The sequence below is a fragment of the Neopsephotus bourkii genome, unplaced genomic scaffold (assembly GCF_033783945.1).
Source record: "Neopsephotus bourkii isolate Nb327-2 ecotype Australia unplaced genomic scaffold, CSIRO-AGI_Nbou_v1 NB_1663, whole genome shotgun sequence".
In the NCBI taxonomy this organism is placed as follows: Eukaryota; Metazoa; Chordata; class Aves; order Psittaciformes; family Psittacidae; genus Neopsephotus; species Neopsephotus bourkii.
In genome coordinates, this window is record NW_026902137.1 from 8,130,355 (window position 1) to 8,689,203 (window position 558,849).

Consider the following 558,849-nt stretch of genomic DNA (forward strand, 5'->3'; position numbering starts at 1 on the left):
TCCATTCATCAGCCTCTGATTTAAGAGGTGCATAAGGCTCCGGTTACCCCCGCTGCCCCCAGCCTCCTCCCAGTGACTGGATGAATGAGATGCTGCTGGTTCCTACCATACCAGAAGCAAAACCAGCCAAGAGGAGAGCATGGCCATCATTTCACTAAACTCAGCTCCCTAAGTCTTTACCAGAGCACATAATCTTCCATCACACGAACTCCCAGCTTCGCTGGGTGAACGCAGAGGTCTTGCTGCCCATGGAGGCTGAGCCTGTCTCCCACCAGCCTCTGTGCACAGCCTGGCTTTGCTCATGTGAGACACTCCAGAAATAGAAAAGGGATTGAAGGTTTTGGCTACTCTGGATTCCTCAGGCCCCCGGGCCCTGCTGCCCCTGGCTGGCGCTGGGCTCCGCTCTCCCATCCTCCTCCATAAATCACTCTTCCCAGGGCTACCATTTCCCTGTCCCTCATGCCTGGCTTTCCTCTCACTTTGGCTGTTTCAAGAGGCCGAGCAAGAAGACAGGCCATAGGCAAAAGAGAGAATTGCTCCTCATCAAACCCAGGAGGACCCCAGCACTGAAGGAGCAAGCAGTGACACACAGCTTGCAAGAAACTTGTCAGCACGCCTGGGGTTGGGAGGCAGCAAAGGGACCTGTCAGCAGCCATCTGTGTTGCCCAGGCAGGCTTGGGGCCAGTGAGCAGCCTTCCCTCCTGGCCTCATGCAACCTCAAGTAGAGGCCAGCACAATGGCAGCACACAGAGCTTGCTGAGAGAGCAGGAGGTGCCCTCGAATGAATGGCACCAAATTTCTAGAAAGCAGTAAGGGAAAACAATTCTCTTTGCAAAGTATCCTCCATCAACAAAAAAAATCAAGGTTTTCAAACAGATATTGGGAAAAAGCTAAAAACCATCCAGATGCTGCCTGTGAAATCCCACACCACATGTTGATGAACAGGCCTTTAAGACTGGAGTGAATATGTCAACCTGGAGATCCCCCCTGCAAACATCCACATGGCTACAGTGAGCAGATAACTGTTTATTATTGCACGTAATCCAGCAGAACAACCGACAGAAAACTCTGGACAGTAGCACACAGATTGTAGTAAACAGCTTGCAAAACCTGTGCTGAAGGTATTTTTGTGTGAAGAGTGAACTGTATCTGCATCTTTGTAAGACCTGAAAGTATACCACAATATCCTAGTCAGTTTTGAAAGCATGCAGTTTGAGGTAAATCTGTTATTTTGCATCTAAGAAAACAAAATCCCTAAGGGGCTATATGTATGTATGTGTATATATCCATATCTCAGCACAATATGGATATATTTATACGTCACATAAAAGCAACTCTACCTACTTTTCTCAGAAGGTTACTAGAAGGAAAGCACATTACTGAGTGCATATCACATGCATAAAAAACGGGATGGGAGGAGGGGGAATTACCTTAGCACTGTTGAAAAAGATCAAGTTTTGTGCTTAGTGATGAATAAAAGCCCCTCAGGTCTCTCAGTGGAAATCGTCTTCGTGGCTAATAAAATCAGTTGGCATATTGAAACTGCAGAGCTGGCAAGTGAATGCCAGCAAATGGAGATAAAACATCAAAGGCAGCAGAGCCTGGGGTTTGCAATACATTTATAGTTAAGAAAAGGGGGGAAAAAAGCAAATTGTTACTAAACTATGCTCTGTGGAAGTGTTGATGATGCTGCACAGCTTTCTCAGGACTGGTACAGCCACATGGCTTTTAGAAAAGGATCACATTCACTTCTCCCACAGTTAACACCACATTATTTGCTACTGTGACAACATTCCTGAGCTCAATAAGGTTAAAAAATAAACTTGGTTCACAAATAAAAGTACTCAATTATTCCCATTCTCTTATGCCATAATCAGAGTTGATAAACTAGGCAGGTTTTGCCCTGTGTCTCCAGTCAGTGTAAAACCCTGCATTTCTGCCACCCTGTCTCAGAAATCCTTTCAGATTGACCTTTGGAGCAGACTGGGCATCTGGCTTTTTTTTTCCTTAACCATCATTTCCCCATTCTTTCCAGTCCCTTAAGGTTTTCCTGCCCAGTCCTGTGCTGTGGGACTTCAGGATACACAGAGGTGCACAACCAACTATAAATAACATTTCCAATTATCTTAAAAATGGATAGAAAATACATAATGCTCTTAAAAGAAGGAAGAAACATGTCCAAGCACTCAGCTTCACACTAAACTGCAATATCAGATGCGCTGACTTTCTAAGTTTGCACTACTAAGGATCAGAGCAGGTCACGGTGGGAACATCTCCTTCCAAAGGTCACTCTCTGTAGCAGCTTTGGGAAGAATTGGTGCAAACCACCCAGGCCTCTAAGCCTTGCACACAACACAACAGCTAGAATTGCCCCACTGTGCTCTACCACTGCTGAGAGTCTGGCTGCTGCGTATGTTTGAGCCTAAAACCCAAATACACTGGAGTTGATAGGGTCTCTGCACCCTTTTTTCTTTCAGGAATAGCATAACCGCTCCCACAACAGCCACCCTGCATCCTCTGGCTGGGAAGTCTGTTCACTCTGTCACAGTGAGAGAGCTCAGGAGCCCCCCTGCAGCCCAGCGCATCCAGGGGAGGAACCTGTGGGTATGCAGAGGTATTTTTCAGTAAGTACCTCCTTTTTATTGTAACTCACACCATTTTCATAGTAAAAAGGGGTAAAGGGACAGATTCAGCACACCAATTTCCTTTCCTGTTACAGTGGGAACTCTGCCACTGCAAGACACTTCTGTACAGAGTATTGCTGGTAGCAGGAGAGTACTCAGACGGTGCCTGGTCCTGACACGGGCACATTGTCCACCTGCAGCACCCTCCACATGCACAAACATCCTTGGATCAGCCTGTCCCTCACACCCCATCCAGCAGTCCCCCTCCAGGGCACATCAACAGGCATGGGCAGGACTCTGGTTACACATTAACAAGCCCAATTTCAACTTGCTCCCCCTCTCAGTCCTCCATACATGGAAAACAACTCCAGGCAATGGGAAAAGGAAAGACTTTTGTTCGTCCCTTTGGATGACTTCCAAGCACGGAGGGTGACGTCCACCCTTAGCCATGGCACAGCTCCGAGAGTCACTTTGGTTGCTGTGTATTGCTTCATCTCCAAGCCATGGATGATAGTCTTTGGGAAAATCTCTGACACTGAGTCAACCAAAGGAATTACAAAACACATCAGTGTGCACACATAAGACCTTCTCACTCGTTCTCCTACAGCTACAGATAAATCCCTCATCACTGGCACGACAGGACAGTTGATGGCTTTGGTGAGAATAATTTAAGGCAACTGCTATTTCATACAAAGGAGAGAAGGAGGCTGAATTGCAGAAACCCTGGTTTTTCCTTGGTAGATTGCAGAGGCCAGCCACAGCCTGGGAACAAGGAGACTGAACTGAACTTCAGGCGCTTTCATTTAAGGTTGATGTTTGCAGTGCAACCTTGGGATCTCAAAGTCCTCCTCTTAGGTGTTTCCAGGTGGCTGAGATTTAATCCCCGCCAAGGTCCATGGTCTCCATCAGCAGCAACGCCTGTCCCAGACACAGATGAATGGGAGAGTCAAGGGGGAGCAAAACACGCAATTGACATGTAATCACATCTGTCTGCAAGGCTTTCACCTCTGCACGCTGTGTGGGGACTAATAACACAACAGAAAACAGTGCCCAGCAGAGCAGTTTTAGCCCACAGGAGGCTCAGGGAATGTGGCCCAATATCATCCCAGCTTATATTTACCTTTAATAAAACAACTACATAACAACACCTGCAGAACTAGCACTGGTGCAGTTAGAGCTGCAAATTTCACAGTTTTGTATTTTCTTTGTATTCTTGCCAATGAATACTGCAATGAACGAGTTACCTGGCACCAGCCACCACAGACCATCAAATTCAAAGTGTTTCTTGAAGCATATTTGCAGGAAACAAGTTTTAAATTTACCATTCATAGAAGTTTCCCTCCATGAACCATACCCATGCAGATGGGAACCCAAAACTATACTGTGGGAAGGCAAAAAAAACCCCTGTGGGATGGTATCAGATCAACACAGTTCCATTTTTTTAACTGTGAGGAAATCACTTTATGAAAAGACTTGAGAACTATCCACTGAAATTGCTCTATAATTCACTCTTGGAACAGACAAAGAGTAACTGAGAAACTCAATGCTCAACGCAAGGTAATTGCATCTATGGAATAAATGTCCATGCATTTTCATCACCAGGACATCCACAAGGGATTGATTAGTCAGTAAAGCTAGCCAACCTATAACATCCATAGTTATGTCTATAAATTGAGGATTAAAAGCTTATTGCTCTTCTTACCTTGTCCGAGGGGCACATCATGTCAAGAAATGTACAAACAGGATGGCCAGACCAATGTTGAGTAAGATGACCATGCAGATCACGATTGTGTTAGGTCCCTGAAGGAAAAACACAAACCAGGGTATTACACCCCACAGCTCAAGGCAGGGAGACAGATGAAGCTTGATTCTGCTGTTTAAAAATACCAGAACCATCCCCTCCTGATGCACAGAAATGTGGCAATTAATAACCAGCCTGAATTTCAAACTCAGTGAATTCCTCCTCCCCTCCCCTTTCTTCTAGAAAGACTAAATCAGGTTAAAGAAGACCACAACTAAGCACATGAACTGCTAAGCCTGTATCAAGCAGCTTGTCCCAATTCCCTTCTCCACCTGCATTGCCCACGTTTATAAAAGTTGCCATTTTTAAGACGGACAAATGCATCCACATGAGACTGCTGTGATTTCAGACCAACATATTTCCAAGCTGTGCTTGTCTGAAGTGTCATCAGAACCATTCACATCGAAAGGCTGCAAGGTGAGAGGCAGCAGGCTTGTAAAATGTCTGGTTTTACAGCTGTATTTGCTAACAGCAAAACTGAATTTCAGTGACTCTGTGTTAACCCGCTGGTGAGTCAGTGTCACAGTTCAACTTGTAAGATGCCCCTACTGCAAAAACATAAAAGCACTGGGTAAAAAAAAGAAAACCCACTCAGCTTTTTCTTCCCTGGCCTAGAGTCCGTCCCCCCCCCCCCCCCATTTCCAGCTCCACATTGGCTGGTAAAAGGGTGGGCAAGAACAAGAGAAAAATCATTAAAAAAGTTAATAAGATGCCTGTTTTCCTCCAATTTTGAGACAGAGATGTGCCTAAAATGCACGTGCCCTAGTGCAGAGAGGGAGTTAAAGTAATAGGGTTATGAAAGCCATCAGCAGCATCCAGGGCAGCGTTGGCTGGGAAGGCAACAGGAGAGAGGCAACCAAATCCCTCCATCAGCCCTTGGGATCCCAGAACGAGCCTGCGGGCAGGACTCGGGGCTCACTGCAGCCCCAGGGCCATGGGCTCTGCATCCTTCAAGCAAACACCAACCCCCGCAAAGCCTGGGAGCCTCCGGGCTTTCCCGCCTCACCTCTTCGCACTCCTGCACCTCCTGCGCTGCCGCCACCGCCGCTACCGGGCCAGGGCGCCCCTTGGCCCCCGCCTTGGGCTCTATGCGCCGCGGCCCCTTGGCCTCAGCCTTCTTGTTGGCGCTGGGCTCAGCCTGACCCGCAGCCTTGCGCTCGGGGCTGGGGCGCTGCTTCGGCTCCTTGTCCCGCGGTGGCTCCGGCTTGACCTCCGCTTTGAACTCCGCTTTGGCCGCCGGCTTCTCCTCCCGCTCCTGCGGCGGGACTGGGGTGCCCCCTCGGAGCTGGGCGTCCCCCCGGGGCTCCGGGGAGGGCGGCTCGGGCTCGATGAGCGGCTCCTCCTCATAGTCCGTGGCCGGGGAGGTCCGGACGGCGTAGCTGTGGTACCCCTGGAAGTGCTCCACGTCGGGCTCGCGCGCCTTCCTCTGCAGCGGCTCGATCTCCATCTGCTCGGCCGGGCGCGCCCAGCCGCGGGACCCCGGCCGGGCCTCGCCATCAGGGGGTGCGGGGCTTCCGCCACCCGAGCGCCCGGCGGGCTCGGCCCAGCTGCCCGGACGGAGGGCACCGTCCTGGCGCGGAGCCGCCTTGGCCCGCTTGGCCTCCGGCGGGGTGGCGGCGGGGCTGGGGCGGCCGCGGGCCTCGTCCTGCTCGTGGAGCTGGGGGCTGTCGGGGGGCGTGGGGGGCGGCGGGGCGCGCTCGGGCCGAGGAGCCTCCTCCTCCATGTTGATGGCGTGCTCCGCGTTCTCCATGATCTCCTGCAGCAGCTTCCGCTTCTGGTACTCGGGGCCTGCGGAGAGAGGAGAGGTGTGAGGAGCTGCCCCGCGGGGTGCAGGGACACAGAATGAGCCAGCTCCGTGCCACCAGAGGCTCAGCGGATCAGCCGGGTTGGAAAACAGCTTTAAGCTCATCCAGGCCAACCATTCCCAGCACTGCCAAGGCCACAGGTCCCATGGCACTGAGGGCATCGCCTACATGGTGTGTGAACACTTGCAGGGACAGTGCCTGCAGCCCTGCCCTGGGCAGCCTGTTCCAATGCCTGAGCACCCTCTGGGGCAGGAACTGTGCCTCAGCTCCATCTAGCCCTGCCCTGGTGCAGCTTGAGGCTGTTTCCTCTTGTCCTATATCTTGCTACCTGGGAGAAGAGACCAGCCCCTTCCTCTCTCCATCCTCCTTTCAGGTAGCTGTAGAAAGCCACCACCACCAATGGGTTTGGGGATGGCTGCGAGAGGCTGGAAGGTGAGGTGCTCCCAAACCAGAGCCTGGAAGAGTCTCCTCCAGGAGCAGCTGGAAGCTCTGAGCCCCACCGTGTGCTGTCCAGCTGGAAAGAGCTGAAGGAGCAGTTGGGGAGCTCCAGGTGAGGCTAAAGAAACTGAACATCTGCAGTCCAGCTTGTGGCCACATGGATGGGTTATCCTGGGGTTAAAGAGGATCCAGCTCCCATCCAAGTTTTTGGTTTGTTTTTTGAATGGCTGGTGTGGCTTCTTTGGTGTCTAACACCGTAACACCTTCACAAGGGATAGAGGAGATGTCCAGTTTCCTTGGGAAAGGCAGGCATCCCCAAATATTTCTCATCCCTTATGATGGGGAAGACATGTTTCTTATGCATGGAGCAGGGCTGCCAGTTTCACAACCCTCTTCTCTGCACTGAGCCCTGCAACAGCAGCCGGTTTACCCAGCACCATCACACAAGGTGACTCAGGGCTTTGGCTTTTGTCCTGGCCTCATCTCCCATGATGATTTGTCAGCTCTCAGCAACATTGCCTTCACTCACTTACCATTGAATCTTCTTTTTAACCCTAGACCATGTCTGCAAAGCAAACTGCAGCCCAGCTAGGGTCTGGGGAGGTCAGCCAGATTCTGACACCGAAGATACCCATCGGGCTGAGCAAAATCCACCACTGAACAACTGGGAATACCTTTTGGAATAACAGCCCTGCACAGTGCTCTGCATGCTGCTACCTACCCTGGGACAGGGGTCCCTGCACATCACTGTGATGCTCATAACAAGTGAGAACAAGTGTGTTCTTTACAGGCAGTGGGAGGTCACAACTCACCTTGTCTGAAAGCAAAGCACCTGCTTTTGAAAGTGGCTTTGGCCTCATTCTGCTGAATCCAAGCGATTCAGCACAGGAGTGCAGATGTACAGGGCTTGCACTGTGTTCCTCAACAGCACAGGCCCTGGAGTCACGCTGTCCCCAGCTGCCTTGCAGTCCCCACCCTCGTATCCTCCACCCCAAGGCCTGATGCACATTTAAGCCTGGTTGGGAAATTTGGATTGGTGCTCCTTTCCCTCTAATAAATCAGTGGTGTGATTTGCATGCTGCTACTTCCTACCCATGCAGGCAATGCGTCCGCACTGGGGAGAAAAGGGCACTGATTTTAGCTGCTCTCGCCTGCCTGCACGCTCCTGTCAATCAGCAGGCGACCCATTCAGGGCCATTTATTTCTGGCTGCAAGTGGATTATTCGGAAGCCATTTCAGCAGTTGTTCAGATTCCTCAAAATAGGCTGCCTGCAGCTCCAGGCTCCTTGCTCCCTCCTGCTGCTTTCTTCTCCTCCTGAATAATTCACACCAAAAAAGCCCCAACTGCCTGGAGGGCACTGCATAGTTCGGATCCTCATCACCTCCCCACTTTCACCTCTCAGCATGACATTTAAGCAAGGACTTTGGCTTGTATCCTTCGCCTCTTAAGCTATTAGGGTTGATATCCTAAATGAAACCCAGGGCTCAGTACTTATTAGAGATATGAGGCTTGCTGAGAAGGGTTGCCCTTGCCAGACATATCAGGGTCTATCTGCCAGGATAACAGGGTGAAATGCAGCTGCCAAGCAGTGCCGGGCTCTCCTGGCTCTGTGACCAGCAGCTCTGAGTCCTAGCAAAATCCAAGGGTGGACTTTTGCCTGTCTGGACAAGGCAGCTGTGAAGAAGAGACATTTCCCCTTGTGCACTTAGGGAGTTCAGGGATTTAAAAGAATCATAGAATAAAACCATGCATGAGCAGCTAACAAAGCCATTGAGAGAGGCCAGGACCTAAGCAAAGCCCTACATTAAAGTGGTGAGAGGATTCAGCACCCAAGGAGCAGAGGCCAGGCTTCTTCAGGCATTTTGCAAAGACCTTTTCAATTGTCTCAGTTGCCATGGGTGGAAAAAATAATCTAGCTAGATGTCAAAATCTCCCATTAGGAATTCCAGTTTCCTTTGCCTCTGTGCTATAAATACCCCAGTGTGCAAAGGGTGAATGTGGAGCTGTGAATGGCAGCTGGGGGGCTTATGTCAGGATCAAGCCACGTTTAGCTATTGTTAAATGAAGTGGCACATGCTGGCTCACGCCCATGCCCAAGCACTGTGGTGTTTCCCCTCTCAAATCCAGCTCTGATGGGCCTTGCTGGATGGTGAGGGGGGAGTTGGCAGCCCTTCAGCATGGCATCTCCCCAGCTGGGCACTCTGTAGGTCAGAGCAAGGTGGGAATACAGGGAATTTAGGCAAATCTGTCAGCATGACTCTCCTTGGCCAAGCGAGGAGATTCCCCTTTCCCATTGCATGCCCTGTGCTGGTGTGTAGTACCAGAGACCCGGAGGCACCAAAATCAGAGCAGGAACTGTGCAGGTTTTGCTGAACAAGAGTCAGCCTTTAGCATCTACCCCCAGTTTTGCCACTGTGATGGTCCATCATGATCCTGCCTCAGCAGCCACAAGACATTTGGTGCAGGAAACAAAGGTGGGTAATAAGGAAGACATGATAAAAATGTAGGCTTTTGGATCCTTGTTTTCTGCTCTGTTATTGCCTTCCCTCTCTGGACAGGAAAGCTTTCTCTGACTTCATCCAGGGAAAGGTAATGGCATTCACAATACTGCTTCTAGTATTACACTTCCTATTTACTAATCCTCAGTGCTTGGTCTCATAGAAGGAGCCTCCCAAGTGTTTTCCCAGCCAAATAATCAGTAGCAATGCTAATAAATACAAAGGGAATCAGGGAAGTAGTAGTTTGCATTAACAACTTCCTTATAGGATATTACAGCCCCTAATTAGCCAAGCCTGATCATACCCTGATGCGGTGTGGGGCCCCACAGGGTGTGGGCTTATGAGTCAATGTGCAAAGCTGTTCCAAGAAAAAGCCACGAGGGATGTCTGTGCAGGAACACTGCTGGTACCGAGCAGCCTTCCTGCCTTGCATGGTGCTGGGAGGGCTTCAGCGCATGGAGAAACGTGAGAAGTTGAGGGACTGTGGGCTTTTCCTCCAGCCTATGGTAACATATTCCAGCAGGTAGCACAGTGGTGTAAGGAGGACAGCAAATAATGCAGGGCAGGGAGATGGCTGAACTTGGGGAAAGAGGATTTAGGATAGACAGGAGGGAAACTTGTGGAGTTATAAAGCGGGTGAAGCAGTTGGACAGATTCCCCGGGGAAATTGCAGAATCCCTCTTACAAGATGCCTCTGGTCCTACCTGGCTGGTAGAAGTCTGGAGAGAGCTCCCTGGCCGTCATTCTGGCTATGCCCGATTCGTTGTTAGCTGCCTGAGCTGCCTGCTCAGACCCCTCAGCCTTGGCTTTGGCATGAGCTGTCCTGTGGAGAGAAGAGGGCACAGCAGTGAGCACCATCCAAGCCAAGATTGTCCCAGCACGAGCAGTGGACTCTAGCAGCAAAATCAAATCAGCCCACTCAGTGCTTGTTCACTTGACCCAAAACCCCCACACTCAAGGAGAAAAGCCCAGATTTTCAACAAGTGAGAGGCACAGATGCTTAAAGCTAAGGTGTGAAGGTTGCCATGCAGGTATATTTGCAAACATGAGCATGTTCACACGTTGCAGTGAGGCAGCAGACACTGCAAAAGGGGCTTGTCACTGCAGTGCGAAGCACTGAATACCGAGCTCAGAGGTGTGCCCAAGGCATCACCACTGGCATCTCTGGAGCACAAAGACGACAGTAATGGGATGGCTGAACACCACTGTGCTGTCACCAGACCTGAGCTGCTGCATCTCTGCCATTGTACAGCATATCAGACACATTTTATCCCAAACACCTCTCCTGTATCTCCCCAGCAAAGAACACACATTGCCCAAGGGGCTCCTTTACTCGTTGCAGCCTGGGGGCTGCTCGTGTAAGTCCTAAGAAAGGCAGAGCTTTTGCCTCTCTCTCAGCTTGGCTTCCTGAATCCCCTCCACTCCTTCCCAGCACATCTCTCGCTCCACAGGGCTATATGGCTATCAGAGTTATTTCACTGGCCGGCTGTCATATTCCTCGCATGCCTTGAGCTCAGAGCCCTGTGATCTTTGCACTAAAAGCAGGGCTAGCTTTACAGCCCAGCTGCTCATGGTCTGGGAAGGAGCTGACTTCAAACAGCAAAATCACACCTTAAAAATAAGGAAGAGTGAAGCACCATATACTCAGCTGCTTTGTTCCACGAGGGCTTACAGAGAGCTGCTTTCCCCAGGCTCTTGCTATCATGCTTGCTGAGGCTTCTTGCATCTCCCTTGATGCACGCAATGGAGCATACACTGGCTGCACATGCAAAACTACATTTTCTTGTGTGCATAGCAAGATAGCAGTTAGCAGCCCTTAAACACTAAGTCACTACAAGTTACAACCTTTAATGTGGTCTTTAGGGTGTCTGGTGAGTCTTACAAACTCAGGTTGGTATTTGGTCATGTTTTAGGACAAAAAAATGAGGAAAGATTCACTTATCCCTCCAGTGAAAATGCTCCAGAGGAATTTTGGACTGTCAGTCATGGAATCAGGATTAGTTCTTCCCCATTAAACTGAGATGCAGCATGCAAACCAGACTAGCTATAGCCTGAATACAAAGCAGGTGCAATGAGGTGGCCATAGAAGTGCTGCTTGGAGGCCCTTATAGGATAGAATATATATATCTACACATACATACACACACCATTTTGAATAGCTAGAGGGAAAGAACTAAATGTAGGGCATGAATCCCAGCTGATACAGGCAGCAGTGTGACTCGACAGGGAGCCGAAAACACTGTTCAGGGCCCTGTGATAAAGAAGAGGGTGCGGAGCTGCTGTGGCTCAGCCTGTCTCTCCCTGGGATGACATCCCATTTTGCTGGAGCCATGATTCACCTCCCTGCCCACACTCATGCGTTATCTCCCCGCTTTCTCTGCAGGCTGAGCTGCCTGGGATTGCTGTCATTCCTGGTCTTTTTGTCCAAAATTATTACAACTCCTGAAAAACCCAGAGACAAGACATGATGCAGCGGAAAACAGCAATTTGAAGCTGCTGTTCACAAGGAGGAGGTTTGGGGCAGCTCTGAAAAGAGAAAGCACCTCCTTTTTTGGTAGCATGTAATCAGCATGATTAATTCCACTGTAATCTGGCAGGGGCCAAGGGGATGTTTCTATGCTTCCCATGCCTGGGGGATCAGAGCAGGCTGGGCACACTCTGGGGCACACAGTCAGCCTGGCGCCAGCCCCTGGAAGAAGCTTGCAAAGTGAGGATCCAGCTCTTCACTCGGGCAGGTCATGCTCCGACCCCAGCTTTGTCCTGCTGCTCTTGGAGAATGGGATTCACCACACAGATAAAATCCCCCCTTTCAGTTGCTCACTGATCCAGGCAGAGGCTGTCCTGGCCACTTCCCAGCCAGACAGAATCAGCCGGCTGGCCCCAGCTGGGGAAGCAGCAGGCAGCTCCTGGCAAGAGAGCGGATGCTTTCCTAAAGGTGGCTCCCAAAAAACTAGCTTGGAAGTGGACAGAATCTGGGATCTGCTCCCTCCATGAGTAAGGACAGAGCTGGACCCATGACAATATGTTACCAAATGGGTGCAGATGTTCAGCTTTCCCCCAGCATCCAGGGTCAATGCAAGGGACCAGACTGAAGGCGTCGGAGGTGACAGAGCAGCTCCCAGTTATGCTGTTCTCCTGCTGGAGATTGCCTTTCCTCCAGAGAATATGCTGGATACTATCTGGCTGCTGTGTGGGGTTTGAGTACTGCAGTTCCTGCAGGTAAAGAGCTGGCAAGGCCAGCAAGACCCAACCTGGGTTTCAGAGGCTGCCATGAGGATGCTGTGGGTGTGGGGAGCTGAGACATCACTATGAGCCCTCACAGCCCCAAGGCTAGCAGGGCTCCAGAACAATCCCACTTGGGCACAGAGGGGTGTGAGGCCAAGGAGGCCATGAGGCAGCTCCCAAGCTCCCTGTGACAGCAAGCTGAGAGGCATGACTTTGGGATCCTGCACTGCCCTGGGGATGTGAGCTACATGACAGCATTGCCTGTCTCTCTCACTCAGGAAGACATACCTAACTTCTGTGCCCTGCTTGCAAAGGCATCCAGAAGTGTTTGATTTGGGGGAAATAAGGTTCATACAGCTGTAGTTTCAAATCTGGCACCTTCAGCACACCACGGGTGGGCCCTACTGGTGCCCAGGAGGGTGCTGCTCTCCCTTGCCAGCAATGCTGATGCCCATGCTGGGTCCCTCCATCACTGAGATTACTTCTTATGGCATCAGCCATCTGATGAACATCTGGATTACGGAGACACAACACAGTGCTTTAGGTACCTTCTCCCTGGTTGTACCACACACCCCTGGGACACAAGAGGAAGGCACTGCTGCTCACAGCCCTCCAACAAGCCATGCTGAGTGAGGGTTTAGTAACACTGTGACAAAGCCCAACCTGGAGGAAAGGGCTCAACCATAACAATAGCATCAAATTTGCCTTGAGTATCTCTCAATTTATTTGTTATCCACATGGCTGGCAGTCCTTGGGAGCTCAACACAGGGAAACCTTGGCCCTGGCTGCCATGCAGTACAAATACCAGCCCCACTGGGAGAGCCCAGCACATGCAACCCATGGCATGAAACCTCTCCCAGCCCATGGCCCAGGGTCTGCCGGGCATAGCAGTTAAAATAGAAAGGCTGAGGGTTGAGGGAGGCAGGGAGGTGGTCTTTGAACCTTAGACATGAAGAGTGCAAGAGGGAAAATTTCTTCTGAGGTTAAAATCAGCTCAAAACCAACAATGAGCTTTGGCAAGAACAGAAAATGCCGGCTTTTGATTCCACGCTTATAAACCTGATACCTTTCAGACAGAGCTTGAATCAGGGCCACACTTTCTTTACTGCTGGTTGTGCTGCCAGCTCCCAGCGCCTCTGCAAAAAGCAGCCCATGCAAAAGCCAGCAGAGGAGAAAGTCTGGAGATGAGGAGGTCAGGATGAAACTACAGCAGGGTCTCATGGATTTTATAGCACCCAGCAGCACAACTCAAAAGCCCCTAGAAAACGAGCCATGAACATTAAATATGTCCAAGCAGTGGGAGTGAATACCCCTTTTCAGTCCATCTCTCATGCCACTTTCCCTGCCCACAGTCAAACCCACCTGTGTGTCCCACCCCACGGGCACCCTGCCCTGAGAGCCAGCAGTACCCTTCACCCACCTTCTGCTCTTTTTGTTCCATCTCTCATGTGCATGTACCACTCAGTTTACGCTCCAATATCCCTGAGGTACGTGAGTCTTTGCTGCTTTATATTATGGACCCCGCACCTGCGAGGTGTGGTCTAAATTGTGAATTAAGCATAAATCAATACAAACTGCCTCCTAAAGGAAACACCTCCATATCACTGTAAAAGAAATCCAAAAAGAAAAGCCATCCTGGCCTTGCAGAGCAGCTCTGCCCTTCAGCCTCCCTTCCCTTGCTGATGAGATGCTCCAGACTTTTCACTCAAGGCGCCAGCACTTAGACACAAGTGGTGACATTCTGGTCATGTCCAGGCTACTCAGCTGGGTGAACCTGACCTTTCCTCCTTCCTTCCACAGAAAGGGTGCAAACAGACCATTCAGCCAGGAGGAAAGCATCCTCTTCTGTGCAGTGCTGCAGGAGCACAGGCCTGGCAGAGCTCCCTGCCACCTAACAAGCTCAGCAAGCATTAGCCTTTATGATTACTTGGTGAATTGTTTAAATACCGAAATGTTATCCTCAGCTCTAAATAGCCCCGAGCCACTCGCATCTTTCACCCAGGGATACTTCCCTTTGGAGCAGTTAAAGTGATATTCATCTTACAAGCAGACAGACCTGCAGCTGTCTTCAATAAGACAACAACCTACACACCCCAGCCCCGCATACGGGAGATGTGCTCTCCGTTCCCCCGCAGCCCTCGGATGCCAGCCGGCAGCTGCTGGAGCCAGCTCTAAATGGAGCGATGCAAGCCAAAACCTGCTGGCTCAAAGCACTGCTGGCCACCTCCATGGTGGCCAGCACAGCCAGGCTGGGAGCAGCTCAGGAGGCCGTCCACAGGGATATCTAGGGGGAAAAAGGGGGGATTTGTAGCTGCCAAATGGAATCCCTCCTAGTTTTCAGGTCCACTCTCCTCTATGCTGCCCTGAGTGCTGATCAAGCAAAGCCTGGATGAGTGAGTCCCCCAAAGCAGCACGGCCTCAGGATAACATACAAATGCCGCTGATTTATTCCCGCTTCCACCTCACCATTACCAAAGGGACTCAGCTAATGCTCCGAGGAACCCTTATTTATCTGTCTCTTCAAAATCAAAGCAGCCAGGTTATCTCACTCATCAGTGCATCAAGTCTTTACAGCACACACACAATCAGGACCTTCCAGCTTTTCATCCTCCATGTCCTCCTGCCTCTCTAACTGCACCTGCACTGAGCAGGCAGGAGCTGCTCCCTGCCCATGGGGATGAATTCCCACTTCCAAGGAAACACCAGAGCTGCAGCAGCCATTTGTTTCGAGGGAGCCCAGTGTGACCCAGGAGCTCCTGCCCAGCCCCAGACCCTGCCAAACACACGGCACCCACACGCAGAGTGTGTTTACCCAATACACTAGGACGTGTGTTTAGCACTAGGACAGGTCAGAAAGTGGGTGTTGTGCCTCTAAGACTGTTGATTATTTTCAGTTAACAGTTTTAGCGACTTCTAACTCAAATGTCTTTCAGATTTAACCAATCCAAACCATAAAGAACTGCAAAGCCCAATTACTCATCAGAACTTAAGGCAGAAGCCTTTTCCTCCCAGCCTTCCAGGTGCCTCAAGCAACAAAAACTCAGACTCAGGAAGTCAAACTGCTCCAGCTCAGCACCAGGATCGGCTGAAAAGGCTGCACCTCCTGCAGGAAGAGGGAGGGTTTCTGTATCTCAGGATTTATGTTTAAATTGGACGTTTTACTCAAATATTTTTCTCTGTTTCCAGATAAGCCTGTTCCACATTCCACTGCAATGATAACCTCTCCACAAAGCCTGATTGAATCCCATGATTTCCAAGCCCGGCTCCCTGCCTGCTCATTTCAAGCATTTGGATAGGAGTTAAAGCCTTTCTGCTGCATACAGGAGCAGATCAATTGAACGAGAAGCTACCATTTTCCACAGTCATTTTTGCAGATTAAAATCACATTTCAATTTTCCCCTTCTGGGTTTGTGAACTGTTGAGATAAGGATTTCCCATACAGTCAGAATGAATAGCCCATTAATTCTGCTTGATGTCCTGCCATCCAAATTCTGCTCCTCTTGAGGGGATCCCTGCAAGCCACAGCCCCTCTTGCTTCAACCCCAAAGACCCAGGAAGCCCTGGAGAAAGCAGTGCTGCCCAACTGATGTGTTCTCCTCAAAGCTCTCTCTTACCCTAATAGGGCATAGAAGTGCCTAAGGAAATTCCTAAGGGGTGGAAAACAGATAAAGCTGTGCACACCCTCCTCCGGAGTCAGAACTCATCTCAGCATAATGAGCACGGTGGGCTAAAAATGTGTCAGTGCTGGAGCCACAGCCAGCCTGGGTTGGGGATGAGGCTGAAACAAAGGGGTGAAGGCATCACACCATGACTCGTTCAGTGGCACTGAGCCCTTCCAGCCCCACACATGGGGGGACACATTGTGGGGGTCCCACAACCAGGGCAGGTGTGTGTGTGATCCTGGCACTGGACACTAACCCTGGGGCTTGCTGTCCCCCTGGCCACACAGGATTAAGAATGGAGAAGGGCTCACCCAAACCCCACAGCCTGAACCACCTTTTGTGGCAGGATAAGGGTCAGGCAGCAGTTTGAATCAGGCAGGACTTTTACAGAGCTGGAGATGGGTGCTCTGAGGCATCAAAACCACAAAACCCCAGCCCAACCAAGCCCAAACCAGCCCTGCTCAGTCCTGATCACAAGGCTGTAAAAACCGAGCCCAGGTTCTGGAACAGGAGCTGGGTGTCCCCATCTCCAAGATGTGAGGGACACAAAGTCCCAGAGTGGGGAGGCTCCTAATCAAACCACGCACAGTGACAACACAATGTCACAGCACAAGGCAGCCAGGGATGTTGTCTATTCAAGAGCTTTGAGGGAAACCCAAGCTGAAGTGGTCCTGGCCACAGTGGCATGGTCAGGCAGGATTCCCCTTGCTATCCCCACAGATGATTACCCTGGACACAGACCTCAGTTTGTACTGATAAGCCTCACAGAGGAGGTCATGCCTGCTCAGGAGCCTCAAGGGGGGAAGGTCTTTATTCACCTGGTTTCATGGGAAAGTGGGCACTGCAGGCACCACACAGAAAGTGGGAGAGTCCCAGCCGTGGGCTTTGGTTGGTGTGGAAATAGATGCCAGCAACTGGATTTCTATTGACCAAGAGAGAATGAAACAAGATTATCTTCTTTATAAACACACCAAGCTCTGTGAGAGTCATCTTTGCTGGGAGAGCGGGACCTAGGAGCATCCCCTCACTGCCGTGTCCTGGCACCCAGCTGTAGAAGGATCCTTGTGGCTGCCATCATTTCTCCCTGTCCCTGTGTGTGCTGGCTCTCTCCAAGCCCTGCTTGTGGAAGCACTGCCATGCTCAGTCCCACTATGGCAGCTGTGGGGCAGCCAGAATATCCAGCTGTCAAGGACCTCTCCTGGGCTCCTGCCCCTCGACCACCTCCAGGTATGGCTACACCTTGCTTGGGGTGAGCCTCTCCCTGCACTCCATGGGACATCTGGAGGGATTTTAATGAAGCTGGGGTGGTCCTGCCCCACCTTCAGCAGCACCCACCTATCTTGTAAGCCCCATGAGAGGTCAGGCTGTGGCATCTTCAGTGTTTGATCGTACAGGTGCAGAAATATCTCCCCCTGACAGCTCCTGCTCAAAGGTAAATTGCAGCCAGTACTCCACCTGGATGGAGGCAGGACGAGCTCTGCCCATCTCCTGCCTGCTGCTGCCCATCCATCACATGGGTCTACAGTCCTGAGGCTAAGAGATGGTGAAGCTGGGGAAGCAAAGGATCAGCTGCTATCCCAAGCAGGAGCCTCAAGGCTCACCATCAGGAACTGCCTTGAACCACTGCTGCCGCCTGCTTCATGTGGGGTGACCATGGGCATCCTGCCCTCCAGCCTAAAGGTCTGGGAAGGCACTGGAGTCCTGATGGGTTTAATGCCTGTGAATCTGGCTAAAACCCCGAGGAAAGCAGAAAGTGAAGGGTATTAAAGTAAACAAATCTTAAAACTCTTTCAGAGCAAACCCTGAGTCTGATTTGACAGACTTGAAATCCCACATTTGAACTCTGCAGCTGAGCTGTGCCATCAGCTCCAGGACACCCGAGGCCACCATAAGCCCAGCTCTGCACTGGACACACACCCCAAAGCATCAGGAGGACATCACTTTGGGTGCCCACCTTCCCCACCGGCACCATAAACCCCCGAGAGCACAGGGGACAAGGGCAGGAGCTCGCTGGGGCAAAGCCGTGCCAAATAAAGCCCCTTATGAGTGGAAGGCGCAGCCGAGCTCCAGCGGCGTGGGCTGCCACGGGGCTCGGCGCTCAGCTGTCGAGCCGGGGCCGCGCTGATAAAGCCCTGCTCTGCCTGCCCTTATTTAGTCAGGAGGCTCTGCTGACTCCAGCGATTTCAGGACGTCATTTGCACCACAGAGCCCGCTCCCCGAGGAGATGCTTGCTGCCGCCTGGCCACGCAGGCTGGGAATGCTGCGCGCAGGGAGGCAGCGGCAGCGCTGCCGGGAATGCGGCTGGGCAGGGGAGGTTTGGAAAGCGATCCGGGAGCCATGGAGCACTGCTGTTATTTGGAGGGAGAGGCGTGGGTGCGGACAGAAAACCAGCTTAGGCTCCAGAGAGAGCCAGGCAGCAGCTCACTCTGGGAATGATGCGCGTGTGTTGCTGCCGGGGAAGCTGCGCTGTTGTGAACACTCGCACAGCCCAGGCTCACTGCGATGAGTAAACCCTACTGAAACAGCAATCAGTGCCGACCGTTTCACAATGCAGCTTAGAAATCCTTAGATATCGATCCAACCGGCAGTATAGCAGGATCTCTGTAGATACTATGTGAAAATATAAACTGAATCCAGAACGTATTCACTTTTAGTTGTACTGTCCAGGTACAAAACACCCAGCTGCACAGGGGCTTTCAGGGCCGGCATCTGAAGACAAGCAGGTGAAGCACAGCAGCCACTACTGCCTCTCTTATCTTGCTTTCCTATTGATCTTGGGACATCTGGCAGATATATCTGAGGTTATTATTACCAGGGTATATGCCTGTCAAATGACCTCAGAGCATGGCCAGACCCATGCCTTGTGGGATGCATGGCCAAGTCCCTCCATTGATTTTGGTCCAAGTCACAGGGAGGCACAACTGCGTGCAGAGGCAGACTACAGCAGATCCCACTGCAGTATTTATACTCATTTTTATCCCTCAAAAGCACCAGAGAGAAGGAAATCCCCTGTATGAGCTGCCCAGCAACTGAGCATACAGCAGTCAAAGAATCAGATCCCCCTGCAGCCGCTCCTGCCCTTCTCTTGCTTTTCATTTTAATCTGTTCGGAAGAGATGAACGCTGACCATTTCCATGCTCCTTCTTCCTGCTTCCAGTGGGACCATCCTCTCCATACAACAGGCAAGCACACACCGCACAAGCAGCACCCCTGGGTGCAGAGCACCCTGTTTGGCACCAACCTGTGTGCCCGGAAAACTCCAGGGCAGCCTTTACGCACCTCAGGAGGGCTTTTAAGTGCCTTGCTCATGGCTCAGCAGTGGCTGTCCCCTCCTCGCTGTGCTCCAGGCAGCTTGTCTACTTCAGCACATGGAAATGATGATCTCAGGACCTCACCACCTTTCCCACCCACTCCATAGGAGGCCCCAAACAGGGCACAGGGTGGCAAAGGGGGAGGCCGCAGATGCTGCATTCCAAGATGACTTTTCTCCCAAGTGGCTGCCGTCTGGGTGAGGATTCATCAGGCTTTAACTTCCATGAGCTGCATCCCACCAGCTGATCCCAATGCTGGCAACAGACATGCCTGGGGATTCTGCCTAACATCTGAGCAGCACCAAGAGGCTATTCCTGGGGTGAGGGGGCATCTGGCTGACCTGGATGGGCAGTTCAGGACAGGGTGACCCCATGCCCAATGGTTTTCAGTAAAATAATGAAAAAAGGAACAACAACAACAAAATCACTGTTCCCTCAAGAGCCAGCTCTGTGCTCAGCCTCTTGCACAATGGGGAAAGCAGATGGATTGCCAATAGGAGAATTCAGGAGGGACCAGAGGAGGCCAGGGCAGTGCTGTCTGGGCAGACAGGCAGCAGGGTAATAGCTGGCACTGCCACAGTGCTGGCTGGAAAGCCCAAACAGAGCAGGCCAGGAGCTGCCAAGCAGCCTGGTGCCTCAGACACCCTCAGAGCAGAGCATGGGATGAGGAAGCTTTGCTGTCCACGATGAGCATCATCCCTGGTCAGGGGGATGATCAGTGCTGCTGGGAGCCTCCTGCCTGCACACCCCCAGAGCTTAGGCACGTGCCTGGGATTCCTGCAGTGCAACCAGCCGAGGCAGCTTCCAGCACTTGGGCTTGTTTTCCTCAGGATTTCTATCCCTAAAGAGCCTTTTATGGTGCAAAAGAGTGAAATCTGGCCTCCTCCTGACATTTCACCCCCAGACAGCGGAAGGCTGGATGTTACAGTACATTAACTCTGCAAGGGGCTCCCCTGAGTGCCAAGAGCAACTGTTGGTGTTGTTTGTGTGTTTGGGTGTTTGGGGTGTGGGGGTGGGGGTGTGTTGGGGTGGGTTTTGGGGTGGGGGTGGGTTTGTTTGGGGGGGTTGGGGGTGTTTTGTGTTTTTGGGGTGTGGGTGGGGTTTTGTGGATCTCAAACATCCACCTACAACAGCACAGGTACGTGGGGGGAGTTGGGCTGCACAGCCTGGCTGCTGTGTCCTGACGATTAGTTCCTAGCAATAATCTTACCTAAAGATAAGTCACATCTTCTCCCCCAAAAGGATTCATGTGTTCTCAGAGACATTTCTTTGGGTAAGGTACACACCGCCATCTGAGGAGAAATGTCAATGCTCCATCTAGAAAACCCCACCTCGCAGTTACGAGCTCGGGCAATGCTAATGATAGCACAGCCCTTCTATAAACCATAATAATCGATTTTCACAACCTGTCTGCAATTACTCTCTGCCCTGGGTGTGGAAACTGAAGCAAGGTTCAAAGCCAAGGAGAAAGTCGTGGCAGAGCTGGGGTTTAACCTAAGGACCTTTTAGAGGCAAAATTACCTCTATTTACTCTTGACCCCGAAGCTGAGCTGAAAGGGGGAAGAAGGAGAGCATGAGCCTTGAAAGGGGGCAGGTAGAGAGAGTGGTTATGCACAGAGCAACATCCATCAGGAATAAACACTGATGGAAAGGGTGAGTTGTAATTTACAGGATGGAGGAGCCTGAGTTCTGCTCCTGCAGCAGCTGAGCTGGACCAGGGGCATGGCACTGCGTGCGGTGAAAGCAGTGTTCTCTTCCCTGCCACAACAACCACACTATGGCAGGGTCTGCTAGGGGAGGACTCCCTGGAGGAAACGGGCTTTAACGTCTTATTTCCTCCAGCTCCAAGGTTTCCTTAATAGGAAATTATTCCCCTTCAGGCTGGGGAGGGATGCAGTCCCCCGCCAGGACAGCGGGCGCATTCCAGCCCCGATGGAAAACACTGCAGAGCCGCTTTTGATCCGAAGTGTAAATAGTGTATAATAAAAAGAGGCTTGTGTAAACCTGGAGCTCTCGGGGATCAGCTTTTGCAGCTCCAGCCTCTTTATTTACAGGCGCCCAGCGCCGCGGCCGCACGCTTTTCCCGCGCTCCTCAAAGCTGGTGTTGGGCTGAGGTGGCCCTGCCAGGAGGATGCAGTGGGCCCCACGTCACCCCAGGCTGTTATTTTTATCCTAGCTGGCCCTGCATGGCGTTGCACTTGCAGTCCTGGTGCTTTTCTCCACCGGCCACTGAAGCAGATGGGTTTTGCTAACAAACAACCACAGTCCCTGCAAAACTTCGGAGCAGAAGGCTGCTGGGGAGTAAAGCCGCGGTTTATTGAAGGGGAGGGATGGGGTTTGGGAACAGGCTCCCAACCCACCGGTGTTACTCACTTGATAATGAAGTAACTGGTAATTAAACAGCAATCGGAGCAAGGCAGGACAGCCATGGGGTTGCTGCCACTGCCCAGCAAAGCCTGCACAGGGTGAGGTTTTGATGGAGAGGCAAGGGGAAGCCTCAAGGTCTGTCACAGCCATGTTTCCCCGAGGAAGAGGAAAGGAACTAAGGCTCCAACCCTGCTTACAACTCTGGTCTCTGCCAGGCTGGCTCCGAGACTGGTGGGAACACTGTGGGAGGGGGAGCGTGCTGCCAGCACAGCTCAGACACAGGCATGGATGCAGAGCAGGAGGAGCATTTTCCCTGCCCTTCTGAGGCAGAGCATGGAGCCGCTCTTATCTTCTCCCTCCTCCATCCTGGGAGGAATGATAGAGCAATTAGCACTTTTCTTTCTCACTAGTTTCTAACATAGCTAATTCTGAGTGGAACCTACCTGTCTGGTCCCAACATTCCAGGCAGTGTAGGGGCAACGTGGTGCCTGTCAGTGCCTACATGTCTGTCAGTGCGAGGGACACTGGTGCAACAGGACACTGCCATGTGCTTACAGCAGCCCTTGCACGCTCCTCCCTCGCACATCCCTGCGGCACACATCCAAGGCACGCATCCACAGCCCCCTTCCCACCCCTGAGGTCTGGCCAGGACAAACTGGGAGCACATGAGAAGACATAACCAGCTGAGCCCTCCCTGCTTCCTCCTTCCCTAAAGCACTACCTCCCAGTCCGCAGCACCCCAGCACAGCAGTGCTCACCCCAGAAAGTCCATTATATCAAGCCACTAAAATTAAGCAACAACCCTAATGCATCCCATAAACTACCCCCAAAGTCACACCAGGTTCAGCACCCAGGCCGAACCATGTCCTGCTGCAGACCTGATTAACAAACTGGAACATGTCTCGTTTGCTGCTCATGAGCTCTTGGATTTACTACAGTCAAACCCCACTATTTCTCATCCTGACCCATCAATGACCCAGTGGCTCCAGCAGCCTGGCACAGCACCGGGGTGCTCCCATCCCGTCAGCTCATGCTCTCCATCCTGCTGAGCACTGGGGCCAGTTCCTGCTGTCCAGCAGCTCCCCCATGGACCAAGGTTGTAGGAGGACAAGAGAAGGGGTGAGAAAGAGCACAAGGGACATGTCCTGAACATTACTGCACTGCCATAAGGTCCCACAGCCCCGCTCTGACAGCATTCAGCACAAAGAATTAAACAGGAACTGCAGAGAGCCCATTTGAGTCATGGACCAAGGAAGCACACAGCACAGCTCCAGAGACACATGGGATGGAGACCACCATCACCAAAGGGACCTGCATGCTGGAGCCCCAAGCACTCACCTGGACGCTGCAATCTCTGACTTCTGCCGGGCGATGGCCGCAGCCCTCTGAGCCCCCTCCACGCTCCTGTCCACCTTCTGCCGTATCTTGGCGCTCTTGAGGGGTATCACACGCTTCTTCATGCCCTTGACGAGGACGTTGTGGCGGTATTTGCCCTCCTCCTTCTTGCCGCTGGGCAGCGTGGTGCAGCCGTAGCCGTGCCGCAGGTTATCCAGCCACTCACCCTCGTACTTGAGCCCGCTGGAGCGCTCACTGACACCAAAGCCGGCGCGCTTGTCGTTCTTCCACTCACCCATGTAGGTCTCCGTGGTGGTGGCATCGATGTCGGACTCAAAGGGGGAGTACTCCTCACCTTCAGCACCCTCACCCAGGCTGACGGTGGAGGTGGCATCGCTGGCGGCCGAGCTGATCCCGCTCTCGCTCTTGAGGAAGCTGACTCGGCTCTTCTGGCTGGCCAGGGATGACTTGGACTCGGACTTCTTCAGCTTCCCCAGCAAGGAGCCCCTGCGGAAGAGCCCCCCCTTCTTGGGCTTGCCAGCCTCCACCTCTGCATAGAGGCTGAGGGCGAAGCCACCGCGGGTGATGGTGGGTGAGAGGGGCAGGCTCTCGGCGTTGGCGGCAGGCGAGTCCTGCTGCGGCAGGGTGCCATTGCTGTGCTCGCTGCGCAGGGAGGACAGGGATGTGCGCAGCGGGGAGCGCACCACCGAGGCCATGCCGTAGGGCACGCTCTGCCGCACGCCGTAGCCGTGCCGCATGCCGTTGGTGAACTGGCCCTGGTATGTGCCTGCGGGAGAGAAGAGGGATGGGGTGAAAAGGCAGCTTGCTCCTGGGTGAGCAGGCAGAGGAAGGTGGGTTGCGCTAGGGTGGAGGTACCAATCGCCCCTTGAAGAGAGGAGCTCCAGCTCCACCAGTGCTCACCCGCATGCAAAAGCAGCAGTCCCCAGGGAGCAGAGGGCAGAGGACACAAGAGCTCATTGGAAAGGGGCTGGGTTACCAGGGGACACTGGTGCCAACCCAAATCCAGTAAACGGATGGGGTTTGCATTTGCATCCAGAGCAGGGAGCAGGAGGCAGCCCCATGAGGGTGGCATTGGAGGATGTCAGCAGCCCCATCAGACACACGAGCTCTGGTGGCACAGCTCTCCTTGGCTTGGTGACAGTCCCTGTCAGCCTGTTCTGCAGTTTGTCTCTCACAGGCTGCCAGGACTTGCTCTAGACCCCCGAGTTGGGCACCCAGCCATAGCACGGGCTGCCCTGGTACCTGCAGCTGCATCTGCTTGGCCCTGACATACAGCTTCTCTGTGGCCCCAAGACCAAGGCTGGTGCCACACTGCACAAAACAAGAGATGAGTGAAAAAGGGAGGAGAGGGAGTGGAGCAGCTCTGTGTGGGGCTCCTACAGCTCTACCTCAAAGTACCACACTCCTCCAGACCCAGCTCAAGAGGACACATGCTGTCCCATGATGGGGGACATAGAGAGGATCATGCTCACCATGGCCAGAGCTGCACCTCAGGTATGGGACATTGTTAAGGGCCTTGGAAGTGACACCTGGAAGGACTGGGGAAAGCACACTGCCCCTTCCAGGTGTGCACATTGCAGGGTCCGTAAGAGTGGGCTGGAGACCACTGCTCTGATTTTTCTCACCAGGAGGTCAAGAGCCTCAAAGCCTCCTGCAAGAAAAGCTCCCAGGTAGGGCCTGTGGGGTTGATGGGGCAGCCGTCACCTACAGCATCGACCACACTCACATACCAGCACTGCAGGCATCCCTGCTGAGAGCTGTAGGATGGGATCAGCTATCTCCCAAGCCAGGCTCTCCTCGGTCTGTAGATGTGGTTGCTTCAGAAACCAGCAAACCACCCCAAACAAAAGCAGCATTCAGCTCTGCTCCTGCCGTTACAGAACCTGGAATGGGCCACTCTGCCCCAGACCAACACCCTGCACGTCAGAGGCCACCGACTGCCCCCATCCCATGGCAGAGGGTGCTGGGGGGGGCATGAACACCTCTGGAAAAGCCACCCCACTCCTTTAGTCTTCATGCTAGTGAGGGGCCAGCCACACTGAGGGCATTTTCCCAGGCATCTGTCCTAAACCTGGTTTCATTAAGCACTGACCTACCAGGAGGAACCAAGCAGCACCCCCGGGGTCCCAGGGAGGCCCAGCTGAGACAGAAAGGGGTGACCTATGTTCAAGGCATTCATCTCCCCCACTTTAGGCACCGTTACTGAGACCAGGGATGACCCTGCTCCCCGGGGAGCAAATCCAGCTCCTTCTTTGGCGATGGTGGGAGTGCGTCTTTTACGCTGTCCCAGGCCACTTCTGCAGCATAATCTCTCCTCCCGAGCTTCAGGTTTCGCTGAAATCCTCTCTGGACCTGCCTGTGGGGTGTTAACTTACAGCGCTGGGGGCCAGGAAAGACAAGAAGTGCCCGAGCGGGCAGCAGCTGCTGCCCCCCGCCAGCCCCTGCCTGCCCCCGGCACACGGAGCTCAGGCTCCCTGCAAGCAGTTGCTGTCCCCTACTGAGAGAAGGAAGGGTTCCAGTAGTGCAGAGCATCTGGAGGCTGCGGGCAGCTGTGGGGAGCTGTCTGCCACAGCAACGGGACATGGCCTGGCCTCCTGGCACAGCTTGAAGCTCTGTTAGGGAATGGGCAGCGTGGGCTGGGGGTCTGGGCATGAGGGGGGAGTGAAGGACCATAGCTGGAGATGTGCGGGTACATGGCATGATCCTCACTGTGCTCCCAAAGCCTCCTCCATAATATGGTGACAAATCTTCGTAAGAAATGAGGTTATGGAGACCCTGGTACTGCCCCATGTCCTTCCCCACTGAGTGCTGGCCAAGTGTGCGCTCCATCCCAGCCATCCAGCCCATGAGCAGGGCTGACACATGATCAGGGTGACATTGGAGACCTCCTCCTGGATGGACAGCCTTGCACACAGCCGATAGCGCTGCCATGATAACCCCTGGTAAAGGAGCTCTGGAGAAGCCTCGCAGGTTTAAAGGGGCCAGGTTGGAGCAGCCACTGCCTTCCAGCAAGTCCCTGGTCCCCTTGGTGCCCCTGAACACCAATAGGGTCACCTGCATTGGAAAAGCCACACGGCACAGCAGGACCACAGGGAGCAGAGATGGAGGTGCCACTTGTCAGGGGCACAGGTACCTACCCTCAGCACAAGGTCTGACACTATTCTTCAGCTCTCGGCTGCCTGACTTCAGTGCCTACAGCACAAACATCATCCCTCCAGTGCCTGGTGTGCCCAAACCTGCCAACCCTGCCAGGCTTAATGGGGGCATCAACTCACTGACCAGCGCAGGGGTGAGCAGGCACTGCCGTGTCCCTTCATGCTGCCGTTGAGTGCCCGGCGGAGGCTTCCTGCCAGGGCAGAGCCATAAACCACCCCTGGAGCGGAGCCAGAGGCTGCTGAGAGCTGCTGGAGGCGCCGGCAGCCGTGCGTCGGGACATGCAAGGATCGAGCAGAGCCAAGCCCTGGCTCCCCGGCACGTCCCAGTGCAGCCCATTCAGGAGAGAATGGGGCTGTGCAAACCCCTCTGCACTGTGGGGCAGTCGCTGATGGGGGCTGCATGTCCTGAGCCACCATCACCCTTTGAATACCAAAGCAGCCTGGGCAAGGGGGCAGGCAGGATGCAGAGCTGCCAGCCAGGCAGCCATGCTCTGGGGTCCTGTGCTTAATAAGGAATTTAAAAAACCTTGAGATAACTTCAAAAGCAGTGGATGTGGGGAAAGAAAACCTCTAGGATGAAATGGGACTGAGCCCCACTTCCCTGAGTTACTAGGACAGTGGGGCATCACTGTCATGGTGATTGCACCATCAGGGTGCAATTACTGGGGCATGTAACCCCAGTAATCCTTTTTTGCCTGCATTTTTGCTTGTCATAATGACAAAACACACTGATTCCTCTGCAACCCCCAGGTATGCAGCTCATCACCTCTGCCCATCCCCAACCAAAGTGGGGGATGGGGATACCTGACTGGGTATCTTCATGGGATTGGGAAGGATTAAATGGTGGGATTGATGAGAATGGTATCCCTGCAGCCCTCACCTACAAGCACATGAATTCCACTTTGCCCTGGCAGCAGGATGGGCAGTGCCAGGCTGAATCAAAGGCAAAAGCTTGAGCCCTGGGTGCACACCTAACCCAGCAGTGAGAGCCCGCTGTCGGCAGTGTCACATCTCCCCTTCCCAGCCTACCCCAAAGCTCCAAGATAATGAGTAATGAATGTAAATAATACAAACATCCAGATAAATAATGCACAAATTGTATCACTGCCCTGTGATCCTCTGCTGTTACCCAGATCTTGTGATGACAGACGTGTTAGAAGAACTCAGTGTAAAAGGCCAGGGACATTAAATCAATGCACAGCACCACATGTGAGACAGGCCAGTGAAAACGCGGTGCTGTTTTTTGGTGCCAACAGTACTATCTGAGGGGTTGTGTTGGAAAAGAAAGGCAGGAGAAAAAACAGAGAGGGTAAGAAAATTCACAGCATTAATTCATGGGTTCAATTCAGCCATGCAGGAGCTTTGCTGCAGAGCAGCAGACACAAACCAGCACCACCACTGCTTGCCCAGACCCCATGCCTGTTTCCACCACAGTCCCAAGGATGCTGCTCCTTCTGCCAAAGCCTAGCCCCATTCCCACTGTGCCTTCCCTGCCCCAAGGAGTTGGTGCTGCTCCGTGTCACCCCATTTCATTTCTCCTGGTAAAGCACATTTCTGCATTTCTTTTCCCCTTTCTTGTGGTCTCGTGATCACTGAATGGTCTGATTGTTTCCCCTCACTGACACTGCTTTCTCTTAGTGTCCTAGAAACCAATTTGCAGCATCAAAAATAAGTTGTTTTAAGCTGCTTTGATTGTGAGATACCCCCCCCCCCCCCCCAGTATAGATCTATATAAATAGTTATTTGTGCAGCAAAGCCCAGCTTTGGGCCAGACCCTGGTACACAGCACGCTTTTGCATTAGCAGTGAGATTTTCTTCTGCAGTAAGACTTGACTGGATCAAGCACTTGGTGTCAAAAGCACAAAAGTAACCAAAAAATGAGGCCTTCCTTACAGCAGACAATACCTAGAGGTGGAAGCCAAATAAATAACTAGGTGTTTACTGTAGCTTATGTCTCAAAATCAGGAGTTCCTTCATGGCATGCCTTCCACAACCCAATCACTGTTCACTTTAACTGGTGCATCCTGCCCCTGTAACGGGCTCTGAGCTCTTTCCTGGTGACAGCACCAGACACGTGTATCCAGCTTGGATACCCAAGGCAGTATATCAGACTGTTACTGTCTCTGCCTGGCCACACCAGAAGCTCTGAACCCCATAGATGATCTCAACAACATTACTGAAGATGAGCTCTTTAAGCCATCAGTGTCCCATAGCTTTCACAGAAATGGACATTTGGTAGTGGAAAGAAAAAGTGAATGCTCCTTGCAGTGCCTGGGCTGAACCATACCATGAGCCTGTGTCTTATTAGACACCAAAAACCTAGCAGGATTTCAAGAAGCTTCACTCCAGATCTGGGCTTTACGCAGCCACCAACCTCAGCCAGCCACAAGGCACAGATCACAGACAACCCTAGAAGAGTATTTTAAGTGTATTTTGAAGTATAAAGTTTTTATGGACGTTTATAGATGTATGTCTATATAAAAAGTCAATTCAAAGTCTATTTTAAAACATTAGAACATTTAAAACTACATCTCCCTGAAATTCACAAGCACCCTGACCATGACCTAAAGCTTCTAAAGATCTGGCAAGAGCTGCACGTTCCCAGAGCCCTCTTCCTCATGTGGCTGGTGTCCAGGGGGCTTGGGAATCACATCCCCTACTCAAGGGACAGCACGTTTCCAAAGGCTTTCCAGATGTGTATCTTGGCAATCCAAATTCAAATATTAACAGGTCTAATCAGCAGCCTGCCCACATCTGATTGTGCAGATGGTTTCTGTGCACAGGTGAGTTGATAAGAGAGGAGTGGGTCCTACGGGTCGGTATGATCATTCCATCCCCGTCCCACACACGTGATGCTGGCTGATGATCCTCACCTTGGCTTTGGATGGAGCTTCTGCACGTTCCCATAGCGTCAGAGAAGCTCACGTGTTGAACGAACAGCCAGGACATGACAGCAGAGCCAAGGAGCAGGCACTGGGCACCACAGCACAGCCAGGTCTGGCTGGGCCCCAGGGGGCTCAGCTCAGTGGGGCTTTGGCAGGGAACATCTTCACTGCCCAGGGCTGAACTGCCAACCTCAGGTGGCAGCAGGGGTCATGCAGATGGCATGTTCCTGCGTGCAGGACAGCACCTCGGAGAGCACAGTGCTGACAAAAGCAGCATATTCTATGTCCCTATAGGAGGAGATCTTGACTCATCTTTCCCTCTGTTCTGCCCCTTGCTTTCAGTCCAGGACCTAAACCAATTCAAATTCCTACATTAAGTTTTGCCTCTCAAAATTCTCCCCCACAACATCAACTTAACTTCAGCAGCCCTGTGCCCTTAGAAGAATGAGCATTTTAGGAAGCAGTGAGGAAGCAGCCATGCAAATTCATAGGAGACCTTGACACCTCCAGGATGAGTCCCAGTGGCAGCCGCTGCTGACTGATCGGTTACCTGATCGCTGCTCATAACTCATCAGAGCACAATTTATACCTAACCTACATGTCTCATGGCAACACGTGGAGGTTCTACAGCACACAAGTGCTGTGTGAGCCTGAACTCACTGCAGCCTGCACGGCTCAGTGTTTAACTGTGCCATGGTTCAGAGATGGGAGAGACTTTAAAGAGCTGGAGGGATGCATCAGTTCGTGTCTGTACCTAAAACCTCCAAGGACACCAAGAAAAGGAATCAACTTCAAGACTACATTCCTAGCCTTTAAGTTAGCCATGTACCCAAGCAACTAACTGAGAAATGTTTATGTAGAAGCATAAAACTGACAGCCAGTCTTGAATTAGTCCATTTTTCTAATGAGTATAAATCTGATGCTTTTCATTGTGAAGATTTATACCATTACTGTTGTTTTTCTTCACAAACTAACTCAACTGCCTCTCCTAAATAAATATAGGTGCAATTCTGATCCATTTTTTGAAGAGTATTTCTTTGAAATTGGTTTCTCTATTTAGCTATCCTAAATATGGCAGCCTGGAACATTACAGGACTGAAGAGCTTCAGAATCACTTGCACAGAGATTCCTGCGATGTTTCTAACCCCAAAATTGGCACTAATGGGTGAACACAATTAGACTGAGCATTTACAGAGCACAACAAATATCTGACTACGCGGTGCCTTTGCGTACTAGCAGCAGTTGAGAGCTTCCAAGTAATTGAAGGGATTTATTTTAGGGAAAGGCGTGTGACTACGTATTCTAAACAGCTCGGATGAACTCAACCAAAACGGCTCGGCAAAGCAGATGTCCAGGCAGCCCGTCAGAGGCATGCAAGCAGTACTTAATGCATAGGCAAAGTGTGCTATGATGGGACATGGGTGGCTTATAGCCAATGTGAAAGCATTCACAACTCACTGCCCAGTGAGAAGGCGAACGGCTCGCAGCGGTCACGCACCAGTGAGGAGGATCTGGTTTAGTTCAGTGATGAACTGCAAGAACCAGTCCCTGGGGAACTGGGAGTCGCAGACTACAGAAATCAAGTTGGTTGGTGTCAATGATTGATACAGACACTTGAGAGCAGCTCCCAAGGGAGGGATGGAGGGGCAATGCTCCCGCTGCTCCCTCGTTGTGTTTGCTGGCAGCGAGCTGTGCCCGACTGTGAACATTGGGGCACACACACACATTTGCCAGGTGGTTGTGCCCCAAGCCCTGAAGCACCCAAACGGGTCATTGCAGACCACTATGCCCGCCTGGATCTCACTAGTGGGGATAGGTCAGGTCACCCCTTAAGCAAGGACAACGTGAGCTCTGCCATGGCAGGCTGGGTATAAGACATCATCCTCGCAGCCCCTCCAGAACCATCCTTACCTCCATCAGCGTATGTCTCGGTGCCGTAGCCATCCTGCAGGCCATTATTCCAGGTACCTTCATACTTGGCTCCACTGCTCATGCTCTGCCTCGCGCCGTACCGTCCCTTACAGCCATGGGTCCACTCTCCTCTGTAAACCCACCGTCCTTTGGTCTCGATTCCTAGGCCATGCCTCTTGCCTTGGGACCAGTAGCCTTCGTAGGTGTTGCCACTCGGCCACGTGTATATGCCCACCACCTCGAAGCCGTAGTTCCAGGAGCCCGAGTACTCGCCCTGGCCCTTGGGGCCAGTGCAGATGCCGTGCCCGTGGGCTTTGCCCCCTTCCCAGCCCCCGCAATAGGCGCCTCCATCATCGAAATCAAACCTGCCGCCGCTCATGGTGCCCTCGGGGCCGCGCCGCCGGGCAGCGCTCCGGGGTGGGAGGGCGGCTGCAGCATCCCCACCGAGCCGGGATGGGCAGCGGGACCGGCCGCTCACCGAGGGGCCGGGGAACGGGAGGAAGGAGAAATTGGAGGGAGGGGAGAGGAGAGGGGCGGGCCGGGGCCGAGCCCCCCAGGAGAGGCCGCCGAACCCGCCGGTACCTGCCCTGGAGCCGCGGCACGGGGCGAGCCCGGAGCCGAGCCCCGCGGCGGCGGAGGGAGAGAGGGAGAGAAGGGGGGTCCCGAACCCGGCGGCGGAGATGGGGAGGGGGGGTCCGAGGCGGAGAGGGGGGGGGTCCCGAGGCGGCCGCGCTCCCCGCCCCGGCCGCAGCCGCCCGCCCCGCTCCGCTCCGCTCTCCTCCCCCGCCGGGAGAAAGGTCAGCGCTGCCCTAACAAGGCCATCGGATCCCAGGAGCTGCTCCCAAAAATAACCCCGGAGCCCGGCCTCCGCCTCGGGGCCCTTTTATGAAGGAGGGCAGAGACACGTCCCCCCCGCCGCGGGCAGGGATCCAGGCGGAGAAGAGGCTGGGAAAGCAAGCGGCTGCTTAAAATAGAGCCTGGGAAGGGGCGAGTCGGTCCCGTCCCCTCCAGGCGCACCGGAGTGCAGGGGCCGGACCCCCAGGAGGGGACCCTCTCGCAGCCCCCGCGGCTGGGGAGGCAGCGCCTTGGGGCGGGTTTGCTCCCAGCGGTGCTCAAGCGGGCAGTTTCAACAAGGAGTAAAAGCAGCACAGCCCTCGCCGGGTTGCGCCTTACTCACCCCGTCTGCTCCTATTACCAGGAATTTCCAGAGCTGCTTTAGGGTAGCGACTTGCTAGCAGTCATTCCCACCTCGCTCCCAAGCAACAACAAACTGACCCAAAACCTCCTTCTGTTTAACAGCTGGTGGATGTTTCAGACTCCCATAAGACAGTTTTACACCTTGGACAACCTCCTTATTGGTGTTTCTAGGAAGAAGAGGTATAGAAAAAAAACCCCATGCAATATATAACTGTAAGAAAAGCCAAGTATGTAGATACAGCACATAAACTACAGATTACCTGCAGGCACAGGTGAGAAGAACCAGCTGCCCGCTATGGAGCTGATTACAAAAGGCTTCACTTTTATTCAGCCACAGGAAGGAATGGTGAAGAACTCCAACACCATTCTGAAGTGCTGCTTGGCAGAATCAGCCCTTTAAAGCTTTCTGGTTTAAAAAAGTCAGACTTTGAAATTGGCTGAAATTGGACTTTTCTGAGCTCAGCTTTTGGACTCCTCAGCCACACTTTGCAGGTTCTTGCTGCACAACTAAGGGCTGAAAATTCACATTTTCTCAAAGCAAAACTGGAGGGGTTTGGTTTGTGGTTTCTGGTTAGACCAAAGCATCTTAAAACACCTTGTAGTAGTAACAGGAGAGAAAGCGTTAAGGCAGCAGTTGCAGCTATCTGTGGTCTTTTATTCCACACCGTTCCAGCACTTACCAGACCAAAGATGCTGTAACTTGCAGAAGAGGATGCCAAGTTCAGGACCACGTAATTATTTACTTAGCAGCTTTTCCTACTCTCACAGCACTATTGTGAACTGGCAGTACACTTAGTTTAAATGTTAGCAACCTATGCAGACACTGGCATTTAAAGAGCCTTTGTTGACCACTAACGCACCCAAACATCAGAAAGCACCAACATTGTGTGTGTGCATTAAGGCACCAGCCAGAGCTTCAGGTTTCTTCATTTTGGCAGGGAAACGCATATTGTTTCCCAAAGGCTGAGGTTGTGGAGCTGCAGCACCCAGCCAGGGCACAGCACCCAGCCGGGGGGGACCTCTAGTGGCCCAGCACTCCAGTCCTCCCTCCCCAAACCCACACCAGTTCACATCTTTCTACTCTGTTTTTTCACATCACCTCCCACATTTCAATCCACTTTCTGCAACATGGTACTGAGCATTGGATGTCTCAGCCCTAAACCCTGCAGGTACCAGGCTGCAGTGACTGATGAAAGCAATAGTAAAATAGTGAAAGGAGTTCGCAGCCCCACAGCAGTGCTGTGGCTGCTGCCTGCAGGCATTTGGGAACAGTAAAGAATTATTATTGAAGAAGTATGGTCACTTTGCAGCCCATAATTACCAATGCCCTGAAATCAGAACATGGGTGGCAGAAATACAGCTGTTGAAGAAGGGGGAAATGGAAGGGAGGTGGGACCCAAGTGCAATCTGCAAGGGGTAGATGACACTTGAGAACTGGCAAAACCCATAAATTCTCATGGTCACTTGCTCTGAGACACTACTACAGAAAAGATAAAAACCCTCAAGAGTAACACCAGAAGATCTCACAGGGAAATGGTTGCCTCCATTTCTTTCCAAGACCTTACAGGTCAGAAAGATTCAGGTACTGAAGTAGTAAAGACAAACTTAACTCATCTCTCCCTCAGCAATCATGTAATTGATGGGATGCTCCTTCACTATACATGTATTCATAAAAGACAGACTGTGCTGATGCACACAAAGCTGCTGTTTATCAAGCAACATTCATTGTGCAGCTGACAACTCCTCACTCAAGTCTACAGGTCTTAATACTTGAAGGTTATAGAGCAGACTGAACAAAGCTATAGAACAAACCCAAATCCACCAGAGTGCACATGAATTAAGACCACTGAAGCCAGCAAATGCTGTTTCAACCTCATAAACCCTACCCTGAACAGTGCAGCATCTTATTTTTCCCTTGGTTAACTGAAGCAGCAATCCCCCTGAAGAATTAAGGTATTTCTCCTGCTGCAGATCCATCTGAGGCCTGTTGGAAGTCGAATATAAAGTTACACTCGCTTAACTTTTTCCACTAACCAACACTGCATAGATCAGAATAACCTCTTAAACAACTTTGCTTAGATTGTCCAAGTTTCTTTGCTCCTCAGGCATTCTAACAAGCAAATGTTATGTTAATCTAATCTGACTGCATTTACATTACCAAAGATAGGGACAGAGGGTGCCTGTTTGGCCGATAAGAAATGAAACCTCTTCAGGCACAAAGAAATAACAATGCCTCCACCCCAAAAGATGACTGTCTCTCTTCAATTTGCCTAGAGTGGTAACAGTACTGAGGAGATGAGAGGATTGTCAACCTCCTTCATGAAATAAAATCAGGCACAAGTGTCCAAAACCACAAGCATGTTACGACCTGAGGTCACAGCAATTGCATTCAGGTCCCTCACAGTAACAGCTCTCATCATCAAGTAATCCAGAGGCTCTTCTCTTCCAACAAGACAAAAACAGAGGATTTCGATAACAAAGTAAGTGTTAGGTCTCTTAAGTATAGGCAGGTACACTCTAAACACATTCACTGCTTACTTCATTATCTATTACAAGCTTAAATTATAATGCTTAAGCTCAACTGTTTGCCCAGTTTAAATAATGAGCATTAGCTAAGATACGGAGAAGTGGTTTTATTGCAAGCACAGTGAGCAGAAAGTATGTTGCACCTCACATGAGTGTGACTGAGGGCAGATATAAACCACACCCCCTTACAGTGCTCATTGCTGTCAGGTGTACATCATTTCTGCCATGTGAGACATTTTCTTTGGGATATACAAGTAATATTCCATGTATCCTGAAAGATCTTCAATAGTCACATCATCCACAAAAGCCCTGGCTTGCTCAGAACAAGAGCGTGGAGAGCTTGAGGGAGTTCTTGATGGCAAAGACTGGGAGTGATCCTCAGAAACTGTTCTTCTATCAGGTGCCAAAGGGAGGGTGTTCTGCAAGCCAGAGAATTTGTACACTTCCATATCTTGCCATCGTTTACACTGACAGGCTTTATCTGCACACGTACATGGCTTGTTCGTGTTCAGCTTGGACATAGACTGAAAGTCAGAAAGCTCCGTAGTCTTTAGGCTTGCTTTAGATTCTAGAGAAGCTGGAGAGTTCTCCTGTCTATTCTTTGACACTGACTGCATAGCAGAAGCTTCCAAAGACTCAGCATTAGCTCCCTTATGGCCAACATCAGGAGTAACACTGCATCGTTCATGTGGACAAGCTTCCTTTGGGACTGGCATCCCACAGCCACTGCTGTTGTCCTGGACATCATTTTGGCTCTTATGCACTAGCTGGTTGCATGTGGAATGTGACTTTGTGCTGCAATGGATAAACTTGGGGGGATGAAGAATTGGAGACTTGGAACGCCTGCGACGCTGGGTTCTCACAACTCCTCTCGAAGGCTTCTTCATAGACCTGCCAGGGAAAGATACAGAAGAGAGTGAAGAGTCACTAAAAGACTCAATGCTGGATTATGAGCAATGCTGGGCAAAACCTCTACTGCATTTATATTGCTTGCATGAGCTTTAAGTTCAGAGTATTTGCTTTGGGTATTCTGCTATCTTGGAATTTGACTTTATTCCAGCCAAGCAGCTGTATAAAATATAAAAAGAACACCTAAGAAATGAAACCCAAAGTGCATGGTTTTAAGGTTAGAAAATGAGTAAAGCATGTGAGACATAACAAAATAACTTATTAGGGAAGGACAAAGCATGAGAAGACAGCACAAAACTAATGAATCAAGGGCAAAGGGTCATTTTGTTTCAGTAGGAGATGAGCAAGAAGTTCCACGTAGACACCTCAGAAACCAATTCTTTATTTTAATCTAGTTTCCAAAGCAGTGACAGCTTCTGCAATGACAATGACTGAAAGAGATGCATTGCTGATTAAAAAACAGCAGTTCACACTTATATTAAGACAGATCTGTAACGTTTAGCAACCTATAGGTAAACAGCATTTCCTTTCACTTCACACACTTGTAAGTAAGAACAGTCGTCAAATATGAACATAAAAAGGTGGTGGAGAGTATTTTAAATAGTCCTTTAATAAAGAAAACTTTAGTGCCCTGTTTAGGAGTGTAGTTACTAGAAACCTTGCCTATTTAAAATTCTCCTTCAATGCAGTATCATCTGAAGTAGTCTGATATTCCCAAGCTTCTCTTACCCATGCCAGGTTTCCTTAGAAGTGCACACACTCTTAGGTTTGGTTTCATCTGCTACTGTTCTAACTAGTGCTCTTGGACTTGTCCCTTCACCCACAGAGAGAGAAGCAGTAGATCTGTGAAAGACAGAGTGAAAAGTTAACAGCCTAGACTGGTCAGCACTATGAATGTGAAACAAATACGAAACTTCTTTCCCAGAAAAGACTGCTCCAATCATTTACAATAGGTCTTAAAAGACCTGCCCACAAAGATGACCAAAATCAGAAGAAGTGTTTACACATTCCTATCTCAAAAGTTTGTATAACAGACTCTTTCACCAAACATGATGCCATTCAGCAACTAGTCTGCAAATCCCAACTCCACACGTCAATGACGAAGCACACACAATGGCTCAGTTTCAGTTTCCCTGGAGAGGGGAGGGGAAAACCACCATCACTGAAGAGACACGTCTCTTTTTCCAGAGACAAATAAGCCATTCTTTCCTAAAAATAAATGTTCTTTGGACATAAAAAGACTTTGTGTAACTGAGGAACACATAAGTCTCTGTCTAAAAAAACAAGCTAAAACTTCATGCTTCAATCACTTAAGCAACAGATTTTGTGTCAGATCTTCAACTTCTATTCAAGCCGGGGACCTTAGAAGATTTACTAATTTTTCTGGTGCTATAAATTCATCCCAAACTCCCATTTTCCAGAAGCTGTAATAATCCCAAGGACAATTTTTTTCCAAGTTGCAACTCTACATATTGCACTGGAATTCACAAGGAAGTTATTTTCAATATCCTGTGTTAAATTCTTGGGTGACATGGTTTAGTGCAAGGTGTCCCTACCCCATGGCAGGGGGGTTGGAACTAAGGTCCTTTTCAACCCTAACTATTCTATGAGTCTATGAAATTAGTTTATAAGCAGGGTGAATTCCCTGAAAAGTGAAAATTAGACCCTACTCTCTGATCTAGGACAGGGTTAACTGATATTTAAGAGTCCAAACTATGGGTCAAACATCAGCTATTTTTCATTTAAAGGACAGTGAACACAGAGCAGAAAACTGAAGGTCAACAGTAAAAACTCCAAAGTATGCCTGACCTGAGGAGTGAGACTAGAGATAATGAAGAAATGAGAGGCATTTGTGTGGTTATTATTTCTAATGAGTTTAATTACTTAAATGAAAGATAGCTTTAGAAGCCCATCTACCCACAGTGTAAGCTCTATGGTAATTCTAGCTACTACCTTGATATTTACATACTACCTCAATATTTACATACTACCTCACCTACACTTTCAGTTACTGGCATAACTGTACTACTGACAACAGCTTACTGAAACACAAGACTGTACAGGTAATGTGTAATGGTGCACATCCGTCAGCAAAAAACACATTACATAGCAGCCTTTTGGTTTTTAATTTGAGATAAAAATGGTCATTGTCAAGAGAAAACACATGCTGCTTGTGTTCTGTTACTTGGGACAGGAAGGGTAAGCTGGATCTCCCACAAAAAGTGACAACATAAAAAGTATTCTTTCCCATTTAGTGATTTTTGTTATAAATAGGAAATCTGTAAGTGGCAGCAATGAAAACAGTTTGTGTGGGAATCATGCACTGAATGACTTACACTCTCCTTTTCCGACATGGAAAGAACATGCCTCTCCTGGGAAAAGATGGGAGTTTATTCTCATGACAGGCTTTCAGAGCCATTACAATATGGTAAGTTCAGCAATAGAGTTCTAGTTCTACAGACACAACCTCTGGCAGCCAGACTCATGCCAAAATTCATTTCAAGCATGCTGTCAGTTGCTGACAATCATAAGGTTTGTTTCAAGCCTGTTGGGAGCTAACAGGGACCAAATAAATTACAGTTCCTTGAGAAGGGCAGGCTATAGCTAGTGAATTTATTTCAGCTTAACTAGAATAAAAGTTTTAAGGCCTAAACCTTTGCAATTACCTCATTTCTTCACATCTAACAGCAAAAAATGTTCCCTTTGAGTCCATTTGTAATACTCTCTGTACCTCCCTGTGGTGCTACTTACCCAGCCGTGTCAACTCTCAGCTTTTTGAATGCTGTCTGCAGACTTTCCTCTTCTCCATCCTTAGCTTCCGTTTTCATTATTGGGATGGCCAGAAGGTGTCAGAGTTACCATGTACTGCTACAAGCATAAAAAAAAAAGCACATGAAAATAAGAACCAATGCACTGTTAAAAACACTAGTTGCCCAGCAGCACCACAATACATGAAAATAAACTCAAAATAGCACGCTGAGCACATAAGGCTGAGGTCATTCTAGCTGAACATTTCTGAAAGTTGACTCAGAACAAGTTGATGATACCCAAAAAGAGAAGAGTCTCTTGTACAAGTGCATAGGTGAATTAGCAATCTACAGTAAAAACTGGTGTCACGAAGATGGTGGCTTGCCCATCTGTTACAGTCCAGACTCTTCCATTCATCTTACAGTGCCACCAAAATAATTCCAGAAGAGGTGAAAGGCAGAAGGAACACCACTGTTAGAAACAGTCAAGTTCTTACTACTGCTATTTCCAGCTTTGGGACACGTATAAAAAAACCTCAAACCAACAGATTTTCCTTAAAATGAGATAAAAATTAAACAAAATCTTTTGATCTTATGTCTAGATCCCAGCAAGTTACATAATCCTATCAGAACATGGCACTGTGATTGCAAATAATAAAATTCTCTGGTATCAGCTCCTGAACAAATACAAATGCCAATTAGAGCACAAACAGCAAAGAGTGAGCCTGTTTTACATAAAAAAAAGGAACTGATAAAAACTGCCTGATGTATTTTCCTTTTAATCTACCCTGCCCATCAGTTAACCTAGCTACAAAGCAATCCCAAATCTTTCTAATTTGATGCTCCTCATTGCCTTACACTTCTGCAATCACATGCACATGCTACACCAGCCACGCTTCAGCTGAAAAAAAGACCTGGTAAAGGTTTGCTTCCTTTGTTTTTGCTGAGCAGAAACCACTGACAAAAGCAAGTCTCAGTTACTCCAAACTAACTGTTTGAAGTTTACCTGGCCAATTAACCTGCTTTTGACTTGACTACTTCTGGAAAAACAGGGCCATTTTGGGTCAGTGCCATTACTGCAAGAGCCTCCTGGCCACACTATCTGGGTTGTGACAAGATCACCTCCTCATTCTTTATTATTAAATTGCAAGGTTGTCACACTTGAGAACATTCTACAATGAGATCGGTTTGGTAGACAAGGGGAGAGCAGTGGATGTTTTCTACCTGGACTTCAGTAACGCTTTTGCGTCTCCCACAAGACCCTCAACAGAGAAGGTGATGATAATCCATCACTGCATGATTAGTCAGTGGCATGGGCTGAAAGAGAGGCACAACAACTGGGCCCAAAGGGTGGCAATCATTGACACAAAGTCTAGTTGGAGGTCAGTAACTAGCAGGGTACCCCAAGGTACAGGGCCCAGTGCTGTTCATCATCTTCATTAAAGATCTGGATGATGTGGCAGTGTTCCTTCAACAAGTTTGCTGGTGACACCAAACTGGGATGGGTGGCTAAGGGACAATGACAGGCTGGAAAAAGGGGCCAACAGGAACCTCATGAACTTCAATGAGGGGGGAGTGAAAAGCCCTGTTCCTGCAGAGGAACAAACCCATGTGCCAGTACAGCTTTGCAGAAAAGGCCCTTGGGTTCGTCGCACACATCAGGGTGGACACGACCCAGCAATGTGTCTTTGTGGCAAAGGGACTAACGGTATCCTGAAGTCAAGGGAGCTGATCCTTCCCTCTGTTCAGCTGGAGTGCTGCAGCCAGAGCTGGGCTCCCTGCTACAGGGACTGGCTACTGACATGCCAGAAAGAATCCAGTGAACAGCCACTAAGGTGATGAAGGAACTGGAACATCTCTCCTGCGAGGAAAGGCTGAGAGAGATGGGACTGTTAAGCCAAAAAAGGGCTCAGGAGGGATCTCACCAACATATATTTATAAATACCATAGGAGTAGATACAAAAAGGACGAGAGCCCAGCTTTTCTCAGTGGTGCCCAGCGACAGGACCAGAGTGCCTGGGCACATACTAGAACGCAGGAGGTGCTGCTGGCTGAGCATAAGGAAAGGCTTTGCTGTGAGGGTGACTGAGCATGGGTACCAGCCTAGGGAGGCTATGGAGTCTCCCTCCTTGGAGATACACAAAAGCTAGCTGGACATGGTCCACAGCAAACGGCTTGGGGTGCCCCTCCTTGAGCAAGGGGGTTGAGTCTCCAGGGATCTCTGCTGTGATTCTGTATTTGCTTGATGCTCTAAGAATCCTTTACAAAAGTAACTATCCAAACCCAGGAAACTATAACAGCTCTTGTAACAGCACACTTGCATAGAGCACTAACTCTACTCACTAATACAGCAACGCCTACATTAGTACTGCTTTTAGCAACAAAGCACCAGCTTTTCTATAGCATGAGAAGGTGTCTGTGAAGAGAAACTTGAACCTCTGCAGCTCAGTTATTTATGCAGCTACTGAGTGATCATCTCTGCTCCCTCACAGCCTCATTCCAGCTGGAGGTGGCAGCTCTCTCCACTGTTGTTCAGCTGTGATTTCATCTGGACACCTCGTATTGCAGACAGCTATTATGAGACACGCCGAAGGCTAATGTATCATAACAACGTCAAGGAACACGCTGTCCAATGAGTCAGACAGCAAGTAAACATGAGAGGAGGAAGCCAACACACAGATTGACAACATGATGCTCATCTGAGCAAGTTATTACTTCATGTACTCTTAATTAGATACTAGTGCTTGGGTGAAACATGAAATCTTACTTCAATAAGATTCCCCCTTCACCCCAAAAGAAAATTACAAAAAATAAATCAGCCTACAGCTTTTTTAACACCGAACCCCTGTATTTGATAACCTCAGCAAGAAGAGAAAAAAGCTTTCAAATCCTAGCCCAAACCATGGGCAGGGACAGCTCCCACTAAACCACGCTACCCAAGACCCTGTCCCACCTGGCCTTGAACACCGCCAGGGATGGAGCATTCACAACTTCCCTGGGCAACCCATTCCTGTGTCTCACCACCCTCACAGGAAAGAATTTCTTCCTTATATCCAATCTAAACTTCCCCTGTTTAAGTTTGAACCCATTACCCCTTGTCCTACCACTACAGTCCCTAGTGAACAGTCCCTCCCCAGCATCCCTATAGGCCCCCTTCAGATACTGGAAGGCTGCTCTGAGGTCTCCACGCAGCCTTCTCTTCTCCAGGCTGAACAGCCCCAACTTTCTCAGCCTGTCTTAATACAAGAGGTGCTCCAGTCCCCTGATCATCCTCGTGGCCTCCTCTGGACTTGTTCCAACAGTTCCATGTCCTTTTTCTGTTGAGGACACCAGAACTGCACACAGTACCCCAAGTGAGGTCTCACAAGAGCAGAGCACAGGGGCAGGATCGCCTTTTTCAACCTGCAAACCACTGTACATTATTCAAACCATACTACAGTTTTAAACTATATATTTTATGCTGCCCTTCATCACTGACACAGTAACCAAAGTTTAATGTTGTGTCAAAAAACACATCGAGCCTTCTGCTCTTCATATCCTAGGAAAACACACATCTTCCCACGCTATGTCCAGCTCTTCCCCGCAATACACATCCACTAGCCCGGCGCGCTACAAGACACTCAGCACCGCTCATGAAGTCGCAAAGCACAAGTGCTGCCATTAGGTTAAAGGCAGGCAAGGCCAGGGACCGGCAGCTCCGGGGCAGCCCCGAACCGGGCCGCCAGCCCCAGAGCAGCACCCGGGCAATGGGAAGGGAGCAGCAGCGGTTCCCCTCCCAACCGACTCCTCACAGGCTCTCACACCCCGGTACCTGGGGCCCGCACCCGGTGACCCCCGGCCCACCTCCTGCCCCACAACCCCGAAACGGAGCCAAATGGACACCGAGGCCTCAGCGCAGAGCGAGGCCCTGTCGAGGCGGGGGTGACTCAGCACAACCCCCGCACCAGGCCGGGGAAGCCCCGGAGCTCTCCTCCTCACCCACCGCGAGGGCACCGCCGGCAGCTCCGGACACCCGCGGGGCACGGTCCCGCCGCGGGGACACAACAGCCACAAGAGCCCCACCGGCCCCGTCCGCGGGGCAGCGCGCAGGGACCCGCTGCAGGCCCCGCCGCGGCGCCCGAACTCACCGCGCCCGCGCGAAGGCCGGGCCCGGCCGCGCTCCGCCGGCGCCGGAAGCGAGAGCGGCCGAGGGACCCGAATTGTGGCGGGAGGTGGGTGGTAGCGCGCATGCGTATATCCGCGGGCGGTGACCTCACTTCCTGTTGTGCTCCGCGCCCCACCTCCGACCCCGAGCGGGAGGCGGCGGTGAGTGGCGCCGCGGGGTCCTGGTGCCCCCCGTCTGATGAGAGTGGCCGCATGGCGGGGTGAGAGGCGGCGGGGCCCCGGGGAGCTGGCGGAGCCTTGACGGGGCGTGGGTGGCGGGAGGCTGCGGGGCCAGCGGAGGCTTCGGGACCGTCCGGTAGGCAGGGGCCTGCGGGTGTGGCGGGGGCCCGTGTCGGGTGTGGCGCTGGCCCCTTGTTCGATGCAGCTGTCCCGGGGACGTGCTGGGTTCTAAGGAGCGCGGAGCTGGAGCTCGCGGTGGGACGTACCGGGCTGGTAGGGAGGTTGCCTCCACCCGCGTCACTTCGGTGCTGGACAGACCGTGTGTGTCCGGACCTCGCCGTCCACCCCCGGTTCCTGTGTTTCAGTGTGTTCTGTATGGCACGGCTGGCTGCACGCTGAGCACTCACCCATGGACTCGGAAGCTAAAGATGAAGAGGAAGAGAGTCTGCAAACAGCTTTCAAAAAGCTGAGAGTGGATGCAGCAGGGTGAGTGACAGAAAGCACCGTGTCATGTGTCAGTGTCTTTTGTATTTGGCTTCTGTTATTTTGCATCTCAAAACAAATACCATTTGACAGAGGGTTCCATACTCTGCAAGAGGAAACAACTGCATCGCTTCTGATGAAACGCAGTCATTGCAACTAACAGGCAAATCAGTACTTTATTACTGGCTAATTTTAGCATGATAGCCAACTGAAGTTACACAGTGACTGCCTAAAATGACTTGCCCAAAGCAGCAAACACACTCTTTAACTGTTGTGGTAGCCATAGTGATATAGAAGTTGTTTGGCTGCTGGTAGCTTCAGCTGCTATAGTGGGTGAAGATCTGGTTGGAAAGCGTCCACAGGACACACCAGCGCTTCACAGTGTGCAGGGCAGCTCACTCCCACTGTAAATCATCAGGTTAAATATGAGCACTGATAATTTCTGATTTCAGGGGATTTTGTAGAGTGAAACATCTGCAGACTTTATTATACTAAAAACTTATTCTATGACACACCAGGTATACCAATTGTATGGAGTAAAAGAATGTTCTTTAAAAGTAGGAGTTAATAAAATTATGCAGTCTAACATTTTGTGAGATAGTTCACTAGAAGTCTTTTGGGAATTCACAAAGAGAAAGCTTTGTATCAGTAATTAATGTTGCCTTGTGATTTCATCCCCATGGCCATCAATACTGCGAACTCATTACTTCCTCTGCATGTTAAAATATATTTTGCTTTGCTACTCATTTCCTCTACTTCAGGAGGTCTTCTGTTAAATGTCAGAAAAAAATAGCTGTGCTCTAACAAGGAAGTACTTATTAAGCATACCACTTTTGACGTACTACCAGCGACAGCCTGTACGGAATTCTGGTTGATTCCTGATGACATCTTCTTAAGCTTAAGAAGATCTTGTTTTGCAGACATGTGTTTCGACCAGCTCAAGTCTTGCAACTAATCCCTTAAGATCAACTTTGGGCAGAGTACTTGGGCTCTTCTGCTAGAATTTCAGGTCATTTCTTATGGTTTCCCATCCCATGTTCCAAATCACACATACAGCATCATAATGCAGATTCACATGCTGAGGCATTTATGTTTGGTCCTCCTGTGCATATTTATCTGGGAAATTTAATGAGAAATAAACTAGTAATCTGTTCTGTCTGTTGTACCTCATCCATTTCTCCACTGACAACTCCTCAGGCTGCTGCTATGGGTTCCCAACTTTGCATTTTAGATGAGTAGGAATCTATCTTTAACAACTATTGTCTGACAAGAACATTTGGAACCTAAGTTTACATTCCTTTAATGTATCATTTTGGTACAAATAGGGCATGACATCAGCCTCTGGGTGTTTTGGCCTGCTGTTATTTTATCTCACCTATCTTTAGACACTTCACTGAGGTCAGTATAGTTAAAGTGGTTAGATAAATCTCTGATATCCTGTTTCTAGCCACTCACTATAGGGGAAGCTAAGGCTCCAAACTTCAAACTTCTTAGTGAAGCATCTAAAGCAAATAGGCTGAATTTAGACCTCCAAAGCATCATGTTCAGGCATTACTATAAAGTGGCATTCCCCTTTCTATTCAGATGCATTGCAGCTCTGTCTGTTGGTGACGGGACGATGCTGAGAACAGCAAGAGCAGCTGTGGATGGAGCCAAGCAGCAGACTGTCTGCTCAAAGGAAGTGTGGCATGGGTAAAATACCATTCACTGCGCCGTGCTCATGGTTCTGGTTTGAGACATTTAACACCTGAATACTGTTTCCAGTGCATGTTGTTAATTAGTTGCTTCAACATATCTCTTCTCTCCTTTATTAGAAAACTTCACCAAACTGTTTGATATGGTGTTTTTTAAAATGATTTCAACAAAGACTTTAAAACCAATATTAACTCTTAGGGTACTTAAAACTTTCTTGCCCACTGATTTCCTCAGAAGCCTTACACCTTTGCAACACCCTCTCACCTTTTTCTTGGGTTATTTTATTTCTGTATTGAAGTACCTGGATATTCAGGAGTCTGCCAGCAGCTCCACCAGGTATCCAGGTTCTGCACTACAGTTCAGCTGGGATGACAGAGTATCATTTGGTTAGCAGAGAAGATTTGGGGGAGTACCTTTAAATAAGGGCTCTTTGTAGGAGCCCAGATTTCTTCAGCCTTCTCCACTGTTCCTGTCAGTGATTGAGTGACCAGTCACCTGAGTTTCTAAGCAGAAAAGGAAGAAAGAACCCAACATATTCTAAAATGCTTTTAGCCACAGTTTAGAGCTTATTGAGCTATGGTGTAGAGTCTGGAGTTACCAGCTTGCTCACCTGTTATCACTCTGCAGGTGTGTGAGAAAGCCTTCCAGAGGATCAGCCAGAGCCCCACGTCGCAGGCGCTCCAAGTCTCCCGTCCTACATCCTCCCAAGTTCACTTATTGCAATATGAAAGCCAGCAACCAGCTGAAACACAAAACCCAGGCAGATATGTCAAAGGGTGGCATCAGCTCAGACGTTTTTGTCCCAGCAGAACACAGTACAAAGGACAGGCACGATTCTCACTTTGACACCAGTGATGACAAAACTGAACCTTTGGAAGCTTTCACCTCTGAAGAGCCTTTGGAGAAGTCAAGAGAGAATTGTCCTACTCTCTCCTCATCCTTTGAGACTAGCTTGCATTCTAGCCAGACCTCAGATTTCCAGTCCTTATCCATGCTTAGCAATGGCAGGCAGTGCCCTTGTACGGACAAGAAATGTCAGTGCCAACAGTGGCGAACCATGGAAGTATACTCCTTCTCTGGCTTACGGAGTGTCCTGTCGGAGTGCGAGAAGGCAGTCCTAGGAGTCCACACCCAGTCTCTTCAGAATAGACCCCCTTGTGGGACAGCCTCATCAAGTTCTCCTAGATCTTGTTCTGAGCAAGCTCGAGCCTTTGTGGATGACGTGACTATTGAAGATCTCTCAGGATACATGGAATATTACTTATATATTCCCAAGAAGATGTCTCATATGGCAGAAATGATGTATACTTGACTGAAAGCAATAAGAATCCTGAGTCAGTCTGTGATAACGGTTGGGTTAAATGCCTTGTCAGTGCCATGTTTTCACTGTTGTGTGTTTGATCAGATATTTCTTTGCCTCATACAGTTTAGTTTTTTAATAAAACGAAAAATGGAATATAGTTTCTGAGCTTAGTTCTAAAAAGAATGCACTAAAGTCTGAATACATTAACACAAGCACTGTAGATCAAATGACTCTCCTTGGTTTTGGGTTTGTGCTGTGGATATTCAAGCTCTGTAGTGCTGTTTTCACTATGGGTTTTTTGGGGGGAAAGGCCTTTTTTTTTTTTTTTTTCCTGAAATTTTGCAGTGTTTGGAAAGCTCATTTTAATGTGTCCCAGTACTAAAGAGTACTAAGAGCTACAGCCCTATCCTCATCCTCCTCTAGGGAGAAGGGTGAGCAGGCATTCAGTATTTTGGATAGGATGAATCTCCTTTCCTCAGACACTACCTGGCTTGTTTTTAGTTGGATCCTATTGTGAATTCCTCCTCCCAAACGTGTTGGGAGATCCGTAATGTGCAAGTGTGCGCTTGGACCCTTCCATAAATTAACTAGCTCTCTCTTAAGCAGTTCTATTTTTCTGCAGATAAGCAAAGCTCTTAGAAGCAAGAGTATATTTTGTTATTTGTGCTTTATAAATGGAATAATTTAGAGGGGAGTGAAGCAGGCTAACAGTTGTTTTGGGCCATGTCTCAGAAGTGGAGATGGTGGAACCACCTGTAGAGGTTGCTTCTGAGGATGTTTGGTACACAAAGCAGTATGCAGAGGTAATAAAGAAGCGTGTATCATACAGGCTTTGTGGTGTAGAGCTGCAACATTCCTTCTGATTGAAAATACTGAAATAAAGCATTTTGTTGCTGAGACTTGCATTAATAAATGTTTGTCAAACCCCAGAAAATTAAAGACTGAATAATTTGACTTACACTCATGTCCCCCCAAGACCTCTTCTTTAAAGAAAAACCCACCCTAAAGTGTACTTTCGGTGCCAGCTGTACACACGTGATAAACAACTGTGTTTGGATACTGCAGTTTTTACTTACATGCTTAAAACAGTAGTCAGCAAGCCAAGCAGTCACAAGCAGTTGTACTAAAATAGATTTGAGCAGATATAAACAGTTGGCCTGGTGTCCTGTGCTAGGGAAGTCTTGGACATTCTAGTTGGTAACTGCTGTCTGTAGATTTTACAAGTCATCCCTCAATTGACACTACGAATCCAGGAAGCTCAGATTTTAAAAGCTCAAATAGATCCAAGTTCAGTTAACAGAAGAATACACCTAAAGCTGTTGTTTTGTTCCTAAGTATCATGCAGTTAATTGAGCATGCAATAATTGCTCAGTCTCAAACTGATTTCTAAATGTTCTTGCATGAGTATTTCACTGTCTCCTTCACCTGCCTCTTCCAGCACTGTTCTGCGTACCCACACAAGCGCAGTTCTGGTTTTCTTTGCTTTCCCTTCTTTCTGCCTACAGAAATTCTGGTATAATACACACTTTCCTTCTCAATGTAAATATTTAGTACTTGTTATCTTTGCTGCTGCTGTTTTTCAGAGGCTGTTTCTGCTTCAGCAGTGCCCTTCTGCTTGTGTTTCTGGTTTTTGTGCCCATTTAAAATTGTTTGAAGGTATTGTTTCTAGATGCAGTCTTTCTCCCTTTTAGACTAAGGATTACCCTGGCGAGCCCTTATATGGAATCTGTGCCTTTGAAGCTGATCTTTAACATGCACAAATGCAGGTAGTGATACCCAGTGCTGGATGTCCCCACTCCCCCCTGCAGCCAGAGCCTTGCCAAGGGGTTCCCCAGCAATGGCTCAGCATTGCCTCAGTGCTGCTGTTTCTGCTGTGGAGCACAGTCTTGCTTCTCTACCAAATTATCCCCAACCCCCTGGAAGCACCGAAACCTTCAAGCTGCTGTTACACAGAACTAGTAGTGACCAACACTGCTGGAAAGGCATAAAGCTGGACAACGTGTAGCAGACCTGCTTCTCCTGGGAGAGTGGGGGAACTGGGGGAAACCATGGAGGTTAGACTAGTCCAAGATAGATACACCTTGAAATTTAGGGCTGAGAACTAAATTCAGGTTGCCAGAATGCTGGATGGGAGGGCACATTTCCATATGGTCCTGTGCAGGACAGTAGTAACTAGTAATGAGGGGGGAAGGAAAGGGGGAAAAGAGGCAACAATGCAGTGGGTTTGTATGCAGCCTGAATTAGTGTTTGTGCTAGCGTACACACAGCTCTAGTGCTGCCTGCAGCACAGAAAGGCCAGATACTTGGGGTTATTGACTGCAAGTATCAGGCTTGCAGCAAACATACTGGAATATTGCTACTGATGTTCACACTGCTCAAACCACCTCTTTGGGATGAAATGATGAGCTGTAAGCAAGGCCCAAGCTCAAATATACTGTCCTTCAAAGCCTTCAGCTCCTCTGAGAACACAGTGACTGCTGCCTGCTGCCTGCCTGAAACCTCAAGCCTTACTAGCAAACAGATTGCATCTTCTCTGGGAATGCTGGCACAGCACAATTAACTTGATTGATGAGCATCAGGCTTGGCCTTGGAGCTGGTCTGGTACAAGCAGTGCTGAGCACAGCTCCACCAGCACTACTGCCTCCAGCCAGCCTGGGGTATGTTGTCTGTGCTTGGATGCTCTAGGATGCTCCCAGTCAATCCACGCAAGAATAATAAAGTATTCTGAGAAAGCACTGTTGGGCTTACTGCACTCCCAGGACTTCCCTCTCTACTCCCTATCTCAGGTGACTCAGGCTGTTTTGTTTTCCTTTGCAATGGCTCCCCCAGCACTTTACAAGCCTACTTGTTTAGTTTCAGGACTAGTTCAACCAAAGTGAGATGCAGAAGCGCACCCTAATGCAATGAAGTTTATTTCTCACCTCAGAGAAGCCAAACTGAGTCCCAGCCAAGCTTTACATTGGCAGATGTTCAATCAGGCCACCAGGAAAAAAAGAATTATAAATCTGGAGCTGATTCTGCATCCTGAGTTCCACCTTCTCCTGAACCAGGGAAGGTGCTTCTGTGCCTGCAGAGCCCCGTGACTGACTCCAGCCACCTGCTCTCTCCTCTCTGTAACATTCACATCAGCTCTAAGATGAGACACCCTGGATTGTGCATTTCTGCACCACCAGCACCCACAATCCTGCCCCAATGGCCCCTTCTGCCAGGGCTCTGCCAATGGCACCGGGTCCAACCACACAGCATCCCATGGGGCAGCCCAGCACCGGCCTCTTCCGCAGGCAGGAAGGCTGTGGACAAGAGCTGTGGTGGATCTCAAGGTCACACAAGGTCAGAACACCCGCTAAGAGGGCTGGCACCCATCCTGTGCCTCAAGCCTTGCTCAGGTTAGCAAGCCCAAACCCAGCTACATAAAACAAGCACATCCCGTGGCACCGTGTACCGGCGGGACCCAGAGGGGTGAAGCGACTTTGCCATTTTTATTCCCAACAGCACCGCATCAATTCATCACAAGACGTGCCACTAGATGGGGCTTTCTGGACAGCGGTTCGCGGGAGAGAACCACTTCTGCTTGGGCAAGCTGCTCCTTTCCTAAACCCAAAGGTGTCCCGTTCCAGTGAAAAGAGCCCCCAGAGACGCTTCTTGGGCTGCAAGGGCTCTCCTGCATGAAGCAGGCTGGAGGGGAGGCTGCAGAGCAGAGGGCAGGATGGTTGGTGCTGCACAATGGGGCCAGGTTTTTAAGGCTCAGTTTTCTCTGAGTTTGCAGCCCCTAAGCAGAGGTCAAGCAGGAGCCTTTCCCTATGGGTGTCCCCAAGGCCAGCACAGGGTCTCCTGCAGCACTTGTGATGCGCTGGGGTGGGGAAGGAGAGTGGATTTGAGGGGCTGCTGCCTACAGGTTAGGAGGCAGGATACGGCACAGCACCATCACCCTCCTGTACACCCTTGGGCGCAGGACATCATGACACCAAAGGATTCATTTTTACCTTCCAGTCCCCCCCCAGATGCCTCCTTTCACTATATTCTTGCAGCCAGGCACTAGCTTGGCCCTGATCCCTCCCAATGCTCCAGAATGAACTATGCCTCAGTTTTTCCACTTGAACCAGCTTTCCCAAACCCTCCCATTTCCAACCTCATCAGCTCCAGCACAGGTAGAGATTGGAGCAACACATGGAGGAACGACATTCATATCCACAGCCCTCTCCTCTGTCCATTCCAGAACCTGCCCCTATAACAGGGCTGGTTTTACCCACCAGCACTGGCAGCTAATCCCATGTGTAGGAAACTATCTCCAGGCTACCAGATTTCTGGCAATGGAGCATGACAAAGCCAAGTGTCCCAAAGCACAGCCCCAGATATCCACTTTGCTGTGTCCAGCTGCCTGCACAGGTTTGCCTGCAGACCTCTGGGTGATGCTCATAGTGCCTGGAGAACAGCAGCTCCAGAAGCCCCAGTGCTCTCTGAGTAAACCCAGCTGGCTGGCAGTTGTGACAAAATGTGTAACTCTGGGAATGGCCCCCAGGCATGCCTACCTTGGTGGAGAATGGCTGTCCAGCTTGGCCAGGCACCCCAGGGCTCCAGTACACAGCAAGGGTTGTGTAGCTCTACCCCAGTACAAGCTACATAACACCCATCAGGCACTAATTCATCTGTGCTCTCCAAAATCACTGAATACCTTTAAAGAGCCATGAGGGTTGCAAAGCAGACAAGACGTGCTAGACGTTTTAAAACCCATCAATGAACCTATTTGTTACATATTACAGGATGGTTTGTGTTGGAAGGGACCTTAAAGCTCATCCAGCTCCAACCCCCTGCCACGGGCATGGACACCTTCCACTAGAGCAGCTTGCTCCAAGCCCCTGTGTCCAGCCTGGCCTTGAACACTGCCAGGGATGGGGCAGCCACAGCTTCTCTGGGCACCCTGTGCCAGTGCCAACCTCATAGTAAAGAACTGTTTCCTAATATCTAACCTAAATGTCCCCTCTGTCAGTTTAAAACCCGTACCCCTTGTCCTATCTCTACATGCCCTTGGATGATGATGAATTACTGGTGCAGTTTAGAGGCTGCTTTAGCCAAAATGACACCTCCCACAGATCTGACTCCTCGTGTCAGTGTCTGCCATATCTAAACCAGTCCAAACAAAATCTCTGCTTCAAAATAATCCTAAGGATCTGCAGGGGTTGGAGCTGCCCCGGGTTGCCGAGCAGGCAGGCAGGCAGGCAGGCAGGCAGGGAGGCAGCAGGAGCCTCGGCTGCTGACTCGCCTATCCAAGCGATGCCCGCACGCCGCCGTGGGAGCCCCGCCAGGAGCGGGGACAGGCTGGGATTTCACGCCCCGCACCGCTGCCATCACCATCCTCCTCCTCCTCTGTGAGCCCCGACCCACCGCTGCCCACCCCAGCCGGGGAGATGGAGCTGCCCCGGGAGTGATGCTGCTGGCGGGAGCCCATGTGATGCTGGGCTAGCGGCGCTCGCTCCCCGTCCCTCTCCCCGCTGCTCGCAGGCTGTCATGGCGACTCCCAATAATGTTACTCCCACCAACTGCAGCTGGTGGCCCATCTCGGCGCTGGAGAACGACGCGGGGAAATCCACGGAAGGGGAGGAAAACCAGGACTCGACCGACCCTGCTCTCAAGTCCCAGGACAGGCTGGTTCTGTACCACTGGACCCAGTCCTTCAGCTCGCAGAAGGTAATAATAACCATCACCCGGCCGCGGGTTCCCGGGGAAGAATCGTCTCTGGTCCCCACGACATCCCCTTGCCTCAGGAGGATGGATGCAGTAGCAGGGAGAGCAAGGGATTAATCCCCAAGGCTGGCTTGGGCAGCAGCGTGTGGCCGAGAGCTCTTTTGTACCCGTGGTTCTGCGCTTTAACAGCATCTGCCTGGGGAGGGGAGGGATGGGATGGGGGGGCTCAGCCAAATCCTGCTTTTGCTTTGGGATCGGGGCTTGCACCGGGAGCCGCCTGGCTTTGTGCTCGCCCACAGCCCCGCTCTGGCGTGGCCAGGAACACAAGACAAAGGCTGAGCTGGGCCTGGGACCACCCTGCTCCCACCTCCTGCCGCTGGGAGAGGCAGCCCCCGAGCCAGGCACCTTCCAGGGAGCAGATCCTGGCACGCAGCAGTGATTTACCCCTGTCACTGCAGCAGCGTCCTGGGAATTCCGGGCGCACCCCAGTGAAGAATCACATTTTCCAGGCAATAGTAAATGCTCATTTTGCAGCACAGCAGCTGTGTAGCAAACCCTGCCTTCTCCTCCCAGCCCAAAACCCCCATCGTTCCCATGCCATTAAGATTATATGGGGAATGGGCTATTGGGAGGGGTGGGAAAACACAAAGTTCCCCCTATGTAAGGCCCCCCTCAAGCCCCACAACCCTGGGCAGAGGTGCCCCTACTTGCAGGCACAGATTCCTACTTGCAGGCACAAAGAACAGGGAGGACGCCCAATGCAGCAGGGTGGCTGCACATGGTCGGCTTCACGGCTGCCAGCACTGGGTGACTAATGGGCTTCTGGTCCGCACCAGCGAGGGATGCTCTAGCCCGGCTCCCTGCCTCACGCTGGGCTTGCTGCTGTTCTGTGTCTTGCTCTTTTGGCTGCCGGCAGCAGGGAGGCAGCAGATAAAGCACTTCTTGTGTGGGGCTTCCTACAACCAGCCTCCCTTCTGTGGGAATGGGGCTCAGCACAACCGGACCCACAGCACCTGCTGCTATGGCAGCTCCAGCACCGCTCCAGGCTTTGCTTTTGAGGTCACTTGCAAGGAAAGAGCGTTTGCTGGGAGGTGGATGAGCACAAGCTGCTGGGATGAACAGTGCAGGGTGGGAGATGCACAGGACCCCAGAGTTCTGCTCAGGACAGGCTGCAGGGGAAGGTTTTCCTGCTCTTCCCCATGAGCTGCTCAGAGCCATGCTCAGGGGCACTGGGCTCTTTGTGGGATGGATCCTGAGCTCCCTATCAGGATCTGGCCTTGTCTGCAAAGGGATTTATCGAGTTTTATGTCCAGCACTGGCTTTTTACACAAGATGCCTTACTGCAGCCATGGCAGTGCTGTTGGGGTACAGGCAGGGTCCATCACCCATGGCTGGGAGCCCTCATCATGGGAGCACTGGCAGGGGCTCCCTTTGCTCACAGACACCAGGGTTATGCCAGGAGCACTGCCTCATGCCAGGCATTCAGCCTCAGCTCTTGATAGCTGAACAGGGAAACACACAGGGAGCTTGGGGCTGGATGTCCCACCTGGTCCTGGCTGGGGTTTATAAATCAGCTGTGGTGAAAAGGCTGAGAGCAAGTTGCAGTTGAGGGACCCAGGCTTTTACTGTTTGACTTGAAAATTAAAGGTTCATTTGCCAGTCCTGTAAATACTTAATGACTTAATTCCCCAGGAGCTCTGAAGTACTCATAGAAATCCTTATATTTGCTCAGTTGTATTTTTAGCTGCTGCTAGTTGGAGGAAAGCAAGCGCTTTTCCCCTCATTCAGTGGTTCTGTAAATCATGGCTGTCTCACATCCCCCAAGCAGGGTTCTTTTTTGAGTGCTTGACACACTTAGTTCATAACAGTCAGTTTTTTATAACCCAGAAGCCTAAAATGCCATCCCTTAGTGCTTATTCAAAACCATCTCAAGCACAGAGCAAATCAGGATCAGCCCTGAGGGCTGGACGTAGGTGATAGGGATGGGAACAATGGCCCACAACCAGCTCCACTCCTGCCCCTCCACACTGCTGGACTCAGCTTTCCCACTGTGAGGTGGATGGGGGCATCCCAGCAGTGCTGCTTGCTGGGCTGGGACTGGACTGGGCCACAGCAGGGGAAGGCAGCAGGTTTGGTACAAGAGATGCAAAGATGATGGGTGATGCTCTCAGGCCAGCAGTAGTGTGGAAGACAAAGGATGCTGTGTAAGATCACAGGGGCTCCTTAAAACCCTCCACAAAACAGACCCTTTCCCCTGCTCAAAACATGCCTGGTAAAGCCAGAGCCTATCCCCAAGAGCAGAACATACCTGAGTTAGCATCCAGGCCTCCTGCAGTCAGTCAGGCTGTACAACTCACTGGATGGAAGTAAAAAGCATAACATTACTACAACCTCTACTTCCTCCTTGGGTGGGTGCAGGTTATATTGAGACCCACATCAACATCACTGATTACCCCCAGCTGGGGACCTGCCACTTCCCTCCTCCCACTGCCAAGGTTTGGGCTTTCCATCCCTTCCTCCTGTTGCAGAAGCCACCAGTGACCAGGAGGAGGATGGTCCATTATCCCACAAATCAAGAGTGGGTTTGGGTCTCCCCTGTTTGCTGAGAATGCAAATCCTTGCTCAACTGCCTGGATTTTGCTTGGTTTCTGGCAGGATGAGCCTGTGTCCTGGCACATCACTGTGCTGAAGCAGTAGTGGAGGACCAGGGAGATGCGATGGGGTGATGGTGGGGCTGGTTTGCTCTGAGGGCTCTGGGGACCAGCTCAGTGTGTGGGGCTGAGCCCTTTCTCCCTCGCCTCTTGCCCCAGGTGCGGTTGGTCATTGCAGAGAAGGGGCTGCCCTGCGAGGAGCGGGACGTCAGCATGCCCCTGATGGAGCACAAGGAGCCCTGGTTCATGCGGCTCAACCTGGGGGAGGAGGTGCCCGTCATCATCCACAGGGACAACATCATCAGCGATTACAACCAGATCATTGACTACATGGAGAAGAACTTCACGGGAGGTAAGGAGGGGGGGGCTGCATCTCAGGGAAAACTTGGGTCTAATCCAGATGCTGTTCATCAAATACATCCACTTTTTCCTTTAAAGTTTCACCTTTAACCCCAGAAGAGGAGGAAGCCACCATCCTTCCTCAAACTTCTGTATTCCCATGAAAATGAAGGATTTCCATCAAAAATCCCCAAACATCCCTTGTTTGGGCTGAAAGGGTCAGGGGAGGTGTAGTTGGATCCCCCCTTTTTCTCCTTTAGAGGCCACATTCCCAAACTGGACCATTTCTCCTTGTCCCCATGGTGCATGGTGGCATTTCACCAGAACCACAGCTGGGGCACAGAGAATAGGAATACTTCTGGGCTTGGCCACCTTTGTGCTTTGGCCTCAGGTAATGGTATAAAAACACCATAAACGGCTCTGCTGAGAGAAGATGGGTTTGACCCGGGTGCTGCTGCCCCTCTCTCCTTCCTGGATGAGCCCTGTGTCACCGGCCGTGGGCAGGGGACCCTGGCAGCCCTGGTGCTGCTGTGCCTCAGACAAACCACCTCTTTAGAACCAAAGTCAGCAGTGCTGGGGACCATGGGAGGATGATGTGACACAAACCCAAAGGAAGGGCCAGCTGACAGAGTGGAGCTCATATTCCCCCTGGAGCAGGGCTGCAGTCAGCGGCTGGCTCAGTCTGGCACATGAGGATGCTGAGACTGTGCTTGAAGATGCTTGCTTCTCCCCAGCATCTCGCATCCCTTCCTCTTCCTTTCCCCAAACCTGCCGGATGTCAGGCTGAGGAGGCCACAGAGCTGAGCAGGGAGCTTGGGCTGTGCCATCACAATGTTCACCCCAGCATTCATCCCCCTTGCAACAGAAACATCAAAACCATCTCAAAATAGCTCTCGAAGCAAGGGCGTCTTGCCAGCTCAGCTGCTGTCCTCTCCCGGCCCCGCCACGGTGCTGATGCTCAATGGAGGCAGGAGCATCACTTGCTGGCAGGGCAGTGGGGATAGGATTAGTTGGGAGCAGCCCATGCTGGTGATGGCTCCCAGGGAATGGCAGCCCCTTTCCCACCTGGCTGCAGCCCCTGGGATAAGGGGCGGTGTAGAGCATCAATCCATGGGCTTCACTTGGTCTGTGTGAAGGGCAGGTGGTCCAGCATATGTGACAACAGGCTGTCCCCAGCAGGAGGGGGACTGAGTGCTGCCGTTGCTGGGACACTCCTGCCATTGAGACTTGCCAGCCAGGGGCAAATTCTGACCTTTTCACTGAGAAACAGAGAGGGGAAGCTCCAGGGAAGAGTGCTTGGAACACTCCCTGCTGTGTGCTCTGCTCCGAGCCATCTCCCAGCGGCTGCCTGGCAAAAGCAGTATCAGGATGCTGCAGTGTTGGTCTGAGGAGGAATCACCCACCTTGCAGAAACGTGCAGAGCTTGAAAATGCCTTTATAAGGAAGTGTATTCGCTGAGTTATATTTTCCCCTGGGCTGGGAGCACGGGCTTTTCCAGCTGTAAGACACGCTGAGGTTCAGCTATCAGTGAAGAGTGGTGTGATGAGCAATGCTTTTCTTTCTCCAGCAAAGCAGCGAATAGTGCCAATAAGCCATCTTTGTGCATGCTTCTCACTAGGGCTTTGCCCAGCAGTGCCAAGAAACAACTGATGAGGTGGCTGGTGGCACCACATCTCAGATCCTAACACAGGAGCTTCTCCAAGGGCTGCACCTCAAGCCCCCATCCCACCTTTGCATAGCCCATTGCTTGCTGACTACATGCATCAGCAGCCCATTTGTGCAGGTCTGCCACAGCATGCAAAGGCAGGGTGAGCACCATCCACTGAGAAACCTCCCTGGGACATGCTGAAGGATGCGGGCCCATAGCCAGCACACCGCTATTTCATTGTGGTTGCTCCATCTGGCTGCTGCACTGGTCGCTCACTCTGGGTGTGCTGGTTTCCAGCCTGTCAGGCACTGGCCGGGAGCCCTGAGGAAGGAGCACACAGGCTGTAGGTTGGGTGTTATCAGTTCATTCAGCCATTTCTCAGATGGAAAATCCCTGCTTGGAGAGCCGGAGTCCAGGCAGCGAACAGAACTGTCATTTGAGGCCCTTAATTTAAGGGGCCGTGTTGGCCACATCAGCCAAAGTCCTTCTGCTGATGCACCTTAACTTGGTCCAAGACACTGGCACACAGTGAGCCCTGCACTGTGGACAGCATGTGGGCAAACAGCTTTACTGAGTCCAGGTGGTAAAACTCACTCCCTATTAACTGCTATCTGCAAACGCCATAAACATTTATGATCCCATAAAAAAAAGAGGACCTGATATTCTTGGGGGAGACACGAGCAACATTTCACTCCTTGTGGTGTCATCCTCCATGTATTTTGAGCTGAAAGTGTAATAAAAAGATCACGATGCAAACTGCCATCCATAGAAAATGAATTAAACCCAACAAGGTGAGGAAGAGCAGAGCTGGCTGGGGTGAGGGATGCTCCTGCTGAATACAGAGGGAGGGTGTCCTGGGCTCCTTCGTTGGTCATTTACTCCCCGATTACCTGTTTTGAATGGGACTTTCAAGGAAGCCCAGGAGAATTAGGAACCTCATCACCACTGGTGTAACAAAGTCAGGAGATCCCAAACTCAGACCCCCCCCCCCCATGTTTTAGCTCTTTTCCTCAGATCAGGAACATTTTGTTCCCTGTCTAAAAGATGTGAAACCACAGTGTACAGTTCAGGGGATGCAGAGGTGAAAGGCACGCTACACTGAGCTCCTGATGACACAAGGGCTGGGTAACAACATGCATGCACCTCCCTGCGGTCCTGCAGGTTTCCCATGTCTGGAGATGGGCTGGACGTGCTCCTGGCCAGGATGGGCAGCAAGAAGAGGGCAGAACACGGGGCGCTGTTTTGAGTTACTGAACCACTGCAGCCGGCCCTGCTTGGATGCAGCTCCGCAGGAGTGCACCCCGCTGTCCAGCACAGGCTAATGAACCACTAACGAGTGTCTGAGCCCCCCGGTCCCGCTAACAGCTTTCCCTTTGCTCCCGCAGAAAACGTCACGCAGCTGATCCCAGAGCCGGGCAGCCTCCTGCACTCGCGGGTGCTGCAGTACCGGGAGCTGCTGGACTCGCTCCCCATGGATGCCTACACACACGGCTGCATCCTGCACCCCGAGCTCACCACCGACTCCATGATCCCAAAGTACGCCACCACTGAGATCCGCAGTAAGTCGTCTCTCCAGCGGGGCTGCCCGGGGCTGGTGCCAGTGGGATGGCTCCTTCAGCCCAGCCAGCCACCCTGCTCATGCTCATCTCCCCTTCCCACCAATGCACACAGGAACAGAGCTGGGAAATGGCCAACCACAGCTAATTGAGGAGCTTCAGACACCCTGTAGAGGCTTCTTAACCCTGGGGGTGTCTGGCCTCCCATGGGCCATGCATACTTCTCACCCAGCTCTTTCTGGGGCGTATGAATTCATTCCTTCTCCTGCACATCCCCTCTCCCTCCAACAGCTCTAATGCCAAAGGTGGGAGGGTACAGCCAGATTGAGTTGCAGATAGTGGATGAATCGGCATAAGACCGTGTACCTGACCTTCAAGCCCTCATAAAACATTGAAGACGCTTAATATAACTCAATGGCGAGGATTGCTCCTGGAGAGAGTCCGTCGTCAGAAAAGTGACCTTCTTAGGATGGCACCAGCATGCCCCACGTCTCTTCCTCCAAGCACTGCCCATAGCAAACACCCGCTCCCTGACTGTCCTTCTGTTCAGCTGCTTGGGTCCCTCTGGGATGGGATGCACTCATACACAAGCAGGCTGTTTCTGAGCTGTATCTCACGGTCTGCCCTGCCTCTGCTGGCACCCTGCATCGGCAGCTTTCTCCATGTCACCAAGCATCACCTCCTCCCCTAGACCTTGGGCAGATACAGAATGCAGAGACAATCCCCTCCTCAAAATGTGCTGCTGTGATGGCTTCACATCACCTCAGAGCACTCTGCTGGAATCCTTAACAACATCTCTCCATCCAAACCTCCTCGCTGGAGGCATTTTTCCCAAATCCCTTCAATGGAGGGGCTGTGGGGCAGGTTCATGGCCACAGTGCTGGTGGTGCCCTCCCTCTCCAGCACATTCCCTACACCCAGGCAATAGCTTGGCTTCCCCATTGCAGTGGACAAGGCAAAACTAAGTAGCTGTGTTCCCAAGGAAACCTGAGGGCCAGGCTCTCAAGGGGAACAGGGGAATGAAACCAGGGTGATATCCACATTTCCCTCCAAGTTACAGCCCCAGGAAACTGGCTGGGAGCCTTAGTAAGCGTGAGCATCAGCAGAGCCAAGCCCTTGTTGGAGGGAACAAGGAGGAAGAGACAGATGGTCCCTGGCAGGAAAGAGATAAACCCAGCTTTGGGTAGTTTATGTTGTCCTTAAGGTGTTAACTCTACATCTGGTATTCTATTCTTCCATTGTCTCTGCTCCTTTCTGTGGGTTAGCTCCCTTGTATGAAGCTCTTTGCACCCTCCCTGTACCCTGCGAGGGAGGAAAGTGGGCATCATTCCTGTGCTTGCAATGAGCTTTATGCTACCACATTGCATTCCTGGACACCGAGCCTCAGTGGGACAGCTTCATTTGGGAGAGAGCATCCCCTCCATGCAGCTCCATGCCGTGCTGCTCTGCACGCACACCTACACATGGGCAGCCAGCGCAGACATCCCAAAGGATCGACCTGGGGATGGAGAGGCAAGAACCAGGTTATGGGCGCTCAGGGATGTTCTTAAAACATTAAGAAACAGGCAGAGATCTGCTAGCAGCTCTACTGTGATCCAGCAGAGGAAATGAAGAGTTGACCCTGCACCCCAAAACCTGCAGAGCTGGGACTCATCATGGCCAGGGATGGGGAACCTGCCATAGCCCACAGCCAGCACTGTCCTGCTGGGAGCGGATGGGAGGATGTGCGATGCCCCAATTACCCACCCATATGGCAGCAGCAAGCCACATGAATTCCACCCGTTTTAGCTCTTGGGGGTGTTTTTCTTGGTGCCACAACACTATTTTGCACGCAGGATGAGGTGCTTTGCTACCAGACACAAGGTCTGTCCCACCCCTGCCAAACACAGCCCCCACGCCTGCTGTCTGTCTCTCCCCAGGGCATTTAGCTAACGCCAGCACGGAGCTGATGAAGCTGGACCACGAAGAGGAGCCACAGCTGTCAGAGCCCTACCTCTCCAAGCAGAAGAAGCTCATGGTAAGTGGGTCAAAGCCACACACACCTCTGCTGCAGGGCGGGGACCTGCCATAGGCACCTGGTGCCTCGTGTCCCTGCATGTTCACAGGGACACATGCCCATCCATCCATCACCCATCCTAACCCTGCTCTCCATCCAGGCCAAGATCCTGGAGCATGACAATGTGAACTACTTGAAGAAGATCCTTGGTGAGCTGGGGATGGTGCTAGATCAGATCGAGGCAGAGTTGGAGAAGAGGAAACTGGAATATCAAGGTAAGCGCTGGAGTGCATTTACGGGGTGTTTTATCACACAAGGATGAGGTGAAACCCCAGGAACTGATGAATGCGCTCCATGAGGCAACCACCAGTGGCACTAGGACTTCTACTGGGCCCTCCAGCAAACCACTGCTGCTTCAGGGAGCCCTCACACCACTTGCCACAGGGGACAGCAGGACCCTGTCCTCACATTGCTCCGTGGGAGCCCCAAAGTCATCGCAGGGTGGTGGCAGGTCCCCTCCGCCCCAGCAAGTGACTGATGCTCTGGCTGGTTTGGGGAGGAACAGGCTGGCCCTATTGCACTGAGGAGAGCACAGTGCTGGAAGCACAGGGCTGGGACCAGCAGCACATCCCAGTGGAGTGTGGGAAGGCAAACCCGACAGGAATTTGAGGGGCCCTGGAGGGGTGGGAACCTTACAGGACCTGCGTCAAACACCAGCGGGTAGGAGAGGAGCAGCACCAGCCACCCCCGACATCAAATACGTGCTGCTGGGTGCCTGCTGAGAGCTGCCCTGGCAGACAGGGATGCATGGGCACAGCTGGGCACTGCTTGTCCCACTGTCACCCCGGGATGATGCCATCACCCTCCTGTCCCTGCTGCTTGCAGGGCTCAAAACCCCAGCCCCAGTGCCATGGAGCCAGGTCCAGAGCGGAGCCCAGAGGCAGTTCATCAGGGAATGGCCCTGGAGCTGCCCTGGGCTGCGGGAGCCGTGCGTCACACTTGGGAACGCACCAAAGGGCCCACAGAGGTGCCAAGGTCAGGCCCTGCAAGGCACTGGGTTGGGGATTTGCTGAGAGCCCTGATGCAGTCACAGCAGCACCCTGTGTTGCTCTAATTGCATTTAACAAACACCCTCATTAACTAAGAGCCGAGATCGCTCAGCAGAATTCAGCCTAATGAGGTGCTCTTGGAGATCATCCTGAGTGCCTGCAGCAGAGGAATGGCTGATGCTGCCACCAGCACCCAGGCACACGACTGCCTTTGGTCCTTTGCATGCCCTCTGCTTGGGGCCCTCAGACTCCCCCCGCTGTGGCTGTGGCCAGGTCAGGATCTCAGCAGCGGGCACAAGCACCAGCCCTTTGGCAGCATCCCAGGAGCTGCAGTGCAGCAGCTCTCCTCCCATCCAGTGTGCAGAGATGCAGGCAGGGCAGGAGGGTGAGAGATGCTGCAGGAGCACAAGGCGAACCCCTCCCACAGGCACCCCATTGGGCTGGGACAGGGTGGTCTGGGCTGGGGCTGCTGGGGATGCAAGGGGAAGGAGTTGCTTTTGCCCATGCTTCTGCCCTACCTTGGTGCTGGGAAGGGGTGTGAGGGGCTGTGGTACCCACAGCCAGGTCCAGACCTCAACAGGGGCTGCAAGCCCAGAGTCAGGAGGGATAGGACCAGATCACAGCTGTCTCCCAAGGTCACCATCCTCACCATGTGCTTTACTCCTTCACCCACAGCAGTGCCTGGGAGGGAGGCAGCCACCCCAGCCCTGCTACACTTACCTGGGAGCTGAAGCATCCTCAGGGTCCCGCAGCACCCCTACGATTCATGAGTCACTGAAAACATTTATCGACTAATTAGGCAGAGGCAATCTGTGCACTTGGGCAGTGCCTCCAGCAGGATTAGGCAGGCTGCCAAGTGACACAAATGAGGGCTGCTAATTACTGCTAATTCCCCTGGCCTGGCCCTGCAGGCAGCCCTGCAGCACCAGTGCTTGCACAGGGGTGCAATAAAGGTGCTTTCCCTGATAGAACAGCCACAGGACAGTGGGAGAGCCTCAAAATTAAGGCTTTGGTGTAAAGCCAGGGGCTGAGGCTGGATGGGGTCAGGTTTTGTGCCCCTTCTGCTGTTCTTCTTTACCTGCAGCTTCCTTCATCTTCATCCCAGCCCTGCTGCTTGGTATTGAAAGGGCATCAGAGAAGTGCTTAACACTATCCTGGCTTGAGCCCAGTTCTTCCAGCCTAACAACGGCTTGGTTTATTTCTGGAGGCTCTCTGGTGAGGTTATTTCCAGGATTGCCCATTATCAGGGGCTGTCAACACTTTGATGTCTGTCTTCACACCCAGCATTCGCACCGAGCCCTGCCTTCCCCCAAAAACCTGGCTCCTGGCACAGACATGCTGCCAGTTTGGGTGTCCTGGAGCAGGAGAGGGGACAGAGGAGGCAGGACCTCCCTGACAGTGCACAAGGAGAGCAGCCAGGCTGGGCCAGCAAGTGGTTTTAATTCCCAAGGATTTCTCACATCCCTGAAATAGGGCAAGTTAACATGACACTCCTGAAACAGCTCCCAGTGCAGCCAAGGACAAACACTGCTGCTCCTCCTGAGCACTAACACAGCAGAAAGGGGCACTGCACTGCATCTTCCTTTAAGGGGGAGCCAGGGGCCCTTTTCCATCTCCTGCTGCTCTTAACCTGGGAGGGAGGCAGCAGAGCCATGCATCTTCACATGGGCTTCAAATTATCATGTCGTATTCCTATATTTTGGACCCACATATCATACATCACATAGGTGGAAGTCTTTTGAGAGGTCGGAGAGCTGAGACAGAGCACACCAGGTCTAATGCAAATGCTCCTGCCTTTGTGGATCTTCTGAGCAAGCCTTTAGGTGCCTACCCAAGGGTTTCATTTTACCCTACTTACCTGACCCTTTGCTTGTCTCTCCAGGGCAGAAATGTGAACTTTGGCTCTGTGGATGCGTCTTTACTTTGGCCGATGTCTTGTTAGGAGCCACCCTGCATCGCCTCAAGTTCCTGGGACTCTCTAAGAAATACTGGGAGGATGGCAGCAGACCTAACCTACAGTCCTTCTTCGACAGGATACAGAAACGCTTCGCCTTCAGGAAAGTTTTGGGAGATATACACACCACGCTCCTCTCTGCAGTGGTACCCAATGCCTTCAGGCTGGTCAAGCGGAAACCTCCCTCCTTCTTCGGAGCCTCTTTCCTGATGGGATCTCTAGGGGGAATGGGATATTTTGCGTATTGGTACTTAAAGAAAAAATACATCTAGTGCTGGCTGCTTGGTGTTTAGTTTGGTGTCTCTGTGCTGTGTCAAATTATGATGAAGCCTCAGTAACTGTAATGAAATTTGAAGCAAGGTAATGAATAATTATGTTGTTTAATGTAACATTCCATAGTCTAGAAGTAGAAACGTATACTGCAAGGAAATAAGACAACAACAACAACAAAACAATGCGTCAACTTGTAAATGCCTTTTTTAGGTTTAAGTATTCAACTCCAGCAGAGGTGCAGGGGCTCACGGGCTCAGCCGTGTCCACTGGAAAGCGACGCCACCTCCAGCGCCGGCTGGTTCCAATGGGAGAGATGGGAACCCCGGGAAGTCCCCAGCAGCCAACTTAACCAGTGGGACTTGGAAACTCAGCCCTATATGTTTGTGTTGCCAACTTGTTCACTGGCCACATTTCACACACGCAGGTAGAAGGGACTCTATTGTAGGAGATGTCATGATGCGCTCGGAGGCGCCCCTGGGAGCAGGCGCAGTAGCTGGTCACAGTCCAGGTGGATTTGTGTTCTTCAAGTGTCCATTTTCTTGATTCTTCTCATCAAAAGGAACGTTTTTTATTGAGCTGCTCTTAGGATGTACCCACTTTGTACGTCTGGGGTTTGTGCACTTTTTTTTAAGGAATTTAATGTCCGTCTTTAACTGCCGCACTTTTTTCCTGAGATAACCCATTTTGACTCCATCCTCAATGTCAGCACACAAAGGAAATTGTTGTTTTAAGCCTTCTGGCTTTGCCTCTTGAGTTTTCCCTCACGGATTTGCAAAGCATCTTTCACCGACTGAGCCTATCTGGACTCTGAAGTACCACCACTTTCAGAACTCCTCAGCGCTTTCCTGAAGGCGCTTTGGCTTTCTCTTCCATTGGGAGCTTTTTCCTGTCATTTCCTCGCTGTGTGTTTTCTTAGGGACACTTTGCACAGAATCACGATGACTTTCTTGTGCCTTTTGCATGCTGGAAAGAATAAAGGGCCTCACTGCTACTCATGCTTTGAAACCTGATATCCTCAATAAACCATATGGGAGGAGTAATGGCTTCACATTCCTAAATGGGTTCAACATCCTTCTAGTCCTATCTTAAAATATGCCCAAGGGCAGAGGGATGTTCGTGTGGTTTGTGCGTTGCTATAAAACCTGCATGGAAGCAGTGTGTATTCCTCTTCCCAGGCACTCATTCCTGTAAGCATTCAGCCTGCTAGGATCAACTCTGGATGGTCTGCTGAGTGCTCCAGTGATCCCTAGCTGCATCTCTAGGCTGGGAAGCATATGCCAAGTGCAGCTGAAGTAATATGACCTGCATTTGCCTCCAACTCGAGAATTATCTTTGTGTATTTGAAAGCAGCAGGATTTCCCAGGAGCTTTGGTTCTTGGTACAACCTGGCAGCCATAGAACTGGGACTATTGAGCGGGAATTACAGGGGATGAGCACATTGTGATTAGGCAGCGCAGAATGCACAAGTTTATGCTGTGCTGGTCACAGCTGTGTAGGCTGGTCTGATGGGCTTCTGGGATGCCGCAGTCTGTGCAGCTGCAAAGGTGCTGTGGTATCCGTGTTACCCCTGCAGTGATTACAGCTACACTGGAAATTGGTGCGTGAGAACCCAAATCCATCCCCTGCACACGCAGAGCAGGAACCTGCAGCTGAGGCTGCTGGGTGACATATCAGACGCACATTGTCCCAAATACAGTTACAGATTCGCTTTGTGGTACCGGTGACATTGGAAGAAATAAGTTATTTTGGTCCTTGTTGAAGAGGGTCCCCTGAGGTCATCCTGTCTGCTGCAGCTGAAAGATGTAACAACACACATGGTCCATCTGGTCCATTGGCCAATACTAAGTTATAAATTAAATTGGAATCATAAAGGTACACCGAGATGAAACCCTTACCCAGATTTCACTCTTTTACCTTTGTCCCTTGTCCTATATGCATATTCCCTGATGATTTCCAAAAGCTGATAAAATGCCCGTGCCTGGTGTAGAAAGGAATATTAATGGGGGTACAAGGCCAGGAAACCCAGAGAGAACAAGAGCAAATATTCACTCCATTCCCAGGATTTCAGCCCAAGAATGAGGCAGAAGGAAGCTGCTTACTAAGACTGCTGCTGGTTACTTTGCTTCTCCTTTGCTTTTTTAAACCAAAGAATGAATGCAAAATCATGGAGCAAATCAGAACTCTAAGCACTGTAGAAAATAGGTGTCAGTTTGGTTTGGAGCACACTTAAAATGCAGCTGCAATAAGGAAGCCAAACAGAGCAGCAGCTGGAACAAGACACAAGACACAGGTCTGTTCGGACCAACACGAGAGAGCTGTCAGTAGTGTTGCTTCCTGAACTGCTGGGAAGCCATAGATGCCGTCGTGATTGGCTTTGTACAGGTTCTCAGCTAGGAATAGTCACTAACAAGCCTTTGGTTTGGAACAAATGAAAAACAACAGCAGAAATCAGTGGAGTCAGTGCCATTCCCTGTCTCTGAGCCTTGGTTCCCTACTGTGGTAATGAAAAAATACCAGGACTTGGCTCCAGGGAAAAGCAATCTGTGAGAGTGCTAAAAGACAATTACTGTGGCAGGCAGAGGCTGGACTGATGCTCAAAACCATGCTGAAACAAAGAGGAGATGAATGTTACCACGCTGATCAATCCAGATTAGTGAGTTGCTATAAGCAGCCCTGTGGTGATTACAGGCTGTCATTATAAAAAGTTGCTTTTGCTTTAGCTTATCTGAGCCTAATCAGGCCTTTTTTGCTCTAGTTCCACTTAAAATGGGAGACCTCTGCATTACATGGACATGGGACCAGGCACTGGCCCAATGTTCACTGCCCAAGGTGCTTTCTATACAGACAGATGTGAAAATGATGGCAAAAAAAACCCTGTTTTCTCACTCTAGGACTTGACATTTTACTCTCAGCAAGGTGTGGGGTAACAGCAGCAGCCCAGGGGCAAGGCTGGAAGGTGAGGCACCTTACAGGTAGTATTTGGAGCAAATAGCTGCTCTAGGACACCTTACGATTCACTGCTGAGCAATCCAGTAGCAACACTGAACAACAGAGGGAATGGCTCATGCTGTATCTTGCCCCATACTTCTGGGAACCTGGTCTGACCCTGGTTAAGGTCCTTCTTCAGCTTTACCCTAGACATCCTTATTTACCCAAGCAGGTTTTTATGCTTTCAAATCTCTGTGTTTCAGAGGCAAATGTGCTTTTAGGCACCTCAGGGCCTTAAAATCTGTGTCTGTGCTGAAATGTGGAGCTTGCAATTATCAGAAGGAATAAATCAGAGGCTACTTGGCAAGTCCAAGCCCTTCCGAGCACCTCCGAGACGGAGCTTCATGGCACTGAGCAATCTCACAAGGAGCAGTCGCTCCCTCCTCTCTCCCAAGCCTCGTGTTTAATAAGCTCCCAATGGTCAGATTTGTAGAACTACAGCTTCCAAACCCCTTTTCCTCCTATGGGTTTTGCTCCAAAGACTCAATTATGAAAACTGAACATGTACATGTCAGCCTCGCAGCTGCCTGGCAGCTTTCTCCTTTGCTTGCTGAGGGATGGAGAAGACCTCTCCACGCAGAATAAAGGATTTCAAGCCCAAGCTTGCCAGAGGACAGGGAACCCACCACAGAGCCTGTCACAGCCTGCAAAGAAGTTGAGATCAAGGGCTGCCAATGCACAAAAAACCATCCTCACCACACCACTGCAGTTCAGTAACCTGGCCAGGGGGAAGAGGAATGGTGTAAGAGCTGCTCCTTCAAGCAAGGGGAAGCTTTCTGCTGTGAAAATAAAAGGAGGACTTCCCTGTGTGAGAACAGCAAACAGAAAACGTTAAGGCTTGTGAAAATATTTAGCAACAGGTTGTGTTTGGTGGCATTCACTGGCATTATTTAGATCAAAGCCAAACCCATGTAGATGGGATCCACCATGCAGGAAATGACAGCAACCAAACCTCTCAGGTTTCTGGGATATATATGGGATTAAAATGAGATAATATGATAATGATACTTTGAGATGGCCAGGGATAATGTAAAATATGATAATATGGGATTAAAAAATAAATAGCCAAAGAACACGACCCCCTGAAGGATTTCCTAAACGTGATCACACTGCAGAGGTTTCAGACCAAACCATTTCCAATACTGTATCTACAGTTTTAAGCAGTAGTGAACACACTGGAACTTGTGTTCTCAGATAAAGCACAGTCGTGACAAACCAATTCCCTATCTTCTCCTCTCACGCTGATTTCCAAATGTGCCCAAATGACACATTTACTGTCGTCGTCTTTCTCTCTCCATTTTACACGCTTTCCTCTGAAGGATTAAACAGAGAGAAAACAGTCTGCTTTAAACGCCTCGCAGTGAAAGGCAGGACACCACATATACCATAAATAATGCAGATGAACAATCATGCTGTCAGAACACAGAAGTCTATCACTGCAGCTGCAGAGGCTGCACACTGCAGTAACCTATGCTGCAGGCCAAGGCTCTACCTGCAGATGCAACTGCTGTTGCTAAAGCACACCGTTTCTATTTCCCTGTGATTTTGATGCTGAAGAGCATCAATGAGCAAAGTGTCAACCTCCACCCACCCCTCGGGAGCTCGCAGATTTTCCTTCCTTCGTGTCATTCTCTGCACAATGACCTACTTTCAGCTCCTTTTACCTTTGCCCCTCTGCTGTCCTAACCCTTTCCTCTCTCCTGGGCTCCCCTGAGCTCCCCTTTCCGCTCTCCTGCCACACACTGCTGGGGACATTTACAGAGATGCTTCTGTTGTCAGGAGCCCCCCGGCTGGGAAGCTCTGCATCAGTGAGCACAGCACCTCCCGTTCCCACCCTCTGAGAGAGACCTGCTGACAAATGAAGGAGATGCAGCCTTGTTAAAAAGCTCTTAATTAACAGCATAGATCAATGACAGCTTGGCAAGCATTTAAAAATAACACCATCCATCCCCCTACTTCCATTGCCTCCTGTCTCAGCTCTTTCCTACCAGCACCCCGTCTCTCCCGCGACCTAAATCCTTTTTAGCTCCAGAAGAGTTATCCAAATAAAGCTACTTTACGATCAGAACATCGTGTAACCGGTTTGAGGGTGTTTTACAACGCTGCAGGCACTTCTTGACACAGAACTAAGTATTGTGCATAGTGAAGCACGGCTTTGCACACGCTATTTACATCACAAGGTCATGCCACTCCATTGCAAGCCTCCTGGAACAGTGTTCTATTTTTGCTTACCAAAAGCAACCTCTTTCCATTCCATACCCTCGGAGCCAACCAATACAGGGCAGCAATAGGGAGGATCCTTGGCCACAAGTGTAAAAACCCAACCAACCCTCCCCAATCAAACTAAACCAGAAAACACCATGGCATCGTTTTTTTATATTGAATCATGATGATTAACAGCAAAATATTCCCCAAAACCTCAAACCTCTATCACTTGTCAGTCTTCTGAAAACCCAAAGTCAGGTCGGGCTATAGCAAAGCTGGAACAAGAGTGCACAGTGCTGTTGGGAAGAGCTGTAGTCTAGAACACTATACCATGGATGTATTAAATTCATGCTCACTTCCATCACCAGCAAAACCCAGAGGGCAGACCCTGAGCGCCATTCCCAGTCGGCACAAGCCTGCCAGATTTGGGGGTAACAATTCATGCATTCGGATATAAAGCTAACAGGCTTTTTGGGCTTAGTATCATCTTTATTTTCAATTCATGTTGCATGGCTTTCTTCATCACAACTATTTTGAGCCACAACCTATTTAGCTGAATTTTCTCCAGTGGTGAGTCATGATGTTAAGCCTGTCACTGATACAGTCACACTGCGTGTAACCAAGCTCTGGACACTGCTCCGCTCCCCAGTCCCATGAGATAGGGAAGAAAAGAGGCAGAGCAGGATTCAGGGAAGAGATTTCAGAAGAGAGCTGACATTTACAGTGAGGATATTGAGCCTATTTATTGCTCTGACATCAAGTGTGCTTCCCATAGATTAAATGAATGAAATTGTGTCACTGAGGGAATATACACAGCGTAAAACTGCAAAATGAACCCAGACTGAATGTGGAAAAAAGCTTCAGAGATGCAAGATAAAAGATAATAATTTGTATTCACTTTTGTTCCACTCTTTCCTTTCTTCAGCCTTACACCAGTGGGGAGAGACAAAGGACAACTGCAGATCTCCTTCTGCTGGATACCTTGTAGGGAAAAGCAAATTGAGAAAGGGCATTTTTCCAAGTACTGCTTTCCCTTGATAGTCAACTCTCCTGAAAGGCTGGGAATGCTCTTCACCTACTGCTTGTTTTCTGTGCCATATTATAGTTCCAAAGCTTCACAGAGAAGTTATTCAGCTTGTTTCGAGGCAGCTGGCGCTGCCTGGGTCTTGTGCTGGACAGAGGGTAGCTTAAAACCAATTAACCTTTCAGACTAAGTATTACTACATAATTGCCTGAAATTGCAGGGATTGCACTGCTTTCTTTCATGTAAACACCCTTACAGTGAAAAACCAACTCCTTTGAACAAACTAATTACAAGTTCAGAGTCACAAGAGCCTTTTTTGCTAGAATTAACTACTTTCATCTTAAGCTTTAGCAAAATGCTTACAAGAAGGAAAGAAAAAACATACATATATATAAAGCAACACATCCAGTGGAGGTAAAGAGCATTTATTGCTAATTTGTGCTCCAGGAAGCGTGATGAAGCTCTGAAAAGAAATAATCCCAGGAAACAGGATTTTAAGTGAACAGAGATAAACAGAGGCTGATCAAAGGCAAAGAGCTGGAAAAGGCTGATTGCAGAGAAGCTGCAGGGATCTACTTTAAGCTACAGTGAGAAAAAACAGATATTTCACAAAAAAAGGGACTGTAGGCTTATGTTCACAACTAAAGGCTGAATTTCCAAAACATTTAATATATCACAGCAGCCCCCACAGGTTTTTACTGTTAACCATAGGGCATTAGCGGGTTTCTCACATGAATTGCCATGCATTAACACAGAAAACTGCATTCTTTCCTTTGCAGCCACTCCACAACCCAAGCTTCAGTACATGCAAATAAACTGGCAAACCAAGAATATCATCTAGCACCAGTGAAGCATTCATGGAACAAGTTTGCTTTCAACAAAGATACTGAGGAAGAATCAAACCCCAGGTTCAAGTGTGTTTTAAGTCTGAACCATTCAGAGGGCTCTTACGAAAGATCTAAACTTTCCTGTTTGCCTGATCTTGCCTCCAGTGATGCAAACATTTGGAAGAGAACCAGGTAAGTGAAGACTGAAATGAATCCTAATCCAGTTCATCCTCCCACTGTGCTCTAGCTGAGACTCCTTCCTTGCTGGCCCCAAAAGGCACCCTCTGGGCATCAGTCAGGTCAAACACTGCTTCTGGGGAAAGTAGGCATATAGGGATATCCATATAGGGATGCTGGGGATGGACTCTTCATTAGGGACTGTAGTGGTAGGACAAGGGGTAATGGGTTAAAACTTACACACGGGAAGTTTAGATTGGATATAAGGAGGAAATTCTTTCCTGTTAGGGTGGTGAGGCACTGGAATGGGTTGTCCAGGGAGGTTGTGAATGCACTATCCCTGGCAGTGTTCAAGGCCAGGTTGGACGAGGCCTTGGGTAATATGGTTTAGAGCGAGGTGTCCCTGCCTATGGCAGGGGGGTTGGAACTTGATGATCTTAAGGTCCTTTCCAACCCGAACTATTCTATGATTCTAAGGGCTGAAAGACAGCCCAGAAAATAGGCTAGACAAATACAGGCAACAAAAAACAAGAAATCATACATCAAGTAATATGCTAGTAAGATGTTCGAGACAAAAATCCCCTAGGTAATTCCACAGACATGGAAAAACAGCTCTGAAGGAACAAGAGAAATATTTTAATGCAGAAAAGCAGACAAAAAAAAAAAAAAAAAGAAAAGTGTTTTTTTGATTAGTTGCTGTCTTTTGGAGTTAACTACAAAATATGAAAATTTACCTTTAAAATTTACACTTCTTCAAAGAACTTTAAACAATAATACCTGTTGACAGCTGATCTGTGCCTTTGGCACGGGACATCAAATCCAGGTACTCCCAGCACTGCTTTTCTTTGGCTGCAAATCTGTCGTAGAAAGGCCACATTCTTATTTTAATGATAAAAGTGTATTTGGGAGAGGGAGGGAAGTAAGGAAAAGGTGATGGCAAATACAGGAACAGAAAATTTGCAACCATTAGTTTCTAGCTGAAGTGCAAGGAAGCACAGACTTACTCTAAAACAGTCGAAAAGCACAAAGAGAAGGCCTGGAGCACAAGGGAACCTTCTGAGCCAACAGCTGGTTCATGGTCTCTGAGTACTGAGAAAGCCACACATACCCAGATTTCCAAACTCATAACCAGGATTACAGCCCATGGGAATTTCCCCATACGTTTCAATGGAATAGGCTTTCACTCTGCTACGATAAGCAACTCTCTGTGGATACAAAATGAACTGCCTGGTGTAACAGGCACATATTAGGACACTTGGCTTTGTCAGGCAGGGCTTGCTTTTGTTTCTTTTTCTACCCTGTAGTTCTGAGAACCTGTGTTATATTCACCCATTCAAATACTGCAGAATTCTCAGTGTCAGTGTGATCAAGCATCCCCATTAAGCACAAAAATACCAGGAGGCTGGATCATTCAGGGAAGCGAAGAGCAGCAGCAGTATCTTTTACACACATCAGAAACAGATTCTCAAAGACACAAACACTGATCTTTATTTAATTATTTAAATAAAAAAAATTGAGAATAACCATCTCCTACATTATTCCCATAATAAAAAGTTTGTATGACACTGTTAGAAGTGGACAGAAGTATCCATCTAGTGATTGCACAAAACATCTGTGACACTGAACATAATTTCAGCACGTCAATTGGTTTAAATAAATAGTATTTCCTGTTCCAGGGCCTTCTCTATATAGCAAAGTTACATAAAGAAAACCTACAACAGAAACTTAAATCAGAAAATCTTCTGGGAATATCATCCTTTTTCATGGTGAAAGTGGCTTGTGGTCTAGCTTAATTCTACTGGGAGCAGGCTTACATTACATCAAAAGAATATCTGCAAATGAATTTGCATTGCTTAAACAAATTTAATTTAACCCAATATGAGTTAATCAGTGCAAATTTTCCAAAGAGTCAGCTTAAAAGGCAATTAAATGCAAAAACAAAAGTAAGACCTTGACAAAATACATAACCTCCTGAAACAGCTTCTTTGTGAGAGGTGATCTGTACTTTCTAAGGACACACAATAACTCCTGCTGGCCACTGAATTCAATGGCAATTCGGGTGAATTTGGCTCTCCTCAGAGGCAGACCACAAGTCTGGATTTAACACTGCTGTACTTACTGCAAACGCTGTTGCTCTCTTGCTGGAAGAGAGCTGTTGAGATGGCAAAAAGGAACATACCAAGATTAGACTACAGTGCATCATACCCTACATTCAGCAAAATAATCACCTTGGAGTCAAATGCTCCAGAGAGGTCAAGCCCACTCTCAGATCAGCAGGCACTACCTTGCCCAGAGCCCTTTTAGGCCATCTTGCTCATCACTACAACTGTCAAAACAACTTTTGCACAGTCACAAATAAATCTTTATGAAACAGTAAAAAGCTTTTCAAGACAAAAATTACGCTAAAGGTCTGATTGATATGAGTAAACCCATCCCATCTCCTATCTATTCATTATATAATAGTAGTGTTTTATTCAGTAGTGCATTTCCAGCCACATCAAAAGTGGCCACAGCTTTATATGCAATCACATTAAGCAGCTTGTTGGTACAGTGAATAAGCAAGAATAAATTTTGCTTCAAGCACGCTGCTTTGCAGCCCGTAGGATAAACATTGTGTTTCATTCATTTCCAAGCAGACCAAGCTTAGCAGGTTAAGCTAACTTGCAACACCAGCACTTCACTGTTCTTCTAGAAGAAACATACCACGAAGTACTCGTTGTTGCAAAGGGTGCAACTCATAAAACATTAAAACCCCAATTCTTGTATCAGACATTTTAGCAAAGTGGGAAGGAGTTTGGTTTTTTTTGTGTGTCATGAATAAAGTGACAAAATATTATTACAGATACTACACCTAAGGAGAAAGTTAAGGCTTGTTTTCCAAGAGTTTCCTTTTCAAAGGCAGGCATGAATTTAAAGTCATAGTCTGCTGAAGACATTACATTACTCAAGATGTACTCACATCGTTGCAGAAGGTGCAGACAACTAAGAGGCATTTGTGGCGAAGTGATGTAACATTTGATTACATGAGATGCTCTAGTTTCACAAGGGAGCCATATACTGCTTTGACGAGTACTGATATTTTAGCAACACTTAGACCTCTACCAGCCTTGGATCTGCTCCTTCATTTATGTGTAAGAGAAACAGATCCAACTTCTGATTTCTTTGATAAGAATGCCAATCAGCAACTCCTAAAAAAGAGCAGACATCTTCCAATACCAGTTCTTTTTCTCCCAAGGAAGAAGCTCATTACCACCTGCCAGCCATCAGCTAGCACAGATCTGGTTTCCTCCAACCCATCACCTTATTCCTTACAGTGGAAATACAGTAACCATTCCTACATTCAACTACTCCAGTACTGAAAGCAAAATCTCAACATTTTAAAACTTATTTTATCTGCTATAACCATATTTCTTTGAACTCAAAGGTATATTTGGAAGAGGTAGTCCAGGAGAAAAGGGTTTCAAGTACCAAGATCTGTATGTCCCGTACCAAGCTGACAGACCTATCAGTGCACCGATAAGCTTTTGACTGAAGTCATGGAAATACAGGGCAGTAGAGAGAAACATGAACACCCAGATCATGGTGAGAAAACACAAGGAAACAAACAGGGCGTTGACCACAACACGCAGCTTAGAGTTCTGGTCTATGGACAAGCCTTCCAGCACAGCCACTTCCTCCATGATCATCAGAGCACAGTATGAGAGGAGAAAACAGTGTCCTGAGATATCAAAACCATTCCAGATCCCATTGTGCTGGTGGCATTCCTGCTTGTTGTGGAACAGCCGGTGAGGCTCACTGACTTTACCCGAGGTAGAGCACGCGCCGGTGAGATTCTCAATGTACATGAAGACTCCGGTGCAGACGTACCAGACAGCAGTGCCCACCAGCAGTGCACTGAGACGCCGCAGCACCGTCAAAATGCTCTTCATACGACCATACAGGAGCTTGCTCTTGGCAAACTGGTAGGTGGTGACTGTGATGAAGGGCAGCAGAAGCCACAACGTCCATGCCCAAGCCACCTTCACGAAGTATCTGCCAGAGAAAAGCCAAAAGAGAAACATGCATGTGTGAAACTTCACAGGAACTGAGAGTGGTGCTTGAAGGAGCAGGTTTTCAAGGTCATTGTTCAGAACCGTCTAAATTAGACACTTGTGCACTCCCATCAAAGTAAAGCATAGCTAAAATCTTAACCCTCTCCCCGCTCTCAGGCCTAACACACGAGTAATTCCTTAACCAGGTACTTACACTATTTCCCAGGCAGTGTTCCCTTGGACCTAAAGCCCTTGTTCAGACTTGCAGTTCTGTTTTGCAATCGCTGTTACCCTACAAACCCGCTCAACTCTGCCCTACTCAAACTGCAGCTGTGAAGAACGTATTTTTAGCTTGCCACCCTTACACAGTAACCCTTCCTCTGACTTTCTTCATCTCAATTATCTTTACTTTTAAAGCCCTTCACAACCTCAACCAACCTCTTACCACTGAATAAGACAGACAGAAGGGCTGATTCTTTTCCCTAATGAGCCCATGAAGCTTTTCCTCCGTCATCACTTTATAAAGTAAATGAAGCAGTAGAATGTGTTTGCTCCTCTGCTGTCTCTCCAGCTGATGAGCTTTCCTTTGGCATACACAAATCCTTCCATCTCTAAATTCACTTTCTGCCTGATAATTTTTGCTGTAATGCTTATAAAGTCTTGAAAACCAACTGATGATGTGTTGATATCCTGTTTAGCAAGAGACTAGTCGTCAAATCTTAAAGTGGAGCATGTGCACCTGAATTTCCTAATGAGTTAAGGAGACCATAGTCTATGTACTTTCTCCTATTAGACCTTCCAATGCAGCTGGCTTCCTATCAACTGGTGGGAGAGGGGAACTGTGCAGCCCCATCCTTACCCATATCCTGGGTTGAAAACCAGGGAATTCTTGTCTGCAGCTGAGCTCAACACATGCAGTCATCCTTTAATCACCACTTCAGCAAAGACAGAAACAAGTAGGACCAGAGTTCTGTATCTTCATTAAGACCCTAACAAACACTGTCAGGGCCTGCCCCAGGATTTTGAGGAGCGCCTCCTTTGCTCTTAATTTTACAGTAGAAGCGGCATCTGCGTGGCAACTGCAGCTGCTGCTATGGAATAGGAACTGAAAATAAACCCCTCATCTTACTGAGATAGCTAAAGCAAAAGGCAGCTGCTGACATAGCTCCTGCTGGCAAACCAGCAGGGATCTGTGGGGAAAAAGCTGCTTCAGGGACTGTCAGTACACATAACCTGCCTCTGTTTAAAAAGGGAGAGCTGAACTGCTGCATGTTTTTGCTGTGAGGTCAGTGTCACTCCCCAAGCGCTCCTGCCAGCCCTTCCTTTCAATCGCACTGAGAGCAGCTCCTCTCCCACACGGCACCAAATGAAAAACCGGAATCAGGTACCAAGCTCCCCGAATCAGAGGGGAAAACAGCAACTTCAGCGTCGCTGCCCGCTGTGTAGCAGGCAAAGCACACGTGCACCAGCCGGGCTCAGCGCCTTCCTCATTCCCTTCACAAGGTTCACAGGCACTTTAGGAGTGACTAAGGCACTTGAGCCGTTGTCTAAGTGCTAGAAAAGGATGGCAGGAACTCTGATGTTACAAAAGACGATGAAGGTCTTATTTTCTTCAGCTTGCTTTTACATACCTTGCTAACTACCTGCTTACTTCAATATAAGGAATGACCTGGGTACTAAAGAAGGGAAAACATTGCTTTTTCCCCGCCTTCCAATAAAACCTGAGCGGGAAACTCCACTGTTCTTCGCTCTCACAGTCCCGTACCCCACAGGAGACGGGGGGACCGGGAAATCCAACTGACACCACCCCACCGCCGGGCCCAGGCCGCTCACACCGAGCCTCCCCTCGCAAGCCCACCCTGGGCCCAGCGCCGGCCCCCACGCCCGGGGCAGGCGGGTGTCGCTGTCCCCGTTCTCCCGCCCCGGGGCCCGCGCTCCCTCCCCGTCGCCCGTCCCGGTTCTCCTCACACGTTGAGCGGGTTGCGCTTGTTCTGCAAGGGCGTCTCGGGCACCAGGTCGCCGTCCTTGAGGGCGGACCCGAGGACAACGATGGCGAGCAGCAGCCAGGGCAGCCTGCGCCGCACCCGCCCGGCGGCCAGCGCGGCCCGCAGCCAGCGCCCGCACCGCTCCAGCCGCTCCATCCCCGCCGCACGCCGAGCCCCGCAGCCCGCCCGGCCGCCGTACCGCGTCACACGTCACACCCCGCGCACCGGGCACCTGCCCCGCCCGCCGCCGCGCAGCTAGAGCGCCCCCTGGCGGCTCCGGCCAGGCGGCTGCAGCGGAAGGGCGCCCCCTGCAGGGCCCTGCGCAGGCTGCGGTGGGAGCTGGTCCGTGAGGGTACGGGGTCCATAGGGGAGCGGGGTCTGTGCCGGAGTGAGTGTCCCACAGCAGGAAAAGGTCCCTTGTACATCCGTGTCAGAGGAATAAAACGTGCTCAGAAGCTGGGGCTGTTCAGCCTGGAGAAGAGAAGGCTGCGTGGAGACCTCAGAGCAGCCTTCCAGTATCTGAAGGAGGCATATAGGGGTGCTGGGGATGGACTCTTCATTAGGGACTGTAATGACAGGAAAAGGCGTAATGGGTTAAAACTGAAACAGGGGAAGTTTAGGTTGGATATAAGGAAGAAATACTTTACTGTGAGGGTGGTGAGGCACTGGAATGGGTTGCCCAGGGAGGTTGTGAATGCTCCATCCCTGGTGGTGTTCAAGGCCAGGCTGGACAGAGCCTTGAGTGGCAGGGTTTAGTGGGAGGTGTCCCTGCCAATGGCAGGGGGGTTGGAACTGGATGATGGTAAGGTCCTGTCCAACCCGAACTATTCTGTGATTCTATTCTAAGCTTCCATTTCCCACTGTCTCCTATCAAAATGAGAACCAAGATGGTGTTTTGTATCCATCACCTGATAGGCAGGATGCTTCTGCAGCAGGACATCGGAAGAGAACACTCCAAGGGGCTCATGGGCTGTCATGTCTCCACTGCAGAATGCTAGAACTGGTTAGGTTGCAAAAGACCTTCAAGATCTTTTAAGTCCATCACTAAACCATGTCCCTCAGTGCCACATCGATAAGTCTTTTAAATACCCCAGGGATGGTGACTCCACCACTTCCCCAGCTTGTCTCCAATGCTTCACAACCCTTTCAGTGCATAAGTATTTCTTACTCTCTGATCTAAACCTCCCCTGGTGCACCTTGAGGCTGTCTTCTGTCCTATAAGTTGACATCCACTACTCCTGGAGTCAGCTCCTCTGAAAGACAGGGTCTTACCATGATATCCAAGGGAAAAATGGACAGTTTCCACATAGTAGAATTTTATGTCTATGCTGGGGCTTAAGACAGAGGCAGAAACCATCTCTGGGGCTGTCAAGGCTCCCACACCTTCTCACTGCCTATGTTTATAGTTGAAAGTGATGTCCAAGCACTGGCCATCACTGTGGTATTTGAGACCTATTGAACTGCTGCCACTGTCATTTCAACTTAGCTTTTAACACATGACAAAAAGCACCAGCAAGCAGGGAAATGGCTAAAGGAACAAAGAGCCTTTGTTCAACCCAGCGGCCTCGGGAAGAAAAATGTGGGAGGGGACAAAAAAAGCAGACCCTATCTGAGACAGGATGGGAAAGTATTTCTTGCCAGAGTGCGTTTCAAAGCCGGTTTGCAGTCATCGTCAGCAAATCTATGACAACATCTGGGCTGAAAGAGCAGAAGGACACATCAAAGCAGCCCCAGTAGATATGAAAGGTTTCAGCTAAGGAGGTTATCCAAGGTAAATGGCATTTGGCCATTTGTTTAGGTGTTGTTTTTAGCAGGACTGCCATGGCCGTGTCTGGCACTCCCAGCCACAGCATTGTACCCCTGGATCAGAAAAGACACACAGCTGCATTCACTCAAATGAGTGAGGATAAGAGGGGCTGGGAGCAGGTTAAGCAGAGTCCAGTATTGTCTTCCTAAATCCCCCTCTCCCTTTGAAACCTCGCCTCCTTTGCTTCCCAGGTTTGGGTCTCAGCCTGTTTGCATTGCCTGCCAGCTGGAGGTGGCGAGCTGCTCGGCTGGCTGCTAATGAAGCATGCTGTGGTGTCTACCACGCAGCAGGAGGATTTCATATGCTTGGCACCTGTTCCAGATGAATGGAATCGATGGCATGGGCTGGGAATGTGTCTATCTTCAGCCCAGCTTGAAATGTCTGAGGATTATCTCTGTAAATCATGGATTTTCGCAAGTGCAGTGAGCAAAGCGCAGCGGGGTCCAGGTGTCCTGCAGAGTCAGAGTAAATCTCTACTGTCGGGCCATATATTTGCTGCCATGTGCACCAGCCAAGGCCAATAGTCCTTCTGAGGAGCCAGTCGCCATTCCTCTGTAAAGAATCAGAGAAGAATTTAGGTCTTTTAAAACAGAAGAAAAACCTCTGTTCAGAAAGAGGGAATATGGGTTGTTCTAGGGGGATTGCAGATGGTTCCCAAAGAGCTCTCACTGATACCTGGTTGAACTGCAACAGGTATAAACCATACTAAACTGAGTTCGGTATAGCAGATGTGGCTGTCCTTCCCTTTCTCTGTATCTCTTTCTTTAACTTCATCAAATCACTGCCTGAGTCAAGCCAAAATCTTCCAGACTACTTGGTTAAAATTCTGTTTGCTTTCTGGTTTAATTTTACCCAAGACCCCCCCCAGTTTGTTTCACTTTCCTTGGGGAATCCCATTTTGCCTCTAAAGTGTGCTGGGACAGATTCCTCAGGAGCTGTAGAACCACTTTCAGAACTGAAGATGATTGGTAAGGTGGGTTCTCAGGGGCCAGTTACACCACAGGAAAGGTGTGCTCTGAGGGCATCAGGAAGAGATGGAGGTGCCCATCCAAGCACGCTGCCCAGTGGGATCAGAAGGGCCCTCAGCCTGTGTCTACACACTTGGAGGGGCCGAGTTACCCCACAGGTAATGTCCCCTTTGGGCTTGGGAGACCTTCTCTCCTCCTGGCTTGTCCTCCCGCCTCACAGCAATTCCCACAGCCTGCTTCCCATAACTGCCCCAGCCCTTCCCTCTGGAAGCCAGGTGCTTCTTGCAGAGCCTCCCTGCTCCCTGTTTTCCTTGGTGAGCACTGCTCACACCTCCATGACTGATTGTGTTTGAATCTGATCATGGAATATCCTGGAACGTTCGCATGAGAGGTGCTACATAAGCAGAATTCGTGCTGTGTTTTCTTTGTCTAATAGGAGCTTAAGCTGGGAGTTTAAGATAGCTTTGGCTCTTTGCTGAGACACCATCCATCAATCTCAGTGCTTAGTGCTCTGCAGGCTTCTCTATTCACTGTCAGCTCATGTTGTGCTTTGTTCCCTTGTGTCAGTGATGCCTTTGAAATGCAGCCTGGGGCAGAGGAGCAGCAGCCTTCCCTCACACTGGCTTACACCTTTGCTGTCAGTCTCTGATGGGGAGCGATGCTCTTCCTATGACCCCCAGTCTTGTCAGAACCAAGGGTAAGTCCCCCTCCTGCAAACAGATGTTGTTTTTACAGACAAGATGCTGAGTGGAGAGACAGAAGGGAGATGATGTTAACTCACCACCTGGGTGGCTGCCCAAACCAATGGGAAAGGTCCTTCCCAGTCCTGAAACCCCAAGAATTTGGGGGGAAAAGTGTGGAAATTAACCCCAGGGAATTTGTAAAGACTGAACCCTTGCTGAAAACCTCTTCAGGTGGCACATTCCCCTCCATCTCTCCTCAAATGAATAGGAAGGGTATGATCCGAGCTGCAGGGCATTTTCAGCATATTTGGTGGTTGTATCCAAAGGTTAAAATGTTTTGGGATGTGGGGCAAAGCATAAGAAACACAAGAATGAACCAATGCAGTTTTCAGTTGCAGAAACCTTGTTAATGCTGCTAATTAATACCTACTGGTTCAGAATATTTACATTCCTTGTTCTGTCTGTACAGCCAGATTGCAGCAGAGCAGTCCAACAGCTGGTTTTAATATACAGGAGGGGATGGTCCTGTGATGAGCATGGACTCTGAGGAGCTGGGTGCAACTTTTGGCTCTGACAAACCCCTTTCTCCAGTCATTGGCGAGTCCCTTAACCTCTGTATCCCATACCCTGAGTGGGATATGGGAGAGGTTCTGTTCTACTCCTTCCTAAAGCTCTTCCAGAGACAGCTGGGGGGTTATGGTGGGCTACAGTAATGACCTGAAGAGCTTAAAAGTAACTAGAGTGCACAAAGATGTAAAATAATTACTCTCCCTGTAATTTGTATTCTTTAATGCAAATTAAACAGCCCATCAGCCAGTGAGGTGGGGACAAGATTCCTCATGGAAAAAAAAAGTATAATTCATGCGAGTGCATATGAACATAGACACAAAACGGTCTGAAACAGTCATGTTTATAATCACCTAACTTCCCTGAGCAGCTATGGTGGCCAAGTCCTTGCTGACATAGTCCCTTTTCTGCACAGTGTAGAATTCACACTGTGTTTGCCACAGAAACCCCTCACCCCCAGCACCTGCGCATTGGAATTCACTTGATCCTTGCTGTGTTGTCTTGCAGAGGTAGCTGTAGGGTAGGCTTTTCCCTGCAGGCTGAGCAAGCAGCGCTCTCTGGGCAGCACAGTCACTGGGAAGGAACTCCTGCCCAGTCCGATTCACCTTCCTGTTAGCCAGGTGCTAAAAGTGTTGTTTCCATTTATTCCCTTCCGTGATGATTATTAATGATAGATTAAACCTCATGCAGAAGTCACAACAACGATTTCCACGAAACCCTTTGCTGGGTGGCCCTTGAGCTACCATACCAAAATATTACGTGTCCTTAGGTGAAGAAAGGACTGTTTATTGGAACTGGTCAAATATGGGAAGGAAATGGTCTGTGCTTACTCATTCAAGTTCAGAAATATGAACTTTTCAGACTTCACTGGTGCGTTTTTAGCTCGTGTATTTGCAGGAAAGAATCAGTCATATATATTCAGGTGTGAAATTTGGAAGTGACCTTGTGTTGATTAGTTGCAGGGGCTACAGTTAATAGTGCTGGTTTCTTGACTGGGTAACCGGTAGAGCCAGCCACATAACATGAGCTGTGGCTGTTTCAGTCAAATGTATAATTACAGATATTGACTGTAAAACTAAAAAAACATGCATACATAATATCCAATCTGTGCTTTACCAGCTTGGTTAATTATACAAGTGTTGGCTGGAAACATGATTTGGATTTGCCCTGACCATAATGACTATTGAAACGCTCTGTAGATAAAAAGTAATAATTACAGAAGATGTTCAAAGGGTTTGCTGAACACCCGCTGCATTCAGGATTGTCACAGTGTGAATGTGGATGTTTAATATAATAAATTAGCTTTGGTGTAAGTAATGTGTTCAGGTTTTTACCTGTGCATTTCCTGTGCTCATGAAGCTCAACGCCTCCTGCCCGCCGTGCTGTGCTCTCTCACCACCAGGCTGCCCTGCATCTCAGCCTTCACCAGGAGAAACAAGGATGCCCCAAGCTGTGGAATTCATCGGGGTGGTCTTCAACCTCTGGTGGCATCTGAAGGCCAAGATGGGCAGGAAGACAGCAAGGTGAGAGGATGTGTCAGTGTGAAATGTGCTGAGCAATGCCCACGTCAGCCATCCCCAGGGCTCGGGAAGTGAAGAGATGAATTTGCCTCATGGGGAAGCCCAGTCCTGGTGCCTGGGCTCTGGTTTATCACCCTTTCTCCCAGACAGCAAAAAAAGAACAACCCTCTTCCATTTAGTTTCTCCAGGAGTTTGGGAGCGCTTGCTTTGTTGTGTGTTCTCATGGGGTCCCACCAGGTATAGAAGAACAACTCCCCTTAGATTTAAATGCTCCCAAACTGCAGATTAAGCCTGAAGCCTTTGCTAGGGATCTTCTGCACCTTCTCCAAGGCATCTCATGGTATTTTATTGTCAGGACCATCACTGGTTCATCATAGTCTGGCTCAGTTTCCCATCAGGAAATGGACCAGACCAGAAGCACGTTGTGGTCTGCCTGGAACAGAAAATCTTACAGACTATAGCAATCCAGTCTGAGCCTTGCCAAGTGAAAGGACTGTACAGAAGGTGGTTAACAGTGCACAGGAGGGTGTCACCGACAGCCTGGGGAGGAGGTGGGTGGTGAAGGTTGTGCTCCTGCTGTCCTGAGAATAAACAACATTCTTATTCCCCCCTCTAGCTTTAAGTTTGATTACAAATGAAACTAAAGGCAAATCCTAATGCTTTAACTAAATCTGAGCATTGGCCACTTCACTTACAGAAACAGGATTCTTTTCACAAGTGTTCATCTGTACAGTTTGACCAAGCTAGGTTTTTTAAATATGAGCTCACCACAGATGTGCAACTCAGCCCCATCCCTGTTGGCACTGTTCAGAGGCTAGGAAGAAACCACATGGGAAGCATGTTCTGCCACTTTGCTGGAGAAAGGCCTTTCTACTGGCTGTTTGTTTAATGTAGGCTCCAAACAGTTGGCAAAATAGATCTTACCTTGGTGTATGGAGACAAGCAGGACCCTGTGAAATGGTGGAAGATGCCAGTGTTGTGCGCGGTGCCCCCCAGGGAGGACAGTGGATGTGGTTCCTCTCCTTGTAGAGCAGTGTTTCTGCACTCCAACGAGAGCCCTCTCCCTACAAGACATCAGCATTGCTGGGGCTTTGAACTCCACTTCAAAGCCAGGGCTGGAGTGAGGTTTCTGTAAACCCAGAGAAACAGGTAAATATTTGTCAGTCAATCAACCCTCATCATCACCTCAACAGTCATCTGTGTGAGACAGCTGGAGGGGTCTGGCAGGCACAGAGGGGAGGCTTGTTGAGTTACTGAACCACTTCGAGACACCAATCACTGCACTGAGGAGATCTGGAGGTTTTCCCCTTAGCATGGTCCATGAACTCATGGAGATGTCTCATCCTTTCCACCACTGGAACACCCAAAGAGGAAGATCCTTTTCTTGTCTGGGGAGAAAACCAGCCCTGCTTTCAATACTGCTGCTGTAGCTTTATAGGCACTGCATTCATCTCAGCTATCCCAGATGGGCATCAGCTGTTCACAGAGCTTGAGAGCACATTGCATCTCCCACCTGGTCCCACAGGTTTAATGGTGGGCATTGTAAGCCACCTGTGCTGGAATACATACCATCATGGAACACTTCCATGAACTTATCAAGTTCTAGTTTCTGACATTCCCCCAACCCACTTGCAGGGGTTTAAGGTGTTGGGTTTGGAAAGAGGGCTTTGGTGGACCACTCTGTCTGTGGAGTCTGTACTGCAGCAGCTGATGGAGGGGGAGATGCAGGCAGCCGGCAGCTAACCCCAGCCACCAAACCACCCAGCAGTGCTCCCAGGCTTCATCTCTCCTATCAGCACAGCATGAAAATACCAGCTAAAATAAGAGAAAGGGAAGGGAAAAACTAGAAACAGCTGACACCTGCCTAAACCTGACCCAGCACCCACCAGTGTTCACACATGGCCCCTGGGGCAATGCCACCCTCCTTCTCTCTCAGCCAGGAACCCACAGCTGGATGTTGACAAACACAGATGTGCTGAGGCTGTAACAGGGTCCAGCTGGGAACTCTGTGCATCACTTGAGGGTGCCTTTCCCCTTGGCTCTGGGATGTGTGGTGGGAAGATGCTCCAGGGGTGCACCCATCCCAGTGCCTTGGCCATGGTGCTCTGCATGGCTCTCACCTCCCCTCTTTTCAAGGCAGGCAAAGCTGGGTGCAGGGGCCTGACCGCCCTGGCAGGCTCAGTTTGGAAGCAGCACACTGGCAGCAGACAGGACAGTGGGGTAAAACCGCACTCAGTGTCTGCTGGGGAAGCAGAGCAGGGAAAGGGCTGTGCCAAAAGCAACAGCAGTCTGGCGAGCTCCATGTTTGCTCTCCTCCAAGACACCGGCCATGGGGCAGATGGGCTCTGCCCTTTCCTTCACTGAGCATCCGCCTTGACCTGCCAGGTGCCTCTGCGGGTGCTGGCACCACCACATCTGTCAGCAGGATGAAGGCTGGATTGTACTGTGCTTGCCTGTTCGGGCCAGTTAAATCTCACTAGCAGCAGCAGGGAGGATGAGGCAGCATGAACCTTATCAGGTCCTTATTGGCCACCACAAACACAGGTCCCCATGGGGTGTGTACTCCAGATATGGGTGTACCTAACCTCGCTGCTGTTTTCTCCCCAACATTAGTGGCACATGGGCAAGGTCACAGTACTATGGACATGTCAGCACAAGCCGCTGTCAGACCTCTGTGCCGCTGCCCCAGTGATGGAAAGAGATGCCAATGAGCTGCAGGATCCCTCATCCAGCTCCCTCTGTACTTGAAAGGGTGGATGCTGGGGAGTGCGGGCTCAGTGAGCTGCCAGCACTCAGAGCACCCTCAGACCAGAGACTTACCTTCAGATGAGGTGTCCCAGTTCCAGGGTTTTCAGGGACTCAAATGTCAGCCTCTGAGGGAGAAATGACCTTGGGAAGCGCGTCTCCACACCAAGGAAGTGGGGAGAATCCTGTTTTGGGTGTGTTCAGTTAAGCTGCAGATCATGCGCTCAGACCTTCCAAGGTTTGATTGGAATCTGCATAATCCTGCAAGGTCAGGATATTTTCTGTAGCAAATCCATGGGAGACAGTGAGCTGCTCACTGGTGGGGATGGTTGGAGGGTGTTTGCTGGTGTCACAGTGGGGCCCTGGGCACATGAGAAGAGGAGCAACAAGAGCAAGACCTCCCAGTGCAGCCATGAAAACCTCCCTGTGAACCAGGGCCAGGTGCTCAGTTTCTGTCTCAGTTTTGGTCTTGGTAGAAAGGAATGAAGTGAAGTCACAGGGGCTGCACTCAGCCTGCAGTACAAACCCATCCAAGCAAGAAAATTACATGGTAAGGCTGCCACAGTGTCCTGACTTCACTTCACCAGGTCTGGGCTTCGGGGCTGTGATCCACTAGCCCCTGACCTGCAGCTGATCCAGCCTTTTGCCAGAGCTGCATCATCTCCTGACCATTGTGCTTACTGTATGGGATGCTTGCCTCAGATGATGCCTTTTGTGCAGGCTGGTTTTGCCCCATGGGGTGGGGAACCTATGGGTTTCCCACTGCTGATCCTGGGTGCATTTGGCAAGGAGGTCACAGCTGATGCTTGGTTCCCAGGTTTGGTTCTGCGTCAGTATCAGCTGACCCACAGTGAGATGGGCCCTTCTTTCCATTGACCCGTTGGATCCTCTCACGTCAGCAGAGTGCAGTGAGACCATCATTCACCCACAGCTGAGAAATGAACTGTTAGCAAACATCAAATGAACCACGCTCTGGATTCGAGTCATTAAGTGGATTTCTAAACTTAGCCCTTAAACTTACAGTGAAGAACCTTCATGTGAAGCTCCCGTCCGCAGCACTCGACTTCAGAGGCATTTATTTCTAGAGCTGGCAGAAACATTTCTGGCCTCTCAAAGGCTCCAATTATATCTTGGTGCTGACTGGAGCCAGAGGTCTTCACAGCTGCCTTGTAGGGCTGCTGGTGGGGACCACAGCTCCGACAGTGACAGGGGCAATGGGAAGAGAGGTGTGAGGGCTGACACCCACCTATTGACCACAGAGACCATGTAGGATCCCCCATCAGCCTCGAGGGACACCTTAGTTAATACCCCAAAACAAGCAGCTTTTACTTCATGCCACAAAAGCAGGTTTACCTCTTGAGAGTAGGATTTGACTTTTCCAGACCTCTTCCTCCAAGGCTCAGCTTGATTCAGAAAGGGATGCAACATTTACAGGGAGCTGGTCCGAATTAGTGAGGAGGAGGACTCTGAAGTCCCCAGTCTTCAAGACTGATCTCAGTTGGGTTGCAGCTCAGTGGTGTGCTTCACTGCAGGGACATCACTGATAACTGTACAGGAGTTCAGGCTGGGTTTTCTTGCATCACAAGATGGGGAGATCAAATCTTCTGATCTCTGAGTCAGAAGGAAGATCTCCTTCCAGGAAGCATGAGGAGAAACCAAGCTCTGGATGTGTTGGACCTCTACAGGGCTCTAGAAATGCAGAAGGATGTCAAAAGCCCAACTTTCCTTCCCTGGCAGGGTGGGCAGCAGGGCGGCTGAAGCTGTTGGTGGTGTTTGGGGAAGGACCTGGGGAAAGCTTCCACAAAGCTGGAAAACGATCCTTTCTGCTGGTTCATAAGGGGGCAATATTTTACTGGAGCAACAGAGTTTGTGCATTACCTGGGAAAAACAGTTTTGTTCAAACAGGGCTTTTCTTCTCTTTTATTTTACCACAGTACAGAGAAGGATTCTGCTATGGAAAGCCACATTGACTACCTCCAGCTATAGGGATGCTCAGGGACCACAGCAAAGGTCAAAGCCCTGCTCCTGTTACCATGTGCAGCCTTGAACCATGGCTGGTGGGTGATGCCAGAAGCCAAGAGACAGAAGAAACAAACATGACAGAGAAATCCTGCAAGTCCCATTCTGGCTTATTCTGGAGCAAGCTGCTGTGTCCGTTGGTTCTAAAAGCACCAGTAGGTGTGTCTGCCAGGAGAGCACTGTGAGCGCAGTGATTTATCTCTTTTTATCCCTGATGCTCATTAAAACGAGAATTGGCCAGCCGCTGCTTACAGAATCATTATGCATCCAGCTGAATGCGTGTGCAGATTCTTGGCTCGCTGTGCTTTGGCAGCTGGGCCAGTCTGGCTGCAGGGTATTACAGGGATACAAGCTCCCTTCAGTTCCTGGAATTCAGATTGTCCCACGGAGTGCTGATTAAGCAGTGCTTTCAACCTGCACCCAGGACAAAACCCTTGCCTGGTCCCCACGCAGGGGCTGGGGGCTCGGCTGCTACGTGGCAGTGGGAGCTGCAGTGGGTTTGCTCTGCTCAGGGAAACAAGCACTCCAAGCCAAGCTCAGATGCAAAGCTGTGCAGTTCATGGTGCTGGGTGACCGCTTTGGCAAACCCCCTCCCCAAATTCTCCGTAACACAGCCCCAGTGCCCTCCCCATCTCCGTGTGTGGCTGCTTCTCCCAGTCTGCCCAAACCACGTCCCCAGTCTGCCCAGTTACGATTGCTGCTGTGTGTCCCCATCTGCCTTTCTAATCCGCTGGGAACAAAACTGCCTTTACCAGCCTTACTAATGAGAGATTTGATACCTGGGGTTGAATGGAGGAGGCAGCCCTGGCATGTGCTGTCCCGGTGCAGTACAAAGAGCTGTCCAGCTGCCAGCCCTGGAGCTGGTGCTCACCTCAGTTTATGTGAACTTGAACTAGGGGTGTTGGTAGGACTGGCAAACCAGGGATGGTGCTTTGCCTGGCACCTGCAGAGAGGTGGCTGGTGGTTAGGGTGATCTGGTGCTGGGAAGGGGAAGCTGAGCTGGTTAAACACTACAGTGGGCAGCCTGGGAAGCTGGTGGGCTCTGGCAGCTATTCTGACACCCTGTCTTGACCAGCGCTAGCATCCGCGGCACGCCACAGTCCTCAACAGCATCCTCAGCCCCGCAGTTCATGGGGTGCTGCTTCCTCCTGCACTAAGGGTCCCCTCCTGAGGCACCACAGAGAGAACGGAGATGCCTCAGCAGTGGTTTCCCTGTCTCCTCACCGGCGCAAGCATCATCCCACCCGCCAGGTGGGGAGTGGATGGAAATATCCCTCAGCACATGTCTTCAGCCATTCCCTGGGGGCTGCAGCATCTTGAGTTGCTTTATGGGCAAGCAGGTGCCCACACAGAGGGGATTGTTTCAGCAGAGGCTCACAATAGAGTGAGGCTGTGTTAATACAGCACATCAGCTCAGCACCTGGGCACTATTCCTGCTCCATGCTTGGGTCTGCTCCTCTCTTAGCTCCTGGTTGGCTCCTGCTGCACAGTGGGTCTCTGGGGTGCTGGGTGCAGCTGATCAGGCTCTGGACTTGCTGTCAGTCGCAGCATGGGGTGGGAGTAGTTTGCCTGGGATCCTTGTCCCAGTCAAACCAGTGAGGACAAGAAGCTGCTGCCGTGGGACTGCCTTCTCCTCCCTGTACCATCCCGGCAGCCTCTCTGTCCCTTTCTGAGGAACAGCTTTTCCCTGGGCACGTGCTGGTTTCAGCTTCATGCCTCCTCTGTGCCTCCTGCCCGCTCAGAAAAAGGAGTTTGGTCTTGGTGCTCCCCTTCATGCAGTCAAAATGCCAAATCCTGGCTCCAAACCCACCTGTGCCCTGGTGAACCCATAAGCACCTTGCTTACCTGTGGCCCCATGGCGTGGGGGGAATGACGGCAGCGAGCCCCACTGCAGTTCACACGTGCCGCTCACACTAAGGGCAGGGGTAGGAGAAAGAGATGCGAGGGGCATTGCAAGCAGCCCCTCCAGCCTGTCGGGCCCACCTTTGTGTGACCTGCAACAACAATTCATCTGGCCCCAGGCACCGTGACCGCTTGGGATGCTGAAGGCAACACACCTGATGCTGCAGGATTGTCAGCGGCTTTCAGACTCATGCAGTCACCTCCCCTCCCTGAGGACAGACCCTCGGCCACCAGCGCAAGCCTGAGGCGGCACAGCAGAGGAACGGATCCTTCCCCCTGCGATACCTTTGTCTGGGCATCGCCAGGGAAAAAACCCTCCTCCGCTTTCTGTAGCTGCCGCCCAGATGCAGCCGGCCGGGGGGGTGAGGAGGTGACAGAGCTGTGGATGTCCCAGCACAGGTTACACTTCCAGCCGGCAGCAAACGCCCTTCGCTGTCTGATGGCGTGGCTGGGCTTTGTCGCTCCCCCTCGCCAGCATCGTGCAGGGCTCAGCGCTGCTGCGCCCGCCCGGGGGGGGGGTGAGGAGGTGACAGAGCTGTGGATGTCCCAGCACAGGTTACACTTCCAGCCGGCAGCAAACGCCCTTCGCTGTCTGATGGACGGGTGGGCTGGGCTTTGCTCGCTCCCCCTCGCCAGCATCGTGCAGGGCTCAGCGCTGCTGCCAGCCCGCCCTGTGCGGAGGCACCCGGCAGTCTATAAGTGCCCTAGCGCAGGGCTCCTTCCCAACTTCATGATCCTCTCCAGGGGCAGTCAGGATGCACCGGGCTCTGCAGCGGGCTGCCCGCCGGGGCTAAGCTAAACCTAAACCCCTCCTGCAGCCGCCACCGCAGGTTGGTCCCGAAGGACGATCCCACCGGGTGCCGGTGTCGGGCTCTGCTCAGTCCTCAAGGTACGTGTTTGGAGCACAACCTCCCCGCTGCTCCGGGGGAGGCTGGCAGGGATGCTGGGAAGGGCCACGCAGACGCCGGCTGACAGACAGGGGAATATTTCATTCATTCATTTCCCTTCATTTAGAACCGTTTTAGAAAGGCACAAATTCTGCTTTTGGCACTGATTTATCTTCCCCTGAAGGAAGAAATCGTCAGAATTTGTTGCTGGTGAAGAATTTTGCCTTGCATTTCTTTATCTTTATGAGATTTCCATTTGTGCTGGGGATTTATTCAACACACCAAACATGTGGGAAGTTACAGGGCAGGAGGCTGCAGAGAGTTTCTCAGCAGGATCCTATTTAATTGCTGCCTGACAGGTTTGTGCAATGCCTGCAAAGACGGGGGAGATTTTGTACTGATTTTATTCTTGAAAGGAAACAACAAGAAAACCAGGTCCTCAGGCATCTCCCTGCCGGTGCTGGGGAATTTGCTGTGTTGAGAGATGTTATTGAAGAGATTGATTTTAAAAAGGAAAATGGGAAGCGGTGTTTGCAAACCTGAGCGGTGCCTGTGCTGGTTTCCCTCCTAGACCCTCGTGCTGGCCGCAGGGACCGGTGATCTTCCTTTACCCCCTGCAGGAGCAGAAAGCCACTGGCCCATCTGTCCAGCCGCGCTAGCATGACCGCGCTCCCCTTGCCGCTGCTCCTCACTGCCGTAGGCTTCTGGATGCCACAAGAGTCCAGCTCCCGGCTGCTGCCCAACGACACCGAGCCCCTGTCCCCTGCCGGGGTTAGAGCCGCGGGGCTGCTGTGGGGCGCGGGGGTCCCCCGGGGCCATCCGAAGCGGTTCCTCTCCCGCCGCGACATGAGCATGATTTTGGACTACCACAACCAAGTGCGGGCGCAGGTGTCCCCCCCTGCTGCCAACATGGAGTACATGGTGAGTCAGGCTCCAGTAGGGTATCTCTGGGTCCTCGGTGGGGTCAAGGAGCTCACCTGGGATGTGGGTGCCCAACTGGTAGGGATGGGGCACCCACACATGGGGATGTCAGGGTTTGTGGCTATCATCTGTCCTGGGAGATGTTCCATGTCCCTGATGCAGGGCAGGCACATGCAGTCTCTGTGCAGGAGGGATGGAGTCCTAATGGGGTGATGCGTCCACCCAGGGGCAGATTTAGGACCCCTGGTCCCATGGCTGGGACATCTGGGAGCTTCCCAGCTGTGGGATGGCTGCCCCTGGGCTTTTCCCAGCCTGATGTGGCTTTGGGACACTGGTGGGTGCTCCCCGAGCACAGGAGAGTGCGTTTCTCCTATTCCCCCCTCTGGGCAGCCAAAATCCCTGCCTGCCCTTTTCCTTTCCCCCTGGCCAGGTCTGGGACGAGCGGCTGGCCAGGGCAGCTGAGGCGTGGGCTGCGCGCTGCCTGTGGGACCACGGGCCCCCCGAGCTGATGAAATACGTGGGGCAGAACCTCTTCATCCACTCGGGCAGGTGAGTGCCCCATGGGCAGAGCAGGCTCCTGGGAACCCCCTGCACCCTGCGATGCTGGAGGAGGAGGAGCAGAGCAGCAGCTGCCCCTCGGTCAAGGAGCAGGGAGGCTCTGAGCTGGAGTTGCACAGGACTGAGAAGCAACCAGGGGCACATAAAGGCCCCCGTGGTGGAGATGGGGGGTCCAGCTCTTGCAGAAGGGTAAATACAGGAAACCAGAGGTGCTCATCTGGGAGAATGGCATCAATCCTGCCTGACATGTGGACCAGGGGGATGCAAGTCCTGGAACTCCACCATGAAGCTGAGCACTCAGGGGCCTCAAGCGAGGGTTGTGTGTCCACCAGTTCCACAAGTGGACTTGGCACAAGGGTGTCATTGCCCCTTCTCACCAGGAATGCTAAACCCCTCTTCTCTCCCCATTCGTCAAAGCAGAGCCTTCCCCTTCCTCTCCATTGCCCATGAGCTCTGAGGGGGATGAGGTCCACCTTACCCGCAGCACCTTTTGCAGGTCCACCTCCGTCATCAACATGGTGAAATCCTGGCACCAGGAGAAGCAGCACTACTCCTTCCCACACCCCCGCGAGTGCAACCCCCGCTGCCCCTCCAAATGCAGCGGCTCCGTCTGCAGCCACTACACGCAGGTGAGCGCCGCACACAGCCTGGGTGCAGGGAGCAGAACTGGGATCTGGGATGGAATACTGGCAGCAGGGCTGGCAGCCTGCACTGTGCCTGCTGGAAGGGTGCAGGCATGAATCCTGTCTGTGATGGAGCGGCTTTACAGCACCCAGCTGTGTCAGCAACCTGGAATGCAGCTCCTTCATCCCCTGGCACATCCACCAGCAGCCTGGCCAGCACGATATGGAAAACTTCCCTCTGCTTCCCAGTGCCAATCCCTAAATATCTCCTCTGCATGGCTCCAACCCTTACCTGAGCATCTGCATCCTTGTGCAGCTCATCCATGGGGATTCTCGGGGACACTCTGGGTTGCAAATGGGCAAGGCACTTTCTTAAGGAAGAAATTCAGCCTGGAGAGGGTTTAGGAGGAGATTCTGGTGTTTGCTCTATATGCGTGCAGGGTGAGCTGCTGGCTGTGATTTGGGGTGACTTTTGGGATCTAATTTGGGTAAATCAGAGAACAGACCCAGACTCTGCAGCTCATTGGAGTGAGCAGGGGGCAGAGGGGCTGCAGGCAGAAGACAGACAGCAAAAGACGACCCTCTGGTGACAAAGCATTGCCAGTGATGGGCACAGGATCCAACCCAAGGAATTTGCTAGGCGGGATGCAATTCCCTGGTGGGATGCAATTCCCTGCGCTGTGGTCCTGGGGTGGTGGATGTTGGATGCCTGGGTGGATGGTCACTGATAGCTCCTGTTCTCTGTCCCGGTGCAGATGGTGTGGGCATCCTCCAGCCGCCTGGGCTGTGCCCTCAGCACATGCACCAACATACGTGTGTGGGGCAGCACGCTGCGGCACGCCGTCCTCCTCGTCTGCAACTATGCCTTCAAGTGAGTGCACAGAGGGAACCCCCCCAGCACCCTCGCTCTGGTGTCAGCGGTGGTGCTCAGAGGTGATGCTCTCCTCTCTTTTTAGGGGCAACTGGCAGGGAGAAGTGCCCTACAAGGTGGGGCAGCCGTGCTCAGCCTGCCCCCCAGCCTATGGCGGGGGCTGCTTCAACAACATGTGCTTCACCGGACTCAAATCCAACCACGTCAGTTGATTCTAGGGCTGCAGCCCCACAGGGAGCCTCTGGGAATGGGGATGGGGTGAACCAGAATTATTTATAACACCGACCCCCCACCAGCAGCCTGGCTGTCCAACCTGCTTCATCCCTAGTGTAGGAAACTGCTTTTATAAGATCATATCATCATTTTTAGCATATTATATATTATTGTATATTATATATTTGTATATAAAATATTATCTATTTTAGCATTTATTAGCATATACATACGTTTCAGCAGCATTTGTGTTTTCTGGCTACTTTCCACTCTGTGGGAAATAGGAATGGTTTCAGGTCCCTGTTTCCTGAGACAGGGATGGTTTGAGGGTGTGTGAAGGGAGTGGGGCTGGCTGGCGTGGTCCCTGCTCTGCAGGCTTGGGGGGCTTTCCCCAGTGCCCTCCACCTGTGCTGAGGCAGAGGCTGCTGTATGTGAATACCAGTATGCTCCCCTTGAGGTGAGCAGCTGGAGAAGTATCCCAGCGGCCCTCTCCTTACTTGCTCTGCTCTGATGCACGCTCCTTTGGGACTCCCCATATATTTGGTATCATCCCAGCAACACCTCTTGCACATGGCCCTGCTTGCCTCAGCATGGAACCACCAGTAGCACAAGGAACATTCCGGACTGTGAAGACCCCAGGGCTCCTTGGTGCTGTGGTCCTGGAAGGCGCAGAGATGTCCATGAGTGGCTGTGGAACCCTGCAGGTCCCCTCTGTTTGGGAAGCAGAGAGCGATGGGAAGGAGCTGTGACTGCCCTGTGCCCCGGCGCTGTTCTCAGGGTACCACCCTGCATCCCACTGCAGCATCCCCGCACTCCCCATCCCCAAGTGACCCCTCTGGTTCCACATGGAGTGGATAAGCCCCGGCTCATGGCTGGGGCATTTTGTCCCCTGTGCTTTGTCCAGGCTCTGCCCTGCCTGTGCCAGCCCCACAGCTCATCCCACAGCCCCTGGCTCCCCATGCAGTGTTTGCCATTTGCCCATGGGCAGGCTTTTCCCATCACGGGTGGGCTATGGCACAAAACTGGCAGCACCCGGGATGCTGCGGAATCGGATTTGGCTTCCCTGTCCCCTGCAGCCAGGGGTGAATCCCAGCCCATCAGCTGCCCTGGCCTTGACACCGGGGGGAAACGGGAGCCCCGAAAGAGTCCAGTAAAAGCCGTGTTTGAGTTTCTAGCTTGGCAGCAGTTACTATAGCTACAGCAACGGCACCTTGCAGATTGGTTTCCATAAGAGCTTGGTTACTATTTAACATCTCCACCCACATTAGCCCTGATTAAGCGAATCAATAAGATAACAGGAGAGGCAGGTTTTCTCGCCCTGCCTCTCCGCGCTCCCTCCTGCCTTCACCTCGTTCCTTAGTGAAAGACATTTCTATTTATCTATTTAGATTTCTTTTTATTCCTCTACCTCCTCGGGTTTTTCCACCCCAAGTCCCCATAGCAGTAGCCGGCGAGACATGGTCAATGTAAGCACCCAGCTAAGCGCTAAGATGGAGGCTCCATATGGTGAGTACAGCGTTCCCATCGCCCGCGCTGCCGCCCCGGCGTCGCTCACGGGAAGCGGGGCTGGGAATGGGCAGCAGCCCCCGGCCCCACATCCCGGCCCCACCGCGCTGCCCGGCCCTCACCGCCTCAGGTCCCTGGAGATGGAGGCAGGAAAAGGGTCCCCAGTTGACCTTTCTGTCGTATAAATACATATCTGTCTCCGTGCTTTCCCTCTTTCACTGTGCTTGGCTCAGAGAAGGAGGCACGTGCGCAAGGGAGCAGAGCTGGCGCAAGGGGCTGCTGCAGGGCTTGCTTGCAGCACAGGAGGAAGCAGTTTAGAGAGGAGGTGACGCTGCCTTAGGACACGCAGCCAGCCCCGGAGCAAAGGCTGTGGTGCCCGTGGCATGCCAGGGCTGTGCCAGTGCTGCTGGGGCTGGGCAGGATCCCAGTGTAGTGCCTGGATGAACAGCAGCTCCAGTGTCTGGGGTACAGAGCAGCAGGCAGGGAGCCTGGCTGCAGGGAGATGCACACCAGACCTGTGCCCATGCTCCCTGTGCGGCACAGCAGGTACGAGTCTGGGACAGCCCCGTGCCACTGCTCTTGTTGGCTGTGCTAGATGCCTTCTGCCAACAAACATGGGCACCAGGGGACAGGTCCCCCTGCCCAGGCTGTCACCAGACCAGTTACCCTCAGGATGGGTTCAAATGTGCCCATGCTACAGCTTACCTGCACAGCAAGGGGCTGGGGCTGGTTCCATGAGATCTGGGGATCCCAGTTCCCTGGGCATGGCCAGCATGTGGAGGAAGGCCTCAGTAAACAGGGTCTCACAGTTGTGAGGTTCTCCATCATCCTCATGGGTCTCCATCACTTCTTTGTGGCTCTCCATCATGCCCTCATGGCTCTCCATCACTTCCTTGTGCCTCTCCATCACTTCCTTGTGGCTCTCCATCATTTCCTGGTGGCTCTCCACTACTTCCTTGTGGCTCTCCATCACCTCCTCACACCCCATCTCTCTCCATCCTGGTACCTTGCCTCTCCTCACTGTATTTTTCATGTCCTGCTCCCCTTCTCCTTTACCACACCTCAGTCACGACCCCACACAGCCCCACCAGCCCACACTCACCCAGGTCCCAGGAGGGTTTGTGGGACTCCCAGGCCACCTCCTCGCACTTTGCCCATGGCCCTGTTCTGGGTGGTGCCTTCTCTTGCTCCAGGCTGCAGCCTCCTGTGGGTGCCACCTCCAGCCCTAAGCCCCAGGGTGCAAACCCAACCTCATTCCTGTAGCGAGCAATGCAAGGAGCTGAACAAGCTCTTTAATCACTTACGATTAAGTCATTCTGCCCACTTGTAGCTGGCTCCAATGGGAGCAGCCGCTTGCCCGCCCTGGCACATCAGTGGCCTCCAGCACAGGCAGGCACACATTGCCACTGGTTTGTCCTGGTTTTTTGGTTTAATCCTGATTCTCTCCTAATATTTCAGCCTGAAGGTCAGTGATGAGCCACGGGGCAGGCGCAGGCAGGGCTGGGAACTGCAGGGTGGCTGGAGGAGAGTCACTGCACATCCCACCATCTGCTCCCCTGGCCAAACAAAGCCGTGGGACCACTGCCTGCCAGCCGGTCGTGAGGCTGAGCCTGGGGCCTTGCAAGGGGGAAGAGAGGAAAAGAATAAGGATAGAAAAGCAAGAAGGGCCTCCCGGACCAAAGGGGGAGGAAGCTCAGTGTTGGCAGAAGGAGGGGAGTCCTCGTAAATAAAACGGGTGAAAAAGTTATCCAAATAGAGGCAAGGAAGGGCTGGGGACTGGGCAGTGCCTGGCGGTGCTGTGGGGCTGGGCTGTGTGGCAGGGTGGGCACAGCAGCCGGATGCGCCATGGGGCTGATGGCAAAGTGATGGCCAAGCCCTTTCCAGGGTCACTGGGGAGATTATGCTCTTGAAAAGCAACGGGATGCTCCAGGCAGTGATGCCAGTGCAGCCAGCCCCAGGCACCCCCAGGGCACTGCTGGGGCTCAGCTGATGGTGCACACCACATCCACCAGATGAGCCTTCAGCCTTGGAGGGGTCATCTTCAGTTTCCTTTGACAGATAGAAAGACTCCCTGATTTTTCTGTCTCCCCATCTATGAGGGACTTCAGCATTTCAGTATCCGATTGAAGCCAGGGTTATATTAAGGGGGAAGCTGGGTGCTGGCACTTGGCCTCAGGACAGTGAGTGGGTCTAGCCTGCTCTTTACAGCAGTGGCATTGATGAGATCAGAGCAGGGCATCCACTCACTGCAGCTCCTTCAACCCTGCCCCAGACTGCCTGGAGCATTCCCCCTAAACCATACCTTGGAGGCACTGGTTTCTCTCCCATCAGACCTGTGCCTGGTGTAAAGGGTTTGGAGGATGCTCTGCTGGGAAGGGCTCCTCCAGGCAAACTGGTGCTAAATCCCCAGGGGAGGCTGCATATGAGTGTGTGAGAAGGTAGGGCATGGAGAAGGCATAAGGGGCAGCGAGTTGGTGATGAGACCCCAGCTCCACCTTAGCTCTCCAAATGAGACTTGGGCGCAATCCTGGCAATTTCCTTCAATCCCAGCACAGGCAGCACCTCTCCTTTGTATATTGGAAGGGTCTCAGAGCCAGGGATCCCCGGGGCCAGTGGTTACAGCAGGGCCAGCTCAGTAAAGCAGCTTTGGAAATCAGCTGAAAAATGCGATCTTGAAATCAGTTGAAAATGGTCAGATGTGGGGAACAGCTTCAGCTGAAGGATGCAAGAGGAGGCAAGTTCTGAGGATTTTTACTTTTCACTATGAAGCAGCTATTTCTCATTGACAAATTGATCTAATTACAGCTTTACACTAGCTACTACCCAAACTGAGCTTCCCCCCCTTGATTTCTCATGTCAGCTGCGATTTAATTCCTCTGTTTACTCCTTGTGCTCTGTGTCCATGGCACGGAGGCCATCAGGGACTTGTAACCTTTGGGACACCTGCACAGATCCTTCCCTGTGCCCACTCCTACCATCCCCACTGGCTGTTAGTGGTGTTTATAACACTGGCAGGGTGAGCACTTACCAGGGCAAGGAACCGCTGAGCAGGGTCTTGATGCACCCAGAAACAAGCCCTGGTATTCAGATGGGATGCAGAAGGAACAAACACTGCTTTAGCTGCCTTGGCTTGAGGGAAGAGGGAAGAGGGTCTCCCTGGGGAAGAGCAGGGGATGATGCTCCGCATCGCTGGGAGCGGCAGGGATGCTGCTTGGTGTCGAGACAGTGTCTGCGGTTGCATGCAGGGCTGCAGCTTCCACCACACCGGGGCAGCCGCCTCAGCCCAGCGCTCAGCAGGCAGCAGCACGCCCTGGTCTGCGGCTTCACTTGGCAACACGATGGTAATTTACAATGGGAGTGAGCTCCAGCTCTGGGAGGTGAGCAGCACGAGGCCTGGGAAGGCTTGAGGAGTGGCTGGTGTAGGTGTGTGGGTCAGACGGGCTCCGTTGGTCTTCTGCTGACAGTTCTCGAATGGCATTAAAATGATGTTTGTCTAAAGCGAGCGCAAAGGGGGGTGAGCGATGGGGGTCCCACAGGCAGCAAGGTCCGGGGGATCTTTGGAATACAGCAGTATTTCCAGTGGGATCGTGGCCAGCAGTGGGCGCAGGCAGAGCCAAGGGGTACCTGGAGCAGAGGGGTCACCTACAGGTGTCTCTGTGGTGGGCTTGGGGTTAGAGCAGGGCAAACACTGCGAAAAAACATCCATGACTGTTTGTGCTCAGGCTCCCCCTCTGTTTGCTTTCCTCAAATACTGGAGCAAACAGCGTTCCTGGCAGAAATGTTTGTGGAAAGAGCAAATGTTGCAGAATTTCACGAAAGGCAAATTTCAAGGTAGTGGCTGTATCATGAACCCAGGGCTGATGGCTCTGCGCTGGGCAGAGGCACCACATTCCCACTGGGGCCTCTGAGCAAAGCCAGGTGCCAAAAGCAATCACCCTCAAAGAATGAGCCCCGTCCCAGCTTCAGCCTGAGCATCAGCAGAAATCATCCAGCAAACCCCTTCAGGAAAGACTCACAGTGTTAGTAAAAACTGACAGTGAGCTCTGGATGATGCACTGAAGCAGCTCCATACAAAGCAAGTGGCTGTGGAAAGACTGAGGATCAGGTGTATCCTATCTCCAAAAAGCTGAAGTGCCCACAAAGCAGGACCAGACTTTTTATCCCAAAATGCTGCAGCCACTGGAGGGACTCTGGCTGCATCCCTATAGCGCCAGGAGCCCCAGTGCTGAGGGGGACCATCACCGTGGGCTCAAGCCCTCTGAGCCCCCAGCACCAAGTGTCCCTGCAGGCTCAGCCAGTGCTGGCATCTTCTTTGGGAAGAGGACTGGAGGTGGTGAATGTGTGATACTGTGTTCCTCCTGCTGTGGGTCACCACGCATTGGCCATCTCCTCTGCAATGGGAGCCCTGACACATTCTCCTCCCTGCACAACCAGGCTGGTTTGATGCTCTGATTTTCATCACAGCTCTACAGACCTCTGACTGTGCTCATCCCACCGCAGGCTGCCTTTGCTGTGGCTCTGCCCATCCACCCAAACCCCCTCTGGCAGGGTAGGTGGCTCAGCTCCTGCCACCAAGCATGGGGCACCCAAACTCACCACCGTGGGACCAGTGGGCACCTTTCACCTGCCTCTGCATCAGAAACCCTTTCTGGCCATGGGTGTGTGTGTGATTTCATAGGCGATAACCCCTGGGAAAGTGGGAAACGCAAGGAGAGTTGTACACTCAGCTCCCTGGCGTGGCCCAACGCTCTGCTCAGGAGAGCCAATGTCAACAGATAGACCTGAAGGAAGGAGCAAAACCAAATACATGAGCACTTCGCCGAACAAGAGCTGTAAAACCTGCACAGACCTGAACAAGTGCCACAACACTCTTTTATACAGTCAGAATCAATAGTCAAGCCCACTCAAGGTGTTTGCTGACACATAAACGACAGCCACCATGCTGCATTTATGGCTCAGTGCCGCTCCTCCTGCCCCATTCAGCCACTTCTCTCCCCACCTCTGCTCCAAGGGGAGGCTCAGCATTTTGCTGTGTGGTCCCCAAAGCCTTGATACCCCATGATAAGAAGCTGCTGCTCATCTCCAGTGTGCCAGCCTGCCCTGGTTTCCAACCAACTGGGCAGGACCTGCATCCCACCCCATCATCTGGATGGCATGGTCCGTCCCACTACCAGCTCAGCCTGGGAAGAGGATGCACTGATGCTAACGTCACCCAAGGAAACTTGGCCATGGGCTGTGAGGCTGGGCAGGATGTCGGGTTAATGGATAGGGCAACACTGTGAGGCTCAGCAGGAGGCATAAAATAACAACTGCCACATGGAAAAAAGCCCTGCCTGTGCTGCAGGCCCCCATCCAGCAAGCTGCGTGGCCTCTCACCTGCAGCCATCATGGCACATGAGCAGGTCCTGCCCCAAGGATGAGCAGACTCAGCCAGATCGAGGTGCCCCAGCAGGAAGGAGCAGAGAGGGCACTGATGGGTGCCCAAGGGAACCAACCATCGGCAGGGTAAAGATGGCACTGGAAATGAAGGGTGGAATAAGGAACAGGAAGGACAAGGGGACAAGGCTTCAGATCCACAGCCTGGCTGCTTCCTTCCCTAGAGTCTGCTGCCATCAGGGACCAAATGGTGGTGGAATGGAGATGGTAGCTTTGCCACCCCATGGATAGATACCCTTGTGGAAGCAGAGGCGGGTGTTGCCTGCAGCTCGTCCCTGAGTGTGCTCAGGGACTGCCACTGTCTGAGAGAAATCTCTGTTGGCCTGGGTGTGTTTCTGTGCTACAGGCATTGAAACCTGTGTGGAAATGAAGGGGTGAAGGGAGGTGTCATGGGGTTACGCACAGCTCAGCCCCAGCCCTGCCCTCGATGCTGCTCCTGGCTCCATGTGGGCAAGCTGGGCATCAGCACACCCCTTCCCTGGGCATGGAGCCAATGTATGGACTTGTGGTCATTCCTCATCCCTGACTCATCAGGAGCCTTCTGGCAGCTGCCAGCGCATGCATTCCAAATTGATGTGAATGCACCACAGGCAGCCCTGGGTGGGAGCTGCAGAGATGGGACAGGAATGGTTTAGGAATGGTTTAGCTCCATTAGACTTACGCCTTTGAGATGGTGCTCGGGATCCAGTCCAACGTCTCTGGATGGCAGGAACGAGCTCTCTCCTCCTTAGCACAGTGAAAACAGGGGTAGGCTGCTTGGTGGGCTGAAAGCCATTCAAGGAGAAAGGAAAGTGCAGGAAAATGGGTGTTTCAGATGGGATTGGCCCTGAGATGGTTCTTCTGGGTGTGGAGGCCATGCTCTCTCCTGGCCATGGTTGGGGCACAGGGTTGCATTGCCAAGGTGCCCAGTTCTCCCTTCCATCATTCAATGTATTACTCAGTGCCTGTGAACACCCAGTGAAGTGCCACACTAATCCTACACCTAATTTTCCAGTGCTGGCACGCACATTCCCTGCAGAGGAGAAACATGTCTGTGGGACAAACTCGGTGCTGCCCAAAGACAGAGAGCACCAGGCAAACAGCTCCCTCTGCCACCCTGCTTCATCCCCGCATCCCCATCCCTGAGTGCTATGATGCTGTCTGGGAGGGACGGCAAAGGTCATTTCTCAAGGATATGGTGCTCTGGGTATTTATATAGCAACATTTTAAAGGGAAAGCAGGCAGCCTCTCCCCAGAGAGGGAGTCAGACCCACTCCTGCTGTTAAACACACCCAGGCATGCTTTCTGGAGCAGCCTCCGGGGCTGCCCTGCACAAACCCAGCAGTAGGCCTGAGGTCAGGGTGAGGGCACCTCAGAAAGGTGGCCCAGAAAGCAGCCTGTGGGCACTGGCAGCAGGGCACAGACCAAGAGCCACCTTATAATTCCCCTCCGGGTAGTAGCCAGAAGCCTTTAAAATCTGCGGCTCTGCGGCATGAACTCCTGCTCCCCATCAAATCTCATTGTGACCAGCATTAAGGGATTAGCCGGTCCCTGCCGCCGCACCACAGCCAGCTCTGGGCATGGCTCATGCCCCGCTGCCCACGGGGGGCTCGCTGGCTGCACGGCCCCATCCCAGGGTGAGACTCCCCTAGTTCGACCCGCAGAGAAGATGAATGGCAGCACATACAGCCTGCTCCAGGAAACACCAGGTACCCACTACGCTCCCGCTGGCACTCACAGCAGGTAGAGAAGAGGCGATGTGAATGAAGGGCATTGGCAACCCCCAGGGTCTCCAGTGGGGTTTCAGAGCAGCAGAATATGCTAATCCCCCACATACATATCGCTGGTCCCCATCAGAGGGGACCCCAATGTCCCTGGTTTCTGTTTTGGTTTGTGGGGGGTGGTGGCTGTTGCCCCCAAGCTTGATTCCAGGGCTCTTGAGAGAGACACCCCAACTTGGGAGCATGGTGGGGTGGGTGCTGGGACTCCTGGGGGAAGAGATGGTGGAGACAGACTGCTGTCCCACAGACACCCTGGCTGTGTCATTTGGGAAATGAATCGGTTGTCCTCAGTCCAGTTCCCAGTGCCTGTCATCACTGCCCCAGCAGGCCCAGGGATGCGCCCTGCCAACCTCCAGCACAGCTTCTGGTCCTGCCCTCTTTTACTGCCTTAGCTCCTTAGCCAGAGGTGTGCAGTGGGGCTTACCCAGCCCTCATAATCAAAGTGTAAAAGCAGCTAAAACAGTTTCAGTTCTGGCTGCACAGAGCTCTTACAGAAAAGGTCTTTTTGGGTCTCAATTCAGCCCAAGTTCTCTACAAGCCAGCTCCCACAGGGAACACAGAGAAGAAGCTGACTGGACTCAAGGCATTGCTGGGGCCTCTGCAGGCACTTGGACATGTTTGGTGCATCCCAAACCCAGCACTCTTTTAAAGCCTCATCCACAGAACACCCCAACAGCCCCCACTCTGCCCTGGGGCACAGCAAAAATCCTGGGGCTCCTCTTGCTTGAGCAATCCCCCCAAGCAGGGCTTGTGCTGACAGTGGGGTTTGTGCCTCCTGGGGCAGTCTGCATCCCAAATCACCATCCCGTGGGATGAACTCTCCACAGCAGCACCCCACAGGGAGCCACGTACTGGGAGCTGCTCCCAGCAAATACCTGTGCTCTTTATCAGTAGCAATTGATTTAGAAAAGTTCATGGTTGCTGTGTCCCATGATTGGTTTACTAAGAAATGGTTCATTTCCTCAAATGATGTAGTTTATGGTCATAATATACTTTAATTTCTTTATGATACAAGAGGCCAATGGCACTGGGCCTTCCAGGAAAGTAAAGGGATAACTAATAGTGCTATCCTGTCTTGGAGACATAGGTCAAATGCTCAGAGGCTAATTAGTCGTTAGCTATGTTGTTTGTTAGCTGGGAGCCAGGCAGTTGGCACTGCAGTGTCGTGCCCATGCGTGATCTTCTCCCCTCCCCATGCAACAAACCTTGCCTGTAGAAAGCTCCCCTGTTCCCATACCTTGCTTGCTGCTGCGTGTTTCTGTGGCAGTGGACAGGATGCTCTGTTGCACGGGAGGTGCTGTGGTGGCCACAGGCTGCAGGGGTGCGAAGCTGCTGTGGACATGAAGCTCCAGGGTGCTACTTAGCTCCCACTTACCCCTCTGGCACTTGGTGTGCTCTGGTGACTGAGGACACCGAGGACAAGTGCGTATCCAGGCACCCTGCACACTCCTGCGGAGAAAAAGCATTCCATGGAATCATAGAATCCTAGAATAGTTCGGGTTGGAAAGGACCTTAAGATCCTCAAGTTCCAACCCCCTGCCATGGGCAGGGACAGCTTGCACTGACTTGTTTCCTTCTGACTCCAGAAACCAGAATCTCTCCAATTTCAACTTACCACTCCTTGCTTTCTTATTTTTCCCTCATTCCCAGCCTACCTTCCCCAGTTCAGACCTCCCCAGTGCTCCCACCTCCAGCAACCTTACACCTTCCTCATGCTGTCTCCCACCCCTTTCCTGAGATGCTCCCCCAAAGTTCATCTTCCCACCCAGGGTGACTTTTCCATCAGGAAGATGCTTTTTGCCCTTGAGGAGCCCTTGACTTGCCCTCCTTTGGGGATACAGGCTCAGACTTGCCCCACTGGACAATCCCTCCACACCTCCAGCAGCTTTGGAGTCCTTTGCCTTCATTTCTAGTGAGGGCTGATCCCGAGAGCCCCAGCAGTGACTGGGGTTCAGTCCCCATCTTGGCTCGTTGCAGCATCCACATTTGCAAACAAGAGAAAAGCAGCTTAAAAAAGAAAGGTTAAACTTGCTTTGTTGATTTTGGCTGTTCTCACCCATTGCTTCACCAGCTGGAACGATCCAGGGCTGTTTCATGTGTGTATAGTGAATGTAGAATTCAATGAAACCTAAATCCCTTGCAAGCAGGATGACAGGGGTGAAGGGAGAGGATCTCTAAACTGCTACATGGGGTGCTCTGTAGGGCTCTTTTTCTCTGGGAAGTTATAAGATTGCTTCAGTTCCAAAGGCATTATATTAACCTGCTAAACAATTCCAGATGTGGGCTGCTGAGATCCCTGGCACACTGAACACGTGAGCTGGTGAGGCATGGACATCCACAGGTGCTTCTTGCTAGCAGCAAACCCTCTCCAGCACTGCTGCTTCCCCATGGCTTCTGCTCTCCCGTTTAAACTGGGCTTAAATGGCTGGGTTCAAGCTGAGCATCTGCCAGTGCAGTGAACCTGAAACAGCATGTGGCAAAGTCAGAGCTTTCCCAGGCTTCCTCCCACATGAGCAAGAGGGTGCTTTGCTGAAAAGTGCTGGATTGTGGTTTAGATGGAGCACAGCCCTTGCTTTAGTGGTTTAGGTGAGGCAAGCGGGATCAGCAATTGGAGCTATAGCTCAGGATGAGTTACAGCCTATGGGGTAATGCAAGATGAAACAACAGTTCCTCTTCCTAGCTTGGTCTGAGAACAGTTCACACTTACTCTCTTGGCAAAGCAACAGTATTAGTAATTACTTCCTCAAGTGCTCAGAGCCTTTGTTAGGCAGGATAATAAACCCCTTTCTGGTCCTGGGATGAAAGCAATGCACAGTGTTATCAACATATGCTGAAATGGTCTGTCTCCCCTCATGTTCACAGTTCTTTTCCTAATGCTTTTACATACCAACTTTTTATTTTAGCTCCAATAACTGCCTCCAGCTCCATCATTCATCCCAGCTTTGGCTAAAATGCACATTGCTTTTGGAGAGGAGTTCAATCAACCTCCTTTAAAGCATCTCTTTCCCCATGTCCAAAAGCTGCCTTGATTCTCCATATGGTGATTTTATGTCCTGGGGGCAGTTTTGGTTGGCTTGGCCACTTCGTGATAGATTTGGCATTGGTGAGAAATACCTGAGGTTGAGGGGAAGCTGCCTCCATCACCCCGAGCGGTGCTGGGGAGCTCAGGGTACCACTGCATGTCACAAGCTCACCAGTGACAGCATGGCTGAGGTCTGCTCAGGCATCGTCTGTCCTGGACATTGCCCCCAGCTCCAAGCAGCATCTGTGCCAATCAGAGCACTAGGGACAATGAATCACCAAGACTGATCTGGTTTTGCACAGGAAGATGAAATACCTGCATCTTCCCTCAGGGACCATGTCTGGCACATGGCTGTGGTCACCTCCTGCCTCGCAGGGCTGGATCTTTTTGATCCATGTCCCTGGATGTAGGTGGTGGACCTTTCCGGTTCACCTCCACAAGGTGTTTTGCTGGGGCAGGGACATGTTCTGTGAGGCTGGTGAGGGCCAAACAGACCCTGAACAGCTTCTGCTGAATCATCAGTTTTACTGGAGCCTTCTCGCTGCTGCTGGGGACGCTGTGGGGATGGACAGAGGCACTGACCCCAGCTCTGTGTCCATCGTATGACTGCCCAGAAGCAAAGATCCTCTGCTTGAACTGGGGCTTGTTTCAGCTGCGCTGACCTGCAGCCCCCCCAGACCCTGCCAAATTCCTTGGAGATGCTTTTAATGCACTGATGACTTTGCTCTGGAATCATGGCATGGTAGAAGTCAGAAGGGTTTAACAGTGTGGCCTAAATATCCCTGTTTACAAAAAGTCTGACAAAACACGAGCCCTTGGCTTTATCTTTCCCATTTGGAAATAGCCACAGAGCAAATATACTCAAGGCATGAAGGGAGGGGGATTTACGTTGACTTTAGAAAAAGCTGTTCTTTAAAAACAGGAAAAAAAAGCTCATCCTCGAGCTGTGTAGACCGGCTGTTAGACCCAAAAGTCCTGCGTGGAGGCTTAAAGCCTGCCTGCTAATCTGTGGCAATGCTGTGTGAGCAAGTCATGCAGTAAACTGCTCCCTGTTAATTTTTTAATGTAGAATAAACAGGTCAAGAAATGATTAGCATGAGAGTAAGTTGAGCTTAATCAGGAGAAGCAAAAAAGATGAGAGGGAAGAGGCAAATTGGAGTTATCAGTTAACCATATGGAGTGGCTTTGCCTCTACCAGCTCATGTTCCCTCTTACTTTTCATCTCCTCTGAAGCCGCCTTTTCCCCCCTTCCCTAATTTAAACGATGAGCTAAAATTGCTGATATAAGCACAACAGAAGCTCTTGTTTCTCCTTCTCGTTTTCTATCTGCAATGGCTGCCCAAATGAATTGCAGGTGATAAGGTTCCTACCTGGTTATTCCCGATGGTCCTTCCCATTCCGTGAGGAGAAAGGGAGCTGCTGATGTTTAGGCTGAAACACACAGAATCCTCTTTATGCAAGTACGAGCACTCTGCTCCAGTGCAAAAGGAGTGATCCCAGCAGATCCAGGGGCTGAGCGGAGGCATCTGCGGGCAAGGGGAAGAGCAGCCCTCGGGACTGCTTGGAGTGGAGTTTGGTCAGTGGTCGGAGATCTATATTCTCAGATAGGCAGGACTTTGTCCACAAACTGGAATTTGAAATTTCAAAGGGGAAAAAAAAAAAAGGCAGAAGGGACCTTTGCATGTGTGGAGATGACTGCGCTGGTGACGCTGCCCTGGGACTCCCGGCCTTTGTCTTGTAACTGGGCTCTGTGCTTCCCAACCACCCGCTTGGCAAAATGGTGGTGGGATGAGCACGGGCCTTGACCTTGCTCAGGGCTGTCCTGCTCTGGAGAGTTTTCAGATCCAAGCCCATCTCTGCTTCGCTTGCGTGCCAAGGAGAAGCCAGTGCAGTCCCATGGTGCCCTTGGAACTGTGAATGACATGGGAGGAATCTGGAGTCAGGGCTGCAAGAGGCAGTGGTGGCATCACTCGTGTAAGGAGAGGTTGGTCCTGCTGGCTCTAGGCACTGGCATTTCCGCCAGGGATCTCTTAAGAGTGCAGAGCTGTGAGAGGGAAAAGCAAAGGGCAGGAGGGCCCCAGGCTCCTCACTGCCTCCTGGTCACTGTCCGTGCTCAGAAAGCTGCAGGTGGCCCCAGAATGGGGGATCTCATCAATGATGGAGGCAGGAATGGGCCAGCAGGACCTGCAGATGCATAACCCACACAGGGGCACTGAGGAGATGTGGCCAGGCTCCTCACAGGGTGCAAGGTGAGAGGAGATCAATGGGCATAACAATGGGAGAGAGGTTCAGGCAGTGTCTAAGGAGAAACCTTCTCACCGGGAGGACAGTCAAGCACCAGCTGGCTAGAGAGGTTGTGTGGTCTCCATCCTTGGCCCTGCTTCCAGCAGGAGGCTGGAGTAGAGACCCTTGGGTCCCTTCCAACCTCAATGATCATTTAATCTTTCAACACCCTGTTCAAGAAGGGCAGAAGGAGCCTGAGAGAGGAGCTTGCTCACCCACTTAACATGAAGAGCTAGCAAGCACGGTAGCTCATGACATCCTTACCATAAATGCTCTATTATATACTCTATTCCTGACCTTCATTTACTGAACAGCATAGATTGTTTTTTCAGGGAATCCCCTTTTGCTTTGGATGAATTTACCAGCCAGAGATATATAGATAAGGCAGAATAAGGGTCATGATGTGCAACTGTGGGAAAGGGTTTACTGCTCAAAAGATAAAAATGAAATAATCAGTGGCACAGAACTGTCACGGTCTCCTTTGCAGTGATCTCCTGGCTAGGAAATAACAGGTGGAGGGCTCAGAAAATGGGAACAGGAGGAGAGAGGAGGGGACCTGAAGGCTGAATTTCCCCTGAGCACTTAGTCTGGGAACAGCTTTTGCCTACCCGTGGGGGTTTGCCAGCTATGAGGCGTCTCTCTCTGGAATAAAAATGACAAAACATCTCCCATAGGACAGAAGTGTTTGAATCCACCCCACAAACAGCCACTGACTTGAGCATCTCCATCTAAAGCAGCTGCAGGGCAGCAGCACCCTGTTGGCTAGTACAAGCCATGACTACATTGGCAAGCTGTCCCAAACCCCACCATGCAGGGACATCAGGGGGAGACAAGGACTCCCCAGCAGAACATCACCAGTGTGACCATGTTCAGGGAGCAGCCAATGTGTTTCCATCATGAGCCCATCTCCAGGGCAAAGGAATCACACGGTGTCCTTGGCAGGTCTGAGACAAGGGATTTGGGAGGAGGCACTGGTGACCGATGGAGGACACCGGTGGTGAGAAAACAACAGTCAACTCAACCCCAGTTGGGAAGCACCACGTCCCATTGACAGTCCCAGCCTTGTGAGCCACCTAATGCTCTCCAAACTTCCCCGGTCCTTATCTGCCGCTCTCCTGCACACGCTGCCTCACCGGTTTCTATTCCTGGCCCTTCTAATCCTTCCTGCCCTGGGAGCAAACGGCCTTTGCAGCCTTCCTGGCTCAGCAGGCTATTCAAAACCCAGGTTTGTTTTGCTGAGCAGAGCAGAACGGGCCATGCTTTTATGATATTTTACTAGACGCTGTGGCAAATCCTGCACATATTTGAGGTAGTGTCTGTAGCATTTATCTAATCAAAGGGATCATCATGGCCCGGCCAGGATTGGGATGGAGGTCTCTGGGATGAGGTCATGGAGGGGGCTGTGTTCTACCTTAGTATCCCCATCTCAGTGAGCTCATTGTAAAAACGATTTTTGGCTCAGGGCTGCTCTTACCAAAGGGAAGAGCCACTGGCACGTGAGTTGCACAGACCAGATGACTGCTTTTCCTGCAGCAGACATCATTTATCACAGTCCCCCTGCAGCAAAAGATCATTTATCAGAGTCCCTTAGGAGAAAGCCCTGTGCTCAGCTTCACATGTGCAGAAATGCTGTTTGGAGGTGCTATATAGGTCATAGTTTCAGGGGGCAAGGGCTGCTTGAATAGCGTCTTGTGCTCCTAAAACGTGACAGCAAATCCTCACTAGCATCACTGCGCAAAGACACTTCCTGTTGTGGAGCTAGAGACCTTGGTATCAAGTTGTGGCAGCGATGCCACAACATGACACAGCACAGCTCTGGGTGCCAACGGGGCTAGGGTTGCACTGGGGTGCTGGGAAGCACAAACACGAGCCAGTTGGAAGCCCAAATCAGCAGCCTATGGACTCAGTCACCTGGTTGCGAAATCACAGGGATGTTTTCAACGCAGAGCAAGCTGATACCAAACCATTAAATGCTGGTTCTCCAGGGCCTTGCAGCCAATGCCATCCAGCCATTGATTACATTCCCAGTCACTGATCTTGTTATTACACTGAAATATCTCACTTCTGTTTAAAGTGAAGGGGCAGGGGGAAGGATAGCATCCAGATAAACAAGGAGAGCACCGGGAGCTCTGCTGCTTGCTCTGGCCCCCTGCTCAGACCAAGCAGGGTCTGGGTGAAGCAGCAGAACCACCGATGGTGCTGGTGACAACTGCATCCACAGAAGGAAAAATCCCACTGCAGGGTGTAAAACACCTCATGCAGCCCAAGGCTGGGGGTTTGTGGCACAGGGTGGCTCTGGTAGCGGGACAGAAGCAGCCCCAAGGATGCCCAGAGTGTCCATGCTGCCCCCCAGCCCCGCTTGCTGTTTGGGCACGGCTGCAGAGTAGGATCTGTTTATAGGGCATCCAGCTCCTATAAAACCCTGTTTATAGGGAAGTAAAAGGAGTCATATGTCATTACTTTGCATAGCAACGTGTAAATTGCCAGGCAGGCACTGACCTTCTCTGAGTGGGAGGGAGAGGAAAGGAGAAGGGGTGGGAAGGATGTTGGGAACATGAGAAGGGACAAACAGGGGTGAAGACAGCCAGCAGTGGAGAGGGGAAGGCAATGACAGAAGTGAAGAGTACCCTTGTTCTCCTGTCAGGGGGGTTTCCAAGTTTTCCACCCCAAGTACTGTTAAGCCCAACACCAGCAGCTCAGCATCAAGGTCGGTAGCTTGGGAAGGTGCTCCCTCATCGGCAGAGCCTGCTCCCGTGTCCTGCCTGCGCATGGGAGCCGGGATCGGCAGAGTGCCTTGAGATGCAATAATAAACAGTCAACAAGAATCACTGCTGCTCCACCAAAAAAAAAAGCAGCTTAGCAGCATTCACAGTGAGTGAGATGATTAAAGATTAACCCCCTGCCTCCTGCCTCCACCCCTCTGGGGAGTACAGGCCTTGAGGCTCAGCAAATCCTTTCAGAGAAATACCTGAAATAAAAGACAACAGATAGGGACGCAGCGAAGGCAGAGGGAGGCAGAAGGGCCAATAGCCTCGGACAAGGGAATCGGTACAATCTGGCCCGTGTTTGCTGATGATAATGCGCCTTTCCAAAGCCCTAATAGACATGGAGATGGCAGATTATAGCGCGGCGCTAGACCCGGCGTATACCACCCTGGAGTTTGAGAACATGCAGGTGCTGGCTATGGGCAATGGTAAGTCCCCTCCGTCTTCTCCCCTCCACTGTGGTGGGATGCGCTGGGGGATGCAGGAGGAGAATTCCTTGGGCTGGCTGCTGAAATGGTCCTGGGGAGGGATAGGGCACGGCAGGGGCATCAGTCAGCGGCTCCCAGCAGATCATGGGGGGGTTCTGCTTCCCTGGGGAGAAACAGAAGTGGTGGAGCAATGCTGTGCTCAGCACAGGCAGGATGGTGCCCTGCAGCCCGGGCACACACCAGGAGCTGGGTACAATGAGAGGTTCCCACCAGACATTCAGCACAAGGGCTGGGGTTGAGCACAGGGGGGGTCTCACCTCCCCCAGACCACAACCAAGAGGAGAGACGAGCCAAAAGACGGAGTGAAACGCTGCTGGTGGTTCATCAGACAGACTATGCAGCCTGTGGCTCCAGAGCAGAGCCAGTCCCAGCCCATCAGCAACTGAGGATGGGTTTTCCCAGAGCAAAAAGCCACTTAGCATCCGGCAAGGGTGGAAATCACTGCAGAAAGTGATTCAGGTACTGCCCTGAGGCCACGGCCCTTCCATTCAGTGCTGCACGGTCAGGAGGCTCAGCCCCAAGGGAAGAAGGGGACCTGGTGGGGATGGAGGAGCATTCCCATCCCTTCAGGAGGGCAGGATCACACTTAATCCAGGATTCGCAACACTGGCCCACCCGTTTGGGACCAAGGAGTCCTGATGATTAAATGCTCAGAGATAACAGGAGATTCCTCACCAAGTCCCCCCTAAAGTCTCTCTAAACATGAGGTTAATGACTAAACAAAGCACATCAGAGAAAACACCCCCCTGAGCCCTTTCCCCCTGCCTGCTGTGTCACTGAGGCTGCTGGGCACCCCTGTCCCAGCAGCACTGGCTCTTCTCTCACAGCCTGTACAGGTCTTCCCTGTGTTATGGCTCTGCCCCATCACAGAGGTGACACCTTGATGCCAAAGTGGTTCTGCTGTGCAATAACCCCCCAGCACCCAAGGGTCTCAGCCCCTTCCCTGCTCCCAGGGGTTGGTGCTACCCACCCAGGGGTCTCAGGGCTTAGAGCAGCCCCCTTTGTATCTGCCAATGTCCATCTGGGACAAGCCCAGGTCTTGCTCCATCTCTGTGCCCCTCTTCCACACAGGAGCTCCTGCATGGGGGCTTGTGACTTGGCCTCAACAGGGCAGAGGGACGTGATAATCTTATATGACGAGATCAAGGGAGATGCAAAATACACCCTGGGGTGGATGAGTCAGATGGGCCAGGCAGCACCAACGCCTCTCCTCCTCCTCCTCCTATGCCCAGCTCCACACCAGGGACAGGTCTCACCTCCAGAGCTGCTGTGGCACTGCAACAACTGCCCACACAACCTCTGCCCCCCACCCTGGCCAAGGACTGCAGGAGAGATCAGCTGCAGCCCAGAGGTGGCTGCTCAGCACTGAGCAAGTTTGCCAGAGACCAAACGCATCCCATGTTCAGGCAGGCTTGGGGACCTCTCGAGGAGCTCCCATCCTAACACAGGTCTCAGGTGTGAGGTCTCAAATTAAAGTCAGATTTTTTCATTCCTCCATTTACCTTAACTCCAAATCATAAACCCACTTCGCAGCAGCAGCCACAATGAAATGGCACCATGAAATAACCTTAATTGGAAAATTATCCATTAGGCAATAATTTTATTGTTGGTTGGCAATTAGAGGAAGATGTTGTAATTTCTTTGATAATGGTGCCAGTTTTTCCTGTTCTATGTTCATCTGATTACAGCATGATACACTGCTAGAAAGGGGTTTATCTGGGCTCTCACAGACCCACAAGTAATGTGTGTTATAGGTAATCAACTCTTCCTTTCTTATGTTGAGTCCTATGTTCAGCTGAAATTGGACATCTAACCAGAATCTAATCTGTCTGCAATGACCTTCACCCAGCCCAGCCCTCAGGATGCACTCGAAGGAAGGATGGTTTTGGAGGCAAGCTCTGAAAAGGGACCTCTTGGTCTTTGGAGTGCAGAAGAGAGCTTTGCAAGGAGAGCTGCCCCACAGAAATGCAGCTGTGTGCCAGTGCGTGCCAGGCAGGAACAGAGAGAGGCAGCAAACTGACTTAGGAAGAGATCTAGGAGGGACACGAGGAATTAGAAAGGTGTCAGGGAAATGAAAGGGCTGGCTTGAGATCCCCAATAGCTCACTGCTGTTGAGGGATAGCATGAGCAGGCTCTGCAGCAGCTGCTGGTAACACCCCTTTCTCTGCAAAGTAAGAGCTAGAACTGGAGCCCTGCCCCAAGCAACATTACCTCAACAGCACCATGCTCCAGCTGATGAAAGGAGCCCTACTGGGACCAGCCTTTTTATAGCATCCAGTTCCCTTTCTGCTGGGTGCTGACTGGGAGCAGCTGTGGCCCTCTCAGGGTGATAGCTGCATCCCTGCCAAACCCAGACACCTGTAGACCCAAGTAGTCAAATCCCAGCAGGTTCCTGTGGCTTTGTAGATCCTGGCTATCAATTGCAACCAGGGTTTCCACTGAGGCAGGGGAATGTGCCCGTGCTGATACAGGAAAATGTATATAGGATAGGACAATTAGATCAACCAAATTAAGGGCTGATCCCTTTGGCCTTGTGGTTTTTTTGGCTTGCTGGAGGGGTTTTAGCATAGGCCTTGTATGGTTTTGAGCCCTTCAGGTGTCCTTTTCTACAGAGGCTATTGCAATTCCCCATCCTCCCAAAACAGCCCTGCAAGTGCCTGACTGTAAGGACTGTGCAACACATCAATCTCAGCTGTGGTGCTACCAGACTCTGGAATATGCCCAACATACAGCCTCCTCCACGCTATAGCATCACCCTTTCTTCCTCATCTAGCTTGATGAATGAATCAGTCCTTCCTTGCACAGGTAGTGTTTGCCACATGAGTTTTCTAGCTGAAGCCATTCGAGTTAATATGCACTTCAAGTCTTATTCTCCTGAAGAACCCCAGTGCAGGCTGGTGCTCCATATCTGGCACAGAGGAACTCAGGAAAGGGAGCTGACCACCTCATTTCTCTAACAGTGTCTGCTCAGGGCTATCTTGGGCTCTTTCAGTGCTGTAACATAAACCCCTCTCTAATAAATCAGCTGCTCACCCTGAGCTGTAATACCTCAGCTTTAACTCTGCACCAGCTTTTTCTCTGCCCATGCTACTGCAGGTCAAAGTGCTTGCAAATCCCAAAGGAATTTTGGCTCTGCTCTGTGACTCCTGCAACTGGGTTTCCGCTTTGTCTGAAGGTGTTGCTGGAGTCAGGCCTTTGGGAAGAGCTTTCTCACCCTGGCACATGGGGAGCTTTGGCACAGTCGAAATGCAATGGTTTAACACACTCGGAGCATCCCACCAGTTCGTACCCATCTCTCTGACCTGGGTCTCTCTGGCTGCAGCTAACCTGGTTCTTCCGAAAATGAAGCTTCTCACTGGAAACCCAGTTAGGAAACATTGTCTGTCTCTCTCACCATCTTTTTCTTCCTGTGTCCTTCCCCAAGCAGACACGTCTCCATCAGAAGCAGCCAACCTCAACACTTCCAACAGCATCGGGGTGAGCGCACTGTGTGCCATCTGTGGGGACCGCGCCACGGGGAAGCATTATGGGGCTTCCAGCTGCGATGGCTGCAAGGGCTTCTTCAGGAGGAGTGTCCGGAAGAACCACATGTATTCCTGCAGGTAAGGACAGAGGGGACAGAGTAATGTGGCTGAGACAAAACAGTCCCTAGGAGCTGAATGACAAAGCCTTCAAAGCACAGCAGCATCCTTCATCCTCTCTGTATCCTCCACCACCTTCCCTGGCCTCAATCCCCAGCTGGGAAGGGTCAGAGACTGCTCTCACTGTGGGATTGGCCTCCAGTGATCACTGGGAGAGACCCTGGCCTTCCCCCAGTCTTTAGGGGACAAACATGTGCTCTTGCAAATGGATGTGGCCAACTGTGGATGTGGCCAGCAAGCAACAAGCTGGGCAGTGTAGTGTGCACACCTCGGATGAGGCACACATGCCATTCCTGCAACTCATGCACTGCACCTTGTGTTATCAGTGGTACCCCATGCCTCTCCTGTGCCATCAGCAACTGTGACCTGCCGGCTCCCTGCTCTGAGCAACCCACACACAGAGTCACAGGGGAAACCACTCTGCTTTTTGAGTTACTCCTGGTGGCCTGACAGCCACTTGGAGAACGTGAAGAGCAAATCTGAGTGACAGAAAGAAGCCCCAGGTTTATGAGTGCATGTGAAGCACTTGCACCCCAGGTTTATTCAAGCTACTGCCCAGGGAGCACCTTCCCCACAGCTCCATTGGAAAAGCCAAAGTGCCCAGTTCTTTGGAGACAAGGGCTTTTACATAAGTGCTACAGAAATGCTTAGAAGGATGCTTCCAGGCATCATCTGGGCAAACCTTAGGCCTTTAAAAAGCATAGTAGCAACAAACCTTTTTGGAAGCTACAGAGCTCAGCATGGCTGGGAGCCCTTTCCCAGCTCTGTACACCTTTGCCTTTACTTTGCAAACTTGATCAAGCCCCAGTAAATGAGAGCAAAGTCGCAAGTGAAATTCACATTGCAAATGGCCACCAGGCCTGTGCTGCATGCAGGAGACCAGTGTTTGCCCCACCGTGTGCAATGGATTTGGTGATACGAGTGTGGAGGGAAGGAGGTGGTTGCTTCCCAAGTGCTCTCTGAGGTGCAGGTGGCTGCAGAGCTGTCTGCACACCAGTGATGCTGTTCAGAGGTCAGAACCAACATGCCTGGGCACAGCCCTGGAGAGATGCAGGGACTTAAACCCACTTCTTAACCTTACTCAAGAACAATCTTCTACCCTTTTTTAATTCACATAAATACATTCTTCCTCCCTTCTAACTGGGATCTAACTTACAACAGAGGCTACCAAGTTGGCTCTGACTCTCCGGGCTCACACTTTTAGTTTCACTGGGGCTTGTTAATGCATCTCGAGCATCCTGTGCCTAGTGGCCAGCAGCCTGAGCTCCTGCATGCAGCTGTCAGCTCTAATCCATCCTTATTGAACATCCAGAGGTAGAGCAGAGGGCTGAGATGTTCAGTGCAAAGAAGAAACCCCAGGCTAAAGCATGGCAATGGCACAGATCGGGGCTCCTTTCTCAGGGTGAGCGGCTGGGAACCTGCTCGCTATCTTGGAGCCTTCAGGCTCAGTCTTGCTGCTCCTCACACTTCTCTTTCTTCCAGGTTTAACAGGCAGTGTGTGGTAGACAAAGACAAAAGGAACCAGTGCCGATACTGCAGGCTAAAGAAGTGCTTCCGAGCAGGCATGAAGAAGGAAGGTGGGTGATGGCACGGCTTCCCTGTGCTCCCCCCAGCAGCAGTCAAACTGCCTGTGTTCAGGGAAGTCCATGCAGCCCAAGGCCAGTCCCTGCCATGCTCGTGCTTTCCCCATCCTAGCCCTTTCTTCCCTCCACAGTGCTCTCCTGTGCACAGATACAGACCCCATTGTAGGGGGGTATAGGAAGAGTTTTGTCCTCCAGTGATGAGCCCTGCACGTGCCCAACCTGCCCACTCCCACCCATGCAAAGCCCTTGCAGGCAGTCACTGTCCCAACAGTTGAGGGCAAGGTGTGGGTCCCTGTGTGCTCCCACATTCAGTGTCAGGACACTTCTCAGGGCACCTCTCAAATGCCATCAAAGACAAGCCCATGGCAGTGCTACAGGACCCTGCCTGAGCCTCAGAATTACCCATGCTTGTACACACTGATCACAGTGGGCCTCTTCAGCCCGTTCTCCCTCACACTGACACACAAATCACTTGTGCTCCCACATAACTGGGGCATCCAAGCGGTTTAGGAATGCTTCTGAGCATCCCTGAGAAGCAGAAACATTCCAAGAAGGCCTGGAAATTTGACCATACTTTGGGAAAACTGCTCTAAGTGCTGTTGTCACCATGAAACCCAAGGCTGGACAGGTGAGTCCAGCAAAGGTCCAGCTATCATTTTGCACCTTTTTTTCCTAATATGCATACAAGTTCTTGCTGACCCTCTGCAGAGAGCGTAGCCCTGTGTGATACACTCACCACAGCAGAAAAGACCCAGAGCAAGGTGGAACATTTTGGCTATTTAACTCCATATGAAATGAGTAAAGACAGCCACCCCCCTGCATGGCCCAGGGCCACCCCACCACCTTCCCTGCCTGCCTGTCTCCGCACCCTTCTAGGTCCCCATGGCTCAGACACAATGGGACAGGAGTCACCCTCTTCTTAGCCCTGCTTGGTTCTCAGGAGTATGTGCAGTGGAGCTGCTGTGGCTCTGATGATGCTCGCACTGGGGGCTCTTTGGTAGAGGGAAAAGCTGTGAGGAGCAGCCCAGAGGAGCGGCTTGGCATGGCACAGGATTCACTGCATGTCTGCAAAGGGACAACCAGGAGGCGTTTGGCCCTGATGTTCCATGTAGAGAAATTAAACCCTGTGCTCCCCCATGGTTCACACACACACACACCCCGAGGAGAAACTGGGGAGAAATGGGGTCCTTGAAGACAACAGAAAAGTACCAGCAGTACCTGGGTGGCTCCCCAGGACTACCAGCCTGGGGGAACACCTCTGAGCAGGAACATTCATTCCATGTTAAAGGGGATGAGGAATTGCAAGGAACTTGGCTTGGCTTTTCCTGCAGAACATAGGAATCCTCCTCTCCCAGCAGCGCCCACTCATCCCATGCCCGGAGCTTTGCTGCTGTCTGTTAATATTCAATAGAAGTTACATTAGGTGCATGACCAGCTAATACTGAGCAAACATTTGGAAAACATCATGGCGTGACTGAACTCGGGGTCCTGCTACTGATAACAAGCAGCATAACCTTGAGAGCTCCTATTTACAGCCGCTGACTGCAGGGCTTTGCTTCTGGCCCAGCCTCATTATTGCTTTTTATCAGGTGGATTTATACATTGAGAACGTATCCATCCAGAGAGCCACCAGCCTAAGGCAGGGACTGTTCTGTTTCCCCTGCCATCCATCAATACCCTATTTGAGCAGATGGCTTTAACTGGCATGGTCGTGGGGAGTTACAGCCAGCCCATGGCCTCATGGCACACAGGGGCAAATCCTCCCCCAAGCACTGCTGCTTCTGCTTTGGCTGCTGCTGTCTATAGACTCAAGACTATGCAGGGAGGCACATCGGGGTCAAACCTGTCCTGGGACTCTCTTTACAATCAGGTATGGGAGAGCTCAGTTGCTCTGGATAGATAAATAGAAGCTGTTCTGCACCTCCTTCCTTATTGTAGCTTAGATGGAAGATTTCCAGCTGCACCTACCTGGTGCAAGAGCTTCCCAAACGGAGCACACAGAAGTCATGTGGGCAGACAAGGAAGCCATGCAGATTCCTCCATTTCACACATAAGCTTTGGCCTGTTCCAGACACCTTACACTGAAATCAAAAAACTCAGAACCAGATCCTTTGAAAGGAAACTTTCCCATTGAAGTCTACAAGCTTTGAAGCAGGTGGTTGGGTTCTGTAATAATCCCATCACAGGAAAGCCTAATAGAGCCAACCTGAAAACAGATCCACCAGATGTACACAGTTCTCACAGGCATCCCACCACAAAGCTGCCCTGCCAGGTAGGGAAGCTGGGAAACTGCTTCTAAAGAAAGGGAAAGCCAAAAGTCTATGCTACTTTCTGATGTTCATTGCCATGGAGGAGCTGCAGCTCAGCCAAAATAACTCTCTTGCAGCTGTACAAAATGAACGGGACCGAATCAGCACCCGCAGATCAAGTTATGAAGACAGCAGCTTGCCCTCCATCAATGTCTTACTGCAGGCAGAAGTCCTGGCACAACAGGTACCTCTCTTTCTCCGCTGGCAAATACAAAAGCATCAGGCACTATCTGGCTAGTAGAGCCAGTTGAGTATTTAATAGCTGAGTCATCAAATTACCACCCCTTTTCTAAAAGTAACTTATCTGCCAACTCAACATTGGCTTTTCAAAGACGTTTGTTACCTGAAACCATCCTAATGCTCCTTGGTCCAGATCTCAGTTGTAGTAATACAGTCATCTGTTCTGCTTAGTTGTGACACATGAAGGCTGGAGAGCCTGCTGGAAGAAAATAGAGTAGAACCATTGAAATCCAAGGAGATGCAGCCACCTAAGCCAGCTGAGGGGCTGGCCTCACATGAACACTCTCCCTTCCCATCGGCTGCTATGAACTTCAGATTGTGGGTTCCTGCAGTTTCATGAGGAAATCAGTTTCCTGTTTGTTTTATGCAGATATTCTTTCCAGTGTTTGCTTTTAAGTCCCCATTTGCACAAGGATACTGCCAAGACTGACTTCCTAGAGCATTCACCTGAAAAGATGATTCTGATTTAGGAATCTGGATACTGCAAACCGTGCACATGAGATCAGCACTCTCTGGGAGGACACAGGATGGGATAGGAGGGCACAGGCTGCTGGGAGGGTGATGAGGATGGGGCTGGAGGCAAGAGCTGCCACTCTTCATGGGAGGTGGGGGGAGCAGCACTCCTTGTGCCAGGGAACATGAAGAGGTGTTTGAGTTGGCAGTCCATGTTCCTTCTTGCTTCAAGGGTCATCTTACCCTGAAGGCTGCCCTGGGAGATGCTTCAGGGCAGGATGAGCTGTGCTTAGGCTGTAAGGTCCACTTCTCCAAGGAGGGGATATGCCAGAAGGGACAAGGGACAAGGTTAGTGTATATAAATATATAAAGGGGGAGTGTCACGAGGATGGAGCCAGGCTCTTCTCAGTGGCAAACAATGATAGGACAAGGGGTAATGGGTACAAACTGGAGCACAAGAGGTTCCACTTAAACTTGAGAAGAAACTTCTTCTCAGTGAGGGTGACAGAACACTGGAACAGGCTGCCCAGGGAGGTTGTGGAGTCTCTTTCTCTGGAGACATTCAAAACCCACCTGGACGTGTTCCTGTGTAACCTTATCTAGGTGTTCCTGCTCCGGCAGGGGGATTGGACTAGATGAGCTTTTGAGGTCCCTTCCAATCTCTAACATACTGTGATACTGTGAAGGGCCAATCCTGCACAAGAAGCATATCGAATCTCATCCTGTGTCTCACCTTGTCCTACACAGGCCCTAATGTATTTATACACCCTATAAAATTAATATCAGTGCTGCTGCCAAAGGTGTGAGATAAGGGGGTCTCAAGTCACCAGATCTGCAAGAGAAGGCCATTTCTGGGACAGTGAGTCCTCTATCATCATATGTAAGTGTGGAGCTGATAAAAACCTCAACCATAGACAAATCCAGGGGAGCTCCTGCTCTCCCACAGAGCACGGAGAGACTCATTAAACAAGGCAGGCTCCAGCGCGCTAATTGGTAACTTTTATGTGCCTACCTAATTAGAACAAGATAGTGCTGAGGAGCTGCTTTCTCCAAGATCTTGGGTCACTCACTCAGAGGTCTCCCTTTATTTCCTAAGCCTTCCGGGCTCTCCGCTTAGCGTAATACATGGTGAGATTTTTACAATCGTATTTATTCAATAACAGCTCGAGAGCTGGAAAGCTTCCAGGTAATGCAACCTAGGGGGAAAAATAGTGCAGGTGGCATTAGAGTCCTATTGCCTTGGCAAGGTCCAAGCTGAAAACGCTGGCAGGGACAGGACAGGAAGAGCTGATGTTGTACAGGAGCACAGAGGGCAGGCGGAGGGCAGCGATGGGCTTGAGTTAATTGCTTACAGGAGCATGAGGATAAAGTAGTGACTAAGGGCAAATTTTCAGATGAGCTGGGTAAGCAGCTATGCATGAGAACCAGGGAGGAGGTTGGGTGCCTGGTTTGGGGGAGATGTTCTTTCAGGCTCTGTGACAGTGCTTGGAGAGCTGGGAGGCTTGTCCTCTGTAAATGAAACGGCCCCATTTGCCTCTGCAATCACAAATAATTTGCCATGCAAAAAGTTCTTTTGGGGCACGTTTGTACGTCAGCAGCTTTGCCAAAAGGGCCTAAAAGCTGAGAAGTAAAGCCTGCAGGTGCCCTGTCAAAAGCAGACACAGCAGAACTGGACAAGCACTAGTTGTGGAGCAGAGTGAAATAGGGAGCAGTTTTCTGCCTTTTGATGGGACAAGTAGCTTGTGTAGCAGCACGGGGTGGATGTGTCCTGGCTCCTGGTGAGGCTGACTGCTACATAAGTCCTTTTGCTCTCTTCTGGGTCTTGGCTGAGCACAGTTGTTCAGTGGAAGGAAGACCTTCATTTTAGAAACATTTCTTTCATGCTTTCCAGTCTGTTCAAGGTATGACAGCTTCCCACAGCCTCAGCTACAAAGTATTCCATGTTCACAGATCCCAAGTTGATCTCCATTTAAATGAGTTTAAATGTATTGTAGAGGCTGGGTGTGCAATGGAGGAAGTAATTATTGATGCTGGAGTCTGCATCAGCAGAACCCACAGGATGGGGGTTTTCCTGCCTATGTTTCCTCTGTGGCACTGAAAGCTAAAGAATTGCTTCTGTCCTTCCAGATATCATCCCCGGTTCCTGTGCTCAATGGAGACATTCGAGGGAAGAAGATTGCCAACATCTCCGATGTGTGCGAGTCCATGAAGCAGCAGCTGCTGGTGCTGGTGGAATGGGCCAAGTACATCCCTGCCTTCTGTGAGCTGCCCTTGGATGACCAGGCAAGTCCCTCCATCCACTCCACCTCTGTCTGCCCTGGTGAAGGTAGCAGGGAGCTGAAGGAGAGCCAGGCAGCTGAGACCTTCAAAGGAAAGGTGCATTGACACGCTGTTATCCTGACTGCTGCAGCTGACTGGGAATGGCATCCATACAATGCCAGCACAGGCCATTTGCATGTGCAGCTAATCACTCAATGAGCAGAGTCATGATAACACTGAGCTCAAATTAGGTACATAATCAGATGCATATTTTGCATGGGTCTTTCGATCAGCTATTCATTATTTATAGTTTGGGCAGCACTCTGAATACCTGAAGTGCTATACAAATGCTAAGGGTAATCAGACTTCGTAGGACAAATTCCTAGCCTAGTTTGTTCTTAAACTTAAGCACAAACCTGCTTATCTTTGTGCTTCTTGCCTGGCCGCATGCTTGTATCCATCCTCCTGGTGTGGAACTATTGAAAGTTAACCTAAGTTTGCTCCCAAGGCAGGGTTAAAAACCAGGAATATATTTGCATTTAACGAAGAGACAGCACTGGTGGCAGGGTATAACACTTCTGGCAGTGGCCAGCACAGGGAGGAAGGTATTCCTAATCTGTCCTGGGCACAGTCACAAGGCCAGATGTGCTCTTTTCGGCTGGGATCAGTCTCCAGCCCTATAGACCTAGAGGTAATTTTTATACCATGAAGAAGAAAGATATCCAGAAAGTAAGAGCTGATCAAAATCCCCTAAATCCTAAATCTGAGCTCTTCAGTAACAGCGGCACAGAGTCCTAGGGAATTCAGCACTGTTAACACAGGAGCATGCCTCCCTCTGTTCTATTGTATGCAAGTGCTAAATTGTTTCAAATGGTAAGAAATCTGTTAAACTCCTAAGTCAAATACAACACAAAAAGTATGAAAAGCAAAATGGGCTCCAGTGGCAAATGACATTTACCCAGCATACAGACTGCAGCCCAGCGGGGGCTCAAGGCAGCTCTGCACAACCCATTGCATCCTTGTGGCATTTGGAACAGAGGCAGTAAACCTGGTTAATAACACTACAAACTACAGCAATTTCCACATGAGCTCATTTTACCACTGTGGGGCTGCAATATCCCTCAAAGAAGAACACAAACCTAAAGATGACATTGTCTGGATCCTGCCTTCCAGCAGCGGAGGGGCTGCTCTCAGCATGCTCCATGGGTTTGGCTCATCTGAAATAGGTGTGTTAGGACCAGCCACCTCTCACCATGAGCAGTTCCCAGTCTGTCCCAGAGGGCTTGAGAGGAAAGACTGTGAGGCATTAATGTGCTTTTGAATGACAATCTGAGGACAGAGGCAGCAGATTATCAGAGGAGTGCAGGAGGAAGGACAGACTGACAGAGAACAGGAATGAACTAAACTAAGTGCAAGCAGCTGTCCAAGGGACATAAGACTCAGTCCAGCTATGTCCAGTGGGAACATTCAATGTTAGGAAATGCTCTTATATTACCACTAAAATGTTGCCTGAGAATTAATCATTACAGCCAGCATTTTTATAGGAAAAGTCATACCCAACCCCTTATTCTTCCTCTGCACCAAAATCTCGAAGTATTGGATATGGTGGGCAAAGCTTACTCATTTTGAAGTTAAAATTCTACTTTGTTGTGTTACAAGTCTTACATTTATCCTAATTCACAATAGAGTGACATATTTCAGGTTGATCACTGCAAGCATAAATATCAAATGAGATGGCTTTGCCTTGTTGAAGTAATTGAATTTAACCCTGCTCAAACAAGCAAATTTTATGGAAACAAAAATGATGGTTCCAAACTGAGCTTTCCTGCCTTTGTATTAGGCAGGTAATTTCTATAGGAGGGCATTGCTCTCCCCTGGGACTTGAAGGTTTTGCATCCTTCTCCAAGTTGCATTAGATAGGAAAGCTCAGTTTTGTGCAGCTCTGGTAATGACAAGGAGCTTGGCTAACATATCCACCCATGTTTGGATAGCGATAGAGAGAGGTTAGATGTTGGCGTATAGATAAAGGTTCCCCACTATCATGTGTGTGTAGTCTTTCTGCAAGGACCTCCACTCTATTTTGCATAACTTTTTTCACCCTCTGCAAGAAATAAATATCCCTCTCTCAGCCATGAGCATCTTTGTGAACCAGAGCTCTCTTCCATGGGTGATACATTCTCCTGGCATTTCTCGTAGGGTAAGACTTCCCTTGGCTTTGTCAGGTGCTGATGGATAGCACATTGGAGAAGGGCACCATTCCCATCAAGACACACTTCTCAGAGTCTCTCCATTAATGTTTAACGATTGTTTTCTCCAGCAGAGGCTCCTGGCTGGACATTAAGAAGCCTCCGTGTCAGGATGTCCAATCGTTAACTCCTGTTTCTGCCTAAAGCTCTGGAATTTTTAACTGAAGGAGGGCAAAAGATTCAGAACATTCTCAGGAGCTGCTCGAGGGTGTAAAATGAAACACTTCAATCATTAACATCAGGGCACAAAAACATCCCTTTGGCTTCCCTGGCCCAAGTGTCCATTGCTGTGGTGGGAATGAATGGCCAGAGGGTGACCCCACCAGCCGGGCGGATGCGAGTCCCCGTAAGAATGATTTCACTGGGAAGTGGGCATGTTCCAGAGGGACAGCAACTGTCCACAGCAGTGGATTGTACTTCTCCCCACTTCCCAGGCTGGAGCATGGTCCCTGGTTCTGTACTCGGTAGGAGTTGCTTTGTCTGCAGTCAGCCCACTGTGAACGTATCTAACTGCTGGTGTGAGGTCCTGGGGCAGTCTAGCATGGTCTTGCTCATCACATGTGCCATGAATACAGGATGTTTCAGGTGCCACTGGTTCTGATGGATTTAGAGATGTTTACGCACAGGAGTAAACCATTGTTTGATCCCTCTCTCTGACTGTGACTAGACAGGGGCTCTCACTCCCTATCCTTGAGTCCAGTATAAGAATGCTGGGCTTGCTTACATGGAATCACAGCCTTGTGTCCGTCTCTGCATCACCCAAATAACTTTTCCCTGCCCTTGCAGGTAGCGCTGCTGCGAGCACATGCAGGAGAACATCTGCTACTGGGAGCTGCCAAGAGGTCCATGGTGTTCAAGGATGTCCTGCTGCTAGGTAAAGAGCACCTTTCTGCACCCAGCCCATCCGCTTCTGTGAAGCTTCCCTGCCGGGTGAAGGAGAGGGTGGTTCAGTGTTTGCAGACATCCTTTTTGCAGGGTGATGGTGGCCTGAGCTCCTCTGTATTTTAGTGAGCCTAACACAACCTTTGGGTGCAGCTGATGTTCACATCAAGGCCATGACATGTGGCAAAGCTGAGGAGCTATGAACATTCACATTGAAGCCACAAGGTCTGTGGAAGCAGGCTATGGTGTGACTGAGAAAAAGGCTCTTGCTCCCTGGTCAGCTTCTGCTTGCTTGAGAGACTACTCTGTAAGGAGAGGCTGCTCTGGCAACACAGATCAGCATTGCTGGTCGGTTGAGCCAGGAAAGGGGCAGAAGGAGGAATATCTTAAGTCCTCCACCCACAAAATTATCTCAGCATTGGTTGCCTGGGTTCTGAACTCCTTGCTACCCCTGGTAAGTCTTGGGCAATGACAAGGTGATGGTCTCTGTGCTGCCTGTCTAAAGGAAACGACCACATCATCCCCCGGAACTGCCCTGAGCTGGTGGAAGTGAACCGTGTGGCCATCCGCATCCTGGATGAGCTGGTCCTCCCCTTCCAGGAGCTGCAGATAGACGACAATGAATATGCCTGCTTGAAAGCCATCATCTTCTTCGACCCAGGTATGCTCCAGCTTGGTGAGAGTTACCATCAGAGGGGACTAGTTTGGGTTATGCCAACTAATACCAGACCTGAATTGTCAAAATGCTGCCTGATCTCCTCTCTGGGCCAAACTGCTCTTAGAGGAAGGGGAGAAGTCATCCTAAGAAGGGAAAAAACATCCCTTAGAGATGATAACAGTATCATAGACAGCTCACTTCTGCCTGCACCCAGATTTCATGTGGTTACTGAAGGGCAGCTCCTAGGGAAGCAGCCTGCACAATCAGTTCTATGGGTTGTTTCAGATGCCAAAGGACTGAGCGACCCCTCCAAGATCAAGCGGATGAGGTATCAGGTACAGGTCAGCCTGGAGGACTACATCAATGACCGGCAGTATGACTCACGGGGCCGCTTCGGGGAGCTGCTGCTGCTGCTGCCAGTGCTGCAGAGCATCACCTGGCAGATGATAGAGCAGATCCAGTTTGTCAAGCTCTTTGGCATGGCTAAGATTGATAACCTGCTGCAAGAGATGCTGCTGGGAGGTGAGTACTTGAGGGTCCTCTCAGTGTTCCTTGAGCATCATCCCCTTGAGAACCTCTATAGCCATTGTTTCCTACATGAAGAAGGCAGAGACAGCCTGTGTGCAGGTCAGCCCTTGACTCACACAAAATCGTCTCCTCCTAGCATTGACAGTGATAGAGTCCTCCACTTCTGCTCACCTGAAGAGATGCAGTAGCTCTGTATGCATTTAGAGAGGCATCCCCAGCCCTCTGCATGTAGACGAGCTTTGCTGTGCACCCCCCGAATTCCCTCCAACCATTTCATTAATCCTCCTCTGTGTCAGAAAGGAGTCATCAAAACACAAAGGTCTCAAAGCTCAGGTTGAAAGAATGTCCCAGATTTTCTAGTGGGAGGCATCCAATGGGACAAAACAAAATGAAGACTTGCCACTGTGCTATTCTTTACATGGAGGTGTGACTCAGGAGGAGAGGAATATAATCCTGTATAAGGAAATGCAGGCAGCAGGCAGGGGTTAGTGAGATAGTTTCCTCATCCATGGAGCAAAATGGAAAGGGTGTGCTCCAATCACGTGTGCACAAGCTGATCCTGCACAAAGCCTTGGATGTTTTGATGCAGTCGGTCTGCCCAACTGAATTTTCTCCTCCTGCTATTGTGGCAACTGATGTCTTTTAGGCTCATCAAGTGAAACGCCGCATGCTCACCACCCCCTGCATCCTCATCTGATCCAGGAGAACCTGGGAACAAACGTCATTGTGGCCAACACAATGCCTCCTCAGATGCACAACGGGCAGATGTGTGAGTATCACCTGAGAGATGGAGAGCTCCCGGGAGAAACTGAGCTTTCAAGTGTGCCTTGAAAGTAGTTTCTACCTCGCAAGGAGATTTCCATGCAGGACAGACCCTCTGATAATAAGTGTGTGAGAAATTCCTATGCAGAAAGGAAGGAAAGACAAACAGAGAGGTGGGTTAGGTTAGATTAGATTAGTCTAGACTGATTCAACAAGATGTTCCCTGGCAGACTGTAACTTTTACATAGCCCTTAAGGGATGAATGATCCCATCCAGTGCTTACTGAAATCAGTGGAAAGGCTCCCCTTCCCTTCAATGGTGCAGACAGACCTGGCTTTGCCCTCTGCAAAAAATGCAGGCCACCACACAGGGCACCCCATGGGAATTTGGGCTGAGATGGCCCCATCTGAGCAAAAAAATGGCCAGTACAGGTCAAAACGCCAGCAACGTGACTCATTCAGTGTTCATTATTGTGGCTCTTCAAGAGAATCTAACAGTGCCTGTGCATCTGGGCAGCCTTGCAGCAAACACATGAGCCATTAGGAGCTATGGCTTCAGTACAGAGCCTTTGCCTTGCTTACACCTGAACCCCACATGACTGAGGGCAGATCCCAATGCTGTCAGATCCATGAGGCCACCTTCTAATTCTGTTTCTCTCTCTGTAGCTACTCCAGAAACTCCACAGCCATCCCCACCTGCAGGCTCAGGGCCAGAGCAATACAAGCTGCTGCCTGGAGCCATTGCAACCGTGGCCAAACAGCCCACCTCCATCCCACAGCCTGCCATCACGAAACAGGAGGTCATCTAGCAACCTGCAGCCCAGCTGGCCTCATTCACAAGACCATGTGGGAGAAAAGCCCAAACTGCCTCTGTCACTGTGAAAAGAGAACCCATCCAGAGTTCCCTGGGCGCAAACACGCGGACTTGCTTCTTGGACTGGTCCACCACCACCAAAAGCTGTCTTCCCACAGCTACAGACAGAACGTGCCATGGGCAGCCCTGAGCCCCAGAACTAAGGCTGAAGCCTTATTGAAACCCTCAGTCCTTGTGAGAAGGGCCAGATTTCTGCCTCCCTCTGTGGGGAGGTTGCAGTGACTGGGGGCTGCTCCCCCATTGCCACCTCTCAGCATTGGTTCAGCACACATCAGACCCAACGAACAAGCAATTCTCTGTGCTGTGTGAATGGAGGGCTTCACTCCCACAGCCATGCCAGCTCCCCAGACAGTCCCCAGCCCAGCCAAACTTGATGGAGATGGCAGCTCCCCCAGGAGCATTGTGAACCACATGGGTTTTGCCCAGGCAGCACTGCCAGAACCGCTCCTCAGCCTTGGCTAGTCCCAGGTCTTTGCATGGTGTCACCCTACAATGCACTAATCTCCCCAAACCACCCAGTTCTAACACATCTTTCCACCTGATACTGGGGCAAAGTCTGGTCTATGAGGATTTTCTACTGTTTGGATCCTTCTGTCTTTTGCGGTGTTTTGTTATTTCCATGCCATGATCACCCCCCCAACCACAAGGCTCAAAGAGGCAACCACTGCCAAACCCCTTCCCTACACTACTTACTGCCTCCTCACTAACTGAACTGGGAAGCTGGGGGATCAAGGGGTTCAGGAGATTTCAGCTAATGGGATGGGGTCACCCCCATACAGGCTGGCAGTGGGCAGCAGTGCCCAAAATATCACTGGCCCCACTACTGCTTCTCAGCAGTCACAAAACCACTGGATGCTTACTTGGAAGGAAGCAGGAGGAAGGATGTACAAAGGGGAGATGCCTGTGAGGGTGAGAAGAACCTGAGCCTTACAAACTGGACCAGCACCTTGGGCTGCCCATGTGCTGGGAGCATCATGACTAGGATCTCAGTTCAGACCCAGCTTTAATACTGCTATATGCCATATAATCTGTTTTTCCAATCCAGTGCCACTCCTTCAGCTTAGAGCGAGTGGCTGATAAGATTTATAGTTCTTCATAACATGATAAGAACTCATTATGGCTCCTTCAGACCTTAGAGGGTTTGAGGGCAGCAATCTCAAAACCACAGTGCTTCAAGTCCTGCAGAGAATGACCCAGGACAAGGAAATACCCTGTGTCCTCCAAGCCCCTTGGGTCTGCCCCAGCCTTGGCTCTGCACCCACCTGCCACAGTCCCTACTACTCTGTGCCTGCCTGTGCCAAAACCCCACAGATCTGACCTTTGGTTTACAGCTGGATGCAGGGAAGGAGCCCTCCCATGGCCAGCACTTGCCTCCCTGGGTGCCAGCAAGGCTGGAGCTCACAGAGCCCTGCAGGGCTTCAGCCCTGAGTCACTTTTGGCAGCACAAGGCAACAGCAGCTCTCACCAACCATTGACTATGTGTGTGTGGTGCTGGCCTTGGGGAACCATGGCTGTGGAGAGGTCCCTGGCAGGGAGGAATCTGAGCCAGCCCGGCCAGGGGAGCTGCACGTCTGCCCCTTGATTTCCAATGCAAAGATGAAACACCTCTGCCTGCGCTGACGGTGTCACAAGTATTGTCCTGACCCTCAGTGGTGGCATCAGACCCAGTAATTTATTGCAATGATGAATCCAATCATTCTCTGTAAATTAGTCTGTAAATCACATTGATTATTTATAATTGGGAGATTAAATGCAAACACCACCCCAACCCCCCCATAATAACCAGGCTGTCTTTTCCAACTGCAGCAACCCTGTTTTCCTGTACCTAGACATACTCTGTGGGGAATCCTTTTTGGTCTGCTTGCACCAAGCATTCCTCAATACTGTACATTAATTTTTGCTGGTTACTGCCTTCCAATGGAAACACAGGACTATTTCTTCACTTGAGTTTGTATGCATAAAAAAACAGAGAAGAAATAAATGCAAAACTATTTTCTAACTTTCCCCAGACAGATGGATTTCTTTCTTCTGGGAGGATTTGTTTTAAACCACGGGGCTCACCTCCCTCTTGGTCTGAGCACAAAGCATATGGGTATTGAGGAAAAAGCCCAAACAAGTGTTGGATGCTGTCGCCAGCTGTCACTATGTCCTGGCAGGGCTAATGTTAGCTGCTGTCTGCCCTGAAGCCACATGTGCTGGCATCATAAGACTGAATGGCAATCCCAATTTTCATTAAAAGGAAAACAAACATGAAGAATAAATATTTGATTTCATGCTTCCAGGGAGCTTAAAGACTTGAAGTAACCACACTATGAAAGCCAAGCAAAGGAAGCCAGGGTATGTTATTAACATGTTGAAGATGAAGTCCCTCTTCCATTTCAAAGGTAATTTCTGAGCATTTTGGGTGATGATTCTGCTTTGGTTCAAACACAGCCATCCTGCTGCTGGCAGCAGGGACAGCCAAAGGCACACTGAACATAAGGGCATAACAACATGATAAAGTGAAATACACTGACAATTAGATGATGAGAGCCCCAAAGCCATCACTAAATGCCTGGACAAGGTCAGCAAAGGCAGTCACAGGACATGCATTATATCAGCACACACAGCCACCGAGTGGTTAGTCCAGTCAAGAGAAGGAAAAGGAGTTAGTTCCTTCTCCTTAACGTGGGATAAAACCCAGGGCTCCTCTGCCTGCCGCCAGAACCCTGTTACCCATGGTTGGTTTTACCTGGGTATATGCCCTAAAAACTCCATATATGTAATATCAAACCTTTGAAACAATAAATTCTCCTGGATTCCTTCCCATGAACTGCTCTACCAAGGCTGCCCTTTACCTGGTTAATCTTAAATCAGTGCAGTCCCTACAGAAGGATTCTTATTGCTGGATTCAGCTCACTTGGAATAAAACCCACAAGCTGTCCCAGAGACATCCTTATCCTTAAGTGGCATCCTGGATCCCAACCCTCACCTCTTGTGTCACTCCATCCAGGAATCACCCTGAGACACTGGTCTTGACACCTGTGGACTGTCTTCTATCCTGCTGGGCTCACTGGAGCCCAGAGGCAATGTCCCATGTCAGAGGATATGGCTGCTGTAAGGACAGCCTTTAAGACACACCTTCCTTATGTTGGTTTTGGACATGAGAGCTTTTTCTTGTCCTCTTCTGTGCCTCTAACCTAGACTAAGGATGATTTCCTGGAGAGCAGCATCTCCAGCTGCAAAACCTTTTTATGATGTCCAAGCAAAGATCTGTGAAAGTGGTATTTTTTAGGTCCTCTGGCCACTGTGAAATACATTCTTTCCATATCCTTTATATAACCTTCATCTGAAGCAGCCACAGGGCTTTGGAGTCTTTTCCACAGCCTCCATATCTCAGTGGGAGAGAAAAATAAAGAATAGAGAATGAATTTTATGGCCTGCATATCATCTCTGACAAAGGCAACTATTGCTGCTATTAAACTTGCAAGTGCACACAGAGGCACAGATAGTCATGAACAACAAGAGGCAGCAGGCACGGCTCAGCAACGTGGCACTGCTGAGCCAGGCAATTCTGTGTGCCAGGCTGGCCAGTTCCCTCAAGGCTGAGTGCAAATATCACCAACCAATTGGGGAGTTCAGGCCACGCACGCTGCGCAACTCCCTTCCATTCAGAGAGCCTGGAGGAGGAAGGGTAAGGTGTGGGTATGTTTAAAATCCCTCTCCCCATTCCTAATCGAGGTGTGACCCTGATAATCGTAAACACACCTAGCACCTGAAAAATTGCCAGCCAGGCCAATAAAACTGGCAATACAGTGTCAGCTTCGTTAGGTGTGGGGTGGGCAGGAGAGCCTGGCACAAACAAGACTGCAATCACGTCCTTCAGTTTAGTGTCCTGTGTAAGACAAAAAGCACTGCTGGAGTCAACAGAGTGCTCCCTGTTCAAGCCCTGGAGCACTGGGCTCTGTTGGCTGTGCTCCGTTTCAGTCACTCATGCCTGGAAGCTCTGGACCTGCACTCCCTTGTGACTCCCCTATCTCAGAAGAGCCCACACTGGTCTGGGGAGTTGTTGTGATTCCCCACCTCCTCCCAGAAACTGTTATGGGTATGATAAACAGAGCAAGAGCTGCCTGGACAGGCACCCCCAGCAGAAAGCACTGTGAGTCGGACAGGAATTCCTCACTGTAGCTGCCAAGCCAGGCATTAGCACTGGCTGGAACATGATGTGTTCCCCCTCACTGACTGGGAGAATCATTACAATAAAGTAACTCAATGATACACTTCTCTGTTCCTCTTCAGGACTCCCCAAAACCTCACTGTGCCTTAAAAACACCCAGTAATTAATCCTGCTGATGGGTTAGTATTACCATGAGCTACTGACATGGAGCACACTGGTTCACACATACCCTAGGATCCACTTAGAGCTGATCTGCAGAGGATACAAAGCCTTACAGGTCCACCTAAACAGAAATGGAGGTTCCCAGCTCATGCACCAGCTAAAATGGGAAGCAACTAAGAAAACTGCTTGAGGCAGAATAAGCAAAGAGAAACCTCAGTGTCAGACCCAGAATCCCTGTCTCTGGACTCCAGCACTTCTGAACACAGGTAAAGGGCAGACATTTGGATCCTCCCTCTGGGTGGCTTTTAGTCCTCTCTTAAAATTACCTTAAGGCGTGGGATTAAAGTGGCATCTTCTCAGCTGGGAGAGCACACTGGAGACCTGCTGTGCTGCGTGTCCATGGAGGCAGCAGAGCACACAGCTCCAGCATTGCAGGCTCTTGTATTTCCACTGAAGTCCTATTTCCTGCAGGTAGCTCCTCTCTTCACAGCTGCATTCCTTCACCCCAAGGCTGTGTAAGTCCTGAGATACTGCTTAGGGGTTACTCCAACACACAACCCTGCTTCACTCCTTCCCACTGATATAAGGGCTTGTGATAGACACCAGGTTGAAAGCCCCAAGAGCAAAAGCACTCAGTTCAACCGAAGGGCACTCAGTCCAACCCAGGGAGCAGCAGCACTTCCCTCATTCTTCCCCTGGAAAGCATCCTACACCATTTACCAAGCAAGTTCCTGCAGGAGCAAACCCGAGTGCTTTTACTGCTCTAACACACTCAGCAGCACTGCAGCCATTGCAAGAAGCTCAGGTCCCTGAGCAGCACCTTCACAGCACCCTGAAAGGGGTAATCCTGCCAGGGACCCATCCAAACACAGAGCTACTTTCCTTCCAGTGCACCAGGGCACCACGAAACACAATGAAACCTTTTCCTGTCTTCTTCTGTGCTTGCAACCTCAACTAAGGATGGTTTCCTGGAGAGCAGCATCTCCAGCTGCGAACTCTTTTCATGATGTCCAAGCAAAGATCTGTGAAAGTGGTATTTTTAGGTCAATTTTTCCAGTTTCTGTCTCTGTTCAGAGTAAATCTCACATTGGATGAGGAGACCTCGAAAGGTCCCTTCCAGCCCAAACTATTCTGTGATTCTTAGAAACTAAACTACAGAAATCTTGAAATAATTAAAACATTCAGGGGTCCTTCCAAGCATATTCCTTGCCACGCTTTTCTGTGTGCTTGCTGTTGCTTTAGCTTTGCACGTGGGCCTGGCCTATATGCATAGGGAAATGATGCGCAGAGCAGGAGCTGTCCTCTGCAGTACAGTGCCTGCTTCTTACAACTGAGGTTGTCATCTGTGAGATCCCCCTCCTGACACCATGACATGCATAAAACAGGTATGGAAGCCTGTCCTGGAGGATATACATTTCCAGGCTCTGAGACCATGAATATTCATGGTCATTTAGGGCACATATTCCCAGTCATTTCACCCTCTGAGCACAGAGGAATAGCTGTTGGATTGTATCATAGCCAAGTGCCCCAAAGCCAGGCACCATGTCCAGAGCAGGTTTATACCAGCCTGGTGTGGCCTTGCCTGGGGGGATTAGCAGGGGCCATCATTCTCCTGCAATCCTTTCCATGCTGCTGGACTGGCACAACAGAAGCAGCTCAAGTTTGAGATACAACAGGACCTCATGCAAGGATAGACCTCACCTAGCACCATGGGACTCTCTGCTCTGATGCTGGGCTGCCCAAAAGGGTTGTGTAATTTGTGAAGCCCAGAGGTTCCACCTGCACCCAAAGGACCAGAGCCCCCCTACACATAGATTATCTTTATTACAGGACTGTTATGTTTGCACAGTTTAGTGATTTAATATCAGTTTAAAGCCTTCTCTGTGAGCAATGCTGTTTGAAGTCATGCTCTCTTTTCAGCCTCAGCTTGCCAAGACTGTAAAATGTTTATTGCTAATGGTGCAAAAGCTTAAACAAGCCAAGATAACTTTCCCAGGCTGGGTATTAAAACTGTTCGGATAAGTAAATGAGTGAAGGGTATTACATGGACTTCATTAAATATCAACCAACACCAACAGCCACTCATTTATAACGCAACGGCAGGGCGCGGGAGCACCCGGGAGCAGAGCTGAGAAAGGTATGAACCACATGTGATAGGAGACATGAGAAGGGCTGGATTCCGCATGGGGCTCCAGGTGTGGCTCCCAAGGTCAGGCAGCACAGCTCCTGATGGACGCTCCTGCAAATACTGTAGATTTGGAGCTGATGAAGTGGCTCACCTCCTCTTGGCTAGGGTGATGTTAGTATTCCATGCATGTGCTGCGGTGTGTCATCCTCCCTCCTGCAGCCGTGGGTGAGGACACAACTCTCCAGCTAGGGGAGGACTGTCAGTGCCTGGATGTGATGTTTGTTTTCAGTTTAGCTTTTGCTTCCTTATAGACTGGTTCTGCCTTTACTGGTTCCTAGACACAGGACGCCAGCACCAGGTAGAGTAAATTATAAAACCTCTTGCTACTGTTCCTGTGGTCTCATGTGCCAATACTTTACAATTCCCCTACAACCTGCACTGAACCCCTCACCATCACCATCCACCACTCTCCTTGAGTTCAGTATTCCCCACATAAGGAAAACTGAGGCAAGGTAGTTACTTCATTTGGGAACCCATCCTCAAATCATATTTCACCCCCAGCCCCCCTTCACTATGCAGAATTCTCACTTCTACTTTCCTTCCTTATTCTCTCCTACCTGCCTAAGGCTCTCGCTCTTACTTTAATATCCTTTTTCATATCTCTCAATATTATTGCAACTGATTCTTGCTTGTTTCCTGCATCTCTTGCTCCCCAAAGCAGAGCTTCCTTCACACGTCACTCCTTTCAAACATCCCTGCTTACTTCTAACACCCTGCTGCAGCAGCTATGAACCGGTCAGGTCTGGAACTGCCACTTCCCTAAATTTCCCTCCCTTGTTTGAGGGGTGCAAATTCCAACCTGATTTTGCAACCTGTAGCACAAATTCCCATTTGCAGCTCCAGTATTTCCCAGCTATTGGGTGTTTCGAAGCCTTTTCTCCCATCAGCTCTGCCTCAATGCTAATTTCAGCAATTAACTGGGTCAGGTGCACCCAGAAACCTCCTTCATCCCTTCAGTGCCCACAGACCCATCTCCTCACACACGCCTTCTCACTCCCTCCAAACTGTGCCTGCAGCTGCCAGTTTCAGGCTCTAACCACTACCCTGGGACTCCAGGTCCTGCCTGGCTGCTTTTCCCATGCTTGTGTCACAAGTGTCTGTGCCCAGGAGCTGTGTAAATGGAAACGGGGGCAATGTAAGGTCTCTTGTCTTCCTAAGGTCCCTTCCAACATTGTTTATTCCACCATCTACTGGGAAGGGCACGCAACAACATCACAAACAGGTCTAATTCACACAGCTCCAAACTGGTCCCAGCCTATGGCAGCGGCTGGCCAGTCTGCGCCCAGCCCTGAGCTGGCTGCGCCCAAAGCAGGGTTAGACTGGAACACCAGCATGGGATGAACCAATGTACTCCCCTTCTCTGAGAGGGCTCCCTGCTGGTAAACACCTCTGGCACACTCCGTTTGTTTCCATGGCGCCGCTGAAATATTTTCCACTTTAGAAGGATGAAACCGTGGAACAAAAATAAACCAAAGCAGAAGCTCAGCTGCTGCAGAAGGGCCTTGGCTCCCTCTGCCAGATCCCGGGAATCCCGCTTTGTCCAACTGTCTTTGACTCCCTCTCCTGGATGAAAAGGGTCACAGCCAAGAGAAAACAGCAGAGCCCACTGAGCTCGCCAGGCACAGTCCCCAGAAGGATGCTGAGCCCATTTTGCAATCATAATCTAAATCAACGGGGTTAAACGAGTGTCGTTCCCCCCTCCCCGTTGCTCTGGTGAACCTTTTCTAATGCAGCAAGCCTGGGAATAAACAACTCGTTTTAATATTATTATAAATTCCATGCAAAGAGGCCAGGCATCACCATGTGAACTCCTGTGGGATACGGCTTTCTGGCCTCTCAAACACCAATCACAAAACCCCCCACCCAAACCACAGAAATCCTCCCTTCAGCACCATTTAGTCTCCCCGATGCCGTTGGAATTCAGGCTACACCAGCACATCCCCTGTGCCCTGCTCCCATCGCTGCACTTGCCAGGACCCTGCTCTGAGGCTCCCCTAGCTCTGCCCAGCTCATGCCACAACTGCTCTGCCTCTCGGGAGCTCTGGCTGGCGGGGACAGGCTCCAGGCCCCGCAGGCGGTGCTGTGGTCCCATCCACGCTGCCCTTCTCTGCTCACAGCGCCGGAGCTCGCTGCCGTCTCAGATACCGGCTCGGCCACAGACAAGGGAGGAGTCATAGAACCGCAGAATGGTTTGGAACGGATCTTAAACCCCATTCAGCTCCAACCCCTGCCTCGGGCAGGGACCCCTTCCACTGGAGCAGCTTGCTCCAAGCCCCTGTGTCCAACCTGGCCTTGAACACTGCCAGCGATGGGGCAGCCACAGCTTCCCAGTTCACCCACACCGGGCGCTCCTGCCCGACTTGCTCTCTGCCGGGAGGCCCCGCTCTGGCAGGGGCAGACCCTGCGGACGTGCCCGGTCACCACCCGAGCGCTGCCGCTCTCGAACATCAACCCCAAGGGGGCTTCATACAGAGATCTCTAATATAAGGATACAGCGGTGCCGCTGCGGCTCACGGCTGGTTTAATGAATGGCGCTGTACAAGCACATGAGGTGAATTGGACGCAGACGCTCCCCCCCCTCGCCGCACCGCGCTCACACCGGAGGCAGAGGAACCCCTGCCCCTTCGGCCCTAAGCCCCGCGGCGCCGGGAGCCGCCGCCACCGGTCACGCGGCGGCCCAGGCCCAGGCCCCAGCCCCGCCCCTGCCGCACGTCGCCTTGCGTCACTTCCCTGCGGCCGCTGGAGATCCGGGGCGCCGCTGCCGGGGCACGGCGCAGCTGCGCGGGAGCGCTCCGGTACGGCGGGGCCGGGGCGAGGGGCCTGGGGGTCCGCGGTGGGGACAGGGGTGGAGGGAGCGGAGCGGCTGCGGGTCTCAGGGGCCGGGGGCTTGGGTCATAGAATCAGCGTGGTTGGAAAAGAGCCTTAGGAATTGTGCCGGTCCTGACGTTTTACAAGTTTTCATTCATCTCTTTCCATTTGCTACTGGATTTGGGAATTCACATCCCAGTTCAGAAATACCGGTAACTAGTTCACAAACGGTAACTAGATATAGCCTGCCTTAATGCCCGCACGGTGCTGGCAGAAGAGCCTGTAATTTTCATACCTGCGCATCCAGTCTGTGAGGTGCCGAATTCCGCTGCTCCTGAATGGCTCAAACCTTCACCTGGGCAGAACATGGTGATCAATTCACTTATTCGCAGAGAAGTTAATGGAAACTCCTGGCTGGCTGGGGTCAGCTGTGAGGGCTTCTCACAAGAGGCTGTCGTTTGACCAGCTGTGAGAATCCTGCCTATCGGGATGCTTCAGTTTCCAATTGCACATAGGAAATAGATGTTAAGGCAAATTAAATACTGTATTTTAATTTTCATTTATTTGGTTAAGTTTCATCTGAAGTAGTCCTCTACTTGCTATGCAGGATAAAGACATTAGAGACACCTGTGCTTTCTAATCCTAGGAATAGGGTTTAAATATCTAAACTGTGCTTCTGGCTGTAGTACCAGTTCTTGGAAGGGCCTTCTCTTCAGCCAGGAGAAGGAGGGATACAGGATATAATAAATATGTAAATAATAAATGTGCTTCTTAGTCCGTGGGATTGTTTGTCATTTGTAGCGCTTGGTTCTTGACAGATTCCTGCTACAGTATGTCAGGAGACAGCGACTGCACCAGGACGAGTCCATCAGCAGGGTCTCCATCAGACAGCGAGTTCTTGCCGGATCGCCCAAAGTATGTTTGCACGTTGTCTCCTGATCTCATTACCAAAGCCCGGGAAGAGCTCCAGGAGAAACCTGAATGGAGGCTCCGTGATGTGCAGGCGCTCCGAGATATGGTGTGCAAAGACTATCCCTCCCTGGGGACCTGCCTGGACGATGCTTTTTTGCTAAGGTTCCTCAGAGCCAGGAAGTTTGATTACGATCGAGCTCTTCAGCTTCTGGTGAACTACCACACCTGCAGGAGGAGCTGGCCTGAGGTCTTCAATAACTTGAAGCCATCCGCAATAAAGCCTGTCCTGGAGTCAGGCTTTGTCACTGTGCTGCCTCGGCTGGACCCTGAGGGACGCCACATCGTCTGCATCCGCCCAGGTACTGAAATGCATGAATGTCTTTGTTCTCCATCTTCAAGGTGTGTCTGGCCCAAAAATGTGTTCCCTGCTCTGCTGTGAGCAGTGGTTATTTAGGCAGAGTACATAGGTTCTCTGAAATCTGAAAAGCTAACTTGTGAAGGGGCACGTTTGTCATTAGCCACTGTTACACTGGTTCCTTTTCCTGTGTCAGCAATAACTGCAGTTGTGTCACAATGAAAATGCAGGGAGGTGGGTTGATGAAATATTAAGTGATTCAAGAGAAATTAATGTAGTAACTCAAACTGAAACTGTTGGCCTGCCACTAGAAGCTTGTAATTTGTGTGACAGTAAGTGGAGAGAGGAGTCTGTGGCTTTGACTCCTGTGTAAGCAAGCAGAGCTTTCCATGTATTCTGGCTGCTGCCAGCCTTGCTGTAAATTTGTCTTCATCCATTCTCCTCTTTTCCATTAACCTGCTTTCTTTCTGAGCTGAAACTGCTTCTAATAAGCTGTGGACAGTGGGGTTCTTAAAACCATTGCCTTTGCTACCTGAACTAAACATGAGTTGCCATTTACCTCTTGCTTAATAAGGGCTGCTCTGAACTAAGACTGTGGCTATTAGAGGGTAAATATTTAAGAGTCCAGTAAAATGGAAAATCAGGTTTTGGAATGTGTCTTGTTAGCTTATATTTACTCTCCAACTTACCATCCATGTCTTGTAACCTCAGACAGATGGACACCCAGTAATTATCCGATTACTGAGAACATTCGTGCCATATACTTAACGTTAGAAAAACTCATTCAGTCCGAAGAGACCCAGGTGAATGGAATTGTAATCCTGGCAGACTACAAAGGAGTCAGCTTATCTAAGGCGTCTCATTTTGGTCCTTTTGTAGCCAAAAAAGTGATTGGAATTCTTCAGGTAAGACCTGAACTGGTGGGAAAATGAGGTTGTGCATTGTAAATGACTGCTTCTGTGTCTAGAGTTCTTGACTGTCACCAGCAACTTAAGGAGCTTGCCTTTTACTAGCAGAGTTAAAACATGTCTCTGCCCAATCAGTTTCTAACACCCTTGCCAACTTACCTCACTTGCCCTTTTTGACTTCTACATCCCTACAACTAAATTTGCATTAGAAACGTAAACTTTGAGTTGGAACAGGAAAAAGCAGTTCTGCTAGGTTGTGGTAAGGAAGAGGGAGAGCACCAACTTACAGCTAGAGAGAAGACACTGCTTTGCCTAAATGCCGAGGAATGGCTCATTATTTAAATGGTTCCTGTCAGTGAGATGGAGCTGACCACTGGGCAAGTGCAAGTTCAAAAATGGCTGCAAAGATTTGGCAGAGAGGACTTTCGAGTGGGTATGATTTGAGGTGGATTTCCATCTACTTCCTGAAGGAAGAGAGGCTTCTTCAGCCTAAGAGGCAGAGAAAGAGACAGCAGTAAAAGGTCTCAAATAGATGTTGGGCAGGAGAATGATGGAGAACAAGTTGAAGCAAGGGTGTAACACAAGTGGAGTTGTACAAAGTAGGAAGGTGAAAGGAGTGAGGAGCAACCTGGCCAAAGTGGCAAGGAACTCTGATGATTTCACTTGATGTTCTGCCATACTACCTGGATGAGTGAGATGAGGAAGACTTCTCTTGAATGGGTTAATTCCCTCATTACTTTGATTCTGGCCTGAGATGGTTACAATCTTTGCTGTATCTGAGGGGGATAAGGAAGGGTAGGGGGAATCAGGGAAGGTTATGGAGATGAAACTAGTGAGTTTATGAATGCCTATGTAAGAACTCCTTTACATTATGATCCTAATGTGTCATTTAACTGTCTGAGCCCTTATTTAATTTGTACAAATGAAGTAATGGGTGTCCTGCTGTTGTAAGTGGAAGCTGCTCTCTAAACAAAAGCTGAATGTGGTGAAGGACATAAAGGTATAGGTGGTATATAAACATGTTGCATCAACCTTGCTGAGCTGCATATCTTGTAAAGATGAGCTAATTTACTGACCTTCATAAGGAGAAAAACACTCCTGCAGTGCATGTTGCCTGCTTTTCACTCCAAGCACTGACTGCTTGCTTTGTATATGCAGAGCTGGTTACAAGGGAAAGAAACTTCACTGTGGCACGAGACCTTAATTGCTGATCATGAGGTTTTGCCTCAGAAAAAATGTTTCTGCAATTGTATTTGTCCAGCAGAAATCCTGTAACTAAAACTAACTTGGTTTAAACTGTCTTGTGGAAGAGACACTGAGTTCTGTTGGCAGCAGAGCCTGTTTGTCTTTGCAGTTAGCATGACAGAACAGTTGGAATGGCAGAAAAATAGTGGTACCAGATTTCTTTCTTATGTAGAAAAACATTTTAGAGTACCTTGGGTACTAAATCTTGTAGCTGGACACACTGAATCAGCCTGCTCTGGGTGTGAGCGTGGACACACTCCTCAGAAGCCAGGGTCATCACTTCCTAACTGCATCTCCTTATCAGGGTTGGGAATACAGTGATCCCCTAAGTGTCTTTGCCAGGGGAGATGGAGAACAACATAAGAAAACAGGATTTACTGACAGCAATACATTTCTCAATGCAAGGTTTTCTTGTCTCTTGACTTTATGCTCTCAGATCGCATCCTAAAACTGTCCTCTATTACAAGGTACATTTCTGTTGATGTATTGGTTTATGTTGGTACCTCTGAAAGTTTGGGAGCCAGTGGGTTGTGCTGACAGTCAGTCTCAGGACATTTTAAAAACAGGAATATGGCAAATGTCTTATATACTGCATTATAACATTATTCTCTACCCTTCAGGATGGATTCCCCATTCGAATAAAAGCTGTTAACGTAATAAATGAACCTCGCATATTCAAAGGCATTTTTGCAATCATCAAGCCTTTTCTGAAGGAAAAGCTAGCAAACCGGGTAAGGATCTATGTCATTTTCACATCAATGTTACGTTTGAAAGTTCCTTGCTTGTCCACTGCAGTAAAACATATTGAAAAGCTTCATGGCAAGAAACATGGTGCCACTTACTTGATGTAACTAGTCTTTTCTGCTTTAATTCTTAAAATATGCCTGTTGGGAAAATTCATCACAAGAGAGAAGCTTTGAGGACTCTTAATATTGTCATAGTATTAATATGGAGCTTTAATACACATGGTATGTATCCAAGACATTAATTTCACCTTTAGGGTTGGATTATTTTGGCAATAGCTCTTTGTTTATGAGGCGGTGTCACAGAAAAGCTGTGCTGCCCCTGCCTTGCTCTTCTCCCTTATGGAAGCCTCCTGCATGGCAAGAATATTCCCTCTGTTGGACTGGATGCAGGATGATGCTTTTTCCCCACAAGCATAAGTATTTCCAGTCCCAGGAAGGAAGCTAGTGCCAAGCTGAATTTGGAACCCTGGCACAGACTGGCAATGGTTAAGTCTCTCTTGGGGTGATTTAAGCTGCACTAAACTCGGATTTCAACACTATCATGTCTAACTGCACCTGCCCACTGTTGTATGCTGCCACTTGCTTATAAGGACATTGCTTCTAGAACTTGCTTTTTTAACTCAAAATAAGCTTGTTAGTTGTCTGTTTCAGTAATTTGCTGGAAGATGTTTCATATGCACTATTAAAGCTATCTTCTGCTTTCTTCAGTTTTTTCTTCATGGCTGCGATCTGAATTCCCTTCATCAAAATATTCCACCAGCGATCCTTCCTGAAGAGTATGGTGGTACTTCAGGGAAGCTGGACACCTCTGCATGGAATGAGCTGCTCCTGGCCTCTGAAGAGGACTTTCAGCATGATTTCTCAGAGCTGGTTCTCCCATGTGACAGCTCTCCCCATGACATGCTAGGGAGTGGGGATGCTGATGAAAAGCAATGTGATGATTCTCTGCGAGGCATGAAGCCTCAGCTCTATTACTGTTACTAAAAAACCAGTAAGGGAAGGTTTCCAGCACAGTTAAGATCTGTTCTGATAGGTGATGCTGTGAACTCTGCCTTACCCCTAAACCTGCAGTTTAGTGACAGATCACAAAGGCACTTTACACTGTAGAACCAAAGGAAGCTGAAGAGTGCACAGTGGGGGCAGGGCAAAGTTCAGGGAGGATAAAGGCAAAGAGCACCAGTTATGCAGAATATTAAGGCTCATCAACCTTCATGTGAATGATGCAAACTGGCCTATTCTTTCTATTGATAAAGGAAAAAAACCCTAATATTACAGGATGGTAAGCTTGACAGCTTCTTGTCCCCTCCCCACACAGGTGAAAAGTGACAATGATTTACTAGCTGTGACCATCTGTTCCCTTCCCCTTTTGCAAACATCAATAATCCAAGAAGAAAGAAATTGCTTTTGAACTCTGCAAAATGTAGTTCTGTCAGTGGAGATTGCTTAAAAACATAAAAGTCTAATTTGACCTGGCCTTTATCGCTTGGTTCAGACTGTGAGTTGGTGTTTCTGAAATATCTCAATGGATATTTATCTTAAATTAATACAGAGCAAAACTTTCTTACCCAGGAATATCAGCCTGGAGATCATCTCTCAAACTTGCTCACAGTAGGAAAAACTATACCTGGAGGATCAAATAGTACAATATCTATGCCAAAGCCTGTTATAAACAGAAGCAATCTTCATTTTCAGAAAACAGGAAGCTTTTCAGATCAACTACTATGGCTTTTGATTAGGTAAGAGCATCAAATAATGAGGTTCAATACCAGATAAGAAACAGCTATGTCACCCACCTTCCCACATTGTCAGTTGTTCTTTTCTTCAGCTGGTTGTGATGAGTTGGGTAAGTAACTCGTACATGGAATTTTAAGGATGCTTTGTAGGAGTTGGCATATGATATATAGAAGGCAATACCTTACGTATGACAGCAAGGTGCTTCTTTAGCTTGTTACCTTGGGCAGGATTTAAGTCTGCGAAACCAAATGCAGACAGGCTGTTTGAAAGCACATTCTTAAATTTCCTGGTACTGTAGCATTTTGTTCACTGTGCTTGTAACAGTCCACAAAAGAGCTGACATCTTTGTTTTCAACTTTGTTGATCTCTTTCGTCTTTGGTTGTCCCATTCCTGTACGAAGTTAAACTTTAATCATCTCTGCAGTACTTACCTGTAGCTTGTATGCCTGTGCCTCTAGGTCTTTGTCTAGAGACAGAACCAAGACTCCGCTGTCAAATCAGGGTAAGATACCTATGTCTAAATGAGCTGTTCCCACTCCTCAAGTTCAGTCTGTTTAATAGTCTTGAATTAGAACTTAGCACACTCTTTGCACATGTTTTTCTGCATTGTAATAGTGTGGATGGAAAATCTCACTAGGGGCAGGAAAGCACAGCTTGTTACGTCAGGGTAAAGTAGTTCAATATTGGTGAAAAAAGAACATCCCTTCTAATTGGAGACTTACCTCAAGAGCACTTTCTCTGGCTGAAATCTTTATTTAGTGCCAAGTGTCATTACAGGTACCAGTTGTTTCTGTAAACAGAAAACTAAAGCATCTTAAGAATTTCAGACATTCATTTTTCAAAGTGCCAATCTCTGTTTTGAATGTCTGTCTTCCTCTCAGTTTCCCTGCAGCACAATTGCACTGCCAAAAAGAGACTCCTCTGCCACTGTAATGACTTCCTGATCTGGGAGCAGACCCGATTCTGGAACTAGGGACAAGCAAATGCCATACTTTTCATCCAAGCAGCATAAAAGGAGATTGGGTTTTGAAAAGGGGTAGACCATGAAACTTTTTTTCTGTGTGGCGGTCAGAATTTGTGGGATCAGGGAACTCGTCACTTGAACTGTTTCAGGTTAAAAGTGGGAAGAGATGAAACGCATCTGATTTTTGCTAACTTTATAAGCTAATTCTTACTCCTCTTTTGACAATTATTACCTTTAGTATGGGGAAAACCAAACAAAACCCAACATCACCATTTAAAGTAAGGTCAGAGTACTGCTAGCCATTTCCTCATCTCTGAGCAGAACACGCTGCATGTTTTGCAGAGATTAATTCAGTTCTTTGTGCCACCATAGCAAGACAGTAGCACATAGCACCAGGACTTAAGACAGGCAAGTGGCTGCCCACACTGTTTATCTGCCAGAACACAGAGAGAGTGGTGTTTAGTGCCTCTTAATTCCAGCCACTATGTACAATTAAGAACAAAAGTAGGAAGAACCATTTTCCTTAGAGGTGAAGGCTTGACTGGTATTTGATACACTTTCCTTAATTGTGCTGCAGGGTTTGAAGTGGTGGTATTTTGACAGCTAACCTATAGGAACAGCTACTCTGATCCCCTCATAAAACTACCAGAGAGGGAGGCTGAATATTCAAATTTCAACTTAATGTCCTTCAAAAAGAAAACAACCTAGCTGTGGTCAGCAGAAGGCTGAGGAACTTCTACACCCTGTTTCAGGCTTTTATATTCTCTTGCATGCCTTAATAGGCGAATTAGATCCATCTCTCCCTGCCCTTTTCTCCTCTGCTCACAGAGAAACTAAGAATACAGCATATTATTTAAACATAATAGATAAGGCTACATTATCAATGCTGAAAATAGCTGGTCTTGTGCCTCCAGAACTTCTGTTAAAGCCGTCTGCTGAACAGCTGATGTCAGGATGCTTGAACTAAGCCAGGCTTATCTTTATCAAGCATCTGTTACTTCTAATTTGCTCTTTCTTGTCTTTAAAACTCAGACACTGAGTTGCAATGTCATTGAGCTCTATCACTAACCCCTTTTTAGGTTCCTAACCAGTGCTTGGCTTGTCTTGCAGAAAGCACAGCTCTGTCTTACATGCACCTGACTACTGAGCTGAGAATGTTCTTTGAGCTTTAGCACTTACTAGCAAAGAACTCAGTTTGTTCCCAAAATGTCTCATATCAGCATTTGGAAAATAAACAATTTAAAGAGGATAGATAGGAGAAGCTTACAGGCTGGGGGGCTTTGGTTTCTTTTTGTTTACAACACTAAACCAGATCTTTTTTCCACTTGAACTAACTTTGTTCGCAGAGGTTATATGCCTTGCGCAGTCCATAAGCCATCCCTGCCAAATCCAACACATAAGGTAAGATACTAGAACTGCACTGGGCAGCCATGGCTTTTGGCATTGAGTGGGACAAAAGGTAGCTGCATTCTGTACATAAAAGTACTTGAATTTATACTCTTGCAAATGGGTGTTACAAACCCTGAGGTGTTTTCAGGAACTCGGTGAAGTATTGTTTTTGTTAAATCTCATTTTGGCATGAGTTAATCATAGTGTTATTCAAACTAATACTTTTGCCTTCTGTTGTATGTAGGCCTAGAGGTGTTCGGTGGTTTAAGTGTACATCTTATTTTGACAAAATTTATTTTTATATTGCATTTTATAAAATGGAGTGGTCAAACCCATGTACTTTTCTGATGCATGACTGGGTGATTAAACACATTGTTAACAGCTGCTAATTTGATATTTTAAATGTGTTTGTCTTCTGTCGTGTTGGGTTATTTTATCATAGAAGCCAATAGCAACAAATACTTGGTTTCACACTAAACACACAGTTGCAATCACCTGTAATTGCATGGTTTTATATAGAAAGGTGTTCCTTTCTACTGCAGAACTAAATTTAACTTGAAAACTATACCTGAACAAAGTCCAAGCAACAGGATTTAACATTGAGAATCACATGGAAGATGCTATTTGTTTCAAAAGAAATACATTATGACTTACTATTTGCTGCATGGTGAAAACATCCAGTCACATCGAAGTGGATACTGCAGCAGCTATTAACATTTTAATCACTATATAGTATTTTGCATTGGAGATAACTGCTGCTTCATAATGCTGCTCAACAGAGCTGGGACAGTGTCAGTAGTTAGTCGACTTTATTCAAAGAAGTTTACAGTGCAAATGCTGTAGTGCCCATAATACTCATTTCACATACATTATTTTTATAAGCATATTAGACAAAACCAATTTGAAGCTCAGTTTTTCCACCATAATCAAAGTTGTTTAAACTAGTCATACACTTACCACTCAATATTTGGCAAAGATACTAAAAAAAGAACTTACCATAGAAGTTGCCTCTTAGAAAAGGCAAATTTGGTCTTAAAAGACATTAGAGTTAATATTTTTTTAATCTCAAATTTATGTACTTTTGGTGAGGAATAAGGGGTTGTTTTTGCCACAACACAGGAAGGTAAGTATAATTTCAATCAACTTTTACAGTGGAATGTAGAAATCAAGCAGCATAGCTTACACTTCCAGGAACTGAAGCGCTGGTGTATTAGTGCATTATGCTGAATATAATTGTTCTTTAAAATATATTACTTTGTATTTTAGCTAAATGTTACTTCGATAGAAAGGTTGTGGCTATTGGACAAAACAGATACTTGTTGTGCTTTGACAGCAGAGCTATAGTGAATTTTAAAACTGCTGTAATAAGGTATCCATGATTGAAGGTTAAAATAGATAACTGATACTAATTTTGATCCTGCATCAAGCATTAGGCAATATATAACTTTCTATCCACCTGCATATTAATACCAACATAAGCAACAGAACGTAGACCATATAACTAAAGCAATACATGAACATTTTGGCCTTCAGCATAAAAATCCCCACTTCCATAAGCTTCAGCCACTTAACTGAAGTCCCTGTTAGTGAGGACAAGAGGAGCCACTAGAGTCCAGAGATAGAGGAGGAGGCAAACCCAGCTGGAGCTTATCTTCATCCACACGGCTGGCCACTTACTTGTCATTGTTTTAAAATCTGCATCAGGGCTAAAAAGTAAAGTCAATTAATAGATAGAGAAGGCACCTGCCATTGTTCCTTACTACCTCTCATAAGAATCTGAAGTTAGGACAGTCAGTCAAGACACTCCAGTGCAAGAACCTTTGTGGGAGAGTGCTGAGACAACTAAACCAGCAATTTCTTCCTTCTTTCCTAGGCCTGTTGTTCTTGGTACCCACTTTTCAAAATTAACTTGTGTATATTGATGTGCTACTCTTAAAAGAAATTGATACTGGCATGGGTTGCCCAGAGAAGCTGTGGCTGCCCAATCCCTGGCAGTGTTCAAGGCCACATTGGATGGGGCTTGGAACAACCTGGGCTAGTGGAAGGTGTCCCCTGGGGGTAGCTGGGAGGTGGAACTGGGTGAGCTTTAATGTCCTTTTCTATGAAATATGAGAGAGCTATGCAACAGACTCCTGGTGGTTGTAAGTGTATTTGTTAATTTGAGTAATAAGACAGTCCTGGGGAAAGTAGTTTTAAGCTGCAGCAGCAGCTTAAAATTGGATATTGGTGCACTTGGATATGTCCAAGTGCTCCAAACAGATGCAGGAAACCATATCTCTGTCTAAGTAGCACGTATGGCTGTCCCTGCACATCTTTTGCAGAGTGATGAGCCAGTAACACTACACTGGACTCTGATAAGCTTCCTGGAAGGCCTTTAAACCAATGTCACAAGTCTCTTTCCTGCTGCTTGCCTATCTGAAGGACAGTAACCACACTTCCTGCCCTTGCAGCTGTGAAGCAGTCCACTAGGACTGCAGCTGCTGATTTTGACTTTTTATATCTTATATCAGCAACAAAAAAATTGAAAACACACAAATCCAATGCGGACAGCACTTTAACCTGCTTGGTGGGAGTCTCCTATCCAAATAGGAACAGTGCCTGGTACATACAACCCATCACTTTCTGTCTTGCTCTTACCTGTACCAGTTGGTGAGTGTCATCATAATGTAAAGAGAGGCAAGAAATAGCATCAGGAGGAAGAAGCTGTAGCTGTACTGAACACCATCCTTCTCGTTATCCATGACACGGCGCACTTCTCCTTCCTCTGCAGCCCCGCTGCCTGTTCCCACAGTCTCCTCCAGAATGGCACTGTCGCTCCCAGACAGTGTCAGCTTGTTCACCTGGCTGTTACTTGAGGTACGAATGCTGCAATGTACCCAAAGGCAGACATGGTTAAAAACTCCTTTTCCAGTTGGCATGTTTGCTAATAAAACAAGCAACAGATCACAGTGAGTGTCTGGGACGAGCAAGTAACATTTTTTAAATCCATCTGAAAACGCAGGAAGCTCCTCAAAGAGATCTGTTTTCATCCAAGCTTTTGTTAACCTAATTAAAAAGTGTTCCTAGTCCAGGTCTTGTGACACATCCACAAAACAGAACACAGCTTTAGCAGCCGTATTTCGGCTCGGACCTGAGACAGCAGCTGGATATGAATGAACACAGGTACGTTTTTCACTAGACCCTGACTCAAACAGAAGAAGTCAGACAAATCCCAATGGCTTATCATTTGATAGCAGTGCAGAACCCACCTGGAATATAAGAGGCAAAGGACAAAGATAATCAATCCAACAATGCTCTGGGCATCCCACCACTGCAGGGACTTGGGCGGAGCTGGAGTAGCAGGTACAACAGTGGTATTTGCTGGACCAATGGTGGGTGTAGCTATCTGGGTAATGATGTTCAGCAAACTTGGGTTACAGCTTCGTTCTGAAAAGGTTTTCAAGGCAGATTAGAGAGAGGTGAGCTCTGCCAGCATTTAGCTGAGAAAAGATGACACGTAAGCTTGCATTTTGGCATTTGCTTTAGCTGATGATCTCTTTATTTCCCCAGAGGCAGCAATGGCATGGAATATTTTTCCTTCCTGTGAGCTAGGCAAGGGTGTAATAAATAAAATGAGAATGACCTGACACTGGTTTTGTTACCATCAAATGCCCCAGTTTAGTTCTGGAAAGAGGCAATCTCATGCTTTACTTCCTCACTAGATGTTATCCAGACATATCAGCAATCCCCACACAGTGATCTGAACTATAAGCCACTTCAACAGCTTCTGCTTTCACATCAAAGCATGTTACTCAGGTCAGTCCGTTGCTTACCAGGCTCATTGGACATGGCTGACCAAGTGAGATACATGGTGTAGAGCGTGATAACAGAGGACTGGAGGAGGCCAGAGCGAGGCTGATGTTCCTGTTCAAAGACAAAATAGCAAGCCAAGGTCAAAAGGGCAAGTTTACCTATAGTTGGCCAGTTTTACCCTACTGCCAACAGTTATTAGCATGAGAATCTTTATTTTTTAGGTATGCACTGGGCTTTGTTTCATGTTCAAAAGATAGGGGAAAAAAAACCACCTTACAAGTAATACAATTTATGCAGTGAGCAACCCAAACATGGAACCAATAGCAAACCAAACCCAGTTCTGTGCCCAAGCCTCAGTTATGGTTTCTCACTGACTTAATCCCAACTTGCCCCACAGTTTTGTAGATAGTAATCTAGCATGTGTTTTGTTTAAGCATTGCCAGTTCAAAATCAAGTATCATGCAAACTTCCTCTCATTAAACACACCCATAATTTCAAAGCCACAATATTAAGCCAATAAATTCCCAACTTGTTTTGCTTTTCCCTAACAGGTTTCTCTGTTCTGCCAGAACCTTCACCACTAAAACCATGCTAGCAGTCCCCCCCATGGAAACTAAGCTCAAAACAACGTTAACCCAAACAGCCTATCTTCAGGAAACACATCACTTCATAATGCCTTGGTCTTGGAGCTGCATTATCTTTTCCCCCAAATGTTCCTAGCTAGCATAGCTATGAAGTTAACCAAATTTTAAAGTTCTTAAATCTGACTGAATTGGTATTACATCCTTCTTACTTCCCCGCCTTCTAAGTCAGAAGAAAGTAGCAGAGAAAAATAATACCTGTACTTTTGGAAGGACAGAAACAATGGAGACAGCAATGCACAGGATCATATTAATGCTTATGAAGAACTTGTTCTCAGTGCAGCCATCAGGCTTTGTGTAGAAAATATAGAAGAGAACAACAAAAACCAGAGACAAGGCGTAGAACAAGCTTGTACAGGACAGCAGAGCTGAAGGGAAAAAAAAAAACACGTCTGTTACAATATCCACGTAATTTAACAGTACATCTAAGGTGATTTAATGACCAGCTGCCACTGTAATGAGGCAGTCCCTACTCCTCATGTGGAAGTCTGGTTCAGAAAACTATACTAGCAGAATGCATTTTTGTTGGGTACTGCTAGATTTCTGCTTTGGCTCACGAAGCAGCGCAGCTCAGAGGAAAGCCAACACTGCCACCAGCAGAATAAGACCTGCCTTTCAGTGGCAGCTTAATCGGTTTAACTGATGTCAAGCCATGGTGTCAAAATGAGAGTGCTTTTTACATGCTTCTCACAGTCTATTTAGAAGCCCTGAATTCCCTGCTTTATGCTAGAGGTTACCCATTTTCATTTACAGTCTGCTATTTCTTTACAAGAAGCTACAAAATACTGTAGCTATGAGCAAAGAGTAACAACAATCAGCACTTTGTCATTTAGCAATCAGCTTGGGAGTGTGCACTGAGGCATGCTCTGTCTTGCACTGCAGCCAGTCATGGATATAACTGGGCTTCTGAGGACCTCGGGATGGGAAGCTGCAAAGCAAAATTAGAGTTAAAGAGATCCAGGCTACCAGCTCTGCACTCAACACTGCAAACTAGGCAAGTGTTGTTTATTATGGCTGTTGGTTCTGCTAATCACAAGCCTGAAATATTTTGCATGTTATTTAATGAGAAAAAGGCGGTGCTGCAGCTATTCATTCGAAAAGTTTACAGGAGTGATTCAAGGAGACTGCAAAGTGTAATTCTAGGTATGTCTGCAAACTAGCAAGTGATACTCTGCAGAATAGTAGCCAGCACAAACAAGTCTTTTACAGGTTAAGATTCCTACCTGCATACCAACATTTAGGATTTCCCTCATCCATTTTCTCAACCCAGCTCTCATTCCAGGAGTGAGCAAAGTCCACAAGAAGCACCAGCTGGATAAGAATAAAGGCAGCAGCTCCACAGATACCAATAACAAACCAAGCTAGTAAAGGGAACATGAAAAACAGGGTTAGCTTTCATCACCTGCATGCTATTCCAATTAAAAAATATAATAAAATTTAAAAAGCTCCTAATTATATTGCAGACAAATAAAGAAAAAATCTGAAACTATGTTTAGAAATGCAGATGCTGTTAACCACTTTGGCCTCCATCCTGCTGGAGCACATAAGGAGTCCCAGCTATTCAAGAATGCAGCCTGTGCTTGTCAGGCTGAGCATGGGGATGTTTAGCCCAACATGTTTTCAGAATGAACACAAGATCTACACAAGACATCTTTGTGTATATAGTGCCATCATGACGCATTTCCTTGCGGGTCAACAACCCCTTCAGGTTCCTGTAATGTGGCCAGACAGTAAAAGTTTCTTGCACAGATATTCCAAAGACTCTAGGGAAGCATTTAGTACTGCTCAGTGTTCTGAGCTGCTTTTAATCTAACTAGCACCAGAAGGCTCAGCCCAATAGTGATTGTGTCACGGATTAAACTGTCAATACCCAACACCTATGCACTTGAAAACAGATTCCTTATTGCCATAACTTCAGCTGGTCACCAGAATACTGGATGAACCAAGAAGTAGGGCAGAATCTGTGTCTTCTCCAAGGTAACTTTAATTATTGCAACTATAAGTTGTAAGTCGGTGAAACAGTTTGAGTTTATTAAACAGAATTCTGTGAAGATGTATTAACTGTACCTCTTGTGAATGGCCCTTCAGGAATGTAAAATGCTCCAACCATGATAGCCACAATGGCAGCTATTTTGAAGAACCAGAACCTTTAAAAGAAGATACAAATTGAAAATACTGGTCTTGCTCTGCACACAATAGTAGTGTTTTGCATGATCTGCAAGCAGCTTGCTGTACATAGGTGGGTGTCTAACAGAAATGTAGAGAAAAAAAGTTGTGTTCAGTGCGATTACAGATAAAGTTGTTCACCAGCCGGGGGGAGAGGGTGAAGCAACTGTCAATGCATTGGAGACACAGACTGACAGACACCTCAGAGTTCAGCACAGGCAAATACAGAGACAAACACCTAGATACAAACACCTGGCACAGGAAAGCCCCGTGCAACAGGACAGGCTGGGAAATGACTGGCTGGAAAACTTTGCTGAAGGAGGTTCCCCTGCCCCAGCAAACATTGAATTATCAGCTCATCCTCACAAGCAGGAAGGCTTGTGAACTGTTCTGCCTGGAGAAGGGAAAAGGGAGATCTAAGAGAGAAGATCATGAGGAGAAAGAAGGGCCATCCAATCAGAAACCAGTTTCTGCTAGCTTGCTGAGTTGGACTGACCCAATGAACACTAGATTCAGCACAAAGACGGCAACAGAAACTAGCTGAAATCCAATATCTCCGTGTGAATACAGAGGAGTGCCCACAGCATCTCACTTTTGGTGATCCAACCTTAGAGGACTATCAGTACATTGGATATGTTATATAAATAGGAAGCTTTTTAGAAGACTAAAGTGTTACTCTCTATTCAGCACAAAAGAAACAAGGCTGCCAATGTACACATAAACATTTGACTCTGTGTTCAGCAACGAAACTTGAGAGAAGAAACAAGCCAGACCAGGCAACTGGCTCACACACATACCCATTGTGTATGGAGGCTCTTGGATCATTACTCGTTTTCACTTCTATCATGAGCAGAGAGAGGAGAAAGAAGAACACTGCCATGGCAAAGCTGATTCGATAGACAGCTCTGTAGCCAACAAACACATCACAGCTGACAAACCCATCCAGGTGCGGTATGTGCGTGTGAAGCCCCTCATCACAAAATCCAGGTATCTGAGCAAAGACACATTCAGTTGTGAATTTACATCTGCATTTGCAGTTACAGTCTTTAAGCACTCTAAGAGCTAAGTCTTTCAGTCAGCTGTCTTCTGGGAGATTTGACAACATGAGACCTTGTGCTCAGCTGGCCTGCACAGACCCTGTTACCGTGTTTCTTTCCCCATATCAGCACTAAAAGCATCCAGGAAGATTAAGAAACCAAAGCACCAGGCCCCTGATAAACGACTGTCAATCTCCAGGTCTGGTCATGTTTCAGAGACCAGGCATGTACTTAAAAATGTACATTCACTTAATTTGCTATTTCGGGCAGAAGCCATTCAGTACACGTATTCTCTTATCTCAAGAGACAAGGCACATTTGGGTGTTTTCCCCTCCATACCTTTTTCAGCTGCTCTTCCATCCCTGGTGCCAGCATAATGCAGGCAAGAGTAGTGCTCAGGAGCAAGAGAAAGGCATAGATAAGCCGCGTCACTGTTGAATTCTTGCTGTTGGGACAACATCTGCACAGCAAACACGAGGCACCGCTGCACAGGCAGGGAATCTGCAGGGCACAGACAGGCACAGTGAGGGCGCTCGCTCCGCACGGGCCGTTCCACGGCACAGAGGCAGGAAAACATTCCAACTCCACGTACAAACACCACTCGCTGCGCAGATAAACCGTTTAATCGCCACTTCTGACTGACGCCCGGCCTGAGAACACCCGGGAACTGATCACCCGCGCTCGGTTCCCGCACCCGCCGCCTGGCTGCAAGGGGCGGCAGCGTCCCGCGGCACTCACACGGCCTCGCAAGGGCAAGCCCCGGCCGCCTGCCTCCCGGTAAAGCGAGCCCCGCGCCCCTAGGGCAGAGGCGGGACAAACACAGCCTCCGCCGCTCCGCTCCCAGGGGCTCCCGGCGCTGGCGGGACGAGCCTCTACCCACAGGCCGCAGGCGGGGTCAGCGACTGCGGGCTCGAGCCGGGGTCCCCGGCGGAGGCTCCGGAGCGCTCCCCGGGAAGGCGGGGGATACGCCGGGGAAGCGATGCGGCAACCCCCGCTGCCCTACTCACCCAGCTGGCCAGCGAGCACACCCCGAGCACGGCACCCATGGTGGCGGTGGCGACACCGAACCCCCTCCACCCACTTCCTGCTTCCGCCCCGCCCCGCGGTGTCAGGAGGCCACCATCGAAGAGCCGCCACTTCTCATTGGCTGTCGGCGCTCGAGGTAGGGGCCTACCCGCCAATAAGAAAGCAGTATGGAGCCGAGCTCCAGCGGGAGGCCAAGCAGGGACGGCGGAGGCCGCAGGAGGGGGGAGTTGTTGTTTACGAACACTTCTTCCGCCTTCGCGAGGAAGAGGGACGCTGATAGGTCTAAAGCGTCAGCGAGTGGGCGGTTCCTCCAGCAGGACAGCCAATGAGTGAGGCTGATCGGCAGGCCCAGCAGCCATTCGATACCCTGAGGCGGCTGGGGATACCTCGGCCAGCGGCGGTTGCCACGGCAGCAGCGCGGCGCCAAGGGCGGGCAGCATGGCGGAACTCCGCCACCGGCCACCGCCGGGCTGTTACCGGCCGCGCACGCGATTTCACAGTCACGCAGTGGTGTGGGTTGGACTTTAAAACTCATCCAGTTCCAACCCCCTGCCACAGGCAGGGACACCTTCCACTAGGCGAGGTTGCTCGAAGCCCCTGTGTCCAACCTGGCCTTGAACACTGCCAGGGTTGGGGCAGCCACAGCTTCTCTGGGCACCCTGTGCCAGCGCCTCAGCACCCTCACAGGGAAGAGCTTCTGCCTAATGTCTACTAATGAGGCCGAATGCGCTGTGTCTCCCTGCCCCTGAGTGCCCATAGCCTGCAGGGCACCCTGGTGCAGCTTGTGCCCTGTCTGCATGGGTAAAACTGACCCTCCCCATGTTCCCGAGTGGCCAAGGTGTCACCATGTGTGGTAACAAGCGTCATGTCCGTGCCAAGGTTGCGTTGGAGCTGTATGAGTTGCACCTGAGTCACTGCAGAAGCACTGGGATTCCTGAGGAAGCGGATGGGTGGCCTCCTGCTACCCTGGGTTTTTCCCTGTATGGATCACAGAGGGTCTGTTTGACTGTGGTCATCTCGAGCACATTCCCACCCTTGTCCCATCGGGATATGGACATGACACGTTGCTGCTGCTTTTTTTTCTGGATGTTTTGCTGAGCACTAAGGCATGGATAAGCCACGTCACTGTCGCCCATGAGTTTTGGCCTGTGAAGTGTTGTAACGGGGCTGTGGGTGGAAGTGGGAAGGCTCGTGAGCCTTTCAGAGGTGGGGTTTCTCAAGGAGACACTTCTGCCTCAGTTCACACTAGGCTATGCATATCTTGGAGGTACACTGCTGTAAAAGACAGAGATGTACTCCTTTCAAAAGAAGAAGAGGTAGAGGATTGAACCATGTGAAAAGAGACATTGTTCTGCTGCTGCACAGAGTGTGGGGGCCTCTCTGGTTTTGGATTACTGACAATCTGCACGACTTGCAGTTTGGAGGGAGACAGCTGAGTGACTGCACTCCTCCTTGCTAAAGCCTGGGAGCAAGTGGAATAGTTGAGACAGGGCTGTGAGGAAATGACAACAGTGAGAAGGTGACAAGAGCTTACACATAGGTTTAGAAAAGCACTCTGCAGCTATTTAATTGGCATTAGTGTTGCAAAGTATCACAGGGCAGAGTCAGAACTGGCTGGTTTGGGTTACAGGATATATTGCGGCTGTTAGCAATCCCAGCTATTGCATGTCACTTCCCACTGCGTCAGAGCCTTCTTTCCTTCACACAGTCCCTTTCCAAGAAACCTGCTTCCATCACAGAAAGGGACAAATAATCAGGCTGACAGATAATAATCAGAATGACAAGTAATCAGAATGCCTTTACTGCCATCTAAAATGGCCAAGAAATGACAAAAAGTGTTCAGTAAACTAGCCACTTAATACCCACAGCAGCTTTAACAATCAGAATGTATGAACATAATGTTAACATTATCATCCCTCTTGTAATCAGCCTCATTCATGAGGACATACAGACTTCTTCTGGAAAAAGATCACACCATACATGGTTGAAACTGTTCCTTCGGATAATGTATGAGCCTTTATTATTAACATATTTATATTACTCTTTTGGGTGCATAAGCTGGATCTGTAAGAAGGCTTTGTCACATCCCTGCTGTTTGTTCACATGAATATGTGCAGAATAAAGGCAGGATCCAAAATTCTGTGCTCCCTTCCCAGTAATCCTGGGTAAATAATTTCATAGGTGTATTACTAATAGGGTGATGAAACTCAGCTAAATCCTGAGCCTGTTTCTTCACAGGAAATTTATGAGACTAACAGTTTTGTTAAGAACTGTGGCATCCTCCACTAGATTATGTAGAGAAAGACAAAGAATACAGATAAAAAGCTTTTTCCTTCCACTGTCCACGTAACAAGAGATTTCAAAGGGCTCATTTTAAACCCCCTCTGATTCTGCCTAACATCACCTCAAACCACACGTGTTTAACAGAAGATAAGGATGAAGTCAGCCTAGTGACTGTCAGCTATGGGAACGAGACAGGATATGGCAGGAGGTTATCCTAGTTTGTACAAAAATACCCTGCTCTGGCGAGTGAATCAGTTCTGACACTAGAATGAAATGGTGCATCCCCTATGTATCTATATTACACTGCATACATATCTATATGTTAGTTGACATGCCTAGAATAAACCCTTGAAATTAGCTAATAGTTAAAGGAAATGTGTCAGATACAGTCATTTGAAAGTCGTTCTCTGCAGTCCTTTGTGCAACTGAGCTCATATGAAAATGTCACTCAAGCTTGTGCGTTAGTGCTATTCTTGTTAATCTCAAGGGTCTCCTGTTCATAATAATGAAAATGCAGAACTTTTCCTAATGTTCCCCGGAGTATTTGAGGGTCCCTGCTCTGCATGGGCTGTATTTTTCAGGTAACAGATCCCACAGTTTATGATTGAAAAATCCTTTGACCATCCAGAATCTTTCAGGCAGGTGAAGGGAACTGCAAATCGGACTGCCTGGGTCAAACCACCTGTAAAAATTAAATCATATACAGTCTGTGTTTCTCCAGTAGAGTTGCCTTGACCCATCTACAGGTCTAAACATCCTACTGTGCTCTGGCCTGCATAAACATCCACATTTTGAGGTATCTGCATCAGTTTTCTAATATAACCCTCCTAATTACTGGACTTCTTAAAAGTGTTTGGCTTTAAACAGTATATATAACTGTGCTTTGATTGGACCCCCAAAGCATAAAGAATTACAAAGTCTTCTTTAGGGACAGCTGCTTCTCCAGCTCTATAGTTCAGGATTCGGGTTGAGTTCTATTCTATCATCTCAATTTTAAACCATGCTTAGAAAATAGCCATCAAAGTCCTTCGTCCATGAGGTAGTTATTAAATAATGGGCAAAATACTTCTACAGCTGAGACCACCAGTGGGTTTAATTGTCTTTAAGTGGTCAGTGCTAATAGCTTCAACAAAAGCATGTTCCAGCAGCGTAGAAAGTCCTCCCAAATATAAATACTGTTAAGTTTATGGAGCTTCCAGATGACTTTTGCTGAGGTCTAATCTAATCGTGCACTGTAGATACAGCGCCTCACTCACCACTAACATGCAAAGGCTATCATGTGCTGCCTGCTGTGATTCCCCAGGGAAGTGCGGGGGACTGCTGCCAGCAGTATGGCTCTTCTCTCACTGGCTTTACACTCACCAGCCTCTGCAATCTGAGATCAAGAAAAACCAACCTCATCCACATTCTCAAGTCTTCCAACATGAAAGCTGCTTTTCTCTGCAGCCCTTTGCTCACGATTTTATAATTCTCCTCTTCCCTTGACTGTGTGCTCTGTGACTGCATTAGCACCTGCCTCTGCACTTCTTAGACTATTTTCCTACCATGTCATGGATACATGAGTCATCTTATTTGCAATGTGCTGAGCTGAGTGAGAGTCATAGTAAGTTGTGCGCTTCAAGGCCATTAGTAACGCTGCTAAAACTTGCATAATATATTCTCCAGTGTCTAAATCCCTGAGAGACTGAGTAACTGTTTTCTTTTTCACCCCAAGTGACTATGGAACTGGATGATTCACTGCTGTTATGACAGAGGAATTGCAATCTTTGTGTCTTTCCAGTTTTGTTTGGCCAGAAATTTATTTTATAGGACAACTTTGTCCAATCTCTTCCAAGTCCTTAAAATGACACCGCAGACCTTCTTGCTGACTTCAGTTCACTTCAGATCATGTGCTCTGGTCTGGCAACTGCATTAGTTTGGGTTATTGGTAAAACAGATGGAGATAAATGTTCACCTTTATCCAACACTCTGGAATGAAAAGTGTTTAAATAGCATTACATAAAAGCTTATATATAAAAAACCCCAACCAAACAAATCTCCTAACAAAACACAAACAGAGATATGCTGTAGGGAGTATTTTGTACAAAGATCTGCAGTGACATCTGTGAATGAGCCATGAAAGGGACTAGCAACAGATGGCTGATAAAAAGGAAGAGGGAGTGAAAGGTGTCCTTTTGTGCGAGGTGAACATGGTATCCCTGCAAACAGCATGAGGTGCTCAGACAGAACCCTCTGGGGGCCAGGATCTGACCCAGAGGGGCTGGCACTGTTGCAGTAGCCTTAGCCCTGCACCAACCGAACTGGTAGTAATGGTCCCAGAAGGAGCCCTGCAGCCAGAGGCGTTGCTGGAGCTTGGCACCTTCCCCATCCAGCCCCGTAGTCGAGAGAGCGTTAGTGCAGAGCCAGACATCAGCCTGTGCTCTGCTTGGGAATGCTGATCTAGCCCTGGATTTGATGCTAGAGCACTTCAGGCTGTGCAGGGCATTGAGGTTCCTCCTGGTTTTAAGTAGCCACTTCAAGACTGGGTAGCCACAAAGCAAGCCAATCTTCTACTTGGGCGTCATCCAAGCACACTTACAGATGTTGCTGAGTTTATTGTGTCCAACGTTTTTCCTTGTCTGATTTATTTATTTTTTAGTTATTAACCCATGATTTATTTCCCCTGTGTCTGTGACCCCATCTCTCCCATGAGAGCCTGCACTACAATCCAGCTGGCCAGGCTTCTTGCATCAGCCGTCACTGCAGCAGAACAGCTTCTAGTGAAACGATAGTAGGAGGCAAAGTCAGGAATTTCCGGATTTAATCCTGCCTCGAGCAGTGACGAGTTGTGTGGCTTTAGGTGAGCCACAGGACTATGCAAGTCAATTTGTAATGTGAGAAACCAAGTGTATCCCAGAGGCATGGCAGGCTCCGTTTGTTCCTCTTTCCTCACAGCTCAAAATCAGATGAGTGCCTGACCCAATTTTTTCACATACTAAAAAGAGCAATCCAGGATCATACTGTCCATAGTCATTTATTTTAGTTGGAGATTTCTTTCCCCCTCTTCTCCTATTGTTCCCCACACGGGTTCCATTGCTTTCCAGGAAGTTCTGAAGCTAGGGAAATAGTTTTTACTCATAAATCTTTTAAGTCATGTAAATCCTCCCAGCGTACCAGCTGACATTTTAGATGTTGCATTTTTGCACTCGTGCCAGGAAGCATTTAGCATGTTACGGTTGCTTATGTTGCTGTATTTTTTAGAGAAGGGAAAACAGTTCTTTCCCCTTGTGTCTCCAGCACACAGACTGTTTCTCCTTGTGGAAGGGGTTCACATGATCATATACATGCATCAGATAAATCTTCCCACGTTTGATATTTGCTGAGTTGAATGACTGTTATTCCAAAGGCAATAGCTGGAATGGCTCTATGATTTAACAGCTCCAGAGCAATTTTTTCTTCTGTTCTCAAGCTTTAAAGAAATGAAGTCTAAAAATGAAATCCTTCAACTTAGAAAGACTCATTAACCAAACACTCTCGACTACGTTATCGTCACAAATACTTCTCCCTGTTTGTTTAAAGCTGGCCAAGAGTTCCAGAAATACTTCTAAGATAACAAAACTGGGCATCAAGTTTGGAAAGGAACTCTGTATTTAGAAATCCTGAACTACTACTGGGGGGGTGGCTGTGCTGTTAACTCTTCTGGTTGCTCTGAATCTCCACTGCGTTGGAGAGTGAGTCATGGCATTCTTCATAGAAACGTTTTTCTCATCTTAGATGACTTGGGGGGAAAAAAAAAGTACCCTGGGGGAGTCTAATAACACAGTACTATCTGTAGTCACATCATTGAGTTCAATGGGATTGCTGCTTGAGAGTCTAAATCTCACTGCCCAAGGCAGTGTAGGGCAGGAGCTGACAAGGCTCAGTATTCACCCTGTCCATGTGCACTAGGGACAGAAACAGTCACAAGCTTAACTTTGGAAGCAAAGGAAGAGGAAGAACTGAGAGCTGAGTGTTGGTTTATCATCAGATTTTATAAGCTGGCTTCCTGCTGCCAAACACACTCAAGCACTGAGTCTGTACTACAAATTCACACACACAGGGTTTTAAAAGTATGCTGAGGATGCCATGATACTGCAAATTTGAATGCTCATAGGAAGCCAAAGCAGGGCACTTTGCTAAGCTTGAAATCCACAGTGTTTCACTGGCAGAAGCACAGTGATTTCCCCCAGTAATAGTTCAGTGCTGCATTTGTTGTCTTTGTAAGATAATGGCAGAAAGTTGGTTGGGTTTCAGGCTCTAAAGAATGGCTTAACAATTTTTAATTAGTATATTAGTATAACTGTGTTTGTTGCTGTGTTTTTTAGGGGTCTTTGCAGAATCCAGTGCCTTGACATCATTGCAGTTTTCAACCAACTTCATGCAAGAGCCATCAAAGCCAAGCAGAAACAGATGCACTGGTGCCCATGTACACGTTGGAAAATCGCGCTTCACTAGCAGTGGTTTCTGGGCAGAGAAATAGTCCTTGCAAGAACACAGAGACTTTGGTGAGATACAGCAGTATAAACAAGGTTTATACTGTTTTCCTTCCCTACTTGGGTGGGTTTCATCTCACTGCCTTGAAGCTGCCTATAAGGTAAATATCTAATCCAAGCTTTCCCTCTAGCCAGTGAAGATGACAGATGGGATGAATTTGTTCTCCGATACCTGATCTATCACCGCTCCCTTAATCCTGGTCTCTATTTACTGTCACGGCAACTTTGATGTCTTATTTTTAGATAAGGTTCTGTGGTTTTAGAATTAAAGTCCATTGTAGTCAGATACTAATTTCAGTGAAAAAAATAACGTGTGAGACCTGACACACACTGGTCAACAAGGAATATGCTGAACACTGGTTGTCTTGACTCTGTCTGTAGAGGTTGAAGTTCAGTTAGCATTATGTGGTTAGGCACCAGCTGGTGTTAAGATGTTGCTTAACTGAAGAGCCATTATTTACAGTTAATAAAGTGGATACCATGACACATTCCTTATGGTGTAGATGTGCTATCATATCTTGGCAACCGTAGCAGGAGGAATTATTCTGCCTGGCTTGCAGTCTTGTCTTCATTGTAAAAGGAAAAATAATGAGGGTGTAATTACCCAGCTTGGAACTAAATGAACTCAACTGAAAATGCTGAATGCTAGAAGATGACTTCTAACAGCTTCCCAAACTTTGCTTGTTTGGATGGCATCACTGATGGTGCCAGTGTCAGCTCCTGGCTCTTTCTGGGCTGGATCCATAGCCAGCAGGCACTGCTCAATTGTTTGGTCTGGGTGGTGTCCCAGTTTGAAGTACTGGTAAGCCTTGCCAAAATAACCAGTTTATATGAGGAAGTAGGCATGCAGCAAATTAGGATGAAATTGATAGCACAAAAGCCCCCTATATTAATTATTGGGGTAAAGAACCCCCTCCTGTAGGGGTTTACTCCACATCAGTAATGACTTTGTAGGTAAGATCACATACTCCTCCCTCCAACATTTTGATACCAAATCTATGAGGTTTCTCTAATTTCGCAATTTAAATTTATCCAATAAACCAGTAGATTCAACAAGTTGTCTTTTTTTCTGCTTTGTGAAAATACATATGGGAAAAGGGGAGTCTTATTTCATTATTTCATTAATTCTAGTTCTCAGTTTCACACAGTTCCTTGTTAGCCAACAATGCAATAGCTAGCAGACTTGCTCCTCAAATTGGTTTAGATACTGAGAAGCTGGTGACCTTCTGCCTTCAGCACAGAAGTGGTGTGTCTGGTGGAGAGATGAGAATGAACTTCCCATAGCAATGAAGAGGCACAAAGGAATGCTTCTAGATGCTTAACTGGCTAAATTCTTGTTCAACTCATCCTCGAACACTGCTGAAATTTAACTGCATTATTAACAGTATGCTGCAGTGCCTGGATACTTGGATATATAATAACTAAAACAGCCTCTTAGTCACAATAAAGAGGATTTTTCCTCCTGGTTGCTTAGCTTAAGCCCCATTTCTGCCAGAAAGCAGGGAATACTGCTGGGTAGCACACACCTCTTGTCCAGCAGTGAGATCTGCTGGTTGCCACAGTGATGGAGAGAGCTGAGGCTGTTTGGGGTAGCAATTCTACAGTGCAAGTGCCCGTTTGGTGCTGCATCCCCTTGCTTAGAAGCTCAGTCAGTTAGTTGTGTCCCAGCAGCTACAGCTAACTTGAGGAGGCAGATGTCTATTTAAAAGCCATTGCTAGATTATTCTTGCAATGGATAATGTGAATAAAGATACTTGAAGCTTTACAAAGCTGCAGAGGATTACTTGAGAGATACTTTAAAATGAAATTATTTAATCCATAAAAGTGTGTGGCAACTGAGATCTGTGTGAAAACATTAAACTCTGGGTCCAAAAAGCTGTAATCCTGCATAAAAGCAAACATTTTACACCAGTCTAAAAGCCCCCAGCCCAGCTCTGGGTGCTAGGAGCAGAGGGCTGTATGCAATGCTTGGTGAAATGCTCCCAGGTCACCAGGAAAATGCTGGTTTTAATGTCATGCACACCGTCAGCAAAAACAGAGTATGTTGTTCCCGGACCAGAACATGGAGCTCTTCCCATGGAGCGCCCTGAACTCCCACTGCTCTCAGACAAATCACAGGGATGCTGCCCCTTCTCGGTCAGTCTTTGCTGCCTCAGAAACAGCTAGAATAGATAACCGGCTCCATGCCTAAGGGAATGGGATGGCACAGGATACAGCAACAAGCCTTGGTGAGCTTATCCTGGCTGTCACAGTGGCCAGCTGCTTCATGAGAAGGCATCTAGTTACATGTATCCCCTTAATGAACCAGCACGGAAAGCAGGGAATGATGCCAGGAGGTCATGCTGAGTTTTTTCCTGACCTTAGGTAGAGAGTGAGCATACATGGTGCAGCCTGAAGATTGCAGTTGTTTGAGCCACAGCAGAGGACTCATAACCGATGTTTGAACCCTCACCATTCCAAAGCAGGAGTACTCTGTTCAGAGGACGTGGAATAAAAGCACATGAAAGCCCCATTAGTGGAGAGCACAAGTCAGGATCAAAATATTTACACAGCTTCAGCACATCTGCATCAGGAAACCTTGTCTGGTTGCCAAACACTGGGGAAAACTCATAACCATTGGCCGGGTGGTTCTGGCACACATTATACAACTTCCCATTTATTATCGTACCCTTTTGCTTCCCAAAAGGGAGAAGCACTGCCAGCTCAGCCCAATACTTGTTTTCTTCCAGCTACTCCCTCTAGCAGAAACAGAGGGATGAAGGGCAGGGGTGTTTGAGTGGGGGCCTCAGATCATCTCCTGCTTCCCTGTCAGCAAGACCCAAGCAGTCAGTCGTGATCAATTTAAGTAATACTGCTCCTGCTGCTCCTTCTCATGCTGACGATCATGTTTAGCTCATTCTGTATATGACCCTTCTTCACAAGTGGAATGAACCTGTTTACTTAATACTTGCATATTCTCCCCCTGAATACATCCCTGACCTGACAGAGATGTTGCTATTCACCCTGTCTCCCAAACAAGAAAGCTTTTACCAGTGGGATGACTTTCTGATGAAGCATGTGCTGGATGCATGACCTTTGTGGGTTTATACAGAAGAAGCTTCTGGATTCCTTTAGACAAACAAATCCCTTACCCAGCAGGGTTTATGCTTGGTTTGTAGTCTTTGTGCTGCTAGCCAGCTGCCGCGCTTTCTCCTATCAGCAGCAGGTAAAGTGCTTCTTGTACAGTGTGTAAGGGAGTTTGTAACGGGCTTTGGGACCCTTTGGGTAAAAGGTGGCATAGAGCAGAGCTGTCACTGACAGACAACTCTGGCTTGCCATGAGATCCAAGTTTGAGACCTGCTTGTATTTGTGGCAGCAACAAAGAGGTAACTGTTCAGTGCCTTGTTTTGCAAGAGCCTTTGGGCAGAAGGGTTTTTGCAGAAATGAAGGATTAGAGGGTGTGTGTCCATGCTGGGCTTTCAGCAAAGGCTTTGAACTGGCCTTTAGAGACAGAAATATTTTCACTTTTCCAAACTGAATTCCTTAAGGAAAAAAACATAAGTTTGGGCTGAGACTCCATCCTATATAGCCTGGGCTGGGTAAAACCTTTTGGAGGTGTTTGGCTCAGCAGAGAGAGGAGATAAATTCTGTGGGAAACAGTGGCTGTGAAGTGGGAAAGGATGAGCTTGTGGAGTGAAATTGCCCAGAAGCCAAGCACCACCACTTGCTTTGCAATGAAAAGCTTTATCATCTCTGCACAGATTACTGCAGCTAAAAATAGCCCCAGCTCAAAGTAAACAGGTTTTGAGCGTGCTCTGCCCTGCTGGCATGTCAGCCCCACACTGAGTGCCGTGCCAGCAGCCACGGTGCCTGTCCCAGTGCTGAGATGGGCTCCCCAGTGCCAAGCCAGACCCTCCGACCCTGCCCGCTGAGAGATGACCTGGAGGGGTTTGCTAATGAGTTTAGCCTCATTACAAGCTTTGGCTTGTGTTTCATTTGGTGAGGAACCTTTCTGCATGAACAACTTCTATACAAACAGAATGGGTGTGAACACCAAGGCAGTCACCCAGACACCCCGGCACCCACTGTCTCCTCACTAATCAAGAGCAAACCATGTCCTTCCTCTGACAGTAAAGAGTGGCTTGTCACTAAAGCTGCTTTTACCTGATTGTTTCTCTTCTCATAAACCTCCAAGTGCAAGCTGGTATTTCATGGCTTAAGATATCCATGCTTCCCTTAGGAGGACCAGCAGACCACTGAAATATGTTGTGTAGGGTTTTCGATCAAAGGTTTATTTTAAGTGTTTATTTTGGAGGAGGAAGTCTGGAAAAAAATCAGGTTGTCACATTTTTTCCATGCGTATCTTGTGGCATTCCACGTTTCCTTGCAATCTTGATGACATCAAATGACACGGAGAGCTCAATGCCTGGGAAATGCAGCGGGAAGCTGCTTTTACGTGAGGAGGCTTCATGCGAAATCAGCGGGTGATTGCAACGTGCTGGCAGCACAAGCCTCTAAGGGAAGCGAGGCTCAGGCTGCAACAACATTCAGGTCAGAGGCAGGTCAGATCCTTCTGAAGTGACAGCTTGTCTCCTTGGGCTTTGGAGCTTCCCAAGAGCATCCTTTGTGTTGGTGGGCTCTGTTGCACTGCAGCACTGCTCCGGGGGTCAGTTTCTTTACGTTAGCATCCTCAGGGATGCTCTCACCTCTTTTTGACACTTGCCCTGCAAGACTGCTCTGACTGTGTCCCTCCTCCAGCTAAACGCTGACACTCACCTTATGGGACAGCTTCTTGTTCTTCCTTGTGCCGTGCTCTTTTGCCCTGTGCTGCCCCAGAGCAGCAAAAGTGGCACCCACAGCACAGGCTGCAGGACCATCTCTTCCCTTGGGTGCTGCTCTCTGCAGCCCACTCTGTGGTGCAGAGCTAAGAGAAAAAGCCACAATTCTCTGCAGACTGACTGCCTCATCAACAGCAGCAGCTACCAACAGAGCAGAGCTAAACCTCCTGTTGTCCAGAGCGGCAAATGTTGTTGCCACCGGTCCCAGACCACGTAGGACAGCCCAGTATAATGCAGATGGATGCAACAGGCAGCAAAAGCCTCACCGAAGACAAATGTGTTCATGAAATAAATGCTGATTGGGAATTCAGCTGAATCAGATGGGTCAAGGCTGTAACACTATCTGTCACATGCAGCATGCCATCCCAGGCAGCTGTAACATCTTCTCACTATAGCAAAATAAGGACTGCATTGATTTCTAACCCACACCTCTGGGTGAACATCTTGTAGCTTTCGAAACAATAGGATATGAGATGGTGAACCTGAGAATGAGCTAGAAGTTCAGATGGATTTCTAGAGAATAACGTCAACTTTCATTTAATCTTAATACATTAAGATTTCAGGCAAGCTTTTTGTCATCTTAGGATTTATTGTTTTTCCCTGGGAAAGAAGAAAAAAAAGAAAAGCTCTGAAGAAAATCTCAAACTGCATTTTTCTACTTAAAAAGAGTTCCGATGGAAAACATTGACCACTCCTTGTAAGGGATGGTACTGGATGAGGAGGTCACTGGAAGGACATGAGAGGAGGATAGACTCTTTGATGGATGCTTGGGGTGCTTGTTCCCAGGACCAGACACACAAGATTGCGAGGTTTGAGTAAGACAAGACATTTTATTTTAAAAGCACATACACTGTGCTCCCATCTTTCCAAAGTGCTCTCTTGTTGCCATTGCTATATATTGCCTGCGTTGGAATGGTGCTGGCCACACGCTGCCAAGAAAATGACTGGGCTGCTAGTATACCATTTGCATCCTTACCAGATTTGGCCTTCAAGCCCCACAGTCGTGGCGTTAGTGTAAAGCTGTAGCCTGGATCCCTTTCAAACACAAGCTGGAGTAAAGAGAAACCTGCAGTTGTGGCCAAGCCAGCATAGCACTCTCCTGGAGCTGTATTGGTCCCTTGGCACAGCTTGGCAGAACCGCCTCCCTCGTGGCATCTCACGAACACAGGCAGGACGCAAGTAAGTTACTACTTACTTTGGGGTAAGCAGTAACATGTGACTCAAAAGCACTGGAAAGGATGACTTTCTGCCAAATGATACATCTCAGAATATCAAACTGAATTCCCAGGGCTGGCTTTGAAATAAAATCAGGCTGAACCAGGAGACAGAGCTACATGAGGTCAGTTTGGGGATGCACTGAGCACGGGTAGGCTTTGTTCCATCGAGGTCTGTTCCCCTTCCTCCATGTCTCGGTATTGTTATCAGAGTATTTCCTGCACTGCCTGCTGCTTTTGTTGGTGTTTTTATCTCTTGCTGCGTGCGATGGCAGGGGTGTGGGTATCTGTTATGGCAAACAGCATGTTTTCAGGCATACATAGAGACCCTGGCCGGAGGCAGTGAGGCCAGCAGAGATGGAGCAGGTCTGGCTGCACATCCAGTGCTAGGGCAAGAGGACAGGCTGGTGCTCCTCACCAGCAGTGAATGGGGCCCATCTATCATGGGAGAGCTGCAGGATGGCAGAGATGCCACTCCTGTGTGCATGGTGCTCAGCAAGACATGGGTTGGGATAGCCAAGTCCTCCTGGCTCACACTGCTCACTTTGAACACAACCTAAAATAAAAGCACATCTATGTGAAGCAGGGACTGGAGCACATCCTTGGCAAACACTCTGTGCTCTCCAATTGAATGATGCCACTTCTCCCTCTTACAAGGCTGAAGATCCCAGTGTCCTTACAGCAGAGACAGAGCAAGTCTTTCCTTCCCTCAAGTAAAGCAATCAACACTATCGAGCCCTGTTCCAGCGCGTGTATTCAGGCAGCAGTATGCACACCCTACGTGCTTGTACACCTTCCCACCACACTGGTGGGGCTGGGCTGGGAGGACAGAGACCCAGCACTGCAACCAGCTTGTTCTTTTGGGTTCAGCCACCTGGTGGGGTGTCCAAGGCTGATGTGACACAGGGAGGTGACACCACCATTCCTGAGCCCCTGTGGTGCCAAGAACAGCGAAAACTTCTCTTCTGCATTGGCCCTGAGCTCACTGAGAGCTCCCATGCTGTGAGCAGGGCAGACACAAAGGCATATGCTTGATCTGCAGTACTGACTGCCTTAAACACCTTCCTGGGACCTGTTACCAGCTCAGCATTTCACCCCCAAATAAGGGTGGCACCCAGGGACAGATGAGCTTGGCTTTTACCCCATAGGAGTCAGTGGAGCAAAAGGAGCTCTAAAAAGATACAAAGCTAGTTTTTTCTTGGGAGGCACCTTCCCAGTGCTATACCTGGTAAAATAGCCCAGGGCTGCATGGGGTGGGATGGTGGTGCCTTTGGCCAGGCCCTGATGGGAACAGTGAACAGTGGGATGTAGTGGGGACACATATCTGAGTGATGCACCAGAGAAGGCTGTGGAAGCAGCGGGCAGGAGGAAGCACCCTGCAGCAAAAGCCTCAGCACCCAGCACTGAAGGAAGGATGTTTGGGCACACGCAGCTGCCAGGAGATGGGGTTACAAAGCGAAGCTAAACAAAGATAGCTGCGAAGAGGAAACAGATCCCTCCTGCCGGTGTAAGGTAGGAGCCGAGCGGTAGCTGCTTGACATCATCAGAATGAGCATTGGATTACAGCAGGCAGGGACTGACTCGGGAGCGGAGAAAAACACGCCCCTTGGCCCCAGAAGTGCAACTTCATTTAGCAGCTCCCAGTAGAAGGAAACTGCAAGTCTGAAACTGGCTGTGACTCCCTCAGCCAGCTTGGCTGCTCGCCTCGGTGGGCAGGGACACGGGGAGGGTGAGATCCAGCCTCCGGCTCTTCCTCAGCAGCGGGGCCACGTAACTTGGGATTCGAGAAGCAGCGGGAGCCGGGTGGCTGTAAGTAGGGCTGTGTATGCTGCTGAGGGCACATGGGGTGGCGATGGGCTGGGGTGGTTGGTGGCCAGCAGACCTGTTGGGCAGCACAGCAAAGGGCTGCTCTCCTGCCGCCCTAACGTGAGAGCTGGAGCCTCGTTACAATGGGGGAATTTGTTTCGTTAACTTTCACCATGCCGGCTGTGAATAGTGAGGTTTTTGCTGCCCACAGACCATGGGCTGAAAAACTAAGCTGCGTCCTGGTTTCTCTGTGGTTGGGGGAAGCGGTTTGTAGGCTGATGGCAGGGAGGTGGCTGCTGTTTCACTTGGGAAATCGTGCAGTTCAGGACTTGCTGCGAGGGGGTAGCAGGGAGAGCAGGCTTGGCAGTTGGAAAGCACAAAGGACCGCGTGGATCAGTGACCCCCGTGGGGATTTCTGGCCTCATTTCTGACTTGTGTCCGTTTATTCTGAGCAACTCCTGGAGGGAATCCCTTAGAGCGCCGGGGTGGCTCTGTGCTTGCCGGGGAGTAGATGCCAGCCTATGGGACAGGCACCCAGCATGCTGGCGGCGTGGGGCAGTGGTGTGAATCCATCCGTATGGCTTCGGGAGCTGCAGGGCTCCCCGTCGAACTGCAGGCACAAGTAGGAGCAGCAGCAGGAGCAAGCTCGGAGACTCGCTGGCATCCAGCTTTCCAAGCAAATGTTTTAAAAGGCAAAGACTTGGGATAAAAAAAGAACTGCTGTGTGGTGGTATTCTCAGGAGGCTTTGCAAATTCCTCCACCTCGGAGCTGGTGCCTTTCTCTCCTTTCTCTGGATTCCCCATAGCAGCTGGTAGCGAGCCGCAGTGGTGAGCTTTCACATGCATGTAATGCCTTGGCCCCAAAGGGGTGTTCGGGAAACGTTTCTTTTTGCCTGGATGGGGTAAATGGTTCTGTAGAACAAGAGCCAAGTATAGCTGTGAACCCAGAAGCAATGCCCTGGGTGGCTGGGCCAGTGGCTCAGACACAGAGGGGGACACACTGGGTCAAATGCAGCAGGGATGCTGCAGCAGCACAAGGGTGAGAGGAGACTCGTGGAGAAGGGATGGCTTGACCGGGTGGCAGAGACCCTCAGACCTGGGCTGCTTGTTGGCAGTGAGGCCAATGTGTTTGGCTTGGGAGCAGGCCTTGGCTTTGGAGACTTTTGGCTGGAAAGGGCCACAGTGCTAATGCACAGCCACCCAACTGAGAAACTGTCAGGTTTCTGCTCTCGTGAGGGATGGTATTTGGTAAAGAAGGATGCATGGAGAGATCTTCAGTGGCTGCATTCATCTATGGCATAGATGCAGGTTAAACGGCCAGTTGCAAACTTGGATGCACCAGTAGTGCTTAGCATACCTCAAGGACAGAACAGGGCATTGAGTCCTGCAGACATTGTTCCACATGGATGTACGAGTGCCCCATGCTATCATTTTTAGGGATACTTTCCCGAGAGTGCAGACTGATTCCTCAGAGAATTGGAGACCATTAAACATAGCACATAGGCTCCCAGTGTAGGCAGCTTGATCATGAAGAGATGAAAACCCAGGAGTGTTCATAGCCATGCATCTTCCAACCACTGGCATTTCTGTACCCAATGGCTGACTCTGAGGCTCTGCACAGGCACAGAGCGATCTACAACGTGGAGTTTTGCTTTTTACCTTTATCCTCTTTTTTTTCCAAAAAGAAGTAAATCTACTTTTGAGCCCACTCAGGGAATACCCACAGGCACACACAACCCTGCTGCCCAAAATAGCTATGGAAAACAAGGTGCTAACAATTCCTGATCTCCCACATTTCAGAGCCTGCAGCATACTGCTGTGCATTAAACCTTCCAGCCTGTCTGGGCAACCAATACCAGCATTGTTCCTACTTTAACGTGGGCTACACACAAAGAAGATGATTTTCCTGGTCTCATATGGGTCTGTGGCAGAATCAGAGAGGAATCTACAGTTCCATAAGGAGCGGTACAAGCTTCCACAGAGCTTCTTGTTTGCCGTTTTATGCCACCACATTTGGGTCTCTCCCATTTTCACATTCCAATTGTCTCTCCACACTCTCAAGGGTTCCCTTAGCATCACCAAAGCTGTATATATGGACTGATCCAGAAAACACCTTTTCCATTTCCATACCTATTTTAGAGATAATGAAAGGGGGGAAAACCCCATACTTCTAGTTGTCTCTAGCCCACCACTAGGAAAAACCAAGCCATAAAGGGAGCTGCTCCCAGAGCTTCCCAGCACCAGCCAGGGAGAAGGGAGCGTTCAGCTCTTGGATGGACTTTGTCACAACAGCAGCTGGAGAAGCCAAGACATCGCAGCAGGACTCAGCTGGCACACGTAGCATGAGCAGGAAAACCAGCAGTTGGCCTATGAGCCACCTATTCCCCTGTCAGAACCCTCATTCCCTTCAAGCCTGCGGTGATACATACTTTACATACCCCTTTCTGGTTCACATGGCAAGGTCCCAAATGCTTCCTTCCCAGCACAGCCCCGGTGCTCTCTGCACAGCATCTCCACCCCAGCTTTCATGCAGGCACATTGCCAGTCAAGCCGTTGCCTCAAGAACTCCCCAGTGAGCACCACAATGGCAGCTTCTGTTGATACTTGCAATGATGTAATGAGCCAAACATATCCCCACCGGAGCGTCATTGACTTTGCTGGAATTACTGCTTCCTCTAAGTGCAATTCATCTGCGGTGCTCCTTGCCTCGAGATACTGAAACTAAGAGCTCAGAAGGCAGTTTGATGGATATCAAGCAGTTATCTTGGTAACAGAACAATCCTGGATATGATTAAGAGGTTATTGCTTTTTAAGGATTATGAAACCTCCTGGTTCAGAGTAACCAGTGACTTATGAAAAACATTCCACTATAATTACAAGGTTTTTTGTACCTCTGAGGCCAAGGATGCTGGGAACAAGGCACCAAATGAGGCAGCCTTAGTCTGCTGTGAGAGAACAGGGCTCCTGTTCTGGTCAGTGATGGCTCCAGCCTCTTGTTTACCCAGGAGTCAAGAGATGAGACTCTGCCATCACCTTGCTTGAAAACAGAAAGGATTTCCTCTCTGGATCAAAAGCAGCACCAGAGCAGCTGTTGTGTAAAATAATGGTGAATTCTGCCAAGAAGTATTCTGGAGGGGTTTTCTGTGAACATATATTCATTGTGAAGTCATGCTAAATTAATTTTGAAGCCATGCTGAGAGCATTGAGTTTGTTTGGGTGTTTGTCCCTTTTAGGTAACTGTGATACCATGGGGTAGGGATGCACCGCCACCCAATGAACATTTCCACAGGGATCTCAAAGCAACCCATGCTACCTTGATGGATTACAGGACTAGATAAAGAACACTTTACAAGATTTCCTTAACAAGTTGCTTTAGCCCATCCTTAGTCACACTGCATGGCTTAATCCACCACCCTTATATCCCTGAATTCTGTGTGGGATATGGCCTGGCCTTTGCACAGTGGGGCCTTCAGAGCTCTGCCCATTGCCCCAGGACTGCACGAGCCAGAAGAGGTTGAACTTTTAGGGATAGAGCAAGGGGCACAGCTTCAGATTTGATGATTCCAAATCCCCAAGCAAAGGCTGTGGGAAGAAACGTCTGGTCAGAGCCAGGGCTGTAGGGCTGGAAAGCCAATACCAGTTCCTGAAGAATTTCTGTCTCCAAAACTCAGCTCTTCTTTTGAAAGACAGAGAAAATTGGGGTTTCCTCCCACATCCCATCAGGAACAGGGCTGCTCAGTGATAACTTCTACTTCAGAGCATCATTGCTCCAATTTGCCTCAAGCCTCTCTTGGCAGAGGGCCACGTGTTTGGAGATATTTTGCAACACATCTGAAGCGCTGAAGGTTTAACTGTTTGGGCTGCAGAACACAGGAGCCAGAGCAAGGAAGGAAGGCAAAGGAAGAAAATAAAGACTCATGGATTTCCAAGGTTGCCTTGCTTTCTTCCTTCCTGCTTTTGTTTGTTTGCTGGGTGCCCCAGAGGGGTGATGTATATGCCCAGTGTTGTGAGAATACTGTTTCTTTTCCGGTGCAGTGTTTTCCAGTAAGCACCTCACTGTAAATGGGGTAAGCACTAACAAAAGTGTATTGTTAAATCCCTGTGCCTTTGTTTGGCTCCTGTCAGGATCATAATTAGTGTTTTCCACTTCTGTAAACCTGTCATCTGCAGCTCTGAAAGTGCTTTACAAATATCTGAAGCATCTAGCAAGGGGGCAAGTATTAATAGCTCCATTTAACAGATGGGCAAACAGAAAGCAGCAAGTGCCCTGTCCTTGAAGCAGGGCCAGAGCCAGCAAGTAGTCAGCTCCGTAACTTGGGAGTTTAAAAAGTGGGTCATAAAAACAAAGGCTGTAGATCTGTCATGCGTAGGAAAATGATGGGGAATAGTTCCAGTCAGAGCAGCACTCAACCCAGATGGACCAGACATGAATTGCTGGGTGAGCTACTGCTTACATGGTTAAATGGTTTATCTCTTGCTTTCTGTTCTGCTAATATTTGTCCCTGGGATAAAGTGAAAAAAGCACAGTCCATGATGTTCCAAAAAGGCTGAAAGCTGAAACAGCTGCTAAAATAAGCAAGTGTCTTGTTGGCTGGGCTCTGCAGGTCAGGAGATTGCAATGCACCCACAGATGTTAAGGCCACAGAGGAAATGGCTTTGAGTGGGGCTTGGGGACAACAGGAGAAGGCACAGCTGTGCACAAACAGCAGAGAAACCTGAGGACCCAGCAAGGCAACCAAAAGCACCAGATCAAACTTCCCCTTTTGCCTCAGAGCCTGATCTGGAAGTTTCACTTCTTTAAAGGGCAGTGGAGCTGCAAACCAACATTCATTTATACTCTCAAGGCAGCCCTAGGGTCCCTCCATGGTGCAGGTAAGGAGACACAAGTTGCTGCAGTTCTCCCCAGCACACCTACAGGAGGTCAACAAAAGCAGAAGCAAAACCAAAGAGAACTTCTCTGTGAAACCAGGCCTGGCTGCACTACCCTTGCTTTCAGATACAACAGGCCACATCTTTATTAGCACAAACCCTCCTGAGAAGGGGCCATACAACCACCACCATCTGTAGCCCTTCAGTCAGTGTCTCCATGCTCACCAAGACAGGCTCAGACTGAGCTCTGTCAAACCCCACGTCCCCTTTGCTGTCCTAGTCACGGGCAGTGGGAAAAGCAGCTGAGCTTTATGCTTCTCAACAAAAGCACAGATAATGTTTTCTTATGCTTATTTTCTTTTCCTTCCCCAGAAGTTGCTGCATCCTGCGTATGAAACTCATTTGAAGTCATGTCCAGAAGGAAAGTCAACTAAATCAGGTAGGAATTCACACTATGGAATGATAGAATTTGTATTCACAGGGAGATATTACATAAACAGGAACGGGGTTATTTTCCTTCTTGTTTCATACAGTCATTTGACCTCCTTCTGTACTCTCAATTCCTAGATGCTAGAAAGCTGTTACAAGGGGGGAAAAATATGAACAATTCTGCCATAATGACTTTCCTGCTGTATATTCCACACTTACAGCCATGTACTTGTCCCAAGCCCTGTTCCAACATTGACTCTACAGGCAGTCCCTGGTGCAAGCAGTGCTGCACAGCCTCTCCCCTGCCAGCAATAGGGATGTGGTGTGTGAATCCTGCCTGCATGTTTCACCTGAGAATGGCTTTTCCCCGTGTGAATAACCATGTAAGTGAGGTTTTCCTGTGCATATAGAGCCAGCCCAGGCAGATCCAGGGAGCCCCCAAAGCTGGACCTTCTGTGGCGCTTCTGTAAGTGGCAGATCCACCAGCTCATGGTCCTTTCCATGGTCTCACTGCCATGGCCCCTGCACTGAGAGCATCTCTTCAGCCCTCAGATCATTTCTCTGCTTTCTCTTATTCCTGCACCAAGTATTCCCTTTTTTGGAGCTGCCACAGTCGTATTGTTTGCAGATGTGGCCATACAGGATCTCAGGACTCTTTGGGGCATGTAGACATTCCTCCTACAGGTCTCTCAGGGCAATTCATCCCTTGTATCCAGCACCTTTCCCATGCATGCTAGGGAGCCCGTGTTCTTCTACACCCAGGCTTCATTTCAGTGGACCATAAAATAGTTGACAGTTCATTTCCTTAGGACCCTTTTCTGACAGTATAACTTGCAATGATCACTGAGCATCCCCAGTGTAATCTTACAGGCATGTCTCGAGCACCTCTTCAATTCGTGTCTAAATGTCACATCCCTGGTAACTTCTGTAGACAGATTTACCCTGCCTGCAGAGAGGATCAGAAGCTGCTGTCACCTGAACTAGATGTACAAAAACTCTCCATCCATCACAGAAATACTCAGAGGAGGGGGTGTGCAGGCCAGCAGCGCTTTCTTTGCCCAGGTAGGGCTCCCAGCCAGGTAGCACAGCCAAAGAGACTCCAGATTTCAGTGGGTAACAACCAAAAGGGCTTAGCTCAGCCACCTCTCACTGCCAGCTGTTTTTAACTCCTACACTTTTCTATCATACATAAAGCACCAATAGCACCAATCCCCCATCCAATCCTTCTCACAGCTCCCAAAGACAGGTTTTACCCCTATTCCCCCTTCCCAGCCCCTGGGGTGGGAGTCCTGCTGGTGGCTTTCTTCTGTGCAGTGGGGTGTGTGAGCAGGGCAGGCAACTACAGGGAGCAGAGCTGAGCCTGGTTTTGCTAATCAGCCTCATTCCACACTGATGCTCTTAAGAGTTGCCCTGGTTATTTTTAGGCACTGCTGGGAGCTGCCAGGGCTCTCACACCTCATTCAGCCCCTTACACCACACAGAGGCAGAGGGACCCTTTGGATGCTGGATGTGAGTTCCTATGAGATGGTGCAAGCCTGAATGAGGAAGGGCTAAGGCAGGTGGCTCTCAGCTTCACGCACTCTGTGCTGAGCAGAGCCCCCCCAACTAGCAGCAGCCAAAACTGCATAGTTACAGCCTGCACAACACCTCCTCCAAGCTAAGCTCCCTCCGCAGCTATGTGAGCACTGCTTTCACACAGCAGCAGAGCTCCACACCTCCAATTACAAACAGAAGCTGGACAAAACTGCTCTTTCTCCTGCTAGACATAAAGACACAGCCTCTCTTACCTCTGTCCTTGTAGAAAGTTCTTCACTCAGAAACAGCAATTCCATCAAGACCTGCTATCATTTCACCTTCCTTTTATACTGCCAAGGGCAGCTCTGCTAGAAAATACCCCCAGCTGCATCTCCTCTGCAATTACTTGATTTCTTGTTGCCCAGGGAAGCCTGGAAGGTGCTAGGGATAAAGCATCCCTGGGCCTGGGAGTTAAAGGAGGGCTTGAGTAGGTGATGTTCACAGTGTGTTGGTGTGATCAGAAAAGCTATGGGACCACCAGGGAGTTTCAAGGCTTGAAATGAAATCCACCGGGCCTTTTCTTCCTGAATTATTCTGGGGAAGGCAGGGAACCCAAGTGTGAAGGGGATCCTCTTTGCAAAGGAATCCATCCCATGGCCTGGCTGTGATGAGGTGTCTGCAGATCACAACCAGGGACAATACATGAGTCTTCCTGGAACATGCCTGCAACAGCAGCTGTGGGGCTTTTGCAGCTGAAGGGTTTAAAGTGACTGGTCTGTGGTTTGTCTGCTTTGTAAGTTCAGGCATCAGCAGATCCTCCCTCCACACAGTTGTTTTGTTCATGTAAAAAAACCCTGACAAATAAAGGCAGTTAAATAAGAAGTTGGGATAAAATAAAACTAATGGAGAAGGGACATAGCCTCATACTCCTTACAGCTTTGAAAGGGACTCTGCAGGGGACCAGAGGGTGTTGGCTCATAAGGTGACGGGTTCTTGTGGCCATGCTGGGCGACCACAAGGGGTCTGGCTGGCTGCTGTCTGCTGGGCACATAACACCGTGTCCAGCCAGTGCGAGCCTGAGGGGGTGATAAACGGGGAGCAGAAAGGTGCCAGTTTTCTGTGTCCTGAGCGTGCCTTATCCCACTGTGCCACCCCATCCCTCGGAGGGATGTGTGTCCTTCGGAAGGGGGAGCGGAATGGAGTGCCCTGATTTATTAGCACCTCAGAGCTGTGGGATGTGAAAAACAAGCTCGACCTGGGAGCAAAACAAAAATACAACTGCTGTCACGGCAACTGTCTGCAGATGCATGAAGAGACCAATTATTTCCATTAATCAACTTACTGAGAAGCTGCAGAAGAGGCTTAAGCTGCAGCTGAGGCTCGGTGCTGAGGGGAGGGAGGAGCAGAGAGCTCCATCGCACCCTGGTTGCCAAGGCAAACCATGATTCCTCCTGTGGCAGAGGATTATTGGAGCAGATGCTCAGCACCCGTGCCCCATGCCCTGCCTGCTCCAGGCATGGGGCTGCATGCAGGCAGGGCTGCATGGTACTGGGCTGCCATCCTGGTGAACAGATGAATGGATGGGCAGACAGCTCCCTCCTACACATCCTGACACTAACAGGATGCTGGTGGTGCTGAGCAATCCCCTCCACCTCCCCTATTCCTCCCCAGGCCTTCCCCTCTCCCCTGGGGACCGCAGCAGCACACGCAAGGGCTCACCCTACCCCAGTGCAAAGGGTCAGCCGTGATCTTGAAATCCGGCTGGAGCATCTTACATCAGCCTGGAGCCGGAGGATGTGGGGCAGCAAGAGGTGCCTTGGGACAGCAGAAACACTGCAGCGAGGGTCCCTGGGGATGTGCTAAAGACCAGGAGGGAGGGGAGGATGTTTGAGGCCTTGGTAAAGCTAAATGCAAGGTTTGTGAACTTGTAGAGGGGTCAGCCTAAGCCTAATCTTAAACCTGAGCTAAGCAATTAGCTACCAGTTGTGCAGGCATTAAGCGATTTATACTGTAAAAGCAGGGATCTGTTTATGGATACAGAGCCTCAGTCCCACTGGTGTATCTGCTCTCCTCCTCTATGAATTACAATTTTCCACTAAGTCTTAGAGAGCCCTGGAAGCTCGGAACCTCCAAAACCACTGCTGTGGCTGGAGATGCTGTGATGTCTGCACTGGCTGAATTAACTGTATTTAGCAGAATAGCCAGAGGGTGCAGAGTTATTACAAGGAATCCCACAGCGAAAACCTTCCAAAAATGCCACATGCCTTACCCAAGCTTGACATCTCTTCACCACTGGAGTGCGGTGAGGCTTTTCCATGCTATTCTCACTTGGAAAGAAGTTGCTCAGCACATGAAATGGACACACATGCCCTGGTAGGAGATCAGGCTGCTGCCGTGGTCCTGCCTGTTTCCTCACCCAGCCGGGAAGCTGGGGCACAGCAATTCCAGCCAACAAGACCCATTCCCACCATATTTGGGAGAACACAGGCCCAGAAGGGAAGCTCCATGCCTGGTGCAGACCCTGTCACTTGTTGCTTATGTAGCCACTACCAGACCGAGCTCCCAACAGAACAACTCCATCTTCAGCTTCTGGTGTGGATCTAAGCTCTAGTGCATGGGGGTCACAAGCAATAGTGAGGCCTTTAAGGCATGAGCACAGGTCTAAAAATACTCTGTAACCCTGATAACACCATTTCAGAGCCCTCCTCCTTTGATGTGCAACCGCTCGGGCATGTTCCCAGACAAGACCCAGTGGAAAATCAGCTGAAATTCCAGCTGGAAGTTGTCAGAGCGTTGGTGGAAACCCCCTGACCTCAAGTGCTGGCTTCAGCCCTGGGGGATTTTTTCCCCTCCTCACTGGATGTGACTCTCCCAGCAGGAAACCTCGCGGCAGAGCCACAGGGAGCACAGAAATCCCGGTGCTCCCATCTCTGTGCTCTACCAGGCCCCCCTCTGCAGTAAACCAGCTTACACTGTAAATATTTCAAACGCCCAGCAGGGCTGCTGAGTGTGTTTTGCTGTTGTTATGGATCCGGCCCCAGCAGGAGAGGGCTAATAATAGTCACTGTACCCTGGAATGAAAGGGCAAGGGGCACTGCACAATGTGGAGAGCTTGAAGGCAGACTGTACGGCTTCATGCCTTGGTCCCTGCAGGCTGGCAGTGAAGGAGAGAGAAGTGGGATGCGATGCATGAGCAAAAGAGGGGGTCACATCACTGTTTAGTGGCAGAACTTTGACATTTAACCCAAGGAACACAGCAAGGATTAGCTTGGATTTGTGTCTTTATGACTGCAGAAGTCTGGGGGGCAAAGAACAGTGTTAGATCCTGTGGTGTGACACGAAGAAAATGGGAAAGCATGTCCCTGAGTAGGCAGTGGGGCAGAGGGGCCAAGAAGGGCAATAACATCCTGGCCTGTATCGGCACCAGTGTGGCAGGACTGGGGCAGTGATTGTCCCCCTGCACTGAGCACTGGTGAGGCTGCACCTGGAATCCTGTGTTCAGTTCTGGGCCCCTCACTACAGGAGAGACCTTGAGGGGCTGGAGAAGGGCAATGGAGCTGGTGCAGGGCCTGGAGCACAAGTGTGATGGGGAAGGGCTGAGGGACCTGGGGTCAGTCTGGAGAAGAGAAGGCTCAGGGGGACCTGATCGCTGCCTGACAGGAGGGGCTGGGCTCTGCTCCCAAGGAACAAGGGATGGGACAAGAGGAACCGGCCTCAAGCTGCACCGGGGCAGGTTTAGATGGAGCTGAGGAACAATTCCTGCCCCAGAGGGTGCTCAGGCACTGCACAGGCTGCCCAAGGGCAGGGCTGCAGTCACTGGCCATGGAGGGGTTCAAAAGCTGTGTAGGTGAGGTCTCAGTGCCATGGGTAGTGGTGGCCTTGGCAGTGCTGGGGCAGAGGTTGGACTGGATGAGCTCAAAGCTCTGCTCCATCCCGGCTGATCCTGCGATTCGGTACTTACAGGATTCCATGGCTCCATGACCTCCAGCAGACCCCGCTGCGGTTGCTCCCAATGGCCTCTGGCACGGGGCAGGCGCAGGGCTGCAGCCGGCAGCAGCACCCAGGATGTGTCTGTGGGGCTCCTGCCCCGGGATGAGGGTGCCCTCGGGATCTGCAATGGGCAAGGGGCAGGTCCCCTCCTTAGGTGGGTGTCCCAGTGGAGCAGCAGCCCCTGCTCAGCCCCCAGGGGCAGGGAGGCCTCTAAAAGAAGGCAGGGAGGTGACTCAGGCTTAGTTAAGCCTTGAGCCATTGCTGCATTTAACCTTGGCATCTTCCTCACAGCAGCCCAGGTGGCTGTATCACAAACGTCTGAGCAGGGGATTAACCTGCCCTATGCCCAAACGTGTGAGAGATGCCACGTGCAGATGGACAAGGCTTCCTCTCACGTAGAGACCCCTTGCAGTGACTGCAAAGGTGAGTCAGGTAAAGAGGAAAGCAAGAGGTAAGTGAGAGCAGAAAGCAGCAAAGCAGGCGGTGGAGGGGGAGCTGGATGGATTCAGCACAGCCTGCAGATAGCCACCATCGATACAGAGTCCAAAAATAGCCCTTCCTAGCCATAAAAAGCTTACAGTTTAACCTAGACAAGGGACAGATGTAGCATCGTGCAGAGGGTTTCCTTGAAACTGGAGTCTGGGGCTGGGTGTGACTGTAACATCCATCCGATCCCCTGGAGTCAGGCCCTGGCTGCTGGCTTGGGTCACAGGGCTTGTGTTTGCTCTGCAGGCGCTCAGCCCTGCGCTGAGTTTGATGTGTCCATGGTGCTTCCAGGTCACTTGCATTGTGCCAGGCCACTCTTGTATTGTTTGCAGTAACTTTGCTTGTAGTGCCCGGGATGCGTGCTGTGGAGAAGCAGGCAGGGTGGGAAACGGGAATTAACCGCAGGCTTCTCAGTGGGTCTGAGAGGGGCACAGGTTATTTCAGGGACATCTGGGGATGTCTGGTGGCTGTGGCAGCTTGCAAGGGGCTTCCTTGCTTGTGGCCAGCTGCCCTTGACAGGCAGCACCGTGTTCCCATGGCGCAGGGGGCACAGCCTGCCTCCAAGCAGCACAGAAAAGCTTTCTGAGGAATGTGCAGCAGGTCCCGGCCCCGTGCCAATGGCCTTTGTCACCATGCCATGCATCCCCTGCCCCGTCCCCGCCGGCTGGCACACCGCACCAAGGGCACAGGGACTGTTTCTGTTGCTGTCAACAGCAAGGAGGAAAGGGAGGCAGGAAATGACCCTCTGGGGACAAGTTGAATCATCTCTTTGAAGTGCCCTGGAAACCTTTGTGCAATGTGTTTGTGTGCTTGCCCGCTTATTCTCACAATGCCTGGCAAGAGCCGGCACATCATTCCCTCCTGCTGGCCCAAAGGAGCATGAAAATCAAAGGTGGGGAGCCACTGGGTGATGCACCCCACTCTGCAGCCCCTGCCACCACTAAATGACGGCCCATGGTGACACAGTTTCAGGTCTACGTGGGCAAGAGAGAAGGTGGTTTCTTTCTTGTCCCTGGCAGATGTTAAAAGATGTTTCCACTGACTAAAACCCCACTGAACTGTGCTTCACTTGCCTGGAAATGTGGAAATGCTCTGTGCAAAATGAGGCTTTTCTATCACAAATTGAGGCCGCCGCTCCCATCACCTCCTCAGTCCAACAGCTTCCTGGAAGCAGAGGCTGGAGTGTCTCTGCCAGCAGAAGGGGATGTGACTCAAAGGCTTTTGAGAGCTGCCACCTTGTGAGCTTTGCTCGCCCCTCTTCACCTCTTTCCATGGAGAATCAAAGGCAGGAACCTTCCCAGCCATAGGAATAAGTAAATCACACACGCCATCTCCTGGCCAACGAGTTTGGAACCCAAACCTGCCCGAGTAGGACCTGCTTCTGCCCGCTTGGGTGCTATTTTTTATCTCCATCCCATCCTTTTTCCATGTGATGGGGCATTTAGTCACTTGACACAATGCTCCTGCAGCCGAGCACATCTGCTGTTGGCAGGCACATCAAGGGACACTGGGAAAATGCTGTATCCCGGGGGCTGGTCAGCTCCTGTATCCCAGTTTGTGGTGTCTATCCTATGAACTAGGTGGTCCAGCCCTCAGAACAGAGCATATCGGCTCTGGATTGACCTTAAGGATGTGGAGATGGATCCAGGCTTTTGTGGACAGCTCTTAGGGAAGCCTTCCAAGTCCGTATGACACCTCTCTAGCAGCTACAGAAGGTCTGGGCTCCAGTGAGCTGTGTGGACTTGTCTGGGCATGATGGAAAAGGTGCTTTGCTCACTGAGATCAGTGAGCCTGCTGCATCCAGAGTGAACACCTCATGCTGGAAGGGCACAGCTGGGAAGGAAGGAGGGAAGATGAGGAACAACAACAGCTGGGATCTCTTCCTGGGCCAAAGGATGCAGTTTTTACCCATGTAACAGGGGCTAGATGGATGCCAAGCCCTGGGAGGAGATTTGCTGCATTTGGTGAAGCAGGTTCCGCTGGGAGGTCTGGGGGCACCAAGCCCCACGTCCCACCAATGAACTGCTGCCAGGTGCTCCAAGAGAGTAGTTCCTTGGGCTATGGAAATATCACACTGGGTTTATGCAGTTTTGAGGTTACTGCACCCTGCTCAGTCTCAGGAATGGGGGGAATTGAACCTCTTTTATCCTGGCTATTGCATCTTCACCAGCATCTTCTTTCTACTGCCATAACATTGGAGATTATAGAGTGAGGAGTGGGATTCTTGCCCAGGCTCATGGTCTGCCAGCGGATTTCCCTGGTAGGAAGATCAATATTAAACAGGATTTGTACAGGAGACTGAGCAAGTTTCTCAGTGGGTCATTAACCCCAAGACACAAAAGCAAGTCAGTGACAAGAAGTTGAGTTTTTTTCATTCCACACAAGCATTTCTAACTGGGACCTCCTTCAAGTATTGACAACATCAGCAGGGCTAAAGGCATTTTTTACAGTGAATAGATAAGATTGAGATTAATCTCTTACTTCCATGTAGAAAAACAAGCTGAGTAAACAGCAGCAGGAACCAAGAGCCTCAGGTCGCCAGTGCAGAGGCAGTGTGTGCTCACTAGCTCTGTGCCTGGAGCCAGGCAGCCTGTAACACATTCCCAAGCTGCTGAGGCCCCTGGGCTCTGCGTGCTGGCAAGTTAAACCACCAGCTAAAGTGAAAACCCAACAACTTAAGGACAACTAAGAGCTGGCTCGCAGCAGAGCTCGCGTGTGACAAGTGGCCACTCTGAGCCTTTCTTTGTGCTCTGTGCTTGGCACAGACGCAAGGCTGGAGTGAAGGGATCCAAACATCTCACAGAAGGGCTGATTTTCACATGTTAAAGTGCTTATCTGAAAGCACTACAGCCCAGCACTTTCTCAGTGACATCCAACGACCAGTGGAGGCCAGTACTGATCCAAAGCCCTGTACTGAGAAAATAGTCCCCTGCTCTCCAAGCTTTCCACTGCGTAGTCATTAGAGCCCTGACCATTTCCCATTACAAATTCAGGCTGGATCCTCACCCCATCCCCCGATGCAGTAAGCCAAATCTGGCCTCTGCTCAAAGATCCCGTGGCATTTTGAGGAGAAAGGAGGGCTTTTTCTGCAATGGTTTTGCCGTAGGAAAAAGCTGCTAGCCAGTGACCTTGCAGCTCTTAACGAAGGCCAGGAACTCAAAAGGAGAGGCAAATGCCTTGTCTGCCTTGCTTTGCAATGGGAAGGTAGAACAAGGGTCATTAAAGGCAGCTTGGACAGATCCTTCTTGCCTATCTGCCCTCACCTGACACGGTGTGTCACCCAGCGCCATGGGTCACCCCACACGCTGCCCCACGTGATGGCTTTGATATCTGAGATTTTGGTAGCTGCTGTTAGAGGAACCGGCGCAGAGTTACAGGGACTATTTTTTCATGCCAGTAACTTAACTCCACAGAGTAACCTAACCTGGAGGGAGCCATGAGTTGAGGCTTGCTGAGCATCCTTGACCTCACAGCTGTGTTTTCTCCGCAGCAATGCAATGGAGGTAGAGTCCAGCATGTACACTGACTTCATTTCCTGCGATCGGGCCGGTCGGAGGAACGCTGTCCACGACATCCACCAAGATGCAACCACCGTCAGCGTGCGCAAGCTGACCGAGGACCTCGGTGACCTCGCCGTTGAAGGAGCAGGTGAGCTGCTGCAGATACCAGTAAACCCAGCTCCCAGCACACAGGCTGGAAGGGCAAGGCATGAAATGGTAGCGCACCTGAATAGTGCTGTCACTGGGAGCATTAAACAGATGCTCAAGAGGAACATCCCATTCCTCGCTGCATCAGTGCCTTCATGCTTGCTGGGAGACTCACTGTGCTAAGGATAAACGGGATGGTCCCAGGGTTCCTGGTGCATGAGCACTGCACACTCCAGCCAAGGCCCTTTGCTTGGTTGGTTTGTAGAGGCACTGATGCTTAAACAAGACAGGGACTGAGCAAGAGCCTTCCCAGGACAAATTGCACATCAGGTATATAAAAGGCTTTATAAAAATCAGGTTGTGGTTTGCTTTCTCTTTGCTGGTTGGCTTTGTTTTGTTTTGAGTCAGCCTTCAAATAGTTCCACAGTATTTTAAATAACAACAGAAATAATTATAAACACCACAGCCATCTCCAGATCTTCCCCTGTAGCCCAGACACGGCAGCGGTAGCAGCCTACTCAGTCTGTGCCAGCCAGCTGAGTACAAGAAGCATGGATCCTCTGCTCAGAGCACAAGCAAACCAGCCACGCTGATTCCACTAATAAGCAGCAAAACGCACAGCACCACTGCAGAGGGCAGACTCAGGATTTGCTCTTGCTCTTTGACTCCTCCAGCCTACATCTATAACTATAAAAGCACCATAAAACACATTTTCCCAACTGTACCTCTTTCAACATGCCCATACTAGCACTTGTCCATCCACCCATATGCAGTAAGCACAAATCAGCGCTCTTCTAAGAGTGAGCAACTGAGGTAGCTGCAAGGCTGTCGGGCAGACATTCCTGAAGCACTTGCAAGTTGTACTTACAGGTTAGACAAGGAGAACATATCCCTGCCCCAAAGCTCCCTCCCAGCATCACCAGAGGTGTTGAGGAGTGTTTGTATTCCAGCAACATGAAGGGAGAACCAATACTCTTAAGCACCTGGCCACACAAGGGTAGCGACAGGTCTTCAGGTGGCAGTTAGAATAAGATCAGCTATAGCAATTACTGATCACTTGTGTCCTCAGCAGAGTGTAACAGTGCTTTCTTCCCAATGCTCCCTTCTGCAGAAAGCCAAAGCGATGCCACTTCTTCTGAGAATGACCCAGGAGCAAGACCAGAGGGGCAGGAAAACAGCCCTTCCCCATGACAGTGTACAGGGGGTGGGATGTGCAGGAGGAGGGCCATCTTAAACAAGTATTTGCTATTAAATCTGCGGACAAAAGCCAACCTGGAACAGCAAGTGGTCAAATGTCTCTGCAGCAACTCTGTTTAGAGAGCTACATGATGCTTTACAAGGACTGGCACCTCCAAAAGACTTCTGCTCCTATCCCTAATGATTTAGAGCAACACTGCCGTGGTTGTAGTGCTATGAGCCATTCTCAAGATGCCTTAGCTGCAATTTTCCCCTAGGGGAAAAAATGATTTCAGTAATAATAAACACATCAGACTTTCCTGTCCAAGGTACCTTCCTCCTTTGCAAATTTAGATTATTATTTATTCTGTTTCCATAGATTAGAAATGTAGATTATTGGTTTTACTAAGCCTCATCTGTAACTTAGACCTGACCTGGCCAATGGACTGTCCATGTGGCCTCTTGTCAGGGTGGGCAGTGGGGAAGGGACCTGGCCACTCCCTCTGCCTTCAAGCACCACTCACCTGTGCTGCTGCTGCCGCTTAGCATCAGGAAAGGACCAAAGCACAGCTCTGTGTGGATGAGCTCCACCTACAGACCCAGCAGCACCAGCCACAGGCATCTTTTCCTTTGGGTTTTAGCATTTTGAGATATTGTTAAGGGGAGGGGAGAAACATTTTGCTGGTTTGACTGTTGAAATTCAGGCTTAACTTTGCAAACTGTTAGCCGAGATGATCTCTGGTAGGATCTCACACCATTCTCTCTTTTAGGAGACATGTTTTGTGTTAAAGATGGTTTGATAAAACTATGTAAGTTGTTGGAATAAATAACACAGCCTTCAAGTACTGAAGGTGGGTTTTTTCTGCCTGGATGTTTCCTCTTCCTTTGTTTTGCCTTGTAGCTGATTGAGCTGCAGCTCAGGGTGGTTACCTCAGTTTCCCCTCGTAAGGAGATAGAGAGCTGTGTTACAAGCCTCTTCTCTTTGGGTCTGTGAAACCCCATGGGTGTGCAGCACCCAGATGGAAGCAGATGCCATTGGGCACAGAAAATCCTAAAAGTCTGTCCCCACATTCCCAACTTTGCTGCCAGGCAGCGCCTTTCCCATGGGTGTCTCCACATTAGTACTGCAGATAGCCAAGCAAAGGCTGGCTGAGCACTTGGCCAACTGGTCCAGACACCAGCAGAAGAGGTGCCAGTGGGAAGAGGTGTCTTCACCCAATGTTTCACCCAGCTCCAGCAAAGCCAATCCTACCAGAGCTGTGGGATACAGCTATAGCCCGGCTGGGGTCTATGGCCGAACACAGGAACATGGCAGAGCTGGCCTGAGAAATACCTTCCACTGGTGACACAAGGACAAGCATCACCCTGACAGCCTCGGGCGGAACTGAAAGTTACAAGTTTGGGATTTATCAGAGAAAACAAGGCCATAAATAAGCAGTTGCCAGACAGAAGGAGAATTGTCTGTGGGCCTCCACGAAGTGATGGCCACAGGGCCAGCACAGAGCTGTCCATGGCTCCAGCCCCCACAGGAAACAAGGATTTGGCAGCCAGGTAGCAGCTGCATCTGCTGCTTTGGCAGCTGCAAACCAGCTCGGCTGCCGGAGCTGCCTGGATACTATTGCAGCTCTGTGCCCGGATGGCAGCCAAGAGCCTGCTCCCATTTCCCCACACTTGGGGGGCAAAACAGCAGGTAGCTCCTGCGCTTGGCTGACCACACAGTCGGGTCTTTAAGCCCCATTTCCAGCTCTCCTCACTGCCACTGAACAGTATTTCTGGCTCATGCTGACACACACAAAGAAAGCTAAAAGGCGGTGCAGGAGGACTGTGCACCAGGCAAGACCTCCAGCAGTCAAATGTGGGCTAATCTTAGCTCTCCTGGTCAGAAAATATCTGTTCCAGAGTTATATTAGGCAGGTGATTAGCCTGTTGGCCAGCTACCCTCAAAGGACAGGCGAGAGGCATCAGGTTCCCCTTGCAAGTGAAAGAGCCAGCCCTGCTGCCACAGCTGATTGTGCTCCGAGACCAAGAGCACTGGCTTAATCCAGCCACATCCTGACTTGCAATGCTGTTGAGCACACAGATGCTCCCAGCCCTTCATGTCATTGAACACAGGGGCATGCCAGACCCCCCAGAACTGTTACTGAGCACCAAACGATCGTAAAGTCTTTTCTGGCTCTTGGCATCAACTGACACTGTAAAACTTGGGTGACAGGGAATAGAGATTGTAAAGTACTTTTGATACATGCCAGAAAAAGTGAGAGCACCCAGTGATGGCACTGCCGTCATGAAGTGCCACCTATCCCTTTGATCACCAAAAGGAAAAAGGACCCATGGGGTTGGAGCAACCTGCATCCATAAATCCAACTCGCCCATAGTGAGGGAGCAGGCGTACCTTTCCTCTGGCTGTCAAAGTGCTCTGACCTGCCAACAGGAGAAGGCTGGGATCAGGCTGCCAAAGCCCCATCACACCTACTGATTGACTCTCATGCTCTAGCAGGGGTAAACTGGCTCACGTTGTGGACCACAGCTCCTAACATCCACCCCTGAACAGAAAGGCAAGAGAGTTTATCTCTTAATATAAATCTGTTATTTTATTAAACAGGATTAACAACCAACTGTCCAGCATCCACACAAGCCAACTCATCTTCAGAAACAATTTTTGGAGAAAAATTACCAAAAAAGCTTGGTTCTTACTGCAATCGTGTTCTTAAAAGTGATGCTTTATCATTTGCTTTATAAAAGTAATAAAATTCACTCTCTCATATCCATCTAACTATATATGTGTATATATATATGCACCATGTACTTCAGAGATGAGCATTTTACTCAGAAGACAAATATGGAAGCCCAGAAAGAAGTGAAGTACTCCCAGCACGTGGTCACTGCTGGCTGAGACTGGACCAATCTCACACACTGTCCATGGTAATGGTGACCACGGCTCCTTGTCAAAGGCAACTTTTTGGTATGGTATCTTTGGAGTAAGCATCTTGGCAGATAGCTGGGATGCTAAAGCACACCACACGCTCATGTAAGAAAAGGATGGTCTCTTCTCTGGGTGCACAGCTCTATTGCATGGTAAGTAAAAACACTGTAATGCACCAAAATAACTTTGGGATTTTGGTGTATGTCTCTGTATAAATCCTCCACCAAACAGAAGATCTGACTTGTAGCCAGTGTTGTGGTTGAATGAGAGAAGCATTTCAGGTGGGACCCAAGTCAACATGTAACAATGGGCCCTAGCTTATTAATTTACTTACTCAGTTTTAATAGTGCCTAAAGATTGTCAAGTCAGGAAGAGGGCAGAGTGGTTAAAACAAGCAATCAATCAATCAATCAATCAATGAGTCAGTCATGGTTTTCTGAAGCCCTAAAGAAAGATCAAGGAAGAGCGAACTGAGTTCCCAGGAATCCTCCAGGATGAGTACAAAACTGGGAAAAATCCCAGAAGGCAGATTTTGGCCCAAAATGCTAAAAATATGTTCCAACTTCCTATGCATGTGAGCCCATGGTCATGGCCAGCTGTGAGCACACAGCCCAAGGTGTCTGCTTCAACAGCAGTGACAATGGAAGGCCTGAGACACGAGTCCTTTACCAAGAAAGATGCCAAAACCCTGTGGGGTTTTTTAATGCCCTTCAGACCTGTGCATGGGCAGGAGCACCAGTGTCCAGCCTGTTCCTGTTCCAGTCTTGTTAGTACAAGGCTAACCCTGGGTAAATATAGCTGTGGCCAAACCCTCCTGCCCACACAGATGGGAATAAAGCCTCTGTTTCTGAAGTGCCTGCACACTCCCTGTCAGATCTAACACAGTCTTCCTAGAAAGGTGAAGATTAACTCAGGCCACAGGCACAGTTAAAGGTGGTTATTTCTGCACTGCAGACAAGGGCTAGGCAGGTCAGTGGGGCAGGACAGATAAAGCAGGGGGAGAGGAGGGGAAAAAAGCATGGGACATTCTTCTGTTTGCATTTGCAGTAGAGAAACACTGGCAGATGGAGAAGGGTGTCAGGCCAGGAGGCAGTTTCAGTCTGCTTGCCCACCAGCAAGATAGGAAACTGGATATCCACTGGGGAGAGGGTTTATGGGGGTATAGGTAGGTGTATGTGATAGTCTCATTCTGTTTAGCCCTGTAGGGGTTAACACAGGGCTGCCAGGAATAGAGACCAACCCTGGGCACCTTCTCCAGGTGCTCCCACTAGCACTGAGGAGAGTCAAGCACGCATGAGGAAGGGCCACCACTCCATGCTGGCTCGCGGGGATGGGTCATGATGCATTGGGGACCATCCCATAGGCTTCATACAGCTTGTTGAGCAGCTCCTGCTTTTCCTTCTCAGGTAAGAAGCTGGACCGAGCTGCATTGATGTTCTGGGGAGGCAGAGGGGCAACATAAGGGAGACATTAAGATACATCAGATATGAACACATGGTTGTGCATATCCCAACATCTGGCTCTGAGCAGCAACACAAGAGGGAGAGTGTAAAGTTTCCACTCCAAGATTCATTTCCACAGCCTCATTTTACAAGGCAACTGCTCTGGCCCATCACTCGCAACAAATCCCACAGGAACAAGGCAGGTGCAAAGCAAAAGCCTTTAAATACTTGGGAATGTTTAGGATATGTACTTTAGACCTTCTCCTACACTCCCAGCTCCCGTTTGGACAAGATCCTCTGCCAGGGGCCGATGTGCTGCCTCTGGGACACGGCCTGGCTGTGCAATTGAACCTGCTCATCTGACCTGTGCAGGGGTAACCTGGCTTTTGCAAGAGCAGGAGGACACCAGCAGCAGAACAGCTGTGGATCCAGCATCCCAGAGCTGTCCTGGTCCCTCCTTCCAGACCCAGAGAGTGATGTCTGAAGCAGAAAGGGACTCATTTCTCCAGCCAGAGCTGAAAGCAGGACTGATGCATCCTGCACTTCCTAATCTGATAAAGTATCTTGGGAGTGATGTAGGTGGACCTGCTGAGCATGACTGAATGCAAACCAGGAAAGGTTCACTTGGTAACCAGGTAAGTCAAACAGTTATCCTGTCTTTCTAGTTTGGGTGAATACAAAACCGAGGATGTAATCAAGAATGTGTTCCTAGCTCGGTTTTGTATGTTACACATACAAAAACTGCAAACACTTCCATACCTGCTGAATCTCTCTAATTTCAGAGCCAGGCCTTGAAATGAGCTACCTGCAATTCCAAATCCAGAGGAAAAAAAATAGCAACAGGCACGTTCCTTCCTTACTGCAGAGACCTGCTGTGAGGACATTAGTGGACAATTTCCACTGTGACCTGTTCCCCATGAAGCCCAAAGCTTGACTCTTTATCATATAAAGAAACTCAATGGGTGGTGCTGGGCTGCACTGGGACATCAGCAGAGCATCCAGACAAGGCTGACTTACCACTCTCTTGAACTCCTCTTCAGTGAAGCCCATGTAGTCCTTCATTATGCTGTAATCCTTGTAAATATTGGAGTTAAAGATGAGGGGGTCATCCGTGTTTATGGAATAATTAGCACGATCCTTCCTAAACCTGCAATGAAATTGAGTTGAACCGGTGGGTAAAACACTGGACACAGCACTGCCCATGCATTTCTAAGGGTAAAATGCAGTAACAGACCTCATGGTTCTCCCTGTAGCTTGCACTGTTGGACACAAACACAGGGCTTGGCTGGTCTCACCACCCCTCTTGCACTAACCTGCTTCTCTGGTGTAGCAAGGAGCAGGGCATCTCTTACCTAAAGGTTCAGCAACCTCAGCCCTCACCCACCAACCAGGGCTAGTGGCCAGCGTGCAGCATCTCGTGCCCCACAGCAATGAGCAGGGGCAGGAGGGACAAGACAGAGCCCCACATCCCCTCCAATTGCACCAGGTCCCTCTATGCCAAAGGACGAGGAGTACCGTGTTCTCCTAAGCAGTTAGATGTGTTTTACCTCTGCAAAGCAATAAAACAGCTATAACCAACCCCAGTCCTGGTTATTTAAGACTGCACATAATTGAGAAGTCTTACTGTGCTACTGGGTGTTTCCCGAAGTCCGGAAGACATGCACCAGTGAGATAACTGGACCAAGGACAGACCTGTTTGGGAGAGTTAAACATGAAAACTAGAATCAGCCATGCAGATCTGAACCCCACCTGTGTACACAGATAGCTAAGCATGCTGGTAAAGCCAGATACAGGTTTAGAGCTTTGTTCACAGCTACCCCTCAGCACTACTCCAATGGACCGGTGCACATCCCAGGACATGGGTACAAAGAGCCCACAGCCCATGGGATAGCACAGAAGCGGGTGGGGTATTTCCCATGGCCAGTCAGCCATCAGCTGCGTGCCAACCACAAAGAAACCACTGACTTAAGTATATATATTCTATATATTAGCTGGATACACCCATCCTGGAGGAAAGCCAAGGAAATCTGTCCATGCACAGTAACTCCAGGAACTTCCACCCTCCAACCAGACTCTAAACCAGCAGCCTGATTTGTGGGAGGAGGAGCCTGCAGGCTCGATACATAAATTAGTGAATAAACCCTCCAAAACATAACCTCATCCAGACCAGGATCCATTTCTCCCTGCTATGTGCCTCCTGCAGGCTGCTGGGGCACCAGTGCAAAGATCCAAGCCAGCCATCCCCACCATTTTTGCTGAGGAGCTTTGGACATCTGGATTCAATGGCAATGTCACCATACACATGGTCAGCACTCAGGTCGTGTCCCTGGCTGTAGCCCACATTCCCAACAGATATCCTTACCTCAAAATGCATCTTTGCTCTCAAGAGCTCCTTGTAGAGCTCGGGATCATCCAGGACGCGGTAGCCATGGCCAATGCGCTCAGCCTTCAGGAGATAAACTGCCTGGGGAGCACAGGAAAACCACGCACAGCCTCCGAGCACCAGCTCTGCTCCTCCCTGCCTGGAGATCCCTGCCCATACCACTGAGCCAGCATCAGGAGGTTCTGCTCCGAGCTGTCGGGGCCAGATCTCTGCCTGTCCCTGAAGTTTGCTCTGCTATGAATATGGAGGGGAGTTGGGCTCCTCTATCCCCAGTGCTTCGGATGCCAGGGCACTTCCCACCTCTGCCCTTCTCTCTGTCCCACACCAGCAGCTCCTTGTACCTCTTTGATCATGGCAGGCGGGCCGGCCTCCCCAGCGTGGACAGTACGGTGAATCCCACATCGTTCAGCTTCCTGCAAAGCAAAGGAGGACACGCTCCTGTCCCATCACCCGCAGCAAGGTCAGCAAGCCCCTGGGCTGGCACTGCTCACAGAGCATAGCAAGCAATAGGGGTCTGTGCAAAGAGCCCCCAGATCACAATTGCACCCTGAGAAGCGCACACGCTCTGCTATAGCACAGAGAGAAGAGCTCAGCCATACCAGACACAGAGAAACTTAGAAAGCCTGGTTACCTTCCCCTGGAGCCCAGCCAGAGTCCTCAGGGTCTTTTATTACCAGATGAGCTCACCACTGCCTCCTCTCCAGGCAGCAGCAAGCCCGAAGCTCTCTTTCCTCCACCCACTTGCCCTTCTGCATGAACCTTGCAGCGGTTCCTGTCTTTGGAACTTCCACCTCTCTGCCTGGCTGCAGCCAAGTGCGAGAACTGAAAAGCCCCCACAGCAGGGATGAAGGGATGCTCAGACACCAGCACCTCCCTCTTGCAAGGGGCTGGGGCTAGAGGCAGCCCAGCCAGGAGGGGAGGTTGCAAGCCCCATCTTGCAGCAGACACCTACTAGGCTCAGTGAAGGACAGGCCAGACTCTGCCTGGGGCACCTACAGAAGAGCTCCATGTGCAATGACCTGAAAGGCACTCTGTGCTCTCTACATGTAAGAGAGTGCTGATTTTTCCCAAAAAGCTAATTTTTTACACTTTTAAATGAGGAAGTCCCTGTGGCTGAAGTACCAGACTAAGAAGAGAGACAGACTCGCACCAGCCCAGAGATCTTCCATTTGTTTCTACACAGGATGAAGAAAAACCAGAAACTCTCACCCCTGCAATCCCAAGACATCCCTAACTATTTCAATAGGAGCCAAGGATACAAGCAGAGGGGTCAGGAAGAGCACATGCTTTGGTACCCTTCCCCACTAACCCTCCTGGCTATCAAAGCCTAAGCTGTCCACTTAGGAGAGAGCTCTAACATCCATCCATCATATCCTCCCTGGAGTGCTTTAATCCCTTTTGCAACCCATTTATCCGAGGACACAGTGCTTCCCTTGGCTTTTTCTCCGAGGATCTCTATTTCCTTGTACACAGTGGTCCAAGAATCCTTGCCTCTATGCATCCCCAAGAAAGCCCTGTGTCACTTCAGACCTGAGTGCTGCTTGCAAACTGCCTTTTTGGCAGCAATGGTGCACAACCTCCTCTTCCACTGGTGCAGGGGACCAACAACCCCAAAATCCCACTGACAGAAGAAGCAAGGCAGGAAGCTTTCCCTTCGAGCCGCTGCAAAGCACTGAGGTCCAGTGAGAGTCTCAGCCCAGGCTCCTGAAGCCATTCCAGCACTTGCATTTGAGAACATCAGATAAAAGCACTTCAAACACGCAGCTTCTCTGCTTTGGGTGATTTCTGCCAGACTGGAAAGGCCAGTCTCTTCCAGCCTTGGCTGTGGCCCCAGGAGCAGACCCCAGCCAAGGGGTAGCATGCTGATCTCCAGCCCTAAGGCCATGTTTAAGCAATGATGCCTGCCATTAATCATTTAGGAAATGCAAACAAATACTTCTGCTATTGAATGTTTTCAATAGCTGCAATGAAGTTTTAAGCTGTCCCAGCTGTGTGCATTTGCAGTAACGCACTGTGTGTCCCCTCACACGCATTCCCTCAATAGCTTGTTTTTCGTACAATTTCTTTTCAGCAGCTTATTCAACAAACCTCATAAGCCTTCTTATGCTCGGAGGAATCCTCCACTTTCAGAGACTCATCCCCAGCCAGGTCAATGGCCACCACAGAGTTGTTTTGATACTTCTTGCAGAGCTCCACCACCTCTGGAGACCAGCCTGGAAGAGACAGCACCAGGGTTCAGCAGAAAGCATTCGTCAGGGTCACACCCCCAGTATTCTCCTGAGCAGATCTTAGACCTATAGCTATAAGGGTAGGAGAGCTATTTTCTTGTTGGTGCTCATAAAGAATGCTAAAAACTCCTAGAAAGTTCTGTCACTTCAGTCAAATAAAAGCTGCCAACTCAGTCCATCGCCAATGAAAGGGAAATAAAAATCATTTACCAGATATAAAACTGCTCTCACCCTGTTTTGTTGCTCACTTTGAGCAAGGGAAAAGATAAAATAGAAACAAACAACCTCCAACCATGGTGGTGATAGCTGCAAGCCCAAGGGAAGCTGAACTGCACAGCCCAGGTGCTGTAACGTGGTGCATGAAAGAAACCCTTCAACTTGCTCCTAAGCTTTCACGCCATCCCAGGCTGGGCAAAGGAAGAACCAGCCTTTCAGATGTGTTGTGTCACTGAGGAGTGCAGGCTGGGAGGGATCTCTGGGGTCCCTGTAAGGTTCAGCCTTGTCCTGATGCAGAGCATCCTCAACTCCCCCAGACAAGAGGATCTATACTACCCTTGGTGGGAAAGAGCTGGTCAGCATCCTGTAAGACTGACTTTTAACACTCACAGAGGTTTATCTTATGGCATCAGTGAGAAAGAGAGTAACACGTGGCCAACCACTACTTTCAGAGCTATCTCTGATCAGGATAGATAACCTCTGAGAAAGGACATGCATTTACCAGCTCATATAGCACTTACCTAGCCTTTGCAAAAAGGCCAAGAAACAGAGATAAAGAGCAGTGTTAATTATTCACAGGCACCTGCTGTATACATACAATCCCAAAATCATACCAACACATAAGAAAACATGCAATTTCATCTTCATTTTTCATCAGTTTCCAACTCACTAGGTTGGAGCCATTATTCTATTAACATGTTTAATATGAGCTAGTCCTGGCTGGCATCTCTGCCTTTCTCTCAGCAGTTCATAAATCACAGGGTGGCTTCTCACTGTGCAGCACATCCTGAATGAGGCACTGAAGACTTGTATTGAGCACATCACTTGCTCTGGGTAAGAGAGCGATGCAACCACTCACTGTGGCAATGGCTTCAACTGGCCCAAGGAGAGCTGCAGCCTTTGGGCAGGGAGCAAGGTATGGGTAGGAATCACACCTTCCCCAGGACAGGACACAAGAGCCCATCTTTGAGATACTGGTTGTACCCAGAGACCCCCACTCTCACATCCAGCATTCCCCATAGTGAAGGGAGCAGAGGACCCCCACCAAGACAATAACTACTCCTCAGCGCTGTCTGGTCCCACACCGGACTCAGGGCCACAGGACTGGGGCTTTCCCTGCATATCTGTGGGGACCTGAACCCAGGGGACGTCACCCCCCGCCACGCGTCAGGGAAGGGGAGCAGAGCAGCAGGGGAGCTGCAATACATTACTTGGCATATGGCGCATGCAGCATAGAATAGACCTGGCTTTGATGCGGAAATCCCTTTCTCCATCCTGGAGTCCCTGATTTACGAGGTTAACGACTTCATCTGGAGTGAGGTCTCCCCTGCAGGGAAGAAAAGCCGTCAGCGTGAGGCCACATACACACCAGGGAGGCAGGCAGGAGCCCAGGTCAGTCCAGCATCCCTATGGGACACCCCTGCAAAACCCAGCCTGCTTAGAGTCCCACTCGCCTTAGCATCCAGAGGAGCCCAATGAGACTGCCCAGAACTGAACAGCACCTTCTACACACATGCCATGCCCAAATCTACATGTCAGGCACAAAAGCATGCAAAGATGATAGATTTAGAAAAGCCTCAGGGAACCAGATGCCAATCATGCCCAAACAGAGGAACTCACTCTGCCAAAGCATCCTATTAGGGTACACAAGGGCCCACAGCCGGGCAGGGGCAAGCAAAGGGTATCAGTCCCCATTACAGCACATTTGCAAGGGCCACAAAGCCCAGCAGCAATTTAATCAGAGGCACATATCACAGAGGAGATGACATGCAAAGAAGGGATCAGATCACCAGCACCCTCCAATATATCCATCATCTCTACCAGCTCAAATTCACATTCTGCAGGCAGGCAATCCATATCTGAGCGCTGCTTTCCCTCATATAGAGAACAGCTTCAGCCAGAAGCTTAAGCACAGCTGCTCTGCACCTGCAGAATTTGGTGCATAAAGAGACATTAAAACATGGCAGCACATAGAGATACTGCAAGATGAAAAACCCTATCAATGGGAAAGAGAGGTGGAAACGTGCTGGCACAGGAGGAGAGACAAGGTTTGGTTACACCAGACTCTGGCTGGCCAGCATGGGCCATGCCTTCTCCATGCTTAGTGGGATCACTCACTCAGTCTGGCCCCAGGGGATGGGGTCCACGCTGCAGTTGGCCAGGAGGTGAGGGCTGTACCGGACCTCCACATAGATGACACCTTCCTTTGCTTTTGTCTCCACGAGCTCGTAGGCGATCCTCCTCACCGCCTCACGGTCACCCCTGCAGGGACAGCAATGGCACCCATCACTGGGGCCCGTCACCACCCTCGGGACACACTGGGGACACTTGGAGGTGACCTCCAAGGCTGAGCAATGTCAGCCAACGGGTCTTGCCATGGGGTGAAGGCGAAGAAGCAAAAAAGCAGGGTACTTACGCAATGGCGGGCATGTAGTGATTAAACTTCTCTAGGAATTGGGTAAGCGTCAGTGGTGTTTTGTAGCTGACATGCTTCAGGAGGTCATCAACAGTGCTGCCGGGGAGAGGAACCCCTCTTTTCCTGGAAATGAAGCCACGTGTTACTGCTGGGGAAGGCTATCACAGTTTCAATCAGTCTGTTCCATTCAGCAATCGCATCCTGAGCTGGCAGCTTTAACCTCCATTTCTTCACCAAAAAGATACAGCACACATTGTCCTTCCAAAATCTCCCTGCAGATACAGCCCTGAACCTCAGAGGGGAGGCCGGCAATCCAAAACACAGGCAAAGCACAAACAAACTGGAACACAAGCGCAGACTGACCTGGCAGGAACACAGCCAGAGCACATTTTAAGCTTAAGGAGAAGTTCGTCTAAAGGGGCTCTGGATTATTTATTTCTTGGCACCTCCCAGTCCCAGCAGCACAACTGCCAAAATTCTTTAGAAAACTTAATTTCCACTTATGCAGACTGAAAGGCTTGAAAAGTCATGGAGATGCTTGCTCCCAGGCCCAGGATCGTGCACTGGTTTAAAGCAAGTGAGCCAGTTCCCAAGCCCAACACCATGGTGGCATCGTCTCTGACGGCTCTATCTCCAACAGAGGAGCAAATGGCAGTGCCAACAACTGCTCTCACCAAAAGGATGGTGATGGTAAAGCCACCTAAACACTTGCAAGAGGGAAGAAGATATTTTTCCCTGGAGCACCTGGAGTCCTGGTTGGGTGGAGCTGTCCCTGGTGGGGTGACAGCCAGCCAAGGATGCTGCATGCTTCCTGGGCAGGCTTTGCCACCTGCATCCCGTTACCCTGCACACACCAACCTAAATTGGTTATAATAACTAGACATTTGTTTTTAATCCTCTTTCTTGCCATGTTGAATTACAGCAAATTTATGTGTCTTTGCTAATAAAGACACACTGACAGCTTTAGCATCCTGATGCAGCAACCACCCTGATGAGCAGCCTGCAGGGAAGCAGCCCAAGGGCACTGGGCTTAGTAAACATGGCTCATTCCCTGCTTGAGCAGAAGGGAAACCAGCCCCATGCTCAGCCTTCACATGCAACCTGCACAGATTAACTTGCTGGCACTCAGCAGGGGATGTTCATCACTGCTAAGTTTTCCTCCCCACGTTGCTGTTTCCATAGTACCAACACATCGGCTTCAACCCACATCTTCCTCCATCTGCCCAGGGAAAGTTTCCTACAGCAAAGCCATTTCCCTGACCTCTTCCATGTGTTCCCCAAAGGATTGCCTCCACAAAACCTGTATTACCAGTGCTTTGGGATGACCCACAGTGTACAGACAGTGGAGTCAGGCTTTGGAAACTGCTGCTGTAAACCTTCCTACAGCAAAGCTGCCCCAAGGGAACCTGCTCTTGCCCACTGGAACCTCAGTGTCCTGCCCAGAGCTAACTCCAGCCATTGCAGCACCATGCACACTGTCCCACTGCAGAGAGAGCACCTCTCCTGGGGACACCCAGTGCGATGAGGGGTCTGGCACAGCTCTAAACCCCGTGGCTGGGCAGGGGGGATGCAAAGCCTGACCCAGACCTAACAGAATTGGAGCCAAAGTTTCTAAAACCAGCTCAGTTCAGCCACTGCCCCTCGGGACTTGTGCATCCCAGCAGCTCCAGGCTGTTTGGATGTAGTCAGCCACCAGCTGGCAAATGTATTTCCAGCTCTTTACCTTTAAAAATAGACCACAAGCAGCTTCCTGTGCCCAGGATGAGGTTACTGAGGCAGTGCCCTAGAGTCTCCTGCACTGCCCCACTGCTTTTAGATCTGTGTGAGCACTCGCTCTGGAGCCCATGAATAGCACAACCTTGCTCCACCCGAGGGCTGGCAGCTCCAGGGGATGCCAAGGGCTGTTTAAAAATAAGAGTGGGCTCGGCACACACTCAGGCAGTGAAGGTTTCTGCCCTAAGCAGGGGAGAAGCACAGGATCCTCAGATGGCTTCTGCCTCCTGGGCTCCTACAACCCACCTGGGGACTACACCAGCATTTCTCCTTTGCTGACAGGACCCAGCAGAGCCCCAGGGAGCCAGCACCAACTCTTCTGTCCACTGGGGTTTGTATGCCAGCCCTGCACCCCACCAGAGACATGGGGAACCCTGACTCAGCTCACTGCGCCAACCTCCTGCAACCACCAAGATGGACATCTCTGATCTAACCTCCCTACTCTGACTACACTGCAAAATGTATGGCAGCTCTCTGCAGAAAGAGCTACTTTATAAAGAGTACTTCCTTCCAGGATTAGAGTCTGCTGGGCTCATGGGATGCCAAAACCGCTTCCTATCCTCCTCAGGACTGATTCCTCCCCAAAGTACCAGAGTTTTGGCCTAGAGCTGCCTCCTGAAATCATTAAGCTTGCCACTTTCTCCACCTGAGGGTATCTGTTAGTCTCCATTTAGCCTTTTGAACAGCTGGAAGAAGCCTTATGTTTACTTTGCTTACAACCATGAAGCCAGGTCCTCGCACCAGTTAATCATTACCCTGGTGCTTCTCCCACAAGCTACACTGAAGCAAGAAGATGCACGTGGGCTCTGTCAAGGAAATAACCTCTAAGTCACTGCCAAATGCTTTCCTGGGTCACACGAGCATAACTCCTTGGCTGCTGATACAAGGCAGACAGTGTGGGGTTCAAAGGCACACAGCAGTTGGGAGGGCAGGAACACCCAAGCTGGTTCCTCCTCGCAAGACTATGGTCCAGCACCACCACCAAGGAGATGCTCCCAGCCCGCTTGCATTACACTTGCTTTTGCAGTTAGGGATGTGAAAGGAGAAATAAGAATACACTGACTGCTGCCTCCTGGGCACACTTCAAAGGCTGACAGCTCAGTTTATGACACATCTTCTGTACCTTGCTCACAGCGGCACCTCTTAGCTCGCCCGGCTCACAGGACCAATGACCACCACACTCCTGCCACAGCACTGCCTTTTGGGATGTGCTCATAGCTCTCACACCAGGCAGCCAGAGGACCTGAAGTGCAAAGGTGAGACCAGCACCAGCCAGGTTTGCTCCTGCACAACAAGGGGAAGGTCTTCCCTAGCCTGCCTCTTCTGCTGGAGAACTGGACAAGCAGAAGGGACGATGCTTTTGAACTGCAGTTCCTAGGGCTTTCTCCCCCCTACAACTCACCTGCCAAAGTGCAGGATTGTTTCTGGTCTAATGGCTCCATCCAAGTGGACATGAAGCTCTACCTGCAATAAGATAAAGAGAAATTGGTCAGGTACTCAGTGCTGCAGCAAAAGTTTAGAGATAAGCATCTGGTGCTAAAATGGGTATAAATGCAGCCAATACAGGGACAAAGGTATGACAAGGAAGCAAGAGAACCATTTAAAATATACATTCATTATAAAGTTTATTTTCCAATAGCTAAGTATTTTCTAAATACCTAGTATTTAGACAATTTATTTAGTATTATTTATTTAGTATTTAGTATTTAATGGATCCTTAGAAATTTAATGGATTTAGACCCTTAGAAATTTAATGGATCCTTAGAAATTTAGATCCTTAGAAATTTAATGGATCCTTAGAAATTTATTCTTTTTCCAGTCATTTTCAGGAACAGCCCTATCCTCATTGAGGTTGCATGGCTTAAGAGTGTGGGGAGTGAAAAAAGCAAACCCCAAACACCTCTGCTTTCCAGCTTGCTGCTCCTTGAATCCACAGACACCCAGGCACCAATTCATTTTCTCAGAATAAGCATGCAAAGCCTTTGACTTCACTTCCAAGAATCAGCTTCTCTTAATTGCTTGGCATTATCAGAGATTACAGGGTTTCTAATCCCATACTTGGTCACCATGGTACAAGGTGCTGCATAAAGTAAAAAGAACAAGAGTTGCCCCATCCAGCTAAGAAGTTGGTTTCAAAATACTTCAATTTTGGCTCACTAAAACCAAGCCAGTAACAGATCTCTTCACTCTGAAACCCGATTATAGCTGAAACAATGGATTTTGGGGAAAGAGCTCCAGAAAAGCAAAAGCAAGCTTTTCCTATTAGGCAGCTGGGAGGAACATGACAAAAATAATTTGGAAGTCCAACTGGGAAGGAAAATATTAGGTGTAAAACGCTTCAGCTCCATCTTCGTATTTCCAGACCTGTTTTCGTTCTAAGCAATGGAATAGCCTACAAAATATGTATTTTGAAAGAACAGAGCAGCAACTTAATATACAAAGTTCTTGTTAGTGATAACATTGTGCTCATTTTCCGGTGTCTGCTGCAGGATGCTGAGGATTCAGAACGGGGCTGGATATTTGCATGGATAACTAAACCACACAGGATTACTAATTAAAACCACAAACGCTCTAGTGTCAGGTTATGTACCAAGCAGTAACAACGAGGAGCTGGAAGGAAAATAAGCAGTCCTTGCAATCAGGGCAATGGATAATGTCAGCCTCTAGATCCTTTCGCTCTCCTCTGAAGCATCCACAAACAGCTGACGGGAGCTCGACACCACTGGCCCAGCTCCCGCTGCAGGGCTGGCAGTGCCCATCTCTGCAGGGTGCAGTGATGCTCATGAGCTTGCTCCATCCCCACCTCCTCCCACAGCCCTAGATGCTTGCTGTGAAGGTGGAAACACCCATCTCCTGACTCCTGGCCAGTGTTTGCATTGACTGCTCCTGCTGCAGAAGGTCACTGTTGCTGGGGTGGGACAGGGGCTGGGTCCAGGCCACCTCCGTGGGATGGACATTAAACTACCACTGAAATGTGCACCAGCAGGATTCAAAGTGCAGGTGCCAGGCTCAGGACAGCTTAAGCTGCTGATCCTGCTGGCTCAGGGATCCATGAATACCCCCACAGACACCATTGCTGGCAGGTTGTAAAACTATATCTCTGTCACTTCTCCTTAAGACTTGATCTGAATCAACAGGGATGACGATTTTTTAAAGGGCAAAACCTGATCTTTCCCCCCAACTCGAGTTACACAATCCTGCTTATGGGGACTAAATGTCCTGAGAAGCAGCAGATAAAGTAACAGTCTATGGACATGATCTGCATCGCCAGATGTGGACGCCTGGCATGTTTTCCGCTCTTGAGCTCTGATTCCTATTTCCAAATCAAGCAAGCTCCATTCCTTGAGGTTTTCAACAGCCCTTGTGACCCTCTGATGGAGTTACAGGCTTGAAACTTGCTTGGGCTGGATGAAAAACCCAAGCAACCCAAACCTACAGAGCTCATCTCACTCCACGCATTTCTCAAGTGTTTCCTGCAGAACACCCCAGTGTGACACTTCCATCAATGCAAAAGCAAATCCAATAGTACCCTTCACCCCTGCACCTCCTTCCACCACTACTGCTGGCGAGATGCTCGTAAAGCAGCAAGACTCCTCTCCAATACCACCAACAGGCTTTTCATCTCCTGCTATGCATTTATTTGTGTCTTGAAGACCTAAACTAAGTGCTAAGAAACTCCTGTGCAATGCTGCTTAATAAAAACAAATTGTGGGGTTCCTCAAGATCAGTGCTTGTTTGCAGCTGAGAACAAACTTACACTATTGAGATTATCAAAGGACATTCAAGAGAAGTAAAGGTTTGCCTACAAGGGTCTCCACCAAGAGCGGGACACAGATAAGGATGCAATCAGCAGAGGCACAACCCAGCAGCTCAGCTCCCCCAGGGGCCTCGCTCCCAAACCCAGCAGGCTTTGGTCAGTGGGAGGCTGCTCGCTGCAGATTACATTTCAGCTCTCTTCCTGCGTGTTTGTTTTGGGTAAACAAAGCACAAGACTTTTCCAGCTACAAGTGGGTGACATGACCTTGCTCTGAGTCAAGGAAAGTGGCCAGATAAAGATGAAAGAGTTTTCTCTGAGCTGTGGCTCCAGCGACAATGCCTGAGCAAGCAGAAATGAGGCAAAGGCAGGGGCCCAGCGCCTCTTCCAGGGTTCTGCTCTTGGGCACACTGAGGTCCACGCGTATGTGGTCTCCCACCCAAAACCCTCCAGTTTATTGGGAGGAGAAGCCTGGACACATGGGTTAAATGGGATCTCAACATTTGGCCCAGGACCCAAACAGCACCACAACATCGGATAGGAGCATTCAACCATCCTGGGGCCAGTGATGCCTTCATTTCTGAGAGCGAACCTGCAGGCAGTAATGTTTGCTCTGATGAGGAATGAGAAAGCAGAGCTCTCCAACACTTTCTTAGGGCAGGAGCTCTGCTCTTCTTGCAGCTACAGTGAGGACCCTCAAGACCATCTTAGTGTAGACACCCTTCAGCCTTTCTTCCACACCTCCTCAGCACCGCAGGCTCAACGACCATCAAATCACCACACTGCAATGCAGTAAAATCTCCGAGTTTCACTCAAGAGCTGTTGAAGGACAACTCTTTTGAGTCGAGGGATGTGGTCAGAAGATGTAACTGGCTGCAGATTGTGCACCCTCAGCACAGAGAGCCCCCAGCGAGGCCATCACAGCAAACCCAGCGCTTTCCATTTTTATGCAAAGGAAGTTTTAGCTCAACCACAGCGCGTGAGCTGTGAGGGCAAATATCAGCAACCCGGGTCTGATTTAAAAAAGCAGAAGTTTGAAGGACTCTGGGTTGACTTCTGTCCTCTGAAAACACCGAAACGTTTTCTTTGGAACTTCAGAAACCTCGCAACGAAATTCCAGCATAAAATGCAGGACTGCAAACAAGTACTTGCCGGTTGAAGATCAAGTCTGATTATTTTCAATATAGTGAAATTAAGGGGGAAAAGTTCACCAAAGTATTTGCAGCTACAGTCAAGCCATCAGAATTTCTCTCTTACTCTACGGTTTGCTCAGCAGACCATGGCAGAGCTGGTAACTGCTCAGTTTGGCTATCATGCGGCACAAAAAGTACCATCCGAGCTAAGGGAACTTCTGTATTATAGGGTCTTTCAGAAACTATACACAATGAACAAAGGCCTAACACCATGACAAGTTAATACCAGCCTCACCTTTTATTTCGATGGTTTCCAGCAGATGTTAATAAATAATCCAGGCAGCTGCTAAAGTTACATCATTTTAAAACCCTTAGCAGTGACTTTGCTCCGGATTATTTATGAGCACATTAAAAGGTGATAATTTAAAGTTCACTCTATTGATCTCAGACGTAACTGAAAAACAGAGTAATTACAGCTGCCATTTGTCAACTGTTAGGTACACCTGGCTGGAAAACATTAACAGAGATCAAAATTCAACAAGATGTAAGACGAATGCAAATCCCTGCAAAAAGAATGAACTGTGCTCCCCAAATCTGGGTTTATGAAAGCATGCTGCTAGAAACAGCTATCCCCACCAGAAACTCACTCCAAATGCTCATTCAGAAGCAAGAGGCGAGCAAGGATCAAGAGTGATGTGAAGTGGAAAAGCCACAGTATTATCCTCAACCCTGATGACATTCATGGATGCGCTTCGGAGCTGAATCTGCCTTAAGCTTTAAGGCTTGAGCCTTTAAAAGTGAAACATGGGAGAATGCGATATCCCCATGACACACTGCTTCACTGCAAGAGATATTTGTGCTTTCTGGACAAGCATTCACATGATACATGGGTTTGGTGACTGAGGAGGAGGAGGATGCTCCTGTGTGCCTTTAGTACAATCCCTCCTGGCACCAACTACTCAACCTCCATTGACCTCAATATGAGGCTCCTGGTGTCATTAATAGATGATGGTGGTTGTCCCTCACCCTCCTGCAGGGATGGCTCTCATAGGTGGTAGGGCCATGTCCACCCCCAAGCCATCATACACCTCACACCTGCATGTGGCTGGAACGAGGCAACACTTCAGAGCAATAGAGTCCTTGCACTTTGTGCAGCACCAAGCCAGCCTCTTGCTGCCATCATATTTGGCAAGCAGCTCCAGGACAGCTATCTGAGAACATGCCCACACATTACTGAAGGGATGAGCATGCACACACTGTGTAAGGTATGCTGAGCACCGCCAGCCTCACCTGCAGTGGGCTTTGATCCATGCCAAGACAGTCAGGGGTCAAGTAGTGCACAAGAAGTGGATGAGCGGATGGGAACATCATCCTCAGCGCACACTCGTGCACTTGCACTCCCACAATAAGCATCCCCTTTCTTTAGTTATGATTTTTTTAAGTTGTTTAGGTTTTGTACCCAAGGCAAGCACCCGTTCCTGTCAGCTCGGCACGGGTCTGTCTTGAGCAGAGGGAGGTCCCAGGGAGCAGAGCAGGATGCCCACCCAAACGCCACCAGGCATAGCAGAGCAGGCACCTTTGGTGCCATCCACATTCGGTCACCAGGTGTTCTCCCAACCACTAACAGGACACAGAGAGCTACACCCAGCTCTGGCCATCTCTCCCTGTTCCCAGGTATGATGGGCATGTCAGAGATAGCTGTCTCCCTTTGGATAGGGACAGGCCCCGGCATGCTGTCACACACACACAGGGTGCCCCGGGAACCCCTGCCCAACACAGCCTGATGCTTATATCGGAAACAAGCATCCAATGGCAAAGCCACACCAGCTGCTGGCGGGGTGCGAGCTGTTCCCATCCTGCTCCCAGCATGGCTCAAGGCACACAGGAGAAGAGCACCATGAGTCCCAAAGCCCCAGAGCTGGGCTGCAGGGAGAGGAGCCATCAGTGAGCAAGAACACAGACTCTGCTCTGGTTGCGGAACAGAGAGGGAAGAGCATGATGGTTGGCACTGCAGGAGCAGCAGTCTTTTCTGCTCTCACATGGCCTATGGTAAGCAGGGCTCAAAGCAGCCCCAGCAGCTCCCTGTTCATCAGCTGCAGCCACTGGAAGTCAGCGAGTTCCCGAAAAACATGGATGCAGCCCCGGCCCCATGTTCAGCCGGGGCTCAAAGCTGCTCCAGTTACCAGAAACATCTCTAAAACACAAAACTGAGCATTCCCAATGGCAGAGGGTCCAGAGGAATGAATAGGGCTCATTTACTGACTTCAGACCCATTTTTTCCCCCCAAGCCTGACTTAGCAGGTTCACAGGACTGAAAGGGACTGCCTGACTCAGGAAAACCAGTCTCACAATTGCCGACAACCAGACAACAGAAGCCTGATCTTAGCAGTCAAACCCTGCATGGCTTTTCCTAGGTCTCTCTCTTTGGCATCCTGCTCTCCCACATAGTGGGAAAGTAGGAAGAAGCTCAAGTGAAAGAAGAACTTAACTTGCTTCTTTCAGCCAAAAGTTTAAAATCACTGGGGCGAACCAAGAGCTTTTGTTCTTAACGGAGCTGATGAAACGCCAACATCTCCCCAAATCCAAGTAGCTTTAAAAACGGTTTAATCATTAGTAGATGTCAATGCGCACTGGATGTTGGTATCAAGGTTTGCCTCCTGTTGCACGGGTCACTTTCCTTGAGATGGAAACCTCCCGTAGTGATGGAATCAGACCCATGCACACAGGCTTTTCCAGCTACTCTGGACCTTCCTGGTGCGAGCTCAAACTGAGAGATGAATGGTTTGGGAGCAAGAGGGGATGCAAACAGCAACAAAATAAAAACCTTTTAGGTTTCTGGAGGCAATCTTCTCTGCCCTGGCCCCTCATGGCCCACCAAGATCCCCAGCCTGCCTGGCAGTCCGAGCTGCAGCAAACCTGCTCCATACACCAGCTTACTGAGGCCATGACCCAGAGCTGCGCTGTCCGGCAGCACAGGCAGTGCTCTGCCATCAGACACGGGGTTACCACCAAACAAATCGGTTTCATCTTCTTCCTTCTCAACTTTTTTATAATCTGATTAGCAAACATGTTACTGTGTGGTCCTCCTTGAGATGTACTTACACAGTGCACGGGATGAGTGCGACTGGCGCGCCCTCTGCAAGCAGCCACCGAGATAAACATCTCGGGGCTCTGAAGAACAACCGAACTAAATGCTTCAAGAGAAAACAACCACCACCACAAAACCCCCAACTCAAACCCACAAACCCAAACCCCAAACAAAACCAGAGAAACCGGCTGCTTCAGCAGACCCAGGGCACGGCTGCAGTGCTCAGGGCTTGCCTCTCCCACAGCCGTGCCCACCCCCCGGCCACCAGCCCATCTCCAGCCGGGAGGAGCGGAGCGGTCCTGCCCGGGGGGGACCCTGGTGTGCGGGAGAGCTCCTGCGGGGAGCCGCGGGCCGGTTCCGCGGGGTGATCCTCGGGCACAGCCCCCGGGGCACGTCCCCGCTGCTCCGCGGGGCTCTTATCCCGGCGGCACGTGTGGCGGCTCGGCCCCGGGGCACGTCCCGGTTCAAAGCACCCCAGTACCGGTGCCTGCCCCGGTTCTCACCCCCGGTACGTGCATGCCCCTGCTCCCAGCTCCGCTGCACAGCACCTCAACCCCGGTACTTGTCCCGGTTCTCATCGCCAGCGCATGTCGCGGTGCTCAGCCCCGGTGCATGCATGCCCCCCGGTGCACAGCCCCTGTGCCGGTGCATGTCGTGACTCCCGGCTCCGGAGCACAGCACCCAACCTTAGCGCATATCCCGGTTCTCACTCCCGAAGCATGATCCCCTTCTCAGCCCCTGTGCACACCCCGGCCCCCAGCCCCGGTGCATGTCCCACTGCAGAGCCCCTCAGCCCCGGTGCACGTCCCGGTGCAGAGCCCCTCAGCCCCGGTGCATGTCCCACTGCAGAGCCCCCCAGCCCCTTCGCCACCTCACCTTGGGGTCCTCGAAGACGCGCACACCCCGCTCCATGCTTCTGCTGCTGCTGCCGCTGCCACCACCGCTGCTCCGCTCCGCTCCCCTCCGCGGCCGCCCCGCCCTGCCCTGCTCCGCTCCGCTCCCCTCCGCCGGCCGCGCTCGCCCGCCCCCTGCCGGGCCCGCCCTTGCCCCGCGCACCGCGGGTACCGGTAACGCGCGCTTCCCGCCCGGTCCCGTTTCCTCCGGGAGGAGCCGCTGCTCCGACGGCCGCACCGGAGGAGAAGGGAGCGCGGTGACGCGAGCCCAGCCCGCAGGGCCGGCGCTGCCAGCGGCTCTGGCCGCGGGATTAAGCCGATGCAACAATATTTGTTTTAACCTAAAAAGGACTCAATTGCGCAGTTTAGGAGTGATCGAAGCTCGGTGACTCCCTCCTTCTGTCCGAGCGCTTTCCAGACTTGCTGGGTCCAATAGAATCATAGAATCAAACAGATTGGAAGACTTTTAAGATCATCAAGTCCAACCATTACCACACTAACCCAAGTCGATTAGGGCCTCATCTACACCACTGACCTGGGCAGCCTGTTCTTCTTGGTGAAGAAATTATTCCTAATATACAATCTAAACCTCTCTTGGCACAGCTTGAGGCCGTTTCCTCTTGTCATATCACTTGTTACTTGCAAAAAGAGACCAGGCACCTTCTCTCTCCATTCTCAGGTCAGGCAGTTGTAAAGAGCAGTAAGGTCCCCTGAGCCTTCTCTTCTGCAGATTAAACACCCCAGTCCCCTCAGCTGCTCCTCATAAGGCTTGTGCTACACCTGCCTTTAGCTCCTGCAACCTCACACTCAGCATTTAATTTCTTATTTCTAGTGACCTGACCATGCTCCCCCATCTCCTGCCTTCTTCTCCCATAGGTGATGCACATGGTAGCCCACATCATCAACAGTGGGGTGGAAAGCCCTGCTCCCCCCCACGGAGCACAGCTTCCCTGATGCTGGAGACAGCAGCGCTTCTAGCCACTCCTGTCCTGGAGAGCCCATTTAGCTAAAGAAATCACTCCCCAGTGAGCTGTGAGGAGCATCCCCAGGGTCCCTGTGCAGGAGATCCGAGCTGCCCAGAGGCGCTGAGCAGGAAGGGGATGCTTCCAAAATCACAGCAAAGCCAAGACCCGCAGTTTTGTTCTGCATGGCTGGAGTTCACCTGAGCGGATTGAGGCCACCCTCAGACCACAGGCGGGGTCTGCGGGGAGCCTCAGAGGTGGAAATGGCTGTTCAACACAAAACACTGTTATTACTGGCTCTGGCGTGCGAGCACAGAAAGCGCTCGGGGCTGTAGGCGTGAACGCTACCACAAATGGTTGGAAAATAAGGTTTTCTCTTCTCCTTCCCCAGCTGTGTTTACAGCAGAGGGACACTGTGGAAACTGGCAGCAGGGATTAGCTCTGCTGGAGCCCTGCCCTTGGGGACACGGAGTGCTGGGCACTCCTCTGCTGTCACAGCCACACTGCCACCCCAGCCAGGTGACATCAAACAGCCCTGAAAGCAGGGCTGCACCCTGGCGCAGTGAAGGCAGGACAAGCTTCAGACTCATTGCTCTGCAGGGAAATGCCACTTTGTCACTCCTCCCCAGCTTTGCCATGAGAGCAGGGATGGAATTCCTGCCCCAAAGCCAAGCAGGCATTGAGCAAACTGCAGTTTCTCAGTTCAAATCCCGAGGTCATTTGGGTATGTGCGCTGCAAGCGGAGCCCGTGGGAAAAGCACGGGGTTTGGCTAGGGAGGAAGGCTCATCAACATGTTCTCTTTTAATAAATACCAGCGTTCAGAGATGCTCTGACTGCATCCATACTGGAGAGATGAAAGTCCGTTAGCCACAGCTAACTGGCAAAGCTATTCCTTACAAAATAGTGACTGGCAAGGGAAAGTAACCCTTAGCTGCCAAGCACGGTGCCAGCACCACTCAGGGCTTTCTGGAGCTTGTGGCATGGAGCAGCACTACCCCGGCATATGGGAAACCAGTGGGAATAAGCAGCAGGTAATTTCTGCATTAATACTTGTGATTTCCATAGTCACCAAGAGGTGACATTGTTCCAGGCTTCCCAAGCTTTGAGAGCGCTCAATTTGGGTAAAACACAGAGGGTCTGGGTAGAAATAAAACCCTTGAGTGTGCAGATTACCAGCTGAGTGTGAAAGTGTCCCTGGGCAAGGCGTGCTGTGGCTCCCATGGACTATTTCACATCCACACCACAGGCTTCCTTAGCAGCCACTTGAAAAACATCCGTTTTGCCTCAAGAACATTCCACTGCATCACATAATTGAGGTCTGACTTGTGGTTCAAAGCATCTGTACCATAAATGGTCCCAGTATGAATACATGGTGCTTTCTTAATAGTCTTTTGTGGTTACAGCCTTGTGTCATCCACACTGGGAGGACGGTCATCACTTAAAGCCTTCACTTGAGATTTAAGGAAATTACAAGGTAAAAAAAGCATGTGGGTAATTTTCTGCTGAGAGAAGGGTTGTTAAGAAAGGTCAGAAACACAAATGGAGCTGAACTGGCCCCACTGACTGGCAATGGTGCAGAAAAGGTTTTGATGGGTTCTTTTCTGCTTAGCAAATACATGTGTGCTGCAGACTCAGCTCTTTCCAGGAGTGTCAATGCCAGGACCACATAGTGCAGTCACTGCACACGAGTGTTGCAGAGCCTTAGAAATAAGGGTTGGGCTGGGGCTGATTTTAATTGACCTGACCCTGATCCACTTTATCCATCTTTACCACTGGCTTAACCGGGTGGTTGTGGTAACTGCTGTGCTGTTGATGCTTACTGAATGCTTTCCTATGGAGAACACCACATGTCCCTGCAACCAGAGGGCTCAAGAACAAGTCTGTTATTTAATAGTCAGTAGCCTTCCCACCTGGGAAGCCAGAGGGGCAACAACAGGGACCTCTGTTCCACCCAAACCCCTGCTTGGATATTTGTGCCAGGCTACACTTCAGACCTCATTTGCTTTCCCTTCCAGCTTGGTCATACCTTGGAGTCACTTGTTAAGACAGACTGCCCTGTGTTGGCTTCAGCTTCAAAGAGCGGTGCTTTCTGAAGTGCACAAGAGACCAAACCCCTCTGTTCCTCAACACAACAGATGCTCCCCAGAGCCTTACTGTTAGGAGTAAGAAGCAAACAACTCAGGAGGAAAATGGAGGTCATGAAGGGCCCCAGTGTGCTTTTGCTCACTTGGCTCACATCCCTGCCTGAGCTGGGAGCCTCTCCTGACCCCTGCACACAAGAGGACACACATCTGGGCAGCTGCAGGAGCACCAGATCTGCTGGCATGAGGGTGAGGGATCAGTGCACACACTCACAGGGCTGGGGGATGCAAGAGGCACCCTGAGCTGCGTTACCACGTGTAGAAGCCACCACAGGATAGCAGGGATAGGAGGGATGGGGACACATCTCATGCTTGGAGTGGCCTGGCCAAGTACAAGGCCCCACAAGAGGATGCGCTGGGGCCATTCCTGGGGAAAGCAACTGCTCATCTGCAGAGCCTGCGCATGGCTCTGCTCTCTGCTGTTTGCTCATCTTTGCACTTTTAGGAAAAGCCAAAGCTGCAGTGTAGGGGTAAAACTGATGCTGCAAGCTCTCCCAGTGCTTGTTTCGCAGGAGCTATATTTAAACTGCCCCCTTTCTCTTGCCTCGCAGGTTAATACCAGCTGTGTGGCAGGGCTGCTGACACCTGCAAAGAGCTTTCCAAACAAAGAACTGTGCTTATGCTGGGTTTAGATATTTAGTTATTTTTTAAATGGTACCTTACTCTTTTGATTGGGGGTTTTTGTTTGGTTTTTACTGGGTACCAAAGACTGCCACAGAACAGCTCATTCCAAGTGGCCAAGGGAAGAAAAGAGTGGTTAGATCAGTTAACTCTACCAGTAAGATACTACAAATGCTGCTGTCATGTATAGACATGACCTGCTGCTATACTGGTCATATTTGCAAGCACAGACACTCTCAGCCCAGACATCCATTGCTTCTGCAAAGGTTTTGTTTTGAGACAAAGCCTTAACTTATCTCAGCATTTCCCATTTAACTTCTGCAGCTTCCCCACAGCACAGGGAAAACCTCTGCCCCAGGCGAGCCCCACCAGGCCCCACACTGGAGCCACTGGTGGGAACTCAGCTGTGACCTGCTTGGTTCCTGCTGGGGATCACAGCACCCTGCTGGCAACGGGAAAGGCAAAACCCCAGTGGAGGAGCCCGCTCCCCAAAGGGACCTCATTTCCCCTCTGCACTCAAAGGAGCTGGAAGCAGATCCAACAACACTGGCTTCTAAAAGCAGAAGCAGGTCCTGCATCACACCACGGTCCCAGGCAGACTTTCCCCAGGTCTCCACCAGCAGGGAGTAGGAGATGGGTTTTTCCCAAGGATGTTCATGCAACTGCAGCATCAAGAGCATTAGATCAACCCCAGGGTGCCACCAAACAGCTCCTCAGAGGGCTGGTGCTTACCTGGCTACACATGAGAGCTGCCACTCTCCTGCCTGGCACTGCTCCCAAGGAAACCACAGCCCTCACACCACTAAATGCAAAGCCAGCCTGAAATAAAGACCTATTAATCTCCACAGCAGAACACACCCTCCAGGGAATACCATAGGGTACAGATGAAGCTATGCTGTGAACAGGCTGCATTTCTCATCTCAGGGCATTTCTGAGCAGCACAGAAACACTCACCTGGCTCATGACAACATGCTCAGCACAGACACAGGCACATCGCGGGATGCAGCTGCAGGCAGAGCCATGTGAGCTGCTGGAGGCTTGCCACACTGATCCCATAACCGGATTAAGACTGGAACACGGAAGGCCAATTCACACCGAGCCATGCTAATGCATTTCAACCTATTCTGAACATCTCCTGGACCAGAAGGGCCACTTGAACTGAGCTATGGGGAAATTGGACTGCTCCAGAGCCCACATCACACTGGGATAGCACAGCTTCAAAAGTAATACAGTGGAGAAAAGGCAGAAAAATAGTGTCAGTGCTTTGGGCTGTGGAAAAAAGCAGTGGTCTGGAAACTGGGTTCACCTAGCCATACCATGGAGGTGAGGTGTGGACAGCTCATCTTCTCTTGGGCTCTGGCTACCCTCTTGTGGGTAAAGAGAAGGAGAAGACTTCTGCAGAAAGAGGTGGCCCCGTCCCTCTTCTGCCAGCCCTGTCAAGAGGAGCTGGGAGCAATCTGAACCAGCTGCATCAGTTAAGATAAACCTCACTGGGATGTGACATCTTCCTATCATTATCAACCAAGATCATCCTGAGGAGGCCAGCAGATGAAGGGGATGGTGGGTACAAGGCTTTCCTGGCCAAGTATGCTGGAAGAAACCCACCACCTCAATGGTGATGATGCCTCAGTCATGGAAGGGAGGCTTTGCTGCCAGAGAATTACTGAACCTGATGCTGCCTGCAGGACAGAGCCACCGTCCAACCAGTAGCTGGTTGGGATGATGAGAGGACCCCTCCTCTGCCTGGGTCAGTGCTGAGACCCCCACCGTGTGGGAGAGGAGATCTTTCAGTGCCTGCGCCCCAGTGGCACCCAGCCCAAGCACACACCATTCCCTCCCTGCCCCGGCCCTGACTTCAGAGGGAAACCCAGCCACAGGAGTGGGATGTGAGCCAGGCATGCTCCATGTGTGGGTCCCCACACCATGCTGGGGCAGGCCCCAGTGTAACTTGGTCCAATTCCCAGCAATAAAGAGGTGGGAACACATTCCTTTTATGCTGTTCCTTAAGCAAACATCCCCTATTCAAGGCACTGGGTGTAACAGAGCTGGGACTCAGCAATGGAGCTCTGTCACCCGAGCAAAACCTCTGAGGAATGCTCAGAGGAGCCAAGGGGAGAGGCAGGACAGAGCCATCCTCACCATTTTGCAGGAGGAGGAGCCATCCTGTGAGGACAGAGGGGATTAGACCCTTCTTGCCCTCCCTGTAGGCACCAGAGACCAAGATCTGCACCATTTCAGCCCAGCCAGGCACAATGTGTTTCTCCTGAGGGTTTTAGCATCACCTCAAAGGCACAGCTCACCTGCAGATCAAACCTCCACAGGAGCAGCAGCACAGTGACCAGGCTGGGGCTGGACCATGATCCCAGTGCCCCATTCAGACCTACCTGACCTCTCCTGCAGAGCTGGATCATCCCTCCTGGCTCAGAGCAGCCGGAGCCAACAGCACAGCCCATCACCCTGGGACACGCTGGGAAGGAGTGGAGGGAAGCCAAGCCCCATCCAGAACAGCTCCCCACACACACCCCTTCCTGCAGCGCCTCTCCCGAGGAAATTCCACATGGAGCAGGCTCCAGCAAAGGGGTCACTGACCAGAGCAGGGTGGACACGCTCCCAAGCTAAGCATAAGCCCAGCTGTGGGCGGTTGACACACACCTCTGTTTAAATCCCCTTTCTGAAGGAGAACCAGCAGACACATGGGCCAACACCTCTGATGTTATCTGTGCAAGGCAGGACCCAGGGAGCCAAGGCTTGTGCAGTGTTACACGTATGCAAAGCTCCTCAGCCCCAAACCCCTGCTGCTTCCCCAGCTCTTGCTCCTGTTATCCAGGGCTGTGCTGGGAGCAGGTTTCCATGCTCACAGGCCACTCAAGTCATGGAGGAGCCAGATCTGGTTTCACCCCCTGTTCCATGGCCAAGCACAAGCTGTAAGGTCACTGCAATGGGGCAGGGTAACCAGGATCCCAGATGAAGGCTCTGGTCAGGGTGTTGCATCATGGACCAGCCGGTTGTACCGCAGCCTGGCCGCTGTGACCAGCAGGAACAAACTCCTCCAGCCCCAGAGGAGACTCTGCATACCCAGGCTTTAGCTGCACGTGTTGCACCGGGGCAGGGGGGGGGCTGAGCTGCCCTGCAGCACCCCAGCATAAGCAGGTAATGAGATTACAAGTGCTTGGCCAGACACTGCCACCCAGGCCACTAAAGGACAGAGAGGAACCAAGGACAGCCTTTCTGTGATGCTGCAGGTCAGCACCACGCACCCCATCTTCTCTGCAAAGCGAAAAGCAGGGAAAATGCTTTTGCCAAACCCAGGCTTCACAGAGATACTTGGGTTGTGACTGAGCAGCAGAAAACAGCAGCATGATATTGCCCCCCTCAGACTCTTTCTAATAGCACAGCCTCAGCTCATGAGCAGGATGCTCTCAGAGCAGGAAAAGCCCCAACGCTCCAGCCCAGGGCAAGCAGGGTCCAAGAGGATTTGGGAGCTTCCAGCTCCTCCGGAATCAAATCCTACATCTCATCACTCTATAAAGTGCCCAAGCAACACCTCTGGAGCCCGGTTCGTTGGGACAGGCCACACATGGGTAGGTGCTGCCTGAGGGCCCCATCAGCACTGTGGAGAAGGCATCCCATCCACCCCAAACCCCACCACATCAGGGGTATAACACAAGGTACCTCACTTGTGCAGGCTCTGACCAAGCCATCCTGCTCGAGTTGTAGCACAGCAGCAGCAGAGCTGAAGGGGACCCCTGGCCTTTTCAACCACACTGGTGGACCACAGCTAGAGTCCACCCTTGTCCCACACCAGACATTCAGGTCTGTGCTCAAACACCGGTGTTGGGCTGGCAAGGGAAGCAGCACAGACCCAGAGGTGGCATCCAGGTCCAACCAAGAGCATGGATCATGAGGCAGTATCACAGTGATGAAGCAGATTGAAGGTCAAGGCAGGAAGTCAGTCTGCCCATCAGGGGTAGGATCAGGTCCAGGAACACCAGGCAGGCTCATAGTGATGGGGCAGAGCTGACACCAAGTCAGGAGAGCAATCAGGAGGTTGATGTCAGAACCAACTGTCCCATAGCATGCAACCACTGTGCCTGTGCTGGAGGAGGGCCTCAGTCCCTGGGCTGGGCTTAAATAGAGCTCCTGAGCCCATGGGTGTGGGGTCAGGTGAGGCTGGTCAGGGCCATTAAGGCTCTGACACTTGTAGTGTTACATCCTGCAAAGCAAAGCTGGGGGTTACCTCCTCTGCCACCCTGAGCCAGGACACAGCGAGACCCCTGGAGCCATTAAACCTCGCAGACAGCAGGGTTTGGTCCCTCCATCCTTCCCTGTAGGTGGTTTTAAGTGATACAGGAGCAATATTCATGCCCAGATTTAGGATCTGGAGAGCAGATCAGTGACTTCAATTGTTCTGCTCCCTGCTCCCAGCACAAGGTTGCTATCCCAGGACACCTGGATCACCCACCTTGCAGTGCCAGCCAGGGTCTGGCTGATCCCAAACTGAGGGTCACAGCACTCACACATGGGGTCCTGGTCCCAGGAGATGTTCACTGCTCAAGCTGTGCTTGCAGACCACCAGCAGATAGACCAACTCTAGGGGCTACTGCATCGGGTGTGATTGAAAGGAGAACTCGCAGGAAGAGAAAGGAAGATGGGTGAAGGGGAGGAGAAGCAGATGGAGAAGGGGAAAAGTCGGATGCTTCCAATGCTGGCTCCCACCAGGGCTGGTGCTACTGGGACATTCAGAGGAGCTGCCCCAGTGGAAGGTGGGTGCAAGCCCTGGGGCAGACTGGGCACAGCCTCCTGCTGGAGCAAAGAACGTTTGCAGAGAAACCGATCCTCACTGTGTTGAGATGGAAATTTCTGGAGACGCTTTAATTGATTTAATCCAGGGCCTTGGCCCCGTTAATATTCTATAGGGTCTCCTGGAGCTCGTTTTGTTCAGCTCTTGGCTTCAAGGGCTGCAGGAGAAATTGAAACCAGATTATTGGGAAGAAGACAGCTGTCTCTACCGAAGTTGGCTTTGTTTCCAGTCATTCCCCAGGTGTGATGCACGTCTGGCTATAAAACGTGTTCCCCAGTGGCAGCAGAAAGGCTTTGCTTAAAAGCATAAAGTAAATCACCAGGAACGGTGCTGCGAAAAAGGAGGCACAGGCTCTGCTTGCACCTGACCGCTCACAGCTCCAGCGCCCGCACCCGCAGGGACAGTGTTAGGATGCGCCCGTGTGGATGCGGGTCCGTGTCCGGGGTGCGGGTCTGGGGCCGGTTTGCCGGGGTTCAGCCGGGATCCCAGGACCAGGATGCTGGAGGGCGGTGCGGGGCCGCCCCCACGTGCTCCCGGCGGAGCCCGAGCGGAGAGGCCGCAAGAGGGAGGCAGAGCCCGAGCGCTGCCGCGGGGCCATGGTCCCGGTTCAGCGGCGCAGCACGGGGATGTCCCCGGAGACCGCTGCCCGCCGGCCCTGGGACCTGCGGGTCGCCGGTAAGCATGGCTGGGGAAACGAGGACGCGCACCCGAATACACCGGTTATGGTGAAGTCCTTCCAAGGAGCCATTTTCTTCTGCAGTGTCATCCCGGACTGTGGAATCTCAGACCGGTTTGGGTTGGAAGGGACCTCAGTTCCAACCCCTGCCACGGGCAGGGACCCCTTCCACTGGAGCAGCTCCCTCCAAGCCCCTGTGTCCAACCTGGCTTTGGACACTGCCAGGGATGGGGCAGCCCCAGCTTCTCTGGGCACCCTGTGCCAGCGCCTCAGCACCCTCACAGTAAAGAGCTTCCTTTTATCTAACCCGAGTCTCCCCTCTGTCAGGTTAAAACCATTCCCCTTGTCCTGTCCCTACAGGCCCTTGTCCAAAGCCCCTCTCCAGGTTTCCTGTAGCCCCTTTAGGCACTGGAGCTGCTCTCAGATCTCCACTTAAGGAGCCTTCTCTTCTCCAGGCTGAACAAGCCCAGCTTTTTCACCCTGTCTCCAAAGCAGAGCTGCTCCCAGTCCTCAGAGCATCTTTGCAGGGTGCCAGGATTGTGTCCCATTCCCTGTTCATATCAAAGATATCAGTTATGGATGGGATATATTGTAGGTCAGCAGCAGGACTGGGCAGAGGGAAAAGCCTGGGAAGTCCTTGCAGTTCAGCTCCCATTTGTAAATCAGGGCCCATGGCTGTACGTCATCCTCTGTCAGTGGTTTAGCCCCAGTTAACACTATGACAGGCTGCTCATCAGCACCAGGTGGGGGGGTCAGGATCCCATTCCCATCACAGGTTTGGTGCCCAAATGAGCCCCAAGAGGCATACTCAGGGAGGCCCCGATGAAACCCCCTCAGCAGGGGTGTCCTGTTATCAGCAGGCATGATCCACCAGCCCAGCACATTGTCTCTCTGCAAATCAGTGGCCCCTTTGGATAGTGTGGAGGCACCACAGCTGAAAGAGCTGAACATTCACTGACAGCAGACACCAGTCACTACCAGGACCAGACATGCCTGGCAGGGAAGAGGCAGGCACAGAGCTGCAGAAGAGGTGTGCTGGCTGCCAGGGGCCAGGGCTATGCCAGGGCCAGGAAAGCAGATAGAGGGGATGGGAACTTGGGACCGTTTTTGTGGAAGTGTGTCTAAAACCACAACATGCCCGGTTCAAGCACAGACTTCCCAGTGACATGCAGAACCAGCAATGCAAAAGTGGCCCAGACAGTGCCTCATGATAGCCCAGGGGCATTTTAAACCCCAAATCTCCAGCTAACAAAGACTTTTGAAAGAACAACCTGAAGTCAGTCCCATTACAGACACCCATCCCTTACAAAGATAAGGCTTTTGAGGGATGCTGCACCTGCAGCATAGCGGAGCCAGCCCCAGCACTGCCATGCGCTCTGTGTGCTCTGCCATCCCAGCACCAGCAACGCTCCCTGAGGCCGGAGTTTGTCTGCCCCAGAGCCCAGGGCCGCTCACTGGAACCGGGAGGGCAGAGGAATGCAAACCAGGCAGGAGGACTCATTCATCCTTCCCGCTCCCGGCTCCGGCGCGTTCCAGGCAGTCTTACTACAGTGCAGCATTCTGTGCGCTGCAATCCATCCGTACACGCGCCCGCCTCTCATCCCCTGCCAGGGCTTACTCTCCTGAGGCACCTAGAGCTGAGTCTGTAATAAATCAGGCAGCAGCCTCCATCCAAGACACGCACGCCCCGGTTTGCTGTGCTGGAAATGAGCGCCTTGCTTTTCATCTGAACACCTGCAGCGGGCAGGCAGCTGCGCTGACCCGGCGTGCGGCGCTGCCTCCTGAATGAAAGGCATGTTGCTGCTCAGACACCGTCTCCCTGCCTGGTTTGCTGCGCTCCAGCATTCTTCTTTTCCCCATACAGGGCTGGGAGCTGGCTCCCACATCCTGATCCTTCAAGGTCTGTGTGTCCTGGCCTGGCTCTGTGATGCCAAAGTGAGTTTGGATCCATCAGCTTCTGAATTCAGTGATGCAGGCGCTGAGCGTGGCCATTGCTCTTTAACAAGCTGGGGGAGATTGGTGGCAAAACCCTCCCAGTGCACTGAGAGGCTGGGAGGGAGACCTGGGAATGGGCACATGTAGAGTGTGATGGAGGGATGTGCTCCTCCCCAGCCATGGGCATCTGGAGAAACGTTTCCAGCAGGAGATGTGGGCACAGGGGGATTCTGCCCAGGGCTCCTGCAGGAGCAGATCCAGCCCTGGGTGCAATCACGGCTCTGTCAGCTGCAGAAGAGGAGCAGCAACACTGTTTGGAGCTGAATCACTGTGCTGGGACACTTGGGAAAGCCAGGAGAGTGACCAGCGCCAGGACACGGGGTGCGGGAGGGAGCCACGCTCCCAGAGACACCCAGCGAGAGGGGGGGTCAGTGCATGGTCCCACTGGGACCACAGCCTCGAGCTCCCTGTGCTGCACAGCAGGACATGGCCCTGCTTGGGGGAGCTGGAGCCAAGGCCAAACCCATCTGGCTTTGCTTTGCACACTGCCGAGATCTTCTTGGTTGGGTTTATTTTCACACAGATTCCCAGAACACAGACGGGCAGGAAAGTGAGAGCTTGGAGCAAACAGGAAAAAGGCAGGTTCCCTGGATTTCTATTTTTAACACTGCAAACAACACTAGTGTCATTATATTTAGGGAAAAAATTGGGGTTTTGGAATGTTTCCTGCCTCCCCTTTCAATACCTTCAGCTATTTCCTTGCAGATGTTTCCAGGGGCCAGGGCTGAGATGCAGGAATAGAGAAGCTGGTCTCTCACCCCACAGACCAGCCCACAGAGGAGAAAGTCCCGGGACAGGAAAGCCAGCTCAAAGCAGGTACCTGTGGTCCTGGGTGGGGACGAGGAGGACAACCAGGCTGCGGAGGATGTGGCCAGGTCCAAGCAGAAGCTGCATGTCACCACAGAACCTTCAAGCTGCCTTTCCATGAGTTGTAGCACCTCTGGTGCCATCAAAGGTGGCATAAGGGTGAGTGCAATGCAGGGGAAGGCACAGTGGCACTGTCTGGCATGGGTTTAAGGGAGAGAGGCTGCAGCAGCGGTGGCTGGAGGCATGGTTTTGCCCTATTGCAGAGACCCCGGTCTGAGCAGAGCATCCCCAGGCCAAGCTGCAGGGCAGGGGCTGGTCTGCAGCAGTGGCTGCATCACTGGTCCCTCTCACACCCAGCACCACCTCTGTGATGGGGATCACACATGGGACCGGTGAGCAGCAGCAGCAGCAGCAAAGTGAGATCTAAAGCCAGGGGTGCACACAGAGGGTGACTGGTGTCCCTTGGAGCCACAGCCCCTGCACTTGTCCCTTCTCTGCCCGCACACCCCAGCCTGGTTTGGCTTTGCCTGTGCAGCAGTGAGGCTCTTCCTCTGCTCCGACAGCCCTCGGCTCGGTGCCTCGCACTCGAGGACTGCGGTTTGCAAAGTGTTTGTGTTTAATTCTCACATGGGCGATCCCGAGCACGTGTTCTGATGGCAGGCCAGCCGAGTGGCTTCGCTGCGCAGGCGGCAGACCACAGCTCAGCGGGACCGGGGGGTGTCAGGCAAACGGGGCTTTGAATGCGGTCAGCTTCTGGCAGGGTAGAGTGAAGGCAAGCGCTGGGGAAACAGCTCTCCTAACCCCAACCACGCTGTGAGAGATGTGGTTTCCAGCAAAATGACAGCACAGGGAGAGCAGGGTTTCTCCATGTGGCCAGGGGAGCTCCTTGCCCCGGGAAGGAGATGTTGATAATGTTGGAAACGCAGCATGAACACAGCCAAAAGCACCTCGGAACATCCCCTCCAGCCTGGGCCATTAGCAGGGGCTGAAGAGCAGCCTGGCTGCCCCATGCACATGATGCTGTCTGCCTTTCAAGTTGCTGCCTTGGCAGTGCCTGTAGGAGATGTTGTCCTTGGTTGGGCTCAGCCAAAGCAGGGAGAGCAGACGTATGTCCTGACCCACAGTCCCAGGGCTTCTGGGCTGTGTTTCTCTTCCTGGAGTCTGGTCCATGAGAGGAGCTCCCTTGTGCCCTCTGGGGCATTGGCTGACTCCAAACCAGAGAGGGAAGCCTAGCTGGGAGCAGCTCCTGGGACAAGACAATCCAAGCCAGGCTAAGCCAGGCTGCCACCACCAGCCCCAGCCAGCCTGGTGCAGGCGGTCCCATTGGTCAAACACTCCCTTTCTGTACTTCTTACCCCAAAGCCCTGCAGCAGGTGGGGATCCAACCCCAAAAGGTCTTCATTGAGGACTACATGAAGGATTTGACACCATGCTTGACAACAGCTCAGGCTCAGCCAGCACAAGCTCTGGGGACATCGTCCCCTCCAGCTCTGTCCCTGTGCTCAGACCCTGAGGGTCTCCAGCCTTGCAGCACTCCCACAGAGCCAGCCCACCAAAACCTCCCCATACTGCAGGGCCAGCATAAGCCAGCTTGGCTGTAAAGGGCCAGTCTTGGCTCTTGCTCTGTGGTCAGAGCACAAAAGAAGCCCAGCCAAGCAGCCCGGTTGCTTTTCATTAGGCTCAGGACCTGCGTGAGGCAGCCTGCTCCCTGTTCCTTCATGGAGGTTCTCATCTTGGGGCCACCAGTTTGCAATTAGCAAGTCCCCATTCTCCAGCTCCCCAGCAGCAGGTCACCCTGCTCTAGGGGCAGCCTGACAGCCGGGTGAGAGTGGGCCCAGCCAAACACCCTTTACAGATCATGCTGCATACTTCACATTCTCGACCAGTTTATGAGCATTTCAGCTCCTCATATTGATCAGGGCTGGAGCCGAAGTAATTACGTTCATCAGAAATAATTTCCCTTGATTTTGAGTCATATTTGAGCTGGTGCCCACCTCCTCTCCTCTCATCTCTCGACACAGCAGCTCTCTTTGCTCGCTGGTACATACTTTCCAGGCGACATCGCTGCTTTCATAACCATAGTGAGACCAAGAGGTTTGTTTTCCTCCACTGGATCCCACACAGGCACTAAAGGTTTCAGTCGTGTCTGTATTGACTTGGCTGGGATGTGGACACGAGGAGGTGGTTTATGTGGAGTGCGTGCTTGGGAGATGTCTCCAGATGTCTCTGGTATTGGGAAGGGGCAGAGGGAAGGGCTGGGGGCCTGGGACCTCTCTACACATGGAGGCATCACTGGCATCAGCCTTACTAGGCTTGCTCAGAGGATGGAGAGCAAGGCCAGCCCTTGCTTTGCTCCCTAGGGTGGAGGTAAAAAGCAGGACTCACCCCAAAAACCTTTGGCATGAACCCTGCGGAGCAGCAGCAGGTCCCCTTGACAACTGGTTTTGGGTGCTGAGCAGTCATTTAGGTGGTTTAAGAGCTGCATGTGGAAGAAGCACTGGTACAAGACCAGTGAACTGGCTTCAGTCCTGCTCAGACCCTGCATTGGACAGGCTCCTTCCAACCAACAAGGATGCTAAAAATGTTAGCACAGGGTCTTTGGGGAGGTCTCAGTGAGAACCAGGAGTCTGCAGAGCATCCATTGGAGGTACACCAGCTGAGGAGGGTTATCTCTGCCCCAGGTCACTGTCCCCTTCCCTGCACCATCCTCTCCCAACACTGTCACCCTCCTTTCCCTGGATCCACCAGTGCCCTGACCCCCTCTGGCTCAAAGCGCTCCTGCTGATGGCAAGCCAAGGCCCTGGGGATGCAAAGAGCTGTGACATTTGGGAACAGACAAAGCCCATGTCACCCAAACTTCATCCAGCACCACTCACTCCCAGGCACAACACTCACCACTGCAGGGGTGCAGCATCTGCATCCTCAAAGGTCTTTCCAGAGTCACAGGAAACAGGGATGGAAGGAAGCACAGACATCACCTAACCTCTGCCTTCCCAAAGCAAAGCTGGCTGCAATTACAAGGTGAGTTTGATGAGACCTAACAGCATCATCACCTTAGTGGAATCCTCAGTTTGAAACCTGTTTGAAGCTGCAAGAGGCACGCCAGCTGCTTCAGAACACACAGCACGCTCAAGGAAGACAAGAACCGAAGGAAAAACACATCTATTTTAGCCTGAAACCACAAGAAAAACAGAGATAGTCAAAGAATGAGCAATTTGCTGAGGAAACATGAGTTAGCCATGCAGCTCCATGGAAAATACCACGGGCCTGTCAGGAACCACGCAGGGTCAGGATCTGGGGTTTGTATCTTGTCTGTAACACAAAACTTGTAGTGAGATTTTGTAAAAGGATCTTATGTTTGGTGATGTTTGATACCAAAATAAACTCTCAGAGGATCATCGTGTTTGATACGTGATGGTTTCTGACACTGTTTTCCAAATAACAACGGAAAGACTCGTCTGGCTGAAGTTTCCAGGCTTTGTTTTAGGGAAGTCTTACTCTCTGGTTATCTGAATGTTTAACTTAGGGGGACAATTATGAATTGCTCTTGTCTGGACTGCAGCAAAATAGCCCTCCCCACAGGATTACTGTTTGATGATGTCTATTAAGAACAGCATCGTCCTTTCACAAGAGCTGATACAGCCTGGGCTGTACTAATGAGAAGCCCCTCAGTCTGAATGATGAGATCTCACTGCGCTTTTGGCTAAGCCAGCCCTTTCTTGTCCCTTTGCTCCCGTGTAATCACTCAGCTCCTTCCTCTTGGCAATGTCAAACTCTGAGACCAGAACCGAGCCCCATTTATTAGTGCTTCTTTCTAACAAAACCTAATTCAAAATGCCTGGGAAATGGTGAAGGATCAAGCACCATGCACTGCTCCCCATCCCAAAGACCCTTTCTCCTTTGGAGAGGGCTCGCTGCAGTGGCTGGGTGCTCGGAGGGGTCAGATGGAGCCGAGGGTTCCTGATGTAGTTGCCTGACCATCACAATCTGGATGGCAGCCCTGAATTCTTTTCTCCCAAGTCACTTGGCCAGGCACCAGATGGTAAATACTTTCAGGCTCTCCTAGCCCGGGTCTAGGGTGGAAGCAGTGACCTCAAGGTAAAAGACTGCCTGGCCCATCCCTTGTCCCTTGGGGTGGTCAGTCCTCCCAACCCAGCTCCACTCTCCAGTTAAGGTGTGAGAACCAGAGGGAATAAAAACAGCCAGACAGGGATGGAAACAGCCACCATCACCTCTCTCGGCTCTTGCTGTTTGAAACTGGAGCTGGATACATTCTGGGTAGGAAACAACTTCCTCATCCTGCCAAAAACAAAGGTATTTCAAAGTTTCCCAAGGCCAGGGTGTTTCCAGAAGTCTCAGGAACAACAGCCAGCAGCCACCCAAAGTGTCCGACAGCCGAGGGAGACCTGAAACGTCTCCTTTTCAGCTCAGGGCTCTTGGCTTATCCAAGCTGGGTGTCTGTCCAGCTTTCCCACCAGTGCTGTTCACCCTGCACAGGCAGCCCTGCTCCCCTGCAGCACGCATTGGAGCCAGGAGTGCCCAGAAGCAAAGGGAACATCCTTCCCATCGAGGTATGGAGCTGGGATCACCCTCGACCCATGATTTCCCTGTGGATATGAAGATAAACAGCAAGGACCCAGGACAGCCTAGGTGCTCCCTAACAGAGATGGATGTCCAGATCTAGGTCTGCCTTCAGCCAGCTCTAGCGAGGGTGTTCAACACACAGTGTAAAGAAGGAGAGAGTCCTGAGCAAAGGAAAGGGATCAAGGGAGAATATAGTCTATATCCATCACAGATGGATGCAATTTCAGCCGAGCAGGGTGCTCAGATGAGAGCTTTGCAGTGTTATTCATGATGGCACGTTAAATGGCACAGACATGAAAAAACCCAGCTGTCTAAAATGTAAATTCACTGGGTCAGTTCCTTCATTTCTATAGAAACAGCAGAGCTCGCCAGCGGCTAACTCAAAGGAGATGTATTCACATCCCTGTATCAACTATTTTCTTGCACAACTGACCACAAAACCCCAAATATTACAACCCCTAAAAAAACCTGAGGATAATACCATGGAAACTGCGGAGCACAACATATGGACTTAATTACTAGTTATGAAATCACATGTATGGTGCAGAACACATATGGGCTACATGCTCCAGAGGAGAAGGGTTATAACTGACTATCTATAAAATGAACTGCTAATGTGCTGCTCTAATGCAGCTTTTCAAATCAAAACTTGTATTGCTCTGCCAGGGCCTGCCTGCAGCCCCAGAACAGCAACTTGGGCAGGCATCTGAGACCTGGAGAGACAGGAAAAGGGGATTCAAGGCCATATCCCCCACAGAAAAGCCTCCTGGGGAAGGCAGAGTTAGGCAGACTTTGTGGGTACCCCTCCAGCCAGGTCCTATGGGCATCCCCAGCACCCATCAAGGAGATGGGGACTGCCAATGGCAGCTGAAGTATGGAAGGTGGCTAGGTATGGGGTGGTGGGTTTGGCCCCTGTCTGGCTGCTTGACTTGGTGCTGCAGCTGACTGCTGGCTTCCTGGTGATGTCATACCATCACAGTGACATCATAACATCACAGTGACACCACACCATCACAGTGATGTCATACCATCGCAGTGACATCATACCATCACAGTGACGTCACAGCATCACAATGATGTCATACCACCACAGTGATGTCACAGCATCACAATGATGTCATACCATCACAGTGATGTCATACCATCACAGTGATGTCACAGCATCACAATGATGTCATACCATCACAGTGATGTCATACCATCACAGTGATGTTACAGCATCACAATGATGTCATACCATCACAGTGATGTCATACCATCACAGTGATGTTACAGCATCACAATGATGTCATACCACCACTGTGATGTCACAGCATCACAGTGATGTCATCTTACCGCAGCAAAATCTCAGTGACATCAGGTGGTAGTGATGGTGGTAAATTAATGTCCCCTCCTATCCCAAGCTGAGGAGAGGATAAATAAGGTATTCCTACCCCAAAGAGGGCAGGCAGGGGCTTAATGGCCAGTGGGCTCCCCTGGGTAGCCCTGAGCCCCAGCCCCCCTGGGATATCCCACTGACCCCCAAAGCCTCACACATGAAGCTGTTGGCTGCTCCCAGAGCTGCTCACTGTGGGCAACAAGAGGGTTTTATCTCCCTTACCAGCACTTGTCACCTGATTTCTAACTGGGGAATGAAGTCATTCCCATTGATCAGGAGTCCCTAACAAACACAAATCTGGAATAATTAATTGAGCTCCCTGTGCCCCTGCGGCAAGGCTGGGTGAGTGCTTGGGCTGATAGAGGCACCACAGCCGCCTCCAGGGTGTCTGGCTGAGCTGCAGCATCTGAAACGTGGTAGCCAGACAGAGGGCACCAGCTCCTGGAGCGCAGGAGAAAGCAACAGCACAGGATGCGGCTCCAGCCTTTGGTATGGAACCTTCTGGCTTGTTGCGTGCGCCTCACACCTCCCCTGTAGCACACAGGGATGCCAGTGCAGATCCCTGGACCTCCAGCGTGGCTTGGGTGATGCAGGGAACTGAAGCTCCAACGCGAGGAGCCACGCACGGATAAGTGACAGCTGCCTTTGGAAGGTGGCCTGGTATTTCCACAAGCTGCCATGGCCTCCTTAACAGACCAACGGCAGCTAACGAAGCAAAACCAAAGCAGAGCATCCGGGTGGTAACAGGAGAGCTCTGGCTGTGCGCTCTCCCTGCCCCATGCCCTGGCTTCCAGGCTATAGCAAGTGTCAGAGCTGAGGACAGGAATGGAGCCAGGAGAGCTGCAGGGCATCCTGCATCCCTGTGTGAGCTCAGGCCTTTCCTTTGAGCTCTGGACTCCCAAATTCCCCTTACATGTTGTGATAAGATCTGGAGGGGTGAAAACATGGAGAAGGGCTCAGTTCCCTGAAGGCCTTGGGATGTTTCGGTTTTCCTCTCTTAAGAGCCAGCCTCTCACATTCCCCGGACACAGTGGCCAAAGGGAAAGCTCATACAGGGCAGACTGACAAGCGGTAAAGCATTGGGAGACAACTGCTGAGCACCCACTTCTCTTCCCCAAGCTTGGATTTTAAATTCTCATGTTGCTTAAGACGGACATGATTTTCAGGAGCTGAATTTGGGGTTGCAAAGGTTAAAGTCACCAGGGCCAGACTGCAGCCTCCCTGCACCATGTACACAGGGTACACCATGAAACATAACAGCCTTCTGCCCCTGCAGGCTCCATGGGCAGCCACAGCCCCACACAGGGCAGGGATGCTGTGGCAGCAGCACCACTACAGCAAATCCCTGTCCAGCTCTGGCTGTGGTAGAGAAACAGAGAGGGAAGCACATCTCTACTGCCTGGAAAACTGCTGCAGCCTGACCCGGTCATACACTATCCCCAGGGATGGAGGGACAGGATCCTGCCCTTGTCTTCAGGGCCAGCTCACCCCTCTCCCACAGCCTGCCATGCATTAGGCTCAGCATAAAACACAGGGTGGGTGCTCTGTTCCTGCTTGGGAATGATTCATGGGGACAGCCCTGCCAAACCCTTCAAGCCCAGAAGGAAGACCCCAGCTCTGCCTGTGCAGACCCTGCTCAGTAGAAGGAGGCATGGAGTTTCCCTCCTGGTTGCAAGGAACAGCAAGGAGCTGGTTCACCCCCCAGCCCTCTGCTGTGCTCCCTGGGGAGAGTGTCCCATCCCTCCCCTCCCAGTCTGGGTGGACAGCACGTTCTCACCTTGAGGGGAGTGGAAATGGCAGCTGGAATGTGGGCTGGAAAGGAAAAAAAAGGAAGAGAGAAAAAAAAGAAGAGAATCTTGAGGCTTGTCCAAACCTACTCATGTTTATATTGGAGCCTGTGAGTGACATCAGAGCGGGGAGAGTATAAACACCAGCAGGACCTAACTCGGGGCTTTAAAACCTGCGAACACGCCGCTGCCTCCAAACTGCCTGGGGGGTGATGTGCTGCAGTGGCAGAGGGGAGAGCAGCATGAGGTTCCAGCTGGAGAAGCAGCTCCTCTTCCTCTCCCTCCTCTGCATCCTCTCCAAGGTAAGGGAGACGGGGCCCTGGGGCCGCTTTAGCCTTACTTGGGGAAGGACCCGGTTCTTGCGAAGTGAGATGCAGGGAGGACTGGGGCGTTGCAAGGAGCCCGGTGCCTAACGCCGGCTGCAGGCAGGCTGTATCGGTGCAGTCCCACGGGGGCTGAGCTATGCTTGGGAGAGACGTTTGCAATGAAGCCGCAGGGTCTTAACGTTCATGGGCCAAAGGCGCCTGTTGGGCAGGTCCAGGGAGCACGCAGGAATGAGAGCAATGCGCTGTTAGCTCGCCTGGCCCCGCAGCTCCGCGGCTGTGGTATGTGTCCCTGCGAGCGAGCCCCAGCTCCGCAGCAGCGGCTCCTGAAGATTCCTTCGTCTCCCAGGGCAGGAGGCCAAGCCCCAAGCACCGGCCTCGGCATTACACATCTCTCCCCCTGCCCGGGATGCTCATGCAAAGCCAATGCCTCCGACAGGAGTTGAGTTATTGCAGTGATTTCTTTTTTCCCTTGGCCTCTGTGTGAAACCGGCTGCCTTTGCCGAGAACAGGAATGTTGAAAAGCGTGGGGTATCTCAGCTCCAAGTTGTAATTGCTGCTTGAATCCCAAAGCAGACCTTCTGCAGGCAGGGACATTGTGGCAGCATCGTGCCTGTTTGACTCCTTTCCCAGGCATTTAAGATCTCTGATAGGAACCACATTGTCATCTAAAGACAAGTTAATTACAAGGAGCAAGGGGAAATGGATTAATGGCTTGGCTAAGCTTTCTAAAACATTGATTTGTAATAGCAGCCTCCTGAAAGATGAAAAATGCCCTTGGCTGCCTGGGTAAGCTGTGAGGGAGGAACGAGTCCTGCCCCAGGTACTCCTGAGTGCCTGGAGAATCACCAAAGGCCCTCATTCTCTAGCCCAAACCTGGCCACCACAGCCAGTGCTTCAAGCCACAAGTCACTCTCTGGTTTCTGCCACGCTAATAATGCTGCTCATTGGGAGAACCAGAACAAGACCCAGATGGCTCAGCCCATTCTATATATATTTAATCTCCAGCTTCTGGCATTGGCATTTGTACAGCCCCATACAAAACCATCTGAACTGCTGCAAATGGGGAACAGAGAGCACACCACCTTCTCTAACTGGTTGTGTCAGACCTGATGCTACTGGGAGAAACTAAAAGAGAAAGAAAAATAGTATCTAAACCAACATGGTCCAGCTGAACCCATCCATCTCTTGGCAGTCTCAGTGCACACACCAGTACCTGGCCCAGCACAGGGATGAATGCTTTGGTTGCACATCGGCTGATCATGTGCTGGCCATGCAGTGGAGCAGCAGGGCTGCAGGAGGGTGGATCAGAGCTGCTGCATGCAGCTCACAGCTGGCAAAGAATCCACATCCAAACTGCAGAGCCAACTCACTTGGCTTCAGGCTCTCTATGCAACAGCCCTGTCAGATGCGACATGACAGGAGCATAAGTGCTGCTTGCAAAAGCTGTTGGTGCCAGGGTAATTGTGCAGGCCATGGATATAAACACCTACCTGCCTGGGGGATCTCCTGCAGGAACATCCCTGGCAAACAGTCACTGAGCAGGCAAATGTTTGCCGTGCACATCCGTGCCAAAGCGATGACTCGGTCTAGCTAGGAGGGGAAATGTAATTCCTTGTGCCTATCGCAGGGCTTGTTTCCCAGCAGGCCAGGCCAGGCAGAGGATGCTGCAGGCAGGGACAGGCAGAGGATGCAGCTGGAGCAGGAAGGAAAGCAGCAAGGTTTGCTTGGCAGGAGTTCCCCCACTGCCAATGCAATGCCCTGTTCCTTGGCATGTATGAGGGCTGTTAAGACTGTTCAGAGTGAGGTGCCATGCCCTTGCCATGTGCATTCGGCCCCTGCAAAGCCACATCTCCAGCTGGGTACAGCCTGCTGCCTCGGAGCCAAGATGCTTTCCCCACCTTCCTCCCTCAGTCCTGCTGATCTGCTTGGGGCTGCCAGCCCTGTTAAATATGTTAAATAACCACCACTACATGTGATGTTGGCTTTGTAACTCCATCTCCTTTTCTGTATTCAGAGCAGTGGTGCCTTTCAGTCCCCATCCTGCAGAGTGCTGAGCATCCCTGCTTCTCCCTGGTTTTCCTTAGGGTACATGGTGCCCTAAGGGAACAGCAGCTTTCAAGGCTGCTTTGCTGTATTCCCACAGATGTGCAGATTCCCCCTGCACCACAAGTCTGCCCCCATGAGTGAGAGGCTGTGGGTCTGTGCCAGTGGAACGGCCAAACCCAGCCTGTGTGGAACCAGCGATGGCTTTGCCTCTGCAGGTGTGTGCCCAGCTGTGCCGGAGACCTTGCTACTGCCCCTGGGTGCCCCCCCGCTGCCCCCGCGGGTCCCCCCTGGTCCTGGATGGCTGCGGCTGCTGCAAGATCTGCGCCCGGCGTCTGGGAGAGCCCTGCGACTTCCTGCACGTCTGCGACCAGAGCCAGGGCCTCGTGTGCGACTACAGCGCAGCACCCATGGGGAGAGCCACCTGCAACTGTGAGCACAGGGGTACCCCCCACCCAGGGATCCCTGCACCCCCAGCTCCAGCCATGGCCCCAGACATCCCGCAGCTCTCAGGGAGGCAGCTCTAGCGAGGATGATGCATGCAGCGAGGCCGCAGGGCTGTGCTGCAGCTCCAGCTCTGGTGCTGTTTGCTGACTGGGGATTCAGGGTGATTGAGCGGGGATGGGCAAGGGCGTCCTGGGATGCTGCAGTGACGCTGCTGGGGATGGAGCCTGCGGGTCCTGCAGAGAAACCTGAGGGAAACGTTTCCGAGCCTGAAAGCCCTGAAAGGCAAGGTCAGAGCCGAAGGGCAGTGGGTTTCTTAACAACTGGTGAGCTTTTTGCTGTGAGAAAAGAGATGAGGAGAGGAGGTAGGGAAGGAGAGGAGGCTGGGCGATGCAGATGCTCATGCAAACCCATCTCTGCCCCATGTAACCCCTCAGTCACTTCTGTGACCCCCCCTCCAGTTCAATCCCCACAGTTCCCCTCAGCAGTCCCCTCTGCCACCCACATCTCTGCCTCTTTGTCCCTAACGGGCTCCCTGGGTGTCACTTGCAGTTGAAGACATCGAGGAGGGCTGCGAGGTGAACGGCCGGGTCTATCGGGACGGGGAGGTTTTCCAGCCCAGCTGCAAGCTCCAGTGCCGCTGCTTGGATGGGGGCTTCACCTGCATCCCGCTGTGCCAGGAGGATGTCCGCCTGCCCACCCCGGACTGCCCCTACCCACGGCGCGTGGAGGTGCCAGGGAAGTGCTGCCCTGAGTGGATCTGTGAAGCCCGGGAGCAGCACCATCCCCTCCAGGCTGCTGGGGCAGGTGAGATGCAGGATGTGCCAGCGAGGGGATGAACACACAGGTTTCTGGGGTTGGTCCCTTCACCACAGGCTGTGAACATCGACAGGAGACACCTCTCCTCACGTTTTCCTGCCATGCTGCACAGCGGCTGCCCCCAACCACCCTTTTCTCCCTCCTCTCTTTCCATGCAGCCCCCTGGGCAGTGTCCCCGCTGCTGCCATACCCGTGCCAGGAGTGGGGCACGGAGTGGAGCGCCTGCTCCGCCACCTGCGGCGTGGGCTTTTCTACCCGCGTCTCCAACCAGAACCGCTACTGCAGGCTGGAGACTCAGAGGCGGCTCTGCATGGCCAGACCCTGCCCGGCTCTGCCGGCAGCATCCCCAGTGGTAAGTGAGGGCCTTGGCGAAGCTGGTGCCCTGAGAAAGGGAAATGGCAGGCAACACGGGGCTACCTGCGGGCACCTCATCACCCCTCCTCAACCATGAGGGACAGATAAACCGCCTCCTGAACCTTGGCTTGGAAAACAACTGTTGGCAGGGGCAGACCTGAATTGTGAGGTCTCTGGAGGTCTGAATCCAAAAGCACTGTGGATCCCACAGAACCCTGAGTCACACCAGTGAGCTCAATCTGCCCCTATGGCCAGATGTGCATTTGTAGCCCCTGCCTGGCTCCCTGGGTACACCTGAGAGGTGGCTCTGCCAGGCACAGCCCCAGTGCAGACAAGGTGCAAACCTGCCTTGCTTCCATGCAGCCAGTGCTTTCTGTAGCCAGGCACCTGCACTACCACATGCCCCTGCTCCCTAGACACGGGGACACACCACCATGCCGCTCCATCTCCCCATCTCTCTCTGCTCTGCCTTTGCAGCGAGGAAACAGAGGTTATTTGTAGCTGTTCCCACCCTAGTTGCATCCCAGAGCCAACATCTCATCCCGGCAAAGAGTCTGGCACAAGCCCATGGCACTGTGGTTTTGGTGAAGATGGAGGATATGTCCCTTGGGAAACTGGGAATGAACTGATGGATTTTGGCTGCAAAGGAGGGTGGAAATAGAGAACAAGATCCCCAAGTCACCCAGCACCTACCCGCTCTGCACACCCTGCTGCCCCAGGCAGGGTTATTGGGCAGCATCCATGAGTTTCTTTGGCTGAATGAAATGGAAAATGGAGAAACCTTGCCCTGAGTGTGAACCCACCCGAGGAACCAGGAACTGGTCCTTTCCCAGATTGGTGGTGCTTTTGGAGAGGTGATGCTGCTGTTCCACCATGTCACACACACAGAGCTATGCTCTGCAGGGGATGCAAGAGAAACCATCTTCAGTACATGGAGGCCCAAATCCCCGGGGGAACCCTCGTGGGACCTATCCCCAAGGATGGAGCAGGTCCATGGAGCCGCACATCACAACTCACCACCATGCCAGGCTGAGCATCTCAACCATGCGTGAACTAAACCATCCCACAACATCCACCCTGCACCCAGCAGCAGCCTTCTTGAGCAGGGCAGAACCACCCTCCTGCTGGCAGCTCTAATTCACCTCCATTCTAACTCACCACATCTCTCCAGAATCAACACGGACCTTCCTGCTCCACCCGGCCTCCTCCTCCCCAAAGCACTGTTGGTTTGGCAGGGCTTTGGTGAGTGAGGAGCTCAGACACAGGAGACACCGCTCCGCAGCAGCAGACGTAGCTCCTGCCATCCAAGCACATCCCCGCCAGCCACAGCCAAGGGAAAAGCAGGAAACAGAGAAAGCAACTCACAAAGATGAGTTGGGGCCATCTCCTACAGGCTGGAGCTGCTCCATCTATGGAAGAGTCAGCGCAGGAGCGATGCCTGGCAGCTCTGCCTTCACTTTCTCACAGTGATAATCCCTCTGGTGACTGAAAAATGAAACCCAAATGCCCTCTAACGGCCTCGCACAAGCACGTGGAGGGAACGTTTGTCCCCATGGCAGGGCAAGAAGGACAACTGGAAAGGACCCACGGTTTAGGTGACGTGTCCAGGTGAGATACGGACAGTTCATACGCGTGGAACTGAAAATAAAGATGTGCTCATCTAGATGTGGATCTTGTGTGGGGCTGTCCGTGGGGGTGAGACCAGCTCCAGTGAGCCTTCAGGAGCACCAGTGCTCATGGCCAGCTCAGCTGCTGCAGGACAGGTCTGAGCCAGGATGGGGCACAGCTCAGAGGCACCTCAATTCAGGCTGCTTAAAGTAAGAAAACACACACACAAAAAAGTGAATCAAAACACTGAAAACATAGATAGGCTATTTTATCTTGGAGTAAATTCTGCCCCTTTGCTCTAACCCAGCTCTGCCAACAGGACCAACCCATAGCACATCGGTGCTGGGATGCACAGGAGAGCATGGCATGGCATGGCACTGTTTGTATTACACACAGACCAGGCCATGTGTCTTCTCAGCCTCCCCAGACCCAAAGCCCAAATTCCCTATGACTCATCCGTCCTCCCACCAGCCCCACACCTCCTGCACTCACCCTGGACCAGGATTTCCCTGGGATCATGCCGCCACCATCACCATCCTGACCCAAGCCAACACCAGCCCAGGGCAGATTTGGGGGTGCAGGGGCAAAAGGCTGAATGGCAGTGGGAGCTCCCCTCTTCTGCCAAGGGAAAGCCTCCCCATAAGCAGCAGGAAAGGCATCAAGGCCAAGGCAACCACTCACGTGCTCCCCCAGCCCCTGCAAGTGCTGAAAATGAAATGAAAGTCAAGGATGCTTTTCAGTCACCTCTTGGGAATGGGGTGGGGGAAGAAAAAATATCCCACTGCTCATGCAGTAAAACACATGAGCTTGCTTACAAAGAGAATTATCTACTGAGATATCTGATGCTCTGCCCGAACACACATGATTAATTCAGTTTAATACAGGAGATATGTATTTGGCAGGCAACAAATCACAGGGTGAAAGTGGCCTGGTCTGCAGCTTCTGTTAACTTCTCACCTCTGCAAAGGCTGTGCCAAAAGCGCGGTGACACAAGGTGCGGGTAGACTTTAACACCACAGTGTTCCTGGGCTGACATGAGTAAGATGCATTCTGTGCACTGAAAAACGTGGGTTTAAGCCAGCTCCTGTCTAAACCCTGCCCAGCCACCTCTGGGTGACGGTAAAAACCAAAAGGTTGTTTTTGAAGCAGCAACCTGTAATTCTCATCTCAAACTGAAATGACTCAACACACCTCTGCTGTAATTTCCTTTTTTTCCTTTTATCCAAAATGTCATTTCTCCCTGATTCACTAAGCAGAAAACATCTAAATAATGAATTAATGAATCCAAATAAATCAGAGTTCTTTTTTTTCCCTAAGAATGCAGGAAAATCAGCTCTTGCAATTTGATTGCCAGTCTCACAATATTTGCTGTTCTCTCTAAAGCTCTGCTACCCTGGAAACACGTAGTTATTGCAGCCTCTGACGCAGCGGAACCTGGCCTTTGCCTGCTCTTGTGGGGCAGCAGATAAATACCCTGCCGTCCCCAGATGATCATGGTCACCTTAAAGAGAAAAAAACCCCAAACCAGAAGAGAACTCACCCCTGTCCTCGAGGCAAGCTGCCAAATCTGCACACATAAACGGCATGTAATTTGACAGCCATATCCCTGAACCACCAGTGAGCAACACATCACAGCTCATTTCAGTGCAAGAAGGCACAGCAGCTGAAGGAGAAACCATGCACTGCTGCATGAGCGAACAGTGTGCATCAGAATGGGTTTTTCCAAGCCATTCCTCCTCACTGATGATTTTTAAATGCCTGGAGTTGGTTGAGAAAGGGCTGGATGAGACCCTGGATAAAGCTAAACATTTTCAGATACCTCCCTGAGCACAGTGCAGTGCTCACTAAAAACTCCGCTTTGTTCTGCTGTTGGTGAAGAGACTTGAATTGGTTGCCTATTGCTTAGGTTACCTGCAGGAGCCATCCCAGCCCTGTGCTCTCTTTCACACTACAGCATGCAAGGAGCTGGTACCCGAGGCGAGCATCCTGATATGGATGAGGGCGGTATCACCTCTACTGTGAGTGAAATATGGGGCAAGCAAACAGCTTAAACACACAAGGCAGGCAGGAGAGGTGAACCATGCTGCTGCGTGCGTGCCTCCAACAGCTCCAGTGAGAAATTGATGTGTGGGGAACGGGCTTTACAACCAACCATCCAATACGGGTTGTAAAGTAGGTATGTTTATTCAGCACTGGGCAGCACGGGGTATCACACCAAAGTCGTGCGCGCTGTAGCCACCCGTCCTCCAAACGTATATAGCATTGTGGTTACATATTCATGAGATCGCCTATGCATATTCATAACCTGTCCCCACTTATGATAATTACTATCTCCATAAGCTCCTCCCACTGTGCTTGCGCAGCACTTTTTGGTGGTGGTCGTAGGGGGTCGTGGGGATGAAGGCCAAGGGCTCCTCTTCATCACCGCAAGTAACCTTTTGGCCTCACCCGGGCTCAGTTGCTCCTGGATCGTGCCCAGACCACAAAGCTGGTTTCCAGCTGTTCTCTTCTTTTGCTCTGCTCAGTCTCCCCCCGGATTGGCTGATCCTATCTCAAGATGTACCTAACGCTTCGCAAGCATTAAGTCCCGTGCTTTGTTAACCCTTAGGTTGCACTAACAATGCGATTAAGGTATACTATCACTAATTACATTAATAATGCGAACTAATTACCCGCCCAGCAACAGGCTTTAAATCTTAGGATTCCCCTGTCTCAAAAGGAGGGGTGCAGGCTTCCAGCCCTGGTCTGGCGGAATGGGGGGGGTTCTGCTCACCCCGAGCGGGACAGACCAGAAGCAGGCTGACTGAGAGCCCTGCTGCCCGCAGCACACAGCTCCCACCCGCTGCGAGCCACAGCCGCTCTGCCCCTTCCCCGCTCCCTTCCTCCCGCTGCCTCCGGGCGCTGCAGCCCGAGCAGCCGCAGCCCTGCGCTCCCTGGCTCCCAGCATCTCCCGAGGGCGCAGCAGGAGCTCTGGGTTAGGGCGGCTCTCACCGCATCGTCCCCGTGCGCCGGGGCTGAGCCCTGCGCCACGGAGCGGGCCCGGAAGGAGCGGGACAGCCCCATCCCGCACCGGGCACGCCGGGGCCGCTCCGCCCAGGGCAACGGGCTCCGCTTGGCCCCGGCATCTCGACCCGGGAGCGGCCAGCCCGCAGCAGCGCCCGACGGCCATGGAGGCTCCCCCCCGGTGGCCCGGCAATGGCACCCTGTGCTCCGTGGATACCGGCTTCACCCAGCGCTTCCTGCCCACCGCCTACCTGGTGGTGATTGCCCTGGGGCTGGTGGGGAACGGGCTGGGGCTGTGGCACCTCTGCACCAGGGCCCGGCGCGGCGCCCAACAGCCCCTCGACGTGTTGGTGGGCAACCTGGGCTTGGCTGACCTGCTGTACGTGAGCACGCTGCCCTTCCTCGTCAGCTACTACCTGCAGGGCAGAGTGTGGCTCTTCGGGCAGGGCTGGTGCCGGATCACCTGTGGCCTTTTCCACCTCAACCTCTACACCAGCATCGGCTTCCTCACCTGCATCAGCATCCACCGCTACCTGGGCATCGTGCATCCGCTGAAGGCACGGGGCTGGTGCTATGGGACAACCCCTTCAGTGTGGCTCAGTGCAATGGTCTGGGTGTGGGTCATCGCACAGGTAGCTCCAGATTTTGCCTTCAACAAGATGGATGACACGGGGACACGGTGCCACGACACAACGGAACACGAGTACCTGGGTGTTTACTTGCCATACACCATGACCATCACCGTGACTGGGTTCGTCATCCCGTTCCTTATCATCATCGGATGCTACTGCCACGTGGTGGTGGTGCTCTGCAGGAATGACACTGTGAACCCCAGCCTCAGGAGAAGAAGCATCAGTTTGGTGATTCTTGTCACGATCCTCTTCTCCATCTGCTTCCTCCCCTACCACATCTTCAGAAACCTCAACTTGTTGTCTCGAGGCTGGCAGCTGCAAGGGTCCTGCACGCAGGCTGTAAAGAATATCTACCTTTCTTACCAGGTGACCCGGGGCCTGGCCAGCTTCAACAGTGCCCTCAACCCCCTGCTCTACGTGATGACCAGTGAAGCCTGCATGTCACGCGTGAGGACCCTCTTCCAAACAAGGAAAACCTCTTGCCAGGAAGATGAGAAGCATATGAGCACCATTCTTTGTAAGGAGGAGGCTGCTGATGAGCTCTGAGGTACCCAACACCCTTTCCATAGGATGCACCACTTCTGTTTGCACTTGACCCCTTCTTGGGAGTCATCTCCTCACCCTGATCCCTGCTTTGCAGAGAGCTGGTAACTGCAGCATCACTGGCTCCAGTCTCACACAAGGGATAGACAGGACTGCTGGCATCACAGAGGAAACTGAGGCTCTATTTTAGAGCAAAGCTACTCAACCCAACCATTCAGCCTAACAGTGTGCTCGGAGATGGCAAGAAATGAACACTGTGTTTACTCCAGACTTGAAACATTTCTCAGAGCAGCCTCTAATGCAGCAGTGTGAGCTGGTCAACATCTCCCTGGTTCTGCAGCCACCTGCTGAGCTCTCAGTGAGTGAGATGGGGGTGAATGGGCATGGGTTTGAGACAGGATTCCCTCCTTCACCTAAGGAGAGGTACCAGTAACTATCTACCTGTGTTGGACAACAGCCGAGAGATGATTTGGGAGGGTGTTGGGGGGGGGCAATGCTTTGGAGGTGGAAATAGTCATTACAATATCAAGTTTTAAACAGATGACTAAGCTCTGCCAGTTCCTGAGTTAGTGACTGGGTGACTGAGCTGCTTCGGGATCTGTGTGATCCTCTACTGCCCACCTCCTTTGCAGGAGGAAAAAAAAGAGCTTTAGCATTACTCACTCCCTTTTGGAAAAGCACCCAGCAGACAGCAGCAAATTGGCATTTTGAAGCTTCTGGAGGCTGTTGGTTGGGTTGGGGTATATATTTTGCAAGGCAAATGACTGCAGTAGCCTGAACCGCTGCTTTCAATGGGCAACATCCCAAGAGACTTTGAAATCTTCAGGTGGGTGCTTGCATCTGACTCCATCCAGCTTTGCAACGGGGTTAGACATGTCAAAGTTAGACATGCAAACGAAAGAGAAGCAACATGGGTTTGAAGGCTTGTGAAGGGAGGATTCAATGGTGAGAGCAATCCATTTATTGCCATGGGATCTCTGCTTCAGGGGAGCAGAGGCTACTGAGCAGCGGTTTAGTTTTTGCTCTTGATGTTGATGAGCATCTTGGGTGCTTTGGTCCTTGTGAAGGGAGCAATGAGATTTGCAGCAGCAGCAGCCCTTGCAGCTCGGCTGAAGGAAGTAGATTGAGAGTCTAAATCAGCCTCTTGTGGGAAAGGGCCAACCCACAGACACTGCGCTCTTTGAACCAAAACCCGGTATTTATCACAGTCAGCTGCTCTTTGCACACACCCACCCTCGCTGCTGCGCAGAGGGAGCCGCAGCTCGCTTTCAGATGCAGTTAATATGTCTAAAGTGCAAATAAACACCTAAAGGCTTCCTGTTGTGAGTTGTCTGGCTTCTTGCAAAGCACAGAGAACAGCCAGCCCACTGGTGGGAGCAGGGACGGGGTTCCCAGGGCTCTGCAGATGGGGAGCAATGCTGGGCCAGGCGTGCATGCAGGTAGGTCCTCAGAGTCTGCTCAGGGTCACTGCAAAACCTTGGAAGCTTTCAGCTCCAACCTCATCCAGAAGAAACCCAAAGACAAAGCTGAAATTCCCAAATGAGATGTTCTTCTGTCTCTGCAGTAGGGAGGCTCTCTGGGACATCAGGTTCAGATGTGCTCCTTGCACACACTCCCCAGATCTGGGCTTCTCCAGAGCTCTGAGCTCTTCCTTTCCTGGAGAAATACCCGTGTCTCTGAAAGCTGTCCAGCTTTTCCACCTTCACACATGGAGCCCATCCAAGATGCGACAGTTCCCCACAGAACTGGCTTTGGCTGCCCACATCCCATAGGAGCTGCAGCACCCTGTCACTGCACCCAACCTTGTGCATGATTGATTGAAGTAAAGCATCACTGCACCCCAGGGAGGAAGCGGCAGGTAGAAAGCACCAGCAAACTTTCGCTCTCACCCCTGCATTGCTGTGCTCAACTGTGTCTTCTCCACTGCCCCCTCCTGTCACTGTTAACGATGATTTAAGGATCTGTATCCTTAAGAACCATCTCTGAGCCTCAGAGAGAGTTGTAGTCATAAATCTGCCCTGTTTTCTGTGTCCTGCATCTGTCAAATCAGCAAAAGCCATTAAGGAGCTGCACGTTCTGCTGATGCCGCTGAGATATTGGAGGGGTTTTGTATATCTTGCTTTGCAGACCCCTCAATTCTCAAACAATGCTGTTTTTCCCCATGAACTGAAGGGCTGAGCTCTTTCCCTTTATTATCTGTATGTGTAATTAAGGTCCAATCACTGGCACATGAGCCTGCATGGCCAGCTTTGCAGCTGGTGATGGAGCAGCAAAGCAGCCCTCCTTCCTCCAGCCCTTGTGACAAAGGAGGCTCCTTCCCTTGCAAAGAGCAGCCACTGCTCTCTGTGGGATGCTGCGGGTGTGTGGTCACCGCTGGGGACCTGCCCCAAACGTGGGCACCTCAAAACCTCCCTGGTGCTCTATATCCCCTGGGACCAGAGGGGAGGGATTGTCCCAGGAGCAACCAGCATGGGCAGCTCTTGCTCTGTGCCAGTCAGAACTCGGGCATTGGGAGAAGAGGACATAACACAGGTTTGGGAGTGGGTAAGGGGACAAGGAAGGTGTGGAGATGCCATATTCCCCCTTCCCCTTCTCCCAGCATCTCTGCCAGCCATTGGCAGGGCCATGCACACAGGGAGGGGGTCGGTGTCCACCGGAGTTGCTGTGCCACGGTTGCATCCTGATGCAGGCATTATCCTTGGTTCCTCGGTGGCACAAGCACAGGGAGAAGACCTGAGTGGGCAGCAGCAGCACCTGGGTCAACACTCACTTGCTCACAGGTGACTTTGAACAAGGCCCTTTCCCCTTTGCTGCAGACACCTCCCAGCACTGCCCCATTCCTTTACATGAGCTGCACATCCTCATGGGGTGAAATGGTTCTGTAGGAAGAAATAAATGGGTTTTATCTCTTTCAAGCTTATGGCTTATGATGAGCTGAATGTTCTGCTTTCCCTCCTTTGTCTCTCTGTTGCTGGACTTGAAGATGCCTAAAATCAAGTGAAATGAATCCCACCTGTACCATCATCTGCTTTCCCCCTAGCCTCTCTGGCACAGAGAAGCAGAGCAATGATCTTATCTGCAGAATCAGCCTGAAAGCAGATTTTTAACTCCTCTACCCAGATTGGACCCAGCCAGCAAACTGAACACGATGGGAATTCTGCTGAAATTAATGGGGTTGGGATCAAGCTTGGAAATTTGGCAGCATTTCTTGCTTCATTAAATCAACCCCTTTCGGTTAAGGATTTGTTGCACAGTCAAGATTTGTTATGTTAAAGAGAACTTTAGAGCTGACAGCCCAGGGAAGCCATTCAGGCAGAATTAACAGGCACATGTACAGATGCAGATGTACAACCACTTTCCTTCTCTAAACCTGTTTTTCTTGGCATGCAAAATGCTTTACAAGAGGAATGTATTGCTATCAACAGCATCTAAATGTGTAGGGCTCAACCCTGTTTGATTCTTTATTTCACTTTGCACACGTTTCTAAAAGGGGACTAAACACTTTGTGTTTCCAGGGTCTCTGTTTCCAGAGGCACCCAGCAAAACGAGGCACCGAGATGCTCCTGTGTGCAAGTGGTGGGGAGCAGGAGTGAGCAGTGAATGCCACAGGAACCATAGGGATGCCATGAGTTCAGCTGCTGGCTGCAGAGGTACGAGTGGAGTGAGAGGACTTGCCTCCACAGTGAATGCAGAATGTGACACATGGCCTCTGGCTGAAATCTGGCTCTGAGTGAGCTGCCCACCTCACTTCAGGTGGGGTGCTGTGGCCAGTAAACCCCTGTTTGCTAAACAAGCCTGGGTGTGCTGAAAACATGGGCTTCTGCATTTGTGTCAGAGATTTCCATGGAAAATGGGACAGAGATGGTGCCCAGGGTCCCCGCTGTGCGAACAGGGCATCTCCATAGCGTGAGAGCCCCCAGCCCCAGCAGAGGCATGAAGACCACGTGTGAACCCTGAGGAGAAGCAGCATGAGCAGAGGCTCCCGTAGGTCCCAGCTCCATGTTGCACCAGGCAGCAGGACTTTGTGGTGCATCTTTTACAGTGTGGTGGGAGGCTGCAATGCGCACACACAAAGGGATGAGTCACTCAGGTCACTAATGAGAGGTCACAGCATCCTCAGGTTCAGTGAGAGGCATGTATTTCTTCCACAAAACAATTTCATTGCTAAAGTACCTTTGGCTACAGGGACAGCAGACCTGACACGTTATCTTATTGACCAAGGATATCGATCAGACTGGGGCAGGAATAGTAGATGCAATTACTCCAGGTGACCTGGGAAACACTGGTAAATATACTTGGGACTGGGTGCAGTTGGTAAAGGTTTTAATAGAAGAGAAAAATCCGAGTCTTTGTCTATGCTATGCATATGTTTTGGCATCCGGGAGCCCAACAGCTTGTGAAGAAGAGCAAATCACATAAATAGAATAACATTTAGCGTGACTGTGTGAGGCCATCAGTCTAATATTACTCCTGCAGTGCATGCAGTTATAAATAGGTGATGCCGTGTAGCGTGGGACCTGAGGAGGGCAAGAGCTCAGGAATGCACTTGCAGCCCGGCGGCAGCAGCACTGCGCAGCTTGCAGCTGAAACACACATTTGTATGTGCGCTACAGAGCGACTGCGGCTGCACCCTGCAGACAGGGCTGTGTCCTGAGGGCCTGCTGAGCCCGGGCTTCATGGAGAGGTGCCACCTTTCAGACCATCCCTCTAAATACCCCCCATCAGCAAAGCCCTCCGTGCCCCTTGCTCATCACTCGAAGGGCAGCAAGAAACCCCAGGAGATGCTCTGTGCACCTCGACCTGCACTGCCTTCTTAGCACTGGGGAGGAGAGTCCAGTTTGAATTTCACCCAACACCTCTCTCTGCCCCAAGCAGGAGATGCTCAGGTCAGATCTGGCTCCCTGAAGAGCCCTTCATGCCAGGGCACAGCCCAGCCAGCGTGAAATTCTTCTGCTTGTTTGGGTTCATGGGCAAGAAGTTTACCCTAAGGAGGATCAGAAAGCTCCCAGGCTTCTCAGTGGCAACACAGCTCCTCCTTGGGGAGGCTGCTTCATGCAGAGGACATCCAAGGACAGGAGACAGATTAACTCCATCCTAGCTGCCTTTGCTCTGATGCGGAGGTGCTGCTCCGCAGAGATGGGGAGAACTGCACACCACAGCTCCCAGTCAGCTCTTACCATCCCAGACCAGCCTGCAGCACCTCTGTGCTCCGGTCCAGGCTTTTGAGGGTGAGAAGGTCCCATGGCAACGGGAAACTGCTGGCATGAAGGAGTGCTCAGGGGCAGGTTTGGTAGTGGTGGTTATGCAGAGAGCCAAACAATCTCACTGAATGAAGCTTTATTTGGTTGTGAAGGCCTCCTCCATACTCCTGCATAAAGGGGACCACTCACATGCATTTCCCAAGCCAGAAACCCAAAACAGCTTGAGTCTGTCACCTGGCCCTGTGTGGAGGTGGCCTGGGGGGATACCCAAATGAGCATCATCTTGTGCCTCTGCTCAGTGTGGGGACTGAAGTTGATAAGATTTGCATGAAAGAGAGTTTGGGAATGAGCTCTGAGGCCTTGGTGGTGGGCCTGAATCAGAATGGTTTACCTGCCTGTCTTTCACTCCTGCAGTAAGTTTCATTGCCTTTTCAATTATTCTGGTATCAGACAGTTTATTCCACTTAGGTGCACATTCCTTTCTTGCATTTGAAGTAGCATTAGAATTCTCATTAGCAGCTGCATTATTATACTGTCTCAAGTTGTCCTGCTCTGCTGGCTGAGGCTCGACCACCAATTCCTGCTAATGAGGCATGAGCATCCATTAAAGGCCAATGATCAGGTCATCGTGATGCAGAAATGACTGTAACATCCGCTGCACTATCAACAATTCCTTGCAAAGTAATGTTTGTCCCCCTTGATTTTAAAGTGCAGGACAACTGGGGTTGGTCCAGAGTTAATTGTTGAGTCCAATACATTCCAGGTATCCCTGTGGAGTTAAAACACTCTGAGCCCTGCACAGTGTGGACAGCATCAGGTAACTGGGGTGAAAAATATATGAATTGTGTGATCCGGCTTCCTGCTGGTGTAGTACATGGTGGCAATGGAGTCCACATCATTGTTTTAATTTCTCCTTCGAAGTCAGCATCTATGACCCCTCATCGCTGTAGGGGATTGTCCCACTAACAGCGCTGCCTTTCCATGCCCGAATGGGCCATATGTGCCTGTTGGAATAAGCACAACTGTTGTGTCTTGAATCGTTCTCTCTCCCGAGGTGGCCAGCTCCACTCCAGCACCACCACTTGTGCTGGTCTGCAAACCCTGGCAGCTCCCTGAGGGGGCCATTCGGAGGGGTGATTTGTTGGATGCTTCCCAATAAAGTTAAAGGCTGGCCATCCGGGTCGCTTTTCCCCCGGCAATGACTTACATAATGATGGTCTTTACGACAGCACCAGCAAATTCCAGGTGCTCCCCTTTTATTATTTGCTTTTCTTTTTGGACAGTCTTTTCTCAAATGGCCGCACTGACGGTACAAAAAGCACTGCTGTGACTTAGCCGACAATGCTGTGAATGCTTCCGCAATCAGAGACAGGTCATGTTGTCCGGACCCGACATTCCTACAAGCATTTAACATCCCATCTCTGCTCGGATCTCGTAATGGCCCCAGTACTTTCTGGCAGTCAGGGGTAGCATTCTCAATAGCAAGTTGTTTGAATATATATCCACGTGCTTTCTCATTATTGATCTGTTTCTCCAGAGCCTCATTAAGGCAGTCTAAAAACTTCATAAACCCTTCATTTGCCTCTTGTTTGATCGGAGAAAAGCTGTCTCTGTTTACCAGCATCAGGGGCAGTTTTCAAAGCTCGCAGTGCCAGTTGTTTAACTTGCTGCAAGCCCACCTGGCAAATCCGAGCTTGCATAGCATCAGTGCCAAAATCAGCTTGACCCAGTAATACATCAGCAGTAACCACTTGCAGAGGGTCTTGTGCCCTCAATGCGAAGTTCTCAGCAGCCTGGGTGCCTGCGGGCTGCCTCATTTTTGATTCCCACATAGTATATTGCATGTCCGTCATTACCAAACGAAACAACATTTTGAAATCATTTGGGATAAATACATGCGTATCACAGATAGACTGTATCAAATGAGGTGTATATGGGGCGCCAAATCCATGGTTCATCATCGTTCACCTGATATCTTTGATAGGAGCATACGAGAGACCTTCCCACTGCGGGTCCTGATCTGACACACACACCTCCGGGAAAGCACTCAATACATCTGCATCTCCCACCCATCTCGCTTATCCCTTTACAGCTGCCCATTTGTCATAAGGATCTGGGGGATATAAATCATGCTCCTTTTCTGGATCCACAGGCCCTGGGTCCAAAGGACCATCCAGGTCAGCATCAGAACTATCAGGCAGCAGAGCCACACGAGCACCACCAGCAGGCTGATTTTCTGTGGCAGTGAGGGCGAAGGTGAGGGAGCTGAAGGTTCCGTTTCTGCCCCCTGGGCTTATGAGCCGGCAGGAAGTCTCAGAGTTTCAGACATAACTCAGCACGGGCTCAGTAAATTGGCATCAACTTCATCACTGTTTGTAGCACAGTCCCACATATTAACGCCAATTTTGTCCCAAACCTCTGGGGTGTGAATATCAGATGGATTGGCTTTTGATGCCCAGAGCATCAACATGATAGTTGATAGTGGTGGGCACCATTTTTGGCATCTCACGACACAAGCTGATGCAGAGACTCAAATCCTCGTTTATTACCACCAAGCCCTTTTTATCCCCTTGTTCCGCACTTCCCAACCTACATATCCATACAAAGTTCAGTCTCATTGGCCCCTGTAACACCTCCAGGTAAATAGTCCAATCACAATGCTGCAGACCCTCTCCTAACCCCCACATCCTCTGCTCCCCAGCTGAGATTCCCGACACAACTACATCCTGGCCCATCCTCCCAAGCCTTGCTTCTTTACCTTCCTTCTCCTTCGATGTTCCAACCCATCACTCCAGGGCTTGTCAAGCACCAAGGACTCAAAGCGCCTTCCCAAACTCTTTGTCATGCAAATCTTATCACCTTCACTCCCCACAGCTCAGCACCTCGGCTCCTACCCCAAGAGACAGGCAAGGAGACCTCAGCCTTAGCTACGTATTTCAGAACCCAGAGGAGCCTCCTGTTCATGTTCCCATTTAGCTCAGGTGCTTCGCCTGCCTCCAGAACAGCCCCGTGTTAATTCGATTCCCTGTGCCTGATTCATGGCAGATCTGGCATCCTGATGCCTGGAACAGCTGTGATTCCTGTGCTGCCATTTGCTCTGCCCCAGGGACACAGCACAGCGCCTGAGCGTGGCTGGAAAGAAAGGGCCAGGGCTGGAATAAAGGACAAAGAGCTGGTCCAGGCACACAGGAACATCTTTGTATCCGCAGTTCAGAGAGGATGCATCTCATCTCCCCACTTAATCCTTCCAAAGAAAAGCCTGGAGGGAAGCAGCTGGAAAGGCTCTGCATATAAGACTTAGTAAAATCTGCCAGCTCGGGGTGGAGGCAGAAATACATCCCCAACACTGCGCTTTCACTGCAGGAGAAAACAAGTGTTTTCATTTTCCTCTATTCGTTGCCCACCCAGAACCTGCTGTGCTCTCAGGCATGATGTGGTTGGGAGTGTTTACACAGGGCAATCCACAGCTCCATCAGCTGGGAAATCGCTCATGGCCCCAAAGCCAGGACCACTTCTGGCCAGTGGGATCTGGCTGCTGGGAGCAGCCTGTGGAGCATCAGTAGCAGGGAAAGAAAAATGCATCTTGGTGGGATCAAACACCGCATTGAAATAAGCTGGTGCCTGGCTGGGAAGCTCAGTCAGCAGCTCAGCACCGGTTCCCTGGGCTTCAGAGGCAGAACAGGAAAGGACGTCTTGAGTTTTACCAGTAAATGCACTTTTCCCCAGATGGAGTGCTGGGGCCAGTTTGTTTCCTACCGGGTTATTTTTAGCATTGAAATGGGCCATTTGCTGTAAACTGCCTGGGAAGCAGCAGAGGGATGGGGTGCAGACAGCGCTGCCGCAGCTCCCGCACCACCCGCTCACCGCCCCGACTGCTGCACTGCCCGGTCTCACCCGCTGGGCTGGGAGCCACCACTGCTCCCTCCTGCCCCAGGCAGCCTGTGGTGCCCTGCAATGGGACCCACTGCCCTATGGGCAGGAGGGTGCCACAGGGACCTGACCATGAAGGAGGACCCTTAAGTTCTGAAGCCACCCGCAGGGGCCATGGTGTTCACCGGGTGCCACATGGGATATGATGTCTCACACGGCATGACAGAGCCCGTCACCCACCCAGGGTGTCCCACAGGAGCCCTTTCCTGTCCCTGCAGTGCGGTGCTGCCTTGAAGGACAGGGGTGAAGATGCCACCGGGGCACCCTCGGAAAGAGCCTCACATATTTGTGATTCATTCCCAGAGCCTTTGCCCCCCCACCCCTGACCTTCCTGGCAACCCCGCGGGCTCTGATGCAGGAAAGTCATTTATAGCATCATGACGGTGCCACGGTGGGAGCCGGATCAGGTCCTGCTCTGTGCCTGGCCAAGGGTTTGGTGTGGGCATGTGTCCATGGGAGCCTGCAGTCATGGCCGAGGCAGCTCATCTCCAGGTTAACCTTATCAGGAAGTGCGATCCTTCTCCAGACACATTCCCAAAGCCTCTCTCCTTTGTCACTGGGGTCCAGGGACTCCTTGCAAGGACCAGCACCAGCAGCAGCACCACAGAGCCTCCCAATCCAAACAGGTTGCCAGCTTGGATTTAACAGCTTCTCAGTGAATATTTCCACAGATTATTAAGCAGGGGCACTATTATTTTATATTATTATTTTAATAGTAAAGCCAGGATGCTCAAACCAATTAAATGAACCAGATAAAGCAGCCGAGATCAAGATCTTGCTAAAGTAGAGCAGCACCTTTCCCGTTTGGTTGCGGTCCAGGCACTTTATGGCAGGTACTTTGTGCCTGGCTGATGTTCAACTGACAGCTTTCCAAGCATATAAAAAACTTATTAGGCTGAAAATAGAGTTTGTGACTATAAACTGTCAAGAGCACTGTCAGCATTTCCAGCCCAGGTCTGCTTCGTGTACAACCGCTGTCAGAGCAGGCTGCTTGGGGAAAGAGGGGGAGAAGGATGGGGCTGTGCAGCCACTTGCAAGGACCCACTTAGGGAAGGCTCACTAATGGGCTATGGGGTATCAGGAGGTATGGCCAAGGTTTAGCATGGCTGGCTCTAGATAAGGTGGTTGAAGCCAGTGGTACGTGGAGCTGTGTCCACCTGCCCTGGTGTTTGAAACCTGCCGGCCACATCCATGGTGACCAGGTGGAGACAATCTGCATTTTCAACCAGTTTATACCCAATGCTTCATTAATTCCCGTGCTGAGCTTCCAGGTTACAACACAGAGCAAGGCACCTGCAGTCATCTGAGCAGCAGAGAGGCAGGGATGGAGGAGCAGGAAGATCCCAGAGCCAAGAGAAAACCTCAATGCTCCTGAGCCTCCAGTAACCCTGAGCATGCCTGCAGGACAAGGACAAGTGAGCTCTGGCTAGCAGGGGAGTACTTATGGAGTGATGGGGCAGAAACAAATACTATGTCCAGGTCAGGGACCCTGTCCATAGAAGAGGACATCGCTGTGTCCCCTTACATGGAAAGGAGGGATTGCTCTGAGCAGTGCTGGGAGTCCTGCTCTCCTCTGGGTGGCTGCAGCTGGTTGTTATTCATATCTCAGTATCTAATCCTCTCTAGAAATTAACTAATCCATTGCTTTAAAAATATCCCGTGGAATCGCGAGGCTGTTATCTCAGTATTAAATGGCAATAAAGCCAGAATAGCTGATGCTTTTACTGAGGCAAAAGGAAACATCTATTTGGCCTTTAAAAATACCCAAAAGAAGCAGAGCAGCCGGTACTGCACGTCCCACCAATGTCATCCCCTTTGCTGGGGCACCAGGAGCTGTCTGTGCAGGCACAGACACTGATGGGAAGCTCCCACCTCTCCCCACATACACTGGGCTGTGGGACTGACTCAGACCCACGCTGCTGGTCCCCATTTAGCATCTTTTGCCTCAGCAGCTTTGCTTATTTCAAGCCATTAAAACTAGAAAAGCTTTTCAATAAATTCCCTGCCAGCCTGGAATTAGTGGATGTGGGGCAATTAGACACGTTCATTAGGCACTGGTTGAAACACAGATGAGGTCTGACTTTGTTTACCAGCCTCTGAAGGAAGCAGCTTCTCAAAGTTCACCTCCAAAGGGCTGAGCAAACAAGGTACATTTGTTCCCAGTCACAAGCACCTTACAACAGAAACACATCACTCCGGCTTGTGTTTTATTTTCAGAGCCTTTGCTTTCTGTCTGCCTCCCCATGCAATAAAAATGAGACATTTAATCTCATAATGCAATTTCTCACTGGAAATCAATGATAAAGTACATTATCTTCCCTGGCCTGATCCTGCGGCTCCAGCCTGACCTTTCTCAAGCACAGTGAAGCTGGGGAGGGAGACAAAGGTTGAGCTGAGGGACCTTAACAGTGGGAAAGTATGAAACTTCCCTCTGCCTCAGGAGGGACTGTCCTGCACAACAAGACAGAGTCTGGTCTCGTTCATGCCCCAGTGCTTGCTGCAAGCAGGAAAACCACTGTAAGATCTCCTTCCTCTGTAATGGAACCAGCAGGAGCTCAATCAGCAGCACTGTGTCCTGTCTTCAAGGTGGGATGTCATTGCTGAAAACACTACCAACAGCAGGTGAAGCACATCTCCCCTAGCATGCAGCCCCACACTGCTGTGGGTCCGGAGGTTTGACAGCATCCCTGTTAGCAGGGCTGTGACCGACACCACGGAGAACAGGAACCAGACACATTCCTTCAGCACAGGCTTTGCCGAGTGATTTAGGAGGCTGGAAGCGCTATGATGTTGAGCAGCAGCGCACCGACAGCTTGTGCTGCTGGTGATGGATGCTGGGCCTGAGCTTTTAATTCGTCAACAACTTTCACTAACGAGGCTCGGCAAGGAGGTGGGAAGTGGGAATGTTCAGGGTGACAAAGGGTTCACCATTACAGTGGGACGTGCTGCCCATGGAAATGCTGAGGGCAGGGCTGGAAGGGGCTCCAGGAGAGCATCAGCTGTGTCCAGAGCGCTATCACAGACATGCAGACATCTGCTTATCTTATCCTTAACGTCCTCCAGTGATGGGGCTGCCACAATCTCCCCAAGCAATCTGTTCTGGTGTTTGACTGTCTTCATGGTTAAAAAGTTTTTGTTCCATCCGATTCAATCCTCCTTCGCTGCAATTAAAGCCTTAAACATCCTGTCCTCTCCAGAGAGAGGCGGCGTGGATGAAGAGGGATGTAAGCCTGCTCGCTGATTTGTTTTCCTGGTTTGTTTTATTCCCAGTCAAAAGAAAGAGCTTATTCCTTGTCGGAGATGCTATCTCCTGCAACATACGGCTCGATGAAGTGTCTATTTTTGAAAGCGAAACATAAGAGTTACATAAAAGCTCAGGAGACCAGGAATGAGAAGCAGTGGCTGCACGCTATGGGCTCTGCTTCCTACCCTGGCTGATTGCCCCAGACCCCAGAGCTGTCCATGGGGCAATGGTGCAGGGAGGTTCCGCTCATTGCCCTCGCCCGAGCATGGGCTGGTGGGACCATGCCCTGCATCCCTGCATAGAATTACAGACTGGATTGGGTTGGAAGGGACCTTAAAGCTCCTCCAGTTCCAGCCTCTGCCACGGGCAGGGACCCCTTCCACTGGAGCAGCTTGCTCCAAGCCCCTGTGTCCAACCTGGCCTTGAGCACTGCCAGGGATGGGGCAGCCACAGCTTCTCTGGGCACCCTGTGCCAGTGCCTCAGCACACTGTTAAGAGCTTATTTCTAACCTGAATCTCTTCTGTTTAAGTTTTAACCCATTACCCCTTGTCCTCCTGTTACAGTCCCTAGGAACTACATGCATCTCGTGGACATGGCAAAGAACTCAGCAGGAACACCAGACCTGGTCACTCTGTTCTGTCCTGCTCTCCTAAAACAGCACCAGGCTGGAAACCCTCTCTGGTGACGGCTGGCAAGAGCGGAGATACCGCTGGTAGCACAGACTGCAGAGTTCCACTGCCCTGGGTGTGAAGTGGGGACAGGGCCAGCTCGGGCTGCCCTGCAGCCAGTAATCAGTTTGTTCTGCCTAAAAATTAGCTGCATCTTACTGGTCTGGTGTAATTAGGCTGGGGAGTAAGGGCAGGAGGTCCTGCAGGACATCCCTGCTTGCAGGCATGGGGACAATCCCAGCAGATGGTGTTGGACCATCCACTTCATGAGCATAGTGTGCAGTGGCTGCGGCTGTGTATTTCCCTGTTTGTAAGCGCTGTTCCAAACATTCTAACACAGTTTCAGTGACCATTAACAGACTCTGTCACTTACTGATGTTAGCAAGAATTCCAAAGGCTGTGTTGGAACAAAGGCAGGTTTATTTTCCAGGTTTGGTGATAGCAAAGTTACCTGTCTGCTTAATGATGCTTTGTATTTCCATTCTCCTGAAACGTTACCGTGTGGGGTTTAGAAGCTGAACAATCAAAGAATAAACCTGGTTTCTACCAGCCTGTACTCCCATTTCTGCAGGTGGGGACAGCACTGGGATAAGGCTCCCCCAGCCGGGGACACGGCCCCTTACCGGCGTCCAGGGCCGGGTCGGGGTTTGGGACGGGGCGGTCCCGGTGCCGGTCCCGTTACCGCTACGGGCGGTCCCCACGGCGGTGCCGTTGGGCGCTGCGCGGTCCCGATGCGGGCGGTCCCGGTGCCGGTCCCGCTACCGGTGCGGGCGGTCCCGGTGCCGGTGCGCGGGGTTTGGGGGGCGGCGCGCAGGCGGGGCGCGGGGGGGGGGGGGGGTGCGGCGGGGGCCATGCGGAGCCCGGGCTGAGGCGCCGCGGCCGCCCCTCGCCATGAAGCGGCAGAACCTGCGCACGGCCGCGCTCATCCTCTGCATCTTCTCCTACCTGCTGGTGGGCGCCGCCGTCTTCGATGCGCTGGAGTCGGAAGCGGAGAGCGGCCGCAAGCGGCTGCTGGAGCAGAAGCGCGGGGAGCTGCGGAGGAAGTACCGCTTCTCCGCCGATGACTACCGGGAGCTGGAGCGGCTGGTGCTGCAGGCCGAGCCGCACCGCGCCGGGAGGCAGTGGAAGTTCGCCGGCTCCTTCTACTTCGCCATCACGGTCATCACCACCATAGGTGAGCGCTGGCACCCGGCTTGTGTCCTGCGCCCCTCCGCACCGCTGTCCCGGCACCCCATCGTCCCCACATCCCACACCCCCTCATCTCAGCATCTCTCCATCCTGCTGTCCTGGCACCCCAGCATTCCCACATCCCCATGCCCACCTATCTGCCTGTCCCACCACATTTCCAGCCTCACTTCCCTACACCCCATTATCCCCACATCCCAGCACCCCCTATTCTAGCATCTCTCCATCATGTTATGCTGGCACCCCATCACCTACACATCCCTGCATTCATCTATCCTCCTGTCCAGGCACCTCTTCATCCCGACATCCCTGCACCCCCATTTCCTGCTGTCCCAGCACCCCTATACCAGCACCTCTCCATCCCTCCACCCCTGCACCTCCCACACCTTCATGGTCCCCAGGGGGTTACCTGCCCAGGAGAGGCTGGTCTCACCCCTGCAGGGCTGGGACATCTCTGGGGGACCCCCATGCCCAGTGCTGGGAGAGGTGATCCAAGGGTTGGCTGGAGGCCACCCGGTCCTGGGGGAGAACAGGGATGCGCTATGGCTGAGGCTACACAATGGGACAGGCACGATGCCCCAGGGAGGCAGCAGCACATGGAGCTCCTGCAGCACCTTCATGGCAGGCAGCTGAAGAAGCTGGCAGGGTGGCAGAGGTGGGAGCCGGGCAGTTGTAGCCAGCAAGCCAGGCTGAAGAGCTGGCCAAGAACTCCTGGCTTCTTTGCCAGCTCGAACCTCTGGGTGTTTGGCTGTGTGAGACCCGGTTCAGGCTGCCAGGACAGCCACCAGACACCGAGTGTGCTCTGCCTGCATGGGATCCTGCAGGGAGATCTGTGTTGGCTTGGAGGGGAGCAGTGAATCTTCTGACCCCCCCCTGCAGACACTTACCCACAGCAGAGCCCAGTGCCTTGGTTTGCAAGAGGATGAAACTACATCGAATAAAGCTGCCTCAGTCCTGGATGAGGTGACCACATGGGAGTTGAGCATAGCTTAATTAATCCACCTTCATTAACCCACACACCCCAAGCAGCCCATGGATGTAGAGTCAGGGGATCCTGTGCTTGTGTCAGCGCTTGTGCTGGGATTTCAGTGAGCAGATGTGCTTTGGAGGCAGGACCCTGAGGCCAGACCCTGCCCTTCCACCTCCTCACCTGTAGGACGGGGCTCAGGATGGGTAACACATCTGGTAGCTGAAAGCACCATCCCTCAGGACAAGGGCTGATGGGATCAACTCAGCAGGGGATAAGAGGTGCTGCAGGCCCTGCCCTGGGGGGTTCTGTGTGCCCCCAAGATGTGCTGTGGGGCTTGTGCAGCAGCCATGCACATGGCCAGCAAACAGCGATGAGCTCAGGACATGGCTGGAGTCAGGCCCCAGGTCCTGGGGTGGGATGAATGGCTCCAGCAAACATCTCCATCACCGTGGGACAGGTTGTAGCTCCATTTACGTTGTTTCTCTGTTGACTGTGACAAACAATTGCTGTGCTTATCACACACCCCATGTGGTAAATCATCCCAGGTGCCATATTCCTAAAACGCTGGCACGGCAGATCTCTGTGTTGGGCTGTGCTCCAAAGCTCAGATTTAATGTTAATGTAGCTCTGTTTACTCCTCCTAATTCTCTTTGTAATTTCCAAAGCATCAGTCAAATGCTCTTTCAGCGGTCTCTCAGGGTACCACAATTGTTTCTCCACTCACCGCTCTTCTGGATCATTATATTTACCTCCTCATTGCTGCCCCTGTATTATCTTGTAGCCTAGGACCTGATAATTACGCTCAGTTATTAAGCCTGGATCTGAGTGGGGTTTTTTTTGCCACTGCAGTCTCCTGTCTGCTCTGTATTCTGTGAAATGTGGCATGCAGGGATTAAGTTTATCAGTTGTGATTGCATGGGTTTATGAACAGAGCAATCAGAAACTAGTCCCTTCCTGCCAGCTTGTAGTTTGGAGCACTGCATGGTTGAGGATAACACTGTCCTCAGCCTCCCAGCCCCATCCCAGGTGTTTCCTGCAGCAGGAGGTGTGCTCAGGGGCCTGGGACAATGTGGTTTTATCATCCTCTGGTCTTCCCATCACTGCTACCGGCTTCACTAAGAGTCCTGGAAATGCACTGGGAGCAGAGACAGAGGTGAAGCCAAGCCACAGCTTTGAGCAAGGCTGAGAAATGAGGCTGGTTCCCCCCATTCTTCTCACAAAAATCACATGAACACCTGCAGAAGAAGTGCAAATAGAGATGGGTGTTTGCAAAGGGGCACCCAGCAGCACGGGAAGGAGCCGGCGCTGTTCTGCAGGCGCCTTCAGACGGGAAGTTTCCAGCCCTGGTGGTTTCTCATAGAAACTCAAAAGAGAGGCTTGGATGCCTTTGGATGCCTCCCCACGCTGCGTGACTCCGTTGCACCGAGTTCGTTACTCATCCACGGAGGTCAGAGGCCAGCGGTTCCTGCACAGCTTCTGTAATGAAGTGAGATGGTGCAGAACCACCGAGTCCGGAAGCTTGTGGTGAGTGCCTCATTAGGGCTCCCGGGATAATTGTGTGTGTCCTTGAGTCACAGCTCGGGAACTTGGAGCAAGGTGGGGAAATTAAATCTCAGAAGGTGTTCAAGGACAGCCGTGTCCTCCTCGAGCTCCTTGTCCCCGGGACAAGGGCTGACAGGGCTGTGGTGACACAAATACTTCCCTGCATCTAAAACAGCCACAAGCCCTGCTTTTAGGCAGGGCGTTAGGTCTGAATCTTAATGGCACTGGAGTAAATCCCAAGTTGCTCTGCAGAAGTCCTCCTAGACTTAGCTGCTCTTGTAGGGATGGACTCCAATAGTTCCTACACCTTCTCTTTTTAGAGGCAAAATAAGGTTCTGCCCACAAGATGCTGTAATGTGCCATCATCCCAAAGGCTGTGGCATCCCATGGCCCTGTTAGCATTGCCTGCAGATCTGTTACTGGTTCATTTTCCGTTTCCCCCATTATCCTGCTTCTCCTCTTGGTCCCAGGGCAGCCTCACTGGAAACCCCACTGAGGGCTTGACGCCTGCCTCTCCTGTTTCCTCCACAGGCTATGGGCATGCTGCCCCAGGCACGGATGCTGGCAAAGTGTTCTGTATGTTCTATGCCATCCTGGGCATCCCCCTGACACTGGTCATGTTCCAGAGCCTGGGGGAGCGCATGAACACCGTTGTGCGGCTACTGCTCAAGAAGATTAAGAAGTGTCTGGGCATGAGGACAACCAATGTCTCCATGGAGAACATGGTCCTCGTCGGCTTTCTGTCCTGCATGGGCACCCTGTGCATCGGCGCAGCAGCCTTCTCTTATTTCGAGGGCTGGACTTTCTTTCATGCCTATTACTACTGCTTCATAACCTTGACCACTATTGGCTTTGGAGACTTTGTGGCTCTGCAGAAGAACGAGGCTTTGCAAAAGAAGCCCCCGTACGTGGCTTTCAGCTTCATGTACATCCTGGTGGGCCTGACCGTCATCGGCGCCTTCCTCAACCTGGTGGTGCTGCGGTTCCTGACGATGAACTCTGAGGACGAGCGGCGCGACGCCGAGGAGCGAGCATCGCTGAGGAGAGCCCGGAACAACATCCACCTCAAGCCCAAAGAGGAGAGCCGGAGCAGCAACGCCATATTTCTGCCCGTGGAGGACAGGACGAGCCAGATGAACCTCATCCCGCTGATGCAGGAGGATGCGGAGAGGCAGCGGTGCCAATCGGCCAACTCGGCGGCCGCGGTCCCCTCCTTCTGCACGTGCCTGTGCTACAGACCTCAGCTGTGCGGCAGCCCGGCGCCCTCGCACCCCGAGACGCTGAGCTGCCACACCAACCCCGTGTATTACAACTCCATCTCCTACAAGATTGACGAGGTGTCCCTGAGCACGCGGGGGCAGACCGGCTCCTCCCCAGGGAGCACTTTGTCATCCAACAGCCCTCGCTGCCGGCAGCACCCCCGGCTGCGGAGGAAATCCATCTAGGAGCGTGTGCCGAGCCGCACTCGGGGCTCCAGTCTTACTATGATGATAAATTAAGAACAGAGATGTCAGGTTCTTATTACTGCGCTCATTTCTTCTGTTCCTTTCCCCGTTCAGTTGGCAGCCAGCCCCACGCAGGGTCCAGCAGGAGATTTTAAACCCTGTTAAGAAATAATCATTCCTTTTTGCAGGCACTGAATGGCATTGTTTGTCTTTGCTTTTTCCTCCAAAGTAGGTTCAAGTGTTTGGGTCTAAGAGGCCCCCCCAGTGTGAGGTCCAGCAGGCTGTAGGTTTGCTTTCACACCTCCCTGCTCCCCAAACCAAGGTCTTGATGCCCTCCCACCCTGCCTAACCCCGGCTGTGGCTGCTGCCAGCACTTGCCTCTTGCTGCATGGGCTGGGCTGCACTTGATGGGAGTGTGTCAAAAGCAAAGTCTGTGTTAGTGAGCCCTGCAGCACTGGTGGTCTTTAAGCCATCCTCTGACACCAGGAGCAGGTAAGTAGGTGCCATGCAGCAGGCTTGCAGGGAGCAGGATGCAGCCCTGCTGCTCAGCACATGGGGACAGCTTCATGGCATCTCCCACAACCAACCCTAAGCTCAGGCTTGTGCCTGGCTCAGTGCTGCTGGAAGCTGGAGCTCCACCACCCACCCACATACCCACCAGCTCACCTTGCCTCGCTGCAGGGAGGTCCAGCAGGCCGAGCTGGCTGGTGGGATGCCATGCCCCAGTCATGGGGAAGCTGAACTCCAGCCCAGTCACAGTCCTCCTCTGGGATGAGCCCAGACTGTGCAAAGGGCACAGCCCCAGGGAGAGCCTCCCCGAACCAGATCCATGTGCAAAGGTTCTGCTGCTGATGGGGTCATTAGCTAAGATCACCCTTTCTTCCACCTTCTTTCCTCCAGCTGCCAGCCCAATGAGCACACTGCTCCTCACCTCCTCCAGTCCCCACGAGCCCGTGGGTTTGTGCTCGTTGCTCTGGGGTTGTCAGAGTTGGGGGGATCCCATCCTGGTGTGCGTCCATCCCCAGGCAGGATGTGGTACCTGAACAGCCCCACCTGGGAGCTTATTTCCAGCTGGTACCCCCAATGTGGCCTATGTCCATCCCACCTTGTCTGCAAGGAGCAGCAGAGGTAGGAGCCTCATTTCACTTTTCGTTCCCCCCAGAAGGCACATTTTCACTCTCAGTTCTATTTCAAATACCCTCTGAGGAGGTTTTCCCAGAAGAAAATCCCATTTGCCTGGTAGGGAAGGCATGCAAAGTGCCAGTGCTGGGAAGGCCTCAGGGCAGGCTTTGCTCTCTCCTTTTGTTCTGGGCAGTTTAATAAAAGGTGAATCCAGGTGGTGGTTGGTTATTTGTCACAAGGGGAAGCAGAGAGATGTGTCTGAGCCCCAAACCCCAGCCCTGCCTGGCTGCAGGGGTCCACCAGGGCTGGCTTGCCTGCCACAAGGGATGCGGGCAGTGTCTATATCCAGGGATGTTATCCCTGTGGATGTTATCTGGGATGTCTGCTGGGAAGCAGTTGGCTCTTGCCCATCATGGGATGGTGTCTGCCCCCCGCACAGGGATACACTGGGCTTCTCCACCCACCCTGACCAGTGACCATGTTTCCAACCTTTCCTGGTGTTTTCCCTGGAGGCAGCTGTGGGTTTTGGTATCACCCCAAATCTGTGCAGGCTTGTGATGACTGGGAATAGCTTGTTCCAGTCTCTCAAGTGGCAGGATTTGGGCTTTGAGATGCCCTGGCTGCAGTGCCCCCCTGGTGCTCAGCAGCTGCACTGCTTTGCACCAGTGGCCCCAAAGCTGGACCAGCTAAGCCTTGGTTTAAATAGAAAGGAAGAGGATGGGGGGAGAAAACAAGCTGGGAGCTGATAAAACAGGCTTAAAAATGGGGCTTCCACTGGCTTCTCAGCTCCTGAGTAGTGAAATTTCATGCTGATCCCTTTTGTTGCTGTATCCCATGTCCCCCCACCCTCACTAAGGCTGTCAGCCCAAGGCTTAGGGTGGGATGCTGTGGTGCTCTTGCCACTCTTGCCATCAGAGCTGTGCAGTGGATGGAGATCTCCAAATGTTGAGCGTGGGACACATTCCAAGGGACATCCACACCGTGGAGCTCATCTCGGGTGGAGGGCAGAGCTGGTGATGAGCTGATGGTGCAGGAAGCAGGGAACCTGTGTGGGTTTATTGTGCTGAGCAGCCTGAGCTGTTGCTTAGTGACTGCCTGAGCCCCATCCTGCTTTTGGAAGCTGGTGACGGTGTGAGGGTGGGAGATGTTCATCATCCTTGGGTACCACACTGGGCTTATGTTGGCTCCCACGGGAACGCTGCCTCCCCCACGTACCCACAGCAGGAGTCACATCAGAGCCCCCACATGCTCCCCACCCAAGAGCTTGCAGCTGGAGGCCATCCAGGACCAACAGCACCTCTGGGTGCCCTTCCCCAAGGGTCCCCAGGCTCCTCCTGCACCCACACTGACCAAGGGTATTCCCAACAGGCTGGGCCAGCAACTGTTTTCTGCCAGCAGTGTCTTCACCTCCAGGGTTTCAAAATCAACCTTGATTCAGTGTTGACCATAAAGGGCCGTGGGAAGACAACAGGAAGAGCCAAAGGCTCCTGCTAGGGGTACTGAGCAGAGTATAAGCTGGGAGGAAGCTTAGCTCCACGCCTGGAGATGCTCACAGCCAAATTACCTCTGGAAATAGCCCAGGGAAATGCAGGTTTGAAGTTGGGGCTGATTCAGAGAAGGCCCTTCCATGGAGAGCACTTGGAAGGAGCCAGGACAGCGCTGGGACACACCAGGCTGAGCTGCTCTCATTCCCTGCAGGCACAAGGAGAAGGGATGGGTCTGCTGAACTCTTAGGTTGAAGATAACAGTTGGTGGCAACAGCGAAAACCACAAAACCCCTCCAACACACCATAGGAAAAAAAAAAGGTTTTATTATCACCATTATCAACGTTTTCATTAGATTAACACTGAATTGTAAATCACTCAATCATTACATAGTGTCTGAATAAAACCTACAGACAGGAAAAAAGTCTATCAGAATCCTCTCCTGACTACAGATGAGCGCCAGCGTCCCACCTTCCACCCAAGGCAGCCCATGCACCTCGCAAGCCACGGTGGCAGGAAAGCTGCCCGGCCCCATTGCCTGTGTTCCCTCTGGCCCCACGGAGATTACATCCCACCAGATGATGTTAAAAGCCTCCAAAAGGTTTTGGAGAGGGTTACAGAGGCCAAAAAACATCAGATCAGCTGCCCCCACTCCTATGGAAAGGCAAGAGGAGCAGCAGAAGCCCTGCTGTGCCCCTGACAAGCTATGAGGGTTTTGTGGAACAATTAATGAAATAAGAAGGTTTAACCCCATGAAAGCAGCTTTCCTCCCCATGGCCAGGCCCTTGGGCAGCAGGGGGACAAGGCAGAGAGCTGGGGAGGTGACAGTGGGGATGTGCTGGGGTGGTGGTTCCATGTCCAAGCAGAGACCAGCTCTGCAGCACCACCCAGGCAGTGTGTGATGGATGCTTCATTGCAGAGATGCTGCAGCAGCCTCAGTCCCCTCGGGTTGGAATAAGGCCTCGTACTGAGAGGGAAAGGGAGAACCCGTGTAGGGAGAAGCAAAGGAGGAAAGCAAAGGGAACCTGGAGGAAAGCTTGCTGGGAGCTCCCATTCTCCCTGGCCAGTGCAGAGGCAGCTCCATCCCCACCCCTCCCTTCTGGTGTGGGCTGCAGAAGACCCCCAGCTCCTCCCAAGGACAGTGAAGGAAGGCTCCCCCATGGTTTGAATTGAGAACTGCCACAAAATGTGGGCAGGACACTGGCACCCCAGGAGGGTGTCAGGCCATGGCAGTGCTGCAGGAGAGGGGTTTGGGGAGGCACTGCAGCCCCAGCACGGTGAGGCTGGGGGAACGTGCCCTGGATTCACTCTCCAACCCTCACATTTCCTCACTCCATACAAAGCCAAAACCAGCTCCAGGTTGAAGAGATGGAATCACCAGAGCAGACACCAGTGAGCAGCACTGGGTAAGGAACGACAGCCCCAAAGAAAAAAAGCTGCTGCAGGATTTAAAAATCCAGGCTGGTGTTCAATGGGATCTGGAGCCCCAGCAGGCAGCTATCCAGACCTGTGGCACCAAGACAGCTACAAAACCTAGCTCCTGGAAAGCCTGTGGGCATGGCTTTGGCAGAAGATGTGCCTCCATTCTTCCCATTCTGCTCCATCACGGCCCAGCAAACAGAGCCGGATGTGGCCTTGCTGCAAGCCAGAGCCCTACCTATGCACAGGGGTCTCAAGCCCACACTGGCAATGTGCAGTGTAAAGGCAAAGGCTGTCTACTGACCCAGCAGAGGGGTTTAACAATACAGCTCTGGCTGCCCTTTTAGCCACTGGAGAGTCACCAAGAGAAAATCGCTAGGTCGCAGCCTCTGTTTGCTGGTGCTCTGTAAAGGGCTGGTGTTGGCTCCTTCTCAGTTTCAGCTGCTAAAGAGCAAAGAACCAAATACTACAAGAAACTCTCCCCAGTTCTTCTCCTCCAAGAGGATGAGAGCAGCTCCCCCAGGGAAGGGCAGGCAGAAGGGTGTCTACACTATGAGGAGAGGTTGAGGCTCCCCCAGGAATAAGTCCGATGCTGCTGTGATCAGTGGGAGGCTGGGGCTGGACACTGAGCAGAGAGGAGGAGTCTGGCAGTGTGGGTTTAAGCCTCTTTAGCCATGTTTTGAGACTACCTGATCACCTGCAAACCCCCTGGGGAACTGCCCATTCACAGAGGCACGCTGGAAAGCCAGGCAAGACCATCAGTTACACGGAGGGCTATGGGGTTTTACCAGTGTCCCCAGACTTGGCTGATGGGTCCTGCACAGGCAAAGGGATCAGACAGAGAAATGAGATACTGACTGTGCAACCTGACAGCCCCTTCTGAGGGGTTTCACCTCCCTAAGGCTCAAATTTGATAGCTGTAGCGTCACTTTAGATGCTCGCTCCAGGTCTCAATATGCCCTGGACTTCTCTGCTGACACTGTTTTGCATTTACACGTCTCTTACTTCTCAAAGCATTTCACAACAAAAACGTGAATTATTTCACTATTCATAGTGGCTGCCAGCATCACTGAGCCAGTGACTTGCTGCCTGCTTGGCCCACCTTGAGAACAACACAGAACAAAATGGAACTGTTGGAGCAAGTCCAGACGAGGCCACGAGGATGATCAGGGGCTGGAGCACCTCCTGTATGAGGACAGGCTGAGAGAGCTGGGGCTGTTCAGCCTGGAGAAGAGAAGCTGTGAGGAGATCTCATAGCAGCCTTCCAGTATCTGAAGGGGCCTACAAACGATGCCAGAGAGGGACTCTTCATCAGGGACTGTAGCAACAGGACAACGGGTGATGGCTTAAAACTAAACAAGGGAAGTTCAGGTTAGATATAAGGAAGAAGTTCTTTACTGTGAGGGTGGTGAGGAGCTGGCACAGATTGCCCAAAGAAGTGGTAAATGCTCCATCCCTGGCAGTGTTCAAGGCCAGGCTGGACAGAGTCTTGGGCAACACGGCCTAGTGTAAGGTGTCCCTGCCCATGGCAGGGGGTTGGAACTAGATGATCTTAAGGTCCTTTCCAACCCAAACCATTCCATGATAACATTAAGACTTTTCTTATGGAAAATGATGCGAGAAATCCACAGGCAATGAATTGGGATGCTGCTCTGAAGCTGGTTTATTTTCTGCACCACATCAACGATAGAGCTGACTTAAAATCCAATATCCTGATCCTGCCACTTTGGAAAAATCTTTAGATGAGCCCAGCATTAGCTGACTCCTGAAGAATGGCACAGACCAGCCTCTTCCTGTTCTACATGCTGGGCCCCGTGATGCTCTGCGAAGGTGCGATCCCTCTGCCTTGGGTGGAATATCCTAACAAAATGGACAAATACCACCTATGAAATGGACAAAATAACCCACAAAGCCTTTAAAGAAGAGCAGCTCAATCCGCTGCTTTGAGAAAAAAACCCTCCCTTTAGCTTGCCCCTGGCACCTCGAGGAAAATTGGCAGCTGTCAGGCAGAACTCATGTGGCCCCAGAGGCTTTTTTGCTTTATCAGGGCTACAGTGGCAGTGGGAACCATTCTCATTTTGTTACAAATACTAGATAGCCTAAGAAAAACAGGGAGATCAAAACAGTCATGAAGTTTATATTGAAACTATATCTTAGCTCTGTAGTATGGAGTCACCTACAGCTGTTTCATTCTTCACCTAAGAGAGATTTCATGTCCATGGGCACATATACTCACAGAGAAGTCTATAGGATGAATATATCTCACAAGGCATCAGCCCAGTCTTTGTTGGTTTCTTTTTTTTTACAATCAAAGTTAATATGGAACTTTTTCAAAAGTGATGCCACTGAGATTGAAGACAATTATAAACTGTATCAACAATATGTACTACAGCCTGCAAGTCACAATCTGTGCACACCAAATGGAATATATTATTGCTTGTTAGCCTATTAGACTTTCTTTATAAAAAGATTTTTATACAGAGTACAGGATTATGACAAAACTAGCTAAGTAGTTCTCATCTTGAAAATACAACATCGATTCTTTCAACAAAGGCTTGAATAGTAGCTGAGAGTTAATGAACAATAACAGATCTTTACTAATAATTCTATGGCCAGTTTGAACAGAATTTCCTATAGGACTCTTTTCTGGTGTTTATTTACATATGCCTCTTTTCTTGTGGAAAAAAAGTTGATAAAATAGAACAAGGAACATAGAAATCAAAAGAATGAGTAAACATCATACCCAGAACACTAAACAGTTTTGAAAACACTAAATTATCTGTTAAAAAACATACATCATCTTGTCTTTAAAGAAAAATATTTTCCCTGTTTTAAACCAGCATGTAATAAACTAACTTAAAATGAGTCTCATAAAAAAGTTGTCTTGCTGTCTAAACATTACTAAACATGCTTAGGTTGAGATTCTGTTAACTGCCTCAACATCTTAAAAACAGCTCCTTTACAGGAACTTGTGATATTCATACTCCAGAAGACCTGCAAATTTAGAACAGTACATTGATAAAGGATCTGGTAGCTAGAAACAATAAATAGAGATTTTCATTCAAAGCAAATAATTCTGCAGTGTCCTTTGGAACAATCCATGGCCAAGAAGTGGGGATGTACTTGGCTAAACAATAAAGTCACCTGGCCCTTACCCTGCCCATGGACACAAACACCCATGGCCAGTGCCAAAGGGATGCTCCAGCCTGCCCACGCAGCTTCGGCTGTGGGATGAGGACCCACGGATTGAATCACAGAGTGAGGACCTTGTGTTGGCTCTGTGACATCCCAGCTGTGCTGGGGCAAAGGGAAAGCAACACCAGCAGACTGGGAAAGTATCACATCTTTTTCCTGGACAACCCAGGTCTATATCCGCGGTCACAGCTGCGTTTTGCTCAGACCACAAAGAGAACAAAGCCAAGTGCGAGGCTGCGCTCCCTGTGTGCAGGGGATTCCCGCTGTGGAGAGATCATTCTGCTCCCAGCTCCAGCATTCCCTTGTTTTTCATGGTAATAGTAATGTCGGTAACATTTAGGAACCAGTTCTCCACTTTCTCTTTTGACAAGCAATCCTCCCATTACTATTAGAATGCAATATTCCATGCACAAGGAATGGGGAATCAACCCTGAGCTGGGCAGGTGTTTATTATCTATTCCTCCTCAATCGCACCCCTCATCATCGCTCACAGAAGTACTACGATACCTCTTTTTCCTTTTTAAAGTCTGTTTTTCTCCCTCCCCCTACTTGACTATAACAGCTTCCCTCAGACACAGTTAAAACTCCTTCAGGACTTGCAAAGGGGACCAAAACTCAGTTTTCACCTCCTCGTCATTCTAGCAAACTGCTACTTTTTACATGACCATACTGGCAATCCCAACTGTCATATCACATCACCTTAGATAAACTGGCAAGTCAAATTTTTTGGGGAAAAAAAAGGTTAGGCTTTATAAAAATCAGTTATTCCAAGCCTAAGACTTGCCTTGGATGTGATACTGAGTGTCTTAAATTGACAGATAACTAGACATTTGTTTTAACTGTAATATATCATGGTCAGTGAAGGAATCATGGGTGCGAGTGAAGCAAGGATCTAGGCTGCAGGGTACCGTGCAACCCTTCTGGCCTCACTCTGCGCCCTGTGGGTGCTCTCAGAGGGGCTCCTGTAAGTCTGCTGCACGAAGGAAGATCAACTGCACTTGCCAGTTCATGTGACTGTGCTGTGTGTGGCAGCCAGGGGTTGCAACGTTCTCTTACTGGGGAGAAACAGGACTTGGAAGTGAGTAGAAACAAAAGCGAGAACCACTGGACTACAATCAACCATGTAAAAAATGCAGAAGAAAACAGGACGGAGCAGACTCTTAAAACTGCCTCCAAATGTCAGAATCTGAGACGCTGACAAAAATAACACAAGTGGAACTGTAACTTGGTTTTGGTTTTTTCCTACCCTGACAGTGACATTTTAGCATGATTAAAACCATTCGGAAAATAGTCCTCAGTGTTAAGTAGTCCTATTGTAACTAAACTGATCGTCACTGAGCTTGCAGAGCTTTTGGAGGGGTAGGATATAGAGACATGTCACATTTGCCAGGCGTACAGCAACTGAGCTTTTCAAACAGTCATTAAAGTTTTCTAGGGGAATGTTTTTGGCATATATAGTCTCCTACTCCGTATTAAAGACTGCAAAAACATTGTATTCATCTTACTGGACACAGGAAAACCATGATTAACTAGCTATTATTGGTAGATAATGTCCAAACTAAGTACCAATATAAAGTTTTCAGCATAACTTAAGACAAAAGCCCTGTTACTCAGCTGCCAGGTCTGGCATATACCTGGAGCTCCCCAAAGTCCTTTTAAAGACATAGTTATTAAAAGATCCAGTGCTACAAACCACTAAATCTACCTAATCTATTCTAGTTCATACACATATTGTACAATATTGCCTAGTACTCACTACATACCAAGAGGAAAAGATGCTGACTTGAATTACAGTAAATGTGCTTTTTTCTCAGAAAGAAAACTGAAAGAGAGAGCCACAACATAGTTTGACCAGCATGCAACAAACTTTCTTCAGCTAATATATAGAAATTGTCTAATACGATTAGAAAAAATAATTAGTGAGAGGCCAGAGACATATTTGATCAAGGAAATTAAGAGATTTATCTGAAATGTTGAGGCTTTTACCACTGAAGACTAAAAAAACCTATTCATTCTATGTCCCTCATTCTCCTTCCCTCTCCTTTATATTATGTAGTTTTTTACAGAGATTACTGTAAGGCCTATTATTTTTGCATCTATCCTGTAATTTATCTCAAAATAATTTAAAATGCCATAGACAAGCTAGGACCAAAAGCAACTGCTTTTACCATCCACTCAACACTCATGCTTTTATTCTAACGAAGCTGAGGTCCACATGCAGAAATAAATGTTCAGTGTGCCCCTACGACAGGCTGAGAATCTGCTCATCCCTAAACGTGACATGGGACCTTCACTTTTAAATCACAAAGTAAAACATCTCCAAAAGCTGAGACAGCAGTCCTCAAATCCTCATTAGGAACTAAGACAAAACCTAGCCAAAACAGGTCATTCAACAGAAAATCTCTGGAGATTCTCTGTGGTTTGTGGATAAGATGATTTTAATTGTCTGAAGGATCCAGCGCGCTTACTCCAGCACGTGACTGCTGACCACAGCTCAGCAGCTCAGAGAACATGTGTTGCTGGCTTAACCTACAAGACTTGTTTACAGCTAGTGTTGCACTTCAATGAACAAAATATACATGCTGTGACCACTGCATCTTCAGCTTCCTCACCTACCACCTCTCCATACTTTGGGGATTGCATCTCCTCTTGCAGAACACTTGACACTGTTTGTGTACTACCAAGACTGCCTAAAGCACCTCTCTCCTCAAGGAAGGTTATGTGCTCTCCAGCACCTTTTTGTCAGATGACAAGCTGAGGTTTCTTTCTTCTGCACCCACAGAAACCTCAATCTCCTCTCCCATGGCAGAATAAAACAGTCCTGTTTCAGGTCAGTCCACAGCACAACAGGAAGGGTGGCATCTCCAGCAGATATGTACCACCACAAAGGAGATGGAAGAAAAGCAGGAGATAGAAGACATCGTGACTGAAGGATGCACAGCAACAAGTAAGGGAGTCAGTAAATTGCAGAACATTGTATCTGACAATACAAAACATATCTCAAGCTGCAAGTCTGATGTTCAGCTCCCACTTCTAAGGGCTTTTTTTCTGAGCAAAATTGCAGTTAATTAGCCTGCTCAACTCAAACTCTGTTCAGACTGTCTGGTCTAAGTAGGCGCTACTTATTCTCCCACCAAGTATGCTTCATCAGCAGTGTTAGACAAGTAATGCAGTAAAGACACTTGCTGGTAATTTGGCACAGTTTGGAAACACAGCAATGACAGTGTTACAGTTAACATGACTCAGTGATAGGGAACTGATTCTAAAGAAAGAGTTGCAGGTTTCTTTCTTTTCTTCCTTTCAAGAAGAAAGACCTTATAAAAACCCTAATGCTTCCTCTTAAACTTTCTGCTCCTGCTCTTTCAGGTCAGATACTGGCCTCTGAATTTTTCAGGTACCTTCTCATGAAAGAATCTGTATTAGAAATTTCTAAGATGCACAGTTAAGAAAAATTCCTTCCTTACTCCCCCAAATTCTTCCAAATGCTGCAACTTTCCAGGGTTAATACTGATCTGAAACAAGGGTCCAAGAATGACAGCGAGAGAAGTGAAACAAGAGGTGTATGTCTAATTTGACAACTAGGACTCATGCCCCACGGCACCTCCTCCTCGGATGGAGAGGGCACAGCGCCCTCCCCCTTGTCTTCTGTCTAAGGTCACTGGTTTATCCTCCTCTTCCAGCTCCACAAGAACTGATTGAACATGCATTGCGCTTGAGGTCAGAGTTCCAGCAAACAAAACCTTGACAGCATGTTTAAAAAACAAAAGCAGTTCCCCCTTGCTTACTCACTAAGACCTGTCACAGCAGGGTCCCACTGTGCTCTCCAGGGAAAGCTGTGAGGACTGACGCAGGAGCGGGCCTGTAGTGGGATCTACCATCGAGGAGGTTGGGAAAAGCTTGTACCAGCCAATTGCTAAAGTTGACAAATCCAGTTCTTCCAGGAGGACCCTGGCGACTCCCATGAAGTGCTTGCGCTCCATCCTTCCATAGTTTCCCCAGACTATCACCTTAGGAACAAGAGGAGGGAACACAGTTAGTCCTCCAACCTGCACACTTGCTTGGGAAGCACAAGTCCGATCAATCCTTCCTTCTACTCACCCAGCCTCCCAGGGTTTTACTACAGTCTGAGAAGAGCAGAAAGGTTTAAGCTACCAACAGATGATGTGCAGCTCTGGCTGATGATCTTATCTTTTTAAGCATGGTTTTACAAACCCTAATGTTAGCAGACTTCTCCCCCCACTCCCATGGAAAACAGGTGACTGTGCTTGTGGATGAGACACCGTTCTGCTGTTTTACCTGCTGGACAGGGACAGCACATGCATGAAGTATCCCCAGAGCTGCAGCTCCAACATTTTGGCCCTGGCACAGTAACAGGCCTTCAACACAACAAAAGGAGGCCCAGGGGAAAAGGGCAGGAAGAGCTCCTGATCTGGGAAAATTATCCAACAAAAAAAGGTGGGCAACAGCTTGGGTCAAAAGCCAAGAGCTCCAGGAAAACAGCTCGTCTTAACTTCTGCACTCAGAGCTCGTGAGACAGGGCAGATGGAGACGAGGCCGGCAGCTCACCTGGAGAAAGGGCAGGAGCTGAGTGCTGGCAAGAGGGAGCGGTGACGCAAGGGGCACACATGGGGTGGCATGCAGGGGGGCAGAGCGCACTGCTGAGACAGGCTTGCACACACAGAGGAAGGTCTAATGAAAGAGCTGGCAGACCAGCAGGGAAAGCTGAATCACACTTACGACACGATGGAGACCAGCGAGTGGAACAACAGATGTAGTGAGGGTCATGGGCTTAGGCATGCTGGAGGCCTGTACGTGGCCAAGTGGCCCTATGTGGCTCAAGACAAAGGTGACGACTGACTCCAGAGTGAGTCCCTGTTCTGGAGAGGAGAGGATGAGTACGATGGGTTATGACAGTGATTAGTGATTTCTGGCTAATCCTGACAGCTTCTTTCCCTAGGCTCCAAATAACCACAAAATTACAGTTTTCTGTAAAATGAGGTAGGAGAGACAACCAATGTCAATTAAAAGACGAAAATTAACTCTCTAGGGCAGTGCGAGATGGAGCAAGCCACTGCAGAAAGCTGGTTTGGTGGCATGGCCACTGGCAGAGAGCCAAACTCCTCATTTTATTCTCTTGGAGTAAGTGTCTTTCCTGGCAATAAGGCAGTGGGTAAGGCAAGAGCAGACCAAGCTAGGTCCTACCTCATTCCAGCCAAAATGTGCAGAGGAAAATGCTTCTAACCACCAAAAATGAGGAAGAGCTCATTAAGAGAAGGATCCAGCAGGGTAGCTGGCAATTCATATGCCAGTGAAGGTAAGCAACAGAAACTCATGGATTAATTACATCAGTATGAGCAGTGGATTTTAGCCAGGCCGTATTGGGTGGAAATGATTTATGTATGAATTAACAACGCAAGTCACTCTTTGCTCTAGGTGCAGAACTGAAAATCTGAGTGAGGGAGAGTTATGTATGGTAGTAATCAAAAAGAAGTAGAAAAAAAATAGGATATGTGATGGAGTGATGAACAAAGCAGAGTGCTCTAAATATGTATAAAAGACAACAGAAGACAACCTATACTGCAAGACTGTTTAGCACCTGTAGGTACTACCTAGCTCCTAACTGGGTGGGAAAAAAAGAATTAAGAAAATAAAACTCAATCTTTTCCTGCAGGTTCTCATGTTAACTGCCAGGGTGTCAAACAATGATCAGTTTGAACATGAAAAAAAGGTCTTCCTTTCCATTTGTTTTGTTCAGATTGAGTGCATTTGGTTCAATGAAAACATTGGCTTTTTCTCATCTATATTAATTATCCAGATCCCTTGCCAGACTTAGTATCTTCCAACAGAGGTGGAAGAGAAAGATGGGCAGACCTGAGACTTGCTCATCTTACCTGTAATACTTTGCCCTGGGGGCTCTCAGCAAACAGTAACACCTGATTGTACAAAGGGTCTAATGATTTGCGAGCCACTTTTGTCTTCTTTTTCGCAATGCACACGCCATTCTCTAGCAGGTAAGCTTTGATGTAAGCAGCTGGAAAAAATAAAGATGGTCAAATATGGAAAATACCTTCATGCTCACTTTAGAAAAGACAGTGCCATGTCTCAGGTATTTCTAAAGAAGGCATTTACAGCAGTGAAAAGATTTCCTCAACCAGCCTTATTTTCAATACTGCATACAGACTGCTTATTCCTGCAGAAGCCAAGCAGAATTACACTTTTTCCTATTCACAAGCATTGCAGGAGGCTGGAGCTCAGCAAATCACTTGAGGAGGTCAAAGCACACTACCTGGCAGTGTTTTGGAGCCGGGTTTTGGTGTCAGTCCTCGAGCCTGAATGATATCCACTTCTAGCTGCCCGTTTCGCTCTTGCAAGCCAATTTCCACATCCCCTAAACCAAAATGTCAAAACAGACAGAAGACTTTCAAAACAATACATCTGTGGGTTATTAAAATGTTATAAAAAACAATTTTCATGTCATGCCTGCTATGAGCTGTAACAAACTGTAGGCCCTGAGTGTCTGATCTCCTCCTGCATTACACTCAAGCAGCTCTACAGTGATTCAGGCCCACATTTTCAAAAGCAATCTCTACTGCCAGCCGTCTACATGGCTTTGGTGACTCAGTCTCACACTTTTCAGTGGCTGCTAGCCTCTCATCTCTCCCATAGGGAAGCACCTAGAACTGTAGGCTCCTCTGGTAAATGCAATTGTGGTGGACTGTAAGAAAACCTTTACAGAGCCTGGTGGGCCCTAGAGAGCAGAAAACCCCATGAAGATGCACAGGATGTGCTTTCAGGATTGTAATTGGTTTTACCTAGTCTATGCCTTTCAGATCTGATGGCAGAAAGCACAAAGCTGGTGCTCTCCTACTAACACTGCATTTGCAGCCATCAGCAAAACCTTTCAGCCAAGCTTATTTGATTTAACAGAGAAACAGAGAGGGAGAGTGGCATATCAGCAGATGCTGGATGTGTTACTAGGTGGCTCGTAGGAGCAGTCTGTTCAAGATTACATTAAAGCCACCTATATCTTTTTGTTCCTTACCCATCGAGGTGGTGGCCAAGGTCTGACGCCCAACAAACTGTGCAGGGCCCATGCTGCCCAGGAAGTCACTAAACTGCCCAGCAGATGCCAGATGGACTCCACTGAAATTCAAGCTGCAAAAGAAATTGATTTTGGCCAGTGGTTAATTTGCATTTTTAAGCAACCCAGTAACTAAAGAACCAGATTTAATGTATCTTTGAAATGAGTTACATTTACAGAAGCCTTTCTCCCTTGCAAAATTCACTGATTTCCAGGCAGTTTAACTTCATGGAATGCATTTAAAATCCCTTTCCTTGTACAAAAAAAAGCCAACCCAGTAAAGGTTGCAGTCACCAGCCAGTTAATACTTGTTTAACTCTAACAGATAGTCTATAAGGAAAATCTCTCCTGTGTCAGGCTCATATGAAGCATGTAACCTCTATTAGGTAGCACTATAATCTAAGCAGCTTCCTAGCGTAGCTTATTGGATCTCTCTTGGCAGCTGTCCCTTCCCAGTCCTCATTTCTGGGGAGGAAATAATGCATCTAGAATGGTAGTTAGAAGTGAGATGAGGGGTACTAGCATCCATACTCCTGGGACTCAATTCCCTATTTATTTAACAAAACACAAAGAACAACACATCTTCTTGACCAGAGGACCCTATTTCCTGCTGCTCAACACCAGAAGCATTCATCACATCCACTATGTGGTTTTCATACCTGCTTCCATGACTGGGCCTGAAGCAATCATGATGAGGATTGCATGCTGGTGCAAGGCTAAAGGGACAACACCCTCAGACACCAGCGATGCCTCTGCTGCACTCACTGCAGCAAAGCAAAAGCTGCTGGGGAGACAGAGCCTCCAAATCTAGTCACCAGGCACTTGAGGCTGGTCTACAGCACAGCTACAGGTGGTGATCACTGCACTTGGACATGAGTGAAGCAACACAAAAGGGTCAAACCCTGTGCTACACTGACACAAACCAAGATTTATCCATTGTGCCCTAATTTACGCAGCTGTTTCAGAGGTTGTGGGGAAACCTGCTGTGAATAGTAAGGAAGAGGCCTGAGGTCACCATTTGACACCTATATTTGTCCTGCAGGCATTTACTAAACCACAACAGTGCTGCTGAAACATACGTCAAGAGCTTTGTGCTAGGGTATCCATGCTACTACATCAGGGTTCACTCTGCCCGTGGGAAGTTGCACACTGAAGTCAAATACAATTACAAACCTCCTGCACTTCTCCAAATGTCCTTGGAGGGAGACAATTGCTCACTTAGTCATACACGCCCCTGCTCCCCCAAACCCGTTTCTTAGAAAGGATGCTATGAGGAGGTTGTGTGTTTAACACAAGTGAAGCCAGAGGAACCCTGCCTGTGGGGTGGGCTCTTACGCAGCCTGAGTCAGCCACAACAATTCGTTGACCCCCCTCCAAAGCCAATTACATTTAAAAGACATTTAAAAAAAGACATACTTTTAAAGCCTATTCAGCCTGAAGAGTGTTAATTTCAGGCCAGGATTTCAGCTTTTATTAGTTATTTGCAAACCTGGTCTCAGCCCCATGGCAATATTTATTCAGAGGAGGAATTAGGAAGCCAGCACACGCCTCAGCACCTATGGGACTGAAGAGGACACATGTCCTAGTGACAGGTTCAGCTCGCTGTGACAGGGGCACTGAATAAAAGGGCCAGAGTTTTCCATGGAGCACTGCACCTCCCCTCTGCGCTGACCTGGCGCTTTGAGAAACCTGGTTATCGCTGCTACACAGAGAGCTGCTGAGCCATCAGCACGGAAAAACCTGCCCTTGAGCTCTTCATAAATGTCACCTTTGTGATAAAGGGAGGAGGGTGTCTTGGCATCCTGGAAGCCAGGCTCTGCACTGGGTGGGTTTTTCCCAGTTTAGTGTTTTTTCACCCTGCACCCAGTGTTTGCACAAACACTCTGAGATACAACACAAATAGGGGGATTTATAATTGGCATTAATTATGCAAAAGGCTTAAGATTGTTCTCAGTTTTCAGTGCCACCAGCTCCCCAGAGGCACAAGGCACATCCCCAGTGCCACTGTCCATCCTGGGGGCAGAGAGAGTGTAGGGTCATGCTCTGCTCCCTGCTCCTGTCAGCCCAATGGATAGCCCTTGCCAGGGAGCAGTGTCCTGAGCACAGGACCAGGGCAGAGATGCTGGATTTGTAGTCAGGATCCCAAGGACAGACTGTGCACAGAAAGAGACATCCCCAGGGCTCATAAATCTGCAGGGACAGGGACATGTGATGGGGAAAGCAGGGAAGGGGGAGCCCAGAGCCAGACGGCCTTCATCAGGCTCATGATTTGCCCATACAAGGAAGGAAGAAGTGCGTCCCGGTGCACACAGGGACCAGCAAGATTCCTTGAGCCTGCTGGCTCAGGCGCATTGAGCTGCCCAAAGAGAGTCAAAAAAGGATGAAAACTGGTGCTTAGAGAACCCAAAATAATTCAAGAAAAAGGAGACCTGACAGAGAAAGACAGAAGGTTCAGCAGGAGATGAACGGACCATCAGCCAGAAGGTAAATGTTTTCCTTATTCTCCTCAACTCATGGAAGATAAATGGGCTGAGCTCAGGTCTCACTCCTACCCTGGGGAGTATGTGACCTGAAGGAGCACGTAAATAACAGGCTGGTAAGACAACTCACAACTGCTCAGGGAATGTTCACTGCTGTGCTCAAAACAGATGCTTTGCCTCATTAACAAGATGCTGAGGACCAGGACAGTGAAGGGGGGGCTCAGGACTGAGAGAAGATGAGTGCTGTGGGAGCCCACAGCATAGACCCAGGTCTCAGAGCAATCCCCCTCCAGGGTGAAGTCCATCCATGTTACTGCAGTGGGACATAAAGCTGTGAGAAAATCACCCACAGAAACTCCATTTGCTGTAGGACAGCAAAGAGACACTCTTCTGGCCCCTGAATACTCACAATAATTAATGAAACCTGCGACCTGAACCCATTTCCCAAACCTGCTGGGGAGAGAAACCTGTCAAGGCTGATGCCAACTATTTGTCTGTGCTTGATATGTGCACAGAGAGAAACCACCCGGCTTCCACACACCAGCTCACCCCGCCTTTGGGAACACCACTAGCAAAGGCTCTGCAACAGCTGGGGCAGCTCAAGAGAAAATTGGCTGCTAATGGAGCAGCTCATGGTGCAGCCTACATCAATGATATCGAGCAGAACAAAATAGCAGGAGAGCATGGAAAACAGCATTTGAAAAGCTCAAGAACAAGAGCTGTTGGGCCAAAGGTAAACCAACAGCAACTGGAAGTGTTTACAGCAAAGCAAATGCTGCTGTTATCTCCACGCAAGATTCAGAAGTCAGAGGGCTTGGGATGACCTTGAAATGATGAATGCTCCTCAGTGCAAACTGCAATGACAGAGCAGGACCCTAATGCAAGGGCACCAGGCTGTGCCATGAGCATGGACCCTCACAAATACAGCAGTTGAGCTGTTGCTGCTGCCTTATAGCACTGAGACTGATCTCCAGAGGAATGGAAAAATCCCACTTAGAAACACAGGCCAAGGTCAGGACTCCAGCAGTTTGTGTAGCAGCCTCGGTTAACAGGTTTACTGGGGCTATATGAGACTTAAGAGTTAGTGTTCCCTATTGTTGTTATATTTAACTGGAAAGGGAATTAATTCTTCAACAGATTATGCCATTAGTTGGTGGGACTGGCTGCAACGTTGCTAACCTTTTGCAGTACTGCTTTATTAGACATTAGAAGCAGCAGCTCTAAATCAGGCTCCTTGGCTTTGACCAATTCCTGGACATATACTTTGGTATTGCCAATAACCCTGGAATGGAAACAATTTATGTCTAGAAAAATCATAAGCTACCTCCAAGAAAGCCATTGCTTCTCCCTTGAGAGGAGAGGGGAGGGGAAAATATAACTGCAGAAATTTAGCATGAATGTAAATTAAAACCAGCAGGCACCATTTAGCTGCATCAACTAAATTTAGGATGCTCATATCCAGCTCAGCAAGTTCTGTCTGTCAAGCGCTCAGTGAGAAGCCAGGATGCTGAGGTGAGGGGGCTGCTTTGGGTGCGATTACAAGATAGGTGGGATAGACCTTCCCATTCACTCACTTGCTTCTCTTGCAGCTGAAGCAGGGAGGAAGAGAGCTCCAGGGACCACTGTGTATTCTTTTCAGCTCTTTAAGCACAGCCCTTGTGCTCCCTCCCCTGCCACTCTGCTGCATACTCAGCACTTTTCCTGCCTGACCTCTGAAGAAACCAAGCTGCTTCTCACCTGCTTCCAGCTATCCTGCTGAACCACCACATGCTGGATGTGCTGGCAGGGAGATGTGCTTCCAAAGGGATCTGGCACAGGTGACAGAGGTGGCTCTGCCATGGGTGACAGCCAGCAGATGGGTTTCACATGCACTGGAAAGCCCTTCTCCTCCCATCACCAAATATGCCTCTCCCTTAAGAGCAGAAATCACTACAACCTGGTTATCACCAATATGGGATGTCTTTTGTTTTACTGCAATCTAAAAAGCAGTGCTAAAAATAGCTGGAGGAATAAAGAGGGAGCATTTTGCAGCTGACTTGCAAATAGCAACTGTCATAACCAGCAGTGCTCTGGGGACTGGGGCTGCAGCAGGACCATCTCATCCTGACAAACAGCCGCACACAGAGAAGATTAAGAAGTGACACTTGTCAGCCTTTTGTCTAAAGGGCACAAATCCTCCACTGAGTGAGAGCAGTGCACCCTTCTGAATAGGAAAGAGAAATTAATTATCTCTTGCCTGGCCTTCTGCTTTCACTAATCATGATTCACAGGCTCTGCTTTGCCACAGCGAAATGAGAACAATTTTAATGAAGTTAAAGATTACAGGTTTTGCTGTGAAAGTGTCTGCAAGTCGAATATTAGTCTGTTATTGACCTGAAAGCACAAGGAGGTCGCTGATGCCTCCAGGTTCTTAAGGACAAATGAAGGACATTTTGCTGGAGGACCTGCAAACCACGGCCCTAGGCTGTGCCTAAGGAGGCAGAGCAGGGACACACTCTGGATACAACTGATCCAGGGCTCTCTGAGACTTCACCAGTGCGGAGCAGCATCAGCAGAAATCCACAGGAACATCAATTTTGTCTGCACAGGTACCAGCTCCACTCCAAGGCTGCAAACCCCATTTGGCACACATGGATAAAGCTGTCATTTCTAAGCCCCAGCTGTCCCCCCGAAGCATCGCCGGAAGGACACACTGCGGGACGCTGGGGACAGCTCTTGCTGCAGTCGTGTGGACACCCGCGAGAGGGAGACAAGGTCCTGCGGACATCGGTCGGAGGCTGAGCCCAGCCCCGGGCTCTGCAGGCGATGCCCGGGAGCAATCCCGATGCAGAACGTGTTCCCCACCACCATTCCCGGCTTTACGGAAAGGGTGACTGCATAAACAATCTATTTCTTTTGTGGCACGTTTATATGCAGAATAAATCTGTGTTCAATCAATCTCAGGAACTGTGTGCTCAAACTGGGGCTGAGATTGCCTAGATGTTCTTCTTTTAAACACAACATTCATAATCCTGATTACTTAGGAAATCAGTGCAGCAGTCTCTGAAGACTGCTCCTGCTTTGCACGCTGTAGGTCAGGGCAGATGAAATCTGTCCTCTGTAGTGTAATTTAAGAGTGGCTTAAAGGCTCTTTGCCAGCTGATTGCTTCTCTGCTCTTTCCAGGTAGCAGCATTTACTGATGTATCTGCTGCAAAGATCTGTGCCCTCCCTGCTCACATACAAAGCATCATGCAGTTGCTTCCTTCACAGCACGATTGCTGCTGCTCTTCATATATATTCAGATGGAGAACTAGCTCTTCAAAGTTTGCCTGTAAACCGATGACGATTTGAATGCCTAAATGGACAATGCTGATTTTAATACAAAATGGTATAAAGAACAGTCAGAGCTTCTGCTGATCCCTCTTGTACCGCATACATGGCTTTGCAGAGCATGTAACAGCACAGACACATTTAGGGAAAATGTATCATTAATTTCTTTTCCTGTCCATGCAGAGTTTGTCTGACCTCTTTTCTAAATCTATTTTTAAATTGCTTCTGGGATCTGTATGTCAGGTATATACCATTATGCTGCTGCAAGTGTTGGCTTGTCAAAACCTTGCAAAACTCACAGAAATACGGTAAGGCAACCTCTCCACAGGTCACCCAGTTCACACCCCAGTCCCAAGGCCAGAGCAGCCTTACTTACATCATTCGTGACAGCTGCTTGTCTAACCTGCTTTTATAATCCCTCCCTGGAGAATTTATTTCTCTGCTTTGCTTTACTCTTTCCTCCTAAATCTTATAGTCCCTCCACTTTGCACATCAGTCCTCAACACCACTTGCGAGTTATCAGTTCGAAGCACAGAGCAGCCTATTTCCTTTCTTTTGCCCTTGATACAGTGCTTTTTACTTCTATCTTACAAGACTTGAGACTGGTCTTGACTGTACCAACTTGTAACGGCCACACACTGGCTGCTAGGTCTGTGCAGAAGAAGTGCAGAGTGAGGTATTAATCTGCTCCATTCACAGGCTGGGTTTAACACCTTTCTGTTGAGGAGCTCAATCCTGAGGAAGGTTATTACGAGAAGCCTTTGTGTCCTCCCCCTTGGACCAAACCCACATCACTGCCTCTACTACACTTGTACACCCTAACCTCTGCAGAGCAGCAATGCTCTGCTGCAGTGGATTCAGCCAGGTAGGACAGTGGAGAAGCCAGACAGCTTCAACACAGCCACCCCCTGGCACCCCCAGAGAACAGCTATTTTCAGAAGGTAACATTTTGTCTTGTGCTTTTCATGGATTTATTCACACTATCCACACAGCCACCCATTCACCATCAACTCAGAAGTCCTTAGAAGTGACACACACCATCAAAGAGGTGTTCCACCGTATCTAGTATGTACATGGGATGTCTCTGAGCCCAGGGATCAGAAATTATTGTTCTGTTGTCATAAATATTTCCTAAAAGACTTCTTTTTTTTTTCCTGTTATCTTAGGGAAAAATGTTGCAGTAAGCAAGTTGCCTAAACACAGCCATGCAACTGAACCTCATTGACTTGCACAGCTCAACTAACAGATTTGCCATATACCTGCATCTAATGCATAGCTAAGATCTCCAGCTCTGTCTTTAAAAAACAGGCTCAGCAACACAAACTTCCTTCATCCAGAAGAAAAGGGGAGGGAGAAAATCTCCTCTGAGATTGATAACATATTTGACAGTTTTTTTTATCTGAGGATAAAAAACCCCATCGGAACTCCAATTTCAGGGAGCAGTAATGTACTGTGTAGCAATCACACTCATCCATATTGCATGTTAAGGTCTTTTAAATCGCATCTTACAGGCAGAAACCAAGTCGATATCTATTAGCTAAGGGGGAAGGCAGAACTGGTTAATGTCTACTGCTCCTATCTAAAATATTTATGGTGCACATGAGGTATTATTAATGCAGTACGCATCTACCTGCACTGTCAGGCACACACAGCCCCTCACCCTGTCAAATATGATGTGAATGCTGCAGGAGCCTTCACTTTGGCTGGAAAGGTGTTCTATGAGCACCTATCCCTGCAGGACCCAAATCCAGCCTAACCTCCCCCCCTGCACAAATAGGCAATATCTCACCTTTGCTGCTCAACCAGCTGCTTCTCTCCTGACCACTCCACTTTCCATAACATTTTTAGCACTGATGTGCTGTCCTATGTGCTGTAATACATTGTACTCCACTCCTGTATCCCATTCCTTCTGCTGTATGAATTCTGCCACTTAAACAGTGCTATAAAACCTATGCAGTCAATTATGTACAAAGACCTCCCCCACTCCCTGCCCCACCTTATCAGGCTGGCTCCGTATTTAGCAGTCACTACTCATCTCAAGACATACTGAATAAAAAATAGCTACCTGCCTTCAGGGAGCTATTCTGCCTCTTCCCAAGAGGCTGCTGAAGGTGGGATTCCATCTATATACCGCTGTAACTACAGCTCTCAAGGTCACATCCTTTCTGAGCAGTGCTGATCAAGCTTAAAAGCACAAGAGGGTGTGCTGTTGATGAACAGGTTGACTAATTTCTTGGTGTATTACAGAAGCAATCCCCACATCCTTTCCAGCTTCCATCTCAAAAGGCTCCTTATAGCCTGAACTGTATTAAGAACACATTTCATTACATTTTGTAAAAGGACTATGATTCTAAAAGGAGAGCCCTACAGACAATTTGCCATAAAAGAGTCTAGAAGTCCTTTGGCTCTGGATACCAAAAAAAGAGATGTTCAGTGAGTAGCTACAACACAGATCTCTTGAATGGTGTGTTTAAGAATCAGTTCTTTTGGTAATTCTCAATTGTTGATGGATAATTTTTGGTGAAGGAAAGTGAATTTTTCACATGGCCACACGGTCACAAGCCAAGCCAATATTTTCTCCAGCTTTCTTTTAGTTATTGCTCCACAGTGAAGCAGAGAAAGGCTGGGAGAACTACCTGTCCAAGTCCCAGCACTGGTTCACATCAGCCCTGTGTGCACAGATGGGAGAACTGGTACACGCTGTAGCTTGAAGGAACAGCACAAGGCAGAACAAAGCCAAGAGGCGTGAGGTGCTCGTGCCAGCAGTACGCGTGCCAAGCTGAGTTCTGTTCCTGCCCTCCTCACAGCGGTAGGTTCAGGCTGATGCTGCCCTCACGATGGGAGAAATGATACGGCTAACAAGAAGATGCTTCTTGGTGGAAAGGCAGACTCAGATAATATAAGAACAATCCTTTAAGACTTTGCTAGTCATCACCTGCTGTGCTTTTCTAAGGTAAAAATCACCTTAGCTCTCCATAACTTAATTATCTCTGCAGTAGCCAGGGAGAACAAAGAAGCCGACGAGTACCACTTACTAAGGCCTATGGCAGCTAACAGTCTTTTGTTCCAAGTCCATTTTTGTCTTCTGCTCCATTTTCACAAAGAGGTTGGCAAGAGTAACTTATACACAAGTCCAGAATCTATTGTTTTCTGAATGTGCTTCAGCCTCATGCAGCTGCAGCAAAACCCAGCCAAAACAAGACACAGGTCATGCAATAGCCAGGATGGAGCTGGAGGTCTCTGCTGAGTCTCAGGGATTTGTTGGCAAGTTATGCCTATATTCAGAGTTTTATCCTTGCAGTATTCTTGGTGTCCTGAGGCTGGTAGGCACTTGGGTAACTGTCCTCCCATGCAGACTTTTTAAGTACATACATATAAGAAAACCCTCACTGCTGTAGAGATTTGTAACCGGTGCTAAGATTGGTCTGGATGGATTATGAATGGAAACATCCATGTGTGTGAAACAACCGACCTATCAGCAGCAGACTTGTCCTCCAACAACAGGGGGAGAACAAGGCTAGAGAGCATATCACTTCCATAGCCTATCTGAAGGCAGGCTGTAGCCATAAAGATCCCCCAAACAAGGAAACAAAACAATAACGGTACTGCTCAAGATCCATGGAAATCAAAAACAGCAAGACCCCAAGGCAAAAGATCACTCCACAATAACAGGCAGTCCTAGAAAAAAAACCAACCCAACCAACCAACAACCAGTTGAAGAGCCTGTTTGCTGCAAAGAACTCAGAAGACATAGTGAGAGGGCTTGACAGATGGGGTCCCTGGTCTTCCCTGCAGCACACAACCAAGCCTGGCTACAGCACTACATGGGGCAGCGAGAGAACAAGTGAGTGACACCTAGAAGTGTGAATGACTGGGAACAGTTGTGTCTAGCATAAATACAACCTTCCCCTTCTATAAATTCTCACATTGAGTTTTGTCATTCTGGGAGACACATCTTTTAGACCAGCTAATCTCCAGGGCACTTCATCTTCAGGTGAAAACTGAAAGCTGTATTTTGTTGAAGGAGGGCCTAGCATATCTGAGGATAAGTAGATCCCTACATAATAAGCTTCCCCATAAAAAGAAGAAAAAAAAAACTGGATTTCATGCACTCTGGTGGTATTCACATGAAAAGCAGCATTCCTCAACATCACACACTACAAAACATTCTCTGAGTGCGGTACTTTGCACCGGCACAGAGCAGCTGTAGCAACAAACATGAAAGCATCACTTTTTAAAAGCATATTTGTATTACTGAGAGCAGGTACTCAGGCATTCTGCAGCAAAGTTTCACCAAATCTTTGATCATGTCAGTGTGCCACCTTTGGAAGTTGTCCTTTTAGTCCTTAAATTGAAAAGGATTATGAAAACATACGGACGTTGAGACGCTGAGAAACAAGCCCTCTTGGAAGATGAGGTTTTGAATCCATTTTCTTCCCTGTGTGAGTACACTGAAGAGATGCACAGGCAGGAAGAACTAGGGCTTTCGTCTTGCTGAAAACTGGGTTTCTGACAGTCACTGGTGAAAACTCTCTCTGACCTAAGGGGTATCTGCAGCACTCAGAAACCCAGCATTAAAAAGAAAATAAACTTGCCACAGCTAACAGTCATATGAATCTTCATTTTGCCTCCCTGGGAACAGAGCTACAATAAATGAGAGAGGTCAAGAGGAATGTGATTTAGAAGAATACATTTCTATTCTCTGTCCTTCTATCCTCTATCCCTCAAAGCTATTCCCCAAACAATTTCTTTCTTTGCTGCAGGAAAAGAAAGCAAAGAGACTCCCCTCCCACCATGTTTCAAGAGAAAAGAGCCTTCTCAGCTCTTTGTACTCTCAGCCCTTTTTTCTTATCACTTACGCCTCAAGACAGATAACTGCGATTCCCATCGGTTTTCCAGAAGAGATCAATTCTCCCCCCTAGGAATAAAGTGTCCAGGAACCACTTAATCACACTTTTCAGAGAAGTAAGAGCAGAAACCATCCCATCCCTGGCAGAGGGGCTGAAAAAGATGTTGCGGCAGCATTCGAGGTTGGAATACCAAATGTTAGACTTGTTCTAATACATTCGGATTGCAAGACAGGATTTTCCTTTCTTCATTGAGCTGATAGCTACACGCCGCCTGCCTTCAGGGTAAACCAGCACTTATAAAGGTGCAGTATTTTGTTGGCAGAAATACTCTCCTTCTAGGAAAGCCCAATGAAAGCAGCCAGTGTATGCAATGATAAGACAATGACAGACCTTTCAGAGAATTATATTCCTTCCCAAGAGGGTAAGCTATGTAAATACAAAAAGGAAGGAATTCTACTCTGCATGAAAGCAGATTCTTGCCCTGTATTGCCAAGGGACTGAACTTAATCGCTAATCCTCTCCATCTCGTAGTGGAGGCAGAACTCCAAGCCACAGGACTGTGCTGGTGTAGCAGGAATATTTCCCTGGAGACAGCAGCTCACGGAAGAGATAAGGTACATCAGAGCTTTGGAGTGACAAGACTGCTATCACAGCCTGTGCCTCATTACTATTTCCAACTTTCAGCACAGATCTATGATGCCTTTTCAGGATTAGCCTACTTCCAAAGCTAAAGAAAGTCTTGCTTAATTTATAGCCTGTTACTTATTTAACACCAAAATCACATTAATTGAGAGCATCTTCGGACTATCTCAGCATTTTAGCAGTACAGTGTACTTGGAATATCACAAAAGACTAGAGAGAGTGTAGAGAACAATGCCAAGTGTGGTATTCGGCTTAAACAGAGCACGTTTTAAGTACAAACATTCTGGCCTTAGACCTAGAAGCACGGAATCTGGTAGGATATATTACCTCCTTTTCTAAATACTGAAGGGGTTTTGCCTCCAAAGAGTCCCATGAATGGTCATCTTAATAAAATTATTATAATCTCCAGAAATGGTTGCAAGTAATGGAAATATAAAAATCAGAACTGGTGACAAGTCAGACCCCAAAGTTCTGGCCTAAGGATCCCCTCCTTTGCATAAAACCTCAATGCAACAAAGTGAGTTAGAACTTTTCACAGAATCAAAAGTCTTTTCCAAATACTTTATTTTACGACACTGAGATGAAACAAAAGGCTTATTACCAAAAGTATGCATAGGCTTCTGTATATGTATTTTGATATCAAAATGGTAATTTTGCTACATGCATCCTTCTCATCACCTTGGCACCCATTCCCCCCCAAACCAAAAGGCTATGTTGACACAGGGGAGATGGACAACTATTGTGCAACATTAAAAACTATTGGCTTATAATTTATTACCAGTAATTAGTCTCAGCTATTCATCCTGAGTTATTCTTCTAAAGGCAAAGCAGTTAAAAGTAATGGGTATCTGCTTCAGCTCAGAATAATGAGGACACTAAAAAACAGTATATAAACAACTAAGGCACATGCCAGCTATGCAGACAGAAAGACCTGCTCTAATTGAACGGGCAGTACACCTGCAGCATAGGCAACTGAGAAAAACACATCATCTATCATGCTGGAGGAAAATTAGTAGATATAAGAAGAACACTGCATCCCACAAGTGATTACTCAGCTCCCTTTCCATGACTTACTTTCCCTCCGATCCATAGCTGTTCATGCTGTCCTCAATGGACTCATGGCTGGCTTGACGGACGGTCCGGCTGGGCATTTCAACAGCCAGCCCAGTTTCTGTGCTCCTCTGGATGGCTCCTTTGAGTCTTCGACCATCCCCATCTAGGAACAAAACAGGAGAAAAGGCAGTTAGCTATTGGCTCCCAGCGCCTTTTGCAGTGGCAAGCAGACACTCAAAACATACACACTGCCCTACCTACTCAAACCATTTGTACCAATGAATTATGCACTGAGTGTTGGTGCATAAAGGCTGTACGTGGAGCTATCCAGCCTGGGAACAGCAGTAACCATGGACATAGCCAAGGCATACAGCCTGACCATACCTCAAAACATTTCCTAAATCCCATGTTGCTGCTCAGACTGTGCAGAGCAGCAAAGAGCCGCAAGTCCTCATGAGCATCAAGAGAGCAGAGGAAAGAAAAAGGCAAGGCAGCACCAGAGGTGGTGGGAAAGCAGAAGCCCTCCAAGATGGGCTATAGGGGAATGGTTGAGAATGGTCAAAATGTTCCCTGATGGCACCTGGAAAGGTACCAGCAGTGGAAAACCCTGGAGAGAACTATTCCCCTCTGTACTTGCCCTCAGCCACAGCGCAAAGGGAATTCAGGAGGTTATGGTTCCTCCTGGGTACAGTCTTCAGAGGCTCAGCCCTCTGAAATTAACAGCTGCTATTTTCATCCTCCACCTCAAGCAGTCTGTTTCTCAGAACAAACCGTGTTATGTAATGAATATGTAATGAATACCATTACTATTAATTGCTTTAGCTGGTGTTCGGAAGCTCCAGATTCCATCCCACATACAGCATTCATCCTGAAACACATCTGCTACAAGTTTTCTGAACAAAGCAGAATTATCTACATCCTTTAAAGATGTTTCCCTATTAACCTGGATTCAGGCAACAAAACCTCTGACCCACTGTGCTCTCAGAAACCCACTAGCTTTTTGACTACCACCCCTGGAGAAGAAATGACCCAGCTACAGAATCTAGAGAACTTAGGATCCCCAAATGTTAAACAAACTATTTTTTCCCAGCTGCTTTGGAAGTATGAGGATATCTGTAAGAGCCTGTCTAATCCATGCAGAATGTTCTTATTTGTGTAGCACGCTGCTTGACTTAAAATACTTTTCTTTCAATGTTCGACCATCCCCATCTAGGAACAAAAGGGGAGAAAAGGCAGCCAACTATTGCTCCCAGAGCATTTCGCTTTAGATCTTGATGTGAATAAGTAAGATATCAGAAATGTTTTCTATTCTATTCTACTTCTCAAATTATACCTACTCTGAAATGCAAGACAAAAATTCTGTTATAAATACAGCTATAAAGTCCCTTTTCCTTTGGTATTATGAGGTTTCCAACTGGGTAAAAGTGTTGGCCCCAGGGCTCTGTACCAGCTGCTGTCCCCACATATGGTGCAGCATGTGCACGCACGTCCCCATGGGCTGAAAGGATAGAATATGCATGTTCTGGGTTAACATTAACTACAGTTTGTATTGTTTGTGTGCCTAGAGCAATGTATGAAGCACACTGTACAAATCAGGAAATCACACAAACATAAAACATATTTTTAATGTGCTTCCAAAATCCAAACCTTCAGGCAAGAGTAACAATACAGGCATCAACAAAAGCAAAGCTTATGAAATGGCCTTACCAATTTCCCCAATCACTGCAGAACAGTTGCCTTTGACGCACCATCTACATGCCTCATTGCTGTATGGGGTTTGTAGGTTCCCTTCAAAGAGCATCCCATAGACTTGCGGGAAGCTTTTATGGTCCATTTCATTTGCCTCACATTCAGCTCCACAATCTTTTGTCATCTACATCCATCAATGTCCACCCCTCCTTCACGCCTGCACTCTTAGAATGCTCGTCCTTCTGCACCTTTTAGGTTAGTCCTTAAAAGAGCCTTGGTATGCAGAGTCAAAGCAGCACATGACATAAATGTAGGAAACAAAAATGCCCAGTTGCCCAACTATGCAATATCTGTTTAGAAAAATCTCTTATTTCCCCAATCTAATGAGACATTCATACTTAGAAGACTCTGTATCCACATCTGGCAACAAATGAGAGAGTTGGGGCAGAGCAAGGCTTAAGAGCAACCCAAGGTACTTGATGCCTTCTACTGGCCATCTCCTGAGACAAAGGTAAGGACATAAAGCAGAAGGCCCCAAAGACAAGGAAAGGCAGCACCACAGATAACAGGCAGCACCAGAGTCCAGCACTGGAGATGATTCAGCTGGCACAGGGCAAGATCAGCTGTAACACCCCATGAACAGCTTTGTACTTCTGGCTTCCCGAGTGGGTGCTTTTCTAGTATTTCTCATTGCTTTTACAGCTGTGACATGGATATTCTCATTAAAAAATAATGGAGAAACTCTGAAAAAGATGACGACAGGAAGAGATGACAGGAATTCTTTGTTCCTCCCTCGCCTTCCAGGCAGAGATGCACAGCAATTCTTGCATCTCAGAAACCATCTCCCATTATTCTGGAGAAAGGTTTTGCCAGCCTTTTTCCCCTCCAGTCTCTTTTTGCCTCCCTTGAACAGGAGGGAAGTAGCGTGTTTTGCCAAAAAGACAAGCTCCCAAACCACTGCAGGCAGAGTGGAGACTAAAAGAGGGTAAGAGATCAGTACAAGCACCACTGACACCATCAGAAATCCGACACAGGTTCCTAAACTATTCATATAAACCCTTTGGTTAAATTTTACCTGTAATAAGCATGTAATAAAAACAGTGTTTTAACCCCTTCAGTGGGAAGGACAGATCAGTAGCAGTACACCTGGAAAGGATCAGCACACAAAGGAACTAAATGTGGACAAAGCTGCACTGCTCAACTGCAGAGTGAAAACACTTCACAGTCACCCACTAGCAACTAGTATTGAGCATGGCATAAGGGTTGTGCCTTCTCCCTTACCTGAAATATTGTGCTTCAACACCTTTGCATATTAAGAAAGTAAATGATATGCACCTATGTGGGTGTTGTGGTAAAAACATTTGTCTTAATTCTAGCAGTATCTGGAATAAGTAAGAGTTGATCGACATTTTCTGCATGCCTCCAGATTTATTCCTTGCACCTTTTCCAATTAAGCAGGAAACAGCAAAGGTTAAGCAGCGGGTCAGGCTTGCAGTGCACCGTGTAGCTGAAGAGCAAGTTCTGCTTCAGGATGACCTTGGGAAGAAGACATTTTTTGCTCAAATATCCAGGATGAAGATACACATCACCTCACAGACGCCAAGAACCAGAAGGAACCAGCAGACACTTTGCCAAGTTCTCTGCTGACAGGCGCTTAGATTTTGCTCTGTTCAGCCAAACAATTTACACTTGGCCTAAGAATATCTTCTAAAAGCCATCTACTGTGGATTAGAAGATATCAAGAGATGAAGCATCTGCCATTTGCCCGTGCAGTTTATTTTACTACCTGACATTTAGAGATGTGACTTAACTTTGCCTGGTTTCAGCTTTCACCCGTCAGGTTTTTAATGCCCTTCTCTGCTGCAAGGACTGCTTTGTGTTCTCCCTATAAAAAGTCTTCTGCAGCGTAGAATCAAGTCACCTCTCAATCTTTTCTGACAAGTTAAACAGACTGAGCTCTTTATGTTTCTCATCCTCTGGCATTTTTTAATCCTGCCCTTGAATCTTTTTAATGACCTTCCCAGGTGTTAAATGCCCTTTTGAGAATGCACACGGGAGAACTGGAGACTGCGTTTTAGTGCAAAAACACATGCAGAGGTAAAAATCAGCTTGTACGCTCATTTTCACAGCTTCTGGTTGCATCTCCCAAGACCCCAGTAAGCTCTTAGTGCAGCACTGCACCTCACCTGGTTGCTGTGCAGTCCCTATGTGTCCTGCTGGTACAACCTTGTAGAAGATTATACTGACAAATATGCAAGATAACACATTATACTTGGAGAGAGAGAAAAAAGTCCCAACAGTTCTATGCAACTTTTGCACCCTCAATACTATTTACTGCTTTTCTAATGTGCCTATCACCTGTGAATTTAGTGAGGCTTAAACTCATACTTGTTCCAAATCAAATGAAAACGCTGAATAGCACTAGGCCTTCAAAAGATCTTCCTCCCTCCGAGGCTTTTCCTTACCAATTGCTTTACGAAATGTGAAGTAAGCTTTTAATCTATTTGTCACTATCATATTTTTTAGGGTCATGTTGTTCTAGGACAAAACCCTGACAATACTTACCACATTTACCCAGATACCTGCTTCTACTAAAACTCAATGAAAAAAAATGTCTGACAAGACCCATTTTCCTTAAATCCTTCCCGACTGATATTAATTATATCCAATTATTTTGTTATTAATTGGACCTCATTATGTTTCCTCTAATCCTGTCTGAGACCAACTGACAAAAAGTTCCCTTCAGACAACCCAGTAATGGGCAAATTGGAATAAGGTGACCGTGTGAGTGCCCTGCAGAACAGGGCATACTTTAGAGAGCTCCCTTCCTTAAATACGTTTTCAGCTGCCAAGGCAGCTCTTCTCAAGGATGATGTCACTCCTGTGGCAGAACTGACTGCCACCAAGAACTGTATTTGCCTTAATCTCACAGGTATGAAGTGAGTGGCAGCGTCCCCTTCTCTGCCCCAAGGAAAGAGTCACCATTTCTCACATCCTCTTCTGTATCAGTCTAACGCACAACTCTTCAAAGCCCTTTCAGCTGCTGACAGATTTTTCTGTGCTCAGAGGCCATCAAGTCTTGAAAAATCCATGTGAGTTCTGCAATAGCTCATCACAAGGTCATCATTATATAATTATTACTCTTATACAGAATTACTCTAAGATAGATGCTTACTGAGTTGACGTTTCTGAGGGACAGTGTGCATCTTTCACTGTTGTCCTTACACTGCCTCCTCTCTTCACGCTTCCTTTTCCCCCACCAAGGTATTTGGTACTTTCCTTCTCTGTTCCTTTTTGTTCTCAATTTTCTCCCCCATGTTTGCTCAGTTTGCTGGATACTACCAACACAAAAAGAAACCAGCATGATGCATATGCTATGGACCCTCCCATACTTTAAAATTAATTGATATTGATTTAACCCTGAGATTAGGAATTGACTGAATTTCAACTCAATCAGCTTTGCTCTTAAATTAACCAACTGCTTCCAAGCATAGAACACGGTACCCAAAGAACATGGCCACACAGCACTGACGCAGGCTACCCCATACACACCAAGGGGCTGGTAAAGCGGCCTGGTTAACTTATTTCATTCCTAAACTTTACATTGGGGTGCAAGGGGAATATCAGTTGGATGCTTACTTTCATTTGTTCCTGTTGCAAAGACTTAGAAAAGGGAACATTTTGTGTTTTCCAGAAAAGACCAGTCCAAGCTTGAGCAAAGAGGCTGCATTTCTATTGCTTTTCTTACCCAAACTAAGCAGTGTGCATTGACTTGCATCCATACATGCTGCAGGGTATCAACCTGGGGAGTCTCTGCTCTTCGGCTTCACACTCGGGGTTCTCAGCAAGTGAATTATTGGCTTTGCTCCAAAATGAGGTAGAAACCAGCACTTAGGAAGCACAGAAAATTGACAATACCAGAAAGGAAACAGAAACCCATGTGGCAGTGTCAATGTACCCTTCAGAGCAAGTTGTAGCTCATATAGAGATGAGGGGGATAAATACCTGCAATCCTGAGTGCATCAGCATACAGCATCCAGGGGTACCTGGCTGGGCAGGATAGGACCTGCCTGGCTGCAAAAGAGATATACTCTGAGCTATGCAGTGATTTACACTGGATCTGCCTGCTTTACCCTTCCTTCAAACATGGACTCAACAAGCCCTTTCATTTTCCACAGCCACTAACTTCACTCTTCAGATCAAAACCAGAGATGATTCTTGCTTTCTTCTCCATGAAGATCTGCCCCAGAGGAAAGATGATGCATGTCAGTTTGGGCCTGAAAATGAAAAAGGGAAAACACCAAACCCACACATATTATTATTCCTAATTGCACATATTATCACCTGCTGAGATTCAGAAGGTGGCCCCCAAGTCCAACTGCTGGTCTTTGGCACATCTGTGGGCAAAAAAGCAGCAGTGGGAGCCTCAGCTCAGCACCCTGTGAGACTGCTGAAGCGCTGACCATTTTACTACTACTTAAATACTCTGAGCAAAGGGCCAACACATTAACTTCTCCGCTTCAAACTCTGCCACTGCATTGTTGTTCCTAATGGGTTTTAAAATAGAAGATTTATTTCTGTTTAGTCAGATGCTGAATCCCTACAGACGTGTGCTAAGATGCGTGTGCCATGAATCAATTCCAAGATGAATAAAAGAATTCCATTGTTCAGCTCCAAAAAGGGGGAAAAGAAAAGTCTTCCCACAGCCTTGCATGAACATCCAACACCTGCAGCAGCCTGGCACATGCTGAGCAGAACGGCTGTTGGGGTGGGCACCACAACCCTTTTACATCAGTATCTCTGTTCAGAACAAGCCATGCTGCTCTCCTGAGGGGATGCTACTGCTGAGGAAAAAAAGCCCATATAAATACTGGATTGTCACTTCAGAATGCAGTTTAACGAGATGAACTCAATCTCCTCATGCCCAGCAAGTTCTGACATCCTGCCAAGTATTCCCTACATCGACATCCTAATGGAGTGTGAATTATGAGCACCTAAAGAGAGGCAGTTTGTACTGTGTGCTCCAGAACATGCCAGGCTATCATCACAGCCTGAATAATACACCACAAATGACAGAAAATGGCTGGGGATAAGCAGGGGCACTAATCAGGCTGTTTGCTTCGTTCCCCTTGTCCTACTTTCAGACACTAATAAAATCACACCCTTTCTTTCCAAATTAAGCAGAAAGTCTTCCATGGGATAGAAGAAGAAAATATTTAAATGTGTTAATTCTTATGTGTACAGACTAAGTACATCCACAGGGTTGGGAAAGGTCAGTCAACTCTTCTTGGGAGAGCCAGAAAATAGTAAAATTAGCAACTATTTGTATTGTTGTGAGAGCTATAGAGACCCACAGATTGCAGAGTGGGGCCACAACAAGCTACCTGTGCAGGCAGCCAAGGAGATGCCAGTGAAACACCTCCAAACTCCCACCACAGTCACCAACACATCCCACTGCTCTGGGCCACTAGGGTGTTTTAGCACTAAGATGCTTTCTCTCATTCTGATGTTCAACCCTGTTCTTCCTCATTGACACCAAAAGGCAGGGGTTGCACCCATGCCCAGATATATGACCATCAAACCAACTCCCCCCTGAACCCATCATTTTTTCTTCTTCCTCCTCACCATTAAAAGAGGACCAAAAATCATTCCCAAGGCACCTGGCAGCAGTCTCAGAGGCTGCCTCCCTTCTTTACCTACTGAGCTCAAGATGCACAGCAGAAAGCTTCCTCTGGCCTGCAGAAGGGCAGCTCATGATATGTCTGTGCCTGGCACAGGAGCTCTGTTAGCCTCCATGAAGCAACAGCCCTATTTTAAGCCTAACTGCAGCTTAATTTAGGCACTACAAAGCTAACCTTCTTCCTCTTCCTTCTTTATAAATGCCAAAACCAGAATACAGATCTGACACTCCCCTGCAAAGCCTGTCCTTCCCTCCCACCACCCCAAGGAGACAGCCCTCTATTTCTCTCCCACCCCATCAGTATGGGCAGGGGAAGCACCAAACTCCACGCTTTGGTTTTTAGGCTTGTCTGTAGTTCCTACACCACACAACCCAGCCCAGATCCCAAACTCCTCAACTCCTTTAAAGCAGTAAGTGACTTCTCCTCCAGGCTCGTCTGGAACGCAGCTATGTTTGTATTTCAGTAGGTCTGCATCCCCAGTAAGATGTTACCACCTCTTGTAGGTTGGGCGGAACGCTGGTAAAGCACTGATTTTGCTTCCTATCTTCACGAGCTCCATCTTCATATTTTAAACTCAGAAAGTGTGAAATATTATTTCTGTGCCATTTGAGGTTAAATAGTTCCCGTGAGACTATTTTTAATTTTGACCTTTTGGATAATTTATCTGTATTAAAAAGAGCCAAAATTTTCATTTTAAAATGTCTAAAGAAAAGGTTCTGCACCTAAAATGTAGCCAGGAAAATTACGTTGAGATTTCTTCCTTCACAGACACAAGAGAGAAAGTGAGCAAACCAAATGGTAAACATACATATTCCACTGGCAGTGATTTTTAAACAGATTTTTTGACGACCATAAAAAATTGTTTAGCTTTCACCCATAAAAAAGTTACAGTGCCATAAAACTAATAAAAATATCTGTTTCTTTCAGAGCATTCCACGAGAACTACTTAGCAGCTAGATCCAACTCTTCAGAATTCCTTCCATGTCTCTGTTTTGTTTGCAGCAGCAGGATCCAAATAGCTTCATCTGATGGCTGCTTCTGCATTTTTCTTTTTTTATAAGAAAATGGAACATGCTGCCCTCTTCTCTTCCCCAATCTGCCGTGCTTTGCAGGAGAGCCTCATTAAATCAAATGTCCATATGCATACAGAAATCCACTGCTGCACTGTTCCTCCAGCAGCCTGGCAATGAAATCCCAGCATTGCCCCTCTGCAGGCCCAGGTCCCCAGGGATGGGCAGGCATGGAACTGCTGATGCTGCACCGGTTGTCCCAGGAGCTGTGCATGTCTGGGACAGGCACATCTAAGGCCTTTCTCCATCCTCTCATTCTTTTGTGCTGAGGAAAGCAGTGAAGGCTTAAAACCCCCATATAATCATAGCATCAAAGAACAGTTTGTGCTGGAAAGGACCTTAAGGTCATCTAGTTCCAACCCCTCTGCCACAGGTAGGGATGCCTCACGCTAGACCATGCTGTGCCCAAGCCCTGTCCAACCTGGCCTTGAACACTGCCAGGGACGGAGCATTCACCACTTCCTTGGGCAACTTGTTTTGATGCCTCACCACCCTAACAGTAAAGAATATCTTCCTCATATCCACATACATACACAGACATTCCAACTGCACAGTAAGAAGGGGACCCAGCCTTTCCACTTATTGGACTTTGTGGTTTAAACCCCACTAGGAGTTTGACTCCCCCTCTGACATTTGCTCCCCCAGGAGACCCTGGGAGTCTTTGAGCATATGCCAAGTAAAGGAAGATTTAGCTTATGGGCTCAGCAAACAGATAATCTGGCACAGCCATAGGCAATTGATATCAATAAATAACAGGTTTTAAACTACTATTGTAATATTTATTGCCAAACGCTGGGGGGAAATGTCAGACCTATTACCAATGAGCAGCAGTGTTTTAAGTGTTCTTAGTTCAAAACTCTCAAAACTATGATGATCTGGGCATCGGGAAAACATAAAAAGCCAGAAGGTGGGTGGCTGGTTTGGCTGCCAACGCCATCCCAGGGCTATCTTCTTGCTCCTCCACAAGAGGACCAGAGGTGGAGCCTACTTGCGTCCCAGTGGCTAGAAGTCCTCCAGCTGACCAACCTAAGTTAGGAAGGCCAGGTGAGGATCTCCACCTAATTACAAGTGCATTGAACCAGAGCACTTTGTCCTAATTCTGTCGTCCATCTCACACTGTTAATAACTCTGAGGATGCTGCTTAAGTCCAGGATCTGAAATATGAATGAGTTTGAGCTGCAGAACACCTCTCAGTTTAGAAGAGGATCACAAAAATGAGGTGACTTCCCAAAAATAAAGCAGCCAGAAAGTGTCATTGTAAGAGAAGGCTGGCGTGAGATGAAAGAGCTGACCTGCCTACGCTTCACTAAGCCAGAAAGCTTTGCCAGAGGCTGTTCTGCCCTTCCTGAGCCCACTGAACCTGCTTGGCCCAGCGTCCTGCTCTTCACTCAGTAGCTCTTGGGAAGAGAACAGTGGACAAAATCACTTTAGCAGCCTGTTCACGAGCTGCGTTTTCCCACTGCAGAAAAGAACTCAGGTCCTGAGCCTCCAGAAGCCACAAAAACTTCTCAGAGGAGTGACATACCTTTCCATCAAGGGGATTTACACCACTTGGCTCCAGTGCTTTGCTTTCACTCAGAACATTTTTTTTTAAGCTGAGATTATATAGCAGAACTTTTCTTCTGGGGCACTAGTCTGGGTCTTTCTACTCAGAGCCATCTTTTAACAGCATTTGTAGGGTCTCTTCACCTTTCACTTCTCAACCAAATTTGATTGAAACTGGGAAGTATGTGCTATGACATTCCCACCATAGGAATGATGGAGCGAGGAGTAACGACAGGTTTCTGGCTTCAGTTCTGAACAATTGCCTCCCTCGTATTCACAGCTAAGGCAGGTAAAGTTTAGTTTTGGTACAGACAAAATTCAGGGGGTAAGAAGTGACAAGGCCAGATCTATTAACAAGATTTTTCTCCTTTTTTTCTGTTCCAGTGACGCTCTTTTAGGAGCGAGTGACTCCGTCAAGACCACGTGTGTGTGAGCACAAAGAGTGAGCAGCAGTCTTGGCACAGCGAGTGAGTCATGGAACCTTTTGTTCATTTGTTATAAACACAATTAAAAACACAGCCACATTTCTGTAACAGGCATAAAGCCCAAAGAACCCTGGAGTCATTCATAAACTAGAATCACGGTGCAGAATTGCACTTAGAATAGTGTTTGATTTGTGTTTAGCTTGGGTTGTAATTACTTCATCATATTTTCCTTAAGGAAATGAATGATTGAATTCACAAGGAGCTGACTTTAATTATACACACTGCTTAATAACTTGCGTCCATTTGGAAGCAATTATTTGATCCAGTGTGGAAGCAGAGAGGGGGAGAGGATGGTCTGGTTTCCAGAGAAGTCAAACAATTTCAGGCATTCAGCTTCTAATTCCAGGCAATTTCACCAGATGATATCTGTGTCAGGCTTCACCAAAGGTACTTTCATGTAAAGCTGTAGCAAATGCTAAAGGAAGCAAGCAAACCAGCACATTTTCCCCCTTTAATTCTATGCATTTGGCTTATGCAGACACATCCTTTGACAGGTCCATGACTGTGCAGTGCCTGTTGTGCCGGGCAGTTGCTGTATCCCACCACAGGTACACTAAACAGAACCATTTCCTTCCCTAACCTAGTACAGAGGATCAAGATCATCTTAATACAGCCCAAGTGCCTGGTTCTGCTCGGGTGCAGTGAAAAGAGAGCACCCCACTCGTCACCGTCACAATGCAGAGATGCTGCAGGCATCTCTGGACAGATGCTAGAGAGTGGTCAGGCTTTGGTGCCCTAAAGCAGGGCAGGACTGACCTTAAGATGTAAAGAGATTCATAGTAACTAAGAAACCAAAGTGGTCAAAACTCTGGGTTTCATCTTACAGCAGACAGCCCTGCCAATCATACATCATAAATATCTTCAACTGGTGACAAGTGGAACTGTTAAGACATGGAAAACACCATCCAATACCAAAAACGGAGGCATTGAGATTTAAGTAGCAGCCTTCTAAGGAAAAAAAAAAACCCACAAGCAAATTTTCACAGCCCAACCCTAGAGCTGCATGCAGACTCTCATCTGAGTGATAAACTCTCCCACAGACAAACATGGCAGACACATAACTGCCTCCTACATCTGTTTTCTGCATGCACAAAAGCAGCACTCAGCTATAAAAACACCTCAAATTATGTGAAGTCCATTCAGGAAATTCAGTTCACCATTTGTCTAAGGAGAATATTGAGCTTCCAATACAGGAAAAAAAACACTTTTTGGCCAGAGCTACAAATTAGACATAATTGTCTTCACCTCTGTTGAAAGATACTGGAGAACATGGGAAACCAACCAAAATATCATGCCTGTCTGAAGATTACTGAGGATTAGAGGAAAAAGCCACCAATGCAGCAGATTAATACACTTTAGGAACAGTACAAGGATCTACTTTTCTCAATTACCAACCATTAGATGCAGAAAGAATCAGTCCTTTGTCACGAACAGACCCATTGTGGTGTTCAATGTTGTATTGAATGGACTTTGTATTAATCACTTACAGTGTAGAACAGCCGTGGACCAGCACAGCCTCAAGAGAAGCGGATGGCTGTTTGGTGCAAGCCTACCCCATGGCATGTACATGGCAGCAAGTTTACCAAAATCCCATCATTTCTGCCAAGTATTTCTAAATGCATTTTGTAGGAGCAAGGATGAACAAAACGCACCAGAGCACCTTGCTGATTTCTCTCTCTCCACTGTGAGAGCAGAAAAGAGAACAGATGAAGAAGAATAAAAGCAAAGTACAGCTAGCACCAGACAACGCCAGTTCAGGAAGATCAAACATGCACCACAGAGCAGTATGTTTCTTTATTTAGGAGTGAAAAAATAGTTTTAACATAAGTAACAAAAAAGGAAATGTTTGATGGGAACCTCTTTTATAAGATGACAGACCAATAGTAATGAAACAAGGTCAGGAGAGGACACTGTGCATTAACCTTGCTATGAAGAACCTGCGTCTGCATAACTTGCTTCCTTCTCCCACCTGCAGTTAACTTTTACATTGCTCATCTCATACTCAGACTGGGCTCACATAACGAGGCCCTGGGATTTCTCAGGAAGGTGCTGGCAAGGTCAGAGAAGGACAATTCTGTTCCACCACCGCCTGCACACCACAGGCTCTGTTTCGCCCTGCTCATGTAATAACTGTGCTGATGCCCAGTGTGCGTGCAGCCACCTACCCCACGTTATCAGTACGAGAATGGAGCTGTGCCATCCGGCTCCAGCCTTCAGATTTACTTCAAAATAGAGACAAACATAAGGAGGCAGGACATACAATTCTGAAAGTGAACTTCAGAGAGAGACCCTCGGTCCTGACACATTCACAGTCCTGATAATGAGTCCAAAATTCATAGCAAGCTCAGGAGGGAAACAGCAAAGTCCTTTCCTCCTCTTCCTCCTCCTCCTTCCTGTGGAGCCAGGAGTTCAAGGCTCCGTTTCCTTGGCAACAAGAGAGCATCACAACAGCCTCCTCACTAGCAAATGGCATAGAAAAATGTGTCATTTTTTTTTTTCTCTCCAGTGTCTTTTATCACTAGGGAATAAGCCTGAACTCAGAACTCACCACTCAGCAAAGACAGAAATAGATATCCACTATTGCTACTTACATTTAAGTATCTTTGGAGCCTTTAAGCTTGTCCAGAGATAAGGAACGAGTAAGGGATTTCAATTTATTAAGTTAAACAAAAAGAAAAATCCACCTTTGCTGAAGTTCACCTTTAAAGACAAATTATAGAACTTGAGGAGTCTGATGAAAAAAATGCAGCTTCATAAATTTAAGATCTGTATTTTAGATTCTGTTAATATTCACTTTTGAAAAGCATTAGAAATGAAGATTACAAATTTAATAATGCAACACATGGGAGGAATTATCCTCCTCCCCATATAAAAAGGCAATTTGCTCTTGCCTATAAATTAACTTTCTATTACTGCCATTAAGCCAGCATAGTGTGTTAAAATGAGTCTGCCGCACCACAGCTCTGTGGTGACCCACAGCCAAGAATTCCTCATACCAACAACTAAGAAGACTCTCTAATGATGTAAGAGGGGCAGCAGATGCTGGTCCTTGCCAATGAGTGGGTATCTCCTCGCTGCAGGACTCTGTGGTGCTGCTGGACATTAACAAGGTTCAAAAAGCAACTGAACAAAATTAATGAGTAAAAGAATTCAGGAGCACAAGAAGCCCCTGGGTCAGTGGAGGCTGATGTCCAGCATTCATCTCCCTCACAGGTTTCCTCCATCATGTCGGACTCTCTTGCCACCTCCCTGACTTTCTTCAGGCACCTTTGAAGACACAAAACCCTCTTACTCCTTCTGTTTTGCCACAGCAGAGAAGTGAGATCATAATCTTCAGACTGCAGTAGTTTCCTATTTCCTTCCTGAACTGCTTCCAAGTTTCCCTCCTCTAAAGCTTGTGCAATAGGTTTACTGGATGTCCTACCTGGTCCCCCTACATGTCCAGACCACCAGGGTAGACCCTGCCCCTCCGCAGAGAATCTGTTGCTCCCCTCTCCCTCAGCATGCTCGTGTGTAATTCCACACATACCTGGACCACCAGTGATGATGCTGCAATGCTCACGAGAACCTGCCTACAGCTGCACCAGCATTAAAACTTGTACTCTGTGGTCTCCTTGAACGGGCAACTACACAGAAACAATTCCATTGAAAGAACATTAAAACTGAACTGTCAGGTGTTTACTGACCCATGTCCCAAAGCTCTTCCTCTGCCTTTAGGTTACTGATGGGTTACGACACATTTCAGTAATAGAAACCTCTTCGCCACTTCTCAGCCCCTGGCACCACTCCTCCCTTTCACCAGTAACACAGCCACACATTAATTCTGCCATTTGCCTTTCTTTTTCACCTGTTTCACAATTCATGTAGCAAGCAACAAGAAGACTTGCTCATAATTTAGTTATGTCTAGTACAAATCTGAGCAACTAGCACTGGGAGAGGGAGCTTATAGTATCTGCTGATGGTTCCTTTGCTCATGAATTGTCCTGAGTTTTAAAAGTAGCTGGTACTTGTTCAAGATTACCAAACATTAACATTGGTCAGTGAGCAATCAGGCTGGCAGGCCAAGCCAGCACAGGACCTTCAAGTGCTAACGGGTGGCTCTGACCCATGACAAGTCAGTTCTGAGGTTGCTGGATGACTCGAGCAAGTGCGGTCATCAGTGTTTGCTTCAAAGCTGCCCATTTACCTAGATATTCATTTGAAGAAGCTTAACGGTTGGAAATGAACATGAAAGGATAACCATAGTGAATCCATTTGCGAGTCTGACACTTGCATAGAAAGCACTTTGCAGTCTCCACCAAAGGCTTTAGTCTCCCAGCTGAAGCAGTTTCTAGGTCATGACGTGCAGATGTTTGGAGGTCTGTGCTTTGTCCTTGGCCTCATTTGGTGAAAGATGTTTCACTCCTGCTCCTAGTGCACTTTTCAATCCAAGAAACCTTAAGGCCACACCTGATTTTGAAGTCACTACTAAATCTTAGTCCTCTGGATCCATGAATGACTTGTACATCCTTCCAATGTCCTATAAGCCATATACCTGGCTTGTCTTTAGAAACATGCATGATTTGGCCTCCCTGAATGTTCTACAATATTTGTCTTTTTTGTGTATTTTCTGCTACAGACAAGTGACTTTTACCCCTGTATTTTACTGTTGTGTAAAAGAGCTTTCCCTTTCAATAGTTCCCCTCTTTTGCAGAGCTGCTTAATGAATTCAAAGTATGACATTTTGTCTTCCACAGTGAGGTATAAGAGAAGCTGTAAACCATCACTGTGAGGTAAACCACAAAACAGAGGCAGCAAGCCCTTCTCACCAGTCAGCCACGGTTCTCTCAACAGCATCCACTCTACCCTGCAAGACTCAGCTTGTACCAAACTAAACAATAAACTTCACCAAAAAAAAAAAAAAAAATCAAAAAGGTCAGCTTCAGGAAGCATATACAAGCTTCTGTACATGATACAGTTTCGTAAGTCCCCCAAAGAGATGCTTTCATATGCCCAGAGAAGCTGTGGCTGCCCCATCCCTGGCAGTGCTCAAGGCCAGGTTGAACACGGGGCTTGGAGCAAGCTGCTCCAGCAAAAGGTGTCCCTGCCCATGGGGAGGGGGCTGGAGCTGCATGAGCTTTAAGGTCCTTTCCAACCCAAACCATTCTGTGCATTTTGATACTTGGTGTGTTGTCCCTACGTGGCCACTTGGATGCTCTGGTTCCTGGATCCAGGTGGATTTCAAGCCTGGAAAGGCTGCACTGCACAAACTCCTCTGACGTCACCCACACAGGAGGCTACAAATTGGTACCAGGAATTGTCACCATTTTGTTTTGCTCTTTCAGCAAACAAACCCAACCTCTGAAACCCGTGCAGGATGCAGAGATAAAAACCAGTCATGAATAAAGACCAAAGAAGTTTGAAGGGTTTGTTTTTACCAAGTTATCAATACCTTCTGGCAGTTTCCTCCAGCTCTAATATCACCAGCAAGCACAGTAACCCCTGGCAGGTTTTGTACACCGCTCTACAAGCACCTCATTAAATATCACAATCTACTTCTGAAAAAAGAAAGCATGAACTGAAGTTGTTGTATGGCAAAACACAGAGTGCTGGGAAAGGATACTGATGGACAAAACAAGGTTAGAGTTTAGGAGGTCCAGTTCTCACACACTTTACCTGCTATTGCACTGTCCCTCTGGGGCCAGCTGCTGGGAAATGGTGTATTGCTCACACAACATGTGCAGTCTGTGCTTAGTGCAGGCCTTGGTTTCACTTTGCTCTGCTAAGGCATTAGGTGAGCAATCCAAGCCAACTTATTAATACATCAAATGACAATAAACCAGTTGGAGGGAGATGAATTACTGAATTCACAATAATTTAGTGCTCAGAGAAAACTGTAAGCTGGGAGCTACTGAACAGAGCTTGATTTCCCTCAGAACAGTTTTACTGACATGCTGTAGAGTGCCAGTCCGGTGGAAACCTCAAAGAGAAGACACCATCTTTTATCTTCATTAAACATGGCAAGCAATGGCAGCAATCTTCTCAATGAAGTAGCTCCCACCCCTCTGGGAAGCACGCATACAACAAACCAAATGTTACAGAATCATTTCACTGGGGTCCATAGTGCAGTAGTAACAGCAAATGTTTTTCCTGGTAGCCAAAACCATGCACTGAGCTGCATTCAAAATTTCCCTACCCTGAAGCTCTGCTTCAAAGTTCCAAATGGAAAAATTATGTCAACCACAAATCTTTGGTCAAAGCATCTCAACATTAGGATGGCACTTAATTTCTATTGGCTTTTATTGGTTTGAGGTGAATCTTGAGCTATAAAACGCATTAATATACAACTTTGCTTCCTCTAAGACACAACAGAGCACATCTAAGAATGGCTGGAGGTCTAGACTGAAAGGAAAGAATGGTAGGAACAATGCAAATACTGATCCTAAAACAGCAGACACAGATACTACAGGAAAGAGAAAACTCAAGAGTTTGCTCAAAATCCTCAACAGTGTATTTACTACACACATGGAGGAGCTCAGTACCTCCTTGAAAATGAGAATTTTAAGATGCAGTGCAAGAAACCAGAGGTGAAATCCAGCCCCATATCAGGCATTATATGAAAGGCACAATAAAATCAGTATTAAGACAAAGAGTGACATCCAGCCATCCCATGTGACTGAGAGCAACTCCTATTTACTTCTCCAAGCACTGTGGAAGTTGCACCTTCTTCAGATCCTTTTTGCATACACAAACCAGTTTTGTAGCACTAAGAAAAACAGCTCCAGTACATTACAATGTCCTTTAATAACAAAAAGCCACCAATTGCCTGTGTGACTCAATAGTTTTGACACTCCCACCTGTAGCAAGGTTCAGAAGAGGAATAAACTCACAGCATTTCACTGGGGTACCTGATATTTTCATGCTGATTGTTAACATTAAAGACTGAAGATGAACCACAGGTTCATCTTGAACTTCACTCAGGATGCCCACCTTGACCTAAGCCAAGTCTAAGAAACAGGTCTAAGCCCAGAGTCAGCATATATGTTGATATAAACCCACTTCTAGAATCTTCCAAACAAACCATTTTCTATTACTTTGGGGCAGTCATTACAGAGTCACAATATTTTGTCAACCTTTTACTTGTACAGTCATTAATCATGCACCATTTAACCACTGGTTTGTCATTTAGTCTCCTAATCCTTTTCAAATCCTTCTGCTTATTTTCACATCTTTTTTCCTATCCCATTCTATGTGTCTTGCTAATTACACTCCTTCACTGTCATAGGCTGTTTCAACACAGACATGCTGAGCCAGAGGTGGTTTGATCACTCGCTGTGCCATTTGCTATTGTGACATTTAAGAGATAAACAGTGTTAGTGGAAGATGCTCAAGTGCACTTCATTATCTGGACAGCTGCTGATAACGCTAGGGGAGGAAGGGTGAATGACCATTAGGTGGTGTACTTGAAAACAACGTTTCTAACCTTGTAAAAAAGAACAATAAGAAAGGATAATGCCTCGGATTTCCATCTTCTCAAAATAAGGAATTCTGCTCCCTTGCCAGCCGTACCGTTTCCAAATGACTGTTATTTACAATTTTGCCGCATCCTGAGCCAACCAACCATTCCTGCCAGTCTCTGGAGACCTTCCGTCTCCAGAAGTGAGCATACGAGGGCAGCAAAAGCGGACACATCCAAATGACAGGCACCAGAAACGGGTGACACATGAATGAAACAGCAGACATCACCTGAAAACTTAAGCACAACTGAATTAATCATGGCAAAAGTAACTGAAGAGGCACTGTGATGTACATAAGAGAAAGAAGGGAAAGAAGGAAACATTTCTGTCAAAGTCAAAATGTTCAACTAAAACAAGTGAAGGACCAAGTACCTCCCAAAACAACCTTGGCACTATGCAAGAATTGGTTGGGCAGTTTCCACTTGCCAAGAACAACATCGTGGACACAGCAACTGCCAAATACACTCACATCACGTAGCCCCATTAGATCAACAGCTCCTAATTAATTTAGAGCGTGGATCAGTCCTCAAACACCTTTTGCTATAAGCAAGACCTACTGAAAGTGATGAAGAGGAATCATTATGCCTAACACCCGCAACAGCTTGCTGTAAACACATTTGGCAGCACAGGGAGGTTCCTTTATGGCATAATCCATTTTTATATACACCTAATATTTTCAGGTTTTCAACTGATTGTCAGTGTGTTTGTAGAGGCTGTTAATGAACCTCATTGCTAAAAGCAGTTACAATTCCGTACCTATTAATACACCGTGACATCAGTTATGTCAGCTTCCGAGTGAATCACAGTCGCAAACTTGTAGGTGTTCGATAGCTGGTTGTCATGTCGAAATAGAACATTGTTAAATATAATCCAAGTCTGTCCTAGTTTTGCAGCTCTTTTCCCCTTTCTGCACTGCAGCCTTAGTGGACTGAACAAATGCAGGTCTGAAGAGATAAGCACAGGGCTATCAAAGGAAAAACAGATCAACTATTAGACCACTTAGATCAGCAAGATATAAAGTATTCACTTTTGACTGCAATTTCCTCTCAAAGCTTAATAGAGCAGGTCACTGAGTCTTTCACAATGTCTAAAACATGTAAGATGTACCCATATCAAGATGTTAAGCGTCCCTCCCCGTGCCCCCCCCAACCCCCCCCCGCATTGAAATAAAAGGCTGAGACTCTTTCCTGACATAGTAATTTGGTATTAGCGGCAAAATCCAGTTTCCAAACCATTTACTAGTATCAGACGCCAAATGCTGCTTCAATCTGCATTACTGACACTTGCAGAACACCTCTGTACTGGTCAAATTGTACATAAAAGCACATTCTTACCAAAACTGACAGAAGCTGAGAAATTATTAACAAACATTTTCATCAGTGAAACATTTCCAGGTCATCATGTTGTCACCACTTCAGATTCACCTCCCCCTCCAAAACACTTTCATGCACCTGGTACAGGTGATCTTTGGAAACCCAGTCTTAGGGCTTTAGGTAAAAGGTGTCTGAGGAAATAAACCAGTTTTCTGTATTTCAAGAAATTAAACAAAATTATGGTCTGAAATAAGACTTCCTGATTTTCACAGGCAATGTGTCCTGCAAACTTGCTGTCTCTCTGCAGCAGATGGCTGCAGTGAACAGACTGTGAAAAGTGAGTCAAATTCACCAACTAAGATGGACTGGGGCTAATTTGCCTGGTATTATTCCTAGAGCAGCAGTCAACTTTGGCTCAACTAACCAAGCAATATTTCATAGAGCTCTCTAGTAGGTAAGCCAGGCAGCACTGAGACAGAAATAGAAAAATATTGAAACAGGGCCGACACAATGCCAGGTTTAGAGACACTTGGCTTGGGTTGGGTCTTGGGAAAAACTGAGTTTGGGCTGTAGCAGCCGCCTCCTGTCCAGGAGCAGTAAGAGTGTTTCTGCAGAGACAAGAGAAGACAGGTCACAGAACAGACCTATTCCTGTTACTAGGCAGAAGCTGGGAGTTCAGTGGAAACAGATGAAAAACAAGTTTATAGAAAGATAACTTGGGACTGTGGCATGACTCAAACGGGAGAGCTGAGAATTACTGTTGTGAAACAGTCCAGAAGTGGGTCCTGAGGAACAGATAAAATTGTTAGTCAAGTTCTGCTCCTTCCCCTAGCCTCAACCTGCACTTTCTCAAGCCACACATTTATCTTTTCAGTCCCTTCAAGCGAAATACTTTAGACCAGGCGTTAAAAATCACAAGCCCTTTGTTTTATCGTAAGTGATCCCCTTACACTGCAGCACTGTTGCGTGAGAAAGAGACTTGCTGTGCACCCACAGACTTAGACTGCACAACCAGAGCTTATGCATATTGGGGAGGCAAATCATTAAATGACTGTCTCCTTACCCATGCAATTTTCAGAACCTACACATGCACAATAACTAAACCAAGATCTTTCAACTGTTCTTAAAAAGCACTAGTGGAAAAGGTGGAAGGTCCTTGGGCTGCCATAGAGAAAACATCTTTACCTTTATTATTGCTTGCCAAAGCTTCAGCTTATCAATTAGATATTGAGAACAGCTTTCTCTATGAAAAAGGAAAAGATCCAATAAACATGTGCTGCCTGCACAGTGAAAAAAACCACCATGATGCTAATTTTGGAATACATGACCTGGTGGAAATACAGGCATACAGGAAGAAAAGGGAAGAAAAACATAGGGGGAATACTGAAAATCCTAGTGGGACATTGTTACTGCAGAGATTGCTGCAGGAACTGAAATATTTATAGGCAAGCGAAAACTATTGATCGAGACATGATAAAATCAGGAGGCAGCCACAGAGATGAAACTCTACCCAAAGACCTCAGGCTGCTGTCCAAAACCAGCCCCATGGGCAGCAGTGCCTGCAGCAGCAGTCGCCTCCTGCAAAGGAAGGGGAGGAGGGAGCAGAGAACTATTGGGCTGCAGATAGACATCAGCAATGAGCTTTCTCCAGGATGAAAGGATCAGACCCAAAACAAGACTGGAGCATCTTCATGAACTGAGTGATCTCAGAGCACTCTGACAAAGACCTGTGTGATAGCAGCACACATGCCTCAATGCCAGATACAGAGCAGTTATTGCAGTGAGCTGTCCGATCACAGAGGGAAAGCTGCTGCTTAGTGCAGCAGAAAGCAAAACCAGGTGCTTTTAAGCTGAATTATGTGAGAGCTGCTATCTACAAGAAGGACTACCTGCCTTTTTTAACACACACACAAACACACACACACGAAAGCCCAGAGAGAGCATCTCTTCTACCCTCAGCCCCATATCTGAGAGCAGTCACTCAAGAAACCCGCATGATCAGTACCACAGCATTCCTAAAGGCCCCAGATGGAGGAAGCAAGTACAACGTTGACAGCATGCACTGACACCACTGTGCAAGAACGAGTGCCATGGGACGCTAACGTTACCATGGAAATGTCCTCATACCACGTAACATTTTGACACTGTCTGTTTTCCGAGAAGCAGCAATGATGTGGCAGCCTGCAAAGCCTGTTAAGAGTTTCACCACGGTTATTACTGCAGCCAGAAGTCAATTCCAACTGTCTGGGTATTGGATCTTGACCAATCTGGCAGCTCCTCTTTCTAAAGTGCACGAGGAAGCTTTTAACAGAAACAGTTCCATAAATCACCCGGGTTTAATGTGCACTGTCTGCCAGGCTGAGCATTGGCCCACATGCCTGCTTTCGGCACTGCTTGCCCTGCTTTCTAGACCAGCTTTTTCAGTGTTCCTCATCAACTTACTTGAATTGCAGAATCCAAGGGAGAATCTGCTCCTCTGCTCAAGCTGCTTTGCATGACCAGAGCAGCAAAGTCTCGGCCCCATGCCTGCAGGGCTGTCGGGTGATTTTCTGAACAGCTGAAGTCAGGTATAACCCTAAATCCCATTCACTTTAAATACTACAGAATCAAAGGACTGTTTGTGGTAGAAGGGACCTCTCATCCAGTCCCAATGCCTGCGACAGGCAGGCACATCTTCCACTATAGCAGGTTGCTCCAAGCCCCGTCCAACCTGGCCTTGAACACTGCCATGGATGGGCAGCCACAGCTTCTCTGGGCACCCTGTGCCAGCATCTCAACACCCTCATAGGGAAGAACTTCTTCCTTAGATATAATCTAAACTTACCCTTTTTCATCTTAAAGCCATTCTCCCTTGTCCTACTAGAGACCAAACCTCAGATATTTTTGAAAATGCTCAACTTTACTATTTAATATTTAAAATATGCACAGACTCTTGACAAAACTGTGCTGCTCATTGCAGAAAACTTGTTTTTATCTCAAGGCATATCAGGTAATACTAGCTAACCCTTTCCTGAACAAAAATCCCAAATCTGGAGGGAATGCAACTGTGGACTATGTGAGTCACAAGAGCAGATACAGAGGAATCAACCAGCACAAAAATGTGCAGGTCTGTGCCAAATGAACCAAAATCACAATTGAAACAACACCGGGTTGTGACCTGCAATTCCTTCTGGTCTGGGGAGAACTGGGGCTGATTTATGCCACTGCCATTCAGAAATGAATCCACTACAACAGCTGGAAGTCTAACAGGCACTAGAAAGAGGAAAAGCTCTAGTTTATTCTCCTGACAATTTCATTAAAACCCAAATATGGATATATAAAGCAGCAGCCTTAAAATCTTTAAAGAGATTTTCCTAACTTTGCACTAGTGCTGGGATGTCATGAACCAAGTACAAGAAGGGAAAACGGTGAACAGCAGAAATAGAAGAAAACCACCCACCCAATCCTTCCAGGATGCTGAGAAGTGCTAAACTGCCCGTGGAGCCAAGTGAGGGACACGTTGGGTCCACACACTGTCAGTGCTTCCCTGCCAAGGTGGGTCATACTGCAAATCCAACTCCAACAGCAGAGCTGTTTCACGTAAGAGGATGGTCAGCTCCAGGACACAATCACACATCCCTTGTGGAGGGAGAATATAACCTCTTGAACCAGATCTGTCACCAGCATGAAGTACCATTAACCACAATTACCTTTATTCTAAGTACTAACTGTGAATGATACCTCAACAGTCCCTTGAGATGAGCACTGCAAAATAAAGCAATGAGAAGGTGCTTGAAAAAAACATGCCACTCCAGCTGCACTGAAAGCAAAGGTTTTTAAGGATGCTGCACTTCACCCATGGATCCTCAGTTACAGAAGATCTCCAGCTGCCAAAATCACCCACAAAATGGTGCAGTAATCCTGGAGCCTGGAAGACAAAGGACCTTATTACAGAAATTCACCCCATCTCCCAATCCCAGAAACGTCCCAGCAGCATGGGTCTTGCTAAACAACAATACAGAATTCAGACTGATCTGGATGGGATAAAATCCCATCCTGCCAAATCAACACAAGGAAATTCAATAAAAGCACATGTGGAGACCAGTGATGAGTGGTGCTCCTCAGGGATCAGTACTGGGACCAGCGCTTCAATATCTTTGTTGGCAACATGGATGGCTGGATTAAGTGCACCCTCAGCAAGTTTACCAACACCAGCAAGCTGTGTGTTGGTGGACACTCTGGAGGGAGCTGTCAACCATGGGGATGATAACCAGAAGGACCTTGACAGGCTCAAGCAGTGGGCCTGGGTGATCCTCATGAAGATCCACAAGGCCAAGTGCAAGGTCCTGCACCTGGGTGGGGGCAACCCCAAGCAGAAATACAGGCTGAGCACAGACTGAGTTGAGAGCAGCCATGAGGAGAAGGACTTGGGTCTGTTGCTTGATGAGAAGCTCCCCATGACCTGGCCATATGCACTTGCAGCCAACCATGTCCTGGGCTGCATCAAAAGGAAGGCAAGCAGCAGGTTGAGGGAGAGGATTATCACCCTCTACTGCGCTCCCAGGAGACCCCTCCCTGCAGTCCTGCCTGTGGGGCAAAAGCACAGGAGGGACATGGAGCCACTGGAGTGAGTCCAGAGGAGGCCACGGAGATGCTGCGACGGCTGGAGCAGCTCTGCTCTGGAGCCAGGCTGAGAGAGCTGGGGTGGCTCAGCCTGAAGAAGAAAAGGCTCCTTAAGGGGAGACCTGAGAGCAGCTCCAGTGCCTAAAGGGGCTACAGGACACCTGCAGAGGGGCTTGGGACAAGGTCCTGTAGGGACAAGACAAGGGGGAATGGCTTGAACCTGCCGGAGAGGAGATTTAGATTAGATACGAGGGAGAAGTTCTTCCCTTCAAGGGTGGTGCGGCCCTGGCACAGGGTGCCCAGAGAAGCTGTGGCTGCCCCATCCCTAGAAGTGTTCAAGACCAAGGTAGATGGGGCTAAGTGCAAGGATTGGAACTAGATGATCTTTATGGTGCCTTCCAACCCAAACCATTCTATGATTCCCTGAAATAGCAGTCACTTCATAACGCTGAAAAAAATTAATGCACAAATTCCAGAAAGAGAATGAGTAGCCAGGCAGCAGTCCTGCAGGGAATGATCTGGATTATACCTGAATGCAAGTCAGGAGTGGGGACACTTTTGCAAAGCACTGTGTGTATTTATAGGAATATTACACACAAAGTGTGGGAGAGAAGTTACTTCTCCCTGCTAGGAGCCAGACAGCAGCCACTGCTCCTCCTGCAAGATCCTGAGTGCAGCAACAAGGCCAATATGATGCTTGAAAACTGACCTACAAAATTCAATCAGGCTTCTTTGGTCCAAAAAGCAAGAGGAGGAAGAGGGATGCCAGGCAGCAATGGTTGTGATTATGGTAATTTCCTGGTTTGGGATTATCAGCACAGGGAAGAACAGGTTGTGATGTGAGGAGCTGCTCAGAAGACAGCAGCAATCAATTGCTTCCCATGTGGCTGGGAGCAAGACAACAGAAGGCAGCTTAAGTTCCATTGAGATTTAAGCTAAATTTTAGGGTAAAGTGTCCTCATTAGGAATAGGTTGTTAGTTAGGGAGCAGCCACACATGACTCTTCAGGACCCCTCCTGCCTCTACATTTGTAAGAATAACAACATACAAATATTAGCATGAGTTCCTCTTAATCATAAAACAGTTTTGAGAAGAATGTGACATTTACCTCTGTATACTCTGTACCCTGGAAATCAAGCACTCAGACACTTAAACTGGCTCCTGCAAGGCTGTACGAGTTCTTTGTGTATTGGACAAAGGTGATATAACACTCTAATGGCACAAAGCTGAAACATTATCTGCCACAGTGATTTAACTGTGGCTGGATTTGGTTAAAAGATAGGGCTGCTGAGCTTTGCTGTATTCCCACATGAAGCTTGGCTGTACCAGGGCTTCCCAGGCTGTACATGTGTGCTGTTTGCAAAAGCAATGCCAAAAATATAAGTTAAATGCAGATCCCAAGGCAAGCACAGTTTGACAGCAAAAGCAGAGCGTGCCTAATTTGTGTATGTCATCAGCAAATGATTTAAGCAATGGCATCTACTGAGGCATCATTTGTGCTGCAGGATCCCTATCGTGACACATGTTCCCATTCAGCATGGCATGGTTTTCACACCCTTTCCCAAAAATAAAACCAAACCTCAAAGGAACATCATTTGGATAGACAAATATTCAAACTGCATTGAGCAGTTCTGTAGGAGACCAGAAATCCTTATTCAAATATGCTAACGGTGCTGCACACCAGATGTCTGTGGGGAAGAGGAAAAGATGGGAGGGCTGAGGGGCCTGTGTGAGCCAGGTCCCATTGCCCCACTAAAGCACATCAGCAACTTGCAGGCCCTTTCCTAACTTAAAATGTTCACATTTCTAAACTAACCAAACGCACTCAAATATGAGCAGATAGTGCTTCAGAAAATAATTGCACAGATAAATTATTCTTCAAAACAACTACTCCAATCAAACTTAATTCTTTCCTACATAAAGCAGATACATACATTCTGTCAAACAGAAATGTTGGAAGCAAAGTAGATACAGCATTTCACAACTTGCCCTGATGTAGGAATCTGACAGAGTAAAGATAAATTTTTTTTAGCCTGGAGAACAGAGTGCTTTTGAATTAATAAATGCTGCATTAGAATTAAATGCACATGAAATAGAAGCAGTAAGGAAACAGCTTCTCCTAGACAGAGAGCTTTCTAGGGACAGACTCTTCTATTTGGAAGTCAATTGACAGCAAAATAAGAGAAAAGAGATATGCTTCCCCTGTGGCTGGCAGGGGTCAGGTACAACCAGCCCTCTACAACACCTGCACACATGGTTCGAATATAACATCTTCCTCCAACACACCTCAGGCCAGGCACAGCCACCTTTGAGGGAAGGAGACAGCACTAAGCTTTCCAACAACTGCACATGTGGGCTGCAATAAGCAGTGCTAAGGGGACAGTGCAGTGAATCCCATGACCTCCTCAATGTTCCCTCTCCCCTGTCAATCCACACCCAGATGACCACCAAGGAAATGCCTACAATGCTTGAGATAAGCTACTACCTCTCTTCTCCCACATCATCATTTAGAACAATTCCTAAATCTCATCTGGCACCAGCGCAAGGCACAGGTGGATGCTCCACCTTGGAACGTGCTGGATGAGTCTGCCAGGGTGCCCCATGGGAGACAGGAGCGAGCAGCAGTTTGCGCCCCAGGACGGCTGCCTGCCACGCTGTGCGCTGACCGCTACCACGTCACCCTCCCCTGTGCTCTCCCATCTGTCTCACTGTACCCATCTGCTGGGTTGTGCCACAGACTGGAAGCTCTCTGGGACAGAGACTGACATTTTGCTTTGCATTTCACAGGCACAGCATGATCTTGGCCGAGGACTACGGCTCTCACGTGCGGCCACAACACCAAGAGCAACACAAATGAGGATGAGGCTTCAAATCACTCATTCCCAGAGCTGACTCACTCACAGGGCTCCTGCTCTGCTCCAGTCTCACACAGCCACAGGAGAAGACAAAACCCATCCTCCATAATTGCATCTACTAATCACATATGCAGGCAACAGATCCAGAAAGCAGAAAGCTGCCTTTGGTGCACAGGGGATGCAAGGAGCAGCACAGCTTGTTCAGCTCTCACCCAACTAGGTGCATCTGCTGTGTAAAAGTTAGTTGTTGCATTTATGGTCTGGATTAACTCATGAGCAGGTGTGAGATCACCAACCTCTGCAGGTATTATCTGTAGCATCTTCCTCTAGGGTGCTGATCCATTTCATACACTTCCCTCTGATGAGAGACTGATTTGACAGCAGCCCTTCTAAAACTGTTCTCATTTTTTATTTAATTTTAATCCATTTATGAAACAAGCACCTGCTCACCTAGAGCTAGAAGATGCCCAGCAGGGAGAGATGCATTGCCTGCAATCACCAGGATAACCTACAGACAAAGATACACTGCTAACTGTGCAAGAAGAGGGAAAAGCCGTGGCTTCTGCTGCCTCCTGCCCAGCCAAGAGAGCTGGCGAGGTATGCAGCAGGGATCAGGCCACAGAAAAACTCTCTACGTACTTGTTTATCCCAAAACTGATTCAGATTTGTCCTGCAGCATTCCTGGGTTAACACCTTGCCAGATGAGCCTCAGAGTCTGTGTCTTTGCAGGGCTTCAGGGATGAACTATCATTTAATTTGTAAAAGATTAATGAAAAGAAGTCAACATTCCAGATGTGCAAATACTTTCCCTTGTCCCCTGCATGTCTGCCATGTGAACATGGTTACCGACCTAACAAAACACTAACAAAACTGGTTAGAGGCTTACAAAACTTAAGGTAACTTTGGATGAAGCAAAACCAGACTAGACACCAAATGACTTAACATGTTTGATACGTATACATTAAAAAAATACACACATTGACTAGTTAAAACACTTGAATCATGATTTTTCTTTAAAAATCATATGTACCCCAATCCAGTACAGTGCTGCAACTGAAAAACATCCCTGGCAACATGAAACACACACAGGGGCTCTCTCTAACAACTTTGCAATGCTCTAATGCTTAGAATTATAGAAAAGTTCAATGCCTACAATTATAGATAAATTCAAGAGATAAAATCTAGACAAAAGAGTATTCTAAACTAAACATGTCCACAGCACGTTCTTCCACCCCAGTGTTATACATGGCTTTTTCAACCCATTAAATTAGTATTTCACATAGCTTGTCTTCAAAGCAACTGCCTGTAGCACAGTGCATCTGCCAGTACTTGATAGTGTGTGAAAGCAGCAGCTTAGGCTGAATTTTATCTCAAACTCAACTCTCTTCTGAAGGAGCAGCTGACACGAGGAAGGCTTACCGTCAGTATCTAGGAGACATTTTGACTTTGGAAACCATTTTCTCTCTGCCAGACACTTGGTTCCAGCTGGCTGAGACACAACTTGATTCTACTGTCTTGCAGCCAGGGCAGAGGTGTGCCAAGCTGGATGGTCCCTGTGCTGGGGTCCTGACCCACAGGACCCATACACATACCTCACAGCTATTCTGTACCTTCTCCCGCTTCTTGATCAAAGCATCCCTGCTATACCCACTTCCATGGGTATAAGAGCCCCATAAGAAACATGTGTTTTCTCTTGTGCAGATGCTCAAGTTGTATTTGGACTGTATCTGCTTTTGCAACACGATCAATGGCTATAGTCTCCCAAACACTCAAATCTATACCCCTGTCTGGGCATACCTCAGGTGCCTTCTGCCATTGCAATTGGGTGTCCTTCCTTAGAAAACCAGGGTGTAGGGTGAAACAGAAAGCAGTTGGTGTCTTATTGCATCTCACCCATTTAAGCCAAAGTACAGCTGGAGCACACACCCAGGCCTGAGAAGTACCCTGGATCCCGCAACTTAGACACAGGAGCTTAAGGAAATCCCATCCCCTCAGCAATTTTTCACATTTCCCTACCTGTGTTTCTTTAGGTACAGTCCCTGTGCTCTGAATTACACAGGGTCCTCATCTGGAAGTTCTGAGCTCTTCTGAGCTTCTGGCTTCCTGACTCCCAGCAGGTCCACCACCATTACACTGACTGTCCTTGATATTAAACCACCTTCTCTCTCCTGCCCAAAGCTTGCTGGGTTTTGCATGTGCAGCTCCACGTCAGTGTCTGTTGCTCTCTACCAAAACCTCACTTTCTGTCCTGCTTTAGCCAGCTTTCCAAACCTCATTCTCTCCACTGAACAAGCTGGTTTTCCTCCATGACAGCAAACACATCCCCATTTAAACTTATGGATGCCCCTCATCCTGGAGTGCGCAGGTCTGAGCTATGGCTGCTGTCACAGGTGGATTTGATACACCCCATTCCACAACCCCACAGTTGCAAACTGCACCCAGGACTCCAGAGGCACCTATGAAGCAGGTCCCCACAGCCATCACAGATCCTCAACACCCTATTATTAACCCATACAAATTTGCCACTTGGCAACTCCTTGGTCCTTGGCAGTTTGGTTCTTTGCAGCGCTGTCAGATGAGTACCAGTGTACTGAACAGCTGATTCCAGCCAAGACCAAGTGTATTGCAGATCCTCAGGACAGCTAAGATTTGTGTTCACACTGTTAGAAATGGCCACTGATTTAAGGCTTGCATTTCTACATGTCCACAAAGAATGCCTGATGGATTTTTACCTCTTTGCAGTCTAGTACTCCACAACTGAAAAATTATCAGAGCTCAGGATAGATAATTTGCATAAGTTAAACCAACAATTATGATGATGATAGCCACAGCTTAAAACTCCTTAACTTCACTGACATTACTGGGGACCTCAATGGAGCGAAGATAGTGGCACTCGGCCAGCAGAAAGGAGAGCAACATTACCACGCAGAGATCAAAAGAGTTATTAACCCAGAGTTCTTACACTATTGACTGCAGACAGTAATTTCTGTTATTTTAAAGCCCCACTGCACCTTACTGGTGAACAGAGCTCAGTGTTTGCTCAGAGCATCCTCTCTGTACACGCAGCAGGGGAATGAAAACGGTATTACAATGTAGGAGTCCACATCCACCTCTTTGGAGAGTCAGGCACGTGGCTTTATTTGCCACAGGACACATCTGAAACTCAATCAACCTCACGCTCTGGAAGCACTCAGAAACAATCCAATTTCTTGCTCCAGGTTCTGCTCTCCTGCCTACACTGGCTGCCTGCTCTGCACACCAAAATACAACCAGGATATCATTATTGTCTCAGCATCCACTTCATCATCTAGAACTCAGTCCAGACACACTGGTGGGGCAGCAGGCAGAAGAGCTGTGGAAGATGAGAAGAGTTTTCTCACCTAATGTCCAGAAGGCAGGCAGCAAAGAAGAACAAAAGGAACATGGCAGAAAAGGAAATATTCTATAAGTAAACGCATTTTTCCTCAAAAGCAGAGCTATTTTCCAAGACCAGACATGGGAAATGTTGGAACCCAGAGGTACCTTTACCATTGGCCAGATGTGACTAGCTGTTTCCACATCACCGTGGCTTTCAGCATAAGCACTCCTTCAAAATTCTTTTTATGCTCCCTTAATATGACCCTAACGTAGTAACTTACATGTACACCTCAAGAATTTCTTCTGTTTGTAGATTTAAGCTCTCATTAGGCTCGTTTCCCTTTTCAGAAGAAAATGTCAAGTTTCTTTTAAGCTTGGCCATTTACCAACTACTCTCCTTTTCTGTAGGATGACTATCCTCTTAACGATGTGGTTCTCAGCTCCAGACAAAATGGATGATGTGCCTGTTGGAAATAGGATTGTTTACTTTGTCAGTGCTCACGGGATCAATTTTTTTCTTTTTTCTTGCCATCTCCTATAGAGAACATCTTGCCAAGTGCAGTATTCATCTCCCTGAATGAGCTATCAAAATCTACTTTTTGACAGAAATCATACTGCAACCCAAACTGGTCAGAATCTCTCTCAATTTCAGGAGCATGCATGGGAGTGAATACAAAATCTTGCCTGGCACAATTTCAGCATTTCTTCTGCCATTTCTCTTTCATGGCATTTATTGAGAAAATTATACAGTTGTAGTTTTAATGCACAAACATTCAAAGCAGCACACGTTCTTCCTTGCTGATTGCTCATACGTGTCTGAATACACACTCATAGGCACAGAATGCAGGAGCAGTGCTGCAATGTCCCCACTGCACTGAACATTACCCCAAGCAGCTTTACTAACGAGACTAACTCAAGCAGGCAAAATCCATTAATAAGCTGCTGGAGAATGAGGTCTTAATTGTAGATTTATTTAATTCAGAGACAAGTACTTGTATTGTATTAAGAGCAGCCTATTAACATTCATGTGTGAGCATTCAATAAGCATGAATAAATAGAAAAATGAATTTGCACTGTAAGGGCTGAAGCAGAAGCATTCACTTAAGCCATCATCCTGCTCAGAGCAAGAGGGGCCAGACACCAGGGAATAAAACGCTGTTGTGCAGGGTCCTCGTACTCCAGCATGTCTCGCTATCAATCACTGCTGAAGCAACAGCGCCGAGACTTCCCAAAGCTCCCATTATTGTCTTATCGCTCCCCAGCAATGGAACCAAAGATGAAGCAAATAAATCATCAGGAAAATTTCAAGAACAAGATTTAAATAAATACATCTGTTGGAGGAGACAATTTTCTGCTTGACACCCCTGCACGATGCTGATGACAATCCCGGGTTAATCACACAGATGATGAATTTATTCTTACGTCAATCCCTCTAGAAACAACAACGTTACAGGTGTAGCAGCTAGCGGGCTGATCTGCCCATCTATTCCTGCTGGCATCTGTATATCTTGGGATGAGCCCCTTAGACAAAGAAGCATGCCGGCATTTTGAGGGATGCAACCATGACAGTCAATGTTAAAATACGCCTCAGTTACCAACTTTCATTATATGCTGCTCAGAAGATTCACTTACAGGTTCAGTCTCTGATACTGTGTGTACTGTGAAAAACATCCCTCGTTTATAAGTGAGACAGAATGGACAGTGTTTCTCTGCCACTCTCCATCCACTCTCTCGGATTTCCTCCCTACTCTCACAGCTGCTGCACTGCCCTCCCCTCCCAGCACCTTCTCCAGCACCAGTGCCCTTCCTTTCCTGTTCAACCCTCTTTCTTACCTACTTTTCCTTACCAATGTCCCTCTTTTTAAAGCTTAGTCTCGTTTTATGACCACTGCCAACACTCTGAGACCAGAAATGTCTTTGTGAAGAGGGCAGAAATTGCTGCATCCATTCTGACAGGCTTCTATACGTGTTTCACGAGCTACTTCACCCTCATTTAAACAGAATCCCGTTTACAGCATGACACATGGTGCCAACGACCCCTCAAAACGATTAGCTCACTGTGTATAAATCAGTACAGATTGGACACACTGTCCAGCAGAAGGGATGCCTTCCCCCAAGCGTTGCCCTTCACTGCTTTATACAGCTTGGCACAAGAGGGACACCAGGAGCGTAAGCCACTCCATTGCAAACGCCCCGGTTTTCCTATCGATGAGAAGAGGGAGCACATTTCATCATCATGAACAAATTCCCCCTTCTCATCTCCATAGGCTCACGCTTCCCATGGACTGGAAACCTGGTACCAGTCGCACCGCAGCCCTTCGGCAGGGTCAGGGCACTACCGACACACTGCACAAACCCCCCCGCTCCCGCCCAGCCCCATGGCCCCACCGCTCCCACAGCGTCCGAGGGCTGGACACGCGTGTGCTGGAGACCGGCCCCGCGTCCTACCCCCGGCCCCACCGGCACCCCTCTCCCACAGCTGCCATAGGCGTCCCCCCCGCCCCACACCCCCCCTCCCACCGCCACTCGGCCCCCCAGCCCCGCTTCAACCCCCGTACCCGCGTCCTCCTCGTCGAAGCTGTTCATGCAGGGGAAGTAGATGGCCAGGGCCTCGAAGGAGGCGGACAGGCTGAGGCGGCTCTGCGACCGCTCCATGAAGAGCCCGGGTCCGGGAGCGCCGCCGGGGGTCTCGCCGGCCGCCGGCGGCGGCTTGGCCAGCTTCGCCGCCCCATTCTTCACTCGGAGCACGGCCCGCGGCGTCTTGGCTGCGGCGGTGGCCGCGGTGAGGCGGCGGGGCGAGAGGAGGCGAGGCGGGAGCGCGGAGCGGCGCGGTGCTGAGAGGAGATGAGAGAAGCCACCTGCTGCCGCCCGGCGCTCTGGGCGCCGCCCCGCCCCTCCCCACCGCCCCGCCCCTCCCCGCGCCGCGCCCGCCAGCGCCGCCGCCAATCACCGCCCGCAAGGGAGGGACGGGCAGGGGCTCCTCAGCCCCGCGGCCATCTTCGCGCCTGGTGTTGGGGGCAGTACGGGCTTTCCACCGGGCTGTACGGGCCCGGCGTTGCCTCACACACACCGTCCTGGCCCTGTGTGTACCCCAGGAATACTCTTGTTGAGACTTTTAGGAGGTTTCTCCCAAAAGAGGGAAGATAAGCGATGCGTTTCAGGAGCACCCCAGCCCGCAGACAGCTTCCTGAGGGCAGCTGCTCCGCTGAGGTGGATGCAGGGTAAAGGCTTCTTAGGTGCCTGCAGGCTGAGACGGATGGAGAGAGCATAGAATGGTTTGGGTCGGAAAGGACCTTAAAATAGTCCAGTCCCACGGGCAGGGACCCCTTCCACTAGAGCACCGTGCTCCAAGCCCCTGTGTCCAACCTGGCCTCGAACACTGCCAGGGATGGGGCAGCCACAGCTTCTCTGGGCACCCTGTGCCAGCGCCGCAGCACCCTCACAGTGAGATTCTCACCTCTGAAGGGACGTTTCAGTCATCACCGGTATCCAGAGGTCTTCTGTGTCCCCAGAAGAGGCTGTTCCCAACCAGGCCACGATAGCATTTAATTCTGTGCATTGAACTTTTTCCCCTTTCCTCCATCCACATCCCAGGGGCTGTTGCTATCACTGCCCACCAGCAGAGGCGTCTTCTTTCCCCAGTACCTCTCTTCAGGCACCAAAAAACCTGCCAAAACCAACCAACCCCTCGGAACACTACAGACCGTGGAAGCATACGGGCTCTTCCTCGGTGATTGATAGGAAGGCTGCTGCTGGCTTGGCTGAGCATTTAAACCGGTTCTGCAGCACACCGTTAGGTAGGTGCTGGTGGGAAGTTTTTCTGTGAAAGAAGAGAGCGAATTTTAGATCCTTTCCAAAAGCCAGTTCCATGTATGTCTTTTCTGACAAGCCTTATGGAGAACTGCTGGCTCAAAAGCACCAGCTGTCCACAGGTGCTGAGTATAGACATCACAGTATCACCCATTTCCACTTTGGGAAAGGAAACCAGCATATCCTCATTTATTCAGTGCAACAAATCCTGGGATGGGATCAAACAGAGCATGTTTTCTGACAGCAGCTTGATCTCCCAAGCATGCCTGCTGTCCTCTCAGAGCACAAAGGAACACGTTTGTCATGAACTTGGTCTGTTGACCCATCACGATTCCCAAATGCCATCCCATTGAACGCATGAAGTGACAGGTCTGTTTGTGCTATTCCAAGAATGCAGATTAGAGCCCAACATCTCTCTAAGGAGAATTGTAGCTTAAACTACTGCACACCGAGTGCTGCAGTGCAACAGCCTGAAGTGAAAAAGTGCTTTCCTCCTGCAGCACTGGAGCCCAGCAACAACTGGGAGATGACTGGACTGGGCATCCCAGAGTCAGTCAATCCCAGCACTCAGCTCATCCCCACTAGAGCTCTAGTAGAGCTAGAGACCTCATACCTAAAAATACTGCTGCTGGGTTTATTTCACAGCAAGCAGCATAAGAATTAGAGCCCATAAGATTACCTGTACTCTTCTCTCAAACACTTAAAGAAACAGTCCAGTAAGAGTTCTCTGTCTGCTGAAAATCCTTCCAGAGCTGTAGAGTGTTTGTGGTTTCCAGTGTGAGGAAGCAGTGAGAGCAGGGCTGCTCTCACAGAAGGGGAGCCAGAAGCAGCCCTACACCACAGGACATGACCAGGGGGGTGGTGGCAATAGGTCCTATCAACACAGCAGCTCCAAGGTCAACCAGGAAAAACCCAATGCCAGTTCAGGAACAGATCTGAGACAGGCTCACTTACAACATGACCCAAGCCAGAACTGAAGGTTGCTGGGGTTGGAGGTTAAATAGAGCTCCTGGCAGAGGGAGTGAATGTGAGCCCCAGATGAGGCTTGTCAGGGCAATTAAAGCTGATTAGTGCACTCCCAGCCCTGACATCTAGAGTCTTCATTATTGGTGATGCATCCAGAGGTAATCTGAATATCAGATGCCAGGCTGAGCTTGCAGGGCTTCCTAATAGAAAATACATTTTTTAATTCAGAAACTAATCAAAATTTGCTCTGGAGTTAGTGAGTTACATGAATTCCTCATCAGAGCCAGACTGGGGAGGCAGTAAAGCAGAAGGAACAGAATGAACTTACTACAGACAATGATGACTCCAGGTCTGAGTTTTGAAAGGCAGGGATATCAGTGAGGAATGTATTACCATATGTTTAAAAAAAGATTTCAATAGCACCAATCAAGGCATTAGCAGCAACAGGGACAAATCCAAGTGCACTAAAGCTGTTAAGACAGCTCCTGTCTAGCAGTCCTGGCAGCACATTTGATCCAAGGAGCAAGAGGCATCTGTGAATCAAAATCTGCTTCCAGGTTCCTAGGCAGAGGAGGTACCTAGAAGTGCTGGGAGCTGCTTTCTGTTCATTGAAAGCGTGCAAGGAAAAATTTAAACGGGGAATAGAAATTTAGTCTCAATTTTATGCTGTGATCATCTAAACATAAAATCACAGACATCTCTTGTTTCACTACCTCTTGAAAGCGTAGTGATGGCAGAGGTACCAGTGCCTAATGGACAACACAGGCCTGTGGTTGGGATATTTGATCTCTACCCTGTCTTTTCTGTACTTCACTTTCTTTGCTAGTGTGCTGGGACCCTTCTGCTCTGAGCACTTCAAGATCTACCTATGAGGTGCTGAGTGGGACCATCACCGTGACCCACTGCACCTTTATCTGCCAGCTTCCTCTCCCTCTGCAGGCACACCTTCTCAGCACCACTTGGTCACATCTTCTCAATCCTCCTGTTGTGCATTTTGATCCAAGCTGTCTCACACCTCCCTCTTTACCATACCTGTGGGACTGCCCATGCTCAGGTCCTTTCCTGAACCTTTCTGTTTCAGGGGGCCTTGGGCTGAGTGCCCTCAGCCTCATCCCTTAGCTTTGGTGTCATCTGCCTCTCATTTCCTGCTACATTTTGCTCCTCAGGACAGGGACCTGTCTAGCTCGTGTACTGCAGGGCTCTTTGACTACTGGTTGGGCCAAAACATCCTAAATCAAAACCATCTGCCTTGAAGTGAGACAAAATACATTGACAGCTGGAAATCAGATGGACAGTTAAAGGCGTAATGCCCTCCAGATGCCTGAAGGAAACAGTTTGTTTTGGCTGCCTGTTTAAGGGAAATAAGGATTTGCAGTGAAGCTGGAAACTGTTAGTCCATAAGTGTTCCTCTTCACCAATCATCATGGACAGAAAGATCCTTGGGAGAGACCTAGAGAAGTGAGGATAAACAAGGCGGAAGATTCCTGTGATGTTGTAAATAAGCTGAGAGTGCAACTGAGAACAAATAAACTCAAAGATTTACTGCCTCCAGAATAGCATGTTTGTGGCTGCTCTAGTGGAAGTGGTTAATTGATTGTTTCCCCAGTGAAGCAGGCTCTGAGTGATTGAACCATGGAAAGCTCTGATAGATTTTTCCTGCTGGCTCTTTCTCTTCCCGCTAGTCATGTAGCTTTTATTTTTGCCTTCAGTATTAGGTGTCTGGGTCAGCCTAGGAAGTTAGGTTTTATAGAGTGGAGTGAGAGGATATACTGCCCTCTCCCTCTTGTACTCCCCTACAGTTCTGTGTGTGCCTGTTTGGAAATAAACTCCCTGGTTTGTGTGTGTTGATCTCTCAGCCCCGCCTGCCTACTGCTTGCTCAAAAAAGAGTCCACGTGCTAGGAGCAAAAATGCAGAAGAGAAACAAATCCTGCTAGTGAAAACACATCTCGTGCATAAATCTACTCAGAGTAAATACAGCATCCCTGAGGGTAAGGAGAGTTGAGCTCCTCCCGTCTCACACCACCTCTCCTTCCCCAGGGCAAAGCTGATGCCAGAGCCAGGCAGTTCATAGCTGGTAGGTAGTACATGATGTTCTCCAGCTCAAATGCAAACCTCATCATCCCTGCTCTCCAGGGCTGTAACTGATTCCCTTACCTGACTCAAGTTCCTCTTGGTCTTTCTGGGCAGACTGGAGGGCAGGAGGTGAGATGTGCTGAGCATGGATACAGATAACCACTGTATAAACACCACAGAATGTCCTGGCATTGCCACCTCCAGTCTTGCAGCATTGCAGCAATGTATGGTGCTGAGAGATAATGATGCAATGTGCCTAACTACACCGAGTACCAGTTTCACTGGGCTTGGCTGTATAACTTGTATAACAATAGGTATTTTAATTTATTTTCTTGTTATTTATGTTGAGGGAATATTGCAAACTGATGCTAAACAGTGAGTAAAAGGCTCTCTCTTCCCCAAGTGCTCACTAAATACTCAAGACAAAGAGCAGAAAGCAATTTAATTCTTCTCATACAAGTTCAGGCTACAAAGCATGGGAGTTTTACTTGGCTTGCCCAAGACCACATAAGGAAAGTCTTTGTCGGAGCCAAGAATTGAATGCAGATTTCCTGCCTTAATCTCAAGACTACTGTCTGCTTTTCACTAATGCAAGCAATGTTCTAACCTTAGCAAAATTGCATTGTAAGCCAGAGAGGCTATTATAGCATCCTTTGCTGGCTGGGATCCAGGCAAGCCAGGAGTGCTCTGGTTTGTTGATATCCCAACAATATACATGTCCTGCTGTGGCATAGCAAGCGCTGTCCTAAAGAGCCAGAACACGACGCTGTGTACATGGTGGCATTCAAAATATGCTGCACTTATTTAAACCCAAATCCCATCTAGAAGCAGATTTGTGTTCAGTCTTGCAGTTCTTTCACTCTTTTCTCCTAATATCCTGTTGACTTAAAGTCACATCTCTCTTGCTATCAAAACCAAGCCCACAAAGGTGCTAAACCACTAGTGAGACAGAGCCAAGAGGATGAGTAATGTGATGCTGTCATTGTTAGGTCCCTTGCTAGCCTTCCTTCTCACATTTGTCTAAGCCTGCCTTTTCCCAAGGGTTAAGAAAACTTGAGGCTACACAGTACATGCTGTACTCTGTTTTTACTGCTGGTACCTACTAAACCTGGACAGGTTCAGCCCATTCAGTTGCTTCTAACCCCTGGGAGCAGGAGTGTGGGAATGGGTTGGGCACTGCCATGGGGTATAACTCAGCAGACTATCCTCTGCTTCACTGTGCCTTCCCAAATGTTGGGGCTTGTGTTGCTTGGTGTTTTTTTTTCCAGTTCAGTCAGGCAAGATGGTAAATGGATGCTAAATCAGGCTGATTCTTTTCCAGTGACTAAAATATGGACCCAGACTGATGAAGTGCAGTGTAGTAGTAATTTGCAGACACATGTTGTCCCAGTATTCAGCCACAAGCAAGAAGGAAGAGGAGACACCTGCATGTAGAAAATGCTGTTAAGAGCAGGTTCTTGCTTAACCACTTCCCTGATTTATCATAAACACATCACCTCCCTAGGGGCCATGATATTCTCCAGCTCTCCAGACTTGGAAATGTTAGGCACACTGAGGGAGAGTTTGAAACACCTGGGAAAAAGAGGATAGAAGAACAACAGCAAGAAAGAAGCCAAAACCACTGAACTTCAGGAAGCACAGAAGAGAAGGAAAGGACTGGAGACTTTAACCAGTCCAAAGAAGTTTTGCAGCCACAGGGAAGTTCAAGACAGCCAGAGAAATGGACTTAGGGCAGGAACAAAAATAAGACACTAAGGAGGAGCTCATCTAGCTCCCCTATAAAGCTTAATGAGAGAAAAGCCCACCTGGAAACTCAATCAATAGTTATAAGCATCTGGATATTAAAGCAGCAGGTTGATTGGCCACAAGGGGTACAGTGCTGCAGCGCAGGTGGTTGTCAGTCCTGCATGGGTGTGAAAACAACGAGGCTGCTTCTGAAAACCTGGACCACAGTGTCTTCATTCTACACAGCATTCTGTGGAGTGGAGATTTTGTGGAAAATATCCTGAAGGTTTGAGTGAAAAGCGTTAGCAGATTGTGGCAGAATGAAAGCATGGAATTGTGCAGACAACCCACTTCCTTCAGTCCTTTCATTCATACCCGCTTATGGTGTTGGCATTGTCACAAGTGGAGGCAATGCTGGGAATGACAGGTGGAATTTAGTGCATTTGAATTTTAATCAGCAATTATTGTAAAACACAATAATGCTTCAACTAGTGGGTAATTTAACTCCAATTCCAAAAATATAGACGCATCCACTCTAGCTGTAAATTTCCAGCCTCTTTCCTCCAAGCAAACCAGCATATAGAAATGTATGAATGATAACCAAGCAAAGTAATGATGGCTGGAGAATTAAGATGTTTTAGAACTATCCAGCCAAATTACATAGCAGTAGTATGGCACCTGTCCCAAGCCATACTTAGAAAGATTCAAGCTTACTTCTCTCATTGACATTAAAGGGACTATGTGTCCACCTGATTCCCCCTGCATACACACAGTGTGTGTGAAAGGAGAGCAGATGTTTAAATACTGTTGTAACGTTAACATTCAGTGCCAGGGCTGGCAAGTTGTGCTTACCTGTGTGACTAGATCATTTCCTGGAAGGAATACAGAAAATACACATCTCATCTTTCTGATATTAGCTTCCGAGTTTGAAAATACAAATCTAGCTTTTTAAGTAAGGATGTGTTTGTGAGCTGCCTCAACGTGCTGTAGTTCAGTGGCCCTCAGTGCAGAATACCTCCAGCCATCCCTGGGAAGCATCCCATAGCAGGGATAACCCCATGCCCTGGGCAGCCCCAGTGCCCCAGGCCAGCTTTGTGGGGCTTGAGTAGCTCATCCCCTCGTCAGGAGGTCAAGAAACCCAGCTCATCCAGTTCTAACCCCTGCCGCGGGCATGCAGCCCTTCCACTAGAGCAGGTTGCTCCAAGCCCCTGTGTCCAACCTGGCCTTGAACACTGCCAGGGATGGAGCAGCCACAGCTTCTCTGGGCACCCTGTGCCAGCACCTCACCAGCCTCATAGTAAAGAATTTCTTCCTAATAATCTAATTCTCTCTGTCAGGTTAAAGCCATTCCCCCTTGTCTTGTCCCTACAGGCCCTTGTCCAAAGCTCCTCTCCAGCTTTCTCCTAGCCCCTTTAGGCACTGGGAGCTGCTCTAAGGTTTCCCAGAACCTTCTCCAGGCAGAACAAGGGCATGTAAACTCTGTGCTGCAGCAACTAGCGTACTGCTGGTCCTGGAGCTAACTGTGAGCTGATTTTGTTCAGGTTTTCCTGCAGTCTGTGACATAAACCCTGCCTTAGAGCAGACACTCTCAGCAGCCCAGTGAATGGGAATTTAATTTAGATTTAAAGTTAGGATTTAGGTCTTTCAGTTGCCAGAATAAATACTCATGTGGATGAAATGTTCCTCACAGGAGCATGCCTCATCTTGACATTTCTGCTCCCTCCACAGAAGTGGCACATTGGGATCATCCATGCTGCTGAAGTCCGTGGTTTTGGGACTACTGTCCCCTTTGCACACATGCTCTCAGCCTGGGAGGCAACAGGTTTGTGAAATATCTTTTTTAAATGAGTCTGCTGAGTCTGTAATAAGAACAGGACAGAAATAATCCAGTGCGCGGCTTCCTGCAGATGGGCTTTAGTACTTGTAAAAATTGTAGCAAATGGATTTGTCCTGGGCTTGGATAGACATTGACAGATATATAGATTGAGATGCAACATAGTGGCTGCAGCAAAATTGCTTCTTGGAGGGAGATGTCACTGCAAGCACTTGAGGATACTCCAGATGTGTTGCCATCTTGCACCTGCGCTGAGGCTGGTCTCAGCCAAAAGAGCTTTTGTGGCCTAGTGTGGGGCAAGACCTTAGAAACCAGTGGAGAAAGGGGAAAATGCTTTTTTTCATCTCAAAAGCCATCAACAGTTTGGTAAAACACATTTATATTTTTATAGTTCTGCCCCAAAGGCTGCATTTACCCTTTTCCTTGTGTTTTTGCTCTGCCTTTTCTCTCCGTCTTTCCTCCAGGCTGCGATAACCATGTTCCAAAATGAGAGGAAGATTTGCTTGTCTGCAGTTACCAGGGGGGCTAAATTTGTTATACATTATGCACATTTTTTCACGATGCAGCATTTTTTGCTGAACTTGAGAGGAATAATGTTACATAAGGAGCCCCAACAGATTGTTTATAGAAGACTATCCAAGACAAATAATTTGAAGCTGTGACTCAAACTGTGTAACTACAAACTGAAGGCAAGACCAGTTATGATCAACCAAGTGATAGCACAAGTTTTACCATAATACCCTAAAACACTGCATCAACTTGAAAATAAACAGAGATCTCAATAACCTGCTGTGTTCTTCACAGCAAGCTCACATTTAGCTTCCCAACTCTCATCTTTCTGCTGACGTAACCCATCTTAAAGCCAAAAATAATGTGCATCACCTTTGAAAATGCCTTATTTATATATGCCATCAATGGACTGCCCTTTCAAGTGTTGTAACTCCTCTCTTAATTCTCTAAATATAGAAAACTCTAGGAGGAAATGTAAGGGATTTTGTACTGGGAAGAATATATATCTTCTGAAAGTTTAAATTAAAGGAGAACATGATAAAATTCACTACAAGCATATCTTGGAAATATATTTTTACATGGATTGCTTTAGTAGTCTCAGAGCCATTATATTTCTTATCATCTGTCTATGAAGATAGATTGGCTCTGGTACTACCAGTAAAAACACAGATAATGTTTTCATGTTTTTACAGACACTATATTTAACACTAAATGCCTGGATATATCACTGCATTTCTTATCTCACCAGTCTTATTTTTATTCCCCTCTTCAAATTTAATTTCAACTTTTTTTTTACATTTGCAAACTCATCAAATCCTTCATCTTTGTCAGTCTTTTTTGAGGGCATCGTTGTCAACATTCCCAATGCAATTCAGGCTTGGTTCCACACTTTTTGCCACAGAGAACTCTTCAGATTGCTTCCAATCTTCAAAATTTAGTTCCACTCATTCAAATACTCAGTGAAAGTGCTGTAAAAACAGTTTACCATGTTTTTTCTTGCTGCCAAAAAGACTCCCTCACTTTCAAGTTCAACTATTAAAGTGTTTATTATTATTGCCTGAAAATGTGCCTTTTTTGTACTTCAGTTTTTACCATTAAAGGCTTGGTGTTCCTTTTTTCACAAAGGTTCAGTGTTCAGTTTTCTTGACTCTAGTAGAAAACAAACCATCTTCAGTTGGCTTTTGACAAAATGGAGTTGCAGCAGTGATTCAGGACTGCTGAAAAACTGCTTTAATAAAATAGGACACTTGTCATATGAAAGAAAATATGGTTTGAATGCGTCTTAGAGGTCAATAAATCTGTTGCTGGCTGGCTGTAGAGATAACTACCTTGTCTTACAAGGTCCAAGACTTGCTTTTAGTTTATTTCAATAAAATTGTGAAGGATGTAGAAATACGGGAAGGAGGTATTCACCACTGACTATGCACCAGCACATGTTGTACCAGCTTTTCTCTGGATCCCTTGTGGGCTGGGTGCCAGGATAATCCCCATCCTGGGGGCTGAGGTTTAGGGTTTTTTTAGTTTTGTAAACACCATGTTCGCTTTTATCCCTCCTGCCTGTCTAAAATTGACATCAGTAAAGGTGGCAGGAATTTTGTTTCTCCAGCAGTGTCTGCCCAAGGTGCTAGTAGACTCCTCAGCATCGGTACCAGTTCACTGTGGGGATCCAGTGGCTCGAGTCCATTTTCAGTTTTTTCTTGGTTTTGCTCTTCAGGACAAAATACACTCAATGCTGGAGCCCTGGATGGACACTGGAGGAGATGCTGCCCCTATACAGACTTCCCTTAGTCCCTAGCTTATTGCTCTGCAGGCATCTGCCCAGCTTGCCTGTGCCAGGACCTCTACTCCCTATCACAGCCAAGAGTTACAGTGGCCATACACATCCAAGTATTTGAAGGAAATGTGAAATACTGAGATATGAATAGATTAGATGTCTGGGCAGCTGAAGGCCAGGCTTAAGTTCAGAGCCCTGAATTCCCTGAAAACTCTCCTATAATGAACTTTGCCATAGAAACCAGTGCACCCTGTGAGGTGTACCCCAGCCCCGTGGGGTTTGCTCCCACTGCCTGGCTGCTGGGGGAGCTGCAGGGTGCTCAGTTGCAGCACTCAGCTCTCTGGTCCCCACCTTGATGGGATGGGGCCTTGGCACAGGTAGTGCAGGAGCAGTCCTGTCCCAGGTACATGCTGTGGGTGTTACATGCACTGATGGAAGAGCCCACCTGGTTCTTCCACACACAGGAGACAGAGGCAGGGAACAGCTCTTAAGACACCTGCTCTCATCATCTCACAAGGCCCCTTTGTCCCTCTTCAGTGCACGACTTTATTGGGGAGGTTAGTCCTTGATGAGAGGAAGAGCATCTCCTTATGGATAGCGGGGTTGGTTTTCCCAGCTGTTAGCTAGACCTGTGCCACCTCCCTGCTCTTCTGTGGCCCTCCAGGCATGCACAGGGAGCCAGAGGCAAGCAGTGCTATACCAGCACTGTACTGGGTGGGATGCCTGGCATGGCACTGTCCTTCCTTAGCTGCCCATCAGAGAAAAATATGGAAACTGCATCCATCTCCAAAAGACTTTGATATTTAGTTTTCTTTCTGTTTGATTTAGCTATTTTCTGAAACAATCTCAGCAGTGAAAAGCCTTTTTCAGAGTAAAACAGGAGGTTTTCTTTCGCCTGAAAAGGCTGAAACAAGATGTTTTGATGCTGCCAGATCTTTTTGTTTGTTTGTTTCGTTTCAAAACAACATTCCAGTGAAATGCAGTCAGTTTTGTGAAGGACTTTGATTTTGATGGGCTTGTGTATGATGGCTTAAATATTTTCCTGGCTATCTATCTCCACTTAGGAGAAGTGGGAAGGAAGGCAGACCAGATGTCACATAGTACGTTGCAAAACTGGCACCAATCTCACAAACAGCCTCAGGAAGTGAGGGAACATGGTGTGGGTGCATGTGGGGCTCAGGAAAGGACATGCTGAAGGAAGAGAGAGTCATGGAAACCTGTCTGATGACGGGTCCATGGAACCACTGGTGGCCTGGTTCTGGTGCTGACCTTCCAAGTGACCTCAAGCAAAGTAAGCTGTAAGAAGGAAATAATAGGGTGACCCCTCACATCACTGCATCTGCTGAGGATTTAGGCTTTTTAGGGTTGTGATACCCTTTTGCATTGTCATTTTGACCAGCAGCTTGAACAATACAGATCTCGTCTAGGTTTTGGGCTCTTTGCTTTGTGCAAAGCAAGCAAGAAGATTAATTGCCTGGACCTGTGAGTTTTTGTTAAGACAGGCTGTGGCAGAAGAATTTAAATGCATCCTGCAGACACAAAAAGAAATCCAGGCTTTGCAAAGTCAAAGAGAAGCAGTTTTGCCCTCCTGGGAACTACAAAATAGGTTGGGATGCCAAAAATAACCTGCTACTAGTTATAGATGCTCCAGCTCTTTTACCGAGATGTGAAAACCTGAGCTCAGTTTAATACAAGACACTTCTTTAGTGTCACTGTGACCTTCTGCAGATTTCCCACCCCAGCTCTAACTAAATTACAGCTGAGTCCATCCTGTCACTTCATTGCTTTATTCTGGCTCTTGAGCTGAGCTGGGCTAATGAATCTCAGTGAGATTCAACAGCTCCGTTTCATTTGCATGAAAACCTGGTTCCCAAGTGGCTGGTCCATGTTGTCAGGGAACAGAGTGGAATTTGGGTTCCTATTCTCAGAAACACACAGATGAAATGGGAGCTTCTCAGTGATGGTTTTGGGATTGCGGTTGCTGCTTCTATTGGTTTAGGGTTGGAGACCCAGCTGGCTTAGGAGGTTTAACATTTTCACACTTGCATCAGCAGAGCAGCAACCAACATCAAATTTCAGAGGGAAAGTATTTGGCCCTCTTAAGAGAGTTACAACCCAAGGATTTTCTTGAGGGAGATTATCTAAACCACAAATCAAGCTGGCAAATTCCTCCTCTAGAGACTACTGGACACAGTGAAAACAGAGGAGATCATCTGAACAGGGCCATAGAAGAGGGGGATGAGCACACACAGACCTTCCTGGAGATCATCTGAATAGGGATGTAGAAGAGGGGGATGAGCACACACAGACCTTCCTGTTCAGGTACAGAGAGCAGCCCCAAGTGCTCTCCATGGAAGTGGAGGAAGTTAGAGGCAGGAGGTGATGGCAGGGAGGGGTTGAGATGTGGAGGTTGGTCCTTCTCCTCGCCACCTTTCTTATTACAGCTATGACGTATTTCTTATGCTCTTTTCTAGTCTCAGGAGAACCAGACCCTGCTCTGTGTTTTGGAGAAGCCATGAGCTGGACAGGGACAAGATTTCAACTGGGGACAAGTGTCTTGGAGGAAAGATCAACAGTCTGATATTAAGGGTGGGATGCTCATGCCTCCTGCTCCCTCTGCCCTTGCTCCTGCAACACCTGAGCAGAGGTGTGAGGAAGGGCAGCCAAGGGGGTCACTGGAACAAAGAGAGATAAACAAAGGATAATCTTTCAGGCAATAACTCATCATTTAAAGCCAAAGCAGAGAAACAATTTCCCAGCTAGCACATCACTAAACAGATGGACTAAACCACTTTGGCAGCAATCAGGTGTACTGGGGCTCAGAAAACCCATCCAGCCACAGCCACAGGGCAGTTATCCCATGACTCAGGTGTTTCCAAGCCTGGATGGCTAAATCCCTCACTGTAGCCATTGCTTTTATTGATTTATTTATTTGCAGGAAGGGCCAGTGATGTCTCTGGAGGATGCCTGCAGTGGTACAGCCCATGCCTGAGGAACAGATGCTCTTCTGACAAATAATTTCCATTTGCAAGACTTCACATCAAGAGAGCAAACATGATCCATTTGCGCTGCCCTCACCCCAGCCTCCTCCTCTATCCTCGGCTCTGCCCTGGCCTTGCCACTGCCAGAGGTATGATATTATTTCTGTGTCAAAGCATGCAATAACTGGTTTAGTCTCCTGCTGATTTGCCTAGTTTCCTTCTGGCAGAGCCCTTAGTTCATCCAGGTCATGTCAAAGGTGGCACAGGAGCCAGCAAGAAAAGGGGAAGGCCCAGGAGGAGGTTGGTTAGTGCTGCAGTCTGGCACTTACACATTCATGAATTTTCTGAAGGAGAGAAGGGGCTGTGGCTCAGTTACTGGGGTACAGCAACTCCATAGCCATGTGGCATGAATGCATCTTTCCTTTCCTCCTCTACCCAGGAGTGACCCAGGCAGAGGGCAGGCCAGTGCTGGGGCAGCCACTCATCTACTCTGAAACCTGGCTAGGAGAAGAGCTCGGAGCTACCCAGAGGCGGCTGATGCTGCTGTTGCTGTTGGCAAGCTGTCACTCTGACACCTCGCTGCTCAGAGCTCTGACGTCAGATGCCTCTGACAAACTTTGCTGTCAGTCAAAAGCCTTTTCACAAACAGAGGCAGTGACAGTTTGCAATGCAAACACCAGTCCTCGCCCGGCTTCTTTCCCTTCTTTGCTGTTTTTAAGCACACAGATTTAAATTTTAAATCTCTGGTCCATTAATGGCCTCCTGAGCAAATGAACCTTCCCATGGTCTCTAGTGTTGTGTCCTCTCCTCTGCCTGGCTCCTGCCTATTGCCACAGCCCTCAAACTAGCCCTGGCCCTAGGGAGCCTCCCTGCAGCAAACCAAGAGCCCAAAGCCTTGGCTCCACCAAAACCACATCTCTCAGCAACCAGGAGTATGGGGCTGAACCATCTCCTGGGGCTGACCATGCTTAGCAGGTGGCTGAGATCCTGCAAAGGCTCACTCATTCCACCTTCCCCTTCCCCCCCCCCATTCATTTTTCTTTTTCTCCCTTTCCTCCTTGCTGGAGGAAGCAATGCTGGCCCTTCTTTGGAGATCCTCAGTCCTGCGGTCTGAGGCTCTGGGGAAAGGCAGAGATGATGCAGTGAGGCAGCGCAGGTGGGCGAGGCAGCCAGGCTGGTTCCCTTTTCTCCTCCATCCTCAGCTGTGTTGGATCCCAGGAAGTGTAGTATTTGCTCGAACATATCAGTAAATCCCCCCTGCACTCCAGGAGGTCACCTTCCCTAATCTACAATGTCCAATTGCGTAACTGAGATACTGAACAAATAGCTTAAATTTAATCTTTGTTTGCTTCCATCTCAAGCGTGGCAAATCAATTCCTGGGCAAGCAGAGCTTCAGAGCAGGGCTGGGAACACACACCGGGCACATCAACCTCCAAAACAGCAGAAAATATGAGATAAATAAACCAAGTGAGGTTTTACTGCCTGTTACAGCACCTCTCCTTGTCAAACATCATGCCAGGGCTGGGATTTCAGTGCCTGCGGCAGCAGATTTGCAAGGCAAGGTCCTGGGGCCAAGGCAGGAGCTGTTGCTCTGGATGTCAGATGGGTGTCAGTGTCATGGGGCACCAGCTCTCTGAAACTCTCTCACCCCATCCACTGCCAGCAGGAGCGTGGCTCCCCCAGTAGACTAAAGACAGCAGGGAAAGGGACAGGACACAGGGCAGCAGGACTGCAGCAGGGCTTGGAAGGTGTCCTGATGGCAGTGCAAGTGATGGGAAACAGAAAGTGATTCGATTCTCTTGTTTCCCTCCCTGCTCATTTTTCTTTAGTTCATTAATGACCTTTCATACAACAGCAGAGATATTAATAGGATGCTTCAGTTCCAAATGTCCCCATCTCCCCTCCCTGTTCCGCCTCTCTCACCACTTTCTGGCACTCTGACTTCTGTCACATTAATTAAAACAAATAACAAGCTTATACATCTCATCAGGGGAATTAACCTGAACACACCACACGTCTATTGCCCCAGTCACTGCAGATGGAGCAGAGTAAAAACAGCTCTTTTCTCCCTGTCATAGTTTCTCCCTTTCCCTGTTAGAATAGGGATGTGCTTTAAATATCCATCCCCAGCCACCTCCACGGTGGGTAGGAAATGCTGTGCTTCTGAAGAGTCCTGTCTGCTCTGCTTCCCTGTCCTGAGCTGCTCTGGCTGGTGTCAAGCACATGTCATGAGCTGTCACTCTCCCCTGCATGGCACGGATGTCCCAGGCCCTTTGAAGCCTGGTTTGCTCTGCCCCACTCCCTTTAGGGCAGCTCAAGGCTGCATTTACCCCAGCCCTGCAGCAAGATCTCACTTACTGCCTCTTGCATCCATTGCCCAGGGCACGGGAGGGATAAATAGTACCTTGCATGCTGCGGTTTGCAGCTTGCCCTTTAAATGCAGAATTCTGCAAAGACGCTCTGCATCTGGGGCTGCAGTTCAGCCCTTTGCAAGGCAAACACAGTGCAAGTCTTATTGCTGCTTGTGGCTTATTTCAGACACCAAAAGTTAGGAGCAAATTTATGTTGCCTGCTCCCTTAGTAAAGTCTTAATGTGGGCACCCATCAGACAGTGGGGGCAGGGCCAGGTTGGAGTTATCTGAGGGCTCAGGCCACTTTCAGAGATGGAAAATAATTCCACAAATGCATCCCAAGCAGCTGAGGTTTGCCTGGACACGTGTGTGGCAACGAAGTACCTCCATGGCTCCAAAACCGGTGCTGCCAGGAGGCAGCAAGAGCAGCAGCATGGGTTTCTGAGGGAAAAACAGCAGAAACTGGATGAGAAGGAGCACATACTACTCTCTCCAGGGCTGCAGAGAAGCCCTGAGTCTGCCCCTGGAGGCAGCCAGAGAGCAGGAGACTGCTCCCCACCCTGCAGAGCATCTTCTGCTCAGGAATTGAAAGCGTCAGCCTCAAATCTCCTAATTTACCCTGAGTTTTTCTCTTTAATAGTATTCATAGTAGGAGCCATCTGGACCAGGTACTTTATTAGCTTAGAATAATTCAGCTGCTTGGTTAATCTCATCCCCATTTCATAGGGTTTGCTCTAGTTTCCTCCCAGTGCAGCCCGGGACAGGGCAGCGTTGCCACCCTCACTCTCCTGACTGACATCTGTCCATCAGCCCGGACCCTAATGGGTCCCTAGAGTCCCTCACAAAGCATCCCTGACCCCTAGCAGAGGCAGAGCTTGGCAGTCCCCAGTGGCCTAGCCATCCAGTGCCACATTCCATATCAGGGGCCTTCCCCACCCTCCTGGGAGCCCAGCAAGTGAGGCTGCTCCTCGGTCATGGCTGCTGCTTGCTGTCCCAAACGCTGGCCTTATTACAAAGCCATAATTGAGCCCTTATCAGCCTAAATGATTAAATTTCCCTCTATTGAGAGAAACCAATTTGCCAGCAAGTTTCCTTCTGCTCTGCCTGGAGCAATAAGTGGTCTGCAGCTGGTGCCAGGCTTTCTGACCATGCATGGAGGGGATGGCTGTCATGGACATCATGTTCCTGTCCACTCCTCTCTTTTCCCCCTTCCCTCTGCTCTGCTGGAGCAATAGCAGGAACCATGTGAATGAGATCATCTGTTCCAAAATTACTCACACTGAATTAATCACCCAGAACGGCAGCAACCGCAGTGGGAGTGAGCCAGGGTCACTGGGGAAGGCGCTCGTGCCTCGGGGCTGGGAAGCAGCCCCGTGCAGGGACGGTGTTTCCTGGGCAAAGGTGCTGGAGGCAGAGGCCCTTGCTTTTCCCTGTCTGCTGCTGACCCAGGGCTTGTGCAAGGCATGTAGCAGGACTTGTGTGCAAAGCCCAGAGGGCCCAGTGCTGTGCACAGCTCTTTTATCCCCCCCAGGAGGACATGGGGAGCAGGGGGTGTCAGCAAGGTGTGTGACGTTGTCCAGTGCTGCATCCCTGCAGAGGTTGTATTGTAGTGCCAGGGAAACAGCACCTGAGGACATGGGAGAGAGCACCAAGTCTGTGTCCTGATGGCCCCTGCATGGCCATTTCCCAACAGGGTGTCACCTCCCATAGCTTCCTCTGTGCAGAGCCAGCGCTCTGCACAACAGGGACTAAGTTATAGAAGACTGATAGAAAACTGGCTGCCAGGAAACGTCAAATTCCTTCCCTCTGTCACCATATATCAGAAGTGTTTGTCCTGACAAGAGAACCAGGCTTCTCTGTAATACAAAGCCAGCCTTCAGCTAGGTGAATATTTCCCTCTTGTTGCCTTCCTGCTGCCTGGAGCAGTGGGCAGTGGGCAGGGAGGATGGTGCTGGACCTAGAAGGATGCTGCACCCGAACACGGCTGGCCCAGGAGTAGCAGCCAGCTTTTGTGAAGCTGTGTGACAGGAAGGGGACTTGGCCTGGGTCAGCCTGCAGTGGCAGGTGACCACAGCCACGGTGACAAGGAGAGCATTTTCATAGCAGTAGGTTACCACTCTACTCCTTGAATGTTTAATACATCCTGGTGCCCGTGATGCTCTCAATGAGCGCAGCATCAGGTACTCACACCAGGGGTGCTGCTCCAGCTTCCCCTTGTCCTCTCCCAATGGAAAATGCAAAGGGGAAAATGTCTTTGGGACATGGCACAAGCTGGTATTGCCCAGACTAACCCAATCTGGGAAACAACGTCTCAGCAGGAATAAAGCAACTGCACTGGGGTGGAAAGGGCAAAGCGTAAATGGAGCTGAGGGGAGTGACCCAATGTAGAGCAGCTGGTGAGCCAGCAGCACAAGTGAGAGGTGACAGGGAACAGACCATTTCTCCTGCTGCTGTGTAAGCTGTGACAGTTCCCCAGTGGGGTCTCTGCAGCCTGCATGGAAGCTGTGCCCACATGGACATGTCATGGCTCGGCAGAGGGACACAGCCTCCTCCCTCTGCCACACCAAGCACCAGACACCACCAGAGCTCTGGAGCAGCTTTGATCCTCAGCCAGCAATTGATGCAGCAGGGAGCCTGAACAGCAGCAAATGCGTTTCTTCACAGCTGAGGCTGAAGTGATCCTGGTGCCATAGATCTGACCCACAAACATCTCAATGTGTACTTGGTAATTTGCTCCCTGTCCCAGACTGCTCCTTCCTGCTCCCAGCTCCTGGCCTCTGTGGTTCATTTAATCACGTGTGATTATATCCTTGTTCATCTGGCACAGACCTGCGCTCCTGCCAGATAAAATGATGGTCAATGCTCAGGTCTGGCAACAGGAGTGAGTTATTTCCCAGAGAGGATCTCAAAGCATTTTGCATTTGTCACCCCACTTGCAGAGGTGCAGGGACATGAACAGGTTTGTTAAACATTATCTAGCGGGATGAGCACTCATGTCCAAGTGACTGGCACTAAGGATGAGCTGCTACATGAGGACACAGGGGCCAGCACTGCCTGTATCAAGCCACAGATACTCAGTTTTACTTCCCCAAGTATTTTTGCAGGAAGTGTTGTTCTAATAACATGACAATATCCGTCACACAACCGGAGAGGGATGCTGCACTGTTGCTGGGGACAACCATCTCCATTCAGCTCCAAGCTTAGATCCCAGTCCCGGAGTCAGTTATGGAATCAGCTGCATAAAGCCGCCTAAATCTGAGACATCAAGGGGGAAAAGCATTTGTCCAAGCTCCTGCTCACTCCCCTATGGCAATGATCCTAACTCTAAATCAGATGTTTGCCTTGCACACCTATGTCCTTGCACACCAAGACATGCTGTTGGTGTGTTTGGATTAATTTATCAGATGGAAGATCACCTGAGGACCCAGCCCCTTTAATGAGCCCCCAGCAGCCCCCAGTCCCTGCTCCCCACCTCCCCTGGCTGCTTCAAAGCCACTGCATGTATCCAGTCAGGGCTGTGGAGCTCAGCAAAGCCCATTAACACCCACCCAGCATCTCACAGGAGGAGCTGGGCTTTGGTCCCTTGAGCTCTAAGGTAACAAGGAGGTTGTGTCCCTGCAGTGTGTTAATACTGAGATCAGTTCAAAACAGGGATGCTCAGACACGCGCTTCCCAGTGTGAGTGCAGGCGGGAAGGGAGGGCAGTGTGTACGTGCTCAGGGCTTCTTTGGGGCTTTAGGAATACCGGGGAAATTAAGTATTTTTTGCCTCCTTTTGGTGCTTTCTGGAAAATCACATGCAGTAATGAAATGCTGGTGTGTGAACTCTAAGCAGTCAGTAGCCTAGATAATGTCCAAATGCACTTTGTTCGTGTTTTGCCTGCTTCAAAGAATCCAAACTATTTTTCGGGTTTATGCCCATCGTAAACCCAAGCTCCTGTCCCACAACAGCCATAATAAGGTATGGCTGAAAATATAAAGATTTAATAAAAACTTGGCAGTAATTTGGCTCTTAATCCCAAACAAAATCTCTCCCCTCAAATAACTGCAGTCCCTGCAAGATTAAATCCTCCCTACGTATTGTTTGTAAGTCTGATACCTTCTATCAAGCTCAGCTGGGTTTTAAGTTCTTAAATCATGGCTCTGTAATTGCACATCTTACTCAGTCTGTGATGCAAAGTGCTCCCAGGGAAGCTTCTATAAAGACTACTTCATATTTGACAGTAGTGTGACACTTGTATGTACTCTGGAGGCTGCACAGTGGGGAATGCAAGGGGCCAATGTCTTCTGAAAGCAAGGGGAGGCTGTGGCTCGTGTGGTCTTTTACCACTGAGCAACAGGTCCCAGAAAAATCAGGACATCTGCAAACTGTTCTTGAACTGGCTGCTTCCTAAGTGATGGGGAATCTGTTCCTCAGGCAGAAAGGGCTTGGGGAAAGGTGGGAATAGTCACCCCCCTTGTCCTGGCCCTCATTTTCTTCCAGTAATTAGCAAAATCCCAATTCACAATGGATAACTGAATAGATGTTTTAAGTGTGGGCTATGAGGAGAAACAGGCAGTGATGAAAAGAGGTCTGAAACTCAGGAGACCTGGTACAGCACCAGACTCTTCCAGATGACCTCAGGCAAGTCCTTTGATCCTTATATCCCCCTGGAAACACCAGTAAGGAGCCTTCCCTCTCCCCTTCTCTAGTCAGCTTGGACTGCAGCCCTGCAGGGTAATGGTCCACATCCACCTGGAGCTGTGGTGGGAAGTGGACAGGGCTTGGGGGGGTTGGGGAAGCTCATTCCCTCTTGTTTTTAACAGCCTTCCTCAGGCCAGGAACGTGCAGTGCTCCCTTCCCAGTGTTTGGATTGCTTGTGCAGTGAGGGCAACTGGCAGCAGAGGCCAGCTGCAGTCAGGGGTCAGCCTCCCTCATCTCCTGCTATTTTATCCCAGGCCTCCCCCTCCCAGGGTCTCATACAGGAGCCTTTTTCTTCCTCTGAGGAATGTTTCAGGATCTAGAAGCACACTGCTGAGGCCACAGGCAGAGGCACAGGGAGGGAAGATTACTGGAAGAGAAGACTTATGCATGAAGCTCAATCCTGATTCCGTGTTTGGAGCAGGAGGTCTTGTCCACATCAGCAAGAAGGTCCCTGTGATGTGGGCTCTTCTCAAAGCAGCTGCTGGGGAGCAGTGGAAAACACAGCTTCAGCACAGGGAGAATGTCCTTTGGCTTTATTGCACTTTGCCTGGACAAAAGCAGGCTCCCACAAAGGAACAGTCATTGCGAAGGACCCGCTGTGTTGGTTTTGTCTATGCAAAGCCCTCCAAAACCCCTGTTTCCCTGGAGCTTGATGAAGAAACGCCCTGCAAACTGTGCTGCTGCAATAGGCAGGTCCTTTCTGCATCTTGCTCACTCAGCAAAACGTCACAGCCTGGTTATATTTAAGTTTTCAGCCTGAATATCACTGTAACCTCCCATGCGATCTGCCTGGGCAGTGCCATAATTAATAGTGCCCTTGCTCAGAGTACAAGTGGAACATGTGATGGCTCAGCTAGCTATAAATCACGACAGAGTTTCCATCTGGTCCAGCATCTATTTATACCTCACCAGCCCCAATTAACTTTGAAACTTGGGACTTGTGGTTAAGGAGAAAAATTGTTCTTGAAAAGTGTGATGGGAAATGCAGTGATGTGGATGGAAGGAGGAGATGGTGGCGGCTGCTCACTTCTCCGCAATGGGAACTGCATAGCCCAGTGCTCCAGAGGACACCGAAACATAGCTCCAGAGACTTGAGATGGCTTTGAATCAGTTCAACATCTGCTGTAAAACCCCGTAGGAGACACAGAAGTTCAGGGTTCATAAGTCCTGGATCCTAACACACATCCCCTAAAGCCAGCCAGTTGCCTGCCTGCCCTGGGCACTGCCAGCCATGGCTCTGGTCCCATGTCTCGGCCAAAGCCAGCAGCTCCACCAGGCCAAAGGAACTGTAGACAGGTCTGGCAGCACCAAGCAGAATGAGCTCTTCGGAAAACCATCTATGGGTGGTAGGACCAGGGTGAAGGTCTCCTCCATGAAGAGGCCTGGTCTGCAAGGCTGCTCTCAGTAGAGATTTGGGGCACTGAAGCCTGTTATGAGCCAGCCGAAGGAACACAGCAAAGTCCTGAGAAGATGGCACATCATAATCCTGTGTTCATCCAGATTCCTTCAATACAGGCACAAAACTGAGCCAGGATGGTTTGGCCCAATTTGAGAAAGCTCTTCAGCAGAGACTCCAGCACTGTCTCCCTTAGAAAACATGAAGGTTTTCATCCTGGTTTAGAGACCTGCAGGACCACTTTCCTGATGCACACATGAGCATTGTTAAAGAGCACAGCCTGGCCTGCTGCTTGACAGCTCTAAAGTATCTGGAGAAGTCTGAACTCAGCAGGTTTCATGCAGCTCTGTGGAAGGCCACAGATGTAAAGGCTGAAACCACTTTGGGTCCATCTCTGCAAGCACAGCTCCTGCCACTGTTTTCCCCAATGCTCCTCCTGTGACAGCAGGTTCTTGCCACCAGCTGAAGGCTACAGCTCCCTACTCTGTCCTCGAAGTATTTTGTGGTGCATTGATGCAATTGAGCTACATCTTCCTCAACAGGTTCTGGGGCTGGTTTGGGCTCAAGTCCTTATGTGCCATTCCAGCAGTGTTCAGGTGTGGCTGCAGAAACTTACCTCAGGATCAGAATGGGTATAGAATGACGCAGTGCAAAGAGGCCAGCAGAGCTCCTGTGGACTCCAGTGTGAGGGGCTATGGCTAGGTCACACTGGTGAGGGATGGTACAAGGAGTACCTGGGCCATAGCATCCCTGCACAGATCCCAGCTCCACAGGGAAGTGGAGTGGCTGGGGAAGACAGGATCTGGAAGGCATTCTGGGGACCACATCTCTCTCTCCATCCATGCTGGATCAAAACCTCAGTGAGGGGCACAGTGCAGAGATGTTGTGCTACTGCCTTCCTAAAAAGAGTCAAATTCTGCATCTGGTTCTTTGGTACCAACCTCCTCCATGCCTCTCCCTCCTTTCCTCCCTCCTGCTTTTCAGCTCTTTTGCAGTAGTGTTACTCCTGGAGTCGTGGCTGGCTCCCAGCTCAGGTAATTATACACTGTCCTCTGGTATTTGAACAGGATATTTGTTCCCCTTGATTTCCTGTCCTACATGCGTGTGCAGTGCTACAGGCATCCTGCCACCCTGTGTGAGTGTATTTCCCTGGCAAAGGCAGTCACCCCAGTGTGTCCTGCTCCAGCACTAAGTGGGCAATTTGTAAACATGGGATTATGGAGCTGCCTTCCTCAGGGAGCACAATGGGCTGTAGGACTGGACACAGTGCCCTGTGCCAGTGTGGGGCTGCAGTGCTATCTCCAGCCCCAGCAGGACCCCACTGAGCCTGGATTGTTAGCTGAGAAAGCTCCCATGTCCCTCTTTAGTGGCTCACACCATGACATCTCTTCTTTCTATTTACAGGACCAGTCTCCAGCACTTACAGCACGTACCTGGTAGGAAGGTAAGAGAAACAGAGTTAAGATGTCTGCCCTGCTTTAAAACTCCCCAGGAGATTATGAACAGAGCAGCCATCAAGCCCTTTGCCTGCACTCCAGGAACTCTGTCACCACTGAGCAGGAGCTGAGGATCTTTCACTTGCACGGGTGGATCACCATGCTGCAGCTTGCTCTATGGCAATAAGAACAAGCTCTAGGGATGAAGAAGTCCTACTTTCTAGCAAATCAGCTCTATTCTTGTGCTCTATTGGACTCCCTGGAAAGAAACCTTGCAGAAAATTGGCAACAGTTTGCTTTTTGCCTCCGAGTTTCTAGAGCGGAGCTGTCTCATTAGCTGAAGGCTCACAGCACTGCAGGGAGAAAGATGTGGTTCTTAGAGAAAAGTGGAGCATGGTCCTGTTTCCTGAGGGTGGAGGAGAAACACCCTGGATGGTGGAACTCAACACTACGCTGCAAGAAGCCACCTTTGCCTGTGCTACCTGACTGTAAAGCTCACTCCCAGCCTTGACACAGGAATCATTTTGGAGCTCGATGCCTTCTGCTTTGTGGTGTGCACACAAAGCAATGAGATGTTATCAGCCTCATGCAGCTGCATGTGAGTCGTAGTTTACAGAGGGTCAGGCAAAGGGCAATGTTACACTGACAGCTCCTTCTGCCCAGCTCCTGCTGGCTGCAGCACGGCTCCAGGCTTTGTTGAAGCTGGCACTGTGCTGCTGGGCTGCAGCTGATTAGTGTGAAACACTAGAGAGGAAGAACTGAATTATAAAGCCACGTTCTCCTCCCTGTAAGTATTCCAGAAGATTGGCATCCTTCCTTTGCAAAGTCTCTGGATTTGAGCTGGGGGGTAGAGAGGTGCCAAGCACCCTGGGAATCAAGCAAGCTGCCTGGCGCAGGTTTGCTCCATGTGCAAGAGTGATAACCCAGAGCAGACTCTTTCAGCCACTGGTCTCAGCTTCCCAAGTGATGGGAACACTCCAAGAGGATGATTAGGCTGGGCCTGCTATTTTCTCACTCAGTTCCCATGAGGTTTCCTCATCCTGGTGCTTGCAGACTCTGCTGGCTCACAGCTTCCTTGTGCTTGGGACCGCTTGGAGATACTATTATTGCTAGGGCTGAACCCTGGGGCAGGCAGAGCAGATGGCTGTCTCCAACAGCAAGAAAACTGGGAGAGGAAAGGGAGAGTAAAATCTGTGACTCCCTTAGTGCTCATCAGTAATTGTTTCTTCTTAAAACAGCTAATTCCTCTAGCTCCAGGGGAGCTGTTCTGGGCAGTAAAGAAGGCAATAGAACATATGTGTGAGACTGGCCCTCTAGAAAACAAAACACCAATTCCAAGTTTTCTTGTGCGCCCGTGGGAGGGACCAGTGTTGTGACTGGAAGGCAGACTCAGACCTGCGGCATCTCATGCGCCAGCCAAGGGTGTCTGGGCTGCAGAAGATGAGCAAGGCCCACAGAGGAATCAGCAGTTTGATAGACCCCTTGCTGGCAGTGAGAAAGCCACAGAAGATGGAACCATTTTGCCCCAGGGAGATGGTGGTGTGTGAGTGCTGGGTGCTGGGTGCTCAGCAGCCTTGGCTTCAACTGTAGGAGCCACTCGTGGCCCGGTGCTCAGAGGATCCTGTGCAGTTCACCTGCCACATCTCCCGGAGCACGCTCGCTCCCCCTGGGTGGGGTGAGATTCATTACTGGGCTCCTTTTCATTTAGCTAATTTGCAGCCTTGCTTTGCAGAGCAGCTCCGTGCTCAGGCTGTGCTTGGGGACGGCTGGCGGCAGATGGTGGCGAGGCAGTGCCACGTCACCAGCTCGCTAAGACATTTGGCCAGGCTTCCTGACAGCCGCATCCCACCACGCAGGAGCTCAGCTTTCTGGCAAAGCCAGCTCTCCCCTTCCGAGCTGCTCCCCAACACCACACAGAGCCAGCATCAAACGCTTTATCTTTGCTTCCTTGCAGGCGAGAGGCTCGTTGGTCGATGGGGTTTCTGCCCAGGACCAGAGGAGCCTGCCACCACACAACCGAACAGGGAGCGATGGGTCCCTACCAGTCTGGGGGACTGCTGCATCACTGTGCGCTCCTTCTGGTGAGGAGTATCTTATTTCCATATTTTGGGGTAAAACCCAGAGCAAGCAGGCCATAACTGATGGTAGATATGACAGCTAATGGTCATGGGAATGGTAGTCATTAAATTAAGATTTCATGAGACCCCACACTGTTATAAATGTTGCTGAGCTCATTTCCCTCACTGGGCAGTGATTTATCGCACAGGCTTGATGAAATGACAAAGCTAAAAATGTCGCTGAGTTGTAAGTAGTCGAAGGCACAGGAGAAGGACACGATGGATTTTTCTACCAAGGCAAGAGCATTAATAGACGTTTTTTTCCTGACATTCTCATTAGTCCTCTCTCATTCATCCTCAGGACCTGCTGAGCACAAATGACACCACCCAATCTGCACCAGAATGGAGAGCAGATGCCCCCATACAACCTTCCTGCCTCTAAACTCCCTTTAGATACCCATTTCTATCTCACTCTGTTTAGTAGCTGATGTATTCAAGGGGAAGGAAACAAGAGATCAAAGTACTTCAAGAACCTTGTATCCTCACAACCAGCCTGGACTCCTGAAATTTTTAGTATCTTCCAGCAAGAGTGGTTTGGAGGAGGCAAGTGGCAGCACCAGTTTGCAGGACATGATCCTTTCTCCCTCTTCATCCATCAGTGCAGTGGGTTACATACACAAATGATGTCCTGGATTAATTTGCCTTCCTTTCAGTCTGTGAGTAGGTTGCAGACTCTTCTACTTCCTTCAAATCTAATCAAGAATATGTTGGTTTTTTTACCTTGAGTCTTTACTCGAGGAATGGATGCCAAAAAATTAGCTCTGTTGCTTAGTTGTGACTGATCATGAATGACATTAAAGTGCTTCTGTTCCCTTATTGGACATGCTGGCTGGTTCCTGGTACGCGTTAACTGAATTACTGCTCTGACAGAGAAGAAATAGCAACTGAACGGCAAGCAAGCCTGGAAGATCCAGGGAAGAGGCAGATTTGGGTACGTCACAGGACCATGGATCTCCTGGGTTTTGGAACACAAAACTCCCTTAATAAAGTGTGGTAAAGAAATGATGATGGCAGAAGATGGCTCTCCAAGCTGGGGGATTCTGAGCTTCAAAGGGATAACAAACGCCTTTTTTATAATAATCTATTTTTAGTCTTTAATTTTTTTAATCTTTTTGATTTTTTATCTTTTAAATCTTTTAAATAACATTATATGTGTAGGTGTGCACTTAGACAAGGGAGGGGAGCAGGGGGTTCTTGAGGCTTTTCTCTGAGCCTCCCAAAATCCCAACCATGTGTTAGGGGTACATCCAGGGCAGTCCCAGGGTCCAGCAGACCCCAGAAAGGAAGGACCTGCTGTGCCCACTCAGTACTGACTCACGCTGTGTGTCCAGCAAAGCTGTTTTGCTTGGGTTGTATCAGATGTATCATGCAAGAGCACAGCCCATGTGCAGGAAAAAACAGAAAAGAAATTATGGGAGCCCTAACACAATAGTCCAGCATAGCAGAAGGCTTCATATAAGCCAAGATATTGTTGATCATCATAAAGGTTGTTCAGAGAAGAGCTAGCCAAGAATGGGAGATGCGAGGAGGTTAAACATGGGCTGTGGAAGGCCCTGTGAGTATCAGAATGTTAGAAAGGTGTTTGTTTCTAAAACACTTCTGGGTGGAAGGATCACAAACTGCACTTGAGCCATTTCCTATTTCTTTCCTCTTAGTGAGCTGTTCACATCCTTCTGGCTTGCATGCAGAATCACAAAACCATGCTGAATATTATGGCAAAGCAATTAAATGAAGGGAGAAACCCCGTGTGCATATGGAAACTTGCATCACTGCAGCTTGCTGAACAAAGCCACTAAACCACAAATGAGGAACAGGAGAAGAAAAGCAATGTGACATTGCACCTTTCTATGCCACACCACACACAGATCACATGGCTATACCAACTTGACAAGTGCAGAAATATTTGTCTTTATTCTGCTCTTCCATACTGTTATTCTGAGAAGCTTATTAATGCTGAAATGTTGGCTTACCCATCTCACTTTGCTTTCCTGTTGGGGTAGCAGTGTTGCTGTACCCTGGTTTAAGAATAAAGCAAGACCAACTTTGGGATGTAGAAGTTCTTCAGATCCATCTGTCCAGATCCCTTATTTCCTTGCACCATCACAGCTACAAGGCCTAGAGAAGCTCCTGTTTCCCAGCCAAATCAGTTAGTTTGATAACAAATACTCTGTCTCCTGCACCACTGATGCTCTGCCTTTCCTCTGTCTGCAGCAGGTGGGTTGAAGGTTTGAGTGCAGCTCTGGGACATCTAGTGGCTGGTAGCGCTCGTAGTTCCAGGGCTCATGCAGTTTTGCAAAGCTTCCTACAAGAAATCTGGCAGAGAACGGATTTGAAACAGAAAGGCATGCTCTGTCTCAGCTCCCGGGACCACAACTGCAGATGACTTCATTCCCTGATACATTTATGTTTGCAAAATATTTAGGTATGAATTTATGATGCGTTTGTTATCCCTTTGCAGCTCAGAATCCCCCAGCTTGGGGAGCCATCTTCTGCTGGTTTCAATTCATCATTTCTTTACCACACTTTATTAAGGGATTTTTGTGTTCCAAAGCAGCTGGCATTAACATGGATAATTAGATGATGTTTTGGCAATCTGAGGGTAAATGCATTAACACGTTCCCATGTCCTGGCCTTTGGCTGCGCTCTGGATATTTGATAAATGAATCAGGCCTGAAATAAAGATGTTTTGCAGAAGCAGCCAGATCTTTAATATGAATAGGGATTTTCAGTTGGGATTTTCAAGAAAGCTTCAGGCTGTTATGGACCCCAGTCCTTATTTCTGTAGGATTTGCCTTAGACAAGAACCTGAAGGAGTCAAAAAAGAAGCCCCACTCCTGGTATATTCTGAACGTGGATAGTCTCAGATGACCTGTAGCATCCTGGCAAGAGAGCTGGTGACAATTAGTGACTTCCTGGGAATTTGAGCAAAAATCCAGCTATATCTTCTCTTCAGCCTTCAGTGCAGCCTGTTCCTTCTCATCCTGATGACACCTATTAACCCTGGGCAGAGGGAAGAGTGTACCTCAGGTGAGGGTGATGCCAGGCTGCTGGGAGAAGGGATAAAAGGTGGGTGTCAGAGCTGGCCGATGTGGGGAGTATTGCCTGGAGTCAAAGAGCAGTTTAAATCGTTTCTTAAGAAGCACAAGTAAATCTGCAAAAAGCCGGCTTGCAGAGGACAAACCTCAGGCCATCATGAAGAAACTTCTTGGTCCCAGTGTTCTTCACTTGTGCCTGGGATAAAAACATGGTCTGTGCCTGGAAATCATAGCCTGGTTTTCAAGTCCTAGTCACTAAATAAGCATCAAAGCTGAAGTGAGTCTTGGTTTTGGATTCTCTTTTTGTTTTGTCGGATCAGACTCCCTTACAGTTCGGCAGGGAGATGGCATTTTGTTTTGTAAATACCCACAGACAGAACTTGAGATTTTCCTGAAAGGCTTTACAGCTTTGTGGAAAAGTAAATCATATCTAGTAACATACTGAATTTGGTTACTGAGATTTCAGGAAGATCAGTGCGATGAAATGTCCTTAGTTTGCCCTTGGGAGAAACGGTACTTTCATTGTAACAGAACAGCTCTTTCATATGGAAATAGCAGGTGGCAGGAGTAAAAACAGACTTTCATTTTCAGGGAAACAGACGGAAGGATTCCAAGAAAAGTGGAATAGCAGGGCTAGGTTGGAATTGTTCACAGCTTTATTCTGCAAAAATATTCCACTTTTGCCATGATAGAAGTGAGAGCAGGTGTCACCCCATACCCCCTGTGTGTGTCAGTTCAATCAAGTAATCTGGTTGACTCGGTATACAAGAGCCTGCTGTAAAGACCTGCATTGAAATGTAAATCAAGAAGAAATCTAGTTCAGTTTGTGCCTATCCCAGAGCTGCACAAGGGGGAGAAAAAGCAATTAAGAGCACTAAATATACAAAACAATCCTTAGTGATGGTGTCAGGCTGAATTCCCAGCTCTGTGTGGTGATTTATTAATCCTTTCATCAAGCATGTGCCATCCTCTGAATTCTTTTCCAGCTCTGAATGCTGGTAAGCATTTCCTTGGAAGCTGTGGATTGTTAAACCATTAATGGTTTAGTGGTAGGTACTTATTAAGAAAAAGACACCTTCAGCCACAAACAGGAATAAAGAAGAGATATCCAGTGATATCTGCAGTGATATCCAGTAGATATCCAGAGATATCTACTTAGGAGTTCTCACCATGACTTCTCGAAGAAAAATAAGGGTTTTGAGAGTCGTTTGCATGTGGAGGCAGAGGAACGGTCATCTCTTCCACATTGATTTGTCACACACTGGAACTATAAAGAAACTCTTCAGAGCTCTAGGCAGCTTGTGCAGTTCTTTAAGCTTCAGATTTTTAGGCCTTCAGGTAGCTCCTATTTAAAGGGAACAAAGCAAACAACAAAAAACCCAGGTTGGACTTCGAAGTATGGCCTGAAACGATACATATTGCTGTGAGAGAAGCTGCCTTTCCACAGAGACATTCAGGGGAAACATCATGCCAGGCTCCCCTATGCTTTATACCAAAGAAAGAGCTTCACCACTCTGGGTATTTAGGAGAGAGGTTTATCCCACGTTTGCCTTAATGGGCCTAGACTTGTCTGAGTTGATCTCACCAAACCCCAAAGGGATCCATCCTCCTGCCTAATAGAGGTTTCTCCTTTGGCTGCGTCTCCCCACCAAGAAGCCCAACTGAACCTGCTGCTGCTGAGGAGTGAAACGTTATCAAAACATTACCAGACCCAACTCGGATTAGAACATGAAGGTATATTTCTTCTGTAGCTAGTTTTTTAGCAGAAATCATGCTTAAAGGCACCTAGAAGATAGCTGGTAGTGAGAAAGCTGGAGCTCTGGGAGCCCCAGGCAGCCAAGACTTGGAACCGACACTGGCTTGGAAGAGCAGACTGGAACAGCAGACTGGTATTAAATACCAAGAGAGAAAAAGAATGAGAAATCAGGAAATGGAATAGTATTGGTATTTCCTAAAGATCAGAGTTTCCTATAAAATGAACGCTTGCCATGCAATTTCAAAATATCAAGACGTTTGCCTTTCTTTCAGGCTTGTAAGAAACAGCTAATAAATAAAGATCAGAGTCTGAGAAGTTACCTTGTCAAACCTCTCTTAGCATGCTGTTTGAAACTGGATTTCCTTAAGGTCTTTGAGTTGGCAGCTTTGAAGGGCTTGCTATGTGTTCCTTGGCTTGAATTCTGTTTAGGCATTACCTGGCATCAGATGCACACAACAACTCGACAAGTCTGAATGGCTACAGAATTTACAGCAATATATTCTGTTCCATTTCTGCTTGGATTTTGTACTGCGACTGTTTATGAGCCAAACATAAATTACCTGAGTTTAATTCATGACCCAGAGTTCAGAGCATTTCACCAGAAATAGCATACTCTGTTTGGGACACTACTGCCAAAATTGCATTCCTGGAGCTGAATTCCTATCCCATCCAAGACATTCGTTCTACCCTTATTTCCCATCATACTATTTTATACTATTTAGGTCACTTAGAATTTCATGCTCCCACACTTACTTCTTATATGTTTCTTTGCAATTATGCTCTTAATTGTGTTCTCTAAAGTCACCTTCAGACCTTTAAATACCTTCAAATTAAAATAGCCATTTGACTTCAGTCCATATTGCATTTGCTAGGAAAGCTGTACCAAACCACTTGCATTCCTTGGACAGAAGGAAGAACTGAAAGATGCCCAAACAAAATCTTATTTAGTCTAGCATTTATTTGGCCAGGCCCATGAGGAAAACCTGCTGCTCTTTGCTTTAAATGTTGCTTTAATTAAAGCTAATAATAATGCTAATATTAATTCTATCCTATGCAAGATGTTTAGCCCTGATCCCAGTTTGGTTGTAAATTTAATTGTAACTAATGCAATTCTAGTTTTAATTTCATTACAGCTGTCTGCATCGTCACAAGCACATTATGTACAGAGAAAACACAGACACAAAATGTAGAAATTTTTCCCTTGGGGATTTTTTTTTTTGATTTCCTATTGAAGAAATATTCAAGAAACCGTGAGCTGTTGTAAACCACACGCTAATTCCATTTAGGATCCATCACTTAATGTGCTATCCTAGGATCACAGAATGGTTTGGATTGGAAGGGACCTTAAAGCTCCTCCAGTTCCAACCCCTGCCATGGGCAGGGACACCTTCCACTACAGCAGCTTGCTCCAAGCCCCTGTGTCCAACCTGGCCTTTAACACTGCCAGGGATGGGGCAGCCACAGCTTCTCTGGGCACCCTGTGCCAGCGCCTCAGCACCAATCTACCCTGTCAGGTTAAAGCCATTCCCCATTATCCTGTCATTACATGTCCTTGTCAAAAGCCCCTCTCCAGCTTTCTTGTCAGCCTCTTTAGCTGCTTTAAGGTCTCCCTGGAGCCTTCTCCAGGCTGAACAACCCCAACTCTCTGTGATATCGGTATTTAGTGGCCTGTGAGATCCAGCTCTACAAGAACTTACTCTCATACATAGAGCAGAAGACAGAGAAAATGAGTAACAGAGGAGTCAAGAAATGAAATATACTGAATCAGTAATGATTACACTTTTTGAGTGTTTTTCCTACATCATGAAAGTGTAACACCTTCCCTTTTCAGAGGAAGACTGCTAGAAATCCAGGAAAACATCAGTTGCAGGGACAGCAATCATGCAGTGCCATCAACTGATTGCTTCTGGTATGTACACCATCTGAGACCTACTGATTTCAACAAAAATGACCGAAAAAAAAACCCAGAATTGACCAACTCATCAAGATTTTATTTCTGAAACAAATTTTATCCATTTAAATACAATATTTTGCTACAAATCTCATGATCACTTCTCTTGCACAAGAAGGCGGACACCTGAGGGCTGCTGCCTTGCTGCAGAAATCAGCAGTTTAAACTGCTCAACCACTTGTGCCATCTGCTGGAAACAACGTATTTTAGCTGCTTGCACAGGGAGCAGAGCCACCAGCCCTCTTTGCTTGCCGCAGGTCACCTTTGACAATGAGGTTGTTCCGCTTCTTTTGACTATTTTCGATGCTAAGTAAATTTAATGCTAGAGAAGCATTTTTGAAGATTGACATTCTCTCTCTGGATTGAAAAACAGTTGCAAAAGACAGGAACAAACTGTCCCTGCATGCCTCACCTGCAGGCTAAGAGGCTTCTTTTAAAGGTTAAGTCTATTATATAGCCAGGGAAGAGCACAGTTCTCACAGTTCTGGCAATGAACTGCTCCTCTAACAAGCGGTCTCCATCTCAGCCATGGGCCACCTCCTTTATTGGAGCAGAATCCTGTGATTTCCTTCCGTGTGGTTTTACACCTCAGGTGCTTGCAGCTCATCATGAGCACACCAGCAAGCGTGCTGCAAGCACAGCCACTCTACCCTCCGCAGAGCAACGACAGGGTTAACACTGACTAGTACAAATACCATTTGTACTTCTTCACCCTTCTTCACCTGAGCTGTGCCTCTGGAAATACACAGAGCATGATTTCTACTGGAGAAACTGTGTTGGACTTGTTTATTCATGGATTGAGCCTGTTCCTGAGATAAAGGTTGTGCTTTCACCAGGTTTGGATCTCCTGTCTCAGATCCTTTGAGCTGCACTTCCCCCTCTGGAAGATGACACTGTGAAAGACTTGCTGCTGTTGCAGTGTGTTTCAGAGCTGAGTTTGGTGTCAGTTCCAGCCTTCACCCTTCTGTGCCTGGAGAAACTGCAGGTCCATTGCTTATCACTTCCCCCAGACCTGGAACACAGGGCTAGGAGGACCCCAGGTTAAGAAGAGCTCATGGAGGAAAGAACTGCTGAGTGGCATGCTCTGTGAAAGCAGAGGGTGGCATTTTCACCTTTGTCACTACACAGTGCTGAATTGCTCTACCTGAATATTGAGATGGAGGATACACGATCCAAAACTACCAGCTAAGGATTGCACGCACTTCAGAGGTGATGATTAGAATCTGGACAGATTGGAGGAGCAGTATGAAGGGAGCTGGGTGCACCTCGCTAGAAGCAAGAGGAGTGAGCTGTGACAGCACAGGCAGGGCAGGGATGAGCTGGAGTAGGCAGTGAAGTGAGAAGGTTGAGGGGGGTACAGCAGGTGACTGACCAAACGGGTGTTGACAGTACACTTACACAAACCACGTGTTGTATGTGGATGTACACGAAACGGCTGTTGAATGCCAGTAATCCTGCCACAAGCCAGCACTTCCAATGCCTCAGCGAGAACAGTGGGAATGGCCCAAAGAGAAACCAGGAAAATGAGGGCCATGGAGAAGAGACAAGAAAACAAGAGAGATGACAATAACTGATCTCCCTGAATCAGTGTCTGCAGCTTAAGATAACTCACAAGTGCCAAGTCATTTTCTTCCTGACTTTCCAAAGTAATTAACCTTTGAACCGAGACAAAGCAGGAAATGAATGAAATCCTTCCATCACTGAAAAGGAATCTGACAGCGACTCTGACGGGACCATGATTGTATCTGAAAGTGTAAGAGAAAACTGGGCTCCAAGATACTGTAATTGAACAGAGCGCCTCTCAGCCCCAATAACGCTTGGACAAGTGGTGCTGCTATAAACTTGAGACTTGGGAGTGGGGAGGGTTGTGCATTCAGTCCCTTCTTATCCAAAAGGATTACATGCATTATAAAATTGAACTCTTTTTCTTGGATTCCTTCTTGGAGACCAAACTAGACTTTCCCTCATCCCCCAAAAATGCTCTCTGTTGCCATTTCTCTGGTAAATTCTCTCTCCTTTATTACAGATGCATAAAACTTATCTAGCTGGTAAGGATCTTGTTTTTTTTCAGTGAAAACATGCAATATGAATCGTGGGGAGGATACACTACTAGAAGTTCTTAAAGGTGACCTTGCAATTCAAAGGATTCATGAACTTACATGACCACATGTCACCCATTGCCTGTGCTCTGTGGAGATGTCCCTTGTTGCAAGGTTCAGCCACAGAACAGTACTGAGAAATGGCAATAAAAACAAATCCTCTGCCTGCCTTCCTGTGCTTCGGGAAGGCGCTGCGCTTCCCAGCCGGGTCCGCTCTCCTTTGCCCTGGATTGAGCTGGCCTCGCCCAGGGGCGCACCAGGGATTGCCCCACGCGGGTGACTCGAGCTGGAGCAGCACACAGCGCTCGCAGCCTGCAGGGCGCCGAGCTCTGACAGCACGAGCAGGCCTCCACCCGGCAGCCTCGGGGCCTCCCCGCGCTGAAGAGCGGAGCCCGCCCCGCTGCCTGCCAGGGGCCTCTCCCCCGGTGGGCGACGGTGGGGCCGGGCCGGTGGCAGCCGAGAGGCCGAGGCCCTCCTGTCGCTATGGCAACCGAGCACCGACTGGCGCCAGCCGCCCGCCGGCCCAATGGGGAGGCGGGAGGGGCGGTGGTGCCCCTGGCGCCGGAAGGGGCGTGTCGGCGGCGCCGGAAGCGGGCCCGCTCGCCGCAGGGTGTGTGTGCGTGCGCCGAGCGGCCGCCGCGCTCCAGTCGTCTCGCCCGCCGGGATCCAGGCCGCGGTGCCGCCGCCCCCCCGCCAGGTGAGGATCCCGGGCCCGCCGCCGCTTGGGCTCCGTTCCCTTCGCCCTCCCCCGCCACCGCGGTTAGGCCGCGCCGTTGCGGCTCCGCGGAAGCGTGCGGGGGAGGCCTCCGCGGCCTGCCCCCACCTCCGCCTCCCCGCAGGCCAGACCCGTTTCTCCTCGCTGGCCGGCCCGGCGAGGGGCTCCCAAGGCCACAGCGGGCCGCGGGGTCTGCTTCTGGCGCGCTGTGGGAGGGTCCCCTGTGAGGGGCTTGGGGGGGGGGCAGTGGCGGGTCCTGCCTCCCCCTTCGAGTAACGGAGTGACCCTCCCTCGGCTGCCGCTGCGGGGCCCGGCCGGGCGGTGCCGCCTCCTCCCCCCCCCCCGCCCCTCCAGCTCCGGTCCCTGCCCCGCCCTGGGTGAGTCACTCGCTCCCCGCGGGCGAGGCCGGCCGCGCACACCTGTACCGAGCGCCCGGGGCAGTGCCGGTCGCAGCCCTGCCCTTTCCGAAGGCTCCGGCCTTCACCGCCTCAAGCCTAAGAGAAGGGGTTGGGGCGTCCTCGCGCGGTCCCCAGAGCGGGAGCTCTGGCCCTGCCGGAATGCTGGGCCCGGGGAGGTGCCGTTTCTGTGCCGGTTGCTGTGAGCCTGCTCACGTAAGACCCAAGGCGATCACAGAAATGTCCTGAACGCTTTACAAGGAAACAAAATGATTTTATTATTATTTTCGAATTTGGGTCGTTCGTGTCTATTTGCGAATAGAGATGTGCTTAGGGAGGGTGCCAGAGGGAAAGCAGGTTGTTTCAAGCCAGTCCCAGCCTACAGAAGGGCTGGGCAGTAACTCGGAACTAACAACTGTAGGTTTTATTTAAGGTATGTACAACCAGGTATTAATTGGGATGATCGGATATCGGTGTGCTTTCACTGTGTTAGCATACAGGAGCAAAAATGCATCTGATGCAGAGATCACAATATTGATTTGTTGCTTTCAGCCAAATTCGTTATTAATAGTTAAAATACCTTTTCTAGTGGTAGGAAAGCAAAAAGCACATCATGCAGCACTGGCGAAAGTGAATTCCTAGGTAAAAATAGAGATTTTGAGCATGTGTGGAAGGTTTTGTAAGTTCAGCTGCTGTGGGAGTAGTTGTCTTCACCCATTCACTGCTGCAGGACACCTCAGTCAGAGATTTTTAATATTTTATGGAAAGAAAACCCCTTATTTTATAGTAATAATGAGATATCAGCTGGCTTAGAAAAGAAAATAAGAATGCAGTGCCTTTTTCACGCTTCATATTAAAGTACTTCAGAAATATACTGTGTATAATATTTTGTTTATTAAATTGGTGCCGATAAAGTGATAGACTCGTTGCACAGATGGGCCTGGTGCAGTTTTTTCCACCTCATTATGTCAGTACCGCATGTTCTGATCTCTGCTATTTTGATGTTGTCTCTTTTTTCCCCTCTAAGCAAGGCCTTTGCCAGTCTGCAGCTTTTTGCACTGCATCTGAATAAACTCTGATGAGGAGGAGTTGAGTAAATAATGATTTGAATAATGAGGTAAAAAGCTAGTACTCTAATGGGTCTGGTATTCTGATATCTCTAGGATCAGGTATAAGACCAGGCGTTATCATAGCATGTCTCTTCTATGGCCATGCTTCTTGCCCCACCCTGGAAAAGAAATGTTCTCAGTTTAGTATTAACAAATGTGATTTACCTGTGATATGAATACATTAGTTTGGCATGAACCTTATGCCTGGGGGAAGATTTTTGGGAATAACTCACTGTTTCCACCTGGACTCTAGCCAAAACCAGTTCTGCTAGTTGGAACAAAAAGGTATTACCATGTAAGTATGTTGTACTTTGGAACCACGTGCTTGTCTCCACCTGCAGCTGTCTGGTGTGAAGTGCCACGGGTATGAGCAGCCTGGTCCCTTGTTTAAATGACATGAAGAAGAACAAGGCTACTGTCGCTATCTTTAAGTTGTCTGTACATGCTATTGGTACTTGTCATTGAAATTTCTTAATTGTCTATGGAGCTTGGAAATGGTTGAAGGTCACTTTATTCAAAATTTATATTGGCCTTTAGGAAGCAACAAGTAGCAATGGCAGGGGATGGCCAGAGCAGGTTTAGGCTTGGCTTTAGAGAGTGTTCATTTTATCTGAACATGTGCAGAAATGTTTGAGCTGAAGGCTAGGGCAAACGGTTAATCAGGAGATGCAGAGGAGGCTGAAATTATGCGCTGTACAAGGTCAGCAAGAATATCACAACTATGAATTCATTTTCCTTTTTCCCTCATTATGTTTGCAGTATATTTTACTGAACTTGTTGTTTAAGCTCTTGTCAAGAAGATATCACTGTTCAGCTCTTACCAGGCACATTAATTTTGTTATCGGTTATTTAGCAATAGGCTTTGAGGGGACCAAAACAGAAAAAAACACAACTAATAAAATCAAATGCCTAATAGTACAGTCAGGCAAGCGATGTTTCTTGCACTCCATTTAAAGAGTTGATTCCTTTCTTATGAAGAATATCTCCTGGGAGTGACGTCTACCTGACAGTGAATGACATCAGTGTCATCCAGATCCTTGGGTCAACATGTGTGTACCTGAATGATGGAGAAGGATTTTCCATTTGGTTTAGAAATAGTAATCCAAAGCTCTTCCTCTCTGTAATTATAGAACTTTAATTCAAAATACCACTTACCTCATGTGAATGTTTAATTTTGGAGTGAATTGCCTATCCAGGAATCAAATAAGGTATGTTCACATACTGTTGGAAGATTGAATGACAAACTCTGCACCAGTCTGCTGGTTTTCCTGTTATAATTTGAATGGACTTGCAGAGTTGATGACTGAGAAGTGTGGTTGCATCCTATCTCACCAAATGGGGTTTTACGTTCCTTTTGCACAGTGTAATGTGCAGGTCTGTTAACTCACATCTCTACTTGACTCATTAGAGACCAACATATCAAACCAGTAACCACGCTGCATTCTCACCAGTGTTTATTTACAGAGTGAAAATGTTTGTCTGATAGATACTCATGCTTGCTATAAAGAGAAAACCAGTACACAAAATCAATGACTTAATTATCAGAAGAACAGGTCATCGGGCGCAGCAGACTTCAGGCCAATGTAGGCTTATTGGTGTTGTCTTGTCAGTTCAATATGTTACATAAGGCAGATTTTTTTTTCAGTCTCAGTTTTCATTTGATTTCTGCAGACTTTAAACACAGTTGCTTCTGGTCTGTTCTGGCTTTGTTCTAAACAGCTCATTGAGATCAGAAACAATATGAAGCAGATGGGGTAACTGCTGAGTAGTAAGATGTACTTCTCGAGCTCCTGCAGTCTTCTGAAGAACAGTGTATTTCTTACTCCTCAGCTGTTACTGATGCGTAAACCTCCAGTTCTGTGTGTCCATCCACTCCTGAAAGATCCATGTTCTGAATTCAAGTTTGTTCCCAGGACGGTCACACCATCCCCTTCATACTCTGTCTTCCACTGCAAGTAACAAGGCAGTTACAAACTAATGTGTTTTACAGGTTCCTAATTCATTTCAGGCTTTTGTCTACACAGGCATAAAGCTTTTCTGGGGGTGGGAAGTAAGCACTTGTAACGTTTAGTAACTGCATACGTGCTCTTCAGCATTTGTAAGAGAGATTAAAAGAACTCTAGGCTGTATGGGAGGTAAGAGGTAAAAAAAAGTAATAAATCACATTTTGAGTGTGGGATTAAGGTGATACAAATTTCTGGCAGCTGCTACTGTCAGCTCTGGCTGCTGGTGGTTGGTGCTCCTTATTGTAACTAGGGTCCAGCCGCTTCCTTTTGGAGGGGCTACTCGCTTATGGTTTGACAGATTCTTAAGAAGACAGTGTCTTAAGAATTTTATATGTATTCATGCATCTAATATGAGAATCTTCTGCTTAGAATGGGCAACTTCCAGGACTCCTCCATGGCTGTGATCTGCACATGTCTGCTCCTTTTTCCATCTTCCCTCTTTTCCCCTTGCCAACATGGCATGGCTTCCTTAGTGCTGGAATAGATCATTCCTGTCGGCCTTCTGTTCATCACCTCTGTGTGTATTGCTCCTAGCTGCAGGTAACCCTTGTTAGATGGCTTCTGTTTGTGGCCTAGGAGTATTTTTAGCTCTAGGCTTTGCTTGTTTCAGACTGTGGCACACTGATCCATTGTTAGTGTGGCTTTCATCTCCTCTGTGGGAGGGACCAGTTATAACTGATAGTTGCTTCTTTGCCTTTTCAAACATCACTCCTTTCCTTATATCTTTTTTCCTTCTGGCAAACACTTCCCTCCTTTGGAGCTCAAGCCAGCATAGCTCTGCAAAGCTCTCTCCAAGCTTCTAACAAGGTAAGCAATGGAGAACCAAACTAGGATTTTAAGTGTTCCTTTATGCAGCACCCTGTGAACGAAATCATGGCAGGCTTACTGTCACTTGCAGGTAGTTTGGTGTGGACCATTATTTTCTTACTGCATGTAACTTCTGTTAAATCCGTATTGTTGAATAATGCTTTGTGTTTCACAGTGAACCTCCTAGCAGTGCAGGTATTAACTAAACAGCTCAAGCCCTGCATACTGCATTTTTATGTCCAGACGAAGCCAGTGAAGTTCTGAGGACCTCCATCTTCAGTAATTGGCTTGAGTTACATCTAAGATGTGCATAAATTAGATTACTGAAGAAAGTTGTTTGATGAGAAACAACACTGTAATGCTTTGTGCTGGTATTTTGCCTGTATAATTGATATGTTGAACTGGTTTCTGGATCTCTTTATCCACGAGGTCTTTATGCCCTTGCAGTTCCCTTTGTGATTTCCTTCATGTGTCCTTATATGAACCCATTGACTGTCCTGAACTGACTTGCATCTAAAGATAAATACGTCAGTGAGCTTGATAAAACAAACTGCACCATTTCTAAACTAAAATATAATGTTTGTAAATGGAATTCTGCATGGATGACTTGTCTGGGAATCAGACCACTATTGGCAAAGTGCAGATCAAAGATAAAATTGACCTTTCAATGGCAAAATGTAAACTTTGTTGGAGTTACTTGCCTCTGGACTTCCACAAGCAGGCTTTTCCTACATAATAATCACATTCCATAAGAAGAAGAGGAGAAGATAAGACAGCCGCAATAGAAACACTTCTAGAAGCTGTGCAGACCGTGAGGAAACCAGAACTGCTCTGAAATGGTTTTGTTTAAATGTCCTGTTATTTAAAGTTGGCCCTTGTAATGTAAAAAACATTCTTCAGGTGTACTTTGTTCATGCTCAGATTTTAGTGAGAGGGTAAAGAAATGCCACTCACAAATTGCTGCCTGCATTAAGCACATAGTCTCAGCTTAGTGCTGAGATAAGGGAATGTTTATGAGGTTCAGCAGGCTCCACAGTGAAAAGTGGGATGGTTCTCTCAATGGTAAATGGTCTGATGGTATCCTGAGGCTTGTTATATGTTGGTACTATGATATCCTTCAGAGCAGGGGAAAAGATGCACATCACAAGTTCCACTTACCCCTTCATGTCCTCAGGAACTATTCTTTTGATAGCTCTGCAGAAAACAATGATAATACAGCACACCCCATGGTAAAAGCCTCCTGGGGAAGAAAGAGCCAAATTAATCATGCCTTACAAGACCTTGTCACACTGCTACCTACAATCGGTCTGTCTTGTCCGGGGTTTTGATATGAAGTCGGTGTGTCACCTTTAAGTAGATGCCAGAACCCACTAGTTTAAATGTAGTATTTAAATAGAACTAAACTACAGCCCAGTTTTACTTCAGAGTCTACAAGAGGTCTCTTTCTAGGAGGCTGGTTTTAGTATTGCATATCCTTACTTGAGTGCCTTACGTGGATGCATGCGTTAGGCCAGATCTACAGAGGATCAGATGCAAGCAGGAGTGTGACTTGCAAACGTACAGCAGGTAGGACATTTGATTGCTGAGTTTACTTGAGCTTTCATGTAAGATAACATTGACATTTTATCTTGGGTGATTATTTTTGCTAAAGTGGAATATCTCCATTTGAAGGGATTGAATATGCTCATCTCAATATAGTTGTATAGTGAGGATTGCAGCCTTGGCAATAGGGTACTCTGAAACTGCTCATGTGCATGATGGGAATTTGGGGCTGCAGCTCATTGTCCTGGTTCAGGTTTTAGGATAGGGAACTGGTTTCTTTGCATGATAATTTGGTAGGTGATACTTGGATTAAAATACAAGCTGAGCAGCATGTGCGAGACATTCTCCATCAGGAACTTGTCAGACTGGGATATGCAAAGGAGAGAGCCAGGAAAAAGGCTACAGCAATCACTTTCAGCATGTTGGTTCATTATAATAGGCTGTAGATGTTTGTCTAATGAACATAAGTCCACGAACAGCAATTGTAAACTTACTGTTCCTGTTTGCTTTTTATTGTTCCTTTAGAAGTTGTTTTAGGCTGTTAGGTCTCAGCCTGAAAACTTCTTAGCTTGGACATTGAGTATCCTGGTTGGGATTTAGGGAGCAGGAGAGGAACATTGTTGCTCAGTACTGACAAGAATAACAGTTCTGGGTCTGTCCCAAAGTGAAACTACACACCTGAAGTAACTGCAGATGAATTTGGGGTGTCTGGGAGTTCATGAAGTATTGAGGTCCACTTACTTTTATAAAGGCAAAGAAACTTGTTTAAGTTCTGTGAACCTGGCCCTAGGTGTTTGAGTATAAGGTTGGAAGCTCAATGGCTGAGTTAACCATATGTTAGCATCATTTGCAGAAATAAGCAGCACTGAGGCTGCCTCACTGACATGTTCTGTACTAACTTCATTTGTCATTGCTTAAGCTCTCCAGGGGCTCTGTAGTCACGTGATGCGTTTTTCTTGGCTTCAGTTGCTAAAGTGCCTTATCAGAAATGATAAACAAGTTGTTTCCATGTAAGCAATTAGCTTTGCAGTAGTGACCATCATGTGAGCCATGTCCTGTTTGCTTTTTTGGGAATGTCAATGTTAATTTAAAAGGTTTTGAAAATGCGAGGCTGCAGCCACCCTTGTCATGTAGAATAATCTATGGTATGTACGTTGATGCATGTAGTAAAACCCAGCTTTCTGGCAGAACAATATAAGTGCACTTTCCATAGTTGCCAACAACTACAGCTTTCCTGGGTATGGTTTATTTTAAACCCACAGAAACATCTCTTGTAGTGATCAGGAATCTTCAGTGTGAGGAGGAGCTGTCCAGGGCCTCAATGCTCCTGAGGAGTTGCTGCTGTATAATAGTGGAGGGAAAACCAACCAAACAGAAATTCAAACCACAACTGTACCTGGTGGTTTCTGGGTCAGAACATGCAGTGTTGGCCCAGCTGAGTGTGGCCAGTATAGGAAAGGGGAGACATTTACATAAGGAACATATTGATGTGCTTAATGCCAATATGAATTTTGCTACATTTTGAGGAATAATGCTCACGTATCTTCAGGATTGTGATTAGTCATTTGCACACATAGAAATTACACATCTTTGGCAAAAGGTCAGGTAAATTCTTAAAAAGAAACCCTTTGTATTACTTTTCTAGAGTTGATTATTTCCCACTTATTGGTGACTGTGAGTTCTGCTTCACCCTTCAGCATGAACTTCCACAGTGCAGGCAATCAAAGAGACTTTTTCTCTTATTTGTATTCCCCACTGATTACAGGAGAGCCATGGATAAAAGTGAGTTGGTACAGAAAGCCAAGCTGGCTGAACAGGCTGAGCGTTATGATGACATGGCTGCTGCTATGAAGGCTGTCACTGAGCAAGGACATGAACTGTCCAATGAAGAAAGGAATCTACTCTCAGTTGCCTACAAGAACGTGGTTGGTGCCCGTCGCTCGTCCTGGCGTGTCATTTCCAGCATTGAACAGAAAACAGAGAGGAACGAGAAGAAACAGCAGATGGGAAGAGAATATCGTGAGAAAATTGAGGCTGAATTGCAGGATATCTGCAATGATGTTCTGGTAATAATCCAACAGCAAAAATAACAGTAGTTGGTACTGCAGCATTCTTCAGAGAGGCTTAAGGAATCTTGTGCTGTAGATACTGCAGCACCTTAGCAAGGGAATCATTTTGCATAGCCTCAAGCTTGAGTACAGTTCTAGCTCCTAAGTCATCTAGTTTGTTTCTTAGGGAATTTGTTACAACAGAGCATTTGTATTTTGTCAATAGAAAAAAGCAAGCAAGGCAGTGTTGAAGGCCCATGGATGCTGGCTAGGGATAACCATGAAAAGAAAATTTGAGATCTGGGGCACTGGCATGAGTCCTGTCTACCATTTAAATTCTTAAATGCTATTCTGAGGCGTGTTCAGTATTTTTTAGGATGGAGAAGGTGTGTATTTCTTCCCCAAACTGGTTTTGCTATTTTTTTCACTTAGGCAAGAGGGATTCTTTTCACTGCTGTTCAGTTTGCTAAAGATGAGCGAGGAGCAGTTGCTGTCGGTATTGTCAGTCTTACATCTCTGGATGCACATGTGCTGACCATTCATTGTCCAGCTTTTCAGCTGGAGTTGCAAGTAAATTGTTTTTTTTTTGTAGGTAATTTCATTGCTCTGTATAGAATTCAGGTTTGTGGCAGCAAAAGTGACCTGACCCATGGTAATGTCAAGCTGCTGCTTTTCATTAGCTTGGTTGTGGACACAGGTTCGCATCAGTATGCTTCAAAGAAGATCCTTGCAATCTTAAGCCACAAGATACTGCAGGAGCAAATTGTGAGTAGCCTCAACAGAGCAAGTTTTCTGCTTTCCAGGGATTAGGTTGCCAGCAATTCTTTTGTTCTGAGTTTAGACAGCAGTAGGCAAAGCGATTAGCACGTGAGTATATATCATTGTTAAAACAGTTTGTGCTTACCATTGTAATGAAGGCTGTTTCAGACATTATTTTTATGACTGGGGAAAGAAAAAAAACAAGATGTTTCCTTTCTCAGGAACTCCTGGACAAGTACCTTATTGTCAATGCCACGCAGCCAGAAAGCAAGGTCTTCTATTTGAAAATGAAAGGCGATTACTACAGATACCTCTCAGAAGTGGCATCTGGGGACAATAAGCAAAGTAAGTAGAGCTGAAATCTCTCATTCTGCTGGGGGCTGTGCAGAATAAAGTATAAAAACTACTTGTGTTCTTTTCCCCATAACATGAAGTATTTATTTCCTTTTGCTGCTGCTCTCTAGTACTGAAGACGTTCAGTGCAAGTCACTTTTAGAGAAAGACTTCATTGCAGTTAATAGACATGCATCAAACCTGTCAAATTCTGTTTGCAGCCCCTAACCTCAGTGACTGATTTTCAAGCATATTTGTCAGTGTAAAATCCCGTTCCAGGAGAATGTGGTGTTTTTTTCTCATGGAAAACGCTTTCCTATCATGTCTTGTTTAAACTATGAATTTAGCTCTCAACTTCTCACTGCTTGCAAGCTTTATGAATGCAAATATGGGATACTGGGTTTCTGGGTCCAAAGCCAGTTAATCCTGAAGTGGTAAAGCAGTACTGAACTGTGCCTGCAATTCCTGGTGTCTCATCGTGGTCTGTTCCAAACTCAGTTTTAAATGCTCTTCTAGAGCTTATTGTTACCCATTAGCCAGGAAGGAACTGTTGTCTTTCCTCTGAAATGTGCATCTGAAATACAGAGTTCATAACCTAGGTGTTAAATGTTTCCTTCAGTTTAAATAGGTAGTTTAGATACCTCTTCCCTGTGTGATCTTGTCTGGATTTATTATTCAGATCTACTACTTCCTCAGCTAGGCTGAAAGCAAGTGTTTGTGATTAGTGTACTCTGACTTAGGTAGATCCTCTGTGCATTCAGATTGGTTGGATTTTATTTTGAATAAATTCCATTTTAAGTCTCTGTAAAAAAACTGAACTGTTTCTGCCTGAATAGTTCAGCCAGTGGTAAGTTTTTACATCTAAAAGCACTGAAAGAAGCATCTGTGCGTATGAAATGGTATGAATTTTTGATGGCACAGTAGTCTAGACCAAGACTCTAATACTTCCATCGTGAAGTCCATGATGTATTGTATGGTAATATGATTGTAATTACTTCTTGCAGCAACGGTAGCAAACTCGCAGCAAGCTTACCAGGAGGCATTTGAAATTAGCAAGAAAGAGATGCAGCCAACACACCCCATTCGACTTGGTTTGGCTCTAAATTTCTCTGTCTTCTACTATGAGATCCTAAATTCTCCTGAAAAGGCTTGTAATCTGGCAAAGACGGTAAGCAGACTGTTCATATTACCTATCTTTTTGAAGCCTAAGGAGATAATTACATGGTTACAGTAGCCCTTTTATAGGTTATTATGCTTTTTCATTGCAAATTCCTTAAAAATGCTGGCATCTTTATTGTTATCCTAGTATGTTTTCAGGTAAGTTAGCTATACTAGCTGAGCTTCAAGTGAAGCTGATTTGCTAGCACAATTGATCCAGTGAAAGGGAAGACAAAGTGCCTCTTCTTAAGTCTGTAATTCTCTTAGAATGTGCTTGTGTCACATTTGAACACACTTGGATTCATTTAGCACTTCTAAAGTGAAACATTTAAATTTGAACACTTAGCAAATACATGAAGAGTCATCTTTGTGACTACAGTTGTAGCCCTGAATGTGCTTGTGTATCTGCATGCATGTGTGCCTCTCTCCAGAGACCAAAAAGACTGTGTGATGGGTTGTGCCAAATGAATAGCTAGTCATTCTTTTTCTTGGCCTTCTCCCTAAAATAGGATTAGAGCCTTCTAAATGGAGCTTTTTGCATCTGTGAAAATTGTCTGGTAGTAACCTGAATAATACACCATTAGGTGAATCTTTGTGTTCTGTAAATGCACTTGGATAATACCTAGTAACAAGGAGTGATGTTTTGCTGTGCGAAACGCTGCTGTTGTTCCTGCTTTTTTAGTTAATGTGCTTACATTGGGTTTGAAACCTGAATGAAGAAATAGCACTTATTCATGGCTCTCGGCTCTCGGGCTTGCAGCGTGGGCTTTCACCTCTAGCAGATCAATGGGAGGAATGGCTTTATTAATCTCTAGTGGAACATACCTGATTTCCTATGCTGTTTTGAAAAGAAGTCCAAAACCTTCCACCCCACCACCAGAAAACCTCTTGTCTTATCTTTTCTTGCCTACTTACTCATGTACAGTATATATCAACCTAATGGTATCTTTGTCTTTTACTGCCAATTTACACCAGCAAGACCTTAATTTTTAATGGAAGTATTGCTTTGAAGTGTTGTTCTTAAAGCTGACTTCAAGCTGCATGAATCATTCTTCAGTGTGGCAGAGAGTGCACTTGCCTTTTCAATACTTGATGTTTCATGGTTGTGAAGTTGTTCTGGGCTTCAGCCTGGACCCTGAAAACTTCTGTTTTCCCACTGGTTGTCTAGTGATCTGGTGCTCACTTTGGTTTACGTTTCTTTTCTGTTGGTGGAAAAGAAATATACTGGGAGGTTTTGTCACAGAATTTGAGGAGTTGAATAGTGATGTGGCAAATGTGTAAGCTGTGTGTAAGCAGAAGTAAATCCCAGAGCAGAGTGTGAAAGAGCTGTCTTGCATATTTGTAGGCATTTGATGAAGCGATAGCAGAGCTGGACACGCTGAATGAAGAGTCTTACAAAGACAGCACGCTGATTATGCAGCTGCTTAGGGACAACCTCACTGTAAGTATCTTGGGGCAAACCACTCCACTGTGCACTGTTACTTAGGCTGCTGGACTCTTAAGTGTGACTCATCAGACAACTTATGTAGTAATTGAAAGCCTTTTCTGAGGCATTAACTACGTGTGCTAACTGCACTGCTTTTTGTAACTAGACCAGTTACCTTGCTTGTTTAAACCACACATCGCTTGTTACCCACTGTAACAAACTCAGAATCTTCTTGGTAGCCCAAAGTGCAGTTTGTCTGTTTACAATAGCCAGCTTTATGTTGAGCTTGCAAACTTCTGCTGCCTTTTTGTTATCCTCTATTCATTTTGCAGTTAATTATTCTGTAGCTTTAACTGTTGAGCTCTGTATTGCTCTTGGCTGAAAAAACTGCAGACTTACTGCTCATTGTACTGTCTTCCCTTTCCTGACAGTTGTAATTAACTGCATGCTTTGAGTATGAACATGTGTTTGTGTTTTCTTACAGCTATGGACATCGGAAAACCAGGGAGATGAAGGGGATGCTGGGGAGGGAGAGAACTAATGGCTGTCACGCTTCACTATATGTTCAATGTCACCCTGTATCCTACACATATATCCCTTTGTGCGACAAGCAAAAAGAATAGTACATCGACTTTCACAACCTCAACGTAGCAAAAACTGTCTGTGGGGTAAAACCGGTTGGTTGGTGTTTTGTGTACTTCAAGCGGAGGTCGGTTATTACAATGGCATTCCGAACTTTCCTATTAGGAACATTTCCAGTTATGATTACCGTGTTTATATTTTTAACTGAACACTGTGATTATGGGTTTTGTGATTGCAATTGACTTTACAAAACTCCTATTGGTAGAAAAGTAGACATCAATTACAGAAACTCCGGCGAGCTTCAATTTGGCACCAAAATAGTCGAAGTACAATTCTGTTGTAAAGTTGTACAGAAAGTTATAGAGATTCTATTGTGACACTGGGGCATGGAAAGAAAACAATCCAGTATATGGCATTCCAGTTAGTGGCACTGCTATGGGTTAGTTTAACAGGCACACTCTGTAGACATTTGTAACCAAGTCTGAGGCACCGCTTCCAGTCAAAAGCTCACTTTGTCCATCCTGGCTTTCTGGGGATGGGGTTTGTTTTGGGGAGGAGGGTAACGGGGGAGTTAGCAGCTTGATTTCCGAACTCTTTACACTGGCAGATAACTGGGATTTGACTTCTAAAAGTGCTTTCATGCTCATACAACATGCATGACTCAGCCCCTTCCCACAGCAATAACATAACGTAATTACACCTTAGATAGCCTTCAGTAGTGAGGATTCTTGGTTCACTACCATGGACTTGCAATAGGAGAAGATTCAATTTTTTGAATGGCCTTATTAGATTGGATGATACCATGAAGTGATCTGCCACTTTTGCATTACTTTACTCTTAGGTGAATCAAAATCTCTGTGGTATTCCCATTTTGAATTTACCCTGAAAACTTCTAAAGTAATCCACTGAGCCACCTTTTCGTTCCCTTTATAGCAGTTTTTCTCCCACTGGACTCTGTTCATCCTCAACCCTCTCACGTGTTAAAACTCCATTAAAGCAGTTTTGGACTCCCACATATGCGTCATCCTTTCTTTGATGCTGGGTGATGTCAGGATGGTGGGTGAGACCTGCTCAAGGACAGGTTTCTTGGATGGTTGAGAGCTGCCAGGGCTGTTGCAGTCTTCAGCTCTTGTCTGCTATTCTTTTGGAAGTACCAGGATCTGGCTCAAATGTTCAGGATCTCCCATTTATCATACTGGAATGCAGACCTACACATTTGTGACGCTTGTAATATTTGAGCTCCACACCTCACCTAGTTACATTTCAGACATGTCCCATTAAAGGAAACCTAATGAGAGTTGCGTGAATAATGCAGATATGGGATAGTCACCCATCAGTCTCACGGTATCATCCCCCTCCCTTCACATTCCACTTAGGAATAGGCTCCATCTGTTTGTCTATCCATCTGTCTGCTGAAGAGAATTTCATGCACTGATTTTAAAACTCCCCTCTACTAGCTGAACAAATTGTGCAGTTAATACTTGGCGCTTGATAAATGCAGTAGTGAATGTGGAACCGAGCCTGTCTGTATATCTGGTAGCTCTTTTCGCTTTGTTTTTACTGACCAGTATTCTGCCTAAAGTTTGCTTCTGTGACGGTTATATTGCCTAGCACACACGTGGTTGTGAGAATAGTATAGCAAAAAGAAATACCTGGTTATTGATGTACTAGATTTGTGTATGTCTTTTAAACAGTTCTAGTTTCACCTTACACGAAATAATCAGGAAAAGTGTAAAAGAGTTCAAAAGTGAATAATAAAAAATTTTATCAGTTGTTTGTGTCTCTTTTCTTTGCTCTACTGGGGCCAAAGCCCCTGTGGTTGGAAAAGCACCACTTACTTACATTAAATGCTCAGTTCTGGGATTGTGTGAGTCGATTTGGGGTTTCCAAAGGCTTCATCACTCAGTCCTTCGCAGAGAGGCCTCCCCACACACCATGTTAGGCCTGAATCTAACTGGCTGCTGACCAAGTACTGATCTGTCCCATGCCATGGTTTACATGGTCATCCCTCATTATATCTGAAATCACTGCTACTTTGTCATTTTCTTCATGCTTTATGGACATACCTGCTCTGAAATCATTTTATAGTGCTCACTAACACGCAGTCTGACTTGTGCTGATGACATTGTCAGCTCTGAGAAGGAAAATCCCAGGTCCCACTAAGCTGCTCCTGTTCATGGGGCCTCCAGTTAACATCTCCCATCTTTATGTCTGTGGGGGAAACAGTCTGGGAGAGTGATCAGTGGTTGGGGACCTTTGCTGATCCTCAGCTGCACAAAGTTAAGGATCAAAAGGGAATACTTGTATTTTTGAAGTAATTTACCTTTTTTGGGAAAGGGCACTCCAGCTCCACTGGGAGCCCGGGTGTGCTCCACATTGAACTGATGTCATCGGTGCTGCTGTGGCTCCTCGTTCCTGGCACTGGTGCTCGCCTGACCTCTGGGTGAGGCTGCTCAGTGTGGGAAACCACCGGGAGGCTTTTCCGAAGGAAAAGCTGCTCCTATCACAGTATCACAGTATGTTAGAGATTGGAAGGGACCTCAAAAGCTCATCCTGTCCAATCCCCCTGCCGGAGCAGGAACACCTAGATAAGGTTACACAGGAACGTGTCCAGGCGGGTTTTGAATGTCTCCAGAGAAGGAGACTCCTGCTGGTGCTGCCGCTGCCCCTTCCCAGTGTGGACTGGGGCGCAGCTGAGTGACCACACTGGGATCGGGTGGGTTTGGACATGAGGTGTGTGCTGCCTGGCACAGGCTGGTGTGTCTCCGGAGCAGGATTCCACATTCAATGGTGGCAGGTGAAGTGCCTTTTTTCATGGTGTCCAGCAGCCCCCTTCAGCTGCAGTCAACACAAGGCACTCATCCTGCTGCCATCGCTTCCTCCCCTCAATGCGCAGAAGCAGAGGGTGTGTGTCTGGGGGGAACAAGTCCAGCTGAAACATGGAGGTGCAGGTGTCAGGGACTCAGCACAGCCCTGCAAACACTGGGGGAGCTGCTGGTGCCACTGCCCTGCCTGCCCTGGGCCTTGCCACCTCAGCAAGCTGTTCAATGACAAATCATCACCTCCCCTACACGTGCAGCACAGCTGGGCTGCGATCTCGGTGGATGAAGGCGACCATGCAACACTCACTCATCCAGACACAAAATGATGGCAGAGGGGGGGTTACAGATCCTGTGGGCCCCCGCTGGATGTTGAGAGAGCTTCCTTGAGAGTTATGGGATCACAGAATCAACCACGTTGGGAAAGACTTTTAAGATCATCAAGTCCAGCCATTGCCCCAGGGCTGCCAGGACCTGCGGGCTTTGGGAATGCATAAAGCCCAGTGGTGATGGGTCAGTACCGAGCTGCTGGTACCTTCCCGGCTCCCGCGTGGAGTCTGCAGGCGGTGTCCCCAGTGCGGCGGGTGGGACACGCACCCGCAACCGCTGTCAGCGTTCAGGGGTAAAACACGGCACCGGCACCCGCACCCTCCCGTGGATCCCAAACCACACGAGACGCGCAGGCGGCCCCGGCGGCCATTGACAGACCGGGGAGAGCCCCCCCCCCGCCGGCGGCTCCGCGGGGAGATCGCTGCCCGAATCGCCCCAAACCGGCCCGCGGGGCGCTGCCCCCGCAGCTCGGGGCGGGACGGGGCGGGGATGGGGCGGGGATGTTCGGGCCCGCCCCCGGCGCCGCCGCTGGAAGAGGCGGGCGGTGCGTGCAGGCGCAGCCGGAGCAGCGCTGAGCGGAGCGGAGCTGAGCACGGGTGCGGGAACGCTCGGCGTGAGTGCGGGGCTCCCGGCTCGGGCCGTGTCAGCCGGGGCAGGGGCTCCGCTGGAGCAGGGCAGGCTCGGTGGAGGCTCCTCGCTCCTGCCCGCCGGTGCCTGTTTGTGCTCGGCCCTTTCGCTGCCGGGGCTCGGCGGCTCTGCTCTGCCTCTCTCCTCTCCTCCCTCTTCCCCTCCTTCCCTTTACTCTGTGCCCGGCTTTGCGGGCTGTGGGTCCGCTCACGGAGCTGGTGCGCGGCTCTTGCTGTCCTACCCGCGGTGGTCACCGGTTCGGGTTGAGGAATTGCTTAATGCACCTCTGTTAGGTGTGTGCGTTGATTTGGGGCATCCATAGGGTACCTTAATTGGTGTCTTGGGCTTTACTTCTTAAAGGTAAGAGCCCCAAAAGCAGGCTTGAAGCTTTTAGGGCAGGAGCTGCGTTTCTGTTCCCCGAGGCAGCACTCTGGGGGGCTCAAGCAGCGATTGTCATCTTCATGCACAACCTTGTACCCGACTAAAACCAGAGAGAGACTGAGCATCGATTTTCCTGCTTTGGGGACCTCATAATCAAGCTGAGAAATTGGGAAGGGCTGGCTAAAACCCCGTGTTTGCCTTGCTGGAGGTGCTGGGAGCATTGGTGGCAGCAGGGTGGGCTGCTCCCGGGCAGCACTGTGCATCAGAGCAAACCGGTGCTCTCCATCTTCTCCTGAGGGAGGAGTTAACCCGGAATTCTCGGTGGAGAAGGGCTCTTTCCCTTCTGAGGAGTTAAACTCCATTATATTTCCCTTGGGGTTTGAGTGGGGAAAGGAGCAAATGGGTGTGTGTGGTGTGTTCTGTCCCTCCGACCCGGGTGTGTGAGCGCTGTGATGTGCGCATCACCGCAGCTCAGCTTTTGCACCAACAGTGAAATGTCCCTTAAAAACTTGGGAACTGCAGCATCCTTGAGACATTCCTGGCCCTGCTGATGGGAAGGGCATGGTCTGCAGTGCTGTGGTGGGGCCAGCCCTGGTGTGGCTCTGTGGCTGCTGCGTGCAGCCTGCACCCTGCAGCTTTGGGTCTGTGTTGCTCCACAGCAGAGCTTTGTGGTTCACCATGAACGCCAGCGGCCCTGGCTACCCCTTAGCCTCTCTGTACGTGGGAGACCTGCACCCGGATGTGACTGAAGCCATGCTCTATGAGAAGTTCTCACCTGCCGGGCCCATCATGTCCATCCGAGTCTGCCGGGACGTCGCCACGCGCCGATCACTGGGCTATGCCTACATCAACTTCCAGCAGCCTGTGGATGGTACGATCCCAGTAACACAGTCACGATCCCAGTAACGCAGCCCCAAGGAGCTGCCCAGCAGCAGGGGTTTGGGGTGTGCAAGAGATGGCAGTGGGAAAGGGAGGAGTGGTTGTCTTTATGGTTGTGTCCATCAGCTGTTGGGGCTTGGACTGGTGCATCTGCTAATGTTGAGGTTTGGTTGTAACTACTCCCAGTCTGCTCTCTGCTGGTGACCAGTCCTGCTCCCATCTCTTAGGGACTGGGAGAGGATGCAGTAAGTGGGCATTGGGCTTGTGGGCTGACAAGGGTGACCTGCAGGAGTTGCCTCCCTCCATGAGCTGGCTCATGGTGCGAAGCAAGGCTCCTCTCCTGGCAGGCATCACAGTGATATAGAGCTGTAACCAAAAGGTGTTTTGTGCTGGGGATGGGAAGGTGGTGGGTTAGTTGCCCTGGAGACCAAAATCTGTACTGAGAAAACGAGTTTGACACCTGCCAAACTGTAGTGTGCAATGCAATGGGTGACCCCATGGGAGTCAGACATGCTTTGGAGATTAAAGTAACAGTTAAAAAGGAAGGAGTGATGTGGCTGGAAGGGAGGAGAACAGTCCCTGCCTGGCCCTGCTGCCCTGGGAGGCAGAGCCTGGCCCGTTCAGGTTAATGAGCCCTTGTCCAACAGTATCCCTGCTTCCTGTGCCCATCTCAGCTGCTGTGAGATGTGAAGGGGATCTGTCTCTATTATCCTCTTTCCTGTATTTGCTTCTCTGCCAGCTGAGCGAGCCCTGGACACCATGAACTTCGAAGTGATCAAAGGCCGTCCCATCCGCATCATGTGGTCCCAGCGGGACCCCGGGCTCAGGAAGTCAGGGGTTGGGAACGTCTTCATCAAGAACCTGGATGACTCCATTGATAACAAAGCCCTGTACGACACATTCTCTGCCTTCGGAAACATCCTGTCGTGCAAGGTACGTGCACCCATGGGTGCTGCAGAGCTGCCCCAAGTTCTCAGCAGTGTGCTCTACCCAGCTAAAGCCACTTTCTTGTCTTGCTTCCCACAAAGTCTCCTCTAAATTCCCACCTGCTTTGAAGCCAAAAGGCGCTGCTGTGTTTCCTCTGGAAACAGGAGGTTTTCCTTCTGTCCCTTCTTCTTCCCAGCCCCTGCACAGATGCATTTGTGTTCTATCTGAACTGAGTGCCTCGATGGCGCTTGGTCTTGGTGAGCCACAAGCTCCTGGGAATGGGATGCTGGGGAGGGCAAATGCTCCTGGGAGATGAGGGTATGAGGGTGGGTTTTGCTGGGTCTTACTTGCATGGACATGGAGAAAACCAATGTCTGATTCTTGCCTCCACCTCACTCGTGTCTATAGGTGGTTTGTGATGAAAATGGATCCCGTGGCTATGGCTTTGTTCACTTCGAGACTCATGAAGCAGCAGCTCGGGCCATTGAGACCATGAATGGGATGTTGCTCAATGACCGGAAGGTGTAAGTGCCGGAGAGGAGTGTTCCCTCTGCTCTGTGCTCAGCTCTGCTCCTCCTTTGCCTTGGGGCATGCTCAGGATCTGCCACCTCCTGCTGCTCTCTGTCCTATCCCCACTGGGCACAGCAGCTCCAGGGCAGTGAGTCACCTGTGGGCAGTGGCAGTGTGATAGTGGTTTGGAGCCATTCCTGCTGCCCTGGGCTGTGTTTTATCACTGAGCAGTGCAGAGCGCCCACAAAGCAGGGCTGGTCCCCAGTTGTTGTCTGTCAGCATCAGATAATCTGGGCAGGAAGAGGTTTTGTTGTTCATCAGCTCTCTTATTAATGTTGCATCATCTTATTCTCTATATCCCTGTCTTTGCAGCTTCCCAAAGGGCTTGGGGATACTTTGGAGTAAGAGAGTTGGCACTTGGTGGCGTCCTTTGTGGGAGTTTTGGAGTGACATCCCCAGCGTGGGGCTGGGCCCTGTGCTACTGCTCTCCCTGTTTCAGTGGTGCCAAGTGGGGTTTAGACAGGGAAGCACTGAAGTGGGATGTGCTGAAGTTGCTGGATGTGCAACACATGGTGGGTTTAGGGGTGAGCAAAGCATGGGCCTGAGGTGATGGGGTCTCTCTTGGCCTGTACCAATACAGAAGTGCCTGCATCCATCTTCCCTCCGCAGGGAACGGGGAGGGTTTCAGGCCCCTTTCCTTTCCTCCTGCAGGTTTGTTGGCAATTTCAAATCCCGCAAAGAGCGCGAGGCGGAGTTTGGGGCTAAAGCGATGGAGTTCACCAACGTCTACATCAAAAACTTTGGGGATGACATGGATGATGACAGGCTGCGGGAAATATTCTCCAAGTTCGGTGAGCGGGGTTCCTGAAGGAAGCATCCTCACAGCTGATAAAGTGAGGCTGTGGCAATTGCAGAGAGTGGGGGAGAGGGCTTGAAATACCGAGCCCCTTCTCTTGGCATCTGACTTGCTTAAACAGCACCTCACTGAAGGACACTTAAATCACTGGGACATTACATGGGTTTTCCTGCTGTGATGGAGGAAAACTTGTATTGGGTTCTCTCCTGAAAAAAAAATACAAGTTTTTTTCGTTTCTTGGGTAACAAAAGTGAGGGTTTTTTGTTTATTAGGTTTTTAAATTGTTCTGAATCCACTGTGTTGCCTGGCTATGGGAGCCCTGGGAATGAGAGATGCTGGGTCTGGATTTAAAGCAAAAAAGGCTTTTCAGTTTAGTCCATTACTGGAGATTGCCTCTTGTGACAGTGCTTAGTGCTGTGCCAACCCATGGATCCCACTGTCTCTCCTCCCACGTGGCTCCTCCGTGCTGCCATGACTGCCCAGTCTCCTCAGTACACTGGCATCTCTTGGTGCTGCACCCCTTTGGTGGGCACCCTTCAGACAGGCGCTCTCCTTCCCTATTGCAGGAAAGACGCTAAGTGTCAAAGTCATGATGGACAGCACCGGCCGCTCAAAGGGCTTTGGGTTTGTCAACTTCGAGAAGCATGAAGAAGCCCAGAAGGCAAGAGGCTCCTCACTGCCTGCCTTACACCGAGCTTGTTGCCTGCTGATGTCCCTCCCTAGGGAAAGGACCCTCCCTGGCTTCACGCTTGCCTGGGTGCTGCGCTGTCAGGGCTGGCTGGATGGGCAGGATGCGGTGGAGGGGAGCAGAGCTGCTGCCCTGGCCCAGGGAGGGCTCTGCTCCCGGTGGGGCCGGCCGGGGGCGGTGGGTGCAGGGTAGAGCCGTGCTGTTGGCCTCGCACTGTGCTCAGAGCCCTTCCCTCCGCTGGCAGGCGGTGGCTGACATGAACGGGAAGGAGATCAACGGGCGCGTGGTGTACGTGGGCCGGGCACAGAAGCGGCTGGAGCGGCAGAGCGAGCTCAAGAGGAAATACGAGCAGATGAAGCAGGAGCGAGTGAGCCGGTACCAGGTAAGGGGACAGCGGGTGCCCGTCCTGCAGGTCTGCACCAGCCACAGGCACCCAGAAGCATCCTTGTCTTGGGCACAGCACAGGGCTCTCCAGGGCAGAGCAGAGTGGTGGGTCCTTTCTGCAGTTAAACACCTGTGCAGGGGTCCAGTCACTGCCTCGTAATGTGCTGGGAGGTACTGGGAAAGAGGAGAGATCTAAACCCAAGAGGATGTTGGCAGTGAACATGGGTCTGCTCTTTTCCAGGAACTCAAATATTAGTCTGGAAACAAGGTCTTGGAGCAGCTTCCTAGCCATGGTCTGGGTGCCTCTTCACTCGGGGTGTCTCGCCTATGAGTGGAGCACATGTGTGGTTCCGACTCCTCTTGTTAGTGGGGTGTCCCATCCGCTGGCTGAGCTGCTGGTGAAACAAGCTTCCAGCTTGAAAAGCTGCCATAAACTTCATGAGCCCAAGGTGCTTTCTTGCCTGTTTGCAGGGAGTCAACCTGTATGTGAAGAACCTGGATGATGGGATAGATGACGAGAGGCTGAGGAAGGAGTTCTCTCCATATGGCACCATCACCAGTGCCAAGGTGTGGGACTGGGGCAGCTGCTGGGGCTCCTGGGGTGCTCTCAGCCCTTGGGAATGGATTGGGATTGTTACCCTGTTGAGTTATGGATCCCTGCTGATGGCTTGTGCCCCTTGTACCCCATGCTGTCCTGCGAGCTTGTTGATGCAGCAAATGTTCTGTAGCTTTGCTGAGTTTCCCCAGCCCTGGTGAGGTCCAGGGTGTGGGACCTTAAAGCCACATCATTCTGAATGCTGCCCAGCTGCTCTGTGCTTTGGGACCGATGTGACACTGCTGCAAAAGGAAATGACCCCCAAGCCACCTCTCTCTGAGGAGAGCAGGGTGATGGGCTGGGGCTTCATCTATTGGAGAACCATGGAAGTGGCAGTCTTGCCACCAAGACTGGTGTCAGCCTTCTCCTGAGGGCTGTGCCCGTGGCTGCAGAGGGATGCTCTGGCTTTAAGGTCAGCTACCTGCAGCCTGCCGACTCCCAGGAACTGAACCCAAACCTTGCTGGCTCCTGCAGCATCAAGCACTGGAGCACTGCTGACCCATGGGTCCTGTGGGGCTGGGGCAGAGACGCTCTGGAAGATCAGAAGCTGCAGGTCTCTGGCTGGCCCAGACTCTGCTGCCTTCACTTCCCAAACCTGCTGCTTTTGCCCAAGAAAACCTTCCCATTCCCCAGAGAATCCTCCCTGTGCAGCCCCAACCATCCCACCCTGCACTCGGGGGCTGCAATCGGGTGCCTGTAGCTGGCAGGCCCCATGTTCCCCCCCAGCGCACTGTGCTTTGCGGGTGCTGCAGTGATGTGTGGACTTAGCTGTCTTGTTCTAATCTGATTTTAGGTGATGACAGAGGGTGGCCACAGCAAAGGGTTTGGCTTTGTATGTTTTTCCTCCCCAGAAGAGGCTACCAAGGCTGTGACAGAAATGAATGGGCGGATTGTAAGCACTAAGCCTCTCTACGTTGCACTCGCTCAAAGGAAAGAGGAGCGGAAAGCAATCCTCACCAACCAGTACATGCAGAGATTAGCCACCATGAGGGCCCTGCCTGGCCCTCTCCTGGGCTCTTTCCAGCCCCCCCCGGGGTACTTCTTACCCCCTATTCCTCCGGTGAGTCCCTTATCCTGAATGGCAGCATCACACAGGGACCAGGATTTGCCCTGGGCTGGAGGAGGGAGGTGGCAGTTGGGCTGAGGAGCATCTCTCGGGTTGTGCAGACTGGCATATGGGATTGGTGGGATCAGCACCAGGGCTTGCCATAAGCAGTGGGGCTTGCCAAAACGCTGGTGGGATGCAGGTGCCCCAGGCAAAGGACTGCAGGTTTAGTAGCTACTGACTGCACAGAGGAGGGAACCATGGAGGCGTTTGGTGGGAGGGTGTGAGTGTGGAGAGCAGGTCTGCTGATGAAATGAGGGGAGGGAGAAGGGTTATAGAGGTGTCAGAGCTTGTGAGGAGGAGATAAGTGGCGCTGCTGGAGGACACAAGGCAGCAGGGCTGGAGGTTGATGTTCCAAGTGCTCTGGCACACTGCAGAGCCTGGGCTTGGCTTGCAGGCCATGCAGAGCGGCTGCGATGCTCTGGGTTAGACGCGGCTCAGCTCTGCTCCCAGGTCACCTTGGATAATGTGTTCTTTCCCAGCCACAACCCAGAGCCACTTTCTACAGCTCCAGCCCAGTTGTCCCGGTCCGTCCTGGCACTCGCTGGAGTGCGCAGCCCTCCCGGCCTCCCCGTGAGTCAGGCTCTTGGGATGGGCTGGGCTCAGCTGGGCACCGGGGGTCTCTAAGCACAGCACAAGGTGTGTATCCACGAGGGGCTGCTGCCTGGAGAAGTGCACAAGGGTTTGGTGCAGGAGTCACGGTGATGGGCCCTGGGGGATAAGATATTAGCTTGACCCCAGAGGTGAGGTGCTCCTGAGCTTCTCCCCCGCTGCAGTCACACATCCATCCATGCCCTATGCTGCCTTTGTTAATCACACTCCATCTCTACAGCAGCGTATCCCGCAGTTACTCCCATCCTGAGGGCTGCCGTGCAGCCCCGGCGCCTGCTGTCCAACATCAGCACCGTGAGACAGGCGTCCACCCAAGTGCCCCGTGTGCCCCCCCAGGCACAGAGAGTGGGTAAGTGAGGGGAGGACCCAGCTCGGGCATCACCCTTGGCAAGGGAGCTTGTTGTGAGCTTGGGTCTGCCTCCCAGCATGGGTTGGTTTGTGGGAGTGCTCGTGGATGTGGTGGGACTGGGGCAGTGCCTGTAGTAAATAAGTGTGTGACTCTGGGGGAAGGTTGTGGTCTTCCAGGTAATGGGATGGGTCTCTAGTATGTAGATTGGCGGTGTTGGCTGCTGCTCACTGAGTGCATTCAGTGAAGATGATGGTGATGCAGACATGGCACCCTAAGGTGGGTGCTCAGACTGAGGTGGAGGTTGGGACCTCCTGGGCAGAGGCAAAGGTTCTCGCAGGCTGCTCCCAAGGCCAAGCCTCCAGTAAAACACATTCACCTGTTTGGAGCTCTGAGATCCAGGCCTTGCTGGTATGCCCAGTGCTTGGTTGTGCTGTCCCGGCATCCCCTGCACTGTGCCAGCATCACACGGCTGTGCTCCTGCGGGGCTGGGGATGTGACCGAGAGCACTCCTCACCCTGAGAGTGCTGCAGCCCTGGGTCCGCCTTTGTGTGAGTGAGGAGGAGGAGGATGCTCTCCAGGGCTTGCATGTTAGCCCCTGCTGGAGCTCCTCTGGGGACAGGCTTTGAGGGGAGGTTTGAGTAGTGCAGAGTGGAAGCTGCTCAGCTGGTGGGTGGGCGAAGGTCTGATGTCCCCCAAAGCATAGAACTGCCTGGTAGGGCAGCATCTCCTGCAGCCCCAGCTTTGTGGGGTTTAGCACAAGTCATCTCTGGCATCGGGTGTCTTCTTGATGAACTGAGTGGGTGGATCAGGACTGTCCTTGGCTTGTCCCCTCCCTTTGTCCTTGTCCCTCCTTTCCCTGCCCTCTCTTCCCTGCAGGAGGGGTGACACAGGGAACAGGGTCCAGGGGCTCTTGCAGCCAGCCCGCCTCACGCTGTCCCTGTCCTGTGGCTGCTGGTGCAGAGGGGTATTTCTAGAGCTGAGGCAATGAGCTGTGGGTGCCTTTGCCAATTCTCTGCCCCCTGTGCAGTCAGAGCAGCCTGGGCTGGGTGCCCGTGCCCTGCCCTCCTGCAGGAGCTGCCTTTCATCTGGAGGCTGCTTTGAGCCCAGGAGGGGGTTTTTCAAGCCCTCGGCCTGAGCTTGCTGCCCTGGTGCCTTCAGCCTCTGCGTGTGTTCAACAGGCTCCTCCTTACTGGTGTTCCTGTCCCCTTGCAGCCAACATCGGGACGCAGACGGTCAGCACTCGGGTGCCCGTGTCGCCCCCCCTGCCGCGGGGCACCCCGCAGTACAAGTACTCCTCAGCCGTCAGGAACATCCAGCCCATGGGGCACATGTCTCCTGTGGTGGCCCCGCAGGTAACCACAGTGTGCATCAGTCCTGGCCCTGCCCTGGGTTAGAGGCTGCTGACCCCAGGCAGCCCCATGGCCCTCTCTATGCCTGTGGGAGGGATCCTTCCCAGGGAGCTGCTGGGGTAACTGGAGCTGTGGATCCAGTAGCCACACTGCTGTGATGCCTGGCTTCAGCTTGCCTGGAAGCTGGTGTTTGGAGGCAACCAGGCAATGCCAGAGTCTGCATCAGCATCTCTGAAGGGTGAAATACCCTTCCTGCAAGCAAGGTAGCTCACGCATCCCTTCCAGCCTTTGATTGCTGCTCTTCTGTTTCTTCTCCAGGTGGGAGAACCTGCTGTGCACGTCCAGGGGCAGGAGCCCCTGACAGCATCCATGCTTGCAGCAGCTCCTCCTCAGGAGCAGAAGCAAATGATAGGTGGGTGTCATGGGTGCTGTGCTGGAGTAGGCTCAGCTGTGAGGCTGTGCGTGCATGTGAGGGCTTGGGGACTTGGATGCACCAGGGAAAGTGTAGCTGCTAGGAGAAGCTGTAGAACTGCGTGGGATTGCTCTGAGATGCTGCTTAAAGAGAAGCACAGACTAAACATTAATGAATTCAGGCTCTGTTAAAGGGTGTGGAAGCAGCAGACTCACTCCTTGTCTGTATTAGCTGCCTGGCAGTCAGTGTCTGAAGCTCTGCAGGAGAGGCAGGGCTCTGTGCTGCCAGGGCATTTGTGATTTGAACCCCGGGGCATCCTGCATCACTGCTGCAGGGCACTGATGAACAGCTCGGTGGCTGCAGGGGTTAGGGGCAGCTCTGCTATATGGTTTGTGGGCTTTGGGTGCTGTCTGGCATCCCAGTGGTGGAACAGACTGTGCCATGATGCTGAAGGGGTCTCGCAGCTTGTGCTTCCCCTGCTCTGCCTGGGAAGAAACTGCTCCTGCAGGGGCAGGTCCCTTCACATGCACGCTGGTAGGCAGCATGGGCAGCATACACCATTCCACTGCCCTGCTCCTATGGCAGTGCCTGCTGCTGCCTGGCTTCATCTAGCTGCTTCCCTGCCTGCAAACACTGTTGCTGTGCAATGCTGAAGCTTGCTTGTGAGCAGTGATTTTTCCATCGCCATCCTTGTATCCCTTTTCAGTTAAAGGGACAGAAATGGGAGGGAAGGAGGGCTTGGGCTGCGTTTGGAAATGCTGGAGTTCTTGAACAGCACTGATGTCCTCCCTGCTGTTTGGAGCAGGCGAGCGCCTCTACCCTCTGATCCATGCCATGCATCCCACGCTGGCTGGCAAGATCACTGGGATGCTGCTGGAGATAGACAACTCTGAGCTGCTGCTGCTCCTGGAATCGCCCGACTCCCTGCACTCCAAGGTAAGCAGGCATCAAACACATCACATCCCTGCTGCTGCAAGGAAAGGTGATGGTGGCCCACAGGAAGAGTGGGAAGAGAAGTAGCTGCTGGTTTGGGGGGGTTAAGTGAAAAATGAGCAGGAAGGGCCCTGGGTTGATTGCTTTGCATCCAGTGCCTGAACCCCTGCCCCGCTTCAGAAAGAGGAGAAGCTCAGAGCAGCTCCTTAAAAGCACAGGGAAGTGCTGGGAAGTGAGAGAGGGGGGGAAAGCAGGGCAGGTGCTCCCTTGAAGGAGATGGGGATGTGCTCTTTCCTGAGAACAGAACCCAGAGAAGCGCTGCCTGTCTGCAGCGTGTCTTCAGCTTCCTCCTTAGTCCTGGTGAGTATTTCGCTTTGGTTCCCATCAAAACAGTTGCAATGAATTGACTCCATCTCCACTTTGCTCCTGGAGGCAGGGCTCACTTTCATCCTTTCACTGGGGTTTTTAAAGGAGCCTGGGCTCCTGCAGTTTTGCCTGTGGAGAAGTCAGATTTCTCTCTGGCCAAGTTCTGACTCCTATAGAAAAGGGGAGATGCCCCAGCATTTCCCTAGGGAAGACACAGAAGAGCCCTTCAGGCTGATCAGTCTCCTGCAGAAGTAGCAGGCGTGGATTTTATCATTGTTATTGAAGTCCTTCATGTGCCAGCTCAGGACCTGGAATTTCCTGGGGAGCGCGCTCCTACATTGGAGCAACTCAACTCCCTCCCCTCTTGTGCTCTGTTGTAAGATCGAGGAGGCGGTCGCTGTTCTCCAGGCACACCAGGCCACAGAGAGCTCGCACAAGGGCGGCGCTGGGTTGTTCCTGCAGTAACCCAGGTAGGTGCGGGACCTGCCCCTGGTGGTGGTGTGCTCAGGGGCTCTGGTTTCTGCCTCTGGAACTGGGCATTGGGTTTCTTGTCCAAACCCCAGGGTAAGGCTTGATGAGCATCTGGAGTATCTTTGTAATATCCCATTTCTTCAATTGCAGCTTTCATCTTCCAGACTTAATCATACTGCAGAGACATGGTTCTGTGTGTGTGTGGGGTTTCTATACTGATGAGAGCAATGTCTGTGCAACCAGGAAGGAAGATAGGAAAAGGCCTGTCTATAGCTCTAGTGGGGATCAGCACAATCTTTCCTGGGACTTCCCACTGTTTGTTTTTGGGTTTTTTTATAGAACCTTACCAGTCAATACCCTACAATGTATTAGTGGTGCTATGTGGGCTTCACCAGGAGAGCTGCCCCTGCTGTGGAGGCTGGGACAGACACATCAACAAGCATTTCAGACTCATGCACTCCTTTGAATAGAGTATTCCTTGCCTTGTGGTCTCAAGGAAACCCTGTGTTAACCCACGTGCAGCTGAATTTCATCTTGTCTGAATGAAAACTTCCTAGCAGTTGAAAATTGCATGTGTGGGTTCTTTTGTTCCTTGTAGACTTTGAGAGAGCCCTGAGAACGTTGCCTTTGAAGAACAGCAGCAGCAACCCAACCGTGCCTTTGGAATCGTGCCTGTACAGTGACTCTGGCTTGTCTTCAATGCCCCATCCTATTTCCTGTGTGCATTGTAAACCTCCCGATTGCTTCCTCCTGCACCTATAAAGAAATTAGCCCTGTTAATTCTCTTGTTTCCCCTGAAAGCACATAACAAACTGTAGTGTGGAACCCAGCCTGGTTCAGTTGCCCAGGAAATGACAAGTGATGGTGAATCATAATTTTAGTGAATTTATTGGGTTCAGTAGTTTTATTTGTTCTTGTAGCTGGCACTAATAAAGAACTGATGCTTTCACCCCTCAACACATGGGGTAGTTTCCTGTGCAGAAAGCCACTTGTCTCTGTTTCATACAGGTGGAGGGATGGACTGGAGTCAGGCTGCTGTCATTAGTGTTTGAAGCTTGTGATGGTGGTGGAGCAGCAGTCCTGAGAGCTGGTGGGAGGGGACATACAGGATTAAGTGAATGAGTTTCCAACCAACAGGTTCTCCTTGTCCTTCCTGACTCTAGGAGGATGGCTCTAAGCAAATTTCATACAACCTTCATGGGTTTTATCCTTTCTAGATAGCTGGTTTCAGTTTCCTTTTAAAAGGCATCATCTTCCTGTGGTTTTCCTTTTGCAATGGACCCTGTATGCCTGCAGCAGTACTGGCACCAAGTTATGTTCTGTTGGTCACCACACCATATGTGTGTCTGGTACATGGGACCCAGCTTCTGAGCTACTGTGGAGTAGCTGTAAATCAAAAGCTGCTTCTCCTCTGTGTGTTCCTGACCAGTGGTTTCAAGGAGTTACTGATGGGACTGAAAACCTTCAAACCTGCATCATCCCCTTGAGATGCTCCTTGCTTGCAGATGGGATCCATTATTACTGTGTTCTGCTCCCTGGGCCTCTCCCAGAGCATGTTGCTGTCATCATCCTGGCCTTTATGTTCTGCTCTTCCTATTTAAGAAAGGGATTTCAGTCCCTAGATGCTTCGTGGTGCTTGAGACTGGTGATGCATTGTCCTTATTTGACTGCTCCCTTGAGGTGACAGGAGCACACCCCCGTCAGCACCACCCACCTTGTGTGCTGGTGTTGCCGTCTCAATCTTCCTTCTGTGCTGTATCATACTCTCAGCTCAACCCGCTGCTGAGTCATCCCTCCTACCTCTTGTTTTCCTTCCAGTGTTTTAATAGAGTCGCTTACACATTTCTTCCTGCACAGTGTCTGCTCAGATGCCCTGCAGCTTTTCATCATTCCTTTTTCTTGCCTTTGTCAGTTCTTCTTCTGACCTCCATATTTATTTTCCACATAGTGGACACCTCAGTCTGAACTGTGCATTATTTAGATATCTCCTTCTCAGTGAGATGCTTGTAAAGGACTTGAATCCACTTAATATACAAGACCTTCACTGGTTACTTGTCCCAGAGTGAAACTGGATGGAAGCTTTTATGCTTTATCCCTAAAGGAAAAGTAAATATTTTCATGGGTGTAATGCACATAAGGAGCTGGAGGGGAACTGTACAGGTAGAGTCTGCTATTGACTAGCTTGTCTGCAACCTTTGTTCAAGTGTAATAGGGAAGTTCAGACGTGCTGGGGACACTTCCATCACTGCTAGATGGCTTGGCTGGGGAAGATTGCTGTGAATGTAGAGAATGGGACCAAGGAACACAGGGACATCAGAATAGCTTAAGAAAGGATGTGAACAAGGACCAGCGGCTTTAAAAGGGTTATCAGAAAAGGTGCAGCTGTAGCTTGGGTCCCCATGTGTACTGGAGAACTGGTTTGCAGAGTAGCTTCCTACCTGAACTCCTCAGGGAAGCCTGAGGCTTTAGAAGCTGAGGCAGGACCAGCGATGCAAATGTGGAGTCTCCAGTCTGGAACAGCTGCTGTGGCTTTTGCAAGGGGTGGGTGAAGGTTTGCCTCTGTGACAAACACTCACTGGCTGCCCATGTGGACAGCACTACCCCTGTGTGCCTGAGAAGTGTCTTACATGGACATCAACATTGTTTGCTGGAACAGAAGGGGAGAGAGCAGCAGAAGTGACCCTGAACTTTGAGCACAAGACGACTCATTGCTTCATGTTTGTCTACCTGTGGGCATGTGGGGAGAAGGTCTTACAGACAAGGTACAAAAAAGCAGTGCTGTTGCTGAGAAGGAAAGAGGTGAACGCTGCTGCTTAGAGGTGTTGTCACAAATGGCTAAACAGTGCAGGTATCTGCCACTCCAGATAACCGCAGGGCTGTTCACTAAGTGAAGCCAATCTTCCTGCTGTATTCTGTGACCTTCCTCTGCTTATCTGTGATACTCTGCCCTGTGCTTCCCCACCCTGAAATCAATCAATCAATCAATCAATCAATCACACTTACTTGCTTTGAGCTCAGACAAGCACTGGTTGCATGGGAGCTGCAGTGCTTACAAGTGGGAATGGAGGGATCTGTGCCCCTCACTGAGTTGTTATAAGCCCTAGCCCATTCCAGCTGATTGAGTACAGCCCTGGGACCTACAAAAAGCTACTTAACATCAGGCTAAGGTAAGAAGTTTTTGTCTTTAATGGCATTAAAGGGATTGCCTGCTTCCTAAATTCATTTCAGTGGGGTACCTGCCTGAAACATTGGTTCCTGGGAGATGCAAGGTGGGAAACAAAGGTATTTGAACCCTGACTTAAGAGCTAGCTTCTGGCTCCTGGTCTGTACTGTAAGTTGGCTCAGCTCTAGTGTTTTCCAGCATCTTGACTTAGTAGTTAAAGCACTCTACCCATGCACAGTGTGCAAAGCTGAGCAATTGTTAGAAACCTTCATGGATTGTCACTGACGGAGCCAAGACACTATACAGCAGTGACTGAAGACCTCGGACAAAAGCCAGGGGACAGTGTGAAGTGGTTAAAATGTTCCAGTTCCTCTGTACCATCAACCACACAACAAACACAGCTCTAAAGTGAAAATAAACATGGCTTTAATGAGAAACAGTTTTAATGGTTTACAGGATAGCTCCAAATATCTCTTCACCTACCGTTTCAAGTCAGTGCCATCAATACCAGATAAGCAGAAGAGCACAAAAAGTATAAACATGCATTGAAGTAGTAAGCCAGGCCTCACTGGGATGTTACTGCATATCCCCCTCCCTGTAACACCATGTAGCCACTGCTCCAAAAGGCACAGAGGAGCTAGAGTGGTTTAAGAAAACCAACCCAAAACACAAGGAACCAACACAAAATAACAACTGTAAAATTCCCAAGCACCTATAATCTTAAAGAAGTAGTGCACAGTGTAACAAGGCAGGCTTCACTTGCTGCTATCTCCTTAAATGTGCAGAATTCATTAAAAGAAAGCTGCTACTGTAAACACTGCCCAGCCACACGAAGCAGCAGAAACTCAGCTGAGGGCCAGCAGGCATCAACTGAGAGAGAGAACAAGCTTGGCCCTATGCAAGTAACTGTGCCTGTTACAAGAATGGTGTGTGGTGCTAGGGCGACTGCAGCAGCTCCTGCAGCAACCTCATATAAGTAGCAGCAGCACAAATGCAGCAGAACTGTCACCTGAATAAGGACAAAGAAAATCTCTGCAGCTCTTCAGAAAGAGAACAGCCACATCACATGCATCTTAGCTAACATGGAAACGAGTCCCTGAGGCTGATGGTTACAGGGAAGTTAACCTATATGCCTCTGAGGGAGGGGCCTTAAAACTGAATGATCTTAGAACCAGATAATAAAGAGTTTGATACAGATTGTGTGTCTTAACATTCATTGTGCTGGCACAGAACTTGTTACATCTCAGCAGCAGTGGATGATGGATTTCAGTACTGATCTTGATTAACACTGGTCCCTGTAACAACACCAGAAGGGAAAAAGCTTTCTTCTGTGGTGGAAAACAAAGCTTTCCTTGTTGCTTGGTTACCCTAGGCTCTGTTCAGTTCCTGCAGTAATCTCAGTGCAGCTGTGTTCTTTGGTTCAGTTTTCAACAAGCTCTTGATATCTGCAATACTTGATTTGTAATCCTAGAAGGAGAATATTTTTGAAGCGTTAATGTATTAAAAATTCAGTCCAAGGAATTACAACCCTGCAACAGAGGCAAATGCAACACAACTAAGCCTGTGACTCCCTCCCTCTCTGTAATTGCTTAAGCACTGGCATTGGTGTAGCTGTTCTAAATCATGTTCAAACTAGGGCCAAGAAGACAACTTTGTCACTCAAGTGGATTCCAAGTCCAACAATCCAACATGAATACAATGTCATCCAGTACTGCCTGTAGAATCTCTCAGCAGACATGAAGAGATAAAACTCTACATAACACGTAGCTGCTTTCAGCATCCCTAGAAGCTGAAAAACTCACGAGAGACAAACAGCAAACAGTGATGTGAAAGAAAATCCCCCCTCAGCCAGTACAGGTCCCAGCTATCTGACAGCAGATAATGTCTAGCACAGAAACAAGTTCTAACAGGCATCTCTGGTTCTGATCATGCATGAACAGGCTTCTAGTCCTTGCCTAGAAGTGTTCAAAACCTCCTGACTTACCTTCAGTTCTTTCAGTGCCTGAGCACGCCTGTAGAGCGCCTTAACGTTTTTAGGATCTAATCTCAAAGCTTCTGTGCAGTCCTCTACTGCCTCCTTGTATTGCTTCAGAGTCAGGTAACAGAGTGCTCTGCAATACAGATATCTAGTTAGAGACCTCTGGCTAAAAGCAGCATCTGCTGCTGCAACACGTAGCAGATCTCAGCTGACTCCAGTGCAGCACAAAGCTGGACTCCAAAACTGTTATGTCATCTTACTCCTGGAGCTCAAGTTTCAGTTAAAAGCAGGAAAAAAAAAAAGGATTTTTTCAGTCTGGAAAATAAAGAGGATTTTCAGAGCAATCCGCTCTGAAACTAAGAACCTGCATTTCAATATGCAGGTTCCTGTCTACACTAGCCAGATGTGCTCTGCTTCCAGCAATTGCCTTAAAAGTATTTTATAGCAGTCTGCAATTTGTGGCTCATGGGGCATCAGACACTACTCAAAATACCGCAGTCCTGGCAGACAAGCATTAAAGGGAGGAATCCCTGAGCATCTCCAAGGGCTTTTGTAGTACCTGCTCATAGAACATTATAGAAACTACAGGGAAGACTGCACTTGGGGTAAACATATGCGGTGCTTTTGTTTTATTCATTTGTTTGGGAGCAAACATTAGCCAGCTCTGTCACAAGTACCATGATGACTTTTATAAGGGCCAGGAGCAGTGAGCTCTTGGGCAATGAGCTGGGTAGTACCTGTTGGTGTAAGTTGCACATTCCTGGTTGAGCTTTAAACTCTCACTGTACTTCTCAACTGCTTTCTTATGGTTTCCTTTCTTTACAAGTTCGTTTCCTTCTTCCTTCAGAGTTCGAGCTCTCTCTGAGTTAGCAGCAGCCTTGTCTGGAAACAGCATGAAAGAATACGGTATGCTATAAAATGGGCATGAGCAGCACAGCCTCCCAGAAAGCAAACATCCCCATACCAGGGCTGAGACACAGAAACATCAAAGAATTCAGAATCAACAGAAAAGGCTGTGGCAGAACCAGGCCCAGATTTCTCCAGGCCTCAGCCCCATCTGCAGGCACACCAAGCCGGTGTGGCAGCACTCTTGTTCATCACCCTCGGGAGCCGCAGGGCTCTCTGCCCTGCCCAAGGGCACACTCTCACCTGGTTCTCTTTGCGGTGCAGTTGCAGGAGGAGTGTTTGCCCCAGGGGCTCCGGCAGAAGGAGCGCTCCATCTCGTCTGGGCAGAAATGGGGACTGTGGGGATTGGTGGGAGCTTCTGGCGCCAGTTCACACCATCCTTCTCCAGGAGGGCTTTAGTCATCCTGCAAGTGAGAGCTGGCAGTCACCCGTCTGCTGGCAGGGTAGGTCATGCAGTAGCAAGTCCTTTTTTAACCTGGCTCATGTATCAAGAACAGCATCTCTCCAGTAATCCCTTTACACGGGCATCTAAACTAAGTTCCTTCTACAGCCAGGACATTAATGAAAGGACCTTTGTATCATCAGGGCTAAAAATATCCTAGGGCAAGACTGTTAGTGCTCAGGCAAGAGAGGGATGTGTGTGTCACTCCTCAGTCTGGCAAGCGATGAAGTAAAGCAGACAGGTCCAGGCAGAGAAAAGGATAACAACGGCCTGTAACCCCCGTCAGCACAGGGAGGCTTAAAGGACAGGGTGCTGGAACATGCAGATGATTATTTCCTTTAAACCAGGCACTGAGCAAAGCAGAAACAACCCCATGGAATGAATTCCCCACCCTCCACCAGAGTCTTGAAAGGAGCTAAGGGCACAAGCAGACAAATGGAGCACGGCCAGGCCCTGCATGAAGCATCAGAGGCCTCTGTTGCTTCATCCGTGTGCTTGGGACCCACCTTGCTCCTGACGCAGTGGCAGAAGCAACGCATGGCTCACCGCGCTGCCGCGTTCCCAAGCCTTTCGGTGCTGCCTGCAGAGAGCGTTACCTGTTGACACCATCGTGTGCCGCCTGTACGGAGCAGTCCACCTGCAGCACCGTCTTGTAGTCCACGTAGGCCTGCGGGTACCTCTCCAGAGCCTCGTACGCCGCTGCCCGCCTGAGGAGGGGCTTGATCCCGAAGGGAACCAGATCGAGAGCGCTGCGGCACAGAGGAGAGAGCGGCCGGGACAGCGTCAGCCCGGGCGGTGCGGGAGCCCCGGCTCGATGCGCCAGCCCAGGCCCGCGGTGCTCCCCGCCGATCGCCGTCCCCGCCGCGCCTCCCGCCCTTTCCACCGGTGGGGAAGCAGGCGAACGAGCCCCGGCCCCGCCGCAGGCCCCACCGGCGCTCACCTATTGCAGTCGGCAACGCAGAGGCTGCAGGCGCCGTCCTTGAGGTGGCAGGCGGCGCGGTTGGCCAGCAGCACGCTCCGCTCCTCGGCGGCGGCCTCCCCTGCGCCGGGGCACAAGCAAGAAAAGCGTTGAGCCGAGGTCCGCCCGCTGCCCGCCCCCCGCCCGGCCCGGGTTGTGCCGTACCTGCGGCCTCCAGCAGCTCCAGCGCCCGGCTGTAGAGCTCTGCGGCCGGCCCGTACTGCCCGCGGCGGAACTCCTCATTGCCGGCCCGGCGCAGGTCGCTGGGCGATGCCGCCATCGCGCTGCTGCCCGCGCCGGGCCGGGAACGCCCCTCTCTGCCAGGGCGGGCCGGGCGCTCCCCGCTGGCTTCCGGCGGCGGGCGGAAGCGGCGGTACCATGGAGGGGTGAGGGAGTGACCGGCCGGAGGAGCGACCGCCGCCCGCAGCGCCATGGAGGCGGTGCAGCTGCGGAACCCGCGCCGGTGAGCGACGGGGTTATCCCTGCGGGGAGCGGGGGTTGCTGTGCTGCGGTCGGCCCCGGACCTGAGCGGTGTTGATGCGGGGCCTCACGCCAGCGGGAGCGGGGCGGCCGCGCTGGGCTGCAGCCACACCGGCCCCGAGCTGGCGGGAGGCGGCCGGGGCAGCGACGGGGCTGTCGGCGTTGGTCGCTTCGCACCGGGGCAGCGCCGGTAGGGCCATGCTGGGGCAGCGCTGAGCTCAGGTGGTGGAAAAATGGCTTAAAAGTGAGGTAGCGGAGAGGACGCTGGGTCCGGCGGCTGCGGAAGCTCCCATCGGTTAACGTGGTTGTGGCGAGGGCGCGTTGGTGTAGCGGCTGAGCCCGCGGTTGCCTACTTTTCCAGCTCTTTGGGTGAGCTTAGCGTGGGGTTGTCACCGTCCCGGTGCCCGTGCTGAGCCCAGTCACGCCAGCAAGCAGCGGACCCGGTTCACTGAGGGGTTTTGGGGCGGTCTCTGTATGAAGCCGTATCTCGGGAGGCCAGGCTGCAGCGGAGCGGGGCTGCAGGGGGAATGTGGGGTCAGCGGCAGTGTGGATGAGCGTCGGTCTGTCAGAATGCTATCGGTGGTTTGCAGCTGGGTCCCGGGGAGCGCTTTGGGCAGCGAACAAAGGAAGCTGCTGGCTCCTGCCTGCAGTGACAGTTGTCTTTTGTTAAACAAACCAGCAGCGTGTCTCCTATTAAAGAATAATCTGGTTTTGCTCTCTAATTGCTTAGGCGGTGTTTAACTGGAAGGTGATGCAGATTAGATCTGGATAACGGCTTAGGCGAGGTGGGGGTTGTGTTGCTGTTCTGTCCGTGTTGCATAAACACGCCGTGGAGAGGCAGAGCGTGGCTTTGACAGCAGCGGGTGCGCGGCACGACCTGGCAGTGCAGAGTCAATGTGCTCCTGCACTACATCAGGAGTGGAGCAGTTTGATGCAAGCAGAAGTTGTCCGGTTGTTGTGTTTGGTTTGTGAAAAGCCTTTTCTTGTTTGTTTTAATCGGATGTGGAGCTCATCTTAATGGCACTCAAAAGGATTTGCCCCTTGCATCACTGCTTTTTGGGCTCCTTGGAAGTGGTAGCTTGTGTGGTCACTGATGCGTGCGGGTTTTTTCCTTTCCTCCTCTTCCCTGCCCTTTCTCCTTTCACGTTCTCACAAGGACAAGTAACATTCTCTTGGTTAATGCTTATCTTTGCAGGGAAGCTAGTGACTGCTTCAGTATTTCACCACTTCCTGAGCCTGCTTCTTTATGTTTCCTTTGCTTCAGGAAGCCATTGTATATACTCCATGCGTGAGCTGCACCTCCTGTATGGCTTTTGTACGTAAACATAATAGCCAGGGGTCAGTTGGGAGAAAATATATTTAGTATGAAAATTCGCATGTCCTGTGGTGGAGTCATGATCTTTAAAGCAGTAAGAGCTTTCAGTAATTTGCAGTTGTAGGCAACCACGCATGTTTCATTTTAAGTGCTGCTCGCTGTGAGACCAGTAAGTTCTGAAAACTCTGAGAATAATGAGTTTCTGTGTTTCAGAAACTTCTAAAAGCTGGTTTGGGGCATTCTCAGGGGTTTCTTCGGGTGGTTTTTGTGTTGTTGTGGTGTTGTTGTTTGAGACTTCAGTTGTGTGAAAACCAAAGAACACTCATTTGTGGGCTCTTGTTCTACAGTAAAATACTTTGTTTTCAGCTTATTTTTTTCCTATGTAGCCCTTAGCTGTTTCAGGTTTCTTGATGATCAGCTCTTAGTGTGGTAGGGGTAGTCTGAAACAAATGTGGTTGATTCTTGTTGCTTTGTGGATGGAATCTCTCTGAAAGTTGTACTGGAGACCAGTGGGGTTGAGCGAAAGATCACATAGCATCCCTTCTCTAGGAAGTATTTCAGTTGACTCTTGTTAGTAATACATTTAAGAGGGGTGGACCAAACGGCATAAAGATCCTGAAAGATCAGTTTCCTTTTCTTTTTTTTTCCTGTTAGAACCTTTGTAGTACATGTCCAGGCTTACAAATTTAAGATCTGAACTTCTGGTATTAAAAATGTACAGGTGAGATGACTATTGCATCCTTCCTTCTAAGAAATGTATCTCACACATACTCCAAATGCATTAGGGAAGATGATGTTGCCTTTTGCATGGCCCTTAAGTACATATACTTCTGTTCAAGACTTTGAACTTTAGCAGGTGTGTCCAGTAGCTGCAAGACTCTGCAGTGCTGTGCTGGCATTTGACCACCAGCGTATAGATCCTGAGAGGTGTTTCCACCAAGGAGGACTGTGATCTGTGTGCCAGATCGAATGCTGTTCCCTGTAATTCCCAGTCCTCTTTTGCTATTTGATGCTAATAACATTCAGTCTCCTGGTCGGGTGAAATAAACTTAACTTCATAATCAATTTACTTCTTGCTAAGCCTTGCATATGTTTAAATGGTGCTGTTTATTCTTCTGTTTCAAGAAAGCTTAAACTGCTGTACAGTTAAATGTAATAATTTCTCTACTCTTTCATATGCAGGCAGCTGAAGAAGTTGGATGAAGACAGTTTAACCAAACAACCTGAAGAAGTATTTGATGTATTAGAGAAGCTTGGAGAAGGGTACGTGTTCTATTCCATGTGCCCAGTGTATGTTTCCCTAGGAACAGATTAGTGTAATGGGTATGTGTTCAGTGGTCTCTGATTTTCCACTTTTGTCATGATGCTGTTACTGCAAAGGTAGGGACTAACATAGCAACAGTGCTTGGGTAGTAACAAAATAAAGAATTTGTCTCCCCGAAGTACGATATCTTAATCCAAACAGTAGCTTACGGCTCAGCAGCAGGGAGTTAAAACACTGTTGAAAGATGCTCATTTGGAGTCGATAGGGCTCTGTGGGAGCCTTGGAGGTTTTGTAGTTCATCCCTGGTACCTCCTGTGGAAGCTTCACAAAGTGGAAATTAACTTCTGTTGCTTGGTAAGGCAGAGCAGCGTGGGAACACTCAGTGAGTGACATGTTTGCTGCCTTAAGCAATTCATTTGAACAAAACCTGAGTTGTAAATCTGCCCGGATGCTGGAAGAAGCTGGAAATAAGATGGATAATATCTGACAAGAACAAGCAAACCTCTGTGACCAAAGCTGTAGTTGTTACTGATGCTTAGCTGGTACTGTATGCTGGAAAAAGAGAATCTGATTTGTTGGATTTGTGTAGATTTCCTAGTTTTCCAAATCTACGGGCAATGTGATGGTGGTTGGCTCTTTTCTGACCATCTCAGTGTGCTGCGACTTACTTGTATTAGGTTTAGAAGCTGGTGGACTGATTATTTACATTAGAAACTCAACATACTCTCAGCAGAAGGACAGTTAAATTTTCACCGGACGGCTGCATTTGCAAAAAGCATTTGCATTTTTAAAATGTTAATGTATTCAGTGTTTGTTTAATATTTTCTTTCATAGTTCCTATGGCAGCGTGTTCAAAGCTATTCATAAAGAAACGGGTCAAATTGTTGCAATTAAGCAAGTTCCTGTGGAATCTGACCTGCAAGAGATCATAAAGGAAATATCCATAATGCAGCAATGTGACAGGTAAATGTGTACTGCAAAACCTATTATCGTATGCAAAGAAAATGGCATTTAATCAAATAAAAGCCATGATGTTGCCTTAAATGTTTTTTAAAAGGCTGGACTTGTACGATCAAGTTACCTCGTATCAACTGAGTCATGTTAACTGACCATTTGGGTAGTGTTAATCCCAGCACAGGTAAGACAACAAAAACGTAGCTTGCACTAAAAGAGCATTAAGCTAAGTTGAATAACCTTGCACTTGCTGCCAGCAGAGATCTGAGCATGTGAGTGGTTACTGCAGTTCTCCCCATGTGCTATCACTTGTTGAGCATTGGTAACTTGATGGTGTGCTAGAACAACAGTTCCCGTGTCCAGGGGGTAATAACTTCTAAAAATGCTTCAGTGTGGACATAGAAAACTGTTAGAAGAGTTTTCTTGTTGGCTTGTTCAGGGGGCACGTGGATGAGAGCCACTAATGCATGACTGCTCTTGCATGTGCATAATCAATGTGCTGTCACCTGCTTGGGTGGCAGAAGTGTCCTTCATGGCCCTTTTCTGCCTATGCAGGTTCTAGCACAGTACAAGCTGTCTGCTGATGTGAGCAACCCCAGAATAACTTGCTGGCAGCTCTGTGGGCTGATGGTTGGCTCTTTGGGTTGTCTTTGCATGTTTCTTATGGCAAAAGATGTAATAACTTAATGAAGAGCCCAAGGGTGTGGAAGATCTCTCAAAGTGTGTCTAAGGCTTAGTTTAAATACACTCTTCTGGTATTGTGAATCTGGCTTTAAGAAACACTGCCTTTTGGCATCAGGCATGGCAAGCCATTTAAAATAAGCTGTGTTAGCACTATGAAACTATGAGCCCAGTCACTCTTACTGTGCTTCACTCTCACTAAGTGAAGGTGACTGGTGGCAGACAATTGAAAACAATTTGTGTGTGAAAAATCTTACTGTGTAACTTGGAAATCATTACTAGGAGACTCTTTCTTCACAGACATTAAATATTAACATTGCAAGGCCTGAGATGAGACCTTACAGTTAAGAAGAGCGGAGGGAGCGAGTCATTGGAGCCTCGATTAAGTAGTGACAAGATTAAGGGACATTGTGCACTGTGACTGACTTGCCACTTTCACCGTTTTTCCTTAGAAAAAAATCAGCAGGGGATAGATTAGGTGCACTTTTGCTTCCTAGCTCTGTTCCCATAAAATCAGGAGCAGCCTTTCTGTTAGTGTTCTGCTGTACCTTCCCAGAGGACAGATAGTTATTCTGAACAACATACTTTACTAGGATTTTGGTTTTTAGGCAGCCAGACTGTGAGAGGCAGTCCTAGGCTGCACTGGATTCCTAAAATACATCCTGGACTCAGTTGTGGAAACAAGTAGGTGCATGTGGTAGTGGAGAAACATTCGTATTAATTAACATGATAGCTATTTTCCAGTGAACTTTGGACCTTATTTAATGTTTCCACTTGGTTGCAAATGCTCTGCAGCAGCTTTATTGGGGACTGCTGTGGTCTGTTTCTCATTCCCTTGTCCTGCCTTCTTGCTTGCCACAGCACTGACCTTGTTGTAATCCAATTCAGCGAGCTAAATCAGATTGAAGCTAATCACTTCTTATTTCTACAGGATTTATTTTCAGATGGTTTAGCTCTCTGAACTGCCTTACTGGCGGGTCAGATGAGCACCACTCTGGGGAGGAGGCTTGGCAGAGCTGCAGCAACCCTGTGCAAGTTCAGACTGGTTTGGAATACTTTTGATCAGGGTTTCAGTGGCACTTCAGTTCTGAATATCTGAAGTGTACTTAGGGACTCTGCAGTGTATTGTGCTTATTCAGTTATGGTGGTTACTGATGTCTGATCCTTTGCTTTCTTCTCCTTTTCTCACATTTCCTAGTCCTCATGTGGTGAAATATTACGGCAGCTATTTTAAGAACACGGACCTGTGGATAGTCATGGAATACTGCGGCGCTGGATCTGTGTCTGATATTATTCGATTACGAAACAAAACGGTACGTCCTTTCTTCTTTGAATGCGTAAATGGGAAATAGGGGTGTCCAGCAGCTCAGGGGAGCTGAGTAGTCTGGACATAATTCTCGTGGTGTTCAGTGCCTGACACAACCATTGACCAGAACTTGAGATGCAGGTCCTTTGTTCCTCTGAAAGTAAGACAGTTGATGACATTGGTCGAGTTTTGCTTATCTGGATAATGTGATCAGTGGAGCAGATTTTGGTTTGTTGGCTTTCCTGAAAACCCAGACCAATTCCAAAGTAGAATCTGTAGTCTGTTTGACTTGACTTTGCCTTATTTTGGCTATTGCAGGATAAGAATTACTAGTTGAGAAAGGGTTATGGTATGTGAAATGGTACATGTGTATGCTGACTGGCATCTATTACATAATGCTGTAGGTCACTGACTAATTTCCCATTAGTATAGCAACCTTTAGTGAAGGCAATTAAATGGCAATTAGTGAATCTCAGGAAGCATAGACTGAAACACAATAGTGCTACTTCTCAGCAACTGATGGCTTGGCAATAACTTTTATTTTCTTTAGCTGACAGAGGAGGAAATTGCTACAATAGTGCAATCAACACTGAAAGGACTAGAGTACCTGCATTTCATGAGGAAAATACACAGGGACATCAAAGCTGGAAATATATTGCTAAATACAGAAGGACATGCTAAACTTGCAGATTTTGGCGTGGCAGGACAGCTTACAGTAAGTAAAACCAAGATGCTTGTGTACACTTCAGTTTATCTTTTTAACCTGCGTGTGAGTGTGACGTGCTTGTGGAGGCTTTGAGGAATTGTTCTGAACTTTACATCAACATAATAAGATGCTAAACCAGTAACAGATTAGAGCAGACCTTCCTCTGTGGAAACCTTTATACCCAAGTAATGGCAGCATCTGCTGAGTTCTTCAGGATATCTGTAACTTCTGTAGCATATTTCAATTCCTTTTTGCAGCTGTCTGTATCCCAGTCTTGATGAGCCTAATAGTGTGCATGCAAGTGGAAGATAATTAGGGTGATAATTCATTAATGAACATTTGTGGCTAATACAGTTGCCTTTGCCTGGATCTTTATCCTCTTCTTCTCAGGACACCATGGCAAAGCGGAACACAGTTATAGGCACCCCATTTTGGATGGCTCCAGAAGTGATTCAAGAAATAGGGTATAATTGTGTTGCAGACATCTGGTCTCTGGGGATCACCGCAATAGAAATGGCTGAAGGAAAGCCACCATATGCAGATATTCATCCTATGAGGGTAAGGACTGTGACCTTTTAAAAGGTATGGGAAGGGCATCTTGCTGTTATAGCTGGCTGAATAACACTTCAATGTGCCACCTTGCTTTTAATTTGTTTTCTGACAGTTCTTTGCACTGTTGATTAAATGAAAAGCAGGACTTTGAGAAAGAAAATCTGCATGGGAAAGAAAATCACAATCCTCTTCCATTAAGACATAGAATCATAGAATAGTTCGGGTTGGAAAGGACCTTAAGATCATCAAGTTCCAACCCCCCTGCAATGGGCAGGGACACCTCGCTCTAAACCATATTACCCAAGACCTCGTCCAGCCTGGCCTTAAACACTGCCAGGGATGGAGCATTCACAACCTCCTTGGGCAGCCCATTCCAGTGCCTCACCACCCTAACAGGAAAGAATTTCCTCCTTATATCCAATCTAAACTTCCCCTGTTTAAGTTTTAACCCATTACCCCTTGTCCTATCACTACAGTCCCTAATGAAGAGTCCATCCCCAACATCCCCTATAGGCCCCCTTCAGATACTGGAAGGCTGCTCTGAGGTCTCCACGCAGCCTTCTCTTCTCCAGGCTGAACAGCCCCAACTTTCTCAGCCTGTCTTCATATGGGAGGTGCTCCAGTCCCCTGATCATTCTCATGGCCCTCCTCTGGACTTGTTCCAACAGTTCCATGTCCTTTTTATGTTGAGGACACCAGAACTGCACACAATACTCCAAGTGAGGTCTCACGAGAGCAGAGTAAAGGGTCAGGATCACCTCCTTCAACCTGCTGGTCACGCTCCTTTTGATGCAGCCCAGGATACGGTTGGCTTTCTGGGCTGCAAGCGCACACTGAAGCCGGCTCATGTTCATTTTATCATCCACCAACACCCCCAAGTCCTCCTCTGCAGGGCTGCCCTGAATCTCTTCTCTGCCCAACCTGTAGCTGTGTCTGGGATTGCTCCCACCCAGGTGTAGGACCTTGCACTTGGCATGGTTAAACTTCATCAGGTTGGCATCAGCCCACGTCACAAGCGTGTCAAGGTCCCTCTGGATGGCATTCCTTCCCTCCAGCGTATCAACCGAACCACACAGCTTGGTGTCATCAGCAAACTTGCTGAGGGCGCACTCAATCCCACTGCCCATGTCAGCGACAAAGATGTTGAACAAGACCGGTCCCAACACCGATCCCTGGGGGACACCACTGATTACTGGTCTCCAGCCAGACATTGAGCCATTGACCACAACTCTTTGTGTGTGGCCCTCCAGCGAGTTCTTCATCCACCGAGTGGTCCATTCATTCATAGCTGAAGCTCCTTGTGTTAAGTGTGAAGAAATATATTTTCAGCTGTATTATCCAAACTATTTTTTTTCTTTTAATGCAAACACAAGTATTTTAAGACAAAAAAAGCAGATTCGCATCGCTTGGGGCACAAAATGGCTCAGACAGAAGTGTAAGCATCTAGTGAGAAAAGTCTAATTTCTTGTTACTTGGTCCCTCTGAGCAAATTTATGTATAATATTGGCACAAACTCTTCAGAAGCAGCAGACTCAGTGTCTGTCGTTCTTTAGTACCAGTGTTTGTGTTGTATTGTTGGAAAGCACTAAACTTTGTTTGTAAATCTGGACTGTTCTTCTGGTTCTAGGCAATTTTCATGATTCCCACCAATCCGCCTCCAACATTCCGGAAACCAGAGCTCTGGTCAGACAGTTTTACAGACTTTGTAAAGCAGTGTCTTGTCAAGAGCCCGGAGCAGCGTGCCACTGCAACCCAGCTTCTGCAGGTGTGCCTTTTCTTACCAGTACATAAGCTCTAGAGAAGGCTTTCTAGAGCAGGCAGTGCCACGTGGCTGTTGTGATCTTGGTTTCATTTCTTGCTACTCCTGCTCACTACAGACTTTTTAATATGTCCTTTTGAAAATCTTACACTCAATTCAACTTTTCAGTTCTTCTCTAAGGACCAGTTTGACTTCAACTTCCCATCTGTGTCTTCTCTGGGTTGGGTTTTTGTTTGGTTGGTTTTGGAGGGGTTGTTGTTGTTTAGTTTTGGTGGTTTTTTACTTTCAAATTCTCACTAGCACAGCCAAGAAACTGCCTCTTAAAAAAGGGGAGGCTAAATGGAAGTGATTGCTCTGAATGATCTCAGTGATGATGATCTGTGTAACTGGTTCTTGACAGCTGAGCTGCTCAGGAAAGTAAGTGGAGTTGTGGAAAGGAATGAGCCAAAGGTCTCACAGCAGTAGTAGTGCCTTTGGGGCATGGTCTTGTTTAGAGGTCTCCCTCCTCTGCCAAAAAGAAGTATTGGATTTTTATTTTAGTAATGTATTAAACCTTAATTTTGGTTGGAAGTAGACTATAGTAACAATGTTTTATTGTTAGATTTTGGCCTGGGTGCAGTGCTTATTTGTTTTCAAAATCCTTTTCAGCATCCTTTTGTTAAAAGTGCCAAAGGAGTGTCAATTCTGCGAGACTTGATAAATGAAGCAATGGATATCAAGCTGAAACGTCAAGAGGCACAACAGCGTGAGCTGGATCAAGATGATGAAGAAAATTCAGTGAGTATTTAACAGTAGCTGTGTACAAAGTCCAAACTCTTGCTCCTTTCATAAGGCTTAGCTGCTTTGGTTTTTGTTTTGGCAATATTTTATCCACTTGCTCTTGGATTTTATGTAGTTATTGAGGTTTATACTTAACCCAATGCTTGGTCCCTTCTCAGTCTTTATAGAGTGGGATAGCAAGCATGCATGGCTTGCAGTTTAGCTTGTAGTGTAGCTCCAGACCTGTGATTGAATAGGTCTGCAAAGGAGTGTATGCAGAAGACTTGATGTATTTTCCCAATTGGATTATATTATTTATTCAGTGATGAGAATTGTTCATTGTAGATTTAGGTCTTAGACTGGTCTCCTGGTGTAAAATAATAATATCATCTGTGATGCATTATGATATAAGTATGCTGTGTTGTTTTACCATTGTTGTGCTTTAGAACCTCCCTTATAGAAACTTTCTACTACACAAGAGCAACCGACAGAAACCTGAGGTGAGGGCATGACAAGTGTCCAGGGGATTGCTGTGAATTTAAATTTGAGCTCCTTGTTTCAGTGGTTACAGCATGTAAATATGGAAAGCATGTTGAAAGCTGTTTTTTGAATCTCTGCCTGCTTCAACCTGAATAAATGAAATGTGCTACAAAACGCATTATATGCCAGACCTTTTCAGAGGTTACACTTGAACAGCATGGCCCACAGTCTGGATGCTGAAGACATTGTTCATCTAGTTCTCCAGTTTAGGACTGCCTGTTTATTCAGTGTGGAAGTAACTTTACTGGTCATGTTGCCATGATGTTGGCTCTAAGAGTATTGTCCCTTCTCTGTATTTCTTCATTTCTGACTGATCTGGAGTCACATTGCTGAGAGATAATGTCTATGTAGCGGAGTTGAATGGTCTTTGTCAGTGTGTGTTCTCCTGAAGCTTCTCTACTCCCTGTCTGCTCGCAGAAAAGTGTTCCTAAGCACTTCCCAAGTGCTGTGGAAACTCCTGCTTTAGTCCTTTGTTAAATGATATGCAGCTAGCAAATCTATTACTTCCTCTCACCCACTCATCTCCACATAAAATTACTTTTCCTCCATTAACATTACATGTAGTTTTCTCCTCCTTCTGCTATTGGTTTTGAGGCTGGGAAGTATATTATGTAGACACCTTTGACAGAACAGATAAAATGCATGGAACACCAGAACATGGAGGGGTGTACTTCCTTTCAGTGACATTGCGATTAAGTACTACAGCTTGATGTCAGACCTGTGTTCTTCCTCTAACACTAACACAGATAAGTAAGGACCTGGTCGCACATAAAGAACTGTGAGCTTTATCTTCACAACCAAAGTTGAGTATCTCATCTAAGGTGAGATGCCTAGAAACCCTGCTGTAAACCTAGGAAGTGACTTTCATTCTTTTAGTTGAATAGCTGATCCACGTTTCCAAGAAACTAAATAGGTTGTGGAAATTTTGACCTTATTCATGAAATCCTAGTCACAATCTAAACTCAGTGCAGCACGCACTACCTAATGAAACTACCACCTCTGGCTGACTTCCTGGGCCGGCAAGTTGTCTGACCAGAATTTGTTTCAGGAGCTTGTGTTTTCTACAGAGTCTTGAGCCTTGACAGCAATAACTCAAACTTGGATAGCATTAGTACCTGTTAGCAAGTGAAAAGATACAAAATAGTTTTCGTGCAAAAAAATTACTCACTTTAATAATTTCTTTCATTCCTTTTAAAATAATTTCAAATTCAGTTCATTTTTATTCAGTGCTTCTGAAGTTGATAGTAGGTAAAATTACCTGAATGTTAAAGACAGGCTCCTAATAACTTTTCTTCAGTGTGCCACATGCACTCTAGACTTAGACCTATTGCTAATAACTAGTGATTCCTCAGTGAACTGTACTACTTGAGACAGGGGTTTTAGATCAACTATTAAAACTGGTAACATGGCTAGGAACACTGATGACTGAAGGAGTGTAGTAATCTACTCTTACAGACAGGTCACCAGGTCAGAAATGAGATACAACTTGCATTGAGAAACTTCTGCTGATCATTTATCTGTTCTCTTACTTATTACACTTGCAGAAAAGTGCAAAGACTGTTCATTACCTGTTTGGAGATGACAGGGAGAGAATTAAGTGCATAAAACAAAATGTTGCTTCTATGTGTATTTGTAAATATCTCTGGATTACTAAGACTTGTATGTATTTAAGGACACATTCTTCATGGGCCTTCACCATCATCAGTAAAAATGTATTTGACATCCTCGTACAGGAAGAAGATGAAACTGATTCAGGTACCATGGTGAGGGCAAGTGGAGATGAAACTGGTACTATAAGAGCTGTCAACACCATGACTGATGGAGCCAACACAATGATAGAACATGATGGCACCTTGGAATCCCAGCTGGGCACAATGGTCATAAACACTGAAGAGGAAGAAGAGGAGGGCACCATGAAAAGTAAGAAAACATCTTTAACTTCTAGAATATTACTTAAGGTGTAATGAAGGCTATGATGTGTATTTCCAACCTACTTTGATTTTTTTTGTGGTTGCTTTTAGTTGTAGGGAGCTAGAACTCTTAGGTGAATGCCATCTGGCAGTGGAGAATAGGCCCTTTCTAGGTCCAAGTTTCAAGCCATTCTTTTTAGTCTTTCACTTGGTATAGCTGATGAGTGCACAATTTGTGGGGATTTTGCTGGTTCTTTGTCTTTTTCACAGAATGTAGAGGAGTGAGACTAGCATAGGGTTAATAGAATAAATTGTGTTGCTTTAGAAGGTGATCTGGCATCTGAAAACAGTAAGTATGTGTCAGAACTGATGCCTCAAATTAAGGGCTATGTTTATAAAGTGACAAATACCTCCCAGGTTTCAAGCACAGCAAGACATGCAGTGGGAGGAGACAGCACGTCTCTAGACTGGTGCGTTTCTTTAGCGTTACCTTAATCACTAAGGACAACTGAATAAACTCTGTGTTGCTGTTCTGAGGCATTCAAGTTGAAATCTGTTCTACCCTAAAATAGAAAAACTTAAAAAAGCTACAAGCCTTGTCACAGGATGCAAGGCTTTTTAAATGATGTAACTCATGGATGTTTGCTCAAGGACTGAGGAAAGTGCTGAGTGGAGGCTCAGCAGTGGTTAAATATGACTAGCATGGGCAAAGCTTGTTCTCTTGCACTCCTTCCAAAGACTTCCTTGGCTGTCTGGTTTTGACCCTTCACCTATTGTGAGAGAGCAGAAAAATTTTCAACATGAGTTTTCTTAGGTATTTCTCTGTTCAAAGCTTTTTCCATGTGGGGCCCTTCTAGAGCTTGTGGAAAGATGCTGGGTTTGAGAGTGAAATTTCAGGAGAATCTGTTTAAAAAGTTTTCAGATTTGTCAACCACTGATTCAGCACATCAAAAACCAGATGCGTCAGCCCATGTAGCAGGTTGTGGCAGCAAAGACAATGGAGTAATGTTGTTGGGCTTTGTGGAACAAGGTAGCTTCGGCAAGGAGACAAAGGGATGCTTAGAGTAGCTAAAATGTCACTTGAAGAATGGGACATGTTAACAGCCTTAAACCTAGTGCAATTGCAGTTTCTTTACAAATAGACAACACTGTTAGTTTCTCATCACCAGTGTGTATTGTTCCATTTCATGATTCATGATAACAGGGGTTTTACTGTTTGTGGTGCTCCTGCCCTAGCTACCAAAGGTGTGTAAGTAAAGTGCCTCTTCAGTTGATCTTCCTGTATTTTAAGATTGCAGCGCTTGTAACTCAAAAGCATCTCATGCTGACTACAAACTAGTGTGCAGAGATTTAGAATCATAGAATAGTTAGGGTTGGAAAAGACCTTAAGATCATCCAGTTCCAACCCCTCTGCCATGGGCTAAACCACGCCACCCAAGGCTCTGTCCAACCTGGCCTTGAACACCACCAGGGATGGAGCATTCACAACTTCCTTGGGCAACCCATTCCAGTGTCTCACCACTCTTACAGTAAAAAACCTCTTCCTTATATCCAGTCTAAACTTCCCTTGTTTAAGTTTTAACCCATTACCTCTTGTCCTATCACTACAGTCCCTCCCCAGCATTCTTAAAAGCCCCCTTCAGATACTGGAAGGCTGCTATGAGGTCTTCGCGCAGCCTTCTCCCATACGGGAGGTGCTCCAGTCCCCTGACCATCCTCATAGCCTCCTCTGGACTTGTTCCAACAGTTCCATGTCCTTTTTATGTTGAGGACACCAGAACTGCACACAGTGCTCCAGGTGAGGTCTCATCTTTGAAGAGATGCCTTTGATAATATCTTTTGCAAGGGCATAATCTCATTTTGAGTAGAATTAGTTATGAGTATAGCAGTGTCTTCAATATAGTGTAGTGTCTAACCTCAAGAGGGAGCTCCAGAACAAGCTCTACATCTCTGTGACTTGAAAGTCGAGTTGCTACTTTAAAGCTGCCTTAGACTTCAGACTCTAAAGCACTCTGTTCTTCAGCTGCTGCTGCATCATGGTATTCAAAGCTGAGTATGCAGCAGAAGTGCTTGAGCAACTCTGCCTGCTGAAGGAAGTGTTCTGGGAGCCTAGGTGCAGGTGATGGTTGCCACTGTGCCACATTTGTGTTGATGGGTGTCACGCAGTGGTATCCAGTGAAATCCAGCTATGCTCAGCGCACTCTGCTGCAGGCTGTGCTGTGTTTTCATAGCTGGTACCTGCATTCCAAGAGATGTGATGTTAATGGGTATTACTGTACCAGACTAAAACTTCATTTTTAACACCTTATTTTCCTCCTTTGACAGTACTGTAATTCTGGAATACAGGCTGCTGCACAGAGCTGTTCTGTGTGTGTTTCTCAGCCGCACTGCAAGGCAGTGTCTTTGAGCAGCTTGCCCTTCATGTGAATTGCCTGTAGCTCCATTTTTCAGCTTGCCATTTCGATATTTGTGTTCTCATAACATTCTGTTAAATTGATTTAATGGTGAAGATCATCAGCCTGCTGCAGAATTCTCTGGAGCAAGTTCTTTTTGTAATCTTAAATATAAATGTAATAATGCTGTTTGAGGTTGAAGAAGCTTCATTGATTTGTATTTTTAAAGACATCTCTGTTTCATTTGGCAGCTTGTGTTATGACTCACAATAAAATCTGGTTTAGGTCAATAGATAGTTCTGATTTTTTTTTTTGTATCATATTAGCAGAAGAATTCAGCTTCCTTACATGTCTTGGGTTTTTTAACTGCAGGCTTCTGAGCTTGTTCTCTAGCACTTCTTCCTACTTCCAAAAAACAAATCTCTGTTTTTACTAGTTTTTGGTTTGGTTTCATTTATTCTTAATGAATTAATGACTTCTCAGGCTCAGAGGAAAAGCATTTGTAAATCCCAGTATATTACATTGCAGGGGAAGTTTTGTTTTGTGGTCAATTGAGCTGTAATTCTGTTTGCTTAAATTCTTTCATTTGCGTGGCTTTTTTCTGGGCACTCAATATAAATACTCTGTCAGCATTAAAAATGTCACTGTGACATTCTGTTATGTGTTTTGAAAGCACTCAAGTGATTGCCTGAAACCACAGATACTAAATTGTGCTGTGATGCATTTTACTTATAAATCGATTGCTAACAGATTACTTCTGGATTGCAGTTAAGCTGTTCCAAGGAAACTTTGGAAGTAGCTGAAGAGCTGTAGATGAACAATGATTTGTAATAAGACATTTCCATTGTGGTTGAAAGCTGGAATAACTTTTGAACTGTTAATATGTCTGAAAGAATCTTTTCCCCATTTTTCTATGAGCGAATACATAGTGCTAGTAAACAGTGCAGTATTTTTTACTCTTTTTGCTTTTTCTGCTTTATTTGCTATAGGTCTTTAGATAGTGGAAACTTGGCATGAGTGTTTCTCTTCAATTTAGAGAGTGGAACATAATTTTATAATATAGCAGATAAACATATTGCCTTCCTTGGACACTGCAATACAATCGGATCCAAGTGAAATAGGATCTAGTTTGTCTACTACTATCATCTGTCCTCTTTTCTACTTTAGAGGGCCTCTTGCTTGTTTAAGCACCAAATAAAATGACACTGGAGAACGCAAAACTGCCAGCAGTTGTGTGAGTTGGGCTGTCTGGTTTTGAGATTGAAATGAATGAGGGATCTGGAGATGGTGGAAGAATTGTGGGTGTGGGGCTTTATTAATGCAGCATGTATTCAGTAGTGTCTGCTGCAGAGGTAGACCAGAAGCTCTAATAGCACTGTTGCCTCTGTCTTGGTAATGTAATGTGCAGGTAAAAATTCTTCATAGTTTGTGAATGTTTAAAATAAAGAATTCTAGGCTTTGTTCTCATAATACAGTTCTGGGTGGTTTGGGTTTTATTATGCTTTTAGCATGCTGACACTGCTAAGTATGGTTGTGTCCTTTCAAAAAGACATTTCCCCTTCCGGGGGGCGATTTCATTTCATTAGCAAATTAAATGAGCTAAGATGCAAACTTAACAATTTCCCATTAGAAAAATGACTTGGAGTAAAGCTTGCTAGTCTTGGTAGCTTTATGAGACATCCAGTGGGCGACATTTAAACCTGAACCTGAGAAGTGTTAGTGCCAAGACTTAGGGAGCTTCCCCCCCCCCCCGTAATTAACCTGTGACTTTTCAAGTAAAGCAATGACTATAAAAGCTGTAACATGAACAGCAATAGGAACATGGAAGCTTTATGTGATTGTGTTAATATTTTAATTGAATAAAGTATTGCTGGTATGTAGCTGTGGTAGCTGTCAGTGGTGTAATATCAGTATTTGTCCAAAAAAATGCAGATTCATGTTACCCAAATATCTCATGCAGGTACTGTAGAGAATAGCTCTGCATCTTGTCAGGATTTACATCGTGTGGATATCAAAAGATGTTGGCTGTGTTTTACCTCTCGTTTCCTCCATAGACAGTAGCTCTTTGTAGCAGCTTCCCACTACTTAGTGATATTAATGTCCACTGGTACAGTTCTGTGTTTAAAGTAAATTGGACCATTTAGGCATCATTGGGCCATTGAACACTCTTAGCATTATGCATTTAAATAACACACTGTTTATAGAAACTCCTACACTGATTAAATTCTTGACTGTAATAAGCATTGTAATGCTGCTCTCAAGGTGTGGGGAATACAAATCTTCACAGGTAAGTCTTCCAGATGTGCTGCTTTCTGAGTTCTATCTTAATAGTATCCTTGCTGGCAAACTTGACATACACAGGGGCTAGCACAGTTTAAGGATATCAAGTTGTGTGGACTGCAGGCTGTGGTTCTGAGCAACAGGGGGAGTTGCATATGCTGTCACTTTGTTGTGGGGTTTGTTTTTTCTGTTTCAATAGCAATAAGAGCTCAGTGCAGGGTGTTAGTGATTGAAATAGTGGTTCTGTGCAGACTGAAGTATGAAGTAATAGCCAGGATCTGAGTTGGATGCTTGTCCACCTTTGGTTGTCATGAACATTTGACAAAACAATAACACTAAGACAAAGTTAATCGTCTGTTAATATTTTTGCTGAGGCATTGAAATTGAAGAGATGTATGTGTTTAACACAGCTGTTTTTGCTGTTCCTAACACTTTAAATACTCCTGCATTTGTGATGAGTGGGATAGAAAGTAGAGGAGTTATTTCTTTTGTTCTGTGAGAAACAGCATTGTCTTGAAGATGCGAAATAGGACTAGCAGAGTCCTGAATAATGTATAGGCAGCAGTATGCTTCAGGAGACTCAACCAAGAGACAGAGTAAATCACTTAGTAGGTATATCCATGACCCATACCCATGCATATATTTGCATGTACAGGCAAACTGTAACCTACCTGTCTCTTCTAAGAGTAAGTTTACTTTCTACTGGATCAAAATAAATCCTGGAATAAGCTTTCTTCCTGAGCAGGAATGAGAAAACCACAATATAAATGCCTCAACTGCAGAAGTTTAAAACCAAATTAATTTTTACCAGCAAACTTTTCAAGCTTCAGGAAAAAGATGTTCCTTGCCATGTTGTTTTCTGTTCTCTCTAGATAAGCAAATGAGTTTCTGGGTTATGAATAGAAAGGGTGTTAGCAAATGCTTACTTGGTTATATGCCCTTTGGGGAGCCTGAGCTGTTACCCATAAGGTGCTGGACCTGATGACTGCATACCTGTTGATGAGGTTGTTTCCCTGTTAAGATTCATTAGAACATGAGCCAGATGATGGAGGGTATGAAATGTTCACTTCTTTCTTGATGCACCATCACATCTCGCTGTCTATGACACGTTCTGTGGTTGCTGGACTAAATTATCAATTCAAGCTAATGAGGTGAAAGACATAAGGTGTCCACTGAAAATTTGTGAATGCAGGTTTCTTCCTCCATTAGAAATACATGACGGTTTTCTTTGCTGAGTTTTTATGTAAAAAAGATTCAAAAGGAGGTAACCTGGTCTTTAGCAGCTCTCATTATGGTGAGGATTTCCTCCTCTTTCAGAATGAATTCTCAGTTATATACACTACAGCTTTGAATGAGTGTTGGTCCCCTTCTCCTTAGATGATTTTTATAGAATCATAGAATCATTTCATGTTTTGTATTCATTAAAAGAGAATAGTTGGGATACCAAGCATTGATTTTTATGGTAATTTAGGAGCTCTTTCTTGATAGCAACACCTGTCAGGTATATTCTAGTTTGATTTAGTTTGAGATAGGCCATAATTATGGGAAGACTTGTCCCCATTACACTTTCTATCTATTGAAGCTTATGTGGTCTGCTTTTCATATGAGGAAATCTCAGCTTGTATCACCAGTGGGTGAATTCATTAGTGATGGAGCACTTTTTGCTCTGGTTGAATAAATTGGCATCTCTCTGCTCCACTGCATAGAGTCACTCAGTCCTGATCATACTGTACAAATTACACTGTTCAGCTGTTAATCTGTGATCTCTTAATAGCCTGAAGCAAGTAAAATTGCAGTTCCATTTAAAATTTAATATTAATGAAGCATTGCTTGCACGTAATCATCAGGCAGTGTTTTGTGCATCCTAAATATAGGTGAATTTTCGGTCTTAAATTCAATCTAAAGCAGACATCAAGCTCACTGAGACTGCTGGGGACTGAGCCTGTGAGGAGTCAGTGAAAGATCTATGCTTATTTAGACCTCTAAAATGAAAGATGACATTGGATATGAGAACTCCTTAAAATAAAAATACTAAAAAAGGGCAAGGAGAGAAGGTGAGCACTGTAGAGGATAATGAATGCCAAAAAGATGAGGCTTGCTCAAGAGCAAGTGCGTATACACTGGCTACACATAAACTGCAGCCTGGAAATGCGAGCGTTTATGACTCCAGAGGAACAGCAAGCCTGTCAACAACAAGGACCAAGGCACCAACTGTTTTATGATAGACCTTGATCCCTCTGTGAGAGGGACTATATAGTCTTGTATATGGCAGCAGAAGGCTGTGCTGCTTGTCCCAGCGGATCCTTTCCAGAATGACAGCGGAATAAAGGCAGTAATAGCTCTGCTTCTTCAAAGTTAACATGAGTGCTCTTCACTGCATGTCTGCAGAGCTCTTTTGGGCTCCTGCTTGCAGGGGTGCAACTTCTGAGCTTTGTGCAGGGTATTTGTGATACTTTCCTAGCACAAGTCAACACAAACTTGTGCTGCTCCTGACACCTCATTGTCATAAACCCAAGTATTATCCATTGCTGAGGCCAGTTGTCCTTCTAAAGGTTGAAGCCTTCGGAAATCTTGACGAATACATGCTTCCAGTATCAGGTTTTAATTTGATGTTGCTAATGTAGTAATTGATCACTTCGTTGTTGATTTACATTACCATTTTTATAGATGAATTTGTAGCATGTTCTCATGACAGTTCCCATCCATAACTTTAGCTTTAATTTTGTGAAGGGAGGAAATCTCTCACCATGCTTTCCAGGATAGGTATTATAAGTATTAACTGTATAAACTGACTTGAGTAGAGAGCACACAAAAAGTGTTCCTGAAGTTATCTTACTTTCTCTCATGACAAGTATTGCAGCTCTGGAATATTCACCCTACGGAGATAACAGCAATCTCTTTCAAGAGGAAAGAATAATAAGTCAAGGATTCTTCTGCTGTCAAGTTTGAGTAGAGAATAATAATTCTAGAGAAAGCAGAAATTCTGGTTTCATTACTCGGCAAGCTTTGTAAATCCCACTTTCCTTTTGAAGGCATCCTTTGAAGCTCAAGAGCTTCTGAAAACTGTCGATTGTGAGAGCTAATTTGACAAAATCAACAAAATGAGTGCTTTGATTTCTCAGATTAGATGTTACTGAATGATCTGGTTTCATGAATGCTCTTTACTGCTGGGAGAAAAGAGAAAGGTAAATCTCCTGTTGGTTTAATTGACTGTGTTGTTCCTTCTCTGTCATTCTACTTTCTCTGCAGCATCGAATGGAAATACAAATGGCCTGAAGGCTCTCCACACCCTCTTGTCATCTTTTGCTTGATGTAAGGCAGTATGTTGCAGCCAAACACTACCCCTGACCTCTTCCATTCCTTCCAGTATTGAGGCTGGTGATGTTTTTGGGAAGGGAGCACATTGCTGTTTAAGTTTTTCTTTAAAACTTGCCCTTGCTGTAGCCTGGCAGAGGCTGAGGCTGCTGATGTTGCCTCGCTGACTTCTTGCAGTGTCCTGTATCTGCCAGTCTTCTTTTGTCTCATCTGGACTGTTTGTGTTTTGGGTAAGGTCTGTGCCATCTTTCATGGTACCACATGCGGTTAGACTTTGCTTTCCACTGCTGAAAGGGTACACTTAAATCAGTGGTGAGCTTAGCATGGTGCTCCCTTAAAAGTCAAAATCTAAGGGGGTATTTATTCACAATTTACAGCATTTGCTACCTTTGGACCAACCAATTTGACCTCTTCTTCTGTTCTCGCACACAATACTGGTGTTCTTAGACTTTTCTAAACACGACTTTCTACCAGGCAGCACTTGTGAGCTTTCCATGGAGGGCTCCTGCCAGCAGCGCCTGTGGCTCCCTCCCTACAGCCAGCCCAAACCTGCAATTCTGCAGTCAGCTGGACCGGCTCCAGCAGAGCTGTGGTGTTCCATTTGTGTAATTAATACAGCTCCTAAACGATGACTACATATCTAAATGGTAGACCGTTAATGGCTCCAGGGACTTCTCGTGGCTCATCTTTATAAGCAACTCTTTAAGTTCCAAAATAAATGCATGATGAAGCCTTTCTTGTGACTGCAGGGTGACCTTCTCATAAAAGGCTCTTCTCTGCCACAGCTGTGATCTCACTTTCTGTCAAACCTTCATATTTTAGTCTAACCCTATAAAACCAGGAAGTTAAATGCTTTTTGGCACAGACACGTTTAGTGCTCTGTCATCTTTCTGCTGCTGCAAATAGCAGTGATCGATTTTTGTCTTTGGCTGCCTGTTATCCAAATCTTAAAGATATAGCAGTGTGATTCCTGTGTTGAATTAATAGCAGATCATCTTTCAAAAGATGACACTGATGTTAAGCACCAACATTAACGAAAAGAAATCAAGTTGTGCTGAGCTGATAATTGATTTGCTATAACGTCTTTCTGTCTCCAGAAGTGTTTCTGTTGGTCTTGCTGCATATGCACCCCTATGGAGATCATAGCAGCAGCTACAGCTTCAGGCATCTTAAATCTGTATTCTGACTATTTTTAATTTTATCTCTTTTTTTTTCCCCTCATTTTTTTGTCAGTTGGCAATCTCTATTTTAATCAGTTCAAACAAAAACCAGACCAACACTAAAGGTGCAGTGTTACAAGTTGATGTGTAGAAATGTACTAAAATTGGTGACTAAATGTACAGAAATTGATGACTAAAGGTTTCAAGTGCCTGACGCGAGTGCAGAGTTAGAGGTGTCTGACAGGGGGTGTGAGGGATGTTAATCACAGCTTGGCAGGGACCTCTGAAAGGCGTCAGTCTGCTTCCCATTGCCATGGCAGGGACCAAGTGCAGTGGTTGCTCACAGCCTTGCGTAGTCATTTCATCCTTGCTGTGTTGCACAACCATTCCTGTTGTGAAAACTTTCTTCAGCTGAGTTGCCCTTGCTACTGTTCAAATCCTTCCTCTCATCCTTTGCTTGGTGAGAGCAATGGTGACCCATTGGGGTGGCATAATGCAGTAGAGCCTCTCCTGCTCTCCATATGCTGAACAAACCCCCTTCCCTTCCACCCTCTCACCATGGCAGAGACCCCTTTGGTGTCATGACAGCCTTCTGCTGCAGCCCCCCCCAGCTTTTTGGTCACTGGTAGGGGTGAAAATCCAGTTGTACTCTTCAGGATTATGAACTCACCACCACTGCTTCATGTGCTTCCTTCATCTGTTTCATTTCTGCATGAAAACAGACATTTCATTAAATAAAGCTTGGGTTTGGCTATGCCTTTCAATAATTCAAGTTGCCAGGGGAGAGGAACCTCAGTCCATCTCACTGTTAGCAGTTTGATGCCAGTGCCAGCAAGAGCTGCCCAGAGCATGGAAAGGGATTGCAGGTCAGCTGAAGAGCAGCACAGAGGAATTCCAGCCACTCCAGCAGCAAGTCAGCTTCATGCAGGATCCAACTTAAAGACCTATATGCAAATGCATATAGCGTGGGGAATAAACAACTGGAGTTTGAGATCCTTAGGGCAGCATGGAGAGTGCTCAGTAACCCTGGACTTCAGGAGAGCAGACTTTGGCCTCTTCGGTAGAGTACCATGGGACAAAGCCCTGGAGGGAAGAGGGGCCCAAGAAAGCTGGTTAATATTCAAGGATTACCTCCTCCAAGCTGAGGAGTGATGAATTCCAACAGAGAGGAAGTCAGGCAAAAATGCCTGCATGAATAAGGAGCTCCTGGACAAACTCAAGGACAAAAAAGAAGGCTACAGAGGGTGGAAGCAAGGACAGATAGCCTGGGAGGAGTACAACCCAAACCATTCCATGATTCTAGGATAATTCACCGATGCTGCAATAGGTTGTTGTTCAGTAGATACAACCAGTTGTTCACAAATCCTGCAGTTGGTAACATACAAGATGGAGCAAATGAGCATGGTTGTTTCAATGACACTGAATTAAGCTCTGGCATGAGCAAACAGTCTTTAAGAAAAAGAACTGGAGCAAAACGCTTGCTTTCAGAGTCTCCTTGCTGCAAACATTTGTTTTCAAAACATAGAGTACAAACTTGATAGAGATTTTGTGTCTTTTTTCCTAGGAAGCCTCAGTCACTGGGACCTAGGCTGGCTGTGTATAGGTTAGCAGCAGTAGTTATGAGTTCCTCTCTTGCTACAAAACTTGTTGGTGTTAAACATTGCCATGATTGGCCATAGCCACTCGCCTCCTGCTTCCAGCAGGCTGGACTGCAGCAGAATCCAAGGGGTGCATTTACTTTGTTCTAAATAAATGTTTTATCACTTAGCACTAGTTGGATTGCTATTGTGTTTCAGTAATTACTCCCAACAGCAAAACTGTTCTCTATTCTGTAGACGTGTTCCCGGAGTGACCTTCAGCAGCTTGTTTTGAAGGTGTCTTTCTTGATCTAATTCTGGATGATGAGGGCTTTGGTTTTGTTTTTTAAAAGAAGGGGAGCTGCTGTCAAGGGTAGAATAATTTGTCTTTGCTCCAGTTGTTATGGTGCAGAAGTGTAAGCACTTCAGCTCATGCTTGAGCTTTTAGCTGACCCTGGAGAGGCAGCACGATGCAGTGCTGTTTCAAAATGCATCATGACATTTCGTGCTGTGTAGAACCACGCTTCTCTCAGTATCACAACCCCAATACCCTGCCAAGGTTTCTTATACTTCATGGAAATTTGTTCTGTAACGTGTCTATAGACAAATAACCTCCTAAAGTGTCTCGTAGCTGACCAAGGAATTCATACACTTGTCTGAGGATCAGACGGAGTCTGTCAGGGAAGCTCTGGATCACTCGATGGCAATTTTATGTGCAAGAGTAATACCCAGTGATTAAATTTTAATGGATTTTCAGAGCAGCTAATATTTTTTCAAGAGGAAAGCAGTGCTGAATGTCCTCAGCGAGCAGTCTTGTGATAGCCTGCCTTCTCTACAAACTCTTGCAGGAGAGCCTGCATTATGCAGACTCCACAAGCCCATCAAAGGACAGCTCCATCCCCTGCGTGCTTATCTGAAGCTCTAAACTTTTGGTTGATTGCCTGCCTGATAGACTGTATTTATTTCAAATGTGTGGCATTCACAGTGAACTGATTTCCACAGTCCACAGTTAGGCTGTTCTGATGCTATTTTCTGTTAACTCATGTTCTGCTGCTTTCTGAAAATGATGGATTCTGTATCACCTAGGACATCCATTTCAAGTACAAGTAACCTCCTTCAGTGTCTAGAGAAGCGTGTTTTATCAGAACAACAACATTTTACTAGGTACTGTCACAGTGCTTACTTCTACTGTGCTCACAGGTTTTGTGAAGCATTTTATCATAACGAGCAGCACAGTGGCATTAAGCATTTGCAGCTGTCATGGTATTGTGGTGCAGCCTGTTTGCTGTGCAGCATGTTTGCTGTGCAAGACTGCCTCTTCATTTAGACTGAGACTCGCTGCACTCAAACACACAAGCCAGGCCGGGTTTAAGTGAGTAGTCTGGGCAGCATCTGATAAACCAGTTGTGCTAGTAAAGAAATCACATTTGGAGAGCACAAACAGGTTTGGGTTGGAAGGGACCTTAACCTCGCCCAGCTCCACCCCCTGCCATGGGCAGGGACACCTTCCACTGGAGCAGCTTGCTCCAAGCCCCATCCAACCTGGCCTTGAGCACTGCCAGGGATGGGGCAGCCACAGCTTCTCTGGGCACCCTGTGCCAGCGCCTCAGCACCCTCACAGGGCAGAATGTTTTCCAAATACCTAATCCCAATCTCCCCTCTGGCAAGTTAAAGCCATTCCCCCTCATTCTGTCCCTATAGGCCCTTGTTAAAAGTCCCTCTCCAGATTTCTTGTTAGCCCTTTTAGGCGCTGGAAGCTGCTCTCCAAAGTTATTTTGACTTCTCTGTCTGGCTTTGTACCATTACCCATTTCTTATTACCACAAGTTTCTTAAATGCAGTCTGGAATTGAATGGTTAATCTATATATCTGGCTTATTGGAGTAATCCTCTAAGAAAGCGTGTTCAGAGTACTGACTGACTGCTTATAAAAAGAGAACAAGAAGCTTTGCAAACTAATTAAGCCTTTCTACCCAGAAATGCAGAACTGCTTTTACCCAAGGGGAGTTATGTGGTATTTGTATGGTAGACATGGTTTTGAAAGCCTCGCTTGTGTACTGTTCTATTCATAAATATAAAGATGAGTTTCTGCTTGTAAAATAAAGCTTTGTTAGTTTTGGATCCTTGCATATTTTGTGTATGCAACTTGGCTGGGATGAAAAAACCCAGCCTCCCTTGTTAGTAGCACTTTAACTCTAGTATTCAGTGCATGAAGCTTGGTCACCTGGTAGCATGATTTGATGGATGGATTGTAGAGGCCAAGGCCTCCAGCATTGTAATCGCTTGTGTGGTGGGCTTTAAGCTTCCTTTTTCCAGTTTTCATAGTGTACAGCCAGTTTTATGGTTGAAAAAATAGTACTTTAGCCAGTACATTATCAGTACTACGTGATTTAGTGTGTGCTAAAAAAAATAAAATCCTTTTTGGATATGATATATAACTGAAAATATATTTTTCAAAACACTTGTTTGATTGTATTTTTACTATTTCTAGGGAGAGATGAAACGATGCAGCCAGCCAGACCTTCATTCCTGGAATATTTTGAGCAGAAGGAGAAGGAGAATCAAATCAATAGCTTTGGGAAGAATGTGTCTGGCCAGACAAAGAATTCATCTGATTGGAAAGTACCACAGGATGGAGACTACGAATTTGTAAGTCTATACTTTGAAATTCAATCAGTGTGACAATCTTTAAGAGTTTTAGTTAGAGCTGCTATAAGATTATTTCTTGTTTTGACAGACTAGTGGAAACTTGAAGAGATTCTAATTGCTAATGCTTTTGGATGTGGCATTTTGAAACACTCATTTTCTTTAGGTATTGTTAATAGGAACCAGTCATTATCTGTATACTTGCCTTGTTTAAAAGCAAACAAAGGAACAAAATTGAGGGTACAAGCCATCTTCCTTTACTTCCCAGTTATGCATTTAAAACAAAAAAAATAGAATTCCAGATGGCAGTTGGAAAATGCAAACCCAGAATGTGTAGTGTTTGACAAAGAACAGTGTTAGAACCATTGAAGTTCCTTGTTTTTCTCCAGCTTTGGCACTGGGCTTTGTCCTGTTATATAAACACCAAACTTGTCGTCATTCTTACAGATCTTCAGTTTCAGTCTTTCTAACTAAGATTCATGTGGTCAGAATTTTCAGGAACTTTTCAGAAGTCCAGAGAAAGATTTATTCTTCATAAATTTGATAACATTCTTTTTGGTAAGGATGGAAAATTTCCCTCTGGGGTTCAGAATGCCAGAAGATTCATGCTCTGCTGAACACTGCTCCCTCCACTGTATTTTCTTTCATTAACACTTCACTGCAAGTACTTTGTACTTTGAGTGTGTTGTGCACCTTTACGATGTCTATTGGCATTGCCTGTGGTTCAGGTTGTCACCCTGCATTCAGTAGCTGGCGAGGTTCACTCTACCTTTACAAAGCAGTGTGGAAAGCAAAATCCTGCTGCTAGTCACGACTCGAGGAGATGCTTTATTTTGAGGCTGGGATAATAGCTGGAGCCTTTCATTCTCTTTGTGCAGGTTGTATAGACTACTGCTGTTACATACGTTTTGTTGTCTGTGCTGCTGCCTCTCAGATTTTCTTATTTAGACTGAAAAGGATGGGTGGCTGAAGTACCTGCTGTATTCTCTCTCCTGTAGCCTGTTACGGTTTAACCCCAGCCAGCAACTAAATACTACACAGCCGCTCACTCACTCCTTCCTCCCTGTCCCATGTGGAATGGGGAGGAGAATTAGAAGAAGGTAAAACCCCAGTGTTGAGATAAGAACAGTTTAATAATGGAAATGAAGTAAAATAATAATAGAAATAATAATAACAACAAGAATCATAGGAAAAAGAGAGAAGGAGGGATAGAATTCAGGAAACACAAGTGATGTACAACACAGTTGTTGACTACCTGCTGACCAATGTCCCTGAGAAGCGATCAGTGGCTCCTGCAAACATCCTCCCAGTTTCTATGCTAACCATGACATGCTTGGTATGGAATATCCCTTTGGCTAGCTCGGGTCAGCTGTCCTGGCTGTGCTCCCTCTAAGCTTCTTGTGCCCCTCCTCACTGGGAGAGCATGGGAAACTGAAAAGTCCTTGGTTTAGAGTAAGTGCTACTTAGCAACAATTAAAACATTGTGTTACCAACGTTATTCTAACACTCATCCAAAACACAGCACTGCATCAGCTACTCGGAAGAAAATTAACTCTGTCCCAGCTGAAACCAGGACATAGCCCTTCGCTCCGTGTATCTTTAGCCTGAAGGCTTAAAGTCCCTGCATAAACATGTTTTGCATACGTAACCTGCAAGCTGCCTGTGCATCACAGGGTCTGGGCCAAACATGATTCCAGTCAAGTCAGATACTTCATTTATCTCATTCACCTTACATGCTGTAACTTAATTTATTGATAAACAATTATCTTTCCAATGTGTGATGTTTCCCAGGAAACGTCCTGGGTTTGGACTATCTTAGAAGTCCTTTGTAGTCTGTGGAAGACGACCCAAGGGAAAATTTGCTGTAATTATTTTACTTTCTAATTTAGTTGATAACAAGTTTACCAATTACCCTTATTTCCACTGAGTACGATGTGTTCCACCCTCCATACCATGAGCTGTAGGTCCAGGCTGCACCCAGTGAGCAGCACAAACAGTGGGGATGACACAGGAAAGGTCGGTGCCATTCTAGCAAATGGGACTTAGATGTATTTTTAGAACGTGTGAAGCAACTGTTTAACATGCACGTGGCCTTGTTTTCTGATTCCCATTAGTACTGAGGTATTGCCCTATGCATAGATTACCAGTGCACTGGAAGCAATAAAAGCTAGCAATAACTCAGGCTTTGGGTCACCTTCGTTTAGCAATTTGTAGAAGTTTCACTTCCCAGCTGTGTTTATTCCTCCAGTTCAACTGTGTATGAATATCCCTGCCTGTCTTGCATGCAGATTTAGTAACAGAGCTACTTTCTTTTCTGTAGGACAAGAAAAATGTATGAAAGCAACCTTTATAAATACACGTGGGTATTTGTTTAGCTCTTATCTGAGGGTTAGCAGTAACTTCACGTTGTGTATTCAGAATTAAAACTGGGTATTTTTCCCCTTTGGCTAAATATGTATCAATTTGATGGCTAGTTCTGGGTAAAAGTCATGTTTTTTAATGCTGTATTAATTGAAAGCCTCAATGAAATAAGCATTGTGGAATGAGGAAAAAAACAAAACATTCATTAGGTGCATCAAGTCCATCTGTCCTAGATACGCCTGCAGCTATAACTTACTTCTGCATTGTCAGAGTGGGCAGGTTTGAGCAGACTTGGTAGAATCTGCAGGGTTTCAAGTGGAGATGAGATCAGTGAGATGCTGGGTGAATTCAAGTACCTCCTGGGCCATAAGAAATGATTGAAATATTATTCCTTTGTTCTACTGCAGACTGGATAAATACGCCTTCTGTATTCTTTATTCTCTTCTGTATTCCACTCCCTCTGATGTGACTTGCACCTGGAGTCTCCTGTCTTCCAAAAAAAAAAGGGGAATACTAAATTACCAAAGATTTTTGCTCTCTTCCCCTGTGGGAAAACCATTTGACCTTTTCTTAACTGTTTCTCTGAAGCAGGCAAATAAGACACTCTATATCACAATGGCAATGTCATGTTAGATGGGGGTTAGACTGAGTTAGCCCCATCCACTGCAGAGCTGAAAACCCCAAAGATCCTGTTCTGAAAGGTGATGAACTCCGTTACTCCAGACGTGATGCTCTGGCTATGTCCTGGTTGTGGTCAGAGGTGGCATAAACCCAGTGTATTTCCAGCCTCGGATTTCTGAGGTAGAAATGATTATTAACTGATTAGTCAATGCCTGATGGTGTTAATGTTTATCCCCACTCATGTATGAACAGGGATCGCTAAAGACTCAAGCCCCGCTTGATTACAAAAAATGTTTTCAGGAACATTATGATTTATTTAATATGGGGGGAAATACTAATTATTGTCAAAAATTCTTGCATTTAGGAAGAGTGTAACAATCTCTAATACGAAAATGCTGCAGGGGCAGACTGTTAATGGGCAGGCTGCAGTGTATGTGTAATTCCTAATTGCCATAATCAGATCTCAGGGTTTTTGTAGCTGAATTTCATTTTGCCAGTGAGCGTTAGTCACATACTGCTGCGCAGACTTAAATTAATAATGCCAGAAGATTTGTTTAGACAATGTCCTGCATTTTTTCACTTTAATCTTTCAGTAGTGCTGTAATATACAGCAAAATTAATTGTGCAGTGTTTCCTGCCCTTAGACACAACAAACCCTTTGCTTATTCCTATTTTAAAAGCCTTTTAAATGCTTTGAGTGGGTTCTAATATCACTTGTGGCTAAAGCGGGATCACTTCTTCTCTTCTGGCTGTGCTTGAAAGGCCTTCAGTCTTGCCAAGCCTATTGTAGCACATATTTGTGGATCATCCAGAATGTTGGGTATTATATCACTAATCATTTCACTGAAAGACTATTTTGTTAGCAAATTAGCAGATTCCAGCCATTCATGGCTTATGGTAGCTATGACAATACTGAAACCTTTTTGGTGTTATTTCATGCATGTGGTATCGCCTGTGGCAAAAGTGAGTGGCACTGGACCTCTGTCAAGCTCAAATCTTGCTGTCACGATGCAGCTGCTGGGTTTTTAATACCTGTAGTGTTGATCTTAGGTTTTGCTGTAACTCTTAATTCATAATTTCTCATGTATCAGTGAATCTATGCAAATTAACTATCCTAAGAGCTTATTTTGGATGTGGAGTCAAATAGGTCCTATCTTGTAACAGACACTAGAACAAGAGTACTGCAGGGCATCAAGTCTTTCTGCAGGCTTTACACAAGGAGTTGAAGCTCCAATGCTTTTTTCATTCCAGTACCTGTGTATGTGCCAGCCCTTCCTGGCCCGTGCAGCACAGCCTATCAAGAGCTTAATTGGTACAGACACTTCTGCATTGTCTTCAGCTGCTCTTGCTATCTGTGCTTCACTGGAAGAGCACCAGGTGACAGCTGAGCTTTTGAAGGGAGGAATTGCCACTCACCTGCAGGACCTCAGCAGAGAACTGCAACCATCAGCAGTCGTTTTCTGCCCTAGCAATCTCCATCCTCCTGCTGCAGCTGTGGGGAGGACCCTGACATTCAGAAACAAGGTTCATGTTTCTTTCCTGAGAAGTACCGTGGTTCCTTTGGAAAGACCTTGATTTGCTTGCATCTGCTAAGCCTTGGTAAAGGAGACCTTTCCTTTTTCCTGCAGTTATCGACAGTCAGCAGTTTGGTTCTTTCCCTCTCCCTGCTTGGCTCAGTGAAAAGGGTCTGCATTCACAGGTGGAACAGAACTTTGGAGCAGGACTTTTTTCCTTCCAACATATATTCTTGAGAGTGTCAAGGTTTGCAGAAGGGGGTAGACAGGGCAAATTCCTCAGCTTTCTATGGAAGGACTGTGGGAGATGGCAGTTGTCATGGCCTTCGTTCACAGTTCAGTGTGCTGCGAGGGAACCTGTTTCAGCTCTTGTATTTCCATGCTCCAAGCACTGTTCTCTGCACTAGCTCATCTTTTTAGCTCCCTTTGAGAAGTGTCTCGTTGGCTGCTGATGGGAATTTCTTTGGACAGGAAAGATTGGTGTGATTTCCCCCAGTTCCAAAACAGACTTTAACACTTTTCGGTGCACAGTGTCATCTGTTTCTCTACTGCTGGGGAAGAGCATCCTGCAGGCAGTAGAACTGTTGCCTCTCAGATTTTTACAGAGCAAAAGAAGGAAGATGGGCAGGAGGTGTTAATTGTCTCTAATTGAGGGGAAGAATGAAGGTGCTGATCTGCTGCCACTCTCGCCAGGGCTGCACAGTTAGAGCCCTCTTGTACAAGCAACAGTTTTTGTCTCCACCTCACCATCTGCTAGAGATGGGCAGAGGAGGGACTTTGCTGAGTTCCAGGAGCAGGAGGGAGGGCTGGGTTTGATCCCACAGCTACAGATCTCTTTCCAATAACCAGTTTTCTAGCCTCTTGCTTCCAAAGTGTGTGGGCCCCAGCTTGCTGACCTCCCTGCGGATTGTACTCCTTAAAATTGACTGCGTTTGAAATGAGGCATTTTTGTTTCCAAAGTGTCTGTAGACTGCTTATTGTGGTCTTTGGGTTTGTTCAGGAGCTCTTGTTCCAGACAGAGTTCTTCTTTACACAGAGCCCTGCCAGGGGCTCTTTGGAACAGCATGCTGTAGGAATTGGATGGTTCACCAGCCAGGGGGACGGGGGAGCGATAGAAGCATATTTCACAATTGCAGTTAGTTCAAATAAGAGACAAAAGCAATGTCTGACAAACTGTTGAAAACACGTAAATTTTAATAAAGTTCAGCTTCCTGAAGCATATTCACATCTGTTAGATTTACTGAATTGTACATACTGCAAGAGCTGGTATTGCAACTGCAGCCTCTTTTAAGTAACTTTGAATAGCTCTATGTCCATTTATACTTACTTGATAGGAAAACGTGATCTTTTTTGTGTGTCTGTAAGCATCTTGTAGGCAGAGCTTTTAACAGCTACCTTTTTTTCACAAGTATAATGGAAATGAAAGCAAGCTTTCCTCTAACCTGAGCGGAGGTATAGTTCTTTGAAGTAGTAAAGGGAAATAGAAGTTTCTGTTTACTGAGTCAATGTTTTGTTATCCTGCTCTCATCCGGGATATACTGGTTTTTATTAACATTACTTCTATGCTTTTACTTAGTAGTTTGAAATATTACATTGGAAGCAAAGATTTTTAAATAGGTAAATAAGTAAAAAACACTTCTGGTATCATTGCCATCCTCCAGAGAAGGAAAGTGTGTTAGCCTAATGGTGTCTTCGGAACGTTCGGTTGAGCAAATGGCTGCTGGTTTGCAGTGAAATCCTGAATGTGAATCCTTCTTCTTATAGTTAATCAAATTGGGTATTGGTGTGATAGCAGGAGACTGAAGTTCTTACTGAAGAGATTATAGAAAGCTTAATTCTTTCAAAGCAAGTCAAATCGCATTAGGATCATATTGTATTTGTGAGTCTGGTGGTAGACACCAGCCTGACAGTGCCTGCAGATCAGAGTCTGCTTCTGCAGGTCAGGTGTGGTCCAGGCAGTAAGAATGCCAGCCCCAACAGATCCCTGCAGGCTGGAGTCCCAGCCAGCACAACGCAGGAACTCGATGCAGTGATTGATGCTCCATACACTGCTCAGCCCTGCCATGAGTCTGCAGAAGCTGTGGCTGGTATCATGGTGCACAATGTTAAGTCTCTTCCATCACACTGCTGCTTCCCCTACGCCTCTATAGAACAACTACAGTTCAATACAGGTGTCACAGCGTATTTCTTCTCTCAGCTCAAGACTGTGGTGAAGAATGGCTGTGTACTGGAACCATCCGTTTCCTTCATTGGAAATGATTTATGGGGATGAACTGTTAGAGGGCAGGTGATTTATTGCTAATCAATAACAGTAAACACATTCTGCTTTACAATGACCAGGGTGTCTAATTTACTGTATTCTGTCTGTGAAGGTGTCATTTGTCTTGTGAACAGCTTCTTGTCTCCAGTACCTGGAACATTCAATGCCTTTGGTTTCTCTGAACATTCATTTGGATAGCATTTATTAGCAATCTAATATTGATGCTTTATAGCTTTACTAGCTTTTGTCCTTGTAAAAGTCCAATCGATTAGAAACTTGGGAATATTTTCTGTATAGTTGCAGTCTTTGGAAATGATGGCAGACTAAATAATTGGCTCTCATTCTGCTGGAACTGGTCTTTGGGTCTTTTTTAGCAGTAGGAGGAAGGCATGCTGAGGATACATGGATAAGGCAGATGCTAGAGGAAAAGTACTTGCATTACATGAGTAAGCTGCTGTTGTGTGACTTTTTATAGTTCATCATTTTATAGTGTTTCCCGATTCTACTGTGATCTTCAGAGCTTTATCTTCTTTTTACTTCTGTCTTTTAAGCAGCTTGGTAAAGGTGTCAGATGCAGGCCTCAACACTAAGCTCTCTGTTCCTCCTTTCTCCCATCCACATTACAGAAATGAATAATCTGAGCTGGTTACTTAAGACTCCAGAAAGTCTCTCTGCCTGGACAGGAGCAAAAAAAGCTTTATTAAAGTGTGCACATTTGCCAGCCATTTAAATGGGATTATTTGAAGATCAAATATTCTTGAGACTTCTGTTGAGTTTATGAAACTGGGAATACATTCTTTATGTTCTAAGAGAGCAATTCGCTCTGACCCTTGTGTGATGAAAGAAGGATGATTGTTCCAAAACTTCATTTCAATGTGCATAGTTTTGCATAGAAGAAAAAAAAAATGTTTGGTGAAAGTAGAGCTTTTCTCAATAATGTTTTTTATGAGACTAAGCCAAACACTTTGAGTGAATCTTCAGGGATTTCTCTGGCCAAAAGTTTCTTCCCTTCATCTGTCGTGAGCTCTCCTTTTTTCCCAGCAGTGGATGGACTAAAAATTACTTGTCAGGCACCGATTTCTTCCAGTAGTTTTACTTTGATCATAAAGAGGGCTTATTTGCCAGGGCATTCATCAGTTTGAGAGATAAAGCCAGATCTGGGATGGCTGATAGATGGCCCTGTCTGGGTCCTATGCAACTAGGGCAAATTCTTAGTTGGGAAGCAAGTAAATGTGAGGAGATACTTCTTTGTGCTGCGCTGAATCTAAAATAAAGCTTGCTTTCAATGGGAGAGCATTAAGGCCGTGGAGGGGAGGGAATGTCAAAACCATATTCAAATAAAAAGACTCTTTCTGACAACAGAAGGCAGTCCAGAATAGACCCCTTTCAAACCTGAAACCGTACCCCCACAGTATCTCCTGCTAATTGAGGAAGATCTTGAAGTACTGTGTAGTACCTAGACATAATTTGCACTGTGAAGTATGATTTATAAAGAGAGACAAGTTTTATGATGTTTTATACATTGGTTTTAAATGTCACCTGCCTTGATTCATAACATTCATGTCCCTTAAATGGATTTCCTATTTTTTTCCTTCAGCCATCTGCCAAGAGTTTTTAAAGCCCTGCTAATTGTTTGTGTTTCTTCTAAGCATTACCCTTTCAGCATATTTAGTATGTTCTTCCAGCAAATATGTTTAATTTGTGACATCTTTATGAAAGAAAATGGCTCATTTTGTCACTTTGTAATCAAACATGCAGTCATTTTAAAAACAAGCCCAGGAACAGCTTGCTTATCTTATTGTTTGTTAAGTGGCCTTGAATCTTTTGTAACGCTTGCATGATGAAGACACTCGGAACGTTACTGCAAGCCTCATCAAATTCATAGCTGCTTCAAACCACTGATGTGATTTGCAGCAAGCCCCATGTATGTAGGTTTTACAAATATTTCTAAATCGCCTTTATAACAACAATAAACCCCCCCTTGAAGATATCACATTTGGGTTTTAAAATCGGTAGCAATAGTTGGAATTCAAAAAGGGAGTTCAGTGGCTTCACTCTTGTATCTGCTGTGGAAAAGAATAGATTTCTGCTCTCTTCGGTTTGGTAACAGGGTCATTGCTCACCACCTGCTTTCACTTTGGCACATACTGACATTGATTGCAAAGCACTTACTGCCACAACCTGCTGTCAGATTTTCATTTTTTGCTGTATTTTTGTATATAGCAGGCCTTCTGTGACATAAGGCTTTTAAAGGAAACTTCCAGTGAGTGGGAAGTAAAATGAGTTGCTGTTGTGTTGAATTGCTTAGATCATAACCCTTAATGAAGACTGAAATCAGCTTCATCATGAGAGTGCTCGGACTTGTAAATTCCACATCCCAGATTATCTTTGAGGCCCCTTTCCTACTGTTGCATTTAATCAGCTGAGACATTGACTGAAAGTTTTGTGGATAACTAACTAAGAGAACTTCACCCAGGGTCTTTGATCATGGGATTTGTTCCACCACCACTGCATGTTTAAGGTCAGGCTGCAACGTGCGTTTCTGCTTTGGAAGAAAGGGAAGAGGAATTAATAATTGAAGGTGATACATTGGAAAAATCTCTGAGCTTACTGAATTCTTCGGAAACCCTGTTTGAGCCTTGTTATGCCTTGAGATCTGTTTTCAAGGCTGGGTGTGTTCTTGGCACAACATCTTCCTTAAAGAAAGAACACTGCTGCTCAGATAAGATCTGTTTGAAATGCTTCTAAAATCTTCTTGCAACTCATCTGTCAGCACAAATGTTTGTAAAGGGTAATGTAGCTTAAAATGACAGTCTCGTCCAGGTTTTTCTCATCTGTAGCAAAAAGTGCTGCTTTCAGGGACCCTTTGCATCAGGAGCCTGATGGGGCTGCTCTGGATTGCCTCTTGGAGGATGGAGTCTTTAGACCATAAGGGAAAAAGCCTGGGGATAAAGTCTCCATGAAGCCTCTGTGAATACTGTGGAATGGGCAGGGTCTCATCTGGACAAGTGCTTGAAATAAAGTACTGTAGAGGATCAAAGTGCTACTTTTTCAGTAGAAAAAGCAGTGTTTTATTCAGGATAAGTAATCCTGAATAAACAAATTTGTTAATCCTTAAGTGAGTAAAGCCCTTAGGAGCAAGGGAGAGAGGAGGATGGGGTATACCGGATTGGAAGGAAGCTCTGTTACAGACCCATGTACCCCTCCTAGCAGAACTCAGCTAAACGTCTCAGATTTATAGAGGATTTTATTTGATTTAAAGGAATCAGCATCTTCTGACAGATTGCTTTTCTTAAAGGAAGATTAAAACCCCCCACTGGTCACCTGTGTACTTTACAGTTGAATTGTGCAGCTGCCAGATCTTCAAAGCCCAATGCCATGATTTATTTTAGCATGTCCAGAGGTATTTTGGTACTCTTACTTAAGAAAATTAAATGCATAATCACTTAAAGAAGGGCAAAAAACCTTTCCTGTGTTTTTCCTTAATCGAATCTCTGGCAAGCAAGTGTTTTTTATAAGCAAGTGATGCTCCTTTTTTGCTTTTTTTTTACTTCTCTTGTCCAGACAGGCTGACCTTTTAGTTTGGTTTCTAATTCAGTTGCTGAAAAAAGCCCCAGTGAGATAAGTTGTGGTTGTGGTTCCAGGATTAGTCAGCCACTTTCTAAATCCCCAAAGGATTTTTAAGATTTGGGCTCCTTGAAGTTCAGTGCTGCAGAATAAAACTGACATAACTTGTCATTTCCTTTGTTTAGGTGAAGTGTGTACAGTACTTGGGATGATTCTGTGAGTGAATAATGTTATTCATACTCATAAGCCTAAAAAAGGAAATCTAATCTTGGAGCTTGGAAGATTAAAATGCATTGCTCTTTCAATTACTGCTTTTTTTAAATGACCACTTACATCAATGAGTAGAGCTTTGGATGGCTTTTCTTCCTTAATATAACCTCTGTACAATGCTGAGAGCAATAACAGTATGCAGAGGTGATATGGTTGTGCTGGCCATAACACCAAAACTTTCTTGAGCCTGTCAAGGATTACAGTAAGGATTACTAAAGTGCAGTTCTTGGCTAAGAGCAGTTCAGGGATGCCAGCGTTACTGATGGAGGCTATGGTCTTCCTGCAGTTGTGCAGCCTCTTCTGCTCTGTGGGTAACCACTCTGCATAATCAGTGCATAGTTACGTCTGGGTAGCCAGAGTAGCCAGGCAGATCTGGACGTTTGCTACAATCCTCTGAAACTGGTTATGGTATTGGGGACTTTTCTGTTATCTTGCCAGCAGCAAAGCTTTCCCCTTGACCTGCTCTCAAGAAATGGGGGGAAGCCTCCAGACCTTGGGGAGGGTGAGAAAGCAAAGCAGCAATACCTCTTAGCTGGTGAAGGAGAAGTTGTGTGGTCATAGGAATTAGGTACTGAAAGTACACTTGCGTTCTTGCTGAACCAGCAGGATCAAACACGATGGGTGCAAACATAGCCTGAAACAAGAGATAGTTGAGTAATAAAACTATGGCCTGTCTGGCTAAAGAGCAGTGACCTCAACAGCCACTGGTGAGTGAGCCTCCATCAGTGGTACTGGTGCTGTGAGCAGCAGTGTCTCAAATGCAGGGGCAGCTTCCCATGCAGCCCTGTCAGGCTGTGACTGTGTGGCAGGTTGAGAGAAGCCTTCCCAAGCTAGCAAGATGCTAAGCTGGAAAGAGAGGTCTTGGCAGTAGATCTTCCTGCAGAGGCAGGACAGAGGGAAGTTTCCAGTACAGATGTGATCTCCATGGTGTGTCTGCCATGAAAAAATGGCACACATTGCCTTCCAGTAATTCTGCAGGAATAGTACAGATACAGTGGGCTGGTATCATACAGCTTTATTTTAATCAAATAAGCAGAGCTAGATAGAAAATATCTAGGATCTTCACTAGTATTGTAGCAGTAAGATGTTTCCATAGCCATAAACCTCTGCATTTCTGAAACTAAGGCAAAGCTAACCCAAAAACATCATCTGAGAAGGCCTGGGTTTTCTCTGCTATAACTCTCTCTTAAGATACTTATTTCCAATTCAGCTAGAGATCAGACACTGAATGTGTATGTCCTGTCCTCCACAAAAAGTTATTTTGTGCTTGTAGTCCTTTATGTATTTCAGCTGCTTGACTTGCACTGACTTAAGCTGATTTAAGAGTCAGCTCTAGAGCATGTGATGATGTAGTTGAAAGTTGAGTGTTCTTCCTTTGTGGGAAGTCACCTGCTGTCAAGATGAGGTGGCCTGAAACAACTGTCTCCAGATGTACACTGACCACAGCCCCTGTTGGCTTTCTCTGGGAAGTTCTGGCCACATTGCTGTTTTGACTGGTGCTGGGTGTTGCAGCCTGTGATGTGTTTTGCTAGCACATTGCCTAAATAATTAAGATGCATTAAAAGCAGAAGCTTGTGCTGCTGAGACTTATTTTCAAGTCCTTTGAAAGATTAATATCTGTATATTTAATCTTGCATGAAATCCCACAGTGAGCACATTTCATCCACTGCTTTCATAACAGTGAGGAACTTCAGACATGCTGAAATGCTAAAAGGGGAATTAGAGTTTGTGTCGGCAATGGGGTTCGTTCTGATTTACTGTGGCCCCTCTGTAGCATGGCTGCATAACGGATTGGTAGAGTTGCAGGGACCTGACAGTCATGATGAAAAAGTGGGTGGTAAGTGCCTCTACGTTCTGAGATTCTGACATCCCTTGCATTTCACATCTTATAGTGAATAAATAGTTAATGCCTGCTCATGCATTACATCAAGGCCTCCTTATGCTAGAAACATTAAAGAGAACAAGGCACTTAATTTTTAGATCAGTGATTGAAAGTCTGCCAAATGGTATTGAGCCAGCATTTCAGGAAAAAATAGAATCCCAGAATCATAAAATGGCTTGGGTTGGAAAGGACCTTAAGGTTATCCAGTTCCAACCCCTCTGCTGTGGGCAGGCACGCCTCACCCTAGACCATGTTGCCCAAGGTTCTGTCCAGCCTGGCCTTGAACACTGCCAGGCATGGGGCATTTACCACTTCTTTGGGCAATTTGTTCCAGGGCCTCACCACCCTCACAGTGAAGAACTTCTTCTACCTTTTGTATCTAACTTGAACTTCCCCTGTTTTAAGTTTGAACCTATCACCTCTTGTCCTACCACTACAGCTCCTGACGAAGAGTCCCTTCTCCAACATCCTTGTAGGCCTCCTTCAGATATTGGAAGGCTGCTAATGCTAAGGAAATGCCAAGAAAATGCTAAATGCTAAGGAAAAAAATGGCTTGTTATTCCAACATCAATTTATATCAGCGTTTTCAAGACCTAAAGTCTGGTGCACTACTTACCATGAGAAATCACCCTCTACATTTAATTTTGGCCAGAGAAATTGAATGCTTTTTTTGCTGGTTTAAAAAAAGTGCATAGTACTATTCAGTAATCTGTTCCCTCAGAGTATATTTGATACAAGCATTTAATTGTTACTGTGTTTAACCAGTCTTTCAAGTTATAGAAGGCTAATTCCAGAATAATCTCAGTTCTTACACTTGTCAGAGCTCACATTCATGAATCCTTGAGATTTGACACCTCTCCTTAGCTTATGGTCTTCTGTAGCACCCATGCACTCCCGCATGCTGCAGGCTGAATTATGCTCCGAGGTGGTTGCTACAAATAGTTGCAGCAAGTGGCATCCAATGGGTGACTGCCTCCCAAAAATAAAGCTCTGCTTGAGGAGGTGATAGAAGAAAAGTTCAGAAGTTGAGGTGGATGCGCATCAAGCTGATCTGCAGGATCGTGGCGAGGAACTACAAGTGTGCCCTTGGTTTTATCAGAAAGGAAGCATCTTGATAGCATTGCTGATAGCCAAGGTCAAGTGAAGCGAGATTTTAATTAGTCTCTTCTGTCAAGAGCCTTGCATCCCAAAGGACATCTGAACACTTAATAGACTACTTGTAGGAATTCTGCTGTACTTATCTCTGGTACGTAGCCACTTCTGCTGTTAAACGTGATCAGTTGCCTTCTGTGAGTGGCTCAGATGTGCTTCCATACGGTTGCAGTCCCAGTTTGGTTGGTTTGATTTGGTTTTGTTTTTCCAAAGTTGATTCTTGCTACTTTATTACAGGGGTAATATTTTTCATTCTCTCTAGGAGCAAATTCCTATTTGGCATTTCGTGTTTAGCATAGCTTAGGTAACTTGGTTTGGATAAAAACCCTTCTCAAGTCATGTTTAGATTTTGCTTGTCTAAATGCACACAACTAGATGAAATGTTGTGCTCCCTACTAATATGACTCAAGATGCCTTCAGTTTCTTTGGGGGGCTTTGATCACTGGGCATGCAGTCAAGAACTGACAGATTGCAGCATAAAACTGGGCAGAAAAGGAAGATAAAACAACAAAAGCTATGCTGAATAGACAATGAATTTGTTTTGGCTTTAGTTCCCATCTAACTCATGTCTTTTCTACTAAAAATTTATTTCCCAGTGTAGCGTGGGAAGCTGCAATTTTATTACTTCTGTATTTTAGTCTTCAAACTCCCACTGCCCCTTATGAAGTGATAATTGTTGAAGCCAGTTTTTCCAAAGGCTATTTAAAACCTGAAAGTTTGACATCAAGTTATGTTAAGCAGTAAGTGCCACCTGGAATATTTGAGTGAAAGGCAGACAGGCTGCTTCAGCTGGGTGTTCCCCTTCTAAAAAGCCACAGGCTACTGGTGGTAAAGGTGGGAGGATATTCAGAGAACACTGTGTGAGTATGTGGAAGACAAGTGTTTGAACTCAGATATTACGGTAAAGGGGTATGACTGGAGGGCTGAGGAAGGAGAGAAGAACTTCCTAATTTTATTTGCAGGATCTGCAGTACATCAAGACTTGAAAATATCCTCCTCCTGCAAAACTGTTCAAATCCTTCCACTGTGAGGAAAATAACCTCATCTCACCCATGTCATATATATTCCAGTTTTGTTCCAGAAGCCAGGATCCATCTGCACATTTGAAAGATGACTGTAGAGCAACTGCATCCCCTCCCTGGAAACAGAGGGTTCACGTTTGCCACAAGCTTCGGGACTTCAAGATAGTATTTAAAATCAAAGGCCAGGTAGCATGAAACGTTGCAAAGGTGCAAAGAAAAAAGGCTTTGTGCTAAATCTAAGGATCAGATTCAGTGTCAGCCAGTAAGAGGAAAGTTGCAGGAGGAACATGTTTTTTGCTTGCCCCAAGATAATATTTTTGATTCCTGTGCAGCTGGTAAGTTAGTGCTCTGCCGAAACTCTTTGTTGGGCGAGAAATGTGTGAAAGCTGCTGGGAAACAGCTCCGTTTCTATTTGATGCTCATAATTCATGCAGCAAGAGGATTTTGCTGGCAGTGTTTTTTGGTAGAGAAGCAAATAAGAATGATAGCTGAAGTGACTTGGGGATTACTGGACATTGTATTCATGTTAGTAGTTCAGATTGGTCTGGGGCAGTGGTGACCTTGTACTGCTGAAGGGCCATTGAGGGACTGGAGGAGTATGGTAGGTTCCAAACTGGTCAACCTATAGACCCTATCGCAGGAAAAGCAGGCATGGGTGCTCTTCAGTGTATGGGCTATGGGTACAAGAGAACTAAAATTTTTCACTTATTTTTTGTTTGCTTTTCCTGGGGACAGGGAAGGGCTGAGCTCATTCTTCAGGCTTTGTATTTTGCAGTAGATCCTGTGTGAAACATAAATCTGGCATGGTCTGTTTAATAACACTGTGGCAGGTTTTTAGACTGCCTCTTGCTCAGGACAGAAGTGCATAGGTATAAATTTCAGACCATGGTGCCCTTGAGTATCGAATCTGTGGCTCTCTCTAACATGTCTGCAGAGAGCCTTTATTTATTCTCCTTTTGCTGCTTCGATTTTTGCATTCAGTCGAATATCATGTTGCAGTGACATTTTACCTGACTGTAACAAATGCTTTCTCCCTATTTTTAAAACACTGATTTGAAACGATGGCAACTCAGAAGTTGCTGAGGTGAACGTTGTTCGGTGGAGTCGTTATCTGCAAGTCTGAAATGCTAGCAAAGGGATGTCATGAATAGCTTACAGATCACTCCTTTAGGAAGGAATTGTAGATCAAGTGATCTGTTCCTGATTTGCCCATCATTACTGCATATGCATGGAAAGGCTGTGGGTTATGTCTTTCTGATAGATGTAATTATATACGTCCATCTGAATGACATAGTAGAAATTATCAGCATATTAAGACATGATGTTGCTGTCAGTGGTGTTTGCAGCCTGACGAGCAGCGAATAGCTCATGGTAGTGAGGTTTTCAGGTGAACACTGCCCCTCTGGTGTTTGTCTTCAGTTGGGCATTTTTACTGAGTTAGGACTGTTCTCAAAACCTTGAGGAAAAATATGCTATTCATGAAATGGTTAAAAACCAGCTTTCTGCCCATATGACATTGAGTGAACAGTTTCACATCTCTGCCTCCTCTCCCTGTTGATAACGTGTTTGATCAACCTTAGAACAAGTATTTGATATCAGTCTTTACATTTGAAATGAGATTCCTTCCTTTAAAAGTTTGTCCTAGCTATTTGATCACTGTGGATGAAAACAGATAGCTTTTACAAAGACATTTAGACTTTTTACAGAGAAGAGCCGCTGAGGAGAAGTGAGCAGAGGAATAGGACTGAGCCTGTGGCTAAAACCAGCTCTAATTGCAGCTGTTCAGCACTGAGACTTTGCCCTGAGTAACTGTCTGTCAGGAGATGCTCTGTCCTTGTCCTTCTTATTTTGCTTCTGGCATTTCTCTAAGAGAATAGTGTCAGTATCCCAGGAGTCTGCTACTGCGGAGAGAGATATGCTGGAGTTTAAAAACTTCATTTCTGGGAGTGAGTCTGTGTGTGGCATGGGTTTACAGTGAAATGTCAGGCAGTGAAGTGAAGCATAGGCCATCAGGTATAAGCAGTTCTCTTTTTTTTTTGTGCTTTTAAAGATGCGTGTGCGGGTGGAAGGACAAGCGGAGCACCAGCCCAGCCAGGTCCCAGGGCTCGTGTTGTTGCACAGGGAGAGCAGAGGGCTGAGCATCCTCTGCGGCTGTGTGGGCTCTGGCTCTCATTAGTCATTGGACGCTTGTCAGTCTCTCATCAGCTCATCTCTGGTGAGCAGTCACGTTCTAGACCTTTACTAGTGTTGCCCTTTGGCTTTTCTTCCTCTCTCAGGAGTAGCATGGCATTGACGGCCACACTGACATTATTCCCGATGAAAACTCTGTAATTAATTCAACCTCATAAGCACACATCATTGCACGATGTTTTTCTGTGCTCTTAGATTTTTCATTGCACCGACTCTCCTCACTTCCTTCTCCCATTATCCCCGTTCTGTTTAACTTGTCATCAGTCTCCTTAAGCAGCTGGAAGGAGTACATCATCTCCTTAAGATGCAGTACTTTGTTCTGCATCACCCACTGTGCAGGTAACCCACATCTCAATGTGTTCATATTGATATATATCTGTAGGCTTTTGCCCACTCCAGACTTAGCTGTACTCTAAGCATCTTCCATACTGTCTGCCATCTGTCCTGACAAACATAGTCCCAGGAATTGTCAAAACCATTGCGTCCCTTGGCAGGTAGTTGGTTACAGTTAGCAGAAAGACTTTGTGTGTCATTATTGATGAAGGATGCCCTGGGATGCTAAATCATGTTCCAGTACGTTAATAGGGAAAGACCATCACTGCAGATCTGGTCTGCCAACTCTGGCAATTTTTTTCTGCCTGTAGGCAGCACCCAGCACTTTAGGAGGGTGTTGGAAAAGGTTCAAAGGGCATCCATGGAAGGTTGCAGCCCTAGGACAATTTCTGACATCTAATAGTTGGTTTAAGCCATGAGCAAGGTCTATTAGATCTAGCACTGGGTACTGTGGAAGACCTGGCAGCCATTTTTTCCCACTATAGCTGCTTAGTGTATGTGTTCAGTACTTGAATTAATGTTTTCTGTTCTACATTTTTGACTGTTCAATTCCCTGGACTGTGAGGAAGGGAAATGTTGAATAATTACCTGCTCCATAATAAATCAGTGTGAAAAGGCAACTGGTGCCATGCATCAACTTAAACTGCTGTCTAGTAAAGTTGCATTAATGTGTTTAAATAATGTATAGCTTTGTGGAGGAAGTGCTTTGTCTTTCTAATGAACAGTTGCCTGATTGGAGAGACCCGAAGCCTGTGTACCCTTGCAGGAAAGGTTTTGGTTTGTGTGTGTCTGGATTATTAATGTGGATTTGTGATCCTGTAACTGCAACCAGGAAACACCTCATTTAGCAGAATATGCTGAAAAATTTCAAATGACCTTGTGAGAAATGTGCTAGCAGATGACTTTGTGGTTTGGGGACTGTATCTCTTCCACTAAAAGGAAGAAGGATCGGGATTTCCATATTTTAGTGTTTCTATACATTTTGAGGACTGATGTAAACTGCCATTAAATAGCCAGTAATTCAGTTATTGCCTTAGAATAGACAGCAAGCATTTCGTTGTGTTTTTTGATTCAGAAATAGCTTGAAGAATAACTGCAGTAGCTGACTAATTTAAGAGCTAAACCAGGACAGCAGCATCACTTGCGTTTAGCTGAAGTAAAGATAAGTCACTCAATTACATCATTTGTTGAAAGTCTAAAAACTGACACTTCTTTGTTCCCAAGAAGCCCTCCTGTGTTTCTGGCAATCACAAGGCCTTGGATGGGAAAAGGACCGCTGCCTGGGTGAACATCTGAAGCACTTCCAGTGTCTGTACTTCTTAACATTATCCTGAATTCTTGTCTGTTCCACAGGTGATACTGTTATGTAAAGGGTGTAGCTGTGGAGATCCTAGACTGGCCCAGGTCATGCTTGGCATCTCTAATTGCAGAATTAAACTTTCCTATGCCTGTTCTCACCAAACTGGCACACACAAGAGAGCCAATTAAACAAAGGGCAGGCAGATAGGGAATCAGTGAAGGGAAGCTTGTTCACACGAGCCTGACATCTTCACGTGTACCATGAAATACAAATTGTAGTTGCATATTGTATCAGTATGAGGCTGACCCAAACTGACCTGTTGTGTGTGTTCTGGGGCTCCTCACCATGGTTGAGGTTCAGCCAGATTGTACATAAATGCCTTCTTTTTTTCCCAAATGCAACTTAAGTGAATGATTATTTTTTTTTTAATTCCTGTTCACCTACAAGAAAGCTGGAGAGGGACTTCTGACAAGGGCAGGTAGTGACAGGACAAAGGGAAATGGCTTTAAATTGACAGAGGGGAGATTCGAATGAGACATCAGAAGAAGTTTTTCCCTTTGAGGGTGCTGAGGGGCTGGCACAGGGTGCCCAGAGAAGCTGTGGCTGCCCCATCCCTGGCAGTGTTCAAGGCCAGGTTGGACACAGGGGCTTGGAGCAAGCTGCTCCAGTGGAAGGGGTCCCTGCCTGTGGCAGGGGATTAGGACTGGGTAATCATAAGGTCTCTTCTAACCCAAACCATTCTGTGATTCAATGATCCTGTTTCCTTTTGTCACTTGCCAGAAGGAAGTTCAGTAGAAAGGGGAGGGGGAGAGAACTTCGCTTCTGTTCCGCCTCAAGGAGCATTTCTGTTCTAAGCCTGCATAAATGAAGTGTTAGAAAAACAACTAATGTGGGACACATTTCACTGAGTTTATACACTCTCACTGTCACTAAACAGAGCACGTAATGTGCCTGTAAAATGAGCAAGGGCAGCCCAGAATCCGGAGGTTCATGCTAGTCTCATTCAGAGCAGCAGTCTGGAGCAGAACTGTTCCCCCTTGTTCTACTGAAAGATGTGTTGTGACCATCAGCTGGGCAGCAGAATCTCCGTAGGTGTGTGGATGGTGGCTGCACTGATGCTGATGTCTGTTCTTTTGTCTCCCTGCTAGCTGAAGACTTGGAGTGTTGATGAACTTCAGAGGAGGCTCTCAGCCCTGGACCCCATGATGGAGCAGGAGATTGAAGAGATTCGCCAGAAGTACCAGTCGAAGCGGCAGCCGATCCTTGATGCCATTGAAGCCAAGAAGCGGCGGCAGCAGAACTTTTGAGCCACCAGTAGAATATTCCTCCATCCTCAAACAATCAGCCTCTTGCTTTTATGACTACTAAACAGATTGATTTCTATTGAAATATGCTAGCAAAAAATAGAGGGCAATACTTCTGCTCATTTATTTTTCCATAGCACCTTTTGTGAACTCAGGAATGCCATTAAGTGGAAAATCCTGATGGTATGTTTTAATGTTAGACATGTATTTAAAACATTATTCCGAAGGAGTTTTGTTACTGTTTTTAGGGGGGTTGTTTTTAAATGGGAGGAACAGATAGGAATAGGCTAATGGAAGGTGGCTCACTCTCTTTTCAACTGAACTTTCAGTAGTCTGTTCTGGTTTTAAGTTAATATGGATTGTGGTATTTAACGGCTGCATCTTCTGTGGGGGTTTTGTTTGGTTGTTTTTCTTTGTGAATGCACAGACTCAATTTCAAGCTCTTAGCTGTGTCTTTCTACTGTTAAGGTACTGATGAGTTTTAGGTCACTGGAGAGAGCGGGTGAGAACACGTTCAAACTGTTCCAGCCTTTTGAAAGAAACTGAAATCTCATTTTAAAAGCCTGTAATAAGCCCCATGCCTTACACTGTGTGCTTTAAGCAAGTGTGTTTTCTTCAAGACCTCAGTTTTGTCCTCTTTTTGTGTACATTATGAATTGATACGAGTAGATAAAGCATGTTGTGCCTCCATCTGAAATTGCGTTCTGCAATTTAAAATCCACACCGACTTAAAACCAAAAGCCAGTCGGTGACCTCATTCCCCCTCATCTGTCTGTTTGGAAATGTCCTTCAAGGAGACCCTGCTGACGGTGGAGTGTTGGGAAAAGGAAGCAGTATTGGAATGGGTGGAAGTTGTGTGAACCTCTCTCAGGAATTAGGTACTTCTGTTGTGTCTGAGAGGACTTAAAAGTCTCCACAGTTTGTGAAACGTTTTGTAGGCTTCATTTCGGATTTACATCTTTAGGTGCTTGAATAAAAACTTAATTTCACAATCCTTCACATTTCTGCAGGGTTTAGCACATCAGAAAAGTTGAACTGGAAGTGAAGACTTTGTTGAATTAACAAAGATGTGCATTTATGGTGGTGGAGCAGAGTTGATCTGGATGAGAAGACAATTACTGGTGCCCTACTGGGAGAGATTGTATCTCTTATCTTCCAGTTCCTCTGGACCATCTTCTGTTCTTTCTTTAAATTTCCCTGATGTTCCTGCCTGGTATAGCTCAATCAATGAACATGCCCCAGCGTGTTACAATCGCTATGAGGGTGGTGCAATTAACTCACACCAGAAGAGTGGAGAGTAAAATGGAAGAAGCAAAGAACCTCATTGCAGGGCAGAGACCAAGTGGTGCCTCTGCCCCATGGGCTGTTAACAGCAGAGGTGTGTAGGCTTAGCTGTATTTAGCATATGATGAACTATTTGGACAGAGCAAGTATTTCTACTGATTTATTTTCACTTTGATGGAACAGTTTCTGTGTCACTCTTCTGCAGTAGGCCTTGATACATTACCTAGATACTTAAACTAAATAGCAGTGTCTCCTGAATCAAATGCTGCTAGAGAGGTGAAGTGTTCATTTCATGCCTCTGTAGGCTCTTTGTGCCCCTTGAAGCAGACTCTTGGCTACCATTAACAAGTATTCTCCATTGCTGTGAAAGGAACCAAGCCATTTTTACCCCCTCTGCGGGTCTGGTTGCATCTGTTTGTCTCAGTTGATCCACAGTGTGAACAGAGCTGTTCTGGAGACCAGCAAACCCGTTGTCCCTAAGGGCAAGGGGAGGCAGTAAGCAGTGTATCTAGGGTGCTGAAGGAAGAGTCCATCCTGGGATAACCAGTGAGCTGATAGCCTCAAGTGTTGGGCAAGGTTTGAATTGGCAAAGCCAGGTAATTAAAGCTTCATTGTTGTTCACAGACCAAAATCCCTTAGTCTGGGCCTTCTGCTGAGGTCTGGTGAAGTGCTGTGTGAACATCAGGGCTCACGCAGTGCTCCTCTGGAACCTGTGCAGTATGTTTTGCCCTGGGCATGTGTTCATTATGAGTGTCCTTTGCATCAAAGAAACTCCTGCGTCTGAGGAGGGGGTTCCCTGACCAAGTGTTGGATCTTGCATTAGTCACTTGGGATGGATCTGGCCCAACATCTCTGCTGTGAGAGACCTGTGGATATGTGACGTGATAAATGGTGCGCTGCTTGCATGTGGATCAAGCAGATTCTTCTGGGAGTAGTTTTACCTCTGCACTGCGTAGGTAACCTTCTAGTGATCGGAGGGCATTAGAAAACCCAAATTTTAGGTGAAACACCACAGGGTGGTGTCTATTTACAGAATATGCAAGCTGAGACTGCTATAACTGAATGTAAGCACTCTGGAAATACTCTGCTTTGCTGATGGAATTGTCTTAAAATACAGCAAACGAACCAAAATAAGAAAATCTGGTCCAATGGCTTAACTGTCTTTGAACCTTTCTTAAATGCTTGCAGTGGCTGAGACTTGATGGTGTTTCTTGTGCTTGGAGCTCTAATGAAGAGGAATTATTTTCTCCTTCATTGATTTTCAATCTGTTAGAGAAAATAATTCCCTTTTTGGTCCCTTTGTAGGGTGGCTGGGAGCGTAAATACCTGCTCACTTCTCAGAGCCCTCCAGGCTCAGATCAAGGCTTGTTCCATCAGGGAAAGCTGTTCCAACAAGGTTCTTAAGCAAAAAGCCTGCTGAATTGTGAAGCTCCATTCGTGTGCTCCGTGGGCCCATCTGCATTGCTGAAAGTGTTCTGGACAAACCATTGTCTTTGCTTCTAAAACCCAGAGATACTGATGATGTCAGTCATGTGAGACTTAAAAATGTGAAGTTTGTAGCTTTAACTTTTTTTGTAACAAAGAAATTAGCAACACTGGCATAAAGTGCTGACTTGAAATGCTATTTTGTAAGATCTGGCTGTTTGTATATAATAGTGTTGGGTCATTAGTTTGTATATGTATGAAACAGTAACTTTTACTGCATTCCTCTGAGTTTGATACAGGAGATTTTGTTTGATCTTTCTCAAATACCTTGCCTTATTTGTTCTAAGGTGCAAATAAACTGTCCTTACCTGAAAGCATCAGTGTGGTGACTCCTATTTATGCATTAAAACACTCTGGTGTATTATTGCTTATGAGGACAAGTTTTAACATGACATGCCTCTGGTCAGCCTGTGTTATACAAAGTTCTGTAGGAGCACACAAGCAGTAAACCCGTCAGATACACGTTTTTATACAGGCAGCTCTTTGGCCTTAGAGCGTTGATGATTCTGCACCTCAAGAGGAATCCCAGACTGGTTTATGTTGGAAGGGACCTTAAAGCTCACCCAGCTCCAACCCCTGCCATGGGCAGGGACCCCTTCCACTGGAGCAGCTTGCTCCAAGCCCCTGTGTCCAACCTGGCCTTGAGCACTGCCAGCGATGGGGCAGCCACAGCTCCTCTGGGCACCCTGTGCCAGCGCCTCAGCACCCTCACAGGGAAGAGCTTCTGCCTAAGAGCTCAGCTCAGTCTCCCCTCGGGCAGGTTCAAGCCATTCCCCTTGGCCTGTCCCTATGGGCCCTTGTCCCAGGCCCCTCTCCAGGTTTCCTGCAGCCTCTTTAGGCACTGGAGCTGCTCTCAGGTCTTCCCTGAGCCTTCCCCAGGCTGCCCCAGCCCAGCTCTCTCAGCCTGGCTCCAGAGCAGAGCTGCTCCAGCCCTCCAGTGTGAGAGCTTTGCTTCAGTTCAGGGGCAGGCTCCTGTGCTGCCAGCTCCATGGTGCTTCAGCAGGACACATCGGGGACAGTTTGGGCACTTTCCCCATGTCAGCCCTTCCTGGAGCTGCAGACGCAGGAGGTTCATTTGCCCAGGGAGTGCTTAGGCAGATGGGCACAATGAGCTCTGCTGTGGCTATTTGCTATCTGAAGGGGGCCTATGGGGATGCTGGGGATGGACTCTTCAATAGGGACTGTAGTGGTAGGACAAGGGGTAACGGGTTCAAACTTAAACAGGGGAAGTTTAGATTGGATATAAGAAGGAAATTCTTTCCTGTTAGGGTAGTGAGGCACTGGAATGGGTTGTCCAGGGAGGTTGTGAATGCTCCATCCCTGGCAGTGTTCAAGGCTAGGTTGGACGAGGCCTTGGGTAATACGGTTTTGAGCAAGGTGTCCCTGCCCATGGCAGAGGGGTTGGAACTGGATGATGGTAAGGTTCTTTCCAACCCGAACTATTCTAGGATTCTATGATTCTATCTCTGCTCTGTTACTTCACTGCAGGAACTTTGCCGTGCCTGCAGTCAGGTTTGGGACTAGGTACGTGTGAGTTTATCAGCCTCCCTTCGCACCAGGTGGGGCTGGAGGCTCACACTCCGTACCCTCGCTGGCTGGCTGCAGTTCCAGCTTTCTAGGTCAGACAAAGATGAAGCTGACAGTGAGTGGGAGCTGCCTTCCATGGAGAACTGCAGGGTCCTACGTGGTTTCCCTGAGCGGTTACTAAATCTGTCCTGGAGGGATGACTAACCGAAGCCGAGATCCAGAATTCATTCAGGAGTCAGCCTTGCTTTAGCAATCCCGGAAGAAACAACATAGATGTGAGCTTTGGAATGTTAGAGGACGGAGCATGGAAATCAAAGGGAGGGAGACTGGGGCACCTCTAGTAACGGGGAAAGCCTGCAGAGATTGCATTTCCCAGCAACATCTCAGGCTGCTGTGGAGCCCCAGCATGAAGGAAGGGCTGCATGGCCAGCACTGCAGCCATCCCAGGGGAGTGTTGCCCTGCACTCCCTTCATGCTGGAGTAGGGCACCTTCTTGCACAAGTATTAGTCCCATCCAAGTAACAAACCCGACACTGCAGGCAGCCATGGGCTGAGGCTGATGTTCAGCCAGCTTTTTCATCCCCAGGGAGGGAAAAGTCAACTTTCCACGGAGCCTGTGGCACCAGCAGTTTTTCTCCTCCTCACATAATACTCATCAGTACTAAGGTCCAGGTATTGGTGTGCCGGTGTCGTTTATGCCCAGCTACTCTTTTCCTTTTGTCCCATTTCCTCCTGTCCACAGGCCAAAAGAGTCTGAGCGCGTGCTGTAGATGAATGCTTGGAGTGCTGGCTGACAGCCCTGACCTGAGAGGACACGATTCTTCATTGCATTTAACACCCTGGCAAAGCTCTACAGGATCAAACCAGAGAACACCCATCAGCTCTTCCCACACTGAAAGGGACTTAATTGCCTTTTAAATTTAATAGACAATACAGGAATTACAAGTAGTGCTCATTCAACACGGGCCTACTCAAGCACTGATTTTTGACCCCCTGAACTCTGCTGAGATCAAGATCCTGTGGGCAGGAGACATCCCAAAACGCTGCCATTGAGGAGTCTTCCCTCCCTACAGAACCATCCCTTTAAAACCTCCCAGTTTTCCAACACCCAGCGGAGTGCACATCCTACTCTCAGGGTAGTCACAGGTTGGGAAGCTGGCAAAGGAAAAGAAGTTTTAAACCAAAGTAATGAAGTTTACTTTGTCTCTTTGAGCAGAGGTGTCTCATTCTCAGCTGCACGAAAGAGCTTAATAAGGTCACTCCTTATTGACCATTCCCGGGAGGCAAAATCCCCTCTTTCATCAATCGCTTTGTGATTGTGGAGAGCAGCTCCTGCAGCAATAACCTGATGAAAGCGGGTAATTGATTTACCCTCTGTACCAAACGAAAACGCAGCCGCTCCCGGGAACACTGATTAGGAATTAGCAAAAGAACATGAATTTCCTACTTGCCTTAGAAATAGCAAGTCAGACCAGTCCTGGCAAGCCATCGCTGCGCAGAAGTGCCTTGCTAAGGCAAACGTGGGCTGTGATCACCCACTCCTCTGATGCTGGGCACCTTCCTGCACCCAGTTCTTCCCCGCTCTGCAGAGCTCGAGCTCTGCTAGATCTGCCTGCAGAGCAGTGGGAGGCTTTTCCCGGTGCAGTTACTCAGAGCCATTCAGATCCTGATGCCTTCACCGAGAGCAGGAGCCTAAAAAAAGAACACATCTTTCGTGGCTTTCCCAAACCCTGCTTGGAGCTCTCACAGAGCAGTCCCTTCCAAGGGCTCGTGGGATGTCCTTCAATGCCTTGCTTTGAACCCCCACGTTAGGGAAGCTTTTCCCTTGGAAAGGTTAGCAGCAGGTGGGGTTTGGGGGGGGGTTTAATGGAAAAACCCTCAGAAGGAATAAAGCTTAAACTCTGTTTTCAGCCTTCCCCTCCTATCACATCTAGCAGAGGAATGTGCTTGACACAGGAAGAGCAGCAGTAAGCCTCCCCCTGCCCAGCCACCCCCCTGCAGACACACAGCCCAGAAACACCCCCCATTTCAGAGCATCGGAGAGGCTGCATCAGGAGCTGGTTCAACTTTCTCTGCTGCCTTCAGGATGAAGGAGGATAAAGCCAAAAGGGCACAAACTGCACCCCTGAAACAGTGGAGAACCAGCTCCCGGAGAGCAGCCATCCCTGTGCAGACACTGGACACGCTGGTGGGATATCTGCTCTCTGCAAAGAGCTGATGCTGGGCTTGTTCATGCTGTGATTGATGCTCAGCCTCTGCTCCAAGGGCTTAAACCCCCCTGCAGGTGCCAAGGCCTTTCTTCCTTAGGCAGCCTGGTGCTGTGCAGTGCTCTCCTTAGGGCTCTTCTAAACCTTCCAAGGGGCTAAGGAACTTCTCAGCACTACAAGCAGCGTTGGCCAGAGGCAGCCTGTGGTGCTGTAGCTTTATCAGTGACAGCCCACATCTGCTGGTGGCTGCAGTCCCTGTCGTGGGCAGTTTGCTGGCTGGACACTGGAAACTGGGCTGAGCTTTGCCTTTGCAGCTGGGAGCCATTGGGAACACGCACACATCCTCCAGCCTCCTGCTGACAAAGGGGTGCCTGAACCGGTGTTTAACCAAGTTAAGCAAAGGACTCTTGCTACTTGAGCTGTAAGCTGTATTTCCTTTGAAAATTGAGCCTTTTCTCCTTGTAGCCCAAAACATAACCCATGAGCCTGGGCATAAAATGGGTTTCTTTATCCAAGAGTGGCTATTAGGGGGAATGGCAACTGCTGCTCCTCGGCTCCCAGCACTGGTTTAGCTCTCACTGGCAGCTCAGCTCTCGTGCCCCTGGGTGTTGCTGATCACAGTGTGGCTGTTTCTGCAGATTCTTGCTCTTCCCAGGGCCTGCCGCCTCCAACCAATCCCCTCTCACTCCAGGGGTGTCCCATTCACTGGGCCCCCAAGGAGATGGGTTATCCAGGATTCTCCATCAGGGACGGCTCCAGTGGTCCAGGCACAAAGACTATCACCCACCACTGGGACAGGGACGAGGCAGGGCTGCATGAGTGGGAGCTCTACTGTGCACCAAGAGGATGCTGGAGATGGCTCATAGGGATGGATTATCCCATCTGCTTCCCAGGGCTGCTTGCACCAACCATGAGCCCAGCCCCACGCTGCCGCGAAACAAAACCAGTGTGCAAAGTGGGTCACTTAGGTCTTTAATAAAATATACAGTATGCATCCCATGCATAGATAGAAAATTAATTTACATGCTCTTTATTATTTGCATAATGCTTTTTAATTAATACATGTAATTCAGTCTTCACATTTTAATACAGTTTGCTACTGGAATACTTATGGAGAGAAGGGGAAACTCCTTCCTTTATTCAAGTAACAGTGCAGTGGGAGCTGGGTGGAGCGGACGATGCTGCTCACCAGTCCCAGCTTGCAGTAAGAACGAGCGCAGAGCGGACCACAGATTGTCAGTGCTGGAAGACTTGATGATGCCAGGAGGGTGAGCACCCCCCATCCCACACCACTGCTCCTTGCGGATCCCTCCCTGCACCCCATTGGGGTTCATGCTGACACTGGTTTGACTTTTCTTCCCTATGATGAGCAGATGGCTACAGGCAGAGCTGTGGCTGTGCCGAAAGCCAGCCAGGACAACCCATGGCAAACACCAGGATCCAGGAGCCTGGGGCCACCCTGCAGCCATCCACCTATTTTGGGGCTGATGGGATGACTGCAGGGTGCACATTCCTCCTGCTCAGGACTGGCACTGCAATACAGGGTGTACTCCTCTGTGCACAAAGGAGCCACGAGTTTCCAAACAGAGAACTGGGGGGTGAAGGGAGAACTCCATAGGGAATTAATGCTGTGCTGGGAGCAGCCCCCAGTGTGCTCAGCCAGGTTGGGGATCCAGGCAGGAAGGGGGCCTGGTGCTCTGGGTGGATCTCCCTGCTGGCTGTGAGGTGCCCAGAGGCTGCAGTGAGGGGGAGCAGAGCAAGGTCCCCTCTCTCCTGGCCTCTTGCAGACATTGGGGTGCTCCCCCCCTGCAGAGGGAAGGCGAGAGCATCAGCACCCAGGGAGAGGTGATAGTGGGACAGTGTGACCACCTGCTTAGGCACTCCTGCCCCTGCCTGGCCCCAAGGCAGGGAGGGACGAGGCAGCAGAATGAAGCCAGGCTGGAGGTTGTGGCGAGGGGGACCAGGGCATGTGCTGAACCCGGCTGGCGTCGGTCACCTCGACCACCCCATCACCAGCTGCTGGGCTCCCTGCAGCTCTTTGTGCAGTGGAAATCACCAGCACATGGCACTGGCACATCCATGCCCCGGAGCATCCCCCCGCATCCGCTCCCTGACAGCCCTTTGCAGGGACTCTGCCTCCTCCCTGCCCCAGGAGCTGGGGGCCAGCAGCCACACAGAGCACTTGGGAGCCCCATGGAGCAAAGGGCTGGGGGGGGTGAGCCCTCCTGGGGGTAGCCCCTCGATTCCCACAGCTTCACCTCCTCTGGCTGCTGGGGCCTTGGAGGGCAGTGTCCCTTTTGTTGGTGTCCCTGCTTCCTGGACAGTGCTCCTGGTGCAGCCTCAGCCCCACATCCCTGCGGGTCCCAGTGGTGGCAGCTCAGAGACCAGTTAAACTCCAACTGCAGTGGAAGGAAGGTGAGGTCCGGTGGATCCCACTGCAGGGGCTGGGGACAGTGGGGCTCACCCTGAGCTGAGCACCACCTCTCCTCCCACCCAGACTCATTTCCAGCCCTTTTCCCCATGGTTGCTGGGACAGCTGAGCGCTGTTTCCAGCTGGGGTAGGACTGGGGCTGAGCTGATGCCAAACTTGTACAGGGCCTGCAAGGGCAGCCAGCCTGGGTGGGGGCTGCCCCACTCTCAAGCTCCTAAACCTCACCCTGGAAAACACAAAAGCTCAGGGCAGAGGAAGATTCCCCCTTCAGGCAGCCAGGGCAGAGCCTGATCAGGGTCCCCTCTATTTCTTTATTTCTCACCCCCTCTGTGGCAGGGCTCTGTCCAGTGCCGCAGCATCTGTCTGCAGCCATCGCTGGGTGAAGGCTGAGACACATCCAGGAGGACCCAGCCACTGCATCCCGGGGGCTGGAAGCACATGGGCATCTCCTCCAAGCCCTCCTTGGTCCTCTGCAGGGCAGGGGCGATGCCAGGCGCCACATCCTGGTGCAACAGCTATATCGTGCTCACCGTGAGCAAGCAGGTCCCCGGTGCGGCGGCGCGGTGGGCTCAGGGAGTGTGGTGGGAGCCGGGGGTCAGACCGCGGCGGTCGGGGCTGCCTCTGCCCATGGAGCTCTCGCTCAGAGCCTCCGAGTCTCGGTCGTGGCTGGAAATGCTTCCTGCATCCTCGGGGTCCTTCTTCCCGCTGTTCCTCACGGCCGCCTCCAGCGCCTTCTGCTTGCGGTAGAAGTGGGAAAACTTGTTGAAGATGATGGTGATGGGCAGCGCCACGACCAGGATGCCCCCAAGGATGCAGCCTGAGGCGGCCAGCTTGCCTGCCACGGTGACGGGCACCACATCGCCATAGCCCACGGTGGTCATGCTGACCGTGCCCCACCACCAGCACGCTGGGATGGTGTCGAAGCCGACGTCTTCCTCCTTCTCAGCGGTATAGGCCACACCAGAGAAGACAGAGACCCCCACGGCCAGGTAGAGCAGCAGGATGCCCACTTCCCGGTAGCTGTGCTGGAAGGCAAAGCAGAGCAGTGGTCAGTGATGGTCGGGGTGGGGGTGGCACCACCCCTGTCTCGGCCAGGACACGGGGATGCTGCAGCGCAAATACAGCCCTGCACATCCCCAGTGCCCCTGTCCACCTCTGCCATGGGATGTCCCCTGGGGCTGGGCTAAGAGGGGTCGGGGGACTTGGGGGTGACCCACGTGAGTGGGGCAGTGGGGAGATCATCCCTGGCACCCACAGCCACCCTTCTGCCCTCCACAGCAGTGCTGGGAGGGAAAGGCAACCTTGTGCTTCCCAGCCAGGGCTCCCAGGCAGAAGCTACTCCCCTGTCGCAGCACTCACTCCAGCCTGATCTCAGTTTAAACACATTGTCCTGTTATCTTGGTGGGTCCCCAGAAACTACCCCATAGACAGACCCTAGGTGAAGCCAGGCCAGGCCAACCTCACACCAGTGCCAAAGCCACCATCAGCCTCACAGCATGGCTGGTCCACTCGCTTCTCGATGGTCACAAGTACGTTCCCTGAACGTTTCTGCCTGACAAACTGCCAGCTTCATTTTCATCTTTGGGGAAAGGAAAGCAGAGCTCTGACGGGGTTTATTTTCTCCCAGTCTCCTAAGAGGCAGGAAATGCTTTACTGGAGACCACACGATGACTAAACGAAACAACATTTGAGCAAAGCAAACAGCAGAAGACGTGGGAAAAGAGCTTCCATGGTCAAGACGAGACATAAAAGAGGTGGATTCTCAGTAGGGAGCGAGAAGACTTCACTTTGACTGCTGGCAAAAGATGCTCAGCTATTGCCAGCTATGCCGAGGGGAAATAATCTCCTCCTCCGCCATCGCCTGTGGCTGCAGATGCATTATAGCAGCTCCAAGGGAGCTCCTCGTGAAGGACAAACAGCTCAGAGCCACCAAGTTTGTATCACTTGGCCATGAAAGCCTTGCTCCTGGCTGGAGCTTAACACACGTCCTTACATCCCAGCTGGGGAGCAGCAGAGACAAATAACCTGATGCATTTTTAAAGGGTATCAGTTATGTCCCTGGGATGTGCTGGAAGGTGAAGGGGAAGTCAGGCACCCCAGTAGATCCTACTGCTTTAATTTACAAGCATAGGGGTGGCTCCAGGAATCCCCCAGCTGATCCTCAGGCACCTCTTTGCAGCCAGTTACCCTGGTAATGTGTGATTTGCCCATTGACCCAGGGGAAGGCAGCTGGGGTTCGGGTGGGAACGCACTTTTAGCCATGGTTTGGGTGGGATGCCTTGGGAGATGCCATGCCGGGCAATAAAAGGCTGCAGAAAACAGCACCCTGGCAGCAGTCTCTTTGTGTTCCTGACTCAGCCTGGGGTTTGCTTGCCCTGGGACAGTCAGGGGATGTGCGTGGGCTCCTTCCCCTGCTGAATGAACATCTTTTCTCCAGTACAGCAGAAGACAAATGGGATGAAAGCCCACAGTCTGAGCCTGGCTGGAGACACCAGTGTGGGGACCAAGCACAGAGATGGCCCATGGCAGCGACAGCAGGATGGTGCATCTGCCATCTGGGGACGTGCAGCTTTGGATCTTCCAATCTATTTGTGTGTTCAGGCCCCTGAGGGGACAGAGAACAACTTCTGTATGTCCCTGCAGATGCCTAAATTACTCAGGGCCTCACACCTATTGACTGCCAGTGGGAGATGGGCACCAAGCCCACACTGGGGAAGCTGCAATAATGGTAATGGATGTTGTGTATGGCAAGGGGGAAGAGGAGGGGGAAGCCTCTTCTCAAATTAAATAGACCCTGGATCAGGCCCCAGGCAATCTGAAGGCCGTTCAGCGTTTATGATGCACAAATGGCAGAAATCCCTCTGCTAGCACTTTCGTGGTAGGGGAACAATTACTCAGCTTGCTAGAGCCATCGCTCCCACTTCCTGGCTGTTAACAGCCTTTACTCCTCTGCTGCTGCTTTATGCTCTGGCAAGAGGAAGTAAATTATGATTAACAAGACGTTGTAATTTATGTGCCCACTAAATCACAACGCCAGGCTGCTGCGTCAGATCTGTGTCTTCACTCATCCTCGCTCACAGCCGGCTCCGGAGTCCCCGGGAAGCGGCACTTTGGAGCGCGTCACTCGGTGAATCAGCGGCTCGGCAGAGGTCGGAGCCGGGATGCTGCTGGCTCCCTGCATCTCGTCTGCTGCTTAATATCATGCAGATGAGCCCATCAGTCCTGCTCTGCTGCAGTGTGTTGTTCACGCCTAAGTGGAGCACAGAAAGGGTTCAGGGAGCCCTTCCCAAGTGTACAATGTGGTTTGAATTTTGCAAGCAGTGCTACACGGGTCTGTCGCTGGTTGCTCCTTCAAGGTGAGTGCTCAGAAGCACGATGCAGGTAGGACTTGAGGCATCCTCATTTTGAACAATCCTCCCTGGATGCTGTTTTAAGCAGGCTTTGAGGATGCCAGGAATTTTTTCCCTCCACTTATTCTGATGCCCTGTGAGCTCTGCAGGGTTTGGGCTGGGCTGGTGCTGCTTTACAGCAGAAGTTGGCAGAACTTTCCTGCTTGCTGCCCATCCCCAGCCACACTCCAGGGTTGCTTTCCTCCATGGCTTACACATGGGAATGGGTTCAACAAGTCCTGCCCATACCAGGACATCCTGTGCTGGTCCTGCTGTTGCTGCAGCAGCAAGGAAGAGGGTGTTCCCCTTCATCCCTGCCCTTCAGAAGCAGCAACACCCAGAGCTGCCAGACACTAAGTGGGAGGAGAGGGTGCCTGCCACCCCAAGACACCCCCCAGAGTTGGCAGCTTATTGGGAAAGGCTCTGTCCACATCCCCAGGCCATACCAGAAGTCTTCTCCTTGCCTAGAGACTAAAGGATTAAATAAGGAGATAAAAAGCCAGTTTACCTTCAAGGTGGCCCCCAGCGACCTCAGGCCGGTGGAATGCCGAGCCAGCTTCAGCACCCGGAATATCCTCATGAGCCGAAAGACCTGCACGACCTTGCCCAGGTTGCCCAGCTCCGAGTCACTGCCCACGGTCAGGTCCACCAAGAGGGTGAAGTAGAAGGGCAACACGGAGACAATGTCAATCAGGTTCAGCGGGTGCTTGAAGAACTTCCTGGGGCTGGGCGAGAGCAGGAGGCGAGAAGACACTTCAAAGGTGAACCAGGAGATGCAGAAGTACTCCAGCTTGTGCAGGATGGGTTCATCGAGCACATTGCCGTTCTCATCCACCTCCTGGTACTCGGGCATGCTGTGGATGCACATGGTGGCGATGGAAACCAGCACCACGCTGATGGACACGAAGCTGAAGAGCTTGCTGGGGATGGAGTAGCCGGGGTTCTCCATGGTGAGCCAGAGGCGTTTGCGCACGTTGCCGCAGCGCAGCGTGCTGTAGCGCAGCAGGTCGTGGTTGATGTCAGAGATCTCATCGGGGGACGTGTCCACGCTGCTGACCTCGCTCTCCTCATCCCAGTTGTGGTGCCGGCTCTCCAGCTTGCGCTCGTGGTAGCGATAGCTGCAGCAGGAGTCCAGGAAGAACTCATTGATGCCCCAGTACTCGATCTCCTGGCAGAAGGAGAAGACGCACAGCTCCTCCATGACGTGCAGCTTCCCCGTCTGGTAGAAGTGGAGCACGTAGAGGAAGAAGCCAGGGTTTCGATCAAAGTAGAACTCCCTGGCGCTCACGTCGTAGTCATCGCAGAGCTGCAGGATGGACTCCTCCGAGTCACAGGACAGCAGCCGGCCCAGGCGGGTGTTGGGGAACTTGGAGAGGGCGCTGGAGCTGAGCCGCCTTCTCAGGCCCCCCACGTTGATGTTGATAACGTCCTCCTCAAAACTGGGACCCCAGTAAGTTAAGGTCTTGTTGACCATGATCAGCAGAGCGGGAGCCGGTTCCACCTGCGGGTGAGACACAGCGGGGCTGGAGGGGACGCAGGGCTCCCTACGACCCTGGTACTACAGGGTGGAGGGCAGGAGTACCCTGGGGAGTGAGGAGGGGTGTTTGAATGTTGAAAGGTGAGGATAAGGTAGAGGGGAGGGATGCGAACCAGCTTTAGGCAGTTAATCTTTGGTGTGTGTGGAAAGCAAAAGGACAAAAAGCCAACGATTTTTCCAGGTGAAACTTTTCCTTCATTTTTACCTCTAAAAGTTTCTCCCTTCACACATTGCTAATGGAAAGCAGCTTCCTGCACCCCCAGCACCTCATCATGGGGCTTTCCTTGTTCAAACAGGTAATTAGTCACTGAACAGAGGATTTATCCCCCAGAGAGCCTCCCCCATGGAAAAATATCATCATCATCCAATCCCGACCGCAGTGATTCTGTCAAAGAGCTTTGTACCCCGACTCCCACATTGCTAATTAGACCTGGTCAAAAAATTCTTAGATGGTGCAGTGTTCCCAGCAGCAAAGGCAGTTTTGCTCAAATCAAAGTGTTTTCACAGAAGGTGTCACTTTTAGAGGGAATTTCAGTGAAAGAAGTGTCAAAACAATTCATCTGCCTGCTTTGTTTCCTCCTGTGTGCTCTGTCATGTCAAATATTAAGATTGTTTTAATAATGTTGAAACATAACAAAAACATGGTTCAGAATCATTGATGATTGGATTAAAAAATGGGTGTATTGGCAGGGAAATAAACACCCAAGTTTTGCTTTCTGTTGTGTTTCAGGGTTTTCAAAGTTTCAGGGGGCCGGGCTTTTCCCTGCAGCAGAAATTCCCTTTTTTAATGAGAAGCAGTTGAAGCATCTCACAAAGAACAGCGTTCCCACACCTTCATATGCATTTACACCTCTCAACCAGAAGCTTAGAATAAGAAGCAAATAAAAAGGTTTGCACCCATTTGAAATCAGACTTCTCCACCTACCTTATTTGTCAAAATGCCTGGGGAAACACAGAGCATCCCTGTACCCACATGGTCCCTCTGCTCCTGGCACCAGCGTTCTGGGTGTCCTCAGGAAGGACACTGCATTGGTTGAGGAATTACACTTTATACCCACACATCGATTAATTGGGAAGAGCCCCGCTATCAGCGTGACTTGCTCCAGAGCTCTGCACTTCAGGGTCACTGCTGGTACCAACATGACTTTTGTAGTCAATGATGTTTTATGCTGCAGGTATTTGTGACCTCCAGACTGGCCTGTCTCCTGTCTCAAAGGCTTCACCTCCCTGGTTTTAATCAGCCATCCTAATGGAAAATCCCTCACCTTCTCTGTCTTGTGTCACCCACTGAAGCCTTCAAACTTTTAGGTGCTGCAGGGATGGAGGCAGCAGGAGCCAAGGGAAAAGGCTGCATCAGTCCCTATGGTGATGCTGAGGTGCCACCAGACCCTACATGGGACAGGCTGCTCGGACAGCAGACACTAGGGTTGAATGCCACGTAAGTGATATGAGGTGGGTCCCCCCCACCCCGGTTCCCCTGCAGACCCCATTGCACCCAGCCTGGCACTGCTCACTGGACATCTCATGGGGTTTAGGGGGCAGGAAAAGGGCTCTGCATGTTTTCCAGCGTCTGAGAGACACAGCATAAAAGGTTGTCAGACGAGGAGGGACCTGGGGTACCCTTCCACATCTAAATCTGGAGGTCAGAGCAGAGCTGGGCAGGTAATGGAATAATGGCTAGAAATAAACCCGAGAGGCACATTTTTAAGCTGAGCAGGGCTGTGGGTGCAGCAAATGCCAGATTTGTGTGAAATAGCCTGGCAAAGGCATCTGCTAACTCCACTGCATCTCCCAGCCAGGGCTCCTTAAAGATACAGGCTTTGCACCACAAAGCCAGCACTTCCCACTACACCATTTCTGAAGGAGGCAACTGGGTTGTGGTAAGCCTCAGAGCTTAATGGACTCATTGTCTTGCCTTTCAAAGGAGAGGGGAAAAAAGAGAAGGATCAACTTTTTTAATGGTTAAGACAAAAGCAAGGGAGAAAAAGGGGTGTAAACACTCCTTTTCAGGGACAAATCGGAATTTCTGTGACAAAAGCTTTTCCAGGGAAGACATCACACAGCCCATCTGTGGGGTGGGGATGACTAATCCAGAATCCAGGTTCCTTCCAGAAGGATGCTCATGCATTCAGGCTACACACACACACACACATAGGGGCCGTGCGGGTGGGTCTGTGGGATCCTGCTCATCCCACACCCATCCTCGGCCACTCTTGCACCCTCCCTGTAGAGCAGCCGCTCTGGGAAACCAGGCCAAATGTCACTGTAATCAAAGGCAGGGTGGTCTTGGGGCTGGGCTGAGGCATGGGGCAGCCTAAGGGGCTATAGGGGCTGCGCTGGGATGTCAGGACAAGCCCAAAGGGATGCAGACCCATCTGCAGTGCATGGCTGTGCTGTGCCACGATGGCTCTGGATGAGATGTGCCAAACCCGAAGAGCCAGGAGGGAGGTGCCTCACAGCTCAAAAGAAAACCAGAAGGTACCAGGCCTCTGTGAGCCTTTGTACCGAGGGAAATCCCTCCATCCCCCCCTGCATCCCACGCAGGAAGCAGCACGAGGAGAAGGGTCACGAACTGAGATGCTCCTTTCTGATGTTCACTTCTGAATAGAGCAAATTTCTGCCCACATACAGCTTTCACGTAGGAATCTAAAGCAGCAATTAATAGTTTTATAACTCTTTTGTCTACTTGTTTCATGACCAGCTAAGCTCAACTTTAGAACAAAACCAGGGTTTGAACTAAGCCCTGGCATCATCTCCGCTGTGGATCATCACAGCATGCACCCACCTTGCATTTGCAGCGGTATCTGCTGGGAAACAAGCTTACTTTGGGAAGGCTGGGTGGTTGTTTTACTTTAAAGCACAATGGACAGAGAATACAGATGTGTCTGTCTGCAGGGATGGGAACTGGCAAGATTTCCCTTTAGTCAACCCCAAATTTCCATGAATGATTGGAAAGGAGAACAGAAGAGACCCAGTCTCTTTCTGGTCAATTTTGAAATACACTGTAAGCTATTTTAAAGAGACAACCATTAGAATTACACAAGCCCAGTGTGAGCTGGGTGTTCAAATGGATCTGTACCTCCTGGAGGAAGACATCTCTGATGTATGCATTTATGACAGTGAAAATATAACAACAGATCAAGCATTTCTGTAAGAAATGCAAGAAGAGTTTCCCTTGACAACATAAATTTTCTTAAAGGCTTTCAAGTGGAAGTTAGGAGTATTTATACTGGCAGAGGGGAACCAAGGCAGCGGGAAGGAAGATGCTAATAGACATTCAAGTGAGGATGCAGCAAGTGCAGGGAGTATTGCACACTGGGCCTTTTCCAACAAGATACAATGGATTTGGATTAACGGTCCAAATAAGAAACCCTGTACTTATAGCTCAGCAAGGCTTCCCAGCAGGGATTCATGTGATTTGTCTCAAAGGATCTCATTAGAAATGCCTAGAGGAGGAGGAAACCCTTATCCTTTGTCTGTAGTCCCATCCTAAATGCTCTGTCACCCTGGTGACACCTGCATGTCCTGGGTGTGCAGGTGTTGTGGCTGCAAACCACTGCAGAAGTCCTGCATGGGATGCCCATGGGGCTGGGGTAGGTTTGGGGATCCCTTCCTGGGTACCTGATGGGGGGAGTGGGCTGGCTGACCTCCCAGCTCCTGCAGGATGGTGTCCCTAGCAGCTGTGTGATGGGTCAGGACTGGAGAGACGCCTGCTTTCTGCTTATCCAGAAATGCCCCTGCAGAGCCCCGTCTCCATCACTGAGCAGCCCTGTACCCATCGGCCTGAAGATGCTCAGGACCAAGCCCTTGTTTTGAAGGTGAGCAGCTCTCCAAGCGGGCAGGAAGGAGCATAGAAGGGGAATTCCCATTGCTGTCTGCTCCCTGCAACAGAGCATAAGCTGCTGTTGTACACTGAGAAGCTACCACTGAGGGCTGTACACCGAGGGCTGGGGATGCAGCTGGCAGGGGAACTCCCTACTCGCTTCAGGGTGCAGGAAGGGGTCATTACCAATAGCTCGGCTTTCTCCTGCGAGCAGGCAGCCCAGGACCTGCTGCGGGTGATGCCTTGTCCTGAGCCAGCCTCTGCTCCCAGGTCTCTCTTAGTGGGTGCACAGCTCCCCAGGGGGACCCCCGCACCCAGCCCTGTTCCACGGAGAGGACGAGGGGTGGCCCCTGTGATGAGGCGGCTTCAGGGAGAAGGACTCTCTTACCCCCGCCTGCAGAGGAGCAGTATCCCTATGCCCCGCGTCCCAGCAGCATCCCGGCATGTGGGTGCAGCACGGCGGCTCCCTGCTCATTCCGGGATATCGGTGCCTCGCTTCCCCGCTCATCCCGGTGTGTCGCTCCCCCCATCCCTGCTCGCTCCGGCATGCCGCTGATCTCTTTGCCCTCTCACCCCGGGATGCCGGTGCACCGGGTGCCTGCCGCGCCCCAGGGTGCTGATCCCTGCAGTGCCCGGAGATGCTGGTACCCCGCGTTAGCGGGATGCCGGTGCCTCGCTCCGCGCTGGTCCCTGGGTTGCGGATCTCACGGTCCCCGCCGCGCCCCGGGATGCCGATGCCCGGGTCCCCGCGGTGGCTGCAGCACCCCGGGATGCGGGTTCCCCAGTCCCCCCTTCCCTGGTGCCCGTGCCCGGGTCCCCGCGGTACAGGACCCGGCCCCGCACCGCCGCTCACCTGCCTCGGCGCCGCTCCCGCCGCAGCGTGCGCGCCCGGCGCGGAGCCGCGGAGCCCTGCGGGGCCGGCGGCGGCGGCTGAAGCTCCGCGGGGCCGAAGGGGGGGGCCCTGCTCCCGCCCGCCCCGCCGCCCCTCCCGGGGGTGCCACCCTCCGGCCCGCCCGCCCGGAGCCGCGGGGAGGCGAAGCCGGTTCCGTTCCCGGTCCCTCAGCAGCGAGGTGGGGCCGGAGCAGCGCGGTCCCCCCGGGGTAGCCCCCGAGCTCTGTGCAGGGATGCCCGGGGGGAAAGCGGGGTCAGGAGCGGGTACAGCCGCCACGATCGATGGCCTTACCTGCTGGAAGTGCCCTCCGCAGCCCGTGCGACGGCGGATGGGAGCCGCAGAGGGCTACAGGACTCAGCGGCACCTTGCAAAGCTGCTCAAGGGGCAAGTGAGGCCCCGGGGGGCTGAGCAGTGTGGTGGGCAGCGAGCAGAACCTGACCTGGCTGTCAGGCTGAGCAGGGCCCCAGTAGTGGTGACACCTCGCATGTGGACAATGCACCTCTGCCCTTGCAGTCGCCCTCCATGCGATCCAGCTCCATCTTTCTCCTTGTGATGAGGGGTACGTAGGGCACCGGGGGCAGCCCCCCGGGGAAGAGCCCCCCTGGCTTGTTGAGCTCGCCGTTGGCTCTTGGAAGGCTCGTCAGGAAGTGGGTGAAGGCAGCAAGTCCTGGGCATGGCACACGCTGGGTTTCAGGTCACGGAGCTGCTGTCACCACCTGGAGCCATCCCCACACAGCCTGGCGACCGGTGCAAGCACACCAGCTCCCCCAGAAGTCAGCTGCTGGAGCAGAAGGACGTGGAAGAGAGGATGTGAGACCTTCCCGAGGTGATGGCTGGGGCTGCATGTCCTCACAGCGATGGCTCATTGCAACCGCGTCAGGCAGGCAGCTCACAGGGGTGAGACTTCACGCCACTCTGCTCATTGGATCCATCGGCTTGCTGATTCCAGCCCGAGGGGCTGGATGGAGCCTGTGGGCTCTCACCCTTCCCCAGGCTTGCCCGAGGCCGGCTGGGAGCTCTTTCCAGTGGCCAGCATCTTTCCCCTGCCCGCACGCCCGCCTCCCTGTGCCAGGCAGCTCTCCCCGCTGCGGGGCCATCAGCGTGTCTCCATGTGTGTGATGTGTCAGACTGTGTGTGCCGTGTGCTTGTTTACATGGGAAGGAGGCAGCGGAGGGAGGGGGAAGGGATGACTTTGAGGGAGGCCTCAGAAAAGAAAGGAAAAAAAAGCCAAACTGAGGAGGAAAAATAAAACAACCCTGGGGGAAATTCCTCTGTTCTGTGATACGGAGCAAAAAGCATTTATTTTTATGGCAATTAGGGATGGCTGAGCATCCCTGGGAGCTGCAAGATAAACATGCCCGGCTTTGTCTGCTCCGGGCACTTGCCAGCCCAGCTCTCAGTGAGTGCTGAGGCCCAGCAGGGTGCAGCCCATGGGGAGGGAGGAGGCCTGGCTCCCACATGGGGTTTTCTCTGCCTGTCACTGACATAACAGGATGAGGGTGAATTTCCTTTTCCTTTCTGACATTTCTCATCCATCCACTTCTCAGAGAAGGAGCAGTGCCTCGCACCGCAAGGGCCCCCACTCTGTCCAACACTTTCTGCACCAGAACCTCCTTTCTGCACAGCCACAGGGCAGACCTGAGCCCTGTCCCCCCCAAACCAGCTCTCCCAGCACTGGGAGGTTTGCTGAGCATCCCCTAGGCTGTGAGAAGGAGCTGAAGCCTGAGTGGGAAGTGAGGCAGAGCTCTGCCTGTAATGGCCCCAGGATGGAGGGGTCACCCCAGAAGGGGAGAGACCTCTATGTCCCCTTCTGCAGCTCAAAGCCTTGGCTGCAGGAGAGCTAAATTCACGTTCCAGGCTACTGAGGCCCCGGATAGGCTTGTGCTGGCATCGCACCATCCTTCTGGGGGGGGGGCTTGGCTTCATCATCAGTGGCACCTGAGGTGAATTTTCCCTTTGCTGCTCAAACTCAGAAGTGAAAGGCCTGACTCTCCCATCAGCCAAGCAGAGCTTGTTGGCCTGACACTGACACTGGCAAACTGTGGCAGGAAGGGGAGATGCCCATTTTAAGGCTCTTTCCCAGCAAACGGAGGTGCAAAGGCCCTTACACTGTGGGGTTTGGAGCCGCGCTGGCAGGGTGCAGCTCCCCATGGCACAGACCAGCCCTGCGCCTCCACCACCACTCCTCAACTAACTGGCAGTGATGTGAAGACTGGAACAGGCAGGAAATCAGGTCAGCTGGAAACGCTTCGCCATCCCTTCCTTTCATGTCTGCCCCCATCTTCCTCTCCTGGGGAAGGCAGGTCTCCTGCCGCAGAAGCCGGGGGGGGGATTTTGTCCATCACCCCACAGCAGATCCTCAACGCGTGGATGGGGGGAGAAACCTCTCGCCGTGGTCTCTTCTGCAGCCTGGAAGCAAATCGCAGAGGCAGGGTGAGTCTGAAGCCAGCAGCCATTTCAGTGCTGCAGTGAGTCATCCCGAAAGGCGCTCAGCTTGTGGCAGCTCCCTTCCTTTCTTCTTTCTGCCTTATTTTATTTAATAGGTGATGTAGCAATAAATTAAATAAATAGGGGAATGTACGTATGAATATAGCACATCTGTAAGCTCCTTTAATTGAAAGAAAAACCTTCAAGCACTTTTCAGTCCCTTGGACATCCATTGTGAAAGGCCAGAGCTGCTGGGTACGTGGCATGTAGGAGGTGGGATGGAGAGGAATGAGTGCTGGCACACCTGCGAGCACAGGAGGATCTGTGGAGCCGGATACCAACAGGGGCTGTTTAATGCCAGGGACATGGACACAAAGCATTTCACAAATAGTCCTTTCCAGAGGGAAAGAGATAAATTAGGGCAGATACAAAAGCCTGCTCTTTAGATTCGCACTGGCAAAGACTCAATACATGGGTTTTCCTTAATACTCTATTTTCCCCTGGTGGTTTCTGTGCTCTCTGATGTGTTTGTGCCCCCCCAGGTCTCCCATGAGCTCTGGGAGGGGGTTGCTCTGGCTGGATGGGTTTGGGCATCTCCTTCCCATGCTGTCAGCTGTCCCCATGCAGCCTTGCCTCTCCCCAGAGCAGGATGGTGAGGAGGGAAAGCTGAGCCATGATGGCAGCATCCTCTGAGCAGGAGGAGTGGAATAAGGACCATCAGCTCTGGGGGTGCCATCCCTACAATCACCATCTTCATCCTCCATCTTCCACACTCCATCATCCCATGGGGCAGATTGCTGATGCTGCAGCTCCATCAGCACCAAGTCCTGCTCCTTGGCCTGAAGTGTCCTGCCCATGCAGAGGTGGTGTCTGCAGGAGGGAGAGGCAGAGGAGGACTGAAGAAGCCAGCAAGTCCCCTGGGCATCTTTCAGAGCCTCAAGACCTGAAGACCCTCTGACATCGGAGCCCCTCTCACCGCCTCCAGCACTGCTCCAGCCTCCTGTAGGGTCCCAAAATACAGCATCCTTACAGAAACGGGTGAGCGTCTTCCCCTCATGTGAGTGTCATTCTGTCTGTACTCACCCTCCTGCCAGCACAGATGGAGCTGGAGGCAGAGCTGCAACAAGAGCCCGGTGCTCCCCAAGAACCTAAAGCCACTGGGGCACTTCCACCTGCGAAACAACAATAGTGACAATTCATCAGCAATTTATAGGTCTGGCTTGACATTTCTAGCTGTGTCACCATAGGGAAGGGACCCAAACCCTGTGGACACTCTGACCCTGGGTGTGTTGGAGAGGCAGAGCCCCAAGGCACATTTGCTGCTCCCACCAATGCCATCCCCTCATCTGTGCTTGCTATGGGATGAAAGTATCTGCAGGATCCACCGTCTCAGAGAAACAGCATCTTTATCCTGACCCCATTACTGCATGGCCCAAGGAAGGCTGCAGAGCTGTGGCAGGTAGCAGGGATGTCTGACGGCTCCTTGGCCTCCTGTTAGATATTCCTCCACTGCTGCACAGAGAATCCCTGCTGTCTTCATGTCAGAGCACAGATTTGGGAATGCCAGCTATAGATTTTTCCCTGCTGTACAGCTGGCCTGGCAGCTTGTCACTGTAGTTTTGAGGGGTTTTAACCAGGATTATTTGAGCAAGCAGCAGAGGAGCAGCCGGGGATGCAGAAAGAGACCTAAGGATGAGAGCTCCCTGGCTGGTTGGGAGAGGCATGGGCCCTCATTCCTGCAAAATGCACATGGGATCCCACTCTTCACAGCCTCCTTCCACCAACACTGCCATGTTGAGGGCACACATCACTCTCCCATTGATTTACAGAGATCAGGGCTTGCGTTTTTAGGTCAATTTGGGTACTCAGGACATTACGTTCTTTCCAAAGTCTTGGAGCAGTGGAAGAAGCATTTGCATCCCAAGGAAATGCCCACTGGTGGCCAGCCTGTGCTGGAGTGCAGCACGGCATCCAGGCAGACACCCCGTTCTCCTGCAGCGTGGAAGAAGCCTCCTGGTGACAATTCACACCAACATTCCATTTTGAGTGGCTGTAGCACACAGAGCCAAGGATTCAGTACGTGAGACCCGAGAGCTGGCCCAGCCCCGTGCTGGAGACCAGGGTTAATGTGGGAAGCAGTCGTGCATCTCTGAGGGTGCTCGGAGCAGCAGCAGGCTGCCCTGGGCTCATTAATGTGATCGAGTCACAGGAGCTCCTGAAGCAGAAAGGTATTTGGGCAATGGCCCGCTGCCTGCTTTTGGTCTCTGCTGGGTCAGGCTCCAGTCGTGTTGGGTCCTGGGTGTTTCTCTGATCAGCACCATAGCTCTAATTTGTGCCTTGAAGGTCCAAACCTCTCCTTTTGCCTGCCTGTGCAAGAACACGACAGGGCTGTCTATGATGCTGTGCTGCTTTTGCCCATCTCCCCCTGATTAATGTGAAACCCAGCTCCATGAATCATTCATGAAGCTTTATTTAGTATAATGATTTCTGACATCCAGTGCCTGGGAATAGCATTTTGGGACAGACCGCTTGCGACCGGCGAATGAGCTGACGTTTATCCCATCTGAACTGGGAACATACAGAAGGGGAGGGAGAGGGGCGAAGCAGCCGTGGCTCCTTCCGAGGGAATCACAGGTTGCTCTCTAATGAGCCAAACGTGTAAAAGCTAAATATTGACATAGCTTTGCGGTTCCCTGTGTCTTGCAATCACATTGCATGTTATTAACCTACATAGTTGTTGGGGAAAGGAGCATCTGTGTGCGCCTTGGCACAGGCAGGGCTGAAGAGACAGGAATTTCCCTGTGTGATGCTGTTGGTGCTAACGAGGAGCCCATGTGGGGCCCAAAGGAGCTGGGAAATGGCTTTTCCTCCTCAGCTGGAGCTGGAGAGTGGCAGGGGCTCATCTGGGCTGCCCTATAACATGAACAGCCCACCCTTTTCCTCCACAACACCTTGCTATGGGGAGGCAGTGGGTTCAGTGGGGAGGGTCTCTCTGCAGGTAAGTGGCCCCATTTGGAAGGGGATGCGTGGGTACCCTGATGTCTGTACTGGTGGATTTGAGGGTGAGTTTATGACCCTGATCTTGCCCAGAGCATGGATGTGGGCCATGAGTTGGGAACTGTGCATTAGTTTGGTGTGTGAGCAGGGGCTATTGCAAGGCGGGTGCTTACAGAAGATGCTTTGGTTGCTTCTGGTTCTTTCCTCACTGTAAGCTGCTTTGTGTGAGCCTTCAAGTGCTTTGTCAGCCTTTGCTAGAGCTGTTATTTGCTTAACACCCCAGCTGCTTGTCTGAATGAAGGCATCGGCCTGAAGAGAGGCTGTGGGTCTGGCCCTGGAGCTGAGAGCTGGGACTGCAGAAAGGGCATGGGAGAGGAGCCCTGCCTCTGCTGCTGCCCAGCCTCCTGCTGAGCTCTCACATATGCCTTCATACAAAGTGCCTTACTGCAGAGGGGAGATACCTCTGTCTTCTCTGCTCTCTTTCTGCACGGGGACAAGCAACTGCTGGCATGCAGGGATCTCCCCCAGCTCCAGGGTGCTGCCAGGCTTCATTTCTCTGCCTTCCTTTCCTTTTGGGTCCCTGGCTCAGGAAACTCCTGCCAGTATCCGACAGGCTCCCTGGGTGTGCAGCCTTGTGTGGCTGCAGCGGAGAGCAGCCTGGTGAGGATTCCTGCTGGGATGAATCGGGATGGAGCCAAGCGGCTCGGCACAGCTCTGCTGGCTCTTGGCTGTCACGGGGCACGCGGAGCTGCTTCTGCGTCAGATCGAAGGGCTTCATCACAAGCAGCTTGTGAGGCTTGGCAGCACTTCGGGCAGGAGAGACATTGCAGTGGGCTGCTCTGGCATCCTCACACCATGGCACCATCCCCTGCCAGACCCTGCTGCTCTGGGGCTCCCCACCAGGCTGATGCTGGCTGCAGTGCACAGCTGGGCTGATGTGCTTGAGCCAGGCAGAAGAGACTGCTCCCATCCCGGCTGTCTCAAAGCTTCCAAGGTGCAAATGCAGCCTCCTTCCACTGTGCAACCCAAGGCTGAAGCTCTGCCCTCCCAGCACTGTGGGTCTAGTGCTGTGTGTTCTCCTCACTGTGTTTGGGGAAGGCACCTAAAAGGGTTATTGGTGCATCCTGGCCAGGTGAGCTAAGGCACGTTTAGGGCAAAGACCCTGAGCACAAAAAGGGCATCCCTGTGTCTTCAGAAAGAAACAGCTGGAGGGCATCAGCAGATGGCTTTGACCACCCCTCGCTGCTGCTGGAGAGGGACTTGGTCCAGGTGAGGAGCTGAGTTTTCTATAAATCACCCCAGAGAAGAAGGTGCAGAGTGAATTTACACACATGTTGACCTTCAGCAGTGCGAGGACTGCTTACATCTATTTCTTTTTTGGTGCGGACCAGCATGGTATTGGCTCCTTTACCCATTGGCAATGCTGCTGCTGCTCTGCAGAGGTGATGAGGGCTGCACGTAGACCTGAGTGAACCCGCTCCTCCTGGGGTATCTTCTCCTCTGGATTTTGATGTGATGGCTGCATCCTGCTGGGACTGCAGCTTCCTGCTCCAGGCCAGGCGAGCTGAATAACCCTCCCTTTGTAAAGGATTTATCAAAGCTGTAGTAATTCTTACTAGGCTAGTTCGAATCCTTTCTTGGAAAGGTCTTGCATGGCTCCTGAGCACCAAACTGCTCTGTATTCAGACCCTGAGCACCCGCCCTCCTGAGCCATAAAATATGCAGGGGGAAGACTCCAGGAATATACTGAAAAGATGCTTGGGTGTGCTGTGGGTGAGACCTTGCTTCTCCATCCTCTGCCCTGTCTCCACCCCAGTGTGGACCAAAGTACTTTCCTATAGGGAGCAAGGCTGCCTCTGATGTTGACGGCTCCCTGAGGAGCCACTCTGGATCCCATCCCCTGGGATGTCAGGGGGCACTGAATGTTTCCTTTGGTCCAACAGTCCCCAAAACCCCAATGCTGAGAGAAGGTGAAGCCGGACCTGCCGCATACCAAAGGAGCTGCAGGGCTCCCTGCCCTTCAGTGGTGCTGTGCCGTGCTGTGATGGATGTTTGTAACCCAAAGCTGGGTCCTTGAGTGCAGCCTTTGCCTCTGTCTTTTTTCCCCAGCACTGGATCTGGTTGGCTCTTCCCATGAGAAGGTCCCACAGCAGCAATCCCAAAGCCCCCAGGCAGAGGAAATGAACCCCTCCATCTCCAGGCTGCTCTAGCCCTGGGGCAGCAGATGACACAGGAAGAACCCATGTGGAAACTTTCTTTCTCTGGCACAGGGCTCACTGCTTTTCCTGCTGTGTTTCTGGCACGTACCTAGGATGCAGAGCGGAATTCCCGTCCTCCTCATGGACCTGGATCCGAAGGATTTTCAGTCAAAGCACGCTGCCAGGAGCTAAGTGCATCCAGTGACCATGCATGCCGTGGTGCATTGCCCAGCTCCTCCCAACTGGGTGCTGCCTGCATGGGGAGGTGTGGGTTTGTGATGGGAGCTCCCCAGTGCGGCTCTGGTGGTGAGCTGGGTGTTGCTGGAAGTGCTGTGCACACAGGTAGGGGTCTGTGGCTGGGGAGAGGATCTCTCGATGCAGGTGGATGTTCACAGTAGGTTCATTGCCTCAGGGATTTCCAACTTGTTGCTTTCTGTTCAGGAGCACTGCAGGACTGAAGCAGACCAGATGTTCCCACAGCATCCTCTGGCCCCAAAGCCATCCCTCCTGCCTGCCTGGCCCAGCAGCTGGGTGACAGCAGCGACATGGGCAAAGCTGGCTCTGTCACAAGGCAGGAAGAGGGACCTTTCCAGGCCATCACATGGAGATGTGGAGACCCCAGGCAGCACTTTTGGGGAGGATGAACCCCCCCTGTGCTGCTGCCTTGCTCTTGTCTCAGCGGAGGAGCTACTCCACCATCCAGCTGTGTGTGACCATAAGCACTACCCAGCTGTGAGATACCCCATGCCTGCAGCTCTGTGCTTAATCAAACCAATTAGCAATTTAATCTTGTTAACAAACCAAGATAATTGCAGCATTATCAAATTAGGCAGCTGTATGGAAATGCCTGCTTAATAGCTGATAATAGCTGGTCCTGGTGGAGGAGGGAGGGTTGTGGTCTGTGACTAATGACTGGCAGGAGGTGTAATGAGGCTTCTGTGGGCTGCCTGGGTAGGCTCTGCCCCGTCACCCCATGGCTTGTGTGGCCACAGGGCTTCCTGCTCACAGGGGTGGGTTGGTGTAAGGGTGCTGGAGTTTCCCCCTCGTAGGACATGGTGCTGGTCTGATTTTACATGGAATGTGGCTGTTGAGCTCCAGCCCCTGTCCCACTGGATCACCTGGTGTTTTCAGCCTCTCCTGGCTCGCAGTTATCCCTTCCCTCCCCTGGCTGCTGAGCAGAGAAGTGGCCTTGCACCATAAGGGGACTTCCTCCTCCTCGGTCACTGAATAATTTCTGAGTCTTTGCCTCCCTCCAGTCCTTCCCTGGTGATCCCCATGGAAGGATTTGCTCCGTCAGATGCTCCTCCTGGCCTTGGCCAGGAAGCATCCAGTCTCAGCTTTGGGCCATGTGAGATGTTGATCCCACAGCCAGAGGCTTTATCCTGTATTTGTGGGTGGGTTTAATATCTGGCCAGTTTGTACTCCTCTCCAGAAGCCTTGCTCATGCCTGGCAGTGGGGATCCTTAGCTCAACCCTTGCAGCAGCAAGAGATGGGAGCTGGGCACCTTATGGGGTCTGCTTAGGACTTGAAGGAGATGGAGGCAAAGTGCCTCCTCCCTCCTACCACCCAAATGCTCCTTTCCCCCTGTTGCCCAGGATTTGCTCATCTTCCTCTCTGTTCTCTCTGTTCTATGCAGGCTCCTCTCTGAGCATGGGCTGGGTCTGCTTGTTGAGAATATGATGATGGGATGTGTGAGCATCAGCACAGGCTGGGGGATGCTCTGCCCCTGCAGCACATGTGGCAATGCCTGGCTCTGCTCTTGCACTGGGCAGGTCCCTCGGGCTGCTCACACTCTCTCCTGCTGATATTTCCTGGCATTTCCCGTTCTCTCTGACCCCAGTGCTCAGCTGTACAAAACTGACAAGAGCCCCTTTAGAGCCGTGGGTTTGTGCCCTGCCTGCAGGCTTCCACAGGCAATTTTCAGCTCAGTTTTCACCACCAGCTCAGGTTCAGAGAGGGACTCGGCGCCAGCTGGGGTTTGGGTCTATGTAAGCCTCCTCCTCTGCCCTCCAGATGTGCCCCAAGTGCTTGCAGGGGTCTGCCTCCTGCATCCCCCCAGCCAGGCAGTCAGCCCTATCCAGCCTGGGGAGTGGCTGGGGGGGGACGGAACACACACGACATGCTGCTCTCCAGAGCCCCCCCAACCCTGCCAGGAGCATCCTCTAAAGTGCCCCATTGTATTTTGTGCCAGCCCCTTCCCATCGCCCTCTCCTCCTGGGATCTGTATGCCTGTGGATGGATTTCTCCCTCACCACACTCTAGGTGTGCAGCTGAACTGTTTTCATCCTCTTCCCTAGCAGAAATTCCAGGGTGAAAGCAGCAGTGGGAGAATGGGCCCAGACAGAGGCAGGAGGAGGTGGGGAAAGGAGTCACCCATCACAAGCATCCCTTGAACAAGCTCTTTTATTCGTTCAAGCAGCAGTGGGGAGGTGGTAGCACTGCAGCACTGTCAGCGGTGGTCCTGGAGCTGAAGTGGTCTCTGGGCATGGCTGGTGGCTGCTCCCATCCTTCCATTTAGGCAGCATTGGGCAGGACAAGCCTTAGCAGAGGTATGTGCAGCTAGCTGGTGCCAGATGTGGCTCGGGCACGCTGAGAAGGCACCTTGGTCTGTCCTGGGAGCAGGAGCTTACACTGGGGAAAGGGAAAGGAAAGAACAAGCTGGGTCTGGTGCTCAGAGTGACCCCAGCCCAAGAGTCTGTCCATCCATCACCCCACCACTGACAGTGGGGGGCTCTGGCAGCCGCACACGGCTCCATGCCCAGAGCCACCATCACTGTATCCCCACTCTGCTCCCTGGGGAGGCGGGTGCAGGAGGGGTAGCTCCTGAGGCCTTACCGGAGATCAAAGGGGGGTACGATGGGTTTGAGATGCATCTCCTGCCACAGAAGGAGGGGCAGCACTTCTTGTACGGCGGGCACTGCCGGTTGGTGAGGCACTGGTTGGGTGGGTTTTGCATCATGCAGCGGTAGCGGACGGGCGGGCAGGACCAGGCGCTGCCTGCAAGAGGAGAGAGGTGTTGGCCACAGGCTGCCTCAGGAAGATGCCCCCCAGCTCCTCTCCCACCCCACAGGATCCCTGCTCACACAGCTCCCTCTCCACTCCTGTGCATCTCCCCTCTGTGCCTTATCCAGGACATCTCCTACCTGCTGGCAGCTCCGTCCAGAGGATGAGCATCCCTACCAGGAGAAGAGCAGCCACTGACTTCATGCTGCTGTGTCGCTGAGAGGTGTAAGTGTGCAGAGCTGGGGGACATGGGCATTTAAAGCCTTGGGGAGGATGGGGGGCAGGGAATGGGGCTGGGCATGTGCTGATGTTTGTACCTTTTTCCTCTGCTGTTGCATGGTGTTTTCCGGAGGTCTTTTGCACAAGATACACTTGGGGTTGTCCAGTTGCTCAAAACGCAGTTATTGCATTGCACAACCGTGCCCTGCAGCTACACCTGGGGCTGAGGGACAAGCCAAGGAGGGATTGTCCAGGGCATTGTGTCCCAAGCAGGCTGGAGGCAGTGAGGCTGCTTTGTCCCGGGCAGGAATGCTTCTCCAGGAGAAACCATTGTGGTGACCATGCTGCATTCCAACCCGGAGGTCCTTTATATGGGACCTTGCTTCCATGTGGACCTGTAAACCAAACCTTACAGCATGATCCAGATCAGCATGGGGCTGCCTGTGCCTTCCCAGGGATGATCCTTTGAGGTTTTTATGGAGGAAACCTGCCCCAAACACTCCTGGTTCCTGCCCTAATGGTGCTGAGAGCTACTGTGGGGAAAGCAGCTTTGGCTTAGCCAAGAGTGAGTTCTTCTCAAGCTCTGTGGGGGTTACCTGAACCTCATAACCTTCCCTGGGAGGCTGCTGCCATGTAGGAAGCAGGTTAGTGCTGAAAGGAAGTGGTTGGCCTCACCAGGGTGGGATAATTTGCTCCATACATCCCTGTCATCAGCCAAAAATCCCCATGCAGCACAAGGACAGCAGAACTGAGCCCAGCTCTAGCTGACTGTTAGAGATTAGGGGCTATAGTCCTTGTTCTGATGGCAAAGATCCCACCAGCCTTCAGGCCTCCATCTCTTCCTCCCTCCCAAGGAGATTGGACCTCCCCTCCAGGCAAAGCTGTTTTCTTTAGGTGCTCTTGGGCAATGGGAAATTACTCCATTTCCCACCAATGCCCCCCCTTGCCTTGTGTAATAACAAGTTCCTGGAACCTTTGCTTGGGATTTCTGAGGCTAGCGGGAACCAGAGCTGTGCTGGAAAAGGCACAGGGAATGCCCAGGGAGGGAAAGGCACCCTGCAGCCAGATCCCCCCCAGTGCTTCCACAAAGGGCAGGCTGGGGTAGCCCCTCATTTTGCAACCAAGCAGGGCAAGGAGCAGTGAAAGCCTCTGCTCCATGCAGCCCCTGAGCCATTGCCCTGGAGCCCTGCTCTGCATCCAGGTTACTGTGAGCATCTCGCCTTAATTTACTGGATCTCTGTTAATTATTGTCCATTTTCCCTCATGACCTTGTGGCTGTATCTAGCTCTTTGTGAAGTCATTTAATGAGTAACTGGGAGGGTATTTAGCCAACCCAAATAGAGTTTGAGATGAGCACCAACCATTTAGCATTTTTAATGAGAAATATAAGCATTGGATGATTTTTAAGTGATTCTCTGGCCTGCAGCTGGTTGCTGGGATCTGACTGAAGGACTGTGCTTTATCCATAGGAAGTTCATAGTGCGGAAAGTCAGAACCATGCTTCCATTGCAACCCCCCACAGAATAAGCCAGATCATGGTATTTCTATGCACAGGACCACCTGTAGCCCATGTGTTATACTCTGTCACGTGTGCAGAACCCGTTGCCCCAAGGGCCTCCAGAGCCATCCCCATCCCACACTGCTCATCTCCTCCATGGAAAGCACTTCCAGAGCCTTCTCCTGAGGCAGCAAGGCCTGAGCCGTGCAGTGCCAGGGGTGCTGCTGGATGATGCTCCCAGCCAGGCCAGGGCTCTTCAGTCCCTGTATCCATGGGATGGTACGGATGGACCAGCAGTCACCTAGCTCAGGGCTTGGCCATGACTAAGCCCCAGCCTTAGGGTGCACAAAGCACATGAGGAACAGCTTGTTCCCTCTAAAGCAGCCCTTGTCCCCTACCAGGTGATGTAATGTGCTCAGCCTTACACTGAGATCCCTCTGTCTGTCCATCCATCCGTTCATCCCCAAGCCCATGGCTGAGGATGCTCCACTTGTCCCCAAGCCGCATCCACCACCTCGGGGTGCTCACTAGAAGGGGGTGCCCCCAGCTCAGGGGACCCTCATTAACGCTGGTGTTTGGTGCCATCTAGTGAAAAGCCATTAATGAGGCTCTGCTCCCAAATGCGATCCCACATATCCCACCCCAGTGGATGCCTGGCTTCTGCTGCTCCTTCTCCCCTCTCCCTTCTCCCATCCAAGCTGCCAGCCGTCATCCAGCCTCTCCATCTCGCTGCCAGCCCAGCACTACTTTTCTACAACTTCCTCTTGTATTTGCCAAAATCACACTGGGCCAGCTGAGGCTTACTCATGCCCTTAGGGAGTGCCATTATCTGCTTTAATCAAGCCTGTTACTAAGTCCCAGATTCAGCTAATTGCTTCCTTTCCCTGCAGTTACTGTCTGTTTTAGGGAGCTGCATACACCAGGGAAGTCCCAGATTTGGGACTGCAGATTTGGGATCCCTGCAGATCGGTCCCTGCACTCTGTAGCAATAGGATGTGGCTCGGATGTGGGTTGTGACCATCAGCACTTTCCCAACCCCGTCCCCCCCGTCTTGTCTGCTGGGTTGCAGGGTGAGAGGGATGGGGGTTATGGGGTGCATGATAGGATGTGGGGCTGATGGGTGTGATATGGGCTGACAGGAGGGCTGTGGGGTTGCTAATCAGCACTGCTTCATTTGCCAGCCCAGTAAACAGATATAATAAGGCTACAAATGCCCCAGGAGCTCTCCTCACAAGCCATCAAATCCCAGGCTGACCTGGGGAACCACTGCTTTCAATTGCATGTGGGAAAAGGTCCTCTTCACCTCGTAGTACCAGCTCCTCGAAGCCTGAGGACAGGGCTCTGTCCTCTGCATCGTTTCTGCTGATGCAGAGATGCCTCTGCGGCCCCGCAGCCCAGCCGAGAGGAACAGGTCATACAAATCTTGAGGGTGTTTATTGTCAGGATAGAGATTTCTTTATATAAAAGAAGTGTTTAGGAATTTCTTGATATAAGTGTTTAAAATCAGCACTACCCCGCTCTCAGAATGAAATATATATACACACATGGATAGTTATGGAAAGAATTATCACCATTTTGCTATGTCACTAAAAAACCCAAACAGGGTAACAACCAATTCCCAGACAATTCTGCCAGAACAGGGACAAGGGGATCTGCTTGATTCCTGCTGCCTGCTTCCCCATGGGTGCACACCCGGGTGCCATGTGGGAGCTGGCTGGTCTGCATCCATCCCTGCGCACTGCCTGCAGCTATCCTGGCCCCAGCACTTGGTGGCTCCCAGGGTACCATCACTGGAGGGGTTTCTCTTGTGGAGCTGGGTGCTGGGGACTGTGCAGGGGCTGGTTCATCCCCGTTGCTCTGGGAAAAGGCCGGGTTTCAATGTAGAATCATAGAATCAGCTGGGTTGGTCCAACCATTCCCCAGCACTGCCAAGGCCACCACTAACCCATGGCACTGAGGGCCTCATCTACACGGTTTGTGACCACTTGCAGGGATGGTGACTCCAGCCCTGCCCTGGGCACCCTCCCAGTAAAGAAATTGTCCCTAATATCCAATCTAAACCCTCATCCAAAGCCCAGCCTGCCCATACAATCACCCCACCTCATCCCACAGCTACCAGCTCAGAGGAGTGAGGCACCGACTATGGCTGAACCCACTGCAGGGGCTCTTGCTCAAGTCCTTTTTTTTTGGTTTGGGTTTTGTTTTTAGGATTTTGGGGTTTTTAAATACTCTCCACATCCCTCCGGGGGTTTTGTGATACAAGAACAAACACTGATGCTTTACAATAACCTAGCAATAACAATGCCACGTAGCTACTGTTCATCCCCGTGCCCCGTACGAGCGCTGCAGCCCTCTGTAAGGATCACTTCTTCTTGGCAATCTGCTTTTCCAAGTCTTCAAGTCTGGCTGTCATCTGAGCAAGTGAACGTGCTAAGGAAACAGTGTGAGCCAGACAGTCCCCTTGGGGGACCCCAACATTTTCCCTGTTCCCATTTATCCATCCCTCCCCATGTGCAGTCTGTCCCTGGGCTGCCCTGCATCCCGGCAAGCCCAGGCATAGAATCATAGAATAGTTCGGGTTGGAAAGGACCTTAAGATCATCCAGTTCCAACCCCCTGCCATGGGCAGGGACACCTCACTCTAAACCATATCACCCAAGGCCTCAAAGCATCACCCCAAAGGATATTTTTCTCGGTCAGGCTCTGCAGGATGGCCACGGTGTTCGTCTGGAACTGCACCAGCGCCTCGCACTCGCAGGGGCTGCGGATCTCGGTCTCCCCTTTGCCTTCCTCTGTGACCATGGGGGTTTGGGTGCAGTCAGAGCTGCAGCCTCGTGGTGCCCAGCTCTCCCCTGCTCCCGCACAGCTCCAGTCCCTTGTTCCTACAGCCACTCCCTAGGGCAGGACCTGAGCCTTGGGGCTCCTCTCCCCCATTTCCCCCTGTTCCCAGCCTCACTCCTTTTTGCCAGACTGCATCCCCGCCACTCAGGCATCACCGTGAGAGCCAGGGGCAGCCTGGACTCACCCCAGCCCAGTGCTGGGGTACACGACGCAGGGTGACAGACACAGAAAGCACCCCACTGGCTCTGTGGGGAGAGGAGGGCTCCCCCGACTCGGAGCTGTGCCCCCCAGGGCACCCACCTGGGCAGATGTTCAGCTTGAAGTTCTCCACGAGGTGGGTCATGGTGGTGAAGTCTGCTGAGTAGGAGAAGTGTTGTTCCACGGGCTCAGAGGCGATTGCTCTCAGCTCCTCTTCCACAGCCTTACCAACACCCACAGCAAACATAACGATCCCTGCATGGCAAGGATGGATGCTGAGCACTGCGCTGGCCACCCCACATCCAGCAGCCCAAAGCAAAGCCAAGGATGCAGGATTTACACTGGGCTTCTCAAATACACGAGGAATTTAGGCAGGAAACAGCAGCACTGCTGTGGTGCAGTTGCTGCATGAAGGATGCTGATCAGAGCAGCCTGAACCATGGCAGAGGCACTGCTGCTCCTGCAGACCCGGGTGATGTAGCACCCCAAGGCTGGATGCTGCAGCCTCCCTCAGAGCCCAGCTCCCTGAGGAACCATCCTGTGGTGCCCAAAGCACTGCGGTTTGGGGCTCCCCAGCACCTCGTACCTGACTCCTTCGCTCTCCTGGCCCATTCAGAGATGTCATCCTGGGAGCGCCCATCTGTGAAGACGAGCCCGATTCTGGGGATGTTGTGGGAGAGAGGCCTGGCACCTTCCAGCTCGGAGAAGCTGTGCTCCACCATGTGCTTGAGGGCAAGGCCCGTCATGGTGCCTTTCTCCATGTACTCCACCTCCATCACCGCCTTCTTGATCTCATCCGCGCTGTGGTACTTGTTGAGGGGGAACTCGGTGCGGACGCGGCTGGAGTACTGCACCAGCCCCACGCGCGTGCCGTGCGGGGACACCTCCAGCAGGTCCACGATGCGGTTCACAAACTGCTTCACCAGCTCAAAGTTCTGGGGCCGGACACTCTTGGAACCATCAATCACCATCACCAGGTCGACATGTCCAGACCCACACTCTGGGGGCACAGGGGTCAGGTGAGAAGGGACAAGCCTGGCCATGGGCACCGTCAGGGTGGAGGTGCCCAGAGCTAGGACTGGGCTTCAGGACACTGTGTGGCCCCCCTGGAACTGCAGCCCACATGAGGCTGGGAATCAGGGCAAAGCATACCCAGGGGTCTCAGCCCCAGAACCTCCACTGCCCCCCCAGCATCCCCTAAAAGTCTTTCCTAGGTCTCCCTTTTCCTCAAAGCTCCTGTTGTATCTTCTGAGCCATGTCTCTGCGGACACAAGCCCATATCCATCCCTGCAGCAGGCAGGGCGCTCCCCACATTCAGCCAGCTCTCCATCCTTTCCCAACCCAGTTCAAACTCCCACTTAGATCCCCAGCTCAGTTCCAGTGAGCCCTCTCCAGGAGCACAGAGCCCAGACGAGGAGGATGCCAAGAGTCTCATCCCAGTACTTACTGCTGCACGCCTTGCCATCAGCCTGGAGCTGCTGGCCCTCAGGGCACACGCAGCGGTAGGAGCCCTCCGTGCTCACACACTTGAACTCGCAGCCATGATCCACCCCATTGCAGAGGTCAGTGGCTGGAAGACAAGCCAAGGGCACAGGGTTATCCCCATTCAGGTCCAGGAACAGCCCTTTCCCTAGGGATTGAGCAGGACATAAGGGTATCTGCCATACACTGCAGGCTGTGCCGCACCGGGCCGTACCTCTGCAGGACCTGCTGTCGGGCTGCAGCGTGAACCCGCTGCGGCAGCGACAGTAGTGCCCGTTGGGGATGCTCACACACTCGTGCTGGCAGCTGTGGTTTCCGAAGCTGCAGTAATCGATCACTGGTGAGAGAAGGAGAGGGGTGGGCAGGGAGGGAAAGACAAGAGAAGGAGAGGGAGAGCGAGAAGCAAACGAGGAAGGGACAGGAAGGGAGGTGGCCACGTACTGGTGCAGCTCTTCTTGTTCTGGTGGAGGTAGTAACCCGCACGGCAGTGGCACGTGTACGACCCACGGACGCTGACGCACTGGTGTTGACAGCCGTGTCTCCCGTCTGCACACGCATCGATGACTGCAGGGAGCAGGACACCGTCACCCTCCTGCCCCAGCCTCCCTGCTCCAGGGCTTCACAGCAGCTCCCAGCACCATGAGACAAGGAAAAGTCCCAGGGTGATGACCAGACAAGCTAATACAGCTTTGCCTTCACCATACAGGGCTAAACCACTGTGCACTCTGGTGGCTGGGATGTGCATCCTCCGGTACCCCCTGCCCAGACCCCCCTCAGGTTGTGCTCACACGAGCCCCAAGTGGCCACCCCAGAGAGGTGACCAGGATTTAGCACTACTGAGTGTCCACGGTCATTACACACCCAGGAGGCAGCAGGCTCTGTGCACAGAGCACCCAGGCTGCTGCTGCCCTCCCTGGGTCTTGTGCTGCATTTCAGCTTCCCTCCATGAGACCTGTAACTACAAGCCCTCTATGAGAGTTAGGACAAAAGAAGGGTTTTTACAGGAACAGGTCTTTCCGTCCATGTTGAGCCTGTAGCCTGGGTTGCATTCACAGTAGAAGGAGCCAGGGGTGCTGATGCAGCTGTGCTGGCAGCCATGCTCCTGTCCCATGCACATGTCCACCCCTGCAAGACAGAACAGGCATCAGAGCAGCCCACGGGCTGATTCATGGGGACCCCAGCTCTGCCACGTGCCCTGTCCCTGCAGCCGAATCCACTGGGATGACCCACACAGCCCCAGTGTTCACCCACTGAATTCCAGTGCACAGACACTGTGCGGGGCAGGTTTCAGAACCACCTTGGCTTTTTGATCTACCTGAGTGCTACATCAATGCTCAGTATTAACTGATACTGGTGACAGCTTGAGCTGAGTGAGCAAAAGCTTGAGCTCAGCTGGAACACACCGAAGGAGCCAGGTCTGTGTGTCCATGCAGCCAGGAAGGCATTATCTGGTGAGCCCTGGAGCCCCTGCTCCAGCACACGACTCACTGCAGCACTAACACAGCCCTGCACACACAGTGTTCCTCGCTAGAAAACACTGCCTGGAAAAGGCTGGCAGTTGCCTTCTGCCTTTCAACAGATGCTGAAGCACATGAGCAAGGTCTTGCTGGCCTGCTGCAGTGACAGGTCTCTGACCCCAGCATGGCAGGAGACAGACAGGTCCCAGCCTGCAAGCTCCTGACCAGCATCAGCACGGCCATGCTGAGAATCAGCCTCCTGCTTTATTAAACACCAATGTGCATGCAGCAGATGCCTTGCATGTGTCTGTGTAGGAGGAGACCCTGTTAGAGCCACGTCAAAATGTACACAGGGCTCTGGGATGTGTCATCCATCCCCGTCATACCCGGGGAAACCAGCTCCACATTTCCTGCTCTTTAGTATTCCCATCACTGTTCCTGTGATGTGCTGGCTTGGGGCAGAGCTACCACGCATGGGTGAAGAAAATCACTTGCAATGCTTTCAAAGCCTTCTTTATGTCACCCCAGGAAAGGTGAGCAAGAAGAAAGGCCACCTTGCTTTGGTATCCTTTGGTGTCCTGGCACCATGCTTCCCTGTCCATACTGCTCCCAGCAAGGGCAGCCACCCCAAACACCCCTCCGAAGGTCACCTTCTAGCCCAGGTGAGGAGCAGGCACCAGCAGCACCCTTGCCCACCCCTGCAGCCACAGCTCTCACCCACCGCAGAGCTTGTCCTGGAACTGCTTCCCAAACTGCTGGATGAGCTCGAAGGACTCCACCAGGAAGACGTGCTCCTCCAGCGGCGGCGAGGCCATGGCGCGCAGCGAGTTCATGTCTGCCCGCTGGATGCCCACGGCGTAGATCTCAATGCCAGCGTTCCGGGCCTGGGTGGCCACCTCGGTGACACGGTCCTGGGGCCGTCCATCCGTCACGATGATGGCGATGCGGGGGATCTTCTTGTGCAGAGGGCGCGCGCCCTCCTGCGTGGTGAAGGCCACGTTCATGGCGTACTGGATGGCCAGCCCCGTCATGGTGCCCTGGGCCAGTGGGACGATGCTGTTGATGGCCTTCTCCATGTCCGCCCGCGTGAAGAAGGTCTTGAGGGAGAAGATGTTCTGCACCTGGCTGGAGTACTGGATCACCCCCACCCGTGTGGCGTTGGGGCCCACGTCCAGGCTGCTGATGATGTCCATCATGAACCGCCGCATGGTCTCGAACTCGAAGGGGCGCACGCTGCGGGAGCTGTCGATCACAAACACGATGTCCAGCGGACCTGTCCTGCACTTCAGGGCTGGACGGGGGAAAAGGGACAGTTCAGCCTCACAACTGCCTGTGGAGAGCAGGGCTGGCAGCAGAGACAACCCTGTGGGGTGGCTTGGGGGGTGCTCAGTGGAAGATGGAGGGGGCAGATCTGTGCAGCCCCTATTGTCAAATAACCTCAGTGAGGGTGCTGGCAGAGCAGAAGCAGGGATGACAGGCAGGAAGATAGATAGGCCCTGGCTGTGGGGAAATGGCAGCATCCCCTCCTCCCCAGTACCACCCATTTAGCCAGCTCCTGCTCCCTGCATTTCCACAGCCAGCAGCCCCAGAAGCTGCAGAAACACCCTTCTGTCATCATCTACCCTGGCAAGGAATAAGCACAGGTTTAGGCAGCAGCATCTTCATTTCTGCAGCAGATCAGAGCATTAAACTGTAAACCAGACCAGTGCCTTGTGCTGTTCTCTGCAAGCTGCAGTCCCTGCCCCAGACCTCTGCACCACATGGGCTCCTAATTGCTCAAGTGGCAAGCAGGAACACACTGCTTTGGGCGATTCTGTTCCTCCCCACAGCTCCAGCCATCCCTGGGTTTTACCGCATTTTGCCGGTTTCTGCCTAAAACCAGGGCTTGCTTTGGTGATTTGTCTTTTATTTTTTAATGGCAGCAAGTGAGACAGTGAGAAGCACAGCTAAGGACATGCACATGGCAGGGACCGAGCCAAAGAGCCTCTCTTGGACATACGGGTGCTACTTCCAGTGCAAACTTGGAGAGTACTTAGCAAGTGAAATGCCAATGAACATATTTTGCTTGGCTTGTGTGTACCCAAGCCTGGGAGAATTTGGCCCTAACGGTAAGCAAACACTTTGAGTCCCCTTGGGATGCTGCCCAGACCCGGGCTGTCATCTCAACTGCTCCGAAGGTCTCCAAGACATACCCGCTCCTTTCTCCATTTGGTGCCTTCACTGTTTCTAAACTGGAATTGACTTGGAATTGACTGGAATTGACTGGGTCTGGTGCTGGGCCAGGCTCAAGCTCCTGCTCCCCTGGACACCGCTGGGAATTTCGGGTCCCACGCCTAGGCAGATCCTCCATCCTGATGGGGATGCCCCTAAAGAAAAGGCATCGAGTCCCCCCCACCTCAAGCAGCAAGGGCTTCACTGTGCTTCTCTCTCCTCCAGGCACTCCCCACTGGCCAGGGCTCACCTGCAGGTTTTGGTCTGGCTTCCAGCATCGTCAGGAGAAGCAGGAGGAGCGGGGCGATGGGCAGAAGCTTCATCATGGCTCTGAGACCACACGCTGCGGGGAGAAGGCAATGTGCAATGAGTGCTGAGGGTGGGCCAAGCCACAGGGTGACAGTCACCTGCGGTGGGTGTCCCCAGGCGGTGCCAAAACCCCTCTGCAAGAGCAGTTTTGACAGATCCATCCCCAAACGTCTCTGGACCCACGTGGGACTTTTCCCATTTAAGGACTGGCAGTCTCAGCGCAGTTAAATCTCATTACAGCAGCGGCAGTCTGCCACGGGGTCTGATTTTGTGCTCTGGGTGGAGCTGGCCAAGCCTTATTTTCACTCGCAAACCAGGCGGATGGGATGTGCAGCCAAATACTTCTTCAGTGGCGGAGCGGCTGCTCTCCGCAGCCAGCCGGAGAGTGGGAAAGCAGCACCCAGGGATGCAGAGCACCTCCTGAAGCTCCCTTTGCACAGGAAGAGAAGCCCCCAGAGGAAACACCAGCACAGACAAAACCTGCTCAGCAGTGGCTCAGAGTCACTGGCAAGGATCATTTTTCCAGGCAGCTCCATAAATCCGTTCTCTGCCTTTTCCAACCTGCCTCTGGAGAGCAGAAGCCTCCGCACGCACTGGGTGTAATGGTGCCTGTGCAGATGGGCTTGCACCCATTCCCCCCCAGGCAGGGTGCTGGGTGCTGGGTGAAGCATTGCCACTCTCCTTCACATCACCTCAGGGGACCCCACCACTGTCACCAATGTTTTGCAGCTCTCCGCATCCCACTGGCTTTTCTGAGGGATGCTCTGCACCCCAACAGTGTCTGAGGTGGGATAGTTGAAGGAAAAGATGCTTAAATCAGTTACCCAAAACCCCGGTTTGTCACTTGTCTCCCTCCCTGCCCACCTCTGTGGTGCCTTTCCCTGCCCTTGCCCAGCTCCTGCAGGGACATGGGTTTAGTTGGTTTATTTTCATCACTTTTATCCAGCCCTGGTTGGAAACCCAAGGAGTTGGGGGGTGGAAATGCCACAGGGAATGCAGCTCCCCTGGGATACAGCAGCACCACGACTCGACACAGGTACTAGAAGGGTGCTTTTAGAAAAGAAAAAGCACACGGAAATTCATTTTATCGGTAGTTATCAGCTGTGTTCCCTTAGCCCCAGGAGGCCCCAGTTGTAATTCATCACCAGGGTTGCCATTTAATTGCTCCCTGGTTACGTGCAGCCCTGAACCTCATGTATTTGATAGCAGGGACATGGATAATGGGTTTCACAGCTGCATCTTAATATTGTCTCCAGCCTCAGCGTTCACACCTGGAAAATGACACTGAGGAATTAGGACAGAAAAGGGCTACAGGAGGAAAGGGGGATCCAGAAGCCTCAAAGGGAGAGACTCAGCCTTTTCCCAGGGAGCGTGAGCACCCAGCTCGGGACGTGGTGGCTCCTGCAGGACTATCAATGGAGAGACCAGTGGGATCACTCTGGTAGGATCACCCCCATGGGATCACTCTGGGTTCTGGAGATGAAGGGAGGCTGCAGCCCAACAGGCATTTCCTAGGAAGCCACAGGGCTTTGTGGGCAGGAGTGCCTGGGTGTCTGCACCCCCACAAGAGCACCATGTGCAAGCAGAGGAGCAAACAACCCCTCCTATCCCAGCTTTGTTTCCCTATTTAGCAGATTCTTTTCCTAGCAGTTTTTTGGGGCAGAAAGCACTCCCTAACCGCTAAATATTCTGGGGAAAGCTATGCCACCTATAACACTTCTACAGCGCTCTGCTCTCCAAGCCTCCCTGCAGTGGCAGGCTGGTATTGAGCCTGCATCTCGTAGCATCCAGATAGCTTCAAAGCCAGCCAGAGACAGGAATGAGGTTTTGGGCCAGAAACCAAGGAGAAAACCAGTTCAAGACTGATCTATTTTTAACAGCATCTCAGCTTTGGATGAAGTCTTGGCACTCCTCAAGGCTGGAGGGGCTGATGCTGCCGGGACAGGGCAGGGCAGCTCAGCCATGCATTCAGCGCCAGTCCTGGCAGCAGAGACCCAGGCTGGAACAGCACCCTGGTCCCCAGTTGAATATAACACCCAGCCCTGCCCCAACAGCAAAGCTGATGGGGAAGCAAAAGCAATGGGACAGATGCCCCCAAGCATCTCTCCCACCATTCTGCACCAGACACTGTCCCTGGTACCCACTGTCCTCACTCCCCCTGCGCTTGTATCCCCATGGAGGGGCTCCCACACTTCCCCCAGGAGCCTCCTGCTACCACGCAGGAGTGGGAGGGAGATGGGTGGGAAGCGACCGGCTGGCGGGCAGGTGCTGCAAGCAAGGCAAACACAGCACGGCTGCAGCACCAGAGACCTTGAGATAACACCGAGCTATAAAGGAGAAAAGGTCCAGGCGGGGCAAGCACTGCCCCAGCAGGGCTGGCTCAGCCGAACCCAAGCTGAGAGGGACACTTGGATCAACTCCTGACCTTTCTGAGCAACGCAAGGGGAATACCAGCCATTGCTTGTCCCTGCTGAAGGAGATGCTCAGTTCATGCTGCAAAGAGGGTGACTGAGGGAAGAGCCACACAAAGGGTCAGCAATGACCCCAGCCTGCTCTTGACTCTCCTCCTGATCTCGGATAAGGAGGACATGGAGACGAATCCCCAGATGCAAACAGGTAAGCCAGCAATGCCTTCCCCAGGACCCTTCCCAGGGCACCTCCACCAGCAGTGCCGTCCCCATGGTGCTTGCATCCCTCCCTGCTCCGTCACTTGTCCGTCTGCTCTCCCTGCCAAGTGCTGAGTCTGGGGAAAAACAGCCGCTTCGGGTTTCAGCGTGGCCTCCTTGGCAGCTCCCTCCTGGCTACAGGTTAACAGAAACGCTCCCAATATTCCCCTTCTGGTTCATCCACACAGGTTGGACCGGGTGCATCCTCCCCGGGGCAAGCCCAAAGGACAGGGCATGGCAGGGAGCATCTCCCTACCCTCCTGACAGGGTTACAGGGGTGGGAGATCTATAGATCGAATTGTAGAGGGGGTGAAGCAGATGGGGAGAGGAGTGAAAGGCTCAGGAGGTGGCAGTGCATTCACAGCCCAGGAAAAGCCCCAGCCATTGTGTCATTAGGAGTAAAGCAGGTTGTGGGCCACAGCTATGGAGTCATGAGCCAGGCATCAGGTACAAGATTTCTTCTATTTGGGCACATCAGCCTTTAGCTGTGACTTCTGTTTATGGCAAAACCCACACAACTCCAGGCACAGGTCCTGCCTGGCCTTGGCAGACATGTGGCACACTGTGGGAGCAGCAGCAGCAGCTCTGTCCTGGCTCCAGATCCGGTGAGAAGCAGGACAAGGGATCACCATGCATTGAAAGGAGTGGGGAACAGTCAGGAGCCTCTGACCAAGCACACTGTTACCCAACATGCCAAAGCCAGAGGGCTGTCCATGCAGCATGCCCGTGCATGGGAGGAGGCATGCACAGCGAGCCTGAGCATGCATGGCAGGGGTGCATGGCACTGATGCCACCTCTGCTACCAGCTAGTAACATGTATTCCTGTGCTGGAAACCCTGGCTGATGGCAGAGCAGCCCTAGACGTGATGCTCCTGAGGCTCACCCACCTCACCTTTCCATGTACCCTGTTTTGCTCTGCAGGGCTTTTCTATGTGCAGACCTAACCAGACATTTTTGGCAGGGCATAATTCAACTCACTCATCAGTATTATCTGATAAAAGCCACAGATTGGCTCAGAAGCCTGGACACAGACTTCTTGTGTTTAGGACACCAGAATCCTGCCAGGACAACAGCAGAAAGACAGCAAGAGCTGGCCTCAGGCTGAACAATAGGGAGGCAAATTTTAATGCCCTCAGCTGAACAAATCATCATTCAAATCCATGCCCAAGAGAGAGGCTGCCCCAAAAGTGCATGGAGAACCAAGGGAGGAAGACAGGAACATGTCTTGCCCCAGGCACAGGGGACAATGAAGCAACCAGAGGTACTTGGAGAGATGCAAACAACTTACATCAACCTGGAGGCACTTCCCGATACCTGATTTTGCTGTGGAAGCCCCTATGGCTGCTGGCACATTGTCCATATATTTGCATGGCCCTCAAGCTGAGGCCCGCGACAGCCCCAGAGCTGGATCCACCCTCTCCTGGAGGGTTACCCTAAGGTTGGTTTCTTTCAGCACAATCCACAATCTCAAGGTGCCCCCTGCCTGCAGGTTTATGGCTCTCAGCAGTGCTTATGAGATGGATTCTGTGCCACCTTACAGACAGCGCTGACCTTGCACCCAGTCACAGCTCCATCATCTCAGTGCTCATCCTCCACGAGCTGCAAATCCCATGAGAGCAACGACAGCAGGGCAGTTTTCAGAGCAAGGAAGAGGCAGGGAGCACAAGCACTCCAAAACCAGGGAAATGGCCTGGATTTCCAGCCCAAAAGGTTTTTCTCCCCCATTTTAAGGACTGGTGTGTCCTTGGTTCTCCCCAAACACACGTGTGGGAGAACAAGAGCAGACTCTTTCCAGGACATTGCAGTACTCTCTGGTTACAACGCTACAGCAGCTTTGCTGGGCCAAGTGCCACCTGGAAGGCCACGTTGTTTGAAAACCAAGGTTGTATTTGTCAAACAGCTCATCGTGGCTCCAAACCCAACAGGAGTGAATCGGCAGGAGTGCTGTAACAGGAAAACCTTGCTGGATGCAGAAGGGACTACTCTTTCTCTCTCTTTGCCCCCCTCCAAAAGCCAATTCCCTGTTCTATGGGCCCCACTCCTGCACTCACTAGGATTAGCACGTTCACAGGGAGAGCAGGAGGAAGAGAGGTTTCTTGCCCAGGTCTATTTGCAGGCTAAGTGACAGACGTTTGTCTCACAGCTCATGGACCTAACATCATACAGGTTCTGAGTGGCTTATACTATGAGATGACATCTGAAGTCCCCTTGGGGAAGAAATGTTGGGTGTGCCAATGGACAGAGCTCTAGGTATTGTTCACGACAGCACATGGGGTCCTTCTCTGCCATCAGTCTGTCTGCAAAAGACCTCTCAATGCTCTGCATCTCAGCCAGGAGGAAAGCCTCTTACCCAGCCACCCTCTGCACTGAAACACACTGTACCTGAGCTGCTGCAGCCACAGCTGGCAAGAATAAATGCCATATTCATTTGCAAATTAAACATGGCCTTTTGAAGCACATGTATAGTCACCCAGTTCCCCTTGTGCAACTCATGTCAAGAGACGCCTTCTGTTTCAGAACTGCCAGTGGCATTTCCCTATTCCTCTCTGTCCTTTGGCTGCACATATCCTGAGCTGCATGATGCGCAAACTAACCCTGCTCCTAACTGGTATCTTAAGTAAAACTGGAGGGATACTGGATACTGAGATGTTGATGAAGAGTGGTCAGCAGGGGAAAGACCCACCTTTACTGACTCCCTTCAAAAAGCAAATGTTTTCCTGCAAACAGGCCCCAGGAGCACAGCTGAACAGGGCCAAGAGACTTCAGACTCTGGAGGGAATGAGGTCCGGGCCATCCAACAGCTGAGGCAGCATTCCATTGCCCAAGTTCTTGCTCTGGGAGGAAGGTGTTAGAGAGTTTGGTTTTTTTTCCCTAGAAATATGCATATTCAACCACAAAGGAAAGAGAAACGGCCCAGAGCAGCTCCTGGGCTGGTGCAGTTTGTCAGCTGAGCTCCTGATGCAGCAAAGCTGGTACCTCTAAGCAGTAAGATTGATACTTACCAGCAGGATGTCCATTTCCCAAATCCACTGGGACCACTATCCCCAGCTGACCTCCGGCAAGCTTACATGGCACAGACAACCACAGAACGCCTGCTATTTCAGCCTCGCAACCATAGGTTCATTGCCTGACCTCCTTCTCTGAATCTTTATATCATATTTCTCACTCTGGAGACGTGACTCAATGTGTTGGCATAAGAAAACACACCAGCAGAATATTCTTGTGCCTCTCCCTTTTATCCTACCCATCCTGCTGTGTGTTCAATTGAAATAGCAGAAAGTGAGAAGCATCTGGTGGCTGCAGAAAAGCACGCGGAGACTTTTCTGCCCTCCTCAAGACAGAAAAGCAAGCTGGTTGAATTCTTTGGCTCGATACTTTTCACAGGGAGAACCACAGAAGCAGCATGGGAAACTGCTCCCACCTAACTTCACTGCTGCCACATCCCTCTGACAGTGGGACAGCCAGAGAACCGCTGTCACAGGGCTGGAATGCTGTCACCCCATAGGAGATGCACCACAGAACTTCCACCAGCAGTGCAATGGGCTGTGGTCTCGCTTCCACCTATGCTGAAGAGCTGGTGCCTTGGGGACCTTTGTGCCTTGGCATCTGTGTGTCAGCCTGGCCTTGTCAGCATGCTCAGACACTGCATGGAACCCTCCTGCAAGACTTCCAAGGGGACTTAAAGCAGCATTTGTGGCCGTGGCTGAGGACCTCTGCTGTTAACAGATACACTCCTACCGATTCCTGCTATAGACCATGGACTCCTACGGGTCCGCAGACTAAGGCTCCTGAACTTGTATGCTGGCAACCAACCAGTGAAGCAGCATGACACAGCCCAGACACAGGAAGGCCGAAGTCTGGAAAGGAACTGTGTTACTGACACCTCTCTGCAAGAGGCCACAGCTGATCCCAACAGATTTCCTTGATAGGCATCAGAGGGACCAGGTTAGCGATGGATTTATGTGTACAACTAAGGGCTTGCAAGGTAAGAGATCAGATGTTTGCAGACAAAGATGCAGGCAAGGGCAGAAAGTTCCTAGGGAAGACAGATCCAGCCTCCAGTAATGAACACCAGGAAGGACAAGCTGCCTGAGAACCAGAAAAGCTTCCAGACACGGGATCAAGCACTGCAGCCTGGGGGCATCCCACATGGAAACACTGCCATAGCCATGCATCAGCCTCTGGAGTCTTCTGAGCACATGCCAACACCCTCTCCTGCTTTAACAGGGCTGGTTTTAAACTCTTTATATTTAGCCAGGACAGGAAAGGGAACTAAAGGCTCCTAAGTGCTAACAAGGTTACTCGATATCTAAATGGAGATCTGTGCTGCACTTATCTACTGAGGGGTGACCCCTGCTAGTCTGCAGGAGGCAACAGAAAGCGTAAAGTCCACATCTCTGCACCAGGCTGCTCAATGGAGCCCTTATGGCAGCTGTGTGAGCTCCCTCCCAGTGGAGCCCAAGTGATCAATTTGCTTCTGTTTGGGCCCGAAGTGGAGCAAACACAGTTACTGAGAGGTAATGACAAGTGGCAGGAACTGCTCCAGCTCCTGGCATGGCTGGAGGAGATGCGTGGGACATGTGGCACAGGAGGGACTGACTGGTCTGGGGCAGTAGCTGGGTTTTATGAGTTTCTTTATAAGCACCAGTCAATTTTGGGGGGGGTCTCCCTGTGTTTTTTCTAGGTCCCTTTTCTTCACTCACAGCTTGTCTGCAATCCCCGTGTGCATGCAGATGCAAACACTACTTCTAACACTACTTATTTCCCCCTCCGTGTTTCAGCGCTATTCATGGAGCATTTGTAAATGGCATTTTATGAGCACGGCAGGCACAGGGCTCCGCAGTGAACAAAGGGGCCCCTATTGGAAACTTTAAAGATGTTTAAACAAAGGCTTCTCTTGAAAACCTTTAACCCCTAATGCCAACCTCAAGGGAAATGCTATGGTATGAGCAATGGGAGCACAAACATCTTCTGTGACCACAGAGCGCCTACAGCGGGCTGCCTTGTTGGCTACGTCTTCTGTTTACTACTATAGCCAGCAAGGGTAGCTCCCGGGCCCAGCTTGTACCAATCAAGTAGAATTTCTTTAATTCTTCAAGAAATAATGAAATTACAACTTTCCCCCAAAAAATCAACAACAGCTTTTTTCCCAGTGGGATGCAGCAATTCCCTGCCTGCTTCAATGGAAAGTGCTGGTTTACTTACAAACACCAAGAACTCTTGCACACTTTCCAATGGGAATCTGTATTTCAGATGAGGCCCAATTTATCCACATCCTGGTGGCAAATATCAGGGCTCAGATCTGAGAGCAGATTTCCCCCCGCGCACACTTTTTGCCGATATCAAATGCCGATCTAATGAATCCTTGCAGAGATCACAAGAATCTGCTTGTGAAAAGCAGTTTCTACTTGTTACTGAGGGCCTGCACGCTCACTGCCTGTGATTAATTGCTCCTGTTCTTGGAGCAATTTACTATCAAATCTTTACTATCAAGAGATGCTACAGAGGGTCCCACAGGGACCTCATCATGTGTCCGCTCTGCTCCGTTTATCTCGGACGGCTGCGTGCGAGCACAAATACGATGAGTGCAGAATAATCTGATTTTCCAGACAAGTTTTCCCATGTAATTGCTCGGAACAAAAGTGCCCAAAGCTAATTTTTCCCTGGGAGATGGTTGGAATTACAAGGCAAAGGTGGGTGATTGCTTGTGCAAACATATTTATGAGTATGCACAGCCCCAATTTTCCAGTCGTGCAGAAACAGCGCACAGCAAACTGAGGGCACTCTTTCAAGCTTATCTTGCTGCAGGATCTCATCTATGGCTCAGTTCGCCTTGCCCAGGTGTACCAGACCTTATTATTCTCTGCTAAAAGAGATCCTCGGTTGTATAAGCAGGAACCTGCCCGCCAGCTAGGCAAAAGGTGAGCAGAGCAGAGAGACAGCGGAGAAGAGTTTACATCCTCCGCACCGGCCCCCGGCTCAGAGCAGGATATGATCAGAGAGGGGTATGGTCAGAGCCGGGTACCAGGATCTCCTGCTGCCCACCGAGACGTCCATTTGGGCTCAGTGGCACAGGGTCACAACAACAGGAGCTCGGGGGGGGGGTAAAAAACTATGTCAAAGGCTCTGCTTCCCCCCCCCCCAGCTTTGCTCGCTGCTCTTCACGCCCAGGACCACCAGCCCCGCTCCACGGACAAGTACCCGCAGAGGGACCAACCCCCGCGGCGGTGCTTGGCGCTGCGCACCGGGTCGGAGCCACCCGCACGCTCACCCTCCTCTTCCTCTCCTCTCTCCTTCCCTCCCCGCAGGGCCGGCGGAGCCCCTCACTCACCCGTGCCGGCCGCGGAGCCGCTCCCCGCCGCGCTGCTGGCTCAGGTACGGCGGGCGCGGAGCGGGGCGCGGAGCTGCGCGGTTCGGGGCGCGGCGGCAGCAGCGGTGGGAGGCGGCGGGGCCCCGCGCGGCATTTAACGGGGCGGGGGGGGCGGGCCCCGGGGCTGCGCTGGGGAGGTGGTTGGAGGGGGGGGGGGGTGTCTGTTCATCCGCCTGCCCCGGCGGGGGGGGCCCGCGGGGAGCGGAGCTGCGCGCAGGTGGAAGCGGAGAGCGGAGGAGCTGCGCGGCAGGAGCGGCAGGGCGCTGAGCACGGACGGGTTAATGCCAGCCCGTACGGCGGGAGCTCAGCGGGCAGCGAGAGCGCCGGTTACTGCCTTTATCGTTTCTTCCCTTCCTCCTTCATTTTCTACTTTTTCTTTTTCCTTTAATTTTTTTTTTTTTATCTTCTTTTTTTTTTTTTTTTGTTTCCTTCTATTTTCATTTTTTCTTCTTCTTTCCTTTATTTTCGTTTTCCTTTATTTTTTCTTTATTCTCGTTTATCTTTATTTTCTTTTCCTTTTTTTTTCCCCTTTCCTCTTTCCCTCCTGTGGGAATGCACCCAGGAGTCTCACAAACTTACCAGCTCCAGCAAAAAACGAGTCTAAGCTTAATATCCATTTGACCTCCAATGCCCTGGGACTTTGGGAGCCTCTCAGGTAGTGGCTGCAGTGTCGGGATGTGGGTTTTGAACCACAGCTCCCAGAGCTGCAGAGCTTCGGGTTGAGATCCCAGCAAGCAGGTCAAGTGATGGGCTCTGTAGTGATGGAGATCAGCAGCAGAAACTTCTTAGACAGCCAGGAATAGACCTTCCCAGCCCTGCACATCTCAGCACTTAGATCGGTCTAGTGGTGGTAGGAACCACCTTTAGTGCTTTACACGGCTGAGTTTTCCCTTCCTCTTTGCATTAACACCAATGGCTACATGAGGAAGAGAGAAAGGAGACTCCAGTAAATTTGAACCCACATCATCAGTGTTTTCTAGCAGACAAGGCAATACTGTGCCATCCAAATTGGGTGTTTGGTGCTGGGACAGGAGCAGGGCAGTGGGAGCATGCCCAGGGTGACCACCCCAGCTGGCCCCCTGTCCCCTGCAGAGCTCAGCACCTCAGCGATTTTGTGCTTCCTGGTCTCTGCTGGTGTTTGCTGTTGGTGTGGTCGATAAATCCCCCAAGCCCAGAAAAGGCTGAATTTCACTTGTGTGCGCAGTGAGGGAAATACAGGATTTATAAATACCCATGCATATACGAGGGCTTGTGGGTTGAGTTGCTCTGGATTAAAGGAGGTATTGAAAAATGAGGGAAGCCAGAAACTGCAGGCTTCTCATTTCTGTGATGTCTAATGGCTTTTCCTTTTGCATAAACATTGCATTGACTCCGTACCCAAGAGCACTGCAGGCATTTTCTCCCCTGCTCTGTACAAAATATAACCTAGACCTCTAAAATGGATATGTTTTATTAGGATGTTTGGTTTCCCCAAGCTGAGGAAAGAACAGTTGCCCTCTGTGGCAGCAGGCACCCAGCAAGCATCAGGCAGCCGTGTCCTGAGGGAGGCCAACGGCAGCTCCTTTGTGCTGTAAATCAGTAAATCAGTCTCTGCACTTGAATTCAGTGTTTGCTGAGCCTGAGGACACGGTTACCATGAGTTAAAGTTCTTGTATCAGGAGCTGATGTGAAGACCCAGTTTCTAAACAATACCTGTCGGGATTGTAGTTTGGTCTCCTGAGCTGGTACTTTCACTCCCAGGGGACTGAAACAATCCGATGCCTTCATCTGCAGGCTGAGCTGGTGAACGTTTGTGAACTGAGGAGCAGCAGAGGATGGTTTGCTCCTCCTGGTGCCCATGAAGTGTTTTTTCTGCTCCCGTGGTTGCCCAAGGGTGCGCACAGAGGGTGTTGTAGGACTTCCCGGCCTGGGGCTAGTGAAGACCCATGGGTGCCCTGGGCTCTCTCGCATCTGCAGCACCAGGGCAGAGGTACCCTTGAGGTGCACCTCAAAGTGTGCTCACGCCCTCTCCTGAGACACATCCTGACCTAAAGCAAGGGAAAAGTGGTGGGGAGTGATGCCAGGCTGAGCAGGGAGGGGGAAAGACTTTAAAACTCAGTGTAGGAGAAAGGTGGTGGCTTCCCCTTTGCTCCCCCCTGTTTCCACATAATGCCTAACTGTGTACGAGAGCAACCGAGTCCCAGCTGAGACCTTGGGCTCTGAAAAGGAGGCTTTTAGAATGAGCTCAAGGAGCCCAGCCCATGCAGTGCTGCTAACATGACACTGAACTAACACTGCACTACAATCAAAGCATTTTAATAATTTAATATAATAAATTATATTAAGGAAGGAGTGAATAATTCCCTGTAACCCTGAGGAGGCTGGAGGTGCCAGAAGGAGCCAAGTGGGTATATTGAGCTGCTTTAGCAATAGCCCTTTGACTCTCTGAAGGTAAATCTAAACCAGATGAAGGATGCTGGGTGGTCGCCTCTATGGGCAGAATGGCAAGTACTGTTCAGAAGTGCGTCACTGAAACAGTTTAGCCCCCAGATTTGGGAGGCAATGGCTGCAGAGAACAGACAAAGAAAAGAAAACCAGGTTCCTAGGTAGTCATTTCTCCAGCTAGGCACCCAGTCTGAAGAGCTATAATCTGTTTACCTGCCTTTGGCATGCACGTTCCCACTTTAAGCAGTAAATAGCATGTGGATAATTATTCCAGAAGGCTCTTTAATAAGCTCTGGGCAGAAACCCACGTGCCTCTGGTATTACGTGCGGATGCAGGGAGCAGTGATAGCTGCACAAGCCTGGCCCTGCCCCGAGCCGGTGCCGCGGGAGGCTCCACGGAGCAGGCATTGCTGCTGGCCATGCTGTCAGCACACGTCTCAATCCACAGGTTTTGGCAGTTTGCTCCTGAACACTCCCTGCCTCTGCCTGGCCTTGGTACCGGGCTGTTCCTTACTCTGCTGATGGGTTACTAGGAGCTCCCAGCAGCTCCGCAGAGATTGGAGCTTTCCAGGCAGACCCCAAGCCACACAGATGGGCACTGGTGGTGGTGGACACTGACAGCGGTGGGGCCTGTCCCCGCAACTGAGACGTGAGCAAGAGCCCAAAGTGCTGCTCCTCCTTTTGCACTAATGATGAGTCTCACCAGGAAAAAATCCCCACACCCAGCCTGGTTCTCCCCTGCTCTGTGCCCGTTGTCCCTGACAAACTGAGGGCAAAATGCAATTGAACACAGCCAGCAAGGTTTAGTACCCATTTTTCACTGTGTTGCCCTGATGTAAAAGAATACCCAGTGTCTGGCCGATGGACAGCCTGTTCCTCGATTCACTTCCACATTTATCCTGATAATAATCAGTAGTTATGTTAAAAAAAAAAAGTGAATACTTTTGCAGAGAGACTCCCAAATGGTGCTTTTAGATGAAGGAGAAAGCAGCAAAGGCCGTTCAAAGCTGAAATCACATCATTGCTTGGCAGCGATGAGTGAGACAGCTGCAGATTGCCATTATGGAAAAAGATCAAATAACTTTCTGATGGGATTCCTTGGCTGTGCAATGATACAAACCCTTCAGTAAGCAGAAAAGTGGGAGTGAAGCTTTTCAGCAAGTCTGAGTAACCCCCCCTGAAGTGGGCACTGGTGGGATAGTGTTGATAACGTTCAGCTTCAGCATGCTGGAGCAGGAGTGTCCCAGCCCCGTGATGGAGGAGTGGAGGGAGCAGATCCAGCCTCTGATGGGAGCTGGTAAAGGCAATCTGAAGGTCTATGTGGAACCTGTTAGGGGTGATCTGAGTGCCTCTATGGAAAAGTTGCTCCTTCTGCCTTGCCGTGAGTGCTGACTGGGGTGAACTGTGGCTGAGCCCAAAGCCATAGCACTGGGCTCCAAGAGGAGCTCGGTTGCAGCACACGCTCTGCCGTCAGGAGCAGGCTTGCCATGGCCATAAAACATTCATTTCCCAGACACAGAGCAGCAGCTAATGCTGTGGGTGACACTGGCACCAGCTGTAAATCTGATTTTGGCAGAGCTCTGTTGATTTATGCCTGCTGGTGATCCCGCTAACATGTCTGGGGTAAAGAACTGAGAACAAGGAGGGCAGGAAATTGTATCACCCATCTAATAACTGAACCCAACAGTGATGGGAAGATCTGTGAAGTGCAAAGTGCCAGGTCCCAGCGGGAATACCCAGAGGAGACACTGGGTAAATATTTGCTTGTACGTGAGATGTGTTTGTCTCCCACATACAAACAGGAGAGCATCAGTTCCATCTGCAACATGGGAAAGCTGGAAGTGATGTACGTTTAGCATGAATTGTAACATGGGTCCTAGGAGCTGCCCAAGGCACAGCCTTTGTAAAATGCACGTGTTGCACTGGGAAGAACAGAATTGGCAGGTGAACTCTTCTCAAAGGCTTTTTGCGGTGACTGCTGCTGCTTCTCTCCCTGGGAGCTTGCTCTGACCTCCGAGCCCAACAAGGTCTCACCACCACCTGCCTTGGGTGCCTCTCTTCACACATCTGATTGTTTAAACCCTCAATTGTTCTCCATTTCTAGTCCATTTAAGAGGAAGAGAGGCTGGTTTTAATGGCGATGCTCCACTGCGTACCTCTTGCGAGATCATCCCTGGGCTGGCCATGGCTGATGCCCCCCCCATCCTCACCACGTCTCCTCTGAGCGATTTTCCAGTGCTGCCCACAGAGAAACACAGAGCTGTTGTCCTAATACCAGCAGGCACAGACACCCCTTTGCAGCAAGTCAAGGGAGCTCAGTGCATGAGAGAAGTGAACTCAAGCTTAAGTCCAGACCTTGTCAAAACCAGCCACACTGGGTCCGTTTCTTGAGCGTGCCCAGCTACCACATCCCAAACACTGGTAGCTGTGTGAAGGAGTTGCTTGCAGCACTTATTCCTTTGCTTCTGGTTTCCTGTTATCCAACCAAAGGTACTCAAGGGTTTGAGGGGCTCATGATCCCTCCCTTCTCCTGCCCCAGTTCTTGCAGACATGTCCCCCGTGGCAGATCAGTGGGATCCATGGGCTTGGACCAACCTCACCTCTCTCTAGCCAGTTAACGCCCAACCTACTAAGTTAACAGAGTTAAATACCTGGCGCATGGGAACTCCTTCTAGTTAATAGAGCAGAAACAATCAGCAAAACCACCTACTTTGTCAGCCTTGGAGGAAAACGCAGCTATTTTCACCCAACAGCCCTTGCTTGAAGCCAATAAGCGGCTCCTCCTTGCGTGACAGCTCCCCAGCTGCACTCCCGGCTCAGCAGCATCATTGCCCAACTCACCAAAAAGCCACACAGCAACAAGCACATCAGGTAGAAAACCACATTAATGATCGATTTGAGCACTGCCACCGCTGTGAGGGACTGGAGGCCTTAGAAGTGCGTGTTTCTGTGCTGTTAACATAGCGTGTTGGATGGAAAACTGATGAAGAAGTGTTACGGTTTAAGGACAAGCAGTTACTCAGTTAGCCAAACTTGTTATTTTTCAACGCCAGTCCTGGTCTTAGAGGAGCTGAGCTCCAGTGTTTTGCAATGAGAGAACTTTTCCACCTTCTGGCTGTGCATAGAGGGAGCTCCAAGCACAGGGCTGGTAGGGCAAGGCAAGGAGCGCTGTTCTAGTGTTAGTTACAGGGCTGGGGCACCACTGTCTTGTAGATCCAACCCCTACCAAACCAATCTGCTTCGAGACGGCGTGCGGAGGTACCTGCAGCTGCCAGCAGACCAGACAGTGCTGATACTGCATGCCAAAGTCGCACAGAAGTCATACGGCAATGAGAAAAGGTGGGACATCATTCCAGCTTCTCCTGTAGCCACTTCCAAACCAGCTGCCTAAAGCTCAGTGTCAGCCTAGCCAGATTCCTCTGATCTAAGCAAACGATTTGACACATCCCCTCCCCATCCACTCACAACCTCTTTGCTTTCAAAACCATTATTCAGCCTTTACTGAATGACACAAAAGGGATTTTAATCCCCAACTGCATCCATGCCAGTGAGACATTCCTTGCGGTCAGGTTCCTCCCATGAAGCACTGGAGAGCAGAAATCTCAAGTAAAAAGAAGGAAAGATACCATTTGAGTCTTACCCACCAAGAACAAAATGATGAAGATGAAGGGGAGGGAAGGTTCATGTTTTAAGGTAAACTTGCCTTAAAATCCAAAGGGCCACAGCAAGGACTGGGGCGTTCCCATCAATGCCCACGGCCTCTGAAAAGCTGCTATTTTTGTAAATGCTGCCCACGCTGCAGAAACACCTTGAGGTTCTGGCTTGAACCTCCCAAACCTCTGCTCCTGGGCACTGACGTCAGACTGTGGCACTGCAATATAATTAATTCTCCATTAATCCTTGGGATATAAATAAACCTCCCTTATTACTGAGTGTGAAGTAGTTCTGAGGCACCAAGCTCTACCTCTAAGGCATAACCCACCCAGGCCCCAGAAGGCAGCTCTAGGCTGAGCTGGCTGTGCCTACAGAGGCTTCATCCCTTCCAGTGCCCTAGCTCAGGACTGGGTCTTCCAGCCAGGAGGGAAGCCCCTGTGTTGCTTCTCCTCTGGGACAGCCTCTTTCTCCTGCTCCTGGAGAGCAAGGGATGAGCATGAAAATCAATGTCAGGTCTAGAGAAGGAAAGGAAACCAGCACAGAGCTGCCAGCATAAAGTTTAAAGGTGCTGGTGCTGTTTTCCTTCATGGTGGGAATCAGGGGCCCATGCTGTGGGTGACTTATTTAAATAAACCCATACCCAAGACTTTAGGGCTCTGAAACCTTCAACCCCCTGCTCTGGTGTTTTCTGTGCTAGTGCTTTATCCAGTATCAATAGGGGATGAATTTGCACCATTCACACAAGTGTAAAGACAGTGGAAACCCAAATAAAACACAGGAAAATAGGTTTCCAAAACACTAGCTATAGATTTATTTGCGTTGGGCTCTAAATCTAGCTGTGAATGCAAACTCTGTTCCCAACTGGCCAAAACTCCCGGCTGGCAGAGGCAGGGGGCCTGATCCCATCTTGGCTCAGGGCATGGGGGGCCAGGGCATCCTGTCCTCCCCCCTGGGGGCTGCCCATGGCCTGCAGCCAGTGCAGGGCAGAGGGGCTGAGACAACTGCTTCAGCAGAGCCTGGTTCCCCCCACCCAGCCCTTTGCTGTAGCATCACATCCCTCCCAGGCCACAGGCTTGTTCCTGATGCTGGTCTCAGCTCTCACAGCCATCCCACTGACCCCAAGGGGCTTTTCTGGGTAAGAAAATGCTCTCTTGTCTCCGCAGGTTTTTCTGCCCCCCACCTTGTGTTTACCTGAGCGGGCCAGGATGGAAGTTAAAACAGGAGCAGATGAAAGGTAAGCGCTGGGCAGCAGCCCCAGACCTCTCCTCCCTCAAGGCTGAGCCCTCTGTGCTCCAGACCCAGGGAAGATTGGACCCTGGACCTGGGCCACCCATCACACCAGGGGGAACCAAGCCCATGCCTGTGCAGGCTCTGCAGAGTGCTTCTCCCAATCTCTTCCAGCCAGGGACCCGGGAGATGCAGGTTTTCGGGTGTGTGGGTACATGGGGCTGGACAGCATGGGCAGCAGCCTGATGGAGACACAGAAGCTCAGCTTTGAGGAGCAGCCGGATGCAAAGGTAAGACCCTCTGCTCCCTGGGGCTGTAGGGACACCACTCATGCAGGGGATGGGCTGTCCCCAGCATCACCCACACCCTGGGATGTCACATCGTCCCTTCCTTGGGATGTCACCATCCTTCCTTCCTAGCCATCGCTCCCAGCTCCTGCTCTGCCACCCTGTTGCATGCAGCAACCCAAGCAGCCTCCCACGCCTTCAAAGAGCCCTGTCTTCGAGCTCCATCCTTTCAGGTCAACAGCCCTGTGGCAGGCAAGCTGCCAAAGGCTGCACAGCTCCCTCAGCACTGGGACTTGCTCCCAGTGAGCAGCACTGCTGCTTATCACAAAATGGAAACCCAGGGTTTCATTCGCAGATAAACAGCCAAAGAACCAACCCCTTACAGATCCCAAAGTTCAAGAGGTTCAGCAGAGCTCTGGCATCTTTTGATAGAGTGAAAAATAGAAGGAAAAGCATTATCTGAGGTCCCTGAAGAACGCGGGGTCTGAATCGGGCCAGAAACCTTACAAAAAGAGCCTTTGTCTGCAGTGCTTGCATTGCTGCTAAAGCACAGTGTATCAGCCAGGACAGGGGGGGAAACCATAAACCCAGGGTTATTTCTCATGTTATGTGGGATAAATCACACGTGAACATTCATTTCCATGAGGAATTCTCTGCCCCCAGTGTAAATAAAGCCTGTGCCGATCTGCAGCTCTTCATTCCACCTGTAATAACATCTCCGGTCGTTTCCCCCTTTAAATGAACCCAGGGCTCTTTGAAAGGGCGCTATTGTGCCCTTGCGGGGTGGTGAGGAGGGTGAGGAAGGCTGGTGGGGCTGGGCTGGAGCTGCCAGCAGCCCCTCTCTGCCCTTGGCAGGGGTTTGGCTGTGCGAAGGCGCTTTACATCTCGGATGCGGACAAGCGCAAGCATTTCCGCCTGGTCCTGAAGCTCTTCTTCAGCAACGGGCAGGAGATTGGCACCTTCCACAGCAAACTGATCAAGGTCATCTCCAAGCCCTCGCAGAAGAAGCAGTCGCTGAAGAACACAGACCGTGCGTATGGGGATGGCTCTGCAGGGAGGAAGGTGTGAGAGCAGGGTGTGATGCTCTCCAAGCACTCACAGCCTGCCTCTGGAGTGGTCCAGGTTGAATCCAAAGCCCATGGAAACCCCCAAAAGAGGAGGTATCGGGGATATTGATGTCTCCTTTCCAAACAGTTCACCCACCACCATGTGTAATGCACTGGTGCCAGCATGCTCCCCACACCTTTGAAAAGCCAGCAGGGCTGGCACTCACATACAGAGAAGGGCAGCCGGGGAGGATGCTGGCTCCAGCCAGGCTGGGGGCACCAATAATGAGGACTTGTCCTCCCCATAGCTGAAGCACAGACCTGGCAAGCACTAACCCAGCCTCCTCTCCCCGCAGTCTGCATCTCCCCAGGCTCCAAAGTCTCCCTCTTCAACCGCCTGCGCTCCCAGACCGTCAGCACCCGCTACCTCTCTGTTGAGGGGGGAGCCTTCATCGCCAGTGCCAGGCAGTGGGCAGCCTTCACCCTCCACCTGGGTAAGGAGCCTCGTGGGGCTGCTGACACCAGCAATGCTCAGGGCTGCCTCACTCCCACCCTGGCTCTTCCATGCTGCAAGGTCGATTCCTGGGAGCAAAAGGGGTGAGAATTAGCCTAGGGATGTGGGAACCTGGCTCAGGTCTCACCTCCACCCAACGTTCCTGATGGGTCTCTGGAGCTGGTAGCTGTTTCCCACTGGCTTTGAGGGTAGGCATCATGCCCGGAGGGCACATGGGCTGTGACAGGGTCAGCATAAGCTGTGTTGGTCTGGATGTTCATCAATCCAAGCAAGTAACTTGGCTGGGAGAGGCAGGAGCCCAGCAGCATCCCCGCCTCCAGTGGTGTCCCTCTGAAGTATCGCATCCCAGTTGCACTCTTCTGTGCTGGGCTCCCAGAGAGCAGTGGCCTCTCCAAGCAGTGAGCACCTGCAGAGGGGAGAAGGCAGTAAGAAAGCATCAGCATAGCACACAGCAAGGCAGCCCAGGTTAACCTGCTCCCCCGTTCAGGGCAGTGACTGCCTCTCTCCTTCCCCACAGCCAACGAGCACTGCACCCGGAGCGAGTTCCCCCTGCGGGAAGGGTACATCCGCTATGGCTCCGTGGTCCAGCTGGTCTGCACTGCCACTGGCATCACCCTGCCGCCCCTGGTAAGCCTCCATCCCTGAGTGTGTCAGGCACAAGGACCTGGCTGCTCTGAGCATCGGATACCATCCCAAAGATGCTGCTGCTGCTTCTGCCCACAGATCATCCGGAAGGTGATGAAGCAGTATGCCATGCTGGATGTGGACGAGCCCATCTCCCAGCTCCACAAATGCGCCTTCCAGTTCCAGGGCAGCGACCGCATGTACCTGTGTCTATCCACCGAGAAAGTGATCCAGTTCCAGGTACGGCAGCATGAGGAGGGGATGAGGACCCCTGCAGTGTTCCCTATCCTCTCTCCAAGCTCCTCTGTGTTGCTGCTGGCTGGGGAACATGTCACCAGGAGGGGTCTTCCAGCAAAGGGGGTTTGCATCCAAATTAAGGTCAGAACCGCTGCATAGCCATTTGCCTCTGGGTTGCCTGCTTCGGTGGGACATTGTCACCAAGGTCTTTGCAAAGGCATCATGATCTCCATTTCCTAGTGAAGGAAACAGTTGCTTACTGGAACTGAGACACCAGAGACAGAACCCCAGCCCCGGTCCCCACTGCAGTGTGGTGCTCTGAACTCTCCACAGGCATCGCCCTGCCCGAAGGAAGCCAACCGGGAGCTGCTGAATGATGGCTCCTGCTGGACCATCATCGGCACCGAGACAGTAGAGTACACCTTCAGTGAGAGCCTGGCCTGCATCCATGAGCCCGTCAGCCCTGTGCCACTCATCACTGCCCTGCAGGTAGGTGCAGCACCAGCCAGGGGTCCCCCCACCTCTCCATCACCTGCTTCCTGAGCATTTGTCTGCCAGTTTTGGATGCTGTGGGAATGACCAGGTCTGGACTGCTGCAGTGGGGACATGATGTGCAGCAGGGACGGGATGCGCAGGCAGAGCATCCTGTGGGAGAAGCAGATTGGATCATTCCACCATGTAACACACTGCTGTGCACTCTGCCCGTCACAGCTCACGGGTGGTGGGGACGTGGCCATGCTGGAGGTGCAGGGGGAGTATTTCCATGCACACCTCAAGGTCTGGTTTGGAGATGTAGAAGCAGAGACGATGTACAGGTAACGTGGCCGGGGAGCAGGGCAGGGAATGGCAGCCGGGTTTGGGCTGTGCTGGGCAGCTCCGGGAGGGACGTGGCTGCTGACCTTGTGGACAGGGGCACTTGCACTGCTTGTTCTGCGAGACCAAGCATGGGAATTGCAAGGAGAGGCAGGGATGAGTCTGGCTGGTGCCTGCTCTCTGCGCTGGCTGCAGTCAGGATAGGGATGGTGGGGGTGACAAGGACCTCAGGGGGCTGCAAGTGACCAAGTGACCTTGGCAGAGCAGCACAAGACACTGGGGAGGAAAGGGGGAACTAGCTAGAGGCTTCACAATGAGCTAGAGTAGACTTGCGGACACTTACTGCCAGCCTCTCCTGCGGGGGACTCTCCTTATTTAACACACACTTTCCTCTCCTGCACCATCCCAGGAGCCCCAAGTCCCTCATGTGCGTTGTCCCTGATGTCTCTGCCTTCGGCAGTGACTGGAGGTGGCTGCGATACCCCATCACGGTCCCACTCCTGCTGATCAGGGACGATGGCCTCATCTACTCCAGCTCCTTCACCTTCACCTACACCCCAGAGCAGAGCTTCATCCCAGGGCAGCAGGTCCTCTCGGATGCCCCACAGGACTCAGACAGATTACTTGACAGCATCCATCAGGAGTTCACTAGGACCAACTTCCACCTCTTCATGCAGAGCTAGCAAGCTGGGCAGGCAGAGGCTTGGCCTGGGAAGGGGAAGCAGCCTTGAGCCATGCTGGGGTTCTCCATCCAGGGCTCGAGGTGACCCCACCAAAGGGTCCTCCCCATGCATCAAACACCCACCGTGTTCCTGTGATTTGTTGACTTGTTTCTTCTTCATGGCAGCATCTCACCCTGCGGAGATCTCACATGAGAGCATCAATAAATCAGGCTTGAAGGACTCTTTACAGATTCAATTGCCTCTTTACTAACCTTCATGATTTACCTCCTGTGCTGGCACAGAGCATCACAGCTCCCTTGATGTCTTCAGTCCATATATTCAAAGGCCAGGATGGAGAGGGATGATGCATGAATGCAACCTTATGTCTTATTGACCTATACCAGGAATCGCTGCATTGTTTCTGTGCTTTTCAGTAATGGGGAGCTGATTTCCAGCAGCCAAATACCCAGCAACAGATGTTTTGGGTTTTTATTGGAGGCCCAAATGGGGTTATTTCAAAAGGAAAAGGGAAAAAAAAGAGAGAAAAAGCCCTTCAGTGTGAAACCCAGCCCCTTCCTACTGCTGTGGCTCTGCTGAGCTCTGTTGTTTTACACACTTATTCACACACAGAAACTGCAGTGCTGGCACCAGCAGGAAACTGCTGATCTGAAGATGCCATAAAAAGAAGCCAGGTTTCTTGAAGCCAGACCCGAGCATTACACAGAGTGGGTCTTAAAGTTTTATTTAGACTTTAGATCTCCGAGGCATCAAAAGACCCGTGGTGTACCTGGAAACCTGCTGGTTTGGCAGCCCTGAGCTGCGTTTTGAAACAACCCAATTGCCAGACCCACAGAGGTGTTTAACCCACACTGAACTCAGCAGTGGGGAGCAGGGGTAGCGCAGTGCCCCAGGACCCACACATGGGCATCCCTGGCTCATCGCCTGGCTTGCATGCATGGTTTGGGTGCTGGCACTGCACAGACTGACAGCCATGGCTCCAGATGTTGAATTCAGCGCTGCAGGGGACCAATGGCCTCCCACCATCCAGCATGGAGATGCACAGGGGTGCCCAGTGTCTCCATCTGCAGCTCATGCATGGCCCTGGCTCCCATGGGTCTCCAGTGCTCTAACCCAGGGCTTCCCAGTGGGAAGCACCCCCTTAAACTCCACCAGGAGATGGGTATCCTTCTTCCACAAAACAGGAACCTCACAGAAGGCGAAAGGCTCTTGGCAGACACATCTGTGTGCATCTGGAACTGCAGCTGCTGGAGGAGCAGCTCAGGGGGAGTATTACAGCACATGGCAAGAGCCAAAGGCTGGCGGAGGAAAGGGCTGGAGGACAGAGGAAGGGGAAGAACATGAAGGGTGCTCAAAGGGGAGCAAGTGCCTCAAGCAGGAGGCAAGTCCCAGTGCACTCAGGTGCTGGTAGCAGTGGTATGAGGCCTTACTGCTGCTGTTCCTGTGTGGCAGCTGCTTGGGCCACCCCATCAGCCCATGTCTACCATCCCCTGCCCTCACCTCCCTGGCAAATCCACCCCAGCCATAACGTAACTGAGGCTGAGATGCAAGAAACCCTGCGATCAACCTGAATCAATCCTTCATACCTCTCCCAAAAGCATTTTCTCCTCCATCGCCCTGGGGAAGAACTGGAGGGCTGTGAAAAGATGGGGCCAAATATTTCCAGCTTCTTTCTGCCTGCATCCCAAACAGGAGTGCCTGGAACCCACAGACTCCTCGACCCGCTCCCTTCCCTTGGAAGCTGGAGCATAATTCACATTTTATGAATGGAAAGCACCCCTGGCTATATTTAGCAGCAGCTTGGTCCCAAAGGGCCGGAGGAGCACTGCTTGTTGACTTCAAGGGCTTGGAACAAGCCTGCCTTGTTATGTTTAGGGCACAGTGCTTTGCTGGAGAGGCCAAGAAAGCAAAGAGTGGCTCATTCTTGAAGCCTGATGGATTAAGCAAACAGCCCCAGTAATTCAAGCCACATGGGGAAAAGAGAGGTGGTGGCGGGCAGGCTGGGAGGGCTTGGGATGCTCCTGCCTTCCCTCCGCTGGCCATGGGCTGCATTTAGTCTGCTTTTCAGAGCAGGTCCTGCAAATGGAACCAAGGAGCTTTGCACCTCCTGGAGGAGGCACTTCCATAGGGAACAGATGCCGAGGGTCACAGCGGAGCTGTTTATGTGCATAATCACTGATTAACACAAACGGCTTGCCCAGGCACCAGCCATCCCATTGTGTGTTCCTGCTCAATAGCTCAGCACAGGTCAGGGGTGCCCACTGCTGGCTCCAGTGAGCTGGGCTGTCCCACAGAGCCCCATCTGGCAGCTCTTTGCTGTGCTCCTGAATTGGACGTGGAGCTTCCCCCATCCCCAGGACAGACAGAAACATGGGGATAAAATTAACACACACACACACCCCAAAGAAACCCCTTGACATCACTCCAAGAGGTGTGGATTTAGGAAAGGTATCAAGTGCTTTAGGGGTGCTCAGGATAACTTACACTGTGTGGCATTGCACGAGCATCTGCAGGCGATGGCAAAGCTTGAAGGCAATGGAGATCCTCTGCTCCCACCAGGCCAGGGTGCTCAGAGCTCCACCACAAGGAGCTATTTCAGCTCCCGAGGTGAGCATCCCTACAAAAACACCGAGAAGAAAATAAGATCCTGGCTTTCCTTCCGTAAAACAAAACCCCGGAGGAGCACGAGGTCTGGGCCTGGGGTGCCCCCCTTTCTGCGGGGCTGCGCAGCATCTTCCAGCCCTTTGGAAGAAGAGCTGCTGCCATCTAGTGAGCCCACCTCCAGCAGCCTGCCTGCTGAGCACCGCCACACTCATCGCACTGCTTGTCCCACGCTGCCGAGACCTGCCCCGGAGCTGTGCTGGGTGCTGGGGATCATCGGGGCATCTCCGGCCATCCCCAGGGAACATCACCTGCCCCACGGGGCTGGTTTTTGGCTTGGGGGTGCAAGGATCGGAGCAGTGAGGTGCTTGCCTTGGCAAGGGCAGCCCAGGGCAGATCCCTGGCACCTCCCTGCATAGCAGCTTCGTCCCCTCCCCAACACAAGCATGGTCAGGCCGTGGCAGCGCTGCCAGGTCCCTGCTGTCCCCCAGGCAGAGCCTCCGGGTGGTTCAGAGGGCCCACGGCTGCCACTGCTTGCTATAAATGCCTGCATCCCCAGCCCTTGAGAGCAGAGGATATGGGGATGCTGCTCTGCCCACCAGCAGAGGTGAGGCTTTAGCCCATTCATTGCACATGCACTCTGCACAGGGATGCTCAGCGTGGTCTTCACCTGCCAGACCCACACAGGGCTGATGTAAAGCCCCCAGCTCACTGCTTGTGGGAGGCTGTCCATCCCACCCTGCACCAAGGGGCTGCCAGGAGCTGCCTGCCTGAATGGGAGTGAAGGGAGCAGCCGAGCCCCAAACCAGCACCCAGCACAGGAGCCCACAGAGTCCCGCATGCACCGGATGGGGCACCGCAGGGGCAGAAGAAAAGGCACTTTATTAAACCAGCTCCAGCACATGGGTGAATTAACAACAAGGGCAGGATCAGTGCCGAGAGCCAGGGCGAGCACAACCAGGAGTATGGGTCCTGGACAGGAACCCCAACCCTCTCTGTGACACCCCGGGTTTGTCCCCATACCCCTGCCCAGTGCCACCAGCCCCACAGGGCTGCCTTTGTGGCTGTGCGTGGTCACCGACCCCTCTCACCCCGCCAAGAGCCGACACGTGTGTGCGCACGCAGCCCCCCCGGGCAGGTTTGAAGGGCTCTTTGTTCCCCCGTGTAATTATACCCGAGCGGGGGAATAGAAACGTGCTGAAAACCCCTCGCTGGACCTTTCTGACAGGGGCCGGGGTGTCCGGCTACACAGTGGCCCCATTGTTCCCTCCCGCATGCCTGGAGCAGGCAGCCCACACCTCCTGCACCCCCCCCCCCCTTCCCTGCAATAACCAGCCCCTGGTTAAAAACTGTCTTTTCCTCTCATAACATCAATATGAGGCAAAACGCCCCAAGCCTCCCCCTGCCCAGGGCTGGCAGGGCGATGCTGCAGCAGTAAGGGCAGTGCCCATGGGTGAGCCGATGCTGTTTAGCACTGGGAGCACCCCCAGCACCCCAGGGTGTTGCGTCAGTTCAGCAGGGGCCATCCACACTCGTGTCCTTCCCTGCCCATGCCAACCAAACCCCACAGAGATCCGGGGTCATATCCCAAGTCCTTGCCCTGCCCTATGCAGAAATGTTCCTGTCCCATGGAAGCAGAGCAGCAACGGGCTTACAGCTGCAGCAAACTGGTTTCCAGCAATGAACTGGTCGGTGGTGGTTCACCAGGACAGCAGCCCAGGATAGCCAGCTTGCCCCTCATGCTGGTCCCAGCAGATTACCTTCAGAGTTAGGCAGCCCCAAGCTCTGGTTCTGCTTTCAGACTGTGCTTCTTCCTGAAGCAAAGAGACATCCATGAAGTGGCGCTGGCCATCATTCTCCTGGTAGCACCAGGAAGGGCTCAGCAGAAAAGAATGGGGTTTTGGATCACCTTTGCCAAGCATGGACTTGCAAAACAAACCTCCAACACTCACCTTAGTGGCCAGACCCTGCACAAGCATGGTCTGGGAGAAGGAGCATGGCTGATGCTCAGTGTCCTGCCCATTTGCCTTTCCTGGCACCTGGGATGAGAGGCCACCAGCCTGAGGTGAGCATCGTCCTTGCTGCTGTTGAGTGTGAGGAGTGAGCCGAGCCAGCATCCCTGCCCCGCAGATCCCCAGGAGCTGGGGCTCCACAGAGCCACCACCGCCCGAGGCTGGGGTGCCGCTGGGAGCCGGGCTGGCTCCACCACACCCCCGCGATGCTGGGCACAGCCCTCGCAGGTCCGGGCTTGCCCGTGGCTCTGGGGACAGGCAGCTGTGGATGCGGCAGCTCACTGAGCCGGGGCAATCACTGCCCCTGCAGCCCGGCGGGAGAGGGGCAGGGCTCATCCCCATGGCACTGGGGCAGGACGGGGGTGCTGGGAGTTGTGGCTGAAGCACAGGTTAATTTCCCAGGCACAGAACAGAATGGATTTGACACTGAGGGGTGAGGTGGGTGCCAGCCCCGAGCTCCTGGAACACGTTGCCCACATAGGGAAAGCCTGAGCACCTCCACATGGTCACTCTGGGGGTCTTTGCCCCAGACCCATGCCGTGTCCAGTACTCGCCTCCTCCTCACAGCAAAGCCTTTTTCAATGCCTTTTACATGGAAATGCTTTCCCTGTGGGTCCCAGCTGCCTTTCAGAGCCCAGGACACCCCTTTAGGGGTAGCTTTGCCCACGAGCTTTGGCTTCAATGGCTGTGACAGTGACAGAGCCGATGCCTCAGCGATTCTTTCGCTCCCCATAAGGAGCACGGGCCTGGGCTGGGGAGCACTGTGGAAAGTGCTTGCTTCCTTCCACCTGAGGGCTCAGGAGCTGGTGGCACCTCCAAGTGTGAAGCTGTTCCAGTCCTTCCTCTCCAGTCCTGCCAAGAGCTCAGGGCCTTTGGCTGCACTGAGGGTCTTGTAATGAACTGGGAAAGAAAAAGGGGGTGGCAGGAAATAAGGAGAGAAAAAACAAGGGAGAAGGGATGGGAAAGAGAGAAACTAAAAAGGAAATGGAAAACGGAAAAGGAAAAAAGAGGGAAAAAAAAAGAAAAAGAGGGGAAGGGGAGGGATGGGATGGAGGAAAGTGGAAAAAGAGGAGGGAAAAATCAAAAGAGGGAAATAAAGGAGGGGAAAAAGGACGAAAATGAAGCAGGAACCGCCCCGTACGGGGCCCGGTTCTCCGGGAGATGGCAGCAGACTCCAGGCGAGCGGGAGCGAACGGCGCCTCCCAAGCGGAGCGATGCAGGTCCTGGGGGCTTTGGTTTTAAACCCAGAGCAGCGCCGGGAGGAAAACCGAGCTCCCTCAGTCCCAAAGAGCAGGGATTCACAAGGCTGTGGTGCTGAGCGAGCACCGGGCCCAGGCGGGCGGGCAGAAAGGCAGATGGAGGGAATGGGGACAAACCCATCCCAGGAGCCACGGCTCCACCAGGACAGGCAGGCAGCCAAGGTTCCCGCTGCAGGGATCTGCGGAGCACCCGTCCGCAGTGCTTTGGGAACAAACAAGGCGCTTTTAGGCCGAGGGCGGTTTTGGGGAGGATCACGGGATTCCTGCACCCGGGAGAGAAAATAAAACATATTAAAAGGAAATAAAAGACAAACCCAGGTCGTTCCAAGCAGCGCTTCCAGGAGCCATCAGAGCCACACGAGACCATGAAGGCTGTGCACCGGTTTACTGACAAACAGCAGCACCCAGGGAGCAAAGGTCAGTCCCAGGAGCACAGGACCTTGCATCACCCAGCACTAGCAGCAGATCCACCAGTGTTCGCTATTCCCTCCCCTCTGAGGGAGCCTGAGTGCGAGGCCCAATTTGTTTCCTCCATCCCCGCTAATCCCAACTGCCCGGAGTGGGAGTTCCCACCAGGGAGAAGGGAATTAGTTTGCTCGAGGATGATAATCCAGTTAAATACAGCACTGCTCAGGAGACTGGGCACTGAGCACAGCCCAGGCACTGCCACGTGCCCAGGGACACGTGTCCTGTCCCTTGAGAGCACCAAGCTTCAGAGCAGGGGGCTTGGAAAAGCAGCTTCCTCCAGGGAAGATCTTGCTTAAGAGCTGCTTTAGTCCAAAATACCCTGAAGAAGGCACCTGTGGGCTTGTTCCCACAACAGCTGATTTCAGGGAAGCCGGAACGACTCCACTGGCCACTTGAAGGTCCACATCACTGAAACACGGTTGGCTTGAAACTTGGTGCATCAAGAACCTACACACATTGCTCTTGTATCTTTGAGGGTGCAGGCACATGCTGCTGGCACTGGGGGACACACACAAGCCTGTCCCTAGTTCCCCCTGTTCCTTCCCACTGCAAGAGGTCAGAGCTCTAAAGGTGCCATCACAAAACTGATCCCCAGAGAGGGTGACCTCACCTCCTTGTGCCATGCTGCCTCTGCTCACCTGGAGGAGCTTCAGCAGTTCCAGAAGCCCGGTGACACTGGGCCTCCAGGAGTCACTTGGGGGTCAGATACTGAAGGCAGCTCATGAGCTACAGACAAAGCCTCTTTGAGCTTCAGGCCACCACCAAGCCACATCCCAGCCTCCCCCTTTGGGAAACCAACTTACACAAACACGAGCTCCCTGTTTCTCTAGCTCCCAAAAAGCTATTTCTGATCAAAAATAGTCCAAAAAAGCCAAGTTTAGAAAGTAACAGTTTATTTGAGAAAATAAAATAAATCAGTAACAGTGGAAAAAAACCCCAAGAGCAATTACACAAGAGAATCTAAACACCCCGAGAAGCAGACACTGCTCCTGCCTTTCCGGTACCACTGTCCATTGGCAGTGAAGTCCTCCCTTCTCCTTCCCAGTGCACAGTGACCTCTGTGCAGTTTTTACAGCCTCCCAGAGCCTGCAGATTCCCTGAACACGCTTGTACTGGGACCAAGTGAGCCAGGCAAGCCTTGGGAAAAGTCCTTTCACACGATGCCTCAATACAGGGCTCCCCCTGCGTTCCCACTTGGCCTGCCCAGCTCTGGGAAGCAGCTGCCACCGGCTGAAGCTCAACTTTTGTTCTATTGCCTCTGTGAATTTGGCCTAAAGCCGACAACAAACCCTCAGTGAAGAGGCTTCAGGAGTCGATGAGATTGCTGAGCAGCCTTCCCAACCAGCCTGGTTTTGTGCTGCCTAACGCTCAGTTTGGCGGCCCACGCTCTGGTCTTCTCCTGAGCCACACCAGATTCAGAGAGCTGCAGGAGGAAACGCCTTGCACAAAGTTCTGTAACACCTTCTTGAAACAAAGGCATTGGACACACACATTACCCTTTCGCTTGAGGAGTGCTGGGGCAGTCAGTCTAACCCTCTGCAGAGGTAGGAGCTATGTACATGATATAGTAAGAGACCCACCATGGGAGGTTCAGAGCTAGCCCTCTATGAAAGCTCAATGCTCCCAGCTGAGACAGACTTCCAGCTACAAAAGCCAGCCCCCTGCAAGAGGCAGGTACTTGGCTCAGCACCACAGGGACTCTGCAGTGCAGCCAGCCCCCAGAACAACGTTATTTCCACCATACTGTGAGCTTCCAAAGAGTAACCCCAGGTGGGGATCTCTGTTCCAAAGAGGACCAAACCTGGCACATCTCCAACCGCCTGCTTCCAGGGACACACGACAGAGCCCCAGGGCTCCAACTGCTCCCAGCTGCATCCCAAGCACCAGACAAGACACTGGACAAACAGCAGCACAAACGAGACCAAGCCTCTTGCATACAGTAAGGCTGCTGAAGAACAAACTCCAGCCTTTTCACTCTTAACTGCATTATTCCTCAGTAAAATATATAATATATAGCTCTATAGGACCGATTATAATATATTACAGGCTAGAAATACTCTCTCGTCTTTTCCCCTACTTCAATCATATTATGAATCCAAATTTTGCATACAAATTAATCCTAGAAGTTATTGCTTTGCGTTTATAATTAAAATTCACAGAATAAAGCTTAAATAGTTTTCACAGAGACTCATTATATTAGTGTTTTACATAAAAAGGATAAAAGTTACCAACCGAGAGCAGCCGTTTCAGAAACTATAAATAATTCTATTAAAAAAAAATCAATTCCTAAAAAAGTTATGGGAAAGCCATAAATATCTTTACCCTCTGCAGTAGCTGCTATAGAAATAGAAGAAACCTGTAACACACTGTAGCTAGTTCTGCTTCAGTTGAGAATATGAATCATATAAAACAACAACTCTAGAGAAATGCCCGGCCAAAGGAAACACAAAGGGAATGAAAAAATAAATCTGAGGAAATTAAAAAAGTAGATTTTTTTATTATTATTATTATTATTTCAAAACTATTCCTACAAACTTTATATAAAAATTAGGCTATTTTCTTTAAAATTTTATTAAAAAAATACCAGCAACAAAAAAAACCACCTCCTACAAGCAATCCTTACAAAAAAAAAGGTAAGAGACTGAAGGCAAGGAAAGGGTGCCCCCATAGCCAAACAAAGCCGGCTGTCCTGATTTCATGGACTAATGACCCTTGCCTGGGGCTGACAGGAAGAGACAGAAGTCTCCTAGGGAAGACATTCCCATAGGCCCTTTATGGCATTCAGGGATTAAGCCCCTATGGGCCTTTTACTCCCCTGATAAGGCAACATTATCTGTAGTGTAAGAGATTCATAAATAGTTCTCCACAAAAATGCTTCACATCACCAGCCTGCTGCAAGACATCTATTAGCAAGGTTTATAAAAAGAGCCATCTTCTATAGAAGCAGCCAATCTGAGCTCAGCACACTAGGTGCAAACACATGGTGTTTGCTTCCATACAGTCTGCTTTGTGTTTATATACCCTCTATGAAACCAAGCAGAAAATTTGGCATCTTGATTCTTTTTACACTAGCTTTAGAAACAAGAAAAAAAATACACTGAGGTTTATGTTTTTTTTCAGACTCTTTGTATTTCATTGGGCCCTTGGTAGCTGAGTGGGATGGGAAGGGTCACGTAGGAAGTTTGTTTTTTCTCAAAGTCACTTTGAAATTCAATCCAAAAAAGAGCATTTGTTCAGCCCATCTCATCTGAGGGCACAGTGTTTCCATACAGTCTGTTTGTCCCTTGATGGGCACAAGGTGCTGCTGAGCTTTAAGCATAGAACTCATTTGTTGGGGCTTTCTTGTAGATGGGTTTCTTCCCAAGGTCGTAACTGCCTTCATCCTTTTTCTTCATGCGATAGACTAAGATGAGGATCAGGAAGACAGCAAACAGGAGGCCCACTGCCCCTCCTGCAATGAGAGCTGGGGAGGAAAACAGAGCATGGAATTAAGTCTTGGACAACTATAAACCATCAGCTACAGCTCAAAGTCTGCTTCAAGAGAACCTGCCTCCAGAGCCTGCATATCCATGTGCCTGTCACCACATGTGCTGGCATTTTGTGCAACAGGACACATTATTGGCAGAGGCCAGAAACTGCTTTCAATCTAACCACAGAATAATCACGTTCCACATTAACCAGTTTGTGTTGATCTTCCTGTTCGGTGCAAGAAAGAGGTTTTGGCAAAAAGACATCCCCATGTGTGGAGGTAAAACAAAAACACCCACTCACAACCCACAAACAGCCTCAACACCAGGAGAATGGTACAGCTCTGATTGAAATGCTTTATTAACTACCTGTGTGAGCACACTCTGGGACTCTGCATTTCAATTAAACAGCACTACTACCACCACCTCCCTCCAAAAAAACCCACAGCCACCCCAACAACTAGGAACCACAAACCCTCAAAAAACCCAACAAGATCTTCTCTCTCCTCACACCAAGGGTGGCCACAAGAATTCAGTAAAGTTTATCCTTTGCTGTGGCACCTACTCATGGCACAAATCAGCTTCATTAGGTGGCTTGGCAATCCACTCTTCCTGGGGTTCCTGACTGGGAAGATGGCTGCAGATTGGCAAGATGTGCCAAGGTTTGTACTCAGACCACCAGGCCAAGTGCTTGATGAAGTGTGCCTTCAGACAGATCTGTCCCACATGCTGAGAGGAAGCCAGCCATTTGGTTTTGCTCTAGACAGAAATACTTAAGATTTTTAACAGTTGACTAAGCGTTTAAATCCCTCAGAGAAGTTGTTTGGTTCCTGGCAATGATCAGAACAGGCAGGACTTGGGCAGAGGTTAGAAGAAAAACGCCTGCATTTGATACAAAACGATGTAATTGATTTATGGCTAGATACACCTCCTGTTGGGATAGTACCTGGATGCAGAGCAGCTGCCACATCCTTGTGTGGCACTGTTGGCTTAACAGTCACCTGGCAGCTCAAAACCAAGCTGTTTACCCCAGCAAGGCAAGCAATAGGCTTTTCTGTTCGAGGACTAGAAGGCAGAAGTGACCCTGCCACAGGCAATCATGAAGGTAACACATTTTGCTCCCCTCACCAGCAGGGAACTGCTCCCCAGGCAGCCATTATAATTTACAGTATTAATTATCAGGGACAAGGTGGAATATTACCTGTAAGGACTTCTGTTCTTTCAAAGATGCTGCTGTTGGCTGTACTTGCTGCAGAGATCTTGTTGGGCAGCTTCTCTTCAACAGGTACGGCTTTGCCTGGAATGATTTCATTGTCCACCATTGTGTTTTTCCCCTTCCCTTCTATCTTCCCCTCAGTATCTCCAGGGATATAGTTGTCTGATATCTACAGAATATAGACAAACCACACCCATCAGTAAGCAGCACCCAGTCTGCCTGCAACTCAAAGTGGGAGGGTGTGCAGGGAGAAGAAAGTTTGCTTAGTGCATTACGAGAACACTGTTCCTGCTCAAGCAGGTGGAGTCATCTTGATGCCATGTCCCGCTGTGGAAAGGGTATTCCACAAAAGCTTCATGGACAGGTAAGGGTAGCTCCACATTGCTTAAAGCATGCAGAGGCAATACCTACCACAGGAGCATCCATGGTGGTCAGATATATGGCATCTTCAGAGTCCAAGTAGTCTGCAAAGGGGAACAAAAGAAAAAGGAAGCAAAAAGGACATGAAATTTTCCTCTCATGACATGCCATTTCTCCAGAATTCAGACACTTCCTGCAATACCAGCAACTGCAGACAGAACTAGGACTGTAATTCCCTCTTATCTACTAGTACTTTCACCATTTAATTGCTTTGACTGCACAAGAACAGGAGATGTAATCTTAAAACCAACACCTCTCACATGGGAGGGGTCTTCAGCTGGACACATTGGCCCCCCTGCAGATGATCAGGAGCTGCCCTGCTAAGCAAGTCTGCCATAGCTTGCTAAACTGCTGCTAATGGAGGACAATGCTCTCACCACCCACCCCTAAAGGAAAGTTTGCCAACCCTTGAGTTACCAGATCTGCCTGAACATGTCAGACACGGATTTCAGCACTTGTTCTTTCCCTTTTAGAGAACAAATCTTCACATAAAGGGGACATGGAGCTATAGAAACTGGTTTGGGCAGGGAGCTTTGCATGTCACAGAGAGTTCACCTGAACAACAGTGAGTCCTTCACCTTGTTTGGCCTCAACCAGGGTACTAACTTTAAGTCTTTTAGCACTGCCTCAACAATAGATTTTTTAAGTTTCTCAGAAGTTCTTTGGAGTTCTGACAGGAAAGAGATCCAGCTATGAGCTGCCTTTTCACTTGCACCAAGACAAGCTTGGCTGAACTCCATCTGTTCTCCCCAAGTGATTCAACATTATGGTACACCACCTTCACTGTTCTCATCTGTAAGTGACTACCACTCACAGGGTGTTCTCATCCCCACCTGACACTGCCCTTCCCTCTGGAGCTCTGGCTGTGCCTTTAGCACATCACTCATGGGCTGCTCCTGGAAGAAACTTCACAGCATCAACTGAGGGAGGACCCATTCTCTCACCCCACTTACCTCCAGACCCAGATGTCTCATCTATATCTAACTCATCAGAAGTTAAGTGAGGCCTGAATTCACCAATGTCTTCATCATCTGGCAAGTCTCCGGAGGCAGGATACTCAAGCCATCGGGCATCTATAGTCTCTGTTTCTCTCACCTGTAAATGAGGATAGAGAAGTATTAACTACCAGACAACTCCTCAGAAGCATTTCACAAAAGGCCAGGAGTTCCCGAGCCTATGCTAAGTACATCACTTCCACCAGAAGAACACTAAATGCTGAACCACCTCCCCACCAAAAGCATTATCTGCATCACCCTGAAAATAGCTGAATTCCCCTAGAATTTCTCAGAAGTGAGAGCCAGCAGAGGAGGGGAACTTCCTACAGGTTCAGAGGGCAAAAATAACACAGCAGGATCTTGGTCAGGAGTTTGTAGCAAATGCATTTGAAAAAGGAATACCTTCAGTTTGTGATAAGGGGGGGATTTGGAAGGACTTGCTATTCCCAGATAAAAAGCTTGGCACCTACAGGTCAGGTTTTTGTATAGGATTAAAGGCTCACACCAAGGCAGTTCCTTGCTCCTTGTGTTGAGAACATACCTACTTTATCAGCCAAGGGTTAAAAACTGGTCTGTCAGTTCAGCTGAATTGCACTGCAATATAGTGTGATGGTTCAAGAGCACTTGCTATCAATAATGGCCTGCCTGAAGGAAGAGCTTCCTCTGCCTCACCTCTTAAAACACACGTAAAAAAGCAAGGCTGTAAAATGAAGTCCATGATCCTATGGGCAGATGACTGCACGTTAGCAGGAGAGCCTCCGAGAGAATCAGCTGCTTGGCCACAACAGCAATTTACACACCAGAACTCAGCTGCACTTGGACCTTCAAGGAGCCACAAGTTCTCACCAAGCTTATGCTATTTCCCCAGCACTATTTCTCCTCACCCCACAGCCCCAGGGTCAGCCCCAGTGAGGGTACCACAGGTATCATCTCAGGTTGCTCAACACCAGCCCACAGATTCCAGTAGCTCCAGATGCTTCCACAGCCATGAAGTCATCTCCATGCTGGGGGACTTGACCCCTTTCCCTAGGGCAAAAAGCACAACTGGCGGGATGGGTCCCATAGCTATGGGCTAACTTGTCTGTGTTTTTTCATGCTGCTCCCACAGAAAGATTGAGGAGTCTTTCAGAGTGATTGTCTTCCCAGGAGAGCATCGTTAAAGCATCCCTTTACTCCACAGTCCTGCACATCCAATGGCTCTTCTTAATGAACAGGCTTACCATGAGCCTCACAGGGTGAAGATCAGAGACTCATGGGGACAGTTAGAGGTGGGTGGCACAGCCAACCCCTAGCAAAGCAGCAGTGGGCCCTGGAGTGCCTGGGATCTGCCTTCCTGCCCTCCTGGCCAGGGCTGGCCCATCCCACAGCCTAGCAGTGACACTGAGTGATGAATTACATCTGCTACTGATCTCCCAAGCAAAGGCCAACAATCAGGCACAAGCCATGTCCCTGCTTCATCTGCCCACAGGCCCAGCCCTGACCTCCCTGCCCAGTAGCTCACTGGTTTTGCCCCAAAGAAGGCCTTGTGGTCAGGACAAGATGTTTCTCTTTTTACTTAAGGAGCACTGGCTACTAGATGTGCTTCTCATCAGCTTATTGAGGCATCTTTGGTTTCCCCAGCAACTCTGCTGGAGGAGAACTGAATGAACAGCCTAGAGGCTGTCTCATCCCAGATCCCTGCCCGACACTGGGTGGTGGGAAGGGAGCTGGGGAAGGAAGGCCAGCTGGGAAGACATCCCCTCCCAGCCTGGAACCGGGCATTCCTAAGGTTATGGATCACTCGCTCTAAGGCAAATTCATTTCAAGATATGTGAAACCCAGCCAAAACCAGACCTGCAATGAAAATTGCTGCCAGCACCCAGTAGCTATTTGCAGGATAGCTTCTGGCCATTCCATCAAAGGGCAGGAAGAGCCCAATTCCCTTTTAGGGTACCAGAGCTGGGGAGCACATTTGCTGCAAGACCTGAGCCTGGGCAGATCCATGTTGGGAAGAGCACTGTGCTGAGCTGCACCCCTGTGCCAGCTCATGCTGTGCTTCATTATGAGTCACCAGCCAGTGCCCAAGCAAGGGCAGCTCAAGAAAAGCCAGGTCTAAGGCATGGTGTGGCTGGAGAGCTGCTGCCTTATCAGCTCAGGCCAGCCGTGAGCAGAGAGGTGGCAGCCAGCCATGGGGATTAGTGCATGCTGCAGAACACACCGGGTTTGGCTATCAGAAAACCCTATTAAAATAAGGGGAGACAGTGTTTACAAGCCAGAGGACATGACAAGGAAATGACTGACTCACAAGCGTAAATAAGATTATAAGGGAGCGTTCCCTGAGCTCACTCTTCATCATCCTCTTGTGCAAGGACAAGGAAGTTCCTGGAAGCCGTAAGAGCTTCTCGAACCACACAGGCAACTTTTCCTATGGGCAGAGAGCCTCATTTTACAGATTAACCTGCAGGGACATCAGAGGGCTGCTGGGCACCTCCAGGTTTCAGGACATGCTTTCCTAGGGAGAAGGCTCCCACTGGGAGCTGGGGCACGGGGAGCCTGGGAAGAGTTAACAGTGGAGCACTGTGCTCACAGGGCAGGCACATTCCTTGCATACACACCTGCAAGAGGGCACACAGGCACTTTCACAAGGGCTTCGGGCTTCCCAAGTGCCACATAAAGTTCTCCCCAGAGTATGGCTTTAAAAGCACAGCCCTGTCCAAGAGGATTCAGTCCTCTCTACAGCCCTGCTATGAGGTGAAGCAGCACCACAGAAGGTACCCGTGCTCTCTCTGGGCTGGCAGGAAGCAGCCAAGAGGAAAAAGCCCGGAGACTGCTGCAGGATGACAGTCAACCCTTGCCAAGTCATCTCTGGCCACACTCAGCTTAACACCTCTTGTAACTGCCAGCTGGAGAAGGGCACCGGCTGCTCCGAGTCTGCTTCCCACCTCCTGTCATCCCAGCACTGGAGCTGGGCCAGGGACTTGCTGGGAGAGCCGGACTGGGCACTGCATGGCTCCACCTCACCCTGGCACCAGGAGTCGAGCCCTGTGATCAATATGCTCCCATCCAGGAGGGGTCTGTACAAAACCAACCTTCCCTGCAGGAGTCCAGATCCAGGAATTTTCCCCCCTCGTGTTAAGCAGCTTTATCCCCAGTAAGCACTAACGGGAGATTAACCAACATGCTGGGGAGCAGCAGCTTTTCCTGCCTGCCAGTGGCAAAATGAATACGTTTATTCCCTGCCAGCCAACCAGCAGGTCAGGCACATGAACCATGAGCACCATTCCTGGAAAAGCTGGACACAGAGGTCCCATGTTTGAGCCTGGACAAGGCTGCACTGCTGCCTGAGGCCATACACTGTTTGCTCAGCTCAGGCACAGGAACTGCATCCCTGGCACCCCAGGCCCTGCTGGGTTCCATCCATAGCCCACCCCATTTGGTGCTCCTGGGGTCTTCACTTACAGCCCAAGCAGTAGCCAATTCTCAAAGCAAGCACAAGCTTTTATGGAGGCAGCAAAGTTTCTGTTCACTGTGTGCATTTCCCCAGCCACTGGCTAGTTCTGGGAAATGCCAAACCCAGGCAGCTCGCCTGTCCCGGCCCACATGTCCTCACCACAGCCCTTGCAAACCCTTTCAAAACAACCCAAAGGATGCTCTGGGGCAGAGACAAAGTCCTCCAGACAGGGAACTGGCTTTTACAGCTGGCCCTTGTCTCTGATCAAACACACCAGGGTTCATTAAGCTTCTCTGAAGGGTCACAAGCAGCACACTGCAAAGGGAGTCAGACCCACAGAGGCTTGGGCATCCAGAGGGCGAGGAGATCTTTATTCAGTTTGTAACTTCAGTGTTATACACTTCAGAGCCCCAGTGCTGGCTCCTGCATCTGTCTCCCTTGCCAGCACTGTGTACACAAGTCCTGGAGTAAACAGGAGCAAGGTGAAAGTCAATCTTTCCTAGACAAAAGCACATGGAGCTGGGCCAGCCTGGGAGGTGGCAGAAAAGGGGGCAGAGGCACAGATCTGTTAACTCTTTGTAGCCTGCAGGAACACATTAATCTAGGCTGCTCCTGGGGCTTTTCTCAGGTGCTGTGTAGTAGGGAACAGTGGCACAGATCACCCCAGTGAGCAGTATTACACCAAATATCGTCCCCTGACCTCTGCTGTCACAGACAGAGGTCACCTCACATCACCACAATGCACATCTACAAGCTTGACAAGAGAGGGCTCCTGTACGACAGGGGCAGCTGCCCACATGGACCAGCCTGGTTATTAAGGGCTCATTCTCACAAAGCCACAACCCTGGCCCTCGTGCTGCCCTGTGTCATTAACCAAAGAGCACCAAATCCAATGGGACCTTTCCAGTGCAAGGATGTGAACCTGTGTAAACCGCCACATCCAAGAGAGGGGATTTCCATATGGCTCACTTCCACCCTGCTCTTGCAGGAGCAGGCAAACCAGGAAGCTGGGAGTGAGCTCAACCCCTTGAGGCACTTCCCAAAAGCAAGGAAGCAGAATAGGAACATAGGGCTGGAAAGAGGCCAGCACAGACCACTGCAAACCAGCCAAATAGAGCTGACCTCCAAAGGAGGGAGGTGTGCAGCGAGGTAAAGGCAGGCAGCTCTGACCCCTCCTAGAATCATAGACTGGTTTGGGTTGGAAAGGACCTTACCATCATCCAGTTCCAACCACCTGCCATGGGCAGGGACACCTCTCACTAAACCCTGCCACCCAAGGCTCTGTCCAACCTGGCCTGGAACACCACCAGAGATGGAGCATTTACCACTTCTCTTCGGGCACCCTGTGCCAGCACCTCACCACACTCACAGTAAAGAGGTAAAAAAAGTAAAAAGCTTCTTCCTTGTATCTAACCTGAACTTTCATTATTTAAGCTTGAAGCCATTGCCCCTTGTCCTGTCACTACCGTCCCTCATGAAGAGTCCCTCTCCAGCATCCTTGTAGGCCCCTTCAGATCTTGGTAAGCATTAAAAGTTATTAGAAGTGACATGAGCTTCCAGCACAGGCAGCTCCTGCCAGCCTGGTAAGGGAAGGGTTTGTATTTTCCCCCAAAAACACTCTTTATTCCCTCCCTCCATGCTCCAGTTCCATACAGGGAAATAATAATACTACAATAATAATGCCAAAGATACTTTTGCCTTGAGAGCAAAGCAAATACCACTATTGCAATCTAGGTCGCACCTGACTCCTTCAGCACAGCACCTGCAGTTAAAGAATAAATACATCAATAATTCCCCTTGTGCCAACTCCTGGTGGCCATGCTCAGAGGGTCCCATTTTTCCACTCATTCCTGGTCAGTTTGTCCCACATAACTTGCAGCGCACGCAGCCCACACTGTGCCAAGGGACAGAAATTAAACAGGTCCCATCCAGGCACATGTTTGTATTCAGTTGCATGACAGGCTCACCCCGAGGCTTCCAGACATGCTTAAATACTACTGTGCCTTTGCTCAGCACTCTTCAAGCAGTCCTAGAGAAGGACCACAGGCACAGTGGCTTTGGACAAAGCCAGCCTTGCTCATCTCCTCTCCAACAGTCAAGTGCACTCCCATCACAGCGAGCCATGAAGGTAAATCCATAACACTTCAGAGGACTAAGTGGGACATCAGGGACAAAGTACAGAGCAGCTTGCAAGCAGCTCATGGCTAACAGGAGGGGATAGCACTGCATCACCATTGAGGGGACAGCACTGCATCACCAGTACCCCAAAACAGCCGCTGCATGCTATCTCTTTGTGTGTGTTTAAAATACATCTTTTAATTGTGTTCAGTAACACAGGCAAAGAACAGGGTCTTTCTTAAAAAGAGAGAGCAATGTGCAGGCTGATGAATTGCTCAGCTGCTAAAAGCATCACTAGTACAAGCCGACTTCAGAGCAGCATCCCCAGTCCCTGTCCACCCAGGTATCCATCTCCCTGCAGCCACATCACCATCCTGTGTGCTCCCTCTCGGCAGCCCATGTGCGCAGGAGCACGCACTCAGCACTAACACAGCCTCAGCCTGGGTCATTCCCCCACTTGCCCCCACTGCCTGGGTGATTCCTTAAGCTGTATTGACACAAGCAGCTCTCCAGGGAGCAGTGGAGCCATAATCCCTGCAACAATCACACCGTAATCCCAGGCTCCGGAGAGGACCTGCTCTCCCAGTGCCTCCCCTGCAGCAGGGATAGATCCTCCTGGGCTCTGCTTCTCAGGATAGGTTTCCCTGCACTTACAAAGTCAAACCTCTGTTACCGTTTAGCTCACATTCTGCTTACACACAAACTGCTGTCTTCAGACCACACCATATATGCATGTGCCTTTCAGGCCATGCCATGGAAGCAAAAGCAGGAGGAGGCCACAGAGATTACAAAGGAACGAATTCTTGTTTAACTACTCTTGCCTGATTATCAGCCAAGAGTAAAGCCATAAAGATTGAGTTCTTTGCCAGACAGGCACATGCTGGGATCTGTTCACTGCAAAGGTGGCAAAATAGCTGCTCTAAACACTCAATACCCACTGCCAGAGACCTACGGAGCCAGAGAAGGGGATCATGGCTTCCCCCCTCCAGCTAGAGGGGATAAAGCTCAGCAGGCAATTGCGGATGGCTGTTTGTCAATCACTTACCCTGAAGCAAATAAAGATAAGGCTCAAAGGGAAACTGCAGGAGAGGAAAGCAGGAGCTCTCATGTGACTTGGAAGGAAAATAACTGTGGCAGAGACATTTTGTGCCCTGAAATGTTCTCCTGGTCACAGGCAGTGGTGACACACACCTACTTCATAAAGACATTATGGGTTTTTATGGTATTTACAAGCCTGATCATAGGTATTTCATATACTTCACTGCCCAGGCTCAGTTCAGAAGCTGGAGGAATCTATTCAAGGTTAAAGAAGGAATTCAGTCTTTCCAGCCCACGACTCACTGAGTTGCCCTACTCTATACGAGGAAGCTCCACTGCATCCTTGTCCATGGAAGGAAAAAAGGATACAAAGGCCCCAGCAAAGCAGCTTTTCCATAAAGGGTGGTTTCTCATGCTGATGCCTCAGGCTTGGGGTATTTCATAATATCATATTTCCCCCTCACGCTGCAGAGAGGCTTGCCCTCGCTGCCCTTTCCTAGAATACAGCTACACCCCAATACTTCCCTGTGCACGTACCCAAGCAGAATTTCCACTTGGCAAGAAGCACGTGACATACATTTTCAGGATCCTTATGCTCCCCCTTGCCAGTGTTAGCAAAATCCAGCCAGGCAGACACCCAGCTTCAAAGGGTGCCTTTCCCAGCTGGTTCTCGATGCCACTAATCTCAGCTTGTTTGTTCAGTCAAGATTCCCAAAGCTGCTCCATACAAATGCTTCCCCTCCCACAATCCATTTTAATCTAATCACAAATAGTAGCCCGAAGATTTAAGCTCAAGCCCAGGCGGTTGAGCTCTGCCAGCAGTTACGCTGTTTAGTTTTGCTCTGTTGGCAAAGCCGCCAGCAGAAAGTTGTAGCAGAGGAAGTTATCAGCATGAAAGCACTTGAGACAGTGGAGCTGAACCACTCTGCTATCGGGCTATACCCCTGTGAGCATTAATTCAAACAAACATCTCAACAGCAGGGGTTTTCCTAGTTAGCTGCAGCAGCAGAGCCTGGGTTCTCAGTGCATGGGTTGTGTTGGTTTTGTTTTGAACAGAGGCATTCTCAACTTGTGCAGAAATTGCCTTGGCTTGGGCCCAGAAAGCAGCAGACACAGTTTGTGCTGTTGGGGATAATGCAGCTGTACTTTAGGAAACCTGTCAGTCCCCAGAGCATTGGGATAGCTCTGGACTCCCAGCCAGGCTTCCTTCCCAATCCAAGCAGAGGGTGAGCAGCTGCCAGCAGTTTTCCAGCCCTCTGTGACCACATCTCTGCACCCCCAGTGTCACAACCAGAAGCAGAGGGACCCAGCTATTGTTTTGGTCACTCCTTCCTTGGCCCTGCGAAGCCTGCACTGGGCTGGCCTAGCAAGTTGTTTAGTAACCAACGCGCAGGACCAGCTCCTCATACTCAGCCTGGGGAAATTTGGAATTAGCGCCAAGAACAGCCCGCACATAAACAGCCTCCTGAAGGATCCTGGCTCCAGAGTCTGCTCCCACTGCACACCGTGGATTTGCAATAAATATTTATCTCACTGGGGAACAGAGTCTTCCAAGCAACAGCTCCTGACATCACTAAAGACTTCATTTCCATTTGGGGCAGAGGAACAGTTTCTCTGCTTTTAAAGGGGGCCACTAGCCCACAGAAGCAGCTTCTGCCACCCTCACAGCACCACACTGCCCAGGACCTGTCCCTCCACCTATGGGTCCCACTCCTCTCCAGGCCAGCACAGGGGCACCCCCTCACACCAGGTACCCTCCATCCAGCCATGTTCCCCGTTACCCACAGAGGTTTATAACTACCGTGCCATGCAGGCTGATTCCAGTGCAAGTCCATGGCACTTCCAGAGTCATTAATGCACATTAACACTTCTTTTTATTGCTGTAGTTTGAGTGTAACGGCAGCTGAAGGGCAGGAGGCAGAGAGAGCCTCACAGCAAGGTAAACGGGGCAAAGCCACATCACTTTGTATTCAAGTTTTAGAGCAGATAGCAGCACGGGCTTAGTTGAATTGTGGTGGAGACACCTTTTCCCCTTCAGCAGCTAAGACAGAGCAACATCAGAAGAAAGAAATCCTTCCCATGGCAGAACACAATTTGTTTAAGCAAGAAGCAGCCTTGTTTTCGCTTGACATGACACCAGCTGCTTGGCTAACTGTGCTATGGGTCTCCCAGTCTCCTTCCTGCCCCAAGGAGTGTCTCTCTCAGATTTTAATTAACTGCTTTGATTTTCAAGTTATCCCAATAATTTGTCTAACAACAGCCCTTTGGCATTTTACAGGCACAGTCTCAGCCTCAGAGGATTTAAGGATAAAATTGTCAAGAGTGTGTATTTCCAGCACAAATAGGACTTTTACAAGCAGTGTATATTTGAAGTCAGCCAGCCCTCGGAGAGGGACACAGCTACATCTTGTGTGCTTTCCCCTCCTACGCTGACATTTTCTCCGGATTCAGGATTAAGTATTTAACCCCCTCTTCTGAGACTTTCCCCTCCTTCAACTTGCTTCAAAGGCTTTTGGTCATTTCAGATCATACTGCTGCTTCCCTCTCTCCCCCGTGCAGCTCTCATTTCGAACCACCTGAAAACACAGCAGCTACACAACTACCGACCGGAGCAAGCTGGTGACTGGTCAAGACATGGCCATTTTCTGATCTGCCTTTGCCAACACCGACTCGGCTACTGGCAGTAGTTATATGGCAGAGCCCGATGGCTTTTTTACCCCCAAAAGCACAACCCCAGGCAGATTAGAGAGGCAGCAGTGAAGGCACTGGGTGCCAAGCGAGCACAGTCTCTCTGCCAGGAGAAAAGATGCACCTCTGTGCTGCAGCTCCTCGGAAGCCTGAGTCACTGCATTGGGTAAGGGGCCAGGGCCGTTACTCAGAGGTGACAGCAGAGTCTCCAGAGCTGTGGGGCCAGGGAAGTGCCAGAAACCCTGACTCAGAGCATGACCACTGCGAGTCAAAGCCGAGGGCGATGCAGCAGAGCCGGGCAGAGGCGGCAGCGTTACTGGACAACCACACACTTAAAAACAAAGCAAAACACCAAACTAGAAGCCTGAGCCAACCTAGAGGCGCAGCAGTAACAACTCACTGATGTATGATCTTTTACAGCCCCTCCAAGCAGTAGCTTATTAAAAGCTAAACTCTGCAACCAGGCTGCCCTGTCTATTTAAGAGCCCCCAAGCCCGGTCTCATCACAAGAGTCTCATTCTAGTGCAGACCATTTGAATCCTTAATCTAAAGCATTTGCATTCCACCGAGGCTCAAACAAACAGCCACACATGCTCTGCAACACCAGCCCCGAGGTCAGGCATGTGCGGGGTTTGGGTTTGTAGTGTTTCAACTGCATTAGCTGCTAGTTTAAGGGTGCAAAAGCAGCACAACCCTGCTGTTGTTACAGGGCATAAAGGAACAAGCTGTATGGAGAGGAGTGGGAGAATGCAGCTGCAAGCATCCAAGAGTAGGCTAAAGAGGATAAATGTTAACTCAAGAGCAAGGAAGTGTTTTGAAGGATAGACACTGGCTTGCCTAGCCAAAGTGATAGCTGGGGGGTTCTGGAGGATCAGCTCACCACGATAACTCAATCAAGTAATCTTAAGAGTCATTTATATTGCAGACCACAGAACCACAGTTATCACACTTGCCTTACTGTCAGTTATTATCACTGAATTGAAAAAAAGAGAGTTTTAAAGACAATCTATCAATCCAGCCACCACAACACATAAAATGTAACAACTCAGTGTTAACTTACAGGCAAATGGATTTAAGCAGCCAGCACATTCAGCAGAGCATTTACCAGCACCAGGAGTCAGAGGAAAACAAGAAGTAGCTGCAGGAGCTGTGCTGAAACCTGCATGCAGAGCAGCCAGGGTCCCTCCTCTCCATCACTCTGAAAGCCAAGGTAGCAGCTTGTGGGGAAGTGGGGCAGGATTTTATCGAGAAGGCAGTAAGTGATCACAGGAAAACCACAAGGTCACATTAAACTCCAGGCATTTGGGAGCAGCAAATGGCCTCTCCACCCCAAATGTTCAGACAGCTACAGGCAATAGTAAAGCCATTAACAGAGGTTTGGAGGGGAGAGGGGAGGGGAAGAAGCACCGGAAAAAAAACCATTTTCACTGTTGTTGGACTGGATACAGGACTCTGCAGGACCACAAAGTGCCAAGGCCTTGGGAGACAACAACAGGAGGGGCAGGAAAAGGAGCAATCTCGTTGGCTAACAGCCTGAGCTTCCTAGAGTGAATGAACCTCTGCTATCCCGAGCCCGAGAAGTACCAGTGCAGCCCTGATGTGCTTCTTGCATAAGCTGCTCGGGAAACTGAGCCACAAGAGAAATGCTCTCCAGCCTAGGAGCTGGCAGGCACTTTGGGATGAGGACTGGGCAGCAGCACAGCCTCCCTGCCTGTGCCCCAGGGGTGACAGCTCCCACCGTGTGGGTGCCTCCATGGCTCACATGGATGGGATGAGACCATGTGCCCCCAAACTCCCACCCCAAGAGCCATGCACTTGCTCACTGCACCCCTGAACTTCCATCCCAGGTGGTGTACACTTCTTGTTGAGAGAGACTATTTCTTTCTAGACATTACAGGCACTTCATCCAGCCAAACTGCTTTAGATTTGGCTACCAGAAGTCACGAGCTCCTTCCATTCATGACTAAGGGACATCACCTTAAGACACTGTGATTTTGTCGCTCTGTGTTTTAAGGAGGCTGAACAAAGCAAGGTTTTGCTCCAAATGTTCAGCTGCCTTGTGAGTTTGCCGAGTTAGAAGGTAAAATAAAGTAAAACGTGCACAGAGCGGTGTCTTGATTTGATTGGGAGGGACAGATGAGAAACTGGGCAAAGAGCAGAAAGAACAGGCCTCGGGGATCAATGGCAGCAGGACAAGCCAAACCGGTTTTAACATTAATAATGCTGCACTACTTTCCAAACACAGCTATCATCAACAAGACACCAGCTTTGCCAATCAGGCAGCCTCCAAGCATGATTGCTTTAAACCAGCAAACAGAGCCCACAGACAACACGAAGCCTCCCCCCTCTCCCTGAGCAATCCTCTGCCAGCAGCTCCTGGGTTGGATTTGTGCTGTCTATAGGGACACACAGACACAGTGTGGTGCTGCACAGAGACTTCTGCATACTTCAAGGCAGAAAAGTAGGACAGCTACCACAAGGTTGCAGCCCGTGAACACTGCACAGCTCAGGGCTCTCAGCCCTCTTGCAGCTTAGAGGCAGAAGCAGCCCCAGCCCACAGCAGGCAGGCTCCTCTGTTAGGGGGAACATCCCTTGCTTCCCTTCAGTGCTTCCAGGTCACTTTTAGATGCTAAAAGCACAGGGAGGCTCAATAACTCTGCCCCAGTAAGAACATTAAGTCTTCCAGCAGCTCTGTTGATCCCATGCCTTGGCTGCACTGGTGGCTTTCTCCCCATCTCCAGCTGCAGGCCCCTAAAGCATCTTCTGAAGGACCCCCACCCTCACACAGTGCGAGCACAGGGGAGCACCTTGCCCACACAGCCTGTGCTCTCTAAAGCACCCAGTTGAAGAGGGCTGGGGACCAGCAGGAGACATCAGGCTTCAGTTCCTCCCCCTGCCCCACAGTACAAGACATGTTCTCACACAGAGCTGTTGTGACACAACCCACCCACAGCCCGAGCACCCACGTCACCCCGGCACTTCAGTACTATTCCCCACCCTCTTACACATCCAGGATTGCTTCACGCAGAGAAATCCCATGGACACAGAAAGCTGCGTGAGGGGAAAGGAGCCAAAGCATTTCTGTTTGTACAGTCTTAGGGGAATAGTTGAGCACCAAATCCCTCGCAAAAACCAGGCTCTTGCATAAGCACCAGAAACACAATCCTGGTCTTGTTAAGGAACAGCTACCTGCCTGCACCCTGCCCCACAGAAACACCAGAGCCACATGCTGTGCAGCCCTGCACGTTTTGGCAGGGCTATTAAATAAAGAACTTAATATGGGAGGAGCGCCAGCAGAACTCTCCCAAACAGTGTGTCATCCTCACCTCCTCCCCTGCTGCCACAACCCAAACCATTTGTTTGGATAAGGCTTTATAGGGGACCAGTGTTATTTCTCAAACACACACTCCGCCTTAGGTAGCTTAAAAGATGCAAACACCCGTCTAAACTCTATATAAGGGTTTACAGAATACATCTGTGCAAAAGTTGTTGTCTTTGCAGAAACCCGATGCTTGCAGACCAATCGGTTCCCCAGGGAGACCAAGTTGCATTTCATACCAAACATGGTCAATGCAACTTCCAGATGCTGTCTGCCCCAAAGGTTTGCCCTACTAGTTTGGGCCAGTTCTCAATCGAGGGATTCACATGCTTAAGAGCAGGGATAAAGACACCAGATTAAAATGGATTTGGGCTGGCTGGTCATCACAGAGAGTAGCTGACAATTACTAGAGATGCTCTCTGTGGGAGCTTCCCATTCCACAACCAGCCCCACAACCCTCTTAGAGGGCAGTCGAGCAGCTGAACCTTATCTGCCCTATTCAGTCCAGAACAGAGCAATGGGGATGATTAAATCTAGTTTGGAGAACTCATGATTTCCTGCAGTTACCTTAATCTCAGCAGCTCTTTCCTCTTTCAGTAGGGGAATCTGCCCTGTTTGCACTACAAGAACATGGACACATGGACCCAAACAAACAGCAGGGAAGGCAGAATCCCAAAATCTCTGCTTCACCCAAAGATCCCACGTGTCTGCCACTTGAGGCATCTGAACTCTTTCAGTTCATTATATATTTAAGAGACTCTTAAACCCTCCATGGTAATGCATCATTTTTCATTCTCATATGGAAGCGAGGAAGATTTAATACAGACAGAAAAACAACAGGGACTGGCAGAGCCGAACTCAGGTAAGGCTGGAAAGCCTGCCCAAGCACTACTGTAAGGCACTGCGCTTATCTAACCCATCGCACATTCACAATAAAAGAGGGATTAAGGGACTTAAGTCCCTGACCAGCGGTTGGAGATCAAAGCTGCAATGGAGAGTGGTTCATTCCTATCACATACCCTTGTACTCTGTACTGCTCTTACTCGCCAGCCCTGATTGCAGAAGGCCAGGACGAGGCTCACCAGCGCACAGGGGACAGAAGGGACAGGCGAGGGAGCCAGAGCCAGCGCTTCACCCGGGGCAGGACCGGGCCGGGACACCGCTGCTTCGGCACCAACCGGAGGAAGCAGCGTGCGAGCCAGGAAGGAGGCAGGGAACCGGAGGAAGGAATGGGAACTGCCCCCCTGCTCGGAGAAGGGCGAACGCGTGGGAGCACCTCCCGGGCGGGCAGCGGTGCTGCTGCCGAGCGCGACCCGCCGCACCGGAGCCCCCATCCCTGCCGGGGTGCGCAAGGCAGGACAGACCTGACCCTGACCCTGACCCTGCCCCTCTCCCGTTCCCGTTCCTCCCCGGCCCGTTCCGGCGGTACTCACCGACTCGGCGGCAGCGGCGTGCAGGAGGAGGCCGAGCAGCAGAGCGCGGAGCAGCGGCGAGGCGCGGGGCAGCGGCATGGCGGGGTCCGGGCGAGGAGGAGCACGAACAAGCAGCAAAACCCCCGGCACAACGGGCTCTGGCCGCCCCCCGCCGCCGCCGCCGCACTTATAGGGATGGCGCAGCCCCCGCTGGGCGGAGCGGCCGCTCTGCCCCGCCCCGCCGGGAATGCCCGCGGCCCCCGCTCCGCCCCGGTCCCGTCCTGGTGCCCAGCGGGCTGCGAGCGGGGGGGGGGACCGGCACTGCTGAGGGGAACGGGGGAAAGGGAAAGAGTGGGACAGGGACTGTTCATAAGGACACGGAGGGGACAGGCCAAGGGGGAATGGCTTTAAACTGACAGGGGGGAGATTTAGATCGGACATTAGGAAGAAGCTTTTCCCTGTGAACGTGGTGAGGCGCTGGCACAGGGTGCCCAGAGAAGCCGTGGCTGCCCCATCCCTGGCAGTGTTCAAGGCCAGGTTGGACACAGGGGCTTGGAGCAAGCTGCTCTAGTGGAAGGGGTCCCTTTCAAGGTCCTTCCAACCCAAACCATTCCGTGACTGTGAAAGGGAAGGGGTGAAAAATGGGGAGGAGGGGAAAGAAAGGGAAAAAGGGAAGAGGGAAAGAAAAAGGGGGGAGAGAGGGAAAGTGAGGGGGAAATGGAAAGCAAGGGGGGAAGAAAGGGGGTGGCTGGCACACAGCATCTACTTTCGCAGCACTCCACAAGTGATAGTCTCACATTCACACCAAACCAAGAACCACTTGGGCTGTGGTGTCACCACTGGTTATCAGGGGTGTTACATCACTCGGGTCTTGTCAGAGGTGGAAAATGAAACCACTCCATCTGTTTTCTCTGAAAGGAGCAAGCACAAAAACCCCACAGAGACAAAGAAGGGGAAAACCCATCCCCACAGTGCAACTATTTTAGTTTTCTTCTCTCATTAATAACTTTTCCTGACCACTGGAATTTGCTTGAAACATCCACTGCAGCCCCTTCATAAGCAGAGGAACACTCCAGCTACTGCACTGGTACTCACCATGTCAGGCCCTCTCATTCATGCTGCAGTCACACCAGTTTGCACTTGGGCTCTTGTCTGTAGGGAATACTTCCTTAACAGGGAAGCAATATACAGGCTGCAAAGGGAGTGAGCGTTGATCCCAATTGCCAGGTAGGGATGGATGCAAACTCTGCTCCCCTTGCTCCACCTTAGCATGCCAGCCCTCAATCAATCCAAAAGATCCCTAAGGTGAAGCAGCCTTCCCAAATGCCTGTTCCTTTGGGAATGAAGAGGTACTATGGGGTGAGCTGCAGTCAAGAGGTCTCCTTGATGTTTGTTAGGACCGTGCCTGCACATGTGAGCAGGAGAACCTCTGAGCTGACTGTGGAGCTGGTTGGCATAATACAAAGCGACAAGGAGAGCTGCTCAGAGCTTTAAAATAAGGTCTGCAGAGAGCATGCATCCAGGTGAGGGTAGGAGCCAGCCTGGAGGAGGCTGTGGTGGAGCCTCCTCTAGCACATGACCCTCTATGCTAAGGACAGTGATGTACCACTAACCCTGTAGTTCACCTCAGTGTCCAGGGCCACCAAAGACACAAGGGAGGGATCTGTGCTGTTACAACCTTCCTTATGACCCTCACTTCATTACATAGAGGAACTGCTGCAAATCACTCCTGGTGCAGCCAGAAAGCCCAGCCCAGGAAGTCTCTAGCTCTGGAGAGCCAGCAGAGGTGGGCAGCAGAAGATGGAGAGGAACAGGAGTGATGGAGAGGCTGTGTTGAATGTATAAAGACTGGTCCATACCATGGCACCATCTGCCAGATGAGACAGCAGCATCAGGTGGCCAGAATCACTCCACTCCTCCCTAACCCCCTAAATGACACCGGTATTTGTGTGCATGTGGCCATGACCCCTCAACACCTCCTTTCAGGTAAAGCAACCACCACAAGATGCTTTGAAAACCGTCACTCTATTGCAGCTACAAACATTGCTAACTTGCTTCTTCACTTCCTCTCCAAACAGGCACATTACACTGTGCTCCTCCTGGTTGTCTCACCTCCTGACACACACCAAGAAGTCCCCCTGCATGGTACAAGACAGCATTTCCTCACCAAGGGATCTTCTGCTTTGATAGAACAGAGAGGAGCCAGTCTGCCGACCTGGCTCAGGGACATGCAGACTGTCCACCGAAGTCACAGTGCACACATAGTCCTTCAAGCAAATGGATGGAAACCTTGGGCTTCTGGAAACAAAAAGTTAAACTCAACCCTCAGGTACTTTCCAACTTTGAGAACAAATTTACGTGACTTTACCAATGACATTTTGAAAGTGCATTGATTAGATGCACCTCCCTCCCTCCCTCACACACACACACACAAGCTTTCTGCCACTGTATCTTGGAAGAATTCATATGAAAGCAAATGCAGCCACAAAAGTCATAATATGGCTCTGTAAACACATAACCAAAAATAGCCTCATTTTGCTGCATTTTGCCCTTCCAATGTCCCCTCTTAAAATGCTGACATGTATGTCACACACCAAGAGCAACAGGACAGACAGGCCCAGAGAGAAAAAGTGCACAAGTGGAATGGGTTTTCCTGTAACCTCACTTCAAGTGAGAGAAGCGGAATTACAATAAAGCACATGTAAAGAAAGCCACAGGCTTGTTCTGGGTGATGAATTCTCACATTCAAGGTGTGTCAGTTCCTTTCTCCATTTAAAAATTACAGTTGGCAGAGATCTAACACAGCCTGGCTACCATTGTTCCCAACCCAGCGTTCAACAGTTACTCAATTGTTGCATTGAAAATAAAAATAAGGACCTGCCAGTTCCCAATACATGACCCAAACATGCTGGAAGTAGAATGGAGTCCAAATACAATGCATTGGAGGGTGAGGAGAATCACATTTTTATATGACACACCAAGAAATGTCTTGAGAAGGCCACATGCAGAGCTCTTTAGACAATTCTAAGTCATAAATGCTACTGCACTAAGCCAGGGAAAGAGATTCTTCAACCAATCTCAGCACCGATCCTACAGGCAAAATGAGCTTAGAGCAGGATTCTCAAGCACAAAGAAACCTTAAGTAGAGTTTTAATACATCTTAACTCCATTCAGTACACTGAGCTCTTTGAGAAAACACACCTGATCACTGGACGGGTGGAGGAAGAAGAGCGGCTGAAACCTCTGAGCTCACATTTTGAGCTACTTAAGGCCAAGTTATTCTGAAAATCACAGAATGGTTAGGGTTGGAAGGACTTTACAATCATCCAGCCTTACTGTCCCTTAGCACAAATCCTACCTGTCTGGCAAAAGGGAAATGAACCCCAGGAAAGGTCAGTTCAGGCAGCACTGCCCTTTGGTCACCAGCTGGTAAACTATGGCTCACCTACATAAACAGCTTCCTGTTTTTCTCCTTCCCGAGGAGGAAAAACAATACCATCCTGTACAGTTATTTCTTATGGAAAAAATCCCTGGCTAAATAGGGCATTATTTTTCCACACTCCTTATAAAGAAGTGACCACGGTAGTGGCATGTGACCTGGGTACATTCCTAGGGATCTGCTATGTCCTGGGCATATCGCCACTTCTCCTTCCACCTGCTGCTCCTCACGATACACAGATGTCACTCACACAACAGTCAACTAGCTAAAAAGGGACATTCTAACCAGAAACCAGGCCAGCAGCATGATCTCTGTGTTTCAACGTGCTTTTCCCCTTCAACACATCTTTCCTTCACAGCCATCTCCCACTTTCATTTGAACTAAAGAGGAAGAGAAGTTGAAACTGCCGCTCTTTCCCCAACGTTTGCTTTCCAGGTCCACTTCAAACTGCTCCCACAGAGCAGGGTTGTGGGGCGAGGATCCCTGTGAGGAGAACACCCCCTCTTCCAGGAGAAGGACAAGATCCCTTCAGTGGGATCAGCCTGGAGAGGAGAGACAGACGAATCCACACCACATGCCCTCGTGAAGTCAGCCAGGAAATGAACCCAGGAACCGGGCTGCAGCTGAGTGGCAGCACAAACGTCCTTATGCCACAGCGCTTCACTGCGTCCATCCTGGCACACTGCGGGAGGGAGCCTGGACTCACAGGCTGAGCAGAGCTGCCCTCAGTTGGCAGCAAGCAAGCAGGGAGGAGTCTCGAAGTTGAAAGGAATTTGAGTCAGTGCCTCCCAGAACACCAGCTCCTACCCTGTGCCCCCAGGGACTATTGGATAAATCAGAAATATCATTGCTGATGACTTTGGAAAGACACCCAGCAATTAAAGTACCAGCCCTACCTCCCATCAGCTTGAGAGTTTTAGTATCTGTGCCTAAACAACCAACATTTTTTAGTGGCAAAGGGGAAGCCAGCCCTATAAAGCTTGAAAAGGAAACAGGGAGTGAAAAGTACTTTCTTAGTTGTGGCTTGCACATTTTGGAGAAGCAAGCACAGCACATTTCAAGAAAAGATACCAATTTCTACCAAGAATTACCAGAGGAAGTGCTGAGTCTCACAGTTCATGCTCAGCAATGCGCTGGCAGCAGACATCCCTCACAGGGCTGGGATTTTCCAGGGTTCAGTTCTGCGCTAAGGCTGAAAGCTTCTGGAAAGACGAATTCTCTGAAGGGCCAAGTAAGAACTCAGCAGCAGTGCCCCGCATCCATCATACTCAACCTCTAACTTGCACAATCCTTTCTAGGAGGAGCAGGTCTGGAAACAGAGAGGAAAATGTGTCAAACCTGCCTTGGCACGTGACATCCACAGAGCGAGGAAGGAAAAACACGCAGCAGAGTGGCACAGGGAACTTCCCATGCGGGAACATGGAAAAACGTCATGAATGTCAGAGATCATAATCTGAGTTCCCATAGCTAGAAGTATTCCACACCCACGACTGATGTGAGTCTACAACCTCCTATAAAAGCTGGGTTGCACTTTTGCCCTCCTCCTCTCTTTTCCAGGTAACAAGACCTCTGTGGCAACTCCCACAGCCATCAGAGCAGCCCAGGGGTACTGCCTCTCCTTTTTTCCAGCTCTGTTGTCCCACAAAGCCTTGGGCATTGTAGCATTGAGATAGCCACAGTTCTCACATCAGAAGCCAAGCGAGCAGGGCAGCTTACTGAAGCCACTAGAACAAACTCCAGCAGCCAAGAGCAGATCACAGAGCAGTAGAGCAGGGCAGGAGGGACTCTGACACTTGCCCACTTCATGAGGCATAAAAAGAAGAAACCACCACATACAAGAAAAAACTTCCCAAAAGAAGCCAAGCCCTACCCATGGCCAGCAGAATAACAGAAAGATGCCACCAGTGTGTACCAGAACTTGTAATAACATCTCGGTGTCCTACAGCCTAAACTTAAAACAAGTACATCTCAGCAGCAACTACCAACGGTTTCAGCACCTATTTGGAATTGGCTTGAAGAGGAAAGCAAAATATCCCAGGACAATCATTGCTCGTATGTTCAGTATCTGTGTCTTTCTAGCAAGGGCTGCTCAGACAAATTTGTGAGTAATAGAATCATCATAGTCACAGACTGGTATGGGTTGGAAGCGACCTTAAGGCTCATCCAGCTCCAACCGCTGCCGCAGGCAGGGACCCCTTCCACTGGAGCAGCTTGCTCCAAGCCCCTGTGTCCAACCTGGCCTTGAACACTGCCAGGGATGGGGCAGCCACAGCTTCTCTGGGCACCCTGTGCCAGCGCCTCAGCACCCTCACAGGGAAGAGCTTCTGCCTAAGAGCTCAGCTCAGTCTCCCCTCGGGCAGGTTCAAGCCATTCCCCTTGTCCTGTCCCTACAGGCCCTTGTCCCAAGCCTCTCTCCAGGTTTCCTGCAGCCCCTTTAGGCACTGGAGCTGCACTGAGGTCTCCCCTTCAGGAGCCTTCTCTTCTCCAGGCTGCTCCAGCCCAGCTCTCTCAGCCTGGCTCCAGAGCAGAGCTGCTCCAGCCCTCGCAGGCCTCTCTCCAACTGCTCCACGTTCCTCTTGTGCTGCTGCCCCAGAGGTGGATCAGGGCTGCAGGGGTGTCCCTCCAGTGCGCAGCAGAGGGGGGAATCCTTTCCCTGACCTGCTGCTCACGCTGCTATTGCCGCAGCCCAGGGCCCACTGGAACAAACCCGTGTCAGCACTGTGCAGGAGATGGGCAAAGCTCGAGCTCGGGTGCTGAGGCGGACGCGTTGCTGCCGGGCTCCTGTGTGGTGGTGTGTGGGTTGGGGGTGGTGTGTGCCGGGCCGGCGTTGAGGGGGCCAGCGGGCTCGGCTCCCCGGCTCTTACCTGCCGTGCAGCGAGGGCGGGAGCAGCGGCACCCCGGCTCCGCCGCAGAACCGACCCGCTGCCCGCCGTACCGCGGCCGGGGGTCAGGGTCAGGGCCGGGGATAGGGGTCAGCTCCTGAGGAGGCCCTCCACCACGCTAGGGGGCGCTGCCGCGCGGGGGTGCCCGCCACTTCCGGGCGCGCCGGGGCGGGCGGGCGATGGCGGCGCAGTTCCGCAGCTACGTGTGGGACCCGGCGCTGATCGTGGCGCAGATGGTGCTGCTGCAGGCGGGGTACTACAGCTCGCTCGGGCTCTGGCTCGCCCTCCTCGGCACCCTGGGCAGCACCGGGCCCTCCCTGCACCAAATCTTCAGCGACGAGGTGAGGGCGCAGGGAGGGGGCCTTGCTCGGGGGCTCCCCGTCGGGGGGGCGGGCGGTGTTCCCCAGCGTTAGGGACAGCCCCCCCATAGAGACAGACCCGCTGCATGTGTAGGTGCCCCCAGGGTGGAGGCAGGCCCTGCCGGTGAGTGGAGGTACCCCCGCTATAAAGCCAGCACCTTGCTGTGTAGCGGTACCCCCAGTATAAAGCCAGCATCCCCCGTATAGGTGATCTCAGTATGGAGATGCAAGCCCCCGTCCACACTCTTGTGTAGATGGTAGAGAAACAGACCTGTCCCTTTTCTATAGGCACCCCGAGACAGCTCTTGGAAAGACTGCTGTAACTGCTCGAGCTCCTCTCATAGATCCCAATCAGTGCAGGGCCATTCCGGTGCGGTGGGGCCACGGGAGGAGATTACTTGCTGTGGGCTGCGATTTGTGCAGTGGTTTCCTACTAATAGTCCCTTGTAGATTTTAGGATTCTCAACCCCGCCGGGGAGGCTCTCCATGATGGCTTTCGTCCTCAATGCACTCACCTGGTAAGTCAGCAGCTAGCTGGAGCTCCTGTGTCTTGTTCTTTCTTAATATTAAACTTTAAGAGAATTCAGCACCTCCTGAAAGCCCCGTGCCTGACTGTGTCTCTTGAGGGCAGTTGGGAGCTACTGACTCCTGACTTTCGGGATCCTGAATAAGTTATTACACTTCACTGCTGGGAATAAGATTTGCTTCTGTGAGAGATTTTACTGGAAGTTAGAATTAATGGATGTCAGCTAATACTTATCTATAAACAAGAATGTATTTTTTCTCCTGACACTGGGCAGAGAGTCAGGATTTCAAAATTCCTGCCTCATTCTCTACATTAAAAGCTCATTTCCCTGCCGTCATGTAATTACAAAGCTGTAAGCCTGTAAGTCTTGCTGCAGCAGCCTGGAAAAATGTCAGGAGCAACCCATCCTTAAAATATTTAAGAAGCTTCAAACCAGCTAAATAACCTGCACTGATAGCTGTTGTTATATGCCCTTATCCAGAGTTTTATTAACCTCCGTGTTTATTTTGCAGTGCTTTGGGCTTGCTGTACTTCATCCGCCGAGGAAAGCAGTGCCTGGACTTCACAGTCACAGTTCACTTCTTCCACCTTCTGGCCTGCTGGATTTATAACTCGCACTTTCCCTCCACCCTGACGTGGTGGCTGGTGCACATCGTGTGCACCGCGCTGATGGCTGCCATCGGGGAGTACCTCTGCATGAGGATAGAACTCAGAGAAATCCCCCTCAATTCTGCCCCCAAATCCAACGTATAGACTCGCTCTGGCAACAACATGCTGCATTATGTTATTGTTCCCAGCACAAGTGCATCTCATGCCCAAGAATTATCACTGAAGAAGCACAGCAGGTCTGTTTAGACTTGGGCAGGGTTTTTTGGGGGGATCTTGGTGACTGCATGAGTGTGAGCATCTCCTGTGGCTTCAGTCCACAACAGGGGAGGAACAGATGTTTATTTTGCTAACAAAGCATTTAATATGACTGTATGGCGAGTGTGCTCTTAAACTCTTCGCTCATGAGACTGTTCAAAGTCAGGTAGCAAAACTTGATGTGTGAGGAGCATGTGGAACTAAATGTGGGAGTGCCCTGTATGGGTAATGCAATGGTCAGCTCTTCTTGGAGGAGCTGCACAGTGAGCAGCAAGGCTGGGAGCTGTTGCTTCCAGGAAAAATAGTCAAAGTGAACGAATGGGGAGAAAGAAAATAGCTGTACTTACCCAAATCACCAGCTGAGACCCTAATAACCTATAATGTTGGATGGATGTTTGCTGTTTCCATGTTTAATACATAGAGATGTCAGACAGCAGTTTGCTGAAGAAATCTTTTGTAATAATAAAAGTATTATGTTGCTGTGAGCGTTGTTACTGTTCTCCTGGGAAGCTGAGCACTTCAAGGACACCTTGAGTGTCTGTATCATGGCAACAGAAGGATACAGCCAGAGAACACGTGGCTGTAAGATGCCCACTCTAGGACACAAAAATTCCTACAACTGTTTCATACCTCTGCTCCAAAATGAAGACATCAGCGAGTGCTGTGATGGAGGTCAGCAGCATAACCCTCACTTCAGGAGGAATACTGGCCAGTCCAGGGTCTCCACGTGTTCAGCCCAAGGCCATGCTGCGTTTCCTGGCAGACTGCAGAAGTCTAGCAACAGATCTGGTCTGGCAGAGGTGATGTTTAGTTAAATGTAAGACTGCTCCTTGTTCCTCACAATAACAGGATGTGCCTATGTTTAGATACACTGCAAAAAAAGCATTACCTGTGGGCAGGCAGGGATACCACCTTACTGCCAAGGGGCCAGAGCCGGATGGTTCCTCCAGATCCTGCAGACCTGTATCCTGCCTGGTTTCCGCTGAGGGGCGGCCAGTTTGTGCAATCCCAAATGAGGGCAAATCCACTTTTGAAGACAGACTTTTCTGTGCAGCATCTTGCTGCAGTAACTTTCCTTTGTATGTTAATAAGTGTTAATTTGAGGGAGTTACTTGCTAATTCACCTTGTTGAAAAGTGGTGGGATGATTTGAGATGCACAAGTTGATAAGATCTTTGAAGCTGCTTTTTTGGCTTTTGTTACTGGGAGAGCTGTATTTCAATTCCTGCTCTCCTACTCAGATCCTGTAAATTAAGGCAGGATAACATCCTGATGTTTTAAATACTTGGCAGCTGTGCTGCAGAGGAGGATTGCCAGTTACATTTGTTTAGATAGAACTTTTTTTACACTCTGGGATTACACCAGGACCTTTTCCTGCCCAAAAGCGCCTTCAAGCAGTTTGAATCTTTCAGAGGGAAGACTTGATGGAAGTTTCTTTCTGGGCAGGAGCCAGCGCTTTGCTGGAGGGGCACCCAGAGGTGACTTCCCAGGGCTTCCCCTGCAGCTCTGCTGTGCAGTCAGCAGCACAGTTCATCCCTCCTCAATATCTCGTTTCTCATACATAAGGATACTTGCCTGGCTTCCAGTCACCTTCAGCCTGGATATAAACTGGACTTCCAGTAGGTGCCAGTATCTCCTTCGGAAAAGAGCAGTGAGCCGGGTGAGATCGGCATCGGGGAGAGCAAAGGGCACACTCCGCCTTGGGGCAGACAAACACTGCCTTGGTGTCAGTGGTACTTTAAGGCTGTTTCAGGGTCATTTTGTCCTCTCCTGGGTTTTGTTGCTATTCTTGAGAAATAGCCCTGCACAGGGAAAGTCTGCAGATTTAATTCAAGGCTCAATACCAGAGCACAGTGGAACTCCTGTGTTCTTTAGGCAAGTGGAAGCTGGATGATTAATTACAGTGACTATGAGTGCAAAAGGGAAAGCCACATTCACCCCATTTCTTCAAGGAGAATGGGGAGCTGATTCCAGAGCTGCTGTGAGATCAGATTAAATCTTGGCTCCCCTGTAAGAACAGACACAAAAACTTTGGACCAAGGAACACCCCCTTACTCCCTGAATACACGAGGTATGCTCTAAGTGCTTCAGCAGCCTCCATTGCAAGGCATGAAGTCTGGGGTCAAGCTTTGTATCTGGAGAAACTCAGGGCAAGGCCACAAGAAGAATCTTTGACAGATGCTGGGCTGTGGGACATCCAACAAACTGCAGTGGGTCAGCAGGAGGCATGCTGTAGGATCAGGAGCAGCTTTCTGAAAGTCTGCTGACTGCCTATGAGAACTGAGTCTGTACAGTACTGCTTTTGCAAGGAATTCTACTGTAATTCTTGTAGGAGAAGTTGTGCTAAAGCTGAAATACCAGTTGAGGAGGGAAGCTCTGAAATGCATCACTCCCAAAGTGAGACACTCAGTTTTCACTCACATGCTTTCAGCCACATTTAGAAGCACCTTTGGCTTAAAAAAACCCAGTCCTCTGCTCTGTACCAGAACGGTGGCAGATGGTCTTTGTTTCTTCATAAATCTTTGGGTTGTGTGTGTAATAGATGAGGGATTTGCTTCCAGGGAAGATATGCCCCAACACCTGCTCTTCTTAGAGACAGCGGCAGTGTCAGCTATTTGCATCCATGGCTCTGCAGAAAGACTTGTTGGAGATCTCTGCAGAGACTTTTGTATTGCCCTTCCCCAAAGCTGTTTACAAGTAGGAATTTGTAACAGAGAAAAAGTTGCCAAATCCAAGGAGAAGCCAAGAGTTGTGGGATTTTGGGTGGCTGTGCTGATTTCTTTTCCTAAGGGCATTAAAACACCTATTCTAAACAAAGAGCAGGTATAGCATTTGGATACAAAGGACTCCAGACTTGGTTATATACAGTATGCACCTGCTTCAGCTTTCCCCAGCGCAAGCCACAGGCAGGAGAAGAGAGAATGGGAAGTGGAGAACAGGATCAAAGAGCACACACTGGTGTTGGAATGGAAAAAGAGCAAAACACAAAGTGTTTCACTCCAAGTTTTGCAGTGCTCTGCTTTACCCTTTCTCCACTGCTTCCCATAAGACTTTGGGCCTGAGATGCTGAGTACACTAGTAACAGCTCTGCTGTCTCTAGAGAGCCCAGATGCCTGATGTTGAAGTGCTGTTTGAACTCCAACTGCTCTTCCTTGACTTCTTTCTTGGAATTTGCCTCAATTTATTCACTCCCTCCTGCTGCTGCAGGAGCAGAGTTAAGTGATAGGGAAGGTAAAAGGAAGAACACGTGAATGCCAAGTAGGAGCAGTATGACCCAATACCACTATTGGCAGGAAGATCCTTTGCTGTAGGAGCTTGCCTGCATGCCTGCAATACATCCAGTGGGATCTGTGGAAATAGCAGGGCCTCAGATTGCCTGCTCACACTGTAAAGCACATTTTCAGGTTTTGGGTCACCATTTCAGAATATCATTTATGGGTGATGGCAGGTACTGCTGAGCCCACTCCCATGGTGGGCAGTGCTCAAACCATCAGCACAAGGTCCTTGTTCAATGTTTCTCAGGAGCATGAGGAGCCATGAGCATGCCCAGCTCCACACAGGGCGGCTGCCTGCCCCTAGCAAAGACAAAGCAAGTGCCCTGGGAAGGGGACAAATGCTCTGTGGAAACAAGCAAAGTGATGTGTGAAAGGCAGCCTGAAATACTCTGCAAGGCATAGCTCCTATGGGCTGTGCAGCCAGGCAGGGCACAGAGCTTCAGCAGCATCCTCAGACACTGAACTGCCTTGTACTGCCCAATAATGTGGTGTTAGTTCTAACATACCCAGGAACCACTTGCAAGCCCCTCTCTGTTGCAAATACTTTTGTGCTTGTACTGAAGCTGCAAAGGAGACAAGACTGTGCTATCAAAAAAGAGGCAGGACAAATAACTTCTCCCATGCTGTAGGCTCTACAACAAACTTTAATACTCTGGAATTACACTGGCACCCACATTGCTGCTTACAGGTACCTTGGGGAAAGCTTTAAAGCAAAAGAGTTGCTATAAGTCCTCTATCCTGGTAGCTTGACATTCCTTCACCCCACTCACCCCCCTCCCCAAATATTTTTGCCTCCATTTCCTTAGAAAAGGGATTTACACAGAACACAGGAGTTACTCAGGAATCCAGATGCATGCAAGAGAAGGCATCATGCACCTGTGATTAGGTACAGGGGGATGCAGGGGTTTCAGCACATCCTCAAATTAAAAGGGTAGTACAGGGAGGCAAGGTCTGCTTTTTGCCTTTAACAGCACATACACCATCCCCTGCCCTCACAAGTCAGTGGTGAAGATTCCCATCTTGGTTTCAGTGCCCAAATCAAAAACCTGGAGAGTTGATCTGGTGGAAAGAGTCCGCAAAGCAAACAGGTTTCCTTCCAGCAGCCACAGAAGAACGCAAAAGCATCCAGAGTTCAGAACCAGTTTATCCTTTTTCTCCACATCCTCTGCCCCTTATCCACAAGTTCCCAAATTCTGCAGTCGGCCAGATCTGTCCCTGCCTTGAGGCAGAAGGGGAAAGGCCTTACTCCAGATTACAAAGAAACAGCAAAACCCAGGAGATGCTGTTGAGCTCTTCCATGTCTCACAGGCGCAGGATGGAGCCATGTTCACTGAGCACCGCACAGTGTATTCCTCAAAGGTTTGGAAAGGTGATCAGGAAGATGCCACAACACACACTGCCACCACCTCTGCTGTGATACTCACAGAGCTCCAGTTTATAAGTTCAGCCAAGTAACGATGAGGGGGATACCGAGGATGGAAACGTTTGGAACACGGGTCCAGGGCCCACTGCTTTGGGCAGTGCTGGGGCTGCAGAGGTCAAACAAACTGCCTTGAAATTTGATTTTCTGAGACTCCCTTCTCAGCATCTCCCAGACAGCTGCTGCTTCCTTCTGGCACTCCCAGAGCGCCGCCAGGGCACACGCATGAAATTCATCCCAGTACCTGCAGCCAGGGGACACGGCATCATCAGCCCCTTTGGATTAGAACAGCAGCAAGATGCTGAGCAGGTCCCTGCTGCCCCCTGTGCTTTGTGCAAGCGTCCCAGACTACCCATCCCCTCCATTATCTCCCAGAGCATCTTGGCTAAAACCCCAAGCCTCAGAACACACAAATCATTTCATGCCTTTTCCTCATACTCTGCAAGTCACAGGCCATCCTCTCCTCTGGAAGTGGTTCTCCTCCAAAATAAAGACTTCCCCAAGGCACAGGTAAGGCTCCATGTGATGCTTGCCACTAACCTTCCCTCCATAACTTCTTTGGAAAAAGGAGTTTCTTTTACCTGAAAAGAGCTTTGCAAAAGCATGTTTCTACTGCAGCTGCTTTGGAGCAACAGGGCAAGGCAGGGACCAGCCATGAGCAGCATCCCCAAGTTCCAGCAGGCTCCCAGGCCTCTTCCCACCCTTGCTCTCCCTCCACTTCTCTTTTCCTGTCCCCCCTTTTGCTGGGGCTGGGCACCACCTTTGATCCACAATATTCCTGCAACTGGGCACTGCATGCAGGACAGGAACAACTGCTCTGCCCCCTTCCCTGCGCCACCAGGACACCAGGCACACATGCCATCCACCCTTTGGAAAGGAGATGCAGCCAAGCACGGACCCTGCACATGAGAAAGGAACAGCTCGGTTTTGTCCCATGTGCCCTGTGCTGGACATGCCAGGCAGACCCCAGCCCTCTGCTTAGTTCTCCTCCCGGGGCTTGCGTCAGAACACCAGCTGTGAAGGAGTTCATTAAATGGAGCCACTGGGGCAGAATGAATATCCCAGGTAGTAAGAAAAGCTGGTGCCAACCCAGGTAACCTCCTGCACTCGCACCCGACCTGCAGCCGCAGCAGAAGGCGGCTCTGCCTAGTGAGAGTTAAACCTCTCAGGCAAAGGATGGCTGGGGGCAGAAGGGGATGACAGCTCCTGCCTGGTTCTGCTGTCAGCCAGGACAGCAATTCCCAGTGTTTCACCCTTCACAGCCTCCATCTGCTCAGCCAGGCAGGCTGCAGGCACCCCACGCTGACTCCCAGCTCCTCATCCATCCCTCTCCCACACTCCCCCAGCGGGGACCATGGCAGGAAAGCAGTCAGCAGTGGAGAAAGCTGAGGTTAAAAGCTAATAATTCAGAAACATTGCCTGGCAGGAAGCTGGGGCATTATCAGCCTTTTCCTCCAGCCACAACCCCAGCTAGCCGCACACCAGGACCAGTGGGAGAAGCTGGCACGACCCAGGGGTGCAGAGCCCCAGCCCTGCCAGTGGGGAAGATCCCAGGACCTGTTCTGAGCTTGTTAGTGCCCCAGAGCCTGCAAAACCCCCTCAACTCACACATTTTATGTGAGCTTCAGCAGAGGAATCCCCCTCCAGCAGCCAGCCATGGCACACGCTGTGTGCTCTGTTGTTTCCTAACACCAGGAAGCCACATTTCCAGGTAAGTGTACTGCAGCCCAAACCAGAGCAGTTCCAATTTCAACCCTGCCTTTAGTCATGCCCATGGGGGCTGTTCATCCTGAGCTAGGACTGCATCACAGTATCACAGTATGTTAGAGATTGGAAGGGACCTCAAAAGATCATCTAGTCCAATCCCCCTGCTGGAGCAGGAACACCTAGATAAGGTTACACAGGAATGTGTCCAGACGGGTTTTGAATGTCTCCAGAGAAGGAGACTCCACTGTTCCATGGCGATGGGGGAATAGAGCAGGTCACAACCAACCTTCGATGTGCCAGGCACGTTTGCTGGCACGGGAATGCATGAACAAAATACGTTTAAAAATAATGGTGGGTAGTTAGCTTTCCATTCTCCTTGAGCAAAAGGGTTTATTCAAGGAAAGAAAAACTTGGAAACAAGGAAAACCAAAGGGAACGGTTTCCACACTGGCAATAACCACAAAGTCAGGCAGGAGGGTTGGGGACCCTCCACTTACCTCAGCAGCATCATCCCAGCAGCCTCTACAGACTGCCCCATCCCAGATGCTCCTGCCCTGCCACAGCCCCATCCACACCAGCCAGCTCTGCCCAGCCCAAGGTGCACATCCAGCGCCTCCATCCCATGGCTGAGGGCGATGCCTTCCCCTGCAGCCCAGGGCAGCTTCAGGCAGCTTGGAAAGCCTGACCCACAGGGCACTGCACCCTCTGCCTCGCCCTGGCAGGATTCCACCACCCCAAGGCCTGTGGGTTTTCCCTCAACTGCTGCCTGCATTTCCTTCCATCTCCTTTTCACTGCTCACAGCTCACTGCTGGGGACACAGAGCTGCCCCTGTTGATCTCCACAAACATTTTATAGCCACCTTTTCCTTGCCCCCACCCCACTGCTTCTGCTTTTCAAGCAGCCCTTTCCCTAACCTGCCCCACACCACCCCTCCTTACCCAATTCCATTATTACCGCTGTGCTGATGAATGTCCTCCCAATGTTCTGGCCTTGGGGCACTTGCTACAAACTCACCAAAACCAGGGGAGAGGCAAATTCCAGCCAGAAGGATGAAAACTCTTGGCAGGGAGGTAAAAGGCTTGGTTCAGGCAGCAGGATCCAGCTGGAGGCTGGGTGCAGTCTGCTCCCCGCTGGACCCCGGGACACCCCAGCCATGGGTGAGGCGCTGGATGAAACCAGAGTCCCAAGGGAGACTTCCCAGGGGAGCAGAAGGGGTTGGATCCCACTTGCTCCTCCCGGCTGTGGGCATGCAGGGGGGTGCAGGATGAATCCTGCGGTTTGGAGCTATTGCCCAGCTGGAGCCGAGCAGCAGATGGGTGGATGGAGCCCACCAGCTCTGTCTGAAACCAGAGCAAGCTGGGGAGCGTGTGTGCACGCACAGCTGGAATCGGGGTGGGGGACAGGGGAAGCCTTCAGGCAGCAACCCCTGGCACAGGGGCAATGCTCAGAAGCCACACTGGCCGTGTGCCATAGATAACCCCGAGGGTGGGACACGCAGGAGGTCCCGGCAAGAGGCTGTACTCACCCACAGACTCGGTGCAGCCCCTGGAGCTCGATGCCATCTGCCTCCTCATACGTAGCCATATTCTTCCCCAGCTTGAGGACGCAGTCCGAAAAGCCTTGGTAAATGTTGGTGCAGGCAGTGCCCGATGCCAGCAGCCCAGCAAGGTGCCCTGCAACCAGCGTGGGGTCGGTGGGAGCACCCCGACCTTTGGGGACAGGGCTCGCCTCCTTCCCGCGGTGACATGGGCAGCCCCGGACCAGTGCCAACGCCACCCGGGCACTATGACACCCCCCCCATCCGCGTGGGACACACACGACCCGTGCACCGACCCTCACCCATCCCCAGCCCTGCCTGCAAGTGCAGAGAGCCTGAAGGAGCCGCTCTGCCAGGCGGCTGGGGTGCCCCAGCACCAGCACCCCGGGTAGAGAGCAGCTCAGCACCAGCCACCAGGACCCACCTGGGAACGACGAACGGCACCGGCCCCAAGAGGAGAAAAGGAGGGAGAGAGAAGGGAAAGGAAGGGAACCCGCATCGCACTCCGGATGCCACCTGGGAAGCGTCCCCGAGCCCCCGCCAGGGCACCTCGGCCCCCCCCGGACAGCCTTACCCATGGCGAGGAGCAGCACGGCCGTGCCCCACCGCTGCCCCATCCCTCCGCGGCGCCAGCCCCGCTGCCGGTATCCCCATGGCTGGCAGCGCTGCCCGCCCGCCTGCGCAGGGAGGGCGCCCGGCCCCAAGCACCGCTAATGAGCGGCTCAGGCTAATTAATTAAGGAGGGGGCTGGGCCGCGGCTAACGAGCACCTGGGGGCAGCCCCGTACCCACACACCCCCCCGCCCCCCACCGCCGCTGCATCCTGCACCCCTGGATCTGACAGCATCACATCCCCTCGGGACTCACTGCCAGTGCCCGAGGCTCCCCATGCCGTGTACCCCACATCCAGGGCCCCATGGGCCCCATAGCACTCTTGCAACCGCAGGGCAGGGGTTCACAGAACCCCAGAATGGTTTGGGTAGGAAGCGACCTTAAAGCTCACCCAGCTCCAACCCCTGCCACAGGCAGGGACCCCTTCCACTGGAGCAGCTTGCTCCAAGCCCCTGTGTCCAACCTGGCCTTGAGCACTGCCAGGGATGGGGCAGCCACAGCTTCTCTGGGCACCCTGTGCCAGCGCCTCAGCACCCTCACAGGGAAGAGCTTCTGCCTAAGAGCTCAGCTCAATCTCCCCTCTGCCAGCCTAAGGTCATTCCTCCTTGTCCTGTCCCTACATGCCCTTGTAAAAAGTCCCTCTCCAGCTTTCTTGTAGCCCTGTTTGATCTCTTTAATGGCACAGAGCAAAGCAATGGAGGACATGAAGAGCTGAGTGTGCATTAGTTCAAAGACATACATACCAGCACCTACAGCTACAGAACGTTTTCCCCTGATCCAGGCACCAGCCATTCTCAAGGCTGCCATGGCATCTAGAATATTCGTTAGGATTTTGATCCTGGGTCCCTTTTCCTCCGTCAGGAAGGGGAGCAGAAGGCTTCACATCAGCTTTGATGGCATCACTGAAGGGGGTGGCCATAACAGAGCTCTCTTTTAGCTGGTGACAGCTTTGCTGCTGGGGACACTACTCCCCACCAGCCCACAAACTGCAGCGTTGTGGGGTTATCACCTATCACCCATCTCTGCAGAGACATCTTCAACATAAACTGGAACACTTCTAACGAAACCTTCAAACGCCGTGAAAACCTCCCTGTCGGCCATCCCTGGAAACAAGCAGCACGAGGTCATTTCATGAGGCTACTGATGGTCATTGTGTTTGCCACACGCTGCGGAGAGCGGGACTCTACGAGATCACACTCGGCTCGTGTGTCCCCAAGGCAGCGCAGGGCAGCGCGGTGGTGGTGCTTGTGCCACCAGGCTGAGGCCACCGGGCACCGTGTCCCTGCAGCGGGGCCGCCGCACACAGCCCCAGCCGCAGCATGGCAGCAGCCAACCCACCCTGACTGCCTGCAGTGGATGGGGACCTGTACTCCCTTACCACTCATCAACTGGTATCCATCGCCTCGTCCTCCTCCTCATCCACCTCCATCGGTTCGTCCCCCTGCTCATCCACCTCCATCGGTTCATCCCCCTGCTCATCCACCTCCATCGGTTCGTCCACCTGCCCCATCGTAAGGGTGGACTTCTTCTGGTGCTGTATTCCAGGTAGGAAGGTCGGGTGTAAGAAGCGAGGAACAAAGGTGTAGGGATGGAAGAAGAGGAAAGGGCTGGGAGTAGGGCAGAAGCGCAGGGCAGGAGCAGGGCAGAAGGGATGGAGCACGTAGGTAGGAGCAGGGGCTAACTGTGGGTTCAGGGGTGGAGGTCTGTGCTGTTGCCTGGGCACGGGCGGTGCCCCTGTGACCCCGTCTGTGACATCACCCCAGAGTTCCCGAACTGCTGCGAGCGGGGGATGGGGAGGAGCCCTGAAGGGGGTGCAGCTTCATGGGGGACATTGGGCAATGGTTACGTGACCCCCTGAGAAAACAGGACACACTTTGGTGCTTAAATAATCAGTAAACTGGGTTAAGCCTGAGCTGGCCAACTTTGGATGTGCCAGGACCATCTCCTGTGCTCCTGCCCTGTCCCACAAGCAGTCAGTGATCAACCTGAGCAGTGCTCATGTGCTGCAGTTGGGATGTGTCCATGGGGTTGGGATTCAGCCCTGCCCAGCCACGTCCTCCAGCCGTGCCCATCACGGGTGAGCCCATGCGAGAACCTGAGCCCCACGCACAGGAAAGGCTGCGAGGGCAGCACAAGATGTGGTGCCAGCAGCGGGTGCCCAGGGCTGCCTGCTTCAGGAGGGGTCTGCAACAGCTCCGCACCTTGAACTCGCGTGTGCCTGTCTGCATTTGCACGCACACCTCATGCACGCAGCAGCTCCCCCTGCACCCCGCTGCCATTCTCCTGCTGGCAGCTCCCCCTCCCTGCCTGCTTGCAGGGTCCCACATGACAGCACCAGCGGGTGAGCCTGGCTCCAGCTGCAGCCGCCAACATCTGGTATCCCAAACCAGCTGCAGCCCCAGCCCCTCTTCCCACCCTGCGGGATGGGGACCAAGGGACTCAGTGGGAGGAAGGGGGTCAAAGGCTTGGTTTGGGCAGCAGCATCCAACAGGATGCCGGGCGCAGGCTGCTCCCCGCAGGGACGCGAGCCCGGGCACGCTGTGATTCTGAGATTCCAGGACTGATTCCTTGTACGTGGCCGTGTTTCCCCCAGCTTGAGGAGCAGCCCGAGGAGCCTTGGTCAGCGCTGGCACAGGCTGGGCCCGATGGCAGCACCAGAGCAGGCGCCCTGCAGCCACCCAGGGGTCGGGCTGAGCGCCCAGACCTTTGGTCCCTCACCCGTGCCCAGCCCTGCCCACAGCTGCAGAGAGCCTGAAAGAGCCGCTCTGCCAGGGCAGGGAGCCCACGTGAGGACAGTTGGGGTGCCCCAGCCCCCAGCACCAGCCCCATGGCCCCTCCAGCCCTGGGAGCACAGAGCAAGTGGAAACCCCTTGTCTGCCAAAGCACGTGTGATCGCAGTGAATACAAAGAGAGACTGGGTCAGGAGAACATCAGGAAATGTATTTACAAAGCAACAAAAAATAGAAGAAACAACAAAGAACTGGTATCCATCGCCTCCTCCTCCTCCGCATCCACCTCCATTGGTTCGTCCACCTCCTCGTCCACCTCCTCGTCCACCTCCTTGTCCACCTCCTCATCCACCTCCTCCTCCACCTCCACTTGTTCTTCCATCTCCCCATCCACATCCATTGGTTCGTCCACCTCCATCATCACAAGGGTGGACTTCTGGTGCTGTATTCCAGGTAGGAAGGTCGGGTGTAAGAAGCAAGGAACAAAGGTGTAGGGATGGAAGAAGAGGAAAGGGCTGGGAGTAGGGCAGAAGCGCAGGGCAGGAGCAGGGCAGAAGGGATGGAGCACGTAGGTAGGAGCAGGGGCTAACTGTGGGTTCAGGGGTGGAGGTCTGTGCTGTTGCCTGGGCACGGGCAGTGCCGCTGTGACCCCGTCTGTGACATCACCCCAGAGTTCCAGAACTGCTGCGAGCGGGGGATGGGGACGAGCCCTGAGGGGGGTGCAGCTTCATGGGGGACATTGGGCAATGGTTACGTGACCCCCTGAGACGACAGGACACACTTTGGTGCTTAAATAATCAATAAAATGGCTGAAGCCTGAGCTGGCCAACTTTGGATGTGCCAGGACCATCTCCTGTGCTCCTGCCCTGTCCCACAAGCAGTCAGTGATCAACCTGAGCAGTGCTCATGTGCTGCAGTTGGGATGTGTCCATGGGGTTGGGATTCAGCCCTGCCCAGCCACGTCCTCCAGCCGTGCCCATCACGGGTGAGCCCATGCGAGAACCTGCGCCCCACGCACAGGAAAGGCTGCGAGGGCAGCACAAGATGTGGTGCCAGCAGCGGGTGCCCAGGGCTGCCTGCTTCAGGAGGGGTCTGCAACAGCTCCGCACCTTGAACTCGCGTGTGCCCGTCTGCATTTGCACGCACACCTCATGCACGCAGCAGCTCCCCCTGCACCCCGCTGCCATTCTCCTGCTGGCAGCTCCCGCTCCCTGCCTGCTTGCAGGGTCCCCACATGGCCATGTCTTCCAGTCAGGCCCATCATGGGTGAGCCCGTGCCAGAGCCTTTGCCCCATTCGCAGCAAGGGCTGCAGGGGCAGGACAAGATGTGCTGATATCCCAAAGGCAGTGCAGGGCTGCATGGTGGTTGCAGTTATGCTGCCAGTACAAGGGCACCAGGCACCATGCTCTTGCAAGCACAGCCCACCCATGCCGCAGACCCAGCCCAAGCCTCAGGCACAGGTCTCCCTGGGCCCCCCCCAGCATTTCCTTCTCTAAGCTCCTCCTATTCCCTGCTTGCCCCAGGTCCCCCAGCTGCCTCTCGCTCTGGGATGTGGCCATCATGGCTCACACCAGCCCTCCATGGCTCTCGGGCCGTGGGAGGACAGGCCAGCAACTGCATTCATTGCATCAGGGGAGCACTCTCGGCTGCACATCTAGGGAACAGGTCCTGGGAGCCAACCACCCTTATCCTGCTACCAGGGTCCCTGTGGAATGGGAGTGCAGGATGCTTCGGATGGCAGCACCTTCCTGCTGCTCTTAGACAAGAGGAAAGCCAGGCTGGCCCTGCTGCAGGGCTAACAGGGTGTAAGCAGCATGGCAAAAGTGACCCTTGTCCCTACCTAGAATGGTGGGTCAGCACCTCCTCTTGTCCTCCACGGTGCATCTGGTCCTGGGCATCTCTCACAGCTCTGTCTTGTTCTCAGCACCATGCTGGGAATCTCTCAGCACCTTCAAGCTGAGGCTTGGTGCTCGCTGTCAGCCACTCTTCTCCCTGGTCGGGCACTTGTCCCATGTCGCTGTCCCGGTGTGCTTCCCTGCCGCCATGCCCTGCTCGCAGTACCGAGATGACTCTGAGCAGCACCTTGCCAGGCCAGGAAAGGTGCTTCCCCCCAGCCACGTTTAAGCACAGAACACAAGCAAGAGCCTGTGCTGCAGGCGACAGGGGCTGGAGGCACTCGGTGCTGACAGCGCAGTGAGCACTGCCTGTGGGGCAGCAGTGGGCTCAGAGCAGCCTCCGGGCAGAAGGGGCTGGGGCACCCTCAAGCAGGAATATTATGGACTGCTTGCCCCCAGCTTGGCTGGGTCAGAGCCAGCCTGCAGGATGCTGGGGCTGCCCCCACCATGCTGCCTGTGCCCAGCCTGGCCTCCCAGCCCCTCACCTCTGCCTTCACACAGCACTGACCCTCTGAAGCCACCTCCCGGGGCTGCTTCCCCACAGGAAGGGCAAGGAGAAGCCAACACAAGAGATGTCCCTGCAATGCCCATACCCATCCCTACCCACCTGTTTGCCTCCATTGTGCTGTCTCCCAAAGGATCATCCCATGCGTTGGTCTCTTCCTGGTCACTCTGCCCAGTGGTCACGTACTGACAGTGCCAAGATACATCCTGTGCCGGTGAGCTCTGGTCCCTGCTGCTGCCAACAGCAAGCATGGCCTTTGCACTACCCCAACAGCACTGCCCAGGGGCTGGAACAGGAGATCAGGGGAGCTGCAGGTGGAGGATTTCATAGAGTCATAAAATCTACCAAATTGGAAAAGACCTTTAAGATCATCAAGTCGAACTGTCACCCAAGGATTGCCAAGGCCACCACTAACCCATGTCACTAGGGGCCTTGTCTATGCAGTGTGTGAATACTTCCAGTGACAGCGATTTCCTGGGGTGCACAGCAAGTGCGGAGCTGCACCTCAGCCTCTGTGCAGCGCAGGACATCCACAGGAACCTGTGTGCTGGCTTTGCCTACCTGAAGGTCTATCCTGGGGACCAGGACAGGCAGGTGCATAGTGTACCATCCTATGGAGAAGAGGGAACACTATGGGACCTGGGGGTCCTCTGCCCACCCTGCCCAAACACACAGGGTACATGGCAGTCACCAGCACATGCAAACACCCTTTGCAATCCCACAGCTCTTGTTACCCGAAGCAACTCCATGGACTCTGCAAATGTTGTTGCAGAGCGGGACCAGCCAGTCCTGAGCAGCTCCTGGCCTCTTGCTGGCCGCACTGGTGCCGTTTCTCAAGGCCATGTACAGAACAGTGCTGTAAACCCCAGCCAAGCGGCACCTCGGTGCAGCCCCGCTCCCCCCGCCTCCCGCTGGCCCTGCGGAGATGCTCGTTTCTCAACAGCCACATTCCTCTGAGGGTGTTTATGGCTTTTCTGTCTCCCCACTGTCCCAGGCTAAAATCGACCCTTTTAAGGGAGCCACAGGACCACGGGTTGCTGGAGCCTTGCCTGCTGTGGGCTGCTCCCTCACAATGTATTGCCTCGTTCACTGGGAAAGCAGCCCTGCCTTGTTTTTCTCTTGGCTCCACAAGTTACTGATGGAGTCAAGCTGTGGCTCAGTCCTAGCCCCATCCACACACGCCTCCTAGAGAATAAGATCTATTTTCACCAGCAAGTGATTCACCTGCCTGGCACTGGTTTACCTTTCCCTTGGCAGCTGACTCCTCCTCAGTTCCATCCTCGAAGGCAGCTCCTTGACTCACCACCCAAACCTCTAATAGATGAGAAACCTGAGCGGGAAGGGCAGGAGGAACAAGTCACATTACATTTTCTCCTGATGACGGGTGTACTTTGATGCTGGCTCCCCTGGGGACTTTCGGCAGCAGCTGAACTCTGTTGCAGAGAGAAGAGGCATTATTCCTACCTGGGTTTGTGACCTGGATCTCCAGGGGACACTTCCCAGTGACCTGGTCCTTTGTGGTTAGGGTGAGGGCTGTTGACACAGCGCAGTGTGCTGTCACCCTGTGCTGGAGGCACAAGGGAGGCAGGGGTGCTGTGGCAGACCCTGCAGCTATCTGGCAAGGCTTATTCTTAGAGCTCCTCACTACAAGGGGAGACTCTCAACTGACTTCAGCATCGCCTCTGTCTTCTCTCACCTTTTAGCCAGGAGCAGGCACACTTGGCCACAAGCAAAAAATCATTACATGGAGCTGGCTTGCCTGTGTTGGGTTAATTGGAATAAAACGTGTACCCTGCTGAGCAGCACGGCTTGTGCTGAAGAGCTGGGATGAGTCAGGCTCCGTGCCGATGATATCGCTGCTTCTCCAACCGGTTCCCACAAGGCAGGACAGAGGGGCTGCAGCAGCACGGGTGTGTGTCACCCTGTGCAGGCAGCACACACACACCCCCCCCCGTCCCGCAGTAGGGGCTACAGTGAGTCCAAGGGAACTTGGGGTGCTCCAGGACAGGACCAGCCTCTGTCTTGCAGCAGTAACTGGTGCCAATCGATGCAGACGTGTCACATAGCAGAGACGTGAGGTAGTTCCCTGGCCCTCGCCTCCCCGCCAGCACGGCAGGGGGTCAGCAGGGAGCGGTTCATGCTGCCCAGAGGCCATGCCAGACCACACAGAGCTGTGAGCAAGCCAGAGCCGGCAGGTACCTGGCAGAGATTTGCTCCTGCAGCTCCTCAGAGACCATGAAACCCTTCACCCTACACCAGCCTGGCTCCCCAGCCCTCCAGGGCTAAGCCATAGTGCTGGCAACACACACTCAGGTGGAAACCATCAGGCAGGATGAGGGTGCTTCTGGATACAGATAAACACTCACATGGGCAAAATTCATCCCTTGTAATCACCGTGTGAGTGAAGCCAGCAGCTACGGACAAGTGCACAGGGTGGAGGCACCAGGTCCCCAGCATAAAGCCGGGTTTCAGCAGCAGGAGCTCCCAGAGGAAATGGAGGGGACAGCAGAGCAACAGTAGCGAAAACAGAGCTGGGACACAAACAATAGCCAGTTATCTTTAGTCATCCAGACAGTGAGAGAAGCACACTGAGAAGGGGACAGGCGGGACACGCCACAGACACTGGAAACTCCCTATCAGCCAGAGAAAAGGGCAGAGTGGATGCTGCCCCCGTCCCGGCTTGGCAGCGAGCGGCTGCGGGCAGAGCCGGCGCTGGGCACGGCGAGGCACTGACTCACCCTGCTGAGATACAGGAAGGAGGCGGGCGGCCAAGTCCACTTCTCTGCCAAGGAGCAGCCCTGATGTGCAGAGCTGAACGTGGGAGAAAACACCCCGGAGTGGGATCAGCGGGGGGATGAGGGTCTCAGAAGGCTGGAGGTTGAGGGACCCCACGGCCCATGCACGCAGTGTGCTGTTGTCTCTCCTGCACCATTGCGTGAGCTGGGCATTTAGAGAAGAAAAGCATAAAAGAAAACCCCAAGCAAGAACGGGGACAGTGCTCCCTACCCAGGCAGAGCCCCCTGCCTCCAGCGCTGCCCACCCCTGCCCAAACAGCACCTTCAGCCGGGCACTGCGTGCACAGGGCCGCGGTGCACGGGGAGACCCTCTTTGGGACCCGTGGACCCTGCATGGGGACTTTGTGTGCCCCGAGAGCACAGAGACCCTTCGTGAGGAGCGGGAACTGCGCACGGGACCCTCATCTTCGCGGGGACCCTGAACGGACCCCCCCCGAGGACCGGAGCTTTCCCCCCGCAGGACCGAGCAGCCCTAACCCGGGGTCGCAGCCGGTAGGCGCCGCCGCGATGCCGCGGGGCTGGGCGCCCTGGCACCGCCCCGCGCAGCGCCGAGCACCGCCCCGCAGCGCGCAGCATGGGCGAGCGGCGGCCGGCGGTGGGGGGGTGCTGAGCCGAGCCCGACTGCCCCGGTCCGGTCCGGTCCGGTCCGGTCCGGTCGCAGCAGCCGCCTGCCGCATGTCGGGGCCCGGGGCGCAGAGCCGCAGCCGGCGGCTGCCCGGTAAGTGTCGGCGCGGGGTGTGCTCGGCAGGAGGGTAGCGGGGCACCGCACCGGGCGGGCAGGGCTCGGGCTGCCCATGGCCCCTCGCATCCTCCCCGCAACACTCGCCCCATGCCCCTTGCAAAGCAGCCGGGCCCCCCTCTCCATCCTGGAGCCCCCCGACCCCACCTGCTCCAACCTGCTGCTTCCCGTCTGCTTTGGGCAGGGGCTGCCCGGGAGGCTTCGTGCCTGGGATGGGGATGCTGGCATGGGGAGGCACCTGCCTGGGATCTGAGCTGGAGACCTGTTGGGCAGCGGGCTGCTTGTGGAGTGGCATCGGTACCCCTCTGAGCCCTGAGCCCCCGGTGGGGTGTAGGGAAAGAGGAGACAGAGCAAACCCGGCGAGCACAGGGGGTGAGGGCAGCCGGGGTAATGGGAGCTCGCATGGGGACAGCCTGCCACGATCCGGGCCCAGCCTTAGCACACCATGCCCTGGGCATCGTGCTGCCCTCCTTGGGTTTCTTGTCTTCACGCTTCTTTTTTGCAGAAATCAAAGCAGGGCCCCATAATGGCAGGGTCTTGTGACAGCCTCTGCCGCTGGGGAAGGAGCTCTGGGCGCAGGGATATTTTTAGTACTGAGACTCAGGGGATTTGGAGATGGCTCTGAGGAGTGCAGGCAATGAAACCGCGGTACAGACAGGGGTTACGAGGTGCCATGTCCTCCCTCTCTCATCCCCCCCTGCTTTCTCCCAGCAAGTGCCTCTGCCAGAACCACTGCCTCCCTCGCACTCGCCTGGTGCATTTCCTCTCACGGGGGCTACGGTTATTTTTTGCTGTGCTGCAACACGAGGTCAGATGTGCTGATCGAGAAAAGACCGTGCAGGGAATTAACACTCAGGCAGCCGGCGTGTCCGGGCATCCTGTCTCCACGCAGCCTTACTCTTTGGGGCATTCCCAGCTCTCCACCCGAGCTGCTTCTCCAAGGGCTAAAGAAGTTCAAAGCCCTTGGGATTTACCCTTGTCCCACAGTGGTTTTGGTGGGGCAGGGTGATGGGGAAAGGTTTGCGATCTCAGCAGAGCCTCCTGTCAGATGCTGTGGCAGCTGAGGAACTGCATCTTCCTCCTACCCGACCTCTCAGCGTTGCACACAGGGACCGGGAGAGCAGGATGCAGTCTGGCTGCAGTGGGATGCCCCACTCTGGAGGAGTGGAGTCAGGGATTCGGGTTCTGGGAAAGCACAGAGAGAAGGACAAAAGCTGGCAGGCCCAGCCTGCCCCAGCTCTTTCATGCACCAGGAAACTGGACCATGCTTGGAGTGACCCCTCGCTTGAGCTCTGCTCACCTCCCCATCAACCCCTGGAGCTTTCCACAGCCCAGATTATATTTTAGGACCTTCTTTAAATCCCTGCCAAGCTGTGGCCTTAAGAAAAGGCCATTCCCATCCTCTCTTGGCTTTGTGCTGCCACTAGCAAACCCTCTACCACCCCTGAATACACCCCTCCTGTTCGCCAGCACAGAGCAGGGTTGTACCAGGATCCCACCGGACAAGGAGGAATGAAAAACACATCCCCTCCTATCTGAAACATAGCCAGATAATTGAACTGTGCTCTGCTCCCAGCCTGGATGCTGGGTCACAAACACCCTGAGCTGGTGCTCCCAGCACCCTCAAGCCCTGTCTTGCTCTCACCCCATGCTAACTGCACCCCAGGAATGCCCCTCTCCCAGCCTGCTTCAGCAAGGGTGAAGATGGGAGAGCTCGTGATGGTTTCCTTCGCAGCCTTTCCCTGCTGCAGCGGTGGCTGTGAGCCCAAACCGTGCGAGGGCAGGGGGACCAGCGGGGCCAGTGTCCTCACCCACAGCCCACCCTGGCAAGGAGGAAATCCCTGTCTGCACCTCCTGGGGGGATGCTGCTCTGCCCGCCCAACCTCTGCACCAGCGCTCGGCCCCGGTTCCTCTCCGAGCTGCGCTGGTTAGTGAGCTGTGAGAGCCGGAAGGATCTGAAGGCAGCGGGGCGCTCCGTGCTGTGGCAGCCGTGCTGGGCGGTTCAGCCAGCGGGGACGAGCCTGGCTCTGAATGCTGATCAGCCTCGGCCCCTTTGCTGTAGTAATAACCATGACAATAGCAATAAAAGCCAGGCCACCAGCAGGTACCAACAGATCCCCCACAGTGCACAGGGCCCGCATTGTGCGTGTGAACGTGTCCCGCGGTGGGAACATGCCAGCGGGATGAGACAATCCCCACGACTGACAGCTCGGCACTGTGAGCGGCCGTCACATGGGGGAGAGCCGCGGCAGGGAACGCCGCTCTCCTTTATTTCCCCTGCAAGGGTTGCTGAGAGGTGGCTACACTGGCGGGGCTGTTCGCATCCCCCAGGCCCGGAAGAGCCCCGGGAGGGGGGAAGGCTCCATCCCCGACTCTCACCACGGTCACGGGTCAGGCAGGGCCAAGCACAGCCCAGCTGCCGGCGTTCCTTACATAATGGGATCTCAGTGCTCGTGCCTGATTCCCCAGCGAGAGCTCAAAACCGAGTTCATAAACAGGTCCTGCTAATTTCTCCTGCAAGAGAAATCCTGGCGCCCACAGGAATGCAGCATTCCTGACTCTCCCCAAGCACACTTACCCTGAGTATCGGTCACGTGCTGGGGAGAGGTGGACAGTAAGAACATTAATGACACAGCTCAGCCGTGCTCACGGTGCTTGGGACAGCACCTGCCAGCATTCGGGTTTATTTTGTGTTTGCACTGCAAGAGGATTTAGAGCTTCTCCTCCTTACCTCCACAGTGCCATCCCTGTGGCACAGTGCTGCACAGTCTGTCCCCCTGAACCTGGAGCCAGTGCAGCCTCTGCCCTGAGCTTGCAGCTGGAGCCTGATGAAGTCCCCTCGGTGTGGTGAACTGCTGCAGTTTGCCATGGATTTGGGCTGGGAAGCAGAGCTCTGCCTGGCACAGACAGCACAGGGCTGGCTCCAGCTGCTGAAGTGAGCCACCTCCATACCCAGTGCCCTGGTCACCTGCTCCTTGTCCTGGTTCCATTCTCTTGCAGATAGCAGAGGGGAGGCAGGAGTTTGTTGCTGTACCCCAGTGGGACTGGGCTGCAGCCGCTGGTCAGCCTTGTTAGGAAGGCTTCACCAGCATGGTGTCCCCCTCACTGCAGCCGTCAGCCTGGGTGCTGCACAGCACACTGAGCCTCTGCACCAGAGCAGGCACGCAGTGCTTAGGTCAGACATGCCAAGGCAAAGGCCCCTTCAGGCAGCCCAGAATGCTGCCCTGGGCATCGCAGGAAGACGCTGAGCAGCCTGAAGAGGACCAGAGCCTCTTCCAGAAAACACATGGTGACTGGCCCTGAGTCACTCACATTCCTGGCCTCCCAGGGCAGTTGCCTGCAGACGATGGGGTTTACCTGGTGGATGCCCCAGAAACAGGGTGAGGAGGAGCTCTGGGGAGGGCTCTCAGCAAGACATGACATTGTTCTCCAGAACACCTCACCAGGCTCACCACCTCTCTCCCATTTGTGTCCTGTGCTGCTACACACTGCTGACAGGCAGCCCTCCTGCTGTCCTCACCCCACTCCTGCCAGACAGGGTGGGGATACTGCTCCGGCCTGGAGGAGCAGAGGGTTTGGGCCATACTCAGGCAAAGCAAAGGATGTTTGTTTGGTTTCCTTGGTTACTGCACTGCCTGCTCCACTAATCATATTTTCCTTGTGCCGCTAGGCCAAGAGCGGCAGAGAGGAAACCTGGAATGGCTGAGGTCAAACACCAGCCTGGGAACAGCCGGGACCACCAGCTCTGGACCATTTGGGTCCTCGCTGTTGTGGGTACCCAACCCAAAAGGGAGGTACGATGCCCAGGGATGCAGGAACAGCCCAAGGGCTGCCATCATTCTCTCTCGTGTGAGCTGGACCACAGGCACCGGCACTGAACTGCAGGAGGAATTACAGGAATGAAAATGTTTGTAGAGGCAGAAGCCAAGCTGGCTGTGCGGGCGGGGATGTGAATAAGGAGCCTGCGAGCGTGGGTGCGGCTGTATTTATAGTGACGGTGGTGGCAGGGGTGTGCGTGTGTAGGGTGACAGGGCTGCTGATGCCTTTTATTCCTTAATACATCCCAGAAAGCCTTGGAGCACTAATGCCAGTTTGTCCCTGGGAGTTTCCTCAGCTTGTTAGCATTCAGACATCCCTCTGTTTTATAGCAAGGAAACTGAAACTTGAACATGTGCAAAACATGGCTGATCTCATAACAACACTCTTTGCCCCCTTGATAACTCACTTCAGCAGTTGTGAACACAGCATATGAGCTCCCCAGTTCTGGCTGCTCTGCATTTCAGAAGTGAGATCTGAGGCTCCAACACAGCAAGTGCTGGTGATGCTGCCAGTCTACAGTGTAACAGCTATTCATGGTGATTAAATCAATGTGCGCTGGTAAAGCTGAACAGAAGGGACTCACCTACCTTCCATTATGGCCATACTGCAGGAGCTGGGCCAGGCAGAAGGGCTTGGACAGCCCTGCCTGGTCCAACCCTCCCCACCTTTCTCCCCAGCCAACATGGAGCAGGCACAGCGGGGCCTGGACACCGAGCAGAAGCAGCAGCAGCAGCTGAAACTACGGGACCGACAGAAGTTCTTTGAGGAGGTTTTCCAGCATGATGTGGATTTCTTCTTCCCTATGTCTCACCTGCAGATAGAGCATCGGAGACGTAAGTGCTGCAGACACCAGCACGGGGCTGGGGTGTTTCAGGGAACAGTGACACAGGCAATAGAGATCGGTGGGACATCTCCAGTCTAAAGACAGCTGGGGACACGCATGTCCTGCACTGAGACAGGCCCACACAGGCTGCCTGTGGGTGTGCTGTGCATTACTCACACCACTTAACTGAAGTCACTGCACATGGGTACCCAGGCTGGCGCCCTGCATAGTCACTGGCTTCAGACAGGCACCTCCAGACAGCAGTTGGAGACAGGGACAAGGACTGCAGTGAGACAGGAGCAATGTTTTAAGGAAACATGTTTTTTCTGGGGGCCCCTTACCAGCAAATAGGATTCACTTTCCCAGGGCAAGGCTGGCCTCCCTCCTGAGGGTCCTACCTGCACAGGACTCATGGAGCCCTTTGCCTGGCACTAGCACTCACCTTTTTGCTGGCTTCTGTCTCTGCAGCGCCCTTAGGCAGCATTTCCTCCATGGAGGTGAACGTCGACATGCTGGAGCAGATGGACATGATGGACCTGTCAGACCAGGACACCATGGATGTGTTTCTGGGCTGTGGGACAGAGGAGAGCAGTGCTGCTGGGCCCCTGCCAGGTATGTGCAGTCCCAAACCTGTGGGCCAGGCTGGGAGCCTTTCCAGTGCCCACATCAGCTTATTCCTCAGCCCTGGCCACCCTGCGTGCAGGTACACACACACTCATGCAAAGATACTTGGTGCTGGCGTCTGTGAGGCTGGAGGGACCTCAGGCTGGGCTGGTCCATGTCAATATCTGCCTCCACAGCCCAGAGATACAGACCTCCTGTAAATACCTTATGGTGGAGAAGACAGGAGAGCCCAGGCACTTCCCAAAGTTTGTGAGGGAAGTTCTCTTGTCCTGAAGCTCCTCTGGAGCAGCCAATGTCTTGTCATGATTTCCCTGGTCTCCTCCAGACTGCAGAGCTCCCTGCACTGAGCAGAAAGGCTGCAGGACCCCTCCACCTCCCAGTCAGACCTCAGGGAGCTGGGCTCAGGTTCCACGGGGTGCAGCATCTTCCTCCACACATGCACAAGCTGAAGTGGTTCACCAAGGCCAAGCAGAATATCCCATTGCCTGCTGCAGCCAGTGGCTTCACACAGCGTGGCTCCAAGCTGTGTTTCACAGGAGATGGAAAAGGCTCCATTGCCAAAAACGGGGAAGGAATGTGCAGCACTACCCAGAGCCAGGCTTGGGGGTGTGAGATGGGGAACAGCTACAGCCGCCACGTGGGGAGCAGCCAGGAAAGTATATCATGCCAGGGAGTAAGACGTATTGGAGGGGCTCTCCATGAAGCTTAGGGAGCAATAAGCCTCCAGAAGCATTTTTCTTTCTCTTACCACACTCTCTTCCAGGGGCAGATGCCAGCCAGTGCCCAGAGGAAATCACCCTGCAAGTGCCCAACAGAGCTGAGAGCAAGTCACGCATTTCTTCTACATCCTCTGTCTCCACGGATCTGAACAGCCTGGACACCAGCGAGGAGGGGGCTGAGACCCCTGTGGTGCAGTCGGATGAGGAGGATCTGCAGGAGGACAGTCCCAAAGAGCAGGCAGCAGCAAGAAGCTAGCAGCCAGCTCTGCCCTGCTCCCAGCCTCCCCATATGGACCTGCCAGCCCAGAGGAAGGAAAGCTGCTGGCACTCAGTAAACCCCTCACTGGACTGCTGCCCTGCAGGAGGGGCGAGATGAGTTTCCCCTCCTCTCCCTCTGCAGGTTCTCCTGGCAGCCAATGGAGAAGGAACAAGGGGTATTGTAGGCTCCCAAAATTAACTCTTCAGGCTTTGCTGCTAACAATCCCTGCTTCACTCCCCTGAAACGCTCAGCAACCCACAGCCCCACCATTCCCAGAAAGCCATCCCTTGGGATCCCAGCTCCCCCTGCCCTGCTGACAAAGGTCCTGTTCAGACAAGCATTTAACGATGGCATTCAGAGAAATAACACTCCAGTCTAAACAACCAGTGGCTGTGTGTGTTCTTGGGAGAAAACAGCACTGGGGGTGAGGGTTAGGTGGGGCTTGTACAAGGGAGAGTGGTGTCAATCCAGCATGCAAAAGGTGCCATGCAGGAGCGTACACAGCAGCAGCAGCAGCCACTGCTGCCCCAGCACAGCACCACGGCAGCAGCCCTGGCTGGAGGAATAAAGGAAAAGCCATCAAATGAAGCTACTTTTTAGCCCATTACAGTTGCTCCCTGCAGGACAGGTCAGGGGGAGCTAGGCACAAAGCTGGCACAGAAGCCTGCTGCTGCTATCAGTGGCTGCAGGCCAGGAAAATGCTGTTCCTGCTCTAGCTGTATCAGCACAACCGTGGTCACCCCCTCGAGGAAAAGAGCCTGGGAGATAAGCAACAGGAGCCAGGGAACACTCCTCATCCCGGCTGCTTCCTGGGGGGTGGGGGGGGTGTCAGACCCTACTACGCTCCTTCCTGCACAGCCCACCCTCGGTGAGAACGGCTGCAACACTCCGGTTATCCGGGAATGACCGACGGGAATAAGACGTGAGCTCCATCGGAGCAGCCTCGCAGCTGGTGGAAGTGAGGTGCTTCCAGACGGCTCTGTGGCCGGAGATGGGCGCTGCCCTCCGGAACGGAGACGTCAAGGAGCGAGTGAGAGCAGGCAGCGGCGAGGAGGGCTGACACGAGGAAGTCACCCGAGGACGGGCACGGTGGTGGCAGAGCCCTCGTACACAGCAAAGCCTTGCAGCGAACCGCCCGAGCTCGGGCCGCACTGGAGCTTCCCCTGCGGCTCCCGTTCTAAACGCCGGAGGAGGAAGCACCCCCCGGAACACCCTCGCTCCTAGGCCGGGAGCAGGCAGAGCCGGGCAGGTGGTGCCCTCCCGCCGCGGGCCGGGGCAGGCTCCAGCTTCGCTCCCCACCACGGGCCGGAGACCGCGAACCGTGGTCAGGCCCTTCCCGTCCGGGAGGGGAGGAGACGAGCCGGGGCCTGCAGCGCCGCGTCTCCTTGGCAACCCCGGAAGCCGCCGCCATCAGCCGTGCGGCCGGAAGCGGAAGTCGGCGGCGGTGCGGGGAGGAGGGATGCTGGCGCTGGTGGTGCTGCTGCTGGCGGCGGCAGCGGGCCCCGGGCGGACGGCGGCGGGGCCCGGGCGGGACGCGCTGCGGGAGGAGCTGCTGCTGAGCCCGCTGCCCATCGGAGACGTGGCCGCCACCTTCCAGTTCCGCACGCGGTGGGACGCCGACCTGGCGCGGGGCGCGGGTAGGGCGGGGCCCGGGGGCGGAGCTGTTGGGCGAGGGGACGGCGTGCATCGGCGTGGTGACGTTACCGCGTTACGGGATGACGTCAGCGGGGCGAGTGACGCCAGAGGCGGGGTGAGGTGGGGGGAGCAGAGGGATGCGTTGACATCAGCACGAGTGACGTCACTGCGGTGATGCCATCGGGCTGCTCGTGATGACGTGAGCACGGGGTGGCACTAGGGGTGACATCATGTTCGGTTAAGGCCCTGGTGTGACGTCAGGGGGATGAGGTGACCTTGCCCATGGATATCAGCATCCTTTCCAACACGAGCTATGCTATGAGCTGGGCAGGGGCTGATGCCGGCTGCAGTCTCTCACTACAGGCTCTTCCCGAAGGCGCTGGGGCAGCTGGTGGCGGCGCTGGGCGTGCGGGAGCTCCACCTTGCCCTCACCCAGGGCTTCTGGCGCACCCAGGCCTGGGGGCAGCCGCCCTTCCAGGCACCCGCCGGTGCTGAGCTCTGGGTCTGGTTCCAGCCCACTGTCACTGAGTAGGTATTCCAGCCACGGGTCTGTCCCACTGGGTGCGCTCTGCAACCACCGCTCTGGGGAGCTGTCCCCATGTAATGTCAGACAGGCAGGGTGTGTGCTGGGGGCTTCTGAGTTGCAAAATGTCTGCTGGAATAAAGAGCCTATGAGCAGCTGTAACAGAGAGCAGAATATAGCCCCCACTCTGTGCTTGGGGCAGGGTGTGGTGCTGAGGGCAAACCCTTGTTCGCCAAAGGAACAAATAACTCCCTTGTGGGCTCTGTGATGACAAACCTCTTGTTCTGTTAATATGACAGGGTTATATCTTGACCTCTCATTACTGACTCACTTCCTTTGACTGCCATCCAATGCCTGTCACCATCTCCCTTATCACTCAGCCCTCTTCCAGCCCCAGAAGCTCTCTCTGGACTCAGAGCTCTCTTCTGCCTACAAATAGCCTGTTCTGGGTCTGCTGGTTATGTCAGCCTTCAGAGCTGTACCAAGGTGTCACTTGACAGCAGCCCCTTCCCCATACACCATATATTACCTCCCACATGCTCCCTGCTCCCCCAGCCTCTCACCCCACATACCAGCTGCACCCACTACCACGTCCCTGGCTGAAGCCCTGCCAGGGGCTGCCCCTGTCCCCCAGATCTCATGCATTAGAATAAAATACCTAGAGAGTCAGAAAGTACATGACCTGCAGCCTCTACCTGCATGCTCCTTGCAGCTTCTGAAAACCAGAGTGAGCTCCCAGGTGTATTTATTGAATGTTGCTAACTTCATGCTTATTGTTCCAAGGATTTGAGCTGCTGAGTAATCTCTGGTATCTGTTCTCACACAGTGTTGACAAAGCCTGGAAAGAGCTGAGTAACATCCTCTCAGGAATATTCTGTGCTTCTCTCAACTTCATCGATGCAACCAACACAGTCACTCCAACAGCATCCTTCAAACCTCTGGGTTTAGCCAATGGTGAGCCAGGCACTGCTCTCTCACTCTTGCTTCTAGCTTTAGTTCTGCCCTATGCCATTGCAGGGAGTCCAGCCACAGGTCCTGAAATAGGTCTGAGTCTGTACAACAGGGTCTGTTAACTTCCAGCCTCTCCTGGAGGCATTTCCTCTCCCTATAAGAGAGGCTTGGATTTGAACAGAGGAAACCCACAAGCAGTACATGTTAGAAGCTCCCAGGCCCTTGTCTGTGCCTGAAAAATACCTTATGAAACAGGACTAGAGGATTTAAGGACTCATGAAGAAAAAAATCTGCTAGAATATACCCTTCCCTGTTCTTTCCAAATCACTCTGAACACAGTGTCACTCTGAACACAGTGGGATGTATTCGTGATTGAGCTCATGGCATTTTGGGCACATTGAGAGGGCGGTGGGCCGTGAGGTTCACTGGGGGGTGGAAGAGGCCCTGCGTCTGTTCTCATGCCTGTAGCAGTACCAGCATGTTGACCCTTCACCTCCCTGCCCAGGGACAGATCACAGTCTCCTGCGATACGCTGTCCTGCCCCGGGAAGTTGTCTGTACTGAGAACCTCACACCTTGGAAGAAGCTGCTCCCATGCAGCTCAAAGGTAAAAGCAAGTCCTGCTGCCTCATTGGGTCACTCCTGATGGCACTGAGTTCCCTCCAGTGATCCAGGAGTGTGCAGTGGAAAGTTTCAGCAGGGCTTTTCTGTCAGTGGAAGGAGAGGACAGACCTAGGATGAGTTTCTCCTTCTCTCCCCGCAGGCTGGGCTTGCTGTGCTGCTGAAGGCAGAGCGCTTGTTCCACAGCAGCTACCACTCGCAGGCAGTGCACATCCGCCCCATCTGCAGGGTAAGCACAAGGCTCAGGGCTCCCTCCGTTAACACCCCCAAGAGAAAATGCAAAGCCACCTTGTGGCACTGCAAGGTGACACGCTGGTTTGCCCAACTCCCCTGTGGTGCGTTCAGCACTGTGTCTAACACAACTGTTGTCCTGCTTCCCTGGTCTTACCTGCATTCCGATGGGATTCTTGCAGTCCTGGTGGAGCTCCAGCTCCACCCTGGTTTTCTGCCCCTTTGGAAGGTGTGATCAGAGCCACCCATCTCTCTCTTGTCCAGGATGCCTCCTGCCTGGCTGTGTCCTGGGAGCTCAGGCAGACCCTCACTGTGGTTTTTGACACCTTTTCTAGTGGCCAAGAAAAGAAAGGTAAGCTTGGCAGCTCTGTGCTGTGCTCCCCTAGTGCCCCAGCCTGCAGCACATCACTGCCTGACACTAACTTGGCTTCCTCCAGACTGGTCCCTCTTCAAGATGTTCTCCCGCACACTTACTGATGCATGTCCTCTGGCATCGCAGAGCAAAGTCTACGTTGACATCTCCCCTAAGAACAAGGTAATGCATACAGACTAGAGAACACCCCCTGCCTCCTCAGATCAGACACTTTGTGTGGCTCAGACATCCTCCACCCAGCATGGTGGGGCCTCCCAGAAGCCCTTCAAGGGGGTTCCCTCAGGGCAGTGGGGATGAATGGGGGGGTATAGTGAGACCACTTGAGCGGGCTGTTGGGTGGGGAAGCTCAGGGCCGGATGGAGTGGCTTTGCCACAGTGCTGCCAGTTCCTTCAAGGGGCACTTTTCCTTAGTGGTCCATTTGTTTTCATAGGAAAAGGAGTTACTGGAAGTAACCCCTGCTCCAACATCTGTGTATGAAGCTACTGTCCAGGGAGACAAGAAAACCTATGCTGTCTATGACCTACTGAGCCCCTCACTCTTTAATACCTCTCGCAGCCTCAATGTGCAGTTCAAGTGGAAGCGTCCCGAAGACAGCTGTGAGTGACCATAACTTCCCTCCACCTGCATTGCTGGCCAGGGCTTTAGGCCTAAAACTCACCTGGCATGGCCCCCCCTTCCCATCTTCTTTTCTCCTTCACAGCGGAAATGCCGATACCCGTACTCCATGCTCAGCGCTACGTGAGCGGATACGGGCTGCAGACTGGAGAGATCAGCACCCTCATCTATAACACCCACCCATACCGGGCCTTCCCTGTAATCCTGCTGGAGACTGTGCCCTGGTATCTGCGACTCTATGTGCACACTCTGACCATCATCACGAAGGGGAAGGAAAACAAGCCAAGTAAGTAAACCCTCCCAGGAGCCCATGCCACCCAATTGATTCCCTTGGCATAAGTGGCTCATTCCAGAGATGGTTTAGTCCCTCTCTTTGGCCTCAGTGATCACTGGGAAACTGGACTGGGAAACAAAACATCATAGGATGTTTTCCTAACCTTCCCTTCAGCCCTTACAGCAGATGAGACTTTATTAAGTCTGTTTTATAAAAGGCTCATAGATTGCATTTCATAATCCAGTAACAAAAGCAAATTGATTTTTGTAGTAAAGGAAATTCAAGACTGATGACTGGGTCTTATTTTGCATTTGTACCTTTCCTTAGAGACTTTCATGGGTCATTAGATTTATAGCTGTAACACGTGTTTTTTGAGCTGTTCATCTTCACTTGCCCAGGAAACCTTTCCCAGAACAGTGGAAGCAGGAGCTCCCACCCCATGGGAAATGTCCAGGCACTGCAAAATGGGACAAGGTCTCCCTGGTGCCACTGACACATCTCTTTGGGGTTAGGTTACATCCACTACCAGCCAGCTCAGGACCGGCAACGGCCTCACCTTTTGGAAATGCTGATCCAGCTGCCAGCCAACTCCGTCACCAAGATCTCAATCCAGTTTGAGAGAGCCTTATTGAAGTGGACAGAGTACCCGCCAGATCCCAATCACGGCTTTTACGTCAGGTAACACATACCTCAGCCCCTCGTCCCCTTCTGGGTCTATGTAGGATTTGCTGCCCAGGTCTCTGAGGACAGGGAAAAACTCTTGCCATCTCTTTGCTGACAGCACTGACACTAACATGTCCTCTGTCTCCTTAGTTCATCTGTGCTTAGTGCCCTAGTGCCCAGCATCATTGCTATGAAGGACATGGATGTGGAGGAGAGCCCACTCTTCACCTCACTGTGAGTGTACCTGTGCTGAGGAGCAGGGCTGTACCTCAGCACCGGCGAGCTGCTGGCTGCTGTCATCCTATCTGGTGAGCATGAAGCAGAAGTCCTGTGTGGGCTGACTGTCCCTTTCGTACTTCCACTCTCCAGGTTTCCTTCCTCTGATGGCTCCAGCTATTTTGTGCGCCTGTACACAGAGCCGCTGCTGGTGAACTTGCCAACACCAGACTTCAGCATGCCCTATAATGTCATTTGCCTGACCTGCACCGTGGTGGCAGTGTGCTACGGCTCCTTCTACAACCTGCTGACCAGAACATTTCATGTGGAGGAGCCAAGCCGGGGCGGGCTGGCCAAGCGGCTGGCCAACGTCATCCGCAAGTTCAGGGGGGTGCCTCTTCTCTGAGAGAAACCAGGGCAGCTCCATGGGGAGGTCCAGGGAGCAGAGCGCTGTTGCCCTTTGTCTTTGAAGCAGCCTGCTCCATTCTTCTGTCTGGATCTCTCATCGGGATCCAACAAGCTGAGAGACTTGTTCCATCACTAAGATGGGAAATGGTTCTAAGCGCATTGACTACTGAACTGCACTGCTATGGGACTGGGAAAGGTGTAGGACTTCTGTTGGGGAGAGGGGTAACTTATATGCTGGGAACAATGCTAGAAGTAAACTTGACCAGTTTTGTACATTCGTGCTGCTCCTGGTTGGTTTTACTTTCTCAGCCTCACGTGCAAATTTGACCCTGTAAGACTGTGAGCCACTGAGTCTCCAGCATGCTACCCAAGCCAGCTGGGAGGAGATGCAGACACTGGAAGGGATGTGACTGCAGCAGAGATGGGTTCATCTGTCCTACCACCTCACCTGCAAAACTGCCACGTTTCACAGCTCCCTCCTTCCATGCTTCACCACATTTGAGCCAGTCTGCAAATTAATTGTTGGCCATGGTGTATGTCTGTCCCCTCTTTCTCAGGAAAAAGCTGCTCTGGCAGTGTTTTGAAACCCTTCCATCTGCCCAGCCCTCTGCAGCACAGGATCCTCCTCTGCCGCCTTGCTATCATTTCTGCCCATCTGTCCGGGGGCTCCCCTGCACCTACAGTATCCTCAAAGCTTCCAAGAGCCTCTGGGCTCAGCAAAGCCCAAGTGCTGAGCTGCAGCCAGACAATTTATTTGGTAGGGACACACAGCTCCCTACAAGCAGCTAAACAATGCACAAGGAGTCCATTAGAATAAATATTACTCAGGATCACAGCAAAGCACAGCCAGAGGTCCTTTAAAAGCTTCCACTTGAACATAAAGACCATAAAACCCCCACTGCTTGCTGTCCTGCATAGAACAGTCTGTTCCCACTGTCCTGGGATTACCTTTCTCTTCCCTGCTGGAGATGCCCTCTCTATAGCTCCTTATGGACTTACTCCACTGGATGGCTCCCTGCAGCCTTCAGAGCTGCCAAAACATGAAATATGTGAGTTTGGGAGGATCCCTCTGTCCCTGCTTGCTATGAAAGATGCCACAGGCCTGGGAGCTCAGGCTGGTTGCAGCCCCAGGACTGCTGCTACAGCTCCGCCAGCCAGGCTTCAAGTGCAAAACGGAACTTCTTTATATAGAAACTGGAACTAAAACCAAACAAACCCTGAGTGAGTGTGCAGCTCCTGCAGCAGCAGAGGGAAAAGCAGCCAGGAATCTCAGCCCACACTGCAGTTTGCAAAGGGAGTTAAAGACCTTAATTTGTTTCAGGTTGGGTCCAGTATAAATCATGCAGACTGCAACCATCAGCTCAAAGCAGCCAAGGTCCCACTAGCCTGGTTCCCCACGCATTAAGTGGGATATGGCAAAGCCCCCCAAGCACTGAGGCCAGTGCCCATGGGCACAGCTGGCTCCACAAGCCAAACCAGACAAAAATAGCACAAGAAACACAGCACTGCTGCAGGGAACAGTGTCCCTGAGCTGAGGAAGAGGAGGCAGCCTATGCCAGGGCCAGCCGGGAGCTGCCATAGAGCCAGCATCAGCCAAAGGGTTTAGTGCTGTTCATGTGCAGTGCCATAAACCAGGAATTTAAACAGCATGTAACGAGCTCAGCTCAAATTAAGAGCAGGGCAGGAGGGAAACCATCCAGGTGGGATTCCTGCCTGTTGGGCCGTTGAGGGAGCTGGTCTTATCACACCCATCAAACACAAGGGCCAGCCAAGCAGAAAGCCCTATGGGACATGCAGGTGGCTCTGTAACCATGGCTGGGTGGGTTTAAACAGCTGGGGAAACCCAAAATCTTAGTGTTTGGGTGTTTTTCTTTCATGGACTATTTCACTCTTTCCCCTGCATGGCCCCCTTGGGTCAAGCTGTGCCTGGTAACCTGCTGCTGGGTGTCTGCAAAGGGAAGGGCTGGAGCTGGAACACTCACAGCAGCCCCAGGCTTTGCTGCCAGCACAGCGATACTCAGCCAGTGTCACAAACAGAAGCATTTAAGGGAGCTGTGTCTGCTCTATACCTCTTTGAGACATAGCTTAGGAAAGGTGCAGGTGCCCAGTTTACTGCAGCACCGAAAACTGGGGCCCCTCGGGGCTGGATGGGACTAAATCAGCAACTGCCATGCGCAACAAGGAAGCAGCATGTAAGCAAACCTAAGAATAGTATGTGATGCAATGCAGGGAAGTATGGACTTGGCGTGGCACACAGTGCAAACACTGTGAGCATGTGGACAGCGTGCAGTGGTGTGTAAGGACACGTGCCAACCGCACACAAAGAAAAGCCTGCAACCACCATGCAGCCACATACAAGAGAGCACACACAAAGCAGGCCACCCGTCAGAGAACCACGTGAGCTGCCTGCAGACAGGCAGTGCCCTTCCGCATGCAAGAAAGCGGGTGAACAGTGTGCAAAACCCCATGTGCACTGTGTGCCATGCAGCCAAGGTACCAGAGCCACGCTGTGCCATGCAGCTGCAGCAAACCCTGTGTGAGGGAGCGTGCAAATGATGCTTTAAATTTAAAAGGGGAAAGAAATGCATAAATACAGGTATTTTCTGTGAGGGTGCCCAGAGAAGCTGTGGGTGCCCCATCCCTGGCAGTGTTCAAGGCCAGGTTGGACACAGGGGCTTGGAGCCACCTGCTCTAGTGGAAGGTGTCCCTGCCTGTGGCAGGATGATGCCTGTGGAACTGGATGAGCAGTAAGGTCTCTTCCAACTCAAACCATGCCATGGTTCTGTAACTGTTTATAAAGGAAGGAAACTGGAGAGGCCACACCATGAACCCTGTGTTCAGTTCTGGGCTCCTCACTACAGGACAGACATTGAGGTGCTGGAGCAGGTCCCTGGAAGTGCTCACACCCGGTGTGGCCGAAGCCCTCAGTGCCATGGGTCAGTGATGGCCCTGGCAGCGCTGGGGCACGGTTGAACTCCATCGGACCCCACAACCCCACAGCTCAGCCCCAACCCCGCCGGCTCTATGTGGCTCCAGCCCCGCCACTCGTGGCGCGCCCAGCTCGCGCACGCGCGTTGCCCCCCACTCTCTCCGCGCACGCGCACTGCGTGCCCGCGGGGCTTCCCACGGCGCCGCCTGACGGACGGGCGCGTCCCCTGCGCCGGAGCTTGGCCCCTCGGCGGAGCGCGGCCGGTGCAGGCGGAGTGGGGGCAGCTGCGGCGGGGGCCCGGCGGGACTGCGGCGCCCTCTCCCATCCCTTCCCTCCTCAGGGCGCGGCGCGGACGGGTCCGCGGGCCCCGGGATGGCGGCGTGAGGCGGAGGCGCCGCGCCGTGAGTACGGGCCGCAGGGGAGCGGGCCGAGGGCTTGGCGGGGGGGTGTGCCGGGGCCTGCCTTACCTCCGGAGCGGCGGCGGCGGGGGGGAGAAGAGCCCCCATGGGGCGATCCGCGTCCCTGCGGGCCTCGGTGCCGGCGGAGGTCTGCCGGGGCGGGGGGAGCAGTTGGGTAACTTTGGGGGCCGGAGGCAGCGCTTGGCGGGTGCCGGTGCGGGGAGAGCGGGCTCCAGCCCCGCGAGCGCGCTGAGGTTATCGCCAGCCTCACATGGGAGCACGGCCATGGCGTGTGCCCGCCGCCACGGGCTCCTCTTCCCCCTCTACACCTCTGCTCTTGTCGGCACCTTCCAAAAGCAGGCCCAGGCCCATTTCCTCCAGAGCAGCACAACTCCCTGACATCCTTCCACCCAGCAGCGCGCTGCTGTGCCCGGCCGGGGACCTTCCCCCGTGGATGCTTTCATCCAGTTGCAAAGCAAGCGTACAACCCCTTTTGTTGTACAAGCATTGCTTATTACATCCCAAACGTGCAAGAGAATATGAAAACAAAGCTCTTAGATGCAGCCCACAACACGCCGATCTCTCCTGTACTTCATTCCCCCTGTATTCAGACATTGCAGTTGATCTTGAAAATACCGTGATAGCAGAGTACCCTTTGCCTTTTAACTCCCCAAAACCTCCTGTCAGTGCTGCATTTTTGCCTTTCTTTACCCAAGATGCAGAAAACTGGCCCTTATCAGACTGTATTCAGACTTCTGAAGCCCATCGAAGGCAGAGAGAAGAGATTCAAATTGAAACTGTTTTTCAGGGAACTTCGAATAGGCCTGGAATTGGTTATCTTTGGCAGTTAAATAGGCAGAGGGTGGGAATTAGGACCACTGAGAATTAGTAAATCAGTACAAATGAAGGTAGTGATACTTCAGATGATAACTGTTGATGCTGACATCTCTTCCCACCACAGAGCTGGCTGACTTCAGGATTTGTTCCTGTGATTTATTGTGCAGAGGAACACGGATCATACCCTGCCCTCCTGCTCACAGGGGGGGTTTATTCACCCCAGTGCTGGCAGGGCACTGCACTACCTCTGGACACATCAATCCCCAGTCAGTAATGAAGCTCAGAGAACAGCTGTGGAAGCAATGAAGACAGTGGCTTAGCAGAGCCTCTGCTTTTCATGAAACAAGGTGCTTTGGCTTGTCTCTGGCTTGAGAAATCAGAACACTTCATAACCCCAAGGCTTGGTTAGTCAAGGATTTGCTGCTCTTTTGGAAACTCTGTAATTGTATTGCACCATTTCTGAGCCTACATCAAGTGTTCAAGGCACAAACTTAACAGAGACTGGGCTGAGGCCTTTGCTAAAAATTGAAGACTCGCTTTTTCCAGCTGAGTCATACCAGCAGATAAAGCTTAAAAAAATAGAGTAAATAGGAGCAAGGCCAAAAACCCTGAAGTGAGATCCCTGATACTGTAAATAGGTCTTAAGTCTGACCAGTTATGGTGCTTGGGTTTTGAGAGAAGGGGTTGGCATCTGGAGAGCTGCTGAGATTCAGCTAAGAAAAGCAGGCTTGTTACTTGATAGCTCTTTCACCTCTTTCCCCCCCAATACTTTTGATATTGTGTATTTTTAGTAGGGTTTTGGGTGCTACATGGTATTTGAACACATGCTGGCAGTGTGAAGCACTGCCCACACACGCTGGTTCACAGCATGTGGCTGTGACAGGGTTTTTGGTTTAAGTGAACTGTACCACAGGTCAGCCTTACAGGTAAGAGGCTCAATGCAAGTCCCTGAGGCTTATTCTTAAGTTTATGTGCATTGTGTAACCTCAGAGATTTTTATCTGGACAGTGTAGGAGAAACTTCAGCTTCTGGGAAAGGGGGAGATTGGCACCCCCTAATAAAAAGGTTACTCAGTCTTTTATCACAGCCCTTTTGGCTGCCAGCCTGGGTGACTGTTTCTGTAGCATCTGCTGGGGATGTGCCTTGTGGACAGTACTGGCTTGACAGCTGCCTTGGTAAGGTCTGAACAAGCTTATCTTCTACATGCTTAGTGAAAGCTGGTTGATTATTCTCCCCTATCAGGGTAAATGGACTACTAAAGAATTAAGAGTTGAGAAAGGTACAGGCTTGGTGTTGACATACTGATGTATAAAACCTGTGGTTTAGGAACACCTCCCGGCCTCTTAATTGCTGAATTATCTTGTAGAATATCAAGGAACAGCTTGTGAGCTCCTCAGATGGATTTACACGCAAGTGTGACTGATGCACTGCAAAGCACTACAGACTTGAGCTGGGTTAGTCTTTTCACTTGACATAATTAAAGCTTAGTTTCTGTCTGGGAAAGGTTTGCAGCTACCCTCCCCTGGGATTGGAAAACCCTCCCCACAAACATATGCCAGTAGGACCTGCTGGTTTTGAATGGGCTTGGGAGGGTAGATGACAGAAAGAAAGTCTGCCAACACGATGGAAGCTGATTACTAAGCATGTGGAAAAGTATCGGTGTTTGCTTACTAGTGAGGTGAGCAGGGAGCCTCCCTGGAACGCCTGCTGGAGCTGGCAGGGAGGAGACTGGCAGCACATGGAGGTCAGGGAGAGCAGCGGGAGGGTTGCCTGTTCTCTGCTGCTGAGGGGTCTGAAGTGAGTTCAAGTGGCTCTGAGAGCTGCAGAGGAGCGAGAGGAGGCAGTGGTGGGGCGATGAAAAGGAGCTGTCTGGTAAACACGAGTGGCCGCCAAGTCAGATGATTGAGCAGGAGCACGAGAGCAGTCTAGAGGATAGCAGGACAGCAGGACACCAGCCTGGCCAAGGAACGGGATGATGAGTCAGGCAGGGGGAGAACAAGAGCAACTGGTTGAGGAAAAGCAGGATGTGGTTGTGAAACAGGGAACTGGTAGGAATACTGTTGGGTGACAGGTTATTATTTGCTCTGGCATGTGGTAATCTTTAGCCTAGATCATCAGGAGGGGACAGAGACAACAAGGTAGGAATTTTTAATTTGCAGGTTTCACCTTGCTTGAGAATCAAGGCAAAACTGGATGTTGTGTGGCTTCAAGAAGGGACTGCCTGTCCTGGACGCCAGGGAGACTGATGGTTCCCTGCTCAGTAAGAGTTACAGCAGGACATGCTGCTTCTCTTTGATTGATAGCATGGAAAGAGAGCTCTGTCTCACTGCCAGGTGTATAAAGGAATCTTGAGGGAGTAGCTAGGAAGAGTGTATGTTACTAGTGGAAAGTATGTGAGGAAGATAAAGCTGCAGAAGTCTCTCATAGGTACCTTGTCTAGGAACAGCTGTGGGATACAGCAACGGCTCTTCAAACTTTAGATGATGGATAGTGGAGAGGCACACGGAAATAGAAGCAAACTGACTACAGATACAAGACTAGCTTCAAATATTTTCATTTGTCAGAAGTCCTAGAGGTCTGAAGGGCATTGACATTGAAACTCACGGTAAGAATAACCACTATTAAATGCTTCTTTCTTCTGTAGTGGTTGCATCGATTGTTACAAGCAACTGGCTCTGGCAAGAAATATCAGCATTTAAATGTGTGTAACTTGTTCTGAGAGAGCTTTACATTTGTAGGAAGTGTTCAGGTAATTTTACATGCTTAAAATTGACTTGAGAATTACGACTTCAGCCTTTGCTGTGGTGAGGAGGCCAGACTGGAGTGAAATGCAGCTGCATCCCAAATTATAATTACACTCTTAAACTGTAATCAGGTGTAAAGTTTAGGGGCTAAAGGCTCAGTAGTGACACATTGCCTTATTAAAGCCTACTGATTTGTGACATTGTCCTGGAAGATTCTAGAGCTTTGTTCCAGCCTTGTGTTCTTCTGACGCATTGTCTTAGGTTGTTTTTTATCCATTCCTTTAGACACAGAAAACCCAAAGCAATTGACTGTGGGCACTTTAAAGCTTCAAGAAAGGGTGATGCAAAGATTACCATATGTGTCCAGCTACAGTCAAGCTGATGTGACTTCAGGGCTGGATCTAGCAAGAGAGTGACGTGATGTTTAGGCATTGTTTGTACTGCTCAGTGTTTGGAGCACTTGGGAG

General features: G+C 49.9%; 29 protein-coding genes and 2 long non-coding RNA genes across 44 annotated transcripts in view; 17 read left to right on the forward strand and 14 right to left on the reverse strand.

Moving 5' to 3' along the window:
• Positions 1 to 1,006: 1,006 nt before the first annotated feature.
• JPH2 (junctophilin 2) lies at positions 1,007 to 31,576 on the reverse strand. Its single transcript, XM_061375427.1, has 6 exons — positions 31,040 to 31,576; positions 23,071 to 23,854; positions 9,872 to 9,990; positions 5,432 to 6,213; positions 4,327 to 4,424; positions 1,007 to 3,542 (listed from the first exon to the last, which is right to left on the reverse strand). Exons 1-5 carry the CDS (start codon positions 31,416 to 31,418, stop codon positions 4,344 to 4,346), a joined length of 2,145 nt encoding a protein of 714 aa, XP_061231411.1. The 5' UTR covers positions 31,419 to 31,576; the 3' UTR covers positions 1,007 to 3,542; positions 4,327 to 4,343.
• A 3,273-nt stretch (positions 31,577 to 34,849) lies between these two features.
• On the reverse strand, positions 34,850 to 43,137 carry OSER1 (oxidative stress responsive serine rich 1). Of its 2 annotated transcripts, none has more exons than XM_061375528.1 (4): positions 43,008 to 43,137; positions 38,423 to 38,539; positions 36,401 to 36,514; positions 34,850 to 35,653 (listed from the first exon to the last, which is right to left on the reverse strand). In XM_061375528.1, the coding sequence occupies exons 2-4, from the start codon at positions 38,497 to 38,499 to the stop codon at positions 34,966 to 34,968; spliced, it is 879 nt and encodes a 292-aa protein (XP_061231512.1). In that variant the 5' UTR covers positions 38,500 to 38,539; positions 43,008 to 43,137; the 3' UTR covers positions 34,850 to 34,965. The 2 variants fall into 2 exon arrangements, with proteins under 2 accessions (XP_061231512.1, XP_061231511.1); XM_061375527.1 differs by lacking the exon at positions 43,008 to 43,137 and adding an exon at positions 42,068 to 42,195.
• Positions 42,762 to 47,119, forward strand: LOC133224200 (oxidative stress-responsive serine-rich protein 1-like). The gene is made up of 4 exons (XM_061375529.1): positions 42,762 to 42,877; positions 43,107 to 43,227; positions 44,809 to 44,916; positions 45,547 to 47,119. Exons 2-4 carry the CDS (start codon positions 43,151 to 43,153, stop codon positions 46,229 to 46,231), a joined length of 870 nt encoding a protein of 289 aa, XP_061231513.1. The 5' UTR covers positions 42,762 to 42,877; positions 43,107 to 43,150; the 3' UTR covers positions 46,232 to 47,119.
• Positions 47,120 to 51,428: 4,309 nt separating this feature from the next.
• On the forward strand, positions 51,429 to 63,377 carry GDAP1L1 (ganglioside induced differentiation associated protein 1 like 1). Its single transcript, XM_061375353.1, has 6 exons — positions 51,429 to 51,907; positions 54,715 to 54,907; positions 57,928 to 58,101; positions 60,018 to 60,115; positions 60,255 to 60,369; positions 63,026 to 63,377. The coding sequence occupies exons 1-6, from the start codon at positions 51,728 to 51,730 to the stop codon at positions 63,367 to 63,369; spliced, it is 1,104 nt and encodes a 367-aa protein (XP_061231337.1). The 5' UTR covers positions 51,429 to 51,727; the 3' UTR covers positions 63,370 to 63,377.
• Positions 63,378 to 72,053: 8,676 nt separating this feature from the next.
• Positions 72,054 to 76,808, reverse strand: FITM2 (fat storage inducing transmembrane protein 2). Its single transcript, XM_061375338.1, has 2 exons — positions 76,591 to 76,808; positions 72,054 to 74,623 (listed from the first exon to the last, which is right to left on the reverse strand). The coding sequence occupies exons 1-2, from the start codon at positions 76,761 to 76,763 to the stop codon at positions 73,981 to 73,983; spliced, it is 816 nt and encodes a 271-aa protein (XP_061231322.1). The 5' UTR covers positions 76,764 to 76,808; the 3' UTR covers positions 72,054 to 73,980.
• Positions 76,809 to 82,039: 5,231 nt separating this feature from the next.
• R3HDML (R3H domain containing like) lies at positions 82,040 to 93,033 on the forward strand. Of its 2 annotated transcripts, XM_061375404.1 has the most exons (6): positions 82,040 to 82,155; positions 90,277 to 90,626; positions 91,057 to 91,175; positions 91,681 to 91,813; positions 92,563 to 92,678; positions 92,764 to 93,033. In XM_061375404.1, the coding sequence occupies exons 2-6, from the start codon at positions 90,366 to 90,368 to the stop codon at positions 92,888 to 92,890; spliced, it is 756 nt and encodes a 251-aa protein (XP_061231388.1). In that variant the 5' UTR covers positions 82,040 to 82,155; positions 90,277 to 90,365; the 3' UTR covers positions 92,891 to 93,033. The 2 variants fall into 2 exon arrangements, with proteins under 2 accessions (XP_061231388.1, XP_061231387.1); XM_061375403.1 differs by lacking the exon at positions 82,040 to 82,155 and having other exon boundaries at positions 90,108 to 90,626.
• Positions 93,034 to 102,511: 9,478 nt separating this feature from the next.
• LOC133224081 (uncharacterized) lies at positions 102,512 to 107,197 on the reverse strand. The gene is made up of 2 exons (XR_009728761.1): positions 105,986 to 107,197; positions 102,512 to 103,042 (listed from the first exon to the last, which is right to left on the reverse strand). It is a non-coding gene; the product is annotated as an uncharacterized LOC133224081 (long non-coding RNA).
• Positions 107,198 to 109,823: 2,626 nt separating this feature from the next.
• HNF4A (hepatocyte nuclear factor 4 alpha) lies at positions 109,824 to 127,699 on the forward strand. Of its 2 annotated transcripts, none has more exons than XM_061375629.1 (10): positions 109,824 to 110,091; positions 113,576 to 113,753; positions 115,275 to 115,369; positions 117,762 to 117,868; positions 120,505 to 120,664; positions 123,673 to 123,756; positions 124,270 to 124,425; positions 124,708 to 124,944; positions 125,597 to 125,719; positions 126,378 to 127,699. In XM_061375629.1, the coding sequence occupies exons 1-10, from the start codon at positions 109,971 to 109,973 to the stop codon at positions 126,518 to 126,520; spliced, it is 1,404 nt and encodes a 467-aa protein (XP_061231613.1). In that variant the 5' UTR covers positions 109,824 to 109,970; the 3' UTR covers positions 126,521 to 127,699. The 2 variants fall into 2 exon arrangements, with proteins under 2 accessions (XP_061231613.1, XP_061231614.1); XM_061375630.1 differs by having other exon boundaries at positions 109,826 to 110,091; positions 113,579 to 113,753.
• An 8,134-nt stretch (positions 127,700 to 135,833) lies between these two features.
• TTPAL (alpha tocopherol transfer protein like) lies at positions 135,834 to 144,555 on the forward strand. Its single transcript, XM_061375436.1, has 5 exons — positions 135,834 to 135,886; positions 136,718 to 137,170; positions 137,878 to 138,071; positions 139,940 to 140,050; positions 140,774 to 144,555. Exons 2-5 carry the CDS (start codon positions 136,732 to 136,734, stop codon positions 141,047 to 141,049), a joined length of 1,020 nt encoding a protein of 339 aa, XP_061231420.1. The 5' UTR covers positions 135,834 to 135,886; positions 136,718 to 136,731; the 3' UTR covers positions 141,050 to 144,555.
• A 389-nt stretch (positions 144,556 to 144,944) lies between these two features.
• On the reverse strand, positions 144,945 to 152,912 carry SERINC3 (serine incorporator 3). Its single transcript, XM_061375435.1, has 10 exons — positions 152,796 to 152,912; positions 152,128 to 152,289; positions 151,549 to 151,742; positions 150,653 to 150,732; positions 149,809 to 149,946; positions 148,784 to 148,953; positions 147,965 to 148,055; positions 147,401 to 147,578; positions 146,790 to 147,017; positions 144,945 to 145,858 (listed from the first exon to the last, which is right to left on the reverse strand). Exons 1-10 carry the CDS (start codon positions 152,832 to 152,834, stop codon positions 145,720 to 145,722), a joined length of 1,419 nt encoding a protein of 472 aa, XP_061231419.1. The 5' UTR covers positions 152,835 to 152,912; the 3' UTR covers positions 144,945 to 145,719.
• A 14,337-nt stretch (positions 152,913 to 167,249) lies between these two features.
• PKIG (cAMP-dependent protein kinase inhibitor gamma) lies at positions 167,250 to 184,402 on the forward strand. 2 transcript variants are annotated; one of them, XM_061375652.1, is made up of 4 exons: positions 167,250 to 167,448; positions 172,687 to 172,753; positions 182,225 to 182,382; positions 183,493 to 184,402. In XM_061375652.1, exons 3-4 carry the CDS (start codon positions 182,232 to 182,234, stop codon positions 183,570 to 183,572), a joined length of 231 nt encoding a protein of 76 aa, XP_061231636.1. In that variant the 5' UTR covers positions 167,250 to 167,448; positions 172,687 to 172,753; positions 182,225 to 182,231; the 3' UTR covers positions 183,573 to 184,402. The 2 variants fall into 2 exon arrangements, with proteins under 2 accessions (XP_061231636.1, XP_061231635.1); XM_061375651.1 differs by lacking the exons at positions 167,250 to 167,448; positions 172,687 to 172,753 and adding an exon at positions 178,553 to 178,699.
• A 2,533-nt stretch (positions 184,403 to 186,935) lies between these two features.
• On the reverse strand, positions 186,936 to 205,855 carry ADA (adenosine deaminase). The gene is made up of 11 exons (XM_061375667.1): positions 205,790 to 205,855; positions 198,341 to 198,402; positions 195,166 to 195,288; positions 194,868 to 195,011; positions 193,961 to 194,076; positions 192,394 to 192,518; positions 190,647 to 190,718; positions 190,285 to 190,386; positions 189,547 to 189,614; positions 188,940 to 189,069; positions 186,936 to 187,917 (listed from the first exon to the last, which is right to left on the reverse strand). The coding sequence occupies exons 1-11, from the start codon at positions 205,823 to 205,825 to the stop codon at positions 187,816 to 187,818; spliced, it is 1,080 nt and encodes a 359-aa protein (XP_061231651.1). The 5' UTR covers positions 205,826 to 205,855; the 3' UTR covers positions 186,936 to 187,815.
• Positions 205,856 to 225,721: 19,866 nt separating this feature from the next.
• Positions 225,722 to 230,943, forward strand: CCN5 (cellular communication network factor 5). Its single transcript, XM_061375631.1, has 5 exons — positions 225,722 to 225,861; positions 228,147 to 228,360; positions 228,925 to 229,179; positions 229,350 to 229,543; positions 230,023 to 230,943. The coding sequence occupies exons 1-5, from the start codon at positions 225,772 to 225,774 to the stop codon at positions 230,044 to 230,046; spliced, it is 777 nt and encodes a 258-aa protein (XP_061231615.1). The 5' UTR covers positions 225,722 to 225,771; the 3' UTR covers positions 230,047 to 230,943.
• Positions 230,944 to 234,137: 3,194 nt separating this feature from the next.
• On the forward strand, positions 234,138 to 235,708 carry LOC133224109 (P2Y purinoceptor 1-like). Its single transcript, XM_061375366.1, has one exon. It carries the CDS (start codon positions 234,321 to 234,323, stop codon positions 235,332 to 235,334), a length of 1,014 nt encoding a protein of 337 aa, XP_061231350.1. The 5' UTR covers positions 234,138 to 234,320; the 3' UTR covers positions 235,335 to 235,708.
• A 13,474-nt stretch (positions 235,709 to 249,182) lies between these two features.
• KCNK15 (potassium two pore domain channel subfamily K member 15) lies at positions 249,183 to 254,675 on the forward strand. The gene is made up of 2 exons (XM_061375374.1): positions 249,183 to 249,549; positions 252,604 to 254,675. Exons 1-2 carry the CDS (start codon positions 249,267 to 249,269, stop codon positions 253,515 to 253,517), a joined length of 1,197 nt encoding a protein of 398 aa, XP_061231358.1. The 5' UTR covers positions 249,183 to 249,266; the 3' UTR covers positions 253,518 to 254,675.
• Positions 254,676 to 259,188: 4,513 nt separating this feature from the next.
• On the reverse strand, positions 259,189 to 475,371 carry RIMS4 (regulating synaptic membrane exocytosis 4). The gene is made up of 7 exons (XM_061375530.1): positions 475,363 to 475,371; positions 312,806 to 313,081; positions 280,176 to 280,317; positions 267,781 to 267,893; positions 267,025 to 267,126; positions 266,630 to 266,769; positions 259,189 to 264,745 (listed from the first exon to the last, which is right to left on the reverse strand). Exons 2-7 carry the CDS (start codon positions 312,900 to 312,902, stop codon positions 264,527 to 264,529), a joined length of 813 nt encoding a protein of 270 aa, XP_061231514.1. The 5' UTR covers positions 312,903 to 313,081; positions 475,363 to 475,371; the 3' UTR covers positions 259,189 to 264,526.
• Positions 346,218 to 346,905, reverse strand: LOC133224091 (uncharacterized). Its single transcript, XR_009728763.1, has 2 exons — positions 346,806 to 346,905; positions 346,218 to 346,391 (listed from the first exon to the last, which is right to left on the reverse strand). It is a non-coding gene; the product is annotated as an uncharacterized LOC133224091 (long non-coding RNA).
• On the forward strand, positions 347,284 to 361,398 carry YWHAB (tyrosine 3-monooxygenase/tryptophan 5-monooxygenase activation protein beta). The gene is made up of 6 exons (XM_061375484.1): positions 347,284 to 347,442; positions 355,085 to 355,385; positions 356,348 to 356,471; positions 357,464 to 357,627; positions 358,963 to 359,058; positions 359,528 to 361,398. Exons 2-6 carry the CDS (start codon positions 355,092 to 355,094, stop codon positions 359,582 to 359,584), a joined length of 735 nt encoding a protein of 244 aa, XP_061231468.1. The 5' UTR covers positions 347,284 to 347,442; positions 355,085 to 355,091; the 3' UTR covers positions 359,585 to 361,398.
• Positions 364,346 to 374,534, forward strand: PABPC1L (poly(A) binding protein cytoplasmic 1 like). Of its 6 annotated transcripts, none has more exons than XM_061375661.1 (14): positions 364,346 to 364,653; positions 365,401 to 365,594; positions 365,997 to 366,112; positions 366,810 to 366,949; positions 367,521 to 367,615; positions 367,887 to 368,024; positions 368,498 to 368,593; positions 369,415 to 369,681; positions 370,209 to 370,299; positions 370,562 to 370,687; positions 371,900 to 372,039; positions 372,355 to 372,448; positions 373,254 to 373,384; positions 374,048 to 374,534. In XM_061375661.1, the coding sequence occupies exons 1-14, from the start codon at positions 364,461 to 364,463 to the stop codon at positions 374,210 to 374,212; spliced, it is 1,986 nt and encodes a 661-aa protein (XP_061231645.1). In that variant the 5' UTR covers positions 364,346 to 364,460; the 3' UTR covers positions 374,213 to 374,534. The 6 variants fall into 6 exon arrangements, 5 of the variants coding, with proteins under 5 accessions (XP_061231645.1, XP_061231644.1, XP_061231647.1 ...); XM_061375660.1 differs by having other exon boundaries at positions 364,347 to 364,653; positions 370,559 to 370,687; XM_061375663.1 differs by having other exon boundaries at positions 364,348 to 364,653; positions 370,559 to 370,687; positions 374,053 to 374,188.
• Positions 377,786 to 382,098, reverse strand: TOMM34 (translocase of outer mitochondrial membrane 34). Its single transcript, XM_061375431.1, has 7 exons — positions 381,831 to 382,098; positions 381,648 to 381,747; positions 381,304 to 381,456; positions 380,509 to 380,669; positions 380,097 to 380,241; positions 379,366 to 379,492; positions 377,786 to 378,848 (listed from the first exon to the last, which is right to left on the reverse strand). The coding sequence occupies exons 1-7, from the start codon at positions 382,096 to 382,098 to the stop codon at positions 378,750 to 378,752; spliced, it is 1,053 nt and encodes a 350-aa protein (XP_061231415.1). The 3' UTR covers positions 377,786 to 378,749.
• STK4 (serine/threonine kinase 4) lies at positions 381,998 to 430,119 on the forward strand. The gene is made up of 11 exons (XM_061375430.1): positions 381,998 to 382,128; positions 384,643 to 384,723; positions 385,559 to 385,687; positions 387,558 to 387,672; positions 388,216 to 388,380; positions 388,762 to 388,929; positions 390,551 to 390,688; positions 391,331 to 391,459; positions 393,715 to 393,901; positions 407,106 to 407,263; positions 426,881 to 430,119. Exons 1-11 carry the CDS (start codon positions 382,097 to 382,099, stop codon positions 427,037 to 427,039), a joined length of 1,461 nt encoding a protein of 486 aa, XP_061231414.1. The 5' UTR covers positions 381,998 to 382,096; the 3' UTR covers positions 427,040 to 430,119.
• KCNS1 (potassium voltage-gated channel modifier subfamily S member 1) lies at positions 435,848 to 446,675 on the reverse strand. 3 transcript variants are annotated; one of them, XM_061375349.1, is made up of 3 exons: positions 445,903 to 446,675; positions 439,868 to 440,860; positions 435,848 to 436,995 (listed from the first exon to the last, which is right to left on the reverse strand). In XM_061375349.1, the coding sequence occupies exons 2-3, from the start codon at positions 440,831 to 440,833 to the stop codon at positions 436,540 to 436,542; spliced, it is 1,422 nt and encodes a 473-aa protein (XP_061231333.1). In that variant the 5' UTR covers positions 440,834 to 440,860; positions 445,903 to 446,675; the 3' UTR covers positions 435,848 to 436,539. The 3 variants fall into 3 exon arrangements, with proteins under 3 accessions (XP_061231333.1, XP_061231334.1, XP_061231335.1); XM_061375350.1 differs by lacking the exon at positions 445,903 to 446,675 and adding an exon at positions 445,573 to 445,635; XM_061375351.1 differs by lacking the exon at positions 445,903 to 446,675 and adding an exon at positions 443,682 to 443,780.
• Positions 455,623 to 456,536, reverse strand: LOC133224147 (elafin-like). The gene is made up of 3 exons (XM_061375434.1): positions 456,378 to 456,536; positions 456,070 to 456,231; positions 455,623 to 455,865 (listed from the first exon to the last, which is right to left on the reverse strand). The coding sequence occupies exons 1-3, from the start codon at positions 456,439 to 456,441 to the stop codon at positions 455,861 to 455,863; spliced, it is 231 nt and encodes a 76-aa protein (XP_061231418.1). The 5' UTR covers positions 456,442 to 456,536; the 3' UTR covers positions 455,623 to 455,860.
• On the reverse strand, positions 460,140 to 466,619 carry MATN4 (matrilin 4). The gene is made up of 10 exons (XM_061375429.1): positions 466,393 to 466,619; positions 464,653 to 465,222; positions 463,477 to 463,599; positions 462,916 to 463,038; positions 462,689 to 462,811; positions 462,440 to 462,562; positions 461,579 to 461,992; positions 461,095 to 461,247; positions 460,641 to 460,745; positions 460,140 to 460,375 (listed from the first exon to the last, which is right to left on the reverse strand). The coding sequence occupies exons 1-10, from the start codon at positions 466,610 to 466,612 to the stop codon at positions 460,317 to 460,319; spliced, it is 2,013 nt and encodes a 670-aa protein (XP_061231413.1). The 5' UTR covers positions 466,613 to 466,619; the 3' UTR covers positions 460,140 to 460,316.
• Positions 468,626 to 487,219, forward strand: RBPJL (recombination signal binding protein for immunoglobulin kappa J region like). The gene is made up of 12 exons (XM_061375341.1): positions 468,626 to 468,716; positions 469,034 to 469,067; positions 481,125 to 481,250; positions 482,729 to 482,799; positions 482,967 to 483,082; positions 483,935 to 484,109; positions 484,482 to 484,619; positions 485,157 to 485,266; positions 485,363 to 485,503; positions 485,834 to 485,989; positions 486,212 to 486,315; positions 486,723 to 487,219. The coding sequence occupies exons 1-12, from the start codon at positions 468,626 to 468,628 to the stop codon at positions 486,994 to 486,996; spliced, it is 1,536 nt and encodes a 511-aa protein (XP_061231325.1). The 3' UTR covers positions 486,997 to 487,219.
• A 6,990-nt stretch (positions 487,220 to 494,209) lies between these two features.
• Positions 494,210 to 513,560, reverse strand: SDC4 (syndecan 4). Its single transcript, XM_061375526.1, has 5 exons — positions 513,458 to 513,560; positions 499,390 to 499,531; positions 498,428 to 498,480; positions 498,002 to 498,185; positions 494,210 to 496,796 (listed from the first exon to the last, which is right to left on the reverse strand). The coding sequence occupies exons 1-5, from the start codon at positions 513,533 to 513,535 to the stop codon at positions 496,645 to 496,647; spliced, it is 609 nt and encodes a 202-aa protein (XP_061231510.1). The 5' UTR covers positions 513,536 to 513,560; the 3' UTR covers positions 494,210 to 496,644.
• A 6,331-nt stretch (positions 513,561 to 519,891) lies between these two features.
• Positions 519,892 to 521,985, forward strand: SYS1 (SYS1 golgi trafficking protein). Its single transcript, XM_061375355.1, has 3 exons — positions 519,892 to 520,098; positions 520,567 to 520,634; positions 521,155 to 521,985. The coding sequence occupies exons 1-3, from the start codon at positions 519,937 to 519,939 to the stop codon at positions 521,393 to 521,395; spliced, it is 471 nt and encodes a 156-aa protein (XP_061231339.1). The 5' UTR covers positions 519,892 to 519,936; the 3' UTR covers positions 521,396 to 521,985.
• Positions 521,986 to 525,553: 3,568 nt separating this feature from the next.
• LOC133224078 (neuritin-like) lies at positions 525,554 to 530,153 on the reverse strand. The gene is made up of 3 exons (XM_061375337.1): positions 530,020 to 530,153; positions 529,434 to 529,581; positions 525,554 to 526,444 (listed from the first exon to the last, which is right to left on the reverse strand). Exons 1-3 carry the CDS (start codon positions 530,060 to 530,062, stop codon positions 526,216 to 526,218), a joined length of 420 nt encoding a protein of 139 aa, XP_061231321.1. The 5' UTR covers positions 530,063 to 530,153; the 3' UTR covers positions 525,554 to 526,215.
• An 8,377-nt stretch (positions 530,154 to 538,530) lies between these two features.
• Positions 538,531 to 545,347, forward strand: DBNDD2 (dysbindin domain containing 2). 2 transcript variants are annotated; one of them, XM_061375684.1, is made up of 5 exons: positions 538,533 to 538,699; positions 542,391 to 542,514; positions 543,217 to 543,372; positions 543,831 to 543,974; positions 544,750 to 545,347. In XM_061375684.1, exons 3-5 carry the CDS (start codon positions 543,222 to 543,224, stop codon positions 544,959 to 544,961), a joined length of 507 nt encoding a protein of 168 aa, XP_061231668.1. In that variant the 5' UTR covers positions 538,533 to 538,699; positions 542,391 to 542,514; positions 543,217 to 543,221; the 3' UTR covers positions 544,962 to 545,347. The 2 variants fall into 2 exon arrangements, with proteins under 2 accessions (XP_061231667.1, XP_061231668.1); XM_061375683.1 differs by lacking the exon at positions 542,391 to 542,514 and having other exon boundaries at positions 538,531 to 538,699.
• Positions 545,348 to 546,388: 1,041 nt separating this feature from the next.
• PIGT (phosphatidylinositol glycan anchor biosynthesis class T) lies at positions 546,389 to 551,749 on the forward strand. Its single transcript, XM_061375682.1, has 12 exons — positions 546,389 to 546,601; positions 546,950 to 547,127; positions 547,949 to 548,076; positions 548,579 to 548,679; positions 548,836 to 548,922; positions 549,189 to 549,276; positions 549,362 to 549,459; positions 549,729 to 549,894; positions 549,999 to 550,199; positions 550,700 to 550,865; positions 551,001 to 551,084; positions 551,220 to 551,749. Exons 1-12 carry the CDS (start codon positions 546,424 to 546,426, stop codon positions 551,470 to 551,472), a joined length of 1,728 nt encoding a protein of 575 aa, XP_061231666.1. The 5' UTR covers positions 546,389 to 546,423; the 3' UTR covers positions 551,473 to 551,749.
• Positions 551,750 to 554,713: 2,964 nt separating this feature from the next.
• Positions 554,714 to 558,849, forward strand: part of BLCAP (BLCAP apoptosis inducing factor) — an 8,057-nt gene continuing 3,921 nt past the window's right edge. The window contains exon 1 of one of the 2 annotated variants that reach the window (XM_061375627.1): positions 554,714 to 554,804. The gene's annotated coding sequence lies outside the window, so the exon portion shown is untranslated. Of the gene's footprint in view, positions 554,809 to 558,849 lie in introns of both variants that reach the window. The other variant, XM_061375628.1, reaches the window with a different exon arrangement.

Coding starts and splice junctions, on each gene's coding strand:
- JPH2 (XM_061375427.1), bottom strand. CDS start 31,418: ATGAGCGGCGGCAGGTTTGATTTCGATGATGGAGGCGCCTATTGCGGG. Junction 9,991..23,070: donor TCAGAGATTGCAGCGTCCAG/GTGAGTGCTTGG, acceptor TTCTCTCCACAG/GACAGCTCATGCCAAAGCCA. Junction 4,425..5,431: donor AGGTGCAGGAGTGCGAAGAG/GTGAGGCGGGAA, acceptor TTTTTCCTTCAG/GGACCTAACACAATCGTGAT.
- OSER1 (XM_061375528.1), bottom strand. CDS start 38,499: ATGAAAACGGAAGCTAAGGATGGAGAAGAGGAAAGTCTGCAGACAGCA. Junction 36,515..38,422: donor CTGAGAGTTGACACGGCTGG/GTAAGTAGCACC, acceptor TGTCTTTCACAG/ATCTACTGCTTCTCTCTCTG. Junction 35,654..36,400: donor TCTAAGGAAACCTGGCATGG/GTAAGAGAAGCT, acceptor TTTCCCTGGCAG/GTCTATGAAGAAGCCTTCGA.
- LOC133224200 (XM_061375529.1), top strand. CDS start 43,151: ATGGACTCGGAAGCTAAAGATGAAGAGGAAGAGAGTCTGCAAACAGCT. Junction 43,228..44,808: donor CTGAGAGTGGATGCAGCAGG/GTGAGTGACAGA, acceptor CTTTCTATTCAG/ATGCATTGCAGCTCTGTCTG. Junction 44,917..45,546: donor TCAAAGGAAGTGTGGCATGG/GTAAAATACCAT, acceptor ATCACTCTGCAG/GTGTGTGAGAAAGCCTTCCA.
- GDAP1L1 (XM_061375353.1), top strand. CDS start 51,728: ATGGCGACTCCCAATAATGTTACTCCCACCAACTGCAGCTGGTGGCCC. Junction 54,908..57,927: donor GGAGAAGAACTTCACGGGAG/GTAAGGAGGGGG, acceptor TTGCTCCCGCAG/AAAACGTCACGCAGCTGATC. Junction 60,116..60,254: donor CCAAGCAGAAGAAGCTCATG/GTAAGTGGGTCA, acceptor CTCTCCATCCAG/GCCAAGATCCTGGAGCATGA.
- FITM2 (XM_061375338.1), bottom strand. CDS start 76,763: ATGGAGCGGCTGGAGCGGTGCGGGCGCTGGCTGCGGGCCGCGCTGGCC. Junction 74,624..76,590: donor AAGCGCAACCCGCTCAACGT/GTGAGGAGAACC, acceptor TTTCTCTGGCAG/ATACTTCGTGAAGGTGGCTT.
- R3HDML (XM_061375404.1), top strand. CDS start 90,366: ATGACCGCGCTCCCCTTGCCGCTGCTCCTCACTGCCGTAGGCTTCTGG. Junction 90,627..91,056: donor CTGCCAACATGGAGTACATG/GTGAGTCAGGCT, acceptor CCCCCTGGCCAG/GTCTGGGACGAGCGGCTGGC. Junction 91,176..91,680: donor CTCTTCATCCACTCGGGCAG/GTGAGTGCCCCA, acceptor CACCTTTTGCAG/GTCCACCTCCGTCATCAACA.
- HNF4A (XM_061375629.1), top strand. CDS start 109,971: ATGATAATGCGCCTTTCCAAAGCCCTAATAGACATGGAGATGGCAGAT. Junction 110,092..113,575: donor GGTGCTGGCTATGGGCAATG/GTAAGTCCCCTC, acceptor TCCTTCCCCAAG/CAGACACGTCTCCATCAGAA. Junction 120,665..123,672: donor GCCCTTGGATGACCAGGCAA/GTCCCTCCATCC, acceptor CCTTGCAGGTAG/CGCTGCTGCGAGCACATGCA.
- TTPAL (XM_061375436.1), top strand. CDS start 136,732: ATGTCAGGAGACAGCGACTGCACCAGGACGAGTCCATCAGCAGGGTCT. Junction 138,072..139,939: donor AAGTGATTGGAATTCTTCAG/GTAAGACCTGAA, acceptor TCTACCCTTCAG/GATGGATTCCCCATTCGAAT. Junction 140,051..140,773: donor AGGAAAAGCTAGCAAACCGG/GTAAGGATCTAT, acceptor TGCTTTCTTCAG/TTTTTTCTTCATGGCTGCGA.
- SERINC3 (XM_061375435.1), bottom strand. CDS start 152,834: ATGGGTGCCGTGCTCGGGGTGTGCTCGCTGGCCAGCTGG. Junction 147,579..147,964: donor AGCCATGTCCAATGAGCCTG/GTAAGCAACGGA, acceptor AAACCTTTTCAG/AACGAAGCTGTAACCCAAGT. Junction 147,018..147,400: donor CTTTGCCTCTTATATTCCAG/GTGGGTTCTGCA, acceptor GGTACATTGCAG/CATTCGTACCTCAAGTAACA.
- PKIG (XM_061375651.1), top strand. CDS start 178,623: ATGGACAAGGCTTCCTCTCACGTAGAGACCCCTTGCAGTGACTGCAAA. Junction 178,700..182,224: donor GGTAAAGAGGAAAGCAAGAG/GTAAGTGAGAGC, acceptor TTTTCTCCGCAG/CAATGCAATGGAGGTAGAGT. Junction 182,383..183,492: donor CCTCGCCGTTGAAGGAGCAG/GTGAGCTGCTGC, acceptor TCCCTTCTGCAG/AAAGCCAAAGCGATGCCACT.
- ADA (XM_061375667.1), bottom strand. CDS start 205,825: ATGGAGCGGGGTGTGCGCGTCTTCGAGGACCCCAAG. Junction 198,403..205,789: donor GCGTCTTCGAGGACCCCAAG/GTGAGGTGGCGA, acceptor ATCTTATTGCAG/GTAGAGCTTCATGTCCACTT. Junction 190,387..190,646: donor CGCCTGCCATGATCAAAGAG/GTACAAGGAGCT, acceptor TGTGCTCCCCAG/GCAGTTTATCTCCTGAAGGC.
- CCN5 (XM_061375631.1), top strand. CDS start 225,772: ATGTGCTGCAGTGGCAGAGGGGAGAGCAGCATGAGGTTCCAGCTGGAG. Junction 229,180..229,349: donor CCTCCAGGCTGCTGGGGCAG/GTGAGATGCAGG, acceptor CTTTCCATGCAG/CCCCCTGGGCAGTGTCCCCG. Junction 229,544..230,022: donor TGCCGGCAGCATCCCCAGTG/GTAAGTGAGGGC, acceptor CTGCCTTTGCAG/CGAGGAAACAGAGGTTATTT.
- LOC133224109 (XM_061375366.1), top strand. CDS start 234,321: ATGGAGGCTCCCCCCCGGTGGCCCGGCAATGGCACCCTGTGCTCCGTG.
- KCNK15 (XM_061375374.1), top strand. CDS start 249,267: ATGAAGCGGCAGAACCTGCGCACGGCCGCGCTCATCCTCTGCATCTTC. Junction 249,550..252,603: donor CACGGTCATCACCACCATAG/GTGAGCGCTGGC, acceptor TTTCCTCCACAG/GCTATGGGCATGCTGCCCCA.
- RIMS4 (XM_061375530.1), bottom strand. CDS start 312,902: ATGGAGCGGTCGCAGAGCCGCCTCAGCCTGTCCGCCTCCTTCGAGGCC. Junction 267,894..280,175: donor AGCTATGGATCGGAGGGAAA/GTAAGTCATGGA, acceptor TTTCTTTTGCAG/CTTGAATTTCAGTGGAGTCC. Junction 264,746..266,629: donor CCCAGGGCAAAGTATTACAG/GTAAGATGAGCA, acceptor CTTGTTCCTAAG/GTGATAGTCTGGGGAAACTA.
- YWHAB (XM_061375484.1), top strand. CDS start 355,092: ATGGATAAAAGTGAGTTGGTACAGAAAGCCAAGCTGGCTGAACAGGCT. Junction 356,472..357,463: donor ATCTGGGGACAATAAGCAAA/GTAAGTAGAGCT, acceptor TACTTCTTGCAG/CAACGGTAGCAAACTCGCAG. Junction 357,628..358,962: donor CTTGTAATCTGGCAAAGACG/GTAAGCAGACTG, acceptor GCATATTTGTAG/GCATTTGATGAAGCGATAGC.
- PABPC1L (XM_061375660.1), top strand. CDS start 364,461: ATGAACGCCAGCGGCCCTGGCTACCCCTTAGCCTCTCTGTACGTGGGA. Junction 366,950..367,520: donor GGAAATATTCTCCAAGTTCG/GTGAGCGGGGTT, acceptor TCCCTATTGCAG/GAAAGACGCTAAGTGTCAAA. Junction 372,040..372,354: donor CTCCTGTGGTGGCCCCGCAG/GTAACCACAGTG, acceptor TTTCTTCTCCAG/GTGGGAGAACCTGCTGTGCA.
- STK4 (XM_061375430.1), top strand. CDS start 382,097: ATGGAGGCGGTGCAGCTGCGGAACCCGCGCCG. Junction 385,688..387,557: donor ATAATGCAGCAATGTGACAG/GTAAATGTGTAC, acceptor CACATTTCCTAG/TCCTCATGTGGTGAAATATT. Junction 388,930..390,550: donor CAGATATTCATCCTATGAGG/GTAAGGACTGTG, acceptor TTCTGGTTCTAG/GCAATTTTCATGATTCCCAC.
- TOMM34 (XM_061375431.1), bottom strand. CDS start 382,098: ATGGCGCTGCGGGCGGCGGTCGCTCCTCCGGCCGGTCACTCCCTCACC. Junction 380,242..380,508: donor TGCACCGCAAAGAGAACCAG/GTGAGAGTGTGC, acceptor TGCTGTTTCCAG/ACAAGGCTGCTGCTAACTCA. Junction 378,849..379,365: donor AGGCACTGAAAGAACTGAAG/GTAAGTCAGGAG, acceptor TTCTCCTTCTAG/GATTACAAATCAAGTATTGC.
- KCNS1 (XM_061375349.1), bottom strand. CDS start 440,833: ATGGTCAACAAGACCTTAACTTACTGGGGTCCCAGTTTTGAGGAGGAC. Junction 436,996..439,867: donor CGCTGGGGGCCACCTTGAAG/GTAAACTGGCTT, acceptor TTTGCCTTCCAG/CACAGCTACCGGGAAGTGGG.
- LOC133224147 (XM_061375434.1), bottom strand. CDS start 456,441: ATGAAGTCAGTGGCTGCTCTTCTCCTGGTAGGGATGCTCATCCTCTGG. Junction 456,232..456,377: donor CTGGACGGAGCTGCCAGCAG/GTAGGAGATGTC, acceptor CTCCTCTTGCAG/GCAGCGCCTGGTCCTGCCCG.
- MATN4 (XM_061375429.1), bottom strand. CDS start 466,612: ATGGATCTGTCAAAACTGCTCTTGCAGAGGGGTTTTGGCACCGCCTGG. Junction 462,812..462,915: donor GAACAAGAAGAGCTGCACCA/GTACGTGGCCAC, acceptor TTCTCTCACCAG/TGATCGATTACTGCAGCTTC. Junction 460,746..461,094: donor CAAGCTGAACATCTGCCCAG/GTGGGTGCCCTG, acceptor CCATGGTCACAG/AGGAAGGCAAAGGGGAGACC.
- RBPJL (XM_061375341.1), top strand. CDS start 468,626: ATGGAGGGGCTCCCACACTTCCCCCAGGAGCCTCCTGCTACCACGCAG. Junction 469,068..481,124: donor GAATCCCCAGATGCAAACAG/GTAAGCCAGCAA, acceptor ACTGTCTTGTAG/ATCCAACCCCTACCAAACCA. Junction 484,110..484,481: donor GTCGCTGAAGAACACAGACC/GTGCGTATGGGG, acceptor CTCTCCCCGCAG/TCTGCATCTCCCCAGGCTCC.
- SDC4 (XM_061375526.1), bottom strand. CDS start 513,535: ATGCCGCTGCCCCGCGCCTCGCCGCTGCTCCGCGCTCTGCTGCTCGGC. Junction 498,481..499,389: donor TGAGACATCTGGGTCTGGAG/GTAAGTGGGGTG, acceptor TCCCCTTTGCAG/ACTACTTGGACTCTGAAGAT. Junction 496,797..498,001: donor AAGAACAGAAGTCCTTACAG/GTAATATTCCAC, acceptor TTTCCTCCCCAG/CTCTCATTGCAGGAGGGGCA.
- SYS1 (XM_061375355.1), top strand. CDS start 519,937: ATGGCGGCGCAGTTCCGCAGCTACGTGTGGGACCCGGCGCTGATCGTG. Junction 520,099..520,566: donor ACCAAATCTTCAGCGACGAG/GTGAGGGCGCAG, acceptor AGTCCCTTGTAG/ATTTTAGGATTCTCAACCCC. Junction 520,635..521,154: donor GTCCTCAATGCACTCACCTG/GTAAGTCAGCAG, acceptor TTTATTTTGCAG/TGCTTTGGGCTTGCTGTACT.
- LOC133224078 (XM_061375337.1), bottom strand. CDS start 530,062: ATGGGGCAGCGGTGGGGCACGGCCGTGCTGCTCCTCGCCATGG. Junction 529,582..530,019: donor CGTGCTGCTCCTCGCCATGG/GTAAGGCTGTCC, acceptor CGCTGGTTGCAG/GGCACCTTGCTGGGCTGCTG. Junction 526,445..529,433: donor GGGCTGCACCGAGTCTGTGG/GTGAGTACAGCC, acceptor CCCTGGCTGCAG/GTACTGGGATGAATTTCATG.
- DBNDD2 (XM_061375683.1), top strand. CDS start 538,657: ATGTCGGGGCCCGGGGCGCAGAGCCGCAGCCGGCGGCTGCCCG. Junction 538,700..543,216: donor CCGCAGCCGGCGGCTGCCCG/GTAAGTGTCGGC, acceptor CTTTCTCCCCAG/CCAACATGGAGCAGGCACAG. Junction 543,373..543,830: donor GCAGATAGAGCATCGGAGAC/GTAAGTGCTGCA, acceptor CTGTCTCTGCAG/CGCCCTTAGGCAGCATTTCC.
- PIGT (XM_061375682.1), top strand. CDS start 546,424: ATGCTGGCGCTGGTGGTGCTGCTGCTGGCGGCGGCAGCGGGCCCCGGG. Junction 547,128..547,948: donor TTCCAGCCCACTGTCACTGA/GTAGGTATTCCA, acceptor GTTCTCACACAG/TGTTGACAAAGCCTGGAAAG. Junction 551,085..551,219: donor AGCCCACTCTTCACCTCACT/GTGAGTGTACCT, acceptor TCCACTCTCCAG/GTTTCCTTCCTCTGATGGCT.